At 37.7% G+C, this 576,716-nt stretch overlaps 1 protein-coding gene across 6 annotated transcripts; it reads right to left on the bottom strand.

The window, feature by feature from the left end:
* Window positions 1-231,498: 231,498 nt before the first annotated feature.
* Window positions 231,499-524,763, bottom strand: CNTNAP4 (contactin associated protein family member 4). 6 transcript variants are annotated; one of them, XM_037815806.1, is made up of 25 exons: window positions 524,590-524,763; window positions 471,102-471,212; window positions 420,275-420,468; window positions 370,573-370,720; window positions 346,301-346,504; window positions 345,572-345,756; window positions 344,625-344,768; window positions 341,328-341,589; window positions 333,489-333,638; window positions 328,202-328,373; window positions 308,654-308,760; window positions 305,576-305,695; window positions 294,171-294,368; window positions 289,517-289,673; window positions 286,593-286,720; window positions 268,621-268,791; window positions 267,693-267,911; window positions 255,348-255,587; window positions 253,208-253,432; window positions 251,648-251,781; window positions 250,689-250,776; window positions 238,092-238,310; window positions 237,677-237,748; window positions 233,762-233,861; window positions 231,499-231,737 (listed from the first exon to the last, which is right to left on the bottom strand). In XM_037815806.1, exons 1-25 carry the CDS (start codon window positions 524,672-524,674, stop codon window positions 231,620-231,622), a joined length of 3,951 nt encoding a protein of 1,316 aa, XP_037671734.1. In that variant the 5' UTR covers window positions 524,675-524,763; the 3' UTR covers window positions 231,499-231,619. The 6 variants fall into 6 exon arrangements, with proteins under 6 accessions (XP_037671734.1, XP_037671737.1, XP_037671738.1 ...); XM_037815809.1 differs by having other exon boundaries at window positions 250,737-250,776; XM_037815810.1 differs by lacking the exon at window positions 524,590-524,763 and adding an exon at window positions 476,941-477,073.
* Window positions 524,764-576,716: the final 51,953 nt, after the last annotated feature.

The raw sequence follows: 576,716 nt of genomic DNA, 5'->3' as shown, positions 1-576,716 counted from the left end.
TAACTCAAACTGGATCAAAGACCTCAATATAAGAGATACTACCATAAAACTCCTAGAAGATAATGTAGAGAAACATCTTAATACCTAGTATTAGGGGGTAGTGTCTTAGACCTTACATCCAAAGCACATACAACAAAAGAAAAAAATTGATAAATGGAAACTCATGTCTCAAAAAATTCTGTCAAAAAGATGAAGAGGCAACCTACTCAATGGGAGAAAATATTTGGAAACCATATATCTGACAAGAGACTGATAATTCTGCATATATAAAGAAATCCTACCACTCAACAATAGTACAAACAGCCCAATTATAAAATGGGCGAAAGATATGAAAAGAAATTTTTCCAAAGAGGAAATATAAATGGCTAAAAAACACATGAAAAAAAATGTTCATTTTCACGAGCTACTAGGGAAACGCAAATCAAAACCACAATGAGATACCATCTCACACCAATAAGAATGGCTACCATTAAACAAACAGGAAACAGATACTGGAGAGGAGGTGGAGAAATTGGAACACTTATTCATTGCTAGTGGGAATGTATAATGGTACAGCAGTTGTGGAAGACAGTTTGGCAGTTTCTCAGAAAACTAAATAATGAATTATCCTATGATCCAGCAATTCTATTTCTCAGTATATACCAAGAAGATTTGAAAGCAGTGACACAAACAGACATTTGTACACTGATGTTCACAGCAGCATTGTTCACAATTGCCAAGAGATGGGAACAATCCAAGTGTCCTTCAACAGACTAGTGGATAAACAAAATGTGGTGTATACATATGATGGAATACTATGCAGCAGTAAGAAGGAACAAGGTCCTGAAACATATGGCAACATGGATGAACTCTGAAGATATAAAGCTGAGTGAAATAAGTCAGACACAAAAGGAGAGATATTCTATGTTACCACTTCTATGAACTCTCTCAACAATGTAAAATCAACATCTTATAATATAGACTATCAGGGATCTAGTGATAGACAGTAGCTAGTGAGGGGGAATTATAATCTAATATGTTCAGAAATGTTGATGGTAAATTCAAAGGTATGGTAATGGAAAGGGGTGACAGTTATTTGCTAATGGGATTATAAGTATCAGAGCTGTATTGAAGGCAAATAGGATTGAAAGGCATTGTTTAAAGGCATGTTTCCCACAGATCAGCACCACCATTAGACAGGTGCTTGCATGATACACTGTTAAGGTATGACACTAGCACAGATGGTTGACAACAGAAGGGTATATGGGAAAAATCTACATGTTGCCTACTAGGGACTACAATTAATAGGAATATCAGTATTCTACTACATACTAGTACATACTAGTACTACATAAATAGTAGGGACAAATAATTAAGGGCTGACAAGAGCTATGAGAATTGTTTAAAACAGAGAGTGATGAGGAGTGTACAACTAAGTGATGATAATGTGAGATATGGATGGATTATTGTGGACATAACATATATTTTGTGAACTTAGGAACCCCCTGCTTTATAAGGCAAGCCCTCGAGCTTGAGGCTTGCTCAGGTGAAACTGGTGGTTGTAAAGGGGAGACTAAGCCCACCTATAATTATGCTTAGGAGTCACCTCCAGAAAACCTCTTTTGATGCTCAAATTTGGACTTTCTCTCTCTAACCCCAGCTCTGCAAATAAATTCATCGCCCTCCCCCAACGTGGGACAGGACACCCCCCCTCTCCCCTCCAGAAGAATGAGTCTTCCTGGGGACATGGGACACGGATTCTGGGAATGATCCTGACCCTGGCATCAAGGGATTGAGAATGCCTTTTTGACCAAAAGGGGGAAAAGAAAGGCAACAATATAAAGTTTTAGTGGCTAAGAGAATTCAAATAGACTCAAGAGGCTGTCCTGGAGGTTACTCCCACGCAAGATTCACCTAGATATGCCAAATGGCCACAGTATGATAAGCCCAAGTCAACAGTAGTCCCGAAAACCCTAAAGAATACCCGGATCCCTATCTGAGATTCTATAAAAGTTTCACTCACTAAGTTTATTCTTCAGAAACTTAAATCCTTCAGAGAACTCCTACGCCAGCTAAGTCCCAAAACCCAAGAACATCTACTAGATGGGTCCCCTCTTCTCATAAAGTTGACACCCCTTTTCAACATGAACAGGTTAGGGTAGTCACTACATAGACATCCCTGAAGATTGGAAAGTGATTAAACTAGAGGAAGGGGCAGCAACAGACAAGATGGAATTTAACAAAGGATTAGGAATAGTGAATCTTTATATAATTTTCTTTTTCTTAGTTGCTAGGGTATTAGAATAGCTAGAAGGAAAGAATTGAAATGGTGGAACTGTAATACATAGCATCCTTTGAAATTTCTTCTATAACTACTTGTCATTGTAATTTGAAAGCTATCACCTTTTTGTATACATGTTATAATTCAAAATATTGAAATAACTGAAACTCTGGTACTATAACTTATAACTTTGGAAATTTCCTATATAACTACTTGTTAAATCATACTTTGAAAAATACTACCCTTTTGTATATATGCTATATTTCACATTAAGGACATAAACTGTGAAACTGTAACCTACAATATTCTTTGAAATTTGCATTCTAAGTACTTGTTAAATTGCACTTCCATGTATATATGTTATATTCTACAAAAAAAAATAATTAAAAAAAAGAAATTTAGCAATGCCAGATAAGCATACAATATTTCACTTCATTCCTGTAGGAGACAAAAGAAAAATATTGTCAAAACAAGCAGCTACATAATCTTCTTCTTCCCTTTTATTTTTTTCATGGCCATCTTTGACTTGGATAACAATTCACTTCAAACATTCCATCAACATTGTATGGCCAATCAAGGGCTGGTGGGGGGTCTGTGTTCATAATACCCAATCATCAACATCTCAATGATTCTCTCTAAACTAGATTCAGTTCATTTCTGACTCTTCCATTTAGCTCACTCCCATGCTAAACTGCTATTTCGTTTTTAACTACACACACATAATCTGTTTCTATTGAAGTTTCTAAGCTAAATAAGGATGGCTCTTTTGTAGCATGAGTCTCTTTCCTAAGACCCTATTAACTTAGGAAAAAAAACAAAACAATCAAAGAGAAATCAAACAACAAAATAAAAACCTACTCTACTAACTTTAGAAAATGTCCTCATCTACCTTCATTAATAAAACCAAAGAGAATCCAGTCAGGATGTGTTTTTAAAAAAAAACTGTTTTATTTATAGCCTAGGTTACTTTTTGTAAAATGTACTATTCCCAATCCCCATCCTACTTTTATGATGTATGAGAAATATTTTCTGTAAGCAAAAATTGAAGACATAGTACATCATTCAGTAAATTCAGATTTAATGCCCATAGTTCTCGATACAACTAGAGTTTGGAGGCAAACAAATTCATGTAAAATATGTAACTCAGAAGTTATTAATTATGCATATATTATGACTTACTGTCAGAATCAGAAGACCTTTATCAAGCTTTATTCTTCTTTAAAAGAAGAACTTTAAAAACTATATAATTAACATATGTTTATACTTTAATACGCATACTTAAAATTTAGAGGTACCAGAGCAAAGAAAGAGAAGCATGTTTGATTCACTGGTTTAGAAGAGAAAGGAGGCACTTCCTCTTATCAGGAGCCACCCACAGACTCAGAGATGGAAAAGCAGCTTCTGAATATGGGAATTCAGTTTAAGAATACTCTGTCTCTTTACATTTCTGCAATGCTCCTAACAGGTCAGGCAAATGTTTCAAGAGCTGGTTCTCAGTGCTTTCCACGTGTCAATCAAATGTGTGCCAAGACATGGAAAAGACATTTTTGCCAATAGTATTAAACTGCATTGTGCTTGGCACAGATTCTTACAGCAAATTTTCCAAAGAACTGGCATCAAATTAAATGGGTATTTGTGGTTCAATTTTTAAAGATTTGTCAGGATAATATTAGCCCTTAACTACTAAGCAGTTCTTTCATTTATCAAGTGACAGCAACAAGCAAACAAAATAAATGGGAATAGAAGGAAAATTCATTCTTAACAGTAGAATGCCAATTCTATAAATGTGGAAGGAATATAGAAAATCATCGTTTTGAAGCTAACATAGTAACAGCTGATACCACAAGAATCATCAATGATTGGTAAAACATTAAATAAATGTTTGTTTCAGAAGACAGCATTTACGCTTTTCAAAGTTTCTCACTACTGACCCTGATTAATAACAAAAGAAACAAAATACCATTTCAGTGGAGAAATCTGGTGGACAACACCTTATCCAAGTGGTCACAGTCTGCACTATCATTAATGAGATACATTGACAACAGGTGCCTCCTGATTTCCTGCACTAAGGACAAAATACCACTTATGTAGTATTCAGCCACCCACCTCACAAATGTGTTGAGTTGCATCATAAGGAAAAGTTCAGATAAACTCTGAGGAACCAACTGCAATGCAACCGCCCTGTATTCTCCAAAAAATGTCAAGGTCATGAAGGGCAAAAAGTCTGAGAAACTTCCAAATTAAAGGGTACTAAACAACAATAACAAACAACTGCAATTAAACGTATACTGTGACCTGGATTGGATCTTGGTTTGGAAAAAATGTTGCTATATATACAGTAGTGGGGCAATCAGCAAACTATCTATGCAAGTATATTGATAACATTATCTAATCAATATTCACTTTTCTAAATTTGATAATTTCATTGTGGTTATGCAAGAAACTCCCCTTCTTTTTTGGCAACACGTGCTGAATTATTTAGTAGTGAAGGGTCTTGATCTCTGCAACTTGCTACTAAATGTTCAGCAGAAAAACAAAAATAATATGCAGATAGAAAAGGGAATAAGCAAATGTTACAAATTGTTAACAATAGATGATGTGGATGAAGGGAATATGAAAGTTCAAAGTAATTGTCTTGCAATTTTCCGCAGGTCTGATTTTCCCCACCAAATTAAAGGATTAACTCAAACAAAACAAATAGCTTTTTAAGCAATGAGAAGGCAAGGAGGTAAGACTAGCAGGTAACCATTTACAATAAGTTAGCTTCTCAATCCATGATCCACCAAATTGGAAGACACAGAAAGAACAGTAATTCACACATTTTAAAAATAATACCACCACATCTGATGGTTACACTGGAATGGATCATTCAACCTGTATTGCATCCTTTCTTAGTTAATGAAGCAAAAAGCAAAAAACGATTTCTCAAAATCCCTTGTAGATCGACAGAAGAAAGTTGCTACTGCTGGATGGAAGAGCCATGGAAACATGAGTTTTTCTTTGCAGGAGTTTTATGCTGTCAACCATCCAGCTTCCTGGAAGTCAAGAGGCAGCTACAGCAGCACAGCCTTCGTGATATGACTTCCCTGGATGATATACTAATTTCATTTGCTGATTCTCCACTTGCCTGGGTGTGAAAGAGTTAAACAGTGGCAGCAGCTCCTAGCTTCCTGTCAATCACTGCCTAGGGCGGTACTTCTGCATATGGTCCCAGAATCAGCTGTATCACTAACACCTGGGAACTTGCTAGTAAAACCCAGACCTATGGAAGAAGAAACTAGTAGCATGGACCAGAAATCTGTGTTTAAACAAGGTGCTTCTGATGAAATCACAAGTCTGAGTACTATCCTAGCCTAAATGACCATTATGTAGTGTTCTAGAACTCATTGAGGACACCCAAACCAGAACAGGTATTTTCAGCTCCTCCACTGAATCTGTAAACTCCAAAGTTCCTGAATTACATCTCATTCTGTTTAAAAATCAATCAATCAATCAATCATCAGCCAACCAAGCCATCAATCAAATAATTCTCTCTTCTAAAAAAAACTGCATATAATAGATATTTTCATATTTAAAAAGACAGATTCGGAGTTTGTTAGTATTCAATTACTATATATCTCAGTAAGCCCGGCCTTGAATTATAGTCTTTTGTCCAAATGCTGTGCACATGGATGGCCAATAAGGAGACTAGCATTAAGCCCACTGTGATTCCCACTTCAACACAAGTCTGTCTTAGAAGAGTGATAACAGATGTACACTAGAAGCAGAATAATAGGTCAGGTACAGCAGTAGATGAAAAAGTAGCCCTGGGATCCTCTGTAGGCTATTGCTTAGTTTGAGATACAAACAATCAAGCACACAGTTACTACTAAATAACTGGACCTATCTGTCATGACTATATATTCATAGGAATGATCTACCATTTATAAACAAAACACATCATGTATACTCTGTAGGAGAATCTGGTTATTCTTCATATCTGATGGCCAAACATTTGTTTTAATTTTAGAAATTAAAATACATTTGTTTAATCAATAAGCTAATACGAGTTAAAGTGAACCCATTCATTATTCTTAAAGACTAATTTTAATTACCTTCAACAAATCATTTCTCAGTAGCCTTTATAATTTGTTGCCAAAATAAAAGAATTAAATCTTAATATGTGTGTGAAGTGATGTGAAAAAAGCACAATTTATAAGACTACATATATTCTGACCTTGAATCCAAAGACTGGCAGGCTAATGGTCGGCCATAGCTTAGCTCCTAATATCCACATCTATGCCTCCCCACGTTAGCCTGTTTTTAATTCTTACATTCATTAGGTATGATCACAGTGTGATTCCCCTCCTGCAGACAATTCATTTGTATTGAAAATTGTTAATAATATCCTAAAGTCCAACAATATTATCATCACTGGAGCCCCCACAGCCTTCAGATTCATTTCTGCTTTACTGAACTAACAAGCATGGACATAGGGACAGCTGCAGCTCCCAGTGAAGCTTATGTAATCAGTGCTGACTTTCCCAGTGGGGACCTCAAGCTAGTAAAGAATTGTAACAGATTAGGTGAATCTGATGAGTAGAGGTGAAAGCACTTGCTTCGTTTGTCCTTTTTGTTGGTACGTACAATATCAGGAATGCTAGCATTTCTTTTAGCATTATTTTTCCCTCCAAATATAACACACACTCAAAGGACCTGATTAGTTTTTTTCCCCCAAATTTGCAGCCCTATACAATTTAATGAATAGTATGTACAATGGATACATATCTGAGCTTTGGAAGCAAATTCACTTAAGCTGGAATTTTGGCTTTCTCATTTACTACAGTGTGCCTTTGAACAAGTTTCTTTTCCCCCAATACCTGTTTACTCATCTACAAAATATAAATAGCAGTAATCCTTTTTTGTATACAATGGGTTGCATTTAATGAGAATGTGGATTACTGTGCTGTGTACAGTAAATATAAGCTATTGCTGGAGTGAAGCATGAAAGTGCTTTCCGTGGCAAGAACATGTCTTAGATTTTAAGTGAAATAAAGGTATATTCAATTTGAGTAAATATATACTAATGCTTTCCAAATTACATCTTGCATATTTGAATTATGAAATCAGCAAAAAATATCATTTGAAACATGGTCATATATTTACTTAACTATTTTTGATTGATGGTGACTTTTTTCTTGAAACTTTTTATTGGGGGGGGGGCTTTATGTTTGAACTTAAGAGTGTGGTAATTAAAGATTTCTGCTTCTGGCTATGATGGAATCATTTGCAGCTGACCAAACTGTATGTCAAGAAAACTCCTGGAAGAGTAAATACAATTTAAAAAAAAAAAAAAAACATTTCAAAGGTATTAGAGAGCTAACAAGGTCAGAACTCCAAGAATAGGAGAGTAGAAAAACAATGGAGGTGATCCCAAAATTCTACACAATGTATTTAGATAAGGATTATTAAGGAATGTGAGGTGAGAACTAGAAAAACTGAGCAGAAAGCATAGCAGAAAATAGCAGCTATGCAGTGTTTGGGGGCAGTCCAAGGAGTGGGAGAGTCAAAGATCAGAGATCAGGTATTTTAAGGCAGCCAGAACTCAAGGGGCCCAACCCTGGAGAGAAGGGAACAGGAGGAGAGAAGTGAACCTGACTGTGCCCAATTTTCCTCTTAAAGTTGTCAATGAAAAAAGATCATAGAGTGAGAGGCTGAGAGGCAAAGATTGGCTCCCAAGGGTCTGAGAAGATAAAGTATTTTGCAGGTTTGCAGCACAGGAAATCGAAAAACTGGTATTTAGGTCCAGGAAAAAGTCCTGGTAAGCAACCTTATAAAATGACTATCAGAAAATAGACCAGGTATTACAAAAGCTGAAACCCACTCTTGGATCTATGTAATCCTTCCTTGCACAAAGTGATGCTCTAAATTAACTTTATGCAAGAATCTAAAGCCAATTTTTCTTGGAGGAATACAGCATCATGAAAGGCCCATAAAATTTCAGGCAAAACGGACAGCATTTAATACAAGATTAAGAGACTAACAAAGAAACAGGTCCAAGAGAAAGACAACTATAACAGCATTAAAAACAGATCTAACAATCACCCATATTTTGGAGTAAGAGGAAAAGAAGTTTAAAACTGTGATTTATATCAAGAAGCTGGATGATAAGTTGGAGGAAAAATTAAGAACGTTTATTCATTAAGGTACCAAGAAGAGAGCAGAAAGACAAGCCCAGGAGTGGGAGCTTGTTATCTGTAATATATAACAAAGGACTAATATGCAGAATATATCAATAATGTTAACAAATCACACTTCACAAAAGGGATCATCCAGTAAATCAATTAGCAAATAAACAGATGCTCTACATCATTAATCATCCCAAAGTGCCAATTACATTACAACCAGAGTGGATAAAATTAAACCGATCACAATATCATGTTGATGTGGATGTGGGAGAACAAAACTCAGTTTTCTGGTGGAAGGGAAAATTGTCACTAACACTTTGGACATTTCTTTGGCTCTAACAAATGTGAATCTATGTATATTCCACGGCCCGGCAATTCTATAAGTAGGCATACAATCAACAGAAATGCCCAGAAAATGTACACTAAAAGACATGCAGTAATGTTCATGGTGACATTACTTGTAATACTCCAAAACCCAAATACCAATGAACCATAGAATGGATAATTTTTGCTATATTCATACAGTGAAATAGTACAGAAAAACAGAAATAATTTAACAACTTCTACATGGAACACCCATGTTCCATGGTTTATTTTGCTCAATAAAAATATTGTTCACAAACAAAATGAGAATATGCGGTGTTAATATGTTTACATAAATTTCAAACACAGTCAAAACTAATCAACAGGATTTAAAAGTCTGAATAGTGATAGTGGTTATTTTTGGTTGGAGGTTGTGACCAGAGTAGACAAGAAGGAGTTTCTATAGCCCTGACAATGTTCCATTTCTTCACAAGGATAAAAACCACCTGGGTGTGTTCATTTAAAATGTATCAGCTTGTACACTTCTGTTATATGCATTTTCCTACTATCTAACAAAGAAAACTAGTCCCTGAGAACCTTCAAGCTTGCTTTTATAATTACTATTAATTTACAATTGACTAACTGTGCCACAAGTTTTTGCAGTTTGCCTTTAAAAGTTAATGCCATTTGTCTTCTCTCCATCCATGCTTTATCTATTTCTCTGCTTACCTAGTGTAGGCTGCTTTACAGTCTCAACACTCTAAACAGCGCACACTGGATGTTGCTATTTCATTCATCCATATATTAAAACAATTGTTTTTATTGTTATATTCAAGAATTGGTATATGAATTGGGCTTTTGAATATAATATGAGTTATGCAATTGGTTCTGCTGATTGCTTGAATTATGCCATCCCACACTGATGCCTTCCCCCCTGACTTTCATTATTCATTTCCTCTAGAGAGGAAGTTTTTTCTCTGTCAAGAAGTTAACATATTCTACTAAAATATTACTGTTACTTATTTGCTTGTATTTTAAATCTTCCAATAATCTCATAATGCTTTATCCATTCTCTTGCTTTATCCATTCTCTTGCTTTGCAGCTTTCCCAATTTTTATTTTAAGTTTTGACTATCTTCACTATCCACATTTCCTCTTTAATTTTGTAAGAAAAATGTGTTTACTCTAAAAATAAATTATGTTTTAATTTCCAGCAAACAATCCTTGGAAAATGGAAGACATTATTGTCTTGTTCTGTAAATCAGTATCCAGGATGCAACATTTGGATCGAATTAACTCTGCCTACTGGTGTCCTGTCTGGGGAAAGCAAGTGAGACTTAGAGTGACCAGCCAATGAGCCCAAGCCTTAACAAATCACTGTTAACCTCCATCAAATCTCCCTTAACCTTTAAAATCTGAGGAAGGGAGTTTGGCATGAGATGATGGCAGACTACTTTGTGTCAGACCAACTTTCACACCAAGAACTCCTGGAAGAAACAGAACCCAGATGAAATAAACAAAACGGAAGACATCCGAGAACTACCTACAAGACAGTCGGCATTCGCAAGGCTAGGGTCTGGGCAAAGAGAGAAGCTGAAGCCGGGAGTCACGCAGTTGGCCCCATACCTTCATTGCATCTCTTTGCATTGACTCCTCTCAAAGCAGTGCCAATTCTGAAACCAGCTGCCAAGAGACTGAGAAGAGCAGAAATTTCCCCAGTCCTATGGGACTGGGATAGGAGAGTAAAAACAGAGTTCACAGCCACCCTGCAGGACACTGATTACGTGCTTCGACTTGGCGGGCCTGGGCCAGGGGATTGGCCACCCCTGGGGAGGGTAGTGGGTACGGGTGAACAGCGCCCTTCACAGCCCCCCGGGCCTGGGAAAGTGAAGCCGGAGGCAGGCCCCATTTCCTCACCCAAAATACCACTGTTAGGGGAGGCTTGCCGGAGGGAACCGCCTTTTCCCCACCCCCTTAACTTGCCCGGACACTCCCCGTTGCCAGTGCAACTCCCATCACCACCAGTGCGCATACATTGTTGCCAGACACCGTTGCCAGAGCAACTCCCGCCCCTTTTCAAACAACCTCCGTGCTCTCTTAGAACCAATCCTAACCTCCGCACCCTCTCAGAACCAATCCTAGCCTTTATCCCCTCAGCATTGACTTGTAACAACCCCTGCCCTCTATGCCAGCCTATATAACCTGTGCTCACCCCTAATAAACTCTCTTGGCTTCTTCACCCTCAAAGAACCGTGTCCTGCCTGTTCCTTCTCGCCGCCCTCCACACCTTGCACGCCTCCGCCGGGGACCGGGCCCAGTCCCCCGCCTCGCCCTCGCCTCCGGAAAAGAGCCCCCGCCGCCGGTACCCTCCGAGCAACGCCGAGAGCCGAGGGTTCAGCAATCGGCCGCCCCCCCCCCCCAGACAAATCAACTGCGACCGCAACTGGCGCCCAACGTGGGGCACCTGCACTTGGAAGTCCTCTCCACGCAGCGGTCCAGTGAAGCCACTCGCTCGCCCGGACGCCTCTCCAGCTCTCCTTCTCCTCGCCTGCAAGGTAAGGGCCGCCTCTCCCTCGCCGCTCCCGGAGCCGCCTCTCCCTCGCCGCTCCGCGTCAGGGGCCGCCTCTCCCTCGCCGCTCTGCGTCAGGGGCCGCCTCTCCCTCGCCGCTCCGGAGCCGCTCCTCCCTTCCCCACTACCCATTCTTCCGTCTGCCTCTCGTCCTTTTCTTCTATGACCCCCATTCCTCCTAACGCTCTCCCTCTTCCCCTCCATTACTTTGCTGTAGTCCTTTGTGTCTTTGTTTCTTTGTTTGGCGCCGTGTACCTCTTTGCAACCGCCCCCCCAGACTGCTCCAAAATGGCGAACTTCCTCCTTCTTCTTCTACTGAGGGGAGGAAGTGCTCTAGTGATGATGTCAGCCCTAAGCCCGGCTGGAAACCGCATGCGCTTTACCCCGCCCTTTCACAGGGCGGAGCTAGTCCGCCATCTTATGCCTTAGGCCCCGCCCTTTCACAGGGCGGAGCTAGTCCGCCATCTTATGCCTTAGGCCCCGCCCTTTCACAGGGCGGAGCTAGTCCGCCATCTTATGCCTTAGGCCCCGCCCTTTCACAGGGCGGAGCTAGTCCGCCATCTTATGCCTTAAGCCCCGCCCTTTCATAGGGCGGAGTTAGTCCACCATCTTATGCCTTAGACCCCGCCCTTTCTCAGGGCGGAGCTAGTCCGCCATCTTGTGCCTTGGACCCCGCCCTTTCCCAGGGCGGGGCTGGTCCGCCATCTTGTGTCTTGGCCACGCCTACCGCGCCGCCCTCTTGCGACGCTTGGGGCCTCCCACTTCCACCTCCCCCTTCGACAAGCTCCCCCTCAGAGCCGCTACCGGCAGCTGCCGCCGCTCCTCCCACTCTGCCGACTAACAACCCCTGGCTGCCTTCTACACCTCAAGGCAACCCTTGGGGCAACGCTCCCCCTACCCCCACTCCCGCACCAAGCTCTCTGCAAGCGCGTCCTCCTTTCTCTCGTGCTTTTCCCTGCTTTCCTCTTAACCTTCTCCCCACCCCACAGAAACCGTACGACTGGTATCCCATTGACTTAGATACTATCAAGCAGCTTCGCAGGGCCGTCAAGGAGGACGGATTAGGTAGCCCATATGCTTCCCAAATACTGCAGGATCTCGCCATGAACTATTGCCTCCCCCAAGACTGGGCCTCGCTTGCCCGTTCAATTTTTAACCCCGGTCAGTTTGTTGACTGGCGTGCTCACTTCCAGGCAGAAGCAGCTAAGCAAAGTGAGCAAGACGCAGCCATTGGAGTCTATCATCCCCCCGAAGCCTATTTGGGCACTGGAGCGTTTCTAAATGCGTCTGCTTATATTAATGCCCCTGCTGCCTTCTGGACTGTCCTCAGAGGCATCGCCTTACGCGCGTTTGCCAACTGCTCTGCCCGTCGACCTGACAACTTTACCAGGCTCCTCCAGGAGCCAAACGAACCTTTCGCCACTTTCGTTTCCAGAGTTGAAGAAGCCTGTGCTAGAAAAGTTACCAACCCCCAAGCCCAGCTAGCTCTCACCCGGGAACTTATTCTAGAAGGGGCTAATCCCCCCTGTAAGCAAGCCATTCTCCCCTTACGGGAAAAAACACTTAATGATTGGGTTCTCGCCTGCAGCGCCTTTAACCCAGCTGCCGCGTCCTTAGCCCAGGCTGTCTCTGGCGCTGTCACTGCCGCCTTAGCCGCCACCACCGGTTGCTTTAAGTGCGGGCAGAGCGGTCATTTTGCCCGGGAGTGCCCCAATGCGGAGGCCAAACGCCCGCCTTACATGCAGCGCAATGGGCGCCCTCCTCCCACTCCCTGCCCACGCTGCCAGCGTGGCTATCACTGGGCGCGTGATTACAAGAGCAAGCTCAGAGATCTTAGCCAGGATAGCTTAAAAAATCTCTACTATCCAGGGTGCCTTGACGGCAATCAGCGCCAGGGCACTGAGCACGCTTTAAACTCCAAGCGGGGCAAGCCTCAGCCCCGCCCCTAAGAGGCAGCGTGCCGGCCGGTTCTAATAAAATTAATCATTTCACCGGCAGTAAAACGCTTCTCTGGACAGTCCCTATCACTCCAGAAAAGCCTATTCGTAAGTTAAGAATAGAGGGGCAATGGTACACGGGCACGCTCGATTCAGGGGCAGAAGTCTCTTGCATGCCCGCTCAGTATGCCACCATGTGCATGGTTCTCGATGGTCCCTCGGTAGTGGGAGCCACCAGTACCTCTACTTCTCTTCAAGCCATGAGACCCATTAAGTGGGAAGATAAAGAGGGCCACTCAGGCACCTTCCACCCGTTATTTCTGCACACCATAGATCAAATTTTATGGGGCCGTGATATCCTTGCCGCTTTTGGGGCAGTGCTTACCGCGCAGCCCCCCCAATAATGTGCGCCACTGCTCGTTTAACACCTCCAACGCCTGTTCCTCTGCAGTGGGATACCGAGGAACCTATATGGGTGGAGCAGTGGCCCCTTCCCACGCATAAATTAGTAGCACTCCAAGCCCTTGTCCAGGAACAGTTGGACGCTGGCCACATAAAGCCTTCTACTAGTCCCTATAATTCGCCAGTGTTTGTTATTCATAAAAAGGCCACAGGGAAATTTAGGCTCCTCAATGATCTGCGGGAAATCAATAAGCATATTCTTCCCATGGGTTCCCCGCAGCCTGGCCTCCCCCATCCGGTGGCCATCCCAGCCCATTATCATGTAGCCACCATTGACATCAAAGACTGTTTCTTTTCCATCCTGCTACATGAGCGAGACCGCCCGCGCTTTGCCTTTACAGTCCCCGTCCCCAATCACGCGGGCGCGGCTAGTAGGTATCAATGGAAAGTCCTCCCTCAAGGGATGCGTAACAGTCCAGCCATCTGCCAAATGTATGTTAATCACGCAGTGGCCCCCCTGCGAAAGCGGGCCATGCTCATCCATTACATGGATGACATCTTGGTAGCCTCTGAGGACGCCGAGGCACTTCCTCTACTCCTTAAAGACCTCACCACTAATTTAGCTAACCTCGGCCTTACAATTCAGCCCGATAAAGTTCAAATTGTGCCACCATTGGCCTTCTTAGGGTTTAGTATTGATAAAACCATTGCCCCGTCCGCTCCCCAGCTGGACATACCGGATCGGGTCACTATCACTGAGCTTCAACAGCTCTGCGGTCAGATCAATTGGCTCCGCTCTGCGTTGCCGATCACCACCGCGCAGCTCCAACCGCTCTTTATGCTGCTAAGTGTCCCTGAAGCCCCGCCGCTAGCAATCTCCCGGCGCATTAAGCTCACCCAGGAGGCAAAGGAAGCCATTGCCGCTATTAACAAGGTGCTCGCCGCCTGCTGTCTCAACAGGTTCAGCACTAGAGAGGGCAATCTTATAGCACTCATCCTTCCTACGCCCGGAACACCCATGGGCTGCCTATGGCAGGAAGGCCCTCTACTTTGAGTGCACCCTGCTAAAAGCCGGCTTAGGAAAATTTGCCCCGCAGTGCGGCTCTGGATCAGCCTAGCTTCAGATCTAGTCACCCTGGCTGTTCATGTATTTGGAGCGCCGCCGGAAAAAATTGTTTGGCCCCTGAACGCAGGCCAAACCCGCCTGCTTATACGTGATAACCCGGACATGCAAATCCTCTTAAAAGAATTTCAGAGGGAATTCAGCTGCCACTATCCTAGCCATCGACTGTTACAGGGGCTCGCCAAGCTTCCCTTCCGCAGCCCCTTCCATCCTTTCCCTTCCTCTGTACCCATCCCGAGTGCCACTACCGTCTTCACTGACGCCTCCAAAACCCGTTTCGCCTTCCTCTCTTATTCCCAAGACCACCCGGAACCCCGCCTATTCAGTTATGTTAACCTTCATTCAGTCCAAGTGGGGGAAATTCTGGCAGTATCATATGCAATAAAAGCCCACTGCAACCACCCAGTAAACCTTTTCACAGATAGCCTCTACACGTATCAGGTCTGCCGAGTCCTCGCGTTTTCCACCTTTTTCCCGGAAAACTCGGCCATTGATAAAGCACTTTCTAACCTCAGAAGCATCCTAGAGCATCGACAGGATCCTTAGTTCATTAGCCACATTCGTAGTCACTCAGGCCTTCCGGGGCCCCTGGCTAATGGCAATAGTATAGTAAACCAAGCGGTCTCAGCTCAGAATACCCAAGCTATGCTGACCCACACAGCGGCCCCTCCGGGAGACGCTGTTAACCAGGCCAAGTTATTGCATTCCAGGTTTCACTTTTCGGCTACGTCGTTACATCATTTATGTGGCCTCCCCCTAGACACCTGTAAACATCGTGTCCGCAATTGCGCAACTTGTGCGCCCTTTGCGCCGCTTGGCCCCCTGCAACCTCAGGGAGTCAACCCACGAGGCCTAAAACCCAATTCTAGATGGCATATGGACGTAACTCACGTTCCGTCCTTTGAACGCCTCAAATATGTGCATGTAATAATTGACACCTTCTCGGCCATGTGTTATGCAGTCCCCCTTGCCGGGGAAGCGGCCAAACACTGTATCAAAGCCCTAAGACAAGGAATTTTCTTCATGGGAGTCCCCTGAGACCAAAAAACGGACAATGGGCCTGCTTATCGCAGTGCCTCCTTTGCGGCCTTTCTTCAGTTATATAACATCACCCATCATTTCGGCATCCCCTATAATCCACAGGGGCAAGCCATTGTGGAAGCAGTCCATCGCCGCTTAAAAACACAAATTGAAAAAGAAAGGGCAATGCTCCCCCAAGCAACTCCAGGGGACCTTATCATAGCAGCCCTTATTCACCTTAATCTACTCACATTCAATAAAGAAGGGCTTTCGCCCCTACATAAACATTGGGGGCCCTCGTATAGGCCCACCCAGGCCCCGATAGTTTACTGGAAGGACCCAGAGAATAATGCCTGAAAGGGTCCCTCCCCACTCCTCGCCCAGGGGCGCGGGTTTGCTTGTGTTTTCCCAGATGATGCAGCACAACCAATCTGGATCCCAGGAAGGGCAATCCGGCCCGCCACCAGCAACCACGCGTCTAACGAGATGAGAACGCCGCCGTCTCCGCAACCTGGTGCACCAGTCCGAGTGAACCCCCTTTTTCCACAGCCCTCCAGCCGCACCTCAGCTCCAACCAACCGCACCTCAGCTACAAACAGCGCATCGCCAACACCACAACCCCAACCGTTTCTGCCCCCCTCTCGTTACTCCTCTCCCCTCCTCGACTTTATCCAAGCAGCCTTCACCTCGGTAAATTCCTCCCACCCCTATCTTACCTCCTCTTGTTGGCTTTGCCTCTCCACTTCTTCCCCCCTGTATGAACCAATTGCCTCCAACCTCTCCTTTTCAGAAAACACAGAGAACAGCCCCTTGGAATGCAATTGAAATACCTCTGCCGTCCCCCTAACCTTTCATTCAGTCTCCTTTACAGGAAAGTGCATCCGCCCTCACTCAAGTAACTCTCCCAACCTCACAGCTTGTGCCAACTACTCATCTCCCAGCAGCCCTACTAAATTTCTTATTCCTCACAACTCCTCCCAATGGCTGTGCTCCTCTACAGGACTTACCCCCTGCCTTAATGTGCAAACCCTCAATACCACTAATGAAACTTGCCTCCTAATTGTCCTTATCCCTAGGGTCTTATACCACAGCGAAGAAGACTTCTTCCTCCGCCTGGAAAGAACTGCAGATCCCGCCCTTCTGCAAAAGCGAGAGCCCATCACCGCCCTCACAATTGCCTCCCTCCTAGGTCTTGCCGGCACTGGCACCGGAATCGCTGCACTAGCCAGTCAAGGCTCCGCCCTAACTCACCTCAGGGCGGCTGTTGACGAAGACATTCATCACTTACAAAACGCTATTTACCATCTTAAAAATTCTGTTAACTCCCTCTCTGAGGTAGTGCTCCAAAACCGCCGAGGTCTCGACCTTCTCCTCAAAGAAGGAAGCCTCTGCGCCGCCCTAGGAGAAGAGTGCTGTGTATATACCAATTCCACAGGTCTTGCCGAGAACAGCCTAAACAAGGTCCGAGAGGGACTAGAACGACGTAGAAGAGACCGTGAAGCCACCAGCTATTGGTCCCACATCTTTACCCCCCTCCTCCCTTACCTCCTCCCTCTCCTCGGCCCCCTACTAATAATCATTCTAGCTCTCACTTTAGGACCCTGCATTATCCGCAGAATCGTCCAACTTGTAAGAAAACAAACAGATGCTATTTTTTCCTCGTTCCTGCAAATCCAGTACCAGCGACTCGCCACCTCTGACGCTCCCTACTCCAAGATGACAACCAACCCTCTGCAACCTCACCGCCACCGGTCAACCCGCCGACCGCGAGGCCCTTCTCAATCGCCTGAACCTCGTACCAACCTCGAGCTCCAGTTAAACCTTCCACCTTCGCCCATCCCGCTAGCAGCGAGGCCCTTGTCGAGCGCCCGGGCGCCACACCAACGCTGAGCTCCAGCCTTGCTGAGCCACCGTCAACCCTTTTTCCCCTCCCCAACCTTCCCCTTCCCTCATCCTTTAGCGGACCTCTCCGGTAAGCTTCTTCCTTTAATTAGAAAAAAAGGGGGAAATGCGGGACACTGATTACGTGCTTCGACTTGGCGGGCCTGGGCCAGGGGATCGGCCACCCCTGGGGAGGGTAGTGGGTACGGGTGAACAGCGCCCTTCACAGCCCCCCGGGCCTGGGAAAGTGAAGCCGGAGGCAGGCCCCATTTCCTCACCCAAAATACCACTGTTAGGGGAGGCTTGCCGGAGGGAACCGCCTTTTCCCCACCCCCTTATCTTGCCCGGACACTCCCCGTTGCCAGTGCAACTCCCATCACCACCAGTGCGCATACATTGTTGCCAGACACCGTTGCCAGAGCAACTCCCGCCCCTTTTCAAACAACCTCCGTGCTCTCTTAGAACCAATCCTAACCTCCGCACCCTCTCAGAACCAATCCTAGCCTTTATCCCCTCAGCATTGACTTGTAACAACCCCCCGCCCTCTATGCCAGCCTATATAACCTGTGCTCACCCCTAATAAACTCTCTTGGCTTCTTCACCCTCAAAGAACCGTGTCCTGCCTGTTCCTTCTCGCCGCCCTCCACACCTTGCACGCCTCCGCCGGGGACCGGGCCCAGTCCCCCGCCTCGCCCTCGCCTCCGGGAAAGAGCCCCCGCCGCCGGTACCCTCCGAGCAACGCCGAGAGCCGAGGGTTCAGCAATCGGCCGCCCCCCCCCAGACAAATCAACTGCAACCGCACACCCGAGAGGAGGGTCTTGATAAACTTACCAGGCTTTCTGTCGGGTGCCTGAGGGATTTCATACTAGGTTAGAGGTGAAACAGAAATCAGCACTCACCAATACTGAAAAAACTTGTTTAAAATCTATTCCATTCCCAATTGGACCGAGATAATTTTCCCCTAATTTAACTGTCTCCCTGAACAGAAGTAAATCCTTATTTCTATGTTTTCTCATATAAATAAACAGAATTCCATAAATTATAACCAGGCATAAAAGACAAAAAGACTTGACTGAGGACGAAAGGAAAGCAAGAAAACAGAAAAAAATATAAAAGAGATGCAATGAAAGTATAGATCTATACCTTGAAAAACTAATTAAAATATTCAGTGCATTAAAAGACAGTATTAAAAGACAACTTGGCAGAGAACTAGAGACTAATAAAGTATGAAGTGACAATACTAGAAAAAAAAACATACAATAATTGAAAACAGTTGAATTGGTTAATGGCAGTTTAGACACAGTTGGAGAGAGTTTTGGTGGATGTGTAAGTAGAAAAATAACAAGAATGAAGCAGAGAGTGAAAAAGTATAGACAATACCAAAAAGATTTTAAGAGAGACACTGGACACAGAGAAAAATCTGATATATGTGTAACTGTAATCCCAGAAGAGAAAGAGAATGGGTGTAACAATATCTGAAAATATAATACCAAAGAATTTTCCAAAATTATTGCAAGACATTAAGCAACAAATTTAAAATGTACTACTAGCCCCAAGCTAAATTAATACCAGGAAACCAAACCTGGATGCTGCTAATAAAAACAAAGACAAACAGAAAGTCTTTAAACATCAGCCAGAAAAAAAATACTAATTTCATAGAAGGTGTGCTGGTTTGGATCTGTTATGTACCCCAGAAAAGACTATGCTCTTTTAATTTAATCTTGTGGGGGCAGACTTACTATGGTTGGGATCTTTAGATTAGACTGTTTCCACGGAGACGTGATCCACCCAATTTAAGGTGGGTCTTAATCCTTTATTGACGCCGTTTAAGAGAACTCTCAGAGATTGAGCAAGAGAGCAAGAGCGCAATAGAGCAAGCTTAAAGAAGCTAAGATATGTAACACAGAGTTTACCCCTGGGAGAAGCTAAGAGAGAATCTAATACAGCAGCCCAGAGACATTTTGGAGAAAGCCACTGAAACCAGAAGCTAAACCCTGGAGAGAAGGTTGAGGAGAGCCAGTCATGTGCCTTCTTACGTGACAGAGGAACCCCAGATGCCATCGGCCTTTCCTCAGAGAAGGTATCTACTTCTTGATGCCTTAATTTGGACATTTTCATGGCCTTAGAACTATAAATTTGCAACCTAATAAATCCACATTGAAAAAGCAAATCCATTTCTGGTACACTGAATTCCAGCAGCTCTAGCAAACCGGAGCAGAAGGAATAAAAATGCATGAGGGCTGGCTTTTCAACATGGGACAATGAGATCCAAAAGACAATTATTTCTCAAAAGTGCTAAAAGAAAATAACAGCTGATACAGAATTCTATATTCAGTAAAAACATCCTTCCAAAACGAAGGCATTTTTAAACAAAATCTGAGATCATCTCTCACCACAGACTTTCACGAAAAAAAATTACTGAAAAGTATTCCCATGCCAAACGAAAATGATACTAAGGTCAGCTAATATAAGCAGAAGAGCCATAGGTACAAGTGAAAGGACAAACATGTAGGTAAAAGTTAGTGATTATTGATTGAACAGAAAAATAACATTAAAGAATCTTGTGGAATTTAAAATTCACATGCAATAATTATTCAACACCAACAGCCCAGGAGTCTCGGAGAAGGAAACGTGCTCCAAGGTTCATGCACTGACCCGTTGGTGGCAGAAGTACCAATTTAAATTAGACTTTAATTAATCAGAAAGGCATGCTATAATCTCTCAAGTAGCTTCCAAAATAATAATAAAAGAATGTACTAACCTACAAGCTAATAGGGGGGCAAGTGGAATAATGAGAACTAATAAATCAAACTCAAAGCCTGAAGGCAAAGACTTCTGAGCTGGTGGTTTACTTGGGAATGAGATCCCAGGGAGCAGGAGGACACATATGGATGAAACACAGAAGGGGTGACGCTGATATAGGGATGCGTTTCTGACGTAAGCACCATGATGCGCTACCAGGCTCCACCCTGTCAGGACTGTCAGAGGAGCCGTAATGAAATAAAGTCACAACTGTCCACCTGAGGATGAAAGGAGGAACACAGATCCATCCTCCACCTCATTGCCCAAGGGTGGTCCCAGTGGCATTAGCTCCTCTGCACACCTGGGCTTTCCAGGTGTCTTAACTTAGAGCATCAGGGAAGCTCCTGCTCATGCACTGTCTTAGTTCCCCAGGGCTGCCATAACCAAGTTAACACAAACCAGGTGGTTTAAAACAACAGAAACACATCTTCTCATAGTTCAAGAGGCTGGAAGCCTACAATGAAGAAGGCAGCAGGGCCACGCTCCTTATGAAGTCTAGAGGGGAGAATCTGCTCCACGTCCCTCTCCTCGCAGTAGGTGGCAGCTTGTTGGCCACCCGTGGCATTCTCTGCCTCGATAATCACATGGTGTTCTCCCCTCTGCCTGTTTCCTTCTCTTCTAAGGACACGGGTTACATTGATTTACGGGTCCATCCTGCTCCAGGATATCCTCACTTTAACTTGCATAGTTCCACCTCTACTTACTCTACTTCCAAATAAGGTTCACATTCTAAGGTACTGGGAATTAGGACTTCAACATCTCTTTTTGCCGGACATAGTTCAACCCATAACTGCAGTAAGAGATACAATATGCAAGTCTGATTGCACCTGTGGAAAGCTGGTTAGTGTCTTCACAGAACTGACTGTTGAGCAGCAGTTGGAAAAAAGAAGGGGAGCCAATCACATTTCTGAATGGGGATGCCAGAGGCCCTGTTGTAGTTTTGGGATTTGGGTCCTGAAGAGTCCCCAAGCCTGGTTCTTCAGATCTCAGAGATCTTATGAGCTACTGACTTTTCTTTCAATAAAAACTTTTCTGCTTAAAGGGTCCATGGTGGGTGTCTTTTGCTTGCAACTATGAATCCTGACGGATGGGAAAGGCGACACCACAAATATTCAGGCATAATCTTGACTCCAAAGAACCAAATATTTAAAGGGAAATCAAGAGATAATTAAAATTCCCTAACAGAGATCTTACAAGAAAATGTAGCTCAAATCAATATTTGGCTCTCACATTAAAAGTCTGAAGAATCATAAGCCCTTTGAGAACTGTGAGAAAAAGTTATCTTGTGAAACCAATGTTTCAGAACTAGAGCTAGTGAAGTTCAGATAGTAAAAGAGCATGTTCTACATATTGAAAGGAAGTTATGGTCAGACATCAGTACAAGGAAGGCACCTCAAGCTATAGAAATATTATAATGGATACTCGCATCCAGAATGTACTCAGGCTTAAGCAACATATTTTTAAAAATAAAAAAATATATTTTAAAAGTCTGTTCATACAAGGAAACAACATGAAAAATAAAGGCTTGGCTTGGGGTGGGAACAGTTTTCCAGAAAAGAGGAAAACATGAAAAAACATGAAATTGTTTTTCTGTTCTTTGCATCAGTTGGCACTAACCTGTGAAATGGAAAGATAAAAATATTTAAGTGAAAATGGGAGCATAAGAGTTGTAATAAGAGCCACTTGCCATTTACTAATAATTTAAATTTCCAAATTAACCAAATAGCAATCCTAGGTATTAAACTAAAAGAACTAGTAAAGCAATGTTTATGATGATTTAGGGAAACAAACACCTTTCAGGAAGACGGGGGTTAGGCAGAATCTCCCACAAATGACAGTTCATGAGAGGACCACAAATCAGATGGATAATTAGGCTATTTAAGGAGCAAATGGAAGAGTTGTCATCATTTAGATTACAGCATAGAATTCTAGGTTTGGAGAAGAGATACTAGCAGTCTTCAAATATTTGCAAGATGGCCACATGCAGGGGAAAGTGTCTTTGAATTGCTTATGCAACAGAAACCTCGCTCTTCACCCAATTTCTGAGAGTCATTTCAGCATCATACTGCCTGTGAAATTTACACTCTCATTCTTTCTTATTTCTCTCTCACTTTAAGGTCGGCTTTTGGATTATAAAAGCAATAATGTTGTGATGACTCTCAATAGTCTATAACACTGAAGTTGGCAAAGCACGAGATGTATGTGCATGATCTGAAACAATGAAGAATGGAAATACTTAGTTGCTTTCACGTAACAGCCTTAAAACCTACCAGACTAATTATAAATCCAGGATAGTAATCATGCATCTTTAAAATACGCTTAAAATATCCATAATACACATTTCTCACACCCCTTTGGACCATTTTAGTCTTCCATCTTCCTCACTGCTCATCCTCAATGTGAGCTATCAGACATGCTAATCCCTCCAAGTCTCAGACATTGAAGTCAGCAGTCCATCTAGGAAGAAGGTAAATCCCAGGAATATCCAGAATCTAGGCTCTGAAACTGGCACACACAGCTCCACTCCCATGGTTTTGTCAGTCGTATTTTTCTGCTATGTTTTGTGCTGGATTTTCCCTATAATATTCAGATCACAGCTTCCAATTCACACAGTATGCTAGTTTAACTTATCTGCATGTAGGGCCCACAGCAGGGATTTCTCAATGGATGGTTTGGTTTAATTATCCAGAGCACTGAATATATGACAAAGGGCCAACCCTGATATTCTGACCATTAAACGGATACTCCACTCCAGTCTCAGACTAGCATTTCTGTTACTCTGCATTGAACAGTTTGGACAATTGTAAATAGTTTTGATGGCTAAATGGGAGATTTTTAAAATGGTTTAACCTATGTCAAAGAAAAGATTGTACCAGACAAAGGTGAAGATGACTTTTTCGAAGGCCTACTGCAGCAGGGGAGAGAGATCAGATAATTAAGTGTGAACTCAACCCTGCTGAGACAAAGAACAGCAGGATTTTTAAGGGCTGGGTTGGGATAGTGGAAAAGCACTGGGGGATGTTATAGGATATGATGTTATAGGGATGGACAAGTGAATTACTGAGTTTACAATTAGGACCATTTATTTCAGAATGTTTTCTTTGGCCACATGGCACTGGAAGAGAGGATAGGGAGGTAAGAGACTCCCCAGTTAGGCACCTGGACAGGTGAGAGGGAAGTCAGGGGCCCAGAGCAAGGAGAATCCTGTCTAAAGTTTGGTCAGGCTAAGGGGAATTTAAGGCAGTCGTGGTCACTGACTTTGTTCGGGGTGGGGGAGGGGGTTAGATAAAGGAGAGAGACACAAATTAACAAACTAGGTAGAATATCTTGCTTTATCTTTTAACTAAATTCTTAGATTTTGTTATTTAATCCCACTTTAGACATTATTTTTGAAAGGTAATTACTTCTGCCTTTACCTTAGAAAATAAATGTCTGCATTAACAAGGGGAGCTTTCCCTGAAAAATAAAATATTCTCCTCCAGGAGGGGAGCCAGTTAAGTGTGGTGGGCAGCTGAGCCCTGGATCCGGCCGGCCTGGGGGGGGGGGGATTCATGTCCCCTCTAATGAGCTGACTGAACTGAGGAAAATTAGGCAGATTTGGGGTGTCTCAGTTTCATTAGGTGTAAAACGTGGATGATATTATATCCTATCCTAAGGTTGAAATATAACTGCACGTAAAGTGCCAGGAAAAATGCTTAGTGGAGCAGTCCTCGAATATGGCGTGTGGCTCAGCAGCAGCACCAGCTGGGGACTCGCTAATAAACCAAATACTCAGGCCCCAAAACTACTGATTCCGAATCTCTGAGGGTGGGACCTGACCAACTGTCTTCACCAGTCCTCCAGAGGATTCTGCTGGTTGCTAGTTTAAGAGCTACACTGATCGTCCTTATTTGTGCTTTTATTCAATTCCTCATTTGCCCTCTTCAAGACCTACCCTAATTTTCTAGAGCCAAAATGTATTACAGCAAAAGAAAATATTTAGGAATAAACAATACAGAAAGTTTTATGCTGATGGAGACATGTCCCCCAGGCTTATTTTTCTCGTGTGTGAGCAATGGGTAGGCCAGAGGTAGTTTCCATAGTAACAGATACTCTGCAAAAAGAGGAAGAAAAATATTGAGAAAGCCGGTGGAAATGGTAAAGTTTTTTCAGAGGAATGTCTGAAATACCTTAAATCGGCATGTTGGCTCTCATGCTAAGCATAGAGGTTATGGGTTATTTAAATGGCTGTTGTAAGCATCTGGGGGCCATTGTAATCCTCACTAAACTTCCACTAACCATAAAGACCTCTTTATTCTTACAATGAACATGCTGTGAAGGAAGTCATTGCAAAACACCCAGACTGTGACAGACATTAACTTCCTATATCAATAGCATCTACTTTCACTGAACTCCAATAAAATGTAGGAATTCTCAACTGGAAGCACTTTTTCTTCCGCGATAAAGTTTGCTTTTTGTGAACCTATAAATCAAATTACTTTCCTTCTACAGAACAGAACCTGAACCCGATTTCCTTTCTCGCATTTTCATCATGCCCCAAATGAGTCAACTCTCTATCCAGGATTCTTGATAATGACAGGTGGTTGCAGGAAATCAAGCACTCAGAAAACATGGTGAACCCTGGTCAAAATTCTTCGTCTACAGGAGCTGACAGGTGTGTCTGGTATTTTGAGACAATTCCTCTATAACGGATGTCTATCAATGGAATGCTGGTCCTAATCAGTGGATCCGAGAGCTTGCCCTGGTGAAATTTTTGAGTTGTCTCTTAAAGATGTGTCCCCATATATGTGGAGTCAGGAGATCTTTCAAGTCTCATCTGCACCACTTCCTATGTGACCTCCCACAAGTCACCAAGCTCCTCCAGACCTCAGTTTACTTATGTGCAAAATTAAACTAGGCTCTCCCAAGGCTCCTTCTAATTCTAAAGGTCCTATGACACCTCCCAAAACCCCATAGCTCCCCACACCAGAGGGGACATTGCATAAAGGAAGCTGGATGTTCACAATCAACGAATAGTGACTTGGGTGGAAAATAAAAATAATAAACGGCTCCTGATCCACCATCTGCTTTTACTGAGTAACAGGCACCCTGTAGGAAGCAAAATAAGGTAACTTTCAGAGTCTCCCTTTGAGGATAATCTGTATCAGGCAGGACTTTGCTTGTTAGGCCTGTATATGCAAAAACATCTTTAGAAACTTCAAATTGAGATGACCACCCTGAGTACTATGCACAAAACTGAGAGGGACCGGTAGAAGGGAAAAGGTTGCACCTCCATAGGCAAGGGCTAAAGAATACAAAACGTGAGAGTCACTTTTCTTGATTTTTAGAGGGATGGGATTTTACCCTTTTCACACTGAAATGTTCAATGAATTAGTTTTCAAAATTTTTCTGGGACTTGTTCCGGAGCCCACACTCCTGCTGATTATTATCCATGGCAGGAGGAGGGTGAACCCACAAAATAATGAAAAACTAACCATTTCAAGCCAATAATTTCTTCCCATTCAACACCATCTCTTGCCATTTAGTTCTGGTTTCTTGTGAGAAAATGCCTGCAAAATTTAAGCCCTCTTTCCCGCTGTCTCTCTACAACACACATTTTCTTTCTTCTTATTTCCAAGAAAGCTTCTGGGTGGAGGGAGACTTGCAAATCCTAAGGCTGTGTGTGCAGTCCCTCTCTGTTCTCTCTGGTGGTCCCTCTAAAGTGAATGGCCTGGTGATGCTTTTGGAAAGCCTGCCATGGGGTCTGCCATAGACTGGCTAATCTTGCCTGTTATTGGTGAGGGTATCACACTGGCACCCACTGATGTTTCTAGCCTTTTGTCTCCAGTTAAAAGGTTCCCACTCTCTGCAGTCTCCTTGTCCTCCCCTGAGGCCTCCAAGGTCACTGGCTTGCTCTAAGTACATGAAAACTCCTGGCTGTTGTACTTGACAATGTCATTTGTGGGGGCTTAGAGCCCAGGGCACGATTTCAGGACCTTAATTCAGAAACCTTTTTCCACACTGGGTTTTCTATGGCTTTCATGCCATTTGGAGGCTATGTAGAGAGGGCACTCCCATTGGAGGGGTTCCATTACAGTTTCTGTCTCTCACAACCCCCCTCATCCAAGGTCAAGAGGCATGAAGTGTGCTGGGTCCCCCTAGAGGTCCAGGTCAGGGCACTGCGTCTATGCCACCACCACTTCCACTCCATGTGGGCTTCTCTCCGTAGATGATGGAGACTCGCCAAACAACCTTCTTCCATCCAACATTCTGCCCTACATTATTGCTCATATTGAAATGCCATACTCTGAACCTTCCTGGTTTAGCTCTCTAAATGCAAACGCAAAGTTTGGAACGTAGTACACCATTTTCTTGCAAGCAAAGCCCTTTCATCTGTCAAAAACTATTACACCACTATGGACTTAAAATTCGTATTTTGAAAGTCAAAGGCAGAATACCAACCTTCCTCTTTTAATAATCCCAATCTTTTCTGATGCAACAGATGCCTCTAGCCAAATAGGGGAAAGATATGAAAAAAGAGCCCAAAAGAAACTCATGTTAATACATTTCAAAAAGTATCCTCTTTACCTATGAAATCCCCAGTTCTTTTTCCCTGATACCCACCTTGGCCATCCCTTCCTTGGGGACCCATGCTGCTCTTCTATGACAACCCTTTTGCTTTAAGCCTGGACTTGACAGCATTTTATCCACATAGCAGTTAGATAAAAATTCTAATAGGAAATTGAGTGTGCTATTCCTCAACCCCCTAAGGATGAAGATGATGGTGGTGGTGGTGGTGACCACAGTACTGAGAGTTCACAATGTTCTAAAAACTTTAGATGTTGATTCAGTTAATTCTCTCAACCGTCTTAGGACACAGGTACCATATTACCCCCATCAGAGGAAACTGAGGCATAAACGGATGAGATAATTTGGCCAAGGACACGTCTAGCAGGGGGTGGAGCTCTGCTCTTTCATAGAAGCACAGATGGCTCGTGCCTCGGGAAAGACGGCAACAACAGCAGCGACAGTAGGGAAGGAAAGTATGTTCCTCCCAAATACATCACTTTTATCTCTTTTTCATGTATTAAAAAAACCACCCACTAACTATTACAGGATTAAGTACTTAACTACCTAATTACTAAATTCCATTGGTTTTTATGCATTTAAAGCAGAGAGCCATTTTCACTGAATATCTTGGATTAAACCCCAGAGAGGAGCTGCACAGGTTGAAATGGGGAGGGTGAGGTGAAGCCTGTGGGTAGGGGTACAAGGCGATCCCATTTACCTCCTCCAGGCAACTCTGCTAAACCCTAGCTTTTCTCAGAATTCAGTGTGACAGCCTTCTTCCTGTCAGTGTCCTCCTCATTATCAAAATATCTCCTCGATAATATGTCAACATGAGATTGCCAGCACGGGACCAAACCGTAAGACCGTCCAAGTCCGCTTTGGACTTGAGGGTCACCGGGTGGTGAACACCTCTAAAGGTGGCTGCAGTCTCGCCCCACTTGACCTTCCACCTCTCTCGTCCATCCGGGGATCCCTAGAGCAGAGGCTGCCGGGTGGAAGCAAGTGCTCATGGGTAATTTTTTTCTAAGAACACGTTTTGTTTGGGTGGCAAAGTGTTTCAACAGTATTTGTTCTCCTGTTCACCAAAGTCTAAACCCCTCCCTTCCCGTCTTTACTTACCTGAACTGACTGCTTCTGGCAGCCTCTCTAGGTCCAGCTCCGACCCACAGCCACTTCCGGATAAACCGGAAATTAGAATCTGGGGTGTCTGCTCAGACAGTGCAGCAGACCTCACGCTCTGGGAGGGCAATGACTATGTCTTATTCACAGATATGTCCCCGGTCCTTGGTGTACTGGTTGGGACTCAGAAGTCGACGAATGTTGTCTTGAATTACTAATTAACTAATGGTACTAGCTTAAGCTCTTATCAATTGATTTAAATATCATTGCATTAATTATCTTGAAGAAGCAGATGTGTTCTTACATACTTAATTTACAAGAAGGAAGCCTTCTGAATTTCATCAGTCTTGTTTTAAAATCTTAGTGAGGGGAAAAAACCCAGCAGGGGGATTTAGAGATTTGATGAACCATGGAATTAACAGCTAGCTCTGTTCAATTTGAATTACTCAGTCCCTTGTCCAGGTTGTTAAAGATGCTTTTGGCAGCTTTTACACTTTGTTTTACATTTTAAATAGGCCAATTTACCTTCCATTGTAAACAAGGAACTACTATCATTTAATTCAATAGGTGAAATTTATCAAACTTACAATACATATCTAAAGTACACAAGTTTGACACAAATTTGTAACTTAAAAAATATTTCAGTTTTCCATATTTACCAGTGTAATTCCCTGAAAACAGAGTCATCATCTGCCATTGTTTTCCTGTCGTTATAATTATAAGTGACTTTATAACAAGGTTTTTGTAAGACCGTTTGGGAAACCTGAAGATAGTCACAAAACATATCACAAAATACAATTCCTTAAAACTAAAAATGCCAATATTTCATTAATTATTTGTATTATACCTAGCTATAATTAAGTTAGAGATTTGTGAGTTGTGTCATTTTTTAAAAATAAGTAATGCTTTTAACCACATCATGCTATTTTAAATAACATGTATGTCAACATAATGTTAAAAGCAACTAAAAAAAAATAAAACTTTTTTTATTAACAAAAGTAATGTTAAAGGTAGTCAGAAAGGCTAAAGGCAAGAAGCAATTTATCAGTTTGAAGTTGTGTTCAATTTTTGTACATCCTAATATACAAGTGTATCTTTTGTACTTGCAGTGACATTTGGATGAACATTCTCAAGGAAAATTAAAATTATCAAAACATATGAGATATCAAAATAATGGGAGAGCCCAGATATCAGAATTAGGCAAATGGGAACATGACTCTGGTGGAAACAATGCCCCTCTTATACTAGCATCTGCTTAACACAGTTATAATATTGTGCCTTGTTTCCTAAGTTTTATATATCATTCTCCAACATTCAGCTTTTGAGTAACAATCAGTATCAGACTCTACAGCAATTAAATCCAACTTTTCCACAAAACTATTGGATCATAGGGCAATTAAAAGGCCAGAGCCAACACTCAGAATCAGTTTGGCTAGATTCCAATGTCTGTGATTTTTCATCCTTGCCATATTGCTTCATTACACAAATTGTTAATTCACTGTTTAGGTAACCATATCACAGGTAAATTATGCACTAAATATTTTAAATACACAGATCCACTATTTTACTATGTATTAAACCTCACAAATGCCTTTCTAAATGAAAAGATAGTTATATTCTTTGTGTACCACTAATCCCCTATCATTGAAATATTTTTCCAGTAACTTAATTACTACCCCGGGGAAAGCACAGCCTTTCTTATAAATACCATGGAATCAGAGTGAGGCTATGGATCTCCAAAACAAATTTTCACTAAGAAGAAAATACAAGATTGACCCCCAAAACTCATCTGCTTTCAGTTGATATAATCTCTCAATACAAAAAAAAAAAAAAAAAAAAACTACAAAACCTCATTTGCAATTGAAAATGTGTTTCCCAAAGGTTGCAATTCACTGAAATGCCACATTCAGAGATGCTCTACTTCTTTCACTCTGATGGCTTTTCATAAGTAAATTCATAGGTACAGCAATAGTTTCTCAAAACATGTATTGAGACAAATAAAATATCTGATTGCAGGGGATTGGGGTGGGGGTGGAACTAGGTGTTCTGAAATTACATTGAAAAGTTCACATGGCCGTTCTAAATAATGGCATACCAAGAATACAAGAAGAGGTGAATAAACCCAAAACTCGAATCATATCCCTGTACCATTTAGAAAGTCTGGCTGTATTTAGTGCTGTTGTTGTCATCCTTACTTCTCATCAATGGTTTCCACTAGGATCAGTGGATCTAGGTCTATCATGAATCAGCACTTCTAGGTGATTTATTTCCATTGTTGGATCAACAGCAATGATCGGCCTGAAGTCCCTGTATGATCTTGCCCCTGTGGCTCTCTTCAACCTCCTCTTTCCCACCCAGGTCTTACTCAGCACTCTGGTCTCCACCTTTTCTTTCCTCCTACATCTGACTCAGCATTTTGCACATGATATTCCATCAACTTGGAGGACTCTCCTCCGCTGTCTTAAAAATGTAACTTAAATGTTATTTCCTCAATGGAGTATTACATAAACCATAACATTATGTTATGCACTTCCATTACTTGCTCTTGTAGCACCATAAATGTGGTAGGCAGAATCTCTTTCATTATACTTACATGTATTGTAATTAAATAATGAAAAGTTTAATGTCTTCCTCCACTGACAGAATGCCAGCCCTTTGCAGGAGGCAGATGCTCCATGTACCCCCATCATTGCATGTGTTTCCGCCATCACAATCCTAATGATATTTGTAATTACCTCACTACTGTCCTCATCAACATTCCTTACTACACTGTGATCTCTGTGAGGATAGAACCACCTATTCCATATCTTCATCCTTTTGTCCAGGAGTGTATCGGGGCCATTGGCACAGAATACAGACACAATGAACATTTAAAGAATGAATGAATCTTGAATTCAACCCCCTGCCACTGCCTCAGTTCAGACCTTAATGCTTTCCCATTAGACTACCGAAGGGTTTTCCAGTTTCAGCACTACCACCTTTGGGGTTGGATAATTCTTTATTGGCGGCAGGGGTGGGGAAGGAAAGGAGACTGTCCAGAGTATTGTAGGATATTTAGTAGCATACCTAGTCTCTAGGAACTAGATGCCAGTAGTATCTCTCCTACAGTCCTGGCAATCAAAAATGTCTACAGATGCTGCCAAATGTTATCCTGGGGACAAAATCGCCTCCTTGAGAACCACCGGGCTAACAGAATAGTCTGGTACTTGTCTTCCTCTATTCAATATCTGACTTATTGCCACTGCTGAAATCTTCTTAGACTTAAAATTCCATTCACGTCTCTGCCTTGCCTAAAGACCTTGTACTGGGTTACCATGTCTGCAGAATTTATAGTTTGCACTATAAATAACGATTTTGTCGAAAGCAAGCCTTGCAATATTGGTACCGCACAGTCTCTGCCATGAATTGCTACTCTGACCTTCAGCAAATGCACTGACCTCCCTGGATTTCAAATTTCTAATTTTCAAAATGAGAGAGTTGATTTGTAATAGTTTTCTCACTTTAAGATTTGAAGATTCTTTTTATAATTCTGTTACTCACACATATTGGCTCTGTGTTCAGGCAACACTGGGCTACTTAGATATTTAGAAAATCATATCCATCTGCTCCAGGATGGTTTCTGAAAATTCAGGTTTGGACCTAAGAGTCCTTCTGAGGTACCATAAAGCCCTATGTAAAATTTTTGCATACCGTATTATTTTGAAAATTAAGTATATTTTTTCTCTGGTAGACTCTAAGTAGTTTAGTGCTGTGTTGTTAAAAAAACAAAACAAACAACAAAAAAAAAACAAAAAAAAAACAGGACCCTGAATCTTAATTACTTACTAGCATGTGACCTTGGGGAAGCTATTTATTATCTTTAAACAAAATTTTCCCATCTGTAAATTGGGGATTATAATGTTTCCTCATACAGTGGTTGTGAGGATTAATGATTTGACACAATGCCTTGTGCAAACTAAGTGCTCAGTAATTATATTGTTTCACTAATTCTAAGATACACATACATACACATACATACCTCAGATTGGGATGTATCTTGCAAGCAGTGGCAAATGTGCTTTAATCAGCAGGTTTTTCTTTTTAAATTTTCTCTTTCTTATTGATACATACAAGTTTTGTCCACTTTACAATCAATCTCAGTATTATTACTTATTTTTCAGTACACACATCATATGAGTTAACAATGCCCAACAATACAGGAGCTCTACTTAACATAAATTCGTGGAATTAGCTGGCTGTTGGTATACGCACATTTCAGTGATATGTGAACACATCTTGTTCTACTTTATGGAAAAAAGTAGTTTTATTGACCTTTCTGGGAACCACCAGAGGTCATGTCTGGTTTATGAGCTAGGTGGTCAGATTTAAAATCTCATCATAGAGTTACCCTAATTTGCATAGAATGCCCTTCAACTGTAACATTTAATTAATACTGTAACTCATCAGAGATGCTGAGTAATAATATATGCCACTATCCTATTTGACCAGTCCCAAAGGAACACACATTATTCATATTTCCCATACCAGAGACAGTAAGACCTGAAGATGGCACATTAGAATCTACAGCTATCTTTGTTTATTTTTCCCTAGACTGCTAATTATGCTCTCAAAATATGATTAGTAGAAGCAATTTGTATGCAAAGCATATCGCATCACATAATGACTTTACATCTTTGTCATGTGGTTGCTCAGCTCATGTAACCTAACTTAATAAATCATCATAACAAAAGATTATCTGTGCACACATGAGAACAGAGAATGAAATTTTGATTCAAAATGTGTCAAATTCTGGAACAAAATTATTGCTGTTTAAAAATCAAATGCAATTTACTCAAAGTAGTATTCATTAAGTGAAAAGTAGTACTTCTCACTTTTGGTTGAACAATACCATCACCCAGGGAGCATTTAACACATAACAGTGGCCTCAACTTATAACAATTAAATATGAATATCTAAGGGGAAAATCTGTGCATATTGATATCTTTTAAAAGCTGCTCAGTTGATTCTAATATGTAGCTAGGGTTGAGAACAAATGAGCTAGATTAGGAGGAATGGTGTATTCAGTCATACATTTAAAAAGAAAAAACACCACCAAAATATATAATATGCCCATTTTCTGTACTAAAGGAAACTAATGCCCATGGGTTTAGGTGGTGAGGGAGACAAACTAGACATATGTTTGCTGTCAGAATTAATTGTTTGTCTAGTCTGTTTAAGTAGAAGGGGTCAACTTTGGTGTTAAAACTTTTGTCAACTCTTTAAAGAGAGGGATTCTTAAACCTTCCCAAGAAAATAGTGTAAGTAGAGCATTTTTGTGTTCATTGCTCTACTGTACATTTCCAATGGTTAACACAAATAAAGACAAGCATTATCCATTTAAAGAAGTTTAAAACACAAGACTTGAATCATAATTACTGGATAATAATCATTGGAACTCTTCCACTGTTATATCGCAAACATGCAAAAACTGATACCTCCATATCATTAGTGTGATTTCGGCTCAGAGACCAGAGGGTGAATGAAGGTTCAAAGAAGCAACCTGAGGAAGTAGGAATGGAAATCAGGTAACAGACTTTGGCTTTATTGAGGAGAGTCACCTGGAAACCACATGGCTGAAGAAATACGGAGGCTGGTTTGTTTACTCTGCTATTAACCATCAGGAAAAAAATTACTATTTTTCTTTCATTTTACCATAACATACAATAGATACAAATATTCCCATGGGAAACTAATTTAATTTCATGATTTTAGGACAAAGGAGAATTTAAATAAGATGCATACTTGCAACATTTTATGAAATACCAAAAGCAGGAATAAGAACAAAAGCCACTCACCCTACTTCTCCAGGTGGAGCTGAAATTCCAGTCATGGTATTTGTTTCCTCCATGCTTTCTGTTGGAAAGTAAGGAATGGAACCATTACATAAATCATATATAGCCATATCATATAGAGTACATCAGGTATATTCAGTATAATACACTCTTAGCAAGTACAAAAACACTTACAAATACATACTGCTTTTGACCACTCAGAAGGAAGGAAATTTCTCTTTTATGACAGAGTGTTGACGCTGATTCTTTGTGGCCTATTTGTCCCTACACTGAACTACCTACCTCAGAACGTCGGAAATCTGGGGAAAAAGGTTGATTTGACCAGATCTCATTTCCTCTCGTTGTGCCCTACTGCTCCAGCCACGTGGCCTTCCTGTACCACTAAGACCATGGCAAGCTTTGATGCATTTATGGGAATTTGAACTTGCTGGGTTCTGCCCTGATTCACTCCTTCATGTCATTTCGGTGCTCAGCTCAGACACAGACTCTTCAGAGCAACCTCTCTACTACAGAATCACTTTGTTCTGTTTTTATTTCGTTCCAGTATTTATCACCTTCCAATAGCCTAGTTTATTGGTGGGTTTCCTTGTTTATCCTCTAGCTTCCCTTATTAGAACGTGACCTCCAAGGAAACAGGTGTTTTTGTCTGCCCTGCCCATCTCTGAATTCCCAAGGGAACACTTCCTGCCACGTGCATGCACCTGAATAAAGAGAACTCTCCTGCTGTGCTAGACTGTAAAATGGCTGCAATTACTCCTCTCCCTGTATCCACTCTGTCCCCAGGGTTATTTTTGCAGCTGCTCCCCTTGGGGGTGGGGGTGGGGTGGAGTTCTCTCCCCATTGCCTGAATCTGGGCTGACCTTGTGGCTTACATCAGTCAACAGAAGTCAGAGGAGGTGACAGCGAGCCGTTCTTGGCCTAGGATTCAGGAAGGCTTGCTCACTTGTACTGTCTCTCAAACTCCATGACCCCCTGGAGAAAGAGCCTGAGCTAGCCTGCTGGAGGATGAGACGCTACAGGGAGAACCACGCCCCAGGCTACAGCCAGACAACCCAAGGAAGCAGAGCTGTCTAGCTGTAAACAGATGCGAGTGTCCAGCTGACACATAGACTTAGTGAGTAATAATAAATTGTTGTTTAAAAAAACGCTAAGTTTTGGGGTGGTTTTTTATGCAGCAGCAGACTCCCAGTACAGAAATTAGTAACTAGAACTTTGGTGCTGCCCCAGCAAAAACCTAGAATATATGACATTGCGAAGTAAAGTGGTAAGGAAACTATTAGGCCTGGAAAACTGGTGACCAAAATTTTATTAGATGCTGGAAAAACGGTGACCATGTTTTATAGTTGCAATTGGCAACACTGTCACCTGAAGTGGCTAAAAAATAGAAATTGTGTATCTAATGAATTGTAGGTCATGGCAAGTGGTTTTCCAGGCAGAACCAGAAAATGTCACTTGAACTCTGTTAACTGGATATTATAAGGTACTGCAAGAGTGAGAGGCACCCAAGATAGACCAAACACATCTGAATGAAAACCAGTTCTTACAGATTCTAATTTTGGTCAATCACAGCTGACATGCCTTGTGAAGGAGCTGTAAATGATCAAATTGACTGCATTTGGTTTAATTTCGACATCTCATCAATCACTTTGCTGACTGATTAAGCAATCATTTCATTCTACACTTTAATCTTATGATAATTATCCTTGAAAACAGCCAAATTTATTTGACATGCTTTCTTGTTTCACATACTTAATGACTCTTTATACTTTAGCCTTGAAACTGAATTTACAATTTAAGTAATTTTATTTTAGTGTGAGATTTGGTCTGCTTACTCTTTTTACAAAAATGATCGAATAGTGTTTTTGTTGGTGTTCCTTATTTGTTTGTGGTTGTTTTTGTTTGTTTTGTTTTGTTTTGTTTTTTCCTATTGCCTGGTATTTTTACTTGTTTGGGAATCTAAATACATCTACCCAAGAACTCCTTCAGTTGCCTCTATGTGGAAATACACCAAATTACCTCCACATCACCCCTAGTTTGTCTAGTACTAGAGGAATTTTAAAGAAAATGCAGGCTCAAGTATTACTTCATATGCATTCAGCACCATTAAATTATACAGGTATTACAGAAATCAAATGACTATCCCTCAAAAATACATAAAAATATCAATTTAGGCTAAAGATGGGGCAAGAAAACCTTGAATGTAAAGCTTCAAAACTAACCATTTTTCTTCTTTTACCTATTTTTACATAGCTCTGTTGCCCGTAGATTTTCTGTATGTTATACATTGAAATATTAGAGAACTGCCTTTTGGGGGTATCATCATCTGTTTAATAGTCTTCCAAAACATAAAATATATTTAAATTGGTATAGCTGTGAGAAAATATTTTATATATTCAAATAGATGAGCTGAGTATACTTTAAACTCTTATACACTATATAAATATGTTTTGTTTCTCTGAAACCAAGAGTTGGTGTTTCAGAGAAGAATGGATTCATATTTAGGTAGATGGATTTCATTTTGCACACACCCACTACAAATGTTTAAGATTAAAGACAATTCTGACTATTCTAAGAAATGAAACCGATTTGCCTTGATGGCAATTTTCTGTTTCAAAGTTGTATATTTTTTAAGGGAGATGTTTAAAACATCTAAATATCCATGTTCATCTTCAGTTTTTGTTTGCTGATTTAAAGCAGATAATCTATGCTGGCAAGCTATTTTTCTCAAATTTGTAATAGATGTGCTAGAGAAGAATGGGGTTTTATCTAGAGGTAAAATATTTTGTACAATACTTGTTTTATTTGCTTGTAATGACAAAAATTGCCCCATCCTTTAGAGCAATGTCTCATTTACAATAGGTCCTGGCATATAGTATGCACCTAATAAATATTCACTGAATTAATGAATAAGAGGGAACTTCTAATCTTGCATAGCTGATGAATGAACTATGAAAGACAAATAATAACCTTAAGTGTAATAAGAATAAAGGAACAGTGCTAGCAACGGTGCTTGGGATGCTGGGGGGCGGGGAGCCTGGGTTCTCTAATATTTCAATGTATAACAACATACAGAACATCTATGGGCAACAGAGCTATGTAAAAATAGGTAAAAGAAGAAATGATTTGTTTTGAAGCTTTACATTCAAGGGGGGCAGGGAGCCTGTATTCCTCACAGTCACTGACTTCAGACAAGTCACTTGACTTACCTGAGCCTCAATTTCCTCATTTGTATCAGGAAGATCAAATTTTAATGTGAGAATATTCTAATTTTTGGTATAATATACCCCTCACAAATATAATTCTTGTCAGATTGTATTTTTAAGGCTGACAATATTTTTAGTATTTTATTCCATTCCTTTTGCTGTTTATTTCCTTTCTTAGTGTAGAGTGTTCCTTTAATATGAGGATTCTGACATGAACAGTAGTGTTGTAGCTAACACATAGACCAGGTATTTAGACCTAGGAGAAACCTTTCAGAACACAGCCTGAATTCTTCAAGTTCCCACAGTACATTGGTGACAAAGCCAAGACTCTTGGTTTTCTGTAATGAGGCATTCCTTCTACTACTATGCTCTACCAACTCAACAGAACCAATTTTGTTATTTAAGATTTAGTTCATACTTTGCTTTCTTCTTGCTATCATTTGCTTTTGTTTACAATATGTGGGCACACATATTACCTTTCAATTAACAATTACCAACCTAGCAGAAAGAGTCAAAAACACTCGTGAGGGGTGTATTATGGTTCTAATCAGTGCTAATTTATTTTTAAAAATAGGGCCACAATCACCAGGAGAAACTGTTGATAAACAGTTTTTTGGCATCTAAGCTTGGACTGTCATCCATGTAATTTTTTTTTTTTATTAAATTCAGTTTTATTGAAATACATTCACACACCATACAATCATCCATGATATACAATCCACTGTCCACAGTATGATAACATAGTTATGCGTTCATCACCACAATCTATCTCTGAACATTTTCCTTACATCAGAAAGAACCAGAACAAGAATAAAAAATGAAAGTGAAAAAAGAACACCCAAATCATCCCCCCATCCCACCCCATTTGTTCTTTAGTTTTTATCCCCATTCTCCACTCATCCATACACTAGATAAAGGCGGTGTGATCCACAAGGTCTTCACAATCACACTGTCACCCCTTGAAATCTACATTATTATATAATTGTCTTCAGGAGTCCAGACTGCTGGGTTTGTCATCCATGTAATTTTAAAGTGTTTTTACTATAGCAAAAATGTACTCCTAAATCCTTAATTTAATACATGTCACTCATAGGAAATCAAAGAAAGAAAACACTCAGGGCTTCTCTCTTCAATTACATAAATTCCTTTTGCTATGGTGACATGGGCTCTGAATCCAGGAAACACATCCACTGCTTTTATTAATATCAATATACTTTGCACATTTTTCCTTGGTAATGGAAATAGATTGCTGCCTCACACTTAAAATGTTTACGAATGGCAGCTATTTTCATGAATCCACAGCTAAACACCATGGGGAATGTTACTTTAGTCTCTAATTATGAGCTGAAACTGTCAAAGAAAATGATTAGCAGCAGTTGTAGCAAACATTATTTGCCACACATGGTAGATTCTCTGACATGCTGCCATTTGATTGCAAGCGGGATTCACACAATTCTTGAGCCCAGTAAGAGCTCAAGCAGAGTACCTAACCATCTAAAAAGCCTTTATATTTTTCAGCTAGAGATAATATTATTAGAACTACACATAGTTGATTACTAAATGTGGAGGACTGAAATTATACCACACTTTGGACATGTTTTTGGTCTGCATTCTAGTGGGAACAGACCCACTGTAAATAAGATCTTTTCAAGATGTTACTTCAGTGAAGGTGTGGCCCCACTTTATCAGACTGGGCTTTAATCCAGCTCTCTGGAGCCCTTTCGAGGCAGAGTGAAAGTCAGACAGAGGAGCCGGGAGAGACCGCCATATGCATTGCCATGTAACAGAAAAGCCAAAAACCAAGGATTGAGGACAGCCAGCCCCAGAACTCTGCAGTCTTTGGGGAGAAAGTATCACCTTCTCAATGCCTCAATTTCGGACTTCTCCTAGCCTCAAAACCTTGAGCCAATAAAACTAAAACATAAAGGTAAAATTAAAAATATTGGGAAATTTACTCTTGAAAAAAAATGTGGGCTTAACCACTGTGTTTTATTCAGCAATTAAATATGTCCTATATTTCAATTTAACCTCAGCTCAATAATAAACAGTTAACCACTTAATAAAGCAATTGATCAGTCTGATTGAATGTGGCTCAAATTAGCATCACTGTTGACACATGAAATAAAAGATAAAGATGATTAATAGGTCATAAAAGTTTGACTTTGGTTATAAACCCAAGAACTAAATATTTTGCAGTCACCTGAAATCTTTGATCATGTATCTTTCATCACTGCCACCCCACTGTTTCAGCTTTCATCGTTCTTTCTGTTCTCTGAACTCCTATAGTAATCACATTCAGCCCTTTAATTTTTAATTATGTGCTGCATTGCCTTTGCAGAACTGAATTTTAGCATGTGGAAGAATATTGCTAATACTGTAACCTAATTTCCTTAACTAACAAAAAAAATCCCAGAAATGGTAAGTGATTATTACAATATCATACTGCTAACATAGAGAAGAACAGAAACTAGACTAATCCAGGGAGCTGCCAACCTTGGGGTACACTCTTCTACCCAACCAGATTTTAAGGTGCCTGCAAACCTGGCAGAAAACTGCACATAAAGCAGATATTCAGTAAATACTTTGGCTGATTCTCATTTGCCCTAGAGTATATTCAAGTTGTAAGTAGAGCTGGAAAAGACTATTTCAGTAAACATTACCCTTGTCATAAAATTCTATTGCAATAGAGTGCAACTAGAACTCAGATTTTGGTTTCTAACACCATTCGCCAATAAAAAAACAGGGGAGGAGCAAGGGGGAAAGAAAACTACCCTAAGGGGTATACAAAAGGGACACAATAGCCAATTGAAACAGTTCTCAATGACCCAAGATAGAATGATTTGGGCGATAATATAAAGTAGTTGTATTATATAAAGTATTGGAGTGTAATATAATGTATAAAATAAATATCCATGAGTCCATACTGATACAAATATTTGAGTAAATAAATGAATGGGGAAGAAGAGACAAAACTGTGCAGAAAATTCCAAATAATTTATGTAGACACTCTCCCCTCAAGAAATCAGATCATAAATCCCCATTCCTTAAATGTGGGATGCTACATTTCCTTCCAAAGTGCACATAAGGATTTCCTACAAAAGATTATGGTATACAAAGGGGGAAATTAAAATAATTTTCCAGTGGAGAAACCTGACAAAGACCACCTCAGCCGGGTGATGGGGGTTAATGTCAACAGTGATAAGTCAAGTTGATAGTACAATACTTTAATATGATGTGATAAAAATGGCACTTTACCTCTGTTTTATTCCTTTCCACAACACATAACAACTGTCTAATCATATGAAAAACATCAGGAAAATCCCGCTAGAGGGACATTCTACAAAATCCCTTGCGAGACCTATTCAAAAGTGTCAAGGTCATCTAAAACAAGGAAGTCTGAAAATTTGTCACAATGTTGGCACCTAAGGAGACATGAGTAAGGTGGTGTCCTGATGGGGCTCCTTGAACAGAAAAGGGACAGAAAGTAAAGATTAAGGGAATCTGAAAAAAGAATGGACTCAGTTAATAGTAATATCTCAATACTGATTCAATAAATGAAACAAATGCACCATACCGTTATAAAATGCTAATAATAGGAGAAACTGGGTATAGGATATATGAAAACATTCTGTACTCTGTTCCCAATTTTTTTGTACATTTAAGCCTGTCATTCTAAAATACAAAGTTTGTTTAAAAATGGCAAAATATTTGAACAGCTTAATAAAATATATGAATTGTTATTAAATACATGAAAAGATGCTCAACCTCATCAGTCATCACAGACATGCAAATTAAAATCTCAATGAAACACCACTTTACTTGACAATACCAAAGGATAGTGAATATACGTTGCAATTGGAACTCCCATATATTGCTGCCCAGGTTGTAAAATTGTACAATCACTTAGGAAAATGGTTTGGGAGTTTCTTAACTATTTAAACATACACTGTCCCTAAGATTCATCAGTTCAACTCCTAGATATTTATCCAAGAGAAATGAAAATATATGCCCACACAAAGACATGTACATACACATTTATAGTAGGTTAAATAAGAGCCCAACTCTGGAAACTAATAAGACATCTTTAATAAATAAATTGAATTCAAGGATGATGTGATTATTACAAATTTTTCTAGAAATTTTGCTATATTTATTGTCTTCAGAAAATCAAGATAGATGTTATAAAACCACAAAGATGAGAATTTCATGTTTTATGTTGGGCTTAGTATCATTTATTCATATCTGTTCAAGTATATATTTTTAAATAATTTCTCTTTATAGATTTCTACTCCAATTCTAATTATCCAGCTGTTCAATAACAGTGAGATGACTTCCTCAAAATCAGCAAAAGTACAACTCCTTCAGCTCTAAGGAGTTCAAGTCAAATCTATTTCAAAGGCAGCTCCTTGTGATTTTCTCTTCTGTGGGACACTTGAATGACTTTCTTTGTCAAAAAGTACTTTGCACTGATTGAAAGTGGTTAGATGCATGGTGATGTATAACTTTTATTTATTCAATATATTATTTTTAGTTATTTTATGTGTCAGATAAAATATTGTTTTTGTTCCTCTTTAATTCTATATAAATATATTGCAAAATTAATATATTACATTTAGTTTCTAATAATGACATAATATTTATAATTGTGGCTGTTTTACAGTTACTCATAACAATTTTATAAACATTTACATAAAAAGGGAAAATATATAAAATTATTCAGGTATTCAGATATTTTTGTTTTGCTAAAACAAAACATATAAGTAATGGTTTAATATTTCATATTTGAAAGCAAATCTTTTGCCTTACAGACATGTTTTTATAATGTTTGAGTAAAATAGAATTATTATAATCAAACCCACTTATCAACTTTTAGTTAAAAAAAGGTTCTGTCAAGTTTCTCTTTTTTTTTAAACACTCGTGTTGACTTTATATGAACTTCAATGATGTGCCATCTCTATTTTGCTACTGACACTGTAATATTTTGATGGCTAATATTTTGCCTCTGACTTAAGATTCTGGTTACTGGCAATGAATATATTCCACAAGACCTGCTTCTTATAGAGAACTGTTACTAGAAGATGTATTGCTTTATTATTTAGATATTCTTTATTGCATACTTCAAACTTTAAATTGTTTTAAGATGGGAATTACTTTTAAAAAATATTCTCCCACCTTGCCCTGCAGTCAAGCATGAGCAAATCACTTCTCGGCAGCATCACAAAGAGAAAATAAAGGTCATAAGGAACATATTAAACTTATTTGCTAGAATAGTTCTGGACTATGCCACAGTCAAGAGGCATGCCCACATATGAGGAGAGACTTAAAATGAGTTGCTTTCTTACCAGTGTAGTTTTTATAATTTGGAAGTCAGGATTTCCCCAGATATAATGACACAGAATCTGAACCAAAGCAAGAGAAAATTGTATGAATCCAAATTAATGAATTCCCACATTCTGTCCCCTTTTAAAGCCGAGATTAACACCCCTCTCCTTACATTTGAGCAAGGAGTGCATTTTTGATATCTCCCTATTTTTCCCATGTCTAATCCAACACCAAGCCATGACAACTTTAACTTTCTAAATATCTCCAGAAAACTACCACAACTCTAACTCTAATCCATCTCCTAGCTCACATTACTCATTCCCCGCCCCCCGAATTACTGCACAAGTCTCTGAATTTCCTGTACTGGAGGCATAATGACCTTCTTACAAAGCAAACTCAATTACCTGATCCACCTGCTAAAATATGCACTAACTGCTCAATGGATCAAGGGATAAAGGACACATGGTAAGTTCTGCAAACTCGCAAGTTTTGTCCCCCGCTTCAGTCCACTCTCACTGTCTTCCCGCTTTCTGTGCTCAATTACATATCTGAGCCTTGCTCTCTCCTGCCACAGGGATTTTGCACAAGCGATCCAAAACCCCCTTACACACCCTCATCTCCCCACAGTTGATTCCCCCCCCATGCCACTTCTTCAGAGAAGTGACTCCCGATGCCCTCCAGCAGACCAGCCTGTTTCATGCTGCACCTTTTAGCATATCAACACGTTTATTGCTACATGTTTCATAATGTACCAAATACAATGTGTATCTTGCTTAACATTTTATTCTGAGTACCAAAAAGTGAAATGAATGTTTGTTGGTGCATGAACAAATATAAAGCCCTGCTTTGTTCCTGGCAATGTGATCCGGCTGCTTTAAAAATAACCGCAAACACTGCCCAGACAGCCTGTTAACAGATCTAAATATATGAGTGAATAAATGAAGCTCAAAGTCTGTAGACATACGGTGCTATCCGTACTAAGGAGAAGAACAGAGAAAGCAGGGGATAGAGAAACAGGGGGCATGGTATAATAAACAATTTTATTTCGGCTGACACGAGAGTGTCCCTCTGGGGAACTGCCACTGGAGAATCCACCTAAGCGGCGTGCAGGAAGGGGACATGCCACCCGTTAGCCACGTCACAGAGGAGCTTGCAGGCATGTTGCTTAGAACTTTGAATTTTATTCCGAGTGTGATGAGAAGTCATTGGAGTGTTGTGAGCAGGGGTGCAATGTGGTCTGACAATAAATAAAGTGATGTGGTCTGAATAAATAACGAAGCCTCACTCTGGCTGCTCCATGGAGCGAAGGTAGAAGCAGGTAGATTGCAGGTGTCGGCAATGTGCAGGGGAGAGGCGTTTGAATCCTGGATAGCTTTTCAAGGCAGAGCTTTCATGATCTGCTGGTGGTGTGGGCTGGATTTGTGATAACTCCAAAGATTTGGGTCTGAGCTACTCTAGAGGAGAGCTACCATTTACTGAGATAGGAGAGATGGGGAGAGGTACAGGTTTGCAGTGGGCAGGTTTGAAGAGGGAATCAAGGATTAGTGATAAATTACTTTAAGCAAGCAGTTTTCTTCACAGGCAAACAAATTAGGAGAAATTAGTTAAGTCTTTAATGTTGGCTTATAAAGCCAATACAGGACTAGATACTAATTCCATTATTATTACTATTATTAGAGAAGTTGTGGGTTTATAGAACAATCATGCATAAAATACAGGATTCCCACATACCACCCCACCACCATCACCTTTCATTGGTGTGAACCCTTTGTTACAATTGACAATAGCATGTTTTTATAATTATACTATTAAAGTCCATGGTTTAACACAGAGCTGTTTCTGTAGTATAGTTCCTGGGTTGTTTTTCTTAAATTTTTATTGCTATCTTATGCAATCTAATGTTTCCCTTTTTAATCATATTCAGATATATTTCAGTGCTGTTAATTTTGTTCACAATGTTGTGCTACCATCACCACCATGCATTACCCAAACACTTCTATCATTCCAAATATGAATCCTGTACATTTTAAGACCTAACTTCCCATTCCTGACCACCCCCACTCCCACCCCAGTCCCCTGGTAACCTAGATTCTTGATTCTGACTGTTTGCTTATTCCAGTTGTTTCAAAATAGTGAGAGCATACAATATTTCTCCTTTTGTGTCTGACTTATTTCATTCAACATGATGTCTTCAAGGTTCATCCATGTTGCCACATGTATCAGGACTTGATTCCTTCTTATGGCTGAAAAACATTCCATTGTATGTTTATAACACATTTTATTTATCATTTCATCAGTTGATGGACACCTTGGTTGATTCCATCTTTTGTTAATTGTGAATAATATCACTGTGAACTGAGGTGTGTAAACATCTGTTCAAGTTTCTGCTTTCAATTCATATGGGTTATATACCTAATAGTGGGATTGCCCAGTCATATGGCAGTTCCAAATTTAGCTTTCTGAAGATCTGCCAGACTGTCTTCCAGAATGGCTAACCATTTTACATTGCTACCAGCAATTAACAAGTGATCCTAGTTCTCCACATTCTCTCCAACACTTGTTATTTTCCATTTTGTTAATAGCAGCCATTCTAATGGATGTGAAATGCATCTCATTGTGATTTTGATTTGCATTTCCCTAATAGCTAATGATGTTGAGCATTTTTTCATGTGCTTTCTGGCCATTTGTGTATCTTCTCTGGAGAGATGTCTATTCAAGTTTTCTGCCCATTTTGAAATTGGGTTGTTTATCTTTTTGTTGTTCAGTTGAAGGATTTCTTTATGTGTTCTGAATGTAAAACCTGTATCAGATAGGTGGTTTCCAAATATTTCCTCTCATTGTGACAGTTGTCTTCTTATTTTCATGATAAAGACCTTTGAGGAACAAAATTTTTAATTCTGATGAGGTCCCATTTATCTCTTTTTTTTCTTTTGTTGCCTATGTTTTAAGTGTAAAGTCTAAGAAACCATTGCTTAACACAAGGTCCTGAAGATGCTTCCCTACATTTTCTTCTAGAAGTTAGTTTTAGTTCTTTTATTAAGGTCTTTGATCCATTCTGATTTGATTTTTATATATGGTGTGAAGTAGGGGTCCTTCCTTTTTTTGCTGCAAATGGAGCTCCATTTGTTAAAGAGTCCATTCTTTCCCAGCACCACTTGTTAAAGAGTCCATTCTTTCCCAGTGGATCTTTGCCATCTTGTCAAAAATCAGTTGGCCATAAATGTGAGAGCTGATTTCTGAGCTCTCAATTCTATTCCATTCATTGATATGTCTGTCCTCATGCCAATACCATGTTGTTTTGATTTGTTAACTTTGTAGTAAGTTTTAAGCTCAGGAGGAATGAAGATCTAACTTCATTCTTCTTTTTCAAGACAGTTTTCTTCAGGACCCCATGCCCTTCCATATAAATTTTATGATTGACTTTTCCACTTCTGAAAAGATGATTGTTGGAAGTTTGATTGTGGTTACATTGAATCTGTAAATCAGTTTTGGTACAATTGACATTTTAATGATATTTGGTCTTCTAATCCGTGAACACAGAATGCCTTTCCATTTATTTAGTTCTTTTTTTTTTTTTTTTTTATTTCTTTCAACAATGTTTTGTAGTTTTTTGTGTGTACAAGTCCTTTATATCCTTGGTTAGATCTATTCCTAAATATTTGATTCTTTTAGTTGCTACCATGAATGGAATTTGTTTCTTGATTTCTTCTTCCTATTTTTCATTGCTTGTGTATAGAAATACTATTGATTTTTTGGTTATGATCTTGTACCCTGCCACTTTACTAAATTAGTGCTAGCAGCTTTGTTTTGAATCTTTCAAGATTTTCTGTATAAGGAATCATATCCTCTGCAAATAGGGAGAGTTTCAAGTGAATGTATTTGCATATCATCTGCAAATAGGGAGAGTTTTAAGTGATTGTAGCAAACACAATATTTAGTTTACTATCACTCTTGTGTATGTTGACTTATCGCAAATAGACGGTATTTGTTGTGAGTTATCATCAACTCATAACCTTACTAATTACAAATAATTCCATATTGACCTCTCTTCTACCCTCCAGTTAGTTTTCCCTTCTAACCCAATTTAAGGAGATAATCCCGTTTCCTTAAAATTGGCTTTTTGTGAGTCATGGCATTGATAGGTTTACCTATAAAATAAAGCCCAGAATTCTAAGATTCTAAATACGGCATTTATATCCCCACAGAATATATCTTCTGCCTATTTTGTGCAATGCACACTTAAAAAAAAAAAAAGGAAAAGTTAAGAGTAATGCCCACCATGTCCTGAGGACACCAAACATGATACCACCTTAAAGCTTTAATCACTATCACCCTCAGCACTCTCTCGGGAATATCTTTTCCCACTTGCATCCCTGAATCCATGTCTTTATCTCCGAACTTCACTCCTTTATCCTCACTGAGACTATCCCCAAGTATTTCATCCTCCTCCTCTGAAATACTATAGCACAGAAAATAGGACCTATGAAATGCAATAGTACAAGTTGGTTTGATGGAAGGGATAAAGGGGTCATTTTTAGACATGTTGAATTTGAAATGCTTGGAGACAATCTCACTGACCTTTTCAATCACTGATCTTTTAATAAAGAGGAAATCGAGGTGTTTTTCCTGTTTCAGCCTGGGTTGTAGGTAGAAAGGAAATCTCTTTACTATTTATAAGCAGAGGAATGCCCTCATATATTTTAGGGATTTGAATTCACAATACCACTGTAACTGGGAAAAGCTCATGTTGAGAAATAAATTTAAAGTTGTCCACAACTGGTTTCATACCTGCTACCTTGCAAAAGTGAGTAAAATATTTTAAAAAGAATTACTCCATCAACCCAGATCACAGAGGATTTCCCCAGACAGATCCACTAAGAATCAGCTCATAATTCAGAAGTCGTGTGAGGATTAAAAAAGGCACATTAGAAAGAGTTTCCAGAGAAAGTTTAGCAGAATCGGAACCCAAGAACTATGGAATTATCAAAATTAACTATTGAATTATTGGGAACAAACTATATTTTAAATGTTTAAATAAATTAAAGAGGGGATCAAAATATGAGAAAGTATCTGTGAATGTGTATTACAAACTGTAAAACATATATTATAAACCACTATACATTTTCAAAAAAAGGATAAAACATATTTGGAAAACATGAAATTCTGATAAATGAAAAAATAAATCAGTGAAATTAAAAGCTAAATGGATGAGTTGAATAAAAGATTACACACAGGTGAAAAGAAATGTACTGATTGGCTTACTAAATCTGAATAAATTATGCAGTTGTAGCACAGAGATTCAAAAAGCTAGAAATTATGGAAGCTCTATCAGGCAGAGTGCGGGCTTTGTCTCCAGGGAAGAGTACAGCAACCTGAGGTTTAGGATGTGACGATATTTGAGACTACGAGAACGGTATAAGCGGTACCTGTGGGCCCTTTTGGCTGTGAAACAAGGCAAAGAGCCAGGGCCAGGTGGGAGCTGAGCAGATCTGAGGAGCCTCATCAACAGAGCCTGGTACACTTTGATTATGCCCCAATTTGAAGAGACCTATGATCAACTCAACTGAAGAGTTTTAATGTGAAACTTAGTAATAACTGAGCAACCAAGCAGGTTTGGTAAAAATGGCAAAGTATAAAACATTTAGAAAATATACATAATCCTATGCTATTACACTAACATTTGGGAAAATAGTTAGCACCTGCCTTACGACGGCATTGTGGGTTCAACTATATTACATCTGAAATATTTCATACCTGTTTTCGATGGTACAGGGAAAATTTTATGATTGAGTTTTACTACAGAAATGATCACAAAGAGCAGACCACAGAACATAATCAAATTGATAGATATGTTGATATATTTTAGACTGATGTCATACTTCCAATATTAAATATTTTAAAGTACTTCTCAAAGATTTGAATTTGTACTGGAATATTAATGCATCGAGTACTAAGAAAGAGAGAAAGTATGTGAATGATTTAAAGAACATTTTTCTAGTGAGACCCAGTTAGTCCTGTTCTGTAGGAGTAAAAATCTAAAATCAGCCTATACATTAGCTAAACGCTCTGGGCCCTGTCGCCAAAATATTCTTCTGAAGGAATTATGTTTGCGGACTAGTTTGCTTTATTATGGTTTATTTCTAATTATATCTGAATAGTGGGAAAAATTTTTGTACACCTCATCCTCCTGAAATAAGTAATGTGAGGCAAACTTTTCATTCAGGTATTACATCTTTTTAGAGTTACTGTTGTATGGCCAACGGAAGCAAAATTAGCATTATCTTCATGCTTGATTCTTAAGATATGTGTTGAAGAAATAAATATTAGGCAAGAATGATTGCTACGTTCAAAGAGATATTTTCTTCATTACATATTTGCAAAGATGTTTCTTTTTTTAAAATATCTGATTTTTTAAATATAGCTTTTATCATCTAGCCAACTTCTAGGAAAAAGTTTAAGAGAAAAGTTTTATTAGCATTTGTTAATGCTTCTAGTGCATAGGTATTTGATTTCTACAGCTGTGATTTACAATGATCATAAATGATGAATCTAAAATATGGATGGATTGATGTATGTCAAGTAATGTACATGACACCTCAGGAATATATATATAATCTATGAGAATTCCTTCCACAATTTGAAAAGACCCTGAATCTGGAAATGTCATGTAATGCAACATGATGGAAGATAGTGTGGAGCACAGATTAATTTGGGGAGGAGATACATTTTGACAAAATATTTTTTCTTAAATTGTTTTTTATATGAAAAAGATGAAAACATACTGCCAATTACTATTTTAAAAATAGTCTAAAACAGAAACAATGACTCATACATATCTTCTTTCCAATTTATTGAAATCTACCCAAGTCTTCTGAAAATTCTGAAATTAATTCCATCATTTTAAATTATCAATTAAACCTAATATGCCAATGATAGATTCAGGCCTATCTTTGACTGTAAACTAAGTGGACATTGGTGAAAGAAACATCTAGATTTTACTACATTACCACAGTTTGTTTCAACAGCGTTAGATCCCAGAAGAAGAAACTAACATGTAGAAGGAGTTTCTGACCCAGGGGCCCCGCAGCTTGTCTCACAGAAAACAGGCGCCCCATAAACTAAAGAATGAAGGCTGTTCAAAGCTGCTCAACGCTGTTCCAGCCACAGTGGCCCCTCAAAGGTGGGCAATGCAAGGTCAGATATGTCCATAAGATGAACAACCAAAAAGGCCTGCTCTCCCTAGTTAGATAACGCAGCCGCTTTCCTAAAAAAGAATATTGTCTCAGAATTCTAGCAACCAAGCAGCCCAAACCTAGATAGGCACTTACCCAATCGAGGGACAGAACACCACAGCAGACACCCTTCCCAATGTGGGTTCCTTTTTTCATTAAAAAATGATGCTCTCAGATAGAAAGCTGGAGCCATTATCTTTTTCTTCTTTTCTGCTGGCTCCCACCTGCTTTCTTCCTCTAATAAATCTTAAACTTTATACTTAAACTTTAACTTGCTGAGTTGTATGGATTCCTGAATGACTCTGACCTAACAAACAGGTTGGGAAAATCCACAGCAGAAGATGAATCACAAAATAAAAAGTATTGCTAACAGATCTGGCTAAATATTTTAGAGACATTAATAGATACAATGATATTTGGGGCCACACTCTTGTCTGTCCCCTAGAAGCAGATTATTAACATCAACCATAAATTCTCAGTAAATAAATATGAATCATACTGAAACCTAAAGAACCAAATTAGCCATGCCAAGTAACAGTGGCCCCTGGAAAACAGGCCTGAGACAGAAGAAGAAAGGTTCTGTAACAGTAACAAGTTTAAGAAAAGAAAAGAAAAGAAAAGAAAAGAAAAGATTGGTCCGTGCCACAGGTCTCCAGTCTTGCCTATCCTTTGTGTTTGGGCCTGCAGATGTGTATTTAAACTTCTGGTGGTAAGTGTGAGAAGGAGCAGCTAAAATGCAGAAGTCTACAAAAGGTATGAGCGAGTCACCAAGTTTGTTGTTGTTTTTTTTAAACCTGTTCCCTAAGCTTGTGAACTCTAAAGAGCAATTTGTAAAGCTTTTAGTGGCATGGTAAGATAAAACTAACAGCCCTGTAATGAATTAGAAATCAATAAAGCATTAAAAATGCAAATACATTATTGTTAATATGATATAATTGTGAAGAACTTTTAGGCATTCAATTACAATTTAACACAAAAGCTTGTCAGGATTTAATTAGGATTTCTTCACCTAGTCAGGTCAAGATTGTTAGCAGTGGATGTCTAATTAGCTTGCTTGCAGCTATCTTCTTTGAAAACTCCCTTGATAAAATCTTTCCTTTAAAGATACTCTCTCCCACCCCCACCCCACCACCACCACACACACAAAAGAGTAAAAGCCAGTGAAATCCAAATAAGGCAGTACCTGGGTTAATAATATTGTACCACTATCAGATTACCGGTTTTTACAAGGTTTTATGGTTATATACAAAATCATCATTGGGAAAGCTGGGTGAAGTGTACTCGGGAGCTCCCTGTACTATCAATTTCAAAATAAAAAGCTATAAAAAATACATCCCTATCTTCCAGAAGTACAAGACAAAATGTGAATTGCCCACATTTTCTTTTGAGGATAAAGTGATTCTTTAGACAATAATTGGTTCCATGAAGTTAGGCCAAATTAACATGGGATATGATATAATTCAATAAATACCAGATTAGTTGATCTGAAATGAATTAAGATGACCTCAGTTCAGGGTAGCACATTTAACACTTCTTGGAGAAGATTTTCCCAGCTGTTTATGTACCTAATTTGCTTTAGGCCAGATTATGCTGTTTCAACATCAGGTATAAAGCATCAGCCAGAAATAAAATCTAAAAAAAAAAGTCATTAAGTTAGTCTCCTTTGCCTAATGGAACAAATAGCAGTTGTTATGTTCTTTGAGATTAAGGTATTCAAAATTATTTCAATGAAAAATACATTAGAAGAAACTATTTCCTAACAGGCTAATAAGAACCAAGGTAAATTTACTATTGTATAGTTACTAGAGTCTCTTGTAGCAATGATGACCAAATTTTGCCGCCCTGAAACTCTAATGCTCCAAAATAGTTCAGAGAAAAAGAGGCAGTGGACACACTGCATTTCACAATCGCTTATGTGCAATGTATATTTCCACATTAAAGGATATGATATATATTTTTTTATATTCAACATACATTGAGCAAAATCTGGCCTTGGGATTCTTTACAAAGTCTCCAAATAATGACTTTTAAAAGCAGTGTTCTACTTATCACATGATGGGAATTACTAGCATAGAGGAAAAAGTATGCTTCCTAATTAAATGTAGCACCAACAAGCCAAATCAGAAATGTATATTCCACATAGTCTGGGGTGGTCATTTAAATGTAGGAGTTGGCCATCCACTTTAATAACCCCAAGGTCTTACAAGTTTACTGAGAGTCCACCACACACACCTCGGGATTTATCTTTTTCATTTCTAAAACTGTCTCTTAAAAGCAACACAAATGAAACATTTATTTTTGTCCTGGTTATCAATCATAAAATTCAAGGTATGCATGACTAGAAGCATTTATACATGTCCAAAGTGAACTGCTTCGTTCCCCCTGGTGCTCAGTAACTTGCATCCAGATTAGCCTTTCAGTTCTTTGAGCATCCCATGTTCTTTCTTGTCTCAGGGCTTCAACATAAGCTGTTCTCACTTAGAATGCATTTCCCTCTAACCTATAGAATACTGCCTTTTTAAAAAATCATCCTTTCAGTCCTCATTTAGCTGTCACTTCAAATGGCATTTAAAGGTCTAAGACACTATGATAATATTGACTTTAAGTAGGGAAGTTCTCTGACATTCAATTGGGATTTGCAGACTGAACAGGAAAACCTGTCAAAGATCTTGTGAGCGTTCAACGTGCTCCTTGTGCTGAATGCATATCCTCTGCCTATTCCACTACTGCAATGGGCATAGCTTACTGGAACATCCCAGGGAAGTGGGCCATGGTGGAGGTAGGTTTTGACAGGGGGGTTCTAATGTGCTTGTGCAGGATCCTGTGGGCATAGGTGTGGGGCTCAGATCGTGAGCAGATGAGTGTGAAAAGCTGCAGTACTTGGGCATTATCTAAGTCATTATTTATATGATCTGTTATGTTGGAATTGGACACCCTTCAATATTGTTTTCATATTTTACACTCCAACTAACAACCTTATGATTGAGTTTATTACAAGCTATATCAATGGGCATTTTACCTATCCCATGCTGATAGCTTGAACTACCTCTCCTCTCATGTATTTCCCTTTTCACATAGACTCCAGTTAATTCCACTGTTTTCACTTAGTAAGACAATAAAGTTGGAAGGGAAGGTATAAGAGAGGGAAAAGTTAATTTTGTTAAAGAAATGAAAGTAACACCCTTGTGACTGAAAGATTTTTTTATTCATTCACCAAACATTTATTAGTAGCTATCACTGTTAAATGAGGATATGCCAGGATCTGTGCAAGGAACATTTAGTTCCAAATGCCAATATTTATCTTGCTATCCTTTGGCAGAGAACCATAGTTCTTTGCTAAATCGATTGATTTATCAACCAGTCCCACCTCTTGTCCTCTCCTCCTGTTTTTCAAAACTCTCAATCAGTACCTACTCCATGGATCATACAGTTTTTGATATAAAGATAAAAGAACAGCACTCTACAATATGTAATTTTAAAATAGCATTTTCTGAATGACCTTGCCATTTTTACAAACATATTCAAAATTGGGTTCTTCTCTTCAGTTTCATTTTAAACTTGATTCTAAATAGATACTGATAGAAAACTAAGTCATGAGTCAAATTATAGAAAAGGGGAATTAATCACGCTGATCAGTGGGCCTGGTATCTCCTCTCCAGCAAGCCTACGGAACTGACAAGATTCAAAGACTTTCATTCAGACATTGTCATCTCCATCACCAATAGAAGAGGCAGAGGGGAGGGGCCTGGGTCTGGGGCAGAGAGGCACCCAAGAGACTTACTTCCTACTATCTCCAGTGGAAAGAAAAGGGAAGAGAAGTTTAAAGGGTTAAAAGTATAGATTCTGGAGTGTGTGGAGGTTAGTGGAGTTCAGGAAGGAAATCAATGCTCAAACCAGAGAAAAGGTGTCAGGGCAACTGATGCCCCTAAGGTACAGAGAATTCCTCCAGGTGAGGAAGGCAAAGATATAAAAAGAATTCTCAGGGCACATCCAACCTCCAACCCATTCTAGAGCTGTCCTCAGAACCAGGGATGCAGCCTCCAGCCAGTTACTGCCTGTTAAACTGGGCTGTACCCCTTTCCCACACCCTGGTCTCTTCACCACAGCCTGCATGACTCCAGACATCAGAGAACTACTCTGGAGAGTGAAGTAAGGACTCTGGAGAGATCAAAGGCTGCAGAAGCCCACCTCTCAGGGCAGGCTGACAGCAAGTGAATTCCGTACATGTAAACGTTCTCCCTGCCCACCTGTGACAAACTGGCAGTGAGCCCCTTTCCAATGAGTAGACAGTTAAAATGTGGTGCATACTGAAGGACACCATGTTAAACACAGTCATATAAGTGTAGTTCTACCTCTTCAGAATGGATGGGCTTCAGCCAAGCTGGCTTCATGGAAACAGCCATCTTGTTGCCATTTAATGTCCAACATAAAGTCTCTCAGCTACAGTTTGTTGAACTATTTAATAAGATTATTGTAATTAGAACTGCTGGGAATTGTGGTCTACATCTAGAAATGCAGTTCAGTTTTGCTTTGCAGCATTTTTCTTAATTGCAAGATCTCAGTTCTGTCTGGTGTTTACCAGACTCCTGAGAACTTTCATCCTCTTCTCCTTTTCTCATGATATCAGGAGGTATTCATAAAGAAGAGGGAGTATTGCATTTCACCACTTCCTACTAAATACAGGTGCCTACACTGTGCAGATGTATTATGTGTTTGAATATCACTCCTTTTTTATGTTTGAAAAATTAACAAATTGAATTAATTCTATTTTTAAGAGCATTGTATGTGTCCTTTGGGTAAAGTTTTAGATACACTCAAACTTGGAGGGGCGGCCTTCCACAGGATATTTGTGTGTACATCATCCCACGACACTCAGATCCATCTATCTGCTTGTTATTGTATACAGAGTTGATCACCTCAAGGATAAAATGTCAGTTTTTCAACTTTCGCTCTCCAATTACATTATTTGCGTACTTTTAAAAAGTAAACCTTATCTTTAGAAATGTTTAAGGTCTACAAAAAAAATTGTGAAAATAGTACAGAGAATTCCCAAATCGTCCACACTCTCTTTCCCTTATTAACATGTCATACTAGTATGGTAACTTTGTTACAATTACTGAGCCAATGTTGATACATTTTTATTAACTAAAGTCAACATTTCATTCACCTTTCCTTGGTTTTTACCTGATATCCTTTTTCTGTTCCAAGATCTCATCCAGGACACCATGCTAAATTAAGTTTTCCTATCTCCTTAAGCTACTTTTGATTGTGGCAGTTTCTTAGACTTTATTTGCTTTCGATGACCTTGATGGCTTTGAGGCATACTGATCAGGTATTTTGTGGACTACCCTTAACTGGGATTTGTCTGATGTTTTCTAATGATTAGATTGGGATTATATGTTTTGGGGGAGGACAACAGAGGTGAAATGCCATTTTCTTCATGTCACATCAAGATACCTACTATTGATGACTTTTTATTGTTAATGTTAGGATTGATTACCTGTCTAAGGAGGCATTTGACAGGTTCTATCATTTAAAGTTACTCTTCCCCTGACCTCCTTAACATACTGTCCTCTTTGGAAGAAAATCACTATGTACAACCACGATTAAGGGGTGGGGATTTATGCTTCTTATCTGTGGATTATCTACATAAATTATTGGGAATTCTTCTGCACAGGAGATTTCTCTCTTCTAACAGGATGGTCTCATAGATGTTTATTTTATATGTCAGATTATAATTCAATATGACTTTATTCGTGGCTCACGTTGCTCCATCTTTGGCCACTGGGGCCCTTACAAATTGATTGTTGTGTCCCTTCGACATAACCTAAACACTTTTTTTTGTTTGTTTGTTTGTTCGTTTGTTTCACTTGAACATTTTCTTGCTTTCTGACACTACAAGATTCTTCAAGCTCATCTTACATATCTCCTGGCCCCGTTCTAGAATTAGTGATTTCTCCAAGGAGCCCTCATTCCTTTTATCGCAGAATGGTATTAGAAACCAGGATCCTGGTACAGTTGTGCCTCTTGCTACTGGAGAATCATTTTTTTTTTCTTTTTTTTAGCTCTTTTGTATTATAGAATGCAAATGTATGTGTAAATTAACCTGTATACTGACACTTACATGCATATATGAAATATTTCTATAACATGTATCTACATTAAAATAAATGAGTTCTTCCTAATGTCTCCAATTCCAATTCATCACCACATGGATTATTTTGCCTCCTCCCTTGCTTATTTGTAAACTCCTCCTCCAACAGAAAGAACCCTGGATCCCCTATATTCCTTCTACTTAATCCCACTTACTTGTCATCAATTCCAGTATACATGTATCAGAATTGTTAACCTGTACCCCCATGGGAAACAACTTGATTAGATTACAAGGTGTGCTGGTTTGAATATATTATGTCCCCCAGAAAAAGCAATATTCTTTGATGCAATCTTGTGGGGCAGACATATTAGTGGGGATTAAGTTGGAATTTTGGATTAGGTTGTTTGCATGGAAATGTGCCCACCCAACTGTAGGTGATAACTGATGAGATATTTCCATGGAGGCATGGCCCCACCCATTCAGGGTGGGCCTTGATCAGTGGAGCCATATAAATGAGCTGATGGGCAGAGGGAACTCAGTGCAGCTGTGAGTGACATTTTGAAGAGGAGCTACAGCCCAAAGGGACACTTTGAAGAAAGCACGGGAGCTGCAGATGAGAGACAGTTTGAAGATGGCCGTTGAAAGCACACTCTTGCTCCAGAGAAGCTAAGAGAGGACAAATATCCCAAGTGAAACTAAGAGTGACATTTTTGAGGAACTGCAGCCTAGAGAGGAACATCCTGGGAGAAAGCCATTTTGAAACCAGAACTTTGGAGCAGACGCCAGCCACGTACCTTCCCAGCTAACAGAGGTTTTCTGGACACCATTGGCCATCCTCCAGGGAAGGTAACTGATTGCTGATGTGTTACCTTGGACACTTTACGGCCTTAAGACTGTAACTGTGTAACCAAATAAACCCCCTTTTTAAAAAGCCGATCCATCTCTGGTGGTTTGCATTCTGGCAGCATTAGCAAACGAGAACACAAGGCTTATGTACAATTCCTTTAGCATTTAATTTTACAGACTACTCATTTCCAAGGTTACTTAGTCAGCATCATTTTCTCCTGACCCTCTTTAGTGAGGTTGTCCCTTAACTTATAATACAGTTTGACTGTTTTATCATGTTTTTTCATTCCATTCTGGAATTCCCCCAACATCCTAAATAATTTTATTCAATTCACATACATAATTTAAAGTTCACTTTTTGTGCTATAAAGTTCAACGGGTCCTGACAAATGCATAGTGTCAGGTATCACAACAACATTATCATAAAGAATCATTTCACCACCGTAAAATTTTCCCTGTGCTTTACCTATTCAATCACCCACGGTGCTGATCATTTTTTCTATCACTGAATAATAGTCCATTGTACAGATATACCATAGTGTGTTATCTGTTCAGCCAGTGAAGGACACCTTGGCTACATCCTGTTTTGGGCAATTATGAATAAAACTGCTATAAACATTCCTTTTTAGGTTTTTGTGTGGACCTAAATTTTCAAGACAGTTCTGTCAATATCTAGAAGTGTGATCAGTGCATCATATGGTTAAGACTATGTTTAGCTTTATAAGCAACTGCCAAACTGTCTTACAAAGTGACTGTATCATTTCTATTCCTACAAGCAATGAATGAGTATCCTATTCTTCTGCAATCTTGTCAGTGTTTGGTACTGCCAGGTTTTTTTGGAGTGTAGCCATTCTAACATATATGTAACTAGATCATTGTTGTTTTAATTTGCAATTTTCTGATGACAAATGATGTGGAACATTTTTTTCACAGGCTTATGTGCCATCTGTATCTCTAATTTAGTAAGCTATTAGATTTGATAAGATTAATGGGATTTTCTTATTTTTGAGTTTTAAGGGTTGTTACAAAAGTTATTACATATGTGTCTTCCAAACATTTTCTCCCTGTTTGTGGCTTATCTTTACATTCTTTTGACAGTGTCTTTTGCTCAACAAAAAGTTTTAGTTTTTAGAATGTCCTACTTCCTAATATTTTCTTTTATACATTGTGTTTTTGGAATTGTACCTAAAAAAAATCATTCCCAAACTCAAGGTCACCTAGATTTTTGTTTTCTTCTAGAAGATTCATAATTTTATATTTTACATTGCAGCCTATAATCCATCTTGGGAAAGTTGTAAGATTTGTATCTAGGTGTTTTGTTTGTTTTATGCATAGCACCAACTGTTGAAAAGGCTATTCTTCCTCCATTGAATTGCCTTTGTTTCTTTAACAAAAATCAGTTGACTATATATGTGTGTGGATCTATTTCTGGGCCCTATTCTGTTCCACTGATCTGTGATCCATTGCTTGTATCACTCTGTCTTGATTAACATGGATTTGCCTTGAAACCAAGTAATGTGAGTTCTCCAACTTTGTTGTTCTTCAGCATTGTGTTTTCGATTCTTGGTCTTTTGCCTCTCCATAAACATTTTAATAAGTTTGTCTATATCTACAACATAGCTTGCTCTAATTTTGATGACATTGTACTAAATCTATAGATTTGGGAAGAATTGACTTCTTACAATATTGAGTCTTCCAATCTATGAACAAGGAATATCTCTCCATGTATTTTGATCCTCTATGACGTATTTCATTCATTTTTGTAGTCATCTGTATATAGGTCTTTTACATATTTTATTAGATTTATACTTAAATATTTCATTTCTTTGTGCTATTTTAAATGATATTTTCTTCAACTTCCAATTGTTTATTGCTGGCATATAGAAAATCAGTTGATGTTTCTACCCTGAGACCTTGCTATAATTGCTTATTATTCCCAGAAGTTTTCTAGTTTACGTATGACAGACAATCAAGTCATAATACACACAAAAAACATAGTTTTATTTCTTCCTTCTTCTGTGTATGTTTATTTCCTTCTCTGGCCTCATTGCACTGGCTTGGATTTCTAGTACACTGGTGAATAGGAGTGGTGAGCAAAGATATCCTCAACTTGTTCCTGATCTTAGGGCAAGTGCCCAGTTTTTCACCACTGTATTATATCATTATAGGCTTTTGTAGCTGTTCTTTATCAAATTAAGAATAGCATCCATACATCAAAAAAATGGGGGAATAAATAACCTATACCTCACCCATAATACAAAAAAAAAAAAAAATACCTGAAAAAGATCACAGAACTTAATCTCAAGCATAAAATTATAATAATCCTGGGAGAAAATTTGTGTGGCTTGGGTTTGGGGATGAATTTTTAGATAAAGCATCAAAATCATGATCCATGAAAGAAAATTGAATAGTTGGACTTAAAATCCAATTTTTTTAAAAAGGACATTTATTCTATGAAAGACACTCCTAAGAAAATGAAAAGACAAGATACACATAGGGAAAATAGTTTTAAAATCCATATCTGATAAAGAACTTGAATCTATTATATAAAGAATTCTTAAAATAATAATAAAAAAGAAAAAATTTAAAGATGGATAGAATATCTAGAGAGACAATTTACCAAAGAAGATTCATGGATGGCAAATAAACATATTAAAAATGCTTGCTATCATCTGGAATTAATAAATGGCAAATTAAAGCCACAAGGAGATTCCACTACACATATTAGATAGCGAATATCCATGCTTGCAGAGGTATAGGATCTCTCATTTACTGCTGATGGGAATGAAAGATGATACAGCAACTTGACAGTTTAGTAGCTCAACACAGATTTACCATACTACCCAGAATTCATGCTTTCAGATATTTACCGACTGATTTTAAAACTTACTTCTACACAAAAATCTCCGTGATCATTTATAACAATTTCATTCATAATTGCTAAAAAATATAAGCAAACAGGATGTCTTTCAATAGATGAAATAATTTGAACAAAATAATATAGTATTCAGTTATAATCCAAAGCACAAAAATACACATGGCTCATGCTGATATAAATAAATAATGGAATAAATAAATGGATGAAGAGAGACAAATCTTCCTTACAGAAATATTCCAAGAAGTACATATACATATATTCTAGTTTGCTAATGCTGCTGGAATGCAAAACACCAGAGACGGATTGGCTTTCATAAAAGGGGGTTTATTTGGTTACACAGTTACAGTCTTAAGGTCATAAGGTGTCCAAGGTAACACATCAGCAATCGGGTACCTTCACTGGAGGATGGCCAATGGTGTCCGGAAAACCTCTTTTAGCTGGGAAGGCACGTGGCTGGTGTCCGCTCCAAAGTTCTGGTTTCAGAATGGCTTTCTCCCAGGATGTTCCTCTCTAGGCTGCAGTTCCTCAAAAATGTCACTCTTAGTTGCACTTGGGATATTTGTCCTCTCTCAGCTTCTCCAGAGCAAGAGTCTGCTTTCAACGGCTGTCTTCAAACTGTCTCTCATCTGTAGCTCCTGTGCTTTCTTCAAAGTGTCCCTCTTGGCTGTAGCAGCTTGCTCCTTCTGTCTGATCTTATATAGTGCTCCAGTAATTTAATTCAGACCCACCCTGAATGGGTGGGGCAACACTTCCATGGAGATTATCCAATTAGAGTCATCACCCACAGTTGTATGGGGCACATCTCCATGGAAACACTCAAAGAATCACAATCTAATCAAAACTGATACTTCTGCCCACAAAAGATTACATCAAAGATAATGGAGTTTGGGGGACATAATACATTCAAACTGGCACATTGCAGCCCCTGGGCCCCAAAATGACATTATCTTTCCATATACAAAATACATTCACCCCATCACAATATCACAAAAACATAAATCATTTCAGTAACAGTAGATAAGTACAGGATCCCATCAGAATCAATTACAGGCATGGTCGGTCCTAAGGCATAATTCTCCTCTAGCTGTGGATCTGTGAAACTTTGAACAAGTTATGTACTTCCAATATAAAAAGGAGGGACATTCATAGGATAAAAATTCCCATTGCTGTAAACAGAAACAGTAAGGAAAACAAGGTTAACAGGACCAAAACAGTTCCTAAAGTCCACAGGACAAACTCCATTAGATTTCAAACTCTGAGAGTCATTAACAGAACAACATTGCATCCTTGGGTCTTGAGAGAGCGGGAGTCTCACCCTTCCTAAGGGCCTTTTCGGCAGCTCTTTCCTCTCCAAACACTCGGGTGAGTGTTCCAACATATCCACACATTGGGGAGACCTCCTTCTTGGCCTCACCCTCCTCAAATATCGGGGCAGCACCCGGATTCCCTTCCATCTCCAGGGCACATGCTCAACCCCTTCAGAACAGTGTGGTGGCAGCCAGGCTCTCTCCAATTCCCTGGAAATGTGCTCTACCCTCTTTGGGGCTTGGGGTGGCAGAACATTTCCTGAGCATCGAGGCGGAAGGCCCGCCCTCAACCTCCAGGGCAAACTCACACTTTCCATGTGTGTGGGCCACTCTGGTCTCCCAGCCCAAGGTCCCCTGACTCCAGACCTCAATCTCCTTGGCTCTGTCTTGGAAGAAATTTTTCCTTCAATTTGTTCCTTGTCTGTCTCCTCCAGTCCAGACTGGTAACGGTTCCATCTATAAAGATCTCACAAAAATTCTGTTGGCTTCACATGAAGCACACAGAGGTCAAAGCTGTCAGACAATAGGACTTTCCACAAATCCTTTCTGCTTAACTCCATCTCCAATCTTGGCTTGTACTGAAATGGCAGTCGGGTTCCATGTTTGGTTAAATCCTCACATTGGGGTGTAGCTCTGGGGTTCCATCCCCTGGAAGCTCAGAGTTTTCCAGGCCATCAATTTCTGGTTTCTTTGAAACCGAGAGTTCAGTTCTCACCTTCTCTCTCTCCACTCACATTTTACTATAAGCTGCAAGAAGAAGCCAGGGTACATCCGCCACACGTAGTCTGGAGATCTCCTCAGCTAAGTATTCCAGGTTATTGCTTTCAAATTCTTCCTTCCATCTGACACCAGGACTCAATTTTGCCAAATTCTCTGCCACTTTAAAACAAGGATCACCTTTCTTCCAGTTCACAACAACACATTCATCATTTCTGTTCAAGGCCTCATCAGAAGTATCTGTTAGAGTCCATATTTCCACAAACAGTCTCTTCAAAACAGTTTAGGCCTTTTCTATCAAGCTCCTCACAATTCTTCCAGAATCTTCCCCTTATCCATTTAAAAAGCCACTCCAACATGTTTGGTATTTGCGAACTCAGCAGCACCAGCACCCCACTTCTCTTTTACCAAAATCTGTTCTAGTTTGTTAATGCTGCCGGAATGCAAAACACCATGGAGATGGATTGACCTTTATAAAGGGGGTTTATTTGGTTACACAGTTACAGTCTTAAGGCCATAAAGTGTCCAAGGTAACACATTAACAATCGGGTACCTTCACTGGAGGATGGTCAGTGGTGTCTGGAAAACCTCTGTTAACCGGGAAGGCACGTGGCTGGCGTCTACTCCAAAGTTCTGGTTTCAGAATGGCTTTCTCCCAGGATGTTCCTCTCTAGGCTGCAGTTCCTCAAAAATGTCACTCTTAGTTGCTCTTGGGGCATTTGTCCTCTCTTAGTTTCTCTGGAGCAAAAGTCTGCTTTCAACAGCCGTCTTCAAAACTGTCTCTCATCTGCAGCTCCTCTCTCAGCTTCTGTGCTTTCTTCAAAGTGTCCCTCTTGGCTGTAGCTCCTCTTCAAAATGTCACTCTCAGCTGCACTGAGTTCCTTCTGTTTGTCAGCTCATTTATATGGCTCCACTGATCAAGACCCACCCTCAATGGGTGGGGCCACGCCTCCATGGAAATTATCTCATCAGAGTTATCACCTACATTTGGGTGGGGTGCATTTCCATGCAAACAACCTCAGCCAAATGTTCCGACTTAATCCCCACTAATGTATGTCTGCCTCACAAAATTGCATCAAAGAATATGGCTTTTTCTGGGGAACATAATACATTCAAACCAGCGCAACATACTTCCCCTTTTTAGAGGTAGAGCTTAGCCACCCCTCTCCACCCCCACAACTTCATCAAGTATGGGTTGGACTTACTGACACCCTTCCAAAGAATAGAGTAAGGAAAGGGAAAAATAATAAAGATGTAGAACCCAAGTGATGAAGGCTAATGTCATTAGTGAGGACATATCAGTATCTTGTACCCCTGATACGAGGGGTTGGAAAGGATGCTTCTCCTCTGTGGTGTTCTCCAAAACGCATGACCCCAATATAATCAGGGGAAAAACAATAGGTAATCCCAGATCAGGGACATTGTACAGGACACTCCTAAAGCATGCAGCACTTGTGCGCTAGATGGAGAAACTTTCACAGATCAGACAACTGAGAAGACCTGACAGATCTAATGCAATTTACTTGGTTTGGATCCTGAAAGAGAAACTGGACACTAGTGGAAAAACTGGTCGAATTCAAATGAAGTCTCAACTTTAGTTAATAGCAATGTTCCAAAGTCAGTTTCTTAGTTTTGACAAACGTACAATGGTAATGTGTGGGAAACTGAGCCTTCCATGCTGCCTGAGGCATATCTAGGGTGGTGGCTTAGAACGCTGAGCCGCAGGCCTGCATAGAATGCCATGCAGGCCCACCCTGTAAAGATGTGTGTCTTGTGACCATTGTCTCAAACCTAGATTGTATACACCTGATGTAAGTCTTGTGACTATGGTGACGATATACACCTGATGTAAGTCTTGTGACTATGATGATGACGCTTCTGTAAACACCTGATGTAAATGCACCTGATGTAAATGTAAGTATCTGGTGGGCTCTCCTGAGCCCAAGGATCTTTCGCATATGCACGTGATCTGCTCTAATAAATAGCTGGCAAAACTCGGCATTATCGTCCACTTAGCCCAAGAGGCAAGTGGGCCCCCTGCTCCCTTGATACTTAGCTTCGTGTCCGTGTCTCATTTCTGCGTCGCCCTGTCAGCAATAGTCATGTAAGATATTAATAATGAGTAAAACTGGGAAAATGGTATAGAGGAACTATCTGCACAATCTTTCCAACTTTTCTGAATATCTAATAGCATTACAATAGAAACAGTTTCCTAAAAACAAACAAACAAACAAAACCTAATGTTTCTGATTTAAAATAAAATATATGGTCTCTTAAGGAGAAAATGTATATTCAGCACATGATAATCAAACAGATACGGACTAAATGGAATAGTTCTTTAGATTTCTAAGAAGAGTATAAATCAGATACCAGAAATATTTCTGATCTTCAAAACTAAAGAAACTATAAAAAGACCCATGATTCCATTATCTTTACATGAACCAGGTTATTAAGCATGATTTCTTTTACTGAGAGCAGGTGGCATTCCATATTTCTTTCCTGAAACTCTTAATCTTGCAAGCAAGGGTGTTCTTGAATTTAATTGAAAATAGAGACCTAAAATGTACTAAACCAATTAAACATTGATGTGCTTATTGGTTCTTTCATCCACACTGAATGAAACTCTGAGAAGAGAGATTTTTCCAAAGACATTAAAAATTGGAAATAAACAATCCAAGAAAGCTACAGAATAAGTTGCCATTTTAGTCTTGCTCATGAGGTGGATGCAGTGAGTATAAAAGCTGCATGATAAGAACTGCATAATGCCCCATCTCCCACTCTATATTATAGCCATAATATAACATATCAATACCAATGTTTAGACATGTGTATTATGTTAACGTAGATACATAGAAACCATAATACAGTATACATACCATATAAAAGTATGCTTTCTAATACAAAGACAATGCTAATTAATTTCTTTGAATTTTTAATACCTAATAAAATATAACTCTCACAAGTGGATAGGATATGTAATTTTGATCTTACAAATATTATTCTGTGATGAAATTAGATGATCACTTGAATTACTTAAATTATATAAAATAGTTATAATATTCTATTTGGAAAATTACAATTTATATGTAATTTTTCTTTCTCATCAATATTCTAGTATTTGGTAAGAATTGCATCTCATTAACAAAAGGCTAAAATTGAAAGTAGAACAGCTGGAGTGTTGCCTCAAGAAATCTCTATAGCAAAAATCAAAGGCTTATACTTGATTACTTAATATAGTCTACTAATTATTACAGAAACTTTGAATTCACTTGATTTTGAACCATATGAATTATAGTTTTTTAAATCTAAGTCATTTAAATTAAGAAAAATATATAGAAAAATTATGGTGATGCATATGCATTTTCCCTTCTTACATATTTAAACTCCTTTCAGTTAGGAATGTAGAAAGAACCAGCTCAGGATAAGTTGGAAAACTGAGAAAACAACATTACTCTGCTTTCTCATGTATAAATTGTTCTTTATTAAAGAGCAAATTTGATATCCTTCCAACTATCACAAAAATTGTCAGGAAATCCTTGAAAATAGCATTAAAAGTCAAAATTGGACTTCCAGGAAAAATGGAGGATTAGGGAGGGAGCTGGAGAACCTGTTCCTCTCCCAAAAGCAGTGAGAAGACTGGCAGAAAGTATCCAAATCAACTGTTCTTTGGCTTCGGAGACCAGGGGACTTTGGTACAACATCCAGGAATGTGCGGTGGGAAGATTGAGAAACCATGGACAGAGACTGTGTGTAACTGAGGCTCCCCGTGCTGGCACCCCACCCTGAGGGGGACACCTCCAGGTGCCACTGTTTCGACATCAGAGGCAGATCTGTCATAGGACTCAGGGAATAGGCTGCTGAACAGCAGTGTCTGCTGGGCAGGCTGGAAAATACAGCTTGGTGATGTAGAAGGAATAAAAAGCTCTTTGGTGTCTAACCTGATCCTCTCCCAGGGCCTTCTGAATCTGACCTACACCACCTGCACTCCCTGCATGAGTAGCTCGCCCTGTTTTGGCTGGGAAATACTGACAAACCAACTGTCAAAGAAGAGCCTTAACACAAACTCAGTCAATAAAAATCCTAGAAGAGAGAGACAATGACCTTCAGAATAAAGCCATCAAGGTATCAGAAGCCCAGACATCAGGAAAAATCACAAGCCAAATTAAGACTCAGGAAGATATGCCACAAAGGAACAAATTAAAAATTCAGAGGAGCTACAGAATTTGGAACAAGTAGTCAAAGATGTTCACACATACCTACTAAATCAACTCAAGGAGATGACTAAAGAGATAAAGGATATTAAGCAAGACACTGGGTGAGCATAAAGAAGATTTGAAAGCACACAAAGAAAAATAACAAATCTTATGGGAATGAAAGGCAAAACAAATGAAATTAAGACTACACCAGAGGCACACAACAGCAGATTTGAAGGGGCAGAAGAAAAGATCAGTGAGCTAGAAGAAAGACTATCCAAATTTGAACAGACAAAAGAACATATAGAAAAAAGAATGGAAAATTTTGAGCAGGGTCTCAGGGAAACCATTGGCAACACATTTAACAACAATTGCCATGATGTCCCAGAAGAAGAGAAGGGAAAGGACCAGAAAGAATATTTGATGAAATAATGGCCGAAAATTTCCCAAGTCTTATAAAAGACATAAATATGCATATTCAAGAAGCACAATGTACTCCCAACAGAATAAATCTGAATAGACCCACTCCAAGACACATACTAATCAGACTGTCAAATGCCAAAGATAAAGAGAATTCTGAAAGGAGCAAGAGAAAAGCTAGTCACTACCTACAAGGGAAGCCAAATAACATTAAGTCCTGATTTCTCATCAGAAACCGTGGAGGCAAAAAGATGGTGGGATGATATTTTTAAAATATTGAAAGAGCAAAACTGCTAGCCAAGAATTCTTGATCCAGCAAAGCTGTTCTTAAAAAATGAGGGAGAATTTATAATATTCACAGATTAACAGAAGCTGAGACAGTTCATTAATAAGAGAACTGCCCTACAAGAAATGCTAATGGGTATTCTGCAGGCTGAAAAGAAGAGAGAGTAGAGAGAGGCTTGAAGGAGAATACAGAAATGAAGATTCTTAATAGGGATAACTAAAAAGACAAAAAGAGAAAAAAATAAGATCTCACAAATAAAGCCAAAGAATAAAATGGTTGAAGTAAGTATTGCCTTTACAGTAATAACATTGAATGTTAATGGATTAAACTCCCCAATCAAAAGACAAAGATTGGAAGAATGAATAAAAAATTTGAAAGTGTAAGTTGCTCTTTCAAATCTCAAAGGATGAAATTGAAGATTCACACTTCCTGACTTTAACGCATATTAAAAAGCTACTGTGGTCAAATAATTATGGTGCTGGCATAAAGATAGTTACATTGATCAATGTAATAGAATTGAGAGTTCAGAAATAGACCCTCAGATCTATAATAAATTCATTTTTGACAAGGCTCCCAAGTCCACACTAATTTTTTTCTCTTTTTGTCTTTTTAGTTACCCCTATTAGTAATCTTCATTTCTATACCACTTACTGAACCATCTCTTCAGTAAGTGGTATAGGAAGAAGTAGATATCCATATCCAAAACAGTGAAACAGGACCCTATTTCACACCATATACACAAATTAACTCAAAATGGATCAGAGACCTAAATGTAAGAGCTAGTGCCATAAAATCCCTACAAGAAAATGTAGGGAAGCATCTTCAAGATCTAGTGCTAAGAGGTGGTTTCTTAGACTTTACACCCAAAGCACAAGCAATGAGGAAAAAAAAATGAATGGGACTTCCATAAAATTGAATACTTTTTGTGTTTCAAAGGACTTTGTCAAAAAGGTGAAAAGGTAACAACTCAAAGGGAGAAAATATTTGGAAACCATATATCTGATAAGCGTTTGATATCTATATAAAGAAATCCCACTACAGAACAATAAAAAGACAAATAACCCAATTTAAAAATGGGCGAAAGACATGAACAGACATTTTTCCAAAGAGGAAATACAAATGTGTAAAAAGCACGTGAAAAGATGCTGAGCATCCCCAGCTATTAGGGAAATGCAAATCAAAACCACAATGAGGTATCTCACACCTACTAGAATGGCCGCTATTACACAAACAGGAAACTACAAGTGCTGGAAAGGATGTGGACAAATAGGAACACTCATTTGTTGCTTGTGGAAGTGTAAAATGGTGCAGCCCCCATGGAAGACAGTTTTGGTGGTGCCTCAGGAAGGTATATATAGAGCTGCCATATGACCCAGCAGCTACTAGGTTTATGCCCAGAAGAACTAAAGTAGGGATGGAAACAGACATTTGCACACCAATGTTCATAGTAGCATTATTCACAATTGCCAAAAGATGGAAAAAAACCCAAGTGTCCATCAACTAATGAATGGATAAACAAAATCTATACATACAATGGAATATTATTCAGCAGTAAGAAGGACTGAAGTCCTGAAGCATGTGACAACATGGAAGAACCTTGAGGACATTAGGTTGAGTGAAATAAGTCAAACACAAAAGGATAAATTTTGTCTGATCTCACTAATATGAACTAATAATAATAAGTAAACTCAGAGTTAAAATCTAGAATATAGGTTACCAGGAAACAGGATGAAGGTAGAGAATGAGGAGCATATGCTTAATGTGTGCAGAATTTTTAACTAGGTAGAATTGAAGTGTTTGGAGATGGATAGAGGGGATGGTAGCACAGTGTGATGAGAGTAATTAACAGCACTGAATTATGCAAGTGATTGTGGTTGAAAGGGGAAGTTTAGAGTAGTGAATGCCACTAGAAGGAAAGCTAGAGGATAAAGCATAGGACTTTATAAAAGAGTGAATCCTGTGGTAGGTGATAACTGTGGTTAATAGTACAAATATAAAAATACTCTTTCATGAACTAGAACAAAAGTATATCACTATTAAAGGAGTTAATAACAGAGGAGTATATGGGGAAAATGCACCTAGTGCAAATTATGGACCAAGTTTAACAGTAATATCATAATATTCTTTCATCAACAGTAGTAAGTGTACCATATCAATACTAAGAGATCAATAATGGGGGAGGATATGGGGTATGGGATGCTGGCTTGTTTGTTTGTTTTCAGTAATGACAATGCTCTAAAATTGACTGTGGTGACAAACGCACAACTCTGTGATGATACTATGAACCACTGAGTTTATAACTTGGATGGATTTTATGGTGTATGAAAATATCTCAATAAAACTATTTATTTTAAATCAAGTGGCCCTTCACATCTATTAAATTGGGCAATTTTGGCTGCTTAGTTCCCTGAAACACTTTGGAATTCACTTGAGTATAGATGGCTTAAGCCAGTCATTAAAATCCATTAGAGAGGGGCACCAAATTTAGAGAGCAAAATGTCATAGGAAAATATTAAAATGTGTCCACAGGTGCCGCTTATAAGTTATACCATCACTTCTTAAATTTATCCATCTCCTGGGTCTGTACCAATCATTGTAGTTGATTTAATTGTTCTGGTTTTTTGAGTCAGAATAGGATTTTTAAGTATTTGATTTAAAAATACAATCTCTAAACTTTCAAACATGACTTTTAGCATGTTTATAGGTTGACAGGAAACAAATTAAGGAAGGCTGATGTGGTTTCCACCCTAAGGAAGGTGGCATGTGAATCATAGGCTTCTCCTAGGTCTGGAGCTTTGAGAAGGACTGCTCCTCTGTTTTAATTTGTTTTTATCTCAAGAACTAGGACTCAAAAGGGTCCTGACAGGGGGCCATCATCCTTGTCCTTCTCTCCCTATCCTCTATGCCCTACTTCCTGATAGCAGCTGAAACATGTCATGCTCTATAAGGTGATCTAAGATCACAATTCTCTGTCCTTCCTACGATAATGGCAGTCAGATTTACAAATGAGAACCACAGCGGTTGCAACACACTGAAGGGCACAAATGAAAAGAACAGTAAAATTGCGTTGGTGTCTTACCCCTGAAAAAGTCTACAAATGAGAACCTAACTACAGGGGATGTTAGGTTGAATTATGAACCCCAGGAAAAAAGGAAAGAAAGAAAAAAACATGTTATTAATCATAATTCCATTCCTGTGGGTGTGAACCCATTGTAAATAAGACCTTTTGGAAGTGTTATTTTTAGTTAGGGTTATGGCCAACTGAATCAGGATGGGTTTAATTGTATAGCTGAACACCTTATAGAGAGAAAACCACAGGGAGGAGCCAGAGCTGGAAGTCAGCAGAACCCAGAAGGGAAAGAAAAGGACATAATCATGTGACTGGGGAAACCAAGGAACCCAAGGATTGCCAGTCAACCAAAACACCACCCACCCCAGGAGGAAGCAAGTCCTCTAGCCCCTGAAAACCATGAGCCAATAAATTCCTGTTGTTAAGCCAACCCATCATGTAGTGATAAGAAATAGGTTATGTTGGCATTAAGTTGAACTTTTGCCCAAGATAGGAAAAGTCACCTCCTTTTTATTGGTAGAGTAATGAGGTACCCACAGATGGAAGCCAGACTGAGTAGTTTTAGAAAAAGACTTTATTTAATGAGGCTTCCCTCCGAGACCGGTGACCTCAAAAAATATGCCAGGAGCATGCCACAGCAGGCAGAAGTTAAGAAGCATCTTTTATATTGTCAGCTAGGGAGGAAATAGAGACCCTCAACCCCTATGAGAGTCAGCACCAAACATCAGCCACATACACCAATGAATATTTCAATAGTTTCAGTCAACTGAGACCTCTCCTGTCCCTGTCCCCTTCCCTGCTCCAATCCCACAGGAACCATGGGAAACTTAGTGAGGTGACGGTGGAGGACAGAATTAGTGGATGGTGGTGAGACTCACAGACCTCCCTTCTCCCCAACAGGGGTTCATCCTCTAGTAGGCTCACGCAGAGGAGCAGAAGGTGCAACTGTCAGCAAAGTTTCAAAGTTCACTAATACCTGGGACTGAACATTGAAATTCCTAAAATTAGACTGCTTGTAATTAAATTTATGGGGGATTTTTTTTTATTATTATGTAACAGTGACTGGGGGAAAAAATGGGACGTGCTTGGATTATAACATAGTTCAAGTGATATTTAAGACCACAGAGTGGATTTAAAAGGATCAGAACCAGATCTTCATTAATTGATTTTTAAAATATATGTCAAGAATATTTGCCTTTTAGCAAATTTGTTATGGTGACAGATTATGAATGCATTTTCTCTAAACTATGTGTTTTAGTTTCCTAGCTGCTACAACAAATACATACAATGGGTTGGCTTTAAACAATGGGAATGTATTGGTGGTCAGTTTTGAGGCTAGGAGAAGCCCCAAATCAGAGCATCAGCAAGGCAATGCTTTCTTCCAGAAGACTGAGACATTCTGGGGCTGGCTGCCAATGATCCTTGGCCCTTGACGTTTCTGTCACATGGCAATGCACATGGCAGCGTCTTCTCCTTTCTCTTTCAGGTGCTGTTGAAATCCAGCTTTGGGCTGCTCCCCATGCTTCTCTTTCTGTGTTCATTTCCCTCTGCGTATAAGGACATCCATCATTTTGGGTGAACACCCACCCTCATGCAGTGTGGACACACCTTAAATAATAACATCTTCAAAGGTCCTATTTACAAATGGGTTCACAGCCACAGGACTAGGGGTTGGAACCTGAACATCCCTTTTGTGGGAGACATGATTCAATGCCCAACACAATGGTGCTTGAAGGATTTTTTTATTCAAATAATTTTGGGTGGTCTGTGGAGTAATAATTCTTTAAAATAAGTAAGTCATTTTTTTTCTCTTGTTTTTTATTTTCCATGTGGTAATCTGACTTTCATTTGCACAGAAGCAAACTTTCAGAGTTAAAAAAAAATCTTGATTCATGAAACAAAAATAAACTATTTCAAATACTGCTCTCAAGTTGAAACTTCTGGGATGATAAAACATTCTGAACTTAGAGCCAGATTTTTGAATTAATTTTTACTTACAAACACTATACACACCAAGCAAAAACTCCCCCTTTCTCTTTCCCCTGGTAGCCTCTTATCCACTTCCAGTCTTATACCCAGATTTTAACCATTAATTTCATCTTTTAGTTTGCCAATTATTTGGCAAATAACGAAGAACCTCCCCAAAGCATCACAACTCAGCAATACGTATTTTGCTGGCACTGAGCTGATACATGCACCATTTATATTACAAGTTAAATGGATTCTAATTCCTCTTAGAATGTGGATGAGGATGTGTAGGTTTGGACAAGCATGTAGTTGGTCCTGCTCATTCACATTTTGTCATTAGCATTTATCTGTACCTGCAACATCTGGAAGATGAGACAGGGGAATTTTATCCCCAAACATGCCATTTACATATGGTATAACCTTGAACATTTTCCACCAAAATGGCATTTTCAATTTGTTAGATGTGAGTGGTGATGGAATGTTACTTTGTAAGCCTAGGAAAGCTTACCTAAGAGACTTGGGCTCCCTGGTGATGGCAGTCCCTCCTCAAGCATAAAGATGCTAAAAGTAGTGTGAGGGAATAAAAGCTCTCCTGCTGGACCCAAAGAGCAACGATGTTTTGAGCCTGATGCAGAAAGCCACCATTACCGGGTTCTATTGCTATCCTTTGTGACCTCGCTCATGAGAGGGTAATATTTCTAAAATTTGTTGCAAAAAAAATGATTACCCCATCACATAAAGAGGATTATGTTGTCAAATAGAAAATAAGCAGTGGGAGCAGACAGGTTCTTTAAGAAAAATGCACACATACGTTCCTACACAAGTATATACTCATTTGTTCAAGATAAATTAGCAGTAAATGAAAAATAAATAATAGATATGTATGCATTCTAGGAGCATCCCTTTTTCAAATTGCTCTAGCAGCCCTTAAAACGGCAGTATCCTGCTAGTTGTAGCACAGTATTTGCTCACGTGTGCTCTTCATACCATGGCACAGTCACGTTTAAAGAAGTCCAAATGCACCGTTTGCAAACTGTATCTAGCTCAGGGCCTCTGCTTTAAGCGAGAGCTGGCCTATTTCAGAGGCCTGGCAGTGGCATTGAGGACGGAGGACCGCATGGTTTGGGAGGTATATTCTGTGGGCTTTCTCCTTGTACAAGACGCCCGGAGATAACTGCCGCCCACATACGCAGAAAGGGGCGCAGGAAGGGTTTGGCTGCTGAGGAACTCTCGGCTCACAGTGCTCGCTCACCCTGCCACACTGCTGGAGGAGTCCAAGGCTCCCCGCACCCTTAGGGTCTGCGGAGAGAGAGGCTGGGAGCCAGGGTCACCTCTCTTCTATCCATCCTCCCCATGCTTGTGTTTTGGGCTGTCTTTCTGGTCTCTCACTCTTCCACTCAGCAGGAAAGGTGTCCTCCCGCTCCCGCCTCTTCTGCAATTCACTGACCACCACGTGCTGGCCAGAGGCACTGCCTGTGAGGGGGCCTCATGCACCCCAATGCCAGCGGTCTCTGGGGGCTTAGCTCCAGGAATCTGGAGACGGCTTCCGCAGGACCAGCCCACCTTCCTCTCTGCAGCAATATCACAACAAGGTGCAGGCATCTCCTAACTCTTGAATTGCTTTGCAAAATGCTAAAAACATCTGTGGCAGCTCATTAGACCGTAGTTTGTGGAGGAAATGTTTGACCCACAGATTTAAGAAAGGTCTTACAAGATGGATGGTTCACCCATGTGGAAACAGCCCCACACTGGCCCAGGAAGGAAAAGCTGGATGGGCAACTGACTTAAGTAATCAGGGCTTTTCTGAAACAAATACTTAAATGGTTTCAGTAGAGTTGGCCAGTCATTACTGTTTGTGTCCTTGGAATGCCAGGTCTGTAAAAAACATTCAGATTCAAATCACAGCAACACATTGCAAGAAAAAGTACTGAATCAAGAAGTAGGCTCTCGTGGATTGTCCCTGCTGATCAATCTTTCTATCTGTACAACTGTGCCTTACTGTATTAGTCTGGGTTCTCTGGGGAAACAGAACTTAACGATTACCATGAGCTTGGTTCGGTGAATGATGTTTCTTTATTTTAATAAATAAAATTCTTAGCAGCCATTTCTACAATTGTCAAAAACTAGAAATAACCCAAAATGGATATCAAGAGTAGAACAGATGAATAAATTACTATATCTCCATAATATATACTACTCAGCCATGAGAATGAACAAACTATAAATATAAGCATAACATTGACTAATCACACCTAATATTTAGCAAAAAATGCCAGATACAGAAGAGTATGTACTGGATGACATCAATTATTCCAAGTTCAAAAATGAGAACATTGATCTAGGTTGTAAAACATCAGAATTGGGGGAGAGAGCCTGGAAGGGGACTCAAGAGGAACTTCTGGAATGGATCATGATTACACAGATGTTTGCTTTCTGAAAATCAAGTGGCATACTTAAGATTTGTGTTCTTTTCTGTATATATGTTACAATTTAATTAAAACATAATTAACAAAAATTGAGGAGCAAGCCCACTCTGTACAAAGGTCTGATTCTGAAATCCAACATCAGCCCTAGCAACATGGGTCTGTCACCTTCCTCAGGGACTTAAAGTTTTTGTTTCTTAGGGCAGCAAGATACAGGAAGGACTCCAAGTTTTTCCTGCACCTGTGGCTGCTCCTCTCCCCCAGGTCTACACCACAGGGGATGTGCACTCCATCTCTTCCCTCTTTCCAGTCTCTCCAGGAAGATCTTGTTAAGTGTGTGGAGGAAAGTGAATAAAAAGTCTTTGCCTCTGTAGTTCCCAGGGATTCTATCGTCCCATACCAGCCCACATTTAGACTTGAGCAATTCTTTAAACATTTCAGGTAAATTCCTGCCACAGTCTGCCACAGATAGGTCACCTCTTATTGGAAGCACCTGTCTTTCCAATTTCGGGCAAATAGGTGCCTCTGGAACTTCAGCTCTTTGACAGTTGTTTTTGTGTTATGGTGCTAGGGATGCTGGTTCCAGCTTTCTACATCTGAAGCAGAAGCATCTAAAATTGATTTTAATTTGGAGTTTGCCTAAAGCTATACATATGTGGCCTGGAGTCATGTTCAAATCTTAACACCAACAACAGCAGCGCTCCAAGACTGTGAAGCTGACTGACATAAAACAATGTGAAACATTACCTATTAGAGAACTCTGAAACTAAAAATGTTTCTTTTTTTCAAGCTTATTAAGCTTGGTGAAAAAGATGAAAAAGGAAGGCAACTGGGGGGTGGCAGCAGGGAAGCAGTGACAAGAGCATGCAAGTGGAGCGTTTCATAGGATCAATGGCTTTAATGTGCTAATGCAAATTATTTAGAGCTGTTTTTCATATATTCAATGAAAGTTAGCATGCATTTATTGAGCAGTGGATTAATTACCAGCCCCAGGAAAGATCATGGAGAGGTAAAGCTGTGAGTGGCCATCAGCCTCCCCTTGGGAGAACTTCACATACACAAATATCTATCAACCTTGCAGCATCCTTTAAAACTGATAATGTGCATAATCTATGACCAAGACCATTTTTCTCTTGACCAAGCTGCCGGCCTCACTCCCCACTTGCCCCTACCGGCTCCCTCACCTGTCATGATTACCTTGAAACTGATCTTGAAGCTGGGGACTGCAGAGAAAAACAACTCAGACTACAGGAGAGAAAAAAAGAAAAAAGGACAACTTCTGTCCCTAACTATGGTAAATATCAGTCTGGCCGCTGACTCCCCCTCCTTTCTCCCACTCGCTAGGCTACTCAGGTGCCCGAGATGACTTCTGTCTCTCCTCCTCTCTCCCAGCCCTTACAGCTTCCAGGTGGTCTAATTACCCCAAAGGAAAACAATTCTGAACCAAGCGCTCCCAATTGTAACCTCAGTAAATCCCTCATCCATGTTGATGGAACCAAACTGTCTTAAGTGCAATCCCCCCCCACCTCCCAGTAAATCACTCACCTTTCCCAGTGATCAACCCCCCTTACTATATTGCAGTGTGTTTCCTCCAACCCACTCTCAGCCCTTAAAAAGTTTGCTATCCTTTATTTCCACGGAATTGAGTTCCTCTCTCTCTCCCCTGCTATAGTAGCCCCTGAATAAAGCCGTCCTTGCCCCTGTCACATTGTCCAGTGCAGTTTTTCTTTGACAACCATAATTCAGATATTCTATTTTTAATATATTCCCTGCAGCAATTCTCAGACATATGCATAGAAGACATATAAAATTATGCTTCTGCACGGTAGTTAAATTTTTTAAAATACATTCAGAATAAAAATTGGCAGCAAATAATGAACAATGGTGGGCTAATTGACACATAATATGTGGAGCACACATTCAATGGAAAAGTAAAAGTGAATAAGTGAAATTAAACATCAATTAGATGTATCACAAAAGATAACACTGAAATTGTGAAATTAGCAAGATATGAATAATATGCACACTAGGATATTTCAATTATGAACATATTTATGTCTAGATATATTCTGGAAACTGAAATAAATAGAAAGTTGAAATCTGAAAGGCAAATCAAGGAGTCAGGCCTGCAAAGCTAAGAGGGGAAACCACTGCAGTCCTGCCACAGTCTGCCACAGATAGGTCACCTCTTATTGGAAGCACCTGTCTTTCCAATTTCGGCAGAGAGAAGTCACAGCAAGGGTTCTCTGCAGGATCAAGTTCAAACAGAAGGGCACAGGGATGGAGAAAAGAGGGCAGAAGATGGGTTTGAGATGATGAGGTGGGAGAGGAAGGTTTGTGCTTTTCTTTGTAAGCCAAAATAAAGACATTGCTTAAATAAATGCATAGAACGCCATTAGAGGGTTTAATGCAAGGGATTTACATGACAAAATTTATGTTTGTAGAAGTTCACTCTCACTGATCTCTGGCGAAAGGCTTTTAAAGAGAAATATGGGGCAGGCAGCTAGGCTAGGTTACTACATAAACCCAAGCTCAGAAAATGATGACTTAGGCAAAGGGGTTGTTGTAAAAATAGAAAACATCACAATTTCTAAAAAGTAATAGTTTTTGTTAATCAACTGCCTAGCACTCAATGAAAAAAGACCCCTTCACATAGATCTAAATTAGGAATCAATAAATTCTTTCTATATTAAATATTTCAAAATATGGTTGAGTTTGGGTTCATCAATTATGTCTTTCAAAACATTTTTTTAGGGTCCTTAAAATGCCATTTTGCCATTTTTTTCAAATCAGATCATCTTGTTACACTTAGACACTTTAAGAATAACCTAACTGGTAAACTGAATTTCACTTGTGAGAAGCCTTTAAAAGAAAAATACATACTGAAAAAAAAAAAAAATACAGAGATAGTCAATAATTTTAAGTACTATGGCAACTTTCTGTCTGATAAAAAAGTTTAAGGCAACTTTCTCTCTGATAAAAATTAAGAGCATGGTCTTCAATTAGTGATATGAATGAAGCAGGTCTGGTTAAGACCAGGGCAAGCCAGGCCAAAGGGTAAAGGTTGAAACTGATTGTGTTTTAAAACTTCAACTTCCATATGAGACCAAGGGAAGAGATATCTATTTGGTACAGGATCTAAATTTTCTAAACGGTACAACTCTACAGTCGATTTGTTCAAACACCACAATTGCATGGAACTTTGAATAGGAAGTGAGATACGGTAGGTTAGTATAGGCTGGAGTGAAATAGTGACACATCCCAGAGTAATTTGGGCAGATAATAAAAAATACATTTACAGCCTCCTCCTCTCCAGCCCCGAGGATCTGGGGGAAGGTGCGGATGTGTTGGACATCCTCACCTGGACTGGTGTTGATGTTGTCACAAACATTGGGACTGGCGGTTTGATGTGCTGAGCCCTCGAGCATGGGACTTGCCCTTATGAAGCTCGTTACTGCAAAGGAGAGTCTAAACTTGCATATAATTGTGCCTAAGAGTCTCCCCCTGAGTACCTCTTTGTTGCTCAGATGTGGCCCTCTCTCTCTCTAACTGAGCCATCTCGACAGGTAAACTCGCTGTCCTCCCCACTACATGGGACCCGACTCCCAGGGGTGTAAATCTCCCTGGCAATGCAGAATATGACTCCCGGGGATGAATGTGGACCCGGCATCATGGGACTGAGAGTATCTTCTTGACCAAAAGGGGAATGCAAAATGAGACGAAATAGTTTCAGTGGCTGAGAGATTTCAAATGGAGTTGAGAGGTCACTCTGGTGGACATTCTTATGCACGATATAGATAACACTTCTTAGGTTTTAATGTATTGGAATACCTAGAAGTAAATACCTGAAACTACCAAACTCCAACCCAGCAGTCTGGACTCCTGAAGACAATTATAGAATAATGTAGATTACAAGGGGTGACAGTGTGATTGTGAAGACCTTGTGGATCACACCCCCTTTATCTAGTGTATGATGAGTAGAAAAATGGGGATAAAAACTAAAGGACAAATGGGGTGGGATGGGGGGGATGATTTGGGTGTTCTTTTTTCACTTTTATTTTTTATTCTTGCTCTGGTTCTTTCTGATGTAAGGAAAATGTTCAGAGATAGACTGTGGTGATGAACGCATAACTATGTTATCATACTGTGGACAGTGGATTGTACACCATGGATGAGTGTATGGTGTGTGAATGTATTTCAATAAAACTGAATTTAATAATAATAAACAAAAAAAATTAAGAGCATGGTAACCATAAGTCATATATTCTGTTCATTTATTTTTGGCTTTCATGTATAACTTGCCTTTATTGATAGAAGTATAATCTTAAACCAGTGACATACCACACAATAACACTTCAATTCTTTTTGCACAAGTAGACCAGGGTCATTACTTTATCGTTGCCCTAGTAAATTACATCTTGCTTTGTTCTCAAGGGAAATAAAAATGGCTGTTTACCTGGTACAGTGCAGTTATCCTTTTTTTGTTGTTGTTGAGATACAACTCACCTACCACTAAATTCACACTTTTAAGTGCACAATTCAGTGTTTTTTGGTATATTCACAAAGCTGGGCAACCATCACCATTAGGTAATTCCTGAATAATTTCATTACCCCAAGAAATCCTGTACCATTAGCAGTCACTATTACTGCCCTTGAACCCCACCTCCTGTCAATCACTAATCTATTCCTATCTCTATGGATATGCCTATCCTGGACATTTCTTATGAATCATACGATACGTGGTCTTTCGTGCCTGACTTCATTCATATAGCATAATGTCTTCAAGGTTCATCCATGTTTTAACATATATTAGTACTGCATTCCTTTTTATAGCTGAATAATCCATTGCATACATGTAGCAAAATCTGCTCATCCATTTATCAGATGGTGAATTTATGTTGTTTTCAAATTTTGGCTATTATAGTTAAAACTACTATGAATACTTATGTACAGGTTTTTTTTGCATGGAAGTAACTTGTCATTTCTCTTAGGTATATCCCTTGGAGTGGAATTCCTGGGTCATATGGTAATTCTTTAACTTTTTGAGGAACTGCCATACTGTTTTCCAAAGTGGCACAATTTTACATTTCCATCAATAATGAATAAGGGTTGCAATTTCTCCATATCCTTACCGAAACTTGGTAATGTGCATCCTTTTGATTATAGGCATCCTAGTGGGTATGGAATGATTGTCATTGTGGTTTTGATTTGCATTTCACTAACAGCTAAATGTTGAACATCTTTTCATATTTATTGCCATTTCTTTGGAGAAATGTCTATTCAAAACATTTGCACATTTTTAAATTACATCATATTGTAAGAGTTCTTTATATATTCTGTATACTAGAACCTGATGGGATATATTATTTGCAAATACTATTTTCCCATTCTCTGAGTTTGTCTTTTTATTTTCTTAAACTTTACCTTTTGATGCAAAAATATTACTAGCCTTTGATGTATTCCCCTTTTTTTCTTTGGTTGCTTATACTTTTGGTGTTATGTCTAGGAAATCATTGCCTAATCCAAGGTCATAGAGATTTTTGCCTGAGTTTCTTCTAAGAGTTTTATAGTTTTTGCTTTTACATTTAGTTTTATGATCCTTTGTGTGTTAACTTTTGTTTATGGTGAAAGATGGAGGTCCCACTTTATTCTTTTGCACGTGAATATCCAGTTGTCCCAGTACCATTTATTGAAAAGACTATTCTTTCCCCCAATTGAATGGTCTTGTTCCTTGTTGAAAATCAATTGGCCCAAAATTTAATGGTTCATTTCTGCACTTTCATGTCTATTCTATTGATCTATACCTCTATCCTTATGACAGTATCACAATCTCTTGATTACTGTAGCACTATAGTGAATTTTGAAATGGGGAAATGTGAGACATCCAATGACTATTGTATTAGTTAGGGTTCTCCTTGGAAACAGAATCAATGAGAGATGTCTCTTATTATCAAATTGTAAAAGTGACTCACGCAACTGCGGGAGCGCACGAGTCCAAATTCTGCAGAGCCGTCAACAACCTGTCAACTCCAAGGAAGACGTCCGACGAACTCCTTGGGAAATGAACCGACAACTTTGACGAACTCCTCAGGAAACGAACCGGCAACTTTGACGAACTCCTCAGGAAACGAACTGGCAACTTCGACGAGCTCCCCAGGAAAAGCTTCACTGAGCAGCTGAAGAAGAAGTGAAGGTTCTCTAACCGTCCGGCTTATAAGCCTCCAACTGATCACCCGGACCAAATCCAGCCAATTGCATTCTCTCACTGTGGAAGCACGCCCCTTGATGAGTCATCAGTCAGCTGCAGTCAATTGACTGATGATCCGACAAACCAGCCCGTTGGTTTATTAACCAGCCTCAAATAGCCTCACAGCAATCGTCAGGCCAGTGCCCACTTGACCAGAGAGCTAGGCCACCTAGCCAAGTTGACACATGAACCCAACCATCACAGTCCACCCCTTGTCAACTTAGCAGTTGTACACATCACCTAAAACCATACCTTCAAAATGAACGTTACAGCTTATGCCATATGATAAGGGGATAAAACAGAAGAAAGCAAAAATATTTCCTTCACAGACAAATACAAACATAATCATAACAAAACGAGGAGGAAATATTCGTATCATCATAGTCCTCGTTTCTGTAACTGGTCACGTGGCCATAGTTCATATTTATCACGACCTTCTTCCACTACCCATTCCATGTTCCCTTTACCCTCAGCAAGCACTTCATCTGGCCGTGGTTCTTTGCCTGGTGGGGTGACCCAAACCTTCATTCCTGAAGTTTCTTGGCCATTGGTAGTCCTGCCTGGATTGGGTTGTTGCAGTTTTCCATTGACTTGAATCACGGGGCATGGTAGTACTAAGAGACGCCCCAGGGGATCTCCTGTATGCCAGGAAAACTCTTCTTTACTTCCACTGTGTAGTTGCAGTGCTATTTCCCCTTGATAGTCAGGATCAATCACCCCAGCCAGTACAGTAATCCCCTTACTTGCCTGTTGATTCAGAGGCATAAGAAGCCCAAAGTGGCCAGGTGGCAGCCTTAACTTCCAGTTCAATGGGATTATTGTTGTGTTTCCTGGTGGAAGCACTCCTCCTTTTGGAACCAAGACTTGTAGACCAGCAGAGCTTAAACTTGCAGGGACAGGAAGCAAAATTTCCCTAGTGGATCACTAGGAGTGATAGTGATTGGTGCTACTCCTGTTTCCACCCCTTGATTCCTGGACCCATGAATCCTGGCTATGGGAGAAACAGCACCATAGAGTGGACGCTGATTCAGAGCATACACAGCCTCCTGGAGAACACTGCCCCAGCCCTGCAAGGTATTGCCACCTAGTTGGTGCTGTAATTGAGTCTTCAATAGGCCATTCCACCGTTCTATCAACCCAGCTGCTTCTGGATGTTGGGGAACATGGTAAGACCACAGAATTCCATGAGCATGTGCCCATCCCCTCACTTCATTTGCTGTGAAGTAGGTTCCTTGGTCTGAAGCAATGCTGTGTGGAATACCATGATGGTGGAATACCATGACGGTGGATGAGGCATTCTGTAAGTCCACATATCGTAGTTTTGGCAGAAGCATGTCGTGCAGGGAAGGCAAACCCATATCCGGAGTATGTATCTATTCCAGTAAGAACAAATCGCTGCCCTTTCCATGATGGAAGTGGTCCGATGTAATCAACCTGCCACCAAGTAGCAGGCTGATCACCCCGAGGAATGGTGCCATATCGGGGACTGAGTGTGGGTCTCTGCTGCTGGCAAATTGGACACTCAGCAGTGGCTGTGGCCAGGTCAGCCTTGGTGAGTGGAAGTCCATGTTGCTGAGCCCATGCATAACCTCCATCCCTACCACCATGACCACTTTGTTCATGAGCCCATTGGGCAATGACAGGAGTTGCTGGGGAAAGAGGCTGATTGGTATCCACCAAATGGGTCATTTTATCCACTTGGTTATTAAAACCTTCTTCTGCTGAAGTCACCCTCTGGTGAGCATTCACATGGGACACAAATATCTTCATGTTGTTTGCCCACTCAGAAAGGTCTATCCACATACCCCTTTCCCAGACTTCTTTGTCACCAATCTTCCAATCATGTTCCTTCCAAGTCCCTGACCATCCAGCCAAACCATTAGCAACAGCCCAGGAATCAGTATACAGACGCACCTCTGGCCAGTTCTCCTTCCAAGCAAAGTGAACAACCAGGTGCACTGCTCGAAGTTCTGCCCACTGGGAGGATTTCCCCTCACCACTATCCTTCAGGGATATCCCAGAAAGGGGCTGCAGTGCTGCAGCTGTCCACTTTCGGGTGGTACCTGCATATCGTACAGAACCATCTGTAAACCAGGCCCGAGTCTTCTCTTCCTCAGTCAACTGACTGTAAGGAACTCCCCAAGATGCCATAGCTGTGGGCTGGGAAAGAGAAGGTAAGGTGGAAGGAGTGGGGGCCATGGGCATTTGGGCCACTTCCTCATGTAACTTACTTGTACCTTCAGGACCTGCTCGAGCTCTATCTCTTATATACCATTTCCATTCTATGATGGAGTGCTGCTGTGCACGCCCAACTTTATGGCTTGGTGGGTCAGATAACACCCAGCTCATGATAGGTAACTCAGGTCTCATGGTAACTTGGTGGCCCATGGTTAAGAGTTCTGTCTCTACTAAGACCCAGTAGCAGGCCAACAGTTGTTTCTCAAATGGAGAGTAGTTATCTGCAGAGGATGGTAAAGCTTTACTCCAAAATCCTAAGGGCCTGTGTTGTGATTCTCCTATAGGAGCCTGCGCAAAGGCTCCAAACAGCATCTCTATTTGCCACTGACACTTCCAGCACCATTGGATCAGCTGGATCATATGGTCCAAGCGGCAGAGCAGCTTGCACAGCAGCCTGGACCTGTTGCAGAGCCTCATCTTGCTCCGGTCCCCACTCAAAACTAGAAGCTTTTCTAGTCACTCGGTAAATGGGCCGGAGTAGCACACCTAAATGAGGAATATGCTGTCTCCAAAACCCAAAGAGGCCAACTAAGCATTGTGCCTCTTTTTTGGTTGTAGGAGGGGCCAGATGCAGCAGCTTATCCTTCACCTTAGAAGGAATATCTCGACAAGCCCCACAACACTGGACACCTAGAAATTTTACTGAGGTGGAAGGCCCCTGTATTTTTGTTGGATTTATCTCCCATCCTCTGCCACGCAAATACCTTACCAACAAATCTAGAGTAGTTGATACTTCTTGCTCACTAGGTCCAATCAACATGATATCATCAATATAATGGACCAGTGTGATGTCTTGTGGGAGGGAGAAATGATCAAGATCCCTGCGGACAATATTATGACATAGAGCTGGAGAGTTGATATAACCCTGAGGTAGCACAGTGAATGTAAACTGCTGGCCTTGCCAGCTAAATGCAAACTGTTTCTGGTGGTCCTTGCTGACAGCAATTGAGAAAAAAGCATTTGCCAGATCAATAGCTGCATACCAGGTACCAGGGGATGTGTTGATTTGCTCAAGCAATGATACCACATCTGGGACAGCAGCTGCAATTGGAGTCACCACCTGGTTAAGCTTACAATAATCCACAGTCATCCTCCAAGACCCATCTGTTTTCTGCACAGGCCAAATAGGAGAGTTGAATGGGGATGTGGTGGGAATCACCACCCCTGCATCCTTCAAGTCCTTAAGAGTGGCATTAATCTCTGCAATCCCTCCAGGAATCCGGTATTGCTTCTGGTTCACTACTTTGCTAGGCAGGGGCAGCTCTAGTGGCTTCCACTTAGCCTTTCCCACCATAATAGCCCTCACTCCAGGAGTCAGGGAACCAATGTGAGGATTCTGCCAGTTGCTGAGTATGTCTATTCCAATTATGCATTCCAGCACTGGGGAAATAACCACAGAATGGGTCTGGGGACTCACTGGACCCACTGTGAGATGGACCTGGGCTAAAACTCCATCAATCATCTGACCTCCATAAGCCCCAACTCTGACTGGTGGACCAGAGTGACGTTTTGGGTCTCCGGGAATTAATGTCACTTCTGACCCAGTGTCTAATAATCCACGAAATATCTGATCATTTCCTTTTCCCCAATGCACAGTCACCCTGGTAAAAGGCCGTAGGTCCCCCTGGGGAAGGCTGGGAGGAAGATTAACAGTATAAATTTTTGGCAGTGTGACAGGGTCCTTCTCCAAGGGTACCCGGCCTTCCCTTCATTCAAGAGGCTCTGGATCTGTAAACTGTCTCAAGTCTGGAAATTGATTAAGGGGCCGTGACTCTCTGTTTTTGTAATTCAAGGGAGATTTTTGTTCACGTGGCCTAGAATTCTTCTGCTTATATAGTTCAAACAAGAATTTAGTCGACTGCCCATCTATTTTACTACTTGGTACTCCATGATCCACCAGCCAACGCCATAAGTCTCTGCGAGTCATATTATTTTGATTGCTGCTTTTGAGCCTGTTTTCCATTATGGTAGCCCTGTCCACCTTGTCTGTGGCGATTAACTGCAGCCACTTGGCTTCTGCTGACTCGGGACCCGATTATCCCCATTGTGTTTAAGGATTCCAGTTCAGTGACAGCAGTTCCTACAGTAATATCTGATCTACAGAGAAGGGCGACTACAGAGCTCTTCAGGGATGATGGAGCTAGTTTCACAAATTTATTCCTTACAGTCCTGGTAAAAGGTGTGTCCTCTGGACATTCCAGGGCTCTGTGAACAGGTTTTCCATGATAAATCCACTCTAACATTCCAATCTCTCTAAGCCTTTGAATCCCCTCCTCCACATTATACCAGGGCAGTTCTGGCATTTCAACTTCTGGTAATGCCGGCCACCTTTTGATCCATGTTTCAGCCAGCCACCCAAACAAACTGTTAACACCCTTTCTAACCCCTCGAGCTACAACATTGAATGCAGAATCTCTGCTTAGTGGGCCCATATCAGTAAATTCAGCCTGATCCAACCTTATATTCCTTCCACCATTATCCCACACTCTCAATATCCATTCCCACACAAAGTCCCCTGGTTTCTGTCTGTATAAGTTGGAAAACTCACACAGTTCTTTTGGAGTATAGCGTACTTCCTCATGGGTCACACTTAGTACCTCACCCTTTGGGGCTTGTTGGGACTTGAGCCTAGTTATAGGTCTTGAAGCAAAAACTGGTGGTGGGGGTGGGTCATGAAAAGAGTTAGAATCATCTCTCAAGCCATTCACCTCAGGGCACTCTGTTGCATTTTCATCTCTTAAAACAGGATTAATCTCTCCAGACAAAAGAGTGAGGGCTGCTTCCTCAGGGGAGGTGATTACAAGATTAGCAGGCATTGAAGGGTTAATCTCCTTAGGTGGGAGTTGCGTGGCAGGCTCCTTAGGGCAGACTGGAGGCAGAGAAGCTGTTTCCCCAGGACAGCCCTCTACAGGTAAATCAAACAATGACCCAGCAGAATCCAGGGTTCCAATGTCCTCACTGTCATTATTATCAATCCATATGTCCCCATCCCAAGTTTCCGGCTCCCATTCTTTTCCAATCAATGCGTTTACTTTAACAGCAGACACCCTGAGAGGTTGAGATTTTAGTTTACGCTGTAAATGTGCTACTCGCACAATAAGAGACTGCGTCTGATTTTCAGAAACCTCCAGTCTGTGGGCACAGGAAATAAGATTTTCTTTCAGGGCACAAATGGAACCCTTTACATCTGTCATATGGCATTCAAGTTTTGAATTTGAAGCCTTTAGCTCATCCCTTTCTCTTACAACTGTATCCAAAGTATCTAAGAGCAGCCAGCCAACATCATTATATCTCTTAATACTGCAAAACTCCGTGAAAGTGTCGAAAACGCTGTCACCCAGAGCTTCGCTTCGTACTAGAGCACAATTAGGAGAATCAAATGGTGCTATTTTGCGTATTTCCTTTGCCAACTCCTGCCATGGACTGTTAGTACCGTCTTGATTATTGGAAATACAGTCATTAGTGCCTCTGTATCTAATCAGAATAGAAAACAAATTGTAAAAGCCCATTTTAAGATTCTGTTTCTCAAGAACCACTTCCGGTACCAAGTTGTATTAGTTAGGGTTCTCCTTGGAAACAGAATCAACGAGAGATGTCTCTGATTATCAAATTGTAAAAGTGACTCACGCAACTGCGGGAGCGCACGAGTCCAAATTCTGCAGAGCCGTCAACAAGCTGTCAACTCCAAGGAAGACGTCCGACGAACTCCTCGGGAAACGAACCGGCAACTTTGACGAACTCCTCAGGAAACGAACTGGCAACTTCGACGAGCTCCCCAGGAAAAGCTTCACTGAGCAGCTGAAGAAGTGAAGGTTCTCTAGCTGTCTGGCTTATCAGCCTCCAACTGATCACCCGGACCAAATCCAGCCAATTGCATTCTCTCACTGTGGAAGCACGCCCCTTGATGAGTCATCAGTCAGCTGCAGTCAATTGACTGATGATCCGACAAACCAGCCCGCTGGTTTATTAACCAGCCTCAAATAGCCTCACAGCAATCGTCAGGCCAGTGCCCGCTTGACCAGAGAGCTAGGCCACCTAGCCAAGTTGACACATGAACCCAACCATCACAACTATGCTGAGTCCCTTACATTTCCATGAGTTTTAGGATCTGCTTCTCAATTTCAGGATTTAAAAAAGGCACCTGGGGTTTGATCTGGACTATGTCGAATCTATATATCAGTTTAGAAAGTATTGCCATCTTAAAAATATTACATATTCCAATCCATGAACACAAATATCTTTCCATTCATGTAAGTTTAATTTCTTTCTTTGATATTTGTAGGCTTCAGTGTATAATCTTGCACCTTTTGTTAAATTCATTCCTAATTTTATTATTTTCAATTCTATTTTAAGCAGAATTGTTTTTATAATTTCATTTTTGGATTATTCATTGCTTTAGTGTATAGAAACACAATTAAGTATCCTGCAAATTTGATTAACTTGTTTATTATCTTTAACAGGTTTCTGCAGTTTCCTTAGGATTCTCTTTATATACAATCATGTCATCTGTAAGTAGTATTTAACTTCTTCCTATCCAGTCTGAATGCTTAATCATCTTTTTTTCATGACTAATTGCTCTGGCTAGAGCCTCCAATATAATCATGAATAGAATTCATGAGAGCAGACTTCACCATCCTATTCCTGATCTTGGGGGAAAGTTTTAAGTTTTTCATCTGTGACTGCGAAGTTAGCTGTGGGTTTTCCATAAGTGCCCTTCATCAGGTTGAAAAAGTTCCTTTCTATTACTAGTTTGTTTTATGCTTTTATCATGAGAGGATGTGGCATTTTGTCAAATGCTTTCCCTGCAGGTATTGTGATGATCATTTTTGTCCTTTTCTATAAACATGTTGTATTACATTGATTTATTTTCATATGATGAACCAACCATGCATTTTCAGAATACATCCCAGGTGGTCATGGTGCATAATGCTTTTTATATGTGGCTGGATCTGGCTCGTTAGTATTTTTGCACATATTTTAATGAAGGATACTGGCCTGTATTTTATTTTTCTCATGACCCTTTTTGTCTGGTTTTGGTATTAGGATAATACTGGCTCAAGTGTTTTGTGCTCTTCTATTTTGCAAACAATCTGTGAAGGACTGGTGCTAATTCCTCTTTAAAAGTTTCCTAGAATTCATCAGTGAAGGTGTCTTTTCTTTGTGGGAAGTTTTTGATTCCTAATCAATCTCTTTACTTACTGTAGATCTGTTCAGATATTGTTTCTTCTTGAGTCAATTTCAGTAGTGTGTATCTTTCTAGAAATTCAGCAATGTCATCTAGTGTGTCTAACTTGTGGGCATAAAATTGTGCATAGTATTCCCTCGTAAGATGGGAATAGTGCAAGGCAAGGTGCCATGAACCTCTGTTCTTACCGAGATGCACCCACTTTCTTGAATAAACACTCCTTGTTCTGAGTCTTTAATTCCCAGAGTTCTGAAACATTGATTTTGACTTTTTTTTTTTTCTTTTTTTTTTTTTTTTGCCAGCATTCTCACTGCTTTTATGGCAAAGAAGATTTCTCAACATCCTACTCCTCCATTCCTGCTGATGTCCACTCTGGTCACATATTGATGGTATTAAAATCATGATTACAGTCCCTTTTACTACTTTCCTAACCAGTCATGTTCAACCAGAGGTTACTTTACCACTACTATTCTACTTCGTTGAATAAAGCGATAGATGGAATTGTTTCTGAAAAATGTTTACAAGAGAAAACTTTCGTACTACTGTCCTTTAAACAGCAGTGCACAATAATGTCACCACTTCAATACTTGGTACAGTTGATGAAGAATCCATAAAAACAGGATAGGAATTGGCATCTGGATTTTTTAGCTATGCCATCTCAATTCGTGCATGTTTTCTTTTTCTGTAATAAATCTTTATAAAATCCTCTTGAGAGACCATGCAATTTATCTTTTTTCACTTTCATTTTTCCTAAGTGCTAGTGTATAAATGAATTAAATTATGCAATTAGTTCTATGATTCTCATGACATTTCTATTATTTAAAGAGTTTTTTTTTTTTTGTTCTCATAATCTCTAAAGGGTAAACCTCTGTAAGACTGCACTTAATCTTTTAGCATTTCAAAACAATGCTGAAATGTTCCCTCTGGTTCTTCCTTCAAACATTGGTCCTATCACTGTATGTTTGTTTATTTACATGCAATTCCAAGTAAACCTAGCCTTTACAAAGCATGTAATCTTCATGATTTTTAAATGTTCTCAATGTACGTCTGGTCTTAGAACCCAACTGATGTAAATGGTTTCTGTCTTTCTGAAAACTATTTACAAACAAAACAGTATTTGAAACTGTTAGTCATGAAATATTCATGAAATAATCTCTTGTAACTTATCAAAAACATTTTCTGCAAAATAACTGAGAAACATCTCTTTTATCCATTCTGTGTTCTCTTCGATAGGATGTAAATATTCCTGTGAAAATTATTTTGAAAAAAAAAAAACAATGTTGAATTTCATTTTTGCTCAATCATCTTTCTCTGTGGTTCATTCTTTTCCTGAAATTCAGTTTTATTGAGATATATTCACATACCATACAATCATCCACAGTGTGCAATCAATTTTTCACAGTTCCATCATATAGTTGTGCATTCATCTGTGGCTCATTCTTACTGTCCTATTTGAATTTTTGTATGATTGATAATTTTGAAAAAAATACGAATACTCATCTGAAAGTTGAGAATACCTCCAAATGCCTGTAGCCTCTGCAAAGCCTTCTGACATGAGGGAAAGAGTGGGAGGAAAAAATTGGAATGAAGAGAGAAAGCAGTCTTTAAGTAATTGTGGTTAAATTGGCTTACATTTATGAATTTTACAGGAACACATGATTACTTGAATGGTTCCCAGGGCCTTCGACATTGCCTGTGCAACTGAGAGGTTCAGAAGCTTAGGTATATTTGAATCTGGCCCCAGAATTTTCTTCTCACTCTTAGACAACAGGAATTCCTATAGCCCCTTTATAGTATGAAGATAGTTTCAATTTAGTAATCGAAAAGATCTAGTCAAAAATATTAATCAACAGCTCCGTTGTTATTGACCTCTTCCTCCAGGGGGGCTGATAGAGCTGAAGATCCATGCATGACATGGGAAGGGGAGAACGACACTTTCTCTTTCGCTCACCTTCTCCCCACACACAAGCTGTGGCTTCTGATGCTGATTAGATTTAGGAGAATTAGGGGAGAAACAGGCAGTAGGAGAGTTCTTCCTTAAGTGGCACTGCTGTAAATTGACTTGATTCTCTTTGGGCCTAGAAGACAGCTAAAGCAGATTCTCTTTTTCATGGGTGATTCGGTGGCTCCTTTAGAGCTCCTCCCATACACCCACCAGTTGCTTCTTCCTCTACCATCTACCACCCGTGGGCACGTTCTCTCTCAGGAAGCTCAAGCCACACAGCCTCTCTGTTGGAGTTCCATCTTCCCAGTGGCTTACTTATTTAGGTGTCAGAATGGATCCAGGATAGATCTCCCTCCCTAAAGGACCACATCCGGTTCATGAAAAACACTTAAATGTCCTTTCTCCTTATACAGCCAAGGAGGGGCAGGACAATCCCTGTGTAGCCACCTTACTTTTCCTGCCTCGGTAGTTTTCTTCTTTGGAGACCCTTCGTTTTCGATGACAGAGTCATATCCCATTTCACCATTCCTTCCCGCCCATACCCTCCCCTCCCACTAGAGAGCATTAAACAAGCTTTCCTGTGGCTCTGTTGAAGCCTGGCCTTCTACTCCTGAGACACCCTTCACACACACGCATGCTGCACACACACACACACAACACCAATGCACTCCTTATGCTCACACATGTGTACACAAATTCATTCCTTTTGCGCATACACGCTTACACCAATTCATTCCTTCTGCACACACACACACCAATTCATTCCTTCTGCACACACACTTACACCAATTCATTCCTTCTGCACACACATGCTTACACCAATGCATTCCTTCCTCTGGTGTGTTGGTGGGTGGGAACATGGCATAGATTGCTCTAAAGAAATCATCTTCATAAAACTCCTTTCTCTATAACCAAAAATGCTACACCTTTTCTACATTTTAACTAAAGGTGGCGGGGGGAATCAGTTCTTATCAGTTCCTAGCATGTCCTTTGGATATCTGCCTCTTGATCTGAATTATAACTCACTTTATTTCATAATGTCTTTTACATCTGGTGTTGAAATGAAAACCTTCAATATAATGCCCTTTACTTTAGATGGACCTTAAAATTACAAGTTCACAAGGTCTAATTAGTTAGATCACAAACTTTTTGTTTTTTTAATGTAGGCCCCAGCAGATCAAAGCTGGGCTTGCATCCACCATTAAATTTGGGAAAACAGTTTTGATGTTGAGATTGTCAAATCAACCAACCAATGAGACTTCTTCCAGGTTTCCAGAATAGCTTTTTAGAAATGTAAGTAGAAATAAAAATAAAATTTGTTCTTTTTCACAGTTTTTCCACAGCTTAAATCAGAGTAATTGCAGGAGCATTATTATTGTTTATATTCAAATAGGAATTCTTCTTGCCACTTCACTCCACCCCCATCCTCTCTATCCACACACACCCACAGAGATATTTCTTTCTTCTGGTGCTCTGTTCCAACTATCCAGACTACTAATTATTTGGGTAAGATTCAGAGCAAGACTAAAAGTTAATGACATCCTATCTCCATTTACCCTTGACAATCAGCTTTCTCGACACTGCCTTCAGGCTTAATAGAAAAGGCAGATTGAGTCCGTAAAAGTCACAAACAATCCTGAACAAAATAGTCATTTTTCCACTGTTTGTGAATCTTAAAAAAAAAAAAAAAGACAGTTTCATTGGCAATAACGAAAGTCAATAAAGTCTTTGCGTTTTATTCAACATTTTCTTATTTTCTTCCCAATCTAACCTAATTGATCTTAAAGTACTGCCCCTGACAGTTCTCACAGATAAGGTAAATGCAATGTTTCAACTGCATAAGCTCTGCTTGATATAATGAAATGTCTCTCTAATCCGCAAAATCTAGACTAATAGAAATTAATATGTCCTACATGAGACTATGCCAAAAACCTCTCTTGTTTACTAATCTTTCCTTCTCTTCTCTACCAAACATCCTTCCTTACTAGTTTGTTTCCTTTTAAGAAATAATTTTATGGATTAAAATATATTTCATAATTTTACCTATGGAATCAATATAAACCAATAATTGCCTCCAAATATTAATTCCCTTATTGCTGAAATAATAAAACCCAATATTCAGCTGTGCACATGGCCACAAATGCTTTCCCCTGCCTTCTTGACAGCTAGGTGCAAGCCCTAGTAGCACATTCTTCCTGATGTGTAAGGGGAAAAGCTGTGTGATAATTAAAACAAATACAACTGCCATGGAGGAATTACCTTCTTTACAACCCTTCTTCCTTCCAGCTTGCTAGAACTTAGTGTGGTAGCTGCAGCCCTAGCACCCACCTTAGTCCATAAGATTACTTTAATAATGGCAATTGTGGACTGTAGCAAGGAAAAATAAATAGCTTGTTATAATTAAAAAAATAGGTTTGTAAACTGAAACTTGCTAATCCTGCCTTGGCATTATAAAAATATTTACTTAAACCAATAGCCAATATTGTTTGTATGAAATACTAACAATTTATATTGTACAGAGGATTGTTAAGAATGCTTGTTATCTAAATTACTGGAAATTACAATCATTTTAAAAAAATAAAAATCTAAGAATTTGGTACAAGGAGAAAATTATTATTATTGAAATGTGATCATCCACTGGGAAAATACAGAAGAATCATTTAAACAAATATTATAACTTGTAAGAAAACCACTAGCTTTCAAATGACAAAAATCAATAACCTACCTATTAATTAATTTTGGAGATAAAATATCACATTCATAATAGCTACACATATTCAATGTCTAATAAAAACTGTCAGAAAATAAAAGACCCTGTGTGAAAAAAAATATTTATTTACTGGGGATATTGCAGAGAAAACAAAACAAAACAAAACAAAAAAACCACTTCTACATGCTGATGACCCTCAAATTTATATCACCAGTCCAGATCTCCCGCTTGTGTTCCAAGTTCTTATGCACAACTGCCCATCCAATACATCATCAGCTTCTCATATCCAATACATCCAAAATTAAGTCACGTTCTCCTAACTAAATCCACTCTTTCCTAATTCTGCTCACTCCAGTGAATCACACTGTCATGCTCACACACACCAGTTGTTTAAGCCTGAATGCTGGCTGGAACCCTGACTTCTCCCTGCCCCACATATATACCCAGAGGAAACTCTTTATGATTCTACCTTTGAAATACGACTGAAAGCTGCATCGATGCTGCTTCAAGCCCATCATTCTCAAAACTCATGAGAGGTTGGACCTTCAGTAACAGGACTAGGTGAGTCAGGGCAAAAAAAAGTAAAACACATGCAGGAAAGAGTAGCTTTAACATTTAGCATTGTGGCTAAAAATAATTGTGGAAGAGGTTGCACACACCCAAATATAAGAGTCAAGATAATCTTTGGTATCATTTCAGAATTATTCCTAGCAGCAAAAATTTGGTGAGCAACCTAAAGATCAGAAGGGGATTAATTAACTAAATTATTGAACAACCATGGTCTAGAACACTCTGCCACCATGCAAATCAAGTTGTTGAAGCATATATAATAATACAGAAAAGTATCTTTTCATTTACACTCTTAGCCAATTAAGAATAATCACCCAAAATATTCCTTCTTATGCATAAGTAAGTGTGGTGGTTAGGTTCATGTGTCAGCTTGGCCAGGTGATAGTACCCAGCTGTCTGGTCAAGCAAACACTGGCCTAACCATTGCTGCGAGGACGTTTGTGGCTGGTTAATAAACCAACAGGCTGGTTTATTAAATCATCAGTCACTTGGCTGCAGCTGTGACTGATGACTCACCTAAGGGTGTGTCCTCCACAATGAGAGAATGCAGTTGGCTGGATTTAATCCAATCAATCAGTTGAAGACTTTTAAGCAAGACAGATAGAGGACCTTCACTTCTTTGGCTGCCCAGCAAAGTGTTTCCTGAGGAGTTTGTCGAAGTTGCCAGTTCGTTTCCTGAGTTCATCAAACATCTTCATTGGAGTTGCCAGTTTGCTGACTGCCCTAAGGAATTTGGACTTGTGCATATGCACAGTTGCGTGAGTCACTTTTATAAATCTTAAATTCATAGATGTTTCTCATTAATTCTGTTTCCCTAAAGAACCCTAACTAATACAGTAAGGTTTTAATGAAGCTTCAGTACAAAATTTTAAAAGATATCTTCTCACCTAGCATTTAATCAGCCAACCCATAGTTGAGAACTCACTTCTAAAGGAGAACTTGTCCTTAATGGAGAATTGTTCCTCCTGCACCCCTTCTTAGGAGCTACCATTTACCTGTTGGGTTATTATAGATCTTTCATCCCTTTTTCATGTGTACCTATGTTTCTCCATTGGACTCATAAATATGGAGGAAAGTATTTATGGTCCTTCTGGGCCAGTTTTGTTTCTTAGAAAACCTGGTGCTAATCCCATATCCAGGTGTTCTTTCACTTAGATACCCTAATTCCTACTCAACTGTAACTTAAAACATCACTGATGATGGAACTACATTTAAGGGACAGTCTTAGCGTTCCCTTTTAATGGTATGATACAAGTTTCTTTAAGCCTAAACCATCCCTGGAGATAAATGAAACACCAAAAAGAAATCCTATAACTAAAATTGATGAATTGTATCAGAAATTTATGAATGGAAAAGTTGCACCCACATTTGAACCTTATTCCCTAGGTTTATTTAATAGGACACTCGTCATTCTCACCTTAAAAGACACTGCAAATTTCCCATGGTGCATCTCCAACCATAAGAAAGTCTCTACCAAGCCACCACTATCTCTCACCAGCAAGAACCTCCTCACTGATTTCCCTCCTGCTCTTCACCCATTCCATCCTGTTTCCAAAGAGAAGTTTGAGGCATATTTTAAAACACAACTCCCATAATCTCATTACCCTTCTTCATACCCTTCAGAGGCTCCCCATTGCTCTTTAAATAAAAGCCTAAACTCCTACTGACAGGAGCCTGGGGCTCTTCAGAAGAAAGACATCTGCAGCCCTCTGCTATTTATCAACAACACAGCAGTCTCCGCGCTGTCACCTTTGGATACCACCACTTGCTTGCATCAAACACTGCCCTGCTGGAAAGCCCTTTGAGGTCTGGATGCTCACGAGGCTGGGTCTCTGAGGAGTAATGAGAAACCCACAGGCCCCTTCTAAGTCAAAAGTGTTCCAGGCATCTCTTGCATCAGAGATATCTCTGTTCACAAACTCCTATTAGTTATAAGAAAGGATGGGCTACAGAAAAAATCAAAACAGCAGTTCTCATTTGAAGAGTTCTCTAACCAGAATGACAGACACTTCTATTAAAGCAATTTTTGACTGCTTGCTCAAGCAAGTCATCTAATTCTGCCTACATGTATATAAAAGAACAGCTTTAAATGCAAAGCTCTGAAATGATGGTGGGACATGCCTGTTATCTGTTTCAGCACTAGCACTTCCTAGCTATTGTTGGATGGGGGCAGGGAGAGGTAAGGGAGGGCACGAAGTTGGAAGATTTGTGAGTTGATCCAGGGTTGTTCACACAGTACACGAGGATAAATAAATATAAAATTGCTGGGAGGCAATTTTCCATACACATCTAGAATATCAGAGTTGTTCATTTACTTCGACTCAACAGTTGCTTTATGAGGAATTTATTCTTTTAAATTAATCAAAGATGCGGAAGAAAGAAATATCTATCGGTATACACAGTAGTATTACGTGGAGAACTTCGCAAATACAATTCCCATCTCGTAAACTCAGGTGAACAACATCACTATTTTTCTGAAGTTGAACTTTATTTCTATTTTGAGCTTTCATTTTATCTGACATTGCTAAGTTGATCTCATTCAATCCCCTCTCCCACTAGCTCATACCCCTACAACTTTCCTAGTGATAAATCTAAGTTCCAGCTACCAAGTTCTTGGGAAGCAAAGTTATATATCCAAGTTCATTATCCTCTATTCCTGTAGCATTTTCTGAGCCCCCTCATTCCATGCTGGTTGGCAGCCATTGGCCCACAGAGGTCACTGCTATTTCCCCCAAGTCCCAGGAGGGGGACTTCAGTGTTACTGGCTATCTGTCTTTGCCACTTGAGGGCACACTGGATTATTTTTCTTGTTTTATGTCACACTGGACCTCTAGAAAATCTATAAAGACCCAAGGCCCTGATGGCAGACACACATCTCAACCACTGCACCATGTCTGTTTCTAGAGACCTGGTCATCTTTCTCCAGGGCCTAAGATTTAGCACCACAATTCCAATGTTGTTTTGTTCTTTTTGTCTTGTCCTACTTTGAGACAGTACACATAGAAAGCTGTGGCCCCTGAACAAGGAGTAAAGGGAGGTAGTGGTGTGCTGACACAGCTTTTCTTGGCAGATCCTGAGCCTCTCTTCCCATCCCAACATCCTGTTGGTCATTTGAAATCAACCATGTTAGGAATTTCTACATCATGAAAATTGGCAATCACTACAAAGAAGGACTTTTTAAATTTCCTTTTGACAGCCAGTTTACCAGCCCTCCACTGTTGACAGGAAAAATAAAAAGTAAAGCAAAAGAAAAAATAAACTCATTAATAGAGCTGAATATTATATCACTGTAATAATAAAAAGAGAATAAAATTGAATTGCCCAATAACTGAAAATGAATTATGTAAATTGTGATTTTCCCAAGTAATGGAATATTATACAGCCTTAAAATCTTCTTTTTAAAGAACATGTAATGACACGGGGAAATGTTTTTAAAAAAAGGCAGGAGGAATAAGGTTCAGTTGTACAGAATGCCTATTTGTGCGTAGTAAAAAATCCTAACAGGAAATACACAGAAGCGTTAAACATTGTTTTAACGTGAGTGGTGAGCATATGCATATATTTTCCTTTTTTTTCTTCTTTTTATATAGCTTAAAGTTTGTATAATGGAAGCATACAATCGTTATAGTAGAAACAAACTAAGAACTTATATTTCTAGGAATAAATACAAATGCTAGAGAGACTTCAAGTAAAATGAGGACTGAAGAGAATCCAATGGCTTTGGCATTTAGAAGATAATTAAAGATCTCTGCCAGAGCATTCCACATTGAAGTGATATGGGTAGATGTCAGTTTGCTGTAGACTAAAAATTAAAATGGGAAGCTAAATGTATTAGTGAATTTAACCCCTATTTCTAAACAGCTTGGCTATAAAAGGAAGTAAAAAGATCTGGCAGTAGCTAAAGGGGGACCTTGAGCTGGGGGGAGCTATGCTGCATATTTAGCAGGAGAAACCAGAGTGTACATACGAGCTGGGTGGGAGTCAGGAGAGAGGCAAACACTTTGAATACAAATGAAAAGCCTCAATTGTCTTTGTGAAGGAGAAAGGAAAACAATTTGAGAGTCAGGGGGCTGGTGGCAGAGTAGGTTTTTGAGGGGAGTAATAAAGAAGTAAAATACCAGCTGGGACGTGCAGCACAGGTGGGAGAACAGTGAACACAGCCATACTGCCAAGCAGCTGTGGAAGTCTTGGAAACCCACTTGCCACTGAGTTCCTAGACAGTGTCATGACAATCTTCTCAAATGTGTGATTTAATCTAACAGTCTGCAGGAGAGGAAAAGGTGGACAACTGGAGGATCTAGAGCTGAGAATTTGGAAGATTTGGTAGGAAAATGAAAAGTCACAACACCTGTGCGACTTCGGTGACAAGGAGGCCAAGAGAAGTGTGCCAGGAATGATAACTTTATAAAGGAGTCTGGGGTTGTCCCCAGACCAGATAACTGATAGCATCTTCAACGGTGGTCTAATGAACTCGAGTCATTAGGCAGCTGTGGATGTCTTAATTGCTAATAGATCTAGTTCATCAATTCTGGTAGGCAGGGTTTTATTGTAAACATTAATCAGAGGGTAGATCCCAGGTTGCTCCATTTGTTATATTTTTTTCAGTTCCACGTAATTATTTGAAAACTCAAAGATGCAACAGAGCATAGAGTCACAAGCAGAAAAATGAGCAGTTGTTGACTACTGAAATTAAGGTTATTCAGATGGAGCTGATGAATGTGCCTTATGGACTTAGCAGATAAGGGGTGGGGCTGGGGGAGCTTCCAGAAGGAGAACAGACCCTCAAGGGTCTGCATCTTGAGGGTTCTCAGGGAGCTACTCTTCCTCCAATTGAGCATCTTCACAGTTACTAGGTGTCTTTTGAATTACAAGGAAACGTATGTGAAAACTGAAAATTGATTAGAGGAAATATGGTAGAAAGATTGTATCTTTTTAAATATGTAAATATCTATGCTTTCATTAGTAAGATACAATAATTCACATAAATTGTCATCTGGAACTTCCCAATTTCATCAGAAATAAGATGTGACTTTTATTCCATATCATCAAGAAATTTACTTTGAATCATTGGTTCCACATATCTCCAGGGCTGTCTGGTTTCTTTCAAATGACACAATCAAAGGTGTTTAGTACATCCATCCAAAAGGAGCTGTAACAGGTTACAATGACATGTCAGGCCAGTAGCTATTAAGCAAGGTCCAGATATATTATGTGATGGATGATGGCCTTGAAAGTATGAGAAGGGCTACTATAGTATGTTATATATAACCATGTGTATTATAGATCATCTCTTTCATATCTAGTTATAGGCTGTTCTACACCTCTTCAGTGATTTAACCAATAATGGACCCTTTGTGTTTTAAACACTAGACATAGCCTAGTGAATAAAATTAATAAATGCTTCATCATCAAGTGGAGAAAAAGAAAATACTACCTATACCATATTCAAATAAATATTTGCACCAGATTTTCACAGATAGCTAGAATGTGTCTCAGAAAATACTCCTAAAAGCAAGCACTTCTTAAGAGAATTTAACGATGATAATACTTATTGAGCACATGCTCTGGCATTTTTCTAAGCACTTTATATATATTATCCTATTTCACCATCTCCTTAACCCTATCACATAAGCATTAATATCATCACTATGTTAAGGTGAATAAACTAAAGAGAGACAAACTCATACTACAGCCTGCTACCACCTAACCACCACTACCCCAAGTACAAAAATGTGTGTCATTTTTTCCAGTTTTAATAAGACGAAGTTGTTAAATATAGTTTTCAAGAATAAGTAGACTTTTTATTCATTTATCTAAGTAGGATTTTTTTTTTTTTTGCTTTCCCATATTGTATTATTGTAGATCCTTTTAATATCTGGAGGCATATTGTTTCAAAACCTAAGTTTACAAAAACAACAATACCTTTTGTTTAAACTTCTTAGGTCTGTGTGTCAATGCCATTAATTTAATAATAAAGTAAACCTGGTATGTCTTTTTAATACTGAACAAGAATCTTACCAAAATTTGTTAGCCCTAAATATTAAAAAAGAACATTAATACATTACAACATTGACCATTAAAATGGTACAGTATTCTGTTTAGTCCTGATTTGCCTTCAGTGCATTCATCTCTCTTTTGACATTTCACTGAATTTAAGGTACATCAATACAATTAAATGCATGCACCATTCTCTAAGCACCACTGAATATAGCCATTACTGCTGTTGTCTTTTAATATGTTTGTAAGGAGAAACCTAAAATATATTGCTTTGGTTCATTTTTATTAAAACTCAGCATGCCATACCCAAATCACTCTCCTGAGGGGTACATGGCCAATATATAACACTTTAGGCTTTAAAACAGTCTTGCTAGTACAAATTAAATCATCGTGCACAGACTAAAGTAGTTTTATCAACATTCCCTGCAGGGGACTATGCAGTTTATCTAAACTGGAGAAAAGTAATTGAATGGACCCGAAAAATTAGAACTGGCCCATTACTTTGAAACTTTGTGTAATTTCTCTGCGAAATTTTGTGAGGCAAATTTGCACCTTTTGCTGACCCAACCCAGTATGTCTTCCCCTACAGTGGGTCCCAGTAGAAGCCTCTTAGCAGAATTCCCCAATACAACTGGTCTCTGCAGGTATTCTCCGAGGGAAAGAAATATCTAAAAAGGAAACGTTTCTCCAGAGGTCATTCCATAGAATCATGACTGTTTTATATATTCTTACCTGCTCTGAAGGTTCCCCTTGACAAAAATAAAGCCATCGTTCAACTCCCTGTGACCACTCTCATTTGTTGGTACAAAGGCTAACCCTGAGAGTTTGTTTTCATTGATACAAATGAATTCCATGGGTTCTCCACTGGCCTCTAGCGTCAAAACCTCTAACCCAACACATGGTGCCATGATTCTCTCAGCTCCTACTCAGTCCCATCAGCTGTCTCCTCACCACCTCACTAACTTGGTATTCAACTAACCTGAGTGCAGATTTCAGGTCTGTCACCTCCACGCGTATGATTGTGGCAAACTACTTAACTTCTGTGAACCTCAATATTCACATCAAAACATACTACCTAATTCAGAAGGACAATTTCAAGGATTAAAGTGGATAATGTGAATTAATGTTATTTGTGAAGCATTATAATTACTTACAATGGGGGGGGGCTATAAAATAAATCCAAACTCAAAGGGACAGAAATGCAAAGTTATCGTATATAGGGAAAATGTTGCATTGAAATAAAAATACATATTTTGACAATCAGGATAAAAGTGAAGAATTATGATGCCTAGGCTGTACAAATCTTCACATTAAAAAACTAGTGTGTTATTTCCTTTCACTTAAAGGATGACAATTTAAAATCAAGACACTATGCTATATAAGCATTGGAAAACTGGAATTAATATGTATTTCACTTTCAAGTCAGTGGGAATGTACTTTTAAGAGTAGTCTAAGATCAACATAAATAAAGTTATAGGCACATCTCAAGCAAAAATGTGAAGAATGTAATATCTATAATTCTCATGAAAATCAATTGAGCCTTGTATGTATGGGAAATAAATACTACTTATAAGGAAATTACTCTCTGTCAGACCTTCTTCTAAGTGTTTTACATGCATCACCTTATTTAACCATTGCACCAAATTGTGATGTTTGTAGTGTTATTAGCCCCATTTTACAGATGACAAAACTGAAGCACAGTGAATTTAGATAACTTGTCCAAAGTTGCAGGGCTATTTAATAATAAGCAAAACTAGGATTGGAACCTCATTCTCTAACTTCTAAACGCATGCCATCCATCTCTAGAAGGGCTCCCTCCCTCTGTTCCTTCTGTTCTAGGAATGAATCAGTGGAATGTGCTATTGGCATGTAAGAGCCAATTGTTAAATCATCAGGAATTTTCTGAGGCAGTTATTAAACACAGTTTAAAATTGGCCATAGTGGGAATATTTACAACACAGAAACCGGCAAATACCACGAATTAGAGACTCCCCTCCCCAACCAGAACAAGTTGTTAAACATTCACCAACATACCTCTGGATGAAGGCTTTCTGCTCCAGTTAGACCGGAAGTGTGTCAGCATCCTTTGCAGTTTTCCATTGTGCCTGTCAACATATTGTATTTCTCTGTTAGCCACTCTTCAGCCAACCCTTTTGAGTCAGTCATTTTTTTTTTCCTGCTTGGGACATGTTTAACCAATGTTTGAGCTAATAGCATCTTATTCTAGATCTCAATACTTTAGGTAATGCTTAAGAAAATTGAAAACTGAAAGAAATCTATCAGCTGAATCTGAATTACCAATCCTCACTATATTAAGTTTCTCCTCCTGCCACTGACTTTTTTAAAAGAGACTTCCTAGAAAGGGACTACTTTTTCAGAAGTCGAGGTACTCTTTTCCAGTGAGTCATTTATAATGGCTTCACCTTAACCTGATCTTAAATTTTGGGGTGATCCTTGGGCTTGATCACTGGGTATCTATAATAACCTGGAAAGCTGTTGCTTTTTGGTTTATACATCAGCAGATCATCTTTCTTCTATGCACCTGCAGGGTTATTACTTCTAGCATGAGGAAGAAAGTAATCATTGCAGTTGATGGGTATATAGTTTATTAAAGCCACACTTTTTTTTATACGGCCCTGTCATCAATTTCTGTGGCAGAATTTCTATACTGTCCAATATTCTCCACCCAACTTATGTAGTGAACACTATCCAACTTTTAAATTTATACTTTATGGCCCACAGCATATTAACATGGATTAATCAACCAGTGAGAGACACAAAAGTTGCCTATTTTAATAAATTAAATTATAAATAATTAATAAATTAATGTTCCAGTCCATTAAAATTAATCTTCTCATCTAAGGAAAAGTACAGAACAAGTGCAGCCTAGCCTGTGATAAAGAGACGGCAAAAAAAAAAAAAAAAAAAAAAAAAAAATGAAATCAATTTGCATTGAGCTAACCACCTTCTTCTTTCTCATGCCCCTTCCTTTAAGATAAACTGGCTTTGGGAAGCATGTACAATTAAAATTCTTCCTTAGTAATTGCAGAAAAATGAGTCCTTACTGAAAACTTTCATATGGTTTTCAGTCATAAACACAGGAACAAGATAAGATGGGAGGTTTGTGAAAAGACAAGAAGGCATAGAATTTTTTCCCCCAAATAATGTTTAAGAGAACAATAAATAATGAATTTGTACAAATACTATGTACAAAGACTGAGCTTAGTTTAACTTAGAAATTATGTAACTATTAAGTAAAATTGAGAAACCTAAGCCAAACTTTACTTTTTAAAAAAGCAAACCTCAGTTATTTATTTTTTCTTTCTTTCTTAACAACATTGCTATCAGAACTTAACCCTAAAGGTCCAAGACTACACATTCACATTAATTTCTGGTTTATTTCTTTGGAATTATAACTTTGAGGAAAATGTCTAAAATATTGTTTGGTTTTGCCTTTTTTTCCTGCCATTCTTAATATGCTGATCACACTTTTAAGGCCAAAAATAATCATAAGAATTTTCATTAATTACCCATATAATGCTATTTTCATGTCTTTCTAGTTTTTAGTGATGGCTAATTTAAACATAAACCATGTTTCCAGAATAAACCCTTTTTAACTTCTCTCAAAAGCGACAACCAACTAAAATGCACCATAAAACATAGAAGAGAAATAACACCTAGGACTGTAATTATCTTTTCATTAGGCAATTTTTCTACTTTATGTTTGATAATCTCTGAATTAATAAGCCAGTTTTTAATGTTGAAAATTTAATGTAGAGCTTTATCTTTGGGAATTTTGCTCTCAATAGAACTGATTATTTCCAGTGACTGAAACTATGCCTACTTCTTGTAAAGAAAGAGATATGATGCTTTATTTTTCTAATATTCTAAAGTAAAAGGTTTTATCACAAAGGTTATTGTCACACCTTGTGAATAGCAAAAGGCATTCATTAAATTTTCTCTCCTGCACAGTTAATCTGTTGCCTGCTTGTTTTCACCTACTCCAGGTAAATGCCTGTGTACAAAACCAACTCAAAACAACATCTATTTTTCCTCTAAGCTTAGCTTAAATTTAGAATTGTGAGTAGAATAGTAATTTCTCTTTAAGAGTATTTTACTTAGGAATTAGGTTTGTCACCAATATTAGATGACATATAATGTTTAATTAAATCCCATATAGGAGTACTTGTCAATCTACTAACATGATTTTATCCTTATTGATACAATAAATGTTATGCAAAGAGAATTATTTATTCTGAAAATATTTTTAACTCTGCTTCAAAATATTCAGTATAAGAAGCTACTCCTACAATTACAGTACTTTTACTCATTAATAGCAATTTGGTCCAGAAAAATGTGGCAATTATATCATGATTGTATATAATAATTAGTATTTTTTAAGTTACCTTAATGTGTCTTAACATCTTTGGTGTTAATGGTTTTCAAACACATTAAGGAAATCCCCAGTTCACAGCTGTGAAAGTTTATCACACACTGATCATTTCATCTCTAAGGACACATTGCTCATTCCTCACCAACACAGATGCCCTATTTTATGAATTTGCTGCAGTTGCTGGGCAGGGGCCAAGTAAAGAAGGTGCAGCCTTGGGGAGCCATGGAAGAAGCTCCCGGCACCCTTTTTGGCCCTGCCCTCATCCCTTCCCCGGGGAAGATTGCAGCCAGCCAGCAATTCTTTTGTGGGTGCTTGGCCTTGTTCCACCTGGGAAAGACTGACTAAGGAAACTCTTCTTTAGGATGTGCCCCTCCCCCACCCACACATTATGGGAGTCCCAGAAGGAGAAAAAAAGAGAAAGGGGCAGAAGGAATATTCCAAGAAATAATGAATAAAAACTCCCCAAACTTAACAAAAGCCACAAAGATGCATATCTAAGAAACTCAGAGAATACCAAACAGAATAAACTTGAAGAAAAATATACCCCATCATACGCTGGTCCAACTGTTGAATGCAAAAGACAAGGACAGACTTCTGAAAGCAGTAAGAGAAAAGCAATGCATCATAGACAAGGGAGTCTCAATGAGATTAAGTTCCAAGTTCAGAAACCATAGAGGCAAGAAGGCAGTGGGTTGAAATGCTTAAAGTACTGAGGGAAAACAACTGCCATGCAAGAATTTTATATCTGGTGAGATTTTCTTTTAAAAATGAGGGAGAGATTAAGACATTCCCATATAAATAAACGCAAAGGAAGTTCATCAACCACTATACTTGTCCTATAAGCAATGCTAAATGGAGTTCTTCAAACTGAAAGGAAGGATCCTAGTTAGTGGTTCAAAGCATAAAGAATAAAGACTTCTGGTAAAGGCAACGTTTGGTTAATTATAAATGTCCATATTTTTGTATTGTATTTTTTGGTATGTAACTCCACTGCTTACAGGTTCTAAAACACAACTGCGTAAAAAGTAACGAAAAATCTATGGTTTTGAACATACAATGTACAAAGATATAATCTGTAACAAGTCAAAAAAGGTGGGAGAATGGGGGCATAGAAACAGCAGTATGTTTATGCTATGGAACTCAAGTTGGTATCAAATCAAATGATTGTTAAATATTCAGAATGTTAAATTTTAATCTCATGGTAGCCACAAGGAACATATATGAAAAAAAATATCCAGAGAGAAATGAAAAGGGACTCAATATGGTACAATACAAAAAAAAAAAAAAATTCAAATAAATATAAAAAATATGCATTAATGGACTGAGGGACAAAAAAGTTCTAAAACTTATAAAGACTAAATATAAAAACGTCAAAAGAAAGTGGATAAATTCTCCAGTCAAAAATCAGAGGAGGGCAGAATAGATAAAAAAAGCATGAGTCAAGTATATCCTGTTTACAAGAGACTCACCTTAAATTCAGACATAAGTAGGTTGAAAGTGAAAGGATGAAAAAAATACACCATGCCAACAGTAACCAAGAGAGATCCAGGATTGCTAAACTAATACCAGATAAAATAGACTAAGTCAGAAACTGTTATGAGGGACAAAGACGGTCATTACATACTGATAAAGGAATCAAATCAACAAGAAGACATAACAATTTTAAGTATATATGCATGTAACAGCAGAGACCCAGATTATATGAAGCAAATACTGACAGATTTGAAGGGAGAAATAAATGATCCAACATTAATAGCAGAAGACTTTAATACACCACTTTCAAAAATATCTACAACATCTACACAGTACACCAATGTGCCAGTTTGAATGTATTATGTCCCCCCAAATGCCATTATCTTTGATGCAATCTTGTGGGGCAGACATTTTAGTGCTGATTAGATTGGAATTCTTTGAGTGTTTCCATGGAGATGTGCCCCACCCAACTGTAGGTGATAACTCTGATGAGATAATTTCCATGGAGGTGTGGCCCTGCCCATTCAGCATGGGCCTTGATTATTCAAGCAATATATAAGCTCAGACGGAAGGAGCCAGCTTGCCACAGCTAAGAGAGACACTTGAAGAAAGCACAGGAGCTGCAGATGAGAGACAGTTTGAAGACGGCCACTGAAAGCAGACTCTTGCTCTGGAGAAGCTAAGAGAGGACGAATACCCCAAGTGTAACTAAGAGTGACATTTTTGAGGAACTGCAGCCTAGAGAGGAATGTCCTGGGAGAAAGCCATTTTGAAACCAGAACTTCGGAGCAGATGCCAGCCACGTGCCTTCCCAGCTAACAGAGGTTTTCTGGACACCATTGGCCATCCTCCAGTGAAGGTACCTGATTGCTGATGTGTTACCTTGGACACTTTATGTCCTTAAGACTGTAACTGTGTAACCAAATAAACCCCCTTTTATAAAAGTCAATCCATCCCTGGTGTTTTGCATTCCGGCAGCATTAGCAAACTAGAACAACCAATAAGGAAATAAAAGACTTGAACAATACTCTAAACCAACTAGACATAACAGACATATAGAGAACACAGCACTCAACAGCAGAATACACATTCTTCTCGACTGCACATTGATCATCCTCCATGATAGACCATACCTTATGTCACAAAACAAGTCTCAATAAATCAAAAAAATATTGAAGTCTTACAAAGTACCTTCTCCAACCACAATAGAATGAAGCTAGAAATCAACAACAGAGGGAGAAATGGAAAACTCACATATATGTTGAAATTAATGTACCCTTAAATAACCAATGGATCAAAGAAGAAATCACAAGGGAAATTAGGAAGTATCTTGAGGCACTTGAGAAGTATGTGTACCCTGTTGTTGTTGGGGGCTGTGAATAGGAGGAGGAGGAGGGGTAAGGAGACTATTTCAGCCATTGAGGCAGCAGAGGAGACTGAGTGTAATGGTTGGGTTCTGGGAGTGTTTTGAAGACATTGCTGAAAGGTTACGCGATTTGAATGGGGAGCATGAGAGAAAGAAGGGAAATAAGGAAACAAGGAAGACAGGAAACAAGGAAACAAGGAAGATTCTGAGGATTTTTGACCTGAGCTATTAGAATGATAGATTTGCCATCAGCTGAGATGAATAAATAAAATGATGTAAATTATTGTACAGCAGTAACAAGTAGTCCATTTTATTAAGTAATAAAAGATCCCTTTGCACAAGATTTGCCTATTTTCTTGAAAAATTTAAATATAAAATATCAGTGATATGCTTTTATATAGAACCATTTAAATTTTATCTTTGTTAAAATATAACAGAAAATATGTAGAGCAATTAATCAAAAACAACTGCAATTAATCAAAATGACTACAACAATAAAACAAAACTCCTAAAATTTCCATCCTATGAAACAATTTTGCCAAATGTTCCAAAGGTTGCCAAAATATCTTGCAGAATTCCTCTTACTAAACTTCAAATGCCATCAATGAAATTATTGTTTTACCTTCCAATCATATTCAAGAAATTAGAGTACTTTCTGATGATCACTTGACTTAGGGCTTATGAAATCATTGAATCAAATATTTCACAGCAGTTTCTTCACTATGATCCCTTATAATTCACTAAACTAATCACAGAAGAAATAAGCCCATATCTTAAATAGAAATTATTGGCTGTGATTTTTTGATTACATATGGCTCATCAAAATTATTGAAGTTTTACATTCTAGTCTATAAATAATATGGTAACTTAGATGACAAAACAAACAAAAAATGGACACACACCCATCCTGAAGAGGTAAAGTCTAGACCCTCACATACCCTAATTTTCTTCCTTCAGATCAGCTCAGGGATTTTACATAATTCTGCTTTGAATAAAAACTTAAAATTGTATCCATGATTTTTAAAGCAAATTGAAAAGCTTATTTGCAAAACTTTAACACACATTTACACAAATGATTTCTAACCATAGAAATGGGATAGCTAAAAAAAAAAAATCCCAAGGATTGTTACGAGATTAAAAAAACAGTCTCTAGACATGAATTTGCACAGGACAATGATACGTATGTTAATACATAACATGTTATAATGATATTATAATGAAAATTACAGACGCAAATATATATTGTTTATATTATATGTGTGTGTGTGTATTCTGCTAGCTGGAAGCAGCACTCTCTTTTTAGAATTCACTAAAATTATCTCTCATGTTTGTGATGTTTATGACATCTTAATTCTAGTTTGCTTTTTAAGTGTATTCCATCTTTTAAAGCAGTTTCTATAAAGACTGTGTTTCTTTACACTTCAACATAAAGCCATTTCTATGTAAAGTCTTCGCATGTCACAAATCCAGTATTTCCAAACCTAACAGTAGGTTAGAGACATTGCTACCAATTGAATATGTTGGCTCATTCCCAACCCTGCTTTGCCAGTAGATGAGTATATCTTTAACGTTCTTCCTCAAAAAGAATGGGGATTAAGAACACTTTGATATCAAGTGGTATCAAATTGTTGTTCCACCTATAACCATATATTACACAGACCCATTCAAATGAGAGAATCTGCTTACTCTGTCCTATTAATATCTTTTCATTAAGGCATTGCCAGTATTCATTTTCTTGGGAACTCTTCATACATACATGTTGCAAATTTTTCCTGGTTTATTAGTTTTCATTTAACTTTTTTTTTTCTAGTTTTCAGTGACATTTTATAGATGCATAAATGTATAGGAAACAAAATGTGTATATACTTTAAATACTTTAAAAGTTTATTGACTTTCTATTGGGCATTGCTTTTAATATATTCCATAGAGTTTTGAACAAATATAAGTTTGTAAACCTACCTAACAAAGATTTTTTACAGTTTGAAAATGTCCCACTCTGAAATGATTCAAAGTAGGTACTGAAGAGGAGAAAACAAACCCCAGCTTCTTGAAGATATTTTTAAAAGCATAAGCTTTCATTTTTGTCTTACATTAGCCTATGGCATAAAGCCTACTGCATAAAGAATTAAATCAGTATCCTTAAAATATAGATAAGTTACCTAAAAATAAAGGAAGAAAGATAGTGAAATGGCTGCTGACAAAGGAATAAAGATCAAACTATGTTTTTCTCAGTATGGCAAAGTGGATATGGAGCTGGGCCTCAGATACTCATCTACTAATTATGTTTTATTGAGCAAGTCGCTTAACCTCTCTGCTCCTTAGTTTTCCCATTATTAAAACAAGGGTAGAACAACCTTACTGGTTTCTGACCAATGTTTGAAAGACTCCCTAGAGCTTACAAGAACACTGAAAATGTTCTGTGAAGGCAAAAAACTAAACTTTGCATTCAACCACACTTGTCACTAGAATCTCCTATCATGTCTGTCACAACTGAGTAAAACAAACAAACCTCAAAGTATTGATTGATCCCCTTTCCAGATAAGATAAGCCAACCACAAGTAACTATACCGTATAATTGTGCTTATGTGTATGTCCATTTAAATGGACAGATACAGCTTTTCCATAAACATCTAATGGCTATATTAAAAAAATTTTAAATCACACACCTGTGCAATGGACTGAAAAAGCCTTTGATGTTGATGTAATTATCTATGTAAAGGAAAAGATTGGCTTTGTGGAATTAACTGGCTTCTAAGCTTCATCTTTAAATATACATCATTTCAAGGCCGTCTTGATTAAGAGGTAGAAAGGAATTAAGTTTATTCAAGTTGGATTAATGAAACACTTACTTGAAAAGATTGTTTATCCCATAATATTTAGTATTTCCTTGCTTTTCTTTTCCGTTTTCTTTTTAACTTTTTTTCCTTACTCCTTGTGTTTAATATGTCATTTTACAGAAAGTATTCATATGGTGTTTCAGAACCACATGTGGCCATTTTATATTGGTTGCAATATTTTGAAATTATGGTTTCATTATCTTTGGGCCTGTTTTTTAGAGAGAAAAATGTGTATAACCATCATTATAAGCTTTGGAGGTTTTGCCATACTATTGAGATAGATGTGCTAGGCTTGCAAAAAAAAAAAAAAAAAAAATGATTCTAACAAATGTCGTGCTTTGAAAAATCCTTTCCACTGAATTTTTCTTTTTAAAAAAATTTATTCTCACCTGGTGTTGCAAAGCAGTTACAATGAATCATGATGTTGAATTCAGCTTTACAAATATATTAAAAGAAATTATCAGGCACTTCACTTCATCTAGAAATGTCACCAAAGGAAAAAAATTAAAACTTCGCTAGCTAGTGTTGCACAAAGAGCAAAAATAATTGAATCAATATTACTGCTTTACATTTGACAGGCACAAAATTGTACTATCTCTGAGAGACGTGCTATGTGTAAACTTCTTTGAACATAGTTACCTTCCTATGTGTTACTTGATAGGAGCCATAATGTACCCCGGTAATACTGTATCAACACCGCTTTGAACATACATTGTGTGCTTTGTTTAAACTCTTATCACCTGAGACACTGATGATGATTAAACATTTGCTCTGAGTGGCTCCAGAGCACTCTCATTGGAATCAAAAGGTAACAGAAATTGCTATATATATTCAGGATCCAGTTTGTCATCTTTGGATGCAATGCAATGCATTTGCCTCGTGAAAGTTCTTTAGTGTAAATTCATGGAACCCATGGACCACAGTCAAATGACTTCCAATATCTCCATCCACAGGTGGCAGTTTGAAAATCATTCCTAACATGCTCTACAATAGCTGTGAAAAATATAAAGCTGGCTTTTGGTTATCCAGAAAATTATATTTCTTTATTGTTATTATGCAGGGTATTTGCTTTTCCATCATTTTCCTATGAACCAACAAACTGAATTTTGGTTTTCAAAGGAAAGGATGAGGAGGAGAAAGGGGAGAAGTTAACTAGATCCTTTGTTGCTTCGGCTTTAGCCCTGTGAGAGTTTATGAGATGGCAGGTAAACCGCTGGTTATGCGAAAGTCGGGGATTACTTGTGCATTATTCTAGCTATGTTTTCAATTACCATGGAGTGTAAGAAACCACTTTTATATGCTATTCTGAAATAGTGAAAACCTTTTAAATCTTAGTTATTATATAAACAGACTACTTCACAATTTATTCAGGTCCCTGCTGTTTAGATGTTCCTGTAGTTCTTGTATAAATTATTAATAAAGTCTGTGCATTCAGAGAAAATATCAATGTAACTAAATATAAAGGAGATTTCCACTCCTCTTGCTTAATGCTTTCATTCTTTTAATAAACACTCTTCTCTATTTTATTTCCACTATGAGGCCCAAATTCCAGGTTAAATAAGAGTTACAGGAATTAGTTTCTATTATTTGGCAAAATGCCAATTTCTTAGATTGCTTGTCATAGATATGGAGATATATATATAGCTCAGGTGAGTAAGTCATTTTTAAGTTAAAATCCATTAGGTTTCTCTAGTTCTTAAACTCTGAAAGTAACCTTCCTTATCACAGTTGTTCCTCTAATTCTTCTATGTATTGGTTAAAAATGTTAAGACTCTGGAAGGAGTAGGACATGCTCCTCCATTTGCCTGTGATGTTTTATTGATCCCGCTCTACAATTTTCCTTAACCTCTGGAAGGAAGTGGGGAGATTAAAGCAAACAGGCAACTGAAACTACACTGCCAAACTAAGGGTAAAATTTGGAGTCCCTCACCTGCATAAATTGATATTGTTTTTGTCAAGTAAATTTGAACTGTCATAAAAAAGCTGCTTTTTAAAACAGCTGCCCTTGAGTTGTATCTTTTCATGGAATTAAGCATTTATTTTCTTCAAACACATAAATATTATTCATACAAAACCTTACATGATCTTTAATCATAAAACACAACTAGGTTTATTGAATATGAATAAATTCTGTAGTTTTTAAGTTATAAAATGCTTTGCTGAAAAAAATTTATCTTTTCAATGTAACTTTGGCTTATGAATATTATAATAGTTCTTTTCTATTGGTATTCGGTAAACTGAGACAAGCTTTGCTTTAGTATTTGGAGTTTCCTTCCATGCATATAGCTTATGGGAATGCACAAACAATGGTTTAAAACCTCTGTAGAAAAGCAACATGGAAAGCTCGTGACTTTTGTTGGACACTTGAGGTTTTGTTTATATTTTTTAGTATATCTAAGGTCAAATTTTGTCATATTTTCCCTTTAAAAAGAAAGGTTAAATCTATTTCACAGAGTAGATAATGCTACTATTTTCCTCACTAGGAAAATTATTTTGGCATATTCCATATATAATGATTATCTTCATCAATTAACAGCACATTCAGATTATTACTGCCATTCAACTGATATAAACATTTGCCTTCAATATCTTTCAAATATTTTATCAGAAAATATTAGGTTTTCTGTCAAATCATTGAATGAAAAATGTGGTTTTGTTAAACATCTGACTTTAGAAATTATCAATCTGAAAATATTCAAATGTTAGAAAGTATAGTTAAGTCTAAATTCAAACAAAGTAAGAATTTTTATTATGTTTGTTGAAATCTTCCTGTAACTCTTTATTATAGTCACTTGACAGTAATTCATATAACTACTAAGCCCAAAGTCAGGAAAAAAGGAGCTGATATGCAATTAACCAGCTTTTATTGGGGCAAAAACTTCTGGTAGAGAAACACAAATTTAAAAAATAGGGTTAAGGCTAGTATTAAAACACCATTAAAATATTATATTAATATTATAGTAAACACCATTAAATATTATATAAAAGATCACAAAATGCAGGTATAACATTGATTCCCAAACCCGGTAATTATTGCATCCAAAAGAAAATTAGAACAATTTCACTTATGAATATTGATGTGAAATTTCTTTAAAAAAATCAGCAAACTGAATTTAAATGCATTGAAAATTAAAATGTCACAAACAAGTTGGGACTATCCAGGAATGCAAGGAATTTCACTACTAGAAAGTTCATTAATATAATCCAACATATCAACAGAGCTGAAGAGAAAAATCATATCTCCACAGGGGCAGAAAACACACTGGATAAAATTTAACATCCATTTCTGATAAAACATAGAATAAAATGAACTGAATTAACACCTCAAAAAAAAAAAAAAAATAAGAATTACCTAATGGAAAAGCAGTAGATCCTTCCTCACCAAAATCAGGATCAAGAAAGTGTCACCCACTATATCTACTTCTATTTAATATTGTATGTGTAGTTTTAACCAAAGCAATTAAAAAGATAAGGCAATTAGCTATATAATAAATAAAAGGGGGGAAATAAAACTTATTTTCATTTGATATGATTATATATCTGGAAACCTCAGAAGAATACACGTAAAAATTTTTATAATTAATAATAGCGGAATTCATAAAATTAACATAAATATCATATACACAAAAAAAAGCCTCCACATATACGAACAAAACCAAGTTTAGATGATACAATGGAAGAATGGACTGAAATTATAAAAGCACAAAAGGACAATTAGATATCCAAATAGAACCTCGACAGGAAATGTTCAGAACATACATGAGGAAAATTATTTAACACTTCTGCAGGATACAAAATCAAATATAAAGATTGAAGGACCTACTTTTTTCTTGGATAAATACTCCCTTAGAAAATATGTGAATTAATACAGAAATTAAAATATAAATTTACATGATTCCAATACCTCTAACAACCATCACCTCATGCTTTTTCTGTAGACCCATGAGCTAAATTTAAATGTTTGTTTGTAAACACAAATAATAGCCAGAAAAAAATGCTGAAAAAGAGCAACTATTGTTCCACTTCCAGCCATGATATAGTAAGAAGGAACAAACATACCTTCCCATTGTCAACAACTATAAAATTGGATAAAAGACATAAAACACCTATTCTTAAACATAAGCTGTGCGGGACCATCAGTAAAGTGGAACAAATAAGGTTAATCCTGCAACTGCATCAACTTTCTGTGTGAAGGCAATTTCTAGAGCACGGATGGAGAAAAGAGGAACCCAAACAGAGCTGAGCTGTGCCCCTGACCTGAAGATATTGAAGTCAGGATTTAGAGGACGTTTTGACTGCTAGCCGCTGTGAGACAGAGATCCAGGGAGGAGGAAGTTACGGATAACTAAAGCTCTGAATACAAGGTTTCTTGCTCCCTGCTAGGTCTCCTGCGCTTGCCAGGGTTTCCTTGCTTGGCGCTAGGTTTCGCATGTTTGTGTCTTCTTGCTCGGTGCCACGTCTCGTATGTTTATAAGCGTTTCTTGCTCCGTGCTAGGTCTTGTAGGTATTAAGTGCAACTCCAGGATGCCGGGTTAATGGCGAGCAGTAAGTAAACAATTCCAAGAGCTCTCACGGTGTGGGAAGATGAACAGGTCCAACCCATCAGGTTGGAGGGACTGTGGGGATTCCCAGTGACATTCCATAGGCTTAAAACAGCGCAGAACTTAGTCTGGACTGTAGGCTAAGCTAGAACTTCCCTAGCTTAGCTGAAACCCTATATGGATCTGACTGGATTACAAAACTAAAGTATAAATAAATATCTGTGAGTCCATTCAGATATAAAAAAAGTTTGAAAAAATAAAAAATGGGCAGGAAGAAACAAATCTTAACTTTTAGAAGAAACCCAAATAATCCGAGTATGTACTCCTCCCTCCAGAAGGTGGCCTGAGGCCCCCCCTCACCTGTGAGAGAGGACTGGGCTTAGAGACATACTTGTAGTACCATAGAAAAACAGAAACCTTCTGGTGGAGAAACCCGGCAAAGTCCACCATGGGGAAGGCATCAAGGACAGCACCCCCAGCGATGCCATTTGGACAGCATGCGCTCCCCGACAAGGTGTCACGAGAAGGACGCTTCACCACGACAGCATTCTTTCCCCAAATCTCTAATCCCAGAGTCATCACGAGAAAACACCAGGCAAATGCAGCTGGAGGAGCATTCGAAACAACACCTGAGCAGTACGCCTCCAAACCGTCAATGGGAAACAAGGAGACTGAGAAACTGTTCAAGACCAGAGGAGTCTAAGGATACATTACAGCTAAATTGCAATATAGTATCCTGGATTGAATCCCCAAACAGAAAACACACTAATAATAATTAAAACTAGTGAAATACAAATAAAGTCTAGGGTATAGTTAATAGTAACGTACCAACATGGTTTTCTTAATTTTGACAAACCAACCACAATGATGTAGGAGGATAGCATTAGGAGAAATTAAAACTGGGTGAGGGTGTATGGGAACTCTCTGTACTATATTTTTTTAACTTTTGTAAATCTAAAATGAATACACAAGTTAAAAAAGTGTATTTTTTTAAAAACAGTCAACCATTTATGATTAAAAAAAACTTTCAAAATCTAGAAATAGGGCAGATCTTTCTCAATCTGATAAATGGTGTCTATGAAAAAATGAAAGATAAGATAATAGTGGAAGAACAATGTTTTGTTTCTGTTACCAAGAGCAAGGCAAGAATAGCCATTTGCCCCCTTTATTCAGCACTGTACTTGAGATCCTAGTCAGTACAGTAAAACAAGAAAAAAAAGCATGCATAATTTAAAGGGATTAAAACTGTTTTTAATTCACAGTCAATATGATTGTTTTAGAAAATCCAAAGGAACATACACAAAGGAAGTTGAGCAAAGTTCTAAAATCTAAAACTGGTATACAAGAAACAATTGCACATGAATGCAGCAAACATTAGGAAAATTAAAAATTTCTTGAATTATAGCATAAAAACACAATACTTCAGAATAAACTTAAAGCATCAGCAAGACCCATGCAGTCAAAGTACAAAACATTACCAGGACAAATTAAGGAAGCTCTAAACGATAGAGAGATGTACCATGCTCATATACTGGAAGATTCAATATCATTAAGATGTCAGTTCTTCCCAATCTATAATTTCAAAGCAATTTCAATCAATATTCTAGCAGCCTTTTTCAAATTGCATCTAAAACACATATGGAAAAAAGAACTAGAGGAGCCAAAACAATTTTGAAAGACAGTAAGTTGGAGAACTTAACTATACCTGATTTTGAGACTTTCTATAATGCTACGCTAGTCAAGACAATGTGGATGTCTGCGTAAAGGTACATGTGTACATCAATGAACAGAAAGAGAAAGTTAACCTTTAACAAAGGTGCCAGGGAAATTCAATGGGGAAAGCATAATCTTTTCAACAAATGTTCATGATAATTTACATCCATATAGATTTTTTAAAAAAGAACCTCCATGAAATTAATGCAAACAAAAATAAACTCAAAATTCAGCATACACCAAAGTATAAAAACTAAATCTATAAAAGTTTCTAAAGAAAAATAATGGAGAAATTCTTTAACACATTATTTTAGGCAAAGATTTCTTAGGACAAAACCAATACAAACTGTTTTTAGAAATGATATGTTTCACTCCACAAAAACTAACGTTTTCTGTTCCTGGAATGAAATAGTTAAAAGAATGAAAAGGCCACCCTATCCAAAATATCAGAAGAACTCTGGACACCTCAAGATTAACCAAAACAGAACAAAACATGGCATTGGTTTCCAGTGATGGAAGTTGTTCTAGTTTGCTAATGCTGCAGAATGCAAAACACCAGAGATGGATTGGCGTTTATAAAAAGGGGGTTTATTTGGCTACACAGTTACAGTCTTAAGGCCATAAAGTGTCCAAGGTAACACATCAGTAATCGGGTACCTTCACTGGAGGATGGCCGATGGCGTCTGGAAAACCTCTGTTAGCTGGGAAGGCACATGGCTGGTGTCTGCTCCAAAGTTCTGGTTTCAAAATGGCTTTCTCCCAGGATGTTACTCTCTAGCAAGGTTGCTCCTCTTCAAAACATCACTCACAGCTGCACTCAGTTCCTCTGCCCATAAGCTCATTTATATGGCTCCACTGATCAAGCCCCACCCTAAATGGGTGGGGCCATGCCTCCATGGAACTATCCAGAGTCATTACCCACAGCTGGGTGGGGCGCATCTCCAAAGAAACACTCAAGGAAATCTAATCAAAACTGATAACATCTGCCCACACAAGATTACATCAAAGATAATGGCATTTGGGGGACATAATACATTCAAACTGGCACAGAAGTATACAACATCATCTTTGAAATGTTCTTGTCAAAAAATTGAACCTGAATCTTTTCATGCCCTTAGATCAAACTACCAATTCACAGGAAATGCAGAGGACGGGTAAATATGTAAAATGACATAGATGAAAAGCAATCAGCAAATTCTAGACAGTCACAAACTACAGGACAAATAATCCACTTTTTAAAACACCTACAACAAAAATAAAAAACAGTACTGCTCATCAATTGTATCAAACGTTCCACACCAATGCAAGGTGTTAATAATAGGGAGGTATATGGCAATCCTGTATTCTATGCCTGCTTGTTCTGTAAATCCATAACTTCTCTAATAAAAAAAGTTTTTAAATACAAGGAGAAAAAATACTGCAAGTAACAAGTGAGATAGCAACTATTGCTTTTAATTGTATTCCAATTTTAATAGAAATCTTATGAGACAATCAGGGACATTTTTAAACTGATCAAATAGTTGATGATATTAAGCAATAATTACTAGTTTATTTTAGATGTGGTAATGGCATTCTTATCCTCCAGAGCTGTATAGGGAAATATTCTTTGATAAAATGATCACTATTAAGGATTTGTAAACATGTTTTAAGCTTAAAATAGTTTTAGACTTACAGAAAAGTGGAGAAGATGTACAGAGAGTTCTCAAATACTCTTGTTCTGAATTAAAGTTGGGTTTTAAAGTTGGGTCCCGGTAGAGGTCAGGTGTGACACAAAGGAAAACTGAAGCCATAATGCACGAGAAAAGATAGTTTCCCATGTGGGTGGGGAGGGTGGCAGGGAATGAGGGATCAACAGGAAGCACCAGGTGGCTCAACGGGTGGGGAGCACACAGGCAGAGCAAGACAAACATGGGCTTGTGCCTTTATTGTAGTCCCAGGCTGGAGCTTAGATGTCCCTTGGGAGTCAAGGACTAGTTTAAAGTAAAAGGAAAGGCACTGGGGGCCGCAGGGCAGTGGAGATGGTCACCTTATCATTTGCGGCCAGCTATGGGTTCTGGGAGAGGCGCGGGGGTGGTGCTGGGGGTGGGGGTGATGGAGGTGCTGGGCACAGATGTGGGTTTGAGCTCTGAGTCGTCTAAGCCCCAGGGGTGAAAAGCTGCTTAAGGAGACCAAAGGTCACAGTTGAGGCAAACAGCTGAGCCAAAGTGAGATGAATGCTGAGACCGCACACAAAAAAATGTTGACAGGGTAACCCTGCACTCAGTTTCCCCTGTCACTAAGATCTTATATTACTACGGTACATTTGTCACAATTAATGAACCAGTATTCACACATTATTAGCTAAAGCCCATATTTTACTCACATCTCAGCTTTCACATACTGTCCTTTCTCCATTCCAGCATCCTATCTAGAATGTCACATTACATTTAGTTTCCCTATCTCCGTGGGCTCCTCGTGGCTGAGACTTCCCACATGTTTCTTCTTAGGGGGTTTTAAAAAAGTGATTGAAGCTAAGGGTGAGAGTAAATTTGAAGAGAAACTGTCTGTGAGTTGATGAATTTTGCCATTGTGTGATAGATTCATATGCTTATTTCTTTGTATATATTTTGCATGTTTGTGATTAAAAGTTCTAAAACAAACGCCATCTTCATTCTTTTAATTCTTTATACCCCGCCAAAACATTTGCTGGCTGAGTGCTGACTGTGAGTTCACAAGTTTTCAGACTAAGGAAGGTAAGACAATAACTTCACGGGAACATCAAGAAAAATTTATCTTCTTTAGTGCACATCTCAAATTCTAGAATTGTTTTATCAGCATTCTCCTCTCCCATCAGATGTAGGGGGATCCTGGTAACAATGTAACCTGCTGGGAAGATGCCATATGATGCAGTGGCAAGAGCATATGGTTTGTACCTAAACTGACTTGGGTAACTTTTCTGTGTAACATAAACCTATGCGCTGGCTTGAATCTGTTATGTGTACCCCATAAAAAGCCATGTTCTTTAATGCAGTCTTGTTGGGGCAGACCTATTGTGGGTGGGATCTTTTGATTAGGTTGTTTTCCATGGAGATATGACACACAATTGTAGGTGGAAACTTTTGATTATATTATTTCCAAGACCATTCAAGGTGGGTCTTGATTAGTTTGCTGGAGTTTGTAAGAGAGCTCAGGGGCCTAGACCAAGATGCTTGGAGATGCTAAGAGATAAAGTCCAGAGTTAGCCCCAGAGAAGCTAAGAGAGGACCTCCAAATGCTTAGAAAGAAACATCCTGGTGAGAACAAGCAAGGATGCACAGGAGCTGAAAGACAGAAGACCGGAGACATTTTGAAACCAGAACCCAGGAGAAATGTACCAGCAGACGCCAGCCACATGCCTTCCCAGCTGACAAAGGTGTTTCAGATGCCATCAGCCTTTCTTCAGTGAAGGTATCCTCATGTTGATGCCTTAGTTTGGACACTTTTATGGCCTTAGAACTGTAAATTTGTAACCTAATAAATCCCCTTTATAAAAGCCAATCCATTTCTGGTATACTGCATAACGGCAGCTTTAGCAAACCACAGAACAGCCTAGTTACTTAGCCTCACTGAGGCTCTGCTTCCTTATATTACAACTGCAGTAATAATAAAGTATAGTATAAGGTTGACCTTACAGATTTAAATTAGGTGAAGCATGTAACATATTTGGCATTCATTTAACATTTGTTGCGCAAGGCGCTAGGTTTAATGAATCATACTTCATTAAAACATGATCCAGTTTACTTATTTCTTAAATTTTTATTAAAACAAGGATTTCGAACCAGTTCTAGAATTTTATCACATTTCACCCTGATGTGAACAGAATTTACTTCCACTGGGAAGAGTGGAATGCTTTGAATTACAATTGTTTTTATGAGCGTGCCATAACTTTAGCTTCACAGAATTCTATTAATTTCTAAATCCAGCATATGTAAATAATTATATGAATATCTATGAAATCATTCAATACTTGATATCATTTAGTGATCTTTTTTTAAGAAACTGAGTCATTTCCATTTTATTTCAACACTGTGAGCATCTACAAGTCTCTTGTGTATAATACCTTTTATTTACTGAAAAGGGTATGAGATTGGGAGTCAGGAATTTGGGGTTATGATTTTGGTTTTGCCATACTTGAAAATGTCATATCTCCTCTCAGGGACTTGGATTCTTCTTCTTTGATAACAATAAGAATAAAGCATGTGGTCTAAGCATGGATATCCTGGAAAGATGCCCCAAGGACACAGTTGCAGGCCTTTGCTTTCCTGTATCAGCCAGGAATTGTCCATAGGCAGCATGCTGGGAGGGGGATCTCAGCTTGCTTTCATCTAAACTGAAGGGGACAGCTGCTTGCTGTTGGCAGCCCATATTTCCAGCAGCTAAGGTCTGGATGCACTGGCCTTGAAGCAAGCATCGGGACGTATTTCCACAACCTCTGAGTACTTCTGTTCTTCTTGAGTATGTTATAAACAATATCAAGTCAACATTCCACTAAAGGCATTTAGATATAATTCTCGGAAAATGTACAGGGAACTTTGGACTCCTGATAAATGAAAATGGGAGCCTATGGTGGAATTGTCTGTCTTCATTCACATCTCCTGCCAGAGAGAAAAACTTCCCATGAAATCCTGGGCTGGAAGTCGTCCTAAGATGTGTTCACCCTGTAGTGATTTGATCTCAGCTTTGATCCATTTCACTGGCTGGACCCTTCATTCTCCCTGTGATATCCTGAACATTTTTAGCTAAAGTTTCTTCTTTTAGCATCACAGGTGATTTATGAGGGCGGACTTTTTAAATAGACATATTGAAGAGCTGTCAGATCGGGTTGATTAAGTACTCAAGATCAAGGAGCAACTTTCTGGTTGAAAAAAAAAAAGACATTAAAGCATACCACCTTGGAGTCTGTTGGCAATTTATCAACTTCTCTGTGCATTAGTTTAGTATCCTAATTAATAAAACAAGAAGGATAATAATAATGCCTTCCTCATAGTGTTTTTTTTTAAAGTATTATGTAAGCTTAATTCATATAAGGCAAGTAGCAAGCTGAGATCCCCCTCCCAGCATGCTGCCTATGGACAATTCCTGGCTGATACAGGAAAGCAAAGGCCTGCAACTGTGTCCTTGGGGCATCTTTCCAGGATATCCATGCTTAGACCACATGCTTTATTCTTATTGTTATCAAAGAAGAAGAATCCAAGTCCCTGAGAGGAGATATGACATTTTCAAGTATGGCAAAACCAAAATCATAACCCCAAATTCCTGACTCCCAATCTCATACCCTTTTCAGTAAATAAAAGGTATTATACACAAGAGACTTGTAGATGCTCACAGTGTTGAAATAAAATGGAAATGACTCAGTTTCTTAAAAAAAGATCACTAAATGATATCAAGTATTGAATGATTTCATAGATATTCATATAATTATTTACATATGCTGGATTTAGAAATTAATAGAATTCTGTGAAGCTAAAGTTATGGCACGCTCATAAAAACAATTGTAATTCAAAGCATTCCACTCTTCCCAGTGGAAGTAAATTCTGTTCACATCAGGGTGAAATGTGATAAAATTCTAGAACTGGTTCTAAATCCTTGTTTTAATAAAAATTTAAGAAATAAGTAAACTGGATCATGTTTTAATGAAGTATGATTCATTAAACCTAGCGCCTTGCGCAACAAATGTTAAATGAATGCCAAATATGTTACATGCTTCACCTAATTTAAATCTGTAAGGTCAACCTTATACTATACTTTATTATTACTGCAGTTGTAATATAAGGAAGCAGAGCCTCAGTGAGGCTAAGTAACTAGGCTGTTCTGTGGTTTGCTAAAGCTGCCGTTATGCAGTATACCAGAAATGGATTGGCTTTTATAAAGGGGATTTATTAGGTTACAAATTTACAGTTCTAAGGCCATAAAAGTGTCCAAACTAAGGCATCAACATGAGGATACCTTCACTGAAGAAAGGCTGATGGCATCTGAAACACCTTTGTCAGCTGGGAAGGCATGTGGCTGGCGTCTGCTGGTACATTTCTCCTGGGTTCTGGTTTCAAAATGTCTCCGGTCTTCTGTCTTAGAAGAAGCAAACTCAAAGAGTCAGAATCTAGAATACAGGTTATCAAGGACTGGATTGGGGGTAGGGAATGGGGAGCTAATGCTTAAATTGTACAAAATTTCTATTGGGGTTGATTATTAAGTTTTGGTAATACATGGTGACGGTAGCACAACATTGTGAATGTAATTAATAGGACTGAATTTTATATGTGCATGTGGTTGAAAGGGGAAATTTTAGGTCATATATATGCTACTAGACTAAAAATTAGAAGATAAAACATAGGACCATACAACACAACGAACCCTATTGTAAAAGATGAGTTATAGTTAATAGTACAATTATCAAAATGTTCTTTCACAAAGTATAACAAATGTACCTTACTAATGCAAGGTGTTAATCATAGGGTGCTGTGCTGGTTTTGAATCTGTTATGTACCCCCAGAAAAGCCATGTCTTTTTAATCCAATCTTGTGGGGGCATACCTATTGTTGGGTGGGACTTTTGATTTGATTGTTTCCATGGAGATATAACCCAGTCCATTCATGGTGGGTCTGAATCCCTTGCTGGAGTCTTCTGTGAAAGGATAAAAGACAGAGAAGCTAAGAGAGAATCTCAGAGACATTTTGGAGAAAACCATTTTAAAACCAGAACCCAGGAGACGAAGGACCAGCAGACATCACCATGTGACTTTCCGTGTGACAGAGGAATCCTGGAAGCCATCAGCCTTTCCTCAGAAAAGGTATCTACCTTTTGATGGCTTAATTTGGACATTTTCATGGACTTAGAACTGTAAATTTGCAACCCAATAAATCCCCATTGAAAAATCCATCCCATTTCTGGTATATTGCATTCCAGCTGCTTAGGCAAATTGAAACAGGTGCTACATGGGAACTCTATTTTATGTATTTTAAGCATGATATTTTTGTAAAACTACAACTTCTCTAATAAAAGTAAATAAATAAAAGGGAAAATAAATATTGAAGCAATCATACAGAGGGGCAGTGAGCTTGGGAGGCAGAAAAACTCTCTAAAAGACTTTATGAAATTCTGATGTTTTTCTGAAATGTGAATATCTGAGAGACACACATATACCATTCATACTGAATATATCAATTATCCAATGGGGGAAAAATCTGAGAACTTGACAGTCTAGGTTCTTGTGAATTTTTACAGTTTCAGAGAAACAGAAACAATCATAATTTTTTTTTTTTTCTAGATAATGAAGCTTGCTTTGAAATGGGTGACTATCAGAAGAGAGCCCTGAAGCAAAGATGCTATTACTCAGAAAAGGATACAATTTGCAAAGCAGGAAAGTGCTTTCTATGGCCATATAGGTAAGGGGACTGACCTTCTGATGTTAAGAGTGCATTATTTCTGTGACTGCAGGGGACCCAATGCACAATCTGAGAGGCAAACAGATTTGCAATTTACATTTACACTCTGATATGACAAAAAAGAGAGATGTGAAAATCTGGCCTTTCTTGGAATTCATCTACACAAGAAAACTACTACCTATGATAAAAATTAGATGTAGTTAGCCTTAGAAATGATAACTTTAGATACTGTGTCATGCCCAGAACTTTGGGAGAGTAGGAGAGAGGAGAATAAAATAGAAAGATGCATTCAAGCACTAAATAGAGATGTTAAGAAAAGCTTGCAACAGATGAAGTTATTCTTCACCTGATGGCTTGCTATCTCTCAGATCACTGGATACACCTTAAAATGTAAATTGTTCCTTTCTAGATATTGGCAATTTTTTCTCTATTCAGGGGACTAGAGATAATTTTGGCTCTCTAGCCAGGGTCTGGCTTTTCAACTTCCCAAGTCCCATTTAAAGGTAAAGTTATTTTATCTGTTCCCACCATTTCCTCCTCCTTTTAGAGTCTTTTTTGCTCTATGCTACTCAGTTCTGGAGTCTAATGATGGAAAGCCAACCTCTAACCCTAAGAAAATTAAACCAGTCTAAGACACAGATTTGAATAGTTGAGTAATTACTCTAGTTGGCACACCCCTACATTGGTTTCCTTTTCCTACTCTACTTCCACCCTAAATTTTTATTCTTATTTAACACAAAAGCTTGCTTTCATAACTATTGCATTCTTTTTTTTCCTCTGTGCATCCGGAATGCTAAATATTTAGTTTGAGTTCATAAAAACTCATTTGCCATATTTCCTAAATTCTAAAACTTACCAATTGTAAGACAACAGATTTTATAGATTTGATAACATTGCAGAAAAAAATATATTGTCAAATGAAAGGAAATTGAAGGATGAAACCTAATTTAGGGGTCATAAAATGTAGACAGGAATATAATTGTTTTTGAATATGTAGCTTACACTAAAATCAAGAGATTGCACCTTAATCCAGAGTTCCAGCTTCTCTCAATAATCAGAATCTCTGTTCACCCTGAGCTGTAGGCAGGTAAGAGCTCCAGCTGACAAGCTTTCCCCCACAGCCTGGCTTTCACCCAGCGTGTTTCACACCTTTGCATGCCTTGTCTGATCCCTGTGGGGTTTTGAGTGTGTGACCTCAGGTTTAGAAGGCCTAGAGCTCTATTTCCAAAATACCTTCAATTAACAAAACATGCCTGAGGTAATTTTGAAATCATCTTCTTTCCTACTCCCTTCTCCTTCAAGTACTGCTGTCCTAGGAAGTCATGAGTGTTTGTTACTTTTGATCACTTCCCACTCAATTGACCTTGAGAAAAGTCATCTATTTAAGAATCCTAATATACTTGATTTGTAAAATCTCAAGTACAGCCAACTTTTGATCCTCCTTTATATGAGCTTAATATTTCCAAGGATCTCTTAGACATTGACATCTGGAGATGTTAAAAAAAAGTTTAGAGCCTCAAGGTCAGTAATGATAAACACAGGAAACAACTCAAATGTCAGTCATCAGATTGGAAAACTGAAAGAAAATTTGAATGTGGTTAAAAGGGGAAATTTTAGGTTGTGTATGTGTTACTAGAATAAAGATTTAAAAAGAAACATAGGTATAGTCAACACAGTGAACCCTAATGTAAACAATGGACTATAATTAATAGTATAATTATAAAATTTCATCAATTGTAACAAAGGTACTACCTACTGCCAAGTCTTAATGATAGGGAAAACCACGTGTGAGGGGGTGTATGAGAACTCTTTATTTTCTGCAAATTTACATCTTCTGTAAAAAAAAAAAAATTAATTAAAAACAAAAATGAATCAAATACAGCTTTGCACAAAAATTATATTAGTATCTGTCCAAATAGCAAGTCACATACACTGAATATATATATTTAAATAGAAAGATTCTATTTCTATGAATTTTTTTAAAACATATAAAACTAAAATATCATTTATAGATCTATGTATATATACTAAAAGTATAAAATAAAGCAAGTTAATGATAAACATTTTAAGATGATGGTTTCTTCCTCAAGGGTCAATGAAGACAGTGATTGCAAAGGTACCAGGACTGTTTAATTTACTGAACTGGGAAGGGGTTACAGGATGTTTCTTTTACTATCATTCATATACTTCACAAATGCGTTAAACATGGTAATACGCATAATGTATGTTTTTTGCATATTTACATATTTAAAAATACAGGTATAAAAACTTTAATTAATGGTGGCTGATTTAGACCTAGCATGGGCTACTGCTTTCCCTTGAAATTACTTTCTGCTTCATTCATTGTTTACATAACTCATGGAGTGAATTGATTTTACAATAGACTTTCTCAAACTTAATTTAATTGGGAATAAATGCTTTTGACAATACTGCATGATATTCCTTCTCCAAAATTAATCTACTGCCAATTTTTATGTAAATTATAATTGTGTAAAAGGAAAGTATTTTCCTTACAGCTGCATTTGCCTAGGAGATGTCAAAATGCAAACTGTTTCAATAAAATTATTCTAACCAGTTAACACTGTTAAAGAATCATAAACTTTGAGTGACCCCCATATGTCAGACTGGTGTTGAGCCTAACTGAAGACTCTGTACTGACAAAGGAACAACATGACTTGGTTTGACTCTTGAACAGACCTATGAATGCATCCCTTATATCCACAGACTGTCCACCGTGAAACCCTCATCTAACTACTCAGTGAAATTCTTCACTGGCATGTTTTTGAAGCTGGCAAATAAATAAACCCAACTTTTAAAAATATTATTAAAAAAAAATATTTTAAAAAACTGGCTCCAGTTGCTTTTGTGGTATAATATTGATTTAATTCAGTGATTCATTTAGATTCATGCTTGTGAGACAAAAGCTGTATTTATCTTTAATCAAATATTTTATCCAATATTAACTCCTATGATTACAAATTGTCTTTCACCGTTTTTTAGAACAATTGTTCTGTCACTGATACTTTTACATCTAAAATTACAGAAACTGAGTTTTTTCTCTCTATTTCCTTGTTTTACTCTTTCTGGTCTTGTCTGCAGTACTGGTGGTATGCAGATGAGGTTTGGTTTTGTTTGTTGCTGATGTTGATTTGAGTGTTTTAAAACAACTCCTTTATATCATCCTTCACAGGAAAGAGTGCACATCATGAGTGCATACAACTCAGCCAGATTTTGTCAAAAAAAAACAAAAAAAAACATACAGAAGTTGGGAGGTGCTTCTTAGTCCACCTTCCTCCTCCAAAAAATAAAAAGTTGGGGCAGCCTTTTCTTGCATTTGTTCTGGGGGAATGTGCAAGCCAAGTATTTAAATTAAGTTTTCTTAAAGTGGTGCTCCAACCTCAGCCCAAAATGGTTGAGTACTACAACCATCTGTCATTTAATGCCCCATTGAAATCAATATACTTGCATTCAAAACATGTGGAAAATAAACAACACACTACTAAATGATGAATGGATTAAAAAAGTAATTAGAAAGCAGTTGAGATGGATGAGAGAAAACAGAAGCACAGCATATCAAAACTTATGGGATACAGCTGAAGTGACGCTTAGAGGTAAATTTAAATTTATAAATATCTATTACAAAAATGAAAGATTTCAAATAATAACCTAACATTTCACGTTAAGAAACTAGAAAAAGAAAAGCAAACTAAATCCAAAGCAAGCAGAAATAAAGATAGAAGAAAGATTTGAGTAGAAATAAAATAGACAATAGAAAGAAGACAAGGAAAAAAAAAATCAATGAAACCAAAACTTGATTCTTTCAAAGGATTAATAAAATTAACACACATTTACTTACACTAACCAGGAAAAGAAGAGAGAAAACTCAAATTACAAAATGCAGGAATGATAGAGGAAAATAACTACCAACTTTGCAAAAATAAAAAGGATAAAAGTACAGTGAAAAGCTGTCTGGCAACAAATTGGATAACTTAGATGAAATGTAGAAATTCCCATAAAGACACAAACTACAAAATCCAACTCAAGAAGAAATAGAAAACCTGAATAGACCTTACAAACTAAAGAGATTGAATTGGTAATTTAAAAAGTTTCCATAATAAAAGCTCCGGCCTAGATGGTTTACCTGGAGAATTTAATCAAACATTTCAAGAATACCATTTTTCCCCACAAACTCTCCCAAAAAAATAGAAGAGGAAGGAACATTTCACAACTCATTCTGTGAATCCAGTATTAATCTGATACCAAATCAGACAAAGACATCATAAGACAAGAAATCAGTATCTCTCATCGATATAGATGCCAAAATCTTCAATACTAGCAATCTGGACCCAGCAATGTACAAAGATTATATACCATGACCAAGTGAGAATTACCCCAGGAATGCAAGAATGTAAGGAACTCTTACAACTCAATAATAAAAAGACAAATGACTAAATTTTAAAACATGGGTGAAATATTTAAATACATGTTTTCTCAAAAAGATGTAAAAATTCCCAGTAAGCACATTGAACGTTTCTCAACATTGTTAGCTATAAGATAAATGCAAATCTAAGTGAAATGAGATATTACTTCACATCTGCTAGGAAGGCTATACTAAAGTAGAAAAATGATAACAATGTTGTCAAGGATGTGGAGAAATTGGAACCCTCATACGTTGCTGGTGGGCATGCACAATTATGCAGCCATATTGGAAAACAGCTTAACAGTTCCTCAAAACATTAAATGGAGTTACCTTATTAACCAGCAATCCCACTTGTAGGCATACATCCAAAAGAAACAAAAACATATGTCCTTATAAATACTTGTACATGAGTGTTCATAGCAGCATCATTTATAATATTTAAAAAGTCAAAACAACCCAAATGCCCAACTGATGAGCAAATAAATAAAAGGAGGTATGTCCGTATGTTGTGGATTGAATTGTGTCCCTCACAAAAACACGTTCAAGTCTTAACTCCCTGTCCTATTACATGAACTCCTTAGTAAATAGGATTTTTGAAGTTCCTGTTAGTTAAGGTGAGGCCAAACTGAACTAGGTTGGACCTTAATCTGGTATCACTGGCGTCCTTGTGGGCAGAGGAAATTTGGACACAATTAGGAGTAGACGACAGGAGACAGATGGCCATGTGCCAACAGAGGCAGAAGTTCAGCTGGTTGGCAAGTCACCACCAGCCCATAACAGACTTCAGAGAAGGCACAGTCTTGCTGGTTCCTTGGATTTGGACATCTAGTCCCCAAAACTGTGAGGCAATAAATTTCTGTTTTTAAGGCAACAAATTTGTGGTTTGTGTCATAGCAGCCCTAGCAAACTGAGACACCATGTGAAGAGATACTGTGTGGCAATAAAGAGTAATGAAATACTGATAAATGCTACAATATAACGAACCTTGAAAACAGCATTGCAAGTAAAAGAAGTCAGTCACATAAGACCACATATTGTGTTCTTCTATCTGTAGGAAATGTTCAGAACAGGTAAACCTATGGAGCCAGAAAGTTGCAGAGCATTTGCCTAGGGTTGAGGGATAGTAAGGAATGACTGCTAATGGTACAGAGTTACTTTTAGGGGTGATGAAAATTTTGTAAATATAGATTACAGTAAAGGTTGCATAACTCCGTGAATACATAACCTTTGAATTGTACACATTAAAAGAGTGTAATTTATGAAGGCTAAACATCAGTAACGATGTCTAAAAATTTTAAATAGAATAAGGTATTGTATATGTTTCTATGCTGTGTAACAAATGTCACAAGTTGGTTTAAAACAACATTTATCTGTGTTCTAGTTTCCACAGGTGAGGATTCTGGCAAAGCTTAGGTGGATCATCTCTGCCAAGTCCCACACAGCTGCAATCCAGATGTATGCTGGCCTGACTTCCTTTCCTTTCTGGAGCTCAGGGCCCTCTTCTGAGATGACTTGTTTGGTGGCAGAACTCACTTCACTGAGATTGTAAAACTGGGTGCTAGTCTCAGATGCTAGAAGCAGTCCCTTGCCATGTTGTCCTCTCAAAGGGTTTAAACAACGTGGCAATTTACTTCTTCAAGTCCAGCAGGAGAATCTCAAGGTTTTCATCTGATTAAATCAAGCCCACCTCATAATGCCTCCCTGCGGAATAACTCAGTGTCAATTGATTTGGTTCCTTAGTTACATCTCCCAAATCCCTTCACCTTTGCCATATTCTCTGACTAGAATCAAATCCCAGGTCCTGCCAACCACAATCGAGCGGAGGGGATGATACAGGTCAAGAACACCAGGGAGGTCAAAATTATCAGGTGTCATCTAACCATCCATCTACCCCAAGGACAACAAAATAATAGAGAATGAGCATTATTACAAACTACTGATCTTGAGGCTTCTTGGTGTGGATTTTCAGGGAAATAAGATGATAAAATATATTCACCCAAGGTATTGTAGGATAATGAAATATCAAAAATGAGTAACCTCTAGGCTCAGGATACAACAAAATACTTGTTTAAATATGGATTTTGTTACCAAAATGATGCAAATGTCACTGAAAATCGGTATCTCCTATGTGAAAAATTCTGGGTAATTATTGTATGAAATCAATTTGTTTCCAGAAAGATTATGCTAGTTTGGAAGGAAAATTAAAAGAATTATTTACAACAACCAGCAAAGAAAGACAGCTTGTTTGGGAGTAAGAAAACCTAATCATTTAGGCATGGAAAGAAGTGAGGATTCTTTAGAAATGCAGGTAATCAGAGAAAACTTGTTGAAGACATGTGCTGTAAATAAATATGGCTGAATCAGGTGTTGGTCTAAAACTGTTCACTTATCAAAAAGAATTTGCTAAAAGTAGATTCTATCTATATGCACATATATACATGTACCTATACATACACAAATTTGGGAAACTGAAATTAAACACATAGTTTATAGCATAGTTGAACTTCATGTGATCGATTTTATCTTATTTTTTTCAAATAAGAAAAAAGAAACTTCAGGAGATTAGATGCCTTGCCTAGTACCAGTAAGTTTTACGATTTGTAAGCAGAGTTCGGATTAGATCCCCCAGTTAAAAGTGTGATCCCTAGTGATGTGACCATTTTACTAGTCTCTTTTTATTGTATTTATCAAGTTGTCTTGATATGATTATAAAAATTTTGGAGGCTAATCACTGAAGAATGTTTTTAAAAAGATACTGAATTTTATAGTTAGCATATCATTGAAAAACAGAATGCTTAATTGTGAGCTTAGACTGACCCATGTCTGAGTCAGGTGGGGCAGTGGGCACAATAGCCGAATGATGACAACCATTCACACAGATAACCTCTCTACTCTCGACAGAGAATGTTTCACATCAAAAATATTCTCTTTACCATTTCAAGCCATAAAATGATCTTGCAAAATGCAAACTACTTGAAACATTTTAGACACACACACAAAACAACAACAAAAAGACAAAAAAAAAAAAAAAAAAAAAAATTGGAGCCTGAAATTTGAAACCTTGTTTTATAAAGGAAACACACGTTGGCTTATATGGAGAAGGCAACTTCTAGATAGTTTAAAACATAGGAGCAAATTATGTCCATCTTCATAGGGAATAAAGACTATTTTTGGTGCATGTTGTCATCAAGCACCTTAATAACAGAGAATTGCCCCCCCCATTTGAATTCTTAAAAGATACTTTAAGGCTAAACTTTCTCATCCACAATTGGAGGCAGAACTTTAGCTGCTTTACTGTTATAAAAGACTATTGCAGAGAAAATGAAATTTGAGAGGTGAGAAAAAAGTCTTCTCAGGAAAAGTGAATCCCTTGAGTATGAGTTTTTTAATTCTCTTATTCAAGATATCTGTATAATTCACTTTATTACAGTCCCTATTCAAATGTCAGCCTGTCAGAGAGATCTTCCCAGATCATTCTCCTCAGAAGCAGTGCCTAACCGTCATCCCATCATTCTGTTTTGTTTTTCTTCATAGAACATGTTTCTCCCTGACACATTTAATGTGATCTGTTTATTGTCTGTCCTTTCTGATGAGAATGTAGGCTCTGCAAGAGAAGTGCCTGTTCAGGAATTTATCACTAATGGCCACAGCAGTGACTGGTACATAGGAGGTGCCCAGTAAATTTATGTGTGATAAAATTGCAGCATTAGTGGGAAAAATATATCCATATAAATAATCAGTTATATAACTTCATTGAAACCTTTTATTTAAGCAGCATTACCCTGGAATGGTAAAGAGGTGTCTGATCTAAAAAGCAGTGAGCTCCTCAGCTGGCATAGACCACAAATGACTGATTTCTGAGAAAGAAGATACACAAATTAACATTTCCACCACTCTAATGGAAGTGACAGGACACTGCAATTCATGTTTCGTTGACTAGAAGGAGCCAGAAGGCTCCATCCAATTCCAAAGGGGGCAGGCAGTACTTACGACATGCCTGGAAGGCAGGGGATCTGGAAATAATTGGTAAGCAGCATTAATGAATATCAAAATCTATCTTTATGGTCACAAGATATTCAGCTTTCTATCTCTTGCATAGAGAGAGTACACCCATTTCCTCCCCAGGGCAGAGTCCAAATGTCCTACCCAGTCACAGAATCTGGATCTTGTGATTATGAAACAGCCTCTGCATCAGATTTGACATGATCCTTCTTAATCAGGAGAACTATGAACTAAAATGACCAAGGTATCCACCTTTGACAATGGGCAGTGTTCTGGTTTGCTAATGCTGCCTTTTTGCAAAACACCAGAAATGGATCGGCTTTTATAAAGGGGGGTTTATTTGGTTACACAGTTGCAGTCTTAAGGCCATAATGTGTCCATCAACAAAGGGTACTGCTAGGTTCGGAGCCGTTCAAGAATTCATACAACGCAACGAGTCAAAGTTTAAGTATAAAGTTTAAGATTTATTAGAGGAAGAAAGCAGATGGGAGCCAGCAGAAAAGAAGGAAAAGATAATGGCTCCTGCTCTCTATCTGAGAGCAGCATTCTTTAACGAAAAAAGGAACCCACATTGGGTAGGGTGTCTGCTGTGATGTTCTGTGCCTCGATTGGGTAAGTGCCTATGTAGTTTTGAGCTGATTGGTTGGTAGAATTCTGAGACAATACTCTTTTTAGGAAAGCAGCTGCATTATCTAGCTAGGGAGAGCAGGCCTTTTTGGTTGTTAATTTTATGGGCCTATCTGTCCTTGTCTTACCGGTCTTTGAGGGGCCACTGGGACGGCCTTGAACAGCTTTAAACAGCCTTCATTCTTTAGTTTATGGGGCAACTGTTTTCTTGTGAGATAAGCTGTGGGGCCCCTGAGTTAGAAACTCCTTTTACATGTTAGTTTCTTCTTCTGAGATCTAACATTACCTTCACTGGAGAGAGGCCATTGGCATCTGGAAAACCTCTTTTAGCTGGGAAGGCATGTGACTGGCGTCTGCTTGCTCCTAGGTGGCATTTCAAAATGGCATTCTCCAAAATATCTGTGTCAGCTTCCAATGGCTTCTTCAAAATGTCTGTCTCAGCTATAGCAGTCAGCTCCTTCTGTCTGAGCTTATATAAGGCTCTAGTAAACTAATCAAGGCCCACACTGAATGGGCATGGCCACACCTCCATGCAAATACTGAACTAATAGGTTCCAACCTAATCCACCTAATATGTCTGCCTCCACAAGATTGCATTAAAGAATATGGCTTTTTCTGGGGGACATAATATATACAGCACAGGCAGTAACCAATGATGGATCAAGGATAATCAAGAAACATTTTTATTTAGAAAAGGAAAGAATGATAGATAGACAGTAGTCACCAGAACCTAGCATTTCTGCAGTCCTGCCTGTCAGATGTTATGTTGCAAGAATCCCCTACTCTAAGAGTGGAAAATGTATTGTTTTTGGTAACAGCTTTGAAATACGTTTCACATGCCATACATACAAGTCACCCATTTAAAGTGTACCACTCAATGACTTTTAGTATATTCAGAGTTGTGCAGCCAAAAACACAATCAATTTTAGAACATTTAGAACCTTGTAAAGAAAACTCACACACTTTAGCTATCACCCCTAATCCTTCATCACGCCTAACCCTAAGAAACCACTAATTTAATTTCCATCTCTATAAATTTCCCTACTCTGGGACATTTTATGTAAATCAAATCATATAGTATGTAGTTTCTGGGATTAATTTCTTTCAATTACCATGTTTTCAAAGTTTTTCTAGGTTATAGTATGTGCTTCTACTGTGTGGATATACTGCCACATTTTGTTTAGTTTATCCATTCATCAGTTGATGGACATTTCAGCTGTTTGTACATTTTGGCTGTGAATAATACTTCCTTGGGAGGATACCCAGGCATAGGATTGCTGTATCATAGGTAATTCTGTTTAACCTTTTTAAAAAACTTTCTATTTTGAAATACCTTCAAACTTACAAGGCAGTTACAAAATTACAAATCCCAGATGCGGAGAACTACAACATCAACTCACCTCACTGCCCCTCCCCCTGCCCCCAATACCCAGATCCACTAATGGAAAATTTTCTTTATTAGACTCCTATTCTTCCCTCTGTGTCCAGGGTCTTTTGAACCCATTTTTCTCCAAAGCCCTAACTACTTCCACATACTTGGAGGTCCCTCCTTTTCCATTATCCTCCATGGCAACATTCAAAGTTCTCACTGGAGAATATGCCCCCTTCAAGGATCTAGTTTTTTTTTTTTTTGGTAAACTTTGTTTCATGCTTACTAAAGTTGGGGGCCAAAGGGTCATTCAAGTCCTAAATAATCACAAATGTTTTAAATCCAGGCTTATGGTTTCTTAAGCAGTAAATTTTTCTTAAAATCTTACTTGGCTTCTTAGCTACTCTAAGGCCTACCCTGATTCAATTTGGCCTTGTCTCAATAGAATTTTTGAAGATATTATTCATAAATGAGTCTACACCTTAACTAACACCACCTTCAAAGGCCTATGCATAAATGGGTTCACACCCTTGGAAATGTGGATTAAGACATGAATGTATCTTTTGTGGGGTCATGATTTAATCCCCAACAGACTCAGGATGCATAAGACAAAATTGGCAGAATTGTAAGTCACACAACTAGCAGCTGGGAGTGCTGGGGTTAAAAATCAGCCTGTCTGGCTTCAGCATCGGTGCTTTGAGTTACATATGATACCTCTGTTTCATAAACTAAAGTCAAGGGCAATAATTAATTATAAAAGGTAATAAAATCCAAAAATCCCATTCCTAATAGCAGAAGAAAAACTGCTTGAGGTAACTAGAATTTTTAAAAAATCATGGCATTTTATTAAATGCTAATGGGAAAATTGAACTTCCATAGGAAAATATACATTCCTTGCTCATACTGTACACCAAAATCAAGCCCAAATATACTAAACACCCCATGAGAAAAGCTAATCTAAAATGTCTAGAAAATATATAGGTAATTATCCTTAGGATATTAGGGTAAAGAAGATTTTCTTAAACAAAGAGGCACAGTCATAAAGGAAATACTGCTATGTCTGTGCAATAAAATAAAGCATAAATGGATTCAAAACACAAGACACAGACAAGAAGTTCTTCAGAGCTTATTCAAGCAGCCAATATAAAGAAGTTCTAAAAATCAGTTAAGTCACAAAATATGTATGCGCAATTCATCTGAAAAGCAACAAACATATGAAAAGAAAATGTTCAATCTCACTAGTAATCAAGAAAACATGCAAATTAAAGCCAATATCTCAAAGAAACTAAACTAGAAACTTTAGCATATTTTGAGGAAGTTGATCTCGAGAAAGTCAACACAATGCGTTACTAATGTTTAATATGAGAAGGTGAGAGATAAATATTCTGCTTTTATAGCATTTGTAGTTTTTTTTTTCTTTTTTTGGCTTCCTTCACCACATTGATTTTTACTATAAATAGTTCAGGGACAGACAGCAAAGGGGATGTAATCAAAGCTTGCCAGAAAATAATGTGTGCAGCAGTCTTGAAGGAATTTAGAGGCTTGTAGCATCATTGAGCTGACAACCTCATAGAAAACACACACCTACACAAGAAATGTAACCCAAAGTAAAGGTACTCTTGGCATATAATTTAACAGGTGCTAATTAGATGAACAAAAAGAAGAAACATGCCAAGAAGATACTCTTGGAGTATTTTATATGCTTGACTGATAGAATCAAATGCTAATTATTCTCATTTGAAATCAAGGTGCTTGGTTATATGTCTGCATAACCTAAGACCCCAAACTCCGGATCTTAAAACAATAATTTATCATTATTTCTCATAGTTCTGTGGGTTTCCTGGGCTCAGCCAGATAGTTCACACTTGTTGTCGTCAGATGGTAGCTGGGACTGGAGATCACATGTCAGGCACCTTGGTTGACATGGCTAGAATAGCTGATACCAGCCAGGAAACCTCTCTTTCCCCATAGCTTTTCCATGAGACTAGTTTGGACTTCTTCATAGCGTGCTGGTCTCTGGGCTATAGACTTCTTACTTCCGAAATCCCAGATCATCAATTATATTGCATCCTATTGGTTAAGCAAGTTACTACAGATAGCCTAGATTCAAGATGGCAGGTGGTGGATAATATTCCATCTCTTGTTGTAAGAATCAACATGTGGTACCAGGAAGGGAAGCAATGTCAGGTGGCTATTTTTGAGACTATCCACCATACAAGTTAACAACAACATCCCTTTACTTCCCATGGCGTATTCCTAAATTGATTCTGAAACACGACCATCCACATGTATCAGCTCTATCAGTGGATGGACCAGGACTTCAAGTATCTGTTCAAGGCAGTCATGGACACAGGCCATGACCAACAGAAGACTGTGTCATGAATGCCTGCATGAGAAGGGTGCTGTGTTACATCTACATCCCTAGAACAACTCATCTCATGGCAGATCTAGTCAACTGGCTCTTTCAGGGAACTATTCCATTAACTGAATATCAACCAAACGTGATCTAAGGAATCAAATCGATTAAATGATCTCTGGAAAAGCATATACCTAAAGAAATTTCATCCTGGATATTAGTCCATTCACATAGCTTTCACTTTCCTTAAAATCAGATAAAATATTGACTTATTTCATTAAAAAGACAATAAGTCATAGTATATGTGCGTCCTCCTGATACTTAACATTTTTTCTTTCTCATATTGTCTTCTAAGTGAATAGCTAATTACGCTTTCTAGCTAGTAGTATATGGTATTAGCTCTCATTATCAGTGATTAATTTTTAGCTGATTCTCTGGGTCATAAACAAGTCTTCAAAATCTCAGAATTTGTCTTTGAATAGATATTATTTTATAATCTGTCACTAGATATATTTTTTAAAAATTATTTCCAAGTTCTATCAGGAAAACAGTCATTCTTATAGAGAACTATTCATAATTTTGATTCACTGAAGTCTTATTGATTTCAGAAGCTTTATTTTTCCTCATAAAATGCAGGTATTACATAAAAATTTGGGTTATACAGTTTAGCTTTGACATGTCTCCATCTTCCAGCTCTGATTTCTGTCACTGGGAAATTCTGATCTCAAATGCTTTTTTTTGCTTAATTTCTTCTTTCCTGTTAATCATGCGTCTCTTTTCTACATTATAAAAGACTGATATAATTCTTCCCTAACAATAGTTGACATCTAGCTCTACCCTCTAAACCCTCCCATTTTGTCAAGGAATAAAATAACACCCAAAGTGTCAAAGTGCAAAGGATAACTTGTTCTATTCCTGGTGTGAAGGATTAATTAAATGATTACACCAATGTCTTCATGCCAAATTCAAAGCTATTTCTCTAAACAAACTAATGAACTAAACAATGATGAAAGAAATGTTCTTTCTAATCTTTAACCTGTATTTCTTTAAGTGCATTCTTAACACTTCTTTTTCTAATCTCATAGCAGAAGCCTCAACATGCCTTTAATTCTTTATTTTCCTACACAGAATTTTACTAGAAATCTTTAGTCTTATATAACTCACTAGAAAATTCACCTTTCTTATTGAGATCTATTTGAAAAGAGGAAAAATTAGTAAAAACATCTTAATATCTCTTCCTAGAATCCTGTTAAAATGTTGATAAAAGTGTACAATATGAAAGATAAATTAGTAACTGAAGAAAGAATTGAATACATGTCTAAATTGAAGTTTTTTCTTTCCCAATGGAATACTCTGTAACCTTAAAATATTGATTCAATCCTATGTTTTGGCATGTATCATTGTACATTATATACTTAAATGAAAATAATAGATTGTAGAAAATATCTTTGATCCTATTAAAATGGAAGACATGCATATGTGTGTATCACAAAAGGTGTGTAGGAAAAAACAGTCCCATGAACTATGGATAAGTGTTGCTGTTGCTCCATGTCCTTACAGATACTTCATATTGCCCAACTTAAAAATAAAGGCTATTCCATTACTGTCTGTAATTCATTGTAGTTGGATTTACTAATTATTACCTTTATGATCTACAATCTTTGTATGTTGGAAGGAATCTGTATTTTAGTATAATATAAGAAAAGTCAATATCTAAATGTACTAGTTTGGATGTATTACGTCCCCCCAAATGCCATATTCTTTAACACAATCTTGTGGAGGCAGACATATTAGTGTTGATTAGGTTGGACTCTTTGGATTAGGCTGTTTCCATGAAGATGTGGGTGAGACCTTTTAAATAGATTATTTCCATGGAGGTGTGGCCCCGCCCATTCAGCGTGGGTCTTGATTAGTTTACTGGAACCCTATAAAAGCTCAGACAGAAGGACCTCGGAGCAGTTGCAGCTTAGAGAGACATTTTGGAGAACACCATTTTGAATCCCATCCTAGGAGCAAGCAGACGCCAGCCACATGCCTTCCCAGCTAACAGAGGTTTTCCAGAGGCCATCGGCGTTCTTCAGTGAAGGTACCCTACTGCTGATGCCCTCGTTTGGACATTTGTGTGGCCATAAGACTGTAACTTTGTAACCAAATAAACCCCTTTTTAAAAGCCAATTCATTTCTGGTATTTTGCATAACAGCAGCATTAGCAAACCGGAACACTAAAGTATCAAGACTTTGCACTGTTGGTTTTGTAAGTGTCTTTAAATCTATACACACACATGCATATTATAATGTTTTACTATTTATACCACCACAAAAAAAAAAAAATCTACAGATAACACCAAAAAAATCACTTGACCTACCCACACCTTCCACTTCAGAAAAGGCCAACAATAGATAATTTGTTTATGAACTAGTTTGAAAGGTACAAAGATAACTCTGCAACAGCAGATGGTGGCACATTACAAATATGTGTGTGTGTGTATGTGTTTCCGGAAGAAAGCACAGCAACTCTACTTTTAAGAATTTGCATTTAGGGACTATCTTAATCAGCAGGGTGATAGAAACAACCATAGTTATAAGAAATACCATTTATTGAGTTGGAAAATATTTATCTTAAAACCTGTTCTACTTTCTCCTTATTGCTGAGGAAATGAGCTGTTCCTCAGGAGCGAGGTTTCTATTTCAGGAACATGCAGAAGAATATTGACATTCTCGGTTTTCCAGTCCCAGGAGTAATTTCTTTCAGGAGTCATGAGGCTTAATTTAAGTCAGTGTCCTGCATCCTAAACTTGTTGATGAAGATTCTGAATCACTTGGGGTAAATGTCTTATGTGATTTTAGAAATTATGTGACTGAATAAAATATACTGTGCTTAAGAGGGGGAAAAATCATGATATTTCCCAAGTATTTATCTTCAATGATATTTATCCTTGGTGTACTCAGAGTTAACAGAAAAGTCACAAGAATAGAAGCTAAAGAGTTTATAAATCCTTCACTTATTTTTCTCTTCCCGAAGTTTTATCTGTAATTTCTCTAGCAAAATGATGCTTATTTCTTCCCTGGTAATATTTTATTTGCCTCTTCATAAGCCTAATTTTTTATAACTTGTCTGCATGACCACTTTATAAATATTTTAACAGTTGTGCCCAATGCTTTTTAAAAATATGTAGGTATATGGAACATTGTCATTTAATAGCTTCATTATTTATTCCAGTTTCTTCCAAAATATTATTTATCCTAATCTATTCCAAAAGTTATTTATGGCAACTTTCAAAATATATATAGCATAGTAAGATTAAAATTGTAATAATAAACCTAAGTGGAGAAAAATGAGTAAAGATAAAGCAAATATACAGAAACGAGATGAAATCTGGTCCACTTTAATGTCGCTAGAAGGGACAGCTAATTTGCTGTTAATTTCTCCATCAGTTGGTGCAGTGAGGGGAGTACATTCACCCTCCTGCTTGTCAGTCCTAAATATTGTATCCCAACTGATGCTTGGAAGGAATGCAATTATTTCCACTTGTGCTCAGAAAAACTTCCCTATGAGACAGACAAAAGGGATTCTGTGTAAAGCATTTAACAATTATTTTAACAACTACATCACATAGGCTTCATTTTTTACATTAAAACAACACTCAAAGTTGTGATGACAATAATGCAAAATTGTGATTTAGAAAAAGTGAGCTCATAATGGCATCAGAAATGCCGGGGTCCGTGGTTCACTACTCCTCTGGATTAAAATAATGATCAAATTTCAGCACATCCAGGGAAATGGAAGATTATAAGCTCTTTTCAGGTCTAAATGTATCATTTCACTCAACTAGAATCGTTGGTAAGTTTCAATGAATTAAATGACATTCACTGATAATTACCAGAGTGCAGGTGTTTTCTTTTACTGTTTATAAGTAGATTTATGATTTATAACCAGCCAGCCATGGGAAAGATTTCATCTTCTGCCAGTGGAAGACGATGACAAGGTCAAAGGCTGTTTATAATCTTTTAGTCGCCCATAAAGAACTAGAAGGCAGGTCCCACTAGTGTTTAGTACAGATACACCTACATGTGTACATACACAAAAGATTGAAGCCTCAGAACTCTATGCCATAGAGCATAGCTTGAAAAATTTTTAGAGCAGAAGTACAAAGGCCATCAGTTTCTAAGTAAGGACCCAAACAGAAACAATGTTTGAAAAAATAAAATGTCTTCATGTACCCAATATTAACTTCATAGAAAATGTACTGTAGTAGCAGCTCTTGGCTGGATTCAAAGAAGTCATTAAGGAATACGTAAATACATTGCTTGCTTGCATACATTCACACTTAAAAACATGATGTCCTCCATGTTGTTGTTTGTCGTCACCTGTCATTGCAAATTAAAGCCAGAGATGGTCCTGAAAGATACAAACATACATGTGTATACATCCACACATACATATGCCTTACACTGGCTAAAACTTCATTTTAAAATATCAGGTTATTTTAATTACAAACATACATGTGTATACACCCACACATACATACATGCCTTACACTGGCTAAAACTTCATTTTAAAATATCAGGTTATTTTAATAACTACAAAAAGTCAAATTAATTTGCTATTAGAGAATGTGAGCCTTAAAAATTGTAAATAAAGCACTGCTTTGTGACACTTTCCTTACTTTTCTGATATTTTAAATTACTTGCTATAGATTGATACAAGTATTTGGACCAACACTGAAGAACCTCTGCTTTAGGTAACTAAATGAATGAATTTGCTGGATGGGTTTCAAGGAATCATTTTAAAGCTCTAGGCTTGTGGTAGGTCACGTGTTAGACACAAGAAATGTTTGATAAACTGCAAGTGAGCTTTATTTCTATTAGGAGATGTAGACATGAAACAAATAATCCTGCAAATGACTTTGGATCTTCACTTGCATCAAATCTGAAGGAAGAGTCCCAGGTGTAATGAGAATACACAAACGGAATTTCTCATCCACTTAGCCTCCTCCAGTAGCCATGAAGGTTAGCAGCCCAGTAGCAGGAAGGAGTCCTGCTAGTTTGCTGCCTAGGCTATTTGATCCTAATCAGACATTCACTGAGTCATTCAAGAAATATTTATTGAATGTCTACAATACAATAGTCTTTCCTAGGTGTTCCAAATGCTGTTGCTATTTAATGAGGAACAGATTTGCAGATGGAATGTTCCTTATTTGGTTCAGTCCCCCAAAACCTCTAGGCTACAATGTATTTTTTCTTTTTCTCATTAAATTTCTTAGAGAACACTCTCCAGTTACATCCAACAGAATGACATGACACGGCTTCATAAAAGAAAAAAATAAAAGAGTTGCTAGGTTACATTCTTGGTTCAAAATGATCCCGTCTCTATTACACCTAGCAGAAAGTCCTGAGAATTAATGTCTTTTCACTTTCTATTCACCTTAATAGAAGGACACCTATATTCTGATCTTGTTTCAGCAATTTCCATTAGGATATGCTAAATAGTCAAAGGAAGAGGGGAGGTTAGATTCCCATATTCAACTTGACATCTTCCCAAAAATTTCACAAAAGAATCCAATTAAGCAAAAATACAGTATTCAGAGTTAAGAATTATAGGTAGTGCCATATTTTAATATCTTATTTTAATTTACAAGTAAAACATTTTAGAAGAAATATTTCCTTAAAGTAATTATAAAATAGCTGAAAAATGCCCTTTGCATATCTCTTTGAAATTTATATGCTCGATGAACCTGATGAAGATTTAAATATAGAGATACTCTAGTGTTCGGAAGTGAACTTACTAAAGTATCTATTTATATATGTTCTTAAGAACAAGGATGGTAATTTGAAAACTTGACATTTTTGAGGGAGTTTTGTCCAGGAGATTCCTATTGTGTTTTTCCTTATAGAACTGATAAAAGATAAAAATATAGAAGCATCCAGTGTGGCAAAATATAGTTACATCCTTCCCAGATATCTTTCTCTACTGGATGTATATTTTTCTGCGTCACTTTTGGGATGTTTCTTTGCCTGCTCTCTCTGGAACAAATGAGCATTGCTTTTTGCCAGAATCGATCACCTCCTGCTCACATTGCAACATCTGGTATTTTTAAGTTGCCAAGTCTACAGAATCTATGTTTTTAATTATAAAAATTGGATCTTTCCAATAAGCATCAGTTCCCACTAGGATTTAGCTAAAATTATCCTTATACCAAAGTCTACTCCGACCCCCCCCACTGTGGAATGTCCTTCCCCATTTTTACTCTTGTGCCTTCTCTCTACAGACTCGCCACCTGAAACCATCCCTGGCAGAGCCTGCTAGGCTGGGCTTACCCCAGTTCTGGGAGATTTGATCTGACAAGCAGACTCAGGGCACAGTCATTGCCCCAATCATTTGGGGGCAAGCTTAGTACTAAGCTAGACTGTCTCTGTGCATGCTCTCCCTTCTTTTCTGGACTTAGGAAGCAGTTTGGCTTTTTATACAGTTTACCTCATGTCAGGATAAGGTCACTAAATGCATTTATTTTCCACGTCAGAAGAAAAATAAACATCAAAACGAACAATGGGAGGGGTGACATCATCAACAGCTACTGAAAACTCCAGAGATTCAACGAAGAAAAAAGGACAACTCTGAATTGTTTGAAACTCTGGAGGAGGATATAGACCAGAGAAAGACCCTGCAAATGCCGAATTGAAGAAAGAAAAGAAATACCAGGTAGGAATCTTCCGTCCCAAAGCAGCTGGTCCTCACCCCTCCTCCTCACTTGGTGTCATGTGGGAAAGGCACAGAAGCAGCAGACACAGATTTCAAAATCTCTCATAGCTGTGAGACATACCCCCACTGTTTGAAGACCTGGGGGACAGTGAAGGGCATTTCAAGGTCCAGGTCAGTGAGGGACAAAGAGACTGAGAAAACGTGGACACAGTCTGTGTTTCCAGCCCTGGGTCTGAAAACCTTCCCCAACCCATGAGGGAAGCCACAGCCAGCAGTAGTTTCCTTACCTTGGGGACAGCTGGAGTACTGGGTAAGCAGAGGGAGAACTCTGCCACAGGTGTAGCCCCACATTGACCCAGATTTTGGCCAGCACACTGAGGGCATAGGAATCCCAGTTTCAGCTCACCTGTGTAGATGCAGCCTGTGCTCAGAGGCAAAGCAGCTTCTGAGGACAATTAAGTCACAGAACAGCAACATCTTCTGGATAGTCCGGAAGGTGCAAGGAAATTAAAGCACTTTTAAAAAGATGCTCCAGGTCCTTTATTAGGACCACAGGAGCTGGTCTACACACCCTGCACAGAAACCCAGCCCTGTTTAGGCTGAGAGATATGGACAACCCAATTGTTAAAGTAGGGCTCTAAAACAAACCCAGGTCTTGCTGGCTGGCAGAAAACAGTGCACCACTGGAAGCCAACAGATCTATATTACCACACACAGTAAATTTGCTGTGTACCTTGTGCCTACCTCCCATCCCTGTGGCAGGCCATGGTGGGTGCCAGATTTTGGGGGAAGGCTGTGGGAAATAGCCAATCTAATAACTGGCCAGAAAGAGAAACAAAGATATACAGAGATCAAAGAAAACCAACAAGAAAAGCTAAGGCAAAAGAGAGAAAACAACCTTCAGAATAAACTAATCAAGAAAATCAGATATCTAGACAGCAAAAAATCGTGAGGCATACCAGGAAACATGAAGATATGGCCCAGTCAAAGGAACAAACTAACACTTCAACTGAGATTCAAGAATTGAAACAACGAATTAAAGATGTTCAAACAAATCTTCTAAATCAAATCAATGAATCTTGGTTGGCAGTTTTTCTCTTTCAGTATTAGTATATCATACCACTCCCTTCTTGCCGCCATGGTTTCTGCTGAGAAATCTGCACTCAGTCTTATTGAGCTTTCCTTGTATGCAATGGATTGCTTTACTCTTGCTGCTTTCAGAATCCTCTCTTTGTCTTTGACATTTGACAATCTGATTAGTCAGTGTCTTGGAGTAGGTCTATTTGGATCAACTCTGTTTGGGATATGCTATGCTTCTTGGACCTGTAATTTTATGTCTTTCATAAGAGTTGGGAAATGTTCATTGATTATTTCCACTATTATTCTTTCTGCCACTTTTCCCTTCTCTTCTCTTTTACTTTTGGGATACCTGTAACACATAGATTTGTGTACTTCATGTTGTTCTTCAGTCATAGGCTTGAAGGAAAAAGTCATAGGCTTGAAAAGACAAATGGCAGAATTTATGGGAATGAAAGGCAGAATAGAAGAGATAAAAAACACAATGGAGACATACAACAGCAAACTTGGAGAGGAGAAGAAATGATTACTGAACCAGAGGATGGGACATCTGAAATCCCACATAAAAAAGAACAGAGTCATAAAAGAATGGAAAAAATAATGAGCAGGGGCTCAGGAAACTGAAGAACAACATGAAGTACACAAATCTATGTGTTACAGGTGTCCCAAAAGTAAAAGAGAAGGGAAAAGTGGCAGAAAGAATAATAGTGGAAATAATCAATGAACATTTCCCAACTCTTATGAAAGACATAAAATTACAGGTCCAAGAAGCATAGCATATCCCAAACAGAATTGATCCAAACAGACCTACTCCAAGACACTGACTAATCAGATTGTCAAATGTCAAAGACAAAGAGAGAATTCTGAAAGCAGCAAAAGTAAAGCAATCCATTGCATACAAGGAAAGCTCAATAAGACTGAGTGCAGATTTCTCAGCAGAAACCATGGAGGCAAGAAGGGAGTGGTATGATATACTAATACTGAAAGAGAAAAACTGCCAACCAAGACTCCTATACCTGGCAAAACTGTCCTTCAAAAATAAGGGAGAGTTTAAAATATTTGCAAATAAACAGATACTGAGAGAGCTCATGAACAGGAGACCTCCTCTACAAGAAATAATAAAGGGAGTGCTACTGACAGATAGGAAAAGACAAGAGAGAGAGGTTTGGAGAAAAGTGTAGAAATGAAGGTACCAGGAGCTAGAAGGAGATAAAGGAGGCATTTGATGCTGAAAGAATACAGAATGTTCAACAGGATTGATTGTATAAGATCCAGAAATGGATAACACAATACTGGGTGATGGTAGCACAATATTGCAAGTACACTGAACAAAGTTGACAGTGAACATGGTTGAAAGAAGGAGGTTAGGGGTATGTATAACACCAGAAGGAAAGATAGAAGATAAAGACTGGGACTGTATAACTTAGCAAAACCTAGAGTGGTCAATGAGTGTGATTAAATGTACAAATATAAGAATGTTTTTACATGAGAGAGAACAAATGAATGTCAACTTTGCAAGGTGTTGAAAATGGGATGGTATTGGGGAAAAATACAATCAATGCAAACTAGAGTCTATAGTTAACAGTAACATTGTAATATGCTTTCATTAATTGTAATGAAGGCAATATACCAAAGCTAAATGCCTATAAGAGGGGGATAATAAGGGAGAGGTATGGGATTCTTGGCATTGGTGTTGTTGCCTGACCTTTTTATTGTATTTTATTTTATTTTAATTTTATTTTTTCTTTTGTTTCTTTAGTGATGATTTTGTTTTCTCTTTTTTTTTGCCTCTTCCTCTTTCTTTGTGGAAGAAATGGAAACGTCCTCATATAGATAGTGGTGAATATATAACCATGTGATTATACAGGGAACCACTGATTGTTTGCTTAGAGGCAAGGTATGGTGTGTTAATAAAACTTTCTAAAAAATAAACAGAGGGATACAAGTGCTGGAGAAAATGTGAAGAGAGGGAAGTACCTAATCACCATTTGTGGGGAAGAGAATGGTACAGCCCATCTGGAAGGTAGTGTGGTGGTTCCACAGGAAGCTAAGCATGGGGTTGCCGTATGGTCCTGCCGTCAGGTTATTGGGTATATACTTGAGAGAACTGAAAAGAGGGACACAAATGGACGTTTGCACAGTGGGGTTTGTGGTGGCAGTATTCACAATTTGCAGTGGTTGGAGGTAGCCTAAGGGCATAAAGACTGATGAACGGAATGGTGAACTTGTGGTGTACATATACAATGGAATACTGAGCTTCTACAAGAAGGAACAAAGTTGTGAGGTATGCAACTAGATGAATAGACATTGAGGACAGTATGTTGAGTGAAATAAACCAGAAATGAAATGACAGATATCGTAATGCCTCACTAACATGGACTAACTATAATGTGCAAACTCTGAGAATTGAATCTGAGAGCACAGGTTATCAGGGGAAGGCTTATTGTAAAGGTTCCTAAATTGTAAGCTTTTACAGTAGTTACATCTATTCCTGAGTTTTAATGGCTATTTCCAAATTCTGAGATGCTGAGCCCTTTGTATAATCTGGTCGGTCCCTGGAACTTTAAGTATCTTTGTGACACATGAGACTCAGAGCCAGAGTCTGGCAGCTACTAATGTCAGCATTACCCCATATGGAAAATGTTAAAGAGTCTGAAAAAGAGATCAGACTTCAATTGGAGATACAGATGGAATGGACTTGGTTTGGACTAAGGTAAATCAGACTAAAGGGTAAAGGATGACATTGACAGTTTTTTTAAAACTTTAACTCATGTGTAAGACCAAAGGAAGAGACGTTTATTTAGTGCAAAATCTGTATTTTTTGTAGCACACTATATAATTTGTATGGTCAGTTTATTCAAACATCATACTTACATGGAATTTGAATAGGAAGTGAAATTTTGTTGGTTTGTACAGGTTAGTGTGAAACCCTGATACATCCCAGAATAATTTGTGCTAGAATAAAAATATATTTGCGAAGCCCTCTTGAGGGACTGTGGAAAAATGTGGAAATATTAAACTTCCCCACCTGGAGAATTACTGATATTTCACAAGCATTGGGGACTACTAACGTAGAAGGCGAGCCCTTGATCTTGGGGCTTGCCCTTATGAAGCTTGTTACTACAAAGGAGAGGCTAAGCCTACTTATAATAGTGCCTAAGAGTCACCCCCAGAGAACCTCTTTTGTTGCTCAGATGTGGCCTGTCTCTTTCAAAGCCCATTCAGCAGGTAAACTCACTGCCCTTACCCCTACATGGGATATGACTCCCAGGGGTGTAAATCTCCCTGGCAATGTGGGACATGACTCTGGGGATAAGCCTGGCCCTGGAATCATGGAATTGAGAAAGCCTTCTTGGACCAAAATGGGAAAGAGAAATGAAACAAAGTTTCAGTGGCTGTATGTAAGATTTCAAATAGAGTTAAGAGATCATTCTGAAGATTATTCTTATGCATTATATAGGTATCCCTTCTTAGTTTTTAGTGTATTGGACTAGGTAGTAGGAAATACCTGAAACTGTTGAACTGCAACCCAGTAGCCTTGATTCTTGAAGAAGACAGTATAACTATGTAGCTTACACTGTGTGACCATGTGATTGTAAAAACCTTGTGGCTCCCACTCCCTTCATCCAGTATACAGACAGATGAGTAGAAAAATGAGGACAACAAGTAAATGAATATTAGGGAGGGATGGGGATGTATGGGATGTATTGGGTGTTCTTTTTTACTTTATTTTTATTCTTACTTTTTTTTTTTTGGTAACGAAAATGTTCAAAAACTGATTGTGGTTATGAATGCACAGTTATAATGGTACTGTGAACAACTGATCATACATTGTGGATTATTGTATGGCATATATCTTAAAATTGAATTAGAAAATGAACAATGGGGAAAAAAGAATGTATAGAATTTATCCTTATGCTTGTACTTGAGACTGTGTCAGTATTAAGTTATCTCTTGCTGGGTAATAAATTACCACACAAGTAATTGCTTAAAGCAACACATTGATTACCTCACAGTTTCTGGGAGGCAGGGACCTGGGCATGGTTTAACTGGGTCCTCTGCTTTTGGGTTTCTTGTGAGGGTACAATCATGTTTGTCAGCCAGGGCTGGGGTCCTCTCTGAAGTCCTGCCTGGGAAAGGATGGGATTCTGAACTCAAATAATGTGGTTGTTGGTAGGATTCAGCTCCTTTTGGGATGTTCGGTTGAAGGGCAGAGTTTCTAGTTGCCTGTTGGCCAAAGGTTGCTCTCAGGTCCTTGCCACATGGACTTCCCAATGTGGCAACTTGTTTCATGACCAGCAAGAGAGAGAATCTTCTAGCAAGACGTAAGTTACTGTCTTATTTAACCTAATCATGGAGGTGCCCATCACTTTTGCCTTATCATTTTTTCATATCTATTAGATAAAAGCAAGTTTCTAGAACAGCCCACCCTTATGGGGAAGACATTACACAAGAGCATGTAACAGGAGACAGGGGTCATTGAGAACCATCTTAGAAGTTACCCACCACACTGTCATTATAGGCATGGAGAAAAGAAGTTGAAGACGTCAGTGTCCACTAGCAGCTTACGGAAGCTTTGCCCATGGGCAAGAGATTTTTTTTCGTGCAGAGGAACATGTTTCCACAGAGGCAGCAAGCCCACGCTGGATCTTAACCAAAGCTCCAGGCCTTTATCTTCTTGGGCAATATTAGGTAGTTGGCTGCTGCTAAGCCAGCTTTCCTAAATTGACCTGAGGCAAGCATTAGATTTCAGGAGGAATTTTTTCACATCATGTTCTTTTAGATATCAGGTGAAAGGATAACCAGGGATATAAAATTTATTCCTTCCTCCTCAGATCCCTGAAGAAATTTTGCCCCTGACCATAAATTTTGCAAATATTGACTGATGGAATTTACTAGCTGAAAGATAAATGAGGGTCATGCAAGAGTTTGATGTGTTCTGGTTACTAATCTAGCAACGACTTTAGCCTCATATCTTGGTCCAGCTAGATGGTTTATATTAAGTTATTTGAAAAAATCATGGGCTGAAACTGTGCTGAAGCTTGGAAGTCAAGCACACACCAGAACAAGGCTATGTCTACTGAGACTTCAGATCTCAGCAGCTTCCATGGCTAATTGTCCCAGGTGCCATCAGTGCGCAACACACTCCAAAATCAAAACATGCCCTGGTACGGAAAAGAAAAATTTGGAAGTTGCCTCTCTGGGTTTGGGGCCTCCCACACAGTGATGCTGTGCATACTATTGTCCTGTCACATACCCACTGATAATTATGCACAAGCCTAGTGCTGGGAAAGCTGGAACCATCTTCCTGAAGCAGTAGGGATGACTAAGGGTGCAGGCAACTTTAGACTGGTTAACTGACAATTGGAGAGATGCTTCTATTATTTTTAACAGCTTTATTGAGATATAATTGACATGCAGCAAACTGCGCATATATGAAGTTTTGGCACATGTGTACACCCCTGAAACCAACATCACCATCAAGGTAGTGGATACATCTAATTTGTTTCTGCTGCCCCAAACCATGATAGATGCTATGCTTTAGGGTATTCGCCAGTCCCCATGCCTAACGTTTGCTAAATAGGCACACAAAACAATACCGAGGTAGCATTAACATCCGTTATGATTCATAAGTTTAAATGGTGGCAAACATGTTCATATTATCCTAAAGAAAAAGGTGGGAGTAAGGGGGGAGTTATAAAGAATGAAAAAGGAAGTGATAAGTAGCTTTGCCTGGTGGAAATGTTTCATTGGCTTTTGAAAAACAGAATGAAAAACAAACAAGTAGAATTGTTAGTAGTCTGTAGGTGGCACAGTCTTAAGAGTCAGAAACCAGCTTCAATTCTGATTGTAATACTCACAAACCTCAAGAAACCCCACAATTTCACTGCATGTATCTTAGTATGGATGAACACAAATCCAATTTCAAGAATCATGATTTGTAATAGAAACAGGGGATGAATTCAATCCCCCAGGTTAAAACCATATATATGTGTATGTGTGTGTGTGTGTGTGTGTGTAAATATTTGTAAAATTAATTAAGGATTTGTATCCACTCAACCAACCCTCAGTGGGGGGTTGAGGACCTAGATAATTGTCTGCCTGGAGTGACCTGGGGATAATAACTAAAATATTTTGAATTGTTAACTCTTGGCACCTAGTGTACATAATCCCCAAGGTATGTATAAAGAACACTCAAAGAGGCATGAAAGGATACCCTGGAGGGTATTGAGATGCCATGGTAGACAATACTAAGATGACAGTTTAACTGTAATTTGGAATATGTGAGTACAGAACATGTTCTGTGTCTGCACCTTCTTTAATTGAATGCATAGTTGGGATGAATGTCATGTGGATAGAGGTCTCTGTCCTGAATTCTTAAATTTTATTTTGTCCAAGTCCACCTTCCACCTGGTATTAACTGAAATGTTAAACTGGAAACTTCCCAATTGCCCAAACCTTCCTCCGTGGACAGTATTTAACAATATAGAATTCCAGGGAGATGGGGAGATTCCCTAATTCGCATTAATGGTTGAAATAGGGGTATTGGTCTCCACTAATTCTATTTCTTAATGCCTTATCAAGCCAAAAGGCAAAGCAGATGATTCACCGATATGGATGGTAGAACCCTGGGACTTAAACTAGGTAGATCCATCAATAACCTCAGATGTGGTAGATATTATTTACAAAACAAAACAAACAGAAACCATACCAAAGGGCAGTGGGCCTCAGACTTGTCATATGCAGCAGACTCAGCTAATGCCTTCATTTCTATACCTATTTCAGAAGTGGGTCAAGAAAAATTTGTGTCCACATGGAAGTGCCTCCTGATATACCATGTTTCCACTAGGATGTTTAAATTCACCAGTATCCTATCACAATCTAGTGTGACTACACTTTGTCTTGGTTAAAATAAGTTTGTAACGTCGATGATACCATAATTGCCTCGTTAGAGGAAAAGCAGAGGAGGCTTTAGGGTCTCTGGTCACCCATTTGCCATTAGCAGATGGCAGGTGAGCACAGCTAAAATTCAAGGCCTGACGCCGTCTGTGAAATTTGAGAAATCACACAAGACCGAGATATGAGACTCTCTTCATACTGTGAGAAATAATTTATAATCTCATCTTGTAGTGGTATATACCACTACACAGCCTGGAGACCAGAAGAACTGGGAGTCATGGTGAAATCACACCCCCCATTTGGGGATATTGTTGACTCCTATTCCACAAGTCACGAGAAAAAAATCTGAGATTGAAGTGTGCCCTGACAGAAAGAAGAAAATAAAAGCTGTATAAAGGGCTGTCACTCAGGCAGTGCCTCATGAGCCTTACGACCCGAATGCACAAATGACCTGCAGGGGTGTCAGTAACTAGAACACACGCAGACTAGATCCGCTGGCAGAAATCAATATTGCTACTCAGTAGAGATGGCAGGGATTTGGGACTTGAAAGTGGTCTAATGCAGTTACTCAATACAGTCGTTTAGAAGCACAATTGTAAGCTCCTTGTTGGGCATTGGGAGAAATTCCTCCTACCACAGGAACAATTCAGACAATTCTGAAACCAGATGCATCTGTCATGACTTAGATGGTGCCAGAGAAACATTGAAATAAGGAGAAAGAGCCTCCACAGAGCTCACTAATAAACAGAAAAGGTATACTCAAGTGGGCGCTATAGATGGGGGTTAGGGAGAAGTTCACTGCATTTATGAGCAGGTTTCTTCTCTGCCTTTGGATCAGTAGTGGGCCGCCTCTCCCAGGACCTCCCTGTTGTGATGCTAAATGATCTGAAACCTCTGTTTCTCTCCTGATCAAGCAAAATAGCTGATAAGTTTACTGATTGGGTTTCTTAAATTTAGGGGTATGAAGCTGTTTGGAAATCAGTTGTTACATTCTTTTTGCATATGGTAAATCCTTGGGGAAGAAGAAACTTTGCTGAAATGACATTTCTAGAAGCTTTACAACCTGCTGAAAAAGATTTGCTAACCCAAAGAGACATTAGAGGGAGCTCTCTTTCAGGAGACTGGCCATGACTGGCAGTCAGTTTAGCAATCTGAGAAGGGACATTTGTATTACTAGCCTCATGGAGCATCATGCTCGCCAGCAGCTCTGGGAGAGAGCATGTGTGCTTACCCAGAGGACATTTTAATAACAAGGAAATTGGATGTATTGAAAAGAAAATAATACTAATGGCAAGATGTCACTAGAACTATCAATAAGTTAGCCCAAGCTACAAGTGCTATTGAGTATTTGAAATGTGGCAAGTCCAAGTGGAGATGTACCGGACATGTGAAATTCTTATCTGATTTCAATACAAAAAAGAGTGCAACCTCAATTATTTTAATATTGATTATATGCTGAACCAGTATTATTTTGATATATTTGGGTAAACTGTTATTAGACATAATTTCCCACTTTTTAAAGTGACTCCAGATAGTTTATAATTACCTATGTGATATGCAGTATATTTCCATTGAGCAGCCCTCTTCTAAACCGATTATTTTAAATAATCCTGCAATTTATGGAAAGTAGACATTAGCCAGAAGAAAGCTACAAGAATAGTAATACATATAAACTGACAGACCCCCAAGCTTAGGTACTACTCTGTGCTAAAAGCTGAGTGTGTGTAAGAGAAGTTAGCACCGTAATACCAAAATGTTTTCCAGTGGGAAAAAAGGTACTTGAAGAAGTACATCTGTCAGGTCCAGGGCATCCTAGATATTTATCTAGAATATGCATTACACCTGCATCATGTCTACTGTTAATGAGTAAAATTTCACCCCAGGTAAGGTGCATTGTATGTAAATGTGACTGGCAAATTGAGCCTTTGTGTTCGCACAAGGGTTGAAACAATAATTTGTTGTTACATAATTTGTGTTTTTCAGCAAGGTCTGCAGGGAATTGTAAATGGTAGATCTTGGAAGGCAGCCTTTCCTCCTCTGTGGCATTTGAATCGTCTACAGTGCCAACCTTGAATTCTGAACTCATATGGTTTGGCTGCAGTTGTCTCCCAGCATACAACCTTAAACTGTCTACATGGCTTCTGACTATAACTTTTGGTTTTGGAAATCTAATTACCTATATAAGGAAGTACTTCCTATAGAAGGGATGACTTTTTTTTATTGTTGTTAAATAAAAAGGAAATGAGGCCACTTAAAAGGTAATAGGACATTTTCTTAAATGGAATAAAAAGTCAATGAAATTATTGTAAAACCAAAGGAATTAAGAATTGTTTGCTCAGAAAGGCAAACCTATTTTAGCCTGCTTAGAAAAACATGGACTTAGTCTTACTCTCATAATAGGAAAGCTGGACATTTGAAAAGAAAACACAAAAAAGGTTTTACTAGTCAAAGAGTAATGTTTATTAGGAAAAACTTTAGATCTTAAAAGCCAGTATAGAAAGAAAAGCATAAAAAAAAAAAGATATACCTTGGTATATATGCACATACAAACAAAATCAGAAAAGTGGAGTATGTCTCATTGTTCCTAAATCAAAAGCGCTGATGTGGACCTAACTGAAATCTAACAAACAGATTGTGCCTCAAATATCAGATCGGATCAACATCTCCTCCATTAACGTACCAGAACCCAGAAGCCCACTTAAGGGAGGCTTCTTAACTCTGTAAAGGGAGAGTTTCCAAATATTGGAAAGGTTATAATAAGTGGTTACATAACATAAAAAGATTTGAGAGAAAGACCATCCTCAAACATAATTAGGGAACTTCAGCGTGTTACCTTATTTATAAGTGGAGATTTAAGAATTACTTGTTCCTCCACATACCCACGAATTAATGAAATTGGATGTTGAAAGAAAACAGCAAATATGGGTGTCAGCTGGGGAAATAATGGATCCAGTCAAGATTTAGGTTGATGTGGGTTTAATGGACATTTTCCAGATGGGATGTGGGCAGACAAAATTTAGGTGAACGTACATGAATGGTGAATTTTTTGACAGAGCTGGAATTTCTGGATTTCTTATCTGTCAAGACTACAGCATAAAGGAAAATATCAGGGAAAAAGTCTGGTTCAGAAAGCAAAGAAAAGGAAAGGGAAGAAAGGGCTCAGTTTCAACAAACATTACCAGTCCTTTCTGTAATATTTGCTAAAAACAGTAAAATTGGGACCCAGGTTGAGTTGTTCAGACTACAAATGAGCATTTGAGAAAAGATGTAAAAGGAGAAAGAGAGAAGAAAGGGGAGTGACAGAGAGGAAGAGAAAGATACTCCAGCCAAGGTGATAATCAAAATATTTAACAGCCAGTTAGAAAGAACTTAGTTAATTCAAGATTAAGCGCCGATCAAGCCAGACAACAGAGCCTAATCACGAACAGTAAGTGTGGCTGTGCAATCAACTGAATACAGTCATCCTTTAAAGTAGAAAAAATAATGCACCATAAAAGTTGCAATAAACTAATAGTGTTTCCTGGATTAAGATACACACACACGCTTATACTGACATTGATAATTAGGACACTGTGAAAAAATAGTTACAAAAAAATGAGATAATATTTGAAAGATTTGAAAAATGTTTAAAACAAGAAAAAAACTTTTGTCCAATGCCCAGTTATGAAAACCAGGTGAGAGCTAATTGAATGCAAATCAGAATAGCTTTGCTTCCTTCACTAAAACAGAAGACTATGGAAAAATAATGAAAGAGGCATTGGCATTCCCTGTCCATTCAATCTGAGGAGTGCTCTAGCCAGTCTTCCATGTTTTTAAACCAATCTGATTTATATAATATACAGAAAATGAAATGCACTCATTTTAAATGTACAGCCCAATGAGTTTTGACATAGGTATACATAAATTTATGTAACCATCATCACAAAACATGTAATATTCCCATCACTCCAAAATGTTCCCATCTACCCTTTAAAACTCATCCCCTTCAAGCCTGGTCCCCGGGCATGAACTCATCTGCTTGCTGTCACTATCGATTTGTTTATCTTGTTCTAGAATTTTATGTAAACAGAACCATAAAACATGGACATTTTGTGTGTCCCTTCTTTTTCCCAGCATAACGTTTCTGAGATTGATCCATGTGATTGTGTGTGTTAGCAGTTCATACAGTTTTATTACTAAATAGTTTTCTAACACATGGTTATATCAGATTTTGTTTATCTGTTTGTCAGTTGAGGGACATCTGGAATGTTTAGAGTTTTGGAATATTATGAATTAAGCTGCTATTAACCAGGTTAAACACAAACAGCTCAGCATCTCAGAATTTACAGACATCTGTTACAACTCGTGAATAGATGTGACTGCTTTAAGAGCTTACAATCTAGAAACCTTTACCATAAGCCTTCCCCTGATAACCTGTGCTCTCAGATTCAATTCTCAGAGTTTGCACATTATAGTTAGTCCATATTAGTGAGGCGTTATAATGCTTGTCTTTTCAATTCCGGCTTATTTCATCAACATACTGTCCTCAAGGTCCATTCACCTAGTTGCATACCTCACAACTTCATTTGTTCTTGCTTCATTTCTTCTTGCCGCCACTAAGTATTCCATTGAATGTATAACACCACAGGTCACCATTCTCTTTATCAGTCAATGTGCTCTCAGGCCACTCCATTCATTGCAAATCATGAATTCTGCCACTATAAACACCAATGTACAATGTCCACCCATGTCCGTGCTCTCACTTCTTCTAAGTGTATACCCAATAACAGGGTTGTAGGACCATATAACAACCCCATAGTTAGCTTCCTGTGGAACTGCCACACTGCCCTCCAGCTGGGCTACGCCATTCTACTTCCCTAACAAAAGGGAATAGGTATATCCCTCTCACCACATTTTATCCAACACTTGTATCCCTCTGTTTATATTTTAAACAGTTTTATTCACATGTCATACAATGCATCGTAAGTAAACAACCAATGATTCCCAGCATGATCACATAATTATGCATTCACCACCACAATCTATATGAGGACATTTCCATTTCTTTGCCAATAAAAGAGGAAAAGGAAAAAAAAATGAAGATAACACCACCACCAAGAATCCTATATCACTCCCTTATATCCCCCTCTTATAGACATTTAGCTTTGGTACATTGCCTTTGTTACAATTAGTGGCAACATCTTACAATGTTACTGTTAACTACAGACTCTAGTTTGCATTGATTGTATTTTTTCCCTATATCATTGTTCATTTTCTTGAGGTTGTCTAGTTTATTAGCATATAGTTTCTCATAGTATCTTCTCATTATCGCCTTTTTTTCTGCAGGGTCAGTAGTTATGTCCCCTTTCCCATTTCTGATTGTATGTATTTGCATCAACTCTTTTTTTTTTTTTTAGCCTAGCTAAGGGTTCATTGATATTATTGATTTTCTCAAAGAAACAACCTCTGGTTTTGTTGATTCTATTGTTTTCCTGTTCTCAATTTCATTTATTTCTGCTCTAATTTTTGTTATTTCTTTTCTTCCATTTGCCTTGGAGTTAGTTTGCTGTTCTTTCTCTAGTTCTTCCATGTAAACAGTTAATTCCTCAATTTTTACTCTTTCTTCTCTTTTAATATAAGCATTTAGGGAAATAAATTTCCCTCTTAGCATCACCTTTGCTGCATCCCATTAGTTTTGATATGTTGTTTTCATTGTCATTTACCTCAAGGTATTTACTAATGTCTCTTGTAATTTCTTCCTTTACCCACTGGTTGTCTAAGAGTGTGTTGTTTAGCCTCCATATATTTGTGAATTTTCTGACCTTCTGCCAGTTTTTTAAATTTTTTAAAAATTTTATTCTGTTACCATATATACAACTTAACATTTTCTCTTTTAACCACATTCATTTATATTGCTGCTGTAAATTATGTTCACAATGTTGTGGTATCATCACCATCTATTACCAAAACATGTCCATAGTTCCAAATAGGAACCCTGTACATTTTTAATGCAATTTTACTGAGCTTTATTCACATACCATACAATCATCCAAACTGTACAATCAATTGTTCACAGTATCACATAGTTGTGCATTCATTACTGCAATAACTTTTTAGGATATTTTCATTACTTCAAAAAATAAGAATAAAAAATAAAAGTAAAAAAGAACACACAAAACATCTCATTCTCCTTCCCCTGCCCCCATTAATCATTTACTTTTTGTTCCCCCTTTTTTTCTACTCATTTGTCCATACACTGGAAAAAGGGAGTGTGAGCCACAAGGTTTTCACAATCACATAATCACACCATATAAGCAATATAGCTATATGGTTGCTTTAAAGAGTCAAAGATACTGGATTGCAGTTCACAGTTTCAGGTATTTCCTTCTAGCTATTGTAGCACACTAAAAAACTAAAAAGGGATAGCTATATAATGCATAAGAATAACCCCCAGAAAGACCTCTCAACTCCACTGAGATCTCTCAGCCACTGAAACTTTATTTTGTTTTATTTCTCTTTCCTCTTTTGGTCAGGAAGGCTTTCCCACATTGCCGGGTCCAGGTTCATCCTCAGGAGTCATGTCCCACATTGTCATGGAGATTTACACCCCTGGGGGTTATGACCCATATCATGGGGGAGGGCAGTGACTTTACCTGCTGAGGGGCTTAGAGACAGACACTTCTACCTGTTATTGATTTCCAACTTCATTCCATTATGATCTGAGAAAGTATTTTGTATAATATCAATATTTTAAAATTTGTTGTCACTTGCATTGTGAGCCAACATGTAGTCTATCCTAGAGAATGATCCATGAGCACTTAAGAAAAATGTTTATCCTGCTGTTGTATGGTGTAGTGTTCTATAAATGTCAAGTCTAGTTCATTTATTGTACAATTCAACTTCTGTTTCCTTATTGATCCTCTGTCTAGATGTTCTACCCATTGATGAGAGTGGTGTGTTGAAGTCTCCAACTATTATTGTAGGGGTATCTACTTCTCCCTTCAGTGTTGTCAGTGCTTGCCTCATACATTTTGGGGCACTCTAACTCAGTGTATAAATATTTATGATTGTTATGTTTTCTTGATGAATTGACCCTTTTATTAATATTTAGTGTCCTTTGTCTCTTTGAATTGTTTTACATTTGAAGTCTAGTTTGTCTGATATTAATATAGCTACTCCCACTTTTCTCTGGTTGCTGTTTGCATGAAATATCTTTTTCAACCTTTCACTTTCAGCCTATTTTTGTCCTTGTGTCTAAAGTGAGTTTCTTTCAGCATATAAACAGGTCCTGTTTTTTAATCCATTCTGCCAGTCTATGTCTTTATTGGGGAGTTTAATCCATTAACATTTAGTGTTATTACTGTAAGGGTGGTACTTTCTTCTACCATTTTTTCTTTTGAATTTTATATGTCTTAGCTTATTCTTTTTTCCTCTCTTTTACCCTCCCTGATAGTCTTCATTTCTACACTCTTCTCCAAACCTCTCTCTCCTGTCTTTTCCTATCAGCCTGTAGCACTCCCTTTAGTATTTCTTGTAGCTCAGTCTCTTATTCAAAAACTCTTTAGTGTCTGTTTGTCTGAAAATATTTTAATCACTTCCTCATTTTTGAAGGACAGTTTTGCTGGATATAGAATTCTTGGTTGGCAGTTTCTCTTTAGTATCATAAATATTTCATACCACTGCCTTCTCGCCTGAATGGTTTCTGCAGAGAAATCTGTACATAGTCTTATTGAGCTTCCCTTGTATGTGATTGATCCCTTATCTCTTGATGCTTTCAGGATTCTCTTTTTGTCTTTGACACTGGGTAGTATGATCAGTACATGTCTTGCAGTAGTCTATTGGGATCTATTCTGTTTGCAGTACACTGCACTTCTTGAATCTGTAATTTTATGTATTTCATAAGAGTTGGGAATTTTCAGTAATTATTTCTTATATTATTCTTTCTGCCCCTTTTCCCTTCTCTTCTCCTTCTGGGACACCCACACACATGCATATTGGTGCACTTCATGTTGTCATTCAGTTCCCTAAGACCCTGCTTGTATTTTTCCATTCCTTTCCCTATCTGATCTTTTGTATGATTTCAGATGTTCTGTCTTCCAGTTCACTAATCTTTTCTTCTGCCTCTTCAATCCTACTGTTGTATGTCTCCATTGTGTTTTTCATCTCTTCTATTGTGCCTCTTATTCTCATAAGTTGTCATTTGTTTTTGCAAACTTTCAGGTTCTTCCTTATGTTCGCCCAAGGTCTTATTTATATCCTTCATCTCTTTTGCCATATCTTCCCTCAGCTCATAGATTTGATTTTTGAATTGATTTTGCATGTTTGTTTGAACATCTTTTATTAGTTGTTTCAATTCCTGTATCTCAGTTGAAATGTTCATTTGTTCCTTTGTCTGGTCCATATTTTCATGTTTCCTAGTATGGCTCATTATTTTTAGCTATCTAGGCATCTGATTTTCTTGATTACTTTATTCTTGAGCTTGTTTTCACTCTTTTACCTAGGTTGGTTTTGTTTTCTGTTGTTTGGCATTCTGCTCAACTTATTCTAGACCTCTAATATAGCTTCTGCTTAGTTGATCATAGTTTTTCACCTCTTATTTTTCTGGTTCTTGTCCTGCCTCTATGCAATCTTTTTGGTGAGAGGGTCTCCCCAGATATGATTGACCCAATTAGATTTTCCCAGTCCAGATAGGCCCAGGTCTCAAGAGGAGGGTATGAAGTTTCCCTGAGAATGAATGAGATACCACAGGTTGTTGGACCCTTCTGTGAAGCCTCTAGACTCTGTGCTTTCCTATCCTGTCCAGCAGGTGGCACTTGTCAGCCCACAGCTCCCCACCAGTGTAAACAGGTGCCACAGGTGCCTCTAATTCTCCACAGACCCTGTGCCAGGGGCATGGCTGACTCAAGCTGTTTCTGTTTTCTAGCCCCTAGGGTCTGAATTCTTTCAAGGAGGACCACCAGGTGAGCTGGGCCCCACCCCCTTTTCTGGGGGAAGTTATGCCCTTTAAGGAATTGTCTCCCACACTAGACTCATTGCTTTATCTCTTAGACCTATCTTAGCTCTGTCCTTGCCTGGGTCTAGCAGCTAATTGCAAATATCTGAGATTTTCTCTAATGAGCTACTTAGAATAGTTTGTTTTTTAAAAATCCATTTTCAAGGCTTTCCCCAGCCCCCAAATTTTGTCAATCCCAGTATAGACTATTTAAGGTTATGCCTTTTAGGCTATTGTCTCTTCACCCAAAGTTACTCTCAGACAACTTTAATTCTTCCCTTGCCAGGGGCAGTGCTGAAACAGGAGCTCTGAGGGGCTATTGAAAAGTAAAAAAGATATGGAGCAAGAAAAGGAAGAAAAAAAAAAAAAACCCCTTTCAGAGCAAGACCCTGGCTCCCCAAGTTTGCAAACAAGAGCCCAAGTTGGTACCCATTTCTGTGTGCCCCTTTTCCTTGGAGCCCAGCCCTTGTCCAGTCCTCTGAACACCTCCAACTCCAAAAGTCTCTGTTTCTGCTGTTGTTGTTAGCGCCACCTCCTCTCTGCCAAACCCATTCCTCCTGGTTCCCTTTGTGCCTGCTCTCAGTTTATCTGTGCTTGGAGCTTTTATTCAGCTGTCCAAATTTGTTAATTAATTCTGAAATTGGGTCCAGGTTGAGCCCCACTCCTTGCTTCCAGCACAGATTGTGTCTTTTTCCCTTGGGGAACCAGCTCCAAGATAGTCTGCCATGCCTGGGGGTGGGGGCACCAGCCCCCTGGCTGGGGAAACTTATAGGTCTTTGCTGTGATCTCAGCTGTTCCACCCATTCCAGACAGGTGTACAATGCATGGCCAGTCACAGAAATCTCCAAAATGGCTGTTCCATACAGTTCTTGGCTATTTACCATCTGCCCTAGAGAAGTAACTAAATTCCACACCTCACCACTCCATCTTGCCCTACCTTCAATTAGCCATTCTTGAATCTTTTGTTAGATTTTTTCAAATATTCTACCCATTTTAAAATTGGATGTTTGTCTTATCATTGAGTTGAAATATTTATCTATTCTTAATGCAAGTTCTGTTATTCATATATATATATATATATCCCTTTCTATAATTTTATTCTCTTGTACACATCTTGAAGATCAAACTTTTAATACTGATGAAATGTAATTTTAAAATATTTTCTATGAATCATTTTCTTATTGGCATCTTTCAAGTATTAGAGGTTTTAATATGATACATGCTTGTTATATTTAAGAAATCATTGCATTCATGAAGATTATGAAGATTTTCTATGTTTTCTTCTAGGCATTGTATGATTTTAGCTAGCAAGTGCTTATGCTCAACTATATCAATCTCAAGTTAATTTTGCGCATTTTATGAGGTAAGGGACAAAGTTCCTTATACCAATACCCTACTATCTCGATTTGTGTAGCTTTAGAATAAGTCTTGAAATTAGGTAGTGTGAGTCCTCTCCACTTTGTTCTTATTTTTCAAAAGTGTCTTTCACCCTTCTAGGTCTTTTGAAAATCCATATGAATCTTTGAATTAGCTTGTCAATTTCTATTGACTGTTTGGACTTGTATGGGATTACAGAGAACTGAGATCTTAATACTGAATCTTTTTATTCACAAGCATATTATCTCTCATTTCAGTCTTCTTTTTCTATGCAGTGTTCCTTATTTTTCATAGTACAGATCTTGTATAGTCTTAAATTTATTCCTAATTATTTTGTGGTTTTGGGTGTTGAGATAAATTATATTATTCTTTCAATTTCAATTTCTAAAGGTTTGATGCTACTATATAGAAATACAATTTCTATGTTTGTATTGTTAAAGCTGCTAGAACTAATGAGTCTTTTGTAGATTCCTTAGTGTTTTCTATATATACAATTATGTCAGTTCTGCCTTATTTTCAAATGAGGCATTATTTCCTTTCATTCTTGGAACATATTTTCAATAGCAATTTCTTGACTTTGTTTAGTAATAATCACATCTGGGATTCCTCAGGTACAACTTATATATTTTTTGCTCTTTTTTACAGATACGGACCATAGATTACTTTTGTCTATTTCTGTATCTTATTTTTTTGTTGAAAAGTGGACATTTTAAATAATATGGCAACCTTAGAAATCAGGTTCTCCTATTTTGTCATTGCCATTTTTTTGTTTTAGTTTTAGTGACATTTCTGAACCAATTTTGTAAAGCCTTTATTCTTTGTCATATGTGACCACAGAAGTCTCTTCTTGATTAGCTTACTGGTCAGTTAATTATTCAACAGATACATTTTTAAATGTCTGGAACCAATAAACTTCCCAGTCTTTGCCAAGCTGCTCTGCCATGTCCAAAGAATTAAGGGTATATATGAAAATGATATCTCACCAAATAAAAATATCAATAAAGAGAAAATATTTTAAAAAGGAGTCAAATAATTCTGAATTTTAAAAAGGAAAACATCTAAAATGAAAGTTCACTAGAGCGGCTCAATAGCAGATCTGAACAGAATGAATAAAGAATCAAAAAACTTGAAGAAAGGCCAACTGAGATGATCCATACTGAAAAAAAAAAAAAATAAGATAATAGAGAAAAATGAACAGAGGCTCAGATGCTTGTGGGACACCATAGCAACATCTGCATATGGAAGTCCCAGAAGGAAAGGAGAAAGGGCCGGAAAAAAATATTTGAAGAAATAATGACTGAAAACTTTCTATATTTGATGAAAAAATAATAACCTACCCATCTAAGTAGCTCAGTGATATCCAAGTAGTATAAGTTCAAAGAGATCCACAACTAGGTATACGATCTTCACATTGTCAATAGACAAAGACCAAGATCATTTTGAAAGCAGCAAGAAAAAAGAGACATCACATATAAGAGATCTTCAATAAGGTTAACATCTGATTCACATGAGGCCATTGATGTTATAAGGTACTGTCATGACATTCAAAAGTCTGGACACATTCAAAATGCTGGAAAATGATTGTCAACCAAGAATTCTATATCCAGCAAAACCTTTCATTTAAAATGAAGGGAAAATTAAGACAGATCTTTTCTGCAAATAATATCAAAGGATGCCCTTCAGTTTGAAATAAAAAGATGCTAGAGAACAACTTGAATCCAAATGAAGAAATAAAGAACACCAGAAAAGCAACTGTAATTGTAAATCTATGTTGATGGGTATAAAGATATAATTTGTATGACAATAACAGCACATCAGTGGAGGAGGAAATGGAGATTTATTACAGCAAAGTTATGGTACACTATTGAAATTAAGTTGCTGTTATAAGGTTTTTATGAGTTAAGAGCTAATCATAATTCCAGGGTAACTGCCAAGAAAATAACAGATATTAAAAACAATGACAAGAGAATAAAAATGATTTTATACTAGAAATATCTACTTAACACAAATGAAGGCAGTAATAAAGGAATAGAGAATCAAAAAGTCATAATACATACAGAAAATAAATAGCAACATGGCAAATATAAAGTCCACTTTATGATAATGACATTAAATATAAGTGGATTAAACACTACAATTCAAAATTGACAGAATGGATAAAAACTGTGATCCAACTATATGCTGCCTACAAGAAATAAACTTTATATTCAAGACACAAATAGGTTGAAAGTAAAAGGATGAAAAAAGATACAAGCCATGTAATGGCAACCATAAGAGAACTAGAGTGGTTATACTAATATCAGACAAAATAGACTTTCAGACAAAAAATTGCTATTAGAAAACGAAGAATATCATTTTTAATGATTAGAGGGATAACCCATCAAGAAAATATAACAATTATAAACATATATTCACAAAACAATAGAACTCCAAAAAAACATGAAGAAAAACGTATAGGATTGAGTAATAGTGGAAATCTTTAATAGCCAACTTTGAGTAATTAATAGAAAAATGAGGAAGAAGGTCAACAAATACAAGACTTGAACAACAATATAAATTAGAACTAAGAGTATCTATAATAAACTCTTCCCAATAATAGCAGAATATACTGTGTTCTTAAATACACATGCTCCAGGATAGATTAAATGCCCCAGGCAGTCCATAAAACAAACCCCAATAAATTTAGTGCATTTAAATCATAAAAAATATGTTCTCCAACCACAATGAAGTGAAACCAGACATCTATATCTGAAAGAAAAAAATGTTGAAATTAGCACACTTTTAAATAGCCAATTGGACAAGAGGAAATCACAAGGGAAATTAGAAAATACTTGGAGATAGAAGAAGGACATCACAATATATCAAAACTTATATAATACAGCTAAGATAGTGCTTAGAGAAACTTAACTGTAAACACCTATATTTAAACAAGAGAAGTCTCAAATCAATAACTTAAACTTACACCTTAAGAAACTAGGATAAGAAGAGCAAAGTAAGCCCAAAGCCAGCAGAAGATGTGAGTGAAAATAAATGAAAGACAAAATAGAAAAGCCATGGCTATAGGATTTCTTTTGAGGTCATGAAAATGTTCTAGAATTAATGGTGATGGTTGCAAAACTTTGTAAATACACTAAAACCCAAATTGTATACTTTTAAAAGTGACTATTATGGTATATATCAAATTAAAAGAGATAAAAGTAGTAAAAATGTATCAATATAACAATATTGTTACCTTAAAACTCAGATAAATGTGTGTTTGTTCCCTATGTTTGAAGCCTTTCCATGAATATGGTCCAATAATCACACTTCTTGTAGTTTTCTCATGATCCACATTCATAATGCATGTCTTTGGAATCCAGTTTTAAGTTCTTTAAAATGGAGTGAAAAATTAAAGACAATTGGGATCATTCTGAGGGCAGAATCTGTCTAAATATTTTTGTGGTCTTTTAAAGTTTCCTCATCAACACCTAATTTGACAGCAATTTTAAAGCTATTCTGCTTTATTGAGCCTTTCCAAAGCCCTTAATTTAGTTCAAATTGAACCACCAACTTTAAACTCATTTTGCAAGACTTTTTGGTATTTAATTAAAACATGTAACAACAGTAACAACTAGAAGTGGCATAAACAGTTTTTAAAGTAACATAACATTCTTGACAAGCACACAATTCAACTGGCAGAAATGAAAGACAGAGGGCAAGCAAAATGAAGGGTGCAATGGGCACAAGTCAACAGGTAGCACAAAAACAATGGCCAGCCAAGTTTATTCTGGGATACTGGTAAGTGGAAGTTGTCTAAAATGACTTCTGCTATAATTAAACCTGATATCAATGATGTGTGTTTGGATAGGTGAGCAGCTCATTGCACATGCAAAGAACAGCATGAGCTATTAATAGTATGGCCATTTTGCAACCTAAACAGAGAAATTTGACTAGTATTTATATACCTCTGTGTGAATGTGTGTCCTTAGTTGGGAGTAGGGTCTTCTTCATTCCAGTTTCTAGTACTTTACTACAAAAAGATGGTTATCACAGACATTTGATAAATCCAAGCATCACCCATCACCTCTCCTATAGAGCCCCCACCCCTGTACCTCCACACAGAAACTTCTGGTTGCTAGTTAGGAGTAGGTTAGAAAGCCTTGGTTCAATTCCTATCCTCTTAGCCATCAGGGAAATACAGGTCAAAACCACAAGATGCCATCTCACACACACTGGAATGGCAACTATTTAAAAAAATGGGAAAATTACAAGTTTAGACAAGGACATGGAGAAATAGGAACACTTGTGCATTGATAGTGAAAATGTAAAACGGCATAGCTGCTATGAAAGACCGTTTGGCAGTTCTTCAGAAAGCTAAGTATAGAATTACCAAGTGACCCAGCAATCCCGCTCCTAGCTTTGCACCCAAGGGAACTGAAAGAAGGGACTCAAATAGACATGTCCACACCAATATTCCTAAGGATGTCATTCACAATTGCCAAAAGGTAGAAACAACCCAAATATCCATTGATAGATAATGAATAAAAACAAACATGGTCTATACATACAATGGAATATTATTCAGCCATAAAAAAGAAGTTCTGATACTTGAAGACATCATACTGAGCGAAATAAGCCAGACACAAAGATAAAAATACTGTATGACATCACTTTCATGAAATAAGCAGAATATGTAAATATGCATATGTGCTAGTTTGAATCTATTATGTCCCTCACAAAAGCAGGGGGGGACAGACTTATTAGTCTTTTGATTAGGGTGGGGACTTTTGATTAGATTATTTCCATGAAGGTGTGACCCTGCCCATTCTGAGTGGCTCTTAATTAGATCACTGGAGTCCTTTAAGAGAGCTCACAGAAACAAGGGGCTCGGAGAAGCTGAGAGAGGTGTTTTATTTGGAGAGAAGCTAAGATATAGAATCCAGAGTTTGTCCCTGGGAGAAGCTAAGAGCTGACAAAACCACATGCTTGGAGATGCAGACAGAAGGACATTTGGGGATGGTAAGCTAAGAGCTGAAGCCCTGAGTTGGCCCCAGAGGAGCTAAGAGAGGAACCCCAGATGCCGAGAGAGAAATGCCCTGGGAGGACAAGCAAGCATGCACAGGAGCTGAGTGAGAGAAACGAGGATAGACAGAAGCCCAGAGACATTTTGGAGGAAGTTATTTTGAATCCAGAATCTAGGAACAAAGGACAAGCAGACACCAGCCACATGACTTCCCAGCTGACAGAGGTGTTCCAGATGCCATTGGCCTTCTTTCATTGGAGGTATCTTCATGTTGATGCCTTAGTTTGGACACCTCTATGGCCTTAGAACTGTAAATTTGTGACCTAATAAATCCCCTTTATAAAAGCCAATCCGTTTCTGGTATTTTGCTTGATGGCAGCTTTAGCAAACCGGAACAACATATTCATAAAGTCAAAAGCTAGAATGCAGGTTACCAGGGGCAAGGTAGGGAAGGGGAATGAGGAGTTAATACTTAACTGTTACGGAGTTTCTGTTGGGGTGATGGAAATATTTTGGCAATGCTTAATAGGGACAGAGAGATGGAAGCATTACTTTACGTATGTAATTAACACTATTGAATTGTATATTCAGAAAGGGATAAGAAGAGAAATCTTCCTATCCATCCATCCAATGTTATCACATACTATCACATACCCACATACGTCTGTACAACAGAAAGAGTGAACCTTACTGTAAACAATGGGTTTGAGTTAATAGCACAATTTTAATCATTTCTCAAAATTGTACCTAAGGTCCACAGCAATGCAAAGTGTTAATAGGGAGAACTGGGTATGTGTAAGGGGTTTATATGAGAAATCTGTGCTTTCTGCATGATGCTTCTGTAATCCTAGAATTGCCCTAATATATATATATATATATATATATATAATGCTATTTTTAATGGCCTAAAAAAATCGTATCCTTGTTATTTTCCAGCTAGGGAAATGGCTTTCCTCACCTTTAAAATGGCTAAAATCAAAGCCGTATTAGGCAGAATAATGGACTTCCCCCAAAGACGGCCATGTCCTAATCCCCCATGAATAAGTTACCTTGCATTACAAAGGGGACTTTGCATATGTAATTAACTTTAAGGACTATGGGATGGGAGAGTATCCTGGATTACACAGGTGGGCCCAATCTAGTCGCATATTCCCTAAAAGAAGAATAAGATACAAGTGTGTGTCAGAGATGCAATGTCAGAAGGACCCACCATAGCCGACTGTAAAGATGGAGGAAGGGGTTATAAAGCAAGGAACGTGCGCAGCTTCTAGAGGCTGAGAATGACCCCTAGCTGACAACTAGCAAGGCAATGGGAATCTCAGTCTTAGGACCATACTGAAGTGAATTTGAACAATAACCTGAATGAGCAAAGAAACAGAAAGGAGCACATCCCAGCCAAAACCTCGATTGTAGCCTTAGGAAACCTATACCAGACCTCTGATTTACTGCAGAATAACGAATTTGCATTGTTTTAAGCTGCTAAGCATGTGGTATTACAGAAGGAATGGAAAATTAATACAATGGGCTCATCCTTATAGAATTGTGATCAATTTTTAATTTGATGATACATGTGAAAAGTCTGCACAGTGCCAGACACTTAGTTTTTACTAGTTTTGTCATTGCTATTATTATCATCATCACAGGACTCACAACTCAATGAACATTTTGTAGATATACATTTGAAATAGATCATATGCTCCTTTAGTGATAATACTCATGTCTAATTTATCTTGGCATTGTTAGAAACAGAGTTGTACCTGGAAGAAAACAAAGGCTCAGCTGATTGTGGAGGAGAAAAATTTATTTTCATTCTTGCAAGAGTGGGTGCATGACCAAAAGAAAATGGAACGGCCGGTGCGCTGAACAAAGAAAAGCAGCACAGTTTATTTCCTACACCTAATGTGAAGTTCCCTCCCGTCTCCCCATTGGCTGAGTACTCCAGAGGTTACAGTTTATCTGAGAGTGCTAACTAGCCCGCCTTTGATTACACCTCATATTCCCTCACATTTTAGTGACCTTGGCTGTTACCTGTTTTTACTCAGATAAGGAGCTGACATTAACTTTGGGTTTACGTCAGAGGCCCTTTTTTTCCCTCTAATCACAGCGTTAGTTTGCGCTAGTTGTGTTTAGTTTTTATTTCCCCTATTTCATGTTACATTTAGGTAAAAGTTAAACTATAACCCTTTTCTTACAGCATGCACAGTGCTAGTAAGATGCCACACCATTGGTTATTTCTTAAATACTTTTTCCCCCATGATTAAATAAACAAATTAATGAATGTCCATCAATGACAGTTAAATACTCAGAATACATTAAATACTTTGGATTCTGAGCTAAATAATCACCAGGATATTTGGAAGTAGCTAGCTCTACTTAAAACAAAATTGAGATAAAAGGAAAGAATAATATTGAAAAGTGAAAGATCTGTTGTAACTGGGTCAGTCCCAGGCAAGGGCACGACCAGTGATGACTTTAGGAACATAAAGTGCTGCACCGTAACTAAATGTGCTGCAACATTTGCTAGCTGGAGCTTGATATGGTTGTTGTTAGAGGTAAATTTTATGAGTGACACATATGGAACCAAAACATGTATTCTACATTGCTGATGTGATGGTGGTATTAGAAATATTCAGGATTAATGCATTTCCTTCTCATTCTGCTCAATAAGGCTTGGTAGAAAAGAAAAACAAGCCACAGTAAGAACAGATCTGCCTTCTCCTCTGTGTAAATGTCTTGCCAGTCAGTATCAAAACTGCTTCAAATCGAAGGTCCGTTTGTGTCACCTCACACACAGAATACTCATCAGGGATTATACCAAGGGATATTAGAACACACAGGCTTCAAGAACTTGAATTGAATTACTAGAAAACCTGTATCTGACACATTTTTTCTAGCTTCTATTTTCTTTGCTTACAATGATATCCCCAGAGTTTCAACAGCACAATTTTCACTGCTTTGGGAAATGATGTTATTTTCTCCAAGTCAACTAGGTTTGGATGATTACTTGGTTGAAGATTACAAACAAACCTTTCCATATATTGAAAAGATTCACCTAAGACAGGGGAAGATAAGAAAGATATTTATAAGTTATTGTTTCACTGGAGATATGACTTTATCCTTAAGTACTTGAGAATAGACAGGAAAAACAATCCAGGGAGGCTTGCAGGAATTGCATTCATCTCTGTGTGGCAGACAGACTCTAAAGTGGTCCCCGTCTTCTGGTACTTGCACTCTTGCTCTTTCATAATCCCCCTTGAGGGTGGGACTTATGACTTGCTTCTAACCAATAGAATACAGAAGTGATGACATATGTGTGTTTACAATAGATAAGACTGTTAACTTGTCTTGCTAGGAGACATGCTCACCCTTGGTGACTCTAAGAAGCTGTTGCCATGTTGTGAGCTGGCCTATGGGGTGGCCTCTGTCCAAGGACCTCCCCCACCCCCCATTGAGACACTCAGTCCAACAGCCTGAGAGGAACTGAATGCTGCCCACAAAGACATGAGCTTGAAAGGAGTTCCTTCCCCAGCTGAGCCTTAGGTGAGACTGATGCTCTACAAAAGCTTCAGTTAAGCTGTCAGCCAGACTCAAATGGATGACCCAACTAAACTGTGCCTGGATTCCAACCTACAGAAACCGAGATAATCAATGTGTGTTGCTTTAAGCAATAGCTAACTACACTGTTTTGAAATCAACCTGTAATCTGCGAAGCCTGAGAAAATGTTCCTGTTATAAGTTGTCATCTCATACATGTTCATTAAAGTATTATTAAATTATAAAATAGTGACATCAATTGACTTATTATGATACACAAACATGCATGAACATACACGAGCTACTGGCTCAGCATGGAAGCTCGTCTCACTATGTGGTTTCCAAACTGTATCTGAAAAGTCAGTTATGTATTCAGATCAGGGACCCAGGTTATTTAATGTGCTATACAAATTTATCATCTCCCTCTTCTTTCTTATCTATGCCATATCCAATCACCAGCATCAGGTAAATTCACTTATCAAACGTCTCAAAAATCTTTCTGGTTCTAACTTTCCAACCCTTATCCACACACCATCATCTCTTACCTTTCAAGTGCATCAATTTTCTTTTGACCTGCCCTTTTGCTCTCCCACTTCCTCTCTTCTCTTTGTTTTCCATCTATAGCCACAAGTGATATTTCCTACACACAGAAGTGAGCAGGTCAACCAGATCCTTTAAATGCTTTTCACAGTTCTTGGGACAAAGGCTAAACTTGTCCATATAACTTACATTATGCTCTAGATTTTATTTCATATACCCACCTAGATGAACCAATCACATTTCGCCTTCCTAAGTGTAGGGATCATGCATGTCTTATTTTATTCTCAGCATCCAGCCTGCTTGATTAAAAGCCTGAAAAAATTTGGCAGTTAAAAAATAGTTGCTTAAGCAATGAGGTATTTTTGTAAAATGTGCTTCATTTGAAACTGTATCTCATTCCATTTGAAATGTGTTGGAGGAGGGGGAATGGGAAATGACTGCTTAAAGGGTATGGAGTTTCTTTTGGGGGGAATGAGAAAGTTCTAGAACCATATAGTGATGCCTTGCACAATGTTGCAATTGTAATCAATGGCACTGAATTGTGCACTTTAAAATAATTAAGATGGTAAATTTTATGTTACGTGTATTTTCTCTCTCTCTCCCTCTCTCTCTCTCACACACACACACGACTCAGAGTTTTTTTTTTTTTTTTTAATGTATCTCATAGACATTGTGGGTATTCATTTCATGAAATTGGTATCAATCCATTATCAAACCAATGTGGCGACAATCTAAAAAGTCATCTGTGCTTATGTATACTCATACCTAGGTACATATATATACACACACACATTTCTTTACATATATGCACAAAAGGGGAGGCAAAGAAGTGAGTAGAAACCGAGTACAGATGTAGAGCCAGGGTGTAACTGTCCCTGTACTTCTGTCTGCCCCAAAGAATTAAACCAATTGCTGCTGCGTAATGCAGCATCGTGACAACGCAGATGTAGCCCAGTAATGCACTTCTGTGCTCTTGCCACCACGAGAAGCTGAAGCTCAACCCCTGTGTGTTAGGAAGCAAGCCCCTGCTCACCACCAGAACTTAAATGATGGAGCCTGTAGCAAACGTAAGAAAGGGTGTTCAGATTCTGAGTAGTTTTCTTTGAATGACAAATATCCCTACAAGTTCCTCCTGAAATATCACTCTCAGTATATAACAACAGGTAATAAGATTGATGTGTAGGGTTTGCACAGGAATTTGAAGTTTGTATGTTTAGGAAAAAAAGATGTGGAAATATCAAGCACAACAAGATCTTAAGTGCATCAGATTAGGAAAATAAACTGGTTTAACAAATATTCCTGTGCTTTCCCAAATTAAACTGGCCCCCTGAATGATTCTATTATGAGGATTGAATCTCAGTTTCCAAACCTTTTGATTTTTTTAATCTACATTTATTGACCTATTAGTCTTAGTTCAGCAGTAAGAATAAAAGATCAAGGAGAAATGGATAATTGCATATAGACAGTTCCATCGATGTGGACCACGTAGGTCTTTTGGCAGCTGTTCTGTTGCCACTACAGAGTAACTCATTCTGTTCCTAACTTTCGAGTTCAGCCTATAATTAGCTATTCATAGCTTAGGATATTTGTTTAATTGAAAATATTGAATCAATTATTTCCCTTTGACTTGACTTAAAATATATACCTTTTGAAGCAATCCTTGCACATCTAAAAGTGAATCTTACCAAAGGGTTTATAATGAAATACTATTTCTTTAAATACTTTTTTTTAATTCATTTTTATTGAGATATATTCACATACCATGCAGTCATGCAAAGCATACATTCAGTTGTTCACAGTACCATTATAGTTGTGCGTCCATCCCCAAAATTAATTTTTGAACATTTTCATTACCATACACACAAAAATAATAATAAAAATTAAAGTGAAAAAGAACAATTAAAGTAAAAAAGAACACTGGGTGCCTTTTTTTTTTGTCCCCGTTTTTCTACTCATCCATCCATACACTGGACAAAGGGGAGTGTGGTCCACATGGCTTCCCCAATCACATTGTCACCCCTCATAAGCTACATTTTTATACAATCGTCTTCAAAATTCATGGGTTCTGGCTTGTAGTTTGATAGTTTTGGGAATTTACTGCTAGCTATTCCAGTTCATTAGAACCTAAAAAGGGTTGTCTATATTGTGTATAAGAGTGCCCACCAGAGTGATCTCTCGGCTCCTTTTGGAATCTCTCTGCCACTGAAGCTTATTTCATTTCCTTTCACATCCCCCTTTTGGTCAAGAGAATGTTCTCCATCCCACGATGCCGGGTCGACATTCCTCCCCGGGAGTCATATTCCATGTTGCCAGGGTGATTCACTACCCTGGGTGTCTGATCCCACGTAGGGGGGAGGGCAGTGATTTCACCTGCCAAGTTGGCTTAGCTAGAGAGAGAGGGCCACATCTGAGCAACAAAGAGGCATTCAGGAGGAGGCTCTTAGGCACAATTGTAGGGAGGCCTAGCCTCTCCTTTGCAGCAACAGTCTTCCCAAGGGCAAGTCCTGTGGTAGAGGGCTCAGCCCTTCAACCCACCAGTCCCCTATGTCTGTGAGCACATCAGCAACCATCAAAGCGGGCAAGCCCAACAACCCTGCCTTCCCACCAGCTCCTCAAGGGGGCTCTGCATAATTTTTAATTAACTTTTTTTTTTAAATTAACTATATTTAAAAAAAAAATAAATAAAACATACAATAAAAATCATTTAAAACAAACCATGACAAGGGAGTAAGAAAAACACAACTAACCTAAAATAATGACTTGACTTCCAACATGTTCCTACTCTACCCCAAGAAAATAACCTAATATATATAGCAACATTTCTGGGAACTGATTCCTACCATACCTATCAGAAATTAACAAACCATAGCCATTCCTGGGCATTCCCAGAACGTTAAGTTTACCCATGATAGCTTATCTGTTCTTACTGGGTTATCGTTCCCCCTTCCTTAATTGCTCTCTATTGCTAGTTCCCCTACATTCTACATCATAAGCCATTTATTTTACATTTTTCAATGTTCACATTAGTGGTAGCATATAATATTTCTGTTTTTGTGCCTGGCATATTTCACTCAGCATTATGTCTTCAAGGTTCATCTGTGTTGTCATATGTTTCACAAACATCATTCCTTCTTACAGCCACATAGTATTCCATAGTGTGTACATACCACATTTTATTTATCCACTCATCTGTTGAAGGACATTTGGGTTGTTTCCATCTCTTGGCAATTGTGAATAATGCTGCTATGAACACTGATGTGCAGATATCTGTTCACGTCACTGCTTTCCAATCTTCCAGGTATATACCAAGAAGTGCAATCGCTGGATCAAAGGGTAACCCTGTATCTAGTTTTCTAAGGAACTGCCAGACTGACTTCCAGAGTGGCTGAACCGTTATACAGTCCCACCAACAATGAATAAGAGTTACAATTTCTCCACATCCTCTCCAGCATTTGTAGTTTCCTGTTTGTTTAATGGCAGCCATTCTAATTGGTGTGAGATGGTACCTCATTGTGGTCTTAATTTGCTTCTCTCTAATAGCTAGTGCAGCTGAAAATTTTTTCATGTGTTTGCTGGCCATTTGTATTTCCTCTTCAGAGAACTGTCTTTTCATATCTTTTGCCCATTTTATAATTGGGCTGTCTGTACTATTGTCATTGAGTTGTAGGATTTCTTAATATATGCAAGACATCAGTCTTGTCAGATACATGGTTTCCAAAATTTTTTTCCCATTGAGTTGGCTGCCTCTTCACCTTTTTGACAAACTCCTTTGAGGTACAGAAACTTCTAAGCTTGAGGAGTTCCCATTTATCTATTTTTACTTTTGTTGCTTGTGCTTGGGGTGTAAAGTCTAGGAAGTGTCCACCTAATACAAGGTCTTGAAGATGTTTCCCTACATTATCTTCTAGGAGTTTTATGGTACTTTATATTAAGATCTTTGATCCACTTTGAGTTAATTTTTGTGTAGGGTGTGAGGTAGGGGTCCTCTTTCATTCTTTTGGATATGGATATCCAACTCTCCCAGCCCCATTTGTTGAAAAGACTGTTATGTCCCAGTTCAGTGGCTTTGGAGGCCTTATCAAAGATCAGTCAGCCATAGATCTGGGGGTCTATCTCTGAATTCTCAGTTGGATTCCATTGATCAATATGTCTGTCTTTGTGCCAGTACCATGCCGTTTTGACTACTGTGGCTTTATAATAAGTTTCAAAGTCAGGGAGTGTAAGTCCTCCCACTTGGTTTTTCTTTTTTAGAGTGTTTTTAGCAATTCAAGGCCTCTTCCCTTTCTGAATAAATTTGATAACTAGCTTTTCCAAGTCTGCAAATTAGGTTGTTGGAATTTTGATTGGGATTGCATTGAATCTGTAGATGAGTTTGGGTAGAATTGACATCTTAATGACATTTAGCCTTCCTATCCATGAATGTAGAATATTTTTCCATCTTTTAAGGTCCCCTTCTATTTCTGTTAGTAGAGTTATATAGTTTTCTTTGTATAGGTCTTTTACATCTTTGGTTAAGTTGATTCCTAGGTACTTGATTTTTTTAGTTGCTATTGAAAATGGTATCTTTTTCTTGAGTGTCTCTTTGCTTTGTTTATTTCTAGTATATAGAAACTACTGACTTATGTGCATTAACCTTGTATCCCGCTACTTTGCTAAATTTGTTGATTAGCTCTAGTAGCTGTATCATCAATTTCTCAGGGTTTTCCAGATATAAGATTGTATCATCTGCAAATAATGACAGTTTTACTTCTTCATTTCCAATCTGGGTGCCTTTTATTTCTTTGTCTTGCTGGATTGCCCTGGCTAGCACTTCCAGCACAATGTTGAATAACTAAATACTCTTCAAAGTACTCTTCTAACCCATATCTTATTTTCAGTTCTGTCACTAAAGTAACAGATTTTTATCATTTTTTTTGTTTCAAATATTCTGGAGGTTATACACAACTTTAAATGACGCATTCTTACTGAAATTTTAAACAATTTATCAGCTACACCCAAGGCACCGATGACAGCATTTCTACTTTGTAGTCCACAATCCATATTGGTTCCAAATCATCACAAACAACTGCAATTGGCAGAGAAAAGGTAAAGTAATTAGAGGATTCACAACTGAAGAATTAAATGGACCGAATCAGTAGTTTGCTAGTGACCATATTCTGCTCTGATTTGCCTTTCTTCTGTCTCAATGCAAAGGAAGAATCAGAGGTAAAACCATCAAGACTCCTGGGCATTCATGATATGAGTCCTTATATGTGAATGGAGAGGACCCACCTTCCCTCCCAGACATGCGAGAGGGCCCCAACCATGTGTGCCAGTGGGCAGTTCTACCCTCAGATTTGGTGTAGTTTGTCTCACGTCAGTCAGCAGCTCTGCATGCTCAAGGCACCTGCTATTTGTAGCTTAGAAAATTCAGGGCAAGAGAAAAATGTTGACAAAGCAAAAGCTTCATTTTTGGCAGTTGAGGATATATTCAGGGTTTTAATGTCCTAATTTAGAAGACTGAGCCACATTCCAAAGCAAGCACCATGATGAGTATATCAAAAAAGAAATTAATCCACAGTTTTTAGATTAAGAATAAGATGAGAATAAAATCAAAATATTAATATTAAAGTCACTATAACTGCAACACTTCTGAAATTTTTGAGATCTCAGTATTTGGTAAGAAACATACCTGGGTATGAAATATTCCTAACTCCACTGTTTGTTGGCTGCATGAACTTGAATAATTACTTAACCTCTTTCAATTGCAATTTTCTTTTCTGTATTAAATAAAATATCAGCCTCATAGGTGATTATAAGGGTTAAATGTGATGATATTTGTAAAGAATTTAGCTCAGTCTTTGGTATTGAATAAGGAATCAATTAAAATAATCTTTGCTATATTGTTAATTGCTGCTGTTGCTATTACATAAAGCATTCTTCAAAAATATAATGATCAAGAGTCCAGAATATCTGTTTCTTGAAGTGAAAACTACAATTTAACAAAAAACAGTTAGAAATTTGACATCAGCATATGTGTGTGTTTTGAGACACACAAGCATAATGGTAGAAATAGCCTAATTACTAGGTTTTGTAATTGTTTTTGAAAGACACATACCTGAATATAACTTCTGCATTTTAGATTACTCATTAGTATTTAGTTATCTAAGCAATGAAGCTGGGATAATGATTTAAAAGTCTGCACTTAACACAAAGTCTGATTTCTTGCCATCTTCCCCATCTTAGTAAATGATAATGCCATTCTTTCAGTTGTCATTGGTCAAAGTCTTAGAATTATCCTGAAGTCTTTTTTTGTCATGAATCACAAACAGACCATCAATAGAACTGCTCAGAATATATTCAGAATCCAACCACTGCTCAGCATTTCCACAATTATCTTCTTGGTTCAACAGTATCTCTTACTGGATTTTTGCAGGAGTGTAACTATTAACCCTTCTTCCAATCTTGATCCACTTCTTATATACAGCATGCAGGGCAATACTCCTATATTATAAATCACATCACTTCACTAAGAGTAAAATCAAAATCCTATTGCAGGGCAGTGTGGTGGTTCCACCGGAGGCCAAGTATAGGGTTGCCATATGATCCTGCAACCCTGTTTTTAGATATATACTTGGAAGAACTAAAAGCAGGGACATGGATGGACATTTGCACACTGGTGTTTATGGCAGTAGCATTTAAGATTTGCAATGGATGGAGGTGGCCTAAGTGTACATAGACTGATGAACAGAATGGCAAATAGTGGTGTATACATACAATGGAATATTGAGCGGAGGTAAGAAGGAATGAAGTTGTGAGGTATGCAACTAGGCGAATGAAACTTGAGAACAGTGTGTTGAGGAAATAAGCCAGAAATGAAAAGACAAACATTATAATGCCTCATTAATATGGACTAACTATAATGTGCAAACTCAGAATTGAATTCAAGAGCATAGGTTATCAGGGGAAGGCTTATTGTAATGGTTCCTAGATTGTAAGCTCTTACAGTAGTGACATCTATTCCTGAGTTGTAATGGCTATTTCCAAATTCTGAGATGCTGAGCTCTTTGTGTATAACCTAGTCATTCTCTGGAATTTTGTGTATCTGTGTGTCACCCAAGACTCAGAGCTCGAGTTCTGCAGCTTTGCAAGTCAGCATTACCTCATACAGCAATTGTTAAAAAAAACAAAAATTGTTAAAAAAAATCAGACTTCAGTTAGAGATAATGAATGAAGCTGATCTGGTTAGGACTAAGACAAATCAGGCTAAAGATTAAAGGATGATACTGACAGTGTTTTAAAACTTCAACTTCTGTGTGAGACCAAAGGAAGAAATGTTTAATTCAGTGCAAAATTTGTATTTTCTGTAGTACCCTATATAATTTAATTTGTATGGTCAGTTTATTCAAACACCATAATTACATGGAACCTTGAATAGGGAGTAAGATCTTGTTGGTTTGTACAGGTTAGTGTGATGCCCCAATACATCCCAGAATAATTTGGGCAGAGACAAAAGTATTTGCAAAGCTCCCTTGAGGGACTGGGGAAAATTGTAGAAATATTAAACTTCCCCACCCGGGGAATTCCTGATATTCTCCCAAGCATTGGGGACAACCAATTTAATAGGCTGAGCCCTCAATCTGGGGGCTTGCCCCTATGAAACTTATTCCTGCAAGGGAGAAGCTAAGCCTACTTATAATTATGCCTATGAGTCCCACCCAGAGAACTTCTTTTGTTTCTCAGATATAACCTCTCTTTCTGTAAGCCAACTCCGCAGTTAAACACATTGCCCTCCCTACTATGTTGGACATGACTCCCAGTGGCGTAAATCTCCCTGGCAATGTGGAACATGACTCCTGGGGATGAGCCTGGCCCTGGAATCATGGGATTGAGAAAGCCTTCTTGGACCAAAAAGGGGAAGAGAAATGAAATAAAAAAGTTGCAGTGGCTGAGAGATTTCAAATAGAGTTGAGGAGTCATTCTGGAGGTTATTCTTATGCATTATATAGCTATCCCTTCGTAGTTTTAGTGTATTGGGATAGCTGGAAGGAAATACCTTGAATTGTAACCCAGTAGCCTTGATTCTTGAAGATGGCTGGATAATGACATAGCTTTTACAATGTGACCGTATCATTGTGAAAACCTTGCAACTGACATTCCCTTTATCCAGTGTATGGACAGATGACTAAGGAAATAAAGACAAAACTAAATAGGGGGGATAAAGGGTATGGATGTCTTGGGTTTTCTTTTTAATTTTTATTCTTTTCAATTTTTGGAGTGATGAAAATGTTCAGAAGGTGATTGTGGTGATGAATGCACAACTATATGATGATATTGTGACCAACTGATTTTACACTTTGGATGATTATCTGGTATATGAGTATTTCTCAATAAAAATTGCATTCAAAATTCAAAAATAAAACAAAAACAAAAACAAAACAATAGGAAGAGTACAGCATGATCCCTGTCCTCAAGAAGTTTATAGCCCAACTGTGCCAATAAAAATATTACCTGTAGGAGAAAAAAAAATCCTATTGCAGCCTACAAGTCCTACATAATCTAGCCACCTGCTAATTTCTGACATCATTCCCACCATACTTGTTCACTCCACATCGAGATTAACTTTCCTGCAAATACACCAAATGTGCTCTCATATGTGGGAGCTTGCAGATGCTATTCTCTCTGCCTGGGAAGCTCTTCCCTCAGATATCCACATGGCAAGTTTCTTCCTCTTCTTCAGGTCTCCACTCAGATATCACCTTATTAGCATGGCCTTTTCTGACCAATCTAAAATAGTAAGCCTACTCCATTGCTATGGCCTTCTATCCCTCTTGTCCTTTTAAATTTTTCTCTAAAATTCCTATTGGTTTCTGTCCTTCCATGTATTTATTTTTTTATTATCTTTCCCTAACCTCCCATCCCAGAACATAAGCTCCATGAGGACAGATTTTGACACTTGGTCATTGACGCCAGCACTCAAAATTATTTGATGAATGGATGAGAATTTGGAGCTCAGGAGAAAAGTCTGGCTACTTGGGCTAAAGAGGGATATCAATTAAATTGAGGACAGAAATACATCTATCAAAACTGGCAATATGAAAATTACTGTTAATTTAGGGAGAAGAGTTTCACTGGAGTTGCAGGCTTGCTGTATACACCTCTTGAAAAAAATTCCATCTCAGCCCTATGACATTTTGCACATTTGAGAAAAGTGGTACAGATCCAGGGTCATCTGTAAATATGAGGCTGGCTCTTGAAAGTCCTTCCCAGTCTGGAGCAGAGCAGATGAGGGGGGAATGCGGCTTTGGAAACCACTCAACCATCATCACTGATGATCTGAACTTTCCTGGAATCTGGAGGCTAAACCACAGGTCAGGCAAAGGAGAAAAATAAAAATGACAGTATGGATGGTGACGACAAATGTAAATCAGGCAGCCTGCTTAATATCAAACCATCCTCATGGGTTTGGAGCTGGGTACTACTTTCACATTTCATACAATCTCTTTCATTTTAGCTTAAGTCTGGAAGCACATGTAACACTAATTGTTGGTGATAGTCATGGAGTCTGAGTGAGTCATTACTTTACTATTCAAGGCTTTATTCATAGGCTGATGCCTGGTAGACCTTCGTAAATTTTTTCATTTATTTAACAAAAATATTGTGCTTCTCTTAAAGGTCAGATCTATTCTAAATTCTAGGAAGAAAAAACAAATTAAGCATGGTTCCTGTTCTCTTAATTCACAGACTAAGCATGATTTCTACTTTTTGAGTTAAAGTTCACAGAAAATGTTTTACAGTGTAACCAACATTGTCACCCCTCGCACTGTCTTCTGAATTGTATAGATGAGGGTTTTGTGTTTTTACTTAAGAAAAAAGCAGATGGTGATGAATACAGCGTAGCTTCAATATGTTTACACGTGGTGTTTCTGAAGGAAATGTAAGTCTATGGACATCTGCCTTTGTATTTATTTGGCATATAATACCATACCCTCATGCCAGAAAATACTCTTTATAAGTGCTTAAATTGGTTATCTTGAACAATGTCTACACATACAACTGCAAATAAAATCTAGAGTAATTCTAGTTGGATCTTTGTTTAAGGCAATAATAGTTTATCACATTTGACTGAAGTATGTATAGCTGGGCATTCCATTTTTCTTTTTGGATGGATATTAATTTTTAATTTATTAGAATTATTCCTACATGCTGGTTATGTTGGCATATTATGTGACCTTGACAAAAAAAAATGTACTTGTTGCATAAAACAATGCATTTTAAATATTTGAGGGAGTCCTAATTTTTAAAAATGATGTTTTAAATACTCATATACTACCAGAACATATTCAATGTTTTGTAATGTGTGTAATTCTCAAAAATATGACAAAACACTGTTCACAACATGTCAATATCAAAGTTCAGGGGAATAAAAAAAGTGCTCAAGAAAGTATTAAAAAACACTTCTCGTTGCTCCTTCTATAAGACTGCATTCACTCAATTTGTTTATTTAACGAATTTTCTTAGCCCAAGAAAATTTTGACTAAAGACAACTTTTCTTGGCTCAGGCATTGCAAAGTGCCCTAGAAACTCACAGATAAGTTTAATAAATATTTGTTGAATAAATGTTGGATAAACGAAAGAATAAAACAGTACCTCATCTCAGGGCACTTGCAGTCCAAGGGGAATACAGTTAAGAACCAGTCTTTTAACATATAATGGATGTGCAATCACCTAGTTCTAGGGAGTAAGAGAACATTTTTGCTAGACTGGTTTATGATAGATTGGAATGTTTGGGAATTTACTCTTCACTACCATAATTGAAGATGTGCAGCAGGGCATTAACTTTCCTAGCATTTTGGTTGCAAATGCTTTGCTTGCTGCATGGGCATTCTCTACATCACCTACTGTCTCAGATTACATTAGGGGAGATGGGTGATTAGAAGTTACTCAGAGCCTTCAAGCCACACCTTGGGGAAATTCAGCTCCACAGGTCCATCTGATCATTCAAATTTGGTGATCTGCCTTTGCAATACACTCCAGTCTGGCTGCCAAACTCAAATATCCACTTTGTAAAATCCAATTGACTTTTTTGTCTTCATCCTACCAAACATCCAGAGCCATTTGTTTCAGTTGCTCCTACCCTCCTACTTCAACTGTTCTCCTCTCTTGGCTTTTATGTCACCAATGACACTTTTCTTCTATAATGATGAAATACTTCTCAGTTTGTCTCAATATTCTCTCTTCATACAGATCCGTTAAATACTCAGTTTATTTCAAGGCTCAGGCCAGGATCCTCTTCTCTTTTCATTTTCCATTCCCTTCCTAGATGACAGTGACCATCCCCTGAATTTAAATACTAACAATCAATAACTCCCAGTTTTATATTTCCAACCCCAATGAGCTCCAAGCTCATTTAGACAAATGCCTATTCAACAATAGGATGTGGAGAACTTAGCTCAGACTTATCATGCCTGAGACTGACACCTTCATACTCTTCCTCAATTAAAGATGTTTCCATCCACCCAGTTGCTCAAGTCAATAAATAAATTAAATAAATAAAAATAAATAAAATAAATCCAGACAAAATAAAATAAGCTAGATCAAAAATACGAATCTTTCTTCAGTTTCTTCACTCTCTACTCCTACCTTCAACTATTCAGAAAATCCTCATAGTGACTCTCCAAAGTAATTTTACTCTAATCTCTCCTCTCAAAAAGCCACATTCTTAGTCCAAACTATCCTCATCTCTCACAACTGCTCTGGTCAGCTATATCTTGCCTCATTCCAGTTATTTCCCACACATCAGATAAATAAAAATTTAACATCTGTATCACATTTACCATATAACTGCTCAAAACCTGTTATAAGCATCCTATTACATTTTGTCCCTGTATCTTACATTGGGTAAGGTTATCCCTGTTCCTCTGTCATCTCATGCCACTCTCCTTTGCATTTACTCCATTCTAAACCTACTAGACTTCCTTCAATTATATCTTCTATTCAGCAATCATCTATTGAGCACAAATGCGTCAGGTTCTGTTCTAAGTACTGGAGTTACTGCACCAAATAAAACAGCTGAAAAGCTATGGCCTCCCTTCAAGGAGTTTATGTTCTACTTTCTAGAGAGTGACACTCTCTTTCCCGCCTCAGTGACTTCACACAGACTCATGCCCAGCCCAGGAAATGTTTTCCTTCCCTTCCTTTACCATGTCACCTGCTCATCTTCCTTCCAGTCTCAGCATGCTTGTTACTTCCTCACAGCGGGCTTTCCTAAGAAGCCAGTTTAATCTGTGCCCCTTCCTTTACCATATAAGAATTACCATATATGGCAACAGGGATGGTTTTAAAGCATGTCTGTAAGTCATTTGGTACTCCTCCTTTCGAGAAGTGCAGTGTAATTCCTCTCTCCTTCGACATGGATACACTCAGTGAATCAATCTTAGTGAATAGAATTGGGCAGAAATGATGTAAATTCCAAAACTAAGTCATAAAACACATCGCTGCCTTCCTCTCGTTCCTTATCTTGGATCTCTCATTCTGGTTGAAGCCAGCTGTCATGCCATGAGGACACTCAAGCAGCCCTATGAAGAGGTCCCTGTGGTGAAAAGCTGAGTTCTCCTGCAAACAGCTAGCAAGGAACTGAGATCTTCTTCCAACAGTCATGGAATGAACCATCGTGGAAGTGGATCCTTCAGCCCCTGTTGAGCCTTCAGATAACTTCAGACCTGGCCCACATCTCAACTGGAACCTCATGCGGCCCTGAGCCAAACACCCAGCTAAATGGTTCCCAAATTGCTAACTCACAGAGATGTGATATCAAAGCTTGCTGTTGAAACTACTAAGTTTTGGATAATTTGTTATACAGAAATAGACACCTAATGCAGCTATATATACAATATTATTTGTTTAAAGTCCACTTCACTATAAATTCCATGATGTCAGGGCCACTGTTGTGTTCTGTCTCAGTATTTATGCAGAACAGAGAACCAAGCAAAGGGCTGAGGATAAATTCAATGCTAAGTATGTATGTTGAATAAGTTAGTAAAGATCCTTTGTTATCCAATTCCATTAGTCCTAGAAGAAAATAATTATAACACAAAGTAGTTATAAAGGAAATACTGGAAAACACTAGCTATAGCTGTATGGAGAGAGGACATAAGTTGAAAGTTTACTACCCATAATTATTCTTTTGAAACATTTTGATCAAAATAACCATGCAAAAAAGGAAGTTGCCTTTAAATAAACAAATATACTTTGAATTCCCTTGAAATTCCAGGTATCAGGCTAAAAATTCTGGGATGGTGTGCGTTTTGGAGTTCTGCCACCTATCCAAGCTCAGTAGATGCCTACCCAGTGATTCACAACATCCCCTCCTCAGTATACACCCAATAAAAATGCAAACAAATATTTACCAAATGACATGTACTGATACGTTTATAGGAGAACTCATGTTAGTCAAAATCCAGAAATGACCAAAATGCACATCAGTAGAATGGCCATATCTTTCATATACATTCATAAGTGACGCAGCATAGAGCAATGAGAGCAAATCAGTTAATATCATAGGCAAAAACAAATGTATCTCAGAAACACAATATTGAGCCCAACAAGCCAAACACAATGGAGTCCTTACTGGATGCTTCCATTCATGTAATTACTAATGAAAGGGGCAAAACTGGTTAATGACGCTAGCAGAACGGAGGCTACAGGTGGATGTGTAACCACCGTGAAGAATTAGAATGGCAATGTTCTTTGGCAGCTTCCTGGATTTGTTCACTTGGTGAGAGGTCACCGAGCAGCACAGTTACGATTTGTGCATTTTTCTTTATGTGGGTTCTGCCTCAATAGAAAGCTTCCTTTAAGAACTGAATAAAGACTGGATCTCTCACCCTTTCTCTGATTCACTAACCACTCTGGGTATGTACAAACTAGGAAAGAGAAACAGTAGCATTTTCTGCTGGGTAATTATTGTGTACTATCCCTTGAAACATTCATCTGACACACTAGAATGACTTCAGAAGGAGTTGGCTAATATGGCAAGTGTGTGTTCTGAATGAAAATAATATCCTGTTGGCAGAAAAGTAAACACCCAGGCCTATGATTAAATAATGTTAATACAACTACGGTAAAGAAAAGAAATAAAAAATGTAAACAAAGTCTAGAATTACATTATACCTTCTATTCCGGTTGTTAGTTTTGACAGGAACAGAAACACTATTCTGTTGGAATGGGAAAAGTAATGCTATGAGGATCCTTCTTTTACCAATGAAATCTAAAATATTAAAGTTCTCCTTATAATTATGAGGTGGCTAAGAACTTGGGGTTAGGATTTTTATCACAGGTATCTAGATCTAAATTATCTTTGTTTCATTTTTAGAACCATGGAGTTATACACATATTCCTTATTTTATTCTCATGGAAAATATAGTAATGTGTATTCATGAGTAATAAATAGGGCATAGTGAGTTTATAATAACACAACGCATCAATTTTGAATCTGCAAGCCAAAAATGAGCATATTAACTTTCCAAATGAATGCTATCCCTTGAAACTTTTCAGTCACAAAAGATGAAATATAAAACAAGCAATATGAATCATAGCACTATGTTCTTTCAATCTGACAGTCATATTTACTTAGGCAAGATTAAAACTCTGAAGACTATCATTTGGATATATTATGTGAAAATTATTAATATGATCAAGCACTTCATTTAAACCTTATAATTCATTTACTACCCTTGAAAACTAAGTTTCACTAGTTCACTAGAAGTTCAATATATTAACATTAGAAATAATACTACAGCTATATATACACAATACAGTAGATGTCTTCTGCTTTGTCATTTGTATTATTGAAATAAAATATATGAAGTTTCTACACTACCGTAACTTCACCCTTGTCCTATTATTTTTCTTAAACAATTTGACAACTGTAAGAAAATATCAGTTGTTTTTTTTTTTTTTTAACCAATTCTCTCTCTAGACTTAAGCATTCAAGCATTTTCCTAGGGCATATTTGTACACTATTTCTTAATAGGTAAGATTTTTATATTTTAATGTTCCCAAGGAGGGGAAAAAATCTCTGAAACAAATAGGAGTTTCATCACTAGTCTAAAAACAACTTCATTTTTATTATTCTCACTCAGACAACTGACTCCATTTTACAGCATCTGGTAAACATCAGCCTGAGTGACATCCTTTGCCTGAGGCTGGGGGGCTGGGGAGGGAGTTGGGCAGATGGGATGTTTCCATCACTCATGAGCATGGAGCACGACCCCTTCAAATTCCATTTCACGACTCACTTCACGTTTAGAGCTGAATTTGCATGATAATCAAATTCATAAATTCAGCCACGGCTTTGATCAGGAATTCTATGGTTGTTAATGTTCTTCTTGAATTGTAAAAATCATGGCAGATGGTAATTTTTCTTGAGATACCCATTGATACTCACCTCCCGTCTTCTCAACCACAGCTTAGTACTAGAAAATATTTAGCACCTTCCTAGGTTCAGGCCATCTTAAAACTCAGATGTTCCTTAGATGTAACACTCTCCTTTTTCAAGAAACTAAAGCTGTAATCTGAATCAGGCCTCTGTTCCCCTGACTCCAAGTCCAGTGATCTTTCCAATATGTACTCTGAGAAAGAGCTAAACTGTAGGAAACGTTGTGAACAATGAGAACTCAACTAGAGAAATCATCAAGGGAAAATAAAGCAGTTGGCACATACACAATTGCTATATTAAGACTTTATATAGGATATCTATATTTATATATATAAGAAAATTATAGAATTTACATATATATGCAACTCACTTTGTATTTTCTTTATATAAGATTTGTATTTATATGTTTACTTTTGTACCTTTAGACGATAATTATGAATATTAGCTAGGATGGAGTTTGGCAACTGATGAACATTTGAATCACAGATCTACCACCTAATAGCTGTGTGACCTTAGATTTGTTATTTAACATTTTGGAATCTCAGATTTGTTTGTTTGTTCTATACATGAGATTGGTATCATGGATTATATAAGTGAATGTTCACAAATGTTTACTACAATGCCTGATAAATGGCAGTAAGATGCTTTTATCAAGTTTGAAAACAGTTTCCCATATATACATGTAAGTCCAACAGCACACACCATGTGCCAGGAAATGGCCTGTTGCTCCATACTCATAAGCTTCTGGCTCTCATGTTTTCTTTAAGAGGTTGGTACAACCAATATCCTTTGGTATAGATGATGGCACAAATGTTCTGTGGGGTAAAGTGGCCTGCCCACCATTTATTAACCATGACTAGCACAGTTTGCATCCACCTTGCCATCTGCATATGGAAATGTAGTTTCAACTTAAACTCCATAAAAAGCCCTAATTCAAGCACTTTGCTGGTGTGCGTTTCAATTGCCCAGTCTATAAATTTAACCTTATTCTTATGATTTCCCTTTACTCGAATTATTAGAAGACATTTTTCGTTAGGCATTAAAATGTCAATTCTGATAATTTTCGCTTAAATCTGTATAATTACTATACAAAAACCTTTAGCTTTAGGTCTGTTTTTTTGACCTATGACATAATCTACACATAAGTTTAAAAACAATGATCACTGGGACAAAGAAAAAAGATCAGACACCTGTTATTTGGAACTTGAACCGCAAACCAGGTTGTAATCTGGTATCTCAATAACTATTTGTAATTTCTAGGCTAGGACCCAAGAGAATATTTAGTACAATTTATGAAGCATTGCTCTGCCTTCAGTATATAGGCAACACACAAAAAGTGATCTTGATTTGCCAGCTGTCACTTTGGACTAAATGGCCAACTACCAAGAACTGCCATCCTTCAGTCACACGGGAAAAGAAAACGAATTTCTCACTAAGCATAGATATCCCTTACTGTTGAAAAATCATCCTAAGAATACACTAATTGCCACTGTAAAACAATTGCACCTCACTCAGCACTCATCTGAAAGCTCTGAGAAACAAACATAAAAGGAACGCAGTAGGGTTTTGAGATTCAATATTACTGTCTTGGCGTGCCATGTTGCTATGACAAATACCACACAATAGGCTGGCACCAAGAGGAATTCACTGGCTCATGGATTCAGAGTCTAGAAGCCTTATTTCCTCCGGGAGTCAAGTAGTATTCTGGCTGGCTGGCAATGCTGGGTTCCTTGGCTCTCCTGTCACAAAGTGATGTCCTCTTCTTTCTCTTTCATTGACATCCTGGTTCCTCCTTGTGGCTTCTCTGTCTGAATTTCTTCTGCTTATAAAGTATTCCAGTACTGTGGATTAAGGCCCAACTTCATCCATTTGGACCACACCATAAGTAAAACAACATCTTCAACAGATCCTATTTACAATAGGTTCACACCCACAGAAATGTGTATCATACCAAGAATATGTCTAACTCGGGGTAAGTAGTTCAACTTGCCACAATGACTATCAATGATGGTTGGTGATCTTCTCGTTGGAGATGAGATAGTTTCCTATTCTCAGTTTATATAATTTGCTTGGGTCTAGTAACACTGTTCTTAAAATAAAGTAGCCTCCTTTATGTAGTTGTTTACATATATCTACATATAGTGTCCACACAAATAAAAAAAAATGTTTCAGGTATGTAAAATATATATTGTAAAGTTGAAAACCAACAATGAATAAAATCTTCATGCAAGCACAATGAATAATTCCTGGTCATTTGTCACATTGTTTATTAGTGTCAGATATTTACAAACACATGAGACTTGCTCTTCAAAATGGGACTAGAGATTGGACTGATGTAGGTGAAACACTAAGTTACAATCATATCCACATGTAAAAGTTTGAAGCTGTTTAGTGATTTTTCCTGGCTACCTTGAGTTGGCAAATTGTCACCTCAAATATTTAGCCTGGACTTTTCTCTGGAAGATGTGCCAATTGGAGTTTCTTGTAGCTTCCTACCCTTTATACCATTTAGCCTGAAGTTTGTCAAGGAAGTCAAACAGCAAATTCCACACCAGCAGATATTTTAAATGTGTAAAATCCATGTAAAATTTGTAAAGTGTGACACAACTTTAAGGCATTTCAAGTGCGCTAGAGACTATACTAACATATGGTGTATGACATCCATTATATGGAAACCTTCCGTCTTAAAATACTCTTAAAAATTTAACTTAAAAATATTCTTAAAAACTTCTTTAGAATGTCCACTTAATTCTAAGCAATTATTTAATTCTAAGCAAAGAGATCTAGCTCAGCAAGTCTACTTTATGATAATACTGTTGGTAAATACCAGGAAAAATAAAGAGTGATTTGGGAAAATTGTTTCTAAGAAAAAAAAAGATCAGGAATTTTGAGGTTTATAATGAAAAACATACAAATACTTGGGTTAAAGGAATAATTTCATATTCAGATTTTATAGTTGGTTATGACTTCATTATATTTACATTCTAAGGGCCCAGATTCAGTAAACTTTCATATTACCACTATAAAACTTTCCCACGATAAATTGTATAGTTTGAATGAACATAATGTAAGTGGATATGTTATAAACACTGATTATAACTAAATCTGACAAGTCATGCCAACTTATGAAAATAAAATCAGAAAACTTCCATTTGATAGAAAAGGAATTGAAACCCTAATTTGAAGAAATGTTCCATTTCCATCTTCATGCAGCTTTATGATTTATGACAGGCAGAGTTTTCAGTTAAGATAGAGAGTTGACTCCCTAGGAGTTATTATATAGTGGAAATGAAATTTCGCAACCTATTTAGATGAAGCAGGTTGTGCATTATCTTTCACACTGATAACTTACTACCTTCATTTCAATAACTACCACTGCTATTCTCTGCTTACTGAGGAGAGGAGATTAAAAAAATTGTTATTCTATGAGAATGGCAAAATGTCCCCTATTTATTATATTCAGATAAAAATCTGCTTGGAGAGTAATTTAAAAATACACATAGTGATTCTATTCCTGAATTATTTAGTATTTCAATGCAATACATAAAAGTGTGGGTAACAGGACACTTTATTATGTTCCTTTTGTTATTAGTGCTAGTTCCATGCACAATTGAGGGAAAAAAGGGATTTTGAAAGTGATGATGTAATGAAGATCAAATGCCGTAAAGATTTGTAACGTTTCACGATAGTCACCTTGTATATTGATGAACTGCTCCAAGGACTAAGTAGTTTACAAGTAGTTATGGGAACTGTATGGGAAAATGGCTTCACATACAATTAGGCCATAATTGAGGGGTTTTCCCCCTTTTTGTCTTGTCATTTTTAGTGCCTTCGTTTATATGTAAATGATTGTGAAGAAGAATTTTGGAAAGGTTATCTGGAATTACTCTGTTTAATGAAAGTCAAAATATGTTATTTCTCTTGATTTCCAAGTTCCCGTTGGTACTGGAAAAGAAAATCACTTGCATTATAAAACTTTCTGTCTTAGCTGAAAACTCAACCTGTCATAAATCATAAAGCTGTGTACAGATGCAAATGGAACATTTCAAATTAAGATTTCAATTCCTTTCACATTAAATCACTTGCCCATGCATGACCTTCAGAAATATTTCTTTTCAAGACTTTCCAAATGTGACAGAAGTACAATATCAAGAAGATGATGTGTATGTGTTACGCTATAGGAAATGAGTCTGCTGAATTTACATGATCATCACAACTCAAGGTTAGGAGGGAACTTAAAACTCACTTAGTTCAACCATATGTTCTGATACTCGAATCATCTCCAAGAGAGGCCGACTCTGCAGCATGGCTGCATGGGATTTAAACTGAGCTCCTTTACTTACTATCTTTTAGCATTGCGTCAGTTAACCTGTTAGTCCCTCCATTTTTTCATGTATAAAACAACAATGATGATAATAGAACCTCTCTATTGTTTCACTAAAGATTAACTAAGCTATTAGTTATAAAGCTTTTAAAACTATGCCTGGAACCCATCTCCTCCTTCCCCATACTGACTCTCTTGTCTTAGCTGGGTCACCTCAAGGCATTCTATTATGTTTGGTCAGCACAGTGTTGATGTCTTCCTCCTATTGCATCAACTATCTCCTTGGATTTTCTTCTCACTGTCCTAGTCCCAATCCTTGGGATTTTAGAGTAAAAGTGCTTAATTCCAACTTCTTTTGAGTTATCTTTTAATATTTGAATTCAGTATGGGCTCCAAAATCAAACATTTATTGGGCCTAGCAACCTAAATCCTTTAACATCTTGTTTTCTTATGCATGGAAAAAAAAAAAAAAAAAAAAGAGGTATTGTAATAGTGCTATTCTGGTTTGCTACAGCTGCCATTATGCAAAATACCAGTAATGGATTGCCTTTTATAAAGGGGATTTATTAGGTTACAAATTTACAGTTCTAAGGCCATAGAAGTGTCCAGACTAAGGCATCAAGATGATACCTTCACTGAAGAATGGCCAATAGCGTCCAGAACACCTCTGTCAGCTAGGAAGGCACGTGGCTGGTGTCTGCTGGTTCTTTGCTCCTGGGTTGTGTTTCAAAATGGCTTTCTCCAAAATGTCTCTGGGCTTCTGTCTTTGCTCCTCTCTCTCAGCTCCTGTGTGTCCTTGCTCCTTTCTCCCAGAGCATTTCTCTCTAAGCATCTAGGGGTCCTCTCTTAGCTTCTCTGGGGCAAACTCTGGTCTTCATCTTTTAGCTTAGCATCTCCCAGCGTAAGCATCAGTTTTGGTTCTTGAGCTCTCTTAAGTAATCCAGTGAACCAATCAAGACCCACCCTGAATGGGCAGGGCCACACCTCCGTGGAAATAATGTATTTAAAAGGTCTTGCCTACAGTTGGGTAAGTTATATCTCCATAGAAACAATCAAAAGGTTCCACCCTAATCAAAAGACTAATAAGCCTGCCCAGACAAGATTGCATCAAAGAACATGGCTTTTCTTGGGGACACAATGTATCTAAACCAGCACAAGTGCCAACTTCTTGGAGTTGTATTACATAGTTATGAATGTAAGTATTATATAGTTATATCAGTTATGTATAAACATATATACTTTATATATTAAATATATAAGTATATGACATATGACTTAATGGTGACAAAGAAGAATATGATTCACATACTAGGTTAAATAGGCCTTAATTTCCTCCTACTTGGACAAACTTTTCTCAGAGCTTCTTAGTGTATCACTGACTAGCATAGTTTTTACATTCCTGCAAAGTTACCCTCATACTTATAAGCCCTGAAATGCTTTCCAGTCAGGTATAGATCAATTTTGTTTCTGTATTTCTGACAATGAAAGCATCTTGGTAATATACTTCATCTATATCATTGACAAAAAATGTCTGAAAGATTGTACATCTTATCAAGAGCTGAAACTTTCCCTGGTTTAGAAACACTATAGCCAATTATCTAGAAATTCTGGGCAGAGACCTTTATTTTCTTTAGTTGCAATTGCTTATTAGCTCTCACATTATATTACTGCACTTGATTTACTTTATCTTGAAAATAGATATGGTTTTCTACATGCTTCCTCCAACAGACTACATTTTTCATTTTAGGAAGATTCTCTTTTCATGTTAGAGTTAGCTCTTTTCCCTAAAGTGCTTATATGTTTATAAGCAATTCTGAGGATGTTGATAAAATAAAGTGTCTCATCACCCCTCACTAAGAGAGCTACGCTAGCCTTATAACTATACATTTAGCTCCATCAGTTTTCATTTCTAATCTAAAAACAGCTGTCAGTCATCTTTCTACAACATAAATTTATTCAATTAGAGACTTTCATTGCACAACATTACCTGCCAAATGAGGCAGTCTCTTCAAGGCACCTAAGGCATTCTATTACTTTAGCATTTGCTTTCTAACCAAATTCATTTCCTTTAATTCGGTCCCTCATATCTTACACTTTGTCCATTACTACCTAGAATTAACCCAATCAATTCATGGCCCTCTGAGGTTTCCTGATACCATACTGGATGTTCTGGCTACACAGAACCACCACAACCCACATATATACCCCCCACGTAGTATTTCATCTTGAAAACTCTTCCTTGTTCTTTTTTCTTTTTATAGTTAAACAATTTTATTAACATAGTCAAGCAGTGGTTAACATTCACATCTATTATGTCACATCATACAAGTATAAATACAAAATTTCTACAGTACAATATATATTCTCTGCATGATCCAAAATATTTAGTGGCCCCAAAAACTCTCTTTAAAATTCAGCAGCTTATCAAAAATTAAAACCGTATTCTATTTAAAATGGAGATCTGTTAGCACAGTTAGACTTCAAGAAATATCAATTTTAGTGCAATCTGAGAAGTTGCAGGAGAATGTGTTTGAAGGACACATCCTAACCTAGTGTGGCAGGTACAGGAAACACCAGGTTTAAGGCTTTTAAGCATAACTCACACAACCTAAGTTGTCAGCAGAAAGATCCAGTTATTTATAACTAAAGCTAAAACTGCCAAATTATTGCACCCAATGTTAACATGAATATTAAGTTTAAAACTTTTTATATTATGAAGTGAAGTCATTTACAATGTTTAAACATCTCTTTTTACAAGATGATAACCTATTAATTATACAATGTCATCTAAATATTATCTTCATAAAATCAGCCAATCTTAATTTGGTTAAATATTGACCGAGGAAAAACAAGGAAGTAATATGGGGAAAGCACAACAGAACTCCTTTATGAGGTTATTAGTAGAGAACCAACATTGCCTTATAGCCTAACATTTTATATTAGGCTTTTAGGAAGATAGACCTGTGAAACAGCTAATTCTGCATAATACCAAGCCATAAGAGGATTCTCTGGTAGCTGAACAAAAAGTGTAATAAAGGGGAAACTACTGGCTTTCTAATTAGTGATACAGTACTTGGCTAATAAATCTGGCTTGGTTTTAAAATGTACAAAGGATGAAAAAAAAAAATGTTAACTTCCCTCAAAATCATGCATACATTCAGCTATTAAGTTTTTTTGTTTGTTTGTTTTTTGTTTTTTTTTTAAAAAACACAATACATTCTGGGATACAAACCACAATACAAAAAGTTGCTGTAGCTTAAATGTATGCCTTAAAATTAAAATGAATAATAAGTAGGCATAAAAATAAAGAATCCTCTGCATATAAGTCTCGCAACGGGGGAAAGATCTACATCGGACCAAAAAAAATAAAAATTTGTCACAAGTGATCACGAAAAGTTTTCTTCCTTGTTCTTTTGATTCCTAGCCCAAACACTATCTTTTATTTGAAGTATTTCCTGTTTACCTGAGTCTATCACTTTGTTTTATATCACACTGGATGGAACAGAGGCGTTTTCTTCCCTATCTCCTCTGTGATATCCCTAAGGACAAGGTGTATCTCTTGCTCTGCATCTTCAGCCTAGTGCAGATCAAAACAGAGGGGACCTGCCCTACACTATGACTTCGAGCAGCTTTCCTAGTTGTGTGCATCAGCACCTGTTTATAAATTTGTGTTGAAGACAACATTAAAATCCTAAGAATAGTATTTGATGTTGGGTAAGCATTCAGCTAGTACCAGTTAAGTATTCTTAAATTACGGGGTAATATTCACTGTTAAGAATATAACATGAATTAAAAGTAAAAATTATGCCGATTTCCTAGGTCTTTGAATTTGTTAAAATAAAAATAGGGTAAAATCGTTCTATTTCAACCACATTTCTTTATTTTATTTTCAATTACAAAAGGAAACGTAGACACCCCTAAACCACAGCTATAAAAATACCTAATTAAAGCAAGCTTTGGCTCAGATTAAGTGAGAACGCTGTGGTAGGCACAATAACGATCCCCAAAAGCCCACAACCCACCCCCCACGACCTGTGAATCTGGTGCCTTACCAGATTTTGTAAAGGAATTTTGCAGACATGATTAAATTAAGAATTGTGAGATGGGGAGATTATACTGGATTATCTGACAGGGTCCTATTTAATTGGAAGAGTCCTTATAAAAGGAAGGTAGAGGCTTGGAGGCTTGGAGATACAGATGTGAGAACAAAAGCAGAGGTCAGAGAGCCGAGACAGTGTTATGCTGCAGACTCCAGAGACAGAGAAAAGGGCCATGGGAGAAATGCAAGTGGGTTCTAGATCTGGAAAAAGGCAAGGAAGCACTCTCCCAGGGAAATCCAGAAGGAATGCAGCCCGGCCAACTCCCAGAAGTAAGAATTGACTTTTAGAACCCTAAGAGAATAAGTTGGCATTGATTTGAGTCACTAAGTTTGTGGTAACTTATCACAAAAATAGGAAGCTAATGTAAGCCGACTTACATAGTCAGGTAAGGGTTTCCTCCAAAGTAAATGGAATAGTACTGAACTGGAGAAAGCATTATGCCCATTTTAGATGGAAGATGTTGAGGTTAAGATGATGTAGAGGATGAAAGACAAGTCAAGTTTGGGGTAGTATTACTGTCATGGTAGACAATTAATACAAGATAAGGAGTTTTTTTAATATCTTAATATATGGAATAGGAATATAAAATCATTACAGAGATATTAGAGTAGATATCCTGTATGTCAAGATAAGAGGTTAACATTTCATTCAAAGTGTGATGAAAAGTCATTTAAGATGCAAACAACATAACCAGTAGTCCTAGACAATATGGCAGAACCAATGGACAATTATGTAACAAAATGAAACTATTTGATATTTCAATACAATAAAAATTTCCTGAAGTAACAAAAGAATTGAATAGGTAAGTCAAAAGACCAGATAACATTCCCAAATCTTTAGAACAGGATTTAACATTTACTAAACATTTAATTAGTATTACTATTTTTTTTAGTTATGAAATAAACATTTGCACATAGAAATAACATTGCTCATCTTCAATAATGAAAAAAATCAATAAGTTTTCAGGTACAAGGAGCAGGAGACACATTTTCTTTTTATCCTAATCCACGGACTTCTTTAGATTTAGGGCTTTAGTTATGATGTAGGATAGTTTATGTGACTGAAATTATGTTTATAGTTTTTAGAAATTTTATTTCAAAAACTTTATTGAACATTCATATGTAACTCTGAAATTGCCTTTGTTTCACCTGCTTATTTTTCACTTAAAAATAAATGTAGAACTTTTTATTGAATGTATTGCATACTTAAATATTTTTATTTTAAAAATCAACTAGAAACTAATAACATTGTTTTCTTCTCTACTCCTGGGGCATAAGGACCAAGTTCTGTGTTGGGAGAAATATATATATATATATTTTAAACTTTTGAAACACTTTCAAACTTAGAGGACAGTTATAAAAATAACACAAACCCCATACAGAAAACTTCAATATATCCCTACCTGCCCAGATACCCAGATCCACAAATTTTAATTTTGCCATATTTGCCATTGTGCTGGTTTGGATATATTATATACCCCAGAAAAGCCACATTCTTTAATGCAATGTTGTGGGGGTAGACTGATTTTTCTGTTGGAACTTCTGATCAAATTATTTTCCTAGAGGTGGGGACCCCACCCTTTTAGGGTGGGTCTTGTTTGGTTCACTGGACTACTTAAGAGAGTTCTGGAGCTGTGACAGAGATGCTGAGAGATGCTTGGAGATGTTTGGAATTGCTAGCCCTGAGTTTTCTCCGGAAAAGTTAAGAATGGAACCCAGATGTTTAGAGGCACAGGATTTGAAGAAGCTAAGAGGGATAAGCTCAGAGACATTTTGGAGAATGCCATTTTGAAACCAGAACCCAGGAGAAAAGGATCAGCAGATAGAGGCCATGTGCCTTCCCAGCTGACAGAGGTGTTCCAGACGCCATCGGCCTCCTTTCAGTGAAGGTATCCTCTTGTTGATGATACCTTAGTCTGGACACTTCTATGGCCTTAGAACTGTAAATTTGTAACCTAATAAATCCCCCTGTATAAAAGCCAGTCCATTTCTGATATCTTGCATAATGGTAGCTCTAGCAAAATGGAACAGCCATATCTTTCTACCTATATATCTATCATGTATCGTCTATTAGTCTATTTATCAGTTGATTTTCTGAACCCTTGAGTATGTACATTGTATGTCACTCTTTGAACACTGAACATTGTCATGTACGTTTCCTAAGAATAAGGGTATCTACCTATGTAACCACCTTAAGTGTAGTTACATAGTTCCAGAAATTTGACTTTGACATAAAGTTTAGAATCTATGTCCCATTTTCTTCATGTGTCCCAATAAAGTCCCTTTGAGTCTCTTCTCTTGCTAGATAACATCCAAAATAATGCATAGATTTTAATTCTTTTTTTTTTTCCATTGTGGAAAAATATATACAACAAACTTTCCCATCTCAACCACTCCCAAGCACACATGCAGTGGGATTAATCACACTCATAACATTGTGGTACCCTCACCACCATTACTAAAACTTTCCCATCTCCCCAAAATGAAACCCCATACCCATTATGCATTAAGTCCCCATTACCCCTGCCAACCTACACTCTAGTTAGTCTCCGTGAGCTTGCATATTCTCCAATATTTTCTTTTTAGTCACCATGGAGCTTAGATTTAATATTCTAGGTCTATAACAATCTTGTTTGCTTTGATACCAGCTTAACTGCAATAGCATACACAAAGTATATTCCTATAACCCTCCGTTCCCCACCTCTAGGTAATACTGGTCAGAAAATTATGTTTATGAATTATGGGTCCTATTTATCATTCCATTTATGCATTTTCCTTTTAGATCCTCTTTGGTGCTACAAACTAAACACGCCATAGTACTGGCATTTATATTTACCAATGTTGTCATCCTCATTGGAGGTCTTTATTTTGTCATTCAGCTTTGCCTTGTCCTTTCCCTTCAGCCTGCAGAACTGTCTTTTAACATTTCTGGTTGGGCTAGCCTAGTGGTGACAGCTCCCTCAGTTTTTGTTTATCTGGGGATGTCTGATCTCTCCTTCATCTTTGAAAGACAATTTTGCCAGATAAAGAATTCTTGGTTGACACATTTTTGCTTGAAGCACTTTAAATGTCATCCCACTGCTGTCTTGCCTCCATGGTTTTTTGATGAATAATTGGCACTTCATCTCATGAGACTCCCTTGTACATAACATGTTGCTTCTGTCATGTGGCTTTCAGAATTTCTTATCTTTGGCATCTGACAGTTTGATTATAATATGCTGTGGCATGTGTCTATTTGGGTTTACCTTGTTTGGCATTCATTGGGCCAAATGTGTATATTTGGATGTATATATTCGTGTGTTTTGTTAGATTTGGGAAGTTGTCAGGCATTATTCCTTTGAATATTCTCTCTTCTTTTGGGAATGCCACAATGTGCATTTTGGTATGCTTGACAGTGCCTCACAGGTTCCTCAGGCTCTGTTCACTTCTCAACGTTTTTTATTCTTTCTGCTTCTCAGACTAGGTGATTTCAATTGTCTCATCTTCATGTTCTCTGGGTCTTTCCTCTGCCAGCTTCAATCTGCTGCTGAACCCCTCTAGGGAATTAGTCTGTTACTGTGGTCTTCAGCTCTGTTGGTTCATTTTTATAATTTCCATTTCTATTGATATTCCTTCTATGTTCATCTATCATTTTCCTGATTTTCTTTATTTCTTTGTTCCTGTTTTCCTTTAGCTCTTTGAGCATATTTAGGACCATTTTTTTTTTTAAAGTCCTCCTCACTGATGGTTTCTAATGCTTTAATCTTCTCCTTTGCCTGGGCCATGGCTTCCTGTTTGTGTGTGTTTTGCAACCTTTTGTTGAAACCTGGAAATTTTGATCTTTTAATGTATTACTGGGATTTAGACCCCGAGGCCTCTATTCTATAAGCTTGTATCCAGCTAGTGTTATGGCAGAGCTTTCCTTAAATGCCAGACACTAACTGAAAAAAAACAATGAGGAAAACAACTCTTTTCCAGTCTCTGCAGATTGACCTATGCAAATGTTCTCCTTCAGGGCTCATCCATACAATGATTTAGAGAATAGCTCCAGGCCAAAGCATGGGGGCCTCCTTGATCCTTTTTTGTGTCTTATTTTGGGCATGAGTATGTGGCCCCATGAATTCCCTCATTTACACAGGTCCAAATGTCCCCTCTTCCCTAGGAAACAGTTTTCTCATGGTCCCAGGTAGTCACGACTTGCTTGCCCCCCACCCCCACCCCCCAGCAGAGAACTCAATGAGCTGCCTCTACACACAGGGCAATTTCTGGGACAGAGTGTCCCTCAGGCCACAACCAGACAGACAGGGCCAGATATGAATGCTCCCGTATGTGCATTAGGGTTCTCTGCTCTCTCCAGACCAGACTGGTTCACACTGAACTGAGGTGTGGGGGATGGGCCAGCCAGGGCACCACAACATACCACTATTTTTAACTACCCTTTCTTTCTTGATTCAGCATCTACCCTGGTACTGCTAGTCCTTTACTTTCTGCAGCTTTGAGAAATAAGTTTCTTCCAGTTCTCACTGGTTGTTCAACATTTCTGTGGAGGAACAGAGTCCTGAAGTGTCTCATTCCACTATCTTGACTGGGGCAAGGGTCGAGGAAGAATTTAATAAAAATTGATCTCTCATCTAAAAGATTAAGTTTCCTTTCACCTGTACGTATTCATCTTCCATAAAATAACTTCATTTAGAAATATAGAATTATTTTATAAGTGTACTTTTTTGGTATATATCCATCTATAATCCATTCTTCTATTTGTGTACATGCTTTGATTTTCACAAAATGTAAACAATGATTGTTTTTGGATGGCGAGATTTACAGAAAAATTTTTTAAAGCATGCTTTCCTTTGTTGCTTGATTTTTATGCATCTGTCATTAATAGTGGAAGTTTTTCAATAGTTTAGGAGTTTCTACATTGTTCTTAAAAAAAAAAAATATCTAAACAAACCAAAAAGTAAAATAGAATCGATCTGCTCATTATATACCAAATCCTTCTAATAAGACTGAATTTTATATAAATTTTAGAATTCATATATCCATTTGGCATATGTTATAGCAACCCAGATGGCATTAGAAAGGAAATGATATTTCTACATTTTTACTGCCATTATGATCTTCCTACCATAAAACTGATCTAAGAAATAAAAATACTCATTGTGTAGTGAAAACACATAATTTATAATTGTGAAGATCTTCTGGAAATTGCTGGGTAGTCAAATGTAAAAGGAACTGCTGCATTTATCTAAAAAAATAACTAGACCACATAAGCCTGGGCATTCTTATACTTTGCCATAGGCAAAAACCAATGATGGTAATATTTTTCTATTGGTGCTTACAGTAGAAAAAATTTTTTAAAATAAAACTAAACACTCCACAAACTGACAATGTTCGGGTGATGCTGAGTGGCTCTGTGCTGACTTACATTTTGAAAAACAGGGAAGAAATAACCAGCTATTAAGAACTAAAATTATAATAACATTTGGCTCATATGAGTTGTAGACAAAATCATTTTTATGTCATCTAACAACATCTGACTTCAGGCAAGGAGTAGATCAATTCTCTCTGATGGTGAATGCTAAACCAGCTCCTCAACACTGGTTTGCTGAGATATTAAACCATAAATATCCACCTGCCTGCAAATGATCTTCCACTTCAAGCACTTTCACTAATGCTCCTGTTTTCCCTCTACTTCTGGAAGGTTCATACAATCTGTTCACCCCACACGCCACAAAGAGTAAAGCATTCAATATTAGCTATAATTAGTCTTTTTAAATATGTTATAGGCATTCTTCTCCAAGGTGCTGGACTCTGTAATGCCTAAACCCTAACTTTAGCTAAATCTAATGAACACCTAAAAGTTAAGAGGCTGAAAGCTCATTAAAGTAGAGTATTAATTGATTCCTACAACCCAGAGTCCAAGCATCTGAGTCATCACCTGTGATTGACTGACTGGTTTAATTCTCTGCAATGAAAGTATTTAGACATGGAGAGCCCAGGATTTCTAAGTTTAAGAAGGTTTGTCTAATCTTAGGAGAGAACATGATGAAAGAAAAAAAAAAAAAAAAAGTCTGTTTTCCATGTTCCCTTTGGATGTTAAGAATTAAATGAGAGCTGAGCCCCTCTTTACAGAGAATTAATGCTAAGATTGTGCCACAAGATCTCTGGGCAACAATGAACTCTATCTAGAGAATATCTGCGCTTCTAATGGTACAAATTCTTTGCTGGTGCCCACTGTGTCCCCCTCACTCCTCCCCCAACCTCATGTTTACTCAAAAAGTGTTTGGTTTTCAGGAGAACTGACAACTCTATTGACTTATAAGTAACATCTCCAGGGACAGTTGATTGGTATCTCCACAAATCTACCTCCAGCACAGCTCTTTGCTGGTATCTCTTTAAAAGAAAAAACAAAAACAAAATAAAAACTCCTCCGTAGTGAAAATAGTTGATGGTCCTTGGATCCCCTTTAGGGAACCAACCCAATGCGCTGGTGGAGTAAAGCACCAGGTTTCCCCCTGCCTGTTCCGTGCCTTGTGGGAGGGCGGAGACTCACTACTCAAGCAGGAAAGGCCCAGCCTTGCATTACTTCCCCCTTGGTGGGAGATGAAGGGAGTTCTTTGCCTGATCAGAGCTATGTGCATTACCATTTCAGTACCTGTTTGTAGGGAAACCTCTTCCCCCTCCTGCTGGCTCTCACATTCCCACAGATTCTTAGGTCCTCTGGAAGATGTGGTTAAAATAGGCACGGAGGAAATTTACAACAGCTGCAAGTGGCTAATTCAAGGAAATACCTATAAATATCAAGACCTTCATTTTCTGACACTCAGAGCACCAAAAAGGAGAAAGAAATCTCTTTAAAGCATATTAAGGGGGAAAATGTTAGAAGAAATGAGTAAAATGCATAGGTTAGTCATGTGGATGCTTAGTAGGAATTTAACTGGACCTCTATGTTTGGGTTCTTTTAAAGTTTGCTTACTGTTAATATAAATAAGAATTGATAGTTATGTGCTATGTTTTGCTATTTCTAATAAAATTTTCATATTGGAAAAGACATTATTACCTGCCTAATGTGTTAGTCTATTCTCTTGATTTCCCCACACATAGAAGTAGCCTTTGCCCAATGATTAATAGTTTGTATGGTCACAATTAACTGTAACTGGCACCATGGAACTCAGGAGGAAATGAGCAATCCCTAAAAGGCAGCCTTAAAGCCCATAAAGAGACAGCAACATAATATACACCGAGTCCACTTAGACAGTTAGCATGGTCACCATTAAAAATACACTGCTACAGGCATTTTTTTCTTTTCACCAAGTCTAAAAGCAGAAGCATGCTGGAGCCAGCTTGTGCCAGCTCATGGGAGCCAATTCTGTGCATTTCTTTTCAACTCTTCCTTCAAAATCAAGTTGGTAGCTTGGAATTGGCCATAGTGGGAGTAGGCTACAAATCAGCCCACAAAAGGCTTGACTTTATTTTGCTTTTTAAGAAATCTGTTTACCAACACGCCACTCTTTAAAAGAGCAAATTTTAAATGTATCTAAGTCAGTTATTCCCAGAAAGATATTTTAGGAGAAAATCAACTAAATGCCACAATTACCTGAGTAACACACTTTTCTTGTTCCTTCATTCATTTCTCCCTTTGTTCATTACCTTACCACCTACAATCTATCCTTCCTGAAAACTTTCTCTCAATCCCACATTTTTCTATTTCCTGTTGTCTACCATAATTGACACCTGTTACACTTCTCAATAACTTCCATCTACTTTCACCGATATCCATTTCTTGCTTTTCCTAATAACTACCCATATTCAGTGTGTATATTAGATATAAAGGTTCCCTTAGAAATTGGAAGCCAGTTTCCCATTGAGAGCCTAATGTATAAGAAGATTACACACTGGGAGTACGTCTATAATGGTGGTGGAGGTGAGAACAGTAGGAGCAGGTATAGCAACAATGGCAGTAAGTACCAAGTGCTGCAATGCTCTCTGATGCCAGATGGCGGCCTTGGAACTTACCTTTTAAAAATCCAATCCTGTTAAGCACCTTGTAGTGTTGTAATTATTCTCCCATTGACATAGGGTCATGACATTTGACGATGCCACACTGTGAATGTGTGGCACAACAGAGATTTGAACCAAGCTTTTTGCTTTGCTTCCTCCAGTGTTCATTGTCTCTAGTGATATGATCGCAATGTATTAACATCCAAACTGAGTGCAGTTAAAGGCTATCTCAGTGCACTGGAACATGTAAGAAGAAAGGATTTTTAAGTGCAGCAAGGGTAGTAGATTGCTGGCAAAATACTGCTTGAACTAATCAGAAGAGAAAAGGAAGAGAGGTACAGGGATTTATATAGAGAGGTATACTCTCTAATCTGGGATCTAGATAAATTTTCAGAGGTCAGCATGATTTTGTTGAATTTTCCAACAAAAAATGATTCAACTAACAGTCTGGTTTAAAAGGTAGATTTAGCACTGAGCTCAGCAGCAGGAAAAGGGTGCCTCTCAGAGAGGACAGCATGGTCTGCTTACAAAAAAATGTGGATTCCCATGATAAGCCATTTATTTGGAATTTTATTTTCTGTATTAGGTGCTTGTGGTTCAGCAATTGTCAGTCAACCCCGAGAAGGGATAACCTCACAGAGCTTTATTAAAATTGTCTGGGATAGGAAGTCTCTAATCCAGAGTCGAGAACAGCCTTAACATCCTCTGTCAAATTGAAATCACATTCTCCAGGTAGCTTGCTCCCCAATACTGAGACAGATATCCCAAGGCATCTTGATTTCCTGAGTCCTAGAACTTACCTTTCTCCCTCGAACTATACAACTCCTGAGGGCAAGCAAGGGGCAAGCAAGATTCCTTACAGACTACTATATCCTTGTACCTGGTCCAGAAGCTCAATGAGCAAGTTTAGAATAAATGGGTGAATGAGGATCCAGGATGGCTACAAAATTTTTCTGTAATTCTGTGGCAAAACACAGTTTGATTGGTTGAAATTAGAGGTAGAAGGTCTGGTGGACCAATCAAAATTTTGTTCAAGGAAGTTTAAATAAATTGTATCCTGGCCATTTATAACCATAACATCTTTTCCTTGAAATGATGTTTTAAGTTATTGCTACATATTCAGTACAATTTCAGCTAGGTTAAACACAGATCAAATGTTAGAAGAGAATTAGTGGTTTTAGAACAAGAACTATCCCAAATTCCCTTTTATTCCTTCTCACCCAAAAGAAGTTGGCTGCCTGGTGTCCAACAGGGGACTTTTCAGATAACGAGGTTGACTTGCATGAATTCTACAGAGTTACTTCCACAGAAAGGCAGCATGACTACTCACATATTAAAAAACTTGCATGCTTTAAAAATCCTATTTTAATGAGGTTTTACTGCCAACTTCCGCTTGTCTTTAATCAGATTTGAAAAGACAAGGAGGGGGGAAATAGTTAGCTAGATATATATAGGAGTAAAGGTAAAGTGGCCCGTACAAAACTAGAAGTAAGGGGCAATTATATAACTGCAAAATTCAGCCCTGGGTAATCTGAGTTGTTTTATATAGCCACCACAAAGAAACTCACAAGACCAGTAGTGGTAACCAGTATAATTTATATAGATAAGAGTTCTCTATTAATTGAATTTACTGTAAAACTACACAGAAAAGATCTTTAAAAAAAAGTACTTTCAGTAAAATATAATTGAGAAAAAATTGAAATAGCTTTACGTCATTTTATAGAATGCCAATCAATAGAAGAAGTTACATTAGTGAAAGTGGCTCTACAAAATATGTGTCTTGAAAAATCCTATCAACACAAGTATGGATTTCATTATGATTTTGTAAACAGATACAAAATTCAGGAACTAAGGGATCATTTCATGCAGAAATGCATTATCAACCATTTTCCTATGCTTAGAAATAAAAACTTCATTTTTCATTTTAGCTGATGACAGCAATATTCTTGGTAGTCTAATCTATAGCTGTATAAAATAAACATACATTCTTGGCCAGTGAGTATTGGGTTACCTAAATCTAATAGATCAGACTGATGCCCCAGGGGAATACATAATTTATGTAGCAGTTGTTCAAATTCAATGTCAATTATTTTATCAAAAGATTTAATAACTCATGTGGTCTCTTCTACTTTAGAAGATTAAAATGACATCAGAGGTAACCACTTTTCTTTGAGGAATAACTCAAGTTCTACAATAAATTCAATTAATCGAGAACTCTTATCTATATAAATTATACTGTTCCCACTACCAGTCTTGTGAGTTTCTTTGTTTTGATAAAAACATTCAATGACTCAAAATAATCTTGAAGGTATAGGTCTAATATCTCAAACACATTTCAAGGGTTGATTTTGTAAATTGACTTAGAGAACAATATTATCTCAGGTTTCCTTGGGACCTTAAAAGGCATTTGGTTCTGTGAATGCTCCCGAAAAAACTGATTGTCAAGTGACTATTACAGTCTCAACCCACACAAATAACTGCAACATGAATCCCAAATTTTATGTAAAATTACACTCGAACTACCACAGTTCTTTAAACATTTAGTCTTAACTCATTTTACATGTAAGTTGGGTGAAGCAATTTACCTCAAATCACTTAAGCTTTTAATGACAGAACCAACACTAGAATTCAGATATAGTGATTCTTAGTTGTGAGCTTACTTCGAAACCAATTACCTTAACACATTCCAGTTTTATGACTTTTTCCAATTTCCAATATATTTTCCAATAACTGCTTATTGTCTTATAAGTCAGTCTCACAGATATCAATCTCCTTCCTGTCAAGCCTGTTTCCAGATGTCACTGTAGAATTCAGAATTGAGTAAAATATATGTTTTTAAAAAGACAAGTCATCAAGGAAGTTATTTAATGTATTTCTATGCTACTAAAACTATTTGGATTTTGGAAGTTCACCCTCTTGATTCCTCCTTTTCCATTCAAATAAAGCAAGCTCCTCAGCGTGAGGCAGGTCAATTATACCAGGTTGTGGAGTCTCAGGCTGTAAATGGTACATCCATTTTAACATGCCCCCCTCCCTGATCTTCCACTCTCTCCTTCATTATACAAGAGAAATATGGGCATTTCCCAGGATTTATTGTAGGATATTGCTTTATTCAGTGTTCACAGTGTCAAACTAAACTATTAGGACCAGCTTCAGGTGTTTTTACTGATTGTTAAATCTTGAATCATGACAGAGTACACCCATATCATTGAATTCTGTCTAATCCAGCTTTATATCGCACACACATTCTCCACCCCCCGCCCCCCACTAGTCTTAAACACTCAAAATTCACTAGTTCTTGTTGATATTCATTAGCGATGTCCTCAATTCCCCTTGCTGTCTTAGCTTTTTATTTCAGGAGGTCTTGTACATCCTTGCAAGACCTTGCACAATCAGGATGTGCTGAGAATGGGCTGTTTATTAACCTTGTGGCAACAAGGGGGTTGGGGACAGATCTTCAGTGGGACAAGACTTACCATGTAAGGCACCTGCTAAGAACAAACATCACTCGGTTTCCAGACAAAGGGAAGCTAAACCTCTCTGGCAAGGAGGACTCAGGGAACTCCGGAGATCAAAGATTCTGAGGTTTATCCACCCAAACATCACCAGGCAAATCTGAGTACCTGTATTAGTTTCCTATTGCTACTACCAACAAATTACCAGAAACTTAGTGATTTAGTAAACAGACACACTCTCAGAGTTCTGGAGGTCTCACTGGGCTAAAACCAAGGTATCAGTAGGCCTGGTTCACTTCTAGAAGTTTTAGGGGAGAATCTATTTTCCTTGCTTTTTCCCATGTCTAGAGGACACCGAGTTCCTTAGCTTATAGCCACTTCTTCCATCTTCAAAGTCTTCACCCCAGTCTCTACTTTTGGCATCACATCACCTTTTTCTGTCTCCTCCCATGTCCCTCTTTAAAGACCATTGCAGTTACATGGGGCCCACCCAGAATACACGGAAAAATCTTCTCAATGTCAAGAACCTTATTTTGGTCACATCAGCATAGTCACAGGGTCCAGGATTAAAAGGAGACATATTTGAGGGCCATATTGCAGCATAAAAAGCCTTATTTTCTTCCTGTAAGGATCCTGGATTTTGATGTTTGTGAGCTACTGGGATTGTACACATGGTTCTGTTTTTAGCTTTCTCACCTTTACAGTCAGATCCTGAGACTGCTTTTCAGTACATCTTTCCCGAAGGCTGCATGAGCACGTCCCTCAAAGCTGCCACTGAAGTCCTGTGACTTTCTTAACACGTCTTAAGTTGGCAGTTGACCACATTGAAATTCTCTTTTTAAGTTCGATCAGAAACAATCTTACTCCATTATCCTGTTTGGTAAGATTCGCTTAGTTTCCCAGGGCATTGTTCTCAGCTGCTACCTCAATTCCAAAGTAACCCGAGGTGCTTTATGCTAGGGGATTGCCACCACCCTACTCGCCACCAGCAACGACCAGCAGCGTGGTCACGATAACTTTCATCCCGGTGAGCAATTCAAGCCCTAAATCACATCTTGAGGACCTATATTTTAGAAGTACTTCTAGTACACATTATCTTAGCCCAGAACCTTTAGAAAGCAGATCCTGAAGAGAGGATTAAGGTGCTAAAAATTTATCTGGATAGCATAGGCCCAGAGCAGAGGAAGTGAGAGGAAAAGAAAGTGAGGCAAAGGAAGAATCTGCAATGAAATACTTTTGCTTCACACCGATCCCAAGAGACGGCACCATAGGTCATAGGCTTATTCACTCCGTACTTGGGGATTCTCCAAACAGATTGCAAGGAGGAATTACATCCTGGGAATAATGAGAGAGTAGTAGTTTATCTGCTTGGTTCTCTCGCGTCTCCCACCTCCTGTTGGTCAAGTCTCACCCTTTGGGCATCTAATGCCCTGACAGTTCCCATTGACAGCCACAAAGAAAGCCAAATCCTACACCCTGAAGTGTGATGTTTCACCCAATTCCAGAAGTCTGGCATAGGTGAGATGACAACAAATAAAGAAAAAGGAAGAATTTTTGGAAGTCTGAGATGGTGGATCAAAGATATGCCCCCAGCAAGTCCAGTTTCCTCTCAGTTATGATTCCACTCATGCCCTCCCACCTAACATAGGTGGTTGCATAATTCAATGTGAAGCTTCTATTTTTGTCCAGGAGAAAATATGAATAAAGGTATAATTCATGTCCAAGGGTCTTTAGAATTTGAGGAGAAAGCATTTATAAGGGGGTGGGAGGGTGGAGATAAGGAAGACTTAGTTTTAAGTGTCACTTAAAATAGAGTATGGGTATACTGTAAAGGGGGCACTGAGAAATGGGGAATCAAGGAGGGAAAACTTTCTGAAAGATTTGACATGGTTCGGTTTTGTTTTTTGGTGTTTTTTTTTTTTTTTTTTTTAAGCAAAGTCTGTGAATTTAGCTTCCGTCCCTTATATGTCTCAGGACAAGCAAATGAACATTTTTCAGGACTGGTGCCTTTCCATCACACTATATCCTAATTTTCCAACATTTTATCAACATGTCCAATCACAGCTTCTGGCAGGACCACGCATCTTGGAGCTGCATGAAAGTTGGCATGGCTGGTTAAATTTAACCCTGTTTTGATAATTGAAATAACCTATTTGTCACAAGCCATTCTAACAGTCTAAATAGGAAAAAAAAAAATGCAGTTCGTCCTTCAGAGATTTTTAATAGGAATAAAAACTTGGAAAAAATAGATTGGTGATTGGGACAAAGGGTCGTGTCAGGGAGAACATTATGTTCACAAATCATAATGGAAATAGTTAATTTCCATTAACATCACGCTTTTAACCAAGGAGCAGTTGACATGAACAAACTGTGTATGTTGAATTTATATAAAATTATGCTATTAACAGGAAAATTGCTTCCCAGATGTATTAAGTGCATAAAGACAAGTACTTTCCAGAAGACGACGCATAGTGGATGATTTAAAAATTCTCTATTACCCTGCTTCTCTAAGACTTCAACAAAATGAGTTTTTTTAGTGTTTTGAATGTGCAATATTTCAAACTCATAACAGACCATTGCCAGTTAGGGATCACTCATTAATGAAGGATGTTTATTATGTAAATAATTTAACATCATATTGAATAAAAAATATTTTGCAATTTTATATAATCACCACAACATGTCACCTCCCTGTAAATAAGCTATAATCAGGAATCTTGGCTTAAGATCATGGAATACATTTTTGGCCAATTAATTGCCATAATAATTAGATTTACAAAATGAATAACAAAAAATACTCACACTGCATTTTATCATTAAGTTAAATAATATGCCCCCAAAGATTAGATTTCTTTGTATTTGCTACATAGCTTCTGAGTACATGGTGATTGTACCACAAAAGGTAACACAATGCACATGATACACGGTAGCATTTTAAGATTCCACTCACCACTTAAGCTCTCTGGACAACTACCCTTTTCTCCCAGTGAGAAGTATACCAGTCTCTTTTCCATCAGTTGGTGGCCTAACTTTTGACACACCGTGCAATAATGACTTAAAGCATAATTTGGGAGAATTTAGTTAATGGAAATGCCTAGGTATTTTCCCCAAAGATAGATGATCTTAGGCTTAATACTTTAATCAGTATCAATTTTTATTGGGGGTTTTGTGTGCAAGATATTATTTCTATCTCCGTCCTTTTTTTTTTTTTTCCTGTTCTCTGCAATGAGACTTTTGGATCTTAAGTTGCCCTCCCACATTGGTTTGATAAATTCACTACATTTCTATCAATTTTGTTGAAAAGAGTTGAATCAAGGACTGAAACTTACAGGAATTCTTCTAGAGCAAGGGTTCTTAAACTGTTGGGCCAATGGACCTCGAAGGTCACCTAGTAAAGTCTAATGCTATCTCAGTATAATCTTGTTTTAAAGTTGTGTAATTCTAAAAATATCTTAACAATGTATGTTTATTAAATAACAAGCCATAGTGGCAGGTCTAATAACTACTATGGTTTCTAGAGGCGAGTGTAATATTTTATATCTGTTACAGCCAAAATGTGACATGAAAGTATCAGATTTCTACTGGCATAAAGTCACAGGTTTACCAACACCTCCTTGATTATTTGCCAACAATTGTAACTAGTTCCATCACTGGCTTTAATAAAGTTAAATATCCCTGACCTAAATTGGACATGAATTTTTGTTTAGAGCTATAAGGCTGCTGCAGTTTTAACTAAGCTCTGGGGCAATCCAATTTGCTTTTCTTCATTTCCATGTATATATTGAGTTTACTAAAATGTTCACTGAAATCTATCAATTCATTATAGATTGGATTCCTAACATTCCATGTGAATTTCCAAAGAAAAGCATTCAATGTCATGTATTAACTTTTTCTAGGTGTATGGTCTATGGAGGATTTGCTGCCTTTCAAAAAAAAAAAAAAAAAAATGCCAATTTTCAAATGCTAAAGGCTTCAGGTAGTATGAGTAATAAAATAACTTCTGCTTAATGTAAATTGTAGTAAACATGGTTCTTAAAGAATTGGATAAACTCTGTTCATAAAACACTTCCACAGATCCAATGTTCCTATCTCAAAAATAAGTTAATCCTGCCATATTAACATAGATACAACGTAACAGATAGGTGTATCTGATATCTCATAAATTTCAATAAATGCAAGTCAAACTGACAGTGCTACTTGTCTTTTAAAATAAACATGATCTTTACAGACTCAATTTCCTAGTTTTCCCAGTGTTGGCCCCCAAGTAATTTCCTTACATCATAAAAATAATCTAATTTATGTATATAAATTACCATCCAACCAGCTAGTATACCAGTGTGAGCCAGCCTTTGAATTACTGAGGCATATTTCATTTGAACACACATCCATCGCATTAGCTCCTTATGTCAGCTCAAGGAGCATTAACTTTAACTTTCACATGGACAGGAGATTCTATTAAACCAACACTGACAAGGTAGTTTCAGCTCTTATTTTTATATTTGAAACATAAAAGCCTATTTAAATGCATACTGGAACAGCTTAGTTTTATTGAATATGTGACAAATATAGAACATACCTTTTTAGCCTAACATCTAAAATGAGTAAAAGTAAAGCAAAGGCTGTAATTGTATAATCCACATTATTCATGATTCTTCTAATTTCATGAAACACATAGTTTAAGATTGGGCAACCTTTCATAGCCAGCGTATTAAATCTTAAAGTATGTCCATGTGTCTGTGTGCATGTACACATGTGTACACGTTAGTCATGCTGGGAGTTTACGTGGGAGTGGATGTGTGTCTGTTGGTGAATGTGTATGTGAGAATGGGTAGATGTAGGTGTGGGTGGGAGTGCGTTTCTCTGGGGGTATGCGGAAGTAGAGGGTCATGCAGGGGAGACAAGTGTGTGTGGGTGGCATGTGAGGGACGCATGAGTGCAGAAGGGAGCATGTGAGGGGGTGAGTACATGCACCCAAGTGTGCAGATGAGTAGACAGGAGTGTATATTTGGGAGTAGAGGTGTGTGACTACTGGTCTGAGAGTGGAAGAGCGTATGTGTCTTTGGGTGGGGCTGCGTTTTACTGAGGGTGTAGGGGATTGAGACAGCATGTGGAATGCCACATAAGGGGGTACAACAGGGACCACACATGGGCACACAAGGATGCATGTGGGGGGCCCATGAGTATAAATGGGTATGCTGGGTACAGATGTCCTATGTACACAGTACTAACCCCTACACACATCAGCAGTGATGATTTAATTTGAGTGGAACACAAGCAGGGGAGGGGAGTCCTTGGGACAAATGCAGAGGGGAGGGGTGTAGGACAGCACTTGGGATGCAGATGGGTACCAGAGAATTTCAACAGCTCCACAGCTTCATCTAAGCCTGCTGCTTACCATCCCATGCTACTTTTAGCTTACGATCCTTATTTTAGATTCCAGACAATGTTTCCTCTATTTATAATCATGAAATGTTCAAGGGTCAAGGGATTCTTATTTATTTCATACCCTCACTTTGGTTGTGGAATACCCAAAGTTCAGAGAAAGTTTATTTTGTTACTGAAAACTTTTTTTCCTTCAGATCCCAGCTGATGCTTCTACCCTAGTGAAGAGGTTTGGGTCAAGTAACAGTGCCAATTCTGTGTTTGGGAGTAAAATTAACTATACCCCAGAGGTGGGGGGAAATCTGGAAAATAATCTGTTCCAGGAGCAGGTAGGGGAATCAGGAGCTGAATTAACTTCAGATCTGAGAGGATCATGTAGGACAGCAAGTATGGGCATAGGCTGCAGATAAACAGGGCCCCGTGGGTTTTTCATGGTGGACCATCAAACCAATCATATCTGCTCCTTTGACCTGCATTCCTTGCTTTGCTCCACTGACTTCACTTTTGTACCTCTGGAATCTTGATTTTTCAGCCTAAATTGTCTGCCTAATACTTGGGCCTTTGGAATCGGGGCCTTAAGCCAAACCCCAGTTAATCACAGCACAATTGCCCTGATTGCAGCCTTAGAATATTTTTATCATTTCATAGGCTCAAGACTTTCATGGCTTTGAATATTTAGTATAACAACTTTTTATTAGACATACTTTGGCTTAGTGACATGTCCTCAAGAACAACAAAAGAAAGTACCACAAGGCTCAGACCTAAACCTGTTTGCTTTTCCATCTACCCTTCTCCCTATGTGATTTTATCCAGGATCATGACTTGAAGTAGCATCTCCAGATTCCTAACTCCAAATTTATATCTAGTCCCAGACTCTCTGAACTACTGATTCAAATATCCTCAAACTCACTTTGACATCTCCAGCTGAGTGTCCAACTGGAACCTCTAAACAGACTTTATACATCCAAAGGGCACAAAAGAAGGTTGAATAAATAGTCATCAGCCTCTTGCTCCAGGCCCAGTTACCCAAGCTACAATTTTCCTTCTGGTGATGTTCTATCATTTAAACACCCCCACCCCCATGTCTGGGTTACTCACCCCCAGAAACCATGAGATAATAGTGTGTTTGAAGACATCATGTTTTGGGGTGATTTGCTATACAGCAATAGATAAGTCATATTTGTATTTTTTTTTAATACTGACATGAATATATGCTATGAAGTGTTCTATACCTCTCATTAAACATATTTCTTGAAGATAAGGAGCTTAAAATTAGGGACCCCAATGTAAAGTAGCTGCTATTTTATTAGTAGTTAGCCTTAGTTCTGCTAAACCTCTTCCAGCCCCACCACAGTTGCTGCAACAACTATTAGAACGACTCTAATCATCACCACACTAGCTCTAGTGACAGTGGGACCATTTGTTGACCACACCAAACACATTCTTGCCTCAGGGCCTTAGGATGTACTATTCCCACTGTCTGGAATTATCTCCCCGCAGATGTCCATACGGTGTGTTGCCTCGTTTTACTCATTTCAGTTCAAGTATCACCTCTTTAAGGCCTTGCCTGCTCACCCTATCCCTCCCTAAAGTAGCACTCTCACTTGAGTGCCCTTACCCTTTCTATTCCACAGCTGATCACAATAAGATAAAAGCAACCACTGACATCCAGGAGCTGACCAGACCCACAGCTAGGCCTTGATGAGCTTCTGGCCAACATGAACAATCACACAGAACACAAGCATCAGAGAGGCCACCGGTGGCTGTGACAAAGTGAGATCAACTAGGCAAAGACAGAAAATACCATGCTAACCATGAAAACACCAAACTTTCCTCCCCCAGCTGAAGTGGGCGACTCCTGCTTCTTTATGAATTACAATATTGACCTCACTCGTCTTCACTCCTAGATACAAGATTCACAATCTTAGAACGATCCCCAGTTTCGGAAAGCCTCCAATACAGAGCAAAGCCCTACTTTCCTGAAGCCGCCCCCCAAATTATCCTACCCAAGCTCAAATCCTGTAAGTCCTTTCTAACACGTTGACACCAGCACTCCCCTAAGTGTGTTCTCCTTCGCAGCCATGGGAATAAAACCGACTTTTGTTTAAAGCCCTGACATTTGTGGTCTTCAGTTGGAGACAATGACATTCCCTAAGGCTGTTTATGTATTTATTTGTTAGTTTTAAGCTCTGAAAAAAGGCAGAGACTTTTTGGTGTATGTGTTCACTCCTATATAGCCAGTACCTAAAACCAGCCTATATATTAGATGATTAAAATATTTTTGTTGAATCATTGAAGCAGCCCCCCACCCACACACACACAGACACACACAACAAAGCTGTGATCCAATAACATGGATTATCCAATAATTGGGTACAGATTTTAGAGGACCACTATCTCTTTAGACAGTGTCCCTTTCTAATTGACTTACAATGTGACTTCAAAATTAACCCAGGATAGATTTTTTCCCTTAGGTATCAATCTATTTCACGGAATCTAAGAAATGTATCTTTCCTTCATTAGCAGACAGTAGAAACAAGTATAAATTTAAAGCAAAGTTTCTTTTTTCCTTCCAGAAACAAATAATTAGAATTTTGAGTCAAAAAGTTATACTTCACTGCCCAGCTAAACCTGAAATAAGGTTATAGGATATCACTATTGATCACCACCTGCTTTCAAACAGGAACTACAAGGTTGTAATTTTTCTGGGTCTACTAGTTTCAAACAGCTTATACTGCTGATATTGGCAATTGTGGTGATAGATGGCTTTATGATGCTAAAGGGCTTAGATGCATCAATAACCGTTTTCCCTGAGTCTGCACCATTTCTGATGACGTTCCATGCTTTCCTCTAGATCTCAGTTTAGGCATCAACCCTTCTGCCTTTAGAGATCTTCATTAAAACCTTCATTATTACAATGTATTTACTTACACTCTATCAATATCTATATCGTTCTAGCTAACATTCTTGTAAACTTGCCTCTGCTTTGCTTTAAAGTTGCCAAGGCGCTTTCTGTGAGACAGAAATTAGAGGCTCTGGGTAAATCATGGTAATTTCTCTAAAAATAAAATTTAGATGAGCAGAGAAGGGATTTCTTTAGAGAAAGGGCACCTTAAGCTGAGAGTTGGTGACTTGCCCTAGGACCCCAGTTAAGTTGGGGTGCTCCCTCTTCTGCCATTTTTACTTCCCCTGGATTTTACTCCCTTTACAACATATTGTCCTTTATCCTTAAATATGACATGGCAACTGTCAGGAAATAACAGTACAAATAACTACAGCCATCAAGGGCACTTATTAGTTGCTTGAGTTTTTCCCTAACACTGAAACCCAAACTTGCTAACCAAGAGACTTGAAGTGCTACCACAAGAGTTCTTGGAAACTCATTTATTTCCCACTTCATTTCAGTGCATTATTAGGATTAATTCCAAAAAAAAAGAAAAAAAAAAAAGATAAACCTGTCTTTACATTTTTATACTTTAGGTCTGGAGGTTACTTCTTATATACCCCCAGACACCCTCACCCATCTGGATATATTTCTTGGATGGTATATATGATTTAATCTCCCTTGTTTCTCTGACAGTTACTGAGAGCACGTTGAAATCCTAGGTATCTACCTTGTGTGGTAACTAGGAGATGTTAGACTAGAGAGTTTTTAGCTCTATCATTGTCGCCTTGGGTTACACCATGAAAGCCAGACCATCTGTCAGAGAAGTGCTGCCAAGGATAAGTCTTTATCCAGCCTCCCTGTCAATTTAGGAGGACTTAGCAAGTTGGCCACCTGCCATCAGCTACAGGACCAGCCTTTGGGGGTTTGACTGCTGAGGAAAGGACTGAAGTTGGACAGTTTTTATCTCCCTTTTAGCTTATCCAATTTCTCCGCATCTGCACTTAATGAAAGGGGAATTAACACCTCCCCTTGCACATCCACACTCATTTGTAATTCTCTCTCTTCGTTTCCATCACTTTCTTCCTGTCAAAAGCCATCCATTTTCCGTGGACCAGTGGCAGTTACAGCCAGAGGTGGAGTCCCAGTTTCACTTCAACCCTCTGTGTTTCTCTTGGTCTTTGGCCTCACACGCTTACTAGGCACCACATATCGATTTTATTGCCAGATACCTAATAGACCGTGCATCGCTCCATCTCCAGAAATGCAAAATTTTCTGTGACTTACCAATATTCTAGCACATTGCCCTGCCCATGTTACCTACTAAGGAATTATTGCAAAAACTGGAACAAAGTGTCAAAACTAAACAAATTTAAGGTTGGTGGAAATGCCCTCAAGAAGCATGTGAGATTCTTATGGGGCCAAACATTGGGGATATGTCAAACAGGAGATAGAGGTCCAACATCAGAGTCAAACACCTCCCATTTCAGTGCAGTCAGTGAATTGCTAGCGAGCAATGGGGAAGAGCATGGTAAAGCTTCCAAAGAAATTGAAATAAGATGTGAATATATAATAAATTCCCTCAATATTTATCTCTTCCATGCACAAACAGAAACAAAGTCAAGTTAAGTAAGAGCCTTACAAAATGGGCCTATTTTAATTCACTCTAGCAAGCAGAGAACGAGTTACAGTTTGTGTCTTCTCCCTTGGGCTGTTCCTAGGTTGAAAAATTTGGCTCTAAGTGTGGCAGATTGGTCTATTTTCCTAAGAACTTTTTCCTTGTGCCAAAATGAAAGACATGAGGTTTGTCTAGAAGAAGTTTTTCAAATGTCCCTCACCCCTAAACATGATAATTTCAACTGAAGACTTGGAATTTCTCCCTGAGATTAGATTCATCTTTTTGAGGAACATGGGAAAGCAAGAGAGCAATCAGTGGAGGTCAGAGGATTGTGGGGAAATGTAATAGCCCAGTGTGGGGTCAAACTGGGCTGGAGGTCGGCTACCCAGGGCAGCTGCCACACTGTGAAGCTAGCGTTGTCAGTCTCGTCCATAGTCCGAGGGGTCAGCAGGGGATGATGAACCAGCCTAGTGAGAACACTGACCCAGGCGCATGGAAGGGAAAGAGCTCCTGAAGGACACAGGCTCTCCTACATGGCCCCACGCTGAAATCTCTCAGGGAGCTTAAAGAATTACCCATGGGTGGATCGACTTGATACATCTAGGGTGCAGCCTAGGCCTTGGGATTTTTCAATGATCCCCCAAGCTTTGAGAAATTGCCTTAGAAGATAATGCGATTTGACATAGCATTAGAGGCAGTTGTCCAGAAAGATCCCAAAGACTGACAGAATATAGTACACATCACAAACCAGTGGATACCGATTTGTGTCAAAAATCGAGATGCACAAATGTGCAGTTGACAGAGGTATCGCTGTGGCAGTCAAAAAGGACTTTTTAAAAGGGGAATGAAATCCCATCCAGAATGATGATCAAGGATGGAACAAATACAGAAGGTGTCCAAGATCCCATGGCCCAGAGCCAAGGACCAGAATGGGACTTACCCAGGAATGTTCCGAGACCTAAGAAAGACAACTGTGAAGAAGCCCTTGTAGAAAAGCACCAGAACTCACATTCAGCCCCTCACTGGTAGTAACACAAAGTCACTTTTACCAGACCTAATACAGTAATATACCCACTAGTCACTTATCTATACTGTTAATTCATATTTCCTTGGAAGTTTCCTGTATACTTATGAAGTCCAAAGTTTTAGGTATGTTCGGTCAGCTATACCTGACCTTTACATATGGCCACCCTTCTGAAGGTCACAGAAAAAAATGTCAAAGGCTATTATACTAGCCACACCTTGATGTATATTACCCCTTATATTACACAAATGCAGGGACTTTCCCCATAGTATGGGCCCACAGGGATAAAGGTCACTCCATGTTAAAACACTGTTTTATCCATTCAACCTAGAGCAATGCTTTTTCTTAAAATGCAATTTTATTGAGATATATTCACACACCATACAAACCATCCAAACCATTACAATCAATGGCTCACAGTACACATAACTGTGCATTCATCACAATTTTAGAACATTTTCATTATTCTAGGGAAAGAAAAAATAAAATAAAATAAAACCCCAAACATCCCATACCTCTATTCCCACCTCCCCAATTACTGACCCCTGGCATTGGTGTGGTACATGTTACTATAGATGAAAGAATATTTAACACATTACTGTTAACTCTAGACCATAGTTTGTAATAGGTGCATTTTTTTCTCCTCATATACCACTCTATTAACTTCTTGTGATAGTTTCATACATTTGTTCTAGTTCATGGAAGAAACTTTATTTGTACTGTTAATCTCAGTCATTGTCCACCAACCAGACTTACTGAGTCATAGCCCATGTTTTAACCTCTGGCTTTCCTTCTGATGACATAAGACTAAGTTTTCCCGATCAACCACATCCACACACAATTTAGCACTGCTAATTATATTCTCAAATTATGTGCTACCACCACCTCTACCCATTTCTACCCATTCAAATTCAACCTAGTTAAAAATTCCACACATCTGAAGCAACCAGTTAAGGTGGATAAAACACTTATCCATTTCAACCTAGAGAAATGCTTTTTAAAATACAAGTCTACATTTTTACCCCTGAATTATTCATGCTACAAAACAGAATACATGCTTGTAAAGACGTCCAAGAATGGTCAGCATGTGCTTGTACCCACAACTGAGGGAGGTCAGAGCTCTGTAACAAATATTAATTTTAGCAGAAAAAAATTAAATCTAGTTTTTTTTTAAAAAATGTTTTAAGTATCACAGAATAAGCTGGCTACATCTGTTTAAGCCATAACATGAAATTTACTGAGGACATTCATAGTAATCTATTATCAGAAGCAGAGAAAATGTATGGCAAGACCAAAAACAAACAAAAAAATGTGAAATGATACACACCTGCTCCCAGGTATCTCCTATTTTCACCTGGGAATTTCCAAGATCTAAAAATTCCAAGGACTTCAGTATTTTAATTTAACCCTTTTATAAATCTTTTAAACATGCTTCATTTAAGTTCATTCCCCCCAGTTGTACCTGATAACCTCGACTTGCAAACATCTGCTCCTCCCTTGAGCAGCAGCAGGTGGGGGTCAGGGCCTGCAAGGCTGGACTTTTATCAGCGCTCGCTTTCCCAAGCCTCATGGGGGAAAGGGTATGGCGTCCCACAAATTTATTTCTACAGAACTTTCTCTAGATACAGGGAGTGGTGACATAGTTCTCTTTGTGTTCCCTTCCCAAATGGTTGTTCAAAATACAGGCATTTGCAAGCGTACACACGTTCAGACTAAAGCCAAAGCGTGGTCCGTGGACGAGCAGCAGCCACGCTCTTGGCAGCTTGTTAGAAACACAGCCCTTTCAGGTCCAGCCCCAGACCACCTGGCTCAGAAACCAGCTTTAACAAGCTCCCTGGTGATTCGTATGCACATTATAATTGGCCAGCTCTGCTCTAGATAACTAGCCCTTTAGATTTCTCTGAATATTCACCATTTGCTTTTCACGCAAAGTTTCTGTAGTCACTTTTTAATCTTAATTTCACAGTGATTTCTGGAAAAAGTCACAATAGGTCAAGCAAACAAGCAAATGAATAAATGATTTCCCAGCTGTTCTATTTCTAGGTTTTATCTGCTGTTTGTCTCATCCTCTCCTACAGCCGTAACTAGAATTCTTATGCAAATGATTTCTTTTTACATTGCCACCCTCACCTCCCAATATTTGAAAAAAAATTCTTGTTGGATATTTCCTTCGTGATAAACTACAGCAATTAAAGAAAAGCCACTGGTCTGAAATGTAATTATCTTCCATCTTCAAAATGCTGTGGTTTAGCATGACAAGTGATAAAAAATGGTAATTCAAACAACAAAAAGTCTTCCCAGGTGATTATGATGAACAGACCACTTTGATAAACTCTGAAGAGCATAATATTGCTTCCCTCCTTGAAAGGGATATACAAATTCTTTTGAAATAAGATGACATTAGCTCCAATGTATATTTGTTAAATCTCATCTTATTTCTTTTTAATTGTATTTTAAATAGTTTTGTTTTGGCTTTGGTACACACAGTAAAGCAACTGTTCAGATTTATCACAGTTCAAAGTCAGAAGCCCTGCAAATTCCAATTAATAGTGGGAATTCCAAAGTTCCAAATCATCCTTGAAAACATAATTGGAACTCAGGTCTTATCTTAACAGTAGAAAAAATAAATAAATATTGTGCTACTACACAACTTTGAGAGTCACTTTCATAGCTGCAGGACAAATGCCTCAATTGAAACGGCTAATTTATATTCACATTATAGCTAGCTGGGCTTAATTCCCATGAGAATAACAAACCTGATTCGTTTTACAGTTCAGAAGATACTCTCAACTGGATTGCATTTCAGCCTGCTCTGCAAACTAAGCATTCATTCATAAACCTCAAAAGAGTTGGCCAGAAGTGAAAGCTGAATGCTCCATCATCTCTTGTATTCAAGTTTGAAAATAAATAGCAACAGGAGGGTGAAAAAAAATAACGTACAAAAGTCATTTCAATCATAGACCCTTGACTTGTAGAAACTCATGATCTGTATCCACATCCCAAGCCAAGAATTAATAAATCCAGACAGTTACATTTGCTATTGGTTTAACAAACCAATATGTTCATTTCATTTCTTAGCTTTTATCTTTGGTTGTTGATATTGTTCTGGGACAGTTGCACATTTGAAAACATACATTGAAAGCTTGTCCCTTTTGCTGAAATCAATACTGAGATGACTTACTTGTGTACAAAGGCAACGAGAACCCAGACTCCCACCAAGCATCTCCACAGCGATTCTGTGTCATTCCTTCCTGCGGGTCACTGGCTTCTGTGGGCCACAGAGGGCTGCGGCTTACAAACCTGGCCAGTTACATAGCGGATCCACACGTTACAAATTTATGTTGTCAAACAGGAGTACCTTGACTCAACCGGAATATCCATAGCACACCTGAGTATGGTTATTCAGGCAAGACTGAAAGTTCCCTGCAGCATTAGAATTTATGAGATAAACCTGCCAGGAGGTTGTAATGAGGAGATTTTGGAGTCTATTGTTAAATAGATCAGGCAACTTCACAACAGAGAGGCATCCTGAAAACTTAGCAGGTCAAATGAACTGCAAAGCTTATATACCATGCTTCCTTTAACCATCTCACTCTGAAACTAATCTGCCTTTACAACTTTACATCAAAGTAGATTTTAAAATGTCTTTTATGTGTCAGACAAGTGACCAAAAGAAAACACACACATGCATGTACACACATATAGTACATAAACACACACATATGTATGATGTTGTATATAAATGTGTCTTAGAATATCCAGAGGAAATTTTCTTTGGGTCTCAAAATAATTCGGGTTTACAAATTATACCGAACCCTGTCAAAACACAAGGATTCTGTGAGTAACTGCAGTTGCAGCCAAGGAAACAGACAGGAGGTGTGACTGGAGAACTGTATTGGTTACAGGTTCACAGGGCATAGCCAGCCTGGGTGAGGAAGAGGTAAAAAGCTGTGTGTAAAAAAAGACGTTCTTAAAAACATATTCAGAAAATTTAGAGCTCTAGTAATTGCAGAATAAAATCGCAATTATATCTTTATGTCAATTATAGCAAAACAAGTTAGCACCAACAGAAAGATGAAGGGTCCAGAAGGATGTAACAATAAAGACTATTTAAAACAGCCAAATCAAAGAAGCAGCACAGGTTTCCTCCTAAAATGGGAATGGGGGTGGGAGGGATCAATTTAAATTGCACTGAACTGTGGTCAAAACTGTTGAAGTGCAGAGAGAAAGATGTTTCTCATGGAGAACTTCGTCATTCTTCCTCTATTAGGTATTATTGTTCTAGAAATGTGCAGAGGTGAAGCATTTGTGATTAAACATCAGTGCAAATATTTTAATTTATTTAACAAAACCCTGATGACTTGGTCACAAGATACTCTGTGACCCAGGTGTGAGCTGTATTTGGGAACCATCACCAAGGAGGGCAAATATAGAATCATTCAAGCAACAAAGTAAATAATCTTAGTACTGGATTGTAACTCATTGAACAAAATAAATATCCATGTGTTTTTACTGACATAAATGCATAGCTGAATAAAAAATTAAATGGTGGAGAAGAGACAGCTCTTCCTTTATAGGAAAATTCAGATTAAAGAATGTAGAAGGAATGAGGGAAATCTCAAATCAGGCATATACCACAGCAATAAATGTAGGCAAGATCCGTCGAAGGAAGCTAAAATCTGGGGCGAAAATTTGAAGAGAAACAGGGTATTATCCTAGTCTCAAAGTAGCTTTACAGACAAAAACCTGACAAACATCACATTAACCAAGAGTTTGAGGCCCATATCACAAGTAACAGAATATACAGACACTATGTCCCCCATGATATGAGAATACAACACCACACCTATGGTATTCTTGTCCAAAAAATGCATATGCTCAATTTTAACAATGAGAAAACATCAGGCGAAACAAACTGAGAGACATTCTGCAAAATATCATCCCAGTATTCATCAGAAGTGTCAAGGTCATGAAAGACAAGGAAAGGTTAAGCAAGTGTCACAGACTGGAGAACATTCAGGGTGCACAGCAGCTAAGTACAATGTGGGATCTTAGTCTGGATCTTGAAACAAAAATAGGGCATTAGAGGAAAAACTGGAAAACAGTGTACCGAAGTAAATTTCCTGGTTTTCATAATTCAACTATGATTCCATAAGTTGCTAACATTAGGGGAAGCAGGTTGAAGGGTAGATGTGAACTCTGTATGCATTTTGCAACTTTTCTGTAATCCTAGAATCTATGTTGAAATCAAAGTAAAAGTTTTAAAAATGATAGAGACTTGTAGCATTTTCGTGAGGACCCATCCTTTCTTGTGCTTTTTGCAAATTAGAACTGAAACGCTACCGAGACACTTCATTTCCCTCCTGGTACAGATTTGAGTTTATTTTTCTGAAGTTGCTTCTGGTGTATGAATCGGCACATCCTCCCGTGTAAATAGCCAGGTCTGTTGATGAGCGCAAGTCTAGTCAGATTATTCATAAAAATGCATCTACTCTGAATGTAGTCACACTCTTTAGACATTACAATAAGTTAAAGAAAATTACTGGTGAATATACTATGCAAAATGAAATGTTAATTGCCTACAAATGTTATTGTGGGCAAATTGGATATTGCACGAGGGCAACATTTTTAGCACTAATGTGTATAATATGATTCATTTAAAACACATCAGACCCCCAAAATAAAGTTTAGTAAATTTAGGGCATTGAGTAATTGGCTTTAATTAAGGTTTTCTTAATTAAATACTTGCTAAATAGGTTTATTAGTAATCACAAGATGAATCCTTAAAAGCGACATGTAAAAACGTAGAATTTACCATATAACGGACAATCTATTCATGCTTATTACTATCAAGAGGACTTGGGCACGTGATAGATAAGCTACATTTTGCTTAATGTTTGCTTAGAGGTATTTTATTGTTCTAAATAGGCAGTAAATGTCCATTTAAAAAGAAAAACAGTGGTCAGAAAGCTGCATAAAAAATAACTGGGGGACTATGTACCAGTTTTAATCAACTAAATGAAAGCAATTGCCTTCAATCATCCTACAGGCCAAAATCACACCCTAAAGGAGCTATTTTGACTCCTGTGAAAGATACAGCCCAGAACTGTTGCATGCCATGTCCTCACAGCCAATGCATTAAAGCAACTTGAGGCATCCAGGCTAATAGGACAGAAAGAGTTTCCTCTGAGACCCTGCCCAATCAAGACAACAGAGTGAGAAGCCTCAGGGCTCCATTTCCCCCACACAGAAGCTTTGAACGACCAGCAAGAACTGGCAGAAACATCTTCCCTATAGCCCCACACAACTGTTAAAGGACTCAAGTAACAGGGCAAGCACAGAATCAGGAAAAAGGTGGATCCTAGCTGGTTCTTCCCCCACACCTATGTGCTGGGTGCAGAGCTGCCTGCACTCCCAATGCAGATCCCATCTCCTAGTTCCAGAGGGAGCAAAGTTACCCTTGTGCACAAACTGGGTGCAAGCCTGCCTGGTGCAATCTGTCTGGTGGTGGCCTGAAGGACTCGCTGTGCCAGAACTTGCCCTGGTTGTAGAAGGCAGCTCACAGAGCTCTCCTACAGAAGGAAGTGGGAGCACAGTCAAGCCGTGCTGTCTGCAGAACATCCAGTGCAGTGCCAGGACTGTGAGGAAGAGGGGACATTTGTGCCCATGTAAACAGAAGAATTCTTAGGGCCCCAGGGCCACATATACATGCCAAGATAAGACACATGCTTAGAAAGGATCAGGGAGGCCTCTAATTGCTATTCTCTAAAACTCGTTGTATGGATAAATCCTGAAGAACAGCATTTGTACAAGTCAATCTGCAAGGGCTGGGAAAGTGTTTTCCTTTTTCCTTCATCTTCTTCTTTTTTGTTAGCTCCTGCCCATCAAGGAAAGCTCCTCCATATACAGGCTAAGGACAGAAGCTTCAGTGTCTAAAATCCAGCGACATCTCATAATTACAATGATACACATTGAAGTGTCCAGGTTTCAACCAAAGGTTACAAAACATATGAAGAAACGGGAAGTGATTGCCCAGGGAAAGGAGAAATCATTAGAAACTATCAATGAGGAGAACTAGAGCTGGGACATACCAAAGACTTTTAAAAAATGGCCCTAAATATGCTCAAAGAATAAAGGAAATCATAGGCAAAGAACTAAAGGAAATAGGAAAGCAATAGATGAACACAAAGAGAGTATCAATAGAGCGACCAAAATTGTAAAAATGCACAACAGAGCTGAAGACCACAGTGACAGAAATGAAACATCCCTTCGAGGGTTCAACAAGATTACAGCTGGCAGAATAAAGTATCAGTGAACTTTAAGATAAGAAAGTTGAAATCATACAGTACTTTCCTTTTGTTTCTGGCAATTTTGCTCAATGTAACATCAAGTTTCAGCCACATTGTTATATACTGTGTGGTCTCACTAATATGAAAACATTAGTGAGCAAACTTTGAGAGTTAAAGCAGAGAACACAGGTTATCAGGAGCTAGAAAGAGGGTAGAGATCAGGCATTTGATGCTGAAGGAATATAGAACGTTCAACAGGATTGATTGCATAGATCCAGAAATGGATAGCACAGTACTGTATGATGGTAGCACAATATTGCAAGTACACTGAACAAAGATGACTGTGAGTAAAATTGAAATAAAAAAAAGAAAGTTGAAATCCAGTCTGATGAGCAGAAGGAAGAATGAAGAAAAGTGAACAGAGCCCAAGGAACCATCAAGTGCACCAATTTACGCATTGTGGGAGTCCCAGGTAAAGAGAGAAATGGGCAGAGAAATATTCAAAGAAATGGTGGCTGACAGCTTCCCAAATTTAACGAAAGACATAAATATATGCATCCAAGGTGCTCAATGAACTCCAAATAGGATAAACCAAAACAGACCCACACCATAGCATATTTACTGTAAGCTTTCTATCAAGGTTAAATTTCTTTAACTTGATAACTGTACTTAAGGTGGATACATAAGTGAATATCCTTGTTCATAGGAAATGTACACAGCGGTATTAAATGTTCAAGGAGCATGATGTATATATCTACACTCAAGTGTTCAGAAAATGTTTTGATAAATTTGCAGACAGATAGATGGATACATAGATTGACAAAATGATGAACAGATAGATATAATGACATGGCAAGTGTGGCAAAATGTTAAAATTGGTGGATCTGGATATCCCGGGGAATAGAGGGTACTCGAGTTCTCCATATGGGGTGTTGTTTTTGTAACTGTCTTGTTAAGTCTGAAAGTATTTCAAAATTAAAAGTTTAAAATTAAAAGAGTTCTCTTCCTCCATCCCTTCCTTCCTCCCTCCTCCCCTGCCACCTCCTCTCTCCCCGTTCCACACTCTGTCTCACTCTGTCTTTCTCTGTTCAATCCAAGTGGATTTCAGGTGAAACGATACCCAAGCCAAAAAGAACTATATTAGAAAATATAATCCACCTCCCAAATTTTGTAAGTTCAGTGCAATATTGAAACCCCCTATTTTTTTCCAATTCAAACACACTGCCTAATCTATTAAGTGCAAATTATGCTCTTTTAAAATTAGTCAAATGCAGATAATAGTATTCCTAATTGTGACTACATTGTAAGTACATCTTACATAAACTCAAAAATAGAGGAGTTTTACATCAGATAACTCTTAAGCAACTAGCTTTCAATTCTACATAATGGCATACAACTGAAGAGACAAAAGCAGATGTCTGATTATGCAGCGGAAAAGCATAGTGGAGGCGAATGTGTTTCATTAAGAGCAAATACACAACACAAGAACTGGACAGTGTTAGAACTGTTCTGGGAGAACAAAGCTTTCAGTACACACATTTGACTTTTGTATTACTTGTTTATTGTTTGTGAGACAGGTAAAAAAATGTTGGTTTTAGTATTGATATAGTATTACAAGAGACACTTTGAATAAAGAGGCTTTATTGAAATAAAGTGGTGTGTGGGAGGGGATAATTTGTTTTGCTAATAAACGAGGTTGCATTTAGACTTATTAGCAGTCTTCAAACTTTTGAGACAAAGATAATAATTCATCTTTGCAGCAGCCTTCTTTTCTTATGGGGGTGAGTTATGGAAATTGACCCTTCAATTACATATGTACAGAAAAACAACCCATTTTTAGTTTTCAATTATTTAATCTCTGTATTCAATAAACTCTACTGGGTGGCTGTTAAAACCAGGCTCTACGCTTGGTGATGGGACTCAATGCTAAACACAAAGCGACACCCCTCCTGATCTCACAGGGTTCACTCTTGTGGAGAAGGCAGACAAAGGCTGTGAGACCATACGATAGGAGGATTTGACGTAGAAAAGGAGATGGAAGGAAGTTTTGCCAAGAAAAATTATGTTTAAAATGAAGGAAATGAGTTAACTAATTAATGATGAAGAAAGATTTTATGAGCAGGGGCAAAGACAACACTAAGCATTCACTGGGAGCAGGAATGAATGGAAAATAAGAGGGGCTGTGCTAGAATATCAGTGTGGAAAAATAGGAGGAATCTCTGTCTGATACAAGACTAGGGACAAATTATGATTATGTTTCAGTTTGGGATGACATAATTTATCACCCAAAACAGAAAATTTTTGATAGTGAAATGTGTTGCCTTTATAAGTAATCTGGGACAATAAGGATAACCCATATGGAATACATTGCCAACATGGTCATATTACAACTTGTGTCTTCATTCTAAAGATCAGGGGAAGCTTCTAAAAGGTGATAGGGAGGGGAAAATGGCATACAGAGAGCTATGCAGCATGGAGAATAGTTCGGAGGTTAGGGGTGCAATGCTGATATGATAAGACAATTAGGAGGTCACTCCATGATCTATCCAAGAGATAACAATAGCTTGAATAGGGGTTTTTGGAGAAAGAGAGAAGAGGATAGTTTTATAGTTTAAGGTATAAATAGACAGATCTTGGAATGAATTGGATAAGGAGTGTGATCAAGAGGGACACTTGGCTTTGTTTTAACCCTTGAAAACTGGGTTCTATCCCATGATATAGGAATCACTGGAAGAGACTAGCAGCAGGGGCTTGCACACAGGTGCATTGTAAAGCATGAAAGATGAAGTTTATCTTCATGGCAACCCAGTGGTGGGTCCATAGACTGTACCAGGAAGTGTATGCCAAAAACTCCACTTGATAGTCTGCAAGGATATATATTCTAGACTCCAGGAAATACACCATCAAACACTCAACTGCCCCAGCAATGACTTGGGAGTGAAACCCCACTCCGTGTCTTGGATAAAGGTTGCCACTAAAGAACACAGTGTCATTTGCACTGGAGTGGAAAGAAGTCAAGTGTTGTCAAGGAGTCAAGGGATTTCCCTTCCCCTTCAGCTGTGATATTTACACTTTGGGAAAGGTGGGGCAATTGCACTATCTTGGGTAGGAGGACAATAGTACAGAACACTAAGTAGGAGGACCCCTTGGAATGGAACAATTGGTGGACTCTAGGAACTATGATAACTGATATTCAAATGAATTCAATCTTTATGCATTATATATTTTTTCTTTTATTCCCAATACCTACATAAATTTTTCTTAAATGCTCAGTCTGGTTTTTCCTGTATCAGGTAGCTTAATGGAAAGACCTGAGTGCAACCAGAAGAAGCTAGTCATAAAAAATCAAAGATAACTTACTTATTAAACTAGATTCTAGTTTTGTTACTCGAGTAATAGCCTAATGTGGGCCAGTTGACTGAATTAACTTATAAGGACCAAGATGGGTTTGTAGAACATGAAATAATTCTTTCAGAAGAGATTAGGGTGAGAAGGAACCCACTTAAAAAAACCAACTTCCTACAGTCCTGAGATGGGAGCTCAAACTATTTTTATTTGGATATTGAAGAAATGACTGATATCTGAAAGCTGAAGGAATTAGATCAAGGTTTGCCTTGGTTTCAAATCTAGGAGTGAGTGAAAGATTCTATACCTTCCTATATACACACTCTCAAAGGAATAGCACTCATATGGCAAACAAGTAGTTGTGTGTGTGGCAATTAAATAGCAATTTCATTTAATTAATATTAATATCTCAGAAAATATTTTCCTTCAAATTATGAATTTCAAAGATGATTAACCATAAGTCTATATTATGCTTTATAGCTTAACTTCTGAAGCTAAGCCTCTATTTCAAGATAGAAGTGGAAAAGAAAGTGGAAATTGCTGCAAAGAAATTTTTAGACGCAGTTCACCACTGTATCAATTTCATACATCAAGAAATTTCAACTGTGTTTAGGCCAAAATATACTAAAATTCCACTATGAAAGTCATCAGGAAAGATAAGAGACTTTCTATCTCTTATACAAATCATGAATAGAAAAAGTGTATGTAGAAAGAAAACATGATATCATTCAAAAATTATCATCAGTATAGTCACCAATAGTTTTAAATACAGGGATTCTGCTTAAAGTTAAGATCAATTTGGCCAGTGTTGTTTGTCTTAGTTTCTAAGTTTTTTGTTTGTAGGACAAAATGTGTGTTTTTGTTAAATTTGACTCATTTTATTTCATGTAATTACAATCTCATTCCAAAAGATACTCTTCTCAAATAATTTATTTGATGCTATAGATTTCTGCTATTTGTCAAATATCTTCAGCAAATGAAAAAAAAATTATTTCAAAGACTCTCAATTCCCATAGTCATGTGTAACCACCTTCTTTTAATATACCTTTGGAAGAAAAAGTCATTTCACTGCTCAATCAAAAATTAATTTGTTCCTATTGAAAATATAAGGAAACGTGAAAGAGTTATAACAGCTTATTTTGAATGAAAACATGGATTCATTCAACAGAAACATAATTTACCAGAAACTTTACCACATAAACAGGTTGGAATCTGATATGTTGGTTCAATGTACATAAAATCATATTCAGTAACAGCACATGTACTAAGGAAATAGTTTTATTAACAGCAAACCCAAATTCATCTGGCATGACACAAACAATTATAAGAACCGGTCGTTCTGCTTTATGGATTGATAAAATGGGTATTAATAACTTAATGATTTTTCAAAATAATGGCTATAGCTCCTAATTTCCAGAGAGGCAATATGAAGCTCCTAAGCAAGCCAAGTTGTGAGAGTTTCCAATCTGTTACCAGGAAAAAGAAGAGAATGTTTAGCAGGAATCCTGAGCCATGGCTGGGTGGGGAGGAAGTGAGAGCCAAGGTCCATCTGGCTAGATTGACAATGAAGGCATGAGAGAAATTTAGAGTATCGACTCAGAAAACTGAATAAAATTTCTAGAAGAAAATAGTGGCAATGAAGTTTTAAAGGAAATAGTGTAATACCCCATAATTGAGGAAGTTATTTTTTTTCTGAATGATTCAATGCACTAAGTGAACATCAGCATGAAAGAAACTAACAAGATATCCAGGAATAAAGAAAATAGGGCAACTTCTAGAAAGGAAAAATAAAACAAATAAAATAAAAAGAAGGGTGTGGGATTCTCAACAGTAGCCCTACAATTCAAAGACAATGGAACCACTATTAATGGAATAAAAATAATTGCCACAAACGGGAGAAAATATTGCCAAATAACATATCTGACAAAGTTTTTCTATCCAGAATATATAAAGAACTCTCAAAACCCAACAAGAAGAAAACAAGCAGCCCAGGGAAAAAGATGTACAAAAGATTTGAACAGATATTTCATCAAAGAAGATGTATAGATGTCAAATACGTACAACACAAGGTGGTCAACACCATTAGAAATTAGGGTTATGCACAGTAAAACTACATTAAAATATCATTACACACATATTAGAAGGACAAATAACCCCACAAAACCGAGCAACAAAAAAACTGACAATAGCAAGTATTGGTGAAGAAGTGGAGCAAGAGGAACTCTCATTGAGCAATATGGGAAAACAGTTTGGCAGTTTCTTATAAATTCAAATGTAACTTTACCATATGATCTAACAACTCCAATTCTTGGTATTTACCCAACAGAAATGACAACTTATGTTCACACAAATATCGATATTTGAACGTTTATAGCAGTTGTATTCATAATCGCAAAAACTGGACACAACCCAGATATTCTTCAACAGGTGAATGAAAAACAACTGTGATACTTTCCTACCATGGAATACTAGTCAGCAATAAAAAGTTATAGATTATTGATATACACAGCAACATGGATAATTCTCAAGTGTGTTTCCTTAAATGAAAGAAGCCAAATCCAAAAAGACCATAGACTGTAAGACTCAATTGATATGACTTTCTGAAGGGCTGAACTATAGGGATGGATATAAGAGGTTTTCAGGGGTCGGAGGTGGGGAGAGAGGCTGGCTACAAAGGGGTAGTCTGAGAGAATTTTAGGAGGTGATGGAACTCCTCTGTATAATGGCTGTACTGGGGCACACATGACTATGCATTTGTAAAAAAAGCCGAGTTGTTTACCACAAAGGCTTTGTAAACCGGCATCGTGTAAGTGTTGCAGCCTGTAGATCCAGTGGCACAATGGCAATCCCATCCCACCTTTCACAAAGCCCTCAAGCACTGCTAAAGCACATCAACAGCCAGGAAATCAAAGTCAAGCTGGAAAGTAATACAGGATCTCAAGCCTTTGTCTTGTTTTAATCAATAATTCAAAAGCAAATCTGGAAGGGATGCATGTAACTTTCTCAAAAGGCAGAAATAGGTGGTGTATTTTTAAACCTTTGAAATGATGACTTTCACTGAATTGAACAAAAATTTTTCCTATATTGATTTGTAGAGGTATGTGCAACTTTTCGAAATAAGATGGAAAAGGAAACAAAACTTTATATTCTATACAAGAGCAATGCTGGATTATATGAACATTTGACATTACTAGCATCCATCCATGGATGGCACAACTGATAAAAATATTTAGCAATGACTTAAACATGTGCTACACCCTTGAGGACTACTCTAATAAAGAGTGAAGTGCACTGGAGTAGGGGACAGGGGATCTGAATTATTACCCAACCTTGACTGCTTGTTCGTGCTACCTTCGAAAGGAGGTGAGAGGGAGGGAAGTTGGACTAGGTGATCTCGAGGTTCCCTGCCAAGATAAATGCTATGATTCTCTGAATAACAATTTATTCCATAACCACCTTTTTCCTGAGGCAAGGTATATGTATACTTCCTCTCTCTCAAATTATAATAAATACATGTGTTTGGGTTGGCCAATGGTCTATTAACTAATAATAATTTATCCAGTTAAGGCAGTCAATTATTTGGATTTGAACTTTATCTGTTAATGTCCCAAAATATGCAAATGTTTCCATAAGTCCCAGGGAAGCTATTCACACACCAAAAATCCAGTTCTCTTACCATCTTATACATGAACTGTTTCACATTCCCTCTCTTCTCATTCTTTCTTATACTCGAGTGTGTTCACACATACAAACACACACACACACATACAAACAAACACACATCCCCAACACAGTCGGCTTCTGAACTGTTTCCTCCGTGTTACCACTCTCTGTCATCCAGACAGTGGAAGACAATCAGGACATACTGCAGGCATCTGATAGATTCATCATTTAGTTAATACTTGGATTGGCAAGTTAAACAATCAACTGAATATGTTTTGATTTAGGATACGTCCAATTCATCCTTCTATCAAAAGGAACATATTCTGCTAACTCAACCTGACTCATACTGTGGATTTCACATATCCCAAAGTCTAAATAAAAGGCTCTGGTCATAATTGTCTATTCTTGAGTCAAAGACTATAAACTTAATAAATAAACATATTTTTTAAGAAAAACAAATCTATCTAGGAAAATGATCCATCAAATAGAGGTTGATGCTCACTTAAAGATAATATGAAAAAGATCTAGAACTATAGGTCTTTCCAGACAAAGAAGGTATCAAGATCCTTCAGAGTTTTCTAAATCACTTAACTGCTAAAAACTCAGATCCTGGAAACACTAAGCTCAGTACTATGTGGAGATAAATGTGCTGTAATTTCTAGTCACAGCTTCACCATTCACATACTACATTTACATGTCTCACTGAGAACATCAATTCATATATCTGCCTCTCGGACATCTCATCTGTAAGACTGAGCTGTTCATGTTAAATAATATATCCATGCTCTCCAATGGACTCCATTACAAGGCATTTTTATATAAAAAGGGCCATACCATCTAATGAAAGATAAATTTAAATGATTGACTTATGTTCGCTTGGTTGTGTTTATTTCTAATATTTCTTAAACATGTTTTAAAGGACAACACCAGGGAAAGGGTTAAAAAAGAGTGGAACTATTACTTAAAGTGTCTAAGGTCCATTTCAGTGGCATCGTTTCTATAAATTAAATGTCTTTCATCACTGATGACCCCCATTTCATACAGGCACGTCTCCAATGCCATTCTAACCCAATGGTATTTACATATTGAATATGCAATTTTATTTCGATTTGGAAAGTCTAGTCTTCACAAAAAGAGAATGTTAATTATGTACTGCTTTCATTTGAAATCACACAAAAACCATCTTTTTTGTTTGTTTTTATCACAGAAGAGCGTCCTATCTTCTTTCATATAGCATCTGTGCATTTGTATAATGCTCTTTGGCTAAATTCTTTGGAGAAGAAGAAGAAAAAAGACTTCACCCAATTTCAATATACAGTAATCTTTCAACAAACGCTCGCTTAGAGGCAAATATTTGTTCTCTGGCAAAACTTTATAGATAGTGTAACTTGCCTTTACTTGTCGCAACCAGTAAACATTTTTCTACTTTTCCTCCATCTTTTGAGTCATTTAAAAGGAAGAATAGACGGTAATTGCAGCTTTACTTTGTAATTCATGATGATCGCAGGATGTACCAAAATGTTTAAAAGAACACACACACCAAAAAGAAAACACGTCTACACGTCTTTTTACTGTTTTAAGAAAAAAATCAGTATAATTCCCTTATTTTAACTTGTTTACAACTTCTTTTAAAATGTATTCAGCATTTTATTTCAAAAATGCATTTTATTAGGAAAAAAAAAGAACAGATTACAAATCAGGAAATGAAAGTGATGGCATATGATGTATCAATGCGCCTCGATGCCAGTGTCGTGCTCTCTAGCAGTGTAGACCGCGGAGGACAGTGAGGCTTCACCATCCATAAACTGGACTACGGTCCAGCTACCAATGAGGTTAATGCCGCTGCTGAATAAAATGAACACTTGTAAAAGATTCAGAGCTGTAATTACATTTGCATTCACCTTTGCATCAAATAAAAAGTACATTTCTATGTTTATTCCTTCCCTAGCCACCAGAAGTCTTTGGATTTTTTTTAAAAAAAGAGCAAATTACACACACACACACACCATTTACCAAGATAGGTTCTTTATAAATTACATTAATTCAGATCCTTAAAACTTAAGCATTTGCAGAAACATAAATGTACGTGTAGCACTATGAGAAAAGACAGGAAATTTGGGGAAAGATGTTAACAAGGAAAACATGGAAAATAAAATGGCAGTAGTGATGTATTTATATATTTCCCAAATGTCCTGTTGTGGACAAAGTAAGGAGTCTAATTTTTACTTGGTAGGCACATGGAAGGGGTGAGCATGGATAGCAAAGTGCCTTTATTATAATAGGCTTATGGAATTTAAAGGAAAGCTCCATGAAAGCATCTTGTTTATATTGCCTCAAAATTAGTTCCTGGAACAGTTCTGATAAAACTATTGACAATTATTTGATCTCCTAGTGGATATATACACCCTAATAAGAATGCACCAGTTAGTAGCTTATAGTTATTCTTGGTACTTCATGAGAAATTGACCGCAACATCCTAGCTAGAAGTGAGTGGAATGACATTTTTAGTATAGATCACAGAACATGCTGTATCCCTTTGAAGTCATCAATCTTTAATCACTGTACTAGCTGCACAGAAAGGGGACATGGTTGCAGCTTATATGCCAGAAAGTGTGTATTGAAGGTCAATTCGCAGGAAAATGTGTGCCTGGACAAGTATCAATTTTAGAATAGGAAATGGAGCTCTATGGTTCAAATTGTCTTGTTTCATAATGCGCAAAAAGATGCTTCATGGAATATAGTTATAAGAAATCAAAGAAAAGTTGATAATAGACTTTAGAAAACAGGAAGCATAAACTTATAAATAAAGCTGACAATCATTCCAGATTTGGGGAAAATATTCTCAGAATTATACTTCATTGGTGATATTACTTATGTAAATAAAAATTTTTCTGCAGTGATAAGAATTATGTTTTTTTTTTTTTTTATCAGCAAGTTTAGTGGACAACATCACGCATTCTTTGGGAAATTGGCATTAGTCAGTTCTTAACTACTGTCGTTGGTAAACAATGATACAAACCAAACAGAAAAAAAAAAAAATTTTAAAAGGCAAAATATTATGTATTCACCACTGCACTCTCTGAATCTTGTTACAAATGAATTGTATGTTCACAGCTAAAGTCTGACACTCAAAACCAAATGTATGCAAAATGATTAAAAAGAGCCAAATAGAAAAAGAGCAATGCAAATAAACCACCACCAACAAAACTTCTTTCCAGTCTATTAATGTATTGTATTGAATGTCATACGGTGAAAGGCAAAGGAGTTTTATGTACTTTTGGCCACTGAGGATGTAAAGGCCAGCCAAACAGGATCCTAGAAGCATTTCCAGGTCTATGAATAACACCGTGAGAACACTAAAACAAACACAGCATATGTTCTCAAATAAAGCAAGTTCATTGTCATCCAATTTTGACTTTAATCGCTAACAAAACTTGTGTATCATATGGTTAAGAGACCAGGACTACAGTTTTCACATTTAAAAACCATAGTCATTTAAGAGCGTTAAACTTATGTTTTAGATCATATCAGAGCAGTTGGAAATTAATAGCAATATCTAATTCCTTTTTACATAAAATGATTGCGATGGGGTACATGTCACCGGATGAAGCTTCCTGGAGCCATCCCAAGTCTGGACGCGGGCAGGATGGCAGTGCTGCAAATCCATCACCTGTACATTCAACATAAGAGCATTTTTTTTTTTTTTTTTGTCCATTGAGATTCCCTGGCTATTAAAACAAATTGTCACAATTTTAAGTTAAATCACAGCTGCCAATCAGAAGAAGTACTCTTTCGGATTTTCACTGACTGCGTTTTGTATATTAAGCTCACTTTTCAAAACAGCCTCAGCACTGTCTACATTCTCTGACCTTTTTGCCTCATTTCCTTTGTATAATCTTTTCTGCTGATAAATGCGAACAGCTATGGCAGTGATGCAAAGCAAGATAAAGATCACAAGAGCTATCAAACCTAGTGAGAGAAGAGAAAAGAAATACAATGTCAGAATTTTTGTCTGGATAGAAACTGAGTTGACTTCATTGTCTGATAAGTCATAATAAAATTATTTTCTCTTTAAATCAAGCATCTACTGTATCATAAATAGGAAATATCCAAGATTCAAGTATATCTAGATCAAGTATATTGCGTTTACTTCTAAGTTCTATCAATTTGTATGTTCAGCTCCAAATTCATATTATGATTAGACTTTATTTAGTGGGTTCATATTAAACACATACTGACATGTCTCGAAGATCACATATCACTTCATAGTAACACACTAAGTTTTAATTATTTTGAAATTATAGAATAGTAGTACCATTGTAAAAGGATTAACTTTGTACAAATTTTAATAAGGTTGCTTGATTTTCAGTAATTTGTCATAAAATTGAATAACAGGAATAGGTTATTATATAACTAATGCTTACTAATAAAAATAGATACATAGTATATATACAGAGGCAGATGATACCAAGCTATGGTAGAAGTCACTAAATTTATAAAGTATGTCATTTTACTTCCAGGCAATCACAGGGAAGAAAAAAACAAAACAAAAGAATGTTCATCTAAGAATGTTTCATCTAAGAATGTTCTGGAAGAAGTAGTAAAAATTTCATTGTATTAAATCTTTTTATTTTTTTTAAAAATCTTGACCCTTGAGTAATGGTTTCTAATATTTGTGTGATGAAATGGGAAGTATGCATAAAACACTTTTGTTGTATATGGAAGAAATATGGTTATCTACAGGAAAAGCACTTGTGTGAACATTTGAGTTGTAAACTGAACTAGCTGCTTCTTCCTTGGTGGAACATCACTCTTACTTGAAAGAATGACTGACAGGCAAACTATGGTTGTTTGGACTCGGATATTTGGCAGATGTGTTGTCTAAAAGGCCTGTCACCTCATGAAAAACAACTGACAGTGTGTGTTACCAATGAGACAATTCAAACTTTCAAATGGAAATTAATTTGGAAAACTTTTTTCTGTCACCTTGAGTTTGAGAGCTTGCCAATACTCAAAAGACTTTCTGATGAGATTGGTGGAGTTATTACCTAATTGGTTTTGTAGATAAAAATAGTTACCATGAAAACAGCAGTGTGGATCAAATCTCATTGTAAAATTAGGACTCTTCATTCTAGTCTGATGAAGGTATATATAACTGGCATGGAGTTCAACCAACTCAAAGCTTTGAAGGTTCTCATCAGTCACAGAGAATTCCTGAGCACACAGCGTGCTACAATGATTCACCACGGCCAACGGAACCATTAAATTTGACCAATTTTGGCTTAGTTAGCTTTACGTGAGAATAGCAGCAATTCTTCGCTGATAAATCTAGTATAATGTGGTAACTCAAATTCTGTACTTGAAATCTAAAGGATTTACTAAGGGCTGTGATTGTTTTTGTTACTATTCTTTGTCATATTAATAAAAAAATTAATCAATGTATTTTACCTCTTGTCTCAGAAAAATACTAAGTTGAGATGCTATAAATATTTATTTTGTCTGGTTATAGGCCTCTGGTTTAAAAAGAGAGAATCTGAGTAGTTTCAAAGTGAACATCTAATGAGGTATGATTTCTAGAGAGCAGGTCACTGCAATTTTAAATTGAGTATCACCATTACATTGGCCTCACCAGGACATCAGGACAGACAAAATCATGAGCCGTCTCTGGAACTTGTTTGCACTCTGATGTGATTTATCTCTTTTAATTTGGGGATGATTTTTTATGTCAGGATTTGTTGTGTCCTAGAGAAATCGTGATCTTATCTGTTATATAAAGAAAAAAGATACACTGTATAAAATATGGTCAGCCACTGCGCTTTGTCACCTTGCAACCTGAAATACTATGTGTATGTGTTTGTGGGAGGAAACTATGTGATGTTCTCTCTGCCTTAATCTGTCCATCCAGATAATATATGTGTAGCTTGGCCAGAAATCCTCTACAATATCTAGGTCACCAGTTTAAAATGTCTTATTAAATAAATTCTCCTATTTTATACAATCCATTTTGTTCATGAGAAAAAAAGATCATCTAAAATGCAGAACGTAGGAGGATTAGCCAATTAGAAAAATCCTTAAATGATTCAGTATTATTGCATGGTGAGTGCAATTTATGAGTAAATGGACAAAATTCTACCAGGTGGAGTGACTCACTGGAGGACAATATACTGTGATTTAGTAGATAAATTTCACGTGGTCCCAGGCAAGACCTTCTGTGCTTACAGGGCCGTTACCAGCCACTCTGCTTCTGAAGCTGATTCACTGCAAGGATCAGAAGCAGATGACACTGGATCCACAGTCTGGAGAGCCCATCAGCCACAGGCCTTCTACATCATCTTCCTCTGCCCAGTGCATTTTGGACAAGTGAGAATTTCACAGTTGAACTATAACTTATTTCCATTCTAGAATAACTTACCAACATACCTTTCCCTTTACTCTATAAATCCAGCCAATGATTTTTTCCCAAAGCAGTAATATTCTAAAAATGTAATCTTTTGATCTAACATTGACTTGACTAGACAATCACTCTCTCTCTTGTGTGTGTGTATGAAACCGTATCTCTATCTATCTATATCTATTAGTTGAATGTAATGGAAGAGCAGCATTACAAGACTGAGACATTGTTGGACTATGAATCCTAGCTTAAAATGTTGAGCACGTTTTAAATGTTATATCTTTAAATTAGTTTTTTGCCATGTAATAGATTTCTATTATAAACCCCTTCCAACAGAGGTTTGTTTTTTTCTTGTTAGGTGATTAAAATGGTTCCTATTTTATGTCTTTTAATTTGATAAAAAAAGAACTGATAGCAGTGAGGATGCTGACATATTTGATTAGTACTACTGTCTAATATCTAAACAGGCTCCTAATTACTTGGAGGAAGCTGATGTCTACATGAGTACAGGTAAAAAAATAGAAATCAAGTATCAAGTATATAGCCTCCATAAATTGCTCATGTATATAAATAATCAGGCTATTTTGATGCAGTATAATAAAATAATTTTTACTTTTGCATGTCCATATCAGATGCAGAATGTAGAAAAAAGGCAAACCAATGAACATTTCAGGAGTCTGATTAATGACATTCTTAAGTGCATTAATCAGGAAGCAAAATGGCTTATATTTGGAATTGATTTTGAATAAGTTATGTCTCAGATAATAAGGTTTTCATTGCCAGGAAGATACACTTTAAAAGTTTTTGCATTAATTTTGCAATATAAAATAACTGCATGCCACTTTTAGCCCATTAGCCTAATATTTGACAAAAATGCAACTAAAAGTGTAAGGTTCATGGACAGGGACATCTAAACCAGGCACATATCCATTTTATTAAGCATTAAGGCAATATAAAACATATGCTTCTAATATTTGCCTTAGATATTTCCTGCTTTTTACCTAAACCCTTGCAGAAGTAATGATATGTCCAAGAAACCAAGAAAAATGATATGTCCTCAAATATATTCAGAACGCTCTAGGGAATCTAGATGGTATTTCCAAGCTAAGTAATATTCATGATTGCATAGCTAAGCAACTATTCTTTCAAAGTGGTGCTTCAGTGAATTTGTCAATTATTTATACTGAAAACCTCCTAGGAAACTGGGAATTCAATAAGATTCTATCAGACAAGCAGTACATATAACAAAGCACCCCATTGTCTTCACTATTCAATGCCTGACAGTTGGGAAATATATAATGTCTTCATAGGTATTTCCTATAATGTTAAATATTCAACATTATTAGTAATGATAGTAAGTACCCAAGAAGAGCTCATACATGCTTCCTATTACCTCCAATTACTGCAGAGTCACTTTTGATTGCATTAGCTATGGGCTCTTTGTCATCTATTGTTCCAGAATGATCTGCAGTTAAAGGACAAAAAAAGGGGGGGGGGGATGGTGTGATATAGGCAAATAAAAAGGTAGGAATTTTGAGAAATTCATAAATGTTTTAACCAGAACATAATTATGGAAGTAAATGGGGATCTCTGTGGTTTAAAACTTAAGCAATATCAACTGTAATGGCCCACATAAATAAGAAATTGGGAATCTAGAAAAGAAACAGCAAAGAGAACTGAAAGTTGAACAAACAAAACTAATTTTAAGAAACCGTCTCCAGATTGTAGCATAACAGCAACATCAGAAGTTTTAAACACCCAATGAGCATGCTGTATTTGGGACCAGGTAAAGGAAGGTCATGAGCCACCTGCAAACAAGTGGGTCCTCTCCCTTGATGTGGGGTCAGCGCCAGTCTGGGCGGCACAGCTGGACTCAGTCACGTGTCCTGTAACAGTGACGGGCTCGGGGTGGCTGGGGTGCAGGGCAGCCTTCAGAGGGGCCACGTGGCTGAACTGCACGGCGGAGAGACAGCCAGTGAAGCCCTGAGTGCCGGCCAGTGCCGTCTCCTGGTCGACATCGCTGGGTTCTGTAAATCCAAAGAAATGCCACAATATTAACCGCAGTGCAAACTGCAAACGGGCAATGAAACAGTAATGCAATATCCTGAGACTCTTAATACAACAGCAATAAAGATACAGCTATAAGTTCCTTTTTCCTTTGCCTTTATTACAAGAGTCAAATCCATTAAGGCTTTCCACAACTATTGGTGAGATTGCTCAGGTTAATGGCTTGGGTTTTTAAGTGTGGCTAATTAAAAGTATGATTAACTCTCTGGAAATAATTAAAGCCTTCATGAGAATGTGTCAGGTTATGAACTGATGAAGCCTCCTGATACTTAAAATTTTTAAATAGATCATTAAAATGTACCTGTGATAGGGCTTATAGGCAATATTCAAAAGGTTAACAGTGAAGTGCTTCCTGGAGGTGGAAATGAATTCAACTCAGCTTCTGAGATGTCAACCATAAAAATAACAGAAGCTAGAGGGAAAATCGAGCCTCTGGAGTTCCCTTATCAATTGTCCAACCTGACTTTTGACCCTGCTCAACCATGCCAGAGGGATAATATTATCCGGTATTATACGTGGGGGTTAGAAGGCATATCCCACAGTTATTAGGGTCTCTTGTACAGTAGTGAGAACTTTCACACCATACTGCCTTTTCTCCCTGTGTCAAAGATCTCCTGCCACTCATCTGTGCCAAGTACAGGGACCCTCCACCACACACACACACACACAATAGTAACCAGAGTTTGGTTAATATGAAACTGTTATGGAACAGAGACTGGTTTGAATGCCAGAATTTTAAGATATAATTTTACAGTGAAGAATATATCATATATAGCAGTTCTTTGGTGAAGTTGCTTGGCAAAGTCTAAACAAGGAGAATTAGTTGTAGAGTTTAAGCTTCAAATGTATCAGGCAAAGATGCATCCATCTGCCCACTGTGATCATAAAATGGCATGGCTACGTCTCTCCTGCATTGCTTGTGCATGGGCACAGATAAACTTTGCATTTGCATCTTTAAAGGAAAAAAGATACCAGATATTTTGTGAATGCTTATTGTGTGCTGGGCATAGTTCTAAAGTATTTTCATATCACCATTTACCCTTACAGTAGCCGTGAGAATCTTGTCCCCATGGCAAGGATGGGACCTTTAGGTTCAGATCCTCAGTGATCTGCCTAAGGCCACCTAGTTGTTGGCATCGGGTAGTGACCACAGATCTGTTGGACTCCACACCACAAGCTTTTTTTAATAAATCAATCTCTTTCTGATTGACAAATTCTTTCCTTCATTCTGCTTCTATCTTCTGCAGTGACACTTTTTTGACTTGAGTTATTCTTTAAGTAACTGCGGGTAGCTCTGACCCACCCTGTCTTGTTTTAGCTAGGTTTTTGAAGGACACGTCCTTTTTCGTTTCATTTTCATTCACATTTTATACTTAGTAATAAAAATACTGATTAAATGCATAGTATTGTGAGTAATGTATTTTCTGCCTAAGGAAAATTTAAAATCAGAGAGGTCACATTGCTACTGGTTATTAGTGGGGGGCTGGTGCTCAGAGACCACGTCCTCACCCCCAAGGCTGCCCTGCCAGCACGTAAAGAATAGAGCATGGTTGACCCGCAACAGCCAGCGTCACGATGTTTTGTAGAATACACTCCATGTACGTGTAAGACCCAAGGAACTTAGTTCTACCACCATCATAAGAGTCTATGAATGCACATTTTCAAACATATTTGTAGAAAACGACAGCAATGGTGGTTTGGAGTTGTATTATCTTAATAAAGAATCAAAAGGAAATACACTTTAATAGCAACATGGCCAGTATAGCAGGTTTCGCATTTCCACCGAATAAAATTTCTATAGAAAAAGACCAGCTTTAGAAACAAACAAGCAAAAATAATGTAAATAGCCAAGAGTCATTTCCCTGGTAAAAATCTGATACGAGGCAACTTTTGCAAACCTTATATTAACAAACTGAAAATATTTTACCTATTTGGAGATTTTTATGTGGAAAACTATTACTTTAAATTCTAAAACTTAAAATGGGTAGTCACTCAAGTAACATAATAAGAGCTAGAGATGCAGGAGACAAAGTCTCTGCTCTTGAAGCAGAGGAGACAGATAAAAAACAGAAGCAATAGCTAAATGAGAAGTCTGAAGAGTAATAATGCTATGAAGAAAGAAATGCCACAATTTTCTTGATGAATTTGAGGGTTTTTAGCACTTATTTTAAGAATAACTTGACACTTATTCCAGTAACTTCTGGCTCTATTTCTCCTTTCTAAAAATTTATAAGATTCTCAGTGATTTTGGAAGCAGATTATCCCTAGGTGGTGTGTTTTCTCGTCTATTTTGCATAGAACTTGGTAAGCCCTTTCAATCTGCAGAAACAAAGTTTTTCTTTAGCTTCGAAAATGTCATATATTGTGCATGCAATTATTGTTGTAATGTCATCTTTTAAATTCTTCTGGAATTCCAATTATTCACATTTTCTCCTCTATATATTCCCTAAATCTCTTTTATTTTCCCTCTTCTAGCTCTTAGCACTTATTTCTGTGTGAGTCAGAATGCTTCATCCATTTGTTCTTCTAGGTGACAAATACAAGTTTCATCAAATATCATTCTTTCCTGCTGAAGCCTTTAGTTTGGAAAACTCATTTTTTTTTATTTCCTTAAAGTCTTTTTTGTTGCTTTCCTAGACTTTCCTTAAGATGCTTTTACTACAGCTCATTCAAGTTCTGTCAGTCTCCTTGATTTGCTTTATTTTGATAGGGATGGCTCTAGCTGTTTTGTTTGTTCTTCCCTTTTCTTGCTGTCAAATTCTTCTAAGTAGGGAGTTGTTTTTTGTTCCATTTACTACTGCTCAGTCACTGAAGCCCAGAGAATGTAGACATCTGTGCCCCTGTAGCCCAGCAGAGAGCCAAGAGGAAGCCTCTCCTCTTCACCACCCTGAGAACAGTGAGCACTTGCCCAAGTTTCTGGCCATCCTCAGCAACTTGGGAAGCAGAGAGAATGGGCCATTGATGTTTCCCAATTCTGGCTTCTACCTCAACAGGTCCAGGGATCTCTGCAAGCCAAGCAAGCCCTCAATCTCTACCATTCTGGGTCCCTCTGAGGCTCCTGTAGGTTGTCCCCCAGGCTCTCTTCCAACCCACAGGATAGGAAGTAGCACCAGAGCTTTCTCACAGGTCCCTCTGCCTGCTGGGCCAGACAAACAACTATTGTTCAAGAGGGCCAATGGGTCAGACTTGGAATTGAGAATGGAGAGGAAATAAAATGGACTAGTACCCATCTCCCCAGAACTGAGTCCAAACAAAAATTAACAGCTATATTAAATTGCTCATAAACAGAGCTGGCTTTAGAAATACATAGCATTAGATATCTAGCTTAGTATTTGTGCTGAGAAAGTCAAGAAGCAAAGTACCTATCTGATTGCTAAAATGCTAACATAATTCAAGATTTAGAAAAGAGAAGGCAGAAGAATTGAGGACAAATGCCACCTGCTTCACAGGAACCGTGCTATGACAATCATGCTTTTGATGTTTCCAGTCATACAAAATCTTAACTGACTCAGAATTTTGGGTTGTCTTGCCTATTAAACAATTAGCTTAATTTGTATTTTCCAACAAAAGGAATGACTTCTACTTTTGTAAAGAAGAAACCTGTGAACCAAAAGCTTAAAAGGAAGATAGACTACCAAGGAATTAAAATTTGTGAGAAGCATCTTTGTATTGCCCAGAAAGAGAGAGGACTATTTCTGAAAAGGATATGACAGTGAATGCAAGAACAATTAGGAGTGTGTCATAAAATTTCTTCTGGCTCTTGTGACCTGACAAACTCAGGAAAAAAAGCTAAGTAGTTCATAATGGACATATGTGTCAAAATGGGCCATATTTTAAAAAGGTCCCAATAGCTTTAACCCAGAAAGATGGTATTAAGAAAATTTGAAGGCTTGCTGGATAATGGTATAGTGAATCAGAGGAGGAGATGGAGCTAGAGTTCAGCCATCTTGTCTCCACTGTAGTGTTGTTGTTGTTATTATTATTATTATATCATTATATCCAATTCCACCAAGGATTTGATAAAAAAAAAAGTTAGTGGAAACATAAAATGGCAAATCAGACAAGAATACCAAGCAGCTAAATGAGTGGCTTTTCACAAAAGGGTATTTATTTGCCAACCAATCCTGCTGCTCTAAGATAGAAACTTGAAAACCTGATTCATATAAAAGTGGCATTTAGGTAGCTATTTCACTGTAACCTGTGCTTCTCTTTTGCTTCCAACATAACTTTTCTCATCTGACGTGTCACTGGATAAGATATTTACAAAATCACAGTGTCCTTAAGTAGTCTAATTAAACTCTCTTTTATACCCCTTGGTTTTGAAACAAATTTTACACAAAGGGCTCCTGACAGATTGCAGATTGTTCTCAAAGCTCTTCTGGGGAGGGATAGTAGACATCCTCTTCCTTCTGACCACAGGCTTTATTTACATCTGGCCTAAATGGCCACTGCAATAACCTGAGTGTACTTCCTGGCTCCGCCGGAGGGAAGAGATAAATGAGCCCTATGGGTCATTGCCTCTAAATATACCAAAGCCATTGCTCAGCACGAGTGAAAATAATCGTCAAGTTTTTAAAAAACTATTCTAACAGAAAGAATAATCCATGAATAGAACTCAGAAGTTAGCAATGAGTTCTGGATATTAAAAACAAGTATAAAACAGCCAATTAATTATGGAGGAATCTGAATCACATTTATTTGATGCAACTTGGCTCTTCCCACGACCACCATGAAGTATCAACAAATTACTGTCGTCAGTGTTATTCTGCCATTATATAGGTGATATAAAAGTCATAAGAAGTAATTATAAACTTCATTCTGCCTTTCAACAGTAATTTTTCGATCATTTTACAAGTTAAATTATACCATTACTTAAAATTTGACCACATTTCGCTATGAGAGGTTTTATGCAACTGTGAGATTATGAAATGAACTTTTTTTTTTCCACTTGGTGGAACTGTGATCTAATAAAAGCTTAATGCCATAACAAAACAACTTTATACCTGCACATTTCCTTTGATTAAATTACGTCTTAGAGAGGTCTCTTTTTAAATAATTTTGGAGTAAATATTTTTCTGAAGGAAGCTAAATATAAACATCGGCTAATCATTTCACCTTGGCATCAGAACTTAGGTACATTGTGAACAAATTACTTAATAAAGAAATGATATCAGGCTGTCTGCCTTTTCAGAAGGAATCGCTTCTCCCCTTTATCTACTTTTCCACACATGTGGACAGACTATAAGAACAATTTTTTTACTCCAATCACTGTTAACAAGCATTTCTAGCAGATATCAAGCAAGACGGGTGATTTTTAGGTCAGTATCAAATTGCACTATGATGGCATGGAAACCATCTCTAGGCCCTTATTACACTTAATATATAACACTAGCAGAATTCAGATTTCACTGCTCTAATTCTGACTGACCTATGGACTGTTGCCAAGCTGACCTGTTCAACATCTCGTTGTGGTATCTCCTTTCTCCATCCCCTGGATCTACTTTCCTGTCAATCCCTACTCCCTTCCCTCTTCTATCAGTACACGCTCTAACAAATCCACTCACTCACACATTAGCATTAGTGCCTAATCATGGTTTTATTTTTCCCTTAAGTCTGATGCATGTACATTTTAAAGCATATTTCTAATTGAAGAAATAGACAATTGCCTTCTCCTTTTTCTTTTAGAAACTATTCTGGTTTTATCATTGTCTAAAGGTTTCCAGACTTGACAGCTGATAAGTACATAATTTGGGATTTTGTGGCTTTTGCTTTTATCATTTGATTTTTTTTTGAAGGTAAGTAGAGCAGCATGTTTTACTCTGCTTGACTGCCAAATGAAAGAGATGAGTGTGACAGAATTGTAAGAGGGGTACACTTGCTCAGAGGAAGCAAGTACTCTTGATTATATGTGCCGCCAATAAAATTTCTACCTAATCATTTGCTCTATAATTAAAATAAGGTAATAAATGTTTTTCAGCATCATGAATGTTCTGTGAGTTTGAGACCTGACACTTCTGATCTATGTTCACATATCATGATAGGGAGAAAAGCTATTTTTAAGTTTATAAGAATGGGCAGTACAAAGTGATATTGTTAAACCTCTGGAAACAACTAAAGCCTTCATAGGAATGAGGTCACGCTACGCACGGAAGATAGTCTATGACATTTTAATTATTAAAATACTCAAAAATAATGAATTATTTAATTCATTCAATCATTAAAAAATGATCTTTAGGTAGTTTTCTTTTCTTGTTCTAACTTGTTTTTCTCTCTTAAAATCTACTTTTAAAATAACCTATCCATTATTTCAAGAGTCATTTCATAAGATATTTATAAAATTCACAGTGCGGTTAGGTAACCTAATTCCCCTTCCTCACCTATGTGCATTGAAGCAAGTTTCACATAAAGTAGTCCTGCCACCTTAGAAATGTTCTTAAAGCTCTTGAGTAGACCTCTTTTTCTTTGCTGACAACTGCCTTTATTTACATCTGGCCTAAATCTCCCCTGCAGTAATCAGAGTGTACTTCCAGGTTGTGCTGCCTCAGAAAAGAGAAATTTTTCACTCCTAATATACCAAAGCTACAGCTCAAAATGGTTGAAAAGGACCATTGGACTTTTTTTTTTTCTTTAAATTAAATTCAGCTTTATTGAGATATATTCACATACCATGCAATCATCCATGGTGTACAATCAACTGTTCACAGTACCATCATGTAGTTGTGCATTCATCACCCCAATCTATTTTTGAACATTTTCCTTACACCAGAAAGAATCAGAATCAGAATCAAAAATAAAAATAAAAAAGAACACCCAAATCACCTCCTCCCCCCATCCCACCTTATTTTTCATTCAGGTTTTGTCCCTACCTCTCCATCCATACATTGGACAAAGGGAGTGCAATCCACAGGACTTTCACAATCACACTGTCACCCCTTGTAAGCTACACTGTTATACAATCGTCTTCAAGAGTCAGGGCTACTGGGTTGGAGTTTGGTAGTTTCAGGTATTTACTTCTAGCTATTCCAATACACTAAAACCTAAAAAGGGTTACCTATATAGTGCATAAGAATGTACACCAGAGTGATCTCTAGACTCCGTTTGAAATCTCTCACCCAGATAAACTGTATTTTGTTTCATTTTGCATCCCCCTTTTGGTCAAGAAGATGTTCTCAATCCCACAATTTCAGGACCGTTGGACTGTTACTTAAACAAACCATGAAACTATACTAACGTACAAAGATATCCAGGTACAGAACACAGAACTTGATTTTATAGTAAACTACAAATAGGCAAAGCAGATGCAGTGTAGCCTATTGATTAAGGGAGGATCTAAACCGAGCTGCTTGGCTGCAGACCTCACTCTTCCCACCACAGCTTTGAAGTTCCAATGTTATAATTGCCAAGTATTGAGTCCTTATATATTTTAAGTAGAAAGGAAGATAAATAATGGCTGTAATCTTCATTTCACCTTTGAACAGGGATTTTTATGTAATTTATAATGAGCTCTATTATGGTATTTTTAAAAACTTGGGCACATTTTCCCATGAGAGGCTTTAAGTTCTTTTGAAAATATGTAATGCTGTATAATTAGGGTTTTTTATGGGGGGGGGATGATCGAACTGTGATCCAATAAAAGCTTAATTAAAATAGCAAAACAGTGTTGTGCCTACACAATTTCTTTAAATAATTTCATTATTATATTACTGCAATATTATGTAAGTTTAGAGTCAATGTTTCTTTTAAGGGAACAGAATACAAATATTGTGACCAATGGCTTTTTTTTTTTTTTTAATTTAGAGTAGGAATTTTCCTACATTAAAAAAAAGAAAAAAAAAAAAAAGAAGGAAATAACCATCCTGCTGTCTTTTCAGAAGAAAACCCAGAAACAAAGGAAACGCTCCCCTCACTCAACTTTCTTGGTATTCATTTCTTCAGTTTAGGAAGAATTGTGGGCATAATTTTGGATTTCAGTCACTGTGCAGTCATAACCAGCAGATACTGAGCAAGGAGAGTAAATTTTAGGTAATAATATCAAAGTGCTCTATGTCGACATGGAAACCATCTCTAACTCTCTACTGCAGTTACTAGATAACACTAGTAGAACTCTCAACTTATATGGCTCTTAGCTGCCTGACTTTCCATGGAAATCATGTCCAGCAGTCTCCTTGCCGTGCCTTTCTCTCAACCACTGAGGCCCTACAGCCACAACCCCTCCAACCATTTTATCGTCTATGCTCTGTAGAGTTTCTTCCAAATGAGCTAAATGCTTACTTAAGTCAAAACAAACATAATTTAAGATGCATATATAAAAACTTCCTCATGTTAAAACTGCATGTTTCCTATTACATCTTTTTCATATGCAAAAAAGAGTTAGTTTACAGAAGTCCTCAATTAAATTCCCACTGAAGTTCTGTATCCCAGATCTGTAGCGCTTTCTTTAGAAACATCATCCTTCAGTGGGTTCTCTCTCCGTCTCCCGGGCAAGCAGCACAGCCCTTTAAGGTTGATAAACATGATTGTTTAGCATGTAGCTGTTTTCAAACCATTGGTGTCATCCTTTAACTTCCACTCCTCAAAGGAGTTTGTTTTATGTGGTGTTTTTATTATTCACTTGTTTTTTAACCCAACAAAAGAAAATCAACAGAATACTAATTATACAAACTTAGTCATAGAAACCAAATTTAACAAGACTGCATGGCACTTTATCTTGGAATTGTGTTTTAAAAGCACATATCCCTGCAGCAGATTCAAAGCTAAAAAAAAAAAAAAAAAAAAAAAAAAATTAGAAATCCAAAGAGTTTACATCTAAATGAGGCATATTCTTACATCCCTTTTAGTAATCAGTGGAAAGATTGAACTGATTGGTCCTCTTTAAGTAAAAATACTCAGAAATTGCAAAATGAGAGAAATATTTCAATTTGCAGGGTGATTTGGAGCTATTTTATTTAAAGCAACATAGGCTACATTATACTCAATTGGATATCCAAGAACATTTTGTTATAACGATTGTCTGTGTGTTCATTAAACTGTAAGCTCTGTAAGGGCAGAAGCAGGGCCTGCCTGGCAGCGTGGTACTCTCTTTGCACATGGTATGTGTGCTAAGCATGTGCTGAATGGATGGACCAATGAGCCAAATGGGTCATGCAAAAAATGGAATCCATACTTGATAAGCATGGCAACCATGAGAATATGCTTTGCAGACCTTCAACTACAGGGAGAATAGCAACCAAGGACCCCACCTGCCAGGATCTGAAATCCACCCCCAAGCTTGTGTCAAGGCCGCGCTTCCCATGAGCTGCCCCCGCCAATGGCTGATGATGGCAGAGATGCTAAGGCAGCCCCATTCCTGACCTCAGCCAACTTTGGCTCAAGGACTCCCCAAGGGCGTTGCCAAACCTTTCTTATACTGCACAGCCATGTAGAGGAGACACTTCTAACTTTCCCTCCCTCTTGCCTTCACTTAGGGGCAGAGATGCATAGCTGTCTGATAGCTCTGCCAGCCGTAGTTAGTTCCCTCCCCAATTTTCTTACACAGATGTTTCCTTTAATGAAATCCTCACATGTTTAATCCTTGTTGGCAACTGCTTCTTAAAGAACTGGACTAACCCAGTAAGTAACTTCAAATTGAGCAATTGTCTTTGGAAAATTAATAGTTCCTTTTATAACCATCGTATTGATCTATTTTACTATAAATTAATATACTACATTAAAATATAATATTCTACATAACATTTTACTATAAACTCATATACCACATTAAATTTGTCCATAAATTATTAGTATTCTTTGAGCTATGAACAATTTGAATCTAGCAGTATTCCTTAGTCAAATCCAAACCTTAGGCATAGGCTAAACACATTTTTAGTTATATGATAAGGAGAATGAGTTGATTCAGACTATAATATTCATTGCTGAATTTGAACTTTAATCTTATTTTTTAACAGGAGTCACAGGCATCTGAATAATAAGCAATTCTTGGATAAAAACATTACCATCTTCAATTCCCTACTAATCTCCTCTATTCATTTATAAGAAGGGAAACAAATATTTTTATAGAGAATGTTATTATTCTACTGTTTGATCAATACAATCCTTCTCAAAGAATGCAGATCACTTTCACAATTTTTTTATAATATATTTTACATATTTATACTTGCAAAGAATATTTTCATCAGTAACTCTGGCATCAAACTTGAGGATATTATTTCTTCAAAGATAGGATTTTGTCAATTTTATGCATCGTTGTTAAAATTATCTATCTTGTATTATATATTTTTATGGACATGCCTCATCTCCCCTGCTAGAATGAGGAGCTCTTGATAACAGGAGTTGTTTTATTTTATTTTTTATCACTATTAGCCACAGTTTCTGATATAATAAATGGCACAAGAGCCTACTTAACTAATATGTCTATTGGATATAAGTGAGTGCATGGTCAGCTATGGTTGCACTCATGTCTGGTATTTACTCTTCCAAAGTGCAGCTCTGATTGAGGCTGGGGGACAAGGATCCCTCTGGACAACCAGTTGTACATTCCTCTAACTCTGTGAATAACAAGGATAGTTGAAGGTCAAGGCAGGCTTAATGGAGGGCAGAATAGGGAATTCTGTGACCCTGAAGCTCAGCAAGGTTTTCAAGCAAATGGACTTACAGCAGAGAACCTACTGCCTCATCCTCAGTCATTCCAGGGCTCTTGTCCCTTCCCCAGCCACCTGCACACTGACATCCCCGACAACTGAGCCTCCCAGGGAAGGCAATGGGCCCTGAAGTTAGGGCTACTGGGTTTTTGTTGTTGTTACTGCTTGTTGATCTGTTTAGATTATAAATTCTCTTTAGATTCCTTTGCTATGCCATTTTTATAAATGGAATAAAACCCTCTAATACTATGAAAAAATAATGTCCAGAAATGCCTAAGTTACACATTCAAAGTTAAACAGCCAATTCATAAAAATCAGTGCCTTTATCTATACAGAGGCCTGAAATAGCTATAAATATTTCACAATATTGAATATGAAATAACTATGTATTTTCTTTTTTGTTTTAGCCATTGTTTCTATACATGCGAAGTTAAGGCTAAAACTCATAGTCAAGTGCATAGACTTGAAAGTGCATACTGTCCTGTCTGCTAATAAGACATCAGGGGCCAGAGTTTGAATCCCTTTTAAAGCTACAAAATAAATTAGAATCACCACTTCATGCCAAATGTATTATTGACTATATATGCATCCTAAGAGCAAATAATATGAGTTCCAGTCTTAAATAGTTTAATTTATATAATTAGCACTATGAGACTCACTTGGAATTTTTCAGTTAAGCTGCCAAATAGTTAAATAGAACTTAGCACATATTTTTTATGTGTACTATAATGCACTGGAAGAACATTGCAATTCATGGTATTTCCCTGTTTGTTTGGAAAGAGGAGCACATAAATTTTATTCTCACCATAGTACTTGAAAGCCTATAAATATTTATAAACTTAACCATTAACCTTCTCAAGGGCCAATAGTTGATCATTCACCCATGGGTTTAATCAAACAATCTCAAGATTCTAATATTATGTCTGAGGAATGAAAGGAATGATTAATTGAGGTACAAATAACTGAAAAGGTGAAAATAAAATAAAATAAAATATTCCATTTACTGCCTTGGGCAAAATATTCCAGACTGGTGTCAAATATCAGACCAGGAATGAAAAACAGATTACAAGGAGCAAGCACCTTCCCTCCTCACCGCCTGCCACCACCTAATGTGAAATATCAGTACTATTCATAATTTACTTACTACCAGTATGAAAATTCCTTCTAAAATTCATCCCCCCCTTTCAATTTAGTCCTTGCTGGCAAGTGTAAAAAGTGTGAAAAGAAGGAATGCATGCATATTTTGATATTAAAACAGCATTAGTATGTTTCTATTTCAGTCCTATTACCAAAAGTAATTAGCAAATGTAAATAAGAATCTTAAGATATTTAGATTGGATCCTAGCAAGAGGAACTAGCGATTACAACATCTTGACAAGACAGACAGGACCCAAGCCATACCTGAAGCATATTCACCAACTCGGACAACAGCATGCTTCATTATGCTCGACTGACACATGGCAGGGATCAGTGGGCGACTTCAATCAGTGGAGATGCTGGCTCACCTTGCAGAAAGCACCTACTCACGAATGCATATGCCTCTGAGAAAGTACGGTTTCTACCCTGAGTATCACTCACTCCACAATTAATATAAGGCAAGAAATTTCTTTCGGCATGATGAATGCCTCTTGTGTTTGGAACACGACTCTTCCGATTCATGTTCACGTACCACCATTCAGGGAAAGACTTTCTTCTACTCACCGAAAATCCTGCCCAGTACAAGTGATTTGACTGCACTGAACTCTGTACCTGAGGACAGGTGGACTTGTCTGCTTGCATTCTCGTCGATCTACACAATTGTTACATGCGATGCAAACGTCCAAATTGATGGCAGTTTTGTTGAGAAGACACGAAAGCAAAGGAAGACAAGAGAAAATGGTAAAATAAGCACTTGTTAGGTTGGCCCCAGGCCTAAAAAAAAAAAAAAATGTAAAGGGCCAATTATGAAAGCCAATGTTAATTTTAAACTATTTCTATACTACCTTCAGATACTGCTCCTTTCCACCTTCTATGAAAGAATTTTTTTTGCTTTTTTATGACTTACAGCACTTTATTTTTTCTCATTCTATAAGGAATCAAAATTTGTAAAGCCAACAAAAAGACAGAATAAGCTATTTTTCCTCTCGGTACTTTTACTTACTTTGGGATTTTTACTTGAATCATGCAGCTAAGGAATTTTCCTCTAAATAGAGGTCAAAACATTAACTCTTTTCTTCAAAATAGAGTGTAGTGAATAATTCCACTTTCTCTGCTATAACTCAAATTGTTTTTTAAAATTTATTCTGCTATTATAATCATCATTTCCAGTGTTGGAATTTGCTGTGTTTTTATCCATCTGATGTAAACTGGTTTCAATTCTACCAGTAATATGCTATCGTAAATTAGACAGCATTTCCCTACCAAACAAAGACAAACAAATGAGAAAACCTTGGCATTTTAAGTAGTAAAATAATTAATAGTATCTTGGACAGAGTCTTACGACTTAAAAAAAAAGAAAGAAATCAACCACATTTGATTGTTTGTCTATGATTTATGGAAGAAAGAGTATTGGAAAAATGCCTTTGTTTATTATATCTGTTATCAAATTTTTGCTTTAGACACTACATGATGCCGGGAAGTCAGAATCGTAATCATTGTTGCTGCTGAGTTTACTGTATTACCTCGACAAAGATGACTCCTTCTTGTCTGTTAATCTTTATGTGGTGAAGCTGCCCATCAGCCATGTTTTTAAAATCAAAACTTATGACATCAGGATCTTGAGATCTATTTAGCTTGTACCTGATCTGCAAACTTCCTAACGTGGAAAAAGAAAGTGACAATTTTAGTTAAAATTGTATTTTTTAAAAACTACCTATAAAGACTTGAGTCCTTTTTTTTGTTATTTATTCATCTCTGGTGACAAAATTCACAATAGTTCATTTGGACGTACCCTATCTTCACAATTCCTAGCAGATTCTAAGTGAAACTGCACTATTTTAAAACTCAAGACCAAGTATGTTGCTAATAAGCAATCTTTTCCCTGCAGATCTTTCATTTTTTTATTTCCTAAAAGTCAGTGCAGAGATTAAGTATGTGCAAATCTCTGCACTAGCCTCCAATTTAGGAAAAAAAAATTAAGACAATATATTATGAAAGGCCAGACTATGTGGAATATTGCAATAACATTCTTTTCTATAATTTCATATTTTTAAAATATATCTCCCACTTCTAAAATACAATGGACCAATGGAATTGTTATAAGCAAATGTAGATTTACTAAAGAAGAGATATATTCCCAAATAGTCATGGCCAAAGTGTTTGGAATGAAATTGGGGTGAAATGAATGGTTTTAAGCCAAACTCACCATTAGAATTAATACTACTCACTTATTTGCCTGCAGAAATGTCAGTTTACTCCACAGGATACCCTCTAATTTAACAAAGAAAATGCTTAATGTATAAATAAGCTACAAGCTCAGTAGGTACCATGAGGATAAACATCCTTATTGAACATTATTATTTTTATTCTGACATTCCGTGTCTCGAGACTTAACTAATTTATAATTATATATTCACATATTAATATGTTTGTTTATTTTTCTCACACAAATAGAGAATTTATTTCTAAAATCTTTATATTTAATAGGGCTATTGGGAAGAAAAAATAACAGTGAGGTTTGCTGTGACAAAGTTTCTGTAGCATACACACTTCCTAATCCACATGCCATGAATCCTCATGGAAGTACAAGCATTTCCCACGACAATTTTACTGTCTGTAGTCAGCACCAACAGGTTATCTTAAAGAAATTTTCTTATACTTAGTGCTGGTTTACTAACACCCCCTCAGTACTTCTCTACTTTGCTTTGAAGGAAATATTTGCACTATAACTAGGCACCTTATTTATAAATAAACTACAAACTGACTTTGATTACTTACATGGAGTAATAAAGAGCATCTATCCATAATAAAATATAACAAATAATTTATATTAATAATAAAAAATTCACATCAATACTCAAAATTATCACAATAAAGGTATAACAACATCTTAATAATTTCAATAGTATTTTAGATAAAACATATAGGCTAGTACTGAATAAAACACTTTTTTATTTAAAGGCACACACACTATTTTTTGTTGTTGCTTGTGCTTTGAGAAGCAAGAGCATGGGAATGATTCATATTATTACTGAGTTACAATTCTAAGTCAAATTTCTCTCCCTCACCTAAAAGGCACTCACCATTTTTGGCAATAATAACAGAAAGGTATTCTTTATAAAAGGAGCTCATATAAAGCAGTAAGCTTGGTGTTCGTGTTGTCCGGAAACTAAATTTGATCATTTCTCTGCCCAGCTTCATATCACCGTGAAATGAAGCAGCATGGGAGCTGGAGTTTTTACTTAAGGCATAATTTTCTTGAAAATTGTAAATCACAGATGAGCCATATCCAAAATATGCAGAAATCTCTGAAATGACATGCACGCTGTGTTATATTAAAAAGAAAATTAAGTACAAGGGTCTTGATATTTTAAGATGAAAATAATAACAAATCGCAATGATATAAGGAACAAGCCCAAAGCAGAATCTACTAACAGAAAATGAAGAGAGCTCTAATGATGATCCTTGAAATGGATTCATCTTAGAATTACATTAATTAATCATTAGTATAACTTAAAAATTGAAAGCATAATGCTTTCCTCTCTAAGTTCAGGCTTCTTTACCTCTGCTTCCTTACCTTCCATTTTCTTATTTAAATTTTAACTCCAACCTATTGTTATGCAGATAGATACACTAACCTTCCATAGTAGCTAGGAAGGAAGGTTTGAGGGACCATCTCACCTTTCAGGATTGACAGGCAGACTTCCTTTCCTTAATGCTTTCTCATACTTTCTCATACTTACTGTGCACTATAAAAAGAAAGCTAAGTTTTGGGTAGGCATTAGCATTCATTAATGAGAAAGGGAAATAGGTATTTGGTAGCAAGACCCAAAAGACAAAGGATCCAGACTCTGTAACTCATTCTATGAAAGCACAGTGTGTTTTTTGGTAGGAGATTAATTTTCCAAATGTGCAAACACACACACACACACACCACGCGCTTATCAAATACACATGTATAAAAATGAGGAAGTTGGTGGATGAATAATTAATTATTTTAGATCCCTGAACCTCGCTTTTCTCCATTATTCGAAAGGGCCAGCTGTTGAATGCATATATGATGCTTAACGGGTAACACAGCAACATCTTGACAACTTTAGCATCTCAGGTTTTAAAATCATTTTTATTATCTATAATATAATTTTTATCCAATATAATATGCAGATGCAGAGTAACGTTCCTAATTGCACTTAGCAAGATGGACCAGAAATCATTTAGATTCAGAAAATGAAGACTTGCCCTTATGAAGTGGTCACAACCGAATTCTAACTTTAGATGTGAAAAGCTCCCTGGAATGGCACCAGCAGTGCTTCATTATCACAGATTGACTTTAAATTATAACTTATTCCCGATAAAATTTAGAGGACTTGTAAAGTGCATTTTTGCCAACTTTTCGTGAACTAATCCTAAATACTTTCTTTGCAGATCAGGAGCTGCTTCAATTTGGAGCCAGCTTTTGCATTAGCCTCCTTCAGGAAAAGGTTTGATAGCCCAGGGACACTTAAATAAGGTAACTGAATTTAAATTAGATGCCAGCTTTCAAAGCAGAACTATGAAAGCATAACAAATGTTTTATATTCAGAAAACCCTGACCAGAACACTCAATACTATATTCAGTTTCTTCCGTCTTCCATGATGTAGTTCAATGAATGGGACAAGATGAAAAATATTCCACTATTTTACTTCAGGAATCCATATTCAGCATATTATAGAGCAAAATGACTATATTTTATTACACATCAATATTTAACGGAAAAGTTATTTACACTCCTGGCCAAAATATTTGCTTGGTCAAAATGAAACCAAACCAAACAAATGCAAAACACAATGTTTTCTGAATTTCCTTGCATTAGTGAACATCATTACCAAAAATAACAATTACGCCTTTAATGATTTTAAAATAGAGAATGGCCCTGTGGGGCAGATTTCTGACAGCTGTATGGTTAAAGAGCATCAACATGAAATGGAAAAAAGAGATTGGACAGATACCACTTGAAGACATCTAGAGATAACTATTAGAGGATTTATCAGCAGTAGCCAGTTGCTTTTCAAGAATTGAGTCAAATATCTGATATAATAGGATTGACATTAAATAGATACTTTGTAAAAAAAATTCAGAGATGGAAATGCATCTGTTTAAAATTGTTTCCAAGGAAAACAATGCCAGGCGTTTTATTCCCATTGGATGAGTGTTTCTGCTAGGATATCCCACGCCACACTTACCATCGGAGCAGAACGGCCCTGCGTATGCAGAGACGCTGCAATCACAGGAGAAGCCACTGGGCTTTTCTCTGCATTTCCCTCCGTTGTGACATAACTTTCCATAGCTGCTGCAATGTCCTCTACAACCTGGCTGCACACCTGGAGTCACCTTGGCTCGTTCTTCTAGATCCAGGGTCATGCCATTCAACTGCAGGGACCGAATGCATCCCAGAAAGCCCCTCTGCCGGGTGGCCGTTCCACCTAAAAGGGAAATACTGCAAATGGAAACATGTTCCTAGGTGTTTTATTCAGGATTTAAAGACCATACAAAATCGAGGCCTTACAGAGAATGGCAAAAATTGTGGTTTGTAAAAAATTTTATTAGCAAATATAATTTTGGGAACACAATTTGTGACCAAATATTTAAAGACTGCAAAAGGAGTTTAAAAAATTGAAAATTGAATTTGGCAAATATTTGTTTTCTAAAAAGATGTATTAACCTTTAAAATTGGGAAGATTTTTATATCAGTATCTTTATTTTAAAGAGCAAAATAAAGGCCAGACCTTCCTTTTATTCAAAATAACAGTGATAGATATTGATATTTTTATATAAAAACTAATTTCTTTTGCAATTTTAAGTAAGCTTGTATTTATGGCAAGTGTAGTTTGTCCTTCATACGGAAGCCTGGTCTGCGGCTGGTACAGTTCTAATTTAGAGGGAATTATAAAGGAATCCCTGAGTGCTTCTAACTTGACCATGCATTGCCATGGTATTTTGGTTGACAATTTAGTCATCAAAAAGATAAGGACTGAGCTGCAGACTCCTTGCTATTGTCTGGCATTTTTCTCAGCGACTTTTTTCTAAAAGTTAGTCCAGTGCCTATTGTTTTTTGCTTAGAAGAATTCTCAACAAAAAGTCTGGAAAGAGCATTGATGGAGGAAGAAAGAAAGGGCAGTTGGAAGGAGTGAAACCAAGCTGTAAGACCTTACCCAAGTTCTACCTTGATTTTCCCAGTCTCCTCTGAGACCACAGTGGTGTGACCCTTATGAAAAATACATAACAAGTATTTATCGTCAGCCTTGACAAGATTAACAATATTTGGAAGGGATCAGATCCCTTATCCCAAGGTAGAGAAACTCAAACTTTAAGTACAAAAATCACATGGAGAGCTCCTTAGAAATGCTGATCCCAGAATTCGTTCCAAGAAATACTGATTCTTTGGGCTGAAAATGGAGGCTGTGAATCTGAAAGGTCAACAAGCCTCTCAGCTGATTCTTATTCAGATGATCACTTGACCACTGTTTCCTAAGCTCTATCTTCATAGGAATGTAAGGTCCAGGTGAACTTTCACCGAACTTTCTGTCTTGGAATTCCATAAATTAATGCTCAGAACTTAAAGTGGGAAGATAGTGCTCTAATCTAAATAATCTGGGCAGTTCTACTGAGACGTGGTTAGATGGTTGCAGGGCCTCTAAAAAGAAACTTCATTTCTGCACAGATGATGCTGTCTTTTACCACCAAGATCTTGTAACTGCTGTGTACGTATTCTCTCTTCCTAGCCCATATTCGCTCCCGCTGCTTTGACTAGCTTTGGCTAGCTCCTAATCTAGTCTTAATTATTTAGGATCACCTTAGCTTTTCTTTCTTTCTTTCTTTCTTTCTTTCTTTCTTTCTTTCTTTCTTTCTTTCTTTCTTTCTTTCTTTCCTTCCTTTCTTTTCTCTCTCTCTCTCTCTCTCTCTCTCTCTCTCTCTCTCTCAATCCACCCTCTCTCCCTCTCTCCCTCTCCCCTCCCCCACTCCTTCCTTCCTTCCTTCCTTTTTTTTTTTTTTTTGTATTTCAGGACCAAAAATTTGCCAGGAAGACTCTAAGACTCTGAATAAATAGGTCTTTGTCAAAGTCTATCAAGATTTCCATTTTAGTAATTTACCTTGCATATTATCAGTGTGCCTCCACTAGAATACACATTCAGCAAGGACTATTTCAGTCACTGCTGTGTCCCCAGCACACAGAACCTTACCTGACATATAAGAGCTATTCAATAATGACTTAATTAATTCAGTCCTTAATTAAACTGGATTATATCATAGAAGTGGGAGATGAGGGTTTGGTGCTTCAAATGTTGTGGGGGAGAACACGCTCTGCCTCACAGGGGTGTTTGGGTTTCTCAGACGGAGGAGGAAGACAAAACTCAAAGATATTATGAATAAATTAAGTATATATTTCTGGATAAGAAATACCACAAAGAAAAAGACCAGAAGAATTCCCGAAAATTCTCAACTCCTGGGGACTACCACTATTTAAAATCCAGATTTATAGAAATAATGTATTCAAATGGCTTTAGTTTACATAATTTGTGCTTCCTCAATGAAGAACACAAAAGTCTTACAGGTGTGGGTCATATTTTCCATTTATAAATCCAAGTGCAGTTTGAGGGGAGCCAGACATTGCAATTCCAGTTTATGTGGGGATGATAAGGAAAAAGGAGTTGACTTCCTCCCAGAGTTTCAGAAGAGCTGGCAATCTTCTTGTTCAGCTCCTCCTACATTTAATCCATGTCCTTCCAGTTTTTGAAGTCTTCCTCCTCCCCTTATTCTCAGGACTTCACTCCTTTTTCTTCCACATCATAGCTACCACAGATCTTAGCTCCACGCCTCCCTATTCTCCAATTCTCCAAACTCAACTCAATAGGAGCGTGTCTGGGGCTCAGAGTCCAGTGTTCAGCCAGCATTCTTTTGGCATCCTTGGAGTTTTCTTTCCTGGATAAGACCTGCAACCTTGGTATAAACCTTGGGACAGGAACTCCTTGGAGGAGGGCCAGGTGGTATAAAATCCAGATTAGAGGTATGTTCCTGGGATATTACCTTTGCTTTGTGTTATAGAACTTAAAACATTAAATTACATTTATTACGCATTTGTTGCTCTGCAACAGCCACATTCTCTCTTGGTTAGGGGCTTATCTCAGTCTGCCAGTGATACAATAATCACTAAGTAACTTGGGATCTAATGAGTAAATTTGGTCCATTTTCATCTGATCAACTTGAGATTTTTATTTGGGTGTTTGTTTTGTTTTGTTTGGATGATGAAGAACTAGAGATATAGAGAAGTTCAGAGACTGGCCCAAGAGCCCAGCTGAGGAAATATCAGGATAAACACATCTAGTTAGAGGCAGCTGGGATTGGACTCCATCGTTAGCCTTTCATACCAAGGAAGTCCACTTTCTGTCCACCATATTCTTTTGCCACACAAAATACAGTCAAAGAAAAAAACTATTTCATTTTCTTCTTCACCTCAGATCACATTTAGTTTGGACAGCATTTCAGTTCTCCAAGCATTCCCCAACAGCCCTTTGCTCTGTGTTTGACACACTGGATGTACAAAATCATGTGTGATCAATTTTGCTCTCAAAGAACTCACAGTCTGATAATGGATTTAGACAGTGAAACAAATGGTTACCACATAGTATTAATGGGAGAAATAGAAGGAAGAAGGTTAGAGAATGGGGGTAGTACAGCCAAAAAAAAAAAAGTATGAATGTGTTAAATATATGCTTAAATAGTATTTGTAACAGTGAGAAGAAAATCAACATCCAGCTTACAAAAAGAATACCCAGCTTTGTAAATAAGACCTGTTATTTCAGAAATTTTAAAGAGTTAATATTTATCTAATCAGACAGTTTTAACATTTTACGGTTATCAGAAAGCACAGCGTCTAATTAAACATAAATGGTGGTGTCTCATAAGTATTGAAGGTTTACTAATAGTTTATCACTGAGGTATCTCAAGTTAAAACTTTTTATTTTAAAGTATAACTATTCTGGAAAACATGGTTAATGCAAATAGGATCGGGCCTGAGAATTTAACTAAAGATTTCAAAGCTTTTTTAGGGTAAGAGTAAGTCATTAAAATGAGTTGCAATTTGATTAATTGATTCTGGATGTTTCCACTGAGCCATTATGTTTGGAACTGTCTTCCAATTAATTTTCTATCAATTTACCTCCAGACCATATCAGATGTAATGAATTCCAGAACTTCACAAACACTGAAACAAAAGCCTAATCTTTCTATTTAATTGAATGTAGCCGAATCTGTACACTCACATAACAGAATAAAGATATTGCACCTAAATGGTACTAGGGGCTGAGGAGAAACTGACTTAGCCTTTTACCTATTGGCCAATCCTTCTATCACGTTCACTACCTTCAGGAAGTTAGTCTAAGTAGCAGATGCTCTTGTCACGTGGTAGTAGCTGGCTCTTTCCTGCACCAATTTCCACTACTTTTGTGGCAGGAATACCTTTGAGTTGAACTTTAATTTGTTAATGGCAAACTATTCATGTGCTGTACTTCAAAATTACTGAGGACTAATTGGAAAGAACTGCATGATTTGTCCTGGGGCGTAAGGGAAGGAAACAAATGAAGATTCCCAACACTTTTCTATAAAATGCAAAATTACAGAAAGTTGTCTGGCACAGGGTAAGACTCTCCCTGACCATAGCAATGGGGCAGAGTGAGACAACTGACCCCCTGGCCATAAATCAACTTGGGGAAGGAAGGAGAGGGGATAAACAGCCTGGGCCCAGGACCCAGGCCTGGCATGGAGGGGGAAGGCGGTCTGGTCTTCTGCATGGCACGCAGTGGATCTTGAGCCCTGTCCCTTAGTGACATCTTAAGCCATCTTGGGGGTAGACAGCCTGCAGGAATTGCAGCATTAGTAACATAGAGGGTTGTGGCGCTGGAAGCCCAGCCAGACTTGTGCCATGGAATATTCTTCATGGACAAAGCGATGTGAGCCCTGGGAAGAGGAGGACTGTTCTCATGTTTAAAGAACTACCATGGCTGAAAGAAGCATCTGGTGTGAGCAGCAGTGATATAGACAGAAAATCCAGGCACTTTTCTCTGAACCAAATGCAGTGGTGAGAACACACCTCTGCAGTAGTAGCTGCAGGGAAGAGTGGGCCTATTTAGATTCTCAGATGTGTGCTGCCAGCAGCAATCTGGTTTGGCTATGTTGAGGCCTGTTTTAAAGAAATGAACTGTTAGCAGCATTGGTTGTGTTCTTCAGTCTCAAGAGATCCCGTCTGAGATCTGACTTTGGTCAACAGTCATTGAAAAGAACACTGGGGGCTTCTTAGGGTAATTATGAAAATAACACCTCAAAAAAGGGGAAAGAACATAACTGAAACAAATGATACGACTACAGTAAAGAGAAATGCGACCATTATTGTACTGCTCTTTGGTAATGGGAGAACACATACTAAAAAAGAAAATTAAAGCAAAATAAAAATTATTCAAATGAAAGGCTGTTTGACATTCCCTTCTTCTTCCCAAGAGTATATTTTAGCCTATCAAAAATATACTGAAAGGGATAAAAAGAAAAAAAAAATTAATATATTTAATTTAAGAACTTCTAGTCATCAAAGGACACCATTAACAGTATGAAAAAACAGTCCACAGGGAGGTAGGAGACATTTGTAGTAAACTGATCTGACAAGGACTCATTCAAAATATATAAAAATTCTCACAAATTTATTTTTTAAAATGAAGCTATCCCTATAAAAAATGGGCAACAGCTTTGAATAGCCACATTATAAAGGAAGACATCCAAATGGTCAAAAGAGATTTGGCATTATCTCCTAATGCTTAACATATGCATATCCTCTCCTAGCTATACAGCCAACAGAAATACAAACATATGTTCACCAAAAGATCAGTACAAAGATGTATCTGTACAACCCAAATCCCTGAATCTACCCAAATGCCCACTCACGGTAAGTCTTGTGGTTTGAAGCTGCATGTACCCCAGAAAAACACATTCTTAAATCTAATCCATTCCTGTAGATGTAAACCCATTGTAAGTAGGACCTTTTGATAAGGCTACTTCAGTGAAGGCTTGGCCCGTTTCAATCAGAATCGCCTCAATTCTCTTTCTGGAGTCCTCTATACACAATGAAATTCGGACAAATGAGAGAAAACTATGGGAACAAGAAGCTAAAAGCCACGAAATCTGGAAGAGAAGGGAGAGACCAGCAGATGCCACCATGTGCCTTGTCATGTGGCAGAGGAGCCAAGGATCACTGGCAGCTTTCTTCTTTTCAGGAAGAAAGCATTGCCTTGATGATGGCTTGACTTGGACATTTTCTTGAACTCAAACTGGAATGTCCATTCTTTAAGCCAATCCATTTCATGGTATCTGCTTTAAGCAGCCTATAAAACTAAAACAGATTTTGGTGTCAAGAGAGTGGGGTGCTGCTATTGCAGATATCAAAAATGTAGAAACAGCTTTGGACTTGGGTAATGGGTAGAGGCTGGAAGAATTGTGAGACATTTGATAGAAAAGGCTTAATTTGCTTTGGAAAGACTGTTGGTAGAAATATGGATGCCAAAGTTACTTCTGATGAGGCTGTAGATTATTATATTATTGGGAACTGGTGGAGAATTTGGCAAAACTGAGTTCTGAAGTCAGAAGATGGAATGTGAAAGCAATGAGCTTGGATATTTAGCTGAGGAGATTTCCAAGCTAAGTGTGGAAAATGCAGCCTGGTTTCTCCTCGCAGCTTATAGTAAACTGTGAGAGGAAAGGGATAACTGAGAATTGAACTCCTAGGCACAAAGAAACCAGAAATTGAAGGTTTGGGAAATTCTCAGCTTCTGGAAAGCAAGTCCCCAGAAAATAGTGCTCCATGTGAGGGTCAATCATTTCAGCCCAAATCAGGACTGGAGGTGTAGTTATCCAGGAAAGATCTCTGGAAAGTCCCACTGTTTGATGGATTGGACCACTGTGTGCTACATGCAAAACTGACAAGTTTTTTGTGAGATCTGTATGAATAGAACCACTGCCAGCCTGGACTGAAAGGGACAGAAAAGGGACAGATTGAAGGAGAAATCACTTCAAAGGCAGAACCATGGAAGGTGAGATCTGGACTGAAGACATCTTCTTGGGCCAAGAGGGTGGACCCACCCATGTGTGTGGAAAGGGTGAGTCTGCCCTGGCACTTGGAAAGGGTAGATCTTCCACCTGTTGTTCAGGGAAGTGCTACCACTCCAGTTTTCTCAGATGCTTTGAGGATTGTGGAGGGTCTGCTGCCACCCCATTGCTTGACGATGGTGACCTTATGCCCTGGGGATTGCAGAGTCTGACTGTTACCCCAGTACTGAAAGAGGGTGGAACCTTCACCCCAGTGTTTGGGGAGAACATGGACATTGCACAAGCACTTGGAAGGGTGGGGGCAGCCAACTCCATCAGGCCTGGAAAACAAAGCAATGTTCCATAGATGACCCTCAGACCTTGAAATCTAATGGAGCATGCCCTGTAGGGTTTCAATATTGTTTGGGAACCATGACCCCTGTTTGCCTTCCAATTGTTTCCCTATGGAAATGGGGATGTTTATCCCATGCTTGTCCCTCCTTTGTATATTGGAAGCAGATAACCTGTTTTCTGGGTTTCATAGGTCAACAGATGGAGGGGAATTTTGTCTACATCACACCTATATCTGATTTTGATGAGACTTTCTACTAAATATTGTATGTGAAATAGCTTAAGGATTTTGGGATATTGTAATGGAATTAATGTATTTTGCATGTAGAAGGAACATGGCTTTTTGGGATCCAAAGAGTAGAGCGTGGTGGCTTGAAGCAGTATGTACCCGAGAAAAACATGTTCTTAAATCTAATGCATTCTTGTGGATGTAAACCCGTTGTAAGTAGGACCTTTTAATAAAGCTACTTCAGTTATGGTGTGACCCGCTTCAATCAGAATGGGTCTTAATCCTCTTTCTGGAGTCCTCTATGAGAGAATGAAATTCAGACAAAGGAGAGAAAGCCATGGGAGCAAGAAGCTGAAAGCAATGAAACCTGGAAGGGAAGGGAGAGTCCAGCTGATGCCGCCATGTGCCTCCATGTGGCAGAGGAGCCAAGGATCATCAGCAGCAGCTGGTCTTTGGGAAGAAAGCATTGCCATGATGATGCCTTGATTTAGACATTTTCTCAGCCTCAAACTGGCAGCTAATAAATGTCCATGTTCAAGCCAATCCATTTCATGGTATCTGTTTTTAGCAGCCTATGAAATCAAACATTAAGTAAATACATCTTGTACTGGTTCTGTGCCTAAAGGTCCCCAGGTGATCCCAATGTGCAGCTAAGACTGAGAACCACAACCTTAGAGCTTTGATAAGCTTAGAGTTCAAAATTAACCTTTGTGTACGGCATTTAGAAAATTGTTTGCTGTAGATACTTGATAAATATTTGTAGATTTGATCTCATTTGCTGCAAATGACTTCTGACTCTACGTCAGGAGTCCTTGCTTCTCCTTCAGGTTCTACTCCACAAAGTGTTGAAATGGAGTTTGTCACATTTAAAAACCTTCCAGAAAAAGAATGTAGATTGGAAACAAAAATTACAGAGCTGGTTGAATGAAAATCAATTCAAGGCTAATTTAAGAAGCTTCTATGAAAAATGCTGAGTTTACAAACCAAAACAGAAAATCACCTCTGTCACATTTCAGCTTAAGATATGATTGACTCTTTTCTCTCCATCGCTTCTGGGGTTGGAGAATGTTTATGGGTCTATGGTGACAGCAGTGACCCTAGGACATTGAGTTCTATGGTCAAAAGGGCAAGGGTATGCATTTAATATACCCTTTAGCATCCTGTTGCTAAGCTTACTTTTCAAGGTCATAAATAGCACCTCTGAGTGGGTCTATTTAAGATTTGTCACATAAACACACACACATAGCACACGAAAGAGAGAGAGAAAAGGAGAAAGAGAAAGAATGTGGAAAGGTTGGTAAAGACTCAGTGCCAAAATTAAGCACAAGAATGAAGGGCTGCTACTAGAGGTGAATAATTACTTATGAAAATCAGGATGGTGGTTGAGGTTATTGGAAGTGTGTGTGTGTGGAGCGGGGGACAACGCATTGGTGCTAACGGTTTTTAATCCGACTGTTATATTACATTAATCTTAACTTTTTTTTCGTTTATTCATACAAGATTTTTATTCATTCTTTTTTCCTCATTTACTTTGGATGGCATAATGGACAGCATCTGAAGCTTAGTTTAGTTGAAGATAGTTGTTCTGATTATTTGGAACTACAGTGATTTTTTTATAAGCCTCCTATATCACTGTTCTTTGCTGTAGATTAACACTAGCTGAATCTCTGAAACTCGAGTTACCATTTCCTTATTCTTATGTTAATTGTCACATATAACTGTTGTCCAGCTGAGTCACTTTTTTACTGTGCTTTCTATTTCCTTTTCAGTGATTCTGATCAGAAAGTAAAACAACAGCCTTGCCTCAGAGTTTCACTCTGAGATGAGAACACCCTTTATGTTTGGTCCTTAGTGGAGAGAGTGAAGCAAGCAACAAAGAAAATGCATTGGATTCTTTCAAGTTTTCTCATTCCAGTAGCCACTTCGGAGAGATCACCAAAACCATCACTTTCAAAAGGTGTAATGTCAATAAAAGATCATCAACACAGGCATGGAAGAACTGTGAGATGGAGATTAGAATTTAAATCAATATTAACTTATATTTAGATATTCATAACCTTTTATTCATAGGTAAAAGTGTTAAAGATGGTATTTCAGACATATTTCCATATGGTATTAAAATCCCTAATGTTTCATATTTGTAGTACAGTAAAACAACTTTATTTGGGTGTTGAAATACTCCACAATAGTTTGTTTGTATATTTCCTGCTAGGCTTCTGTTTTAGCCCTCACACTCAATCTCTCATCTCTCCTAGCTGTCTCTTCTTCCTTGAATACCTGAAGTTCGTGCCCACTACTTTGAGCATGTAGAATTCACTTTCTTCAGGAGTCCCAGAGTTCCCGCTTCTGCCTCAGCTGGTCTCTGCTCAAATGTTATGGTCCTCAGAGAGGACCTCCCTGATCACCCTACTAGAAGTAGAAGCCCCCCACCCAAATCACTCCCATACCCCTCACTCTGTGTTTTAAATCATAGCATTTATGCCTATCTGTAAATGCATTATATGTGCGTGTGTATACACTTACATATGCACATTTATAAACATGTATACTTTTTTTGTTTGTTTGTTTACTTATTTATTGGCTCTCACTTGTCTCTGCCACTGAAATGTATGCTCAGGAAGGCAGGGATCATTTTTGTCTTAGTAAGTGCTGCATTAAATTAGCTATACTTAGGACTTTGTACTAGTTTTTCACCCTGCTTTGCTCTAATTCAGTGTTATTTTTTAAATTATAATTTGTCCTTCACTGAATATGCCTTCAGGGAAAAATATCTTCATCTACAATTTTTTAAAGCCTGATTTGTTGGATAGTTTACTTGTAAATTGATAAATTAATATTGTGGCCTTATAAGTACTATTTTATTTACTCACTTGGGGACCTTTCTGAGAGTGTGGTCCATTCCATTCTTGCAGAGGTAAAACAAAACAAAGCTCCTGAGCCAGCATACCTGCAGACCCAGGTAGATACCATCTTAGATTGTCTTTTGGCAAGCAATCATCTGCCTTTTCTCAAGGCTACAAGCCTATTTTTAACATGAATTCTTTTTTTAATGTCCATCACATTAAACCATCTCAATTTACTCGGTTACCTGGAGGACATTTTATAAACAGATTTTTATTAATAGCAGATGTGACACTTTTTTCAGCGATTTTCTTTCTGCCTTTATTTTTAAAATTCATTGAATTTGACTAAAATATAAAGATTTCAGTTTTAAAAACTTCAAGGAAACACCTTCATCCCTGAATCTGAACACATATGGGAACACCAAAGGCCCAAACATTTGTCTCAATAAAGATGAAATCTTTTGGATCCTTATTAAAATTATATCACTGATAGATGGCAAAAGATTCAAGAATATTCTAACACAGTTCACTGATTTCATAGTATTACTTCTATCCATTTTGACTTCCTGATACCAAAGTATGGCCATAATTCACATCAGATACAACATAGAGTGACTCCATCTCTATGAAGCTGAAATTCATACAAGAATGAAAGATCATTTACAGACTAAAGGAAGCATATTTCACTGAAAAAAACTGAGAACTGTTTCAGTTCTCCCAGTTTTGAAAAATAGGCTATTTCTGAGCTATTGACAGATTTAAAATTGCCATGCCTTTTGTAGAAGCTATTTCCCAATTTCTGTAATTCAGGAAATATCTATGCCAATTTCCTGACTGTGAGTGTCTAGCATGTTATTAAAAGAAAAATTACATATTTATTTTTATGAATTCTTTAGTTTTTCCATACGCTTAAATAAGTCAGTTGAATAGCACTGGGCTCACAATTAGATTGTTTATTACTGTGCCCTGCTCATAGAAACTTTTTATTAAAATTTATTGAGTGAAAGAAAGAATAAATGATAGAATGAGTACATAAATTCATTAGAAATCCTAAATGTGAATTTGTAAAATACGTAAAAAATAAATTTCATCTTTTGCAGTGAGAGAGAGATAATAACACAAGACAATCAAGCAATAGAAGGGGTGATGAATTTTGTTTTAGCTAAAACTCTGAAAATGCTAGAGATATAATTTCTAATTATTTGCTTCATAGTAGTGCTGTGTCCTTATTTACATTAAAAAGTATGAGAAGAGATCAAGTAAGAGACAATTCCTTGATCTTCAAGGTCTACAAATTCCGTAAAGAAATTGGCAAAGAGGCAAAATAACAAACCCCAAAGTCTTCTACTAACAGGTCTATACATGACAAGTAAATGGGTTCAGGAAATAAAGGGACAACTTTGGATAGAAACATGCAGTAAGCGACAAAGGGCTATTAAAAAAAAAAAAAAAAAAGAGTAAAATGAAGGAAACCAGGAAAGAAACAATAAAAATCAAGCCATGGATTCTACATGTTGTGTTTGGGTGTTTTTGTTTTTCTCTTTATGGTCTGTTTTTGCAGAGTCACTGGTTGGCATTTTCTAGAATTACAGGAGGATTTTCCAGCTCCACCAGGAACAGAGATAAACATTTCTAGTATCATACAAACAGCACTGACATAAGAAAATAACTGGAACACATCACATAATCTGTGATATTTGAGTTTGGGAATTAGAAAAATACATTTAGGAATTGGTCAAACACAAATTCAAATCTCATTCACTGGGTGGATTTCTGAAGGCAATCACTTCACCCCTTTGAAATTCAGCTATCCCATCTTTAATATAGGAATAATAATACCTATTTCACGGGATTGGTTATGAGGAAGAAATTAAACACCCGGTACAGATCTGGAATATAAGTCCTCAATAAACAGTGGTTTTATTGCTGTTTGTTGTTGCCATTATCATTATTTCCATGGTTGATATTATCTTCTTATGGCCCATCTCCACACTTTCATTATACAATTAAATGACAAACTGCCTAAAAGCAGAACTTACCCACAAAGAGTTGACTGTTGAGCTGTAGAAGGACATGCCCATCAGCTGGGGCAGGTTGAATCTTTTGAGAGAGCTGATCCACTTGAATAGATGCCTCTTTCGTGTTCCTTTCAACTCGAACGTGGTGCCACTGGTTGTCGTTGAAATGACCAGGTGACTGCACAGAGATTTCAAGAGGCCCATTCCCCACGTCAAATGAAAAGGTCACTTCTGCAGGAGCTGGAAGCATTAGACATAAAAGTTGTTCTGGTTGGTTCATGAGACCACAAGCTGAGTATTTAATATGCTTAGAAATAGAATTATAACATAGTGATCACTAAATAGAATGTTTTGCATTTTATGGAAGGAACCAATGACATTGGTACAGAAATAGATCTTCTAATGTTAGATGAGAGGGCAAAATATATTTGTATTTCTGGAAAAAAAGACAGATTTTAACAAATTCACTCTCAGGGTTAATTTTTCACATTGTTAAATAATAAAAATATTTAGTCAGGGCAAGAAAAGGAAATAGTATTGGGATTTTACTGTAGAAACAATCTTTTATAGTAATTCAAAGCTTATATAATTTTAAAATCATGCACTATAGAGTTGATCTGAAGATATTAATAGCAGCCTGTAAATATATCAGAATAATATGAGAGGTTGATTTAATTAGGTCATTTTGTAATTAAAAGTTTTAACTATTTGAATTTAAAGCTCTGCTCTAGCTGGTTCTAGAGAATACTAATGATTTTCACACATCATCACATGTTAAGTGTCAAAATAATTTCTTGTAAAAAGGCTAAATTAAAAACAGAATTTTTAAAAGAGACACTATGTCAGGATTCAGTTGATAAAGTAGAAACAAAGGTATGTTAAATATTAGTTCAAGAATTTACTACTAAATCATAAAGTAGCACGGACTGCTCTACAGAAGGAGACTTACAGCGTAGCTCTATCCGTATAAAATCAGTAATTCCCAGATTTTCTAAAAATACCCCAGATGAAGCTGTTGTCTTAAAAAAGAAAGACACATCAGCACTAGCCTCTCCATGGAAAGTAGGAAAGTGAAGGTATGAAGCCTCAGTATTGAAGGAAGCTGAACTCCAAAATGACCCTGTTTGTAAAAGAAAAAGAAAGAACAAGAAAAAAAAAAAAAAAATCAAGAAGTTAGAACACAGGTTCATGAAATAAATTGAATGGCATAATTACATGTCCAATTTTTACTATTAAAAACATTGTTAACCTATTCAAACCTGTTTTCTTTTTTCTATTAACTTTAAGTGGTAGGTGATTTTTCATGGATTGGAATCCTGGACTTCCTTCCAGCATGGCAGGGGAATGATCCCTGGGGAAATGGCCTGAATGTTGTATTTTATATCAGAAAACATCCTCAGCTTAAACATAATCAGGCACCAAATAAAGATGAATAGTCTTCTTTTTTTCTATAACTTGAAAATTTTTAATACACTTTGAATAACAAAACCTTTAAAGAAGCTCAAAGTCTTTTCTGTTTTAATACTTCTATCTCTGACATCTCAAAGGGTCATATATGTCACACTCTCAACCAACTGCTTTCTTTAATGGACCTTGTGATTTTCTAAACTTTGACTGGCATTCAAAATAGTCACCTCTAATTAAAGCACAGAAGACTACTTATTCCATGCTACACTGATATTCTTATGAAAATACTCTTTTCATTCAAGGATTATCGCTTACTTTGCTTATTATGGTGAAGTAGATAAAAATACATCTAAAAAAAAGTTATAGGGACTATAAAGTTCATTATAACTGCTGTCTAAATACAAGTCTTATCTTCACTTTCCAATTTTTTTTTTTTGATATCTGCAACTTTCCTTTTAAAAAATACTGTGTGTCTTACGTAGAAGAAAGCATGGAAAATAAGATATAAACGCTGTGGCAGAAGTGACAGGAGTGGAATCAAACTGGATGTGTGTGGTTGATAAGCAGCATAATTAGAGAAATGAACCCTGCATCGCTGCCGCCACTGGCAAGTTCCAGACACATCAAATGTAAACATACATCTTTAGTTTTAAGCCACTGTCTCTCTACGCACTAACACTGGATAAAATTCTCCTACATAAATTACCTTCCTGGAAAAAAGATGTATTGATTCTCTGAAGTTAGAAAACAGCCCTTTCAAAACAATAGTTCATTATGGTAGCAGAGAACAGATATACAGCTAGAGTTAAAAATCACACATTTAACTGCTTCTACACACTTCTTAGATTTTAATTTATTTCTATAAATTCTGGACCAAAAAACAGTGCTTCTATTTTATTTTTCTGATTTTTTTGTGGACCTGATTCAAGAGTCAATTCTCTGTTAGCTTATGGGCAACTTTCAGTGCTGAATTTATTCAGCTGAGAATATACTTTGAGGTTTTGTTGTGTGTTTTTCTCTCTAGAGCAGAATGAAACTATGTATTATCTGAATATGTCCAGCCTATTTCTCATTTCCTTTTTATAGCTATTTCTAGGCATAAACATTTTGATCTCTAGGCAAGAAGCAAGAAAATTCAAAATATCAAGTCAGGGATAACAATATATTTGTGTTCTTAAATGTTCTTATCTAACATTTTTAGAAGGAATTAGAAGTTTCTGTTGAAATGTTATATATGAAAATTAAAATAAAACTGTTAATTTTAAATTATGGAATATTTTGAAATCTTACTTATTTAAGTCTAATTAGAAATAGGAACATTCGGAATTACTTAAAGGCCCAAATTAGATAAAATTATGATGACATAACATTTAATTTATTTCATTTTTATATCCTAACTATCCCAATAAAGCATCATATGGATAGCTTTAGGGAATTGGTTTAAACAGAGGAACAATTCTTTGAATTGCTGCTATCTGCACAAGGCATGCTTTTCAAGTAATGAAAACAATTTATTACCCTAGGTAGTTCAAACACCCTCGCAAACATAACTATCTATTTTCTAGGTAGCGAACTTACAGATTCACAACAACTATAAAGTGAAGTAAGGACATTTCATTGCATTGGGGAATTCCTGCTAATTCATAACAATTATAAAGAAACAAAGACCAATATTTCCATGATCAAATAATGCTACTGGCATATATCTTTTTTTTTTTAAATTCAGTTTTACTGAAATATATTCACATACCATACAATCATCCATGGTATACAATCAACTGTTCACAGTATGATCATATAGTTATGCGTTCATCACCACAATCTATTTCTGAACATTTTCCTTACATCAGAAAGAATCAGAATAAGAATAAAAAATAAAAGTGAAAAAAGAACACCCAAACCATCACCCCCATCCCACCCTATTTGTCATTTAGTTTTTATCCCCATTTTTCTACTCATCCATCCATACACTAGATAAAGGGGGTGTGATCCACAAGGTTTTCACACAATCACACTGTCACCCCTTGTAATCTACATCATTATATAATCGTCTTCAGGAGTCCAGACTGCTGGGTTGGAGTTTGGTAGTTTCAGGTATTTACTTCTAGCTATTCCAATACATTAAAACCTAAGAGGTGTTACCTATATAGTGTAAAAGAATGTCCACCAGAGTGACCTCTTGACTGCATTTGAAATCTCTCAGCCACTGAAACTATTTTGTCTCATTTTGCATCCCCGTTTTGGTCAAGAAGATACTCTGAGTCCCACAATGCTGGGTCCAGATTCATCCCCGGGAGTCATATCCTGCATTGTACTGGCATATATCTTAAAAGCCCTTTACAGACTGTTTAGAAGCATCCAAGGTGATTCTGGACTACCTCAGGAAAAAGAAGTTGCCAGAAAGAGGCAGAGCAGGCCTCAGCTGGCAGGCACCTAGCAAAAGCTGGATATCTTTTGAAGAGAGGATTCCATGGCTAGGGTGGTTTCAAAATCCCTAAGCTGCATGGTAGCAGATCTGAATGCAATCAGTTGCTTTATGAATTCTGGTGAGGTAAGTAAGACCCCCTTTTTTTCAATCACAAACAAAAACAAATTACGATGCATTTCTTTAAGTAGTTAATCAAGTAATAATAAATATTTTAAATTAAATTCAATATAGGGCACTAGAGTTTTTAAAGGAAGACTTTGGAAATACTATCTTTCATCTTTCCAGAATTAAAAAAAAAAGTTTTAATGGATTAAAAGGATCCATTTGCATAGAAGAGAAAGATGTACTACATAATTAATTTCATATATACAGAAAAAAGAGCCCATTCAAGAAAAATTAGCTTATAATATGGTATGATTTTGAATAAACTTGTATTTATATCATCAGTAGGTTATCTTTTAAAAAAGAATAGACTTATAGAAATAGTAGATTAACAGTTGTTTGGGGCTGGGGAGGTTGGGTGACTGGGGAATTACAGCAAAGTGTTGTGGGATTTCTTTTTAGGGTAATGAAGATTAAAAAAAATAATTGTGGTGATGTTTGCACAACACTCAAAGGCACTGAATAGTCCACATTAAATGGGTAAATTATATCCCAATCAAGCTGTTAAAACAAGAAAAGTGTTTTAAAAATACATTGTTTTTAAGACAGTATGTTTTGCTTCAGAAATCAAAATGCATGACATGCCACCACTATCTTCTGAAAAGTAAATAAAATAAAATAAAACATTGAACTGACTAGGCAATGAATAGTTTAGTGGTCAAATGAATCTTTACAAACTTCTAAGAATAATTAAAAAATAATTTAGATTTATTTTAGTTAAACTTTCATTTTGAAATAATTGTAGATTCACATGCAGTTGTAAGAAGTAATACAGAAAAATCCCATGTACCCTCTACCCAGTTTCCCCCAATGGTAATATCTTGCAAAACTATAGCACAGTCACAAAACCAGAATGTTGATATTGATAGAATCAAGACAGAGAACATTTCCATCACCCCAGGCATTTTTGTATTGCCCTTTTACAGCCTCATCCACTTCCCTCTGGCTCCTGCTCCTTCCTTAACCTCTGCCAACCACTGATCAGTTATACCTTTCTATAATTTTGTCATTTCAAGAACATTCTAGCAAGGAATGTACACAGCATGGAGCTTTTTGAGACTGACTATTTTTCTCTCAGCATTGAGCTCTAGAGATTCACCCAAGTTGTCACATCCATCAACAGTTCATTCCTTTTATTGCTGAGTAGCATTCCATGATATGGAGTTACCACAGTTTATTTAACCATTAATCTGTTGAACAATATCTTTTTAGTCTTTGGCTATTACAAATAAGGCTATGAACATTCGTGCACAGGTTTCTGTGAGATCATAAGTTTTTACTTCTTTGGGATAAATTGCTGTGTCATATGATAGTTACGTGTGTCATATTTTTAAGAAACTGTCAAATTGTTTTCCAGCGTGGCTGTCCTATTTTACATTCCCAGCAGAAATGTATGAATGATCCAGGTTTCCACATCCTTTCCAGAATTTGGTGTGGTCACCATTTTTTATTTTAGCCATTCTGACTGGTTTGTAGTGGTATTTCATTGTGCATGTTTTAATGTTCACATTTTAATGTGGTTTTAATGTGCATTTGTGTGAAGGCTAATGTGCCAGTTTGAATGTATTATGTCCCCCAAACGCCATTATCTTTGATGTAATCTTGTGTGGGCAGACATTATCAGTGTTGGTTAGATTTCTTTGAGTCTTTCTTTGGAGAGGTGCTCCACCCAGCTGTTGGTGATGACTCTGATTAGATATTTCCATGGAGGCATCACCCCACCCATTCAGGGTGGGCCTTGATCAGTGGAGCCATATAAATGAGCTGACGGGCAGAGGGAACTCAGTGCAGCTGTGAGTGATGTTTTGAAGAAGAGCTACAGCCAAGAGGGACACTTTGAAGAAAGCACAGGAGCTGCAGATGAGAGAGAGTTTGAAGAAGGCCGTTCAAAGCAGACTCGTGCTCCACAGAAGCTGAGAGAGGACAAATATCCCAAGTGCAACTAAGAGTGACATTTTTGAGGAACTGCAGCCTAGAGAGGAATGTCCTGGGAGAAAGCCATTTTGAAACCAGAACTTTGGAGCAGGCACCAGCCACGTGCCTTCCCAGCTAACAGAGGTTTTCCGGACACCATTGGCCATCCTCCAGTGAAGGTACTCGATTGCTGATGTGTTACCTTGGACACTTTATGTCCTTAAGACTGTAACTGTGTAACCCTTTTATAGAAGCCAATCCATCTCTGGTGTTTTGCATTCTGGCAGCATTAGCAAACTAGAACAGCTAATGATGTTGAATATCTTTTCACACATTTATTTTCCACTTGTATATCTTTGTCAGTAAAATCTCTCTTCATGTCTTTTGCCCTTATCCAGATTGGATTGCCTGCTGTTGTTTTGTTTCTTTTTTTTTTGTTTTTACTGTTGATTTTTGAGAGTTCTTTACATATTCTAGTTACTAGCCCTTTGTCAGACATGGTTTGCAAATATTTTCTCCTAGTCTGTAGTTCATCTTTTCATCCATTTAATAGAATCTTTTGCAGAATAAAAGTTTTAATTTTGACAAAGTCCAATTTATAAAGTTTCTATTACAGGGATCATGATTTTAATGCCAAGTTTAAGAACTCTGCGTAGTCCTAACTAAAAATGTATATCAAATGCCAACAGTCCCTTTCTTAAAACTGAAATTTAAAAAAATATATTTAAAAAGCCAAAGTGAGAAATAGTTTAGTTATCAAATACATATTCTAAACATTTGAAAATTGTTTTAAAAATAAGTTGAATATTAAAGATTTTTAACAAATAAAATTCCAAGATTAATTATATTTTAGGTTCTCAAAAACAGAAAAAATAAAAAGTGAGAATATTTCCAATATTGTTTTCAACTATTTATGAACCTCAATAGCAATCAATACAAGCAAAGTAAAAATGAAGAAAATGAAATCTGCCTGGAGATGATTACAGTTTGGGGTTTGCAGATCCATAGTAAATTGGAACAAAGCTGTTTATAGATGTTTTCAGAGTAAACCTCAGCCCACTCCCACATATACACAATAAGGTTTGGTATGGCAAACAGAAATTAAAAATTCTTCTTTTGAAGCCAAAAGAGAAGTTGTTTTTATGAACAAAGGATTTTACAATCCATTTCCGAAGAAGATACTTCCTATCATTTATTCTTATATCAGTTTTGTGAAAAGCTGTTTTAATATTAATAGGAAATGCATATACATGTGTACAGGCTCTAATTATCCAAGGACACACATACAAACAGTTTTATTTTCGAAGCAGATGGAAGAATAGAAGTTTGGAATAAACATCTAATTACTTTTAGTCTAGATATAAGAGGATATATAGAGTAATAAATGAAATAAGTGGAGTGTACTTCAGTTTGCCATTGTATTATCCATCAGTCATTCTTATGAAGGTCAGAGTAAACTTGAAAGGGGTGGGGAGTTGTTAGGACCAGATGATAGATCCCTCCAACTGTCGCATCCCTATTCTATTTGAAGTAATTTACTTTGAACTAACAAACGGTGATATTTCAACATACAAAGGAGAACACATTCAAAATTCAAGGTAAATCTGAACAACCTAAAACCAATTCCCTCTATTAACACACGTAATCACGTGATCAAATTTGAAGACAGTTATCCATTTGCAAAGAGAAATGACCATCAGTAGATCAATTATGACCAAATGTAGTTATTCAAACTACATGCAGTAGAGTCATTCGATCTGAGGAAAACAAAATAAATAAGTGCCCAAGTCAGAATTAATTAAATGCCTTTCAAAGAATATAAACTTAAGAAAGTATAATTCCTTTACTTGTATCATCAGAGACAAAAGTAATTTGTAATTTAGATTCAGTATTCTTCAAAATATTTTGACACTGCAATTGACTGTAAAGAAAAGAGCTTTTAATATCTTTCTGTAATTATTCTCTTATAGCCGTATTATAGACATTCTTATTTGTAAGGAGGTACATCTATATATTGACATACTATAGCCCACCTGCAATTTGGCACATTGAATTTTCTCCATGCACAGAGAATACCTTTCTGTATTATTGAGTTAAAGAATTTAATTAGACCATAGCTACTGAAATTAAAAACTAGTAAAATTATTCATAATATACTTATTGCTTAATGAGTCCGCATATAGGAGTTATTTACAAATACTTTTGTGTTTGGGTTTAAATGTATATGGCTTTTCAAAACACATAAAAGTGAGTAAGTATCGAATATAATATAATGCTAAATACGAGCACTAAATACTGTTCTGCATTCACACCAAATTTCCCTAGTAACTTCACTGTCACTCTCTTAGATGACTATTTCACACCTCCACTCTCCTCAAACACCCAACATCCCCTTTCTGGAACATCCACTTCCCTGTTCCAGTTTGCTAATGCTGCCAGGATGGAAAATACCAGAAATGGATTGGCTTTTATAAAAGGGGGTTTATTTGCTTACACAGTTACAGTCTTAAAGCGATGAAGTGTCCAAGGTAATACATCAACAATCGGGTGCCTTCACTGGAGGATGGCCAATGGCATCTGGAAAACCTGTTAGTTGAAAGGCATGTGTCTGGCATCTACTCCAGAGTTCTGGTTTCAAAATGGCTTTCTCCCAGGATGTTCCTCTATAGGCTGCAGCTCTTGAAAAATGTCACTTTTAGTTGGTCTTGGGGCGTTTGTCCTCTGTTAGCTTCTCTGGAGCAAGAGTCTGCTTTCAAAGGCCATCTCCAAAATGTCTCTGTAAGCTGCAGCTCCTCTGTCAGCTCCTGTGCATTCTTCAGAGTTTCCCTCTTGGTGTCGCAAACTTGCTCCTTCTGTCTGAGCTTATATAGTGCTCTACTAAACTAATCAAGGCCCACACTGAATGGGCAGGGCCACACCTCCACGGAAATTATCTAATCAGAGTTATCACCTACAGCTGGGTGGGTCACATCTCCATGGAAACAATCAAAGAATTACAATCTAGCCAACACTAATACGTCTGCCCACACAAGATTGCATCAAAGGTAATAGTGTTTTGAGGGACATAATACATTCAAACTGGCACATTTCCTAATGCCTTTCTCTAAGAAGAGAGAAGCAAACAGAAGTGAACTTCCATAAACTCCTACCATAACACTTACTCACCTTCCTGAATCATCACCACATGCTCTACCTTCTCTACTGTTACAGTAGATTGACTGCACTCCGAGAATCTCCACTGGATCTCTCGAATCAGCACAAGCATGCTATTTATTCTCCCATAATAAAAACTCCCTCTTGTGACCCTACTTTCTTCTCCACCTACCACTAAACATGCCCATTTTTTTTCTCCTCCCACTGTTTCTTAAATCTATTACAGGCCTTTGTCCTGGAGGACACTTCCCCAAACTGTCACTGTCAAGGTCACAAATAATGACCTTCACATTGCTAAATTTACTTGTTGGTTCTCAGTCTTCCTCCTACTAAAGCTATCAGCAGTATTTAACATAGCTGATTGTTCTCTCCTCCTTGAAACGGCTTCTTCACTTGGAGTCTAGGACGCTAGCACAATTCTAGCGTTCTTTCTTACTCCTTGGTGGTATCATTCTCACTCTACTTTGTTCCAGCCTCCTCACCTCCTAACCTGCCAGTTTTGGAGTGCCCCAAGGCCCTGTCCGAAGATTTCTCTATTCACAGTAACTCCCACTAGCCAACCTTGTGGCTTTAAATATACTAATGACTTACAGATATGTACCTCAAGCCTGGACCTCTCAAACTGCCAATCCACATCTCTACCTTAAAGCTCAGTGATATCTCAACCTTTATATGTCCCCAAAGTGAACTCCTTATGTTCCTCTCCAACCTTCAACCCCAGAAACACTCTTCCCCATCTCAACTAATGTTGACTGCTTCCCTCTAATGATTTATCAGACCAAACACCTCAATGTCATCCTTGGCTCTACTTCCTATCACAACCTACATCAATTCAGCAGCAAATTTTATTGGTTCTCTTTTCAAACTAAACCTACAATACAATTCTCACCATTTCAACCATCGCACATATGGTCCAAGCTACCATAATTGCTCACCTGGGTTGGTGAAACAGTCTCGTAACTGATCTCCTTGCTTCTGGCCTCACCCTGTTAAATCTCATTAAAGCACTAGTTAGAGCATGCCGCTCCCCTACTTAAAATCTAATCTCACTCGGGCTAAAAACAAAATACCTCTCAAAGTCTTTGAAAATACCTTTCAAAGTCTTACAAGGTCCTACGTGATCTAGCCACCAGTTTCCTCTTTTTCTACCTGCCAGTTTGGAGTGCCCCAAGGCCCTGTCTGTTCCAACAGATAAGTCATTTTACTGCTCCTTGAACTTGCAAGTTACATTCTCATTTCTGGGTCATTATGCTGGCCTTTCTCTCTGCCTATCATGCTCTTTCACAGATATACACATGCCTTGCTCCCTATTTTCTTTCAAATCTTTATTCAAATGTCCCCTTCGTAGTGAGCCTTTGTTGAACATCATATTTAAAATTGCCAATCCCCCCACCCTGCCTCTGTTTTATTTACCCTTGCAGCACTTACTTGCATCTAACATACCATAAATTTTACTTATTTATTATCTGTCTTCCCCCAAGAGAATGTAAGCTCCAAGGAAACAGGTGTTTTTATCTAATTTATTTACTGCTCTATCTCAGGGGGAAGGGATGGGAGTAATAAATAAATTTTTGTTGAATAAATATTTGTAGAATAGCATTATAACATTTTCTTCTCATACTAGACATCAGAAAACATCAGAATGCATTAACTGTTCCCAATATCTTTCCATTATAAATGCACTTGAATTCTTTGTTAAACAAGTGAAAAGTGGGAGGAAAGATGGGAGACATAAAAGAGACACGAGAAAAAGGGAAGGGACAAAAAGGAGGACAAACTTTAGGAAAATTTAAAAAGGAAACCCAAGGAGACAAAAAGCAAAATAAAAGGAATTTCTTAACAGTGGCAGATTATCAGATACAGTGGAGCTTGCGAAATTATATCATCTAAATATCTTATAAATGGAATTGATCCTCGCTTTCTCTTTACTGGTTTAGATGTAGTCTGTCAAATGGAAGAAAAATCTGTCAAATGGAAGAGAAATTAACCAAAACACAAGTCAATATCTTTTTCCAGTCCAAGAGTCTAACTTCTGCAAAGTTATTTATCGCCTACACGCGCTTTTGATTTTTTAATGCATTCTGAGCACCTTTGATTTAACAGACAGCTGTACTAGTCAATGCAGACAAAATGAAGAGACTAATTTCAGTGACTCAAGAATTTCTTGAACAAGAAACTTAGAACAATCTTTTCTGACTATGTAAGTTTGAAGGGGTGCTTTGATTATGCATAAATTCATGATACAATGACTTAACTGAGAAGAAACACTTTAACAAAATGAAATTGAAAAAATTCAAAATACCAAAGAGCCCAAATACTCCCTTGTTGACATTAATTTCTGAGAACAGAAATTAGGATCATGTTTGCAACAATTCTTCTAACTCCATATAAAATGTACATATACATTTTACCACAACACATCCAGTTCCAGGAAAAATTATCATCAAATGCAAATCACTGAGAAATATCTTGTTAAATTACTGATCTTTAAGAATAATTATCCCTTCAAATATTCAGACAAAAAAGTAAGTCACCTACAGTTTGGACTCAGATTTCTCCACAGCAACATTCAATGTCAGAGGATAAAAGAGCACTGTCCAAAGCATCTGGGGGGATAAATAAGTATTGAGTCTTTAAAATATTATATATGAAGGCAATAGGCAGACATTCTCCAAATAAAACAACTCTGAGAATAAAACACAGATGGTCCTTTTGGGGGAAAATAAACTTAAATACCCACTTCATAATGAAATACCATCAATCAGAAGATGTGTAGAAAAAATAAGTCAGAATCTAGAATACAGGTTATCAGGGGCTGGGGTAGGGGTAGGAAATGAGGACTTGACACTTCATTGATAACAGTGTTTCTGATGAGGGTGATGGAAAGTTTTGGAAATGGATGGTGGTGATGGTAAGAATGCATTGTGAATGTAATTAACACCACTGAATTATATATCTGAATGTGGTTAAAACAGCAATTTTAAGTGGTATATATGTTACTTAGTAGAATAAAAATGTTTAAAAAAACATAGGACTGTACAACACAATCCTATTCTCTGATCAACTGCAACAAATGCAAAATGTTAATGATGGGGGCAAGTATATGAGAACTCTGTTTTCTACGCACAATTTTTCTGTAAACCTATAACTTTTTAATTAAAAAAAAAAGACGTTTAGAAAAGCTGTGAAGTCAAGGTGACCAGATCCCTCAGTGCAGGCAACAGTAAGCTAATATGCACAACGGTAAAGATCAGACTGCATGACCCCAACATGTCACACCATTTCCTCAACAGTTACCCAGCAATCACACTTCTAGACATATACCTAAAAGAACTGAAAATATATGCCACACAAAATCTTTTACACAGTCATGCAAAGCAGCATTATTCATAACAGCATACAAAGTGGAAACGACTCAAACGTCTATCAACTGGTGGATGCATAAACAAAATGTGGCGTGCCAGTTTGGATATATTATGCCCCTCCCAAAAGCCACGATCTTTTAATCCAATCTTGTTGGGTGGAAACTTTTGATTGAATATTTGTTTCCAGGAGACGTAACCCACTCAACTGTGGGCGAGAACCCTGAATGAATTATTTCCTTGGAGGTGTGGACCCTACCCACTCAGGGTGGGTCTTGATTGGTTAACTGGATTACTTAAGAGAACACAAGAGCAGACACAGATGCTGGCTGATGTTTGGAGATGCTTGGAGATGCAGACGGAAGGATGTTTGGAGATGCTAAGCTAAGAGACAAAGCCCAGAGTTTGCCCTGGAGAAGCTGAGAGAACCCCCAGATGCCCTGGGAGGAAGAAGCAAGGATGCACAGGAGCTGAGAGAGAGGAGCAAAGACAGAAGCCCAGAGACATTTTGGAGAAAGCCATTTTGAAACACAACCCAAGAGCAAAGGACCAGCAGACGCCAGCCACACGCCTTCCCAGCTGATGGAGATGTTCCAGATGCCATCAACCATTCTTCAGTGAAGGTATCCTCTTGTTGATGTCTTAGTAGGGGCACTTTTATGGCCTTAGAACAGTAAATTTGTAACTTAATAAATCCCCTTTTTAAAAGCCAATCCATTTCTAGCATTTTGTATAACAGCAGCTCTAGCAAACTGGAACGTGGTATATCCATTCAATGGACTACTGTCCAGCCATAGAAAGGAATGAAGTACTGATACATGCTACAATATAGATAAGCTCGGTGAACATTATGCTAAGCGAAAGAAGGCAGTCACAGAAGACCACATATAGATATTCTATTTATATGAAATATCAAGAATAGGCACATCTATATAGATAAAATTAGATAAGTGGTTACCATGTGTGGGGTGACTACCAGTGGGTAAAAGGTCTTTTGAGGGGTGATGAAAATGTTCTCAAATTGATTGTGATAATGGCTACACAACTCTGTAAACATACTAAGAACCAGTGAATTGTACACTTTAAGTGGATGAGTTGTATGGCATGTGAATTGTGTCTCAATAAAATAAAATAAATTTACACCAGGCAAGTTTGTTTTAGCAATCTGAGGCAATGAATATTCTCAAGAATGCACAAACTCAGGAAAGGCAACACTCGTGAGCCTTTCTGGAGGAAAAAACAAAAGAAAAGCCTTAACTACCTACAGTGCAATCCAATGAGAAATAAAACAAAATACAAGACATCCAAGAATATACAGGCTCTGATAATAGAATGAATAGTTAGCATTAAAAAATAAACAACCATAAAAATTGTAACATAACAGGTAAAAATTGGGAGTTGGGGGGGAGGGAAAGAAAAAGAATGGGAGCTGATTTTCCATTTGTCAGAGTAGACAAAAACAGTCTAAAATTTAAAAATTAATTTAATATAAAACCTATTCACTCTATATCCTCTTAAAGTTTTCATAAACTTTTTTTTTTTTATTTTAGTGTGATCGCTCACATCGATGATGTACTTCTTGGATAGGTGAATAATATAAGCAATTCTTTTGTCTTTAATTTGGTTTCTTCTTTCTCCTTAAATTTCAATAAATACATTTCTGTAGATTTATTTCTAAATCTCTTTTATTGTCTTCTTTCTAGAGCAATGGTTCTAGACCTGGGATAATTTTGCACCCTAGGGGTCATCTGGAAATGTCTTGAGAGACATTTTTGGTTATGCCTATTGTGGTTGCTATCTTATGTTAATTGAGTGATTTCTAACATTGCTGTAACCAAACCTTTACCTTCTTTACAGCTTACAGCCCCAGTTACTTAGCTTTATTTACATTCCTTTGATTTATAACATTGCTGTAACCAAATGCTTATCTTTCCTTAGATCCTCTAACTTACAGCCCCTTTGTTTAGCTTTTTTACGTTCCTTTGATTTACAGTACTGCTGTAACCAAATGCTTACCTTTCTTTACAGCCCTAATTTACAGCTCATTTGTTCTTAACCCAGCTAGTTTTTATCAGTTCTCAAGGGCTTCTAGGGCCCAGGCTTGCACACTCCCTATTAACTGTAACCAAAACCTTAAATAACTGTCTCCACCTCCCTTTGTTTGAATCCTGTTAAAACCCTAAGCTCTTTAGATGCAGAGAGACAGATTTGAGTGGAGGGCAGGGTGATCCTGTCTCCATGCCAGTTGACCTTGCATTAGCGCTCTTTCTTTTCTTAAAATCCCGATGTCATGGCATTGACTTTTATGTGCTTTGGGCAGCAAGCCCTTGCTCGGTAACACTAGCTTCTAGTGTTGAGACCAGAGATGCTGCTAAGTGTCCTAGAATACAGGGGACAGCATGCAATTGATAAGGAATTATCCAGCCCAAATATCAAGAGTGCCAAGGTTGAGAAATGCTGGTCTTGGGATTGCTTAATAAAGCAATGCCTAGAATAATACTTACCTACATTAAAGACTCTATTTGAGTACTGTGATTTTTGGAGATGATTTTTATTCTTTCCTTTGACATTTCTGTATTGCTTAAGATTTTTTATAATGACTCTGCATCAATCAAGTCATTAATATTTCATATTTTAAAACAATGGATAAATGTACATATCTGTACAACATTGTCACAAAAAGATAATGCTGTAGTGCTGAGAATTTTCAGGGTTCCCAGTCTCAAATGAAAATCTTTTACAGGTCTTGAAAAGAATTTTTGTTACTTCACATATCTGAAGTTTCTTGAATATCTATTATTTGTAATGTAAGTCTTTTCAAAAAAACAAAAAAGCAAAACAAAATAGACTATAAAATATTTTTTCTCTCAGAAATAGGAAGCATTTCAATTTTATAAAGGCATTGTTTTTATTAAAAGAGTGAAAACAAAAAACATTTAATATTGGATAAGAAGCACATGCTTATATGAAAGCACTTTCACTGCCATAAGCCCAAGTATATTGATGGGATATGGCTCAAATGGAAATAGACGCTCTTCATACTATGTGTCTTTAATCAGAATCAGTATTTCAATATAATCTAAGCTCCTTTCATAAAAGCATATATTTGCTTATCATTTAATTGCTTATGCCATCAAAGACTGATTCTTGTCTTTCGCCAATAATTCAAAAACTATCGGTTTCTTGAGATGTAGATGATGGATCATTTTCATTCTTTCATAAACTGCTATTGTATTGATCATCTTTCATGTAACAAGTATTGTCCTCATTGCCAGGAACACAATAATAAATGAGCTAGGGATACTGCTTTTGAGAGCCTCAAAAATAATTAAAAGCCAGTATGAGAAATAAGTCTCTGTAATGTGTTCAGCATTCTTTGAAAGTACAGAAGGACTAAGTTCTCTAGAGATCTGTGGAAGGCTTCATGAAGGAAAGATTATGCCAATACCCTGATTTTGGACTTCTTGTTTCCAAAACTGTGAAACAATAAATTCCTGTTGTTTATGCCAATCAGTCCATGGTATTTTGTTACAACTGTCCTGTCAAACTAAGACAGAATCCCAGCCTTTGTGCACTATGATGTTAGCTGTCAAATGTTCATAGATACCTCTTCTAACATTGAGGAAGTTACCACTAGTTCCAGGTTTGCCTAGTTTTTATCATGAATAGGGTGTTGGATTCTGTCATTTACTTTTCAGATAACTTTTCAAAATATTTATTTCCATATGCATGAATAAATAAATTCATTAGAGTTTCACACTGTACTAAGTTTTATCTCTGAAGAACAACTTTAAAAGGTGGCTTTATTGTTCATATCATATGTACTTTAGGTAAAGCACCTAATGATGTTATCTATGACTCCTGACATCAAACAACAAGAGCAGTAACATGCAATTTCAGAACCACCTGTACTAAAAACAAAATGTAAAGAAGAGCTTGGAAAATGACAACATCAATTAATTAGTAGCAGACTCATTTCTGAAGGGGTAGGTCCCATACTCATTTTTAATTGTTTATTTGTCCTGCTTCTCAAGGTCTGTTTTGTTCCCTGACATAAACATGGCAAGAGATAAAATTTCCACCATCTCTACTTTGTATGAGAGAACCAAAAGACTCTTGTCCTTTGTTCTCACCTTTTCATTTTTCAATTCAAAGAAATTTTTAACTGCCTTTATCTCAGTGGATGGTACTACAATTCCACCAGATTAGTCAAATCTGAGAGCTGGGAATCATCCTCAAACACTTTCACCCTCACCTTCCCATGTAAATCAAACTGAATTTTCCTCTCTAGTTGATCCCCTTCTTTAATTTAAGCCCCATCCCAGCTATTGCTTAGTTCAAGCTCTCACCATTTATCCTTGTTTTACTAATCTTTCAATTGGATCACGAGGATTAAATTATTCCTGAGCCTAAAATCATTTAATGCCCAGCCCTGGTGCCTGAAGAGTGAGGCCCACGTATTTACCCTCCGCTTACACAGCCCACCTTGCATGATCTCACACCCGAAAGCCCCTTATCTGCCTAGTCTACCTCACTTGAAAAGAGAAAAAAAAGTCCTTGGGGCCCTGCTATTTCCAGGCTACAGATACCCCTTTCAGAGGAAAGAAGGCATACTCTGTTCTGTGGCCACTGCTTTCTGATGGAAAAAATTACAACAAGCCCTTCACGGCAAAAATAGTTTTACAGCCTCATGTGCGGATGAGTCCCAACGTCAAAAACAGATGAGGAGACAAAAGGCCCACGGAAAGCTCTCAATTTCTGCTTCACTAAGAAGTCAGAGATTAATTAATAGGACTCTAAATACTTGGAAATATTTTTAATTCTTACTGCTAATGTCATTCCTCTCGCTCTATATTCCCATGGTTATGGTAGTTCAATATTCTAAGTCAAGTTTTCTCCTTCTTAGCACTGTCGACGTTTTGGTCCAGATAGTTCTTGGTTGTAGTGGGCTGTCTTGTGCACGGTGAGTTATTCAGCAGTGCCCTGCCCTCGACACCCCAGAGGCAGTAGCCTCTCTTCCCCAGGCATGACCCCAAATTGTTTCTGGATATGGCCAAATGGCTTCTGGGAGGCAAAATCGCCTGGGATGAGAACCACGGCTCTAAGTGAAAAGGAGCCCTGCGTTTATGCTCGTGGAAGTAAGTTTGAGGGTAAGGGGTAGACTCAGTAGTGACCTCAGTTAAAGCACACCAATCCTTATGCTTTGAGGGGTTGTGCCAAATGGAATGAGGAGGACCAAGGAAGCTGGCCTGGGCCTCCAAAGGGTTAAGATCAGAGCCGGCAGTGAAAGGTGCACCGAAATACCAAACAGCTTCTCTATAGCCATGCAAAATTGTTGCACTCTACTGACTGCATCCTGAGTTTACAATTTCATCACTCTGCACATATTTTTTCTCTCCATGAACTATCCTATGTCATCTTCATGCAATTGTGTAAGGTTTACAGGCAGAGCAGGAAGTAGACGATGATAAAGATCGGGGATGGTGCATAAAATGGCAGACAGTTTTTTACAGTGTATATATAAATTTTTATAGGCCAGAATCATCTTTGCTTTTAAACTAAGCAACTTCTGCTATGTAATCTCCATAAATCTACTATATTGTCAAATCACCTCTTCCTGGGTTGAGCCCTAGAATAAAATTTTATTTTAGAGTATACTGTTAGTGTAAACAAATATTTCTTCTGTTTCCAATTTAAGTTCTGAAAATAACTAAAAGCATAAATAATTTAAATAATTAACGCATTCGTCTCTAACCTATCTGATTTCAGAGAAGTTAGCCAACAATCTATGAATAGGGACATATGCTCATTTCATTCTCTACTGAAAATATATCTTTTCTCTGAAACTATTTGAATTTTAAAATTCTGGCTTAGAGTGTTAATACAACAAATATGCAAAACTATAAGTCCTGTTAATTTAAAGTAAAACACACACACAGGAAAAAGTGGGAAAAAAAAAGAAACCTACGAGATTGAAAGTTGAAATATATTTGATTAAACTAACATTTGATTCCATTGATATTCTAATTTCACCCTAGACTCATAATAGGAAACTCACATACATTCTTAACAATTTTGAGTGATATTGAGGCTTTCACATGTTAATGATGGATACAGAAACTCAGAAATTATGGAATGCATTTATAGAAGCAATCCAAACAAAATGCTTAGTAGTCTCTTTATCTTGGAAACTTAACCAGATTTGCCTTCTTCATGTTGGGGTTTTATTGACTAACAGAAATAATATTTCAGACCTTACAGTTAGTTTTTACAATAGTAGCCTGAGTAATTGTTATATAATAGAAAATAATGTTTACATGATATCACTTTCCTCAGATATGTTTACAACACAGTCTTCTTCTTTTATATGCTGAAATCAGATGAAATACAGATAACCAAGGTAGACAGTATTTTTAAAAAATTCCATTAAACAGCCAGTCATTCCCTACTAATGTATTGAAAGGAGGAAAGAAAACTTTTCTTGCCACTACTTACTGTCTCCCTGGCAGAGTAGAGGGCCCAGTTTATAAGCTGCTTCTGAATACTGTCGGCCTGCGTCTGTAATCACTATCTGAGTTACTGGCAGATGTTCTTTATAAGAAAGGAATCCAGTATCATTGGTCCTGAAAAACAGTAGCGATAATAAAACTCTTAAAATTATTCTGATTAATATAATCATAAAATGGACAATAGTCCTCACTGCAGTTCAAAAAAGATGTTCTGAGTGAAATTTTCACATGCAAAGAATAAGGCTCAAATTGCTCTTTGGAGCACATAAAACATGGCAAGATTTTAATATCTCTTGTAGACAGAACATAGTTGGTGATTTTGGAATTCAGTTGGCCATATTCTACCTTTAAATTGGCATGGCTTATCCATTTACATTTAATGTAATGATAGATGTGTGTTTTTAGGTCTACCACTTTGTTATTTCTTATTTTTTCCCATATGATTTCTTGCATTTTGCTCTTCCTTTCCTGCTTCCTTGTGCTTTACTCCATATTTTTTTTTATTTCATTTTATTCTCTTTATCAGAGTCTGCTTAGATTTTATGTTGTATAACTTTGTATAAAATGCCAGAAGCTTGCTACAGGGTAATCTATTTAATGCCCCCACATGCAAACCTATTCTTTGGGCCTTTGTTGTAATAAATTTTGAATCCAGGTACGTAGAAACTTCATAATACAATTAAATCAAATTTATTCTTTTTAATTAGGGGAAGAATTTAACACTGACATATATTTACCCACACATTTACAATTTCCAGTGTACTCATTCCTTTCGGAAGATCTGAGTTTCCATCTAGTGTTAACTTCTCTTTAATCTAAAGAATTTCTGTTAGCATTTCTTATTCTGTTGGCAACAAATTCTTTTGGCATTTGTTACTTTGAAAAGGTTTTCATTTCACCTTCATTATTAACATACATTCCTATTCTATATAGAATTCCGGGTGGACCTTTTCATTTTCTTTCAGCACGTTAAATGTATCATTCCATTACCTTCTAACCTGTGCTACTGATGAGAAGTCAGCCTTCATCTGTATCATTGTTCTCCTATATGCAGCGCCCTACTACCTCCCACCCAAGGCAGCTACTTCCAAAATATTTATCTTTTTCATTGGTTTTTGGCAGTTTTAACATAATGTGCCGCGGTGTGCTTTTCTATGTATTTGTTCTGCTTGGGGTTCTCAAAATCTGTACATGGATACTGTATCAGTTATCTACCATGACATAAAAAATTACCCCAAAAGTTACTGGCTTAAAGTGACAACATTTATGATCTCACAGTTTCTGTGGTCCAGGAACCTGGGCGTGGCTTAACTAGATGCTCTGGCTCAGGGTCTCTCAAAAGGTTTGTTGGGGATTGAATCACGTATCCCACAAAAGACATGTTCTTTATCTTAATCCACATCCCTTTGGGTGTGAATCCATTTGTACACAGGACCTTTTGAAGATGTTATTATTAGTTAAGGTGTGACCAATTGAATCAGGGGTAGCATGAGATCTGTTGAATGTTTTCAAGGGCAAAGGCATATAAACATATATCTTACCCTCTGGGGTTCCCTTCTTCCAAGACTCAAAGGTCCCCACCCCTGCACTTACTTCAAGTAGATTTTTAATAAATATTTTTTCCTGAGTTTATAATTTTGATCTGTGGGGGGATTAGTTCTATGCAAGTTACTTCAACCAAAGCAGAATTTAATATGTTTCCAAATTTTATTTTTTAAAGCTATTTTTAACTAGTACTATGTTAAGGAGGCATTGGACAGCTACTGATTAGATTCTTTTATTAAGCATCATTATTAATACTTTAAAATACAATATGACTGTAAAGGGATTTTTATGTCAAGGTAGTGAGAAAGAAAGAGTGCCCAAAAAAGGGACTAGGCATTTTGGAAAATGTGAGTTTGACTAAGACAAAATTCTTCCTACTCAGTGTGTAATAACTAAAATTACAATCATGACTCGATACTGATTCCATATTGACACCTCTTTCTAGGGTTTCCTAAACACTTCTGTTTCATGATATAGCATAGTCTTGATGTTTGTCAAGTAAATAAATGAATACAGAATACAGTGTACTTCAGATTGTTTGCTCAATTAACAGAAAACTGATCACTGGAATTAATACATATCCTTTAACCAAATCAATCACATTTACAGCCAGATGGACCATTACTATTTAATTTTTTTTTTTCTGTACAGGTCCATTTGTTAGTGACATGAGATATACATATGGCATGTTGAAACATGAATCTGAAAATTTAAAAACAATTTTTACTTTACAAATAACAAAACTTTCCAACCCTAGTCTCAAATACAATTAATATATTTTTTATTATTTTCAGATAAAAGGGACCATATATATTGTAAGACTTTCCTCCTGCTTAAAATGATATTTTAAGTTAAAATTTCAAATCCCCCAAATTATATAAATGTTCTTTTAAAAACAGGATGCACAGAACATTCGTTCTTTGTGACATGGTTTGTCTTTTAAAAGAAAAAAGGGTGACTACGTTTACATGTTTAAAGATTTTATAGGCAGATTATTGAAGAAATGTGCTTTGGTAATTACTGACTGTAAATATATTTTATGAATAGCAGAATGCTAATTACACTTAATTTTAAGGAGAATGATAATTGACTTCTAATGAAAAGGACATGTAACAGATGTTTCTTGTTTATCATATTAGAAAAATAAAATATACATGTGCTATAGTCCATTACAGAAAACTAAAATAAAAAAAAATTGATCTTAACATGGATTCAGATTAATTGCACCATTTCATCAAAACATACTTTTGCCTAATTTCTACCTAACTATATCTGCCTAACTATACATATTTTGAGAGAGTAGTTAAAAATAATAACAACAGACAGACAATATTATCTTGCATCAAGAAATCATATGGAAATTACCATTCATTCCGGTCAGCATCACAGTTGCAGTAATATTGAGAATCAATGCAGGTCCCCTCTAATCCACAGGTACATCTTTGAGGATCTGGCAGAGAACCTCCCCAGTAAGTTTGTGTTTCATTGGTTCTTCCAATCCACCAGCTCAGAGGGGTTCCATCTGAAAGACAAGTACATGTGTGACATCTGATTTACCCACCGCTGCCTTCCATCCAGTATAATTCCTTCCCTCCCAAATCATTAAAAAGGATGAAAGATAGCAAGACAGACTAAATTGATATGGTATTCTAAATACTGTAATTGGATGGTATTTCCTTAGGAAAGCTTTAAAAAATATTATTTAGGCTTAAGTGAAGGACCTATTCTTTCTTTTAGTAGAAAATAAACCAGCAGTTCCTATTTGATTTGGGCATGATTTTAAGTAATTTATCAAGAAGAGTCCACAAATGCAATTTCATTTTAAAAAAATTTAGAAGCAAGTTGGCATTGAAATATAAACCAGAGTAATTAGCATTCAGAAACCAGATTGGTTTGAGATCATAAAATGTCCATTTAAACATTAGGGAATGTTGTGTAAAGTCACTGATTTATCTTAATATATGTATTGGCTAAAATATATTAGCTGTTTATTAAACATTTGGCAGAGTATGACACTCACTTGTCATGATTTAAGATTTGTTTGGAAGTATGTATTTTTTCTTCCATTTAATGGCTTGGCTATATATTTGAAGACTGCAGAAGTAACACTGAAAGTTCTTCATGCCTGAAGCAAATATTATACCCAAAACAAAGTTTTTCTTAGCTAAATACATCTCTTCTCTATGAGATGTTCAGCTATTCCTTCTCAGAATTAACATTAAAGAGGAAGCTAAAGAACTAGAGCAAAGAATGGATAGAAAATTTAGGCAAGGAGATTAAGAAAAGAAGGAGAGGGGGCAGGCAATCCATCTGAAATAACAACAATAATAATCGATGTAGTCATTCCAGAATCAGGTCACGAGAAGAACGGAAGCAACATTAAATCAATCATTTCCTTCAAAGATGCTTGATCATTCTTCTGTTAACTTCCAACCCCTCAAGTTATCACCATTAGCCCCACTGAGAATCTGGAACTTTTACTTGTTTCTGCATTACTTACAAATGCCACTGCTTGTTATAACCTAGAGTAGATTGGATGTCTGCTAATGCTGACAATCTCTATCTCAGAATTACCAAACACGCAAGTCCAGCAGTCTCAAAAACTCAAAGGGGTTACTGAGAGCTTGTGTTATGCATAAAGGCATTCATATCAAGAATTTTCATCTTCCTTTTTAATTGCATGATTAATTTTATCAACAGGAAGTGAAACCTACTTGAAACACTTCATAGATACATTAAATGTGAATATTGTGCATTCATAGATTGAAGAGAAAATAGGTCGCTATCCTAAATATCCAATCATATGTTTACATCTAAAGTCTCTACCTCGATAAACAGAAACCTTCCCTAAAATAGAAACCCACCAGATGGTTTAAAGGTACCTTTAAAGACTTTTTAAAGTGTCCTAAATAATTTAAAGACATTTTAAAGTGTCCTAAATAATTTAAAGCAGTATTAAAAGAATTAGGAAAATCATGAGGAGCAGGTAGATCCTGAAAAAGAAGAAGAAATAAAAATCTATCATTATAGAACATTACATTTCTCACAGTTAAAATTACTTAAGTATTCCCTTGATCATCCTTCCAGGATGCTGAGTACAGATCCTCAGCTTGGTGAAAACTTGTTTTCACATATATTCTACTTGTTTGAAAAATAATATACACTAATAATATATATTTTATATTCTATAATATATTTCAAACAAGTAGAATATAAAATATATATTATTAGTATATAATTGCATATTACTAATATATATTATTAATAATATTCTATAATATATTCTATTTGGTGAAAACTTGTTTTCACATAAATTCTACTTTATTCATCCACAATTACGGCATTATTTTAAACTTTATCATTTAAAGCTGCTACATCTGTAAGATCTGAAATTCTAAATTTGTCTGACACCATCCTCCTATTCTTACCTTAGACTATTTCTTAAGCTTAAGCTTCTTCCCTTAAACTATTTCCTGAACACACATTTATTTCTTATTGTGACATTAAAATCAAAATTGCTCCCTCATTTTTCAGTCTCTTCCCAGTTATAATCCAATAAAAATGAGTTCTAGATTCATGGACCTTCTGGAAATCTGTGTATTTAACATCATCCCATATTCCAGAGCCTTCTAGAGTTCACTCCTCTCTTTACTAATGATTCTCAAACCTGGATGAAACATCTAGGAAACTTAAAAAAAATGCATGGGCTCTGCTGGCCACCAAGGTAGGAATTTCTTCCCCATGAAGGTGGAAATTCCTATATATATTTTCCTTTTACTTTGATTTGGGTGCTTGCTCACTAACACTTTCCCCACAGGGTTGGTTTTTGCTTCTACCAGAGTTTGACTTATGCATGACGTTGCTAATTGTCTTCTCTTTTTCTTGCCTTCAACTCAGTTTACTTTGCTTTTATTCTTCTTAGAAAACACTTTGGCTACTCATATTTTAGATACCAGATCAATATTCAGCAACAATGGACAATCAATCATGTGTGAAACTGGGTATGCTAACTACAATCACAATATGCAGTGGAGATCTGGGCATAAGAGGAGCTTGTTTCATGTACTTTTTTTGCATTATGCCCCTCAATCACTGCACTCCTGTGAGGCTGCCATTATGGCCCCATTTCACAGGAGAGAAAACAAAGACTGAGTAAGATTCATCTGTCCAAGTTCCATAGCTAGCAAATGAGAGACCTGCAACTTGAACCTAGCTCTCTCCCCTCTGACTCCCATGTTCTTTCTGCTGCAACAACTGCCTGATAATCATTCACAGGTGGGGTTCACGGTTCAGGAACAGACAAGATTGGAGTGGAAACCAGCAAGATAGGAACTGTTTGGAGGGCTGAATGGCAGGAACGAGAACATTCTGAAAGCAGGAGGAGTGAGGAGGAGAAGAGAAAGAGGAGCAGGAGGAGGAGGAGGAAGGAACTCAGGCAAAGGAAGAAAATACTCTGTATTCAATGAGTAGAGATCAAGTAAGTGAAATGGTTAATTGGAAACAAAAGTACAAATTTTGGACCACGAGTGTCAAATTTTTCTGCAAGATCCACATGACACAATATTGTGGGGATCCAGGGCCCAGGCTCCCCCTCCCTAATGGGGAATAAAGCCCCACAGCACATACAGCCTGCATGCCTGGGACAGAATTTGAAGGTCATTAGACCTCCTCAGGGACGGAAGTATGTGCAGATGGAATCATATATAAAGCTTAGATACCTCCAGATCCTTGTGTCATAAGACTCCACTGAAACTCTGTTCTCACACCCTATGGACTGTCTTTGTCCTAAACCCTTAGAAGCTGCCCTTGTACTCCCCACCCTTGCAGAGCACTGCCTTCCATTCTCCTCGGACGGCTGCCCCCTGGGACCCTCTCCTGTTTCTAAGTCCTGATAAACTCATGTCTGACTTGGTGCCCAGCATGTTCTTAGGTCTTAGGCTTGATTCGACCCAAGCCCTTCAAGAGCTGGGTTGGAACAGATATTCAGACTCAAAATACCTTTCTTTTTCATTTCTGTCCTATCTGGAACTTCAGCCTTCTTATGACAACCCATGAGTTTAAACATTAATAAAGTGGTTTTATTGGGCAGGTCTCTCAGAATCTTCTCTTATTTCAAAAGAAAAACCCATCCCCATATTGCTGTTAGGGAACAGTAGGTTGGGGAATGCTACGAAGGTTGCATATAAGCAGGGCAAGTTCAGATTATGCAGTTCTGATACCCAAACAGAGGAATCTATATCTGACAGACATTAAATCTTCTTAACTGGAAGCAGTGTTCCTTAAAGGCTAATGATGTTCCTTGTAAAGAGTAATACATTCAATTACATATTAGCTGGGTGGAAGACAGGGAGAGATGGCAATCTGGCAGGCTGGTTGGAAAGCTCTTGCACAAACTTGTAGAACTGACTAATTAAGACAGAATGGTGGGACCAGAGATGAGCAGTGATATTCTGACAGAAAGAGATGTTCTAAAGAGAGAAAACACAAATCCAAAACAAGAAGAAAAACAAAAGAGTTAAGGTGGTTATCTGATTTCTACTTGAGCTAGGGGATGAACTGTGTTTCTAGCAGTCTATTCTAATTTTCAATTATCCCCAGAGGCTAAGTGTCAACAATCCATGGAAAAGCATCACACAGAACAGTCACTTTCAGAAAACCAAACCATATTTGTATTAGCTCTTTTCCATGATAAAACAAATCTTGTGTGTCACTTGCCCTTTCTAAGGGATAAACACTGCATTTGTCAAGTATCAGAAAGAAACTCTTTACTGTACAGTTATCTGATTAAGGCCAGGAAGACATTCTGAAACAATCAAGGCTTTGAACAAAGTTCAGTGTACATGGACCTTGTTCTTTTTTTCAGCCAAAAGCATCTGTGATTTACAGACTGCAACACGTTTGCTGAGTATATGAGGATCCTACAATGCCACCACCTTGGCAGAAGGAAAATCAACAGGAGTAAATCAAGTCAAGTTCACCATGCAACAGGGTGACATGATGGATGCGTCAGTTTACTTACCCTGCTTATTTACAAGCCGTGACTTCTTGCAGTAGTAAGTAAGCTCCTGCTCACAGTAATCCGCGTGATTAATTGTGGCCTGGAGTTGCTCCATGCTGGCCACATACTCGAAAAACCCAGCATGTGGGTTCTCTGGACTAGCGCTTTTGACTCTTGTTAAGTCAGAGCCATTGTGTTGTATGATGGTCCATGCAGTTTCTTGTATGCAGAAATGGGGGAAGAAAGAGAGGAGACCATCACTAGTCTGCAAAAGTTAAAATAAATAAAGAAAATCAAAATCACCTTTTATCTGAGTCAAATTTTCCTAGTCATTAAACCTCTCTGAGAGGTAGAATCAACACAAATGGGATTCTTAAACTATTTAAGTTATAGTGAAGTAATTCTTTTGCCTGGAATTTGGTTTATTACCATGCATTGGCAGTAATTTTATTTTACCTTTTCATATAATTGAGCCAGACAATAAATATGATGAAAAATGTTAGAGAAACTGATTATTACATTTCTGTGATATGTTTCAATCATCAGATCTGATATTCTATCTTTTTAAAGATGCATATCATAATTTTATGTACCTTCAAGAAAGAAAAAAAAATACTACCCATTATAATTGTGCCATTGTTGATTAACACATCCTGAATTCAGAGATGTTACAATATGAAAAATATGGTCATCTTAGAATTAGTGAAATATTTAAATTATATATTGTAAGCAATGACTTTTCTACTCTTAAAAATTATTCATGTTACTAGCAAGAAAGTCAAACTTTAATGACCTGCATATTTATCTCTTTAATCAACATTTAACTATGAGTGTGCATCAATTTCTGTTGGAATCAAATGTACAAATATTCATTTCGGTATCACATGACCTACATAGTTAAGTAGTAACTCTTTTGAGCTAAACATATCCGACACAGTACCAGTAAAACAACTAGCACAAAAAATAAATGCCTTTGAGCATCTATTATAGCTATCATTTAGGTAATTGAATGTCTGTAAACACTCCCATCATACTGATCATCGACATTATTAGATGAAATTAAAAGTCCCCAGTGTAACAGAAGAAAATTCTATTGTATCTATTCTTCAACTTCCCCAGCAATAGATTTCATATTACTTTTACAGTGTGAGATCCAGAAAAGAGAACAGAGTAATCAACAGGCACCTGGTTTAATAGATCAGAAAAGATGGAAGTCTGCTACATAAGTGCTGTTAAGTCCCAACACTTTTCTGTATTAGAAAGGATTATTCTATAAATTGGAGGAAAACGGTAATAGATAGAGTTGTGTGTTTTTTTCTTCCTTATTAGGTGATACAGTCACCTGGAGCAACAACCACAACTGGCTGCGAACCTACAGAATAGGTTTGGCCAAAGTTTGATGGGCACTTAAGACCAAAAACAGGCCACTCCATATAGCAAAATAGTAACAGTTTATCAGACCGAGAAGCTGGTCCTGGTCGGCCCTAGGATGTTCAAACTAGCACTCTACGCTGCCCACGGGTTGCAGGGAAAGAACAAGGAAGGCACAGAGCCAAGGCAGGATTTGAAGTTACTGATACATAGCAGGAGTGGTTGTAGTATTGATAGCTATTGTGCTTAGAAATGTGCAGGTGTGCTTTAAGGTGCATTTAGGAGGTGGGGGCAAGGGGCTGTCTTATCTAGGAATTTATGGCTTCTCTGGTTTATGGCCTCACACAATATATAAAACAATACCAGCAGGTATTCTTTGAGAAGTTTGAGAAATTTTATTCCCACCCCTCTCTTGATCATGCAGAATTTTGAATCAAGAGGCCTGTGAAATGAGACAAGAGACAAACTTGACAGCCTTATCCTCATCCAGTGTAGATACTTCTTTCACTGTGAAACAATGGCTGTTACTTTCTCCCTTTGCATTTAAGCTCACCACAAGAGTTTTATTAGTGAAACACATTCCTCAAAGGCAACATGATATATAAGCTTATGAAATTAACTATGGAAAGGCAGATAGCAACACAGTGTAGCAGCCATCCAATCTGGGTTGCAGATCTGTGCCCTTTAGAAAGTCAGGCAAAATCCGGGCTTTCATTTTCAAATCTGGAAAATGAAGGGGGCAGAACTAGGCAATATCATAGGTCTGAAATTCAACAATTTTAGCCAGCTTATTCTTGGCTCTCAGAAATTAGCAGTTATTACCCAGGCAAATTCGTTAGCCTGGCCTCCCTTAGGCTCTGCTTTTATTGTTCAACAAAATGGTTCATTCACCTATCCTTGTGGCCTATCAGTGGCATGTGTAAAGAAGCTTTAACTCTGGCTGAGAAGTGGGGCCCAAGAGCAGGACAACAAACCTCTTGAAGCCTTTGTCTCTTTGTCTTTTGGGTCACAATGAGAGGGACTGCCCTGTAGTTTAGCTTAAAACTCAACTGCTGCAGGAGCTGTAAGAGATTCAAGGCCACAGTGCATTGCAATCTTAAAAGGCAGATCATAGAAATGCTTCCTTTTGAAATTCTCAAATTTCAATATTATATTTTCTATAAGCAATTCTATTGTAACTGAGAAGTCGGGATTTAAGAAATGATTATTATTACTAAATCATAATGTAACTGAGAAGTTAGGATTTAAGTGATGATTATGATTACTGAATCATTATACAGATATTCCTTTTTACTTTATGGTAAATTAGAGTAGACACAGGGAAATACCTGAGACCTGAACTGTAATCCAGCTGTCTTTGTCTCTGCCCTTGTGATTGTAAAAACCTTGTGACTGACTTTTACTTGTACCCATTTTATCCAGTTTTTTGACTTTAAAGTCTTATGTTGACTAAAGACAGCCCCTAGTGTTTATTAATAAAGGGCCTTGGGTCAGCCCAGAAATAACCCACTCCAATTCCAAAGTTATCTTGATAACCAAAACTGGATCTAACCAAAATGGGCCTGCCTGACATGCGCAGAAGGTTAAACTTTAACCAATAAGTCACCTATACCTCATTACAATACTAAAACTCACACCTGTCATCATATTAAGGCCACCATTTTCTTACATACCTTCTATGACTAAGTATGTAATCAATCTGTGCTGCTCAATGATTAGATCACCTCTAATTACATCAGCTGGAGCCACTGTGCTCATTATCCTAAAACCTGCCCATCTCTTAATACTATAAAACTAGCAGAATTACTGCAGTTCAGGGAGACAGATTTTGGGGCCAATAGGCCATCTGATCTCCTGCTTCATGCCTAGCAATAAACTCTTTCTGTCTTTGAAGCCCCAGTGTCTCAGGAATTGATCATTTGAGTGCATCAGGCAGAGAATCCATCACTTTTGTCCGGTACCAATAATATATAGCTATTTCTTTTTAAGTCTAGTGAATTAGAATAGCCAGAAAGAAATGCCTGAAATTGTTGAACTGTAATCCAGTTGTCTTAATCTTTGAGAATGATTGTATAACTATATACCTTTCATCTCGTGACCTCGTATTGTAAAAACCTTGTGACTGGCCCTCACTTGTATCCCCCTTTATCCATTTTTTTTTTTTTTTTTTTTTAAATTTTAGAAACTTGTAATCACAAAGACAACCCCCTAAAGTTTACAGACGAACTTAAATCAGCTCAGCACTAACCACTGATTTGTTCTTGTTGGGTTAGTTCTAGCACAGTTCCAATTCCTTTACATTTGTAAATTGTTTCTGCTTATACTTGCTAATGAGATAGTAATAACCCCATCTGCCCTCGTTTCTGCTTATATTTGCTATTGAAATAGTAATGACTCCATCTCCCCTTGTCTGAATCCATAAAAACCTTGAACTCCTTAGACTAGGGGAGACAGATTTTTAGGCCCATAGGCTATCTGATCTCCTGCTTCACACCTAGCAAAAAACTCTTTCTCTCTTTGAAACCCCAGTGTCATGGATTAGCTGCTTTGTGCATTGGCAGAGAACCCATCACTTTTGTTCAGTATCCTTAGTTTCTGATTAGAAAAGATGCCACAAAGTATGAAGGTAAACAGATACCACACTTCTCAGACAATTTAGATCCCAGGGCAAAGGAGAGACAATGAAATCATCACAAGACATTTTGAGCAGTGGCTGTAAGGGCCCTGGCAACCACGACCCAAATCTCATGTGCTTTACTACTAAGAGAAAGTCTCAACACCCTTAACTGAAAACCTCTTAACCGTTCTTTCAGGCATGACAGTGTTAACCGATGTTTCTACAAACACCTATATAGAGACAACAGCTGTAAAAGAACAGACTTCATCACAATTTTTAATTAGATTTTGTGATATATTTTATCAGTCTTCTCCTCTAGTCTGCAAATCCTACCAGAACAGTAATAGTTTCTGATTTGCTAACAATAGTAGCTCAAGCATGTAGTTCAGGGCTTGGTACAACATGCAGTAAAAGATATTTGGTGAAGAAATGAGGGAATGAACAAATAGATGGGTGAAAGGATGAAAACTATGCATTGTCTAGGCCAGAACACTTTCTGATTGTGATTCTAGAGGACTTTGAGCCTTTCACAGCCTCTGTGCTATTTTAAAACTGTCAATTGTAGATAATTGATAGCAATGAAAAATAATGTTAAGTCTGACACTGTAGGATCTGAGATGTTACCATATTTTCAAGTTAGCAAGTTAGCCTGCCACAGATTTTATATCTAGATATATTTCATATCTAGGTCTAGATATGGATATATGCTAGCAGAAACATGAGACCTCTAAAGCAGGGACCATTTACTTACAAAGAATCTTAGCAGTACTGAATCCCCATATCCTAATTTCCCATGGGCCAGCTGTGTGTCCTGGTGTTGCACCATGTAAAGACAAAACCAAATTTAAAAAATAAAAAAAGGCTTATTTCTCCCTGTTGAATGTTTGGGTAGAGATTTCCTCCTCTCTCCCACCTCTTAGTATTTTCTTTAGAAAACCTGTAATTGTAAGTTCTCTGTTTGTCCTTTTGAACTATAAAGAGGAGGATATTGCCCTTATCCCCCAGTTTCCTGGACAGAAATTAGCATAACTTCTAAGGTGTTCCTGACTCCAAACTGTAAAACTATCTCTGAAATACCCTGAGAATGAGTATGCAATGGGTTGTATCAGCTTAGCCACATAAAAAACAGTGATCTCGCTTACAGTCTTTGAATGTCTTTGAGGATTGTCTCTGATGCATCACATTCTGTTTTCATACTTATGTGATAATAAAACTGCTTTTATTTCTCTTCTACCTTTCTGGAGAGGTTTTCTGGGCTGGGAGGAACCCCAAAATTCTGAGAATTGTGTTAGATATTTTGGGGGTGCATGGTCATAAACGACATGGAGACCGGTCGACTTCAGGCAGGAAAGTTTTATTTACACACCAGCATGGCGGGGATCAGAAGGAAATCGCCATCAGCATGGCGGGGATATGAAGTAAAGCTGTATTTATGGGAGAGCTGTATTTATGCTTTGCTTTCGGGGTGGTCCGTTGGTCAAGATGGACAGGGGTTTGGCTGATGGGTTAAGTGGTGATTGGACCCTGGGCCCTGTCAGGGTGGGAATTGAGAAGGAATGGCATTGAGCTAATGGAGAAGTGAGTAGTGGGTTTTAGTGTCCTTTTCAGGAATGGAACGTATATAGCTGGGGAAGGGGGTTTGGGCAGGATGCAGTGGCTGCAGCGTGTTAGTTGGGACACCGGGAAGTCTTGCACAAAACACTTGCCTAGTGTGCTGTTTGGAAAGGAGTGGAATTTTCCAACAATTGGAGTTACAGAAGGTGGTTGGCACATCTTTCCCTTTTCCCTCCAAGAAGAGACTTTAGCTCTGGAGTGTAACAAATCTCCAAAGAGAGGAGGGGCAAGTCCTTAGGTTTTTATTACTCTTAGAATACAAGCAAGTGCATCTGGGAAAGATAAGGTTTTAAATCTCTCTAGAGCAATTCACTGTCTCTATCTACTAAAACATATTTACATTTAATCATCCTTTAACCCAGGTATTTTTTCTTAGAAAGCAAAATATCCTTCCTACAAATAATTCTTATCTATAGACAAGCAAATTCCAAAACCCCTTAGAGCTTCTACTTTCTTCCCCATCTATGGAAGAGGCCAACTTTGTTTCCATTTGCACATTCATTTCAACAGAAGTGATGCCTGTTCTTTGGATTCTCCTTTGAACTGGTTATAACATCTTACCAGTTTCCTCATTAATAATGAGCTAAACAAAATCTTTAAAACATATTCATGAGCTTTCATTTGTATATCTGTACAAGAGTCATGATTATACTCTTTGCAGGAAATTATCCTTTAATAAATACAGAGAGTCATTTAGGGTAAGGAGGCACAAGGAAATGAGAAAGAAGAGATAGCTGAAACAGGCAGAAAATCTAAGAAATTTAGTAAGTACATGAAAATATTGAATGATAGGTTGTGTCTGTCCCTGAAGAGATTTCTAATAATGTGAACTGTATATAAAGCAACTGTGTAATTAAGAATTTGATTTATCTCAAGCTGACTGTTATTTTTTTAGAGTGAAAACAGTGTAGAGGAAAAACATGCAGTTTAAGCAGTAGTTGCAGAGCTTGCATTACTTCAAGTTTAATAGCTGAGGGTGATGGATGTGATCAAGGCTGTAAGAGCAGACAGGAGGAGCTGTGTTAAGGAACTTAGAGGAGGTGATGGGAAAGAACAGATAGCATTCTGGAGCCCAACTGCATGTAAACAAGGCTGTATTTGAATAATGACAGTGAGCTACTAACTCTCATAGCTATTAAGAAGTCTTCTATTATTGAAAATTCTAAAGTAAAAGTAATTATGTTATTACAGGCCTTAAATCCTCCAGCTCTCTCCACGAATGGTCCCAGGAGCCTCTATCTCAGAATCAAGTGGAACATTTATTAATAATGCAGAGGCCTTGACCAGAGACTCTAGACTTACAAGATCAGAAAAACTAAACCCAGGAAGTTTGGTGGTGGTGAAGTGGGAAGGCGCTGAGTGTAGACCATGAGATTTTCATTTTCACAAAAGTGTGAAAGCTATTGCTTTAGCACACCACCCCCTGCCCACCCCACCCCCACCACCACCACAGGCACACTGAAACAAATGTCCTTTACAATGAGAAACTGCTTAAACATGAAACTATTTGATTATCGGAAATGCGATGAATTTTGCGTAGAAACAAACAGCCCTATATATTTCAACAGGGACAGCCACTGGGATTTATATTATCTTGAATAATTATAAAATTATATTTAGATTATCCTGTCTAGAAAGGAATTTCAGTCTTTAACAAAGTTTAGGAAACTATCTATTCAAAATAGACTTTTTTGTTTGTATCTTTTAAATTTTAGTGCTAAACATGTGGAATCATTATAAACTAATAATTGGATTTTTTTTTTAATTTACACATTTGCAAGTCACTGATTCAGCAGTTTTATTTTCACAATTGTTAGACATGATTTGTGTTACTAAAGGATATGTTATTGGCTACAGGGAATGAGACAGTGATAGAAAGCAGCCTTTTTTCAATCGAAAAACTTTCAAGCGGAGAAAAGAGACCAAGGTTTTAATTCTTGCTCTATTCCTAAAGAGATCTGTCAGCATGAGCCTCAGTTCCCTCATTTGCAAAACAGATCAATAAGCAACCTTTCATGCTGTAGTAAGTATTTATAACAGGCATCTACACTGGGGTTGTTCACTGTTGTTTGAATACTTGTTCTGGAACGATGGAGTCATTTGGGCTGTCTCCTGGCTTGATTTCTATGTTTCTTTGCCCTCAACACCTTGCTTTGCAATTTTCTGAACTCCCTCTTTTCATCAATACTTTTGATAATACTTGCTAAAGCACGTTTAATCTCTGTATGCTTCCAGTTACTCCCTGTCCTATTTTATTTTCCTTTGGGCTCTATGACCCATTTGGTCTCATCTCACAATTCAGGTTCATAGAATGGCTTCTCAGTGTGTATATTCACTTCTGCTCTCTTAGAGTTGTTATGATACTTAGGTGACTACAAGTTTCTCTAAAGAATTTATCAAGATGCATCTTCTAAATAAGGTACATTAATTTGTAATATAAAATATACATGTTTAATATCTTTAGAAAATAAAAATGCATATGGCCTAAACATTACTGAATTATTGAATTATTACCCAAAATAAGCATTTTATATATATATATATATTTATTTCTGAAAATTTTAAAGACTACAGATATTTTTGAAATTAGAAAATATCTAATTTTCAGAAATAAAACTTTATTAGTAAGTCTACGTGAACAATTCAGGATTCAGTTGCGGGAAGGCAGGTATCCCAGGGAGGCAGTGGCAGCTTAGAAAATCACACCCACAATCCAACCTACACAGATGAGAAAAATAGGAAAACTGTTTTGACACTTGAATTCACACCTTCCATTTGCAGTTTTCTTTTTTCTCCATGAAATCTTTTCACACTTATTATGTTTAATTCTCACATAATAGAGCAGGCTGTATGCTCTCAAGTTTGAGAACCACAGGTCTAAAGCAGCAATTCCCAAACCTGGGCACACCTAAGAATCACTTGCAAATATATATATATATATATGTATATATATATATATATATTTTTAACATTGATTCTACGGTCCCACCCCAACTACTGAGTCAAAATCTTCTGGGGATGCTGTCTGGGAATCCGCACTGTGCAGTCTGGGAGCTCCACTGAGGGGATGAGTATGTGGGAACCATTCAAGGCCTTAGGTTGCTTGGGTTTTGGGGGCAGTGTCCTCAGTGGCTTTGAGCACATATGGAAGCCAGCTGGTTGTGCTATATTAAAAATCTCTAAAGAAACATTCTCTAGTAATTTCCCCAAAATATGTTACCCAGATTTTACCATCGCCCTGCAGTTTTTAGAATTACACATTAAGTCACTGTTGCTCCCATATTTCACTGTCTTCTCAGTATTTGCATTTGAATGCATAACAGAGATCTCAAACTCAATATGTTTAAAACTGAACCCTAATCTTCCCCCTAAACCTTCTCCTACTACATATGAAAGAATGGCAACTCAACCACTCCACTTGCCCATACAGAGAACTGCGGGGTCATGTTTCACTCCCTTCATTTTCTCACACCTCACCTGTAGTTAGCGAGCAAATCTAACCTCCTCTCCTGTCCTACACTGCTCTTATCCAGTGCCACAGCCATCATCAGCTCTTGGCTGGATTCGTGCATTACTGGCAACCATCTCCTACTGGGCCTCCCTTCTCCTGGACAGGCATTTCCCAGCACGGGAGTCAGATTGCATAACACCTCTACTCAAAACCCTCCAGTATCTTCTCCTGTCATTCAGAATAAAAGCCAAAGACCTTACAACCTTGGGGAAGACTCCATGTCTCCATGATTCTCCGCCTGCCTTTCTCTCCTCACCTGTCGCTCTTCTGCTCTCATGCTGTTCTCCCCCTTACTTGACACACTCCCGCCAAATTGGATTTGTGCCATTCCTGAGCACACCTGGCAAGCTCCTGTCTCAGAGTTCACACATGCTGTTCCTTCTGCCTGGAAGGTTCTTTCCCCAGATATTCAGAGAGGCGGCTCTTTCGGCTCCTTCAAATATTAGTTCAAATGTCACTTGCTCAGTTTGGTCTTCCTTGACTGCCCAATAAAGTGGCAAATCCTCTTCTCAATCATCCCCTTAACTTAATATTGCCTTTTTCTGCTTTATTTAGTCCCATAAAATTCTGACTCGCTAACACAATGCTGTCCAATGGAACTTTCTGCAATGAAGGAAATATTCTACATTTGTGTTGATCAATACAGTCACTACTAACTAGCCACACGTGGCTACTGAGAACTTGAGACATGGCTAGCGAAACTGAGAAACTGAACATACTATTTTCTTTAATTTATTTAATTTACATATTTAATTTTGAATTTAAGTTCATTTAATTTACTAATTTATTTTAATTAGATTTAATTTAAATAGGTACTTATAACTAGTGGCTAACATATTGGATGGAATTCATTTTTACAAACAAATTCATCTGGAAATCATTTTTTTGTGTGTTTGATGACAAAGGGATCAAGATTCCCTTTTTGTCATATTTATATCCAATTGCCCCAGCACTACTGATTGAAAATACATCTTAATCTCACTGCATATTAATGCCACCTTTGCAAAAAATCAAGTGTCAATATATGAATGAGACTGTTTATGTAATCTCTATTCTGCTCCCTTGTTCTATTATTTATCCTTGAGACACTAACACACTATTTTTCTTAGCCTATATGTATAATATAACTTTACATCTAGTAGAGTTGAGTCTTCCACTTTCTGTTTCAAGATTGATTTGGTTCTTCTTGTACCTTTCCCTTTGCTTGTAAATTTTAGAATCTGAATCCCAGTTGTCACCAAAACAAAACAACAAACTAACAAAATCCCTGCAGGGATTTTAATTTGAGTTTGCAGTGAATCAATATCTGGTCGGGAAGAATTGATATTTATGCTGTATCAAGTCTTCTAATCAATGAAAATGTATGTTCCTCCACTTATTTAGTATTTTATCTCAAGTGCATTTTATACTTACTTGCGTAGAAGCCATGTGCGTCTTTCATTAGATTTATTCCCATATATTTCAGAGTTTTTGATACTTTTGAAAATAGAATCTTGTAAAATTTCATTTACTAAATGCTTGTGGTATTCAGAAATAAATTAACTTTATATCAGTGATCATCCTAAATTTTAATAGCTTATATTTAGATTGTTTAGAATATTCTTTATACATCATCAGATCATCTATGCATAATGAGAATCTTAGTTCTTCTTTTCCAATACTTTTATCTTTTATTTTTTTCTCTTGCTTTTATTCAATTGCTAGGAGCTCCAATACAAAGGTGAACAGAAGTGGCGACAGTAGACATTGCTGATTCTCAGGGGTAAAGCTTTCAACATTCCATCATAAAATATAATATTTATTGTAGGTTTTTTGTGAGTAACTTCTATCAAATTAAGGAAATTTCCTCCTAATGGTAATTTATTGGGTCCTCTTTTTCATAGACAGATGTTGAATTTAATTAAACACATGTTTATTCTTATTATCCTATTACTTCCTATATAAATTTACATAAGTAAATAACTCAAAAATAAATAAACTTCATATTAATGTACATTTAAAAAGTGAATTTTTTCAAACCTTTCAAATGTATCAATCTGCTCAGAGAAAAAAGTCTATCCTTTCTATTCCAGGACATAATAGGAACCATTTTATTACTCATTGTCTACACAGATACCACATGCATAGTAAATAATGACAACACTTTTAATCATCACCATTAGACTATTTTTAATGATTTATGTTCAATTCTTCTACCCATACACATTTTAATCAAGTTGCAAATTAGGTCAGCTTTCTACTTTTTTCATTTTGATTTTGTGTGTTAAAGCATTCATGCAAATTTAACTATTAAATAAAAGTAGATTAACTCACCGGTCATATTGCAATATACAAGAAATGGTCCCAGAGGGCCACTTCCATCTGAATCTATATAGTAAAACCCTGAAGCATTTCCTCTGTGCTTATAGGCTTCACACGACTGCTCATAGATAGCTGCAAAAAAATGGATTATCATAAATGAAATAGAATGAACTGAGCCTTTTAAGTTTAAATTTGGACACAAATTTAGTGAGTATATTACAGACCAGGAGAAAAGGTAAAAATACTTTAAAAGACAAACCCATTCTCCTTTTTTGTTGTTGTTGTTGTTAATATGAGTGAAGTTAGACTAAATAGAAAAAAAGAATATGATTGTAATTATTTTTATCACTAAAGGGAAATCACTTTGAAAAATGATAAATTGGTTTATTTTTTGCATTAGGAGGAGCAAGGAAAGAGAAGGTAGCTATTTAAATGTGAAGATACATATGATTATAATGTGATATCTTTATCTTGTGACATGCATTTTGCAATTTCTCATTGTATCACTTTGTAATAACCTGACATCTGAAATACATTAGTGTAATCTCCTTAAATAATCTGCTGTCATCCAATAATTATGCAATAGAAAAGTTTTAAATAATGTCATAACTATACTCATTTGCTCTTTGGCAAAATTCTTTTTTCATAAAACATACAGGATTGCAATGTTCCTCATCAATAGTGGTTTAAAGTAATTTACAAAAAAAAAATCTCAAATGCTTTGAAATGAGAATTAAAGGTTACTGAAATTCAAAGCAAAAGAAATATTTACATGAAATATACCCTCCGTGGCCTCAATGTACTCTGACCTATAATTGGATATTTTTGATTATACAATTATATTTGCCATGCACAAGATTTTATCCTCTGTGTATGATGCCTCTCCTCCTGTTACTTGGTCAAATGTACCAATAATTTCCATTAAGCCTTTTATTCAGTGAAGTGAGAAAGAAACAATCCTCATATCCTTTCCTGAATCTATTTTAAAATTTGAAAATCATTTTAATGTGGATTTAGACATGAAATAATGCAGCTAATTTGTTCAGTGCTACTAAAACTTCAGATAATCGCACAAATGTACTTCACCACTACAAAGTAAGATGGTTTTCTTTTGTTCCAACTACGTATTGCATAGATGGAAATACACTATGCATTGCTTTCTGGACACATCTGTATTTGTGCCAGTGGAATGGGCATGCAAAATCGGTCCTTTATACACTTATATATGTAGATACGTATATTCACTAATGCCTTAAGGAGCTTGGCAGGGCACACACAAATTTGGGGTCGGGCTGGTATTGGAGAGGACACATTTTGGATGGGGATATCTGGGGGAACTTTTCCTTTATGCTTGACTTTCTATAGCACAATGTTTAATGTATTATTTGTCTAATGAAACCTTTTTAAAGACCCATCATGTCCCTCTCTCCTCAGCTAAAGACAGTGATGGTTTCACTGTAACCAGCTCTATCATTCTGGCCCCATATCTCAGAACAGTTATTGGCAAACACCTTCAGCTCCATTTGGACCACCTGCTTAAGAACCTAAATCAGTTAACCCAATTATTGGATCAAATTGTGGGCCACAGATGGCAAGATCTTTTGTTTTATTTTCCCTAGAGGTATTTGTGATTATATTTAGGTTCAGTTGTTCATATTTCAATTTTAATCAATTAAAATACATTCAATACTTTTCTGGCTCAAGATGGGCACTACCCTGGGGATGATGGAAGATCCTCAACCAGCGGGATGACAGGGGTTAAGTCATTTGGCCTCTGGTGAGGTGTGGCTTCAGCAGCAGCAAACAGCCTCGTGAACAGCCTCCATGAACTCTTACGAGGCACTTCAAATCCATATCTGGAGAATGACTCTGGCGACAGAGCTGGAAGCATCAGGGGTTTGGTGGAAATCTCCTCCCGATCATGCCTCCCCTGCCCGGAAGCAGGGTTTCTGATGGTCTGCTGTGGAGCCCCCAGCCCGGGCACACACGATTCCTCTCTCCACCCCAGCAGGGGCATAAAGCCCTAGACCAATATAAGGAACTGAGAGAGGAGAGAGAGATGACTTTGTATGTACCACCCTTGCCTTAAGTTAAGGCCATAGGAGATAATAACAGACAGAGATTGCCCAGAAATATCAATAGTAATACAGGGAGAAAAGGAAAGAAAAAAAAACAGCATTCCAGGCTTCCCATAATATGTTCCTGCCAGTTACCAAACTAGCAGACAACAAAAAGGCATGAGACTTACAGCATATGCAAAACAATTCATCAGAAGGGACACATGATTTATAATAGAGGGAAAGGGGTTGGTTTTTGAGCACAATTGCATATATTCTCATCCTCACTTGCCTTGACTTGGGCAAGTTGATTAATATCTGTTTCCTCCTGGTAACTATGGGTCATAATGGTACCCACCTACCAGGGTTGTCATCAGAATTAAATGAGTTAACACTTATAAAACACTAGATCAGTGCCTGGCATTTAGAAAGGACTCAATAAAATTAACTATTATGATTAATCATTTTCTACCACCCTCATCCTCATCACCTTCATCAAATAGTTTGCAAGAAAATTTAAGGATGACCTAGACTTTTCTTAATATCTGAATCCCCATGCTATAAGCCAACCTAGTCCACCAAGTATCGGTTCTGAGAATCTCTGTTTAATTGTAGGAACAGTAAAGATTTGGTACTGATCATGTTTCCATCTGTACTTTGGCTTCTAGAAAGCTTAGAGTCAAAATATTAGCTCATTTCAGGTAATGAACAAGACATTATGTCACACGTTCTGCATTTTACTTTATGTTTACCTTTAGCTACCTTTTGTTTTCCTATACTTAGTTTCCCTTTGCCAGTTAGCCTACCCTTTTCTATCCTTTTTATATGACGTATTTGTATAAGCTATCTTGGCTGCATTATGAAATGAGGCGGATTAAAAATAAATAAACTTGAAATCAACTGGATGCTAAAATTCTGGGTGGTACATTCCAACTCCTCCACATACAGTGACACATACATACACCACAATGAGAAGGGAAATGGAGCAAGGAAATGAGAGCAGAGGCAAGAGTGAGCAGGGTGTTCAGCTTACCGTTATGGCAAGTGGCTCCCCTGTAGCCAGTGTGTGCACAGCTGCAGTGGAAGGTGTTCCAGGACTGGGAGCACTCACCGCCGTGTTCACAATAGTTGGGCAAACACCTAAGAGAAGGTGCATATACAATCACCATTTTTCATTTTAGACATCACAGACTATCAATCACTTATCTAAAAACATGGTCCTATGAAAGAAGGATGTCAACAATAACATAAAGAGGAACTCAACATGACTAACAGTGCTTCTGTGTTATGGTTCTTTAATCACAGAAACAAACCTCAGATCAATAAGGTCATCAGATTTCAGCCTAGGCCCAAGTTGCTTTGACTGCTTAATTTTCAGTATTTCCCACTACATCAAAACCTTTTATTTTTCCTAAGTGGCATAATACCGATTCAATATGTTGCTAGCAATATCAACTGCTTATGTGAAATTAAAATATTTAAACATATTGAATTATTATATTGTGTGAATATTTAAAAGGAAGAAGGAATAAAGAAAAGGGAAGGAAAGAAGGAAGTTGGAGGGAATCACTTTTTTTATCCACTTAGCATAGACATCCAAGAATGCCGAAGGACACAGAGTATAGACCTACGAAGTCCAAGCTGCGTGCCGTGGAGTGCTTAATAAGGCTCACTGGGGCCCCCATGATATTTCAATTTTCAAGAGAAATACAGAGATAATCAACATCTGTCAAACACTGTGCAAATTACCAGCTTGAGGTAGTGCGGTTTCAACATTAGATCACAATGCAATCCTTTTAATCTTTGTGACACTGGGTTTTTAGCAGTTGCTTGATAAAAAGAAAGTAACAAACAAAATCAATGAGGAAAAAAAATGTGGGTGACAGTGTCCAATCTGATCTGTTCTGAAGTGCCCAACAGATACACATATTCAATTGCTAAGTAATTGTGGTTAATTAAAAATGGAATAAAATATTATTTTTCTTTTGAGTTCCTTTTTCAAAGGACTACTAAGTTGTTAGGACATAAATACTTACGTTGTTTGGACCTAAACAGAACTGATAGGTATTTCTTTTGGCTTAGGCGCACTGTGGAAAAATCACTGAGACAAGGTGGCATGAACTGAAGAAGATTTGGGAAACTCTGAAATTAGTGCAAATAGCCCTGTTCAGATTATTGATGGCTTTAGGGTTTAGAATGAAAGATAAAGTGAGAACAAAGCTTTAAGTGATCTCATTCACCTCAGATTAAAAAATAAATAAACCACAAAACTGCAAGAATATATCTATGATGGGGTTGTTATTAAAATTAACGATGGATGCTTAATATTTTGCTTCTAAGATCTTCTTACATTATAAGTAAGGTAAAATTTTGCTTATAGTGTTTGCTAAAAATAATAATGATTTTTTCAAGTTATAAAAAATAGATGTTCACTGCACAAACATCAAAAATCCAGGAAAGAACAAAGAAGAAATATCATTCACAATCTCTTAGTGTAGAAATTACTACTATAAACATATATATGTGTGTATATATATACATTTTCATAAATATAACCATAAAGTACATTATTTTATAGTCTGCTTATCAAGGATTCAAGTATAATAACATAGCTTTCCATGCCAATTAAGTGTATATATGTTTAGCATTTTTATAGATTTATAGTAATCTGTTAAAAAAAGTATCATGATTTATTTAATTTAATTTTTTAAGCATTTCAAATGAATAGTAATCTAAAAGGAAGACGGAGATTTTTAAAAAAATTTAAACAACAATTTTAGTTGGTAATCAGATACAAAAAGAACAAGAAGGCTCTTTAATAGACCCCAAACCATGTTTTCACAGGGAACAGATAGAAGTTACTTTGCCTAAAATTCTAAAGAATGAATCTTTTTTTTTTTTTTAAGAATATTTTTATTGAGATATATTCACATTCCTTACAATCATCCACAGTGTACAGTTATTCACAGACCGTCATATAGTTGTGCGTTCATTGCCAGAATCAATTTTTGAACATTTTTTTACGTTTTCTTCTTAAATAAATTTAAAAAATTAGAATGAGTTGATTTCAAAATGTATTTGATTAAATGTCCTCAAATTTTTGTTGCATAGATGTTATACTATTAGAATTTCTTTTGAATTGTCATATGCTGAAAGATAGATGGGAGAATCTTGAGGATGGGAAGGAGAGGAGAGAGAGAGAGAGAAACAAACAGACAGACAGAGGCAGGTAGACACACATAATATTCCTGGGCAGGCAAACCGGTACATGAAATTAGCCTTTGTGGTGGTTGCTTCAAGTAACATAAAAAGCATATAGAAGTTTGAACAAGCAGCTTTTTCCTCTTAGGCTGTGTTAAGATGTGGTATGCTTTATGCCCCTGTCTTCTCCAGTATACTTGCTTTTCGTGAGAATAATTTACTTTTTATTGAAAGGGAAATGAAAAATATGTTTTATTGCTTGCAGTGCTATTTGTGAAACTTTTCTGTACATTTCTTTTAAATTACATGTTCTGAGTAAATTATATCAAAAGTCTACAATTTGGCGTTGGTTGTTTTTTTTTTTTTGTTAATCATGGGTAAATAGTAATTAGAATGTTGAGCGAATTCTGGATTTTTATTTTTACATGGAAGTCCCTGGTCTAATAAGAAGCATTTTTATTCTGTAAAGACCAAGTGTGCAAATAATTTTGTGAAAAATTTGAAGTTATAGAATACCGTTGCCTGTAGGGAGAATTTTACTCAAAATATCTTTTCATGAGGAAGTTTTGCAGTTCATGTATTTTAGTTATGAGAAATTATTTCCTTCCAAGTTCATATAGAAAATCTTTCAAAATTGCAGCATCATCAAAGAATATGGATGAGACTGAAAAGGTGAGGGTAACCATTGTGAAAGTAACAGTGACAAGAGTACTTTCTGTTTCTCCGTTTACAGATGTGCTTAACCTGTTGCTGACTGGGAAAAGGAATGCTCATTTTATTATCTGACTATACAATTTGCTATAATTGCTGGAAGCAGTCAGGCATGGTAGCAGTTTTAATACATATATGAAGTAAAAGTTTCTTAAAGTATTAAAGGAATTAATAATTAGTGATTTCAGCAGCACTAGTTCAAACTTGTGTGTTGCAGTGTTTAATCAGATATACACAATTGTCTGAATTTCTATCGTTAAAAGTAATAGCCAAAATAATGAATAGCAAAGAATTTCTGGATCCAGTTAAAGATAAAATTTTGTTTTGTTGCATTGCAATTCCTTTTTCTCAGATATATTTTGTGGAATCAAACTAGTTTGTTATCCATTGGTTATTTTTTTTTTTTTAATCTTCATTTTATTGAGATATATTCACATACCACGCAGTCATACAAAACAAATCGTACTTTCGATTATTTACAGTATCATTACATAGTGGTACATTCATCACCCAAATCAATCCCTGACACCTTCATTAGCACACACACAAAAATAACAATAATAATAATTAGAGTGAAAAAGAGCAATTGAAGTAAAAAAGAACACTGGGTACCTTTGTCTGTTGGTTTCCTTCCCCTATTTTTCTACACATCCATCCATAAACTAGACAAAGTGGAGTGTGGTCCTTATGGCTTTCCAAATCCCATTGTCACCCCTCATAAGCTACATTTTTATACAACTGTCTTTGAGATTCATGGGTTCTGGGTTGTAGTTTGATAGTTTCAGGTATCCACCACCAGCTACCCCAATTCTTTAGAACCTAAAAAGGGTTGTCTAAAGTGTGCGTAAGAGTGCCCACCAGAGTGATCTCTCGGCTCGTTTAGGAATCTCTCTGCCACTGAAGCTTATTTCATTTCCTTTCACATCCCCCTTTTGGTCAAGAAGATGTTCTCCGTCCCACGATGCCAGGTCTACATTCCTCCCCGGGAGTCATATTCCACGTTGCCAGGGAGATTCACTCCCCTGGGTGTCTGATCCCACATAGGGGGGAGGGCAGTGATTTCACCTTTCAAGTTGGCTTAGCTAGAGAGACAGGGCCACATCTGAGCAACAAAGAGGCATTCGGGAGGAGGCTCTTAGGCACAACCATAGGGAGGCCTAGCCTCTCCTTTGCAGCAACCGTCTTCCCAAGGGTAAAACCTGTGGTAGAGGGCTCAACCCATCAAACCACCAGTCCCCTATGTCTGTGGTCATGTTAGCAACCATGGAGGTGGGGTAGGCGAATACCCCTGCATTCTCCACAGGCTCCTCAAGGGGGCACTGCATCGTTTTTTTTTTCCTTGTTTTTCTTTTTTTTTTTTTTTTTTTAACTTTCCCTTCTTTTTAAATCAACTATATGAAAAAAAAGTTAAAAAGAAAACAAACATACAATAAAAGAACATTTCAAAGAGACCATAACAAGGGAGTAAGAAAAAGACAACTAACCTAAGATAACTGCTTAACTTCCAACATGTTCCTACTTTACCCCAAGAAAGTTACATAATATAGCAACATTTCTGTGAATTTGTTCCTACTATATCCATCAGAAATTAACAGACCATAGTCATTCCTGGGCATCCCCAGAACGTTAAATAGCTTATCTGTTCTTCTTGGATTATTGTTCCCCCTTCCTTAATTGCTCTCTATTGCTAGTTCCCCTACATTCTACATTATAAATCATTTGTTTTACATTTTTCAAAGTTCACATTAGTGGTAGCATATAATATTTCTCTTTTTGTGCCTGGCTTATTTCGCTCAGCATTATGTCTTCAAGGTTCATCCATGTTGTCATATGTTTCACAAGATTGTTCCTTCTTACTGCCGTGTAGCATTCCATCGTGTGTATATACCACATTTTATTTATCCACTCATCTGTTGAAGGACATTTGGGTTGTTTCCATCTCTTGGCAATTGTGAATAATGCTGCTATGAACATTGGCGTGCAGATATCTGTTCGTGTCACTGTTTTCCGATCTTCCGGGTATATACCGAGAAGTGCAATCGCTGGATCGAATGGTAACTCTATATCTAGTTTTCTAAGGAACTGCCAGACTGACTTCCAGAGTGGCTGAACCATTATACAGTCCCACCAACAATGAATAAGAGTTCCAATTTCTCCACATCCCCTCCAGCATTTGTAGTTTCCTGTTTGTTTAATGGCAGCCATTCTAACCGGTGTTAGATGGTATCTCATTGCGGTCTTAATTTGCATCTCTCTAATAGCTAGTGAAGCTGAACATTTTTTCATGTGTTTATTGGCCATTTGTATTTCCTCTTCAGAGAACTGTCTTTTCATATCTTTTGCCCATTTTATAATTGGGCTGTCTGTACTACTGTCATTGAGTTGTAGGATTTCTTTATATATGCAAGATATCAGTCTTTTGTCAGATACATGGTTTCCAAAAATTTTTTCCCATTGAGTTGGCTGCCTCTTTACCTTTTTGAGAAATTCCTTTGAGGTGCAGAAACTTCTAAGCCTGAGGAGTTCCCATTTATCTATTTTCTCTTTTGTTGCTTGTGCTTTGGGTGTACAGTCTAGGAAGTGGCTGCCTAATACAAGGTCTTGAAGATGTTTTCCTACATTACCTTCTAGGAGTTTTATGGTACTTTCTTTTATATTGAGATCTTTGGTCCATTTTGAGTTAATTTTTGTGTAGGGGGTGAGGTAGGGGTCCTCTTTCATTCTTTTGGATATGGATATCCAACTCTCCCAGCCCCATTTGTTGAAAAGACCACTATGACTCAGTTCAGTGACTTTGGGGGCCTTATCAAAGATCAGTCGGCCATAGATCTGAGGGTCTATCTCCGAATTCTCAATTCGATTCCATTGATCTATATGTCTATCTTTGTGCCAGTACCATGCTGTTTTGGCAACTGTGGCTTTATAATAAGCTTCAAAGTCAGGGAGTGTAAGTCCTCCCACTTCGTTTTTCTTTTTTAGAGTGTCTTTAGCAATTCGAGGCATCTTCCCTTTCCAAATAAATTTGATAACTAGCTTTTCCAAGTCTGCAAAGTAGGTTGTTGGAATTTTGATTGGGATTGCATTGAATCTGTAGATGAGTTTGGGTAGAATTGACATCTTAATGACATTTAGTCTTCCTATCCATGAGCATGGAATATTTTTCCATCTTTTAAGGTCCCCTTCTATTTCTTTTAGTAGAGTTATGTAGTTTTCTTTGTATAGGTCTTTTACATCTTTGGTTAAGTTGATTCCTAGGTACTTGATTTTTTTAGTTGCTATTGAAAATGGTATCTTTTTCTTGAGTGTCTCTTCAGTTTGTTCATTTCTAGCATATAGAAACAATACTGACTTATGTGCATTAACCTTGTATCCCACTACTTTGCTAAATTTGTTTATTAGCTCTAGTAGCTGTATCGTCGATTTCTCAGGGTTTTCTAGATATAAGATCATATCATCTGCAAACAATGACAGTTTTACTTCTTCTTTTCCAATTTGGATGCCTTTTATTTCTTTGTCTTGCCGGATTGCCCTGGCTAACACTTCCAGCACAATGTTGAATAACAGTGGTGACAGCGGGCATCCTTGTCTTGTTCCTGATCTTAGAGGGAAGGCTTTCAGTCTCTCACCATTGAGTACTATGCTGGCTGTGGGTTTTTCATATATGCTCTTTATCATGTTGAGGAAGTTTCCTTCAATTCCTACCTTTTGAAGTGTTTTTATCAAAAACAGATGTTGGATTTTGTCAAATGCTTTTTCAGCATCTATTGAGATGATCAATTGATTTTTCCCTTTTGACTTGTTAATGTGTTGTAATACATTGATTGATTTTCTTATGTTGAACCATCCTTGCATGCCTGGAATAAACCTCACTTGGTCATGGTGTATGATTTTTTTAATGTGTCTTTGGATTCGATTTGCAAGTATTTTGTTGAGGATTTTTGCATCTATATTCATTAGGGAGATTGGCCGGTAGTTTTCCTTTTTTGTAGCATCTTTGCCTGGTTTTGGTATTAGATTGATGTTAGCTTCATAAAATGAGTTAGGTAGTGTTCCATTTTCTTCAATGTTTTGAAAGAGTTTGAGTAAGATTGGTGTCAGTTCTTTCTGGAAAGTTTGGTAGAATTCCCCTGTGAAGCCATCTGGCCCTGGGCATTTATTTGTGGGAAGATTTTTGATGACTGACTGGATCTCTTTGCTTGTGATGGGTTGGTTGAGGTCTTCTATTTCTTCTCTGGTCAGTCTAGGTTGTTCATATGTTTCCAGGAAATTGTCCATTTCCTCTACATTATCCAGTTTGTTGCCATACAGTTGTTCATAGTATCCTCTTATAATTTTTTTAATTTCTTCAGGATCTGAAGTTATGTCACCTTTTTCATTCATTATTTTGTTTATATGGGTCTTCTCTCTTTTTGATTTTGTCAGTCTAGCTAGGGGCTTGTCAATCTTGTTGATCTTCTCAAAGAAACAACTTTTGGTGATATTTATCCTCTCTATTGTTTTTTTGTTCTCTATGTCATTTATTTCTGCTTTAATCCTTGTTATTTCTTTTCTTCTACTTGGTTTAGGATTGGTTTGCTGTTCATTTTCTAGCTTCTTCAGTTGATCCATTAGTTCTTTGATTTTGGCTCTTTCTTCCTTTTTAATATATGCGTTTAGTGCTATAAATTTCCCCCTTAGCACTGCTTTTGCTGCATCCCATAGGTTTTGGTATGTTGTGTTCTCATTTTCATTCGTCTCTGTATATTTAGCAATTTCTCTTGCTATTTCTTCTTTAACCCACTGATTGTTTAGGAGTGTGTTGTTTAACCTCCAGGCATTTGTGAATTTTCTAAGTCTCTGATGGTTATTGACTTCTAATTGTATTCCATTGTGGTCAGAGAATGTGCTTTGAATAATTTCAATCTTTTTAAATTTATTGAGGCTTGTTTTATGTCCCAGCATATGATCTATTCTGGAGAAAGTTCCATGAGCACTAGAAAAGTATGTGTATCCTGGTGACTTGGGATGTAATGTCCTGTATATGTCTGTTAAATCTAATTCATTTATCAGGTTGTTTAGGTTTTCAATTTCCTTATTGGTCTTCTGTCTGGTTGCTCTATCTATAGGAGAGAGTGATGTGTTGAAGTCTCCCACAATTATTGTGGAAACATCAATTGCTTCCTTTAGTTTTGCCAGTGTTTCTCTCATGTATTTTGTGGCACCTTGATTGGGTGCATAGACATTTATGATTGTTATTTCTTCTTGCTGAATTGCCCCTTTTATTAGTATGTAGTGGCCTTCTTTGTCTCTCAAAACATCCCTGCATTTGAAGTCTATTTTATCTGAGATTAATATTGCTACACCTGCTTTCTTTTGGCTGTAGCTTGCATGAAATATTTTTTTCCATCCTTTCACTTTCAGTTTCTTTGTGTCCCTGTGTCTAAGATGAGTCTCTTGTATGCAACATATTGATGGTTCATTTTTTTTGATCCATTCTGTGAATCTATATCTTTTAATTGGGGAGTTTAATCCATTTACATTCAACGTTATAACCGTGAAGGCATTTCTTGAATCAGCCATCTTATCCTTTGGTTTATGTTTGTCATATTTTTCCCCTCTGTCTATTAATATCTTTATTGTACCCATACCGAATCTCTTTAGTACTGAACCTTTCTCCAAGTCTCTCTGTCCTTTCTTTGTTTCTCTGTCTGTAGGGCTCCCTTGAGTATCTCCAGTAGGGCAGGTCTCTTGTTAGCAAATTCTCTCAGCATTTGTTTGTCTGTGAAAACTTTAAGCTCTCCCTCAAATTTGAAGGAGAGCTTTGCTGGATAAAGTATTCTTGGCTGGAAATTTTTCTCACTCAGAATTTTAAATATATCGTGCCACTGCCTTCTCGCCTCCATGGTGGCGGCTGAGTAGTCACTACTTAGTCTTATGCTGTTTCCTTTGTATGTGGTGAATTGCTTTTCTCTTGCTGCTTTCAGAACTTGCTCCTTCTCTTCTGTGTTTGACAGTGTGATCAGTATATGTCTCAGAGTGGGTTTATTTGGATTTATTCTATTTGGGGTTCGCTGAGCATTTATGATTTGTGTATTTATGTTGTTTAGAAGATTTGGGAAGTTTTCCCCAACAATTTCTTTGAATACTCTTCCTAGACCTTTACCCTTTTCTTCCCCTTCTGGGACACCAATGAGTCTTATATTTGGACGTTTCATATTATCTATCATATCCCTGAGGTCCATTTCCATTTTTTCAATTTTTTTCCCCATTCTTTCTTTTATGCTTTCATTTTCCATTCTGTCATCTTCGAGGTCACTGATTCGTTGTTCAACTTCCTCTAGTCTTGTACTATGAGTGTCCAGAATCTTTTTAATTTGGTCAACAGTTTCTTTAATTTCCATAAGATCATCCATTTTTTTATTTAGTCTTGCAATGTCTTCTTTATGCTCTTCTAGGGTCTTCTTGATTTCCTTTGTCTCCCGTACTATGGTCTCATTGTTCATCTTTAGTTCTTTGAGTAGCTGCTCTAGGTGCTGTGTCTCTTCTGATCTTTTGATTTGGGTGCTTGGGCTTGGGTTATCCATATCGTCTGGTTTTTTCATATGCTTTATAACTTTCTGTTGTTTTTGGCCTCGTGGCATTTGCTGAACTTGATAGGGTTCTTTTAGGATTTGTAGACCAATTGAAGTCCTTATCTCTAATTTATCAGATCTACAGCTTTGTGGAGTACACTTTCTCTAACTAACCAGCAGGTGGCGTCCACGAGCCACCTGTTCTCCACAAGCCAGTTCTCCCCTGCTTAGCCTTTTTGGTGAGTGGGGGAGTGAGTCTTGTGGGGTCCAATTGGTGTACCAAGCTTGCGTGTGTAGTTGGTGTTGCCTGCCCTATATATGGGGCGTGTTTCTGGGCAGTCAGGGAGGGGGGGTGGCTCTAACAATCAAATCTCCCTGGTGATCCTAGAGTTTTAAAGCTGTTGCAATAGTCTAATCCTTCAGTTCAGTCCTGCCACAGTTTGTCTCTGCCACTGACCCACAAGTCCTTGGTATTGGCGTATGGCTCCTGAGACTTGCAAGTGGGCCCCTCTTCCAGGCCGTGCACCCCGGGTCCTCTGTTGAGGGATGACTGTGCTATGTCACAGGTGAGTGCCGTCCCCCCAGGGCAGTTCTGGGCTGCTGGGCTGTGTAGGGAGGCTCCCAGTCTGCTGAAATGATGGCTGAATGGGGCTTTGTTAATTCACACTGCTCTACCTTCCCAACTCTGGGATAATCAGCTGAGGTTGCAGGGAAGGCTAATGTCCACGCCCAGTTTTGTGGTGTGTGCCTGTTATTTGAAACACTTCCGTCACACTGGGTTGTCTGGGGCAGCTCTGGGCTATGGGGCTGGCGATGGGCAGGAGTGTTTCCTGTCCACCAGGATGATGGCTGTGAGCAGACACCCCCCTTTTCTTGGGAAGTTGTGGTGTTTAGTGAATTTTCTCAGCCACTGGATTATTGCGTTTTGTCTCAGAGCTCTCCTAGTTCTGCTCTTGACTTGACCTGCCCAAATTGCAAGTCTTTGAAGCTTTCTGTATTGGGCTTCTTAGAGTAATTGTTTTAGAAAAAGAAAAAAGGATTAAAAAAAAAAAAAAAAAAAAGGCCCTCCTCAGAGATCTAATGGGTTATTGAAATGCTAAGAGACAAAGCAACCAGGGCCATTAAGGAAAGGTCCACAGGGCAGAGAGATCAGCTTTTCTTCGGGATTTGCATATGCACCTCAGGGCCTGAGCTCGGGCCTGAGCTCTGCCCTTCCCCCTTCTATGTTCACCAGAACTCCAAAAATCCTCCGCTTTTATTTTGGAGTTTTTCGTGTTGTTTTTTTTCTATGCCTGTCTCCTCTCTGCTGGGCTGGCTGCTCTCAGATTCTCTGGTGTCTGGTCTCAGTCTATCTATGGTTGGAGTTTGGATCAGTAGAATGGGTTTTCGATAAGGGCTGCCACTGCAGTTCTCCCTTCTCCTTCCTGGAGCTGACAGCCCCTCCTCCCCCGGGACTGAGCCTGGCAGGGAGGGGTGCGGGTCCCCTGGCCGCAAAAACTTACAGATTTCGCTGATCTCAGCAGTTCCACGTTTTCATGAGTGTTGTATGAAGTATGCTCAAAGACAGATTGCTCTGTGGTGTCCAGTCCACGCAGTTCCTGGCTTTCTACCTACTTTCCTGGAGGAGTAACTAAAACATACAGCTCACCAGTCTGCCATCTTGCCCCGCCCTCTAAAGAATGAATCTTTAACTATTGAGGCAAATGTGCTACTTTGTTTCATCTGCATTTCCCCAAAGACGGACTGAATCCACTTTTCTTAATTTTTGTTAGTCAGACTTGGCTTTTTACACATTTGAATTACAATGTGAAAGACTGAATTGTGGTTTTTATTTCAATTCATCACATAGTACTTAACATTTGATTATAGTAACCTATGGCAATTTAAATTGTATAGTGATGTACTCATTCTAACCAAGTGTACTACGTGATTATATATTACACTTTTCTTCTTGCTAGTCATCCTAATACAAAGTAAAACATTCTATCAAATCTTTTTCTCTAACCTTAAAACTTTACCTGAGACATTTCCATCATTATATTCATTGCTTGTGAACTTGAACAAATACATGCAACACGCACACAACTGAAGGATGTATAAGATATTGATTTATACTGATTCCCTCACCATTCTAATTTACTTTTAAAAAGACTCACAATGTATTAGCTTCACTGGAATTTATGACATTGAAGTATAGTCTATATAACTATCATATTCAGGAAAATGAAACAAGTTAGGGACTCATCAGTCCTCAGCTAACAGCGGCCTCCTGAATCTGAATCTCATATCTTTCCTCAAAACAATTAAATCAACAAGAAGCAAAACAAAACAACCACAACCTACCAAACAACAACAAATAATCAAACAAAACAATACTCCTTCAGTATTACAGGAGATGGAGGATCCCACCCTGTTCGAGTGGATCAGCTGTCAGCAGAGAAATCAACACCACAGGGGAGCACCAGGGAGATGAAACAAGGGCAGGCTTCAGGGACTCCACAGAGAGCAGTGGAAGGGTAAGGGGCTGCAGGCAAAGACCCCAGCCCCAGAGAGAGGGGAGAGTCAGCTGTGGGGAGAGGTATGTGAGTTTGCGTGTATAAGTGTACATGGGTTACTGTATGTGAGGTCAAGAAGCGTACATGTAAGAAGTGCACATTGCACACTGTGTGTGCAAGTATGTAAGACGCTTTTGGGTATCTGAGAGAGCATGTGAGTGTGTGTGAAAGACTGTGTTCAATGGGCATGTTAGAGTGTGTGTATAAAGAAGGTAAAGTGTGCGTGTTGGCACATACGTGATTGTGCACAAACCTTTAGATGTAGGTTTGAACTGACTTAAAGTTAGTTCCAGTAAAAAAAGGGACTACATTTATTAGTTTTCTGTCAGATTTTTAATTTATTTTTAATGTGCCTATTTCTAAATATGATGAATTAAAATGGTATGTTTGTTATACATAGGCTCAATACCCACCACAACAAATGTTAACTTGCATCCAGGGAAGCTGTAGGGCAGACTTTTCAGGGAGACTTCCCTGGAACCAGAGTGCTTGGATTTGAGGATGGCTTTTGTCAGTTGTTAGCCATGCCATCTTAGCCACCTTACTTAATCTCTCCATGCCTCTCTTTCCATATTTATAAGAAATGAATACTGTTAAGACCCCAGTTCAAAAAGTTTTTGTGAGGATTAACTCAATAGTAATTCATGTTAAGTGCTTAGCATAGAGGCTGATACACAGATTTTTAAAAATAAGACTATTTAACGATGCTTTAGAAGCTTTGTCAGCAGTGTTGGCATAAAAGGCCAAAACAAATGAATACATATTTTCTTCTGTGTATAAGAGGGTAAGGTGTGAGATACATTTGGAAATTTAAAAGATACGTGAATACAAAAGTTTACTGTTTTTTTCTATTTTTTTTTTTTTTTAAGATTCCTGGGGTTACCATTATCCTAACATTTTTATAATTTACCCATAAATTGGCAACTATTTTATAATTTATCCATAAATTGGCAACTATTTCTGGAGTCTTCTTAAGGTGTGGTACTGAAATGGTACACTCTCTAAAAGCACGGACTCCTATTCAGTTTTACTAGAAGGTTGTACCTGCAGGAGGTAGGCTCCATGGATTCCTCCTGGAAAACGGCAGCTTCAGAACACACTCACAGAGCAGAAGCCCACATCTACTTGTACCAACAGAAGTTCCAGCAATCTGAGTAATCACCGTGACCGTCACTCGTCGGTGGCTGGCTGGCTGCTGGGGGTGGGGGTGGGGGTGTGCCTCTGCGAGCAAGTCCCACCTCGAGAGAGCAGACACAGGGAGGCTTGCTCCAGGACCCCTCAGAGTTGGGCATTAGGTTCCAGAGCTGATGTGGATGTAACTATGGACAGTGTCACAGTGTCTGTGCCAAGAGGTCATTTAATCCCCAAACTAAGCCCATTGAGGTTTATTGTCTAAATTCTCCATTTGCGTATCATATTTCATCACAGAGAAAATAGTTTTCTCTGCAAATTGTGTTAAATAAGTAACATAATAATAAGTATTTCAATAGAGGAAACTATGTTTTTCTAATCTATTCCTAAATATGATTACAATTATTTTTTTCTAGATATGACACTGAATTTCAATTACTCTTCAAAATAGGACTACCAGATATAAATATATGAGGGTCATGTTGACAAATTTTTCAAACGAATAAAAAGTTCTTTCTAAAACTCATAATTTATGTGTTCATCCAAAATATATATTGAGCCCTAAACTACGGTGGGGACTAACTTTATCACACTAAATCCAAACTGTTTGTTTCTAAATCTGAAATAGCAAAGATATTCCTTTTTTTATTATTATTGAGCTTGTTCACAAACCATACAATTATCCAAATACCCAAAGTGTACAATCAATTGCCCATGGTACCATCATACAGTTGTGCAACCATCACCACAATTAATTTTTTTTCCAATTTTTAGAACATTTTCATTACTCCAGAAAAGAAATAAAGACAAAAAAGGAACCTCAAATCCTGCCATACCCCTAACCACCACCCCCCTCCATTATTGATTCATAGTATTGGGATAGTACAATCATAGTTCATACTGTGGATGAAAGAATGTTAAAATACTACTAACTGTAGCATATAGTTTGCAATAGGTATATATTTTTTCCTATATGCCCCTCTATTATTAACTTCTAGTTATAGTATCATACATTTGCTCTAGTTAATCAGAGAGATTTCTAATATTTGTACAGTTAATCATGGACATTGTCCACCACAAGATTCACTGTTTTATACATTCCCATCTTTTAACCTCCAACTTTCCTTCTGGTGACATATGTGACTCTGAGCTTCCCCTTTCCACCACATTCACACACCATTCAGCACTGTTAGTCATTCTCACAATGTGCTGCCATCACCTCTGTCCACTTTCAAATGTTTAAGTTCACCCTAGTTGAACATTCTGCTCATAATAAGCAACCATTCCCCATTCTTTAGCCCCGTTCTATATCCTGGTAACTTATATTTCATGTTGTACTGGTTTGGATGTAGTGTGTCCCCCAAAACACCATTTTCTTTGATGCAGTCTTGTGTGGGCAGGAAACATATTGGTTTTGATTTTGTTGGAGACTTTTGATTGGATGTCTCCGTGGAGATGTGATCACTCAACTGTGGGTGAGATCCTTCACTGGATAATTTCCATGGACATGTGGCCCCACCCATTCAGCGTGGGCCTTGATTAGTTTACTAGAGCACTGTATAAGCTCAGACAGAAGGAGTGAGCTTGCTTCAGCCAAGAGGGACACTTTGAAGAATGTGCAGGAGCTGAGAGAGGAACTGCAGTTTACAGAGACATTTTGGAGATGGCCTTTGAAAACAGACTTTGGCTCCAGAGAAGCAAAGAGAGGAAAAACACCCCAAGAGCAACTGAGAGTGACATTTTGGAGAGAAGCTGAAGTGTAGAGAGGAGCATCCTGGGAGAAAGCCATTTTGAAACCAGAACTTGGGAGCAGATGCCAGACACGTGCCTTCCCAGCTAACAGAGGTTTTCTGGACACCATTGGCCATACTCCAGTGAAGGTACTCAGTTGTTGATGCATTACCTTGGACACTTTATGGCCTTAAGACTGTAACTGTGTAACGAAATAAACCCCCTTTTATAAAAACCAAGCAATTTCTGCTGTTTTGCATTCCAGCAGCATTAGCAATCTAGAACACGTCTATGAGTTTACATATTATAATTAGTTCATATCAGTGATACCCTGCAATATTTGTCCTTATGTGTCTTATTCACTCAATATAGTACCTTCAAGGTTTCTTCATCAACCCATTTTTTTAAGATGGTTTTGTTCACACATCATACATTCCATCCTAATTAAACAATCAGTGGTTCCCTGTATAGTCACGTATTTATGTATTCACCACCATCACCACTATCTACGTAAGGACATCTCCATTTCTTCCACAAAGCAGGAAGAAGAGTCAGAGAAGGCAGAGAGACAAAAGAAAAAAAAAGGAAGAGAAAAAAAAAAAAACACAAAATGACATCTAGGAAGCGACAAAAGGAAAGAGCATTAAGTCAAAGTAGAATAAAGAGTCAGACAACATCACCAATGCCAAGAGTCCCATACCCTTCCCCTTTCTCCCCACCCCCCAATATACATTTAGCTTTGGTATATTGCCTTTGTTACATTAAAGGAAACATAATACAATGTTTCTCTTAACTATAGTCTCTAGTTTGCATTGATTGTATTTTTCCCCCAATCCCACCTTATTTTTATTTTTAACACCTTGCAATGTTGACATTCATTTGTTCTCCCTTATGTAAAAACATATTAGTATCTTTTATTATAATCATTGACACCCTAGGATTCACTGAGTTATACAGTCCCAGTCTTTATGTTTCCTCTTTCCTTCTGGTGTCCCACATGTTCCTAACCTTCTTCTTTCAACCATATTCATTGTTATCTTTGTTCAGTATACTTACATTGCTGTGCTACTATCTCCCAAAATTGTGTTCCAAACCTCTCACTACTGTCTTTGCCTTTCTGTCTGTAATGCTCCTTTTAGTGTTTCCTGTAGAGTAGGTATCTTGTTCAGAAACTCTGTCATTGTCTGTTTGTCAAGAGAATATTTTGAACTCTCCCTCGTATTTGAAGGACAGTTTTGCCAGATACAGGATTCTTGGTTGGTGGTTTTTCTCTTTCAGTATCTTAAATATATCACACCACTTCCTTCTTGCCTCCATGGTTTCTGCTGAGAAATCTGCACATAGTCTTATCAAGCTTCCTTTGTATGTGATTGATCGCTTTTCTCTTGCTGCTTTCAGGATTCTCTCTTTATCTTTGGCATTTGTTGATCTGATTATCAAGTGTCTTGGCATGGGCCTACTCAGATCTATTCTGTTTGGGGTATGTTGTGCTTCTTGGACCCCTAATTTTATGCCTTTCATAAAAGATGGGAAATTTTCATTGATTATTTCCTCTATTATTGCTTCTGCCCCTTTTCCCTTCTCTTCTCCTTCCGGGACATCAATGACACATACATTCATGTGTTTTCTGTTGTCCTTCAATTCCCAGAGACGTTGCTCATATTTTTCCATTCTTTTCTCTACCTGTTCTTTTGTGTTTAGGCTTTCAGATGCATTGTTTTCCAGTTCCTGAGTGTTTTCCTCTGCCTCTTGAGATCTGCTGTTGTATGTTTCCATTGTGTCTTTCATATCCTGTGTTGTGCCTTTCATTTCCATAGATTCTGCCAGTTGTTTTTTTGAACTTTCAATTTCTTCCTTATGTAGGCCCAGTGTTTTCATTATACACGTCATCTCTTTTGCCATATCTTTCCTAAACTTCTCGAATTGATTTAGTATTAGTTGTTTAAATTCCTGTATCTCAGTTGAAGTGTAAGTTTGTTCCTCTGACTGGGCCATGACTTCATTTTCTTAGTGTATGTTGTAGTTTTCTGTTGTATAGGCATCTGGTGTCCTTGGTTACCCCAATCAGGTTTTCCCAGACCAGAATCGGCTCAGATGTCAGCAGGAGGCAATAGTATCATGTCTCCCTGAGGGTTTGTCTTAGAAGACTGATGCACCCTGTGAGGCCTCAAGTCACTGTGCTTCTCTGCCCAGCAGGTGGCACCTGTCAGCCTGTTACTCCAGACTGGTGTAAGGAGGTGTGGCCTGTGGCTGTTTTCCCCCAGCCTCTGGGATCTGGTTCTGAATGGAAGGCAGATAGTAGAGTTTGGCACCACCTTTTTTCCTCTTAGCGGAAATGCACCCCCTGGGGAGATATAATTTGCCTTAAAATAGTCTCTCTGACTCTGCTATCTCCACCTTTGTCTGTATCAGAGCACTATGAACTGAAAATGGCTGAGGCTTTCTCCACTGAGGTGAAAAAGGGACAGAAAGCCCCCTTCAGAGCCAGTCTGCGGTCACCCTCAGTTTTGCCTGTTGGCCAGAGATAGCAACCAGTCCTCTGTGCTCCCCCTCCCTCCCAAAGAGGTTCTCTGGCTCTCCAAGGTCAGTCATCACCAAAAACCTCTGTCTGCTTGTTGGGGATTTGTAGTTTGTATTGAGAAGTCAACATTTGTTGATTAAAACCCCGGTTGGAGCTGGAGTGAGGTATATTCACTTGTTCCAAGAGTGCTGCTTTCTACCACAGCAAGATTTTGCAATTTGGGCTGCTGTGGGGGAGGGGCTCTCGGCTAGTGTCTGCAGTTTTTACCTACAGAGTTTACGATGTGATCTTGGCCATTCCTCCCAATCCAGGTTGGTGCACAATGTGTGGACAGTCACAGTTGTCGCCCAGCAGTTATTCCAGATTATTTACTAGTTGTTCCTGGTTGTTTATTAGTTGTTCCAGGGGTACTGACTAGCTTTCACTCCTCTCTATGCTGCCATCTTCTTCTGACTCCCAAGACATTCCTTTTATCTCAATTACTAATGTTAACAGTGTTGATATTAAAGCACTACAGGCAAGATTACTTGGCTACAGTAGCCCAGGTCTTAAAAAACATTTTTAATGAATATTAACAATCATTATTTTAAAAGTTGTTGGGCTGCATAGGTGATATCATTTCCACATTTTACAAAGCAATCGCTTACACTAATGATATACTAATTACTCGAAAGTCCATATTCTTACGGAAAAGAATTACCAGAGATCATATAATGTTTGCTTTCAAAACAGACAAAATGTCTTTTGCTGGACTTTACGGTATCCCACAGATTTTAATACAAAGAAAAATTGGAGTGGGGGTGAGGGATGGAGATGTTTACACAGACTCAAGATAAAGAGACATCTTTTAAAAAGTCACTCCCTGAAAGTGGTAAGATTTAAACAGCAATTTTACTTTCACTCTACAATTTACTTTCGCTCTTCAGTGAATGAATGGGGCTCTGGGTTTCCTTGCCTAGTGGTGAGGTAATGGAGCGGGAGGAGGAAAAGTGGAAAACACGGTAACAGAAATGAAAACATGGACACTGCCATCAACTGTCCTCTTACATCCACAGGAGGAATTGGTAGGAGCCAAGCTTTCTAAACCAGCCATATTTTGAAATGGCCAAGAATGAAGATAGTTAGAGAAGGGGCTGTTTAATGAGTTTTCAAAATAACGAAAGTCACAGTGGGGTACTTACAATAGCGCTGGCCAACCATAGAAGATCTATCAGGAACACTACTTGGATTCTTGTTGAACATGTAGGGAAAACCAAGCCAACAGAGATGCAGTTAGCATCAAGATCGCAAGTGTGATTTGGGCTAAGTGCCTGGAAATAAGAGCCTTTGGGAGTGGGCAAGAGGCGCACTGCTGGGTACCTGCTCCTTCCATTGTGCTCCCCTGAGACATTCCACACAACTTGAAATGCTGACAGATTAAACGGGACATGAAGCCAGTTCACTTGGTCTGTCAGTCACAGGTAATAGGAAAGCATTAAAACATAATGTACTTGATCATTTTTATACCTTCATTAATACTCTGGCCCCAAGTTTTTCCAGAGAAGGAGTTAATTTTTCATTTCCCCCGCAAAGAAAATGGTGATAAATAGCTGAAGGTGTGTATTAGGAAAATAGCAACCAGTTATGTTCCTCTGCCTCTGAAAATGTTATTCAACAGGACAACAAAAGCCAGCTTGATAATCAACTGCACCAGTCTCCGGTTTATTGGCATCTGATGATCAATTTTGCCATTCAGGTGTGCCCTAATCTGTTGAGTTCCATGATATATTTTTTATATATTTATACCCATCTATAATTATAGCAGTATCAACTTTATCTTTTGTGACTTGTGCAGCATGTGTACATATAAATAACCTACTCTTATATCTTCTAAGGTTTATCACTTGAAGTATAAAATACAAAACTAAAGTTGTATTTTTCTTATTTCTACTGTGAATAGCACCCATTTTCCATGGAACAGGAAATAGTGGGAAAAAGGCAGAGAAATGTGTTCATTTCTGACTATACGTATACATATATATTCATATATATTAAAATAAATTTAGGAAAGAGTCATAATAAAATTATGCAAATACATTTTAATCATATATAAAAATTTTTAATTATATATATCAATTTTAAACTGCTGCCAAAAGCCTGAAGATATGCTGGTCAAAATAGAGAAGTGAGATTTTCTTTACCTGTCTGTGATGCCGCATGAATCTATCTGAAGGTCACTGAAGTTCCCAAGGGCCCCCTGCTGAACTGAAATCAGATCCACCACTTTGTTACTGACAGAAATAAGTCTCATACATCCCTGAAATCCACCAAATGGGGTTTTACATTTGGATTCCAAGCTGTTGTCAGGAGAACCTGATTAAAACAAAACAAAATAGACCCAGGATATATCATAATGATTTGAGATATAGTATCATAGAATACTTTATTTTTAAAAAGTAATATGCATTTGATTATTTTCTATATTAAAAAGGAGAAGAATGTCCATTGCAATCATTGTTAGTTTGATCTAAATTACAAACTGAAGTCATGGCAACTACTTTCTTTTTCTTTATTTCCATAGGAATCACAAGAAGTCATAATGCTATAACATTATGTGCAAGGATACTAGCAGGATCCAAATTTTAAAACTATATATATATTAGCTTCAGAATTGTAACAATCAAAACACGATAACCAGCAGTATTAAATTATATATAATTTAAACATAGGAACTTAGTCTTATGATTACAAAATGAGTAGCACAAAGGATGAAAATATACACTGTAGTTAAGAAAAGATAAATTAATAATAGTGAAATAAGTTTGCATTGAAAGCTCGCAAGGAGTTATATTGACTTGGAATAAAATTACCAACTATTTAATTAAAGACTTCACTTTCATATACATATAAAAGGTTTCATATACATATTAAAAAGGTATTTTAATAAATCATAAGTTTAATGCCCAAAACATTTTTTGTTTGATTTTATTTATTTTTTTGCCTCATAAAGGGATATTCCACCTATATTGATTTTTCTAACATTTATTTAAGATTTGTTTCTAATAATTTAAATAATAAAGAAATGTAATGTTAACTATTATTTCCTGGAGTTTAATGATGTTCTAAGTGTTTCCTCAATCCAAGTGTAATAAATAATTTTCTGGAGAATGAATACATATATTATATTTATGTATTTCTCATTAATCTTTTTTTGTCATTATGGTTGTCAAGCCCTATTACGATTTCAAAAAATAAGAAAGGAATCAGCAACCTCTTAATTCCTGTACAATCCATGCTAGTTTTCTACCTGGGAATTTCCATTATAATTAAATACTTTGAGGATATTTCCCCTTAATGCTTTGTTTTCCTTAAAAAAAAAAAATACATTTGCACAGCAAGCAAAGGCCAGCACTCATATTTAAAACTATTATCAGACACATTGAAATATTGTATTTTAACCTAACAGAAACTTTGAAGTTTCAAATTTAATATATCAAGAGAAAGTGATCAAAGCTTTTTGCATATTATTTTAATGGACATGGTACTACACACATTTCAAACACTTAAAAGTCTCCTATGAGTAGGATGCGGTTACTGTAATCTCATTATGTTTTCTAGATGACTTATTAACCAATTAAGAACATTAGGATAAGGATTGAAAGTATAGTAGCTCATTAATAATTTGGGGACAACTATAATATGCCAGGAATGTAAAAAACTCTGCTAATCTCCCTGTCTTCAGGTGGTGTTGCCTGACACATCTCAAACCATTGCGGAATAAAATAAATTGTGCAATATGTATGTTGGGAACAAAACTAAGCAAAACCATAGTCACAAAGAAAGGTCATGGAACTTTACAGCAAGTACAGCATCACATCACGAGGTACTTCATATACCCAGCTGCAATGTTTAGTAAACAAGAGAGTCTAAAAAACAAAGAAGGGTTCAACTCAGGTTAGGCTCATTATTATATGAAAAAAGTATCCATAACTTTATACAATGCAACAGCAGAGAGATGTTCAGCACTGAACTCATTTGAGATGAAAGTTCTAAAATATGAACATATCTGGAGAATACTTAATGCTGAATTAATGGATAGATCCATTTCTGGAGGCAGTCAGAAAGTTAAGCACCTCTGAGGATGGCAGATAAAGTATTACTGCCTGTCACTGTATCAGAAGTTCATTGCAGTGCAACAGTTTCCTGGTTGGATAATGTTTGCTTTACATGAGGGGTAAGTGATCATCCTCCACCCAGTCTGGTATTCTCAGCTTGTGCTGCACAGTGTGTTATTCAATAGCACAAAGGCTCCATAAGGGGAATTTACAGGAATGTGACATTCAGCTAACCTCAGTCAGGAGAACCCAGATTTAAAATTTATAATTTATAAATGAGAGTAGCTGAGCACAAAGCAATCTGACATTTTGAAAAGCACTCATTCTGAGGGGGGTGGGAGGGGAACCAAAAGAAAAGTGATGACTAGATAATTGAAGTTTGGCTTGACGTGTAGAATGCTGCTAGCTCAGGAACAGACCCCTCTCCCAATATTAAAGCCACACTGAAGGTGGGCGGAGGGCGGAGATACAACCCAGGCTGTTGGAAGAGACCACTCTCTTGCGGTGCAGCATGCAGTTGGCCTAGATGGACTGCATGCTGACAAGATAACCGGAAACTCATAGTGAAATTGGAGATAAGTGAAGGACAACTGATGGGAAAGCAACTCAGAACTTGGGATATGTGTTTACTTGAAAACAAACGGGCTGAAGAATTAATTACCTAAGAAAAGGCATCCACCCACCTGAACAAAAATATTGTATGATTTCACTTATATGAAATACCTAGAATAAACAAATTTATAGAGTCAGAAAATAGATTACAGGTTCCCAGGGGCCAAGGTATGAGGGAGATGGGAAGTTATTGCGAAATGGGCACAGTTTCTTTTTGAGGTGATGAAAAAGTTTGGATAATACATGTTGGTGAGGGTAGTACAATATTATGAATGTAATTAATAGCATTGAATCATATACTTGAAAGTGGTTAAAATGGGAAATGCTGAGTTGTATGTGCATTCCTACACTGAAAAATAGAAAAAAACAACAACAACACATAAAACAGATCCTAGGGGCAAAGGGGACTCTCACCTACACATAACAAGAGGTGACCAACCATCCCAGTTTGCCCAGAACTGAGGGGGTTCACAGGATCCAAGAGTTTCATTGCTAAAACCAGTAAGAGTGGGCCCTCCAATTGCCAGTATCAGGCAGGCAATCAGAGCCCCTAAGCCAGTCCCGCACTTTAGGGGACTCTACTCTGGCCATTCTCCAGCCATGCTATTGCCCATGTTCCCAGAGGAAAGGTGATGTGCCCACTTGGAACCCTTCCACCTCCCATTCACTCCCAGAACCCAGACTTCCGCACCCCAAAGCCCTAGGCAGGCTGCCCAGAGGTTGGACCTCCTCATCCTGATCCCATCACCGTGTCTTAGAGACACAGGCCAGGAAAAGCAGGGAGAGATGGGGCAGCATAAGACCTCTACTTCCTCTTGAATCCTTGTTCCCAGCCCAGGAAATGTTAGAGGGCCTGAATTTTGCAGGGTATGTATTTATTGATTATGGAATCTCATGCCAAGTTCAAATATGTTCTGGTACTGATGAAAAGCAATTGAGATGCCTAAGTAAACTTGAGATGGTTTATTTTAAAAAGGTTTTGAAGTTGGACATTTATTATGGAAGCTTCCATAGTATATTGTTTAGGAACACCTTAACAGATGGCAAATGATAAAGAATATGATGAGAAATATAAATCCTCAGTGTTTAACTGAGGATATCAAGGGATAGTCCTTGAGGTAAAAATGGTCATGGTGATCTTTTTCTTTAGCTGGGCAATGCAAGTATCAATGTGTGCTTAGAAAAAAACTTCAGTACCCTTTAAAATGTATATATGATGTAAGATGTTAACAATAGAGAAAATTGGGTTGGGTTATACAGTAATTCTCTGTACTATCTTTGCAATATTCTGTAAATCTAAAACTATTCAAAAAATGAAAAGTTATTTAAATGTAAATACCATATATCATGTGTATCACACTAGAAACCAGCAAAATTACAGTGTGCATATTCCACTATAAATGATATTATACTGTGAATAAAAGTAATCACTAGAGAATATTTTCTACACAAAGTAGCTGGGCATTGTTAAATCTGAACATGTAGGATGTAAAATGATTTAAGAATGATGATTCTATTTTTATGATTTGACAAATGCTTTTGTCTAGTCTTTCATTTTACCCCATTTAATAACATGCCTGTTTATTTTTTCCTTATATCTTTTAGTGCTTCTTAATCTTTTCCTTTGAAGTGAAAGCTCTTGGTTAAGTAGTTTTATAAATATTACATTTTATTGAAAGAATGTGTCCCCATGGAATGCCATACAATCAATCACATATTCCAAAAGGTTTTATAAACCAACCTGGTTCAGAAATTAACAAATCCCAGTAAAGGCAGCAATTATATCTTGTAAGATCGTTGGTTCACAGTAATGTTATATGTAGGGTTTTTTGGTTTGTTTGGTTTGCTTTTAAGATCAGATGAACTGATTCATGGTCTTTGTGCTTACTGTCAATTCCTAGAAAGGAATTTGTATTTTACTGATGAATAATAAAGACTGGGTTACTTTCACCAAATTCAAAGGTGATTTTAGACAGAAACAACTGTTTAAATGCAAAATAGCAACAATAATAATATACGAAACATGTAAAGAGTTAATTAGAAATAAGTCTTACTACTGACAGTTTTATAACTTTGCATTTCCAATGGCAAAAGAACACTTTATTTTAATTTTCCAGTAATAAAGATTCATTCCATGCCCAAGGTTTCCTTTTCCAGGCTCTTAATTCAATCAAACATCCACTGGGCAGGCAAACACTTCGTTTGTTCTTGTTCTCTAAGGGAAATGGTCTGGTGTTGAACACTGATGCTCTGATTCTATCAAATGTATCAGTGCATTATCACTAGCAATGAGAAGCAATGAGAAGAGGTTGCTATGGCTAATTAAGTTAAATTATTCATCCATTGGCATAATATTACCCTTCTGTATTGGGCAGTGGAAAAGCAATGAGCAGTGAGGACGATCTAGAGAAGCTAATAGGCATGATGAGGAAAATACTGCAATAAAGTCAGGCCATAAAATCAAAAAGACATATAAGGACCATTTAACATTAGGAAACTATAACAAGGTCTGAAGGTAAAAGCTGTAGAGGGTGGCCTACTTAAACTCAATCTCATTATGGAAATCATAAACTTAAGCCTAGTAGCAATGCATTTTAGGTTACAATTTGTCATATTGACCCACTCAACATTTCCATGTTCAAAAAAAGTGAGAAGGTATCCCTTAATATTAACATAATGAAACATTATGACTTCCCCCAGATACAATGGCATAAACACAAATATGGTTCAACTGCCCATATGGCCTGACCGCTTCCCTTACCTCCAAAATAATAGGTGTCACCTGAATAAATCTGTTCAGGTCCCAGGGAAGGAGCCACTGCAGCCACCTGGCTGTCCACCTTCAAAGTGAGGTGATTCCTTTTAGCAGATAAAGAGACAGAATGCCACTGCCCATCATTTAATCCAGCTCCTGGGGGAGATGAAACCAGTTAAAAGAGATATCTGTTGTGGGAACTTTATAAACAGTTGGTTTAGAACAGCAATACACACACCCCTCAATCAAGTACAGCATTTACAGCTATTAATATCAAGGAGACAAAAAGGAAGATAGGAAAGGGAGTGTGGTGGGAAATCAGCACCCTGTATGGGGAGAATGGTGCCTTGTTATCTACCTTTCTGGGGGCATCAATAGAGAGAACAAAATTCTCAACCCTGAACAATGCTGAATGGCTAAAACCTGCCAGTTGTAGGGCACAGACAGATTTTAAGCTTTCATTCATGTAATTTTACTTTTAGAGGGAAGGATTTGGGAACAGTACACATATTTTCCAAAATTCTGGGTTATCCATAGTAAAATGTGCTATTTAATGTTTTGCACTTTTATATTTTATATTCATCTTTTATAATATTCTGGTAGAATATTTAGCCAACACTATCAAGTCAGTCATTATAAAAATACTTAAAGAAGCTATTAATAAACATTGAAAGTTTACATGTATAAAGTTAGAAAATAAAGGTAGAAAACCATATGCATGTAATCCTAATTATATTCCTAATTTTTATATAAATATGAGAAAAGACTAAAAGGAAATATTTTGACATATAAACAGCAATTTGGGGATGAGGGAATTGAGTTTGTCTTTACTCATTTTTAAATTTCTCTATATTTTCCAAGTTAAATATATATATATATATATATATATACACACACACACACATATAATAAGAAATTACTGTAGTCAAAAATCAAGGTATTCTTATTGCCTCTAAAAAACCAATCTCTAGTCTCTCCTAAGGCAGTCCCAGGCTCAGGAACCCATGGTGTGGTGTATTCTTTCCCTCTAAAAGGAAGTGGAGCCTACGAAGGGCTGGGTGGGTGAAGCATGAGCACACACACTGTGAATCCACAGCATCTCTGATGTGTATTTACCAGTCAGGTTTACCTCATTAACTATTCAACCCTGTATGATTCCACAGATCAAATTTGTAAACAAAAATGTAAGTGCTTTATTAAACCCAAAGGTCATGGACCCTTTTTCTGATATTATATGCAATTTCTTTTTTCCGCAGCTATTTTCTTCTGCAAGCTATCAGACAGAAATGCTTTGAAACTTCCTTGGGGGATTACAGCTCTTTGCCCTGGATGTATTCAATATGACGCAAATGCCAGCTCATGCATTGAAGCTTATTTTTACTTTACATCCATGAAGCAAAAATGATTTTGAGAGACCCAACTCTGGTTTGGTTTGTGAAAGAAAATGGGAAAAGACCTGCAAACAGAAATAGGAAGAATGAAAGAATGTAGGGTAGATACTTTTAGACACATTTTCTAAGAGTTGACTTTTAAATAGACAACCAAAAGAAGTTACGTAATCCCTGACAGTGTGAGACTGGACTACAATAAATCAAATGTCCCAAATTTGTCATCCAGTCCTTCCTTCAGGAGGATACATGTACAGTGAAAGTCCATCTATACAGCTCTGAGTCAAATGTACAGACACTTCTACCTCCCCTCTCCCCTGCAGCATGTCTCCTGCTAGTTCTTTCTCAAAGCTTGGTGTGCCCTATATACACAATTCACTTCCATTTCTTTTACCTCTTACTTTCCATCTTAGCCTAGGACAGCACTTCTCACACTCTTTAGTGATAAACCCTTTATTTTACAATTCTATTGCACATAGAAACTTTTGTAAAACACAATAAAAATGAATTGCTTGAAGTTTTGATAAACACATATATAAAATACAAGCCCACTGACCAAGTGCTTAGACCAGTGAGGTCTAATTGGTATAAGAGTTACTCTCAACTCTGTACTTATCTCTCTGAACCAGCAGTAGTCCAGGGACCACACTTTGAGCAGCACTGCTCTAGGCAACTGCTGATCAGACATGTAGCAGGATTAAGTCAAAGGCTCTGGGAGGACTTGGGAATCAGTCCATAGAGAAGCCAAGTTCGATTAGGAAGAAAATGACTGCCAGGACAGCTCACTTTGTAATTCAACACAGTTAAATGCATCCGTCTAACTAGCTAGCTAACTGTGATGTTGCAGCATGTTTGTGGGGGAGCTTTCAGAAAGCCACTCTCAAGACTCACTTGTAATAGATGTCATTTGCCTACGTGAGGAGGCTGACTTATTGCCTGTGAATAAGATTCATTACACAAGTTGATGAAGGACCCATTTAATTCATTTCACATAAACTCTATATAATAAAAAGGATGTTTAAATCAGATTCATTTTCTTGTACACAAATGACACCTTCCCACTTTTAGGTCTGATGAGAGATGAACCCACTTCAAAGACCATACTACAGCAAAAGAAGGGAAACAAGGAGAAGTAGAATTTGTATTTTGTTTATATATGATATGATGTAACTAAATGCTAATTCTAGCACATTACACCCCTACTATAAATTTTGAGACTGGAGGAGGGGGCATGCTGTTGGCATAATAATAAGATAATAATAATAAAACTTTAATGTTTTGAGCTATCATTCTTAACAGGCACTGTGTACTTTATATGAATTATATCATTTAATCCTTACCACAACTATGATGATTCTCATTTTAAATGTGGAGAAAATGAGGCCTAGAGAGTACAAACAAATGACAGACAGTATATTCAGCTAGTGAGTTTCAAAGCCGTACCAGAAACCTGAATTTGACTTCCATGCCTGCAGGAAAGGTGGTCCCCATATTTTTGTGCTTATATTAAATAATAAGTTTTGAGAAAGACAGAGCAACCCCTATCAGCTAGGAACTGGCCTGGCACTATCAAGTTAGGCTTTGGTGTCGTGAGAAGCTAGCTAGTAATCAACTCCATTCTTGGTGATTGAACATAAACAGTCTTAAATAACATCACCATCAGAGAAGGCCACTTTATGACTATAATGACATGAGACAACAATAAAAAAAGGCTACTTCATAATCTTTTCCAAGCACAGACTAAAAAGTAAGGCTGCTGTGTAAACCACAAAACACCAAAATCCTCCCTCTCCTAGATATTAGGTATGACTAGTGAGCCTTTACCAATTACAGCTTTAGCCTTATTTCATTCCTCCATCCTTCTAGATAAGACTTACAAAGATACCCAATCATAGAATCACCTCCATCTCCATGCAGCATTTACTCTAGAGTAAATATCTGCTTCCTTGAAACCTCACCCAAGTCATTTAACACAACTGAAAATCCTGTAACAAGTCACCCATGGAATTTTCTTATTGAGTCACACCATGTTCCACAAGGTGTGCGTTCTCCTTGTTGCAATGAGCAAAAAACTCAACTTGTTCAGTTACAGGTGTATTCATTGTGGTCTTTGACTGGAGGGCACTGAAGAATAAAAAAGGAATCATGGAAAATGGAATAACAAGTGGAAGTGTTTACAATTGTAGTTAGTGAGGAAGGACAGGATTCTACGCGTACCTGGAGTTAGCCCAATGCAATGTTTAGAGTCAACAATCACATTTAAAGGCCACGCACTCCTCCACAAGACCACCCTCACTTCTGACACCAACTGCAAGTTCAGAGGTTCCTGAAACCACCCTTGGGTATGAAAATTCACTGGAAAGACCCCCAGAACTCACTGAAAGCTGTTATACTCATGGTTGTGATTTATTACAGAGAAAACATACAAATTAAAGTCAACCAAAGGGAGAGACACATTGGGCAGGGTCTAGGAGGTTCTACACATGAAGCTCCCTTCCTCCTGTCCTGCAGAGTCAGGATGCATTACCTCTTGGTATCTATGTGTGATAATACACATGGTGTATTGCCAACCAGGGAAGCTCATCCCAGCTTCAGTGTCCAGAGTTCTTATTGGGGATCCATTATATATGCATGCTTGATTCATTAATTTCTCAAGTGGCTGATAGCCTCCAGGATGACTGACACCGTGTGACCCAAAGTCCCTAACCCTAACTCATATGGTTGGTCTTTCTAGCAGTGGTCAACCTCCACCCTAAGTCTCTAAGACTGTCAGGTGTGGCCAGATCCCACCCCAAACAATGGTATGACATAGATCAGCTCCAGAAACCAAGGACAAAGGTCTAACCTCTCTGTTGGCAATGCCAAATTCTTTACTATACAGTGCCAGAAACTTTTCTCTCTCTGTCTCTGTCTGTCTCTCTTCCTCATCCCTCTAGCCCCAAACCAGATAAACACCCAGGAGGAAAAAAGTTTATATCTGATCCTTCATATAAAATCTCCTATATGATTTTTGCTTTGACATCTATAGAAGTGACAAGGACTGAGAATATTTTGTATCATGAGGGATGTTATAGGATTAATATAATACATTTCCTAAATTAGACTTATGTAATAGTGTTAAATATTTTAAAAATGATATAGGCTGACATATTTTTGAATAATTCAAAATGAATATTTGCAAAACTGTGTCACATTAAAATTTGAGCCTAATTCAAACAGTTGCACAATTCAGTTCTTTCTGAACTCAAGCTAATTTGATTCCATTGTAAAAGATAACAATTTTGAGTTTTTAAAACCCCTTAGATATGTAATTTATATCCCCAACAACTAAGAAAAATCACATCATCCTTATAAAATGGAAATATTTAGTATAATATGATAATAAGTCAAAAATAGATACTTGATTCTCTTTAAAGTGTCATTACAATACATTCTGACAACTGATTTGTCGAATATTGTACACGTGAAACATAGGTGAAAAATCTACACCTATGGGAGAACAAACTGATCATGCATCGACCAACCCATTTAACTAGTCGATTTTCAAACACAGTGTGCACTTGCTTCACTGAAATAGCAAAAATTAATATTTTAAGAGAAACTAGAAAGATGTGGGGAAGGGGAATTGGTAAGTAAGGTAGACTTCTGTTATCTTAAATGTAACAAATTTGCTATATTGACATTCATATTTAATCTAGTCTTATTATTAGTTATGGAAATAATCACACAAAGTCATATGATATCATGATGGATTATACTGTATATGGATTTAAACATTACAGATTTTTAAATGATTGGGGTACTCTATATAGTCTTACACCTAGTAATTTATTAAACATTCATTCCTGGAAAGTGGCTGGAAATGAACTAGCTTTGTGGGGTTCACAACAGTTATATTGTAGTGAAGCAGTTTCTTTAAGATGTTGAATACATCCACTTAGACATTGAATATATCTACTTAGTCTATGAACCTAAGCACTTCAGACAATGTCAAATACATCATAATAAACTATGCATTAATGGCAAACTTACATTTTTAGACCATGGTTTTAGGGAGCCTGCTAATTATTAATATGATTGATTAATTTATTTCCTTTTCATGTGTGTGAATCTACCACATTTTGAGTATTATATAAAATGTTGCAGCACAGTAATTCTTGGAAAAAAGATAGTTAATATTAAATTTTCAGCTCCCACTTTTAACCTGGAGTAATAAATGAACAACAAAAAAAAAAAAAAAAAAAAGAAAAAAGAAAAAGAAAAAAAACCCACACAAATCACAAATACATAAAAGGAATAGGCATCCATGTACCCTTTTATACACTTGTTTTTCTTATATTTCATTTTGGACCATATTATAACTTTTCTTTCCTTTTTTACCCCCTCTTCAAGTCATATTCTTTGAATTTTGGTACTAATTTATATGGAGAGAGTAGTTACAATGGCATCTTTTAATTGTTTTTAGACATCATTTATTAAATTAATGTAGCTATTAACCATGATGTGACTTCTAGTTGCTTGGCTTGGATGTTATTCTATGTTTGTGAAAATGTGATGGAAATCCCTTGTCAAGAGTTATATAATCATAATGAAGAAACAAAAATTTCCCTCACTGAAAGCACTGACCTAAATTGGACATTAATTTCCCAGACACTAATATAGTCACTGTAATTATATTACTTCTAAAAATTAAAACAATTTCATGTAGCCTAGAAGTGGAGAGAATTCCATTTTGTACCCAAACTGAGACACTTTGCACAAATTTTCACATCACCCCCAAAAGTATCCAACTCTGCACAGAATATATCAGCAAGTTGGTCTGACTAAATATTTAGGTTTTACATTGCACACTAATACAGAGATAGAAATACAGACCCAGCAAGCTCTCTCCCCTTCTCAACTCTCTCACAGACTCTTGGAAATACACAGCCCCTCTCCACCCCCTTTGTCCTGATGTATTCAACTTGAAACTTTATCTGGAAAATAAAAATCAACCACAGAGAAGCTCTAGCCCTCAATTTATAAATTCATCCAGCCAAAAAAAAAAAAAAAAAAAAAAACAGTTCTGAGCAAGCACCCTTCCTCGTCTAAGAAGGAAACAACAAAAGTCAAAACAAATTGATTACCATCTGTCATTACTCAAGAAAGCCAGTTGATGATTTAAGCCCAATCTAACATGATCTAACATGATTATCAAAACATGCCCACCAAAAACAAAAGCAGGTTCTTTTTTCAGGAATAAGGCAGGCAGTGGAGGACGAGTCGGCTAGAAAAAACAAAAGAATGCTGCCTCCTCTGTTTGGTTACCCACATATAGGCATTATTATCCTCATATTTCAGAGGTAGGAACTGAGTTTAAAAAAGCTAAGTGGTTTGTTCAAAGACATACAACTTAGTCAGTGAAAGAATTAGGATTCAAACCCAGCTCTGCCTTTTCTCCTGTGCCTGGCCACACTTAGAACCGAAAACTGGCCATAGTGGGCAACCAGTGAGCAAGGAGCTTTCATTGGCTGTCTCAGATGTCAATCACTCTCCAAGAGCCTCTAATCAGCAGAACTTACTGTTTTCATTATCTCCTTACACACAGAGCAGACCAGGAAATGCAGAACTGAGGGGAGTACCCGGATATTTCACATCTCCTGAAGGCTTAGAATAATTGAAGAATAGGGTACCATTACAGGTGGATCATGGTTTAATGGGATGTCATTGGGAGGTTTAAAGGAAATGGAGTGGAGGTGCTCTTTCAAACACTGCATGTGTTCAAGGATATTTTTAAGATAAGATTATGGCTCTCACACAAATACAAAATGAACATGTTCCAAATATTTTATTTAACTCATTATTTATTGAGGGAACCAGAAAAATGTTAGAAACCAGTCAAATGACAATCCAAATGCAGGTTTCTTCCAAAGGAGGGAAGGGAAATCAATTGACCTTACCAAAGACAAATATCATTTGCATATCTAGGGCAAGGATCATTTTTATTTCCCTTAGTAATCTACGATTTATAGAGACTACAGAAAAAGACCCAGACATCCATAGAATTAGATAAACCTAATAAGTGTGCTAGACAAAGTCTAATACTCCATTGAAGACACCCAGGAAACTTTTTGATCCATTTCTAAGTCTTATAGACTTCCTCAGAATACACTGATTTATTAGTAGTGGGTGTGGGTGTGTATGGGGGGGGACGGGGAGGGGGAGTTGAGAGGAAACTTTTATTCCTCCAGAACTATCATTTTGGTTAATAAGGACAACTAGTGTTAGAGTCATATTTAAAAGAAAAGAGGAATCAAGTACCTCTAGGGAAGAATACTGATAATCTTATTAACTCAAGTATTCATTTATTAAACAAATATTAATTTTTGGTTATCTGCAAAATTTTATGGAGGGGAAACACAGAGATAATGAAATCTTACAAATCCATATGCTTTGCCTGTGGGAAGACATTTATTACCTGCTGTGATGTCAATGGGCAATTTTCCTGGCTGGTAGAGATTCAGTTTAAGTTTCCCGTCCTGGAGACAGAGGAGGAGACTCCCTGAAACAAGTTGGAGTTCACTGAATAGCAGAAGTCCTGCCTTATTCCAGGTTCGAAACTGAAAACTGGCAGACACCTCACCCTCTCCAGAAGTGCCTGGCAGTGCCAAGTAACTTCTGGAGCTCAGAAAAGTCACAGGCACTGATTGTGGTTGTGAACAAGAAAAGGACACGTTTCCCTGAAGATAAAATAGAAGAAAACGTTTTCAGAGTGACCATTTCATCATACTAGTAGTAATAGACATGCGAATATTCACCAAGGCTGCTTACAGATCTCACATCATCCTCAATTTAAAACGACAAGGACAACAAGCTTGTTATCAACATGAAAATTCAACTCCTTGTCATTTATCTTAAAGGTTCTTCAAACCCAGTGATATTGTGGCCAAGCATACCTTTCCCTGGGTTTTCTGGGTGAGAGCTTTTTCTCCCCACTTCTCAATGTCAGTAAGGAATCTAACTCCATGTAAATGAATTAAATAAAACTTATTTAAGCCATCTCCTTTTTAATGTTTTACTTGCTCTTGTTTCCCTCTCATCTCATCCACTTAGCTGCCCCTGCCTTCCAATCCACCCCAGTTTCCAATGTCAGTGAGCTAGAGTTTCTCCTTCCATGTCTATCCATTTCCTCCATTCCCACTGAATCATATAGTTTCAGCCAGATAAACATACACAAATATGTTTATGAATTCATAGCCTACAACTTTGTCATTATTTGTTTTAAAAAAATAGGATCCATGTTTTATGCACTTTACTATATTAGGCTTTTTTCACTAAATAATACCTTATGGAAATACCTCCAGGTTTTGTCTCTTCCAACAAGGCTGTTATAAATACTTTCAGGTTTCTATGTGCACTGGTATTTTTAGCTCTATGGAAGAGTGTCCTAGATTTAGAACTACTGTACCCATATGTTTTAAGAAGCATTGCCAGATTTCTTTCCAAAAAAAAGTTAAAATTCTCCACATTTCTACCAGTAATAAATGAGGGTATCTGGTTCCTCACATACTTGCCAACAATAGGTTTTATATGTCTTTTAAATTTCCACTGGTTCATGACAAATATCAAAATGATATCTCATTCTTATTTATCTTGTGTTTACTAGTGAATCTGAGCATTTTTCATAAATGTGTTACTCTTCTGGACTTGCTTTTCTAGGAATGGTCTGTTATCCTCTATCCATTTTTCATTTTCTTTTATTTTCCTTTTTTTAGTCATGTTTCTCTTTCTCTTATCATTTGGCCCATTGTCACCAGATTGACACATATTCTTTCCTGATCTAATGGTTTTACAATAGGTCTTCATGATACAGTGGAATTGCATGAAATCATATCTTTTAAAATACTGTATATGATAAAAATATTTTGCCCCTGGAATAAGATACATACTTATGGATTTAGAACAACTTTAAGTTCTGAATTATTTAGAAATAATTAAGCTTGTTCCTTAATATGTTTCAGAAATGAAGATTCTTTTAGTTTTACTTCAAATAATATTTAATAAACTTTCTAAATACAGATTCAAAAAGTCAATGAAATCAACTTTATTTAGAAAAATACACATTGGAATTAGAATATTTGGTTTTGGCCAAAGAAAAACATTTGCCTATATTGTGATTCTGTTAACAGTGAATTAGTTTTCACTGTAAACAAATATCTCCTCTCAGTGAATGAAGTGATAAAAGCTTAAAAGTAAACTGTGCTGACCCATAACGTAAAGGCTATCAAATCTTGTAAAAAATGTTTACCAGCTGCAGTTTTGCTTTTCTCTTCATTTGGTCAGCTTCCTGCTACCCTATGTAGCAGCAAATCCCCTTGCCAATGAAGAGTGTGTATTAGTTGCATGAGCAGTTTCTGGAAATTCATCTTGTGAATGCAACACTCACATACATGCACATCTATCTATCATCTATCTGTACATGTATACCTAATATTTTAGTTTTCTTTTAAAGTAATTTTTCCTTTCATAAAGTATAACTATTTTAAAATCTTATTGGATGATAGGCTCATATAAAAGCTATCAATTCATGCATAGAATTAGGAATAAAATACATCATAAACAATAAATATCCCCATATGTTTGGGGATTTGGTAAGACTGAAAGGAGCTTACACGTACATATTTTATGCAAGGAAAGAAACTTTTTCAAATGTCAAGCTGGTTATGCTGGAAACCACGTTCTCCAAAATTCCCTTCCCTTTCCAGTTTAGGGTAAAAAATAGCCAAAAATAGAACTAGCATTATATTTGGGTGTCAGAAGTAAAATGCAGACTTTCTCCTCCAAAGGTCTTTTAGTGACCACCCTCAGTGAAGGACACCCCTGCGGTGCTGGTTTGTTCCAGCTTGTTCTTGCTGTCCTCCACCTGCACCATCTCTCCTTCCTGATTGCTGGCTCTGTTGACCATTGGCCAGCCCAGGACCACTACCAGATGCTTGCTGGGGACCCAAAGAAGTGGTGGTTACTTAGAGGCAATTGCTTCCAGAAGCCTCCCAGGAGATTCCTTCACAGGCCAAAAGTGTTTGGTTTCTTGGATTCCCTTACAAGCTCCAACTTGTCCACACATCCCAGTGCTTCATGCAGAATTAGTGACTTCTGATTGGACCTTCCAGCTTTCTCTAGCAGATCTTCACTTTCCCAGCTCCTCCAACAATTGTTAAGATCCAAGCCCTATAATAAATTCCTTATTCATAACACTGGTACTGACAGCTGCTTCCCTGACTGAGCCCCGACCAGTACAGTTATATTTAAATTCTGACACATTTCCACAGAATTGGACTATAATGCAGCCTGACCAAGGTTGCTGTTTGGACAGATTGGACAGATGCAGTGTTGTAGCAGCCTTATAGTTTCTTTTATTTGTTATGAATGAACATGGAAAAATACAAGTTTTTCAAATGTCTCTGTAATATACAGGATGTTATCTGATTCTAGGAACTCGGTAATGAGTTTGTCAGGGATTATCTAATTAAGAGAATTACAGAGCAAAAGAAAATGTCTCCTGAGTATAATAATATTGCAACAAAATTAAAATATCAACTGTAAATACAAAATAGCTTCACTTCATATAAAAATAAACTAACTGTGCCCTGTGAATCATAATTTCTTTAGACAGACTTAATAATCACTTACATGTATAGTGCCAATCAAAGAAAAATTTCACTAGGTAGAAAAGCAGTATGGTTTTACTTGTTCTTTCCCATGGAGACTCTCTTACCATAGTGATGATCTGTGGTTTGTGTTGTTTGGCCAAATCAATGATATCCACTCCATTATAATAGAGATTTTCTAAACACCCATGAAAATTTTTCTGTGAGAATGACACTGATTTTCCAGGTGCTGGAATCCCTCCAAAGCTGATCTTAGAAAGAAAAACAGCATCAATAATATTGTTTAGTAATTTTCTGACAATCTGCTTAAATATTTATGATTAGCAAGTATAGCTGTAATCATCATAGATCAATTTTCCATCACCCCACCTACGCTGCCATATTGTTCATTTCAAACGGAGATCTAAAAATAAAAGTTAAGGTGCAGATTTTAAAACAAATTCATATGCATTCAGTTTTCATTTATGCTACAGCTTGATTATCCTTACAGGTTGCTAATCACACCTTGTTTTGATTCTTATTGGTTGATGAAACAAAATACATTTTTATGTCCATGGTAAATCTTGATCTGCTTAATAATGTAACAGATTATAATGTCATTTTATTTTATATACACTATAGGCACACAATGATATTTATGCATTTGAATCAAGCATTCATTAATTAATTACTCAATGTGCTTGTCACTAAAAATTTTCCCCAAGACTCTACAACGGTCAGGAGACTCTATGACACAAAGAGATCCTATAGAACACATCCTACAACACTTTTGGTATTTAGATCTCTTTATGGAGGTGTTTTCCTACATGTGACATGACTACTGATCTCAAGGGAAAAATATGATCTTGATCTGTAATAATAAATTAACATCTTGAGAGGGAGATGACGACTCAGTACGTTATACCCAAACCTGTGACTGTTACCAGGTGAGTCAGGTCACCAGAACTGTCATGTACTCTGAAAGGAGCATTCTCTGTAGCATATTTTGGGGGTATACGGGCCACATCACATCTACATCATAAAATCAGTATTAATTAAAATGCATTTATCACACCTCATGATCAAGATGCAGGGGGTCGAAGTCTCCCTGTGAGTGGAAACGATGCTTGTGCTCATCCAACGAAAAGTTGACGTGTCTGCCCCAGCGCTGAATGAGCACCGAGTGCCAGTGCTCGTCATCCAACAGGCTGCCCAGGGGGACACTGGTCAGAGCCTGAGTAAGGGGCAGTTTAGCTTCACCTTAGAAGAGGGAAAAACAAAAGCACCATTATTCCTAGTTAAAAAAGAAGAAGAAAATAGTTTCCGTTTTTGAAACAACATAACTCATCATAACTTCAACTATTTCCTTCCAAGCATTCATCCCAAACACTAGCATGGCTTTATCTGAGGCTTGGATAAAATCTCCTTTGAAACTTGATGTCATTCCTTCCACCATTAATTCTTTTTATTATTATTATTCATTGCAGGCTCATTTTCTACGTAAATTTTATCTTTGTTACAACCTCATTATTTTTATCACCTCAATATTTTTCAATGACCCATCCTTTTTTTAATGATGTTAGAAAATAGCTATGTAGTAATATCACTGCTATGCAGGAAACAGAATGAGGTTCTTATGCAATTTTCAAAATATGAACTATTTTTGCATGAAAACAGTATTATATTGTGTGTCTAGACACACAAGCCCTTGAATTTGAAAATAGTACATCTAAACTGTTAAAAGATAAGCTATAAATGACATCTGAATAATCAGATTTTCAGGCACCTAACCCAATAGTTTTACCTGAATAAATAAGTAAAAAGAGCTTTCCTCTTCTTAATTCCAGTGTCACATGGTCTCCATTTTGCCCCTCTCTGTGGAGTAGAATGCCATCGCTCTGCATGGTTTTGAATTTCAAAGCAATAATATCTTTTATTGGATTCATGGATTTTTGATTAAATCTGTAGAGAAATGAACTTCTTCCATCAAGATCAACCACCTCTGATTCTAGAGACAAAGATATTAAAAAGTCATTCTGAGAATAAATATGGTCATTAAAGTATTTCAAATATATAGAGAGCATTATGCAAACTCACACACATGCATATATAATTCAGTTCAGCCCAGTCATTATAAGGAAAAATACGATCACAAAATATCTAATTCCTTCTTGAAACCCAGGGTTGAATACATCTGAGTTTTTATTAACCTGTTTACAGAACTCATGATCTAGAAATACACTGAAATATTCCTAATTTTTTCTTATTTTATTAAAGGTATATTTCTTCTCATTTCATAAAAAAGGAAATTCAGGAAAAAGTTTATAATTGATATTCATAACATAAAACCATTTTGCATATTCACCATCAATATTTTGTTAATTACGTTCTTGAAATGTTATGATAACAGTTTCATTGGAGTTAAATGCCTTATTTGCATCTGAAAAGGTGGTTTTGATACCTCAAAATTCTTTCATACATATTAGACATGAAAGAGGTCTGCCCATTAATGAATGCACATACTTTAGACTCATCAAATGCCACTTTAAATATGTATTACTTAACCTATGTGTTTTATTTTATTTTTTGACAAAGTAATAGTATTTAAGGGCTATGCTATTTCCTATCTTCTCAAGGGCATTGTTGAAACGACCCCGACTTAACGATATTATGAGGTCTGCTCTGCTGCCTTTGTGTCATAACTGTGACAATGACAAGTGTCTTCAGCTTTCTGACAATGTCTTATCTACTCATTGTCAAGATCACTTGTATTCAGTTCATCTGAAAAAAGATGTCATGTTATAGCAATAACGTAACAATACATCTGTCAAAATCCATTGCACCCAGAACAAGAGACACAAAAAAGAACTGATAATACTCAGAAAACCTAGCAGTGTTTTCTACACTTCACAAGACGAAGACTTAAAAAAAAAAAAAAAAAAAAGAGCAGGATTGGGGGCAATAATTACCCTTGAAAGTACATTTATGTAATAAATGAAGAGGTTAGGAAACTCTAATAAAATATGAAGCTATTTTTCACCTGGTTAGCTGACTTCTTCTAGCCAACAAAATGACATTACAGTTTACACATCTTGTTTCATTTGGCAAAATTATTACGGCCACTGGTATGCCCAAATATACATTTCATTCAGATTATCCATCATATTTAACGGGAACCATTTATATTCACCACCACCCCCAACATTTTTCATCTATTTCATGTAGCTGTCTTTTGAAAATTCAGAGGTCTGATTTTCTCACATCTTGTTAACATGCTTATGAAGAATTCATTCACCAAGTGTGCATGAATAAACATTGCAGTCTCTCTGAAGAAGAAGGTTAACCAAACAATTATTTTCCAAGTGTTTCCCAAGGTCCCTTCCCCAAACTGGGGAACCTTTGATTTTCCAATCACTTTCTGTCCATGAACCTGACCAGACTGCTAAGCCGAAGGAGATGGTCCAAGAGTCAGTAAACAAATACAAGGGGGTGCTTGGGTCCAAGTGTTCCAGGACTAAGAAATTGGCTCACAATTCAGACCAATGAGTACTCTTTCCAGAGCCAGAGGTGATATATAGTCTACCCAGAGCAAAGGAAACAGCAGTTGCTGCCCAATGGAGACCAGATGGCTTCAGCTTGGTGGCTCCATCAGTGAACCAGCACTGAGCATCTGGTGGGGCATCAGATGGAGCATCTGTGAGTCAGGGGCCTTCATCTGGTGTGGCAACAGAATCACTGTCGAGGGGCGTCAGCCACCTCTCATGCAAGCGTGTCACTCCTTAGGGGCCCGAACAACATGGTCCTTACTATACCACTTCCATTTGATGATGCTCTGTTGGGCACTGCCTGAGTGAGTGTTCTGATTACTCAGGACCCAGGACATGATTGGGATTTTTGGCCTCAATGGACCTGGGAGCTCTTGGTGATCCTTTCTGTTTCCATCAAGGCCCATTAGTGGCCAAAAGTTGACTGTCAAAGGGGGAGTAGCATTGGGCTGCATCTGGGAACTTCTTGGTCCAGAAACCCAGGGGTCTGTAAATTCCTGTTGTTGCCTCCTTCTGCCAGAGGGACAGTTGGCATGTGTCAGGGTAGCAGAAACCTGAAGCTCGAATGCTGATCCAGAATCCAAAGTTCCCAGAGGAAGGGCAAATAAAATGGCCACTTTTAGCTCCTGCAGGACCTGACACTTCTCTGTTCCCCATTGGAAAGTACCTGCTTTCTGTGCCACCCTATAGGAGGGTGCCAGGAGGATACCAAGATGAGAAATATGCTGGCACCAATTTGCAAACAGCCCAATTAACTGCTGGGCCACCTTTTTGGAGGTGGGTAACTTTAGGGAGAGTAATTTGTCCCATACCAGCTCAGGGATTGAGTGCTGGGCTCTGGCCCATATATTATCTAAGAGAGGGATCTACTAGGCTGGGCTTTGTATCTCGTCAGAATTTAAGGCCCAGCCAGGCTATTGAAGCCCAGTTAGCAATACATGCAATCCCTGGGCAGTCTGCTCCTCACTCTGGCCCAGAAACATGATGGCATCAATACGGTGGAGCGCCTGGAGTCCTTCGGGTAGGGGGAGCTTACCTAAACCCTGTCCCACTGTTCTAGTTTGCTAATGCTGCCGTAATGCAAAACACCAGAGATGGATCGGCTTTTATAAAAGGGGGTTTATTTGGTTACACATTTACAGTCTTGAGGCCATAAAATATTCAAGGTAACATATCAGCAATCGGGTACCTTCACTGGAGGATGGCCAATGGTGTCTGGAAAACCCCTGTTAGCTGGGAAGGCACGTGGCTGGCGTCTGCTCCAAAGTTCTGGTTTCAAAATGGCTTTCTCCCAGGACGTTCCTGTCTAGGCTGCAGTTCCTCAAAAACGTCACTCTTAGTTGCACTTGGAATATTTGTCTCTCTCAGCTTCTCCGGAGCAAGAGTCTGCTTTCAACGGCCGTCTTCAAACTGTCTCTCATCTGCAGCTCCTGCGCTTCAAAACTGTACCTCTTGGCTATATCTCCTCTTCAAAATATAACTCTCAGCTGCACTGAGTTCCCTCTGCCCATCAGCTCATTTATATGGCTCCACTGATCAAGGCCCACCCTGAATGCGAGGGGCCATGCCTCCATGGAAATATCTCATCAGAGTTTTCACCTACAGTTGGGTGGGGCACATTTCCATGCAAATCTAATCAGCACCAAAATGTTGGTCCCACAAGACTGCATCAACGAATATGGCTTTTTCTGGGGTACATAATGCATTCAAACCGGCACCCCACCCACTGGTGGCAGCTAGTGGGGTTAAATAACCCCGCGGCAATACAGCAAAGGTAGACTGTAGGCCATGCCACTGGAGGGTGAATTCACCCTGATCCTTCCAAAGTGGGATGACAGAAAGGTGGTCTCCAGGTCAATAACCACAGGCCAAACACCAATGGAGACTGTAACAGCTTCCGTGGAAGTCAGAATGTCTGGGACCACGGGCATCAAAGGGAGAACTTCCACATTCAAGTGCAGATAGTCTGTAGTTAGCTGCCACCCTCCACTGGTCACACTGAGGTATTATAGGCAGAGATGATGGAGTGGAGGACATCTACAGACAGAAGGTTCTTTATGAGTTCAGTACCGCCCTTTCCCCCACCAGGGAAGCGGGATGCCACTGTTGGACAATGTAGGGGGAACGGGAGGAGGAGGTGGGAGTACTGAGGTCACACAGTCTATCACTTACCCAACCCTGATGGTTAGTATTTTTGGGGATGGGGGAGCAGCTCCTTGCAGTCCTCACTGGGAGGTGTAGTGGTGCGGGACGTCAACCCCTAGAATGCATTACCCACAGGGAAGCATGACCGCAGGGGCAGCCACTGGGCCATGGGGACAAACCCACAAGGTAGCAGTAACCTCCCATCCCCATACCTGAGAGGAATGCCTGAAACCTCCAACACTATTCGCTGCCCCCCTCCCCCCCTACTGTGTCCCCAGAATAATAGTGTCCTGGACACTTGTATTCAAAAGCACCCAAATTGAACATGCAGTGGAGCATTTGCCCTTTGGTCCTGGGAGGTGGGCAGGGCCCTTGGCCACACCTCTAAGCCATTTTTAATTTAGTCAAGTCTAGATAGAGAGGTCCCTCCCCAGGCCCAGACTCTGAAGGGAGAGGTGGGAGAGCTGCAGCCTCCTCCTCCTCCTCCTCACTGCCAGTATCTGGGGATTGTGGCAAGGGGGGCAGGCAGGGGCAGATTGTTCATATCGAGCCCGTGGTCCTTCTTCCTGTTTATATTTTTCCCAAAATTCTACATTGGAGACTGTCAGTGGTGTCCTTTGGGACCCCTTCTCTAATAACCACAAGAACATAGCTCAGCAAGTGGGGGTCTTGAGAGGAAGGGGTGACTGCTGACCCATCCTGTGGGTCCCCCGACCCATGTGGTTGACAGGTGTGTGCCCACTACCTGCCGGCCTGGCTCCCCAGCAGCCCCTGCCCCACGCAGGGAGGGTACGATAAACCCGCTCATTTGTATCTCCCAGGGTAAGCCCTAGAGCAAAGAGCAGAATCAGTTTGTCACCCCACTCAGGGGGCCTTTTCTAATAAAATCCTCAATGTCCCACGATGCAATGGGAATCTGGTGAGGGGCTAAATCCCTCTGGCAGGGGCAGAATATCCACACACCAACACTCAATTGTTGCAGTGTGACCACAGCTTGCTCTTCTTTACTCCCAGGCTTAGCTGGAATTTGGGGGAGGTCACCCAGAGTGGGACGTGCTTGTCTGACCCTCTGAAGGATCTAGTCAAACGGAAGTTGAGGCTGCAGCATGCTGAGCTGTGGCATGCCACCCACTCCCTCCTTGTCCCCCCTGCCCCCACGCACTTCTTCTCTTAACAACAATTGGCCAACAGTCTGTTGGAGGAGGGGGTTGGATGCGCAGCATCTGAAGACTCTTCCACTCAGCCTGGTTGATCACAGTAGAAGTTGCATCCTCATTGTAAAGGTGAGACTCTCCTGGCTTCTGCCATACTTATCTTCCATATCCCGTATCTCCTTCTCTGTAAGAGTTTGCACTTCTGTTTTCACCTCCGGTTCCCGATCTTCAGTCCTCACAGTCTCCTGAATGATGACTGGCCTCACAGGTAACCTCAAGATCAGTCTGCGTGGCCTGAGTGGGGTGTGCCTGGACCACAATGAGAGCAGACACAGGAAGCATCAGCCCGGGGAGGATATGCCAGGCAGCGGAAGCCCCAGCCTCATTAATCTCAGCGTGGAACCACCTGCCCAGCTCCCTGGCATTCAGGAGGGATTTCGAAAGTCCCAGTTATTGATGCCCTCCCCCTAGGCAATGGACTCAGATGCCCTAGATTCCTCTACCCAGGCTGGGAGGGTGGGGACGATCCCTCAGTTTAGCCCACAAAGCCAGAGGCCTGTGTTGTGCAGGAAGCTCCTGTACAAAAGAAATGTAAGAGTGACAAAAAGGAGAGTCAAAAAATCAACCTACTCCCTGCTCGTTGCATGCACCCTGCTTGTTGCGCCAAAATCTGTAGATGGAGTTGCTACATGGTGCATGGTGGAATCACAGGCTCAGGCACAACAGAAACTATCAGCAAATGATCGCTTCATTACTTACACAGCAACAAGGGTCCAAAAGAGCAGGGGAAGAGATCCCATGGTGGCTGGTCTCTGAGGAGGTCAACTCCCCAGGTCAGGGCCAGTGGGTGGAAGCACCATGTGCCCCACTTTGCATCGGAGAGGAGAGAAAAATCTGTGCTGTTTAAGGGTGAGTATTTCTCTACTCCAGGGGGCTGGGGGTTTCTTGGGAATTTCTGCCCTGATAAGCATCTTAGGCTACTTATACCCAGTTTCTGGGTTTAAGGTCTGGTTGGGCCTTTACATTAGACCCAACATCTCCCCAGGTTGTGGAATGGAAACAGACTGAAACATTATTGCATAATAAAAGAGGACGTGGCGGGTAGGCAAGGGCTGGGCAATAGCCACTGAGCGTATGTCCATGGCATTCCATCATTATTCCTTGTCATATAGCTAAATGACCATGCACGGTAAAAACATAACTGTGTCAAGGACAAATTATACATTCTATGATTATTAGATTATAATAAATTAAGAAAAATCCCAATAAGACAGACTTTAAGTGCTGACACATTTGGAGCAATGCAGTTATCGCTGAGTTAATGTATCACTTAAAGGCAAACATCATAGCAATGTTTTTATTTTTATTACATCATAGCAATAGATAAAGTCTACTTTTGGAATTAGATACCAAGAGAATTCTCTCCCAACAAAGGTTTAGCTTGTGCTACTTTAGCCTACTATTTCTATTTTTCTCTACTTCACTATTGTTATTACTACATTATAATGGTGACATTCATCTTCCATGGCGCCTAAAGCTTCTGGCCTGGAATATTTCTATCAGCAAAATGGGGTAGTGAAAAACATTTCAGGTAATCAATGCCTAAAGCAATGGTATCCATCTCTTAAACCAAAGGCACTTGCCATTTTCTCTCACTGTTACATATTGTCTACTTACTTAGTATAGAATACTACTGTGCTATTCATTGCATTCATTGAATCAATATTTACGTAGCCCCACCATGTGTGAGGCACTATCCTGGATGCTGAAATAAAAGGGTGAGCAGGACACACATGGCCCCTGTCCTCATGGAGCTCACATTCATTGATGATGGACGGTAACAAACAAGGAAACAAATAAGCTCATAAAACTGCTACTGGCTGTGTAAACTGAAAAAGAAAGTATGGTAGAGATAAACAAAACTACTGCAGTCCCTTTAGCCTAGGTATTTGGGAAAGGTTCTCGACATTTTTAAGGTCTAGAAACTCATGGCAAAGGCAGATTCTAACTAGAAATCATCCAACTCTCCATGGCCCCAAGTCCTGCAATGTGTCCCTGGTAAACTAGAATTACTCTTGAAATGCTCAGTTTCAAGATGCCTACAATTTTCCCAGCACATTCTCTTTTTCATTGCCATGAGAGAATGCTCAGCGGCTTGCTGAGAAACTACAGTGACAGCAAATAACTTAGTGCTAAGAAGGAGGGATGGGTGGGCTTGCTCAGCTGGATCAAAGTGACTTGAAAGCAAGAAAGCGGAGAAGTAGGGAAATCAAACAGGCTACAACCAGAAATTACATCACAGATTTCCTGTGTGTGTGTAAACAATGCTCTTCAGAAGATGCTACACAGGATTCAGAAAGTGAGTTATCTTGTCTGTACACGAAAACTCAAGTGACATACAGACAAGATACTGGTTCTCATAAAAGAAAAAAAATTCAGGATGATTCCTACCAGTGTTGCTATAGATAGAAGACTCACCTACAATAGGTCAAATATAAGTCACTTTTATAAAAAGTTATTTACACAAATACCTCTGATGTATTAAAAAATTCAATTTTAAACAATAAGCATGATCTACTGAGACATGATGCATAAAGATAGAAATATCTGAAACTGAATTCTAGAAGTTGCCAGCATTCCTTGGCTCATGGCCTCTTCTGTCCTCAAGGCCAGTAGTCTAGCATCTTCACATCTCAATCTCTCTCTCCTTTTTGCTCTCTCTTTCTCTCTCTCCCAACATAGTCATATCTCCTTCATTCCCTGACTTTGACCCTCCCGCCTCCCTCATACAAAGGTCCTTGTGATTACATTCAGGGCCTATCAGGATAATCCAGGATAATCTCCCATCTTAAGGTCTTTAACTCAGTCACAACTGCCAAGTCCTTTTGTCAAATAGTTAAAGGTTTTGGGATTGGGAGGTGGACTTCTTTGATGGGGCATCTTTTCTGTCTACTGGCACAAGTTACTCTTTGTACCTATTTCCTCATCTGTAAAATGGGAGGAAAACAGTTTATATTCTTGGTAGGATTGTTGTATCAATGCATTTCTGCATAGAAAAGTTATTGGCACCCAATAAATGTTTGTTACTGCTAATGCTAATATTAATATGTATTGTCAGAATATTGTGCAGGGAAAAAGTACAGAAAAAATAGTTTAATAAATACATTTGGCAAATTTGTAAAAAAAAAAAAGCATACTCTTAGAAAAATGATAAAAGAACTGAAATGTACAAGAACACGTAATTGTCAGTGTCATTTCCAGTCACCTTTGGGTCCCATGGCCTCTTTCTCTGGCTGTCAGCTCCTGCCTGAGCTGACTTACCACAGCACTTGTTGCTGGCCTGAGTCCTCATCTACAAGGAAAGACATGACTCACAGAGATTGTAGGTCATATCAACCCTCCTTGGGAATCTGGGAAAAGAGGCAGACTCTGCTTTATTTGCATAAGTCAGAAATACAATCTTGTAGAATTAAGAGCTGCTTAATAGAAAATATCCAAATGTGTTGCTGGGAATTGTGTCCTAAGTGATATTGCTTAAATGCACTTCTGCATGCTTTCTGCAGCAAATATTTATGGAGGGCTCTCTGTGAACACAGTGGAAGACCCAGCGTGAAAGCAGAGTATTTGTTTCAAGGAGACCACAGTCGACTGGGGAAGATGTGATTATTCCTCCAGTGTTCAGAGATTCACTTCTCAGATCTGGGTCCTGGATGGTTTCTAAGATATGCAGGAGAAGGAGTCCATTCACTTTAGCCTCTGGAAGGCTGTCAACAAAATTGCAGAAATGTTTTACCTCCTTGAGCAGCCAACTGTTTTTCTACCTCTGCATATTTTCCAGGCAAACCACACCCTGCCTTGTAGTATCTCCTACTTTCCTCAGTGTTCTCCTCTTCCCTGCCCCTGCTCCAGAATTGTGGGGCTTCTCAGTACCCTGAGGGGTTGTCTTTGGAAAAGCAATGCCCATCCCACTCTAGCCTACCCCCTAGTGGATTGCTAAGTAAAATACATCCAAGAGCACAGTTTCATAATTTGAACTTCAAGGTCCAGCCATATCAGAGTCAACCAGGAACAGCTCTTTGGGGTCTCCACAAACAGGCAACCTCCTGGGCTGTATGTGAAGCCCACCAAATTAGAATGTCTGAGGGCAATACCCAGGAATCAGGGTTCCTGAGTGATTTTCAGGGAGACGACAGCTTGAGGATTGTCAGGAAGAACAAGCAGGTCACATGCTCTGAAAGTGAAAACCTCATTGCACATTGAATTGCACTATGGAAAATATGTGTTATTTATTTATACTGGAGATGGTACTAAGAGACAATTGTGGCAGTGGCAGAGATGTGTCCCTGAAAAAAAGTTTCAGGAACAAATTTACTCTGTGAGTAAAACTATGAATAATCACATTATTGATGAGGTCAGATGAATAAAAAACTTAAAAGAGAGAAAAATTGGAATAGAAAACGCATGAACTGGAAAAGAATTCTCTGAATATTAGATAATTGACTTTTTCTAATGGTCAAGAAAGAGTTCTTCCTGAAAAAGATAGTAGAGCATTTCCTTATTAATTCTCTGGGAATCATCCCAAAATATAAATAGGGAAAGAGTTTTACTGTGAGAGATCAAACAAACAAACAAGCAAAAAATATAGACCCGTCATCAACCAGAGCAAGAGCCTCAGCCCACACTCCTCCTGGCTAACCAAGAAGGCAGCCTTAGTCCCTGAGCAGACTGTTTCTTTGTTTGAAAATTATTATCCATGAATCACCAGGTGGAGAGAGGCCCAATTTTGACTTCTAAGAAACAAGACCACACTCAGTCACCGTTAAACTACCATAGAGTGATGCATAGGTACTTGAAATCTGCATTACTGAATCGGGTTTTAAAGAGATGGAGAGGAGACATTGAACACTTGAGAAATCGACAGGAAATAGGTTGTTCTATTTTTGCACAGTAGCATAAAAGAACACAGAATGATTTACAGGACTTAAGTTTAAAACAACTAAAATTAATACAAAAAAAAATAGAGGAATAAAGAATCAAGTGCTGCCTATAACCCCAGGGAAAAGGTGATTTTACTCTCATGCTCTTAAATAGATTAAGGTCAGTATCACAACTGCAAGAGCTTATGGGAACAAACATGATTACTGCCATTTAAATATCAACCTAAATTAAACTTTTTAATAGATTTGAAATTATTAGCATCTATGTCAAGGACACTTGAACATGTAATTGGAGGATGTAAGTTGTATTTCTATCTCTAATACTTATTTGTAACTGCAATAATGTCACAGAAGTCACGTAAACCCTGAGTATCATTTTCCTTATTTGGAATATGTGGAGAATAATCCCAGCCTCTCATACGACACAATGATGCCGAGGCTATCAAATTGAAGTATCAAAAAGCCTTAACTTTTATTTAGTGTTGTGGATGCTATTATTATCATTTTAATAATAACAACATTTGAAATCATGTATTCATCGCAGAGATATTTCTTGATTAACAGATTACTACTATGCAATGGTAATAAATGTGATTTTTACATATTATTTATTATTCAATTTATTTATTTAGTCAGGGTTAATCATGTATCTTTTCTTAATTCATCCATTTAACAGAGAGTTGCTGAATATTGCTTGGGCCAAGTGCTGCAGTAGGGGCTGGTGTTGTAACACTGAATACATCCTGCCCTTCTGGGTCCCCGATCTGAAGGAAAAGAAAGACATCAGGCAAATCATCCCATGTGTACAGATATATTTACAAATTGTAATTGGAGTATGAAGGAAAATAACAGTTGTATGAGACCTTTTAACTGAGAGTTCTAAATGAAGTTGGCGATCAGGGTAGATATCACTGTGGAAGTGATGTTTCAGCTGAGACGTTGACCACATACGTAAAGGTCTAGAGTCGTGAAAGAAGGCGGAAGTGAGGGAGAGGGAGGAAATGGGTGGCGGAAATACAAGGTGAGGAGAGGTGGGGAGGGAGGGCAGGATTCACTGGGATGGTAGATGGTGACAGAGGGAAGTAAGTGGGAGAGGTCCACAGGGAGCTGAATTCCTCGTGGGTCTCCTGGACCATGTGATGGCAGTTTCAGGTTTTGTTGGGAGAGGTCTATTTTGGTTTTGCTCTTAGCCCTAGGACATAAAAATTTGTCCTTGGACATTCTAAGGCAATGTCCTTCTGGGATTTCAATTAAAAGCCCAAATTACTTATCAAGTTTCTATAAACTGGCAGAAGTTGAACTCTTTTCAGTCTTAGACATTAGCTGAAATCTCTGCTCTGCTCTTTAACCTCCCAGCTCCTGCTTTCTCCTTGGCTCCTTGGAATCTCATCTTGAGCATGTACAGTTGAGGACATAGCCAAGGATTTGAGGGGAATTTGTATGCAGGATTTGAGGTTCTCCTTCTCTTACCCCCTCCTTTTCAGGATTCCCTCCTCAATTTCTAGTCATTCTGACAACTATGAACTCTGACCTCTGACTCCTCAGACTAGTAAAATCTGCTTGAGCACTAAAACGCCCTGCAAAAGGGAATGTGCCCATAGGGAAAACCCAGTGAAATGTGGATCTCCCTGAATTTGCTTCCCTCTTTCAAGATGGAATCCTCTCAATTTTCTGCTGCTGTGGATTGAACTTCAGAGCCTTGGGGCAATGTTTTTGTATTTTATCCAGCACTTAAAATTGCTGTGGGAAATAGGTTAGCCATCCTTATTGAACATCAATAAGGAAAATACACTGCCATGATTAGTACCCAAAGACAAATGGTCTCTTTTGATGTGAGCTTTTATAATAATTCCCTAGTCCATTAATTTATTTGGGGTTGCAAAATGGGTATATTCTAATTCTATTATTCCTTCTTTATTTATTAGCTGTGATATTTCTCTAAAAAGAAACTTCCTCTCATCTTCTATTTTATTACCTTAAGGTAGAGCTTTTATAGGAAAAGTGGGACAAATGCTTGTTTTTATTTCATTTAATAGTTTTCAAAATAATGAGTTGATTCTTTAACATTACTCAAAGGTGAACTGTGAAGCTTTTTATTATTTCAGTATTATGATGAACCTGTTCACTCAAACATATTTAATATATTTCAAACCTCTGTAGTTATTTTCCTTACTGATGCTCAAATATTTCAATCTTTGGTCAATGGGGGCCTTTCCAAGTTGATTCCAAATCCTTGTGACATGACTCTGGTGGATTTTCATAACTAACTAATGGTGACTAATAACTAACTAATATTTTAATAACTAACATTATTTTACTTTTAATATAATACCACTTGTCAAACCAAAATCTTAAGACAATAAACTTTGCAAAAAATTAGAGAATTTATCATACTCTTAGGCCAACCAGAATCTATCTTCTTTTTAAACTATGACATAATAAAATAGGACTGCTCAGTTAATGTATTAGCTGATAAACAATCTGGGAGCATGAATTGTATCTAATTCACCTTGATCAAGCTTAAAACTGTTAACATGTAGGAGTTGCTCAATAAATAGGTATTGATTTAAATTATAATTATTCTTTATAGTAAATCTACCAAATTTACTGCTTTTCTTTTTTATCTTCCTTAATCAGTTATGTGCCAAGAGGGATCCACATCTTAAATATACTGAAAATAATTATCAAGTTCTCCCTCAATGTTTTTTTTTCCTACCATCAAGGTGAATATTTTCACTCTCCATGTTATTTTCTTATGTCCCCTACTAATATGATTTCTAACGGAAATCTACTGATGGCAGTGTGTAAGTACTTAAAATTTTCAATATTTTTTTAAATTTTGAAATATACATTCTAATTTTTAAAATTTAATGTGGTCTTGTAATTATTGACATATTCCTTTTATGAAATATAATCTACAATGTTCTCTGGAGCAGCCTGTATTTAAGCAAATAAACACAATAGTTTAAAATAGTTTAAAACCTCTAATTCACAGAGTTCTCCCTGTATTCTATGCCTGATCTTTAAACAGGCTGACTATGCCACTAGGAAGATGAGCAAAGCCTTCACAGGCTCACCAAGTCTGCCTTCATTCATTCATTCATTCATTCATTCATCTAACCAGAGGACGAAAACAGGAAAGGAACATCTGGGTACACTGCAGTATAACCTGTGAATTCTATGACGGGGAGAGGACAGATTGCTCCAGGAGCAGGTGGGAACCTCCCCTGACTTGAACGTGGGGGTAAGAGTTGCCAGAATCAGTGATTTCTACACTGAGACAAGAGGGAGAGGAAGAGATTTGTCTGGGCAAAGAAATAAAGGGTGGGAGTGGGGACTGCCCCAGATATCATGCGGGGATGCTATGGGTAGAAAAATCATGAATTCATGGCATGTTAAAGAAACTGAAATTAGTTCTGTATGGCTGGGCAGTTGGGTGTTCTTATTCTTTCGGGATTGGGGAAGGAAGAATCATGGATTACAAAATGAGGATGTTCATACCATGACCAGAGAATGGGAATTTAGCATCTATACTGAAAGCAACTGCTTCATCTACAATTAAAGGACATTATCTCCTTAGCCCCTTCCTAAGGACATCTCAGATGAGCTCATTTTCACTTCCTTAATTTCCTTGCTCTGCCTTTGTTTATCATTGTTTGCCTTTCTTTAGGACATTTAGTAGAGCATTCTCTGTCCTCAAACATTTTCTTTTCTTTTTCTTTCTTCCACCTGTTATTTCCTTACATAAGTCTCTTCTCTAGATCCATACATATGCTCAGAGCTGCTATGGCCAAGACATCTGAAATTTATACTTTCCCTTTGATCCCATCAAATTTAGCTTCTACTTCTATCATTACTCAGGAAACAACTTCAAGTTTACAGAAGTAGAACATGCTCTTTGATATGGATTTTCCATTCACTTGATGTTTCTTCATAACAAGTTATTACTCTAACTCCTTGGGGTAGAGGGCAACAAAATTAAGTGCGATTCTCACAATGGTCATTTGCCCTGAATTGCTCACAGGACCAGCTTGCCCTCTAACTTCAGCAAGCACATGCATTAGCACAAGGGGTGGGTGGCTTAAAAATGCACACTACATGAAAAATAACACAAAGGATTCACTTTAATTATCATAGAAGTGCATGTCCATTTTTGAAGACAGAAGTACTTACTTAAACATAGCACTTTATACTTTCAATATTAACAGTAGGCAATAACTATAACACTTTATCATTTACAGTAATATTTTATATGTTTCTATTCTATATTGCTAACCAATTTCAGCCCAGAGGGTTTGGAGTTCCAATTTCCATTGAGCACTTCAGCTCAATGCATCAACAACTGAAGTAATGATCTCTCCTTTTCCCTTCCAGAACCTGTTTATTCCCTAGTACCTCACCCCTCCCCAGTAAATGACATCACCTTCCAGATAGTAGTTCAAACCAGATAACTCAGAATCCCCTACATCAAGTCACCAAGCTCTCTTGACTAAATATCCCCAATATGTTTGGAATTTGCCACCCACCTGATTGCTGTTCTCCAGTTTCGGGCTCCAATGTCACCTGAAGGTAAAATGTCCCTAATTGAGATGGTGCTTCTAGATTTAACCCTCCAATGACCATTATCAAATACAAACTGATTAGCCAAACAGTCCTCTTTCTTGAACTTGACTGGGGTACACCACTTCTCCTATTTGGATTACCTTCCTCGCCTCCTGTGCCAGATTGAATGTATTATGTCCCCCAAAATGCCATTATCTTTGATGTAATCATGTCTGGGCAGACGTATCAGTGTTGATTAGATTGTAATTCCTTGAGGGTTTCTGTGGAGATGTGCCCCACCCAACTGTGGGTGATGACTTTGTTGGATAATTTCCATGGAGGTGCTGCCCTGCCCATTCAGGGTGGGTCTGAATTAAATCACTGGAGCCATATAAATGAGTTGACAAACGGAAGGCAGTCAGTGCAGCTGAGAGTGACATTTTGAAGAGGAGCTACAGCCCAAAGGGACACTTTGAAGAACGCACTGGAACTGAGAGAGGAGCTTCAACTTACAGAGACATTTTGGAGACAGCCTTTGAGAGCACACTTTTGCTCCAGAGAAGTGAAGAGAAGCCAAATGCCCCAAGAGCAACTAAGAGTGACATTTTTTGAGGAGCTGAAGCCTAGAGAGGAACATCCTGGGAGAATGCCATTTTGAAACCAGAACTTTGAGCAGACACAAGCCACGTGCCTTCCCAGCTAACAGAAGTTTTCTGGATGCTATTGGCCATCCTCCAGTGAAGGTACCCAATTGTTGATGCATTACCTTGGACACTTTATGGCCTTAAAACTGCAACCAGGTAACCAAATAAATCCCCTTTTATAAAAGCCAATCCATTTCAGGTGTTTTGCATTCTGGCAGCATTAGCAAACTAGAACAGATTTTGCTACCAAGAGTGGGGTGCTGGTGCTGCTGAGTTTGCAAATACCAAACATGTTGGAACAGGTTTTTAAATGGATAAGGGAAAGATTCTGGAAGAATTGTGAGGAGCTTGATAGAAAAGGCCTAAACTGCTTTGAAGAGACTGTTTGTGAAAATATGGACTCTAAAGATACTTCTGATGAGGCCTTGAGCAGAAATGATGAATGTGTTGTTGCAAACTGGAAGGAAGGCAACCCTTGTTTTAAAGTGGCAGAGAATTTGGCAAAATTGAGTCCCGGTGTTGGATGGAAGGCAGAATTTGAAAGCCATGATCTGGAATATTTAGCTGATGAGGTCTCTAAACAAAATATAGAACAAGTAGCCTGGCTTTTACTTGCAGCTTATAGTAAAATGTGAGAGGACAGAGATAAGCTGAGAAATGAACTCTTGGTTTCAAAGAAACCAGAAACTGACAGCCTGAAAAACTATGGGCTTCCAGGGGGTGAAACCCAAGAAGCTACAGCCCAACGTGAGGATTTAACCAAACATGGAAACCAGCTGCCATTTCAGTAGAAGCCAAGATTGGAAAAGGAGTTAAACAGAAAGAATTCATGGAAAGTCCTATTGTCTGACGGCTTTGACCCCTGTGTGCTTCATGTGAAGCCAACAGAATTTTTGCAAGATCTTTACAGACAGAGCTGCTGCCGGTCGGGACTGGAGGAGAAAGACAAGGAACAAATTGAAGGAAAAATTGCTTCAAAATTGGAGGTTGAGTTCTGGAGTCAAGAGGCCTTGGGCTGGGAGAGCGGAGCAGCCCACAAACATGGAAAGGGTGAGTTTGCCCTGGAGGTCGAGGGTGAGCCTTCCACCTCGATGCTCCAGAAGAGTGTTGCCAGCCCAGGCCCCAAAGAGGGTGGAGGATATTCCCAGGTAATTGGGGAGAGCCTGGCTGCCACCCCACTGTTCTGAAGGGGTTGAGCATTTTCCCCGGAGATGGAAGGGAATCCAGGTGCTGCCCCGATATTTGAGGAGGGTGGGGCCAAGAAGGTGGTCTCCCCAATGTGTGGATATCTTGGACAACTCACCCCAGCATTTGGAGAGGAAAGGGCTACCAAAAAGGCCCTCAGGAAGGGTTAGACTCCCGCTCTCTCAAGCCCCAAGGATGCAACATCATTCTGTTAATGACTCTCAGACTTTGAAACCTAAGGGAGTTTGTCCTGCAGGTTTTAGGAACTGTTTTGGTCCTGTGAATCCTGTTTTCCTTACTGTTTCTCCTTATGGCTATGGGAATGTTTATCCTATGAATGTCCCTCCTTTGTATATTGGAAGCACATAACTTGTTCTAAGTTTACAGGTCAAAAATCAGAGGGGAAGTTCGCTTTTGGACAGACCACATCTGTAACTGATTTAATGGGATCTTATACTTAACTATTGTTACTGAAATGATTTAAGTTTTTGTGATACTGTGATGGGATGAATGTATTTTGTACATGGAAAGATCATGTCATTTCGGGGTCCAGGGGGTGGAATGTGCTGGTTTGAATGTATTCTGTCCCCTAAAACGCCATTATCTTTGAAGCAATCATGTGTGGTCAGACATATCAGTGTTGATTAGATTGTAATTCTTTGAGGGTTTCCGTGGAGATTCGCCCCACCAAACTGTGGGTGATGACTCATATTGGATAATTTCCATGGAGGTGTTACCCCACCCGTTCAAGGTGGGTCTAAATTAAATCACTGGAGCCATATAAATGAGTTGACAAACAGAAGGAAGTCAGTGCAGCTGTGAGTGACATTTTGAAGAGGAGCTACAGCCCAAAGGGACACTTTGAAGAACGCACTGGAACTGAGAGAGGAGCTTCAGCTTACAGAGACATTTTGGAGACAGCCTTTGAAAGCACACGTTTGCTCCAGAGAAGTGAAGAGAGGCCAAATGCCCCAAGAGCAACTAAGAGTGACATTTTTTGAGGAGCTGAAGCCTAGAGAGGAACATCCTGGGAGAAAGCCATTTTGAAACCAGAACTTTGAGCAGATGCTGGCCACGTGCCTTCCCAGGTAACAGAGGTTTTCCAGACTCCATTGGCCATCCTCCAGTGAAGGTACCCGATTGCTGATGTGTTACCTTGGACACTTGATGGCCTTAAAACTGTAACTGTGTAACCAAATAAATCCCCTTTTATAAAAGCCAATCCATTTCAGGTGATTTGCATTCTGGCAGCATTAGCAAACTAGAACACCTCCCATGTTAAAATGTCTTAGTTTCAAAACCTACTGCTGCAAACTTTCTTAAGCTAATTTCAATTTATCAATCATTTTCTTCTTCATACCCTACATTCATGCTGCAATATTTTACATCTGGTTTATATAATGTTGATGACATTGCATATGATATGTTTATTAAGAAAATATACATTACTTTTGAGTTTTTTTTCCCCTACACCTGATACCTAATAGAATTTTCTTTTAGCAGTTGTCAATCAATACTTCAAAAATGAATAAATGTGAGATTCCTGTAATCATCAAGAGCACCAGCTTTGGAAAGGGATGGAACTGATTTTAAATCCCACATCTAGCCTAGGCTGTGTGATTCTGTAGAAAATTCCTAATTTCTCTAAGGTTCTCTTTCCTCCATGTCAGGAGACTGTGTACACCACTCTTTGGTGCAAACAGCACTCAAGAATATCTTGGTGCAGGCAGGAACTCACAGACAGAAATTCACAGGCCTACCAGCGCAATGCCACTTTTCCTTTTTATAGGATTCTGGGAAAATGGCTTTACATGTCCAGAGAAGAAATGATCTAGGTCTGGGTGTGGGCTGCTCAGGGCAGTTTCAGACAAAAATCTTGCAGCTGGATGCATGTGATGACAACCCCTTGAGCCCTTCCTTCTGGGGCAGGAGAAACTGGAGGTTCCAGTTTGTTCTATGCCTGGAAGCCCAGTGCAAGTAACAGGGCTCATTCCACAGACAATTCTGCTTGTCTCCTCTTACTCTTGCATAAAAGGGATACCTGTGCACCTACTTCACTGTGTTGTTAGGACTAAATCAGAAAATGCCTGAAAAGAATAGTATCTGGCACACAGTAACTTCTCAATAAATGACAGTTCTATGGTATCATGCTTTTAGCAAATTAATATTCAGCAAGGTGGATGTTATGAATAGTTGGAAAATGTGAGTGTAAATGTAGTGAACTTGAGGACATCAAGTCTATTTCATCAAATATATTTTTATAAGACACTCAGACCCAACCTATGCTTGGGCTATTTTCAGGTAATCTATACAAATATTTTTCTACTGTTTATTATTTTTTTCTCTTTTAATAATAATCTGAAATTATGCAACATCCACTTTATAGTGAATCCTATCATACCATTTTACTGTGTGTGTTTATGTTTGAGTTTAAAACCAGGTTGGCTCCCCATACTGCTATTTTAATCATGAGTCAATGAAATAAAGTTGGCATAGTTAGTATGTGGGTGATGTGCTCACTCTGAGAGACTAGAAATTAAATCAGAGCAGTCTGAACAAAAGAATGCTCCCCAGGACTGCAGATCAAGACAAGTGGGGGGAGACTCTCATCAGGTACAAATCACAGAGAAAGCACAGGAAACTTCACCTTGGCCAGCACTACCACATGGACATGATGAGACATGTTTCACTTCAGCAAAATAGCACCAACGGTCATGTTAGATGCATGTTGAATTTACATCCTAGACTGAAGGTGCATCAGGTGTGTAATATTGGACAAATTACCTAATTTTTCTAACACTCAGTTTCCTCTCTCTTAAATGTGAGGTTGTGAGTATAAAATTAGAATATGCTTATAATGAATAAAGAATTATATCTTAATAATTATTATCTGTTATTACGCTGGGTTAAATAAATACTTGGCAAGGTGGATGCCCTGGATAGGTAGAGAATAGAGCTATAAATATGGTGAATTTTGAGTTTTGTTAGTTTTACTAATAATCCATCAGGTGTCCAAACTTTGCTGAACTCTATGACTGAAAGATAAATAAGACTGTCCAGCTTCAATATTCCAGGCAGTCTGGGGTGAAATAATTTTAGAAGGATGATTTTACTCAAGTGTGACAAAAGTGAAGTGAGGAGTGAACACATAACAGGAGCAGCTAACTGGACTGCTGAAGCCAAGGCAGCCAACAATAAGTCGGGCAGATGATGAGAAACAAGATGCCCACTGGCTCATCTGTGATTCGACATCTAGAGGAAACACAAACAGGAGCTTGAGTTCTGGAGTCTGGCAAACTTGGTTGCAAACCCAGTGCTGCTACATCCTATCTTACATGGCTTGGGCAAGTCAACTTCTTTGGGCTTTAAATTCCTCATTTCCAAAATAGGAAAGGGTAGCTATATTAGTTATCTAATAACATTTATCAAGGCTATTGTAGTGAATTATAGTAGACAATTAGTAGAATTTCAAGCATATAATAAGCACTCAAGCAAACCTTGCTATTTCTAGAGTTACTAAAATTAACCCTATCACCATTATTACTATTTCTATTATTACTCTTACTATTGTTATTAATACTACTATTATTACTCTGTAGGCCCTGGAGGAAGAAGAAGTTTTGTCAATTATGTTTCATGTTGGAGGTGGGCCCTGGGAACGTCACTAAATATTCAAAGAGACCTGTGCAATCTGTACAACATTAATTCTCTGTTCTGTTGCTCTTTTGGTGACTTCAACAAGTCCCTGACCTCTTTGTGGCATGCTTCCCTTGTATGTAAATAAGGTGCACCAGAGCCTAACTTGGCATATATCACAAAGTTATAAAATAAGTGTGAAGAAAGATTTAGTGGTTATACCATAATCAAATGGGATTTATCCCTGGTAGGCAAGGATGGTTCCACATAAGAAAATCAATTAAAGTAATGCACCACATTAACAGAATGAAGGAAAAAACAACACATGATCATCTCAATCAATGAAGAAAAAGCATTTGAAAAAATACAGCACTCTTTCTTGAAAAAAACACTTAGAACTCTAGGAATAAAATGAAACTACCTCAACATAATAAAGGGCATATATGAAGAGCCTATAGCTAACATCTTACTTAATGTCTTTTAGTCCAGTTTGGTGGGATATTTGGATTAGGTTGTTTCCATGGAGATGTGACTCACCCAACTGTGGGTGAAACCTTTTGATTACATTATTTCCATAGAGGTGTGGTCCTGCCCATTCAAGGTGGGTCTTAATTAGATCACTGGAGTCCTTCAAGAGGCTCAGGAAGAGAGACAGGAGCCAGAGCCGACAGAGATGCTTAGACATGCTTGGAGATGTGGACACAAGGAACTTTGGAGATACTAAGCTAAGAGATGAAGCCCAGAGTTTGCCCCAGAGAAGCTAAGAGAGAACCCCAAGATGTTTAGAGACAAACACCTTGGGAGAAAGAAGCAAGGGACACACAGGAACTAAGAGAGAGGAGCTAAGACAGAAGCCCAGAGACATTTTGGAGAAAGTCATGTTGAAATACAACCTGGGAGCAAAGGACAAGCTGACGCCAGCCATGTGCCTTCCCAGCTGATGGAGGTATTCTGGACACCATTGGCCCTTCTTCAGTGAAGGTATCCTGTTGTTGATGCTTGCGTTTGGACACTTTATGGCCTTAAAACTGTAAATTTGTAATTTAATAAGTCCCCTTCATAAAAGCCAATCCGTTTCTGGCATTTTGCATGATGGAGCTTTAGCAAATGGAACAGATGCCCACTGTCACCACTGTTATTCACCATTGTACTGGGAGTTATTGCCAGAGCTATTAGGCAAGAAAAAGAAATAAAAGGCATCCAAATTGGAAAAGCAAAAGTAAAACTTTTCCTACTTACAAACTATATGATACTATATACAGAAAATCCTGAAAAACCCACACAAGAAAAACTCCTAGAACCAATATATGAATTCAGCAAAGTGGCAGGGTACAAGATCAACACCCCAAACTCAGTGGTGTATCTATACATAAGCAATGAACAATGAGAAGAAAAAATCAAGAAAAAAAATTCAATTCAGAATAGCAACTAAAAGAATTAAATATCTAGGAATAAATCTAGGACTTGTAAACAGAAAGCTACAAATGTTGCTAAAAGAAATTAAAGAAGACCTAAATAAATGGAAGGATATTCCATGTTCATGGTTTGTAAGACTAAGTATCATTAAGATGCCAATACTACCAAAAGCAGTTTAAAGATCCAATGCAATCCCAGTCAAAATTCCAACAACTTCCTTTGAAGAAATGGAAAAGCCAATCATCAAACTTATTTGGAAGGGTAAGGGGCCCCAAACAGCTAAAGCCATCTGAAAAAGAGGAATGAAATTGGAGGACTTACACTTTCTGATCTTAAAACTTATTACAAAGCCACAGTAACCAAAACAGCATGGTACTGGCACAAGGACAGACATACAGACCAGTGGAATAGAATTGAGAAATCAACCCTCATATTTATGGCCAACTGATTTTTGATAAGGTAGCAAAGACTACTCAATTGGGAAAGAATAGTCTTTTGAACAAATGGTGCTGGGAGAACTGGATCTCCTTTTGCAAAAAAAAAAGGAGGATCCCTACCACCTCACACCATATGCAAAAGTCAACTCAAAATGGATCAAAGACCAAAATATAAGAGCTAGACATACAAAACTCCTGGAAGGCAATGTACAGAAGCATTTTCAAGAACTTCCTTAGATTTTACACCAAAAGCACAAGCAACAAAATAAAAAAAATTGAAAATTGGAACCTCATCAAAATCAAAAACTTTTGCTCCTCAAAGGACTTAATCATGAAAGTAAAACAACAACCTACACAATGGAAGAAAATATTTGGAAACTACATATCTGATAAAGGATTAATATCCTATATATATATATATAAAGAAATCCTTCAGCTAAACAACAAAAAGATAAACAACTCAACTAAAACATGGGCAAAAACTTGAACAGGCATCTTTCAAAGAAGATATACAAATGTCTAGACGGCACATGATAAGATGCTCAACATCATTAGCCATCAGGGAAATGCAAATCAAAACCACAACGAGATACCATTTCATACCCATTAGAATAGTTACTACTAAAAAATCAGAAAATAACAATTGTTGGAGAGGATCCAGAGAAACAGGAACATTCATTCATGGCTAGTAGCCATGTAAAATGGTGCAGCAGCTGTGGAAGGCAGTTTGGTGCTCCCTCAGAAAACTATCATAGAACTACCATATGATCTGGCAGTTCCACTACTAGGTATGTACCCAAAAGAATTGAAAGCAAGTTCTCAAACAAATATTTGCACACCAATGTTCATTGCCAAAAGATGGAAACAGCCCAAATGTCCATCAGCCAATAAATGGATAAATAAAATGTGGTATATACATTCAGTGGAATATTATTCAGCTATAAAAAGAAGTGAAGACCTGATACATGTGATAACATGGATGAACCATGAAGACATTATGTTGAGTGAAATAAGTCAGACACGAAAAGACAAATATTGTATGATCCCATTGATTTGAAACAATTAGAATAAGCAAACTCTTAGAGTCAGAATCTAGAATACGGTTTACTAGCAGATGGGGTGGGGATAGGGAATGGGAGTTAAGGCTTAAAATATACACGGTTCCTATTAGTAATGGTAGAAATGTTTTGGTAATGGATGGGGGCGGTTGTATAGTTTGTGAATGCAATTAACAGCACTGAAATATATATCTGCATATGATTGAAAGGGGAAATATTAGATTTTATATCTGGTAACAGAAAAAAATTTTTAAAAAAAAGTCCATGAATCTACACTACACAGTGAACCCTAAGTTAAGTCATGGACTTTAAACTAACAGTACAATTATAAAAATGTGCTATCATCAGTTGTAACAAATGTTCCATACCAATACAAGCTGTTGGTGGTGGGGTGTTGTATGGGAATCCTATATGTTATGCATTACTGTTCTGTAAACCCACAACTTCTCTAATAAAGGAGAGAAAAAAAAGATTTAGTAGTAAAAAATGAATGTTTACTAGAGGAAGAATGATGCAGTAGAACCAAATAGTCCTGAGTTCCTATCCCAATTTTTCCGTGTACAGGCTGTGAGACTCCGGGAAAATTATTGAATCTCTCCAAACCTCAGTCTGTTCATTTGCTAATTGAGGATCATATTAACTATCCCATTGTTCTATAATAAAGGAGCATTCAACAGGAAGGTGTGGCTTGAGGTGAACTTTCAATAACTCTTAGGTCCCTTCCCTACAGAAAGATGTAATAAAATGCTTCTTTAAGAGATTAAGTAAAGCCTGTGGTTTCTATTTTTCATGTGAAAGTATTTCAAACAAATTTTATATTCTGGCATAGGTCTTCACTTTTTCTATTAATTTATGCTGAGGGAGTAGAATATTTAAAAGTGAATTACATGGCATGATATTTTTAGGCTAGTGAGAACAACATTCTTTGGTTTCATAACAGATGGCCGGTTATACTAAATAGAACACTATCTCCTTTATTCAATCTGGGGTACCTAAATGAGCAGTCATCAAATATAACCCATGGGAATGGGAAAAGCTCTAATATTTGAAAGTTGGTATCTAGTCAATAATATCAGGTTTGGATAAATGCAGCTAAACATATCCACAAACACATGTCTATATCTATGTCTATGTATCTATTTATGTATCTATCTATCGTTTGTTTCAAATGCTTCCATCTTCTAATTGAACTATAAAAACTGAAAACTAAAATCAATATTGGCATGTATGGGCACACACACAGAAAAGCTTTCAACATAAAACAATTCCTGTTTTAATATCTTAACATAGCTAAAAAGTCCATTTCAGTTTGTAGTTTGGCTTTTAAACCATCTCCTTTGAGATCTAGTGCAGTGGGTTGGATAAATAAACACTTACTATATGCACAGCCAAACACCTCGATTCGCATTCCAATTCTGCCCCTGGGGTTCCACTCTAAAGGGATAAAGCGCAGAAATCGGGCTTTGATAGAAGGCTGGAGTCTATAGGATACCACACTGTCTGCATTTGCATTTCCTGAAAAACCCTAGAAGAAAAGAGAAAGAAGGAAATCAATATAGAGAGAATGGTTGTTTCACTTTGTCACCTATAAAGTTGGTGAGCAATGTGGGCTTCACTTTTTAAAAGATGAAATTGGCTGCCTTCTTAAAGAAAACTCCATTAATAATTGTGCCACGACCTCTTTCCATCTGTGGAAGTTACCACTGCCTAAACTTTTCTTTATAATTCCAACCATCCCTATTAAACCTACTTTTAATCATGATAGTTTACTTCTATAAAGAAATGTGGATTAAACTTAAAAGTATGTCATGCCTGTAGTCATTCACATTGTGAATGGCACAAAAAAATTCAAAGAAATATCCTTCTAGTATTCAAAATCTATTATCTGATTCAGCAGGGAAGGGGCTCACATCATTGAGGAATGAATGAAGTTATGACATGCTTTTGTTGCTTCATTTTCTCATCTTACTCATTAACGTAAATGAAAATATCACCCAGCGTTCAGGTCAGAATACTGAAAGCCCATGTTTAAACATTACCAGGACACTGCTGAATACATGAATGAAAAAAACAGGGGGGTGGGGGATTGGAAACAATAATACATTTGAAAGACCTGTAATTAGACTTAGAGACTGTAGAATTTGAAAGCTAGAGAGACTTGGGAACAATGCTAAGCAAGCACAGTCAAATTACAGATGAGGAAATTAAAGGGCAGAGAGATGAAAAGAGCCTCTGGAGTTTGCGAATCTATTATAAAGCTGCAGCCAAGAGGCTATGTTCTTTCCACAATATCCGGTTGCATTTACCTAATGCAAAGTTCAAATAACGGTAGCATCAAAGCGACATCTAAGCAGCTTCTATTTTCTCCTACATGATATATTGTAAGGGGAGACACCAGCATGAAGCAGAAGAAGTTATTCTCAATGTTTTTAATTTCAGTTTTATTTCTTCTTCTTTTTTTCTTCCCAGCTGTAACCATCAGTTTATGTAGGACAAGAAAGGGGAGGATGCTACTACACGTGCAGGCTCATGATAGGTTCTCTAGCCAATTACTGGAGCAACAAATAAGGGAAAACACATGTAGAGTACACAAAGTAGTATAATATATTTTTAGGTATCTCTTGCTTGACTATTACTTGTTTCTTAGGATTTATCCTGCTAGAATTCAAACTCCATGAAAGCAGGGACCTTTATAGCCTTTGGTCCGTATATCCAGAACATTGATTGGCTCAAAGTGATGCTCAATAAAATATCTGTTGGATGCGTAAGTTTGAGGAAGGTAGACTTAAAAAATAATAATAAAACAAAGTTAAACAAGTTTCTCAATTAGAGGGCCTCTCAGAGCAGATCATATGTGAGTTTGCACCATATCTCCTATAACAAGGACAGTTGGTTATCCAGCAAGTTTCAAACACATTGTGCCACAAAACCCCTACTTTCTTTCTTTTTTTATCCTCGCAAAGCACATTCCTGGGCTAATGTTCTCAGGGAACAATTAGAATATCATTTAACCCCAAGGGATTATTTGGACTCTGATAACCAGAACTCATCCAGAAAGTTCCATTCTGTTCCACGGGTCGAAATTTCCTATTGAGGGCTTAGCAAGAAATGTTAACTGTGTCTTCTATTGCACTACCCAACACCCACCCCCAGTACACTTCTACAGCACCACAGTCTCTGATTTCTGTTGAAATCATAAACACTTGCCTGAAAATTTGATGTCCATTTATTTGAATTTTTTCCTTAGAATGGCTGATGTAGCTTCATGTAGAGCAGTGTTTCCTAAACTTGGAAATACATTTTAAAGTGCCTAGGGCTCGGGCCCTGGGCAACGCTTTGTGTCTGAGTGTGAGTGTGTATGTGTGTGTGAGCCCACACATGTACACATACGTGCATGTCTTTACAAGCTTCCCAAGTCAGAGTAATTGCAGCCAGGTTTGAGAACCAGGTCTACGGACATTCAATCCTAGCCAAATTTCTTAGTTTTTATTCCACTTTCTTGGGTGCCACTGGCAAGCTAATGATATCCCTACTTCTGATTTCTTGCAGAGGGAACAGCTAGGTGATTACTTAGATACCCCTCCAAAAGATCTGATTTTTTCAAAATGAGTTTAAGTCCATAGGTTTAGATAGATACCACCAACATGATCATAAGGCTTTGGGAGGAAAGACACAGTGGCAACAGACAGGTAAACGGAATGGGGAGGAGGGAAGGTTGGCAAATGGGGGCTTCTCACTTTTTACTTGATTCATTTCTGAGTTATCTGAATTTTTGAGAACATGAAGAAATACAAGATAAATAGTTTCTATTAGGAATAAAAATACCTTGATGGGCACATTCAAAATCTTTAGCAGTCATTTCTTACCAAGGGTGAGCTTTCAGAGAAATGCTGAGGAGGTGAATACGGGACATTTACTTAACAGATTTCAAGAATATTTTGATTTTTAATAGGACTGTATTAATTTAATAATACTTAGTAAAATAAAGTAAGACAAAGACATAGGAAGTATGTATGGTGACAAAACAGGCAGAAGTATCATTTAGCAGCACACTGGCTAACTTAAATAACTTTCTAATATCAGTGTCACTTGGAAAAATATGCACCATTACTAGTAATTAAATATGTTAAACTGAAAGCTTATATTGTATTTTTTATTCCATGTGTTGGAAATTTTTGTGTGAAATTCATAAGATAACAAAGAGCCTACTTTGGATTTCAATATTTAATGGGAATCTTTTCAGAATGTTTGTGAATGAGCCATGGAATAGATGTTACAATGTTTTATAAATGAAAAATCTGATGCATATTACCAAGTTTAAATGGTATTTTCACTGCCTAGGAGACTTTTCCAATTAGCTATGCAGATTTTTTTTTTTCATACCATAACAATTCATGAAGTAATGCATGAAAAGTTTCCTCTCTTTCTTCTTTTTAAGCAGTTTTATGCCAAGAGCATGTATATCTTCCTCTATATTACAGGTTCTGAACTTCGCCATGTGTCAGAATTACTTAAGGAGCTTTTTAGAAATGCAGACTTTTGGGCCCTGTACTGCACTCATTAAATCTTTGGGTGGTGACCTGGAATCTGCATTTTTAAAGAGTACCTGGCTAATTCGTTTTTTTTTTTTTTTTTTTTTTGGACTTTGGCTCACTGTTCGAAACTTCTTCTGATTTGTTGATACATCCTGCTCTTTCCTCCTCCCTATTTTATCTCGGAATTTGTCAGAGAGGCAAATGATGTTAGGAGAAGAATTCATTAGGGCTAACCTCAAAAGAGGTCTACGGAGCACCTGGGTTCTATGTTATCATCTCAATGTCTTAACATGATGGTTTGTGGCTCAGTCCATGCAGTACCAATGTGTTACGGAGCTTTGATTTTTGCATAAATCCTGTGAAGTAGCCTTTATTGTACCCATTTTATAACTGAAGAAAATGAAAATTATTAAGGTTAAGTTATTTGTCTAAAGTCACACAGCTAGAAACTGGCAGAGCAAGGATTTAATTCAGGGTTTCTCTCACTCCAAACCCCATAATTGGTCTAAGTAACGAAAAGGTCTCACTCCAATGGAATGTGAAAAGAAGCAGCTCATTGCAGAGGGAACCTGATATTTACATAAAGCTTTTTTCCTTTTTCTCAAAATGTACATGTTTACATTTCTACAAATAATGCAACTTAGATTATGGCTCAACTGGGACTCAGCTTTACAAACTGGCTTTTATAGACAAAGGATTATTCTATTAAACTTTACATTTTTTCAAAATTATTGGGGTAGAATAAAAATAAAAGATAAAAATGCAACAATCAATGGAATTCTTCCATATAAATAGCAACCTAATAGACATGGAATATAAACAGATACATCATTATATCATCAAATATGAAATATCTAGAAATAAAATTAAAGTTATGTGTCTTATATGGTAAAATTCAAAGAGCCTTCATTGGTTTTTTTTTTTCATTTAGATTTGAGTTTCAAAACTCAATGAGGTGTTCATATATGGTACAGAAATATATTCTAAGATAATTTATGGAGTTAATAAATAAAAGTTTTTGACAGGATTTTTAGTATTCACAAAGCGATTCTAAATTTCATGCACAGGTGTAAAGCATTAATTTATTTTTCAAATATTAATTGAGCAACTCTTCTATGAAAGCCAAGACAGATAAAGGAAGATGCCCATATGGCAGTCCATAAGGGGCTCTAAAACATCACTGTAATTAATCAAAAACATGGTGCCAGTTATATATGGGTAACAGAGCAGATTTTCTAAGTACATGTAAATTGGTCCAGATCCCACCAAACTAAACAGTAGATCTAGTGAAATTAAAAGCAAGACAACAAACAAAAAACAGGCATGAAAATCTCCTTGCCATTACTGTACTCTCTTACTGTGAGAATTCTGATAACCTAGATGTGACCCACGTAGGATCTACTGCCAACTACAACTCATTTTGACGCAGTCAACTGACATGTACACACCAAATACATCATTGCAACATGCTGTCAAATGAAAATCAGTTCTTTATTTTATGATGCCAGTTATAAATCTTTGACAAGTATGTCTCCTAAGATTTTGTCTAGTCTAGAAAAGTGCAACAGAAAAGCTACAAAAAAATAAGAACTGCTGAAAAGTGGGAAGTGGTTTGCTAATGTGAGCCCTGATAGAATAACCCAGTTAGAACAAAACAGCAATAACCAGATAGAAAACCAGATAGAGTGACTCTTAAACATATGTTGAACAAGATATCGTCACTGTATCTATAAATGTCGATACTATCTTTAGTGAGTGGGCATGTAATTCTCATTTATTATAATACAGAAACAGCAATGAAAGTACAATAGCTAAATTAAAAAGTTAAGTTTTGTTCAGTGCACATAATAAATTTTAATTTTAAAAATAAAAATGCATACAATTTTATCAATATAAAATCAATTTTGCCCACCCCCTAGAAAATACTCAATATGCTTAAAATATTTATTTGAAGAGGCATCAAAGTATTAGCAACAGCTCAGTTAGGTCCCATGTGCCAGTTAAGATGTAAGAATCTGTGAAGACACGAAGGTATAAAAATAGTGAACAGGCCCTTTTAGCTTAAAAGACTTCAAATTCTCAAAAAAAAAAAAAAACAAAACAAAAAAAAAACAAAGATCAGATAGCAAGTGGTAAACATGTGAAAGAGCCTTGGCTATAGTCCATAATGATCACTGAGACATAGAAAGAAACTGTTATATGGAAGATACATGGACAGATCATTAGATTTGAATTTATTTTAGAATAATATATGCACAATTTTGTGGCAGTCTAATTTTTTTCTTGATATGGAAAATGACAGTTAACCTTAAAAAAATTAACATATGGTAGCAGAGGGCTAATTCTGAACAGCCTTCCTGCTAAAAAAAACTGTACACAATTAAAAAAGAAAAAAGATCGGAGAGCTAAAAAGACAGTAATGTAGTAAATGTTCAATATCTGTGAGAAGAAAACCTAGAGAGATGAGCCCTGCATTTGAAGCCCTTTTCTCTTTGTAGACAACTAAAGGATTCTTTTAGAGGAGAAACTGAGGAATGGGAAGCTAAGCAGAGCTTTTGACAGCTTCATACACTTAGGAAAAATATTTTAGTTCCAGACCCTTAAAGAAAAAATTAAAAAAAAAAAAAAAAAAAAAGGAAGGAAGGAAGGAAAGAAAGGGGGAAAAATTAAAAGAAACATTGCTCTCTACCTCAAATCACATGTAAACAGCAATTCCAGGAAGAATGTAGATCTAAATGTGAAAGGCAAATAAAGCTACTGGAAGGTAACATCACCGAATATCTTCACAACGTTGAGGAAGGCAAAGATTTCTTAAACATGGTACAAAAAGGACAAACCATTAAAGAAAAGATGGACAAATTGAAATGTATTAAAATTAAGAACTTCTGTTCATTTAAAGTGAAAAGGGAAACCACAAAATGGGAGAAGATATTTTAAAGTATAATAGTATCCAAAAATACATAGAGAACTACCAATCAACAAGATAAGACAAAAGCAACATGTAAATGACTAATATATCTAGGAAATGGTATCCAACCTCCTTAAGTAACAGGAGAAATACAAATTAAGACCACAGTGTGAGAGTTCTGCACACCAACCAGAAATGGCTAAAATCAGAGGAAAAAATAAAAAGCCAAAGTAAAAGAAAACTAACAATATTGGGAGTTGTCTATGTATGGAGCAGATGGAATTTTTATACAGGACTGTTAAGAGTGTAAACTAGTAAATCTCTATTAAAAACATTATACTACAAATATTTTATGACCCAGCAATTCTACTCCAAAGAATGTACCCAACAGAAAAGCAGGCACTTGTATACCAAAAGACATGTGTGTGAATGTTCTTGAAACTTTATTCATAATAGTCCTAAACTGAAAACAACTCAAATGTCCCACTGTAGAATGGATAAAACAAATTGAGGTCTATTCATATAATGAAATTCTCTAAAGCAATGAAAATAAATCAGCTAAACCTATATACAACAACATGGATACTTTTCACAAGCAATAATGTTGACTAAAGAAGTCAGACAAAAAAAGCAGATACCACGTGAATTCCTTTTGTTTATGGTTCAAACAAGAAAAATTAGCCTATGATCTTAGAAGGCTTAACAGTGATTGATTTGTAGGAAGAGGATGGTAGATCAAGAGGCACATGAGACAAAGTGTTTGAGATACTGGAACCTTCTTGACCAAGAAAAAGCCGTAGACATATGCCTTATGGTTTTGTCTGGATGTATTGAACTTCGATGTAAAAAGTTAAATGAAATCATCATGCTAACCACAGAAAAGAAATGTGTCCTTAACACTTTCAAAGATAGTTTGGGGGAGACAACCAAGATTTACATTTTGCAAGTATTTATCCTAAAGCAAGAAGAGAAGATTTTGAAGAATACCTCATTAAAATTGTACTTTCCACTTTCATGATTTTCTATAGATCATTAAGAACATGATGAGAAGTACCTTTCAACTTCGTATTTTAGATATAATATAATTTATCATGCATTATACCATAAAGAGCTCCGTTAGCATCTTTCATTTTGCCATTAATACTACAAAGAATAATGGCATTCTTATGACCGTTACCATTAAAATATCTATTGTTCAGTGCTGAAAGAAAACCACTGAATTCTCCACTAGGGACGTTATAAAATTTAAAGTAAAATGTTCCTCACATCCCTTTACATTCTATTGTTTTTATACAGTCATTCTAATATATTGATTAGTCTTCATAATGCTTCAAAATGCCAATTATTTATTAAATGAATTGTTAATAGTTTTCCCAAATGGAAACTTAAATATGCATTTTAGAGAAAGAGATTAAAAATCAACCAATCTTTCCAAACAGATTAAAATAAAAAGCTTGGGTATAGATCAATCAACCCTTAAGTATTTTTTTTTTTAGTTTAGAGTCAAAGACTCTCATTTCAGTCCCTGAAGTCACGGATACATTATTTAACTAATGACCATGATCTTCATGTAAATCATGAGGTAAGCATTCATAGATACTAGATGCTGGGAGAAGCTATGTTACCTCCGAGGCATGCCTAATTGTGACACCAAACCCTGGAAGACACAAAGGTTAATGACCTCTAAAGTGTTCTTTTTAAAGTTACTGCTGACTTGAAATTTCACCAACTATTTTTAGAATGCACAGACAAAAATACAATGCAGTATTATTTGGGGGTTGTTTGACCTTCAGGTTCCATATAATTTGGTCACACGATTAAAGTTTCATTACACAGAAAGCCAAAAGAGAATCTGCTTTATTTACTAATATAACAATCAGGGAGCAAAATCACAGAGGTTTTTTAACCTATTATTCACCAAAGAGACAAACTCACCTGTCCTCTAGGGACAGAGGGTGATAAAAATGCACACCGCAAACACTGGGTTAGAGACCAGAGAGAAAATGTTTATATTTCAATCAATAATAACACTTGCTTAGTTGCATTGCTTTCTGAAACACTGCCAGATGTACCAAAACAATAAAACAAACCAGTAAATGGTTCACATTTTCATGGGTACTTGATGTAGAGAAATGGAACAGAGAATACAGAAAACTTGAATTCCTAAATGCATGCACTCCATTTTTAATGCTAGGTTGTCTGACATTTGGGAAATATTTCCTCAACTCAACAGAGACAACACAAACTTAGGGGCATTTAACCATTTATATAATGTTCAAACAAATATCTCTTTTACTGTTGGAGACAATTTTTTTCAAGCACAATCATTATTTCAACAACAAATGAATATTGCCCTCTCCCCCTTAAAAGAGGAAATTAAGGATGCTCATTTACACCTTAGTGTGATCTGGAGAAAATCAGACAATCCTGCCTCTAACAGTTGGTAGTTGGGGAAACGAGTCAGATATATTCCTAACCTCAGTTTCTTCATCTATAAATTGGGGATAGAAATATCTACTTCCAAAGTCTGAAGTGTGCATTAAGTAAGATAAGGGCACTAGTATCTGCCTGGTTCAAAATAAGCCCTGATAAAGAGCTGTTGTGGTTGTTGCGTTGTGTCCTGGTTGTGTCATGGCAGAAGGCACACTGTCATGGAAGCTTATCGGTCTGACTCTGAATGGCATTTTTTAAATGTTAAACTTTGGGTTTAATATCTGAGTCGTCTAGCCCAAGAATCAAAAGAGATACATCAACTCCTTTAAAAGTACTTTGATCAAATGAGATGAAATAGTTTCAGTGGCTGAGAGATTTCAAATGGAGTCGAGAGGTCACTCTGGTGGACATTCTTATGCACTGTATAGATAACACATCTTAGGTTTTAATGTATTGGAAAAGCTAGAAGTAAATACCTGAAACTACCAAACTCCAACCCAGCAGTCTGGACTCCTGAAGACAATTATATAATAATGTAGATTACAAGGGGTGACAGTGTGATTGTGAAGACCTTGTGGATCACACCCCCTTTATCTAGTGTATGGATGAGTAGAAAAATGGGGATAAAAACTAAAGGACAAATGGGGTGGGATGGGGGATGATTTGGGGGTTCTTTTTTTACTTTTATTTTTTATTCTTGTTCTGGTTCTTTCTGATGTAAAGAAAATGTTCAGAGATAGATTGTGGCGATGAACGCATAACTATGTTATCATACTGTGGACAGTGGATTGTATACCATGGATGATTGTATGGTGTGCGAATGTATTTCAATAAAACTGAATTTAATAAAAAAAATTGCAAAAAAAAAAAAAAAGTACTTTGATCAAAGTGACAATTCCATTTAGGAAATAAAGCCAAATATTTATTTGAGTGTCGTTTACCATTTTTTAAACTCAAGAAAAAAGTTATCAGAAAAACGCTCCCAAGGAAAGCCACTTAAAAATAAGTTTTAATTTCTCTAATGCTGAATTTTATTTCCGTTTAGGTAGTTTGAGTTTGAATATAATGTTTGGAAGTAATACTTCAGATGTTGTAATTATCGTGTCATGCAGCAACAGGAGGTTCTGAAATGTCCATATGCCCAATATTGCTCCTCTTTCCAATGCAAATAAGACCAGTCAATTAATATTTGAAAAGAATTTTTAAAAACTGTAATCAGCTCAAACAGAGATAACTTTTTATAGATATTTGCATGCATCTACCAAAAGTAGTTTATAAAATATATTACATATGGTTTTAATGATACCATAAATATACTTTAAATTCTGCTTGTTTGAATTTTAAGAAATTACAATATTTATAATATATAAAGGCACTGCTGATAAAATGCCTGGTTGGTCTCTATGAATGAAATTAAAATGAATGAATTTGAAGGCAAATTATACTAGCATTCCAATGACACACTATCAGGCTTATTAAAATGGCCTTATATTTATGGCTTAAAAAAAACACAAAAAACTATTTACCTTAATGAAACAGGTAGTGTGAAGTCTATGGCGCCACAGATTCAATTTTGCTTTGAATTCCTCCAAAACAGCCACAAATTCTTAGGCTACAAATGTAACAATTATGAATGAAGGAATAACAGAAACAAGGACCCACTCTGGCTTTGTTCCCTCGCTTACGAAAGCCACAACCCTCTGAAAATAGGAATTAGTGTCCTTTCTGAAATGTACACCTGCGACAATTCCTCAGGAACTCAAATCTTGACGGAGTGACGGTGGATGAGGTGAAATCACAGAGTACATGTTCGGAGACTGGGCTTTGGAATCAACAGTCTTTAATTTGTATTGCTCTTATTGCTTAGTAATTCGTCTTTGGAAAGTTATAGTTTTTATTTACCTATTAGGAGTAATAAACTGTGTTTTTCCGGTTAACAACTGGAAATTTGAAAACTGACAGGTATTAAATGATGTCAAGGAATTAACGTTCGTTTTTTTTTAGGTTCTGTTTGAAGGAACAGCTTTACTGTTTAGAGATTCATACTGAAATATCATAGAATGGAAAGTCAGGATGTCTGGGATTTGTTTTGAAAGAGAGTGTGTTGGGGGGGCTGTCTACTTAGCGATATGGAGTGAGTGTGGGGCCAATTGTGAAGATGAAACGAGTTAGGGAGTATAAAGAGCTTAGTAAGAACTAATATTTTCCTCCACAATATTCCTCTGCTTATCTACCATAGGACATATTTTTTAAATTTCCTCCTGACAAGCAAGAAGCTTATTTATTTTTATGTGTGTAGTTAGCTTAATAGCTCTTGCTGCACCACAAAAAAACTGTTTTATTTAGTAATCAAGATTGATTATTGTATGTTACAATTATCAGTTTCTGTAAGTCATACTCTTTAGATATGTAAAAAAAGTATAATTTTGGAACCATTCACATGCTACAAATGTTTCCAAATTAATTGATTTAGAATCTGATGGTATTGAAAAATTACAATTCCCAACTTTATTTTGCTGAGCCATTATATTGGTCAGTTGTAAACAACTATAGGGAAGGAGTGAATACAGTGCTCATGGATTTAAGGTGATCTCTGGAATAGTATGTTATGCTAAGTTTGAGAGTTGTAGTTATAAACTAAAAGAGAACCACACTGAAAAACACAATTCTGTCAATGAGAAGCTCATTAACAACTGCACTCAAGAAATCTCAATTCTGTGTCACTGTATATTGAGAATTCAAGGAATTCAGTTATTATTTTCTTACTTGAACCATATTATTACACATTTATGATAAATTCTTTGTCATAATGTCTTTGTCATAAGTTCTTCATCTCAAAATATGGGTGCTTGCAGAGAATAATCTAGATTCTTGTACTGTGGTATTTCAGTTTAAAAGATGTCTATTCATTGTACTAAACAGTTTCACAGATTTTAATGCTCACAAAAATGTTGACAGAGCCTTATATAAAGACATCAAGTGCTGAGCAACCTAAGGATGTCATAAAGCTTTCCAAACACCTACACGTACTGGACAGATTCTATTTCAACACTTCCCCCACCCCCACCTCACGCAGGTAACCATATTTTAAGCTGTTTTATTTAAGAAGGGGAATGATGCTGTATTAGGGAGGGCAATGGAGATGGAGATGCTGTATTAGGGAGGGCAATGGAGATGGAGTTCCCATTTTGGATCTTCCAAGGATCTAAGGCACTTGTGCCTGGGTTCCTTCATCCCTAGCATGGAAATGTGCCCAGATCACAACACTGCTTAAAGACAATGTTACTGAAAGTGTCTACTCTCTACCAGACCATACAAACATAAAAGTATTATTAAGCACATTGGCTTTCACTAAGATATGTTGCATATCTAAACTCATTTTATTAAAATAATTTATAATACACATTTTTGAAGACACTGAATTAATATCAACTCCAGAGCCATAAAATATGATTACTCTGGCACATACACTTGATGAAATATTTTGAAGCAATTAAAATGGTGAGCTTTGCAGACTATTGAAAAATTAGCATGCTCTCTTCATTACTGAATATAATTCATGATTGTGTGATCAGCATCCTTACTTATTTCAAAAATAAGTATAATAAGAAAAGAACAAAGATGATACATGAAAGTTTTAATAGTGGTTCTGTTAAGTGATGAGACTATAGATTACTTTTTTTACTTTCTCAAACTAGTAATTTTTACTGATGTGATTATAATACTTAAACATAAAAATGTAAACAAAAAAGGAAAAGCAAAATATTACATTTTTCTTCTATCTCTTCTTATGGTCTTTTTCCTTCACCAAAGCTCCATTTGTCCATTCCAATTTCCTGGGCATGATTAAACATGCTGGTTCTCTTCACTTCCTCTCACCATGAATTCCAGGAACCTCATAAGCATATCCCCAAACTGAATTTTGATTATTGGCAATCTGCTAATCACCCAATTCTCCAAATGCTTCCTAAATTTGCCTTCTGAGAAATCATCTTTTTTGATCATAACCCAGATAAAAACAAATATAGATTACTTTTGAATGCTTTCTACTTCACAGACTGTACAGGTTTATACATATTATGTCCCTAGAAAAAGCCATGTTCTTTGATGCAATCTTGTGGGGCAGACATATTAGAGGGGATTAAGTCGGAACGTTTGGATTAGGTTGTTTCCATGGAAATGCACCCCACCCAACTGTGGGTGATAACTCTGACTGGATAGTTTCCATGGAGGTATGACCCCACCCATTCAGGGCGGGTCTGAATTAGTTCACTGGGGCACTGTATAAGCTCAGACAGAAGGAGCCAGCTTGCTACAGCCAAGAAGGACACTTTGAAGAACACTCTGGAACTGAGAGAGGAGCTTCAGCTTACAGAGACATTTTGGAGAAGGCCGTTGAAAGCAGACTTTTGCTCCGGACAAGCTAAGAGAGGATACACGCCCCAGGAGCAACTAAGAGTGACATTTTTGAGGAGCTGAAGCCTAGAGAGGAACATCCCGGGAGAAAGCCATTTTGAAAGCAGAACTCTGGAGCAGACACCAGCCACGTGCCTTCCCATCTAACAGAGGTTTTCCGGACACCATTGGCCATCCTCCAGTGAAGGTACCCGATTGTTGATGCCTTACCTTGGACATTTTATGGCCTTAAGACTGTAACTGTGTAACCAAATAAACCCCCTTTTATAAAAGCCTATCCATTTCTGGTGTTTTGCATTCCGGTAACACTAGCAAACTAGAACACAGACTCTAGACAAATCTCTTCCCATGCATTATCTCATTTCGTAACTTTTTATGAAAGGGATATTGTTAATATTTCCTCATTTTAGACATGAGAGAACTGAAACTTAGAAATGTGACGTGACTCTCTAAAATCACACAGTTAGCCAGAGAGAAAAAACAAACAAGAAAATGATAGACACTTATTTTAGTTTGTTTGGCTGCTCAAGCCAATAGCATGCAATGGGTTGGCTAAACAATAGGAATTTATTAGCTCAAGGTTTTGAGGCTAAAATACAAGTCCAAATTAAGGCATCATCAAGACTTCCTGAAGACTGTGGCATTCTAGGGGGGCTGCCAGTGATCCCTGGTCCTAGGCTCCCTCTGTCACACGACAACACACATGGTGTCCTCTCCTGCCCTCTCCCTTCTCCTCCAGGTTCTGTCGCCCTTCAGCTTCCTACTTCCTGTGGCTTTCTCTCTCTATCTGTCTGAATTTCATTCTGCTTATAAAGGACTCTAATTAAATAGGGTGAAGACCCATCCTGATTGAGGTGGGCCACACCTTAACTGAAGTAACCTCATCAAAAGGTCCTACTTACAATAGGTTTACACTCACAAGAATGGATCCAATTTAAGAGCTTGTTTTTCTGGGGTCCATACAGCTCCAACCCAACACAATGCCCAGCATTATTATTTTAAACAACAAGATCACTTTGCATTTGAAAAGCTGGCAAAAATCAGAAGGCTGGATAATACCAAGTGTTGGCAGGAATGTGGGAATATAGGGACCCTCATGAGTTGCTGGTGGAAGTATAAACTGGTGTTGCAATTGTTGAGAGCACTGTGGCACTTGGGAGTACAATCATTTATATGAATACTCATATTATCGAGCAATTCTGTGCTAGTTATACATCCCAAAGTAATTCTCACATAGGTGCATCAGGGACATGCACAAGGGTGCTCTTTGCAGGCTGGTGGCTGAGAGTTGACAGCAACTCAAGTGTCCACAGCTGGGAGAGTTGATCGGTAAAGTAAGGTAGATGCAGTGTGGAGTATTATGCAGTGATTAGAAGCAATAATGGTGGGGGAGGGGAGGATACCAACATTCTGTGTTTTAATAAGCCCAATAGGAGAGTCTAGTGCATGCTAAATAAAGTTTGAGAACCTCTGTACTGCATGAATTCTAGGGTTTCCTCTAGCATAAAATCTTTCTCTCTGCTATGTATATATATATATTTATATATGTATATATATTATATATCATGCATATTTAAAATACATATTTATAATTTTTATAATGCTATGATTGCACTCATGACATTTTATTCATGAAATGACAGATTGATGAATTGACTAAAACACTAGTGTTTTATGATTCAGGCCTTATTATTTCTGGCTATTTGACTGCTATGATTAGATAGATAATAGTTGCTATATTTTCTATGCCTGGAAATGCCTGATAGTGGAAACAAACCTGCCTACTCCATAGCTGATGTCTGCTGTATGCACATTCCAAAGCTTCTTTCCCCTGCTATTGTATGTTTTCCACCCTAGACTCCCTGAAACAGCCTCTGCTGTTTCCATCCGCAGTAATATTTAAGCCTTTACAATTTTTAAGCCTTTACAATTTGATCCCCTTCCCCATAATTCTCCTGACATTGATAGTTCAATGATCACAAACATTCTTTTGACTGTCATATCCAACAGCTTTTTCTCAGTTCTCATTGTTCATTTCTTCATCCTCCACCATCTCCCAACCCCACTCATGGATTCTCTGCTTGGAAACTGCTCCCCACACTCTGGACTCCTAGATCAGCTATCACCTATTGCATAAAGCCTTCCCTATGCCACAGAGGGTTCCTTGGGCTTCTCCCATAGTCCTCTGAGTCTCTGATCACATTTTAATAAAATAGAAGCCAGATTACAAAGTCCTGTTTGCACATCAAGTTGTGATAACCTCTATGAAAGGAAAAGCACCTTACCCATTACTGATTCCCTGTATATATCTCAGCAGTTACAACACACCACTCAATAAGTATTTAAGGAATAAATGATCATTTGATACTAAAAATTCAATAAGCATTCATTCTTATTATATATGTCACTATCAGCTTGGAATAGTCATTAGTCCTGGGTGAAAAATCAGTGACAGATTAAGCACACCCTTCTCTAGCCTCCTACTCAAATCCCACCACAGACTTGCATCCCCAGTCTTCCACTCCTGCCGCTTTCTTGTATTTTAAAGTCTTTCTACAGATCCTCTACAATCCAGTTGAACTGTTCTCAGTGCCCTCTCAGTTTTTCTCCACTCTGCCTCTGCTTGCAGCAAACCTGGAATACCTTCCAGACACTACCTTCCGCCGAAACCTCTATCTCCTACTTAAATTATCACAAATGCTCCAATTCCGTCTTTCTACTCCTCTCAGCCACTTGTGTCTAAGTTTCCTTTAAAACTTTTCATTGTTTCTTGTGTGTTTATTTCTGTACTGATTTCATTTTATAATAAATATTTTCTTTTCTTTTCTTTTTTTTTTTTTTTTTTTTGCTGGGTGGTCATGGGCAAGCTGTCACACTTCCAAGAGACGTGGATGTCGTATCTGTAAATTAGGAAGTATGGTCTCTCCTATCTGCTCAGTGTCATTTTGGGGATTCAGCGATTTGCATGTAGGTCCAGTAATACTGACTGAAACACAGTGTGCAGTCAGTATATTTATAATTATAATTATATATAATTATATATATAATTAATATATAATTATATATATAATTAAATATAATTATATATTATAAATAATTATAATTATTTATAATTATTTGTTGAATTAAATGGCTACCATGTGGATTTCAAGTCAAAGTCATCCCTTTTACTCTTTTAGATATTTAGATGCTTAAGTTAGTAATCAACGTTTGACCAAAGCAAAGATGCTAGGTGAATTCTACATCACAAAGTCATTTATAAATATATTTTATTTTTAGTTAAGGTTGAGATCTTTGCTTTGTTATGACTGAGATTGTTTTGTGTTCAACCACTGTTCCATTACACTCTATTTTCATAACCTTTAGCTTAAAAAGGGAATAGTGAAATTAAAAAAAACTTACATCAAGTCCACAGAAGCCCTCTAAGAATCTATTTGAACAACTTCAAAAGGTCAAAATCTCCCTAAACCTCACCTTAATCCCTTCCTTTGGCTTCCATTTAATGTCATTATGGTCATTCCTCAGGGAGAGACATGTGCCTCCATCAGAAGGAAACTATTTCAAACATACAACTTTCTTTGAAATGGAGGAATGTCTCGGGGCTCCTGTCTCACTGATTTGTTAGTTGTTCTGTTAGTTCACCATTGGCGAAGATTCATTCATCAAGTTAGCTAGCCATCACTTTTTGAGAAAAGGTTAGCAACTGGGGCCCTAAGTAAACAGGGCCTAGGACCAGTTAGCTTTGGGGGAGAAGACATGAAAAGACGACTTTGACTTTGAGCATTTTCCCCGGTGGGAAGATATGAACAATGATGCAACATTCATCATGGTGGTTGCTTCTTCATATGTGCCATCTAGGTTTTAAATATCCATTCACTGACATTCCCTAGGGTTTTGTTGGTAAAGATAATGTTTTAATTGAACTAAATAAACATTTAAATAGTTACCAAATACATGTAAGTTTAGTTTCAATATAAGTATTTTATTTCAAAATATAACATATTTAAATCAATGTAAACTCTCATCACAAAAGTCATTTAAATACGTTACAGAATTTTTGGTGAAAGGAGAAGGGAAGAAAAAAACCTACTCACAAACCCATCACTCTAAAACCTAGAGGAAAGTTAACTATTTCTCTTGGCCCTTTGTTTAAATTATAGACTTATTTCTGAAATCATCATATAATTGTAATTCAATACCAGTAAGGACAATAGCTTTACATTTTTTACAGTTAAGTAGCATTTGAGGATGTATCTGCTTTTTTCAGACTCTCCAAACATTGTGAGTGTATGTACACTTACATATCCAACCTTTCCAATTTCAATGAAAGTAAAGGAAATAGCATCTGTGATTTGCAGAATAAACTCCATTTAAATAGACATGACTTAAATAACTTGCTCAAGGTCAACATGCAAATAAGGAAATACTCCTGCCCAGCTTCGTGCTACTACTAGGATCAGAACCTCTCATGATGAAGGTCAAATGATAAAGTGAATTTTATAAGGTACATATTTTCTTATGAGTTTTCCGGTGTTGTAGATGTCAGAGCTTGCTATAAAAAATAAGCATAACTTTCTCTCTGCTCCGTTTGATTTTTTTCTTGAGTGTGCCTGTTCATCTCCAGGAAAAAGTACATCTGGAGGAAAAATTATCTGGGGAAATATTAGACACACTAAACTGCTCACAGTCTAATAGAGTTTGTTTTTGTCAGAAAAAAATGAAATAAAGCAGTATGTTCACTACATTTTTCTCTGACCTCACTGAAGCTCCTAATGTTTATGTCATTTTATAGCTACTTGATAGATGCAAAAACAAAGGTTGTCTAAAGGGGCACGGAGGGCTTCTAGATTTTAGCTTTCTCAAGGCACAGGGGGCTGAAGTCTCTTCTTAGCAGGCTGATGATGCAGCTGAAAACAAAGCTGCCTGCTCTCCCAGAGAACCCTCTGCTCCTCCGTGTGGAACCTCTCACAGCTGCTCAAGCTTGCCATCCTCCCCACCTTCCCCACCACAACTCGCTTATGCTACCAACCTCTGCCAAGAACGTCCAAACTCTCCTCATCTCACTGCAATCCCAAAGAGGCCTTCTGTCAGGCCTTGACTAACCCCCAGTTAGGGGCACTCTGCATTGCTTTACAGACCTCTCAGCCCCCCTGGGGGAGCCCTCTGAGCCGCAGGACTGGGCCTCATTCAACTTTACATGCCCAGCAGCACAGCAGGAGCCCTGGGATCGGTGAATGCTGGCTGGATAAATACATGAATTCCAGGAGGAGAGCCTGGGCGATGGGGTAGGGGTCATTACCACTGTCCCCGAGGTAAATAAGAGTGTGGATAGGGATAGGGTATAAAGAAAGTCTGGTTTGGTGATTTTTTCCACCCTATTTTGTGGTATGACTAACTGTATAGATGATTTATTAATATTTCTTATCTAGAACATCTGAGGTCCTCAATTGTTGAGACTAATCATGGCAATAATAAGGCAATATCTGAATAATTCTAGGCTCTTTTTGTCCAACGGAAAACGAGTTGTAAGGTAGTTGGTGAGGAGGGTAAATTTGGTAAGGCATCTGCGAGTACTATGATGTGTCAGCAAGGACAGAATAAAGAAGAGCTCTATATCAGTGAGATTAGACAATTACGCTTGTTAAAGCCATTTCACAGGCTTACAGAGATTTAAATCTTTGTGATAATACTAATAAGTCTATTATGCTAAGATTCATTTTCTCAGATGAGGCAAGAAGCAAAAGTGATCACGACATGGCAATGTATGAAGCAGAATCTTGGGTTTAAGCTCTTTGGATTCCTTCTTCCCAGCACTGCAGCTGCAGCAACTGGCTCTCCTCTGACAATTCCCTCCATACCGTGAGACCTAGGGATATCTGTGCAAAAGGAACAGGCCTGTGCCCAGGTATTATGCATATGTGCAAGCTTTGAAAATTCAAACTACATGTCCATTTGCTATTTCAAATGAGTTCCTTCAAAAGGACTCAAAATTACATATATATCTATATATATAGATAGATAGATAGATATAGATAGATATAGATATAGATATAGATATAGATATAGATATATAGATACATAGATATATGTATTTTTTTTTCTTCTTTATGTTTGAGGCATATTTCCCAAATGCTAATACAGGCTAGAGCAGAACTGACAGTGTTTGCTGGAAAATAAATCTCTGTACTATGCATTGTGAGATGATATTTTTGTCCATTTCCTCAAGGATGTGTTCCAGCCATTTTGAGTAGCCTTAGAGTATGTTCTTTGAAAAAACAAACAAACAAAAAGAAGCAGAAAATAGGTCTGCAGTGTGAGTTTCTCTACCCTTATTTCTCTAGTAACCATCTTCTTTTAGGACTCACAAATACTGAATATCTGAGTTCATGGCTTTACAATAAGAACTTTGGTTTTAGGGTTAATGTTGGTTCTCCTTTTGGATGCATTATGTCTAGGAACATTTATTTAACATAGCTGTCCACTTAAAATATATTAGCATCCTTTTCTGATGACAATTGCATTGAGTAATTTGATACATCTTATTATTTAGGGACATTAGACGCAAGCTAAATCCTGTGGAAAAGTGCTATTCAAATTTGTGCATACAGATTACCTGGGGATCATGTTAAAATGCAGATTCTGGCTCAGTTGGTCTGAGGTTCTGTGTTTCTAACAAGCTCCTCATTTGAGCTGCAAGTCTACGGAGCAGGGCTGTCCAGACTTCATGTGCAGAAAAATCACACAGAGGGTTTGTTAAAATGTGATTATTAGACCCCATCTCCAGAGGTTCTGATGGGGTTGATCTGGGGTGGGGTCTTATTCTGCATTTCTAACAAGCTCCTAGGTGATGCTGATGCTGCCAGTTATAGATCAGACTTTGAATAGCATATGGCATAATCTAATTGGGCCACACTATGCCAGTCTGAAGTTTACTAGGCCAAGCACACAGTTTTGCATAACTGGACATTTTCAGATAAATGTTAGTGTGCTTCAGAACATTACCAAGAAAAGAAATTTCTACAAGTCAGATACAACTTGGAAACACTGCCACCAGTGGGAAAGAAAATTGGAAGTGAGTTGATTTTTCAGGCAGAATATAATAAAAGAGATACAAAACACAGCAACATTTGAGGTTATTTATGTTGGAAGAGTTGGCCACATACGACTCCATGTCACGTAAAAGGAAGGCACTATTTTCTGTCCTTACTATTATATTGTATTGTATGACATATTAAAATTAAAAAAAAAAAAGTCATCATGCTAGTTGCTTCATACCAACAAGAGCAAGGACAACCTTGCTGAGTCAGTTACTTGTCAAGCTACCACTCAGACTTTTGATTTGGACTGTCCTCGCTAATGAGAAGGACCAATCCCTGCTTAAAACGAGTAGAGATTTTATTTGGACCTGTTATAATATTTGGAGGAGACGGCAAAGACAGAGAGTTGAGCTTCAGTTCCTGACCAGGGTCCCTGGCTGGAGAAGCCCAATGTGCCTCTTTTAGAGAAAGCAATCACCAATCTGGGGTTTTAAGGAAGAAACAAAGACCCTGATAAAAGAATATGGTCCAGAGCCTTGTCTTCAGAATGTGGCCAAGACCACCCAGGACTCAAGGTAAAGACAAGAGAAAAACAAATGGCTCCACCAGATGAGCTCCAACCAATAAGACAGAACCACCATAGCAAGAGATGTTAGGGACCGACCAGTACCCCTGAGGCCTTTCTCCCTTCCAGATGGTTCTAACTGAATTCCAGCTTCCAGTACTGCATACATTTGCCTGAGAGCTTCAACCAGTTCCCAGAGCAGAAGGATGAACCCTTGACCAATGGCTGACCAGGGATAGAGGGCCAGTGCCCCAGGCTCCTACTTCTCTGGTGGGTAAGTCTGAGAATGCGATGTACATTTGGCCCCCAGAATTCCCCAGTGGGATGAAGCTCCAGTAGCTCAAAATGATCTCTGGCTTGATAACGCATCTTTTATTAGTTGCTTTTCCTTCTCTCTCCCCCTTCCCTGCACCCCTACTATTGTTTCTTGGGATCACCTTCCAAATAAATAACTTGCACTCAAATTCTTGCCTCAGATTCTACTTCTGGGTCAACCCAAACTAAAACAATGGTGAGTACATGTCACAGGGAGGCTTATTAGAAAGAATTCAAATATCCAGGTAGGCAAAATAGGAAGCAAAATTAGAATATCTGATAACAGTATGGGTCACCATAGTGAGATAAACAGGTTCCCACAAACAGCACTATGGAAGCACTAGATGGAAAAAGGGCTGCAAGAAATATTACAGAAAAAAATTCCCATGGTAGTGATTTGAGATTAGTTGCAGAGGAAGATAGAGAAACAAAGCAGACAGAGCCACCCACACTGATATGTTTATCTATGTGGTCTATATGACAATATTTGCATTTCCGGACTGCACACAAACTGAAAGCATTTTCCTGCTCCTTAGACTGGGCACTAATTTCCAGCATTTGAATTTCTCTAGTATTCAGCAATATCCATTTTTTTTCTTTCCTTCATGATAATATGTTTGTACATCCTTACATTCTATTATATACCAGAAAACGTTTTTGATGTTATAACATAATGTTTTGACTTATATTCACATATATAATAATCACTAGATATATATAACTTTTTCTCATTTCTTTTTGGCTAACTTTAAATTTATTCTTTTAGAATTACTACAAGGGCACAGCACCACTTGTTAAATATTATAATTTGAAACCTCAAGAATGAACAGTTATACACTGGAGGCAGAAGAGCATGTTGAGACAGCCTTGTACTTTGGAGACAGATACTGCCCCAGTTGCATAACTTGGGAAAGGTTTCTTAATCTCTCTGATTTTAGTTTCTTTGTATGTAAAATGTCAATAAATAATATTTCTGTTTGTGTAGATTTCAGTGAGAAATATGTTGATGTATATAAAATGTCTAGAACAGTTCCTGGCACAAATAGGCAATAAATAAATAGGTATATGTGTGTATATCCCAGGAAATCATTAATCATAGTACTAAACGTGGGCTTTCAGGTTTCCCATTTTCCCTTTATTCCATTTTCGTGTTCATCTTAACTTGTGTGGTTTGAATGACGTACTTATGAAAACATCAACACTCCATATACATGTTTTCTCCATTTGTATTTCAAGTCCATTTAATCAATAGTCTATGCAACGTACATTTCTAAAGGTTTTGGAACCACTTCATCACAGTTCCAATAAGAAAGAACGGTATTTTGCTGTATGGAGGAAAGTAGTTTTTGTTTTGTAATCAAAACTAATCTATACCAATGTTTGAAAAATGCTGACTTTCTGGGAGAATGAATTTCTGGCAGTACATGAGGTTGTTGCCTTTTTGAAGACGGATGAAATGAACAGCAAATGCCACAGGGAACTCTCCAGGTAAATGCCTCAGTAATGTTCCTGACACTAGAAGATGCTGATTTAGCTAAATACACAGGGTGGGAATTTGTAAAGTAATTGCTACCTACTTACACTTCAGGGTGATTTTTATGCATCCTCTCAAGTCAGTTCAATACTACTTTTCTAGATTATTTCACCAACATTAAATATGAAGTCTCACAAGGCAATTTCTTTTTTTCTTAGCACTGTAAAAATTGATCTTACTGTATTTTATCACAAAGGCAGATTATAAAAAAAATAAAGACGCAGAAATATTACTTGGTATATGGTTTATAAATACATAAAACAATCATTTATCTCAGACTCAAAGACATCAAAACAGTGAGATAGCAAAATCAATTATTTTAAGCCCTAATGCGGGATAGATGTTGGCTCCAAAGGATTTACAAAATCAATCAATCAATTTTATGAATAGCTGCCAAATTATACAGTGTGATTTGAAGACTAGAAATGAGCTTCTCTCAAAATATCATTCCAGTCCTCACCATGATGTTTGACGGTGTCATCTAAATATTCATTGCTGTGTCTTAATGGCTTTTCAGTCTTGCGATATCACCTTGTAGAATATTAATGCCATGTGGTGGGTATATTCATTTTGTAGGACTATGTAACAAATTACACAAATTTAGTGGCTGAAAACAACGAATTTATTATCTTACACGTCTCGAGGTCAGAAGTCTGGCATATGTCTCACAGGACTAAAATCAGGTTGAGAAGACGACTGCATTCCTTTCTGAAGTAGAGCCTTCAGACTATCCATTTCCATGCCTTTCCCAGCTTCGAAAGGCTGCCTGCATTCCTCGGCCCCTCGCTGCCTTCCTCCATCCTCAAAGCCAGCAACATGGGTCAAATTCTCACATCACTCTGACCTCCTTCCATATCCCTCTGCATCTCTTCATCTTCCCTCTTTCACTTTTAAGGACCTTTGTGATCACATCGGGCCCATCTGGATATTCCAGGATAATCTCCCTATTTTTAGGTCACTTTATGAGCAACCACAATCCCATCTTCAACATTAATTCCCCTTTGCCATGTAAAGCAACATATACACAGTTTCCAAGAATTAAGACATGGATATCTTGCGGGGGGGGGGGGGGTTGGCGGGGGGGAGCTTACTGTGCCCACCACAGTGGGATGTTTTTCATTTATTTTGTCTAAATATTTACCGAGTGCCCACTATGTTTCCAACACCAAGTTAAGCTCTGGAAAACGAATGCAAACACAAGACAAATACGGTCCTTATCTTTACATCTTAGTCTTATTAACTCTTAACTGAGAACAAACATACACAGACAGAGTTAAAAAAAAAAAAAAAAAAAAAGTTACTACTGAGAAGGCTTAAGATCGTTTCCAAGAGAAACATTTGCTCACTTCACTATTTTGCCTGAAGCTCATCTACAGACATATTCTAAAATTTATGGAAAGAATATACCAAAGTTAGTGACACATATGGTATATCTTAGACATACAGTAAATTAAATCTAGTGTATAATTCTTATTGCTTTGAGTAAATCTGCAATAGTCTGGAGTAAGCATTGAGACAAATCAACAAAATGCATTATAAATTTTTTAGAAGGATCTTTAAAGATTTATAATTACTCTCCTGACATGTAAGCTGTTCCATACTTTATAAGTTGCACCTGTCAGGAGTCAGAGTAATTCACGGGCATATGTTCACTCTATTTCTGCCTTAGACTATTTTCCTTTAAAATACTGTTGCTGGTGAATAAAATCATTGATTTAAAAAATTTTTTAAATATACATTTCAAATATAGCTCAAGTATTGAAAGATACATTTTCCCTATTCCCACTTTCTAATTTTACCTTATACTAAGTTGTTTTTTTTTTCTGTGTGGGGGGGTAAAATGTAAGTGTAGATGCTGGTTAATTATAATAAAAGGACAGCTCATTTGGAAATGTGTTATTGGGTATATGTGTCAGTTTGGATATATTATGTCCCCCAGAAAAAGCCATGATCTTTAATGCAATCTTGTTGGGGCAGAGGTACTTAGTCTTGATAAGGTTGGAACATTTGGATTGGGTTGTTTCCATGGAGATGCGACCCACCCAACTGATGGTAATACCTTTGATTGGATGAATTCCATGGAGATGTGTTCCCATCCATTTAGGGTGGGTCTTGATTGATTTACTGGAGTACTTTAAAAAGAGCCACGCAGGTCTGGACACTTCCTACAGCTGAGAGAGGCATTTTGAATATGGCTGTTGAAAGCCGACACTGACATTTTGGAGAATGCCATTGTGAAATGCAACCTGGGAGCAAGCAGACGCCAGCCACGTGCCTTCCCTGCTAACGGCGATTTTCCGGACGCCAACGGCCTTTCTCCAGTGAAGGTACCCTATTGTTGATGCCTTAGCTTGGACACTTTATGGCCTTAAGACTGTAACTTTGTAACCAAATAAACCCCCTTTATAAAAGCCGATCCATTTCTGGTGTTTTGCAAAATGGCAGCATTAGCAAACTGGAACAGTAGGCTTCTGAAATTATTTTTTAAAATGTTAACAAATGTAGATTAGGACAATGCTTTTGAGATCACTACAAAGCTTGGCTAACGTGACCACTTCCAATCATCAACATGAGAGTCCCCATGAGAGGAGTGACGGAATCTGATGTATCATTCAGGAAGGTGCCAGAGAGGTTAAGCTACCCACCAGCTCCTCTGCTCTCCACACTCTCCAAGTCAGTCACAGCCAAGGCTACAAGCCCCACAGGCTCAGGTATTGCTTAGACTAAGGAACAGCCTATGGGGAAGGAAGAGAAGACATGCCCCTCCCCGCAACTCCCCTCTTCCATCTCCTTGCCTGCTAGATTATTTTCAATTTAGTCCCAGATATAATATTATTTCATGCATAAATATCTCAAAATGTATCAGTTTTAGTTTCCTCGTTGCTAAAGCAAATACCATACAATGGATTGGCTTAATCAATGGGAATTTATTGGCTAACGGTTTTGAGACTTGGAAAAGTCCAAAACAAGGTGTCATCAAGGTGATGCATTCTTCCTGAAGACTGGTGTTCTGGAGTGGCTGCCGGTGATCCTTGGTCCTGGGCTCCTCTGTCATATGACAATGCACATGGCGGCCTCTCCTGGCGTCTCCTTGTCACCCAGTTCTGTTGACTTTTGGCTTCTGGCTCTTCTCTCCTTGGCTTGCCCTCTGTCTGTCTGAATTTCATTCTTCTTATAAAGGGCTCCAATAATAGAGTTAAGATCCATCCTGGGCCACCCCTTAAATGAAGGAACCTCATCAAAAGTTCCTACTTACAATGAGTTCATACCAACAGGAATAGATTAAGTTTAAAAACATGTTTTTCTGGGATACATAACTCCAAATCACTAAAGTATCTTAAAAGATAAGGATTCCTTTTAAACAAAACAACAATTGAAGTATAACACCTTATATTTTGACAATAGTTCTATAGTATCATAATTATCCTGTGTTGATTGCTTATCTCTTAATGTGTGTGTGCCTGTACCTGTGTGTGTATGTAATATTGTTGAAATCAGGTAACCAAAAATTACCATACATTGCTTTCAGTTGCTGTTACTCTTTGACTCTTTTGTTCCACAGATTACCTCTCCTTTTTATTTTCTTTTGAATTGTTTATTGAAGAAAGCAGGCCATTTGCCCTGTAAAGTTTCCAAAGATTCCTGCTTGCTTCCCTGTGATGTCATGTAGTATGTTCTTCCATTCCTATAAACTTGTAGCTAAATCTTGAAGCTTGATTTGACTTAGGTTTCATGTATTAGCAAGGATCCTTCAAAAGACACATTCCTCTTTCCATCAGGAGGTACATAATACCTGCTTGTCTCTCTTTGTATGAGGTAAATGAGCACTGATCATCTCACTAGGGGTTGAAAAAGGTGATATTCTGATTCTTCAATTTCTTTATAAAATCTAGAATACGTCTATAAAAACATAGTTCCTCCCATCAAATATTCAGTTACCCTGAAGCTCAGTTTAAACAGAAAAAAAGCAGCATAAATACTTGATTTTTCCTTTTATGAACCAGCATTCAGAGCAATGAGTTGATTCTTTAGCATCTTCCAGTGATGGTGGGTAAGTAAATTATTATATCATTATGAACCCATGAATTTTTAAATTTTGATGAGTTTCAGTTCATTTCAGTATTATTCTTATTGATGCACCAAATGTTCCACTTTGGCAGGTGGAATCATTTTTGAGTTGGCTTCTGAATGCTCTTCACCTGCCTCCGGTGGTCTTTGGTAACAACCTCACTTTCTGACATAGATGTGCTAGATTTATTGCCTATATTCCATGCTCCAGATCTGGATTCAGTCATTTCCTCATGGAACCCCAATTCTTTTAGTGGAAAGTGGTATTGGAATCCACAATCTGTGTGCTAGGGGTGATCATTATTCCTGAGCTTGTCATAGTTTCTTGGCATCCTTGACAATTTTAGTAGACACAGGAAATGGGTATTAATTTCCTTAAGAGAAAATATACGTGTAGATCATACTGATACATTCAATCTAAATTCAAGATTGCAGGGTATTTACCTAACCTCTTTGATTTTGTATTTCTTTCTTTCCTCTTACACTGAAAATTATGATTTCTAATGACATTAATGTAATCACATAAATTATCAGAATACATTTCAGTGTCACAATAAAATCTTTTAAATAAAATTATTCTTACTGTAAGAATACAATAAATACATAAATTAAGAATATGTAAATTATTGCATGTTAAACTTAAAATAAATCTTTTCTGTGTGTTTATGCCTTCAACTTAATATACAAGTATATTTGTTTCATTTTATTTTTATTTTTGAAAATGGCTTTTTCATTTTAATTTTGGTATATACAATTATTAGAGCATTTACTTCACTCAATAGTGAAATCTAAAAATCAAGGTATAATCCAAAAATCCCAGCTTCTATCCATGTTCCATTCTCCCCTCATAGGTAACCATTTTTTAAAAAATTAACTTACCATTTTTTTTAAAAAAAGCAAATATGCAAATATATGTGATTCTCTCCATTCCCTTTTTTCAAATAAATGGTAACATAGTCTATCCAATTCCTTCACCTTATCTTTGCCAAGATAATAAAAGAAATGTGAGAGGTAGAGGTATGCCAAGTGCTAATCTCCTTAAATAGACTTCATTATTCAAGGGTTATCCAGATGAAAATGATGACTCTTTGAAGGAAAGGGAAACTGAGTCCTGAACATCCTACAGCACATATTGGAGCCCTCCCAGCCTGATTCCTCAGGCATCACTGGCCACCTGCATTCTCCCACTAACACAATGTCAGAGTCATTAGGACATCCATTTCTTCTCATGGAAATAACTATACATCACTCAAGGTTTAACCTGGAAGACTTGGAGAGCAGGGTGCTGGGAGGCTGTTCTGTGATGGGGCAAGTGTTCGCCTTAGGAACTCACTCCAAGGCATGCTGTGGGCTCTAAATTAATGTCCCTAAGGGCTGTTAGATTTTGGAGAACGTCAATTCACAAATATAAAAAGCTTAACAACTTTCATTGAAGTTGTTAAATTGTATCAAAATTTCAGCCCATGTTATAAAATGCATTTTGGAATGGGAGACAGTATGAAATTATCAGTAACTTTCTGAGAAAGTCTTATGAAAAAGCAGTTGTGGGTAACTGATTATGCGCAATGGAGGAAAGAGGTTCTAAGGTAAGGAGCAAGACTTGGGAAAGTTGCACAGCCAAGTGACAGAGCAGGATAATAGAAGACAAGGTCCAGCGATGGCCAATAATGAGATGATGGGAAACCTAACTTAAAGGAAAGTAACTGAGTTCGTAATAGGTGATACTATTCTCTTAGCATTCCAAGTTGCACATACTGATGCTGGTGGAATGGAGAAAGCCTACTTTACATGATTTTCTGAGCACCTACTGGCTCCATCCTTGGTACCTGCTGACATCATCATATCCTTTATATATTTATGGATGGTCCGAGTACATGCTGTTCTCCAAGAACCATCCAGTGCTAAGAACAGAGTTCTTTAGCTATGTAGAATTAGCATCTCTAATCACAAATAACCAACTGATGGAAGCTTTCAAGAGGAAAAAAAAAAAACAGACTCTCTAATCATAGACATTTTTAAAAGCACCTTTTATCATATTGTTACACTTTGCTTGAGTCTATTAACTTAATTGTGAGCATTGGAAAAAATATGGAAAAAAAATAGAAAGAGTTCTAGAAGGTAGGATGCAGCCCCCCCCCTTTTTTTTTTAAGAATAGCAATACAGATTTAAAAGCAATCTCAGAATGTGAAGGAAAGAATGGGAATGTAATTTCCAATGTTCTTTTCATCAGTGAGACTGAGACTAGTTATGGGATCTGGAGAGGCCTGGAGTTTCTCAGCACAGACAAATCCTCATTCTCGACCTGAACCCGTGCTGGGGACAGTTTGGCCACCATGTGCCCGTCACCTCCCCACTGGCAGCTGATTCACATATTAGGTGCCACAAACCCTCTAGCCATTATATCTTATTCAAAATAAAATAAAGTAATAGTGTATGTAACTTAGTTCTAAATACATAGGGTCAATTTCAAGCACATTTTCCAGCATAGTGTAATGAACCAAGAACCTTTTGAGATACTGCAGCAAGTCTGAGTTTCAGTTGTTAAAATATATTTCTCTAAAAAATATGCAGAACAGCACTACATAATTCTGATTTCTGACATCCAGCATTTGAGCAAATGTCATTAAACTAAACAGATATAGTCAACGTCAGGTACTTCACACCCTGGTCCTCAGAAGGTATACCCTTATCCAGATGTTCACACACCTTTTAAAATCTGAACTTAAGCTGAGAGTGATCATTTACATATCATTAACCCAAGTACTGAACAGGAAGCCAGAATATTACACATCCATGAATCAATTTAGAGAGAAGATGAGGACCACTGTCCTGTTCAGAAGCAGTTAATATCAGTTGGTACTGATTGAAAATGATGTGTGAACATAACTACTAAATCAGAAGTAGGACATAGGAAGTTGCTCGAAGATTGTATGCTAGCTCAGTTAATCACCAGTTCCACTGGGAGAAAGAACACAGCTCCCAGAGGCATCCGAGATGAATGATAAAAAAGCATCCAAGTAATCAGGGTGTGACCTCATCCTGCAATGTACAAGGTAGAATGGCAATAATGAGACAACACTGTAGGAGAAGGACTGGTATATTTTGGAATTGACTCAGCTAATCGGAAGGGTGAAAAAGGCAGACAGTAAAACCAATGCAACTCCAAACTCCAAAGAAAATTTAAATGAGAAAATAAATTTTAAAAATTAAATTTTTAATGGAAGAGCAAATTTTAAATACAATGAGGAGGAGTAGAGAGAAACTATCTAACCTCTAGATTGTAGTGAGGTGGAGTGAGGTATAAGAGTTCCTATTACGTTCATTCTGTTCCAGGATGTGAGTGGCCCTGGGATGTTTCCATGGTCCCTTCAAATAACCGTGATCCTTTTCCCTTCCTTCTCCCCTTTCCTGTGTCATTCTGAGAATTGGAGTGATTTGTTCAGGACCAGAAAGTGGGGCTCAGAAAGTGGGATTTAATTAGATCCCACAGCACCTGCAAAATTGGTGCAGCATGAAAGACATCTTACAAGAGTAGAACTTCAGAGTCCCAAGTAATCTTAAAGACTGTCTAGAACAGAGGCTCTGAGTTGACAGACGAGGAAACTGGGGATCAAACAAATTTTGACTTGACAAAGGTCACCAACTAAATAAAGCTTCTTTCACTACACAAAGATGTCTTTCAGATGCCTTGGGTTTTGCAAGTCTACCTCTGTAGCACTGACCTCCTCCTGGCCAACCTTGGGTGAGAACAGTGGTGTCTGGTTGTCCTTCTCACTCCTACATGGAAGGCAGACTTTGAAGAATCACCAAGTCACTCAGGAGCCATCATCTGTGTAGAGCCCTAAGGAAAGTATGTGGGAGACCCCTAGAAAGGAGGGGCTGGGACTGTGGCAACGCATCGTACATGGGACCATGCACAGCAACGGGGTTGGTGAGGGTCCCCACACCTCCCACAGTGCCCAGGGCCCTGGTCGGTGATGGGGCCTGCACTCAGCACTTGCATGTTCTTCCACGGCTGTCTTTCTTTCCTTTCAACATTTTATCTGGGTCATCCAGGGCCCTGATTATATTTTAAACATAGGACTCTCAATCTTGTCACAGAATGGTCCAGGATAGCTAGAGAGTAGAGTTTGGCCTCTGAATTGGGGAAGGCTGGATTTCTAATCCAGACTCCACCTGTAACAGGTTGGTAACCATGAGAGTTACTTAAATTCTGGAGACTTCAGTTTCTTTGGCTATAAAATGGAAAAATGAAAACGCTCTGCATAATGCCACAAATACCTGAAATCTAAATTAGCACTTTGGGACCTATATTTCCATTATGTCAGTATGCATTTTCATAGGCGCTCTCTTAATTCCCAATAATTTTTATTTCTTCCTTATGAAAATGAGCCTACAAACCAGAAAAAAAGAGAAAAAATTTCATCTCCCTTTTTAGGAGTGTCTGTGGCTTATTCCGAACTATGCCTCTTACGGTTAGCATCAGCTCCCAGACCCCCAGTCCTTTCCTCATGCTCATCGTAATCTACTCAGCAACCCTGTTTCAGATTCCTTCCGGATCACCCATAAGAAACCTTGGACTTAAATGACCTTCACATACCCTTCAACACCTCTTTTCCGTCCACACCTTGGGCCTTAATCATTTCCAGTGATTGCTCAATCTTTGACATCATAAATGCTTATATTCTACTCTTTAACTATGGGGCACTGGACCCTTCCAGCTCTCTCACTCCCATCCTCCCATTCGTATTTGTGTTTCAGCCCCAATAACTCCACTCTCCCTTTGACTCCATCCATCTCCCATCAGGCTCCCCGCACCTCACCTCCTTCCCTACACGGTATAAACCCTGTGGTACTCCTCTTCCCTGTGGTCTTGCCAGCCCATGTGTCCTCATCCTATGCTCCTCCCACTGCAGTGTCCCTGCAGATTCCAACCCTCAGTTAATCTAAGCATCTACTACCTCTGCTCCTGCAAACAGGAAATGGTATAGTGCTGGAGAAATGGCACTGCACATGGCACTGCATATGGGTGCCCAGTCATGGCCTCCAGCACAACTTGGGCATTCCTTCCCTCGTCAGCACCATCCTCACTTCTCCTCCTTTGCTCGCAGTAAAGAGGTGACCTTTTGCCGCAAAGAGGGTCCTTTCTAAAACTTCAGTTCAAACTCTTTCCTTTTTTCCTTCTTTCAGAGGAAGACACATCTCTCTCTCAAGCCAACTGTGACCTGCATCCACCTGCTCCATTACCTACCCTCAGGAATCACCTTTATGTTCAATTCTGGACCTCCTTGGGCTTCAAGACTCAGGTTATAATCATGACCAAGTCTTTCCACTCATAAATCCCTTTGTTGTCCATGTTCTTTGTCCCAGCATCCCCTTATCCTTACCATCAACTCCTTTCCCCTTCTCTAGGCAGCCAAACTTCTGGGAGTAGTATTTTCCTTTTCTTTTCTTCCCTTCCTTATAATATTTCCTCTTAAAAAACAATTGCAGTCAATAAAATATCTACTATTATCTTTAAACTGAATTGTTAATGATGTCAGATCTATTGTTACTGTTGCACTTTTTTTTCCCTTGCCATCTTACTCTGAAAAGGATTTTTTTCTTCCTTCCTTTCCTCCCTCCTTCCTTTCCTCCTTTCCTTCCTTTCTTCCTTCCTACCTTCCTTCCTTCTTCTTTCTCTGTCTCTTTTTCCACTCCCTCCCCCTCCTTCTCCTTCTTCTGTATTTACTTTGCACACAAATTCTTTCAGGCATTTACATTTTCAGATGAGGTACAAGCAACTCAACCTGCCCAAGATCCCACACCTAGGAAGAGATACAGCCTGGATCTGAACCCATACAATCTGATGTCCATACATCCTTAACTGCCATCCACAGCTTTCCATCTCTCCCTCTTTTTGCATGCTATGGCTCCAGGACTTAAAACTGGCCTTGATTTGATGTTCCAATCATTCAAGGCACTCTTGGATGAGATAAGACAACAGAAGCAGAGCCATTATACATAGAGTCCCTGTATGAATGCATATAGAAAGTGAGACAATGTGCTGATGGTGTTTGCTACCCTCTTCTCAAATTATCAGATCCACTGAGGTTTACTGTGTTTTCAATCCAGGATCTTGGGGATGGGGAGTTTCAATGGAGAAGAGAAGAGGAGAGAGTGAATCACAGAATGAGCTCAGCCAAGAGCCGCATGTCCTATGGTGTGGTACAATGTGAAAAGTTGCACAGGTTTCCCACGTGGCACAGGGCTCCAGTAAGAACTCCTACACAATGTTCAAGTAGGGCGAGATAGACGGAATCTAATTCATTAATATATGCCTGTTCTAAACACAATGAAATATAGTTTCTTATTGGTAAAAATCTCTTTTTAAAAACTTTTGCCATACCCAACAAAGACTTTATTTAGCTCAGATTGAGAAAATATCCAAAGGCCAAGAAATGAAAAGGCACAAAGTGAGGGTTGCCCATATGTGAATTCAATGTTATATGTGTATCTATCCAAAGGCTTTGACATGGGGGGAAAGGAGACTGAACAGATGAATTTTTTCTTTATTTAGAGAAATTTTAGTAGTAACCTGTGATCTCTTACATGAAGATTTTAAAAGAGAGCACAAATGTCACTGTTAGCTTAATTAATTCATGTGCTTATTCTGATCCAAGGATCAAAAATCAATTTCCATAGTGACATTTCATTTTTAATCTTTTATTATTTCAGGGCACAAAGATGGAACAACTATTTCCATAATAGCTTTTATAGCTCTCAGGACAATTTTCTTCAACTTTCCATAAACTTGCTAAAATAAATGCAAGTGCTTTCCTGAAAGTGATATTCCCCAGCCCACCCCCAATTCATGATGACTCTGACATATTGTAATAAAGCTATTGCTCCCTGAGGTTCTCTTTTCACTGCTCCAGCAATTTTTCTCTTCTCTCTCCCTTATTGAAAAAGAATCCTGTTATTAAGCACTTGAAATGTTCTAGGTTCCAAAAGAGAGACAACCTTTCAGTATGAGAGATTAATAATAACAATAAGAAATACAAAATGCAAGATGGGAGTTCAAAGCCAAATAATAATTTCATTTGCAGAGTCCAAATCAAATATGACTTTTTTTTTTTTAACTGCAGTTTTCTGATGTATAGCCAAGCTCCGTAGGCTAGAGCCTAGTATTTTTGCTTCCTGTTTTCCTCCTTTCATGCTCACAGATTCTTCTGGACAAATGCCCTAACACTTGAATCTTTTCTAAAGCATGACTCTTCTAACTCACCCAAAGGATTACTCTTTGTGATTATTTTTTTTTTTTTTTTATCATTTATGGGAGTTCATTTGAGCAGTTTACAATTCATGCATCAGTATCCAAATCACACATGGAAAGGAGCTCTGTGGTGGGAGTGGAAAGGGGAAGCTTATAGAGCGCAAACGTGGAAGCAATGTGAGGAAATGTTCTGATTGGCTCCAAAGTGGGGAGCAGATATACACTGATTAGCATGGTATGCTTGTCCATTCTGATAAGCCATCTCCATCGGACAGAACCTGGTTTATCGCCAGGCGTTGCTTATCTGCAGTTCTGTGGGGTGTATTCCATTGCTCCATTTTCTCAGATGGGCCCCTGCTGGTTAGTTGTTTTTGTCTTCTGGGAAATTCTTCCTCAGAAAGGTGTGCCTCCTGGCAATGCCCAATGCACGAAGCCATTTTATTTCGCTTAACAATCCCTCCTTTTGGTCATTTTTCCAGTGATCTCATTGGAAACTTGACCAAAACACTCCAGTCGCCACCAATGACTGGTGAGATAATTGAATAGGCTTGGTCAGTCATTTTGTTCCTTTTTTGCTTTTCATTTCTCATGTTTGTTTCCTTTCTTGATTGCAGTGAGGTTTGTTGGGTGGCTGTTCAATTCCAGTTAAGACCCTTGAAGTGGGGTTACTTACTCAATTGAGTGAATTATGGGTATTGTCCTCTCTCCCAGCCAGGAGGTTTATTTTTTTTTATTTTTATTTTTAGTCTCAGTCCACTAGAGACAGTTCCACTTCTATCTGTTTTTCCTTTTGATTAGCTATCTTAAGAGCAATCATTGGTCTTGAGGGTGACTTGGAATTTTAACAGAATCTTGAAACACAGTTTGTACAATAAGAAATAAAAACATAGACTGATAAATACAATTAAAAGCATAAATTCAAAGGCTACTGGTTGTCTCATATTTCATTGAACCAAGAACCTAAGTCAGGAAATAGGTCTTTTCATTGAAATGTGTGAGCCCAAATGATAACATGAAATATCTTAACTTGGTTCTTTAAAATCTTCACTGTACCAGACTTATTAAAATAAAAGCAAAACAAAACCATGCAATTATCTTCAGTTTACAAAGGGAATGCAAAATAGCTCAGACAATGAACAGGAGCAGAGTCTCATTACCCAGAGGAGTGTGCTATGGTTTTCTATTGAAACACAAAATTTCTCTCCACAGTCACCCTCCTTTTGATCAAAGACAACCCCAGGGAAGATTATTCTTGATCCCAACATAAGGCTGGTTTCATTAGATTTGGCTTGATTATTTACACTGGTGCAGCAAGAATGGTGATTTACTTTAAAAATTTGCTTTGCTGCAAGTTTTCTTTCATAAGGAGCCTCACATTGGACTTTTAAAAGCCCCTTGAGACTAGGAAACCAAGGCAAGAACCTGACATCAGATTTCACCTGCAATACCTATAGATTTGGGTTAATTCCTCTTTCTTGAGGTCCCCAAAGTATCATATGGTTCCTGTGTCTGCCAGAAAATGACCCTCCTTACTGACTGGGAACCCTGAAGCTAGAAACCAGACCGATTTTTCCAAGAGAGTTTTATAAGCATTTGCTCCATAAAGTCAACCTCAGTTCCTTAAAAGTCCCTGGTCATGTCTGATTAAATGAGAACCATTCTCAAACATGACATTCCAGTCAAAACCTTTATGTAACCAATGTCTCCAATTATGTCCTATTAACAAGGAGGGCAGGTTCTTATTGAACCTATGCAAATAATTATTTTGCCATAAAAATTAGAATATTCAATAAATGTTTTCAAATTCTGGAGGGGTGAGGACAGGAGAAAAAGATAAGTGTTTTATGAATTATAGGCAGCTTAAGGGAAAAGAGTAAGGATTCCTTGTATCTAGAAAACAGAACATGAAAACATCAGCAGTAATCTAAACAAACCCAAATTCATTCTTTATCATTTCATTCAGTCCAAGGTAATTAATCCTTGTTCCACTCAATCCTGTGTTAGAAATCTCATGAACCCCTCGGTTTTTTTTACGTGAATTCTGGAATCTTGTCTCAGTCCAGTGAGATGGGCTCCATGCCATTAGAAGCCTGTGCTCTAGAGTACCTGGCACTGTCCTTTCCATGAGTGTCTGAGACTATTCTTTTTGTCGAAGAAGAAGCCCTCTGACTTGTATTTGACTGCAAGTGTTTTCAGGGAAGCATCAGAATAAAAACCATCCTTCGACCTCTGGGTGCTGCAAGAGAGCAGAGCACAAAGACACAGTGGGTTCCTTCCACCCAGCCTCCTCACTGCCTCTGGAGGCTGTTAGGAGTGTCCTTCAGATCCCACCAAAACTGTTCAAATAAAATCTTAGACAAGCTATCACTTATGGGAGTTTATCTGAGCAAGTTACAATTCATGAATCAGACAGCATCCGCACTGCACATGGAAAGGAGCTCCACTCTGAACATTTTTGAAAGGAGGAAGATGCAGATAATAATAGAGAAGATACGAGACAACGCCCACTTAGTGGTGTGATCCATAAGGACAGCTGGGGCTACAAATGGATAAAGCCCTGTGACTCAAGTCCTGGTTCTTATGACTAACAGATTTTCTTTCATGCATTTATTCAAAATATATGATGGATGTCCCTATCTCAGTGCCTTCACAGACCTCTGCAACATGTTTTTGGCAGAAACATCGCCAAAGTATTGTATTTTTAATGTGAAGTAATTATGGAAGTGTTTTGTTATAATAGTATTGTTAATATTTATTCTGAACTACATCAGCAAAAAGCATGAAGTTCCTATCTCCTAGGAATTCTTGATCTTGATTAAGAAATGGCCATACTTTTTACTAAAGACAGTTTACATAGTATGTGTTTTAACCAGCAGCATTTGCATATTTAAGTCATGGGCATAATTTGGAATAAAATCCAACATATAATAGAGTGAAACAGAATGAATTGAGTTTGAAATTCAGTCGGTTAAGGTTATACAAACTATGCTGGGTAATAACACAAAATTATAAGCCATTGAAAAGGAGACCCTAGAGTTGGTTTGGTGAATATTGAAAAAGCGGGGTGAAGGTGGGGACACTTGGCAAACAAGTGGCTTAATTGTGGTTGGAAGGCCCTGAGTTGGAAGAGATGAGTTGGAGCTTGTTTGGCAGGCATGTCTTAGATAAATGAAGAGCACGATCAAGAAAAGAAGCGTGGAAGTACAAGAAACCATGCTGATTGTCCCGGGAGCAAAGATGAAGCATCTGAGATTGCATGTGCTGTGCACAAGGAAGGTATCAGTGCAATATGCCAGGTTTAAAAGTGGTTGGAGCCATCAAGTCTGGCAGCCAAGCAAAATATTTCAGTAAAATCTAGTAATGTGCCCTTCTCTGTACCACCAAGTGAGTTTAACGACCTCATCCCAGAAGGGACAACAGCCATGTATTAAACCAAATATACTCTTTCACCTGGTCCTCTATGGTGAGACTTGGCACACACAGCTACAAGAAGTTTCATGTGGAACAGAACAATGCTATTTTTCCCACTCAGAAGACAAACCTATGTTTTGAACTATAATACATATTTTGATAAATAACAAAAGACTGAATCCATAATTTACTAAGGATTAACATTTATTTACTTACATAGATTATGCATAAAAATGACTAACCAAATGGTTTGATCTTCTTGATGGATTCCCTTCTTTCAGTACATTGAAATACTGTTTTTTGCTAACTTTGTACACTCATGAACTTTAGCAGGAGGGAATAGAGCTAAACATAAAATTGTATAAATATGGCACTGATTAACATTAATTTAGGTGAGACCTTATTACCTTAAATCTCAATTTCCTCAGTATTAAAATATTATTACTCTATCTTCTGGATTGCTATGAAAACATGCAATTTTAAGACTGAAAGGGAGCCTGGGATTCTACCTGCACCCCTCATTCTGTAAGCAAAGGAAAAGAAGCTGAAAGCTGTTACGTGACTTGCCCTTGGGTTACACTGGCCATTTGCCTGCTTCACCCAGAACCCTTACCTTGCTCTGTTTTGAAATGTAGGAGGCCTGAGCGATGCAGACTGAGTATTCCAGACTCCTGTGTCAGCGAGCTTCCCGCTGGGCACTAGAGGGAGAATGGCGGGTAGAAGGAAGGAAGGAGCCATGGTATTTCTTCCCCTCTTGCTCTGCCTCGGAAGCTTCCCGACAGTGGCTGAATCTTTTATAAGGCTCCAGGTGCCAATGGACACTGCCAGCTTCCACAATCTTTTCTTGGGCATCCCTACTGTGGTTTTAGCTCCAACTGGACAATGCCAGCCTCTGAGCTCTGGAGACACCAGCTTATTTTCCCTCCAGCTCAAGGAGTTGTAGCACCTTCTCGTTGTTAAAAAGCTCAAGTTGCTGCACCATCCCATGCCCAGCTGCTCCATCACCTGTAGCCAATTTCCTTTAACGACTCCCCAGTTTGAGATGCCTCGAGCAAGTTCTGTTTTTCTGACTTGACGCTAACTGATACAGAGGCCAATTTTGGACTAGAACTAAGGGGTTGTGTCTACTCTATTGTAATATGGTCAAAGGTTAGATATGCGCTGCATATATAAAGTCCATCCAACTATTATATAGGTATAAATATATATTTTAAACTAAAAAATAAATATTTAACAATAATATATATAATGCTTCTTATTGATAACTTCATAGATTCTATACTGCCAATAAATGTTATAAGATTATGTCATATTACAAATAGGAGAGAACCATTACCTATTTTTTTTAAAACACCTAATAACCAGAATATTTCCCATCTGTTCTCCTCTGTTATCCTCTGTTCCTTCTACTCTAGTTCACCTTTACCTGTTTGAAACCCCATATAAATCAAACTTTTATCTGTGCTTTCAATAAAGAAACATATACTCAATCCATTGCCAACCAACCCCCAATCCTTACAGCTCTTTCTTTTCACTCCTTAAGATACATGACTTCATATCAAATGACAGTTCCCATTCACTTCAAAGCTGTACATAAGTTTTGGAATTCACTCCAGAACTGGCCAATATATTCTTATATCATCCATTTTTTTGATGGCCACATGCTATTCCACTGTTTGGAGGTTCTATACTTTACTTAAGCAAATGACCCCTGCTGGGGATTGGATCAATAATATTTTGCTATTACAGGCAATGTTGCAATGAATAGCCTTGCATACTTTTCTTTTTTCAGAGTGTAAGTAAAACTGTAACATAAATCCCTAGTGTTGAATTGCTCTTTTGTGTGATTCTATATTTAAATGGACTTCAAGCATTAGCCAGCATTGTTTTGGATCCCCTTCCTTCCATTGCCCTCTAAAAAGACTGTGCGGATTTATTCTCTCAACTGCAGAGCTGGAGAAGGCCTCTTTCCTCATGCCCCATGGCAATGTTTTCCAGTGATTTCCAGTCTGGATCATTTGATTTCTCCTTCGAAATGTTGTTCTTATACAAACAAAACAAAACAAAACAAAACAAAAACAAAACAAAACACTTCGACATAGAGCATAAGGGATACTTAAGCCACATTCCTGGGATGACAGCCTTGCCCCATCTAGCTGCATGACCTTGAGCAAATAACCTCATCACACCTCAATTTTCTGATATGCAAAATGGGCATAATAATAGTACCTAACTCACTGGATTGTTTGAAGATTAATTGAATAAATCTATGTAAAGCATGTAGAAGAGCGCGTGGCATATGTTAAGCATCCAATAAGTGCTCATGCTTCTTGTTTAATATTTTTTCTTTAAAATTGATTTTAAAATTATTCTTGTGTTAAACAATAGTGTCTATAATACCATGGATTTGATACATCAGTTAAATAATTTTTAAGAAAAATCATGATGTTAAATGTGTAACTGCAAAGATTAAGAAAAATATTATTTTGTTAGATACCATCTTAAATATCACTGTAATTTCAATCATTTTCATGTTATAAACATCTAGGAAAAATTATCCCACCCCTGTATTAATTTTCCCTTCTTTGCTATTATTAATTTGGAAGAATGCTCTGTGCTTACACTGTGCAGTAGAATTTTTCCATGATGGCAATGTTCTATATCTGCACTGTCCAATACAGAAACCAATGACCTAATAATGAGTACTTGAAAGGTGGCTAGTGTGACTGAGGAACCCTATTTTATTTCATTTTAATTAATTTAATTTTAATTTCCCATAGCAGTGTATGGCTAGTGGCATAGCTTTAGATATTAAGGAAATAAGGTCTTTGTCGTTGGAAGGAAAGAAGTAACATCTAATTTAGCTTTCCTTTCTAGCCTCGATTCATAGCCAAATCCTTCTTGCCACATTAACTCCGGGAATGTACAGGAGTATATGGGATCTAAGACAAATGAGCATCCTGCTGAGTCTGTTTTGTACTGAACTAACCATCTGTACATGGTTGTCAAGTTTATTGAGTAACCCAGTGGTTCTCACACTTCGTAGCAAATTGGAATCACCTGGAGATCTTTAAACATTCCAATGCCTGGGCTGACACCCCTAGAAAATTAGTTGGTGTTCTGGTTTGCTAATGCTGCTGTTAATGCAAAATGCCAGAAATGGATTGGCTTTTATAAAGGGGGTTTAATTGGTTACAAACTTACAGTTCTACCTGTCAAAACTAAGGCATCAACAAGTGGATACCTTCACTGAAGAATGGCCAATGGTGTCTGGAACACCTCTGTCAGCTTGGAAGGCACGTGGCTGGCATCTGCTGGTCCTTTGCTCCTGAGTTGTTTCAAAATGGCTTTTCCAAAATGTCTCTGGCATCTGTGTTAGCTCCTCTGTTTTCTTTCCTCTGCGTCCTTGCTTTTTTCTCCCAGAACGTCACTTAGAGCCCGGAAGTCCTCTCTTAGCTTATCCAGGGCAAACTCGGGGCTTCATCTCTTAACTTAGCATCTCCAAACATCCTTCTGTCTGCCTCTCCCAGCATCTCCAAGCATCGGCAAGCATCTATGCTGGCTCTTGAGTTTCCTTAAGTAATCCAGTGAACCAATCAAGACCCACCCTGAGTGGGGGAGTACACACCTCCACAGAAATAATTTAATCAGAGGTTCCACCCTAATCAACAGACTAATCAGTCTGCCCCACAAGATTGCATTAAAGAATATGGCTTGTCTGGAGGACATAACATATCCAAACCGGCAAAATTCGGTATCAGGATTCAAATGGGCAGTCAAATTTGAGAATCACAGAGGTAACTCATTATTGTTGAGGAACCTGGGATTGACAAGATATAGCTACACTGAAGAATGGAGCTAGGCAAGTGTCCCTGGGGGGTTTTATCTCTAGAAAGGTATAAAAGCTGGAGAGTCCCTGGAGCTGATGGCTTTCATGATCTGTGTTGGTCCTACCTACTCAGATTTGTCTCTTGTGACCATTCATAACCCGTTGAAGTTGATGGGGCCATTTAGAAGCTCTTCAGCAGAGCTGAACATCATCTCTGCCATCCCTGTGTGCTCTATGCTACTGCCTGTTACGTATCTTTCTTAAATCTAAGGATACTTCAGCTAGCAAAGCCTACTCTACCATAAGCCAGTTGATTTTCAATCTTAACTCAAGACCACTGCTGCTTGTCAGTCAGAATGGGCACTGCAACCATATCAACTAAAATTACATTTATATTTATATTCTTTCATTTAATGTTGTTTATTCTATTTTTTAAATGTGGGTTTTCTAAATATTATCTAATTTGGAAATATTTTCCACTATGGCATCTGGGTTTAGTTTCTTGCTTAGAAAGAAATACCCCTTCCAATGTTCTATGTTTATCTGTACATCGCCTTGTGTTTTCTTTTAATACTTTGTTTCTGTGTCTGTATTGTTTTTGAATATTTAATTCATCTGGAATCTATTTTGATGTAAGAAGTGGGGCAAGATTGCAGCTTTATTTCCTTGTCTAAAAGTCTACACCCTATCAAGCTCCATTCATTGACTAATTCACATTTCCTCACATATTTGCAATGCCACATCTATTTTATGCAAATTTCTGCGTGTACTTGGGCTTATTAATGGGTGTTCTATTTTGTTTCTCCTTTATGTTTTGTTGTTGTTATTTTTATTCTTTTGCTTTTGTTTTATTATTATTATAGAAATTGTGGGTTTACAGTAAAATCATGCATAAATACAGGGTTCCCATATACCCCCCTATTATTAACACCTTGCATTGGTATGGTTCATTTGTTACAACTTTGTAATTGTACTATTAATTATAGTCCATGCATTAACTTAGGGTTCACTGCTTGTGTTGTGCAGGGCCATGGATTTTTTAAAAATTTTTATTCTAGTAATAGATAATACTGTTTTAATGTGCCAGTATCAACATATTTTAATTGATACAGATTTTTAATATTTTCCTCCATGTAGCTTCTCCTTCCTGCTATTCTTGCTAATTATCATGGCTGTGTTTTCACCTATAATTTTTCTATGTGAAGTTCAGAATGATCTCATTTTATGGGTTATTTAAGCAGAGTGAGCAACTTTCCAATATTGTCTTCTACTCAAGAATAGACATCTTTGTATTTGATCAAGTCTTCTTTTATGTCCTTTGGTGATATTCTAAATACTTGTTTTCCAAACTTGTACATTTTCTTTCAAGTTGTTTTCCCTAATATTTCTTCTTTTTTAGTTCTATTATAAATAGGGCATATTCCCTTTTTATTATCCACCTATTTATTTATATATAGGAGGATAAATTATTGATTTTAAAAGTTAATTTTATTGTGAGAAATTCCCAAATTGCCATTTTAAAAAAGAATTAATCATTTGATTCTCTTGGATTTTCAACAGATACAATTGGATCAGCTCCAAATCTTACCCCCTCCTTTCTACTTTCATATATTACATAATTTTCTATCCTCTTTTCTAATATAAATATGATGGATAAGTTTGAAAATTAAAGATAAAATATTAGGAACGAGAGTCTAAGGCATTAGTTTGCCTAGGTCATAAGGAGCAATGAGGAAACACTTAAAAATGACGGAATTACTTTCAAGAGTAATTCCACTATGGAACTTAAGAAAGTCAAATTTCCAAAATGTAAAACTTCTCATAATTTTAGAAAATATTGAACTACGGTCACCTAGGACTGGGGAATGAAAAAAGATATCACATCACATCAATGGCAAGAGGGAATAGAGTAAAGAGGGCGAGGTTGTTGTCATTGAACTGTTTTATTGTCTAATGTGAGACACAAGATGTAAAGTGTTTTTAAAACATGATATTCTCCAGCTGGTGATTTGGGAATGATCTTGAATGTGGGCATGCACTCCAGAGAGGGTTCCAAATCAAACCCCCTGCTAGCTCCAATCTTATCCTCATCAAACAATTGTGATTTGCTTGCTTAGAGATAGATCAATTTGAAGAATATGAAGCAACATCATCATTATATCTCTATATAGTTATATCGACAGCTCATATTTTCTTGTATGTTACATATTGATATGAAGTCCCAATATATGTGTGTGCCTTAGAAGTTTGGAAAAAGCACTGACATGTGTGTACAACGGGCACAGATGAAGAGGGATAAAACAACCACACCACTCGAATAGAGAGGGTGCCTGGCAAACTGTTTTGATTCATGAGTGAAGCCACATTAAAAACCCAAATGCAGGCACCATTTAGGAATTCCATACACAACTAGGTTAGTTATTTTCAAAAGGTTATTCATAGTTGAATAGAAAGAGAAAGAGGAAACTCCCTGAAGATACAGACTAAAAACATAGAATTTCTATTAAAACATCTTCTTGGGAGACTTCTGGTCAACCAAGATGGCTGTATAAGACCCTCCAGGGTGCAGCTCCCCTACCTACAGAATCTTTGAGCAATTAGCAAAAACTGGCAAAGCATCTTCCTCAAAACTCTAGAAAAGAGTTAAAGAGTTGCAGTAATTGGGCAAGTGCAGAATCAAGAAAATGCAGCTTTAAAAATTGTAGGAGAAGCTCTCGGCACCCTTGCTGCGCCTCGCCCACCCCCTCACTGGCGTGGTATGGAGCTAGCCTGCATTCTCACTGTGGGACCCCGGTCCTGTTCCAGTGGGGACAGAGTAATCCCAGTGTACATCCTGGGGTGTGTGTGTCTGTAAATTGGTGCCAAACTATTTGGTGGTAGCCTGGAAGACTGAACCAGAAACTCTTCTCTACCTCACTCTCCTAGAACTTGCCCTACAGGCAGAAGCAGCTTGGAGACAGATAGAGCAGGGAAAGAAACAATTAAGTCAAAGCAACCTGGCACCTGGCGCAAAAGATTATCAGTTTTAATACACACAATAGAGCGAGGAGGGGTGTCTAGTTCATAAGGGGAGGAGAGGGATTTGGAGTACTGTAAATGGGGAAATTCCTAAGGCCACTGCAATCACAATCCCAGGACAATACACAAGCTCAGAAAAGACAAAGAAGACCCTGCTCTTCACGTTCATCTCAGGCACTAATCTTTTATAAGAAGACTAAATTGTGAAGGAGAGTTCCAGCCAATGCAGAGCCAATTTGCAAATTTCACATGGGTCTGTCTGTTTTTGTTTAAAATGGACTTCATCAAATTTAAAAACTTATGTGCATCCAAGGACTTCATCACGAAAGCATAAAGACAACCTACTGAATGGGAGTGAATACTTAGAAACCACGTATTGGATAAGAGTTTAACATCCAGAATTTATAAAGAAATCCTACAACTCGACAACAGAAGGCAAACAATCCAATTAACAAATGGGCAAAAGACTTGAACAGACATTTCTCCAGAGATATACGAATGGACAAAAAGCACATGAAAAGATGCTCAATATCACCGACCATTAGGGAAGGGCAAATCAAAACCTCAGTGAGGTACCATTTCATACCCACTAAGATTGGTTGCTATTAAAAAAAAAAAAAAATCAAGTGTTGGAGAGGATGTGGAAAAATAAGAACGCTCGTTCCCATTCTTGATGGAAATGTAAAATGATGCATCCGCTATGGAAATCCACTTGTCAGTTCCTCAGAAAGTTAATTACATATAGAATTACCATATGACCTGGTAATCCACTTCTAGATATATACCCAAAAGAATTGAAAGCAGGGACTCGAACAGATATTTTCACACTGATATTCATAGCAGCATTATTCACAATTGCCAAAAGATGGAAACAACCCAAGTGTCCGTCAACCAATAAATGGACTAAATGTGATATATGCATACAATGTACTATTATTCAGCTGTAAAAAGGAATGAAGTTCTGATACATGTGACAACACGGATGAAACCTGAAGATCCACGTTGAGTAAAATAAGCCAGACACAAAAGAACAAGTATTGTATGATCTCATTGATATGAAATAATTAGAATAAGCAAATTCATAGAATCAGAAATTAGAATTCAGGAGACCTGGGGCTGGGGTGGTGGTGGTATAGAAAATGGGGAATTAATCCTTAACTGGTACAGAATTTCTCCTTGGGGTGATGGAAAAGCTTGGATCACGCTTGGTGGTGAGGGTAGCATAACACTGTGGATGTAATTAACACCACTGAATTATATATTTGTGGATAAATGGGGCAATGTTAGGTTGTATGTATAGCACTAAAATAAAGTTTTTTTAAAAAACCATAGGACTGTACAACACAACCAGTGAACCCTAATGTAAACTATGGACTGAAGTTAAATGTAATTATAATAATATTCTTTCATCAATTGTAACAAAGAAACCACACTAATGCAAAGGGTTAATAATAGAGAAAATTGTGTGTATAGCATTATATGGGAACTCTATTTTCTGCATGATTTTTCTGTAAACCTACAACTTCTCCAATAAAAAAATTTTTTAAATGTCTTCTTGAAATTACAGTAGGTGCAGTACTGAAAGACAGAAGGAGCTTAAGGTACTGTCTAGACATCTATACAAGTACTGAGGCAAGAATTGCAATGCTCTCATGTTGACAATGTGACACGCTGACATGCGTGGGATTAGTATTGTCGTACTAAGCACAAATGCTTTTTGTAAGCTTAGGTCACTACATTATGGACTCAACATAAGAAAGCTGCTTCTTGTAAGGAGGGGAGTCCACCCTGCTCCATCACATACCACCCAGCTCACAGCATTCCTCCCACTTGTAGTTGTGCCTCCCCGGCTTTCCTTTTAAAGCCCCCCAGGCACTTATTTATTTGACTTGAACAAATGCACGTTCAAATCTTTCCCACTATCTTTGCAGGCAGCATGCTTGCCCCATGTGGCTTATAGAGTTGACATCTCAATCATTCACAGTGATAATAGCCTGAGTTTTCTTGTGACAGGTGATGTTTCTCCATAACTGACTATGCCGTGTTACAGAGGGCTGTGTTATACACCAGCCAAACCCAAAAACATGACATTAGACACTTCAGATTATACAACAAAACAACGATATACCAACTTTAGAAACATGCTAAGGGTTTTTGTTTTTAAAATTCCATAAAAAAAAAAACAAAAAGTAAACTATGCTTGTGTTTAACAATCATATTTATTTAAAGAATTCATAAGATTGGCAACATCCCATTCCTTGCCCTCGGAGTCTGCAGTGTAAAATAATCTTGGGCATGTATAGGAGATAATTTGGATAATTTGGCTGTAAAGTTCCTGCTCTTGTTGATCTACTTAAAATAATCTCTAAGATGTTTGTTTCATGCTGTTTCAGCAATTGTTCTTGAATGAGTATAAATTGCATCTTACATTTACATTTGCAATCACTTACAATAAACTGGCAGAAAAGAGTCTTGAACATAGAAGTTGAGGGTTTTTATTTTGTCTTCAATTGAGAGGGATAAATTTAGTGGCTTGCATTTTCTCAATTTTCATAAAGTATTTATATGCTATCCAGTAGAGTATTTTGTATAGTTTACATTTTATGGACATTGGGATATAAATTTTATTCTGAAGAAATATTTTAATGTGTAAGCGTTTAAAATATTGTATACCTTTCAAGTTTATGTTTCTATTAAATATGTGCATAACTTTATAGGTAATAAATAAAACTATATTGTCTTTCTTCTTAAAGATTATTTTTAAACTTTCTTTCATAGATTTATTTGTATAACCTGGAATAGATTGTGAAGCTCTTGAAGGAAATTGGTTGGTTTGGTATGATATGTATATAACCTATCAGAGCTAGAAAAACTGGGCAAAAGAAAAACAAAAAAGAAAAAAAAGAAATAAATACAAGCTAGGGAAAAAATATTTTTGAAGTATGGCAAAGAAATAAATAGGAAGTCTTCTATGGCTAAAGAAATGTGAATCAAACTGATGTGTGTTATTTCCAGGTGGAAAAACCAAGAGACATGTTTCCCTGTCCTGGAAATTGCAGATTCCCAGAGATGGAGTTTCCCGCAGATTGGGACTCTGATTGACTATGGGGTAGAACAGACCATTGAAGCCAATGTGTAATGAACAGGTACCATGAAAATATATATATATTTGGATCTTGTTTTTATCTATAGCATAACCTACCTTATTCTGTAGCTTAGGCTTGATCATGGTACCTGATGCACAAAGTCGAAATTTTGATCTTGATATTCAAAGTTATCTATCACTTTCTTTACCATATCCAACAATATCCTCCAGTCTTTCCCAAACTTGGCAGTCTAATATGATCAGTGGTCTCACTGGGCACTATAGAAGCAATAGTATCTCTGGATATCTCTAATGTCCATGCTTTTGTTCACACTTTTCCAGCTTTCTGGAATAGCTTTTTTAATTCTTCCAAAATCTAAGTCATAGTGCTTTCTTCAAGACTCATGTAAGCCCTGCTTCCTTGACAAATTCAGTTCACAGTGATCTCTACACTCTGTTGATTTTCAAATCTCTAGGAGTCGGAACCTCATCTTTGCATGCTCCTATCAGTCATTCTCTGGTTTGTTCTGGTGTGCCTTAACCTCCTCAATGGTATCAACATGAATTCTTTCCGTACATTCCAGAATTTTGTACAGAAGTACAGCATAGGAAGTCCATGTGTTCAAATATATTCACCCATCTATCCATTCTTTCACTAATTCACTTAACAAAATTCAAGTGCCACACAGGATGTTGGATGGTAGAAAAGTGAAGATGAGAAAGATAAAACCTCTCCCATAATAAGTTCAAAATGTATAAGGGAGAGAGAAATACAGCATCCTAGCAGTAGGCTTATTAAACTAGTATGACATAAATGCACTAATGGGAAAAGCTGATGGAGTTAGGAAGAGTCTGTTTTAGTTAGTGTGATCAGAAAAGTATCCTACAAGAAACTGCATGTCATTCATTCATTCATTCATTCAATAAATATTTAACGTCTGGCTGCTACATACCAAGCACTCTCAAGATTTGATGAAGCGAAGATAAAGGTTGGAAGATACAGTCTCTATTTATTGGGAGTTCACATCCCAAAAGGAAAAGACTGAGTAAAACAATAACTACCAGAGTCTGAAAAACAATATCACCTTGACAGGACTGTGGCAGATGCTATTTGTCCTTATTTTTATTGTTTTGGATTAGTAAGGATATTATTCAGGCCACCATTTCATTCTGAGCACCTCACATTTAAAAGGAGTAAGCAAGGAGGTAAATGGCAGTTCCTAGGTTTGATTTTTTTCCAAGGCTGCTTATCAGAAAAATAAGAATTTTCATTGTTGCTCTGTCACTAAAAAAAAAAAAAAAAAGGTCAAATACATAAATTTTAATTAGCACACTTAAGTATTAGTATGCATTAGCCACTACTTATCTAGGTTAAAATCCAATGCCTAATTTAGAAAAACATAAAAGATAATTCAAACACCTAGTTAAAATAAATACATTATTAAGCTTTTTCTATTATTGGTTCATAATTACTGTTCATTTTAAACCTAGTTTGAATGGTTTTCATGGAGTTAGCTCAACCATAACATTCAGTTTTTCTCACTCTTAGATACAGCTCAAACTCACTTTGGATTTTAAGGCAGCTTTTATCAAAAATGCTTTTAGGCAACTTTTCCAGCCTCCCTGTTGTTCTCTCTAGAGGAAGAACACAACTACTTCTTCTACAATTCAATTTATATCAATAAACATGCACTGAATGCCCACCAAGTGCTTTGGAGATAAAAAGGTGGGTAAATCATAGTCCATTTCTTCAATGAGTTCATAATATATAACTGTGTTCTAGGAATTTTCAGAAAAAGAGGCAATTGACTGGTCAAAGAAAATGATCATTATGTGGTAAAACAGGCTTCTAAATTATCCGTGTTCTAAGAACAATGCTTCATTAAGTTACTTATTTCCTCTGGTTACAGCAGCTCAGAAAGAGAGAAAAAAAAATAGATCCTTGATTCCAGTATGTTTTTCCTGGACCACATAAAATCCAAACCAAGACCTTTCTACACTAACATGGAAATCCTTTCTTCTCAACCTATTCAGCATCCTTTTTCCATCAGGTGTTTATATGCAATCAATCAACTACAAAATCACACATTTTGTTACCACCTGCCTCCTTTCAATTCCCTCTTTTACAAGGGTTGTACCCCTGTCCACAACATACAGCATTTTACACACTTTACGGAGAGGAGAAAAAGTTGTGTGTGTGTATATATATTCCAAATATTATATTTACAAACCTCTAAATGCTATATATGCAGTACAATATTATAAAGTATAGTACGATATTGAAAGAGAGACTTTCAGAAATCGAAGAGTAATCAGAGGAAATAAGAGCAACAGACAATGCAAAACTATCATGTCATTGAACAACGCTTAAAATTCATTTTAGAAGTCTTGTTTATTTCTTAGACTTCCACGTTATTTAATGGATTAATAGGATTTTTTTTTCAATTTCTTAAGACTCTGTGAAATAAATTTACTTTTAGTATTTTCATAAATTACACTGTGCAGTATACTGGCAAATGAAGATTTACTGTATTTTCTCTTGGAAAATGTTTTCAAGGTAATCCTGAAGATTCTGTTTCCTTACTTCATTTAAGAGATTTGTAAATAACGTGCAGCCATGGCTATACATCATACCCTGAGGGACTTGGTCTTTTGTTAGAGAAACATACCCAGATGCTGTCCTCTTGTCGGTATTGTTTCCAGTTCCTGCCACTGTCACTGAACATCAGAAGGTAGCTGATCACCCAGTCTGAGCTCCCATATCCCCCTTGGGTGGCCACGGCGGTGATCTCCATTCTCTCTCCAAGATCAATCTGCAACCACTGGTATTTGTTTGACACAAGCGGAGACCAGCCACCAGCTCCTTTTGTGAAAACAGACACAAGCAAATTAGTCAAAATGAAGAAGAATTCATTAAAATCTATGTTTGTTGAGTAGAAATGCCAGTAAAACTGTATTCCTCTATGGAACTTAAGAAGGTCAAATTTCCAAATATAAAACTTCTCATAATTATAGAACAAATATTGAAAACTAAGAATTTACTAAAAATGGATGGAGCCTACATTAATTATTTTCATTACTAGGTTTTATAACCTCCTGACACTTGGGAGAACTAAGGTTCCCAAAGAGTATTTAAAGTGTTTAATCTGATAGATGAACATTCATGTCGACACTTGGAACTAGCATATTTGCTGCCCACATGAGTGACTGGGTAATGCTTTGGCCCTCAATCTCTTTGCACAGTGCTGGATTTAAGATAATACCTTCACGTTATGGTGGAACTAGAAAACTACCTTTGTTGTCTCATGTTTAGACTCTTTAGAGAAGGAAGTACAGCAATAAGCACTGGGTCATTAAGCATGGTCAAAGAATAATCCCTGCCCCGGAGGTGTATACAGTCATATAGGGGGAATAGACTTTGAGAAGCATGTTTGAAACACAATTTAAAAATGCTACTGGGTACAGCGTGTGCAGGGGACAATAAAAAGAGGGAGAGTTCTATAGAATTGTGGGGTGTATCCAGCTTCTAACACATGTGAGAGCCAACTATTAAATTCTCAGGAATTTTGCAAGCTGGTTGTTAAACACAGCCATTTTTGCAATTGGCCACAGTGAGTGTATTAACACCAAGGAAATTGGCAAACTCTACAAATCAACCCTACCTACCCCCCACCAGCCACTTTACCAGCACATCACCATTTTTCTCCCATCTGGAGGTGAGGGTGTGAGGATGGGAGATGGATGGGCAAGGGGTACCATCACAAAGCAAGCCGTGCTTGAGTGCTCAGGAGAAAAATAGGAGTCTGTTGAGCTTTCAAGAAAGGATGGATAGATAGACCAGAATTTATCATGTTTGGTTTTATTCAACACACAACTGAATATTACAGATGTGAAGGCTGTATGTCTTGTTAGGATATGTCTTCCTTCCAGTTTAATATAAAAATGCTTTATTTTGGGAATTTATTTATTCTAAGTAATGTTGACTTTGCTGCTTACATAAGTAATAAATAACCATTGTAAAAGTCATGAAATAAGGTTCAATGACATTTTTTAATCCATATTTCTTTAGTATTCGACAGCTATTTAAAATCAGTAGCTATTAAATGACACCTCAAACAAGAATATAGCACATTTTTCTTTACCTTATTGTTTTGCACCCACTATGAGGCTCTGATAATAAGTTCTGAAATTTTAGATAGAGATTACCATCCATTTATACACAGTACTTATGCTTTCATTCAAATATTATTCTTGACAGCTGTGCTCTGTTAAGTGGCGTCTTGAGCACAGTACCTGGAACAAACGATTCCCAAAACCTTCTGGTTAGCAAAGGACCATGGCTTTGAAGTGGTCAATGGGTGAATTTTTCCCTCCACCGTCCTGTACAGTCTTGCTCTTCTGCAAGGGCCTGTCAAAAGTTTGGAAGTAGAAAGTTTTTCTGGGTCTGATGTTAAGAAGCATCCTCAGTTCTCTTGCTGCTGCAACTGCTGATCTCTCTGTATCTATCATTTATTGCAAAGTAAAGAAGGAAAGGGTGAATGAGGAGACTCCATCCAGCCATCATCTTAATCCAGAAGTTCCACATTTGGAATTTTATCAATATCTGCTTATACCTCTGACACAATTCTAATTATTTTGCTTCTTGCTCTTTCTAGTTAATTTTAATGGTCTAAAGTCAGTAGTGAGGATCTATTTTTCAATCTTGAATTTCATAATATTTCTCTGGCATTTTTGATACTCCTTTATATACTAGTATTTAAAAAGTGAACATGTAAGAGAGGCGCAGTGAGAAAAAAAGAACCAGTGTGATTCTAGTGAGTTAAAATTGGATCAATTCCCATCAGGAGAAAGAGGAATCCCTCACTGACCGCTCCCCTTTCCCAGCATTGCTTACAGTTACAGCCGCATTAACCAACTTGAAACATTTGCAGTTAATTGACCTTGAACATTTCAATCTCTCACCTGTGGCGAAAAGGTACTACTGGTATGCAAATTAAGCTATATCATTAATGAGGTACGCCGATATACTAATGGAAATTCAGACGCTCCACAGTCTTTACCAAGTAATTTCAGCAGGATGAGTCGGCTGGAGGGAAACTGGAAATCCCTGCAGGGTTTTTAGAGCTGCACAGCTCTACAGACACACATGGTGTAAGTGTGTGACGGAGTGTTATATTTGTTCTCATTTTAAGGCAAATGTTGAATAGTAATATGGAAAATGTAAAAATACATTTTTTTGCAGAATGCATCGGTAATCGCAGCCTGTCTGTAACGACTAGTGGGGACAACAGCGTCAGGAAATGCAACTATATCTGAGGTTAGACTCCAACAGCTGTAAGGCCACGGTCAAGTCACCAAGATTTCTGGACATGGCTAACTCACAGCACTTGACAACATTCCAGCAAACCATGAAGTCTAGATTACTACACAAATAAAATGTTATTCATTACTTATTTTAAATATTACCTAAACCTTATTTGCTGGTCAAGCATTATTTGTCCTTATGATGCTTTTAATATGGCAAGATAGTCCACGTCACAAATAGACCAGGACCCCTGAGACAAAGGACCGTCTTTCCATAGCTCCGCCTATTATGTCGTCTCTGATGCTCAACCCACAAAACATAGACAAGGGTCTTGTGCTCACAACTCATCTTCTTTCCCAGATCACAGACTTCCTTTCTGTATTCCATCCTTATCTTTCTCCTGCCTTGACCTTTTCACTGAGCCTTGGTTTAAAAGAATGTCATAATTCTATCGAAACAGAAACATCTCTTGGCTCTTAAAACTATAGGCTGAAAAGTCACACTATTAATAAAAACCCTCCCCATTCCTGAGGCTCTTAAGTGTCACCACATTGCTATGAGAAGCGCCTGTTGATTTCTCTCACATTCAGCAACCATGCAAGTAAAAATGGTAGCTGTTACTTTTTGAATTGTGCCACAAATTATTATTGCTATAGATGCCAAACAAAAAGTTACGATCGTGGCAAAGTTGAGTTTTGAGGAAGTTTGGGTTACAGAATGATCACAAAACACAGCATCGCTTTTAGCTATTGCCTATCATTTTTAAACTTCAGATTCCCGAGGAACGTGCTTCTATGATATATGTTGCTGTGGACAGTAAGGAAAGAAAAGCAAACCAAAAGTTTCCCAGTACCTATTTTTGCTAAGCATGATACCAGAAATTTTATGTATCATATTAAACATAATTCTTAAAATTATCCAGTGAGATGAGATATGATTCAACCTCTCTTTCTTTTTTTCAGTTAAAAAAAAAGATTTCCAGAGGCTACATGAATTTGCACAATATTATGCAAATTATTGTGGCATAGGTGAGAAATTACTTATTTTTAAAACTCTGAATCTGTGTGATGATGTAATTTTTTAAAATTGCCTTTTTTATTCCTTACTTTTGTACTAATTATACAACTATCACTGCCCCAAGGTGGTTATTTGATTCCAAGAATATATTTGAATAATTTATTCAGTGTCATTTAATTATGAATAACCTAGTGAATTGTATTTAAGATTCTTATTTGTAGTATATTCGATATCACCAATATTTAGTTTTTATCAGGGAGGCACATCTTATAATTTCAGGGAAACGAAAGAAAAAAGTGAAGAAAAAAATCCTTAGGGGAGCCTTAAAATACAGAAAAGAATCACCTCTACCCATTAGCAATATTAAAAAAGACATGCCTGCTATCCCCAGCGGCCATCAGTGGAAGCAATGTGTCATGGCGAGTAAAGGAGAACCACACAGAAGGGGAGAGTCACAGATCTTTCTTAAGATTGAATGTGTAGGACACAGGTGTTCAAGGGCACAAAATACAAGTGAACATAGCTGAATTAGCTGAATGATGATTCTATCCGTCATTAGGGCATTTGCATTTCGAGAAGATAATTGACTTAATAAAAATTGCCATAAAAAAGTTTCCCTCTAAGATAATTACTTCTTTTCAAATGTGATTTCATCTAGATTTCCCCCAAGAGTCTGAGTTTGCCTGGGTCATTGTGATCTTGACATTAAACTACAATAATGAAAGGAAACGGAAAGAACATCGTGCAATATTTGTTTGGCTTCCTTAAATGGTGTGTGGTGTCTCCACGATGGCCATTTAAAGCCCTTTAACAGCATAGTTGTATTTTTAACAGCCTCATTCATTTTGCTGGAAGAAAGCAGGACTCTATTGATTCTGGGTGTCTGGCTGGTCTTCTGTCATGTACACTCCTATATCTTGGCATGGCCTTCGCTGGTCACAGTGATTGCTTCAAGGATAGGCAGGTGACTTGAGCCAGGCCAACGGGCCAATTACAGAGTTTTGTTGGGACTACTGGAGAAGAGACCCTCTATTCTGCTGTGGATGCTGGGAGGATGCGATATAGGCTTGGAGCTATCACCGTGCCTGAGTGAAGCCAATATAAAGGGAAGCAGAGCTGCGAGGTGAAAGGAGACCGAGTTCTGACGCCGCAGCTACCACTGAGCCCTGCTGTGCCTGCAGTGCATAGCCTCAGATTTCCCACTACATGAGTCTTGAGATAGCCCCTAATACTGAACCTATGCAGGGTGCTTCAGCAATTCTCCTCTCCTGCCTCATTATTTTTTCTTCTTTAAAAACAAATCATTTCCATCAATGTATAGCATGCTACTGTTTTTCCTATCTTAAAAGAAAAAGAAGAAAACAGCTTCTCTTAACTCCACTCTACTTTTTTTTTGCTTCTTTTTATAATTAACACTCTTCAAGTAAGATGTCCATACATACTGTACAATTTTTCTCAGCCTAGTCTCTCTTAGACCAACTCCAATCAGACTTTCACTTCCTCTCAGTCTATTGAAATTGTGCTTGTCAAGGTCACCAAATGACTCCATATTGGTAAATTTAGTGGTCAATGGTTTCAGTCTTCATATCATTGACCTAATAGTGACATTTGATCATTTTGAGCACACTCTATACCATGATAGATTTCGTTCACTAAGCTTCCACAAAAGCACATCCTCTTGATTTTCTTCCAGCTCGCTGGCTGTTCCTTCTCAGTCTCCACTGCTAATTCTTCCTTTTATCTCAAGTCCTTTCTTCAGGATGAAATACTTCATGACTACGTTCATTTTCCTGTTTCTTTACTATCTATCTTCACTCCTTGTTGACCTCACAGCCTCATGGATTTAAACTTTACATATGTGCCAATAATTCCTAATTACTATCTCTGCCCCACATCTCTTCCCTAAACTCCAGTCTTGCATATCCAACTCTCTGCTTGATATCTCCAACATTTCCAAAAGTGAACTCCCATTCTTCCCCACAAATCCTATTCTATCCACAGCCTTCCCACACCCAGTTTATGGCAATTCAATTCCACCTGTGGTTGCTCAGACAAAACACATGATGTCAAGATTAGCTCCTTTTTTTCTCTCAGGCCATGCTACCAAACTGGAAAATGCTGTTGGAGCTACTCTACAGACAAGAACCTGATGATTTCCATGCTCACTGCTACTCCTTTGTATCAAGCCACATTCTTCTAGCCTGGGTTCTTGCAATAGCCTCCTAACAAGTCTCCCTCTTCCATTTTTGCCCACATAGACTCTGTTCTCAATGCAACTGGCTTTTAAAAGTCTGTTCCTTTTAAAATATCACTCCTATGCTCAAAATACTGCAACGACACTCAATTTCACAAGCAGTGAAAGGCAAAATCCTTACTATATGGCCTAAAAGTTCTAGAGTATCTGCTCCTCTTAAGTCATACCCACGCCATCTCTGGCAGCCTCTCTCACTCTTCTCTCCAGCTCATCCTTCTCCATTGACAGTGGCCTACTTGCTGTTCTTTGTGGGAAAGGCATTCTACCTCAGGTGCTTTGTTAAGCTGTTTTTCCTCCTTGGGATGTTCTTTGAGATACACTGAGCTAACTGCTTTATCTCCTCACATCTTACCTTCTCACAGAGGGTTGTATCTCCTGACCTCCCTGATTCAAAATTTCACCCACCCAGCACTCTGGCTCCCATTTGTCTTATCCTGAACTATGTTCTTGTTCTTTTTTTTTTTTTTTTTTTTTTTTTTACCCAAATTGCCACCTTTTAAGAAGGTGTATGATTCTCTTATTTACTATATTTATTATTTACCCTCTGTCTTGGCCCATTGAAATATAAGCTCTATAAGGCCAGGGATCCTCACCTATGTTGTTCACTGATAGATCCCAACTGTGTTGCACACTGCCTGTCACAGAGTAGAGGTTTAATAAACATTTACTGCATAAATGAATGAAATAAATCTGTAGCCATATGGGTACAATAAGACATGCAGTCACCAAACTAGCAGCAAAGCTGGAACTGGAGCCAAGCTGAGTAGAAGTCTAGACACTTCTCTTTACAGCCTAGAATTTTTGATTGGGTCCCCAAAGAGAAGGTTAGGAACTGCACTGGCCTAGATGCACACATACACACACACACACACACACACACACACACACACACACACACACACAGAGGCTACCAATTGCCTCACAGTTACATAGTTTAATCACTTGTAAACTACATTTCCTAGGTGCATTTATTGTTTTGCTTTGAAATTTTTGATACAATGAAAAAGAAATGCATTTTCACTTCATCTCCCCAGCAAGGTTCTAAATTAATAATACCTCACTAAATTCTCTTAGGTTTCAGTTCTTTGTTGTCAATCAATTTCCCTTTGTGGCAAATTGGCAGACTTTCAGTCTCACTTCTTGCATTGCCAGATCAAACATTCCTAAAATATTAAATAATTCAATGGATTGAAAAGTAAATATTTATGTCCTTTCTCTGTTCAGGTATTTTGATTTGCAAATTTGATTTGCAAACTTTTGTGACAGCCAATTTCCTTTGGAAAGCTAGAATCAAATTACAAAAACACCAAATTCTGCTCTTAATATTTTTTCACCACAGCAAATCTTCACTTTATCCAAATTAGCAGAGTTTTGGAAAAGAGAATTGTAGCACCTGATATGCAGAAATTCGGATGATAATCAGGATTTGCCCATGTTTTGCTTTCTAAGTCCATTGTAATACTTTTCTAAAAATTTCCATTTAGATCTGTTACAGTGAGGCAGAACATTTCAGTAAATGACATCATACATCAGAGAGAGCATGCTGACAGTAACCTAGAGGTTTAAAATACATGATTTGTTCTCTACGTTCTTTTTGTATCTTCCCCAGCCAGACTGAGATGATAAGCAGTCATGAGCCAAAAGTCCTCATAATATCTCTCCTTCTGGGTCAGCAAACTGATGTCACTCCTTTACACCCAACAGACATCATTTGCCCATCATGGACAGAAAAGCCAGACATTAGAGAATAATCAGGGCATAATATATCAAGGAGCTATACACTGCAAAACCAATTCCAGGGATTTGATTGATTTAAATCATTTAAATATTTTCCCAATTTGCAAAAGTGTTTGCACATCTTCATATAGCATCATGCTTTCATTTAATGAGGGGTGTTTACCTCTGGATTTAGGTTTTGGTGAATTCAATCTTGGAAACACATACCCTGTTTAAGTCGTGGCTTATTCCTCTTTAAGTGTTATTTCACTGTGGAAATTTTAATTCTGCAGGTAATGGAAATAAATATTATTGATGTCTGTCATCTCTGAGTGAGTGTTGAAATACCAGTACAGTTTAGAAGTCAAGCGCAGGCCACCACAGTTTTTCCTGCAGATCCTCTAAGCTATAACTCTCCCCTCTTACTTTACCACTGATATGATCTTATCACCCTTCTCTGCAAATCTCATCAAAGGTTTGATCTCCTAGAGCCTACCCCTTTGATTCTAGGTGCTTTTTACTTATTTATTTATTTTTAAATTCTTACAGTCATGCCTCTAGATTTGGGACAGGGAGAAAACAAAGACTCAGAGAGATAAGAACTTCAAAACTAATATAATTTTTCATCCTAACAGGGACTTAAGAAGATAGTTAATTTATTTTCTAAAACAGAACAAGAAAATTTATGGAAATTTTAAAAATACACCATAGTGGAAACTTACAAAAAAAGAGGGGGCTGGGGAAAAAAAGTGAGAAAACCTCCCAGGGTTATATTGCCAGAAAGGGAGAAAAATTGAAAATTCAAGAAATAAATCTGTAAAGGCTACAGAGATGTTTCAGAACATGAAAACAGAAAATTGGGAGGGAGAATACTAACCAAGAGAAAGCAAGGGGCGAAATCTTCAGACTGAAGAAGTCCATTGAGTTCTGAGCAGGATGAATGTAGAAAGATACCCCTTATCCCACCTAGAGATTCTTCATGAAAAATCAGAATGTCAAATTTAAAGAGAAGATCCCAAATTGCGGTCGGGGTTACTGCTTCTAGGGGGAGTGGCGGCCGGTAGCCGAGCCCTCAGCTCTCGGGGCTGCTTAAAGGGTACCGGCGGCGGGGGCTCTTTCCCGGAGGCGAGGGCGAGGCGGAGGACGTGGCCAGGGTCCTCGGCGAGAGGCGTGCAAGGTGTGGAGGGCGGCGATAAGGACAAAAACACTCTTCATCCAGTAGGAGTATGCGCCAAAGAGATTTATTCAGGGGTGATTACAGGTTATATAGGCTGGTAAGAGGGGCAGGGCTGGAAAGGAGGTGAAGTAGCCTAAAATGGCAATACTGAAGGGAGAGGGGCTAGGATTGGTTCTGAGAGGACGCAGGAGCCATTGCAGCGGGCGGGGGTTGTTTTGGCCACGGTGCATGCGCACTGGCGGTGGCAGGAGTGGCCTTGGCACAAGGGAGTATGTGGGTAAGATAAGGAAGTGGGGAAAGGGCAGTTGGGAGAAAGGCGGTTTCCTCCGGCAAGCCTCCCCTGCCAGTGGCATTTTGGGTGAGGAAAAGGGAGCTGCCTCGACCTCGCTCCCCAGGCTCGGGGGGGCTGCAGAGGGCACTCACGCCCGTACCTACTACCCTCCCCAGGGGGTGATATCAGGTCCCCTGGCCCAGGCCTGGCAAGCCGAGGTACAAGCTCAGCTACCCGCAATTCCCCTTTCTTTTCTAATTAGAGGAAGAGGCTTTACCGGAGAGGCCCGCTAAGGGTGAGGGAAGGGGGAGGTCAGGGAAGGGAAAAAGGGGTTGACGGTGGCTCAGCGAGGCTGGAGCTCAGTGTTGGTGTGGTGCCCGGGCGCTCGACAAGGGCTTTGCTGCAGCGGGTTGGGCGAAGGTGAGGGGTTTAAAGTTCAGGGGTTCAGAGAAGCTGGAACTCGAGGCGAGAGCGATGTTCAGGTGATTGAGAAGGGCCTCGCGGTCGGCGGGTTGACCGGTGGCGTTGAGGTTGCGAAGGGTTGGCTGTCATCTTGGAGTGGGGGGCGTCAGAGGTGGCGAGTCGTTGATACTGGATTTGCACGAACGAGGAAAAAAGGGCATCTGTTTGTTTTCTTACAAGCTGGACAATTTTGCGGATGAGGCAGGGTCCTAAGATGAGAGCTAGAATAATTATTAATAGGGGGCCAAGAAAAGGAAGGATGTATGGGAGGATGAGAGTGAAAAAACTGGACCAATAATTGGTGGCTTCACGATCTCTTTTACGCTTTTCCAGTCCCTCTCGGACCCTTTTCAGGCTGTCCTCGACGAGACCTGTGGAATTGGCATAAACACAGCACTCTTCTCCTAGGGCGGCGCAGAGGCCTCCTTCTTTGAGGAGGAGAAGGTCAAGACCTCGGCGGTTTTGGAGCACGACTTCAGAGAGGGAATTGACAGAATTTTTTAGATGGTAAATAGCGTTTTGTAAGTGACGAATGTCCTCGTCAACAGCCGCCCTGAGGTGAGTTAGGGCGGAGCCTTGACTGGCTAGTGCAGCGATTCCGGTGCCAGTGCCGGCAAGACCTAGGAGGGAGGCAATTGTGAGGGCGGTGATGGGCTCTCGCTTTTGTAGAAGGGCAGGAGCTGCAGTTCTTTCCAGACGGAGGAAGAAGTCTTCCTCGCTGTGGTACAGGACCCTAGGGATAAGGACAATTAGGAGGCAAGTTTCTTTATATTCACTGATGATATTCGTGCTGAGACAGGGGGTAAGTCCTGTAGAGGAGCAGAGCCATTGGGAGGAGTTATGAGGAATGAGAAATTTTGCCGAGCTGCTGGGAAATGAGTAGCTGGCACAGGCAGTGAGGTCGGGAGAGTTACTGGAGCGAGGGCGGACGCACTTTCCCGTATAGGAGACTGAATGAAAGGTCAGGGGGACGGCAGAGGTATTCCAATTGCATTCTAAGGGGCTGTCTTCTGTGCTTTCTGAAAAGGAGAGGTTGGAGGCAACGGGCTCGTACAGTGAGGAAGAGGTGGAGAGGCAGAGCCAGCAGGATGAGGTAAAATTGGGGTTGGAGGAGTTTACTGAGGCAAAGGCGGCTTGGATGAGGCTGAGGAGGGGAGAGGAATAACGAGAAGGGGGCAGAAAAGGTTGGGGTGGTGGGGTAGGCGATGCGTTGTTTGCAGCTGAGGTGCGGCTGGTTGGAGCTGAGGTGCGGCTGGAGAGCTGTGGAAAAAGGGGGTTAATGACTTTATTGGGACCAATGTTAAAGGGCTTTTTTAGTACAGCCTCCTTTTTTATTAGAATAAGTGATCCTCGGTCGGCTCCTTTCTCATAGATTCTGAAGCCCCAAGTTTGACCGAGTAACCAGGAGGGATCAGTGGGGAGCTGCACTGTAAGATTAAGATGTGTGCAGGATTTCTTACTTTCTTGGCCGAGCCAGTTAACAGTAGGGAGTTTGCACCCTGTAGGGGCTCACTTTAGGGTAAGGTAATGATTAGGAACAGGAGGCTTCCAATTAGTGGCTAATGTTTCACACCCCCAGTATGCACAGTAGTACTCGTTGGGGGAATTACAGTACGATTTTCCAGGATTTGAGGATGGGCACATGTAATATTGGGTCTGGGGATCACTTACCTTTTGAGCGCAGGTTTCTTCGACTCTGGAGACAAAGGTGGCGAAAGGCTTACTCGGCTCCTGGAAGAGCTTGGTGAATTTATTAGGCCGACAGGCAGAGCAGTTGGCAAATGCTCGTAAGGCGATTCCCCAAAGGATAGGCCAAAAGGTGGCAGGTGCATTAATATAAGCAGACGCATTTAGAAACGCTCCAGTGCCCAAATAGGCTTCGGGGGGATGATAGACTCCAATGGCTGCATCTTGCTCACTTTGCTTAGCTGCTTCTGCCTGGAAGTGAGCACGCCAGTCAACAAACTGACCGGGGTTAAAAATTGAACAGGCAAGCGAGGCCCAGTCTTGGGGGAGGCAATAGTTCATGGCGAGATCCTGCAGTATTTGGGAAGCATATGGGCTACCTAACCCGTCCTCCTTGACGGCCTTGCGAAGCTGCTTGATAGTATCTGAGTCAATGGGATACCAGTCATGCGGCCTCTGTGGGGTGGGGGCAAGGTTAAGAGGAAAGCAGCGAAAAGCACGAGAGAAAGGAGGATGCGCTTGCAGAGGGCCTGGGGCGGGAGTGGGGGTAGGGGGAGCGTTGCCCCAAGGATTGCCTTGAGGTGCAGAAGGCAGCCAGGGGTTGTTAGTCGGCAGGGTGGGAGGAGCGGCGGCAGCTGCCAGTAGCGGCTCCGAGGGGGAGCTCGCCGGAGGGGGAGGCGGAAGTGGGAGGCCCCAAGCGTCGCAAGACGGCGGCGCGGTGGGCGTGGCTAAGACACAAGAAGGTGGATCAGCTCCGCCCTGTGAAAGGGTGGGGCCCAAGGCATAAGATGGTGGACTAGCTCCGCCCTGTGGAAGGGCGGGGTAAAGCATATGCGGTTTCCGGCCCAGCTTAGGGCTGATGTCATCGCTTGGATTTAACGGGGCCTCGATCAGGGGGGAGGGAGCCTTGAAGGCAGGAGCGGATGGTTATTAGAGTGGGGAGCAAGCCGGGAGGGAAGCGCTGGCTCTCATGTTCCATGGCGTTGGTGACTCGATCAATAAGGCGATCATAAGTAACAGGGTCCCAAAGATGGCAAGTGGTGAGCCATGGGTTAAAGGGCAGCAGGAGATCCCAGTATATCTGCAGCTGCCGGACAGACACTTTACAGCGATGCGTGTCTAGGAGACCCGCTAGAGCACGAACTTGAGGTGCCTGACATGTAGATATACGATTACCCATAGCTGAGGGGAGAGGAGGGGGAGTTGTTCCCGAGCCGGGCCGGCCGGCTGGCGGGGAGGAGGAGGAGGAGTTGTTTACCGAGCAGAGAGAATGAGATAAACTGTGGCTGCAAGGCCGAAGGAGACGGCGAGAGCAGAAAGCAGTGCCCTTTGGCAACGAGAGCAGTCAGGGGGGGGCGGTTGCAAAGAGGCACACGGCGCCAAATGAGGAAACAAAGATACAAAGAACTACAGCAAAGTAATGGAGGGGAAGAGGGAGAGTGTTAGGAGGAACGGGGGTCATAGAAGTGCACATACAAGAGGACGAAGAGAGCGTGGGGGAATACTCCTACTGGATGAAGAGAGCGTGGGGGAAGGGAGGAGCGGCTTCGGAGCAAGGAACCTCCCACGGCTCCGGAAGCGGCGAGGGAGAGGCGGCCCTTACCTTGCAGGCGAGGAAATGGGAAGCTGGAGGGGCGTCCGGGCGAGCGGGTGACCTGCCAAACTGTCGTGTGGAGACGTTCCTCACACGGGGCACCAGTTGCGGTCGGGGTTACTGCTTCTAGGGGGAGTGGCGGCCGGTAGCCGAGCCCTCAGCTCTCGGGGCTGCTTAAAGGGTACCGGCGGCGGGGGCTCTTTCCCGGAGGCGAGGGCGAGGCGGAGGACGTGGCCAGGGTCCTCGGCGAGAGGCGTGCAAGGTGTGGAGGGCGGCGATAAGGACAAAAACACTCTTCATCCAGTAGGAGTATGCGCCAAAGAGATTTATTCAGGGGTGATTACAGGTTATATAGGCTGGTAAGAGGGGCAGGGCTGGAAAGGAGGTGAAGTAGCCTAAAATGGCAATACTGAAGGGAGAGGGGCTAGGATTGGTTCTGAGAGGACGCAGGAGCCATTGCAGCGGGCGGGGGTTGTTTTGGCCACGGTGCATGCGCACTGGCGGTGGCAGGAGTGGCCTTGGCACAAGGGAGTATGTGGGTAAGATAAGGAAGTGGGGAAAGGGCAGTTGGGAGAAAGGCGGTTTCCTCCGGCAAGCCTCCCCTGCCAGTGGCATTTTGGGTGAGGAAAAGGGAGCTGCCTCGACCTCGCTCCCCAGGCTCGGGGGGGCTGCAGAGGGCACTCACGCCCGTACCTACTACCCTCCCCAGGGGGTGATATCAGGTCCCCTGGCCCAGGCCTGGCAAGCCGAGGTACAAGCTCAGCTACCCGCACCAAATGCCCTCTGAGAGAAAAGAATGTTAGTTGTAAGTGAACATTAGATTTTGCATCATAACTTTTAGCAGGAGTATTGGATGCTGGGAGTCAATGGAGAATAAACTTCAACAAGGATAGAGAAAATGACTTTGAATTTAGAATTTATGCCCCCAAAATTATCTATCAAGTATGAAGACAAACTACAGATATTTTCAGATATGTAAGGTATTAGAAATTTATTTCCCACAGATTTTTCTAAATATATTATGGGTGGATGTAAGGCAGGGCAATAAAATATAATTCAGGAAAGAGGAAGAAATAAAACAATAGAGGATCTAACCCTGGAATAAGTTGAGAGAGAAAAAAAAAAATCCCAGGAGGACTGGTAGGCAGCAGAACCAGAAAGGATTCCATACATATTAGACATTTTTAATGGCATAATGTCAGTAATACAGTTCAGCATGGATATGTTTCATCTGTCAACAAGAGCAGATGAATTCTAGAAACTCCAAAGGGTAGGGGTGGGGGATGGGGAGCTGTATAGGAAAATAACAGTCCTAAAACATGTCATGATGCTAAGCAATTATATAAACATGTTGAAAAGAAAATTAATCTGGCTTTGATTCTTAGAACATTCTCCTCTGAAAGACAGACACTTGATGACTTAGGATTCCATCTCCTTTTCTACAGACCCAACCATATGCTGTGATCTTGTGGCCAATGATACTTACTTAACTATAATGTTGAAAGCAGTGGTTTTGGACTTCCACTGGAAGAACCACCCTATAGAAAACCATGGCATGTTTGATTGTTAATAAAAGAAAGGAGCATTACATAATAAACCTTAACAGCACAAACGTAATAGAACGTAATTGTAGAGATGAGAGAAGGAGGAAATCGAGGGGGTTAGAGAGGAAGGGTTGAAACAAGTGCAGAGGCCCTAACTTCCACTTTTTACAAACCTAGAGTTAAGAGGTTAATGGACCTATAAACAGAGTTTTAAGTATATAATTTATGCAAAAAGAATGGATTCGATGATCATAAAGTAGATGTGTGCAAAAATGCATCTTTTATATTTTCAATCTCATTCAGCAGTGGAAAACTTAACCTAGTTGCTTCTAGATGTTAATGCACCTACAGACTAAACCTTAGGTGTATGTGCTGGTTTGAATCTGTTATGTATCCTATAAAAAAGCCATGTTCTTTAATGCCATCTCCTGGGGGCAGACCTGTTACGGGTGAGACCTTTTGATTAGGTTGTTACCATGGAGATGTGACCCACCCAATTGTGGGTGAGACCTTTTGATTAGATTATTTCCACCTAGGTGTGACCCCACCCATTCAAAGTGGGTCTTGATTAGTTTACTGGAGTCCTTAAGAGAGTTCAGGGGCTAACACAACAACCAACATATGCCAGGGAAGCCCCCCACGCCCCCACCATCATGCATCATCTGTGTTTCTGACACACTAACTGCCATTTCAGAAAAGAGTAGAGGAAAAGTTAGGAAATTGGAAAAACTGAACATTTACCTGGATGAGAACAACACATCTAAAGAACCCAATATACCCTGCAGAAGTTTCGGATGTTGTGATCTGATATGTGGACACATATGGGAAATAGTCTCTTGGTGAATAACCTTAAAACAATACTTACTGCTGCTAAAGTTTTGACAATCATGAAAAATGTGGTCGGTGTTTTCATATCATTCCTTAACAACTTACATAACCTTCAGCCTCAGAGGTTTGAAACTGGCCGAACAAATTCAGATAAGCCAATATTTCAGATCTGAATGATTGATCTACTGTATTATCTTTGTGGGTATTTTGCTGGGGTTCTAACATGCCAAAGCTGCTTAGTTATGCCCTTTATATGAATCATTATTTTATGAAGCTGTATGCATATTCTCAAAAATAAGGTTATCTGCATGTGTGTATATATAAGAGGTCAACCAGAATTGATGCATCTATCCAACTCAGAAAGAATTTTGTCATAAGGAGCACTGAAACAGTTGTTTGCTCTCTAGAGAAAAATCACTCAACATTCACTGGGCATCTCAATGATTTTTGGCAAAAACTAGGGAGACATAAGCATAAATATGTATTATCTATTGCCCTTGATACATATTATGTTCTACAATAGCATGGTAGAATGGGAGGCAAACAGAATTTAATGACTGAGGGGAGCAGATACAATATTCCCTTATGCACACATTCCATTCTAGAAATTCTTTGGATTGCAGACCTTTTTGCAGCACAAATAAATTGCCTCCTTTAACATCCAATCACCTTGGCTGGCTCCACCTGCCTTCTAGCCTATAAACAAAGGAGAGGAATATACAATGGTTATGATTTTATGAAAAATTCACTTTTGTGAGGTTTATGTCTAAGTTGTGATACATTACTATTAACTTTGCCAGGGATTGGCACTCTTTCAGATCTTCTGAAATTATTCTCAGTTATTACATGTGTTTTCAATGATTATGTCTTTAAATAAAATAAAGTTCCATAATATTTAATTTTTGGATACTGCATTGTGCTAAAATAGCGAAGAGTTCAAATAGAGGCAAATGTAGTTAACCACCACTGTGTGATGTTTTCCCGTCTAGGCACTTTTCCTTTATTTATAAATCTGATTTTAATCTCTGGTCATTAACTTGGTCATTAACTTGTAACATGCACTTGTCACTGCACCTTCTAAATTGAGAAATAAATATTTGTCAAATGAACTGCCATGAATTATTTTGTTTTGGAAAACACAGGCAAATATTTCCCTGGAAATGCCAATATTAAAAAAAAAACCTATTGTTTTGAGGGAACATGATCAGGTCATCCAGGATGAGAAAGTTGAAGTGTATGAAGAAGAGAAAAAATATATCATTTTGCTCTGTTTATCTCCATCTTATTTCTATTTATACCACATAAGGGAAAGTTCTAAATTGTCCTTTTTGATAAAATGAAAGTCTCACAAAGCAACCTCAATTCCACTCAAACCTATGAGTCTTTTATGCAACTGTGGGGCACTACCTATCATAGTTCATGGTCTCTAGTGTATATTGATCCATTGAGTCATAATAAAGCAGTGCTTTCAGCTGGGAATGAGAGTTAAGGCAAACATTTTCCAGATCAGAAAAAACAGATAAAGGAAAAAAAAAAAAAAAATAGGACATGCTTCTGCCCAGCCAATTTCAAATCGCTTCTGGCAATGCTATGAATCTCATCAGCACCCCTGCATTTTCACGTTCCCTCTATTACCACGGAGGAGAATAAAGTATCCTAGGAGAAGCAGTCCAATGCATGGTCATGACAAGAGCTACAATAATTATAAAAAGCAAATACTTTTGAGAAGCAAAATGGAGACTCAAATACCAGAATAGATTATTATGTTACAGTTGATGTTATTTTTTTCTGTCTTCTGTCTGAATATTTTTGTAACCCACAGATTCTTAGGAAGAAACTTGAGATAAAAAAATAAAGGTCAATTTGTTGTTGTTATTTAGAACATAGCTTCGGCATGGAGAATTTTGGTTTTTCATAAGAAGTTAAGGAAAGTTAAAAATTTTAAAAATTAGGAAATGAGAATGTAAGATTTATAGCATCAGCCAAGCTCTAGTCAAACATAAATGTCAAAAAAGCTTATATTTCCATTTAATGGCACCAAATTTTCCTCCAACAGATGCATAACTGTAGAAGAACACTGTGTTGTGGCATGTGTCTTTCATGAAGTTTTTAAAGTCTATAATATTTGCAAAATTACATGCAATCCTGGATGTGAATTTTCCAGCATTTTATGCTCTTTGAATAAAAATGGGAGGAGCAATATGACAGTATGGATATTATATACAGGGAGACCTCCAAAATGGTATACAAACAGAGCTCAATAATGAATTCTTGATTTTCATGATTTCGGAGGGATAATGTTTTCCAAGGCAAAAGAATAACAGCTTTTTGCTTTTGCTGTGCTGGTGTCCTGTATCTTTATAATATCCATTTAGGTCAGAAAGTGAGCTGAGAATAAAACCATCAGGAAATGTGGCTAAATCAGAAGTCATGGTCAAAATTCTGCCTCATAGGGCGAGCCCCTGCTATTCTGGCTCCAGGTGAAATTGCAACTTCGTGTTGTGTTTTGTTTTGTTTTGTTTTGTTTTTTCTTTATGCCCCAGACCAGCCCTTTACAGCATTCTTCATAGATCTCCCTTTCCTGACTCTTGTTAAAAGGCTAATGTGGCTTTCTTCTCCTTTTACCCTACATACTTGTTGGACTATGTCTCTCATGCCTGGAGCTGCAATGATGTCTTTTTGGATGATGAAGCCTAAATTTTTATCTCTAGCCCTGACTTTCCTTTGAAATCCATAGCCTGAGTCCTGAATGCTTCCTAGATAATTTATTCAGGGACAACCCACATATATCTCAAACTCACTATTCCAAAAATGGATGGCTACAGCATTCCAAACTTCCAGTCACTTACACTAAAATTCATAAAACCATTTTTAATTCTTTTCTTTCTCTAATACTGAATAGAAATGACTACATCTGGTCCATTTTATTCCCGAAGTAATTTTCATTTTAAGCTCTTTCCTTTTCATTACACCAAACTTAGGGCCCTTTAATATTTCAACCATTCAGTTTAAAACATTTTTTTCTGTTTTAATGCTAGTCACTGGGGGATATCATCTCTAAATAAAAAGTATTGTATAAATTCATGGTAAGTGGAATGATGGGCCTAAGGTAGTAAATTTGTACAGAGAAGAAGCACATAACCCAGACTGAAAAAGTCAGGGAAGGCTTCAAGGGAGAGCTGGTGTCTCCATTGACATCTGAAGGGCTAAAGGAATTATCTAGATGGAGAAGAGAAAGTAAAGCCTTTCTGGAAGAAAGAGAAGGTGCAAAATCTTGGAAATGAGAAAGAGTGAAGCATGCATGGGAGACCTAAGATTGTCCCGAACAGATGCAACATAGAACATAAAGTGGTCGGAACTGGTTTAAAGGGCTAGAGATGAGGCTGGATGGTGAACAGACACCCCATCTTGAGGTTCATGCTGGGATGTGCCAAACATGGGCATTGCAAAACCTCTTGAAGGAAAATGGGGGCAACTGGCATATCCTAAGGAGTGATCATATTGGCAGTATAAAAAGACATCATTGGTGAAAGTGTTGCAAAAAGAAAAGATGAATTTGAGGGTGGCTATATTAATCAGGGTCAGAAATTCTGCAGCTTTAACAGAAACAACACTCTTCTAGCATGCAAACACCATGAAAATGAATAAAATAGAGAAAAATCTCTGACTTTATGGTGTTTGCATGCTAGAATAGATCTGAGCACATAAGAAGCTCCCAAAAACTATTTGTTGAGTGACTAAAAAAAAGAAAAGACATAAAAGCATTTGCAAGAGTTTAGTGAGGAATTGGCAGGATTTGATGACTGTGGATAACCCCTTAGATATTAGATGTTGGGAAGGCAAGGAGAAGGGAGAGGACAGTATCAAGGGTGATAGCTCAAAAATTTTCTGGATGGTGGTTGCATGAGTAAGGAGTCATTAGAGGAAGAAAAATTTAAGATGCTAGAAAGGTATCATATTGAACGATCAGGAAACCACAGGAAGTTCAATAGATTTAGGCCACTGTGGATTGACTCACTTTAGAAAAGATGGGCGGCTCTTAGAGGGCAATGAGAATGAAGGAATCAAGGCCAGAGAGATTTGGGTAAGTTTATAGGCTTTGAGAAGAAAGATACAAATTTGTGTTTCTGCTTTATGGCCTACACTTTCTAGAAATACTTGATATTTGTCTCTTAAATAACCTCCCATCTATTCCTTGACATCTCCCAGAGGTGTTTTGGTAAAAGCACGTTTAATCATTTTTCTCCCCATAAAAAAGGCATTGTTTTTGGCAGGGCATTTAATGCAAATTAAATCAGAGCCTCAGATAACAGGAATTGTTTTAAGAAACCTACTCTCATCCCATACAATTTCATTCCTATGCCTCTCTCTCAGCCTGGACCTTCTTTCCTCCATCCCTCAGCTCCAGCTCAAATACCACCTGTCTCACTATCTCTTCCCAATACTTGGCAGTCAGACTCAATTGTCCCTTCCATAGTACTCCTGTCACAGGTTGCAGGCATCTCTTTTAGTAAATTTTAATCTACTTGCTTTATATGTAACTACTAACCTTCAAAAATGCATAATATGTAAGTGAAAAGATAAAAAAAGAACTTAGAAAACTAAGAGACTATATGGAAAAAATAAATCAAATAGGTAAAATGCTGAGATAGTACAAAGGCCAAGGAAAGTGTGATTTATTCTGCCTTTCATCACCATCCTGCAAAGATGCTCAGGGGCTCAGCGTTGAAATTGCCTTCCTGTCACGTGGGGTAGGCCCACAAGTGGTTCTGGGGCTACCTGACTTCCAGGCCACTGTTCTTTCAACCCTGCCACACTCTCCTGAGAAGGGAAGCAGGGTCTAAAAAGACCTGGAGGCTTCTGTACAACCTCATCCTCAGGGAAAGTGCCCTTGGGCAGGAGGGCTCCCAGGCCCAAGACCCCTTGAGTCCTTTCAGGTGTCTGGCAAAAGTTGTCACCCCCAGTACCCAGAGGTTCAACCTGGTCCACTCAACCCAGTCCCTTCAGCCAGTTCTGTGACCATTAGGGACATGTTCTCCCAAGGGATGCATTTGTGTTCCTGCTTTGTGGGTAGCAGACTTGTCATGAGAAACATTCCATTTTGATGACATCCTTTTTTATTTCAGTGCTGCAGTCACATTGTGATGTTCTTATGAGCACCAGTTCTTCATGTTCTTTACCCGAGAGAAAATTAAAGTGGGCTTCTTGGGAAAGCCATATATTCCCTGCCATTATTAAATTTAAAACAGAACAGACTTCTGGGGAAGATGGCAGAGTAGGGAGCTCCAGGATGCAGTCCCTCCACCCAAACAGCTATTAAACAGGAAAGAACTGTCTGAAACAACTATTAAACTCCAGAAGTCAGAAGAACATGTGTAGTATCCAGGGAAGAGTGGGAGGAAGAGGCAGATAAATTGTGGTAAAGAACTGCAAATTGCTACCACTGCCCATCCTTCACGTTCACAGCAAGCTGCCTCAGGATCCAGTCCCTGGCTATCTCCTGGTGATGGAAAGGGACATAGAAATCCTCTTCCCCAAGAACAGGGGTGGGAATGGCCAATCATCATGGATCACAGCTTTTGATTAGCGAATTTGGATTGCTAGGTCCCTGCTGTGAAGGCTGCAATTGTTTCAACCCACCCTGAACAGGAGTGGAGGCAGTGGAGACCTAGAGGCTGAGCTTCCTCAGGACTGCAGAGGACATTTAGCCGAAGGGCTGCATTTACTGGGCAGGCCAAGAACGCTTAGCATTAGGGAGCATTGGAGAAGATTTGGTGCCCTTCCTGACCCCTTCCAAAGAGCAGGTTGGGGCCTGTCTGAACCCCCTTCCTGGGTCCCTGACCCTGTGTTGGCTGGGAAAGACCAACTTGGGAATGTCCTCCAAAGGTTGACCCTCCTTCCAGAATTTTCTCTCCAGGTCAAAACAGCGTGGGACAATGAAAGGAGTATAAGAAACTACAGAGGTGGAGAGTCTGGGACAAAGGCTCATTGGCTTCAAATAACTGGGAGAGGAATATTTGTCTCCTGGGAAACAGAGGGGATAATCGAACTCCTGTAAATAGTGGAACTCCAAAACAACAACAAGCAAAAGCCCAGGACAAGAGAGAGAACCAGAAAGACAGGGAAAACCCTGCACACTGCATTTGCCTTGGACAGAGTTTCCTTACAGGAGGACTAATGCTCAAGGAAATCTCCATCTTATCACCAGCTGGTTACAAAACCAAGAAACAGACATTCCAGGGAGTAGAGGCCTGAGTTAACATTTTAAAATATTAAAATATACAATGTGCAACAACAGAGTACAAGACAAACAAAGAAACAGGAAATGATGGCCCATCCAATGGAAGAGGATAAAGATACAAAAAACACCAACAAAGAAGACAAGAATGTGGATATACTGAACAAAGTCTTTAAGAAAAAGATCTTAAAAATGCTCAGGGAGATAAAGGAAAGTATAGGAAAAGAACTAAATGATATCAGGAAAACAGTGAATGAACAATATGAGAGTCTAAGAAAACTGATAAAAATTTTAAAAAGAAACAAAACAGAACGACTGGAGTTGCAGACCATAATAACTGAAATGAAAAATACCCTGGAGGGTTTCAAAAGCAGATTGGAGCTGACAGAAGATAGAATCAGTGAAGCTGAAGACAATATACTTGAAATGAGTCAGGCTGAGGGGCAGAAAGAGAAAAAGAAATATTAAAAGTGAAAATAGCCTAAGACAGCTATGGGGCAACATCAGGAGCATCAATATACACATTATGGAGGTTGTAGAAGGAGATGACATGATCCTATACAGAGAAAATCCTGAAAAATCCACAACAAAGCTCCTAGAGCCAATAAATGAATTCAGCAAAGTGGTAGGGTACAAGATCAACACCCCAAAATAAGTAGTGCTTCTATGCACAGTCAATGAACAATCAAAAGAAGAAATCAAGAAAAAAAATCCATTCACAATAGCAACTAAAAGAATCAAATAGCTAGGAATAAATCTAGCCAAGGATGTAAAGGACTTGTACACAGAAAATTACAAACCATTGCTAAAAGAAATTTAAGAAGACCTAAATAAATAGAAGGATATTCCATGTTCATGGAATGGAAGACTAAATATGATTAAGATGTCAATACTACACAAAGCAATTAATAGATTCCAAAGCAATACCAATCAAAATTCCAACAAACTTCTTTGCAGAAATAGCAAAGCCAATTATCAAATTTATTTGGAAGGGTAAGGGGCCCTGAATAGCTAAAGCCATCTTGAAAAAAAGAAGAATGAAGTTGAAGGACTCACAATTCGCAATCTTAAAACTTAATACAAAGCCACAATAATCAAAACAGCATGGTACTGGCACAAGGACAGACAAAAAGACCAATGGAATAGAATTGAGAGCTCAAAAATTCACCCTCATATTTATGGCCAACTGACTTTTGACAAGGTGGCAGAGACCGCTCAATTGGGAAAGAATAGTCTTTTCAACAAATGGTGCTGGAAAACTGATCTCCATTTGGAAAAAAAAAAAAAGAAGGAGGAGGAGGGGGATCACTACCTCACAACATATACAAAAATCAACTAAAAATTGATTAAAGACTAAAATATAAGAGCTAGAACTATCAAACTCCTAAAAGAAAATGTAGGGAAGCATCTTTAGGACCTCATGCTTGGCAGTGTTTTTTAGTCTTTACACCCAAAGCACAAGCAACAAAAGAAAAAATAGATAAATGGGACCCAATCAAAATAAAAACTTTTGTTCCTCAAAGGTCTTTATCATGAAAGAAGACAACCTACACAATGGGTAAAAATATTTGGAAACCACACATCCAATAAAGGAATAATATTCTTTATACCCTTTATATATATATATATATAACTTTCAACTTAAACAACAAAAAGACAAACAACCCAATGAAAAAAACAGGGAAAAGATCTGAACAGACATTTCTCCAAAGAAAATATACAAAGGGCCTGAAAGCACATGAAACAATGCTCAACGTCGTTAACCATTAGAGAAATGTAAATCAGTACCACAATGTGATACCGTTTCATACCTATTAGAATGGCTGCTATTAAAAAACAAAAAAACAAAAAAATGTGCAGAAACAATGTGGAGAGGATGTGGAGAAACAAGAACACTTATTCACTTTGATTGGAATGTAGAATGGTACAACCACTGTGGAAGACAGTCTAGTAGTTCCTAAGGAAACTATCTATAGAACTGCCATATGACTCAGCAATTCCACTACTAGGTTTACACCCAAAAGAAATGAAAGCAAATGTTCAAACAAATATTTTCACACCAATGTTCATAGCAGCATTATTCACAATTGCCAGAAGATGGAAGCAACCCAAGTGTCCGTCAAACAATGAATGGATAAATAAAATGTGGTATATACATACAATATTATTCAGCCATAAAAAGGAATGCAACATGGATGAACCGTGAAGATATCATGTTGAGCGAAATAAGCCATACACAAAACAACAAATATTGTATGATCTCACTGACTTGAAACAATCAGAATAAGCAAACTCATAGAATCAGAATCTAGAATATAGGTTACCAAGGGACAAGGTGGGGATAGGGAATGGGAAGTTAAGTTTTAAAATGTACAGGGTTCCTATTTGGTGGAAATGTTTTAGTAATGGATGGTGGTGATGGTAACACAACATTGTGAAAGCAATTAACAGCATTGAAATATAAATCTGAATTTGATTAAAGGGGGACAAGTTAGATTGTATATATGGCAACAGTAAAAAGGTTTAAAAGTTATCCATGGAACTACACTACACAAAAGTGAACTTTGAGTTAAACCATGGATTTTGATTAATGGAGTGCTCATGAAAGTTTGCTATCATCAGTTGTAGTGGGTGTTCCACATCAATGCAAGGTGTTGGCGGTGGGGTGGTGTTCTGTTTGCTAATGCTGCCAGAATGCAAAATACCGGAAATGGATTGGCTTTTATAAAGGGGGTTTATCTGGTTACAAAGTTACAGTCTTAAGGCCATAAAGCGTCCAACGTAACACATCAGCAGTTGGGTACCTTCACTGAAGGATGGCAATTGACAACTGGAAAACTTCTGTTAGCTGGGAAGGCAAGTAGCTGGTGTCTGCTTGCACCAAGGTTGCGTTTAAAAATAGCATTTCAAAATGTCTCTAGGCTTAGCTTCTCCGGGCAACTCTGAGTTAATATCTCCAAAGCGCCACCAAAAGTCTGCTTTCAAAGGCCATGGCCAAAATGTTTCTCTAAACTGCAGCTGCTCTGAGCTCCTTCTGTCTGAGCTTTTATAGGGCTCCAGTAAACTAATCAAGACCCACACTGAATGGGCAGGGCCACACCTCCATGGAAACAACCTAATCAAAGGTATTACCCACAGCTGGGTGGGGTCACATCTCCATGGAGACAACCTAACCCAAAGATTCCAACCTAATCAACACTAATACATCTGCCCCCACAAGATTGCGTTAAAGAACATGGTGTTTTGGCACACCTAGGTGGTATGGGGAATCCTGTATTTTATGCATGATTGTTCTGTAAATCCACAACTTCTCTAATAAAAAAGTATATAAAAAATTTAAAGCAGTATAGCTAGTGTTGTGTGGTTGCTGTGGTCAAATAGATGTGGTAGTATGACCAGGCACCTAGATTTACCATCTATGTGACTCTTCTAAGCTTTATTTTCTTTTTTTTTATTTCTTTTATTTTATTTATTCCTTTATTTGACTTTTGCAAAAGTAAGAATATGCATTGAGTTGCAGTGAGGGTTAAATGAGATACTGAAATGGCTATAGCATACCTACTGGCATGTCTTAAACTCCAAATAAATATTACTGTTATATTATGTTTATTATCAGATAGTCTTTCCAGAACCAGACTGTAATATTTATAGAGTTAATCCTATTCCTACAGTTGAAACAAGATAAAACTATGTAGGACAGAAAATGAAATTAATTCTTTAATGATACTTGAGTTAATTGAGCCTGTATATGATTAAAATTATTGAGGTCTAAAATCATACAATGTAAGACCAAAAAACCATTTTCTAGTCCACTGTTCCTCAAGATCTCTGTGGTGAAAGACAAGATTTTAAGATTTCCAATTCATCAGAGACTTACACTTATAAAAATATTTCATTAGAAAAACAGTCACATGCTTGGATCACTGGAATGTCAAATTGCTATGGAAGTTTCTGAAAACTCTTGATTTCTGTACTTGCCAGAAACAGAATCCACAGGCCTGGTTCATGGACCTTTCCTTAAGAAGCACCAAACTTGTCCAATGACCATGTTTCCAAGGGACTAAAAATCAAGTCAGAACTCTACAACGAGAGTAGGTTTGGTCCATTGTCACTCCACTTACAGCTGTGTTACTAATGTTCTGATAAATACGAATTGCCACACACAGAATTCACAATGTTACGATAGTCTTTGCTAATTTAAACATTAACAAAGGAGTCAGGAAGTAGAAAATGTGGAATACTGTCTTCATTCAACCACTCAGTGGAACTGCGTAAAGGGGCAAGACATTTCTTTGATTTTTAGGTGTTTTTTATTTGCAGAATAAGGGCTTGACTCAAGCTGTGACTCAAAAGCAACCAATATCATGAGGATCTGGAAAGGCTTTGTAACCTACAGAACCAAAAGCTAGTCAATATCACAGAAATTATCGTTCTATATAGTGCAACATTTCATAATATTTACTCAAAGTGAAAGTAAAATCATTTCTATCATAGAGAACAGTTTGAAAATAAACTGACATTTAGGATTCCTTAAAATACTGAGTCTAAAATCAATACATATGGTAATCATATCAGTTTTAAAAGCAATAACATAAGATCTTATGGTATTTCTGTTTAAAATTGATGCCTTAGAGGCATAAAACTATAAAAATATGAATAATTGGTTAAAGATTAAAAATTTACTAAAGGAATTTCCATAACTGTCTTGTCACCGTAAATGAACACTGAAGTATGAGAGAATAGAGTTTATTTATTTTTTGTTAAATTACAACTAAGAATCAAATTCCATAATATTATTTGCATATTTGAATCCAACTTTATGAGAACTTTTATGAGCTGTTTTGACATAAAAGTGAGGCTTATCATTAGCTGGACTGTGATTGGTCTAATAAGGCCAAGCTCAAAGCAATCGAAATAAATTAGATAGATTCTGAGATAACTTCAGAAGATAAAAGGGTTATAAAAGCTTCACCTTTCTAGTAACAAAGAAAAGTGGCAGAACTTTGTAATGAGTAAAATCCACATCTCAAAGAATTTTAAACTCTCTTTTGTCATTTCTTTTCTAAGAAATAGTTCTGATTAATTCTCATAAATCTTTTTTGAGAATGTCTGAAATGTGTTTTGAATTCCAATGAAGAAATGAATATTTGCTGAATATTGATTTAATATAATGCCTTAAAATAATTATAAATCTTAAAATTTAAATTGTGGTTTGTGAATAGATTACAGAGTGGTTAGAATTCGTATTTTTGAACATCTAATACTATTTACAAACTATCCTCATTCCTTTTTAAAATAGGAAGGAGACAGAAATGAGATGCCAAATATAGAATGGGGGCTTATGATGTTTAAGACATTTCTAATTCTTAATTAAAATTATGGAAACCCAGTGATCTCTGAGCAACACAAAAATTTAGGTGGTTAAGAAGGTCCACCTTCTTTAAAATCCCTAAATGGCTATCCCTGATCACAAAGAATATAGACCTTTTTTCCCTAATCACATGGACTGATTACGATTTTCAGTACTAGATCTGACACAATGTTTTCTAGCAGAGAAAACTGTGTATAAAGAATTATCAATATCATTATAATCACCATCACTACCACCCTCATTTTACATCCTGAAAAGCTGATGCAAAACTGCACAACACAAACAGTGGACCCTAAGTTAAACCATGGACTACAGTTAATAGTACAATTATAAAACTATGCTTTCATCAATTGTAACAAATGTACAACACCAATGCAAGGTGTCAATAATAGGATGGTATATGGGAACCGTGATTGCTAACATGAAATGATAGTATAATTCAAAGCAGCGATTCTAGCTATGGAGAAAAAAAGAGTGCATATTCTGAATTTTCCACAATAAATAACATAGCTAACCAAAATGTTCTAGCATACCCTTACATCTTAAACAGGAACATGATAAAATAACGTAATAAGGCAATTCGAAGGAGAAGCAACTCAATCTCAAAGCTAAGCCATAAACTAATATTTTTTAAAAAGAGAGAAAAAAAGCAAAAATATGTACTGACTCAAGAGAAACTTGGTATTTCCTTAATTTAGTTACTTTAGTGATAGAAATTTTTGATTTGACAAATATTCAATTCCCTTACAGATTGTTTGCTAGCCTGTCTGATTTCTATGAATTTCTGGTAGAGTTTAAGTCAGTGGTAACATAAAATGGAGACATGTTCTGGTTAATTACTTCCAAGTGATATGTCTGACATATAATGAGTTATCAAAGTTGTCAGTAATTTCCCCTTGTTTGTAAACAGCAATAACTCTCTGTCTCTGTCAAAGGTTTTAAACCATACAATTATCCAAAGATCCAAAGTGCACAATCAATTGCCCATGGTACCATCACACAGTTGTGCATTCATCACCACAATTAATTTTTTTCCAATTTTCAGAATATTTTCTTTACTTCAGAAAAGAAATAAAGACAAAAATGAAAACTCAGTTCCTCCCCTACCCCTAACCACCCCCCCTCTATTACTGATTCATAATATTCATATAGTACATTTGTTACCGTTGATGAAAGAATGTTAAAATACTACTAACTATAGGAAATAGTTTGCAATAGGTATATATTTTCCCCTATATACCCCTCTAATATCAGCTTCTAGTTATAGTGTCATACATTTGTTCTAGTTCGTGGAAGAGATTTCTAATATTTGTACAGTTAATCATGGACATTGTCCACCACAAGATTCACTGGTTTATACATTCACCTCTTTTAACCTCCAACTTTCCTTCTGGTGACATATGTGACTCTAAGCGTCCCCTTTCCACCACATTCACACACCATTCAGCATTGTTAGTTATTCTCACAATAACCTGCTACTGTCACCTCCGTCCACTTACAAACACTTAGGTTCAACCTAGTTGAACATTCTGTTGATAATAAGCAACCGCTCCCCATTCTTTAGCCTCGTTCTATATCCTGTTAACTTACATTTCATGTCTATGTGTTTACATATTATAATTAGTTCATATCAGTGAGACCATGCAGTATTTGTCCTTATGTGTCTGACTTATTTCACTCATGTAGTGCCCTCAAGATTTCTTCATCAACCTGTTTTTTTAAGATGTTTTTGTTCACCCATCATACTTTCTGTCCTAAGTAAACAATTGGTGGTTCCCCGTATAGTTACATATTTATGTTTTCACCACCATCACTAATATCTATATAAGGGCATCTCCATTTTTTCCAAAAAGAGGGAGGAAAAATCAAAGAAGGTAGAGAGAAAAAAGAAAAAGAAAAAGAAAGAAAGAAAAAAAGACCAAAAAAGCATGACAGCTAAAAAGCAACAAAAGGAAAGACAATTAAACTAAAGTAGAATAAAGAATCAGACAACATCACCAATGCCAAGAGTCCCATATCCCTCCCTTATATCCCCCTCTTAAAGGCATTTAGCTTTGGTATATTGCCTTTGCTACATTAAAGGAAGCATAATACAAAGTTTCTGTTAACTATAGTCTCTAGTTTGCATTGATTGTATTTTTTCCCCAATACCACCCTATTTTTAAAACCTTGCAAGGTCGACATTCATTTGTTCTCCCTCATGTAAAAACATTATTTGTACATTTTATCACAATTGTTGAGTACTCTAGGTTTCACTGAGTTATACAGTCCCAGTTTTTATCCTTCCTCTTTCCTTCTGGTGTCCCACATGCTCCTAACCTTCCTCTTTCAACCATTTTCACAGTCATCTTTGTTCAGTGTACTTACATTGCTGTGCTACCATCACCCAAAATTGCGTTCCAAACCCCTCAATCCTGTCTTCCTATCTGTCTGTAGTGCTCCCTTTAGTATTTCCTGCAGAGCAGGTATCTTGTTCACAAATTCTATCACTGTTTTTCAGAGACTATTTTAAACTCTCCCTCATATTTGAAGGACAGTTTTGCCAGATATAGGATTCTTGGTTGGTGGTTTTTCTCTTCCAGTATCTTAAATATATCACACCACTTCCTTTTTGCCTCCATGGTTCCTACTGAGAAATCCACACATAGTCTTATCAAGCTTCCTTTGTATATGATGGATTGCTTCTCTCTTGCTGCTTTCAGGATTCTCTCTTTGTCTTTGACATTTGATAATCTGATTATTAAGTGTCTTGGCATAGGTCTATCCAGATCTATTCTGTTTGGGGTATGCTGCACTTCTTGGATCTGTAATTTTATGTCTTTCATAAGAGATGGGAAATTTTCATTGATTATTTCCTCTATTATTGCTTCTGCCCCCTTTCCCTTCTCTTCTCCTTCTGGGACACCCATGACATGTATGTTCATGTGTTTCATGTTGTCATTCAATTCCCTGAGATGTTGCTCATATTTATCCATTCTTTTCCCTATCTGTTCTTTTGTGTGCAGCATTTCAGGTGTCTTGTTCTCCAGTTCCTGAGTGTTTTCTTCTGCCTTTTGAGATCTGCTATTGTATGTCTCCATTGTGTTTTTCATCTCTTGTGTTGTGCTTTTCATTTCCATAGATTCTGCCAGTTGTTTTTGCAAACTTTTGATTTCTACCTTATGTTCGCCCAGTGTTTTCTTCATAGCCTTTGCCTCTTCTGTTATATCTTCCCTGAACTTGTTGATTTGATTTAGTGCATTTCTTTGAAAATCTTTAATGAATTGTTTCATTAAAGTGAAGCAATATCTCAACTGTATCTTGACTGAGGTGTAAGTTTTTTCCTTTGACTGGGCCGTATCTTCATTTTTCTTAGTGTAGGTTGTGGTTTTCTGTTGTCAAGGTATCTGGTTTCCTTGGTTCCCCAGTTCGATTTTCCCAGACCAGAACTGGTTCAGGTCTCCAAATGTGGTGATATTCAGGGTGCATCTTAGAAGAATGACAGACTTTCCTGTGAGGTGTCCAGTCACTGTGCTTTTCCTAACCTGCCCAGCAGGTGTTGAGTATCAGCTTGTCACTTCCAACTGGTGTAAGGAGATGTGGCCCTTTCAGTTTCTTTTTTGGCTGTTTTCCCCCAGGCTCTGGGGTCTGGTTCTGAAGGGAAAGCTGGGCCCCACCTCCTTATTCTTAGAGAACACACACCCATAGGGATTTATTATCTGTATTTGAATAGTCTCTTGGCTCTGTTATCTCCACCCCTTTCTGGATCAGATTGCTGGGATTTGAAAATGGCTGAGGCTCTCTCCTCTGAGCCTCTCAGGTTGAGAGAGAGAAAGAGGTACAGAAAGCCCCTTTTGGAGCCAGTAGACGCCCGCCCAGTTTCACTCGTCGGCCAGAGGTAACACCTGGTCTTCTGGGCTCCCCCTCCCAGTACAGAGGAGTCTTTTGGTTCTTTAAGGTCAGTTGTCACTAAAAGCCTCTGTCTGCTTTTTGGGGGGTTGTAGCTTGTATTCAGCAGTCCACATTTGTCAATAAAAACCCCAGTTGGAGCTCAGCTGAGCTATATTCTCTTGCTCCACTGGCTCGGAGAGTGCTGCTGGTTTCTAACACAGCAAGGCTTTGCAGCAAAGCCTGCCATGGAGGGAGGAGTCTCTTGGCATGGGTCTGCAGCTTTTACTTACAGATTCTATGCTGTGATCTCAGGCATTCCTCCCCAATCCAGGTTGGTGTATGATGTGTGGACCGTCACATTTGTCCCCCAGCAGTTACTCCAGATTATTTACTAGTTGTTTCCAGTTGTTTATTATCTGTTCCAGGGGACTTACTAAATTCCACTCCTCTCTTGCCCCTCCTCCAAAAGTTATATTTTAATGGGTTTATCAAGCTATAACTCTTACCAAAAAACAAGGAAGCATTGATTATGACTGTATCAAGAGTGGATGGCTACCAGGTTGAAAATGAATTTAAATATTTTAGTACTTGAGGCAGAATAAGGGGTCTTAACCAACTTGTTATAATAACTGTGTCTACCTACAGGCAAGTAACTGGGATGCTGGGAAATAGCACAAAACAATGAATTTCAGAACATACAAAAATGATATATATATAGAATAAAAGTATGTGAACTTGGGCAGTGTATGGCAATACAGCTACTTATAATATAAAATGAATAGTGTGGCTTCAAGCAATTGAATAGAGAAGTGAAGCTGAACACTGTTAAAACAACCAAATGGCAAATGTGGTACCTGATATGTAAAACAGAGCCATCCCCAAGGCATCATGTAAAATTATTTTCAAGTGGGGAAATTATAAAGTTAATTTCATCAGGATTAACAATACTTCACATCAGCACAAGACAATCTATACTCAAAATTCAAACAATAGGAATGTTAATCCATTTAAGCAATTTGATTGGCTAAATGTTGTTGACTGCTAAAAGAAATCAAGTTTCCAAGAGCTTTTATCTATACATGCATAACACATCCTTATGAGTAAAACTGCATTCAAATACCTGAAATGAAAAAGCATGTTTCCTCATCAAATTTGGTATGCTATCATAGAAATATTTCAGCCTACTATTTTTTTTAAATGAAGCTTGATAACTTGGAATTAAAAGAAGGGATAATTGGTCAAATTTTGTACTTTTCAAATTCAATGAATAGAAATAGGTAAAATTAGTAATTTTATGATGTCATCCAAATCTTGATGCTTGCTTATTTTTATTACTTTCAATTATTTGCAGAACTGTTCAGCATACACTGACCAGCTGTAAGGTTTTGTGCTATTTAAGTAAAAATATCAATTCTGAAATCTTCATTAGCTCCATGATACTAAGAGGTTTTTCCTGATTAGAAAAAGAACATAAGTACATTGTAGAAAAAAATTTAAATGCCAAAAGACACAAAAGAAGAGGATAAATATAAGCATTATATAAATGAATATGATAAATAATAGCAAATAATAAATAAAAGCATATACATATTGATTTATAACCTGAAGTCATTATTAACACTTTAGAAAACATCCTTTCTGTATTTTTTACTATGCAGAGATAAGCATCTGTGTTTTTCGATCTTTAATATTTAATATAAAATAAACCTGAATTAAGACTATGCCATAATAAAAATGAATTTTTCTTTTTCACCAAAATAAAGGAGTATTCCACAGCAAGTGCTGTGTTTCATCTGAAGAATAGGTGCAGTTATGTGATAAAGTATTTCTCGTGAAAAACCGAAAGTTTAAAATCCAGGTTTTAATTAGTCAATAGTGCCATGGAGTGGGTGGGGGGTGAAGTCTCAGGATTAGGATGAATGTTGACATTAGGGGACAGAGGGTTTAATTTATGAAATCTCCAAATTTTGAGGGGCTTCATGTATTCTAGACACTTGAGGGGGAAAAAAATCTGACCCAAAGTAACAGTACAGGTCATTTATTCTGAGCGGATAAGTCTCATATGAAAGGTTATAGAGCTGTGGTACAATTGGGCAAAGATCTGAACAAGGTCTGAGTCCAGGCATGTTCTTATCCACACCAAGTACCCTCCCGTCTTCAAGGAGTTTATGTTTATGAAGGAATAGGATGGTGCATTAGCAGGTGATAGACGTGTCAAGAGGAACCGAAAACAGAACACGCACCGCAGAGCTTCAGGATATGGAACACTGCCAGCTGAATGATCAGGGAAGCAGAAACAGTTCATGTGGATTCTCAAGTGCAATTTTGAAAGGTCAAAATGGCAGGTTGGAGACTTTCAAGCAGAAGCAAGGACATGACAGCGGAAAAATGTATGATAGATTTGTCAGAATGGCAGCAATTGATCTGAAGGGAGTAGAGGGGGCTTGGAGAGGGCAGTGATCATTAAAGCTAGAAAGGCGGATGGCAGCAGATCATAGAAGTCTTTAACTCAGAACTAAGGAACCTTAACTTGCAAACTGTTAGCATCCAAGGACTACGTAAGTGTTCTGGTTGTCTTTGCATGATCTACCTCCCTAGTTATGACGGGTGACAAATTTAATAAATGTTTGCCTCTGCCTAATATGGGTAGTCATCTTTACAGCCTCCAATAGTGTTTTCCTCACCATATGCTGCTCCACTGTTTACTCAATCCCACATTTTAGATTTTCATTACAGCAGCAGCTACTTCCAGAACTAATCTTTCTACTAGTCAGGATGGGTTAAGTTAAGGTATAGTAACAAACAACTCTAAAATCTCAGTTGCTTAACGAAAAAAAGTTTGTATCTTTCTCTTCTTTCTCTTTTTTTCATATACATATACACATATACATATAATTTGTTTCCATAAATGAAACAACAGTAATTTCTACACTGAAACTTGTGCCTTGTTCACCAAAGAGTATATCTTATCTTCCGATGTCAGTACACACAGATGTAAAACATGTGAACAGAATAGAGGACATAAAGTGGAAAGTTAATATCCTCCCACTTTTTTCCTGACCTACCATTTCTACTCTCCAGAAGCAATTACTATTAAATTCTTATGCATCCTTTTGGAAATGTTCTTGCATATTGAGAAATATATTTATCTTGCTTGTTTTTAAGGAAGTGGGAAGATATTACACAAACCATTCCAGACCATGCTTTTATGTCAAACACTGTATCTTATAAACATACATCTATCTCATTCTTTCTAACAGCTACTAAGCATTCCATTTTATAAATGTACCATAACTTATACAACCATTCCTCTACTGACGGAAATTGAAGTTACCAGTTTTCTTCTTTTTCCTTTTGTTTTAAATTTTTTATGGGCAAACATTCCCCCCCCCCAACCCCAAACCTCTAATCCGATTTTTATCTTTACGAATTTGCTATTTCTAGGTATCTTACATCATACAATTTTGTCCTCATGTGTCTTGCTTGTTCTGACCATGTTTTCAAAGTTCTTCCATATTGCAACATGTCTCATAACTACATTTTTTATTATGGCTGAATGAATGTGTGTAGGAAAGACATTTTGTTTAGGCATTCATTTGTTGATGGACATTTGTGTTGTTTCCAGCTTTGGGCTATTGTGAATTATGCTGCTATAAACATTGGTGTACAAGCGTCTGTTTGTGATCCTGTTTTCACTCTCTTTGCATTATATACCCAGAACCGGGATTGCTGGTTCAAGTGGTAATTCTATATTTAACTTTTTAAGAAACTGCCATGTTACTTTCCATACTTGCTGCACTATTTTAAATTCCTACCAACAATGCACTAGAGTTCCAATTTCTCTGCATCTTCTCCAACACGTTGCTTTTTGTTTATTTTTTTCAAATAATGGCCACTATTGTGGTTATGAAGTGATATTCACTATGGTTTTAATTTACATTTACCTAATGGCTGATGATTAACGTATTTTTGGCATACATGTGGATCATCAGTTTTAGATAAATAACTAAAAAAAGAGATTATCTACAGTTTTAAACATGCAAAATAAACTTACTTGAATATAACATTAATGATTAATTAAGTAGATAGCCTTGCAATCTTTCACCAAGTTATACCAAGCTTGATGTTTAGTTTGATCTGTATAGGTAGCTTCCGTAGTCAGTTGGTTTAACTTCTTACTCTTAATATTTACTAAGTAAAAAATCTTAACTTACATTTATGGGACTCTTAGTTTTCCTGAGCTGCAATGACAAGAACCACACAATGGGTTGGCTTAAACAACAGGACTCTACTGGCTCACAGAGGCCAGGAGAAGTTCAAAACTGTAGCATCAGGCAGGCGATGCTTTCTCCCCAAAACTTGGGATACTCTGCTGCTGGCTTGCTGGCAATCCTGGGGTTCCTTTGCTTGTGCCCCGCCTCGCCTCACATGTCAATATCCTCGCCTTTCTCTTCTGGGTTCCACTGACTTCTGGCTTCCAGCTCCACCCCTCGGCTTTCTCTTACTCTTGCTTCTGGTTTCTCCCTCTTTATAAGGCCTCCAGAATCCTGTATTAAAATCCAACCTCATGCAGTAGGGCCACACTTTAATTTAACATCTCCAAACGATCCTATTTAAAATGGGTTCACACTCATGAAGAATAAGAACATGTCTAAATTGGGGTACATAATTCAATCCAACACAATAGGTCACTGAGAAAAAGAAAAAGAAAAAACAAACAAACAAACAAACAAACAACAATACAAGGTTTCATGACTGTCAGAGAATTCTGGATATTTGGACCAAAGATGGACAGACAAAGATTAGATTTCTTCCCTTTGACATAAAATCAAACATTAAGACAATCAGCGTGTCCAAATCAAAAGCTGGAGGTTTGAATATATATTTACCTTGGAATATATATTCTTAATCCACTTATTTTGTTGCATGGGGTTCTGGAACCAAATAATTTAAGCGACATTAAAGAATATAGATATGCACTATAAATATTCAAAAAACCATACTTACAGATTTATTTTCTTGAAAAATAATTATCAAGTACTGGGAACAGTACTTGTTGGTTCAGGTCTTTTGCATCACAATCTAATTTTTAAAAGGAATCCTACTATTTTTCCCTCAACATCATTGTTTTTTGGCTTACAAGAAATTCAAATCGATGGTGTGGTTCTAAGTGTTTAATAACTTGCTCTCCAGGGGAAAAAAATCCTGATTCATAGCCTCAAACGATTTCCATGGTGTAAATACCCCTGCCCTGGTATATTTCAATCTACCCATGTGACACTGAGTTGGGCAGAAATGCATACAGTTGTTTCTCACAAACCAACAAATTATTGACCACATCCCTGAGATAAGCAACCTGAACAAAGTAGTCAGAATCATACTGCAGTTATGAATCTCCCATTAATAGCCTCAGGTGTGAAAAATGCAATTATTTTTTCCTAACTCAATCTAAACTTCTCTCTTTAGCTCCTACTCCTAATCAACTTAATCATTTCAGAGTAACAAGGTCCAGTTCATGGTTATTCAGTCAATTCAGGATTGTATTTCCATCCCTGTCATGTTCAAAATATGCAGGGCCCTGCCTCCCTTCTCCTCCACTAAGGAGTTCCTTCTGGGGGCTGTGGAGAGGGAACCCATGCCTTGGTCTTCTGCATGGACAGTGAATGATCGGAGAGTCAAGCAGCTTCTGCTCTGCTCTGTGGTGATCATGGCAGGACGTTCCTGATCGCGCCAATCTGATGCCCACGACCACTGTCCTACTCCTCTAACTTCTGTGTTCGTTCTTGTAGATCCTTGGCTCTCCTGACATGTCATCCAGGGCTGGGTCTTCACCACACCACCGTCTCTTCATTGAAGCAACTGGATGGTTTAGGCTCTTGGGGTGGGCATTCTCCTCTCCAAGCACCCCGTCTTAGTTTCCTAGGGCTGCAGTAAGAAAGTTTCACAAACTTGGTGGCTTAAAACAACAGAAATGTGATGCCTTAAGGTACTGGAGACTAGAAATGTGAAATCAACTGTTGGCAAGGTGACACTTCTTTGGTGTCTTTAGGGGAGAATCTGTTCCATGCCTCTCTCCTGGCTGCTGGCAGTGGCCACCTGGAAATTCATGGTGTTCTCTGCCTCAGTCATCATCTGGCATTCTCCCCTCTGTCTGAGGCCAATTCTCCCGCTCTTATAAAGACACCAGTCATATTGCATTAGGGCCAACCCTAATCCATTTTGGCCTCATCTTCAAAAACCCTATTTTCAAATAAGGTCACATTCACAAGACTGGGAGTTAGGACTTGAACGTGTCTTTTTGGGGGACACAATTCAACTCATAGCACTATTCAAATTGGGTGTCTGAATGTGAATGAAGGGTTTCAATGAACCCCAAACTATGGACTTGGCTTAGACAGGGCTCCAGGCAAAGGTCCTCCATGGTTGCTCATGTCCAACCCTCCTCTCTTTCCAAACTCTCTTTCTTTCTTCCTCTTTCTATGGGTAGGAGAGAAAGGGACTCCTCCAGCCTGCTCATTTCCTCTTTAAATCTTTTCTATTTCAGACCTAGAACTTTGTTTCCAAGCTTGCAGTGATCCCCTTTCCCTTAAGCATGGGGTGGCTCATGCCTAGCTGAGCTGGGAGCAGAGATGAAGGGCACAGTAAGGAGACCATGTCTGGTTGAACTACTCACTTCATCCCCTGCAAAGAAAGAACCCTTAAAGGAATTACTCAAGTCATGAAGAAATGTATTTCTTCTCATCTTTCATTACAGGAATGTATATGCTCAGCATAGTTTGATGCAGAAAAGCAGAATCCATGGCCTGTGTTTTTTGCACAACACAATGAAAAGAAACCCCCCACCCCAGCCCTCCAGGGGCCTTGGTTTTGTCAGAGTGGAGGCATGTTAATTCCTGCCAACTCTCCCCTGTGAATAAAGATTAGAAACTTCCAGGGTCTGTTTGAGCTCTGCCTCAGTCTGGACCCAGGGCATTTTCCAGCCGACAACATGGCACACCAAATGATCTGTAATACAAGGAAAGGTGCTTTCTCCCACAGTGTGGATCATCAAGGCTAACCAAGTAGAAAGAATGTTGAATACTTTGACCTCATATATGCATAGCACCTAAGGCAGGAGCAGAATTAAAATTCAAAATTTAAGGGATTTTTTCCACTGAATAAAGCAGGCATCTACTAGCATTTACTTATAATATTTATTCCTTTACATCCAGTGTCACTAATAAAATATGGAGTTTGTCAGTATCTTTTAATGCAGGAGTTTTGCAAACAGCTTATTCCACTTTTCTCCCCTAGCATAATTTTAATAATGAGATGGGTTTTTATTCGGAGTAGTGCAACTTTAAATTATGCATACGTGGTTCTGTTCTTTTCCATTATGGAAAAAAAATTTACAATATTCACTTTAGAAAACACTGTTTTGTGCTTTATCCAGAAACATTCAGTTGGATTAACAAAGTTATATTTGAAAAATAATTGAAAGCTTTGGCAGAGTCATGTTACTATTTGATACAGTTTCATAACAGACATCATTTGGACGGCTAAGAGTGACTCAATCACTTAACGAATAAAGTCAAACATTTATTGGTTCATCCAGCATTTTTTCATTTGGATACTTTTGTGAAATCACCACATTCAAAGTTTCAGGCATTCAAGCTCATACATGTTTTCATTCTCTATGTGCACTAAAATTGTAGTCATTCCTTATATCTGTGGCATTGTTCTAAATTTCTATTTCTTACTTTTTTATTTTAATAATGCTTTCATGCATCAATGAACACTTTATGTGTTTGTACTAATCATGGACTTAGTGGCATGAAGTGCTAACAGCAGAGGAGTAAATCTAATAAATGTAAGTAATATCACCAAAACTCAGTAAAAACAACAGGAGAGCCCATACCCTGTTGGCAAATGGCAGCCAATTCATAAATTATCTTGCAGTTTGATTCTGTGAAAGGTTTGTGAATTTTTTTTTTCTGTTCCCTTGAAACTACCAAATTATCTGTTCAAACCTGCAGAACATTAGCTGAGGGCAGGGGACGGAGAGGTTGCAAGTCTTAAGCAGGCGCATGGTAAGGTCATAAGCATTCTTTAAAATTTATTTTTATTGATAAAAGCCTCAAAGCTTGAAGACCAGTAATGGGTCTATTAAAATAACTTGGGTAGAAATCAAGGAACTGCATTAGGATAGTAGCAATGGAAACAAAAAAATAAATATAAGAGAGCAAGATTGAAAGCCAAGAATATGCAGAATTTTTCTTCTTTTTCAGTAGGAAAGAGCAACAGAAGAATAAATGATGATTTTAAGAACTTTTAACCTTGATGATTAGGATAGCCACCAAGAACCAGAGAAGAAAAATAATTATAAGAAGAACCTGGTTTCCAGGTGAAGTATTCAGGATATAATGAAATTTTTGCATACACAAGCCCTCTAAGCAGGCAACTAGAAATTTCCAGTAGGCAATTGAAAATACAAGAAAGGAAATCCTAGACTTCTTCCTCCTCCAGCAAAAATATAGGAAGTCTCTGCACAGGCTTTCTCCTGAGGCCCTCATGGTGGACCAGTTCATTTAGAGAGAACTTGTACAAAGACAAGGCCAACGGTGAGGCTTTGAAAAAACCCACGTAAACATTCTAGTTTTGGCACAGAGTCTCTGACCTTATTTTTCATTTTCTGTACAGTCAAGTGTTTTACATAGTCCATTATATCATTTGTATTCTGTATGGTCAATTATGTAATGACTTCTATAATATCTCCTTTATATTTTATATTGATAATGTTAATTATATGCCACAAAAAAAAAAAAAGGAGCAAAGGGAGAGATAACAGAAAAATAACAAATTGTATTCAAATCAAATAGACGTGGTTTTAGGCTATTTTTCTATTTAAATTATTGGACATTTGAGGCCCTGAGAATTCCCCCTAAGGGAACAAATCTTTCATATGAAGACCTAGTTCTGAAGAACCAGAAGGATGCTCTTATAAAATCATATAATTGTTCCATGCCTTTTCCCATAGGATTACATCTGCCCTGCAGCCTTTGAAAGGGCTGCAGTTAAAGATCAAATGTGATAATGTATGAGAACAGATTTTAAATTATAAAACTACAAATAACAAAGTTATAAGCAAATGTAAGGTATTACTATCACCAGAGCGAACAACTCATCCAATGGCACCATATTCTTAGTTTCTAACTATCTGGGAGAACCAGAAACCCAAAGCAGGTCCTTCAGTCTCTTTTCTTTGGCTGTAGTGTTCACTTCGCAAGCCTCATTCTGACATTCTGGATGATTATGAATGCTATAAACTCCCATCATGCTTACTTTAAACTGTCCTTCAGTCCATATTAATGTTAATATTTAAAAGCATTTTACCGTATTTTATCATATACACACATGCAAGCACACACATAAATATTCCCTTTATCTTGCTGCAAATCCACTTGCATTTCATATAGGTAAAGCCAGATTATTAATATGTATTTTAATAACCTTTTTAATTTTAAAACAATTATAGATTTAGCAAAAGTTTGTGAAGACAGTATAAAGAGTTCTCATATGCCCCACATCCACTTTTCTCTACTGTTAACACCTTATATTAGTATGACACATTTGTCTCAGCTAATGAATCACTACTGGCACATTAGTATTAAATAAAGTTCATACTTCATTTGGATTTCCATAGATTTTACTGAGTGTCCTTCTGTTCCAGGATCCTAGTTGGGGTGCCATGTCTCCTTAGGACCCTCTCGGCTCTAACGCTTTCTCAGACTTTCCTTGTTTTTGATGACCTTGATGTTGGGGGAACTGGCTTGGTAGTTTTTTGATATCCTTCACTTTGCAAATGTCTTAGGTTTTTCTCAGGGTTTTTTGGGAAGAGACCCCAGAGGTAAAGTGTCCTCATCACATCTTTCAAGGGTGCATACTGTTAATATGACTTATCACTGACAATGCCAACCTTGATCATCTGGCTGAGATACTGTTGGTCAAGTCCTTTGTAAAATTCCTCTTATCCTCTCCCTTTCCCTAATGTACTCTATGGAAGGAAGTCATTATGTGCATCCCAAACTAAGGGGTGGGGAGTTATTCTCCACCTGCTTGAAGAAGGAGAATCTACACAAATTATCTGGAATTTTTATATACTGGAGTCATGTATATATTAATATTTTTTACTTCATTAGTGAAGAAGTAAAAGTTGAAGTGCTTACATGCAAGATGTGATCCCAGATGGTGAGAATGGAATGCAGGAAGGATGGATGTGAAACAAGAAGGAAGGAAGAGCAATTCAAAGATGAGCTTTTGACTCAGACCCAATGACAGGCTCCTTGTGTCCAATTCTGCCCAACCTCACCTCCTGAGCAGCTTTATGAAAAACATCCCAGAACTTTCCACCCTGAAGACAAAAGGGGGAAGCTTTTATCCATCGGCTCTCATTCTCTATTGGTCAAGCTAAGCCTCACAGGCAGGTAACACTCCCACCACCACCCACCAGGATTTATGATGCCCAGTGGATTCCAGGGCACAGGCATGGCAAGCCACATCCAGGAAGACACGGGGCGGAAACTACAGGTAGGGAGAGGTAGGTGGCACGGCTGACGTGCAACTCTGCTACACCTGTGGAAGCTGCACCTGGTCTTTGCAGCGTTGGCTAGAGAAAAGGATGGGGGCTGAGAGGACATAAATGGCACACAAAAGGTGTCCAATACATAACAGCACATCTTTAATTCTAATAGTGTCCAATATGAGCTAATAAAATTAAAATAAATGGTTTTCTGCTACTAGCTGCCCCATCCTTCAGCTCCATCCTTGCCTCTCCTGCTGGGGAAGATGATCAGGATAAATAAGCCATGTTATCAGATAGGAGCTCTAGGACCTGCTTGCACATTTCTTTGGTTATGTGACCCAACAGTTGAGAGCACAGGCATATTTCTGTCAAGAGGATGCATTCTCATTTTGAGAAGAGTCTGAGTCCCCTCACAAATGGATGCTAATATTTTGTTTAGAGGATTTTGCATTTATATTCATGAGAGACAGTGGTCTTTAATTTTCCTTTCTTGTTTGTCCTTGACAGGGTTAGGTTAGGTGTCAAGGTTATGCTGGCCTCAAAGAATGAGTTGGAGAGTATTTTGATTTTTTTCGGTTCTCTGGAAGAAAACGTATAAGAACGCTGTTATTTCTTAAAAGTGTTTGGAAGAATTCACAGTTGAAGCCATTTTAGACTGGAGTTTTCTCTGTTGTAATTTTAATTATGGGACTTCATATCTTTAACAAACAGGAATATTTAAATTTTCCTTTTTATTTCTTGCATGGAATTTTGTAAGTTGTGTTTTTCAAATATTATTTTATAATTCATTCAAGTTTTCAAAGTTATTGGCAGGGAGTTTTTGTGGTTTTATAATTATCCTCTTATTATCTTTTAATTATGGTGATTAAACTACACATCCATTAGCAAGTCTTGATTTCATTTTTTAACTTTTTTATTTAAGTGTGACATAAATACAAAATGTGTATAATTCATAACTACAAAGCTCGATCGATATTTACAAAGTGAAAACAACCATGAAATCCAGGAATATATTTCCAGCACCCCCACAAGCCCTGCTGTGTCTCTTCTCAGTCAAAAGGTAAGCATTATTCTGTTCATATAGGATATAAAAAAATAATATATATATCCTATATGAACAGAAAAATATGTCATTCTTTGATGTCCATTTTCTTTTACTAAAATTATGTTGGTGAGATACACAGATGTTTGAATGCACCAATAGTTTGTTCATTCTTATTGCTGTGTGATGTCCAGTTATGTTTCCATACTACAATTTATTTTTTTATCCTACTGTTGATCGGCATTTGGGTTATTTCTAGTTTGGGCTATTATCAATTTTTGCTGAAAGCACTAAAGGATCTGTCTCTCAGTGAAAATACACAAGCATTTCTGTTGGGCATATACCTAGGAGTGAAACTGCCAGGTGAGAGTGCATTCGTGTGGTCAACATTGACAGACACCAACACCTTTTCAAAGTCAATACACAGTATTGGTTTGTGCTGTACCAGCACCTTATGAGAATTCCAAACGCTACCAGATCTTCATCAACACTCGGCATTTGTCTGCCTATTTTATTTTACCCATTCTGGTGGACATTGACTTTTTTTGCAATGTAGTTTTATTTTGCATCTCCTGATCACTAATAAAATTGGTAATTTAAAAATATGTTTTGGCCATTTTAACACCCCTCTTTGTGATGTGATGGTTTCAAATAGTTTGCCTATTTTTTTAAGTGATCTGTAGGATTTCTTTTGACTGATGATTATAAAGTCTTTGTTGTGTGTATGTATTATGTTTTTCTTCTCCATTACCAACTTGTTAGTGTCTAGTGGTTCTATAGAGGATTCTCCCTTTTTTCATTCCTTAATTTGATATTTTGTGCCTTTTTTTCTTGACAAGCGTTGTGACAGGTTTAAGAATGCTGTCTTATTGGTTGCCTCTATTGCATGTTTGTTTTCTATTTCAGTAATTCCTATACTTTTCTTTTTTCCTTCCTTTTACTCATTTTTGTTTAAAACAATTGTTCTTTGTGTTATTTCTTGAGATGGATACTTGGTTCATTCATGTTCAGCTTTCCTTCTTTTTCCATATATGCAATTAAGGCTATCAATTTTGGACCAAGTGTATCACACAGTACTGAGATATAGTATTTTTTTATTTATCACTGAGTTAAATAGTTTCTAATTTCTACTGGTATTTCTCTGAGAAATGTATTGAGTCATGTTCACATCTTTTCATTTTAAGTATTTTTAATTTATTAACTTCTAACTTAATTTCACTGTAGCCAGAAGACTTCGTATTTTGATCCTTTGAAATTTGTTGAAACATTTTTTTTTATGGCCCAGCATAAGTTTAGGTAAATATTCTGGGTAACTTGATAAGAATGCATACCCTACAGTTGTCCGAAGCAGTGTTTATTAAATGCCATACATTATATAAATTACATATTTATATATTTAATCAAATTTGTTGATTTTGCTGTTCAAATCTTCCGTATTTCTACTGATTTTTTACCCTGCTTATTCTATAAATTACAGAGAGAGATGCATTAAAAATTCATCACTGTGTTTTGGATTTCTACTTGTATTGTCTCTTTTTCCTTTTATGTATGTCCAGTTTTCTTTCTCTATATTGAAACTCTGTTATTGGTACAGAAAATGTCAGGCTCACCTCAAGGCGTCCCCTTCTCTCTCAGAGCTTTGCTCTGAAGTCTTGGCTGCCTTTAAGCAATTAACACCTTTCAGTTTGTTTTCTAGTTTTACTCGTTTATATAAATGCAGCTAACTTTTCTATCTTAATTATATAACAGTCTACCTGATGAGATGGTAGACACATCTTCTTTACCTTGAGGTAAGAGTTCGCCTCGGACAAAGTCTGAGGTAAAACTTATGCTCCAGAATTTCCTGGGGAATCAGGCCAAGTCTAAGGCATCATATGAAATTTCCCCCTTGAATTGCTTCTCCCCCTTCCTTATCCTGCTCCCTGGACTCTGCTGGGTTCTCCTGGGAGCTATCCCCTAATAAATCACTTGCACACTAATCACTGGCTCAGAGTTTACTTTGGGGATAAACTGACTGAGGACACCACCTAATTATTTAATTTGCTATTTATTTTAATTGCATCTACCTGTGAAATTTTCCTACTCAGCATTGTTATCAATATTAGATATACAACAAAACAAATATAAGTTAAGTATTACTGATGAATTTAAAATTCTATAAAGTATTTTATTTGACCAAATTTGAGCCATTGCAACAATTTCAGTGGGATCAGATTTATAATGTGAATTCTTATCTTTTGAAAAAGGAGAAAGCAATTCCAGATCCAGGAGCCTCCAGGAGCCTCCTGCATCTTCTAGTTGGAGGAGACAAGGACAATCTTCCTAGGGTAGCCCTATCTTCTTACTGAAAGAGCCCTATTTTTACTCAGTGATACTTTGAAAATTCCCATTATTAGAATGAGGTAGAAAGAAAAGGTAGAGATTCTGCCTGCAGAATATTACAAATACAAAGAGCTCATTATCATAGGATTGAGGAATTGGAAGCTAACTTTAGAAATCATCAAATCCAACCTCATTCTCTTAAGGAAAGAGAAAAAAAAAAGAGAGGTGATGTCAAGGTCACCCACAACTTCTTAATATAATCTAGTCTTCCTGATCTCCCCATCAGTATTTTCGTAACTATACATTACTTGTGTTTGGCTGCTTGGTACATTCACTAGGTTTACTTTTTCAATTTAATTTGGACCTGGAGAATGTAGGCTACAGGACAGACAACAGTAGAGGATATGCTGGAGAGAACAAAAAGAGCCTGCTTGGGTGAGGGAGATCAGAGGATGGGGGCGCGAGCCCTTAAGGAAGGGGGCAAGAAGGAAGAGCAATAGGGAAAGGAAAGTGGGAACAGAAATGTCAGGTGGCAAACCATCTCACAGTAAATCAAGTGAATAAAAGTGTAGAAGTGACTATTTTAATCCCAGCGGTGACAGCAAACTCTCCTCTGCTTAATGAATAGAGGATACAGACATATTGAGAGATAAAAGACGTAAATCTTCATTCATTTTTATTTCACCTTCTCAAGGCCAGTTCACAGAATACAATCCATAAGCACAAGGGACACACCACTGACCATAAAATTGATCTGTAACTTCATCTTCCAAATATTTATCAAAATGTTAAGATGTCAACATTTAAGTTGTTAAATGTTAACATCTTAACATTTGATTGTCTTTTTTTACTTCATTTTCTAGCAATTACAACTGCTAAAAAAAAAACAGTAAAAATACTTTGAAACCATCCGATTACTCTAGTTTACAGACTTAGTCTATGGAGATCTGAAAATGTTTTATCTTTATTTCAATCTGATAATGATCCTAAAAGTATACTTACAATTCTTAAATTCTACTGTGCTTTATAATTAATCAGGAATAAACTGATTTTTCCTATCATGGTAATGTGGGAGCCTGAATTTCCTGAGTTCACCTTTGCATGAATTAACATATGTATTTGGTCCTGTAAGATTTGCTAAAATGGGCTCACTTGGGCAGATAAACTTTAAAACTGGTCAACATTCACTTGGCACCATGCTTCTATAATTCATATGGCCATACTACAATGCCATGATCATTTTTACTAGGTCCAATATCATCTCACTGATACCATCTCATTCTTACCTCTGTTTTTCAAATTAAGAAAATGAAGCATGGAGGTTAAATATCTTGCCCATCTTTAAGCAAGTAAGTAGTACTAGTGATTTAAACCCAGGAATAATGAATGGGACCCAGATATGTTTGATACTACAATGGCTGCTCTTTACCAAAAATTTTATGATCAACTGGAAAGAATCCAAAAGAGAAGCAGTGGGGAGGAGCTGAGGTTCAAGTGCCTTGGGGAAGTTTATGTTCTGAGAGTTTGGGCGTGACCTCTGGGGATCTGGCTATTCAGGAATCTAGTTGAGTTGGAGTACTGCCATCCGAATGCTGAGTGCTGTGCCTCAGTGCGTTTAGGGCAGAGTTCAATCCTGGAGATGAATTAGGGTGCAAGGCAGGAAAATCGGGCAGATCCAATAGGCCTGGATCAGCATGGAGGTGAGGGACCCTTGCAATTCAAGTGATTACACAGGAGTTAAGGGCTCACCCAGGTATATCAAATCCTGGGTATGATGCAGAGAAGTTGCTATAGGAGCAAATACAAAGTCTGCCATCTTCCTGTCCCAGTGCAAGAGGCTCTGTACTCTCCTCATTCAGAGAAGGTAGCCCGCTTCATCCCCACTCCGTTGACCTCTCAGGCATAGTTTAGACCCATGTCCTCTGTGCCACCCAGGGTCCCCTTTCCCTGAGCTTGCATTATTTCAGTCCTGTACAAAAGGTCTCTCTTACTTTTTTCCTTAAAAAGTATTGGTATTTACAAAAGGGGGATGCAAAATGAGACGAAATAGTTTCAGTGGCTGAGAGATTTCAAATGGAGTCAAGAGGTCACTCTGGTGGACATTCTTATGCACTATATAGATAACACATCTTAGGCTTTAGTGTATTGGAATAGCTAGAAGTAAATACCTGAAACTACCAAACTCCAACCCAGCAGTCTGGACTCCTGAAGACAATTATATAATAATGTAGATTACAAGGGGTGATAGGGTGATTGTGAAGACCTTGTGGATCACACCCCCTTTATCTAGTGTATGGATGAGTAGAAAAATGGGGATAAAAACTAAAGGACAAATGGGGTGGGATGGGGGATGATTTGGGGGTTCTTTTTTCACTTTTATTTTTTATTTTTGTTCTGGTTCTTTCTGACGTAAGGAAAATGTTCAGAGATAGATGGTGGTGATGAACGCATAACTATGTTATCATACTGTGGACGGTGGATTGTATATCATGGATGATTGTATGGTGTGTGAATGTATTTCAATAAAACTGAATTTAATAAAAAAAAAGTATTGGTATTTAAATATATCAATACTATCACTTAAAAACATATATATAATAAAGATTTTATGGACTATATTTAACAGCAGGAAATATTCACCTCAAAGAAAACACCCTGTTCCTTTGTATCTCTGGGAATCTGCCCTATGAAGCACTGGGGTGCATCATGCGTACCTCGGAAATTTACCGTGGACATTTTATTTTAAGCATTATAGGCATATGTGAACAAGCGCATTCATTTAGGCCAGTAGGAAATGCCAAACGACTCTGTATGGAATGTTATAATTATTCTCATTAGAGGTAGATCCGAGAATGGGCATCATCTGTCAATTTCTCAACTAAGCTAATTTCTCTGCAGAGAGATGCTTCATTTTGGCATCAAATTTTATAGGAATGGGGAAAACATTGCTTTGCAAGCATCTGCATTAGAATGCTCAGTTGCAATTAAACAAAATAGACAACAGGAAAGTATTAGATGGCCAAAATATTCTACTCATTAGCACCATAGGATGTATTTTGATTTTACAGAATAGATGAGCGAAAACTCAAAGTATTTATCAGCTACAGCACCAATCTGCTATATAATTAAATACATGCACATATATGTTTATACTCCCACACATATAAACATTTTTTTTTTGTTGTGGACAATTTTACTTATTGCTTCATTCTTTTACCTGTACCCAAAAGTATATCAAGCTGCAATTACAGATTCCCAAGGTTTCCCCAGTACCTGACAAAGAAAAACTTTCGTTTGGATTATATTGCAACCCCAATAACCATCTTATAGATGTGGCTTCTTTTTATTCCATCGCAAAAACACACGGGCTATCAAATGTACAATCTGATTGAACTCTTAAATTGCTAATGGTAAAAATCAACCTATACTTAATTTTAAGTTACCCATTACAATTCCAATGGCACCAAAACTCTGACAACAGAAATACTGTATAAAGGAGAGAAAGATTTAATTCCATTAAATCGCCAATATTCTCAGTGATCCCGTCTTTGTGTGTTTGTGTTGTTTATTCTTAAGTTTAGATTGTTCTTCCCTGAGCTTTGAAATCTTTCACGTTCAAATGAAGATGCACCTTCCAGTGAAAAGGAAGTAAATCCTTTGTTTTGAAAATGCTTTAACTTAAACAGCCCTCGGGAGTATCATTTAATGAAAGAAGAGAAGTCATTTACTCAATGGCACTCAAGTGGCAAAATTAAGTTAATAAGCCTCAAAAAAGTAAACTTTTCTTCCTGCATACTGTTGGAACCAGAATCATAATGCTTAATAGTTGCCTTTTCATGATATCCTTCCCCCATGGCTGCAACCATCGTTATTTTCACTGCATCACCAATGGCACTTTACATCCAGAGATGGGAAGCAGTGAGTGGTTTCTGCTGCCTGTCCATTCTTTAGCCCTAAGATTTCCAGATTCCACAAGATAGAGGTCACTCTACCTTGGGTATTTAGGATACTGGTATCTTTATTTGCTGGTTTAGTAATACATGATCTGCTGACTTGGCTGAACACCCTGGGCTCCCCAGCCTGATATAAATACTTCAAGGAATGTTTCAGAATTGGAGATAATATCTAACCTTTAATAAATCACTCAAAATCTGACATGCCTTTGTGAATGCTTCATGTAATTAATAGAGGGGGTAAAAAGAAAAAACTAAGTATAAAAGAAAAAAGTAATCAGTAGGTTGACAACCAGCAAGAGATAATTAAAATGGTTGTGTTTTCTTTCTCAGATTCATTGACATGCAAATGAGATTCATGAAGTTTGATATTGTGTTTCACCAAGAGCCAAAGAAATGGATTAAGGATGAAAATGATGGAGACACCTAATAGGTATATAAATCAGTGGAAAATATGATTTGACCCAATTAATAACAATTTTTTGTGTGATTTATTGTACTTCAACAGACAAAGCAAAGATAAAAAGGAAAATTAGATATTGCATCTCTTTCACTTGGCCACATCTTGTGAAAGCTTTTATTACTGAAATGGAGTGGAGGTAAAGGATAAACTCTGCTTTACCTTAAAGAGGAATAGAGGATGGAGACCTCATTCTAAGATCGGTGTCATGGAAACAGCAATCCTCCTGGGAAGACCAGGGCACAGGACTGGGACTGGCCCGCGAGGGGCTAGAAGTGCACTCTTGGCTGTGATCACTTAGGGCTTCAAGTGTACAAGGAGATCGATGTTGTCCAGTGTGACCAATTACATTCAGTACAGGGCCATTAGAAGTCACAGACAAACATCATCCACACAAATACAGTCAAGTCCCCAAGCCTTCCTCATCTGATACAAGATCCCATATCTTATTCTCCATGTATAATCTCATACTCAGAAGCCCATAAAAATGGCTATATCACTTAAAGGATATGATGGATGAAATTGTAAAATAATTTAAAATCATGTTAAAGAGTTAAGTAAACAACGACACCATAATTAGCACTATGTGTGCTATGTATGTCTAGCAGATGGCAAAATAGATGCAGGTACATACATGCAAACACACCTGATCTATTTGTTGGGTCCCATGTTTATCATGCTCAAACACTGAACAGCATCAAGGATGACATCAAGGAGTAAAATTAAAAGAAAGGGTTGACTCGATATGTACTATGTATGTATGTTTTTCTGTATGTATGGTTTTAGGTACATGGAGATTATGGATTAAGCATAGGATAAACAAGGTCTGCTTCAAAACACTGTGGGGAGGGAAGTGAGTGGAGTATAGATGAAGCAAGATTAGCCATGAGTTTGATCACCGTAGACACGGATGATAGGGAAGTAGATGTTCATGATGCTATTCTTTCTACTCTTGTATATGTTTGAGATTTTCCCTAACAAAAAGTTAAAATCAAAAACAAAACAAGAAGGAAAGGATTGACTGATATGGTATGAAAGACAGTGATAAGGAATGGGCGAAGCACAGTTTTAATAATACATAATGCTGGTGTCTATTTTTAATGGTTGTTAAAAAATGTTTTCTATGTTAGCATTGCCAAGCCTCTTTCCCTACAATACATGTGTAGAGGAATTTGATTTATTTTTAAAAAGGACCACGGAGATGCTTAGTCTCCAAGTGTACAGTGTTTTGAAACTCTTTCTTTTCTACAGCAAGCTGCCATTTAATTTTCTACACTCTCCTTTAAACATATTCATGAAATCAAACACAGCTATCTAAGAGAGAGTCAACAATATGAATTGAATATTCCTAAAGGAGCATGAAAGCTTTATTAAAGTCTCATTCCTCAATAGGGGAGAAAATCATGACAACCAATTGAGAATTAAACAAACTCAGGGATTATTCTTTTTTAAAAACCAGCATATTTTAAGGTTACTTCTCCTTGCAAAGCTTCCTTGATTAACTGGAAATAGAGGACTAATTAAACGTTAGGGACAAATGTAACCTTAATGATCATATACTTGCTGTAGAAAAACTTATTTTATAATATCCATAAAATGCTTGCCACAAGGAAAGAACTCAATTCTTTGGATGTTGAAATGATGATTTAGGATTTTCAAATAGATGCTTTCCCTTGCCATTCTAGAAATTGTGCTAGATCTATCATTTGCTTATTTAGAATTTTACTTCCTTTTGCAAAATACCACTTACAGTGTTTGTATTAAAAGCATGTGGAAGATTAATGAGGTTGACCAAGGACCAATCAGAGGGAAAAAGCAGACTTACCATCTCTTCGATTTAGCCTTGCAAATCCAGGACCGTGGCTGCTGGAGAGCTCAGATGAACTGCTGAAAGATGTTTGAGGCAAGGCGGATACCAGAGGCTCATCACAATCATCTGCCAGGGGAAAAAGTGCCACACTAAGGTTAATGTGCTGTTGACAGCTATTCTTGGAACCTACAGACAAAAGCAAACAACAAACAAACAACACGAAATAACGATGAAAAACTTGGATCCTGGCTCTCTAACAATGTGTCCACTGCTTATATACTGTGTTTTACTAGAGGTTCTAGTCAGTTCAGTAACAAAAGGAAAAGACTCAAAGACAAAAGAATATGGAAATGGAAAAGAAAAACTGCATAAAAATTATAAAATAATATAAGGTCTTGAAGCAGAAACGTTATCTTAAACAAGACACAAAAATACCTAATCATAAAAGGAAAGATTTATAAATTTAACTATATTCAAATTAAGAACTTAGGTTTGCCAAAAGATTGCATAGGAAAGTTAAGAGAAAACTCATAAAATGTAGAAAGTAATTGCAATACATAAAAATCAGTGTACAATTAGTATTCCAAATTAAGGAAAACAAAACAAAAATAAGCAAAAACAAAAACTCCCTTTAACTCAGTTAGAAAATACACCAGAAAAAAAGGCACAAGGCATGACCAGAGATTTCACACAGAACAGGACCTATATAAGCTGATACTCAAACTCATCAGTAAAAAGAAACTCAAATGAGGCCTACATTTGGATATCATTTTATGTGCAATCGATTAGCAAGATTTAAGATGTATGAAACACCAATCCCTGCAGAGAAAGTGGAGCAAGAGAGGTTCTAACACACTACCAGTGGGAGTGTAAACTCCAGAAACTGCTTTTAGAAAACAATTTTCCATTAGCTTACAAATGGAATTTTTCCATACCCTTTGTTCCACCAATCCCTGGGCAGAGTTTCCCCATGATGCACCAGTGGTCTTAAGCTGCTTTGTCTTCTCACTCAAAGGTGCTACACAAATATCGGTATCTCGTGTGTCCACAAGAAGGAAAAAGTTGGGAAGCACTGCCCTAGGGAACTCTTGCATTTGTACATCAGGAGACATAAAATTTCAAGCAACATTACTTATAATAGCAAAAAAAAAAAAAAAAAAAAATCATTAATAACCCACACATTCAGTTACCAAAGAATGGGTAAACAAATCATCATATGTTTTCATAATGGAATATCACACAGCAGAAAAAAGGAAGTGCAGCAACATAAAACAAAATGGTTGGATCTTAGAAACAAAATGTTTGGTGAAAAATCCAAGTTATGGAAGATCATATAACACATGTTGACAGTTTAGAGAATCTTAAAAACAAACCTAAATAATATGTTATTTAGGGACATTTGTGATTTTTTTAAAAACTACTTTAAAAAACAAATAAATGAAAAGCAGAAAACTTAGTATAATGACTACTCTCAGGGAAGGCAGAATTAGAGTAAGAGAAAAGTTCAAGGTAGATGGGATGGAATTGGAAATGTTCTACTTCTTGGCATAGGTGACATATTCACAGAATTTCACCTTATTATTATGTACATATGAGATGTATATACACAATGTTTATATACACATTTAGGTATATATCAGTAAATATAAGGATATAAATATATATTCTTTTGTGTTTGACATATTATTTTTCAAAATAAGAATATAACAAGAAGAGAGGGAAAATATAAGAGTAACCTCAATTTTACCATGATATGCATACATGCTTAATTTATTCAGCTAATCCTTAATTCTATTGACTCTTCAAATGTTTCTCTTCTGTTTTATTAAATTGTTCCCAATTTTTCTGTAATTAGGAAAATATTTCTCACGTATTGAGTATTTAACCTATATTGGTTAGTAAAAATCACACAGGGCTGTTGCCCCAAATCCCTTAATAATAAACTATCTAAATTAAATTAATCTAGGAATTATCTAGATTCATCTAAAATCTTATGAAACACATTTTGCCTAAACCTTGTTTGTCCTTGAATATCTTTCAAAAAATTTGCTTAAGGCAGCAATTTATTTTTTAAGATTGTCTCATTTTCATTTAAAGTCTGCCCTTTCTTCTTTCACACCTTAAATTCTTTAACTAAGTCTTTAGATGACTTGACAGCTGGCCCACAGTTCCTGCCTGTCTATTGATCACCTTAAGTACTGACACCAGCCACTCTAGTTTTAATTGTAGTGTTAAGGAGTATAGGCATAAAAGACATAAAATCCATGGACTGTTGAAGGAAATTCTGATTATGCCCAATTACAAGTAACAGTCAAACTTCTACAGCCTTTAAAATGCTCTGGAAACTATGGGGTATGTGTTTGCATGTACAAATGAGTATATTATCTACCCGTGTGTGCAGGAGGTGGGTGCATACGTGAGTGTGTGTAGACTAGAAACACAGCAATTTTTGAATCATTATCAAGTTAAAGTGTGACCCAAAAAAAAGAATGTTTAATTGCCCTTTGTAATCAATTATGCAAGCAGATTCAAATCAACACTTTGGGTACAATCACTCTAGAGGGCATCTTCCGTGTTTAATAGTTCTAGTCGTTCGCCTGAGTGGTGGTTACATAGCATTATTATTCTGTAACATGAACATACACATTTCCCCACAATTTGTTGTATGTTCATTTAGCAATAAAATGTTTTAAAGTTGTTCTTATATAAAACTAATAACTAATACTCATACAGTGAGCACTCTGTCCCAAGAACTTATAATTGTTTCATACATAGCAGCCAATCTAACCTTTCCCACTCCTCATTGAGATATTAATAGTATTGCTAATTTACAGATGGGATAATTGAGACACAGAGTTTGGTTAATTTGCTCATCTCCTTGTCAGTACATGGTGGAACCAAGATATTATCAAAGTGACTTGGGGTCCTGGGTCCAGTATGTAAGAACAAAATGCCTATAATTATTGCTTTAGCTTAGGAGTATAGAAATCTCATCAGTCACCATAATGAGATGATTATACAACTCTCAAACAGTTGTTTATTCCAGCTCCAGATTGACCAAGCTATTTGTTTATTGCCAATTTGATTTGCAATAGTCTTGACACCAGGGATGGAGGTGAGTGGTTCAGACAGTAATAATGGGTCTGGAGTAAATGGGATTTTGGATTAACTGTTAGTGTCCTGTGAATTTAATTCCAGAAAACCAGTTTCTGAGAATTTTCTCTGACTCTACTATTAAAATGCAGGTTCTGTACTAGCAAAGCAGAGGACCATAGTCTAACTGAATGGTCCTCAACTGGGGGTTATTTTTGACCCCCAAGAGAAATTTAGCAATATCTGGGGACATTTTGGTTATCACAAAAAGGAGGATGCTTTTGGTGTCCAGCAAGTAGAGGTCAGAGATGCTGCAAAACATCCTACAATGCACAGATCACCCTCCACAATAAAGAATTATTTGGTTCCAAATGTTGATAGTGCTGAAGTTGACAAAATGTATTCTAGACTGTGTATGATAAAAGCAACCCAGTAACTAGCCTGATGGTTTGAAGCTGTATGAGTATCTCAGAAAAGTAAATTCTTCAAGTGAATCATTCCTACGGGTGTGGACCCACTGTAAGTAGGAGCTTTTGTGAGATGTGACCGATCTCATTTGGGGTGGTTCTTAATCCTCTTACTGGAGTCTTTTATAAGGGAATGAAATTCAGACAAAGAGAGAGAAAGCCATGGAAGCAAGAGGCCTAAATCAATGAAACCAGGAGGAGAAGGGAAAGACCAGCTGAGGTGCCATGTGCCTTGCCATGTGACAGAGGAGTCCAGGATTGCCGGCAGTCATTCTTCAGGAAGAGGGTATCATCGTGATGATGCCTTGATGTGGATTTTTTCACAACCTCAGAACTGTGGGCTTGTAAGCTAATAAATTCCCATTTACTAAAAGCCAACACATGTTACAGTATCTGCTTTCAGCAGCCTAGCCTAGCCTAACTAGAACAACTAGCCGTTCCCCGGAGTAATCTCTCAGATGGAACTTTCCACTACCTCTCAAATTTCAATATTTATTAGTCCTAATTACAGCTTTTCAGAGTGCTTATAATCATCATTCAGAGTGAGTGTGTGTGTGGGTGTGCGTATTTATATACTGAATATAGGCTTTTAAGTAAGGGGGTTTTCAAACCTGAGAGCATGTTGTTTCAGCTCAAAACATAATTGTATGTTTTTAAATTAAGTACTGCTTCAAGTCATCAGATTTTCCTGGCCCCTTCCCCAAAGGTCTGCAGGATGCATTCAACGTAAAAGGGGAACAGGAAGCTGCTACTCAGTCGTGAAATTTAATAATATGGTCACCAAACATTTCATGGAAGGCTTGTAGCATTCAAAATGATCACAGGGCATGTTATCACCCTGTATAATTACTATTTTCTTCTACTAGAGGAAGAAAGGAACATCACTCTCCCTATCAGATGAGTCTAAAATTATACTACATTTTACTGGACTTTTTATGTTGAGACTTTTACACACACACACACACACACACACACACACACACACATTCCTATTGCTTTTAAGCCAATATCTCAAAAAGTCACCATTTACTCATTGTATTTGAGAAAAACTTACTGAGTCATTAAAAAGACAATAATAAATTAGTTCTCTGGCAAATTGTATATATGAGAAAACTCAATAGCCTCTTACAAGAAAAAAAGCAAGCCATATTGAAAGCATTTTAATATAGCTCCATTGAAAGTAATTTGATTTTATTTTAGAAAGGACTTTAATGCATAATTCTCATAACTAAGTAAATGCTATTCAGTTTTTTAAAAAAAATTAATTTGATTTTCTTAATCTGTAATATTATCTGTACTAAGATAATAGCTATGTTTATTGGGTGCTTATGTTCCCAAAACTTTATATGTATTAAGTCATTTGATACCGACAAATACTCTATATCCTAGACACAGTTATTAACCCCAATTTGACAGCTGAGGAGAAAAGGACACAATGTTAAACAATTTACCTAAAGGCACAAAACTAATAGATATAGGAAATGGTGGAAACAGTTTGAATCCAGGCAATATGGCTCCAGAATTCCTATTCTGAGCCAGTACATTATTGAAAGAAGAATTGGTAATCTAAAATACACTTGATTAAAACAGAATTCAGACTAAATTTCAGTAGCATTCAGCTTAGTTGCCACTGAGTTACCACCTTCCCTGTTATTTGGAAGTCCTGCCATGATCAGTTGCGTGTTTGCTAATGAATCATATTTCCCACAGGAATAAGAGTTGGAGAATAGAATATAATGGAACAGAATGGAGCAGAACAGAATGGGACAGAAAGAAGAGAATACTTAGCACGCATGATTAAAATCTTCAAAAATTCCTACACACTGACAGCTTTGGAAACACTGGAATCCTGTTCCTTTTAGACATGGTCCAAAAAGCTAGATTGATAGATTCAGGATTAAGGAATGGTCTCTTTAAGAAATCTATTTCTTGAAGAAAATCTTTCATTCCAATCTACATTACTGAAATTGTCATACAGATGATATTTGAAATTAAGAATTAAGAGAGAAAATGTGGAGTTCTCTTAACAAATATCAAAAGAAGTGTGTACAAGACAACGTTTCATCTAAAACTTCAGACAATGATACTGTTCTCTAACTACAAGCCCAGCCTGTGTTGTTTCCACAGATTGTTCAAACCTAAGCCCAGGACTCCCTGTCTTCCCGCCCCAGCATGGCATGTGCCCAGTCCATGAAATACATCTGATTCCCACCCCATGAGCTGTTCCCAGCTCCACTAGCTCATCCTCAACGCAGAAGCCACCCCAGCCACCAAAGCGTGTCCTGAGAACTCACAGAAGACCAGGTACATCTGGAACATAGCGTCAACCTCCTGACAACCAAATATTGTGGATCAGCTCCCGGTGGTCTCTTCTGTGGAACATACACCTTCGGAGTGATTTAAAACCTGCCTATGACTATGTTCCACTCCATGACATTCTGACTTAATTTCTCTGGGGTGCAGTTTAGCCTGGAACAAGCTGGTTGAGAAACCACAGAAAGAAACTTATAAATTAATTCCTATCCAACAGAGCATTTTGTTCCCTTCTCAACTACCTTTATACTTTTCATACTGTTATATGGGAATGCTTAATGATTTAAGAGACTGTAGGTTTTAGCATCTCTGACATCATGATGTTACATCCCACCCCTTTCTCCCTGTGCAGTCAGGTTGAATGACAGTGTGTGGCAGCAGCTGATACTCTGGTGCAAGAAGAAGAGTCAAAGAAAAATGATGATATAACAGGGCTTGAATCAAATACAGTTTTTCATAAGAGCAGGTACAAAATACAGGTCTATCCTGGATTTATCTCTCATCATTACCTAAAATAACATTTCAACTCAATTAAATGTTACTGAATATAGACTACTGCTAAATTCTCAAGCTCCTTTGAGTAGTACTTTGACTTTGACATGAAAATTGACATTCACTTACACATACTAGTTTTAGATACATTAAATAAAGCAAACATGAATGCCTGACTCTGACAATCAGCAGCTTAAATCTAAAAAGTAACATGTTGCTGCAATTTAAAACAAGTAAATTTTTATCAGTGTGTTTTTTAAAGCTAAGCTAAAAGCAGGGATGATTTTTACTTGAAATATACAGAAAGCCTGTATATTTCTATATATTTTTCTCATAAATAAGCCACGGGTGAAGAAATTATAGATAGATAGATAGATAGATAGATAGATAGATAGATAGATAGATAATTACATAATTTTATAAATAGATAAAATAAAATTTTAACACTGTGATGATGATGGGATAACCTATACTTTAGAGGCAAACACTAGCTTCTGTGCCCCAAATTAAGGCCTTAGCTTGAATAGTTTTCCAAATTAATTTGCACAATTAATGGGAAGGCAGTTAACTTAATGACAGCACAGCCAGGGGCCAATTGACTTTAGAGGTTTAATAGCAACTATTTAAAGTCAAGATGTGAGGACAAACAGACTTACAAACCCACCTAACAAAACCAACCAAAGCTGAAGGAATCAAAGAAATAAGCAAGTGAAAGGAATATCAGAGCTCTAAGAATCTGCACACGTTACATTTTTTGACAGGTTTTATGGCCATATGAGACACAGTGATTTCTAATGTGATATCAGGAATAACACTGAAAAGATCATCATTACGAGCAAGCTTTTCTCTGGTATTTATATTTTTAGGATAGATACTCAGGAGAAGCATTAGTGGGTCCAAAGGTTATTTTTTAAAAGGTGTTTAAGGATGTTGAAACATATTGCTGTTTCCCCCACAATAATTTATATCACTTTACTCCATCATATACACCTCAAATAGAGTAAGGCATTTGATCAGTAAACAAAATTGCAACTGCTGCGTACTACATTATCACAGCAAAAGGAATTTTTCCATATGTTGATATCCATTTACAGTTTCTAGAAATTGTCATTATCCTCTATTTTTCCAATGAGGAGTTTGACTTAAATTAATTGTACTATCTTATAAATGTTTGGTTAAACACATTTGTTTTAAATGCTTTCTTTGGTTCTATATTTGTCCTTAATATTGTTTATGTTTTTTTAATTAGAAAAGTTGTAGCTTTATAGGGAAATCATGCAGAAAGTACAGCGTTCCCATATAGCCCCTCTCACACAGTTTTCCATATTATTAACAGTTTGCATTAGTGTGGTATCTTTGTTACAATTGACGAAACAATATTGTTACAATTTTACTACTAATTATAGTCCATTGTTTACATTATGGTTCACCGTTTGTATTGTACATTTCTATGTTTCGTTTTAAGTTTTTATTCTGGTAATATATATACAACTTAAAATTTCCCATTGTAGCCACTTCCAAATATGCAGTTCAGTGTTAATTACATTCACAACATTGTAGCACCATCACCATAGTCCGTTACCAAACTTTTCCATCACACCGAAGAGAAACTCTGTACCAATTATGCATTAATTACTCATTCCCTACCCCCAGCCTGATCCTTGGTATGTTCTACTCTCTGACTCTGCAAATCTGCTTGTTCTAATTATTCCATAATACAGAGATCATACAATATTTGCCCTTTTATATCTGGCTTATGTCACTCAACATGATGTCTTCAAGGTTCATCCATGTTGTTGCATGTATCTGAACTTCATTCCTTTCTATACCTGACTAATATTCCACTGTATGCATATACATACCAAATTTTGTTTATCCATTCTTCGGTTGATGAACACGTGGGTTGTGGCCATCTTTTGGCAATTGTGAATAATGCCAGTGTGGACATCAGTGTATAAATATGTGTTCAAGTCACTGTTTTCTATTCCTTAGGATATATTCCTAGAAGTGGGATTGCTGGGTGATTTTATTTGTAACTTTCTGAGAAACTGTCAAATAGTTTTCCACAGCAGCTGCACTATTTTATGTTCCCACCAGAAATGAACAAAGTTTCCTATTTCTCCACATCCTCTCCAACACTTTAATTTCCATTTTTAAATAGTAGCCATTCTGGTGGATGTGAAAGGGTATCTCATTCTGGCTTTAATTTGCATTTCTCTAATGACAAATGATGTTGAGCATCTTTTCATATGCAATTTAGATATTTGTATTTCCTCTTTGGAGAAATGTCTATTAAGTCTTTTGCCATTTTTAAATTGGGTTGTCTTTTTGTGGTTGAGTAATAGGATTTCTTTATATATTCTGGATATTAAGCCCTTATTGGATATGTGGTTTCCAAATATTTTCTCCCATTCTGTAGATTATCCTTTTATTTTCATGATGTAGCCCTTTGATACACAAAAGTTTTTAATTTTGATGAAGTCCCATTTATCTCTTCTTTTTGTTGTTGCTCATGCTTTTGGGTAAAGTCTAAGAAACCACTGCCTAGCACAAGGTCCTGAAGATGATTCCATTTGTTTTCTTTCAGGAGTTTTATGGTTTCGGTTCTTTTATTTAGGTTTTTGATCCACTTTGAGTTAACTTTTGTATATGATGTAAGGTAGGGGTCCACCTTCATTCTTTTTGTATATGGACATTCAATCTTCCCAGCACCAATTGTTGAAGAGACTATTCTTTCTCCACCGTGTATACTTGGCACCCTTGTTTATGTTGAAACTCTCAATTCAATTCCATTGTTCTATATGTCTATCCTTGTGCCTGTAGCATGCTGTTTTGATTACTAAGACTTGTAATAAGTCTTAAAATCTGGAAGTGTGAGTTCTCCAGCTTCTTTTTCAAGATGGCTTGGCTATTCAGGGCCCCTTACTCTTCCACATAAATGAGAGGATTAGCTTTTTCATTTCTGCAAAGAAGGCAGCTAGAATTTTGACTGGGATTGTGTTGAACCTGTAAATTGCTTTGGATAGAATTGACATCTTAATGATATTTAGTCTTCCAATCCGTGAACATGGAATATCCTTCCATTTATTTTTTTCTCCTTTAATTTCTTTGTTTTGTAGTTTTCTGTGTATAAGCGCTTTATATCCTCGGTTACATTTATTCCTAGGTATTTGCATCTCTTAGTTGCTACTGTAAATGGATTTTTTTCTTACTTTCCTTTCAGAGTGTTCATTACTAGTATATAGAAACACTACTGATTTTCGTATGTTGATCTTGTACCCCACCACTTTGCTGAATTTGTTTTTTTAGCTCTAGGAGCTTTGTTATGGATTTTTCAGGATTTGCCCTATATAGGATCATGTCATCTGCAAATAGGGAAAGTTTTACTTCTTCCTTTCCAATTTAGATGCCTTTTATTTCATTTTCTTGCCTAAATGCTCAGCCAGAACTTTCAGTACAATGTAGAATAACAGTGGTGGCAGTAGACATCTTTGTCTTCTTCCTGAACTCACAGGGAAAGTTTTCAGTCTTTCACCATTAAGTATGATGTTAGCTGTGGATTTTTCATATATGTCTTCTTTTATGTTGAGGAATTTTCCTTCTATTCCTTGTGTTCTGTGCCATTGAGATGATCATGTGGTTTTTTCCCTTCCTTCTATTAATGTGGTGTATTAGGTTAATTGATTTTCTTGTGTTGAACCACCCTTGCATACCTGGGATAAATCCCACTTGATAATGGTGCATAATTCTTTCAATGTGCTGTTGGGTTTGGTATGCTAGTGTTTTGTTGAGGATTTTTGCATTTACATTCATAGGAGTTATTAGTCTGTAATTTTCTTTTCTTGTGGTATCTTTATTTAACTTTGGTATTTGTTTATGCTTTTTTTTGATACAAGGAAGTAGTTTTGTTATTGCTGTTATGTTGTTTGTACAAGTGTGAGCATGCTTAACTACCTATTGTAATCAAACACTTGTCTCTTTACTAGTGATATATTTAAGCATAAATGGCAAAGAAGACAATATATATTGTAAACAGAAAATGAGCTTTGGATCCAGGGAGGCCTGTCCTTAGATTTTGGCTCTAGCACCTCTGATGACCTGAAAGAAAATACATCAGCTTTCTGTATAGTCACTTTATCTCTAGAGTGAAGATAAAACTATCCCCTTTAGAAGAGAACTATGAAAACTTCATGGTATAATACACATACCATCCAAAAAGTACAGAGTTTATACTCAAAATAATTAGTCCTCTCTCTTCTTCTATTTCCCAGTACTTCTGAACAAAGAAAAATATCTCATAAGGTGTTATTCATAAGTCTGCCTTTAATGCACCTTGAAAATTCATAAGTGAGATAAACTGATGTAGAACACTTGTGAAAGCAATATGTATGTCAGGTTCTCACCAGCCACTGAGATAGAATAATCTTGACTCTTTCCCTAAGACCTCTCACATTCAAATCCTTTCGTTTGAGCACCACTTACATTTTTTGTTTTAAACTTTCAAGATTTTGCCTTCTAACTCCAATTAGATTCTTCACAGCTTCAGTGTCTGGGAGCCCAATATCATGAATAAAGATGAAATTGAAAATGATTGTCTCAAATATATGAAAACAAATTCACAAATGTAAGAGAAGATCACAAATATCTAAGAAAATACATGTAACTGAAATTAACTTCAGATGCAATAGAAAACGTACATAGACTGGTTTCCATATAAGAAACCAAGAAAATTGTTAAAGAGCCATCCCCCCTCCCCAACAAATCACGATGACAAGATGGTTTCACAGGGGAATTTACCTGGACTTTATTAGACAGGTAACCCACTGCTATTTAAAATATTCTAAAACATAGAGAAATTTCCAAATTCTTTTCTCAAAGTAAAGAAACCAGAGGATCCTAAACCTGATCAAGATAGCCCAATAAAAGTAAGAGATATACAATTTCACATATACATATTTGAGCAAAAATTATAAATAAAATGTTAGTAAAATATAATAACCTAATAGGAAATAACTGAGTAGGTTTTATAGGAAGGTTGAAATGATGATTTTATTTTCAAGATCTACTGGTATCACTAATAGATGCAAAGAAAAATATGTCTGTATGAGAAATACTAAAAAGACATTTGATTATACTTGATATTAATTCCTGATAAAAATAATGAATGTGGAATAATTGGTTCTTCCTTAGAATAGTCAGAAATATATTTATCACAAGACAAAACAATAAAAGCATTTTGATGCAAAATGCTATCACCAACATTATTTAATATTGCTCTCAAGAATTAGCAAAAATTATAAGCAGGAAAAATTATGCATTTATTGCTGGTGGAAAATCTGGCTATCAACTTGGAAACTATGATGAACAATAACAAGATTCAGTAACAAAATTAATATTCAAACACCAAATAGTTTTCCAATACATAGAATGAAAATAGCTGGCAAATATAATGAAAGAATGATACAGCCACTCTGGAAAACAGTTTGTCAGTTTCTTATAAAACTAAACATGCTGCTACCATATAAACCAGTCATTGCACTCTTGAGCATTTATCCTAGAGAAATGAATGCTTATGTTCATACAAAAATCTGTTCACAAATTTTCATAGCAGCTTTATTCATAAAATCTCCAAACTAGGAAGGGTATGCAGATCTTTCAACAGGTAAGTGCTTAAACAGACTGTAGAACTTCCAGATCATGAAATACTGCTCAGCAACAAAAACAGAACAGACTACTGATACATACAACAACCTGGGTGAATCTCCAAGAAATTATGCTGAGTGAAAAAGCCAATCCCCACATGTTATAAACTTGTATGAGTCCACTTAGGTAACATTTCTGAAAAAGCAAAATTTAGAAATAGAGGACAGATTGCTGGGAAGGGGTTGGAGAGAGGAGCAGGAGGGAAGGAACTGTGGTTATAAAAGGGCAACATGTAGGATGGGGATAGAATGGCCATGTTTTGACTGTGGTAGTGGATACACAAACCTACACAAGGCAAAACTGTATAGAACTAAATACAAACAGACACACCCGAGTAAAATTTGGGAAATGTGAATAAGATTGGTGGGTTGTATCGATGTTAAGATCCTGGTTGTGCTATTTTTCTAAAGTTTTGCAAGATGGTACCACTGGGAGAAACTGGGAATGGGTACATGGGATCACTCAGTATTATAAGAACATTATTATAAGAAAAATGTCACCAAGAGATATAAATAGGACTTGTGTAAAATTAATACATTCAGTTAATGTTATCCCAATAAAATGGGATATAATTTTAAAGCTCATAGTGGTTTCTCATAAAACTAAACATGCAACTACCTTACGACCCAACTATTGCTCTCTTGAGCATTTATCCCAGTAGAATGATAGCCCCAAATTTATAAAATAATGGAGATGAGTATAGGCCTACAAGTTATTAAATTTTATTGTAGAGATACTGTAACTATAACAAAGCTATCAATAAAAACACCAAAAACCCAATAGAAATCAGCAAAGATCTTGAAGAGGAGTCCACATGAAAATGTAAGAAATTTTTTAAAAATTGAATGACTAACATACCCCAGTAATAAGTAAATGTCAATCAACAAAAAAGGTACTTTTTTTTCTAAGTTTCCAATTGACAAAGTTGTCCATTGATGTACTATTTTGTCTAAGCTATGGAGAAAGTGGTCCTTACACACAATGCTGGCATATATGCTGACAGAATCCCTGTAAAAACAATTCAAGGCATCTATCAATATTTGACACACACTTCTACTTTGGTCCTGAAAATCACACAACGCAAACTCACATACCTGTATTTTCCATAAACACACAAAATCTCTACCACTGATGCCCTCTCTATCTTCTACTTTGTATGATTTCAGCCTTGTGCATGTATCTTGAATCAGTTACTTTTATGTCCAAATCTAAATTGCAGAACTGTCTGATGAAAAAGATAGGACTTGAAATGAGAAAATGTAACTAAATCTGAATAAAATTCAAAATAATTTAAATAATAGATTGTAGAATGTAAGATATGATCTAAAAAACAGCAAGGATTTTTGTCAGGTATTGGATAGGGGTAGTTTGAAAACAAAAATAGTTCTAAAACTTAGAGGGAACAGAGATGCACTTTTCTTTAAGCAGTTTAATTGAAATATATTCACACACCACACAATCCATCCACAATCATCCACACAATCCATGGCTTGTAGTATATTCACAGAGTTGCTTATTAACCACAATAAAGTTTAGAACATTTTTGTCACTCCAAAAAGAAAACTCCCATACCCCTTATACTACCCCCTTAATATTGACACTTAGCATTGGTGTGGTACCTTTGTTACAAGTGATGAAAGAATATTAAAATATTACTGTTAACTATAGCTCATAGTTTACATTAGGTGTATTTCCCCCCATGTATCACCCTTTGTTAACACCTTGTAATAGTGATGCACATTTGTTCTAGTTCGTGAAAGAACATTCTTATATTTGTACTATTAACCCGAGTCATAGTCTACAACAAGGTTCACTATGTTATACAGTCCGTGTTTCATTGTCTAGCTTTCCTTCTGGTGATATACACGGCCCTAAACTTCCCTTTTTAGCCACAATCTCATATATCAAGAGACGCACTTTTCCGAATGAGATAAAGCATGCTGTGAGTTAATAAAGATGAAGCCCAACCTAAAGAAAACGCTAATATAAGGGTAAAAACTGATACATAAAAATGATAATAAATGCAAATAAACATAACAAACGACATTTAAACCATGGCCTAATCTTAATGTTTTAAAATAGATGTTCACCTAACATGGGGTCTATTCCATTGATAAACACGTAATAACACGTGATCAAGCAAGAAAAAGGATGAAAGACCTGGAAGATCTCACATAGAAATAAATCTAATGAGGTTCTGCCTAGACTTGCTTTGCACTTGCTCATACCCAAGAAACACTTCTTTCTGCAGCGTCCTCAGTGTGTGCTCAAGCTTAGGCGTTTATATGATACCCCCTCGCCCCCATTTACTGCAAACTGCATGGATTAACTTGAATTTAAGTGAAGGACACAACCAAATCAAATGGCAATGGAGTCGTGACTAAAAGAAAAAGAGGTTCAAATGTGCAGTATGACTTTTCCCTTTTCCTTTCCTCGTTTTGTAATAGGTTTATGTAAAAACGATTGAATGGATTACTATAGACAATTGCTTGTTTTTCACGGCCTGAGGAGAATAGCAGGGGAAGAAAAAACTGAGAAAAGATCAAGGTGTTAGCAAGGAGAGGCTCAAGGGGGAGAATCCATTTCCTTCCCTTTTCTAGCTCTTAGCAGCCACCCACATTCCTTGGTTCTTTGTCCTCAGCTTCTGTCCTCACATCTCCTTTTGTGACTCTCCTGCCTCCTTCTTTCAGTTATAAGGATTCCTGTGATTACACTGGCCCCACCTGAACAATCCAGGACACTCTCCCCATCCTGTAATCCTTAATTTAATCACAACTGCAAAGTCCCTTTTGCCATATAAGGGAGTGTATTCCCAGGTTTCAAAGATTAGGATGAGGACATCTTTGTAGGGACATTATTATGCCCCCCACAGTTGTGAAAATGAGGATTTGGGACCAAGAAATGATTTTCCTTTCAGATTCTGTGGTTCAAAATGTTGTCCGCTGGTTGTTACAAAGTAGTTTTGAGTCTGTTGTGGCAACACACACATATTGCTTTAATATTTCGACAAAGCCATTTGTGTTAATAATGGAATCCACATATAAAATTATAATTTGAGATTGGCAAGGCTGTATTACTCCCCAAGTCACTCAAAGGATGATCCTATCCTGACCTCAATGCACAAAGTGTAGAAATGTGCTTCTCTATTTTTGGAGCACCTGCTGCTTCTTCAAGTCTCAGCCCTAGATGCTCACTCCATCCCACAAGATGCCTCCCTGACATCCCCCATCCCTGCCCTTCCTCCACGAGGTCCCTCCTTAGCCTGCACAGCCTTCTATTAGGCTTCTGTCTGGGATATGGGTCTCAGCTTGCTCAGATGAAAGTGTTGGAGAATCAGCATCTGATGTTACCCACCACCTCACACAGAAGCCAGGATAGAATGTAGTGTAGTGGTTACAAGTGCAGCTTCTGGAGCCATCCTGCCTGGGTTCAAAGTCCCACCTTTACCAATATTAACTCATCTCAGGCACTTGACAAACTGCTTCCCCCTCTCAAAATGAGGACAGTGATAGCACAAAGGACAGCAAGATCATCTGAGAGTTAAATAAGTCAGCATACAGAGACCTTTGTGCTTCCAGTAAGTTCTAAGAAAGTGTCTGCTCTTGTTTCCTTAATTAGAATATGTGTTTATTTCTATAAATTCAAAAAATTCAAGATTTGCAATGGAAGAAAATTCAGTGAGCAATCTATTACAAAATCTTATAATAAGAAGTTTCCCACAAGGAGAGAGCTCGAGAGGACTGCTTTTGAAATTCCCAGCTACGTTGTTATCCTTGCTTCTAACAAAAGATGGCACATGATTAGCAACCTAAAAAGGAAGTAAAACACCCTGATGATGCATACTTTGCCTATTAAGGGAAAATTGTATAATGTTCCAAAAGGTCATCATTTTCTTTCTATCTCTTGAGCTTTACAGTTATTTCTTTCATTCATTTCAGAATCATACAATTTAAGACTGAATATGATGCAGAAATCAAGCGGCAGGTGGAAAGGAATTCAGAGAACAAGACACCTCTTTATTTGGACACCTTTGATGATAGAATTAAAATGTTCAGAGAATTCAAGCTGGGCCTGGCTGTATGACATGTGCATGCACTTACAGCCATGATGTCCTCCTAAGTACATGCCATTTCTATTAAATGTTACATTCAACCTGAAATTGTCATGTTTTAGACTTTGATTCCTGGAGGAAAAATTGAGTAAGCCTCAGCTAAAATCTTTATTCCAGTCATATTTGATGATATTTCAACATTGCTGAAGAAATACTCCATTTTATTACCAAATACTTTTGAGAGTTTTTATTTCTATCTCAAAATACACATTTAAAGATGAAGGCTGAAATGCAACATAGGGTTAAGAAATTTTTCTGCAGCTAGATGCATTTTAATAGGTAAGACCACAAAGCTATTTTAATAAACAGCTATTCCCCAAGAAGGGAGGGAAAAAACAAGCCAACTAGATACAACAAGCTTCCCTGAGCAATAACATATGAAATTAGGTGGACAATATTTCCATTTCATTGGCTAAGATTATTTGCTTGATTTCATAATCAAGCAAGGGACAAACCTGCCTGGCCTTGGACATTCATCTCCACCATGTTTTTGGCAGCTTAGCTAAAAGCTGACTGAGCAGGTGGGCGTTAACTCAGTGGAGAACAGGCTGACACCTGTTCCGAGCCCTGGGCACTCTCCTTTTGCAATAAGGACGCACCCCGTGCCAGGAAGCCACTGGTATTATACACACACTTTGGACGTTCCCTGTGCCTGATGCTCTTAAACTTGGGGAGCACCATAGCATGCCCCACTCCCCGCCAGAAAGACAGCCAGGTGTAAGAGGTCCCTTAGTTGGCAGAATTCTAAGATGCCCCAAGATTCCAGCTCCATGTTTTATATGCCTTGTATACCCCCCTCCCTTTTAGTGCAGGCAAATTTGTGAATATGAAGGGATACCACTCCTGTGATTATGTTATATGGCAAAAGGGATTTTGCAAATGTAATGAATTAAGGTCCCTAATTTAGTTGACTTTTACTTATTCATAAGGGAGATTATCCTGGTTGGACCTGACCTAATCAGTGAGCCCATTAAAAGATCTAGAGGTCAGACGCACAAAGGAATTGGAGACTCGAAGCATGAATGAAATTTCTCTGACTGTTCTTGAAGGAAAAAAAATAAATGCATGCTAGAGAGAGCCACAGGGCAAGGAATGGTGGATGGCCTCTGGGGTGCTGAGAATGGCCCCCCACAGATAGCTGGCAAGAAAGTGGGGACCTCAGCCATAAGGAACTGAATTCTGCCAACAAACACTTTGGCTTGGATAGGATCCTGAGCCTCAGATAAGAGCCTCACCCTGGCCGACACCTTGACTACAGTCTTGGGAGACCCTGAGCAGAGAACTCAGCTCAGATTCCTCACCTACAGAAACTGCAAGGTAATGAGTGGTATTGTTTTAAGCTGCTAAATATCTGGTAATTTGTTGCTCAGCAATAGAAACTGAATACCAGCCTCACAACATCCAGCCTCTTCACACCTCCTGTGGAATCATAAGAACTTGGGGATGTGTGCGCTCTGCTACTGCTCTGCCTCTACATTTTTTCTTCAGAAAGCCTATTTTCTATTTGTGCTGTGTAACACCAATCGTTTGCATGACAGATGTCTTTGTACAACACTAGTCACCTTGTTCTTATATGCTCATCTATGAAACATCTCAGTTTCTAATTGTTAATATTATACTTTGGGAGGAGAAAATTTATACCAGCTACTTTTACTTAGTGAAACAATTTATACCAAATAATCAGAGTTGCAATGGAAGAGTAAGAATTCCACTTACTGAAATCTGATTCGTTGTAATGCATGCTGAATACTAAACATATCAAAATTAAATACCAAAAGTACCAAAATTGTTCATGATTCCTATTACAAGATACATTCCTATATAATAATTTATTATTCATGAAATATCTCTAATTTTCTTCAATATTTTTGGCCATTTTAATGCTACATTTATCAAGGATTAAAGCCTCTGTTGCCAATATTGCAATTTAGGACTGTAATTTTGAAAATTAAAAAGAAAATCACCTTCTTTTTAGAAAACAAAAATACCAGAAAAATAAAACTGGTCAGGACTTAGGAAAATCTATTGCCTCAATCTTCCTTTTCTGTAGGATGTGCCCTTAATATTTTTAGGTATTTCATGTCTTTTTAAAATTACTGCCACCCTCCCAATGTCTAAATAACATCCCCCTTTACCTCAAACAAATACTGGTAACTCATTTACTTCCAGTTTTTTCAGTATATCAGTACAAATGAGTTCACATACTATTTGCAAATAACACTATATTGATTGTGATTATTATCTTAGATGTATGTACTATATCTTGAATTAGATTATACATTATTTAAAAGTAGAAAACATATGTTTCAAATCCTTTGCATATCCTACCATGATCTACTTTTGGCATCAAAACCCAATTTTTAAAAAATCTTTGAATATTTTTACTTTGTTTTCATATCTGTAGGTGACCATTTTCATGTTAGTTTCTAAAAAATGCTGTTGAGTTGACCAAGGATTTGTTTCCTTGGTCACCCTTAGGCACTGCATTATAAAAGACAGCCCCTCCTTGACCCATTGCTTAAGTACTTTCCTGCCATATTTCATAGTGTCTAATGGGTCTAATCTTCTTACAAATTGACTTTCTATTTAGTAACTAAGGCATTGGTTGGCTAATAGGATGAACTGATCCATGCCACTGTGCCAATGATATTTTAACCGGAACCCTCTAGAGAACACGCTGTTAGCGATAATAGTGACATGTATTGCCTGCTATGTTTCAGCCACTTTAAATCCTTCCAACCCTGTATGGAGGATATTATCACCACTTCCTAGATTGGAAATTGAAGGTCAGAGAATTAAAATTTCTTGCTAAAGGCTTCGGCTTATTCTTTCTCAGTATAGCTTTACTCTTTTTTTTTTTTTTATCTTCATTTTATTGAGATATATTCACATACCACGCAGTCATACAAAACAAATCGTAGATTCGATTGTTCACAGTACCATTACATAGTTGTACATTCATCACCTAAATCAATCCCTGACACCTTCATTAGCACACACACAAAAATAACAAGAATAATAATTAAAATGAAAAAGAACAATTAAAGTAAAAAAGAACACTGGGTACCTTTGTCTGTTTGTTTGTTTCCTTCCCCTATTTTTCTACTCATCCATCCATAAACTAGACAAAGTGGAGCGTGGCCCTTACGGCTTTCCCAATCCCATTGTCACCCCTCATAACCTACATTATTATACAATTGTCTTCGAGATTCATGGGTTCTGGGTTGTAGTTTGATAGTTTCAGGTATCCACCACCAGCTACCCCAATTCTTTAGAACCTAAAAAGGGTTGTCTAAATTGTGCATAAGAGTGCCCACCAGAGTGACCTCTCAGCTCCTTTTGGAATCTCTCTGCCACTGAAGCTTATTTCATTTCCTTTCACATCCCCCTTTTGGTCAAGAAGATGTTCTCCGTCCCACGATGCCAGGTCTACATTCCTCCCCGGGAGTCATATTCCACGTTGCCAGGGAGATTCACTCCCCTGGGTGTCTGATCCCACGTAGAGGGGAGGGCAGTGATTTCACCTTTCAAGTTGGCTTAGCCAGAGAGAGACGGCCACATCTGAGCAACAAAGAGGCATTCGGGAGGAGGCTCTTAGGCACAAATATAGGGAGGCCTAGCCTCTCCTTTGCAGCAACCGTCTTCCCAAGGGTAAAACCTATGGTAGAGGGCTCAACCCATCAAACCACCAGTCCCCTATGTCTGTGGTCATGTTAGCAACCATCGAGGTGGGGTAGGCCAATACCCCTGCATTCTCCACAGGCTCCTCAAGGGGGCACTACATACTATTTTTCCCTTTTTTTTTCCCCTTTTTTCTTTTTTAAATCAACTGTATGAAAAAAAAAATACAATAAAAGAACATTTCAAAGAGACCATAACAAGGGAGTAAGAAAAAGACAACTAACCTAAGATAACTGCTTTACTTCCAACCTGTTCCTACTTTACCCCAAGAAAGTTACCTGATACAACAACATTTCTGTGAACTTGTTCCTACTATATCCATCAGAAATTAACAGACCATAGTCATTCCTGGGCATCCCCAGAACATTAAATAGCTTATGTGTTCTCCTTGGATTATTGTTCCCCCTTCCTTAATTGCTCTCTATTGCTAGTTCCCCTACATTCTACATTATAAACCATTTGTTTTACATTTTTCAAAGTTCACGTTAGTGGTAGCATATAATATTTCTCTTTTAGTGCCTGGCTTATTTCGCTCAGCATTATGTCTTCAAAGTTCATCCATGTTGTCATATGTTTCACCAGATCGTTCCTTCTTACTGCTGCGTAGTATTCCATCGTGTGTATATACCACATTTTATTTATCCACTCATCTGTTGAAGGACATTTGGGTTGTTTCCATCTCTTGGCAATTGTGAATAATGCTGCTATGAACATTGGCGTGCAGATATCTGTTCGTGTCACTGCTTTCCGATCTTCCGGGTATATACCGAGAAGTGCAATCGCTGGATTGAATGGTAACTCTATATCTAGTTTTCTAAGGAACTGCCAGGCTGACTTCCAGAGTGGCTGAACCATTATACAGTCCCACCAACAATGAATAAGAGTTCCAATTTCTCCACATCCCCTCCAGCATTTGTAGTTTCCTGTTTGTTTAATGACAGCCACTCTAATCGGTGTTAGATGGTATCTCATTGTGGTCTTAATTTGCATCTCTCTAATAGCTAGTGAAGCTGAACATTTTTTCATGTGTTTCTTGGCCATTTGTATTTCCTCTTCAGAGAACTGTCTTTTCATATCTTTTGCCCATTTTATAATTGGGCTGTCTGTACTACTGTCATTGAGTTGTAGGATTTCTTTATATATGCAAGATATCAGTCTTTTGTCAGATACATGGTTTCCAAAAATTTTTTTCCATTGAGTTGGCTGCCTCTTTAACTTTTTGAGAAATTCCTTTGAGGTGCAGAAACTTCTAAGCTTGAGGAGTTCCCATTTATCTATTTTTTCTTTTGTTGCTTGTGCCTTGGGTGTAAAGTCTAGGAAGTAGCCGCCTAATACAAGGTCTTGAAGATGTTTTCCTACATTATCTTCTAGGAGTTTTATGGTACTTTCTTTTATATTGAGATCTTTCGTCCATTTTGAATTAATTTTTGTGTAGGGGGTGAGGTAGGGGTCCTCTTTCATTCTTTTGGATATGGATATCCAACTCTCCCAGCCCCATTTGTTGAAAAGACCACTATGACCCAGTTCAGTGACTTTGGGGGCCTTATCAAAGATCAGTCAGCCATAGATCTGAGGGTCTATCTCTGAATTCTCAACTCGATTCCATTGATCTATATGTCTATCTTTGTGCCAGTACCATGCTGTTTTGACAACTGTGGCTTTAAAATAATCTTCAAAGTCAGGGAGTGTAAGTCCTCCCACTTTGTTTTTTTTTTTAGAGTGTCTTTAGCAATTCCAAATAAATTTGATAACTAGCTTTTCCAAGTCTGCAAAGTAGGTTGTTGGAATTTTGATTGGGATTGCATTGAATCTGTAGATGAGTTTGCGTAGAATTGACATGTTAATGACATTTAGCCTTCCTATACATGAACATGGAATATTTTTCCATCTTTTAAGGTCCCCTTCTATTTCTTTTAGTAGAGTTATGTAGTTTTCTTTGTATAGGTCTTTTACATCTTTGGTTAAGTTTATTCCTAGGTACTTGATTTTTTTAGTTGCTATTGAAAATGGTATCTTTTTCTTGAGTGTCTCTTCAGTTTGTTCATTTCTAGCATATAGAAACATTACTGACTTATGTGCATTAATCTTGTATCCCGCTACTTTGCTAAATTTGTTTATTAGCTCTAGTAGCTGTATCGTCGATTTCTCAGGGTTTTCCAGATATAAGATCATATCATCTGCAAACAATGACAGTTTTACTTCTTCTTTTCCAATTTGGATGCCTTTTATTTCTTTGTCTTGCCGGATTGCCCTGGCTAGCACTTCCAGCACAATGTTGAATAATAGTGGTGACAGCGGGCATCCTTGTCTTGTTCCTGATCTAGAAGCTCTCTCCATTGAGTACTATGCTGGCTGTGGGTTTTTCATATATGCTCTTTATCATATTGAGGAAGTTTCCTTCAATTCCTACCTTTTGAAGTGTTTTTATCAAAAACGGATGTTAGATTTTGTCAAATGCTTTTTCAGCATGTATTGAGATGATCATTTGATTTTTCCCGTTCGAGTTTTTAATGTGTTGTAATACATTGATTGATTTTCTTATGTTGAACCATCCTTGCATGCCTGGAATGAACCCCACTTGGTCATGGTGTATGATTTTTTTAATGTGTCTTTGGATTCGATTTGCAAGTATTTTGTTGAGGATTTTTGCATCTATATTCATTACAGAGATTGGCCGGTAGTTTTCCTTTTTTGTAGCATCTTTTCCTGGTTTTGTATTAGATTGATGTTAGCTTCATAAAATGAGTTAGGTAGTGTTCCATTTTCTTCAACGTTTTGAAAGAGTTTAAGTAAGATTGGTGTCAGTTCTTTCTGGAAAGTTTGGTAGAATTCCCCTGTGAAGCCATTTGGCCCTGGGCATTTATTTGTGGGAAGATTTTTGATGACTGATTGGATCTCTTTGCTTGTGATGGGTTGGTTGAGGTCTTCTATTTCTTCTCTGGTCAGTCTAGGTTGTTCATATGTTTCCAGGAAATTGTCCATTTCCTCTACATTATCCAGTTTGTTGCCATACAGTTGTTCATAGTATCCTCTTATAATTTTTTTTAATTTCTTCAGGATCTGCACTTATGTCACCTTTTTCATTCATTATTTTGTCTATATGGGTCTTCTCTCGTTTTGATTTTGTCAGTCTAGCTAGGGGCTTGTCAATCTTGTTGATCTTCTCAAAGAACCAACTTTTGGTGATATTTATCCTCTCCATTGTTTTTTTGTTCTCTATGTCATTTATTTCTGCTTTAATCCTTGTTATTTCTTTTCTTCTACTTGGTTTAGGATTGGTTTGCTGTTCATTTTCTAGCTTCTGCAGTTGATCCATTAGTTCTTTGATTTTGGCTCTTTCTTCCTTTTTAATATATGCGTTTAGTGCTATAAATTTCCCCCTCAGCACTGCTTTTGCTGCATCCCATAGGATTTGGTATGTTGTGTTCTCATTTTCATTCGTCTCTATATATTTAGCAATTTCTCTTGCTATTTCTTCTTTAACCCACTGATTGTTTAGGAGTGTGTTGTTTAACCTCCAGGTATTTGTGAATTTTCTAAGTCTCTGATGGTTATTGACTTCTAATTGTATTCCATTGTGGTCAGAGAATGTGCTTTGAATAATTTCAATCTTTTTAAATTTATTGAGGCTTGTTTTATGTCCCAGCATATGATCTATTCTGGAGAAAGTTCCATGAGCACTAGAAAAGTATGTGTATCCTGGTGACTTGGGATGTAATGTCCTGTATATGTCTGTTAAATCTAATTCATTTATCAGATTGTTTAGGTTTTCAATTTCCTTAATGGTCTTCTGTCTGGTTGATCTGTCTGTAGGAGAGAGTGATGTGTTGAAGTCTCCCACAATTATTGTGGAAACATCAATTGCTTCCTTTAGTTTTGCCAGTGTTTCTCTCATGTATTTTGTGGCACCTTGATTGGGTGCATAGACATTTATGATTGTTATTTCTTCTCGTTGAATTGCCCCTTTTATTAGTATGTAGTGGCCTTCTTTGTCTCTCAAAACGTCCCTGCATTTAGAGTCTATTTTATCTGAGATTAATATTGCTACACCTGCTTTCTTTTGGCTATAGCTTGCATGAAATATTTTTTTCCATCCTTTCATTTTCAATTTCTTTGTGTCCCTGTGTCTAAGATGAGTCTCTTGTATGCAACATATTGATGGTTCATTTTTTTTTATCCATTCTGTGAATCTATATCTTTTAATTGGGGACTTTAATCCATTTACATTCAACGTTATAACCGTGAAGGCATTTCTTGAATCAGCCATCTTATCCTTTGGTTTATGTTTGTCATATATATTTTTCCCCTCTCTCTATTAATATCCTTTATTGTACCCATACCAAATCTCTTTAGTACTGAACCTTTCTCCAAGTCTCCCTGTCCTTTCTTTGTTTCTCTGTCTGTAGGTCTCCCTTTCGTATCTCCAGTAGGGCAGGTCTCTTGTTAGCAAATTCTCTCAGCATTTGTTTGTCTGTGAAAAATTTAAGCTCTCCCTCAAATTTGAAGGAGAGCTTTGCTGGATATAGAATTCTTGGTTGGAAATTTTTCTCTTTCAGAATTTTAAATATATCATGCCACTGCCTTCTCGCCTCCATGGTGGCTGCTGAGTAGTTGCTACTTAGTCTTATGCTGTTTCCTTTGTATGTGGTGAATTGCTTTTCTCTTGCTGCTTTCAGAACTTGTTCCTTCTCTTCCGTGTTTGACAGTGTGATCAGAATGTGTCTCGGGGTGGGTTTATTTGGATTTATTCTATTTGGAGTTCGCTGAGCATTTATGATTTGTGTATTTATGTTGTTTAGAAGATTTGGGAAGTTTTCCCCAACAATTTCTTTGAATACTCTTCCTAGACCTTTACCCTTTTCTTCCCCTTCTGGAACACCAATGAGTCTTATATTCAGACGTTTTATATTATCTATCATATCCCTGAGGTCCGTTTCGATTTTTTCAATTTTTTCCCCATTCTTTCTTTTATGCTTTCATTTTCCATTCTGTCATCTTCCAGGTCACTGATTCGTTGTTCAACTTCCTCTAGTCTTGTACTATGAGTGTCCAGAATCTTTTTAATTTGGTCAACAGTTTCTTTAATTTCCATAAGATCATCCATTTTTTTATTTAGTCTTGCAATGTCTTCTTTATGCTCTTCTAGGGTCTTCTTGATTTCCTTTGTATCCCATACTATGGTCTCATTGTTCATCTTTAGTTCGTTGAGTAGCTGCTCTAGGTGCTGTGTCTCTTCTGATCTTTTGATTTGGGTGTTTGGGCTTGGATTATCCATATCATCTGGTTTTTTCATATGCTTTATAATTTTCTGTTGTTTTTGGCCTCGTGGCATTTGCTGAACTTGATAGGGTTCTTTTAGGATTTGCAGACCAATTGAAGTCCTTATCTCTAATTTATCAGATCTACAGCTTCGTGGAGTACACTTTCTCTAACTAACCAGCAGGTGGCGTCCACGAGCCACCTGTTCTCCACAAGCCAGTTCTCCCCTGCTTAGCCTTTTTGGTGAGTGGGGGAGTGAGTCTTGTGGGGTCCAATTGGTGTACCAAGCTTGTGTGTGTAGTTGGTGTTGCCTGCCCTGTATATGGGGCGTGTTTCTGGGCACTCAGGGAGGGGGGTGGCTCTAACAATCAAATCTCCCTGGTGATCCTGGAGTTTTAAAGCTGCTGCAATAGTCTAATCCTTCAGTTCAGTCCTGCCACAGTTTGTCTCTGCCACTGGCCCACAAGTCCTTGGTATTGGAGTATGGCTCCTGAGACTTGCAAGTGGGCCCCTCTTCCAGGCCTTGCACCCCCTGGTCCTTTGTTGAGGGATGACTGTGCTATGTCACAGGTGAGTGCTGTCCCCCCAGGGTGGTTCTGGGCTGCTGGGCTGTGTAGGGAGGCTCCCAGTCTGCTGAACTGATGGCTGAATGGGGCTTTGTTAATTCACACTGCTCCACCTTCCCAACTCCGGGACAATCAGCTGAGGTTGCAGGGAAGGCTAATGTCCACGCCCAGTTTTGTGGTGTGTGCCTGTTATTTGAAGCACTTCCGTCACACTGGGTTGTCTGGGGCAGCTCTGGCTATGGGGCCGGTGACGGGCAGGAGTGTTTCCTGTCCACCAGGATGATGGCTGTGAGCGGACACCCCCCTTTTCTTGGGAAGTTGTGGTGTTTAGTGAATTTTCTCAGCCACTGGATTATTGCCTTTTGTCTCAGAGCTCTCTTAGTTCTGCTCTTGTCTTGACCTGCCCAAATTGCAAGTCTTTGAAGCTTTCTGTATTGGGCTTCTTAGAGTAATTGTTTTAGAAAAAGAAAAAAGGATTAAAAAAAATAAATAAATAATTAAAAAAAAAAAATAAAAGGGCCCTCCTCACAAATCTAATGCGTTATTGAAATGCTAAGAGACAAAGCAATTAGGGCCATTAAGGAAAGGTCCACAGGGCAGAGAGATCAGCTTTTCTTCGGGATTTGCATATGAGCCTCAGGGCCTGAGCTCTGCCCTTCCCCTTTCTATGTTCACCAGAACTCCAAAAATCCTCCGCTTTTATTTTGGAGTTTTTCGTGCTGTTTTTTTCTATGTCTGTCTCCTCTCTGTTGGGCTGGCTGCTCTCAGATTCTCTGGTGTCTGGTCTCAGTCTATCTATGGTTGGAGTTTGATCAGTAGAATGAGTTTCCGATAAGAGCTGCCACTGCAGTTCTCCCTTCTCCTTCCGGGAGCTGACAGCCCCTCCTCCCACGGGACTGAGCCTGGCAGGGAGGGGTGCGGGTCCCCTGGCCACAAAAACTTACAGATTTCGCTGATCTCAGCAGTTCCACATTTTCATGAGTGTTGTATGAAGTATGCCCAAAGTCCAATTGTTCTGTGGTGTCCAGTCCACGCAGTTCCTGGCTTTCTACCTACTTTACTGGAGGAGTAACTAAAACATACAGCTCACCAGTCCACCATCTTTCCCCGCCTCCTAGCTTTACTCTTAATGACTTATGTTATGCTGTCTGTACAACTCTCATTTTATTGCCTGACCTTTTAGAGACATAATAGCAAGTATTTGAGTGTATTGCCCAATATGGACATGATGTGGGATCAACTTACCCTATATAATAAGCAGCAATGGAATATGTTCTCTATAGTGAGATTTCTTTAAAGCAATGATATTCCAGACATCACCTGCAAAAAGTTGGCTTATTTAACTTTTTGAAGATAAGATGGTGTAAGAAACAGGATTAAAAATCTCTACCAGGTTCTAGAGAACATTGAGTTACAACCAGTGAAGAACAGAATGAAAAGGAAGGGGTGGAGCAGGGACCCTGTGAAGGAGGAAGCACCACTACTTTGTGACTAATCAAAAAGAAAAAGAAAAAAAGATCAGAGCATCAGAGAAATAAAAAGTGTCTCTGAGAGTTTCCAACTATGGGTGACCAGAAAAAGTTAACACATTTAACATAAAGAGGGTGGGAGTGGGACGGAGGAGCAGATACAATTTATGACTTTCTAGATTAGCATCTGGTCTAACAGGTATTGCCTATGCCTATATATATATACACACACACACACATATACATATACATATATATATATATACACACACACACACACACATATACATATACATATATATATATACACACACACACACACACACGTACATATACACATATATAACAGAAAGGGCAAGTTATTTGTTTTTTAATAAGGCAATCTCAAAACAGTGTGCTAGAGGAGGATGTACATATAACCACTATCAGGGTGAAGTTAAATTTCTGGGATTCTTTTGGTATAGTAAATGTTGAAACATTTAAAGGATAACAATAGATATTTCATAGCCTTGGAATACATATTTCAATTAACTTGGAGGAAGTATAAGTGTTAGATGGGAATCAAGATTTTCCTATAAAATTACTATCTTATTCTTCAGTTCTAAGATTTAATTTCCATTGTAAATCAAGTCAAAATGTGTACATATAAAATGACAGTTTATTTTTGTTTTGGGGATGCAATATAATAAAATTAAGCATATTACTGTGGTTGAATAAAAAAGTATACAAATAATCACCATCTTTTTTATGATTCATTCAAAACCTCAAGTACTTTGCAATGTAGGTCATTTGTGTTGGTAGGATTCACATCCTTAGCTAACAGAATTATATATTTGCTGATTTTTAAGCAAAATTTAAATGATAGTGTATTCCAAATGCTGAAATCAAAAGGTCAAGAAAAGTTAGCTAAATATTACCATTTATTAAAATGGCTTTCTAAAGACCAGTTGCTGATTTTGTTATACTAGAAATTCTGACGTTCGAAATATTAAAATTTTTTTTTAAAAAAGAGCTTTCTTTCTCGTTTTTCGTAAATCCTTTGATTTCACTTATAAATTAGTAAAGGTCATTTCTTTACACTTTGTTAAGAAAAAAACTTCAGCTTTTTCTTTCTAGCAGTGTATTTTAAAAATATATCAGTTGCCACTGGAGGGAAAGTGAAAGTCTCAAATGTTTCCTGCCATGCATTTTTAAATCTCAAGATTGTGAATCACTACAAACACACTGGCGAATTAAAGCTCTCTGGAGGAGCAATTACCTCAACTCTTCTCTGTTCTTCTCAATGCTTGGAGTTTCAAGTACAAGGTCAATAATTCAACAGCATTCATATATGGCTGCTGAATCCCCAGATATAGCAACAGAAACAGATTCAAAATGACGCAGCAGTTCCAAAATGCTCAATTAGTACCATCATAATGAACTGTACCATTTCTCTCTCTCTCTCCTCTCCGATCACCTCCACTTCAAGAGTGGGGATTATACATCTTTAAATTTCTTTCTCTACCATGTTCCATGTATGGCAGCCTTGTGGTAAATGTTTCTTTAATTAAATTGAACATAATTTGAAAAGCACATTGTAAAATGTTAATCAGCTTTTGCTTTCCCATTTTATCAACATCTCCTTTTTACACATCAAATGGTAGATAACTCAATCCTGTATTTATTGGACCCGAAGCATTTAAACAAGTATTTCAACTCTACTATCTAAGCCAAATGGGTGTGGTGGGTTATGTAATTGAGAATGGGAGACAGAAACACATCATATTTCCCAGTGATGGAGAAGAATCATCCACAAAGCCTTCAAATCAGGATATGTTTTTGTTCCTGACAAAAGTAAGGACCATCACCAGCATTTAATAGCGCACAACACCAGAAACTATTTCGTATGTGCCTCCTTTCAGAAAGATTTTACTCAACATATCATGATGGCATGAATCTCCCTAAAATATTGCCTTCCACATATCACACACAATCTCAAAAAAAAAAAATTAAATATGATCCTTTGTAGAGTGGGTTGAGTACACAATAAAAAAAGTAAATATGAATGCACTTAGAATTCCTTACTCAGAAAGAGAGCAGCTGCGTACAAAAAACTTGTTAAGCTTTTCAGAAGATATAAACACCTTTATAATAAAACAAAAACAAAACCCATCAACTGGAATTGGTCACTCCTTGCTTTCATGTTTCTCTACTTTCAATCAGTCATGACATTCTGGCAGTTTTACATGTCAACACGGAACTATCTGTTGCCTGCTGTTCATCACCTCTGCCACTGATGCATTACATCACCAGCCCAATATCTGCTCTCTGCATTCCCAGGTTAGAGTCACCCTGCTCCATCATTCCCATCCTTCACACCATCAAGTGTTTTAACTTTGCAAAATGCAAACCTCATTAGTATCACACAGGGGCACACAAATCACGTGCACTATTAAGATGACCCCTTGGAGATTCTGGGTTGAGCAGTTTGTAGCTTTGCGTACAAGCTCCTCATGACTTGTCTGCTTCCTGACTCTTTGTTTAGCTTCTTCTCCTTCTTCTCTTCCTCTTTGACCTGTTCTTTTGAACTTCTTGTAGTGTGATGGAATGCTCCATGCTTTTGTGGGACTCCTTCCAAACTGGAATGTGCCTCCTCTTTCTTTTCCTTCCTGGCTCTCCTATTCTTTCAAGAAATAACTTTCCCAGACTCCCACTCCCCTGACGTTCAGCTGATGACCACCCAGTGCCTTGACTCCTCCCTCATCATGCTTACCACGCTGTTCTGTGCTGTTCTCCAGAACCAGCTAGTGTCAAAGCTGAGCTTTAAGCCCAGGGTGGGTTGGTTAAGAGCCAGTCGGTCCACCACTGAGCAGTGAACAATACTGTACAGTTTGTTTTAAAGGAAGGCAAAACATTAAGCCTAACAGATGGTCACAAAAGCATATACCAGAGAGTCCAAACATGGGTTCTGAATTAGTCAGCTAGAAGTTACTGATTCAAGTTATCATAACATTTTAAAACCAGTGATGCTGAAGTTGTGGGTAATGATAGGTACTACACAGTAGGGGCTTACTAAATATTTGTTGAGTGAACAAATGAGTAAAATGAGAAGAGTAAGGTGAAATTCCGAGAATTGGCCTCAGAAATTAAATTAAGAAGAAATTCATTCTAGAATCAATTAATCAATGGCCTCTGAAACCATTTGTTCTTCATTGTTTTCACTTACATAATCAGGGAGATAGGAAGAAAACCAGAGAACAGCTCATCAATATTGCTGTATCAAAGAAAATATTGTTAAAATGGCAATCTCATTGCCTTGTTGGATAGAGTAAATATTTAAAGATGTAGTATATTGCTTGGTAAGTAATAAGGAAGAAACATTAATAGTCCCAGGCCTAACTATAAAGACAACTGAGCTACATGCATAGGGGTGAAAATTCAAAGAAAAATGAGGCACAAATTCCCTGGGATGCCTCTGATAGTTTTCTTTATAAGAAAGGGGTTGGGATTAATGAGGAAAACCATTTAAGGACACACTAGATACTTCACAGAATCATGTCTATTCTCTAGGAGACTGGCTTACATTGCACTGGTGCCCGTTAAGGATTTCCCATTCAAAATTGTGAATCTGAAGTTTTGTTTGTTGTTTCTTTTTTCATTTGATGTTGATTAAATATAGGTCACCCTCCCTGATTAAGGAAGGTGTAAAAGTGTTGAGTAACTGTAATCTGCTTTTGTGAGACATTGAAATTTTTCTTAAAAAGATGGAAGCAATAATCTAATTTTTTAAATAAAAACAGGAAGATGGAAAACTCAAAGATTCCTCGAGGAAATCAAAGGCAGTATCAAGGGAAGAGAGACATGGCAGTTAAGAGTTTCATCCCATAAATAGGGACTCCAAGCCTTCTGGAGAAGATTCTAGGCTCAGGGTTACAACACAAAACCTGCATCTGCAGCAACCCACGGGGGTCACAGGCACAGAGCCTCTGAGAAGGACACATATAGGGATGACTGGTGATTCTGTTGAGGGCCGTGGAGACAGCTGTGTGTATAACTGACAATACCAATTGATGAGTGAGCTGGTTTCCTGGGGGGTGACAGATGTGCTTCTGAGATCTGTCAAATCTGGCAATCTCTACCCACCACTGCTGATTCATGTCTGAACAAATGATACTGCTAGAAGAGACAGAGAGCCATCTTTAAGTGTTATAAATTCTTGAGCAGGAAAGGGAAGGATGTAAGGAGACAGCTGGTGTTTTAAATTTCTCCTTCTAAAAGAAATTTGGACTTTTGCAAGAAAAAGTGAGACAAAGAAATTGAACACGTCCTGACATTGACATTTGAAAACGGCTTAAGATATTGTCATCATAGAAAATTACAGGAACCATAAAATGGCAAGGTTAAGGTGCGAGAAGCAGATAGTGGTAAATGAGGTGAATTCAAAAATAAATAAATGACCACCAAATGGTTGAAAATAGAGGAAAGTATAAATAAGAGCAAGCCCACTTGATGGGTAACCATGCAACCATTAAAAAAGGTAAATACAAAGTGGCAAAAAAAAAAGATAAATACAAAGATTATTTAGCCACAGAAGAAATGCACCAGAGAGGATGGGAAAAAATGCATATGAGAAAAAGATGGGGCTTAAACAGATGCTGCGTTAAGAGTGAATGAAATGAAGTATGGCAAACATCTGGCCCCCTTCCCAAGACTTGGAGGGCATTTCACAAATTTATAATTGGGCACATTTTAAATTGACTTTTAGAAAGGTATTCAAATGATGGGTTTTTTTTTGTTTGTTTGTTTTTGGCTAGACATATGCATCATGTTAAGAAGAAGGAGAATCTTTCTACTCTAAGATTTACAGATTAGGAAGTGGGAAACTATGAGAGAAAACAGTGCAAAATCAACTTTTGAGAAGAGGACATGAAGAATGCAGAGAACAAATCATGACACAACTGGAGCTCAGAAACATAAAGGAAAATGTAATTTGATGAAATATTTGTAACAACAGCTATGGGAATGTTGGTGACCTATAAAGAGGCAATTTTAACAAAGGGCAATAAATGATGCATCCTCTATCTCTGAGACTTGTTGGAAGGAGAATTTAGAACAGAATGATGCACTGGCAGGAAACGACTTGCTTCAAAGATATAAAACTGTTGTAAAATGAGGGGAGGCACTTTTTGCATCATTAAGGTACATACCTCTAATGTGTATTATAAACCCTCAAGTAGAGGCTGACTAGAGAGCATCAGGTGCAGATAAATGGAAAGAGAAACAGAAGGTGCAGGAAAGAGTAGCACCCTCATGCCATCCATGTGGTGGGAGCTAACAGGTGCACACACTGGTGTGATCCCAGCAGCCCCACTGAAGTAGGATCCCCCAGGTAGGTGACCTCATTTGTGTGCCAAGTTGCAGTCAGTAAAAGCCACATATCCACTGTTGAACTTTCAACAATGTTTCCAAACAGCAGAATGAAAGGCACTGTATTCTGGCAGTCACAACAAAGAAAGCTTCCAAAAGAAGTAGCTCCCCAAATACAGCTACACAGAGACGTTTATGTGGGAAAGAAATAAAGATGGTGGAATGCCTCGGCCAGGCAGGGTTGCTGTCTTGCAGAAAGGAACTGGATTTTTGTGCAGTTTGGGCTGTTTCAGCCAATTATGCCTTGTCTTTGGAACTGTCAACTCAAATAAGGAATTTAGAGGGAGTAGATTAGTCTTTGGGTACCAGGAGGTGAGAGAGGAGGGGGATGGTCAGTGTATCTTCATAGCAGAAGTTTTTACTGCTAAAAGGCAAGGGATAAATCTTGGATAAAAGCAGGAATATTATCTCAGAATTTATCATTCCAGGGAGGGAACTCTGCCAACAGACATATGTGTGTTCTGGTACTCAGGGGAGATCATTTCAAAGGTTCATGGAAAATGAACATATTTCATTTCAAAAGTAATGGATTTGGAGTTATTGGACTTGGGCCTGGGTCTCAGCTCCATTCTTAATTTACTCAGGAACTTTGGAGGCATCCTCTGAATTTTGGTTTCCTTACCCGCAAAATAGTGAGAATAACACCCACCTCACAGGATTGTGTGAGAATGAAATGAAAAAAAGTTATATTCTGCTACCTTAAGCAGCAAAATATATGAAGTAAAATATATTAAGTAAAAGAAAATAGCCCTCTGCCTTGGGCATTGCCAAGGGGAGACCCTTTTTCAAGAAGGGATTTTCCAGAAGACAAAAACAATTGACCTGCAGGGGTTTCCTGAGAAATGAGCAATACCCTATAGGGATGCTGTTAAGTAACACCTGGTGATAAAAATAGTTTAGGTCCAGTAGAGATAGCAATCAGATTGGACAAGCATAAACCCCATTAATCAACATATATCTGCTCCCTACTTGTAAGACTCCCCCAACTTAAAATAGAAACTTAATGCCAGCCAATCAAAAAGTTTCTTCACTTGCTTCTGCATTTGCCCTATATGAGCTTCCTCTTTCCACTCCCTTCTACCTTCTGAATGGGATGCTCCCCAATTCATGAATTGCTCAAAAAGCTGTGAGATCCTAAATGGCATGAAAAAATTTTCTTTTATCACCACAAAACCCAATGCTAAAGGAATATGCACCCTTATCTAATAACATACATCGCCATGCCTGCTAAGCTATGAACTATAAAATGCTCACAATAAAAATCACAAATGTGTAGAACAAGGAGGAAGAAAAGTGGGAGGAATCTAAAAAGTGGTGAAATTTCACAGGAAACTAATAAAAAGAATGCGTGTGCAATTAAGCACGGAAAGTAAAAGTTCAGAACTAATTAATGTTTGCAAAAATTGCTAAAGGCAATGAAAAGGAATGTTTGTCTATTTCTGTATGCAAAAAAGAAAAACAGCAAGGAAGCTGCAGGTTTACTCTTTAGATGAAATTAGTGATGAAAAGAAAAAACAGAAAGCTGTAATTTTATTTTGCTTCTACCGTCTGTAAAGGAGTAAAACCTTTGAAGGGGAAAATATAAAGTAAATGCCAACACAAAGAAACTGAAGTCTAAAATGGATGACGGAGTGGAAAATTTCTTCCCAGAAAACAGACAGAACTTTGCAGTATGACTTCCAAATTGAAGGAGATGACTTGGATGGTGCGACAGAGACGTAAAGATGCAAGGATGACCTGGAAAGGGCATCTTTTTACTCATGATGCATTTTTTGGTTTGCCTGCCTATTTAGAGCCCTCATTCCAAAAATTATTTGACGTAGTCAGCTATCAAATTACAGTTGCTATTAGTAAAAAAGGTGAGGGGGAGGAGGAGAAGAGAGAGACAGTGAGAAATAATAAGAATTGTCTGATTTAATAGAAATAAATATAAAGTCAAATTAAGTTTAAAAAATGATAGCAAAGGTAATGTTCTCCTAAATCAAAGGCTTCTTTTTTTTTTTTTTTAATCTTTTTTAGGTTTATCATTAAAGTAACAAATGATACTCCGACTTAATCTAAACTGGTTCTGTTCATCTCCTCTTTCTTGGTGTTTCAATTGAAAAGAAATACAAGCCATCAGTGTAGGTTTTACAAAATCTTGTACGCACGTCCAATAACTTATGACACCAACTGCAAATGTTGTGGTAACTTATTTTGGACTCTAAGCACCAAGAGTTGGGCCAGACCCCACAATTTAAGAGTAATCCTCTTGAGATTGCCCTCAGGTACCAGTTGCAGGTTCAGAAACCCAGGCTACCTGCACTTCTGACCAATTGGCTACAAATTTAGGGGTTCCCACCACTCCCTCAGGTTCCATAATTTGCTAGAACAACTCACAGAACTCACTAAAAGTGCTATATGCATGATTATACTTTTAATACAGTAAGAGCACACAAATAAGAAGCCAAAGGAAGAGACACCTAGGGAAAGGTTTGGGAGGACCTCAAGCTTCTGTAGCCCAGCCATGTGCAGTCAGAATGTGTCACCCTCCTGGCACAAAGATGCATCTTCTAATCATGGAAGTTCACAAGAGCTTTGAGTGTCCTAAGTTTATATGTGGTCTCATTCTGTAGGCACAACTGATAGAATCAATGTCCCTGTAGTTGAATTTAATCCACAGCCCTTTCCCTCCCAGAGTTTCAGGAAGTTGAGCTGATATGACCTGGCTCCCATCCCTAACCCTGCTAATCACCTGGTTGGCCTTTCAGGTGTGGCCAGCCCTACCCTGAGATTACTGGTGTGGCTGGCCCCACCCTGTCATTCATTAGCATATGAACCATTGGGTGTGGCCCTGTGCCCGCTATGAATAACAAAAGATATTCCTATTTTGGGAAATTCCAAAAGATATAGAGGTTACCTCCCCAGGAACTGGGAGACAAAGATGAGACAAGTTTTCACTATACTACACCATCCATCAAGGTATTCTTTTCACATTTACTATCCTTTTTATGCCAGGTACTGTGCAAGGTGTTACAGATACAGAAATAATTCCTTTGCCTTTCAAAGATCTCACAGTCTTGTAAAAGAGATTTTTTTCTTTTAATTCAGTTATGATACTCCATGCTCAGGGCAGGACTAGGTGAATTCAAGGTCCTGTGGAATTTCTATTAAGAGAATGATGGAAGTTCAGGTGATTTGACAAAGTGAGACTCCACAGAGGAAGAAGGTGGAGCTCACTCTGAGTACAAGTTTTCCAGGAGGATTTAGAGAGAAGTGATCATAGGCAGTGCAAGCAAAGCAGGTATGAAGCCCAGGTGATAGAGGCTAGGGAAATGGGGAGGGGGATTAGGGAGCAGAATTGTGAGGGAGGTGTGGGAACCCTGGGCCCAGGGCATTCCCCAAGGGCCTTGAAGACTTGCACACAGCAGCTTGCATGACCTAGGTCAGTTAAGGTTTGACCTATTCTCCTTGTAAAATCAGGTGCTAAATGTAATCTATACCCGAAACTACCTCCTCCCTGAGACACCCTGAGATACTGCTATCTACAAGATAATCTATAATCCTCCCCTCCTCCCTGTTGATTACAATCAATCCCTCCCTACCTTGCAAGACCCCCTGCTCCCGCCTGATGATCTCATACCTATTGGAATGTCGAGCCCTTATAACCAGCTTATTCAGCCCCCCCAAAGTGTGGAGTATCTTCACGTTGAGTTCTGAACCCGCCACTATTCAGAGCAGCTCCTGAATTCAGGGCAAGATACTTGACTTCCCACCCTGTAGGTAAGCCCCATAATAAAAGTTCATGTCTCAGAATGTGTCCAGTGCTTTCTTTAGTCCTTTAGCTACAAAAGCCCTGTTGGGCAGTGACAATTGGCGAGCCAGCCAGGAGACTAAAGAAATCCCATCACTGATGACATGAACTTGGGGAAGGTCAAGGGGAAGTCCCTGGGCAGGATACCAGGGTGGCCTGTGACATCTGTGGGGAGGGGTGCCTACCCTCCTAGATGAATGGGGTCCGCCGAGGGAGTATGGAGATGCGTATAATTCCCTGGCTGGACTAATAGCCCTCCTGTAACAGGCTGCAGGACTAGTAGGATTTCATAAGAAAAAGGAAAGCCACCAGGCTGCTGCAGCAGTAACCCGGCCATTCTTGGAGGCTGTGTGTGCAGCTACGGAAAAGGCCTTAAAGGCTGATGTGGCTGTCAGTTGCTTAAAAGAAGAATTGAAGTTAGAAAGGGAAATGCAATTGACCCAAGCAGAATTGAAAGACACTCTGGATAAAAGTTTAGAACTACAGGCATGTCAGTACACTAGAGTAAGCTTCCCAAAGGGCAAGTTACGCATACCCTAGCTTCCCCTGACTGGGACCCTAAAGTGTGGTACCCTGTTGATTCCTCTTCAAAAGATGATGAGCCCCTGTCTGAATGGGAAATTAAAACTGAGGAAAGTAAGCATGTGCATCCTCTGGTTCAACAAAAGACGCCTTCCCTTTTGAGGCAATGTATCAGTATAAATTACCAGGGCCATTTAACAGCCCTGTCTTGCCATTGAAAAAAACTAATGGTACCTGGCAAATGACTATTAATTATATCGAACTTAATTTAGTAACTCCTTTGTTTGCAGCCCTGTTGAAAGTAGCTACCTTGTTACAGGATATGAGTACTCAATTAAGCCAATTTCACTTTGTGTTAAACCTTGCTAAAGCTTATTTTAGTATTTTAATCCCTCCAACCAGACTGCATCCACCTTCATGTGGGAAAACCAACAATGGACATTTGCTGTGCTTCCACAAGGATACCCCCACAGTCCCACCATCTGCCACTGACTGGAAGCATAAGATTTAAAGAAAAGGACATCCCCTATGTTTCACTATAATGATGATATCATGCTAACCAGTAATTCTTTTCCAGAACTAGAAATTGCCGCTAGCACAGTGGTGACCCACCTTGAAAGTTGAGGATGGGTGATAAATCAAAGCAAATTACAAGATCCTAGACATTCTATCAAGTTCTTGGGTATTGTCTGGTTGGGTAAAACTAAAGCTATTCCCTCAGCTGTTGTTGTTAAAATACAAAATTATCCAACACTACTAACTCCTAAACAATTCATAGCTTTTCTTGGTTTATTAGGTTATTAGAAACTGTTTATACTCTATTTAAAAATTTTAAAACCTTTGTACACCCTAATTAGAAAAGGAAAAGCATAGGAATGAGATTTTCCACAGTAGGCTGTGTTTATAAAAGCTAAGCGAACTATCGCACAAGCACAGGATTTAAGGGGGGTGGACCCCAATATATCCTGCGAATTGGATGAGGCCAGTGCCAATATTGGCTTTGGGTGGGGTTTGTGGCAAAGGCAACAGGCTAAATGTGTAACTATTAGACTCTGGTCCCAACTTTGGAAGGGCACAGAACTCAGATATAGCCCTTTTGAAAAGTAATTGTGCACAGCTTATAATGCCCTGTTACAAGTCGAAGGTCTAACTCAAAGGTGCACAGTGACCATACCCATACAGTGGTGGATATAGGACACTGTTAACAAGCCCCATGTGGGGAGTGCTCAGGTGAGCATGCCAACAAAATGGAAAGCCTACTTCCTACGGTGCAGCATTTTTGACAACAGCTCTTTGAATGCAGAGATGCATGAAATTTTCCAGTGGGCTGAGCTGCAGGCTGTATGGATGGTAATTGTCCATGAATCAAGAGATACCTTGACTGTCTGCCCAGATAATTGGGCCATATATCAAGGCCTAACAGTATGGAAGGCCACATGGAGGCAGGAGCAATGGACGGTGGTTGACCACTCCCTGTGGGGGAAGGAACTGTGGGAAGACATCTGAACAGCCTGCCAGAAATGTAAGCTTTCCATATTTCTGCCCATAATGTTAACTCATTGCCAGGTAATGTAGAAGCAGATGCCCTAGCGAAATTCCACAGCCTAAAATCAGCAATGCATGAGGCGACTGAATGGCTACATCGGAAAACCGAGCACCAAGGGCACCAGACTCTGTGGAAGTTGACACAGCAGTTTCAGCTGCCTATGACCTGACAAGAGTTAAAAGGAGTAGAGGACACTAGCCCCTCCTGCTCGCTGCGACAGCCCAGAATGCTTCCTCACTGACTTGGACCCACCGGCGGAGACCAGATTCCTCTTACCTGGTGGCAGATAGACTATATTAGCCCCCTTCCTCTGTCCAAATGGGCAAAATATACCTTCACCACTGTAGATATGGCTACAGGGCTGCTGCCGGCCTTCCCAGGGGTCAAGGCCAACTAATGAGCTACCACACGTAGCTTAGAAAAATTAAATGCCTTTTTTGGGGTCCCCACACACATAAACAGTGACAGGAGGATCCCCTTCACTGGGCAATTAACCCAGGCCTGGGCTACAGAACATAATGTCCTTTGGACGTTTCACTTGCCCTATAATCCCCCAGCAGCTGGGTTAATTGAAAGAATGAATGGCCTTTTAAAGGAATACTTAAAGGAGGATAGAAATTCCTTACAACAATGGACTCGACAACTGTACCAGCATTAACTCCAGACCCAAAGTAGCAGCTCCCACTACTGTGGAAATGGTAACCACGGGCCTGTGCAAGCCTTGCAAATTCAAATAAGGGCGGGGGGGCGGGGGGCAGCTGCCCTTAAGCTGCAGCAAGGCAGCGATGATAATCTGCTCTTGTCTGTGCTGCAAACACTAGAAATTGGGGCAAATAAGGTCAATTGGCTCTGGTTCTGGCCCATGCAGCCATGCTGGTTGAGATTCCTAAGCCCATGGTATATTATGCCAAAGGTTATTTGTATTTCCCATCTGGGGCCCCCATTCCCAAGAGAACTGTATGTGTAACTTTGCAACCCCAAACTAACTATAGCTCTGACCCCGAAGGGCTCCCTGCAGGGGGAGAAAATATGGCATTTAAAAACCCACTCACCTGGAACTCTTCTATTCACTAATGAAAACTCAGCTTATATATTGTTCCTACATGTGCTGTTAATTCTCATTTAAAAATTGTATATTACTGTTTCAATAATGCATTAACTAAAGTGTGTCACATATTTACCATTATTCTAACCAGTGTTAATTTTAGTGGAAATTGTATTATGTAGAATGTTTACTTGAAAACAGTTTCCAAAATTATTTTGGTAACTTAAGAATAAGCAGTATAAAGGATGTTTTGTATTAAAAGGAAAAGGAAAGTAGTTTTGTCCTAAATGACTGGTTGTTTCAGAATTTAAAAAGAGAGAGAGAGAGAGAGAGAGAGAGAGAAGATGTAGGACAAAACCTGCATGGATAAAAAAAAAGTTGCAGAAAGGGAAATTTATTTCTGTGGTCAAAGTTAGGAAATGGTAAAAACTACATATAGGATAAAGCAAACTGCCTGGTAGTTTTATCCTTTAGTATTTTAGCCCCAGATGTTCCTGTGCTTTAATTAATATTCAATGTTGCGTATATGTACCTGATAACTCACAAAATGTAACACAATATCTTAATCACATGCAAGATCATATACAAATATTGAACATTTATCTGATGATCCTTTGTCCAAATGGTTTAATTCCTTAACTTGGCCATGGTGCCATTTGTTAATAGGATTATTGTCCATACGTACTGGTTTACTCGTACTCTGCTGTTCACTGCATTGTTGTTGTGGATTACGGATGCAATATCTGCCCTACGGTCAATGCAAATTGCTGCATGGGGGTGGAATGTGGGAGCCCCGGGCCCAGGGCATTCCCCAAGTGTCTTGAAGACTGCACACAGCAGCTTGTGTGACCTAGGTCAGTTAAGGTTTGACCTATTCTCCTTGTAAAATCAGGTCTATACCCAAAACTACCTCCTCCCTGAGACTCCCTGAGATAGTTATTTACAAAATAATCTATAATCCTCCTCTCCTCCCTGTTGATTACAATAAGTCCCTCCCTGTATTGCAAGATCCCCTGCTCCCGCCTTATGCTCTCAAACCCATTGGAATGTTGAGCCCTTATAACCAGCTTATTCACCCCCCCAAAGTGCAGAGTATCTTCACATTGAGCTCTGAACCCGCTGCCATTCAGAGGAGCTCCTAAATCCATTTGGAGAGGCTCCTGGATTCAGGGCAATGTGACTTGACTTCCCCACCCTGTAGGTAAGCCCCTTAATAAAAGCTCATGTCTCAGAACATGTCTGGCACTTTCTTTAGTCCTTTGGCTACAAAAGCTCTCTTGGGCCATGACAGGAGGGAAAGCAGCAAAGGTGGACAAAGTGGAAAAATCAGCAAACACAGAGTATGAGGATATTTGTTTGCTATGTTAATAAGTCTGAACTTATTGCTAACATACCTGACAATGAAATATAGCTGAAAGGCAAGATTTGCTTTTTTAAAAAAAGAATAAATAAACACCTTAAGATTAAATATTCAATGCATTACGGCAAACATTTGAAAATCCATTAGTATTTTAAAATATTGCATAATATGGTATGGAGGGGATGGGAGTCATGGGAAGCAGTGAGAGAGGAAGGAGACAGCTGCTTCGCCAGTCGTATCCGCCAAATCAACCCTGGCAATCACTATGGTGGCAGATGTCACAGCCAGATCATCCTCACATTCAGGAAAACGAAAGAGGAAAATGATCACAGGAGGCTCAATTTTGCTAACTCAGAAGAAAAGAGAATTTCTTGGCATCTTCTCTAGAGAATGTTCCAGTGATTAATGATATGGCGCACATTCTTTACGTGCTAATCTATTTCATGTTGCAATTATATAGAGAGAGCAAGAAACCATTCTACAGGCAAGCACATAGGGAGATTTCCAGCAAATGAGTGTTGTCATTTACAAGGAGAAACAGGAAAAAATGAAGCTGGCTCAGTTTTACACATTAAACATAGCAAATTAATGTGACCATAATTTTATTCTTAGTACCTAAAAATCCACATCACATTTTCATTAACCTAATTTTTCCATTCCTTTAGTAGAGATTTGATTATGAAATGTTTTACTTTACCATGTTCTGTTTTGTGGCAAGGTCCTGCAGGTTGCCATGAGTTTAAGAAAACAAATATTATTTTCAACGTTGGTTCTTTGTTTTCTTAAATGTATGCTAATTCTTTTCCCAAATTATGAATCTTGTGTATGTTCAGTTTTGCAATGGGTACAGCTCTTACAATACTTAAGAGGTTGTGTTATGACATTTTCAGGCACATGAAGTTTTCTTAACAGGATAGTAATATATTTCCATGTTAAAGTACAACATAAATAAATTCAAATAAGCACAGAAATCATACACACAGTGGAACAAAAGAGCCTAATTGTGCAACTTTATAACCTTGCACAGAATTCCTTCACCACCAATTTAGACAGAATTGCTTTTATCCAGCAATGTGCTTTTAATTAGGTCTTAAACATCTAAAACACGGCCAATGTAAATATGTATTATAATTCTTAATTATGAGGTTCACTAACATTCATACAACTTTCTGCCTAAAGATACAGTCTTTTTGTTTAAAATCAACCAAACGTGAGAGATAAAAGTGAACGATGTGGAAAATGTTAAACTTTGTTTATAATACCTTTCTCTTGGTACCAGTGTCACTTTACTACATTGTCTTCTAGAGTTAAATTATACTTTAATTTATCAGGTGGCTTTTAAGCCAACATCTCTCCAGCCATTTTCTGCCTTAATTCTCATTCTCAGAAACAGGAACATCAGATCCAGGAACTGATGAGAAGTTGAGTTAAATGCTGGGGACTCCGAAGATTTCATATTATATTCCAGAAAATAAAGCATTTTGAGATCACCCAAAGGCAGTACTGTCCCTTCTGTTTGGGATGAGTTTAAACTGGATCCAGTGAGCCCTCTTGCTATTTTTTAATGCCACATACTGTTATAAAATGACACTGGAGACTATTCTGGTATGGATAGCAAATAAGAAACAACCTTACTCTGTACCCTAATACTACTTAATTCACAAAGTGCCGCTAAGGCTATGTTCTCCTGGTTCCCCTGCCAAGATGGTCTATAATTCCCACCCACGATATCCTCTAACATGCACGGACGTGGGAGTGCGCGCGCACACACACGTGCGAGGGCAGTTTCTCTGCTCATCTTCTCAGCTCATTTCCCACAAAGATCATTTTAAATTTATTTCCTTCCTTCTACTTGACTGTCTGCTGATCAACAGATTTTAAAAGACAAATATACATTACATCTTTGAAAACTGAAGGTGAGTCTTGAAGATGCAAATATATATGTAATTGTTTAGACCAAAGCTATTAACCCAGGAAGAAATTCGTTTTGCTTAGATTTTTAAGGAATTCCTCTATTGATCCTGGAAGAGCAAACAATTGGCTTTTATGGACAGGAAAATGTGGGGATCTCTGCTGAGGTTCAAATATCTGTTCGAGGTCATCCAGAGAACTACCAATTCCAAGACATGGGACTGATTCCTAAGATGGTTTAAGTGCCCTTATTCAAAGAATATTTTAATGGAAGCTCTCTGTGGGTATTAACTGCAAAGTAACTCAAATGATGGAATTGCAGGTTATGATTTGTCAAAAACTATATAATAAATGTAATTTAGGAAGGCAGGTGAATTTATATATTTGCATGCTGTTTCTAAACTAATATCAACCTATGACCCCATTTATAACTCCCATAATTGCCAGTGGGAAAAAATGGTTACAAAAACAAATGTGTCCTTTACGGCTTAAAAGCAAGTAAAATCTTATTCTAGAACACTGCCAAGTAATGAGAGGGACTTAATAAAAAAAGTGATTAGAGGTATAGGCCAACTGATATATATCATACCGTTTTTTTCTTCTTCCTTTGCGATTTAAAAACCATAAAGGTAGATTTCATCACAGTTCTATTAAATACTTATGGCATTAAAAATTTTATAGTTACTAATTTTAAACTACTTAAAATGTCAAATGTTTTCAGGCTTCACTCACTTTTCCAATTATTACACTGGAATGACTCATTTATTGTAACATAAACAGGCTCATTTTTACCTCCTGTTATGTTATTTCCCCAATTTTATTACCAGTGTACTACTTTTCCAGGAACCATGACGAAAATTCATTGGGTGAAAAAAAAAAATTACCAAAACAAGCACATACTCTTCTTCAGAATACCAATTTTTCACAGGCAAACTGAAGCAATAATGATAATTGGTAATGGATAGTGCAATTATATTCTTTACTATTACACCATACTGTAGTGTCAGGCACCATGTACGTGAATATATTGAGAAGAGATATTTTGGCAGAAACTTCACTCTCTGAGAATTAATTGAGAAACAAAATCATCTTTGTTCGTGCAGTAGCATATCAGCTTTGTCTCTACCAACACACAGCAGTCAGGCCCCAGGAATAGTCAACATTTTGGAGGGCCTAAAATCATAGAAAAAGCAAGAGAAGCCAGTTCCAGAAGTCAAATAAATGCATACACATATATACATACATACATACCTAATTGAGGCATACCTCCAGATGACTGTGGCTTTAGAACTTATTGAAAAAATTCAAATATTGAAATTCAAGGTATCAAAGTTTCTCCCCCAAAATAAATAAGAAGACAATCCAATGATCAATGACATCTTTGTTATTTAGAAATGCAAATTGTTTTAATTTAGAGTTATGGGAAAACTCTTTTCCTGTATTTCTCAATAATTTTTAAACCCCAACAACTTCAACTGACAATGTTAATCTTTCTTTTCTGACATAACTGCTCATCTAGTTCTGTCTCTACAGATTTATGTATATTTGCATTTTATACTAATGGAATCACAATATGCAGTACTTAAGTCTAGTTTCTTTCATTTAGCATACTGTTTTTAAAATTATTGCATTTTTTAAATAAGAGAAGTCATAGGTTTACATACGAGTCATGTAAAAAAATGACAAGGTCCCTGAATACCCCTTATTATTGACACTTTGCATTGGTGTGGTACCTTTGTTACAATTGATGAAATAATATTGAAATATTACTGTTAACTAGAGTCCATAGTTTGCATTAGGTGTATTTTTCCCATACACAACACTATTATTAAGATCATACAATTATGACAAACATTTGTTACTATTCATGAAATAACATACATATATTTGCATCGTTAACCACGTCATTGACCACAATCGGGATCACTGTTATGCAGTATGTTCTATCCTATATCTTTCCTTCTATATGCATACACGACCCCAAACTTCCCCTTTCAACCACATTCACACACATAATGCAGTGTTGTTAACCACACTCACAATAATGTCCTGTCATCACCACTATCCATTTCTAAATGTTTATAATCAACCTAATTAGAATTTCTGCACAAGTTAAGCATAAGCTCCCCATTCTCTACCTCCATTCTATCTGCTGGTAATCTATATTCTAGTTACTAATTCTATGAGTTTGCTTATTTTAATTAGTTCATATTAGTGAGATCATATAATATTTATCCTTTTCTGTCTGGCTTTTTTCACTCAACATCATGTCCTCAAGTTCCATCCATGTTGTCGCATACATCAGGACTTCATTCCTTGTTGCAGCTGAATAATGTTCCATTGTGTGTATAGATCACATTTTGTTTATCCACTTCACTGGTTTGACTCTGTTAGGTACCCCACAAAAAAGCTACTTTCTTTTAATCAACACTTGTGGGGACAGACCTATTGAGGGTGGGATCTTTTGATTACGTTGTTTCCATGGAGATGTGACCCATCCAATTGTGGGTAGGGGCTTTTCTTTATCTGTATGTCTCAATTTTTAAACCTATCTATCTATTGTTGAGGGTGGCATATTGAAGTCTCCAGCTACTATCATAGAGACATCTAATTCTCCCTTCAGTTTTGCCAATATTTGCCTCATGTACTTTGGGACACCCTAGTTGGCTGCATATATATTTATGATCATTATTTCTTCATGGTAGATTGTCATTTTTATTAACACATTGAGTCCTTCTTTGTCTCACAACAGTTTTGCATTTAAAGTCTATTTTGTCTGATATTAGTATAGTTACCCCAGCTCTTATTTGGTTACTATTTCCATGGAATATCTTTTCCCAGTCTTTCACTTTCAACCTGTTTGCATCCTTGGGTCTAACATGAGACTTGTAGACAGCATGTGTATGCATCATACCTTTTTCCTCATTCTGTCTATCTGTATCTTTTGATTGGGGAGTTTAATATACTAACATTCAATGCTATTACTATAAAGGCTATACTTACTTCAGCTGCTTTATCATTTGGTTTTTATACATCATACCTTATTTTTGTCCCTCTTTTTACCCTTTTACCCTTTCTGATAATCTTCATTTCTAAACTCCCCACCAAGGCTTTCTCTCCTGTCTTTTCCTTTCATCCTGCAGAACTCCCATTTGTATTTCATGTAGGGAAGTTCTCTTGTTAATTAACTCTCCGTTTCTGTTTATTTGTGAATATTTTAAACTCTCCCCATTTTTAAAGGACATTTTTTCTGGAAAAAGAATCTTGGCTGACAGTTTTTCTCTTTCAGTACCTTAAATATATAATACCATTTCCTTCTCACCTCCATGGTTTGTGAGGAGAAGTCAGTATTTAATCTTATTGAAGTTCCCTTGTACGTGACAAATTGCTTTTCTCTTGCTGCTTTCAGGATGCTCTCTTTATCTCTGGCATTTGACATTCTGATTAGTATCTGTCTTGGAGTAGGTCTATTAGGATTTATTCTGTTTGGAGTACATTGTGCTTCTTGGACATGTACATTTATGTCTTTCAGAAGAGTTGGGAAATTTTCAGCCATTATTTCCTCAAATATTCTTTCTGACCCTTTTCCTTTCTCTTTCTGGGACACCCATGACACATTTGTGCGTGCACTTCATGCTATCATTCAATACCCTGAGACGCTGCTTAATTTTTTTTTCATTTTTTTCTCTATCTGTTCTTCTGTCTGTGAGATTTCTATTGCCCTTTCTTCTAATTCACTGATCCTTTCTTCTGTCTGTTCAAATCCTGCTGTTGCATGCCTCCAGTGAATTTTTAATGTCTTCTATTGTGCCTTTCATTCACATAAGTTCCGTTATTTCTTTACATACTTTCAAATTCTTCTTTATGTTCATCAAGTGTCCTCTTAATATCCCTGATCTCTTTAGCCATATTTTCCTTTATCTCCTTTAATTGAATTACGTTTGTTTGAACGTCTTTGATTACTTTTTCAAAATTGTATGTCCCTCCGAAGTTTTAATTTGTTCCTTTGACTTGGCCATATCTTACTGTTTCTTAGTATGGCTTATAATTTTTGGCTGATATCTAGGCTTCTGATTATCTTGATGAGCTTAATCTATAGGTCAGTTTCTCTCCCTTGCCTAGAGTTTTAATGTCGATTGACTTTGAGTTAAGGCTCTTCCTTGACACTTGGTTCAACTTCTTTTATTCCTTTAGAATTGCCCATGTTTAACTGATAAGATTTTTTCAGCTCTTTTTCATCTGATTCTTGCTCAGGGTATATGGTACAATTTTTAAGATTGCATTATTTGTGCAATTGTTTCACCCCCAGGAAAAAGCTGCCTTTCCTCTTTTCCTTCTCCAGAAAGCTTGAACTGTTCTGTTTGTTTTGTTTTGCCTCTAATAAGTTGTTTATTTTCCTTTCTTCTTTCCTTGCCTCTAGCTACTTTTGCCTGGAGAACAAATTCTGGGATAAGGATCATCCCAAAGATGACTTTCCCAAGTCAGTATTTCCCAGCCAACACACAGTCTGCATTATTTAATATTTCACCAGAAATATTCAGCTCTCAAATCTGAAAATGCATAACTGGAATTTGTGTAACAATGTTGGATAATTTTTTTTTCCTTCTTCCTATTGTTTTCAGGGCCTGGGCCATTCTATAAACTTTCAATCACTAAGGAGGAAAGGAAAAGATTTAAAAGAGGATAGTAAGGGAATTCTTAGAGAAATTACTATTACTTGGCAACCTAAAACGCCATACGATTCAGTTGTTGATAATGTTATGGTCTCAATCTGATTAATCTGAGGTAAAAGAGATTAAAGTCCCAAATATAGTATTAAATTCAGAAAATTGTATTTGTGAGGCAAAACTGATATCAATTGTAAAAGATTTAAAAGCCAATGTCCCTATCCCTAATCATATACTCGTGGTGGCTGGTCAAAAACCTTGTCATAGCTCTTATTCAGAAACCCGGCGAAAGTACCATTTCAGCAAGCACTATGAGACTGTCCTAGGCTATCTTTGATTTGGAAATTGGTCTTCTGATAAGACTTAGAAATCTTCATTAGAATTGAAGCATCAAAAAAAGTATTATGAAAAACAAATTATTTTAACATATGGCCATTTATTTTGAAAAACCTGTATGGTGGAATATTAATGAAAATAATTTTAAAGTATTATGCCCCACCATATATTTAATGTAAACTTAAAAAAAATAAATTTTCGTAAACATCATATAATGTAGAAAAAATGAAGCCAATGACTAAATCTTAGAAATTAGAAGTAAATACACTTCCAAATGAACAAGATAGTTACATAAAAATTAATTGCCCTGACATGAGTATTTGAAATGCAATTGCCTAATTATTAATTCTCAGTGGGTAGTGCTTAATGAAAATCTACTTTTCAACTCATTTTAGAAAGTTTGCTGATTTCAGAATTTTGGGGATGCTGCTGCTTTAAAAATCACTGGGTCAAGAACACTTTTCTTATAAGATCATTTTCCTGACACAATCACCCATCCCAAATGCAAGTTTCTGACTCAGATGGAGGAGAATACTTGACATTCATGGAAGTATGAAATAGCAGCAGAATTTTCATCCAAGACACCGAGGGTGCAATTAGTTATGTACTTTATTTAACTCCTTATACTAATAGGGTTACTTGGGATTGAAGGCACCCCTTTAGCAAATAAAATTGCTGAAACTTTACAAATAATCCATGCTCACTGAAACAAGAGTTCCAAACAGTAAAGTCTTTAAAAGAAACATATGAGAAAGTTACTAAATGGAGGTTTCTTTTCTTATGGTTCCTAGCAACATATACCCTTCAGTATCACAACTCTACAAGCATGTGTTTATGTGCAAAAACACTGACTATATTTTATCATAGCAGTAAAATTCATACAATATCAGTATCCCACCATTATCTAACTTTGTATATTATTTAAATCAGGGTTCAAAAAATGTTTTCTGTAAAGGGCCATATAGTAAATATTCAGTAAATATCAAGAATATTATGTAGGTAAGTATTTAACAACAGAAGAACAATTTCCACAAAATTTTATTGTTGAAATTGAAAATAATAATAATAAAGTAAAAATTTTTGTCACACAGGTCTACTAAGGAGAAGAATGGATAATACTGAAATTTCAATTTCATATAATTCTCACATGTCATGAAATGTTATTTTGATTTTGCAAACCATTATTAGCACATTGGCCATACAAAAACAGGGGGATGGGCTGGATTTGGCCCATGGGCCATAGTTTGCTGATCCCTGAGCTAAATATTACATTATATTGCAATTTATATTATACAATTCTATAAACCTGTTTTTATCGAAGAGGTAAAGCAATTCAATCTTGGTATATACACTGGCCACAATGAAAGGAGGGTTTACAAATTCAGAAATTAACTTTAGAAGACAGTAATAATGTTTATTACCTAGAGTAAGCACCAGAACTAATGTGAAGTTCATGAGTTTGATCCTCATGATGGCCTATGCATTACATTATGCTCAGAGATGGAGGCTACCCTTCTTAGATATGATTTGGGATACAATAGGGAGTGGGGAGAATGTATGAAATGGATACAAACATATCAGCATCGCTATTCAAAAAGTGAATCAAAGTGTATGCTCATCTTTATATCTTTATACCTAAAAGTCAGCCATATATGCATCGCATCACATGGTTGTATTTTATCACAACCTTACTGTTGCATTCTAGTTATTTTTTTTTTTTAATGTAAAAGAAATTTGGGGGAAAATGGGTGAGAGGAAGCTTCCAGAAAGAATTACAAGTGTAAGATCTTGCAATTTGAGAATCAGTGCAGTTGCATTCAGGTTTAATCCCAGAGCCGATGAGAGCAGTCATCTCCATCAGCAGACATCTCCATCTACTGCTGAGTTCAAAATATTCTTTACAGCTTATTTCAAGGCAGATATAAAATACATCCTTTAATTCAGTTAGAGAGAAGAGAGAATGCAGCCAGAAGTTCTAATTAAGTCATCCATAAGCTATTTGGTGATAATTGATTATTAGAGTAAGGTCCAGTATATCTGAGGTCAGAGGTCTTCCATCGCATGATTTGCAAGAGTAAACACAAAACTAAAACTTTGACCTGCCTTACTACTCAGATCTGTTCCTTCTTTTGTAGAGTCAGCCCCTCCTCCCCACAATGCCTTAATGTGCAGAAAAAAAACTGTGGATTCATAAGAGTGATTAAAATATAGTCAGGAACTAGAATACAGGTTACCAGGGGCTGGGCTGGGAGTGGAGAATGGGGAGTTAATGCTTACTTAATTGGTACAGAGTTTCTGCTTGGGGTGATGGAAAAGGTTTGTTAATGGATGGTTGTGATGGTAGCACAACATTATGAATGTAATTAATATCACCGAATTGTGTATTTGAAAGTGGTTATAGTGGGAAATGTAGAATGTACATATATTACCAGGATAAAAACAAACAAACAGAAAACATCATAGGACTGTACTACATAGACAGAACCCTAAGGTAAACTATGGACTATAGTTAATGATATAATTATAATAACACTGTTTCATTAATTGTCATGAAGGCATTACACTAATGCAAAGTGTTAATAATATGGAAAACTGTGTGGGTAGGGGTATGTGGGTACCGTGTACTTTCTGTATGATTTTTTCTGTACACCTACAACTGCTTTAATTAAAAAGAAAGATTAAATAAAATAAATGAATAAAGAGATGTCTCCCTTCTCAGTGAGCATCTCTTCTTAGCAAGTGAAGAAACCAACAACAGCCTATGCAGATTCTCAAAAAGCAAACCTGTCTATGAGGATCTGCCTTTAAACTTTCATCAAAGGAGTGACTATAGATAATAAAAATTCATCCTGACCAGAAAGAAGAGACGAGACCTGGGTCTGATTCCCCACTTCTGAAATGTCAGATAGGGCACTAGGGGGTGAAGAATATGATCCATTCATTGTATTTCATCTTCAGACACATGAGGAGTGAGCAGGACAACCAAAAATGAGCAAACACATGAATGTAATAGTTCACACATATTTATGTACACAAACACACATAGATACACACACACTCACACATATACATGTACATTTATAGGGGTGTGTGTGTATATATGTATTTGCACAGAAGCCTTCCAATGTAAAATTTGCCTGTTGATTAATTAGATGAACTAACATTTGAAATAAAGTATGCCTAATCCTTGAGCTATTCAGGGTTTACAGAGAGCCCTGTCCCCTGAAAGTTCTACATGGCAGCCTAGAACTCAGTAGATGAGGGATTTGCTCCTGCCAAATGAGCTGTAAATAAAGAGAGAAGGCCTTTGTGTCCACCTGACAGAGAGACTGTTAATTTTCTTTATTTATATTCAGTTCTCCCTGATTTAATATTGGTATTCAAGACTGATTCACTGTTTGCTAATATAAAGCCTTATAAAGCCTTGTCCAGAAGATTTACAGGAGTTATTATAACACTTTAAAATGTTTACGCTGATGGCTTCTTTTCCATACACTCATTTGCTAGCAAATATTCATCCACTTTTATTTATTATTGTCGTCTTAAAAGGATAAAACATATGAAGCACTCCTACCACAACTTGGTAATAAGAGACATTAAACTTTCAGAACTTGCTTCCTTCCAAGAAGAAAATACTACCCAAACATTGAGAAATGAAAATAAATTGGGGAACAAAATGTTTTCTATTATATCTACAGTTACAAATCATACTGTGAAAATGATATTAACAAGAATTCACGCAACACAGCTTTAATGATATGAGGTCATTTAATCGCATTTTGGCACTTGACGAACTCCTAACATATACAGTAACCAAGAACTCCAACTTGAATATCTAAATGTTCCTCGTGATTTAAAATTATATCAGTTGTATAGGTCTAACAAATGTTTAGAAGAGCATTAAACTACCTCTGGAACAAACCAAGGTTTAAAGAATACAGGCCCAGGATTGAAATGTTACGTGTCAGCTGGAGGCCCAGCAGAGCCAAGCAGATGTGAAGTGTGCTCTCACTCCTCAGCAGCCCTCCTGTCCTTTACTAAGAAGATACTCCACAAACAAAACTATTTAATATCTATCTGCATCTTACACCTTTTATTAAAGTTCAAGAAAACAAACAAAACATAAATAACTACTAGCCCAACTATTCATAGGGATATTTTGTAAGCCCAACTACAAGCAGCATGTTGGGAAGACAAAACTGCAGCCTAGGCCAGACTTAAGCTTTACTTTGCTTAAGGGAAGGAGGCTGGAAATGATGTGCTTTACATTGTAAGACTGACCTCTAGTGCCTTCCTTTTTTGTTGAAGTTCAGTGGTTGGAGGATGGAATTACTTTTTATAGCTCTTCTATATAACTGAGTGTGTCTGTGTATTGGTAGTGGTGTTTGTTTCTTGCAATGTTTGTTACATGCCACAATTACAGGATTCAGAGATTTTGACTAAGAGAAAAGACGTACATTTTATTGGGTTTATAGGATTCTCATACAGCCAAATTAAAATGGAATCTGAAGCCTAGTGCAGCATCTGGAGTCAGGTTCCCTTCTTTCACAGTGAGAGATACACTGTGGCATTAAGTGAGTGGATACTGAATGGAAACAAGGAATCATGCAGCCTGCAGGTTGAATGGCCACTGTGATCACCAAGGTAAGCTCTTTTGTAATGTTCTCCCTACATCGGAGCCCTTTAGTATATATAATCAAGTCATGTGCTACAGCAAATGCCCCAATACTGGCCTATGCCTGTCCCCCAAATCCAAACCTCACTGTTATACAGCAGTGACATAAATTCTTGAACAGACCTGCTAACCCTTTCTTGAAAAGCAGGTGAACTTTTCCTTTAAAACCCAAGAAAGAGATCAAAAGTTGTATCTGCAGGACTTGGTTATCCTTCAATGAGGATGGTGAAATCCCCCCTTTTAGAGTTTTTAATCCAAATAAAACTTTTAAAACTTTTTTCCATCTCTAATAAAAGGTGGCTGAAAGGGAGTTCTGTCAAATTATTTTAGATGATAACTAAGATCTTAATAAATCTTCCCTGAATCAACTAAACTCAAAATCAGAACATTCAATAACAAATTCATGAAGTTAAAAATTCAACCACCAAAGTACACCACTTTTGCAGAATCACCTGAATGTTTCTCCTTTAAGCAAAATGCAGGAGCTAGATCCCTGGTTTCAGGAGAGCTCAGTCTCATTCTTTAGTAGTGAGGGACCAGCTCTTAAAATTGAGATTTGCCTCCACCAGTTCTGCTCCTGAATTCTGCAGTACATTTCAGTTACTAGCCTAGCATCTTCATTTTAAATATACAGCCAGCTACTAGCCTGCCAAATCGCAAACTTCAGAAATCTAAGCTAATACAGCATAAAATAAAGTCTGCCAGTTGTTTTCCTGTTAGACATAATTCCAATAAAATTCAGTCATCCTAAAAAAGGGAGAAACGAAGACATTTGCAGGCTATTCCCTGGTTAATATGCTAATTTAATGTTTTGTTAGAACTTGAGCTTTCCCAATGAATATTTAAAGACAAGAGGATTCTGCTCAGCGACAAAAAGAGAAATGGCACTTTGCATATTTTGACCATTATGACCAAGAAGAAGGACGAGGGTAAACCCAGCCGTATGTTCAGGATATTTAAGCAATACTTCATTTACAGCAATATGCCTTGCAGCAATTCCAGTCGCAAATAGTCACCATAAAAACAACAGAATCAAAGTTTTGCAGACAGGCCCCCTGCAAGTTTTAAACCATTTGCTGTATACTTACAGGAATTCCCAGCTACGACTCTGCTCCAATTTTGAGTAGCTAACAGAAGTAGCGTGTTGAGGACAGCTCCGGCAACAGACCCCATGTTAGCATTCGCTGGGACCCCCAAAATCCTGAGTATCTCTGTGCGCTTTGGTCCTGTTCTCAGTTCCTCTGCCAGCAATGTCAGGGTCTTCAACACCTCTCTCTCTCTCTCTCTCTCTCTCTCTCTGTTTCTCTCTCTCTCTCTGACACACACGCGCGCACACACACACATTCACAGGCGCAGAGCCCCGTCTCCTTCAGTGAGAAGCACCCAGCATCTTTTCCAGCAAGCATCCCCACCGCCGAGGCCACGCCCACTCCTCGCAGCAGCAGCCCCGCCCCCTTCCTAATTCACCGCCCAGCTCCGAGCTTCAGCGCGCGCCTGCGATGAAAGCTGGACCTGCAGGGCGGCCTTCCTGGGGCTCCCTCCCCTCTCCAGTAATCCTTAACCCTTTTCTCCCCGCCAGAGGTGTTGGGGTGCGGGTGCGGGGAGCGAGGCAGAAGAGCCTCCTGATTCTCCTGATTCTCTGGAGGGCTTGCATTTGGCGGAGCCGGCCAACGTGCTGAACCGAGTCCTGACTATCCGGGGTGGGGATCAGGGGGGCATCCAGGTAAAATTGTGTTATGTTTCAAAACAAGAGCATAAAATAAGACAGAAATAACTAAGCAGCATTGGTAAATTGTAGCTAAAACTGTCCTCAGGGAGAATTCTTGCTGTTATTGTTTTTCTCTGTTTATATAAAACCATCCTCTTCAGCTATGGTGCCAGCATTTTATTATGGAAATTCTTAACATGGAAACAGACATTCCTCCTTAGCAGATATTTAAAATCATCTGGTAAGAGTCTGGTAAATTAACATTTCTTATTTTAGTGCATCAGGAGTACAAATACACCAAGTAGAAGCATTGGATAAGTCTGTTGTGATGAATGCATCATAAGGTGAATACGGAGTAGCATTCTACAATCCAATTCCTTAAGAACAATTCCCAAAAGGCCCCAAATGAAAAATGATAGAATACTGAAGAAAGAGAAACCCTCATCCAGACACATACACACACCATCCCTAAACAATACAAAGATGTATATAAAGATGTAATTCAAATAATATATAGATGTAATTCAAATAATCTAAGCTACAGAGAGGAGTAAACTTGAATTCAGAAGATCAACGGCTTCAGAAAAATTACTCTTCTAATGGCTAATCCATGATTACTACTATTTCTTGGATAGCATATTAAAATATATAAATGATATTGGGGAGTCAAAGAGAAGTATATCAGTATATCACATGGTGTCACAGAGGATAATCTTTTTAAAATAAATGTCAAGATTTTTAACTTGATATTATGCTAGATTTTATAAGAATGGGAATCCTAGAGTTCTCAAGCACCTTATGATGAGTACGTATTGGAAGAAACATAAGCCATTAATGCCAACATTCCTTGCTAGGGAATGAATGAAAGAGATGGGCAAAAGAGAGAAGCATCCTCCTGATAATCATAGGAGCAAAACACATTTGTTTAGCTCTTGCATGCAAATAAAGCATCATACATATTTTTCCCTTTCCTATTTTATAGATGAGAAAACAAGAACAGGGAATTTAAATGAGTTGAAAGGCCATCAAGTTAGTAAATAAAAATGGACTCCATTTTTCTGACGCCATTTTACTGCCATCTTCCTTAGGACTTATTGCCCCTCAGATCAGAGTATGCCCCCTCCTGGATCCCTGTTAATGGCAGGGAAAACCTGAGGCCCTAGAAAAAAGCAGCAGGAGAAACGCTGGCTATTGCTTGAGTGTTTACTCTGTATCCCTAGACCTACATCCCTGATTATGTTATTTTCAAATATAGTGTGTTAAGCAAAAGCAGAGACAAATTGACAATTTATATTAAGTAATTTCTGAAGGGAACTAAATTTTACTGACCACATACTATATGCTGTATGTTATCAAATGATTACTGGAATCTTTTAATGAAAATATCATTGTACCTGTTTTAGCAGATGAAGAGATGGGGAAGTTAAGCACAATGTCCAAAATATGACAGCGAGGAGAGGCAGCTGGGTTTAGCATCCTGATCTGCAAAACTCTAAGTCCATTTGCAATGACTTCTACTGAGGAACAGGGTTTCTGGCACTGCATAAGATAAACATTGTCGTCCTATTAAAATTCTATGTTTTATTGTTCCTATAAAACATTAGGGAGTACATTTTTAAAGTAGATCAGTGCACAATCAAAATAAAAATTAATTGAACATCTGATGGCAATAGTATTTCTTTAAGACAAAGTGTAAATTATCATAATAGCTATTAACAATGGATTTTAAAAATAATAAACCTTATTTTTAGAGCAGTTTGAGGTTTACATGAAAATTGCTTGGAAAAAAACAGAGTTCCCATACAGCCCCTACACAGTTCCCCTATTATTAAAATCTTCATTAGTTTAGTGCATTTGTTAAAATTAATGAACCAATGGTGATACATTATTAGAAATGAAGGTCTGTAGTTTACCTTAGGGTTCATTCTTTGGGTTTTGACAAATGCATAATACCATGAATCCACCATGACAGTATCATACCAAACAGTTTCACTGCCCTTGAATACTTCCTCAGGGCAATGTGTAAATTATCACAACAGCCATGGAAGACGGATTTCTGCATATCAAAGAGCTATGGTAATGGCATGACTTGGAGACTGGCACTAACAGAAGACTTGAGCATTCAAATCACTGCAAAATCTGCCCCTGCCTGATGGCCACAGAGAGGTAGTAAGTGGCAAAGACCATGTGACACAGTGGAAAGCCGGTCATGGTTGGCAGAAAGGCCTGGGTAAGGATTCAGCTTTCACTTTTTTTCTTTTTTTAATTAAGTGGTTCAGTGACTTTGCTCTTCAATTCCTTTATTAAAAAAAAAAAAAGAGAGAATAGTGGCAAGTCAAAGAGTCATTGATATCTAAGGCATGACAAACCCCTACTGAGAGCACATAGCTACTCTTAATTACTTACTAGCCTCTAACTGGGGAGCATAGTGGCTTCAACAGGCACCCCTGGAGTCTGGCAAGCTGAGGTCAGGTCTGCTCTGGCTCCCCTCAGGCCAGCAGTGTGCCCATTGGCAGGCTGCGTATCACCTCTGATCCAGGTTTCCTCACCTGTGCACTGAGGCTAAGTAATGCACATGATCAATGTTGTAATAATCATATGACTACTGTCCACCTTGCACAGATGAGAAATCTGACAAGTGGAGGAACTGTGACTTGCCAGAGGTACATGACCCACTGGTGGCAGAAAAGGCTGGGCCCCAAGACCTACTGGCTTGTGGTTCATTTCTCCATCCCCACCAGATGGTGATGAGGTCAGAGACACAAGTCCGAATGGGAAAAATCAGAAGAGTGTAGAGACCCAATTTTACACATTTCCATGCTGCTGATTCAGAATCCATGAATCACTTCTGTGTATGCATATGGGCTTAAATTTCCCACTGAATTAGAAAAAAAACAAGGGCTGGAGTTTGGGATTTGGCATATACATATCATAAGTTAGACCCTGCCTGAGAAAACATTCTAAATCAAAACAAAATGCTGGAATTTGATAAAACAGGCCTTCCGTTTCCTCTTGAAACAACTTGCCAGAGAACTGAGTCCTACCACAGTGGCACATGCAGGTGGCTGGTACATCCGAAGACTGGAAAGAGAATAGCATACAACTCCCTCATTTTTTTTTAATTCAAAGAGCAGCTACTTTATCTATATTTCTCTTTCAGCATGTTTTCCTTTCAAGCCCAAGTAATCTTTCCTTGTTATTTTTACACTAAAATTTGATTTGTTTTGATGTCTTGAAATAAAATGGTAATTTTTTAAAAACTAAAATATAATAGAGGCAATAAAATTTTTGCCAAAAGCTCCCTTGCAAATATTTTATGCTGAATATAAATGATGTTCTCTATACTATAGCCAGGAAACATCTTTAGAAGTAGCTATTCTTTGGATGGACTGTATGGTGTGTGACAATATTTCAATAAAATTGCATTTAAAAAAAGAACAGCTATTGTCATTGTTAGGTTTGAACCCTTAGGGTGTTAATATTTTATTAATGGTATTTAGTTGTATTTCTGTATTACTAATTTTGGTTAAGGGATTTGACATTCTGTAACATAAATGTATTTTTCATAAACGAAATTTTATATTGCCCCAAGTGCTACTGTTTTGATTTTCTCTTTTAATTAGCATGGTTATAAATAGTCTAACTGATGACTTTGATAATAGCACATGTACTGAGTTCTGTAACTTTACAAACACCCAAAGCTCTAGCAATACACTTTTTCTATTAATGTCTCACCTGACACAACTTTTCCATAGTAAAGATTTAATTGGCAAATGAAGATAAAAATTATAGGCAACACCAGATGCTCTTTTCAGAAGAATAGTAACAAAGAAAGATTTGCATGTTGCTTGTGCTGTACTGCACCTTTACCCCCTTTCCCTTAATTTCATGAAAGAAACTTTGGAATTCTTGCTAACCTAAACAATTTATGCAAGTATATGCATATTTGTGTGTGTGCATGTATCTATAATACATATACATATATTATACATATGCATATATTATATACTTTGCATAATTCAAGAAGATTTAAAAGGAAATATTATTTATTTTTAATAGCAACTATTTAAAATTTTATATATAATTCTGATTAAAATGTCATGTATTATACATTGAATGTATTGTCATTAATGATTTTTTTTTCATTTTTTAAATAAACTTTTCATTATAGGAAAGTTTTAGATTTAAAGAAAAATTATAGTTAGTTCAGAAAATTTCCATTTTCCCACACCTAGTTTCCTTTATTATTAACATCTTACATTAGAATGGTACACTCATCACAATTAATGAACTGATATTGATCCGTTATCATTAAAGTCCATACTTTATTCATGTTTCCTTAGTTTTTACTTAATGTCCTTTTTAAAAAAAATTCCTTCCTTCCCAATCTAGATACATTTTATTTCCTTTCCTTGTCATACTGCACTAGCTAGGACATCCAGTGCAAGATTAAATAGGAGTTGTGACAGGGCATTTTTGCCTTGTTCCCAATCTTAGGGAGATAGCACCCATTTTCTCACCATGTCAGCTATAGATTTTTTGTGATGTTCTTTATTAGGTTAATGATGTCCCCACTCTTGTCCTAGTTTGATGAGGGCTTTTAGCATGAATGAATGTTGAATTTTGTCAGATCCTTTTTCCATATCACTTGACAGGTTCATATGACTTTTCTTGTTTTTCCTGTTGATGTGGTAGATTACATTAATTGATCTCTGAATGTTGAACCAGACTTGCATGCGTGGAGTAAACCCCAATGGTCTGTGAAGGGTAATTCTTCTATCTATTGCTGGATTCACGTTACCAATATTTTGTTGAGGATTTTTACATGTGTGTAAAGATGTTGTTCTGTAGTTTTCTCATCTTGTAATATCTTTATCTGGTTATACTAAATTGCCTGACTCTAATTTTTTATGTTTGGCGGCTGGCAGCTTTTAAGTCTCAACCATCCCTCTTTCTTTTCTGGCTATATTTTGGCAAGTTGATAGGAAAGCCCAGGTACTCTCTCCCTTGGTCACAGTGGGAATTTTAAACATGCACAGGTATCCCCCACCCTGACCTCACTCCAACCACCGTAAAATACCTCAGCCAATCCCCTTTTCCTGCCCTCTCAGCTACTTTCAGATCTGCTTTGGAGCAGAATAGCAAACTTTTACGTATTCTCTGGTTGTGTATGTGGTCTCATCCGAACCAAATTTTCCTTGGAAGTCCATCTGGTTCTGTGGTGTTTTCACAACACTGGTTTTGGCATTAGGGTAATTATAGCTTCATAAAATGAATTAGGAAATATTCACTCTGCTTGTGTATTCTGGAAGAGATTATGTATAATTTTTTATTATTTCTTCCTCAAATGTTTGAGAATTCAAATGTGAAATCATCTGGGCCTGGCACTTTCTTATTTTGGAAAGTTATTAATTATTGATTAAATTTCTTCAGTAGATACAGACATATTCATTTCCTCTATTTTTCCTTGCATTTATTTTAGTTTTTTTTTTTTTTTTTTTTTTTTTTTTGTTATTTATAGTGCTTGGTATTTTTTATTTTAGCTTCCTGGATCTGTGGCTTTGTGTTTGTCATTTATTTTGGCAAATTTTGGGTCATTATTACTTCAAGCATTTTTTCTGCTCTGTTCTCCTTTTCTTCTCCTTCTGGTATTCCAGTTGCACAGACATTCACCTTTCAAAATTGTCCTACCCTAATGCTAGATGTTAATAACATGGGAAGTCATGTGCAGAGGGGATTTATAAGAACTTTCTCTACTTTCTAAACAATTTTTCTGTAAACTTACAACTACTCTGAAAAATAAAGTCTGTTACAATTTTTTTTTTTTTAAGTGATGGGATATCACTTCCAAGATTAGGTTACAAACAGCCTCCATCCTCTATCTTGCTTGCACTCTCTCAGGCTCACAGCCCCTGTCTCTCTGACTCTCCCACCCTCCCTCTCCCCCTCTCTTCCTGCCACACTCTTTCTCACTTTCATAAAGTCAGCTGCCATGTGTTGAGGTGCTCTACAGAGAAGACAACCATGTCAAGAAACTGAGGGTGGCCTCAAACCAACAACCAGCATCAAACTGAAGCCCTTGGTCCAACAACCCATGGGGAACTGCATCCTGCCAACCTCATGTGAGAGAGCCTGGAAGCAATATCTTGAGACTATTTTCACCTTGGCAGTTAATATGATTGCAACCTTGTGAGATACCCTGGGCAGGACTCAGATAAATCACACCTGATTCTTGATCCATGAAATAAACAACAGACATAGACAAATATTTATACAAATTGGTGTTGTTTTCATTTTGACTCATACTACATACATTTTTTGCCAGTTGTTCTTTTCACCCAGCCATCCACTGTTCCTTGAGGTTAAAAGTTATGGGTTGCACTTTTTATTTACAGAAAATGATATGTAAATACTGCAAATATAACCATATTTTCCCTCAACATAATATCATGTTAAATTTTAAATGGACCAATTTGTTCTTAAAATAATGGTATGCCTCTAATAATTCCTTTCCCATTTTATTATTTTTCTCTTTTATATAATATAGATATTTGGTGTTACCATATGAAGAACAAATGTACACTCTACATGTGTGCATTTTACCTAGTAGCATTAAAAAAGTACATCAAAGAATTGACTTTCTTCCAGCTATGGCCAAATATGGCTAGCTATAGTCAAATCCTCTGCCTAAAAAGCAACTATAAAGCTGGATGAGAGTGACAAAAACAACTATTTCAGCATGCTGGAAACCAAAGACTTACAGCAATTTGAGAAACATGTATGCTTGAAACACTGCTGACTTTCACTTGAGAACAGGAGGAACTTGTGTTCCTGCCTGGGGCTGCTCCCATCCTCCTGCCACACCCAGCCCTCCTCCAGCTCGGTCAACTTGGCTTAGCAACTCTGCCACTTTGGAAGGGCCCTCACTTGACTTGGAGCAGAGGGTGACAGACATTACAGCAGCATCATTGTTGGACGTGATGGTCTGAGAGGTGGGCCAACTGTAAGGGCCAATGGCTCTACGAACCTGAAGTTGTGTTTCTGGCTTCAGCAAGCATATTTGTGGTGGAGGCTGTGCACAGAAGCACAGGAGACAGTAAGTGGACCAGCAGAAAGCAAAAGCTGAATCAGGCTTGAAAATTGACTGAACTTTGAATTTACCTCTCTACCCACTACTCTTAGTAGAGGAAGGAGGACTTACGACTCAGGGCATTTGAGCACCTGCCCAACCACTGGCTGAGCAGTAAGCTATGAGGACACAGGAGCAACTCCTAGAAATCCAGGCTTAAAAATAAAACAAGGAGAAAAACTAAGCAGAGACATTATGAGCTGCATATTACAGAAGAGACAAATTTCACAGACTTATCCCAGGTAATATACTAAACGAACAAACAAAAAATCAACATCAGTAGATTTCAGGGGTTAAAACCAGAATCCATTTGAAAGACACTACCTTTGTGTATATATGTTATATTTCACAATAAGGAAATAACTGAAACTGTGGAACTGTAACCTATAATATTCTTTGAAATTTGCTTACTAATTGTTAAATTGAACTTGTAAAGTTATCACTTCTATGTATATATGTTATATTCTCAACTAAGAAATTTGATTTTAAAAAACCAGAATCCAGAGGTGTTATAATGTAATGTCTAGTTTTCAACAAAAATATCGATAAGTGCAAAGAACCAGCATAGCAACCAAACACTAGAAAAATAAGCAGTCAATAGAAACTGAGTGTCCATAGATGAAGACTTCAAAGGAGCTATTATAAATATGTACAGATAATTAAAGAGAACTGTATGAATCAACAAATGGAGATTCTCAGTAAGGATATAGAAATTCTAAAGAAATTACCAAATGAAATTTGGGAATTGAAATGTACAATAATTCTTTAATTGAATGAAAATTTCACTAAGAGTATCTTAACAGAAAATTTGACATGGCAGAAGGAAGAACAAGTGATCTAGAAGATACACCAATAGAAATTATTCAGTCTGAGGAATAGAGAAAAAAATATTGAAGAATAATGAACAGAGCCTCAGAGACCTGTGAGATGACATCGAGGATGCCATAAATGTGTAAATGTGAATCCGAAAAGGAGAGGAGCCAGACAAAGGGACAGAAGAAAATTGAAGAGAAGATATAATGGAAGAAAAGTTCCTGTATTAATAGGAACTTGAATTAATAAACACATTCAAGGAGCTCAATGACCCTCAAGTAGGATAAATAAAAAGGGATCCACACCTAGAAATGCTAGAGTCATATTGTTGCAAGACAAAGACAAGGAGAAAATCTTGAATTGAGAGACAAAGGGATCACATACAAAGAAGCATCAATACAATTAAAGGCTGATTTCTCTTTGGAAACATAGGAGGCTAGAAAGCAGTGGAGTAATATATTCAAAGTGCTGAAAGAAATAAAAAACTGCCAGTCAAGAATTCTATGTCCAGAGAACTCTCCTTCAAAAATGAAGATGGATATGCTCCACCTCTCTTCTCCCTCTCTTTCCTCTGCCGGCTTTGTTCCGACTTCCCACAGCTGCCAATGGCATGAGAAAGAAGGGCAGAGGGCACAGCGGCCAAAAGCATGGAGACGTGTGGAGGGTTCGTGGGCAGACCTTTGCCCATGTCCCGTCCCCTCTGCACTTTTTTAAGGCTTTCCATGCTGTTCAAACACTGATGACGATGAAGGGGCTGCTCACTAGCTGGATATGAGAACTGAAATTCCTGAAGCATTCTTGGATCATGAAGTGACATTGTTCTTTAGAGCCCAGACCATGTTAGGAGGAACAATCAGATCAGATCTTCTCCTCTTACTGAAAAGAAGCCTGGGACTGGGACTGAGCATGACACAACCTCCCTTGGACCAAAGCTAATTCTTGATGCTGTCACAGAGTTGCACTAAAGACTGAGGAATCCAGACTCTGGGAAAAGTATTTCAATTATTTTAATTGCCCCAGGTGACTAAATTTAAAATCATCATTTTTTATAAACATCTCCTGCCATTTCACCTGTTCACAAAAGTTGACACTCCATTATAGCAAATCAATTTGTTTAGTGACTTAAAAACTAATTTATCTTACAGCAGAGGCTTTCAAACATGTCCCATGAAGCCCTTAGGTTCTATGTTTTTTTTAATAGGGCCTGTCTTAACGTAGAGTGAAAACCAAGCCCTCCACCTGCTCTTCAGCCAGAATGGCTCCACTTGTCCTATATTGGAGTTCAAGATTTTCATTGCTTGAAACTAGATACACTAGATACTTCCTTGAAGAAAAGCAAGCTTGGCAACAATAACTTTGAAAAGTTTTCAAGATAAAATGATCATGACCATTGGATATGAAACAGTGGGAACTTGATCTCCTTTTTTAATCCATGTCTTACAGTGTACCCAGAAGTTTTTCCAAAGAAGATTTTGATCCTATGTCAGATATTCCCATGGTCTTCCTCCTTAGGTGGGTGGAGAAGCCCCTATTAAAGTAATGAATGTATCCTGTTCATATGTCTTAACATTCATAAAAGGATGCCAAACTCACTATTGCTGACTGCTGCAACGTATGTATCTACATTTAATGCACAATGTAGAATATTTGTAATTCTCAGAGAATGTATACTGAAATATTTACAATTCAATACTTATCAAAAACACTTTTCAATAACACTTATGGAGAACTATCTGATAGGTACATAGTCCATTTCCCCCTCTACTTCAGGGTCAGCAAATACATGACACTTGACTAATTTCTACTAAAGCTTCCAAGTCCACAGCCTATTTGTTTAGTCCATAGCCTGTTCTTTTTTTTTTTTAATTTTTATTTTAGTAACCTATATATAGTCTAGGATTTCCCCTTTTGACCACATTCATAGATATAATTGGCAGATATTGATTGCATTCATGGTGTGCCACCATCACCAACATCCATTATCTCAACTTTTCCATCACTCCCAACAGAAATTCTCTACCAATTAAGCTTTAACTCCTCATTCCCGATCCTTCCCCAGGCCCTGGTAACCTGTATTCTCATTTCTGACTCTATGAATTGGCTTATTCTAATTATTTCAGATGAGTGAAACCATACAGGGTTTGTCCTTTTGTGTCTGGCTTCATTCATTCAACATGGTGTCTTAAGGGTTCATCCATGTTGTCATGTATGTCAAACATCATTCCCTTTCATGGTCACATATTGTTCCATTGTATGTATGTGCCAAATTTTGCTTGTCCATTCATCAGTTGATGTACTAGGGTTGCTTCCATCTTTTGGCAATTGTTAATAGTGCTGCTGTGAACCTTGGTGTGAAAATATGTTTGAGAAAAAAAATGAAGACAGAATAAAGACATTACCAGATAAAGACTGAGGGAATTAGTTGCAAGGAAGTCCCTCACAAGAAAAGGAAATTACACCATATGATAACTGTTAATGTCTTCTATAGGAAGAAGTAAAGAGTACCGAAATGGTAAATATATGGATAAAAATATGACTCTCTAAATATAGTTTTTCTTATATCTTCTCTTCTTTAAATATCATAAGATTGTATGAAACAGTAATAATAAGGCTGTATTGTGGATTTATGATACCTATATCTATGTCTCTAATAGCAGCAGAGGAGGGAGGGAATGGAGCTATACTGGATCAAAATTTCGATACTTTAACAAAGTTAAATTGTCATTTAGTAGATTGTGATAATCAAGATGCAAACTGTAATCCCCAGAGAAACCACTAAGAAAATAATCTTAAATAGAGTAACAATTCAAAAGAGGAATCAAAAGGGCACAAAAAATAAGGCAGACCAGGAGGAAAAGAAAGATAAAAGTAGACTTATAGAAACAAATAACCAAATAGCAAATGTAAATTCAACCAGAGCAATAATTCCAACAAGAAAGTTGGATTTTTCAATGAGTAATTTATAAACATATGACTTAGTACTATTAAGTATATGGAACTAACTAAAGTAGGAAGGTCAATTTTTCTTTGAATTCTGTTTTTTTGGTTTTGGTTTGTTTGCATATTAGGGTAGCTGACCCTTTAATATGTATTGATCAGTATGGAAGGGCAGCAGTGCTAAATTGCAGAGGTTGTGAATTGTTTTACTCCTTTCCTTTTTCTATAAGAAGAAAGAATTGATGGGCTATCAAAGGAAGAAGAAATATGAGATCTTGTTTCTTACAGTTGCTCAGACTTCCATCAAAATTTTAAGAAAATAATTCAGAACCTTCCAAGGTCAAACTGGGGATATATTTGAGCTCAAATACAAAGGTAAAACACCCTTTTAAAAAGATGTCATGTAAATATTTTATGGCAGCTTTATTTTGGTACAATTAAATTGTACATTTTAAGTGCAAAATTTGGTACATTTGATATATGTATACATCTGTGAAATCATCAACATGATCAAGATAATGAACAAATTCATCACTCCCCAAATTCTGAGAGTCTACCCCAACTCTTGAACCTACTCTCCCTGCCCCCCTTCCACTGCCAGCCAACCACTGATCTGCTTTGCATCACTATAGACTATCTTGCCTATATATAAATGTAATCATACAGCATACACACTATTTTGTCTGGCTTCTTCCAGTCAGCAAAACTATTTTGAGATTCATTCGTGTTGTTGCCTGGATCAATTGTTCACTGATTTTTGTTGCTGAACAATATTCAATAGCATGTATCTACCACTTACTCACTGTTGATGGACATTTAGGTTGTTTCCAGTCTTTGGCTATTACCAATAAAGCTGCTATGAACATTTGTGTACAAGTCCCTAAATAGTTAAGAAGGGAATAGCTCTTAACAGATGAACTAATAGATGAACATTTCACTTTTTAAGTATATGAGTGTCCCAGATCCTTCACATTGTCACCAATTTTGCTATGGTCAGTCTTTGTAATTTTAACCATTTTGATAGATATATAGTAATACCTCACTGTCATTTCATTTGAATTTTCCTAATGACTAACCATGTCGAGCACTTTTTCCTCTGCTTTTTGGTCATTCATGTATCTTCTTTGGTGAAGTGTCTGTTTAAAATCTTTTTTATTCTCCATTTTTAATTTGGTTATTTCAGGTCTTTTCATATTTTGGAATCAAGTATTTTGTCAGACATGTGCTTTGAAAATATTTTCTTCCAGTCTATGGCTTTTCATTCTCTTACCTGTATTTTTCGAGGAGCAGACGTTTTTAATGATAATGAAATCGAACTTATTAACTTGTCATTTTGTGGATCACGACTTTGGTGCTGTACTAAGAACTCTTTGCCTAATCCAAGATCACAAAAATCTACCCCTATGGCTTATTTTAGAAGTTTTATAGTTTTAAGTTTTACTTTTACGTCTATAACCCATTTGAGTTCACATGAGTTTCCCTTCTCTGCATCGCTACCTGGAAACTTTCTCAAGGCAATATGCTGAGACAATCGCAGGACTCACCTTGGCTGTTTCTCATATTTCAAAAATCACTGTCCTCTGGTATCTAGTGTTTTAAAATCCATTGCTTTATATACTTTGTCTGTTTATTTTAGCTATTTCAGCTACGAATAAAACTCTGTTTCCTGTTACTCCGTATCAGGTAGAAGTATAAAAAACGATGGTGTTTTGTACTTCTGTTATCTATGAGATGAACAAGCTGTTATATAAAAAGTCTTCTTTCTAAACCATGTTCCCAAACAAAAGTTAGTTAACTACCCATGATGTATTGGGAGGTTAAAGAGGGAGAAAACAGTAAAAAAGAATGTTGGGGTGGGGGCGGTGGGGGCGGCTCTCTTCAATCTCAAATTCAAACAATTTGTTTGCACATTTCTTTAAGGTGGATATGATCAACTCTAATTTAATTATACCTTAATGCCACATAGCACCAATATTCACTATGCAGGTTTCCTTAATCTCTTGACTTAGATGGAGTTTTTGGGAATGGAAAGATAAGAACAATAAGTACACAAAATTAGGGTGAAAATTCAAGAGCTAGAAAATAGATTCTTAATTACATTGAATTGTTTTAAATATATTTAGCATTAGATAAACCAGTTCCTTCAACAGAGATAACATTATGCTTAATATTCAAGTGCAATAAAAAGGCAAGATTGTCTTAGACTCCCCCTTCTCTGAAGCTCACACGTTTTGCTCTTCTCCTAGGACCTGACCACGATTTAGGGAAGTGCAATGAGTACCTGGTTCAAGAGATTTGGGCAGGAATCAAAACAAAGCACGCATTGTGGGGGGAAGGAGAAGACGAAGAAAAGGATATTTAGGGTGTGAAAGAGGGATTCACCTCTTCTACAGTTTCGTGAAACCCTGTGACTACAACATTCTGAGTTCTACTTTCTTGATTAAAAAAAAAGCTCATCCCAGTAGGAAATCACCATGGCACCATGTTAGAAAATGTCATGCTTAGATTTGTGTTATCTTTACTGTGACCAATTTAAGCATAAAGGAACACAGTTACAGTAGAAAACAAAGAATTCTGCAGATAAGGACTTTGAAAATTTTTTTTATCTACCAGCATTTATGTTTTAGAACTCCAAACTGCCTCATGGAAAGTCTCCATTTCTCAGAATAATGAAGCAGAAACAAGTTTGGCCTTAGGCAGGTCCAAGGAAATCAAATCCACCCACCACCTAGATCTTCAGATCCACAACACACAGCAAATTTTATGCCTGGCAGCTGATGTGCCCTAACGTGCCTTAAGGGAGCTATTCTCCAACTCTCAGGTAGAAAACTATCATTATAGAAGAGTGAGGATAGCTCGGGTTAATCTCCTACAAGTAAAACTGGTAATTACTTTTGTAAACACATAGAGCGGGACATCTTTACAGAGAAGAAAAAATGCAGTTACAACTGGACTTGTTTTCTTAAAGAAGCTAGCTCTGTGTGCTGTCTGAGCAATCCTCGGGGTGGGGGGGGGTAGCATTATAAGCTGGATGTATGCATGAAGTCATTTCATCACACCCTGCTATTCAAGATCATAGCTGCAAACCATATTAAAATTAAAAGTCAGTTGCTCAGTCATACTAGCCACATTTCAAGTCCTCAGTAGCTACATATGACTAGCAGCTGCCATATTGGACAATACAGATATAGAACATTTCCATCAATGCAGAAATTCTATCAGACAGTGCTTCTCTGGAGGATTGCAAAGGCAGGGAAGGTTTCTATAAAAGGCCAAGGTTCCAGTACCTAATTTCTCCATAAAGAACAATTAAAAAACAATTTTCTTCCCAATCTTATTGAAAATATATGCACTAAAATTTCAGATGGTAAAGTTTCAAAGATGAGAAACGTCTCCATGCTCTTTATGAACACAAAGTGAACTCAGCTGTCTACAGTAACCAAGTGGACTGCTCATAGATAATATTGTGGTGGTGAACGTTGACTACTCCTACCAAGGGGGTAAATTAAAGTGGGGAATTATACAAAGGGCAATTCCCTAAGTTACAGTAAATAGTATAGAGTAAATGTTCTTAGCACAAATCAGCATACATACTCTGGTTCGAATTTTAAAATAAAGTGCCTTAGATTTGATAACCAAAGAAAAAATAAAACACTAACCAAAAAAGTCTAATAATAGAACAAAATTGACTGTAGTTAAGATTTAGAGAGCACTGTGGCCCGGTGGAATAAAAGAGTGAAGTGAATAAACGAAGAACGAGTGCTTTGAATTTCAGCTCCTTTTACCCACTAAAGCAGGTCACCAAATCTCTCTAAACCTTGGTGTTTATACTTGCCTTCCAGATTGGTTGTGATTATTACATGAAATTAATTAGTGCAAGGACCCTGGCCCCTTTCCTGTCACACAGTGAGGGTTCAATAAATGGTTCCCATCACTATTAATACAAAGATAAGCCCAAGTAACTACTAAAAAACTATCTAAAAACATGCTAATCATTATTATAAATGTATTTGCTATCATTAAGAGTTTAGTCCAAGCCAAAGGTTTTTTTTTTTTAATTCAGTTTTATTGAGATACATTCACATATCATACAATCATCCATGGTGTACAATCAACTGTTCATAGTAACATCATATAGTTGTGTGTTCATCACACAAATCTATTTTTTTGAACGTTTTTCCTTAAATCAGAATAAGTAAAAATAAGAATAAAAATAAAAGTAAAAAAGAACACCCAAATCATACCCACATCCCACCCTATTTTTCATTTAGTTTTTGTCCCCATTTTTCTATTCATCCATCCATACACTGGATAAAGGGAGTGTGATCCACAAGGCTTTCAAAATCACACTGTCATCCCTTGTAAGCTACACTGTTATACAATCATCTTCAAGAGTCAAGGCAACCAGGTTGCAGTTTGATAGTTCCAGGTATTTATGTCTAGCTATTCCAGTACATTAAAACCTAAAAAGTGTTATCTATATAATGCATAACAATGCCCACCAGAGTGATCTCTCAACTCCATTTGGAATCTCTCAGCCACTGAAACTTTATTTTGTTTCATTTTGCATCCCCTTTTTGGTCAAGACAATGTTCTCAATCCCACAATGCTGGGTCCAGATTCATCCCCAGGAGCCATATCCTGCGTTGCCAGGGAGATTTACACCCCTGGGAGTTACGTCCCATGTAGGGGGGAAGACAGGAAGTTGACCTGCTGGGTTGGCGTAGCTAGAGAGAGATTTCCACATCTGAGCAACAAAGAGGCACTCAGAGGAAGACTCTTAGGCACAATTATAAGCAGGTTTAGCCTCTCCTCTACAGCAATGAGCTCCATGAGGGCAAGTCCCATGATAGATGGCTCAGCACATCAAACCACCAGTCCTCAATGTTTGTGAGAACATCAGCAACAATCCAGGTGAGGAAGCCCAACACTTCCACATTTTCTCTCAGCTCCTGAGGGGGGCCCTATATATATGTTTTTATTCTCTGCCCAAATTACTTTGGGATGCGCTGCTATTTCACACTAACCTGTACAAATTTACCAGGTCACACTTCCTATTCAAAGTTCCATGTAATTATGGTATTTGAACAAACTGTATGAGTTAAATTGTTTAGGAAATATAGATCCTGCACCAAATAAATATCTCTTCCCTTGGTCTCACATGGAAGTTGAAGTTTTAAAACACAGTCAGTATCATCCTTTACCCTTTGGCCCGATTTGCCCTAGTACTAACTAGATCTGCTTCATTCATACCTCTAATTGAAGTCTGGACTCTTTTTCAGCTTTTTTTAACAGTAGCTGTATGTGCTAATACTGACATTCATATCTGCTGAGCTCTAGATCTGAGTGTCAGGTGTCATACAGATACCCAAAGTTCCAGGGATCGATCAGATTGTACACAAAGGGATCAGCATCTCAGAATCTGGAGATAGCTGTTACAGTTCAGGAATAGATGTGACTGCCAAGCCAAAGTTTTAATGTCCTCACCCTTATATTTTTTTTTTTAATCTTCATTTTATTGAGATATATTCACATACCACGCAGTCATATAAAACAAATCGTACTTTCGATTGTTTACAGTACCATTACATAGTGGTACATTCATCACCCAAATCAATCCCTGACACCTTCATTAGCACACACACAAAAATAACAAGAATAATAATTAGAGTGAAAAAGAACAATTGAAGTAAAAAAGAACACTGGGTACCTTTGTCTGTTTGTTTCCTTCCCCTATTTTTCTACTCATCCATCCATAAACTAGACAAAGTGGAGTGTGGTCCTTATGGCTTTCCCAATCCCATTGTCACCCCTCATAAGCTACATTTTTATACAACTGTCTTCGAGATTCATGGGTTCTGGGTTGTAGTTTGATAGTTTCAGGTATCCACCACCAGCTACCCCAATTCTTTAGAACCTAAAAAGGGTTGTCTAAAGTGTGCATAAGAGTGCCCACCAGAGTGACCTCTCGGCTCCTTTTGGAATCTCTCTGCCACTGAAGCTTATTTCATTTCCTTTCACATCCCCCTTTTGGTCAAGAAGATGTTCTCCGGCCCACGATGCCAGGTCTACGTTCCTCCCCGGGACTCATATTCCACGTTGCCAGGGAGATTCACTCCCCTGGGTGTCTGATCCCATGTAGGGGGGAGGGCAGTGATTTCACCTTTCAAGTTGGCTTAGCTAGAGAGACAGGGCCACATCTGAGCAACAAAGAGGCATTTGGGAGGAGGCTCTTAGACACAACCACAGGGAGGCCTAGCCTCTCCTTTGCAGCAACCACCTTCCCAAGGGTAAAACCTGTGGTAGAGGGCTCAACCCATCAAACCACCAGTCCCCTGTGTCTGTGGTCATGTTAGCAACCATCGAGGTGGGGTAGGCCAATACCCCTGCATTCTCCACAGGCTCCTCAAGGGGGCACTACATTTTTTTTTTCCTTGTTTTTCTTTTTTTTTTTTTTTTAACTTTCCCTTCTTTTTTAAATCAACTGTATGAAAAAAAAGTTAAAAAGAAAACAAACATACAATAAAAGAACATTTCAAAGAGACCATAACAAGGGAGTAAGAAAAAGACAACTAACCTAAGATAACTGCTTAACTTCCAACATGTTCCTACTTTACCCCAAGAAAGTTACCTAATATAGCAACATTTCTGTGAACTTGCTCCTACTATATCCATCAGAAATTAACAGACCATAGTCATTCCTGGGCATCCCCAGAACGTTAAATAGCTTATCAGTTCTTCTTGGATTATTGTTCCCCCTTCCTTATTTACTCTCTATTGCTAGTTCCCCTACATTCTACATTATAAACCATTTGTTTTACATTTTTGAAAGTTCACATTAGTGGTAGCATATAATATTTCTCTTTTTGTGCCTGGCTTATTTCGCTCAGCATTATCTCTTCAAGGTTCATCCATGTTGTCATATGTTTCACGAGATCTTTCCTTCTTACTACCGCGTAGTATTCCATCGTGTGTATATACCACATTTTATTTATCCACTCATCTGTTGAAGGACATTTGGGTTGTTTCCATCTCTTGGCAATTGTGAATAATGCTGCTATGAACATTGGCGTGCAGATATCTGTTCGTGTCACTGCTTTCCGAACTTCCGGGTATATACCGAGAAGTGCAATCGCTGGATCGAACGGTAACTCTATATCTAGTTTTCTAAGGAACTGCCAGACTGACTTCCAGAGTGGCTGAACCATTATACAGTCCCACCAACAATGAATAAGAGTTCCAATTTCTCCACATCCCCTCCAGCATTTGTAGTTTCCTGTTTGTTTAATGGCAGCCATTCTAACCGGTGTTAGATGGTATCTCATTGTGGTCTTAATTTGCATCTCTCTAATAGCTAGTGAAGCTGAACATTTTTTCATGTGTTTCTTGGCCATTTGTATTTCCTCTTCAGAGAACTGTCTTTTCATATCTTTTGCCCATTTTATAATTGGGCTGTCTGTATTATTGTCATTGAGCCGTAGGATTTCTTTATATATGCAAAATATCAGTCTTTTGTCAGATACATGGTTTCCAAAAATTTTTTCCCATTGACTTGGCTGTCTCTTTACCTTTTTGAGAAATTCCTTTGAGGGGCAGAAACTTCTAAGCTTGAGGAGTTCCCATTTATCTATTTTTTCTTTTGTTGCTTGTGCTTTGGGTGTAAAGTCTAGGAAGTGGCCGCCTAATACAAGGTCTTGAAGATGTTTTCCTACATTATCTTCTAGTTTTATGGTACTCTCTTTTATATTGAGATCTTTGGTCCATTTTGAGTTAATTTTTGTGTAGGGGGTGAGGTAGGGGTCCTCTTTCATTCTTTTGGATATGGATATCCAACTCTCCCAGCCCCATTTGTTGAAAAGACCATTATGACTCAGTTCAGTGACTTTGGGGGCCTTATCATAGATCAGTCGGCCATAGATCTGAGGGTCTATCTCTGAATTCTCAATTCGATTCCTTTGATCTATATGTCTATTTTTGTGCCAGTACCATGCTGTTTTGGCAACTGTGGCTTTATAATAAGCTTCAAAGTCAGGGAGTGTAAGTCCTCCCACTTCGTTTTTCTTTTTTAGAGTGTCTTTAGCATTTCGAGGCATCTTCCCTTTCCAAATAAATTTGATAACTAGCTTTTCCAAGTCTGCAAAGTAGGTTGTTGGAATTTTGATTGGGATTGCATTGAATCTGTAAATGAGTTTGGGTAGAATTGACATCTTAATGACATTTCGTCTTCCTATCCATGAACATGGAATATTTTTCCATCTTTTAAGGTCCCCTTCTGTTTCTTTTAGTAGAGTTATGTAGTTTTCTTTGTATAGGTCTTTTACATCTTTGGTTAAGTTTATTCCTAGGTACTTGATTTTTTTAGTTGGTATTGAAAATGGTATCTTTTTCTTGACTGTCTCTTCAGTTTGTTCATTTCTAGCATTTAGAAACATTACTGACTTATGTGCATTAACCTTGTATCCCGCTACTTTGCTAAATTTGTTTATTAGCTCTAGTAGCTGTATCGTCGATTTCTCAGGGTTTTCTAGATATAAGATCATATCATCTGCAAACAATGACAGTTTTACTTCTTCTTTTCCAATTTGGATGCCTTTTATTTCTTTGTCTTGCCAGATTGCCCTGGCTAGCACTTCCAGCACAATGTTGAATAACAGTGGTGACAGTGGGCATCCTTGTCTTGTTCCTGATCTTAGAGGGAAGGCTTTCAGTCTCTCACCATTGAGTACTATGCTGGCTGTGGGTTTTTCATATATGCTCTTTATCATGTTGAGAAAGTTTCCTTCAATTCCTACCTTTTGAAGTGTTTTTATCAAAAAGGGATGTTGGATTTTGTCAAATGCTTTTTCAGCATCTATTCAGATAATCAATTGATTTTTCCCTTTTGACTTGTTAATGTGTTGTAATACATTGATTGATTTTCTTATGTTGAACCATCCTTGCATGCCTGGAATGAACCCCACTTGGTCATGGTGTATGATTTTTTTAATGTGTCTTTGGATTCGATTTGCAAGTATTTTGTTGAGGATTTTTGCATCTATATTCATTAGGGAGATTGGCCGGTAGTTTTCCTTTTTTGTAGCATCTTTGCCTGGTTTTGGTATTAGATTGATGTTAGCTTCATAAAATGAGTTAGGTAGTGTTCCATTTTCTTCAATGTTTTCAAAGAGTTTGAGTGAGATTGGTGTCAGTTCTTTCTGGAAAGTTTGGTAGAATTCCCCTGTGAAGCCATCTGGCCCTGGGCATTTATTTGTGGGAAGATTTTTGATGACTGATTGGATCTCTTTGCTTGTCATGGGTTGGTTGAGGTCTTCTATTTCTTCTCTGGTCAGTCTAGGTTGTTCATATGTTTCCAGGAAATTGTCCATTTCTTCTACATTATCCAGTTTGTTGCCATACAGTTGTTCATAATATCCTCTTATAATTTTTTAAATTTCTTCAGGATCTGCAGTTATGTCACCTTTTTCATTCATTATTTTGTTTATATGGGTCTTCTCTCTTTTTGATTTTGTCAGTCTAGCTAGGGGCTTGTCAATCTTGTTGAACTTCTCGAAGAACCAACTTTTGGTGATATTTATCCTCTCTATTGTTTTTTTGTTCTCTATGTCATTTATTTCTGCTTTAATCCTTGTTATTTCTTTTCTTGTACTTGGTTTAGGATTGGTTTGCTGTTCATTTTCTAGCTTCTTCAGTTGATCCATTAGTTCTTTGATTTTGGCTCTTTCTTCCTTTTTAATATATGCGTTTAGTGCTATAAATTTCCCCCTTAGCACTGCTTTTGCTGCATCCCATTTGTTTTGGTATGTTGTGTTCTCCTTTTCATTCGTCTCTATATATTTAGCAATTTCTCTTGCTATTTCTTCTTTAACCCACTGATTGTTTAGGAGTGTGTTGTTTAACCTCCAGGTATTTGTGAATTTTCTAAGTCTCTGATGTTTATTGACTTCTAATTGTATTCCATTGTGGTCAGAGAATGTGCTTTGAATAATTTCAATCTTTTTAAATTTATTGAGGCTTGTTTTATGTCCCAGCATATGATCTATTATGGAGAAAGTTCCATGAGCACTAGAAAAGTATGTGTATCCTGGTGACTTGGGATGTAATGTCCTGTATATGTCTGTTAAATCTAATTCATTTATCAGATTGTTTAGGTTTTCAGTTTCCTTATTGGTCTTCTGTCTGGTTGATCTATCTATAGGAGAGAGTGATGTGTTGAAGTCTCCCACAATTATTGTGGAAACATCAATTGCTTCCTTTAGTTTTGCCAGTGTTTCTCTCATGTATTTTGTGGCACCTTGATTGGGTGCATAGACATTTATGATTGTTATTTCTTCTTGCTGAATTGCCCCTTTTATTAGTATGTAGTGGCCTTCTTTGTCTCTCAAAACATCCCTGCATTTGAAGTCTATTTTATCTGAGATTAATATTGCTACACCTGCTTTCTTTTGGCTGTAGCTTGCATGAAATATTTTTTTCCATCCTTTCACTTTCAGTTTCTTTGTGTCCCTGTGTCTAAGATGAGTCTCTTGTATGCAACATATTGATGGTTCATTTTTTTTGATCCATTCTGTGAATCTATATCTTTTAATTGGGGAGTTTAATCCATTTACATTCAACGTTATAACCGTGAAGGCATTTCTTGAATCAGCCATCTTATCCTTTGGTTTATGTTTGTCATATTTTTCCCCTCTGTCTATTAATATCCTTTATTGTACCCATACCGAATCTCTTTAGTACTGAACCTTTCTCCAAGTCTCTCTGTCCTTTCTTTGTTTCTCTGTCTGTAGGGCTCCCTTGAGTATCTCCAGTAGGGCAGGTCTCAGGTCTCTTGTTAGCAAATTCTCTCAGCATTTGTTTGTCTGTGAAAACTTTAAGCTCTCCCTCAAATTTGAAGGAGAGCTTTGCTGGATAAAGTATTCTTGGCTGGAAATTTTTCTCACTCAGAATTTTAAATATACCGTGCCACTGCCTTCTTGCCTCCATGGTGGCGGCTGAGTAGTCACTACTTAGTCTTATGCTGTTTCCTTTGTATGTGGTGAATTGCTTTTCTCTTGCTGCTTTCAGAACTTGCTCCTTCTCTTCTGTGTTTGACAGTGTGATCAGCATATGTCTCAGAGTGGGTTTATTTGGATTTATCCTATTTGGGGTTCGCTGAGCATTTATGATTTGTGTATTTATGTTATTTAGAAGATTTGGGAAGTTTTCCCCAACAATTTCTTTGAATACTCTTCCTAGACCTTTACCCTTTTCTTCCCCTTCTGGGACACCAATGAGTCTTATATTTGGACGTTTCATATTATCTATCATATCCCTGAGGTCCATTTCAATTTTTTCAATTTTTTTCCCTATTCTTTCTTTTATGCTTTCATTTTCCATTCTGTCATCTTCCAGGTCACTGATTCGTTGTTCAACTTCCTCTAGTCTTGTACTATGAGTGTCCAGAATCTTTTTAATTTGGTCAACAGTTTCTTTAATTTCCATAAGATCATCCATTTTTTTATTTAGTCTTGCAATGTCTTCTTTATGCTCTTCTAGGGTCTTCTTGATTTCCTTTGTCTCCCGTACTATGGTCTCATTGTTCATCTTTAGTTCTTTGAGTAGCTGCTCTAGGTGCTGTGTCTCTTCTGGTCTTTTGATTTGGGTGCTTGGGCTTGGGTTATCCATATCGTCTGGTTTTTTCATATGCTTTATAATTTTCTGTTGTTTTTGGCCTCGTGGCATTTGCTGAACTTGATAGGGTTCTTTTAGGATTTGTAGACCAATTGAAGTCCTTATCTCTAATTTATCAGATCTACAGCTTCGTGGAGTACACTTTCTCTAACTAACCAGCAGGTGGCGTCCACGAGCCACCTGTTCTCCACAAGCCAGTTCTCCCCTGCTTAGCCTTTTTGGTGAGTGGGGGAGTGAGTCTTGTGGGGTCCAATTGGTGTACCAAGCTTGCGTGTGTAGTTGCTGTTGCCTGCCCTGTGTATGGGGCGTGTTTCTGGGCAGTCAGGGAGGGGGGGGGTGGCTCTAACAATCAAATCTCCCTGGTGATCCTAGAGTTTTAAAGCTGCTGCAATAGTCTAATCTTTCAGTTCAGTCCTGCCACAGTTTGTCTCTGCCACTGACCCAGAAGTCCTTGGTATTGGCGTATGGCTCCTGAGACTTGCAAGTGGGCCCCTCTTCCAGGCCGTGCACCCCGGGTCCTCTGTTGAGGGATGACTGTGCTATGTCACAGGTGAGTGCTGTCCCCCCAGGGCAGTTCTGGGCTGCTGGGCTGTGTAGGGAGGCTCCCAGTCTGCTCAAATGATGGCTGAATGGGGCTTTGTTAATTCACACTGCTCTACCTTCCCAACTCTGGGACAATCAGCTGAGGTTGCAGGGAAGGCTAATGTCCACGCCCAGTTTTGTGGTGTGTGCCTGTTATCTGAAGCACTTCCGTCACACTGGGTTGTCTGGGGCAGCTCTGGGCTATGGGGCTGGCGATGGGCAGGAGTGTTTCCTGTCCACCAGGATGATGGCTGTGAGCGGACACCCCCCTTTTCTTGGGAAGTTGTGGTGTTTAGTGAATTTTCTCAGCCACTGGATTATTGCCTTTTGTCTCAGAGCTCTCCTAGTTCTGCTCTTGACTTGACCTGCCCAAATTGCAAGTCTTTGAAGCTTTCTGTATTGGGCCTCTTAGAGTAATTGTTTTAGAAAAATAAAAAAGGATTAAAAAAAAAGGGGCCTTCCTCAGAGATCTAATGGGTTATTGAAATGCTAAGAGACAAAGCAACCAGGGCCATTAAGGAAAGGTCCACAGGGCAGAGAGATCAGCTTTTCTTCGGCATTTGCATATGCGCCTCAGGGCCTGAGCTCGGGCCTGAGCTCTGCCCTTCACCTTTCTATGTTCACCAGAACTCCAAAAATCCTCCGCTTTTATTTTGGAGTTTTTCGTGTTGTTTTTTTTCTATGCCTGTCTCCTCTCTGCTGGGCTGGCTGCTCTCAGATTCTCTGGTGTCTGGTCTCCGTCTATCGATGGTTGGAGTTTGGATCAGCAGAATGAGTTTCCAATAAGGGCTGCCAGTGCAGTTCTCCCTTCTCCTTCCCGGAGCTGACAGCCCCTCCTCCCACGGGACTGAGCCTGGCAGGGAGGGGCGCGGGTCCCCTGGCCGCAAAAACTTACAGATTTCGCTGATCTCAGCAGTTCCACGTTTTCATGAGTGTTGTATGAAGTATGCCCAAAGTCAGATTGCTCTGTGGTGTCCAGTCCACGCAGTTCCTGGCTTTCTACCTACTTTCCTGGAGGAGTAACTAAAACATACAGCTCACCAGTCTGCCATCTTCTGCATTGCTCACCCTTATATTTTAAAACATCTATTATAGGTATGATATCTATCAGAGAGAAGTATAGTTGAATGTTAGTTTTGACCCCTCTGAGTTACCTATTATATTTTAGAATGATGTTTCCCCAGACCAATTTTTGCAAGGAAAAAATTTATCATTAAAGTCCATTTCATTCATGTGTTCTTTTAGCAAAATGATATGAGCCTTTTCCAGTTATGAATTTCTTATGAAATTCTTTTACCGCATTGAATGCCCAGGTTGAATTAAGCAAGTCAAATTTTCCCACATGAGGACTTCTCTTTAAATACCATTGATTACCCTGTACCTGTTTGTATATATTATGTCCCCCAGAAAAAGCCATGTTCTTGTTGGGGGAGACACATTAGTGGGGATTAAGTTGGAAAGTTTGGATTAGGTTGTTTCCATGGAAATGCACCCCACTTAACTGTGGGTGATAACTCTGACTGGATAATTTCCATGGAGGTGTGGCTCCGCCCATTCAGCATGGGCCTTGATGAATTTACTGGAGCACTATATAAGCTCAGACAGAAGCAGCGAGCTTGCTACAACCAAGAGGGACAGTCTGAAGAATGCACAGAAGCTGAGAGAGTAGCTGCAGGTGAGAGACAGTTTGAAGATGGCCATTGAAAGCAGACTCTTGCTCTGGAGAAGCTAAGAGAGGACAAATACCCCAAGAGCAACTGAGAGTGACATTTTTGAGGAATTGCAGCCTAGAGAGGAACGTCCCGGGAGGAAGCCATTTTGAAACCAGAACTTGGAGCAGATGCCAGCCACATGCCTTCCCAGCTAACAGAGGTTTTCCAGACACCATTGGCCATCCTCCCGTGAAGGTACCCAATTGTTGATGCGTTACCTTGGACACTTTATGTAACCAAATAAACCCCCCTTTATAAAAGCCAATCCATTTCTGGTGTTTTGCATTCCAGCAGCATTAGCAAACTAGAACAACCCCTCACTCTTAGGTTAGAATTATGACTCATTTTATTTTACATGGTTGTGCTTTTTGCTAATTTTTTGTTTCTTAAAACGTCATAAATATTAGTCACATATATGTTATATCTACATAACATATAGATAAATTATATGTATTTAGTTATATGTATCTATTTATATGTATTTAGTTATATGTATCTATACATATTACACCACATTCTGCCGATCAAAGCAAGTCACAAGTCCAGCCCAGACGTAAGGGGTTAGAGAACTAAAATCCACTTCAGGATGGGAGGATCAGCTATGTCATATTGCAAAGAGGGGTGCTTCCTGGCGTGGGAAGCATGTCTGGCCATTAAAGAATCACACTCATGTTAAGTCTTCATTTCATTTATCTTTGTATTATTTTCCTGACAAAACTGTGTGACAGTAGGATAAGACATTGTTTACATCTGCCTGACTTTAAGAACATAAATACAAAAGGTGAATTTTGTAAAAATATTTGGGGTTTTCATTAGTTTTTCCAAGGCTCTTTCTTAATCTTTTGTTATTCAAATCATTATCTTTTGAAGTCTGGAATACATTTGCATTTAATTTGCTTTGCATATTTGATGTTGACAACATGTTATACACAATAATGATCTAACTTACAGATGACCTGACACAGAGAAGGGGGTTTGGGGGTTGGTCCTATGCTAGTGTTAAGCAGGAATGATAGTTGAGAGGGACCTGATTTTATCAGTATGCAATTGTTTTGCTATGAAGTGTTCTGTGTCCCTAAAAGTCTTGCAATGCAGACATGGAATCCTGTATTTAATTAGTAAGGAACCTCTCACACCTAAATTAAAACATTATTTTTTACTCCTTATTTTGCATCCAACGCTGTATTAGTTTTCAAGCATGAACTGTACCAGTCAAGATCTGATCAAGGAAGCAGAACTCCTCTATGAATTCCAGAGGGAATTTAATACAGAATTTTCTTCCTTGGGTATTGGAAGGGCTGTGGGACCAGAAGATAAGGTTATCCAAAGATAATGCAGGAAAACCCTAGCACCTTTGAATTGAAGAAGAAAAGAGGTCAATAATAGCCCACAGCGCAGTGCCCTTGGGGGTCCTCAGTGGGAGCCAAGCTGCCCCCCTCTCCAGGCACTTGCACTCGGGTGCAGCCTCTGCCATCCCTAGCACCAACCCTGCTGCTCTTACCAGAAAGCCCAAGAAGAGTAGGTTTGGGCCTCTGCCTTTCCTCCCATTAGCTGGACCTAAAGAGGCCATGGGTGTCTGAAAAGTGTGGTCTGTGGAGTTCCATCAACCACACGGGGCAGAACTCTGAGAGACAAGGATGGGGCTCAGACCAAGTGAATGAAGCCTGGAACCTGCCTTCAAGGGACTTACTTATTTAATAGAAATAAAATATTTTGACAAGAAATTGAAGCTAGATTTAATCTGAATTTCCTCAAAAAGTGGTATTCCTTTTCAAATACACCAACGGAGCATTTTAAACCTTTTTCCCATTTAAGGATGGTCAATAAGAACTAAGCATATTCCCCAATTATCACATCAATTTATCTGTGATCACTAACTAACTTTCCTGCCCTCCCCAAGCTTTAAGAAAGTTTACTTGAAGCAGCAGGGCCATCGCCTCACTGGGAGGAGCTGCTCAATTCTGCTGAGACTACACTTTGTAGAAGCATAATAAATTTGTGGTAGAGCTGTCTTCCCTGTGAGGAATACACCAGAATATCTGACATTCGCCTTCTCTTTCTCAAATTGCTTCTAAAAGCATTATTCTGTCCGGAATGACGGAAATCCCCCAGGTCACTGGATCAGGGCTGGAAACTACCATGGGATTTAGACAGCAGAAATGACCTCGAGTCCAGGCTTGGCTGTGACCTTGGGAACTTTATCTGTAAAATAAGAAGATTTCAATAGATGATCTCAAATCCTTCTCTCAGCTCCGATAAGGTAAAATATTATGAAGATGCTTGAGTCGAAGGGCACAGGAGAATGCATTACAAATTTGTTTTCAGTTCATCCTACATTTTTAAAATGTCGGTACTGTTCTCTGCAATTGGTTTATCTATTTTCTTATTTCATTATTTTCAAATGGAGGCTCGAAAAATATTAGGGGAAACAAAATTTGTATGAATTAGAAGACATACGGTTCTTTGAGAACTATGTTGCTAAACAATTGCTGGGAATGAATGCCTTCTATAATTTTAGAAATTTTGTGCAAAGCTATCTTAAAGAACTGCTCTTTTCTATTCCCCTGTTCTTTGGCACACGTGGTATGGTAGAAGGATATTGGCTTTAAGCCCAACAGACTGACTTCAATCTCTGAACCTTCTTGTTTGCATGACATTGGACAAATAAAATAACTTCTCTGATCTTTATTTTCTTTTTTATCAGATACATGGAAAGGGATTAATTATAATCTTTAGTTTACTATTCCCTATAACCAGTTCACACATGACCCTCTTTAGTTCCATCTATTCTTAATATTTTTTAATTTGGAGAAAAATAAATATAAGATAAAGAATATAATGAATATTTATAAACTAGTCCTAGTTTTGCTTGTTGCTGATGTTTTAACAGGGGCCATAGTGCATGTAGACTGGCTTTTAATTTTTCACTCAACTTCATGTTACCGAGTTTAATCTAGGTTGTTCTGTTGCTCTGGGTGGTATAGTTCATTCATTTTCATAGCTGCCTATTGTGTGACTCTACTACAATTTATTGAAACTTAATTAGGTTGTTTTTCTATTTTTAAAATTGCAAACATTGCTACCATTAATTGTCTTCTTTATGTTGCCAGGTGCAAGGTGTAAAATTTTTACTAGAAATATAACTAGGGATGGAATTGCTGGGTCCCTATATGGTCAACTTTACAAGCTAATGCGAGACTAGTTTCCAACATGGTTGTGTCAATTTAAATTGCCACCAGTAATGCATAATAAATTCCATGGAGCCATATCCTCTCAAAGGCCGAGTATTTTCTTACTTTTTTGTCATGAGTGTAACACAGTAGGTCATTTTGCATGTTTCTGATTACTAGTCAGTTTAAGCTATTATTCAAATGTTTACTTATTGAACACAGATGGTTCTTCTCTGAGGAAGTTTGTTTTTTTTTTACCCAAAACTTTACTGGTACTATCTCTGGACTTTCTATGTTATTCTTTAGTCAATTTATAGACCCCTGCACCAGAGGTACAATATATTAATCACTGGTTTTTAAGATCCTGGCCTCTAAATAGGCCAGACCTCCCCTCATTATCTATCTTCCTTTTCAGACATACGAGGTTTTTTAGGACCATTGAACTTCGGTATAAATTTTAGAATCTGTTTGTCAAGTTCCTGCCAGGTTTTTAATGTGAGTTGTATTGTCTATAAATCAATTTAGGGAGACTTGACATCCCTACAAAATAAATGTATCCATCATGAGCATGGGACAAATCTCCATTTATTAAAGTTTTATTTAAAGTGTTTCAGCCGAGTTTTAAAAACATTCATGTAAGAGTTTGCAAAACTTTTATTAGACTTATTTCTAGAGCCATTGTAGTTTTAGTCATAAATTCATATGTGTTTATGTGCATATGTTTTTTAATTGTTTGTTGATGGAATACAGAACTACCCTTCATTTGAGGCTGTCCTATATCCAGACTTATAGCTAAGCTCTCTTATATGAATGACTAGTTCTCCATCTATAAAATTCTACTGCACATTATTGTTATGGAAATGAAATGAGGGAACCTTATGACAACATACAACATTTTAACAGGCATGTACTAAATATTGCTTCCCATTCCTTTCCTTTGTTAGGAAGACAATAAGTAAGAGAGAGGGACAGAGGGAGGAAGAAGGCAACAGAGAATGAATTCTAATGTTGTTTGGTCTCACAGTGCTTTTATTTTGTGTTAAGTTTTTGTGTATTTGGTTACATAATGATTATGCTCTGTTAGATTAATAAAATGAAAAGCAGATTGCTGCACAACATTTATTTTAAATCCAGAGAAAATTAATGGCAAATTCAAGAACCAAAGTTACATTATAGTGGCTTCATCATTGTTGAATGATATATATATAAAATAGCACCTAATGAAAGTGCTTAGGTTTCTTTCTTTTAAGAAATAAAAATTATATTATTTTATGCTTTTTTTTACTACACATCTATAATATATAGTAAAAATTCAATTTCTTGATATGTCTTAGGCTCTTAAAATTTCTTTCCTTTCTTCTGTACTTACCTCCTTTCTAACTTCCTTACTGCCTTCTTCTCTCCCTTTTTTACTTTTTTCCTTCCTCCCTTCTACCCTTCCTGCTTTCCATGATGAATCTAAGACTCTGTGAGTCCTGAATCAAGCTCAAGCAGTAATGTACAGACAGTTTTAGATGCTGACTTAGAGCACTAAAGTAATTTGCTTTTACTTTATGTGTTAAATCAGAAATTTATGGTGATGTCACATTGGATAAGTGTATTCACCTTTCACTATCTTATATGTATAAATATAATATATTCAAACTTCAATATCAGTTTGTGATAGAGATATTTCAACCCTAATATTAAAGAGATTTTAAATATTGTGCATATTATTAAAATCCAATGTTGTGAAACACTGTTTATGACACAATGTATTTATAAGTCACACGTTTAGGAAGCTTTCTCAACATATACGCATGAAGATGAGGCTTGATATTCTCTAAGCAGTAGAAGAACACTTCCAATGAAGTATATAAATGTTGTCTCATTAAGAGCTTTGCTTCAATAAGCTTGGAATGAATCATGTATCAAGTGGTGATACATATGCATGAACGTTAAATCTCCACATCAAACAAGTTAGAGATGTGCTTACTTCAAGTTTGATAAATATATATATAAATATATAAGTATATATATATAGTCAAATGAAGCAACATAATGGTGAATCATTGAAAAATCCAACACACTAAATTTAGTTTTCATGTATTAAGTCTTTTCTATCATAAGCCATTTTCAATCCCTGCCCTCAAATACGGGCTATTTCTGAGAGGGAAATAAATGCAATTCTTGGTAAATAAAATTCCATACAGCAAATAAAATAAAAATATATTGTGTATAGTAATGAAATATCATCAGACTACATTTGATGACAATTATTCAACTGTTTAAAAAATAAATGTGAAAACCAAAAGCCGTCTTCATATGCAAATGTTATCTTGTCCTTCTACTCCACCCATCAGAGTTAATGACTAAATTATCCCTGTCCATGTACAATAAACAAAGGACAACTATTTTGTTCTGATTTGCTAAAGCCACCAGAATGCAAAATACCAGAAATGGATTGGCTTTTGTACAGGGGGTTTATTATGTTACAAATTTAAAGTTATAAGGCCATAAAAGTGTCCAAACTAAGGCATCCAGAGAAAGATATCTTGACTCTGAAAAAGGCCAGTGGTGTCCAGGCACATGGTTGGCGTCTGCTGGTCCTTTACTCCTGGGTTGTGGTTTCAAAATGGCTTTCTTCAAAATGTCTGTGGGCTTCTGTCTCTCTTAGCTTCTCTCTCTCAGCTCCCATGCAACCCTGCATGTTCTCCCAGGCTGTTTTTCTCTAAGCATCTGGGGGTCCTCTCTTAGCTTCTCTGAGGCAAACTCTGGGCTTCTTCTCTTAGTTTAGCATCTCCAGACATCTTTCTGTCTGCATCTCCAAGCACCTGGATCTGTGTCGGCCCCTGGGCTCTCTTAAGGACTCCAGTAAACTAATCAAGACACACCTCCATGGAAACAATCTTATCAAAATATCTCACCCACAGTTGGGTGGGTCACATTTCCATGGAAACAACCTACTCAAAAGATCCCATCCATAATAAATCTGCCCCCACAAGATTGGATTAAAAGAACATGGCTTTTGCGGGGGACATAATAGATTCAAGTAAGCACAACTTTCCTCTGCATAAAACATTTATTTGTAAAAATCTAATATATAAAATACATTTTTGTACCATTTGCAACTTTTAAAATTCATATTCTCTCCCTTCCTTTGCATTCTCCTGAATTAGTGTAAAAAATTTTACAATTTTGTAAAATGTAGAGTCAATAATCACACTACATAAAGCTGGCTAGTTGACTTAAACAACAGGAATTCAGAAGTCCAAAATCAAGGAGTTGGCAGGCCCATGCTTTCTCTGAAGTCTGTAGTGTTGTAGGGGTGGCTTGCCAGCTATCCATAGCTCAGCCTCTGCCTCCATCACATCATCATCTGTCTCCTTCTGTCTCCTGCTTCTCCTGTGGCCAAATTTCCTCAGCTTTTGAGGATGCCAGTCATATGGGATTAAGACCCAACCTGATCCATTTTGGACTCATCTTAATAGGATCTTTGAGGATCCTATTTACAAATGAGTTCACATCTACAGGTGGGGGGTTAGGACTTGAACATATCTTTGTGAGGGAAATGATTCAATCTAAAATGGATGGCTTCATCATTTTAAAAGATACTTTGTAGTAAAAAGTAACTACAATAAATTGTGCAGTACTTCAAATAGGATGTATGAATAAAAATTGTTGTTGATATAGAACAGACCATTGGACATAGGGGGATTACCTAATGGTTATAATTTTCAAATGAATGAAAACAAAGTTTGTTGCCATAGATAAAACAAATTATTGAGATTTAGATTCTTATTAAGGCAGAATTACAGTAATTGCTTTATTCCCTACACTAATAAAAACAAAAACGGAGTGTTTGGTGTCCCTTTTCCACTTCCCCAAGAGGAGATTTTTGTGAATAACTGCGCCTAATAGCAACTTTGATTTGAATAAACTCTAACATGAAAGGAAAGAGCCTAAGAAAATCTCACATTGCCTTTTCCTCAATTATCTTTACATATTAGTTCAATACATATTTATTCAAGATTTATTAATCAAGATTATTAATTCTTTAATGTAATTCCAATAAAAACCAGAGTCTCTAAAACATAATTTGAATAGATTGCCTCAGGAGGTTTATTTCCTTTTCATTTAATCTATTTAACAGTTACCAGTTATTCGTTTTCTGGAAGTTTGTAGAAATTATTGTAGATCTGATCCAAGTTGGATTAAATGATCTTTAAAGTCTCATTCAGATCCAGCATTCTAGCTCCTATGATATGAATAAAAGTTTATATCTATAAGTATATATGTTATTGATTATTTTTGAAGAAAAGAATGATAAATGATCTTGAAGGAAATAATATTGGTTTATCTGGGGCAAAAATTAAAATGAAGTTAATTTATTGCACATTGTTCCTCTTTTCATCTGATCTTACTTTAAAGTTAACTCAGTATATTTGGATATGTGGTGCTTAATTAAAAAGATACAAGTATCTAAGTCATGTGTAAATGCAAAATTTGCTTAATACCCACCCATGAATTTCTTTCAAGATATCTGACCTTTCTGGATAATGTTTACCATGAGGAGTTCTCCAAAGCATTGCCTGAGATTACAAACAACAATTTAAAGTATCATATAGTCTCTTCAGGGCCAACATTTTCACTGCTGAATTTTAAGAGCATAATATTGCAGCATAATGATTTCTGGATATTGTGTCTCATACTTAATTTCTTTAAAAAATTAGAAAAATAGTTCTTTCACAGTTGGAATCTTTTAAATGATTTTTATATTCATTACATTAAGAAGGCACTTACTAAGAGTGAAATTTCACTAAAAGGTTTACAATGAATAACACAATCTCCTACTTCAACCATCTCCTCTATTTATTGACTATGTGAGCAAGAACAAGTCATTTAAAGTCTCTTTAAAATGGAAATATTAAAAAATACCTACCTCATAGGGTTGTTGAGAAAATTAAATGAATAAGTATGTGTAAAACAATGTGAACTATGCCTGGAACATAATAAGTGCAAAATAAATGTGAGCTACTATAATTATTAACCCCAACCTTCCCTGTTCTGATTTTCATAGCAGCCACTTTCCATTTTTCCCCTGGCATTTACCCACAAAATTTTTTTTTAAGTTTGGAATTATAACTGCTAGTTCTTGGTGTATCACTTTTGAACATTACGTGTGTTTTACTGCCATAGATAACAGCTTTATGCACTCCCTCCATCTCCCAATGCTGCTCAAACTGCACATCTGAAGTTATTTCATAGTTTTTTGTTAAGTCAAGAATCATGGGTGTTTACATTAACATCACATCCATTAGGAATTTCAGATGCAAGTAATAGTAAAGCCAACAACTGTGACTTAAACCAGCAAAGATTCTACTTTTATATAATAAGAATTTTAGAGGTAGACGACCGCTGTTTTTCCCTGCTGCCCTCAGGATTTTGCCTTTTATTCTTACAGTTGTCAAATCACGTTGTACGATGGTGGACTCACCTTCAGGCAACACAACCACCTTCAAAGGCTGAAAGGAGGGGCAGGCCAGGGTGGCAAAATCTTCCATCTCCTGTGGACGGTTCTTATTAGGGAGAAAATAACTTTCCAGGAAGTTACCAGTACAATTTCTTCTGCTTCTCATTGACCAACTGAATTCTATGCTGGCTCCCGACCCCAAAGCAGGCTGGGACAGTTGGGATCTTACCCAAAGGAATGGCCATTGCCTTAATGGGATTAGACCAGAGGGTCCAAACTCTCAGTCCACAGCTCCACTGGCATCTCTGTAATTATTTTCTTGGTGCCCCTAGGCAAAATAAATACTCAACAATTCCCTTCTCTAAGTAGTTGGGTCCAAGCAATGTAATGACTTATTTAGTTATATCCTTAACAACATGGTGGTGATTTGAGTGACTTATGGACCTGAATAGTTTTTAAAAGTCATTCTTAACCTCAATTACTTACCAATGGGATGTGTGCCTGTTGGGTACAAAACAACTTCTCAAATTTTTGAATCAGATTAGACTCCAACACCCTCATGATTTTTCATGCAGTGCCTTCTGTCAACCATATAAATTCCTTCTTCACAAAGGTATGATAGCCTTGAAAGGATGATATCGTGAACTAAGGAGGAAAATAGGGACTGCCTTGAGTTAGCTCCAGAGGCAAAACCTCCCATTACCTGCAGGCAGGATGATCACCTGTATGTGCAGAGTGGAGGAGGGTTTCCTTTGGTTCAGTTACTCCCTCAAAAGAATTTCAGCCATTTTTTCTCTTTATATCTCAGCACTTCACTCCCGAATCCAGGAGAATTGGGATCTCCTGAGCACTGAGGTTCTTGGAGGTTTCTCTGGAGCTACTGCTAGAACTACTCGTCTACATAAGGTTCTGGGTTCAGAGCTCCTCTGCTCTCTAAATTAGTTACCATTCTCCAGTTACTTTTTGACTCCCAATAAAGCTACTGCAGGGGAAGTCACAGACACACTTAGCTGTCATCTCCCAGCCCTTGCCTACCTCCTGCCTCCTTTTGCATTATGTGCAGATGTTTCTATTCTACAGCTCGAGGGAGATGTTAGGTCTAATGAAAGGCTTGACATACCTTAAACCCAGAAACCAGGAACAAGCAGCCCCAGTTGCTTATCAGGGTGGGGAATCTCAGCAGCAGGACCCCTCTTCCTGGGGTGTATAAATGCCCAAAACTGAAACAGTACAGTGTCTCTCCTCTCTGATGCGAAGTGGGGCATGTGGAGCTGCCATCAGGTGACGTTGACCCAAGCTGTTGGCCTCCCCAGGAGACGGGCCATGGTGGGATCTCTTCCCCCCTGATCTTTTGGACCCTTTATGCTGGGTAAGCAATAATGTAGTCATTTGCTGAAAGTTTTTGTTGTGCCTGGGCACAACACGACATGCCATGTAACAACTCGCTCTACAAATATTGCTCTTTTTAATCAATGGCAGAGTCTTAAAACTCTTTTCTTTTGCCATGTAGATTAACACTTTTAGAAATTCCATTCCTATCACTGTAATGGAGTTTGGCAAAGAAGATAAATCAGTGCGACCAATGCAACATTTTCAACTTGAAGTACATGGTAGATTCTCAAAATTACTCAACTTTGGCAAGGTAAAGGATGAAAGCAGGGGACCCCGAGTATTACCTGTTTGAAGGATGTGATTTTAGATGATACGAAGTCATCCATCTTTCATGGCGAATACTATAGGTGATGGCATATTTTGGACCTCACAAAATGTCCTTTGAGGCACAGACATCAAATACCCCAAGATGTTCTAATGCTCACAAATGCTCACCTGAGCACCATCCCTCCCCAAACCAAGGCTGCCGTAACTTATGGCATACTCTCTAAAACCAGCTGCCTCCTATTCGAAACACTCATTCATTCTTCCACAGTGACTTAACATGGTGCAGAATGCAAATAAGTTTTATTCTAGGTATTAATTCTAGGTGATTGGTAGTGGCCAATAGGTTTGAATTTGATATTTATTGACACCCCCCCCCCCATTCAATGAGCTTTTTGGATCATAAAGCAGTTCTTTTAAAATACCTTTACTGTTCTTTATTTACTTTGTCCCTTCCTGGATAGACTTTTTGAAGACAAAAGTATTTTCTTATTTTGAAAATAGATCGTATTTTCTTCACTTTTGGTTGTATATTGAATGCTACCAAATTTGAAGTGTCTACGTCATTCCTACTACTCAGTAGCCTGAGAGACAATGAACTAATTGTTCCTTTGAAGGGTTTGATTCCCAAAATATTCATATTATTAAACTTGTAACCAGGTTTCAACCACTGAGCCTGGATTTAAGGTTGGTAGTTACAATTTTATCTATTTTAGAAGAAAGTTTGCAGAAACAAACAGTTATTTCACTCTTATCTTTACACGGGATCTGTGTTATGTTAAGTTCCAAGTTTATAAAGGAAGAAAATACCTTAAACACACTTGGTTATTTATATCCAACAGGAGGTTATTCTACTGCTAGCAGTTAGATGATGTGGATTTACCTTTGCACTTGATCATCAACACATTTGGAAAGTTAACTTTCCAATATTATAAGCAACTTCAAAAGCCTTGTATCAGTAGCATAAAATGAGAAGTTGTTTTCACATATGAGGAGGCAGGAGAAAATATGGATTTTAATTTTATTGGCAAACTCAATCATTAGATCTGAGTCTTAAAGCTCCCTTTAAAATTATTTTTGTTCTCTAGAGATGGAAGTTAATGTTCAGAAATAAATTTCTGGATTAGGTGGGTTTGAGAAAGTCATGTTTGGATATTCATAAGAAGGCAAAACATTCACACACACATACCATTGCCATCTCCCCACCCCTACACACACACACACACACACACACACACACACACACACACACACACACAGAGTTGCTTTGCAAAATTTTCCAGTAAAAGTAGGTACCATGTAGGAAGAAGTTGTTGGTACGTTACTGAGATGCCTCATATTCCTGTGGTACTTTTGATTTCTTGATATGAAAGTTACCTCTTGGATTATTTTATCTCTATGTGTGTTGCACTTTCCACACTGATTCACCTCCTGCTTGAGGTTGTAAATTTTTGGAAGCATAAACCATGATTATGTTTAGTAAATAAAACTGCAACATCTGCACATTACTAAAGTGGTAGTAAACTCAAGAAATAATATGTAAAATATCTTTCAAAATAAGAGGTTCAGGTTGTAAGCAAAAGTAACAGATGCTATGCACTATGAGCAATAAGGAAATGTAGTAGAAAGACAGGGCAAACTCCATGGGATTCTCAAGGACTTGGGTTAGGAAATGCACAGAATCCAAGGCAACCTTGAGGAGCAAAGAGTTAGGAAGCAGTTGTCCCCATGTCTTTGCCTTACTAGCATCAGGCCTGAGTGGGAGTAAGTAATGGGCCAAATCTCATATGCATGTCCAGACACCAGTTACCAGGTACTCAAGGAGACAGGCTGTGGCTCCTCTGGCTTCCATATTGGCAGGCAGCCCTCTGCTTCTCACCACTCAACCCACTGGGAATGCCCCAAATCAGAATGCGGGGAAATTTCGAGTGGATAAAAAAATTACAAATTTGGCTGACCAACAACCTCATACACACTTTATCCCATATTACATTTCAAATTTAGAATGTTCCTCTGAATGTAATGGAATACATTTCTTACAAACAAAATTGTGCATATCCATTCTCCAAGGAAGGCAAGCACTCATCAACCCAGGATCATTGGATCATGTCCATTTCTCCTGTTGAATCAATATGCCCCATCTTCATTTTTCCATCACAAGAATGCTGCTGAAGTGCACAGAATAATTAAAAATTTCCACAAAGGATATCATATATTTTAGGTTTCCTTTCTGATCTATATGTGCCTATAGAAACCTAGATGTCTGAATTTATCTGGGCTTAAACTAACTCCAATTTTTAAAAAATCCCCAAACTTCAGCATTTTATGTGGGAAGTAGCAATCCAGTGACTCATATGTTCCATTAAATTTGTTGTTGCTAGATATCAGTCTTCTAGTAAAGTCCATTTTTGTTACTCCTTTGCAAATAAGAAACTGAGTGCTTCCAATTTTCTTTACATTTCGTTTTGAATAGTTGAGACTCCACAACAAAAGTAAACATAGTTCTTTATAAGTTTAGTTCCAAAATAGTGAATCATAAGTTAATGCTTAATAAATATACACTGTACTCTTGCATTATTCTTAAATTGGTATTAGCTTTAATGGGATAAGAGTGAATTTATTTATGGAAGAATGGGCTCCATTTCACTTATTCCTTATTGTACTTTCAGTACTTTCCAATCTTTGAAGCCATGAATTTATAGACCCTCAACATTTAGAAAATGATGACTTGGACTGGAATACACTAAAAGATATCTAACTAGCTAGCTAGCTAGCTAGCTATAGAGAGAAAGTTTTATGAATTCTCCAGAAACTCCTAGCCTAGAAAATGCTCAAATTCATCACATCATAGTTATAGTTCTATAAGATATAAACTTTCCAAACAATTATTCAAATAAAAAGAAAATCAGCACTTTTTTACATTTTGATTTTCTGAATTAAAAATCCTGTTAAAGAAACCCTATTCAAAATGGTTGAATATTAGATTATATTGGAATGTTATAAAAATTTAAAATATGAAAATTATTTAATATTTAGGCTAAAGAAGCCTTTAGGTTCATTTAAACTCTATCTAGAATTGAATTTTGCTGAGTAGAATTTAATTAAATAGTCACAATTATAGAAATATCTATAAAATTGTTAAACTACCAGATGGCAATGTGGGCACTTCTCTTTACACACAACTATATTCCTGTATTCTTTGCTGTAAAGAATTTTCGTTCTGGGGGAGTTTCCTTCTGTCAGAAGCCTATATTTATAAACATTCAAGACATGTTTTGCCACTTGATGTTTGAAAAATAAATATTCCTTGTGACTTAATAGAATAACACTTGCAAAAATAGTTATATCATTTTTTTAAAACATGGGCCAAATAATTATAAAATCACACAGCTGTTATTAATTTTAAGCCTTTGGCATTGGAAGGCTAATTTTCTCAAGTAAAGCTATAATTTGATTATGCTAGTTCCTCAATACTCTTGCTTCTGAATGCCACAAAACATTTTGGTTAATGCAACTTAATCTCCTGTTACATTTGGGAAGAGAAAAGAAAGATGACTCATTCAAAATCAGTACCACAAAGAATAAACTGAAAAATATTGGTTGATTTCACCATGAATTGAGCAGCTGCTTGGGTTTATACCTTCCAAGAGGTTTTTGGCACTTGGAAAATAAAAGTTGAAGCATGATTTGCAACTTAAGTAATCATGCTTTCAGAATCACTGACAAACCAGCCATCTGTCCACTGACTTCCCTTTTCTCAGCAACTACCATGAAGATTTCTTGAATCATTTTTTATTCTTGATTTTTAGAAAAAGAGGTTCTGGGCCACTTTTTTCTACCTGGGGGCCAACATTCAAAGCTATATGACTTTGTGATTTCTCCCTAGCATCTCCTCCCTTCATAGTCTCAGGGATCACACATTTGCTGTGGGCTGAGCATTTCTCTCCACCCACTCATTAATCGTCAGTGTCCATTAATTCACATCACTCCTCGTATGTTCCCACACATGACATTTAAGACTTTTTTCTTTCTTGTTAACATTTTTGTAATTTTTTTTTTTCGGGAAAAATCTCACATCAGCTACTACCAGTTTTTTGTTTTTTTTTCATAAAATTTAAAAAGTCTTCAATCATCTTTAATAACTGTTCTCTCAAGGAAAAGAGTAATTTCTGTTTGGGGTAATGAAAATGTTGAAGTAATGGATATTGGTGATGGTAGCATGATATTGTGAATGTAATTAGTTGTACACTGGAAGTGGTTAAATTTTGAGTTGTTTGTATGTTACTATGATAAAAAGCTAAAAAAACAAAACAACAACAACAAAAAAACAGTACACTGAACTCTAAAACTGAATTTTCCTAAAAGATACTTTGAAAACTGAGTGTCCTTCAGTATTGGAAAGGATATCATAGGTTCTGCTTTGGTAATGTAATTATCCATGAAACTCAGGGCTTAACAAAGGTGTAGGTTTATTTTTCACTCAAGCTACATGTAATTGTTGCTGTTGGTGGTAATGGTGGTAGGGGTTATTCTTCATGACAAACTCAAGACCCAGGTTATCTGAGTCTATAGGAATAGACTAAATAGAATAAATGTGTATGAAGAACTTATACCCACACATCTATGCTTTACCCTGAAGCCACCACGACACTTTTCTTCACAGCCGGTTAACTAGGACTGATCACAAGGCCCAGCCCTATTGCAAGTGGGACTTGAAATACTGTGAATCATGTACACTTGGGTGAAGTGTAAAATCTCTGGTGCCAGAGTGAATGGGTTTGTTTCCTGGCTGAGTGGTACTCCTTGCACAGGTTCTTAATCACAAAGGGATTCAGTTTTCTCATCTGTCAAATGGAATCATAATAGGATCTATTTTGTACGCTTGTTTTGAGAACTAAACAGGTGATTACATGTATAATACTTTGAATAGTGCTTCGTGGATAGTAAACGCCGAGCATTCACTATTTTTAACATTTCTTTCTTCTCATTTTTAAAATAAATGGAAACATTTTAATTCAATTTTGAGTGTTTTTCTACCTCTGTTTTAGTTGCAATTATTAATCTATATTGTTTTTCACTGAACACATGTAGTAACCATTGTATTTTTTCATTCCAGGATCCATTGTTTAGGGACCACAAGGCAAGCTTTGATAGGCCTAAACTAACAAACTTCTCATTTACCTGGCACATGATCTAAGTTAGGTTCCCAGGAAGGCCCATGATTTTGTTTCATAATTGAGTAAAAGGATGGTCTTTTGTTTTTTCATTATTTTCTATAGATATGAGGCCTGGAATTAGCCATAAAGGTTACAGTCTGATAACGGAGTCAGAATTTAAGGATAAGAGTGCCGAGGGAATCACTGAAAACGAAGCTGGAATTCTGATCAAATCATACCAAAAGCTTGAAATTTTTAGAAATTTGTTACTCCAGCCTTCATTTGTTAAGAAGTTTAGATATTTTTCCATTTTTTTCTTTTTAATAACCAAAAGCTTCCTAATGGATGGTATTTGACCCATTATGAATCAGACAATTGTTTTGTTCCTTTGGGATTCATGCTGAGCTGTTTAAAAGATTACAAAACTCTGTTCATTTTAATGAGAAAATATGATCTGGTCTTCAGTCTATCACCTTACACATTTTTGACAAATATGTACAGAAAAGCAAGATTCTGAATCTATCCATTACATCCCTTTAAAAATCACGTTACTTCCTGAGATGTAAAGGATATTGAACAAAATGATAAAATCTAAAAAAACAGTTAGATAGAGTTTAAATTTGGCTGACTTTGTGTCATGGCTTACATGTGCGTGAACTCTCTGAAGACAGTATCCTGTCCTATTTAACTCTGTTCTCCTCACTTCCAGCACATAGTTCCTGCTCTCTTTTCTAAATAAATATCTTCCCAGTGAATACATGAATATTAATACATAAATTTTGCAATCGCTCATATTTTTAGAGAAGGGATGTAGTATAGTAGTTAAGAAAATGGGCTTTGTTGTCAGATGGACCTGGATTCAAGTTTGCATCTGTCACCTGCTAGCTGTGCCTTAACATATATTTCAGCAGACTTACGTGTAGAATGAGGATCACAGTAGAGTCTACCTCGAGGAGTTGTTGCCAGGACTGAATGAGATGATGCGTGCTACATATTAACATGTACATTTGCAACACCAATATTAATAATATTAATATTAATAATGCTCATATTCCTCCACTGCCTTTAGTAATACATATGCTTTACTTTAAAACGTTTAACCTAAAATTTTTGACATACATTGTGGCATTGTAATGGCATTCTAGTATGGAAATTTTTAGATTTGAATAGAGCATGCTCAGAAATCTGTGCTCATGCAAGACCTCAAGAATATTCCTAAAGTTATGCCAAAAATGAGTGTTGAGCTTCTTGTTTATGTCATAGCAATCAGACCAACCACTTTACAAGTTAGAAAATATGGGGAAAATGTAGTAAATGAACTTTTTATCTTAAAAGTTAATAGATTCTTTACAAATAGCAATGCATTAGTGAAGCTATCATCTCGGAAGGATTAAAGAATAAAGACCCAAATAGATGGCACTTACGTGTGCACGCAAAAGAGAGAAATATGTAGAGAGAAAGCTCTTGTAGATCATATCAGAAAATGTGCATAGTGACGTGCTGGGGTAGTGGGTGGTGAAAAAGTGACCCAATCAATCAGCACATCATCTGGGGTTCTTCATTGTTGGTCTAGTCCAGACTTTCTCAAACTTTAGCAGGATACATCAGAATCATCTGGAGGACGGGTTAAAACACAGATTGCTGATTTATAGGTTTGGATGGGGCCCCCAAATTGCACTTCTAACAAGTTCCTAAGTGATGCTGACATTGCTGGTTTGGGAACCACATTTTGAGTCACTGCTTTAGCTTATAGTAGGTTTGTATATTGCTATTGCTTCATCCTCCTGCTTGATAAGGAAATCTAAAACAGTGCTTTTATGAATTATTTATGTATCTGATACAATTCATTTTTCATAGATTTTACCAAATTTCTAAGAATGAACTAATGAAGTTTGTTTTACACACACACACACACACACACAACACACACACACGACTGAAATTATCCCATATCCTAGAGTGGCATGTAATACATAGCTATCCCATAGGCATATTTAACAACAATTAAACACAATTAGATTCAAAAAGCATTTTCAGCTATTGCCAATAGATAAGAGAACTTCACTTAAATTGTACAATTAAAATGACAATTAAACACCATTTCACACTTTAGAAAGGCAAAAAGCAAAATATTTTATTATATCTTGTACCCTGTTGGTGGAAGTCTAAGGTGATGCACCTAGAAAGGGTAATTCCAGGCTTTATCTAAGTGGTGAGATTTGAAGTCATTATTTACAGCTTCTTATGGTTTCTTATATTAAAATCAAGCAACTAATTTCTATATTAGTAGTGAGAAATATAGTGTTTTAAACCTAGTCTTACTTTGATAGAAATTATGGACATAAGTAACAGAGATGGAAAATTAAACTTGCTTGTCTTTTGTGAATTCAAAAACATCCTTTATCCTATATTTAATGGGGTAGCCTTGCAAATGATGTATTTACTAAATCAATGATGGATGGTGGTAAAGGGGCAAAGGAGGCAAGAAGGCACACACAGATAGGTAGAGAGATAGCACAGAGAAAGGGACTTTTGTTCTGGATGGAGGAATTACGACACTGTCCACTTGGGCTGTGTGGCCCATATGTCATTACTAGACATCTTGTCTCTGAAGAAATATCCATTAGCTGGTTAACTGCTTCTCACACATCTCCATCTGCTCTAGCCACACAGGTTAATGGTGTTGTCTCTGGCCTGGCTGATGTGGTTAGATTCCCATATTTTTAAGGAACTGTGTACCAAGGAAGCACAGCCCAAATAAAACACATATATTACCTAACAGCCATGCCAAGTGGAAGGCCTTGCCAGACGTGTGGTCATTTTCTGTACTTCCTTGAGCAAATGTCCTTTGTTCACGAGAGAAACTGTATCATGGCAACATGAGGTAATCTTTCCTAAATTTCATCAGCAATTATGCAAGTGTAGCAAAATATATTTGGAGGTAAAAGAACAAAACAACAAAAACACTAAAAACATCAAAACCTCTATTAGCCATAGCTCCTAAAACATATCAAATGAACTCTTTTCTGAGAGTTAATTTCCTTAACATTTAAATCAAATAAAAATATTACGTGAAATAATCATATTATACCATAAAGAGGTTAAACAAGGTTGGAAAATATTAAAGAAATTAACTCACATTTAGGACAAAGTTAGCCTGTTTTGTAAGCTTCTGGGAGCCACTTAATAGAAATTTAATAATCTTGCATAATAGCAGATTGACTGAATACTCTAGAAGTTTGCTGGTTTAGCATTTAATTCTTGCAGAGCTATTATTGGGAAAAGAACTTCTATCAGATAATAAAATTAACATAGCTACAGTATTTAGATTTTTAACATCTCTGGTGAGAAGATGAGTTTGGTGGTGTTAACAGAGGAAATTTGGAGATAATTGTACACATATCCTCCAGTGGTGTAATAAATAAATACATAATAAACACACAAACCTATCTACTTTCATGATTCCAGTTGATCCAGCTGTGCAAATGTGTGTTGATTAATAGATGGAATGAATATTTCTTTGCCAAAGGCCTGAATCTTGTACCGATTGTTTTTCTATTCTTTTGTTTTCTAATGTCACAAGACACACAATCTTTTGTTAAATATTGACATGGTAAATACCACTCCCCAGCCCTGCTATGTCTTCTAAGTTGATAATCTGCCCATTTCTAGTTCAACAATAAAAATAAACAACTATAAGACTTGCAAAAATACGATATAAAAAATCAGAATCGCCCTTTTTTAGAAACCAGTCTTTCTCACTCTTACGTTTTAATTTTTTCAGCACTGGTGGTGCTCCCCATCCTTTCTCTTCTTGAGGCCATTCCCCACACTCACTCTTGAGTTGTACTTCTGAAACATAGATAACTCAGCATTTTCAGCTGCTCAAAAACTAAAAATGATCCTCCTTTGGTTGCAAAAATGGCTTTCAAACTCTTTGCCAGGGCACAACCTTACTCTAGCTCAGTGTGGCCTCAGCTCTCGCCATATAATTCCACACATCCTTTTCTTTTCCCTCTGCATTCCCTGTAATTCCAGCTGCTATCCATTGTTTCCACCTCCTTTGCCCTCTCAGAGGATCAACCTCCATTACCATCAGCCCCAGACAATTCCACTTACAGCTCCACCTTGTGTCTCTGATGGCTCCACACCTCCTGGCCTGGAGCTCCAGGGTCAGTCCTTCCTGAAAGTGGCACCATGCCATCTCTTTACAACCTCATCCATAATCTCGGTCTGCCACTGAGAGAAAACTGGGTAAGAGGAACAGAATTTACTGACGGTTTAGGGAAGTCTAGAAGAAATCACACACACACAAAAAAAAAAAACCCAAAGCCTGATCTTAACATAACTGATTATAGAGGTTGGGAGGAACAAAGATGATTAAGACTTTTCCATGTTGTCCCTCATAGGTAGCCCTCATTGCTAGTTCTGATTTTCTCTTTCCATGTTATTCACTAGCCCCTTACCTTTAGAGTAAAACCATGTTTTCAAACTTCCACAGTCTACATGTTCATTCAGCTTTAGAAAAACCCAACCCCCCCGATAGGGGTTAATGTAATCCCAGTGTATTCCCCCATCTCCACTTCCAACCAGTATAGCCAAGAGGTCACATTGTCCAATAACAGAATGGTTTCCAAAGTCTGAGACATTAATTCAAAAATTGCTCCACAGCTAGACCTGGGCAGAAAAATACCAGGTTTGCTTTGGCTCTCCAAGTCCTGCAGGATGGTTCAGAACAGGCTCCGACATACTACATCATCCTCAGGGTTCTTTCTGTGTGAGAGGGGAAGGTATGACTCTTTATCCTTCCTGTAATGTCCCAGTCTCTCCTTTAGGTACTCTGATGGGATATCCAGAAATAGATACACCCCCCCATACAGACACACACACATGCACACAAAAACACGCACCCTTGATAAGCCAGCCACGGTGATAAGAGATGTATTTAGAATGTTGAGCAAAGCAGTCTTGGAGCTTACAGTGAATAAGGCAGATAACAAGTCATGGCAAACACAAATCTTTAACCAGATGGTCTAATAAGTACAGTGAAAGATAGCTGAAAAGCATGTTGAGATTGTCCAGTCCAGGGACCTGCCCCAGTCATGGGGTCAGAGAAGGTGTTCTTGAGGACGTGACTCTGAATTCCTATCTGAAGCACAAGTATTGATTAGATGAAAGAGGAAACCTTGTGAGCAGGGGAAGCATCTTTAGGGCTTAGAATTGCTCCGAAGTGCACCCATGTCTTGGGTAAACTGACCCAAGACAAATCCTTCACTCCCAGAAAACGTAATTACAAATATATGCTCCAATAATGGTGTCTGAAAAAAATCATATTTGTACTTGAAGGGTGGTATTTTTAAAGTCCTGACCTGACTAGATTGAAAGTAAAAATATACATTTATCTCATATTTGAAAAGCTCTTTCTTTCAAACGTTTAACACCAGCTCCTGCTAACATTATTTTTGGAACCATTTTCCTTTGATCACACAAGTCTCAGTGGCACTTTATCTTCTGGCAAATAACAGACTGATTACACACATTTGCTTTAACCTTCTGAAATTGCTGGGAAAGAGCATATCTATAAATACACAAAGATAATTGATGGTCAAAATGCCAGTCGGGGTTTGAGTTCATTGAACAATCTTTGGCTCAAGAAAGAACAAGTAAAATTGCTCTGCGCTTGTATTGCTTCTAAAGTTTCTCTCCTTTTTGCACTATGATTTCTAAATAGACCCCAGTGACATTGTTATACATTCAGAATATACTTTTCTGAGTAGTCAAAATGCAAACATTGTGATTTCTTAACCTATTAATTTGCTAACGTTTGATTAAATGCATATGTAAGAGTGACAGATTAAAAAAGTAATGCAAGTTGTATAGAAGGCCATCAAGTGTAAAAGAAAGTCTTTTGACCTCTCATCCCCAATCTCACTTGCAGAGGTTTCATACTATAAAAGCTTCTCTATGTCTTATTTTTGTGCTTAGTATTTCTAGTAGATCTTTCCATATAAGCACATGAGTACCTTCCCCATAGGACCTTCTCCCTGTGGTGACATTTAACTTGCCTTGCTGCATATGGCAAAGACAAACTAATATTGTCAAATATTTAATTTTCTCCCCTACATCATTAGGCAAGACCATATGACAATTGTAGTCAATGAAGCTATCCAAAAAGCCAAAGCTTGATCCTCCTGGCTTTTCCTTCCCTGCTGTGGTGATCCAGGAGTATAGGTGTTCCAGAAGGAACGGCTACAAGATGGTGGAGTGTCTATCTGCCTGGGTGACAGGCTATATGAATCGGCCTTGTCTCCCAACCATCCAATCCTAACCTGTGTTGGGCATTAGCAGGAGTAAAAAGATAGCTTATTAGCAAGCAAGAAACATTTAATCTACCATGACATTTGTCTATGGGGATGGTTTCCACAGGGTTTCAATACAAACTCATTAGCCAGTCTGAATATAATTGTGCCCCTTCCTTTCTATTTCATGTATATTAGTCACCATATAAATTATCTCCCCTTATCTTGCAGACCAGTAACTCAGATCTTAAAAATCCCCCAAACCCTTTATAGCCACATAACAACTACATTCTTATTTTCTTTTTATTTTACCAATAAAATTTTGCGCAGATACAGTGTGTGTATGTCTATAAACTATAGTTCTTATTATAATACAGTAGGTTTTATCTTTTATTATTTTTGTTGTATAATATCACCGCTTTGCTTGTATCAGTCTTCCCTCTTTTTTGTACTAGGCTGTGAGTTGATACTCTAACCCAACCCCAGGCTTTGCCTCAGAATGGTGGTATCTTATCTGATGCCAAAATTTTGTTTGTTTCTGTGGATAACTTCATATCACCTAGACCTCAATTCCAATCACCTATTCTGATATTTTGATGGAATCCCATGTGAACAACCATTGATTTGAATGATAAGATAAACATATATGGTTATGCATAGCACACCTATTTTAACTCATTTCCTCAGAGAAGTGTCCCTAACAAGAAACTTGTCTTCAGAGCACGTCACAATTTTTCATTTCACATTTGTTGGCATGACCACTTTATAATTTATTACATGCCTCCTATACTATCAGCTGTGTGAAGGCAGGGATCCATTGTTTCAGCTCTCCACCACAGCCCAAACCCTTGCAATCGCATCGGCTCATTCTAGGAACTGAACACATATTTTTAGAATAATGTATTTTGTTGAGTTATAATGATGGGCACTTTTATAATTAACATAATGATAGCTGAGGCTTTTTTTTTTTTCCAAAATATAAATCTGGAGCATGAATACATAATTTGAGAAGATCATTATCGTCCCTCTTATTTTTCCTTGAAGATAGTTGCACGAAAGTTCTGATTTATGAATTTTGTAAGGTATTTAGATATGCTATGATCTTTATGTGATTGTATGTGCCTATATACCTTAATAAAGATTAAATCTACATATACTTGTTTATGTGTGTATGTGTTTGTGTGCACACATGCATCAGTGAACTCTGTAAAATATTAATTTAAATCAGTGGTTCTTGCAGGGGATGGTTTTGCCCCTGGGAGCATTCGGCAATAATTGGAGACATTTTCAGTTGTCACCACCGGGAAAGGATGATACTAGCATATCAGAATAGAGGCCCGAGGTGCTGCTAACATATGCAATGCACAGGGCAGCCCCCCACAATCAAGACTCATCTGACCCCAAATGTTAATATTGCCAAGATTGAGAAATACTGATTTAAAATATGAACTTTAAATTTTAAATGCAGAGTCAGCGTGATGCATTTTAAATGCATAATATATGTGTTTATTTAGGGTGTGTGAATGTGTTGATTCCTCTTGTTAGAACTGAAATGTCTAACTTCATCAAATTCACCCCCAATCCTGTTGTGACCCACAGAGAGGCAAAGTCATCCCTGAAGCTGAAGAAAAGTGAAGAGAGCTTATGTTTTTCACACATCCCTCTGTGCTGGGCGCCTGGTGTCAGCACCTTGCTAAGATCCATGGGGGCTCTACAAGATGTACAGACCCATCATGTCCTTGAAGAGAGGGAGGACCCCATGCTCAGAGCCTCAAGGTCAGTTGCTGGAAGACAGTGAACTTGAACTAATGCCTAATCCCAAATACCACTATAAAATTTGCCTTTATAAATCCTCCTTCTCAGTGTGTTTATATAAGGGCTTACTCATCTCCAGCATTAGCAGCAAGGCTAATTCCCCTGTGTGCCCAGAATGGATAATGTGAAAGGTGAAAAGCATTTTCCATTCCCCAGCGGAGGTGATCATCTTTAGGATACTCAAAGCTATTAGATTAGCCTTCTACAAGGGAACAAAGTAAGCTGTTCTGTGTGTGACTCAAGCAGCAACTCTTAAAACACATTTACCTAAAACACTTTGAAAACTGAGTTTTGCCATTCTTTTATGGCCTTGGAGAATTTAATAATTTATTAGTCTGCACATTGACCATGGAAAGGTTTTGTCATTGATGTTTCCATTAAATCGTAGTTGTGTGAAGTCAGCATGGGGGGTGAGATTCTTTCCAGGGAATATTCTGATTCCTTTCTTCATTTATCAAGGATGCTTATCGACACTTTGCATGAATGGAATCCTGCCTTTGGACATCATTTTTACAATGTTGTGAACAATCACAGCATTGAGTAGGATTTGTTATAAAGAAAAGAACTTGTGCACTGAAATTTTTTCTTTATCATTATTTCCTTTCTTTTATGCAATGGAAAAAATTCTACTCAAGTTATCCTTGGATTCAATGTGAGCACCTTTAGAGAAGCAAGCATTCGTTCACACCCCATCTGGCAACTTGCTGCAGTCCCTTGCTTAGGCTCTAATGACACAGGGGAGGTTGGGTTTTCTCCTGCTCTTGCAACTCAGAGATGGGGTTTGAACAACTACAGAGGAAGGCAGAATTGAAAGAGGACAGTCCTTACAATAGGGGTCAAAATGAAGGAGAGCTGTACCCCAGCTACTGGAATGGATGGAGTTCTGGCTCTTCAAGGCAGCACTAACCGATAGAAACATAATGCATGCCACCTAAGTAATTTTAAATTTCCTAGTAGCCATCTTATAAAAAAAGAAAATAAAACAGGTGAAATTAATTTTAATACTGTAGTTTATTTAACTCAATATATCCCAAATATCATTTTAACCAGCAATAAATATAAAAACTATTAGGGTATTTTACATTAATTTTACCAAATAAAGTTTTTGAAATCTGGTGTGTGTTTTACACTTACAGCACATCTCAATTTGGACTGGGCACATTTCAAGAGTTCAATAGCCAGATGTGCCTGGTGGCCCCTGAGTTGGCAGTGCAGTTCTAGAGTTTAAACAAAGATTCCCCATGCTCTGGAGAGCTGAGAGAAGCTGAGCAATGTAAAGGAATAACATGCATAAACCCACTGTGGAATTTTCACGCCCTGGGATGTACACATTGGCAAAGGGCTACATGAATATTTTGTGTATTCTTTTGGACCATGTGTGTACCTGTGCATCTTGCAGTAAGGTAGCTGGATAAAGGATTGTGCACCCCTCTCTTTTGTGGTTGGAGTCACCTGTAGGAAACTAAGACGTGCGCATTCTTGTCATCCATGGAGAGAGGAGGGACAGCAGCTTAGCTGTTGGCAGTGTTTGTCACAAGAGACACTCAAACGAATTTTGGCTCAATAAATGATTGTAGAGGCCTAAAAGTAGGAAATAGAATTAAAAACATAGACAGAATCTTAAAGACCGGAGTGAAATATTTACACTCCATTTGCTTGTGTGCTGTAGTATATGACAGATGCACTATAGATGTGAACATTAACATTTGAAAATTAATATACACTTCACTGATGTATCATTTTCCTTGTTCCCAAAATAATGTAGGAAATAAAGTAGAGCAAAAATAATAAGCACGAGATGTAGTATGAAAAGAAAAAGAGAAAAATAGAGACAGTGCCATATAATGGAGCCAGCCAAACTGCCTTGGAAACTCAGAAAGAGGTGACCAAGAGAAAATCAAAACATTCCCCATTTCACTGGAAAAGCAGCAGTTAGGATTTTGTGAGCTAACCTGGGAAAACAATCTTTAAATGGGAAAAGCGGATTTACAAGTATCCCCTTGCAGCGTATGGCCCTCTCTATAAATTGAGATGGTCCAGGTATCTCACTCATTTTAATCTGCCCAGATAAGACAGCTTTCACTTTCTCACGGATGTCCCCAATCATATATACTGCTCTGTCACCTTGCGAACGCCTTCCTCATTTTGTCCACTTTCCTTCCCAGTGTTCTTTGTGCCGTGACCTCGCTGGCTACGGGTAACCATTCTGGACTTTGGAGGTTAACCTCCAGTTATGCTGACCCCCTGATTGGGTCCTAATTCATGACTCCAGGGTCCATCATCAACCTTACCTCTTCCTGTCGTAACTGTCCATAGAATTTATTCTTGTTTCAGGTATTTCCTAAAACAGGAGGACATAAAGAGTATCTCTAAAAGACCTAAAATTTAGACAATTTATGAGAATCAGAAGACTATTTCAGATGGACAGATCATTAGCCTGTGAAGCATGGCTTTTCGAAATGTTTTATGGTCAAACATCTGATTCGAACATTTATGAGTAGTGCGCCCATAAATCCTTTAGCAAATTATATCTATAAATGCAAATAAAAACATCTTGGAAGCATATTTTCCATCATTCATCATAAATATGTTGCTCCTCACAGTTATGAATTCAGCAAAGCAAGCAGAGTTTTATATAACAATGGATCTTAAAACACTGCTGGGTGAAATATATGATATGTAAATTAAGACATTTAGCCTAGCCAAACAACAATATCATTGGAACTAGCAACAATGTAAGTGGACATCATTAGAAACTAATCTTTTTTCCAAGTCATCAATGTAGGAACGTAAGATTATTTATATGAACCAACAATCATAGAATGTCTGTTTTAAAAAATTAGCATAATAGGAAAGTTGTACAGTTCCATTTTAATTGCAGAAATGTTGGTTTCTTACCTATCTTACATGGTCTAAGGTTAAAATAAATACTAAAGTTTGTAGAGTCAAGAATCTCCAAATCAGTGGTCATTGGATTCTAGAAATTATGGATGGGATGGAGTTTTGTAAAACTTTTCAGTGTTTTCATGCTTATTTCATTGAGTGATTTCAGAACTTCTCAATTTTGGCAAATATACTTTAGAATTCTGTGGAATACAAGGATAATGGACATAGTCTGG

Source organism: Choloepus didactylus, chromosome 22, assembly GCF_015220235.1.
Source record: "Choloepus didactylus isolate mChoDid1 chromosome 22, mChoDid1.pri, whole genome shotgun sequence".
Classification (NCBI taxonomy): domain Eukaryota; kingdom Metazoa; phylum Chordata; class Mammalia; order Pilosa; family Megalonychidae; genus Choloepus; species Choloepus didactylus.
Note: the sequence above shows the minus strand (reverse complement) of the source record. Positions and strands in the feature narration are given on the sequence as shown.

Coding starts and splice junctions, on each gene's coding strand:
- CNTNAP4 (XM_037815806.1), bottom strand. CDS start 524,674: ATGGGGTCTGTTGCCGGAGCTGTCCTCAACACGCTACTTCTGTTAGCT. Junction 471,213..524,589: donor AGTCGTAGCTGGGAATTCCT/GTAAGTATACAG, acceptor TTCCCCTGGCAG/ATGATTGTGATGAGCCTCTG. Junction 237,749..238,091: donor GAGGACCCACTTGTTTGCAG/GTGGCTCATGAC, acceptor CTTTAACTGCAG/ATCATTCTGGAACAATAGAT.